The sequence below is a fragment of the Triplophysa dalaica genome, chromosome 5, assembly GCF_015846415.1.
Source record: "Triplophysa dalaica isolate WHDGS20190420 chromosome 5, ASM1584641v1, whole genome shotgun sequence".
Lineage (NCBI taxonomy): Eukaryota > Metazoa > Chordata > Actinopteri > Cypriniformes > Nemacheilidae > Triplophysa > Triplophysa dalaica.
Genome location: NC_079546.1, coordinates 7,444,339 through 8,016,674, shown reverse-complemented (window position 1 = coordinate 8,016,674; position 572,336 = coordinate 7,444,339). Strand labels below are relative to the sequence as shown.

The following is a 572,336-nucleotide window of genomic DNA, read 5'->3' as shown; positions in this document are numbered from 1 at the left end:
GATGAGAAAAATGGCATGAATAGATACTTGAGAGTTTGTTTGTACCCCCAGCATTCACCTTTAATAACAAAAATATGGAAAACATTTCTTCATAGTCCTTTCTAGGGCAGCTGTGTATAGTTGCACTTTATCACTTGCATTAAGAATAACAATACTTGCAACCTGACTCCACTACTTAACTTAAAAAAATCATGTCCACAACAAAATGTGAACGTTCATCTTTTGCAAATCAAAAGTATAGATTCTTTTCCACCTGACCTACATTTGTCCCTGCTTCAAGGCCATTTGCTTTCCGATTATTTCTTTAGGATCTGAATTGCAGACCACATTCACTCAAACGTGGGCCATGAATTGTGTGTATGAATATGTGTGAGGCCTCTCAGACACTTGTGAGTGTAGCTCCTCATTAGGACATAATTGGACATAATTTTAACCCACTCTCTCAATTCAGCCTAGAAAATCAATGCACATGAACAAGTGTCCTAAAATAGGTCTGGCTTTACCCTATCTTTTCTATCCATTCTTATTTTCTACTCTTGTCTCTATCCCTCCTGCTTTCTCTCTCCGTGGCCCCTACCTGTAGGTATTCACTTATTGGCTGGATATGTGTATACACTAGCTCACTAGCCATACTTTTTTTTTATTGTATATTGCTGTGTTCAGAATTGAATATTGCATTGTATAGTGCATTACATTTTACATACATTTGTCTGACCTGTAAGGAAAATTCAAAGTGTAATTTACGATTTTTTGTTTTGTTTTTACAATTCAACAAGATACCTGAACTTGCCACTATGCATAGTTGAATGAACTTACTTGAACTCATTTTAAATAGAGCCAGTTTGATGGCTGCAAAAATCAAACCTATTACAAATTGAGCAACACAGTAGAACTTTTTAAAAACTAATATAAAAATATATTAAATTAATATTCAATATTTTAAAAAGTCTATGTGCAACAGGTTGCGCCAAGAACAGCATGTTTCAAAGTGATCAAAAGTAAAAAATAAATAAAGTTTCATTCTTTACAGTATTGAAGGACAATTTGTATTGGCATCTAGTGGTAAGGTCGTGAATTGCAACCAACGGCTTTGCCAACCCTCCTTTTTGAAGCCATACATAGGCTGAGAGAGGAACAAGATGTAGTCGCGTTTTCGCTTCTTTCCCGAATGAGATAAGTTGGGCTACTGTAGAAAAAACTTGAAATTGGACCCGCGATGTATGTAGATAAAAATAGCTCATTATGAGATAATGTAAGGTAAGATAATGCTTCATTATGTAAGGTCTTTAAACACCTCTAAACACATAGTTATATATATCATATTGCATTTCTGTCAATAGATCCTCCAAAAAATGACACACTGGAACTTTAAATTGGCACTTCGAACCTAGTGCGCTGCTTTCCACACACTGACCAAACTGGAATAGCATACTCACAAACTTCTTTATAAGGCATAAATGGTTAAAATACTATCATATGCTATTCAGAATTTAGTCAGGGTCTGTTTCGAAAATTGCGTCCGTCCAAGTCATTTGAATACTTCAGAATAGTAGTCCAAGCATAGTCCTTATCTGCTTCCTCTGGTCACTTGGCGAGAGTAGAGATCACTGATAAATGTCAGTGTTGACGAAGAACACCTGGTGGACCTGAGACGGCCCCACCCTAACACACACTCCACTCAGAGTTTGCTAGCGGTTAGTGTTCATCCTGTGTAGGAGGCTCACTATGTAGCTCCCTTGTCTACACTGTTGTTTTCTCGCTGATGAATGGTGTTTTCAAAAAGCTCACCATCCTGAAAGACCAGAATGTGTGTGCGTATGCAGGCGCGGCGTACGCATGTACATGTGTGTCTAAGAGTACAGTCCTTTTATGTACTGGCTATTTGCACAGTCTTAAGGGATGGAATAGCTGTGTCTATTTACCATTAGCTCAGAGCGACTAGGCAAACAAACAGTCTCGCTATTGATAAGCACGAAGCGTGGAATATGCTCGCTGTTTTCAAAGCTCACAGAGAGAGGGAGAAAAGTGAATCTGTCAAAGACTCTTTTATACCGCGTCCAAACAGAGAGGGCTTTTCCACAATGCCCCTAATAAAGGGACAATGTCAAGGAGAACTGCGGCTATAATGGCAGATGATTTGGCTATTGTGGGGTTATCGCTGGAGATAAGTTAAAACAGATGATTTGGCCTTTGTGAAGTTATCGCTGGAGATCAGGGAATAGTGGTTTGTAAGGGATTGTGGTGTGCATGTTTGTGTGCGCATTTGTGAGAGTGCATGGCGCACAGCCAGCAGGAGGAGTGTGGGGCCTGCGTGTGTCTTTGTTTGTTTTATTCCCCCCTCCTTTTCAGGGGAAGTGAAGGGGCGGAGCCACGTGTCCGGCGGCTAACAACAAAGCTCGCTCGAGAGGTCTGCCAAAATTTGCCCCCTGCACTTGTTCAAAGGGACCAAAGTACAGTGCCAATTTCTGAATAATCAAGAAGCGCAGCAGTAAGTTGGACGGCCCGTGTAAGTTATTTGTCAGTTGAGTTTGCACCACAGAATCCAGCACGTGTCACACAAAGGGCCTAGAAGTGTGTGGTATGGGACAAATGATATTGGCCTTAGGAAGGCAGCCACGGTGCTTGACAAAAATGTATATGGATTAAGGTATTCTTAAAATGTAAACCCATTGGATTTCATTACTTTATGGTAAAAACGTCAGACTTGTATATATTATAATGATGCTAATGGGTCAATGACAAATAAGATTTTCAAGAAGAAAAAAAAAATATTTTAAGCAAAACAGTTTGAAAATGTATTTTTATGTCCAAAAAAATGTATTGTGTTGATTTATATTGGTTTTACAGCATTTTAGGGAGCATTAATTCATTATTAAACAAGATTTCTGATTTTACCACCCAGAAAATGTCAGGTGGTGCGACCATATATTAATTTAAAATAATATACATTTAATGTATTTAGCACTGAGTATTTTTCCCCTCATATATAAGAAATTTAACGTAAAATCATGCAAAAATATTTTATTAAGAATTTTATTGAGAAAATTAACATTTATTTCTCAGTTTTGTTCTCTGTTTGTATGTTCGGACGGTCGCACCACCTGACATTTTTGGTCTTTCAAACACCAAAACTCAAAAAATCTATTGAATTTCAATAAAATGAAAAGGGTTTCTTATAAAGGACATATTGTAGATCCATTTGATATATGACATGTATTTATTCAAATTCTTTTTAGGAAAATAATGAATTTGGACACAAAAAATACATGTAACGTCATTGACCCTAATACATAAGTTCATATTTTAAGAGAGAGAACACCATGTGAATTAACTTGCTTTCAAGCTTATAAGTTACGTTAAGTTAAGTTTATATTTCCCTGGCATTTTGAATATTATAATTTATGTATCATGGACATTTAGTTTATTAGTGTATACAGTTATGTAAGGCAAAGGGTGAACTGTAAAACATGAACAGTGACAAGATAAAACTATATTTCAGCGCGTCAAAACTATGAAGAAACAGTATTACAGAGTTAAAAACTCTTATTAGATACTTTTTCTTCATTATTCAGTCCATGGCACCATTAAAAATTCATTAATACATTAAAAAAATGTATAACATTTATAAAACTTACAGAATCTATATCATTTAAATAATTAAATAAAAGAGTAGTTTTGTAACAAAAAATGTTGGATATTATTTTTTAACCACCAAACATGTGCCTTCTGAGCAACTAGGTTTCTACGATCATAAGTTGAATTGTAGTGTATATTGCTTTATATTTATAATATCATTATCTCCAGAATTAGCCATTTATAGAGTTTCAATGTATATTTTTATGATAAAAACATCTTTGACCAAGTCAATTGCAACATTTAAATTGATTCAATGTTTTTCTTTAAAATCTTGTATTTGGCAAAGACGCTGTGAGCCATACATACTTCCTTTCATGGCACTCTTATGTGCTTTATTGAAGTGCTAATATGAGTCATAATGTAGTGTACTGGCATTGTGCTGAATTCAGCCAACCAGCTTTTTATTAAATTGTGAGTAAATGATGACAACATTTTACGTTTTGCATTTACTATCCCTTTTAGAGTCCGAGACAACATATTTGTTTGTTTTTTAACAATACTAAGATCTGTCACGCTACATACTGTACACAGTTCCGACCCCAATCTGAGAAAAGAGGTCATAGGCCCCATATAAAATCTGACCTTATGAATAAACGTTTTAAGGGAGTCTTTCTGAATGTCGATGAACATAAACAAAGCTATGGGATTAAATATGAGCACAAACAAACACGGGTACAAAACGGCCCCAATACGCACAATGAGTCTCTGTGTAAGGATGATAATGTGTTTTTGAGCGGGAACGTGTGTGTGCGTGTTATGCGTCACAGCATGGTCGGCATCCAGTATAAAAGTTTGAATAGACAGTCAATCTACAAAAAAATATGACAAATTTCACAAACAAATGCCCCACGCACCAAAAATTGCAAACTTAAACCCTAACATCTTAAAAGGCGGCAACAATACCTCACACGGACAAAATGAACATCCATTATTCATTGGCTTAAGACGTGAAAGAACGGCAATCATTGCAGTGAAACAGCTGTGGGGTTCTTTCCTGAAGACTGTGTGTTAAATGGGATGTGACTGTGGTTTTCTATGGCGTCTTGGGCCTTTTGGATAGAATGATACAGACTAAAGGCCATCAGGCCTCTTATAGAAGTGACTCCATCAAAAAAAGAGAGCAACAAAGCACAAACTCGCAAATATGGGTGACGGGGTGCACGTCGTCCGGCTCTCGTCGTCATGCTCTCATCGCCCCTGTCACACTTCTCTTATTATTCTGCTTTCATTTGCTACTGAATTGCCGTCAGTCCCATTACAGATTACCAGGGAAATTCTATTCCTGCAATCTCTCTGTCTCATTCTCCACCTCTTTTTTAAGACTTCTTCTCTTGATTAACATTTTCTGCTAGGCTTCACACCAAAGGACCCAACCTGTGCGCTGCAAAGGCTCAGGGTGGAAAAAAAGCCATCAGCCGCTGGAGCAGAATCAGATAAGGCTATCAGGCGGGAGGCGTTAGCCCAGGAGCTTTGTGCCCCCTCTGTTCCCCTTCCCGCACGTTTGCTTGTGCTTCCTCCTTCAATCTCTCACTCCACTGCACCTTTTGTTCCCATGATTCCGAGGCGGAGAGCCCCCCAACACGTGCACCCTCACACACACACACGCACCATCAGCCACAAATCCCCCTGTGCACGGCTGGCCTGCATCAGGCAGGGCCGAGGAGAGACGCAGCACTCTAGTGGGGTGTAAAAGACATCCATAGTGGAGTTTAACAGGAGACTATAGTGAAGTTCAAAGGCCTCGGGAGGAGGTAAAATAAGGGATTTGGTAGAGCTGAAGATGGGCAGAAAGTGGTGCCGGCATAAATGGACAAACACTGGGTTACTATATTAATGTAAGTTATGGAAGCATTGGTAGCTTTTTTTGCGATACAATTTAATTTACTTGCTTTTACCGGTGCATTTTTTAATAATATGAATTTTTCCTTCTGCCTGTTCTCCTTTCTAAATTTATATAAGAAGCAAAATGAAATATATATATTAAAGTATTTTCAGAGAATCGTTGACTTGAATTAAAAAAAATACCTTTATTGCCAACATGCTTTTTGTTTTATGGACAAATGTAATCAAATTTAGTAAACCAATGTGGCTGGAAAAACAAGTAGCTCAGGTCATAGGTCAAATATGATTCAGACTTGATGCAGGCCAGATTCAAACCTGTTTTCTTAATGCACGACAGCTCTTTCAGTACATGTTGTAAGCATGCACCACACAATGTCATGCCTCTGGCTACAGTTTTGTAATGTTTTTTATGGTTTGGATGACCACATTAACCCCAATAACAACCTTACAACCTCAACGGATGTAGAAAATACACTTCTCGAATTATGTGAGTATTGTCTGACAGTATGACAGGGTGAAAACAGGCCGGGGCACATGTGCGAGACCCAATCCGGATTAGATCCAGACAGTGGTAGAAGACCCAAGATGGCAGATTGGCAGTGTCTTGGGATCATCAAAGCCAGATGAGGAGTGCAGATAAAGAGACAATCATCTCCATTCTCCCAATCCAGATCAGCTCAGTGATCCGAACACATCGCCGTTTCAGATTCGAACCTAAATCCGAGCGGTGCCGGGGGACAGGGGCCACACCAGAAGCTCAGAGCCCGTGGTTATTTGCAAACAGATGTGCATCTCTGGACCGGGAGGTTTTGATCAATCAGGCTTTATCAAGTCAAGTTGACTACATGCGAATGTAACGCTTTGCATGTGAATGGGTTGAGGCCACGCAAGGCCCGGGTTTGATTAGGGGTAAGCTGATAAATGGCAGATTGAAACGGCCCCCTGTGAACAGGGCGCAGCTCATTGGGTCCAGTGCTTTAAGTCCACACTGATATCAACTCTTTCCTCCCTATTCTTCTGTCTCGTTGAATTGATCTATTATTCAGTGGACTCTGTTCATCTTTCCCTTTCGTTCATGTGTTGGAGTGAAGGCAGCTTATGCATGGCTTCTGTGGCGTCCTTCTCTTTAACTTTTTTTACTCTACTGTTCTTATCCTCTTTTTCCAAAATCATCTGGTTTCTACTGTTAGTTTTCAGTCCCATCTGTCTTTAAGCATTGCTCTTGAAGGTGAGCTTTTGGAGACCTCATGGTTAGTTTTCAGACGCTCCCTAAACCACAGTATATGAGGTCGATCTCTTTCTTCTTTAAATACATTTTTATTTCTTTGTTTCCTTACAGTTGATTTCCTTGCAAAGTACTGCATCCTCAGCCAAGACAAGCTGTCATTGTACAAAAAAGCTTTTGAGGCCGTAAGTAAAATAAGCACATGCCATTTTGATTTCCACAATTTCAGAGATAACAATGTTTTCATTTTTTTGCTATTTTGGTCATTCGGAAAATAATCACTGATGATGATATCTGTATCTAAATTTCTGTTCCATTTCTGTACCTGCAGGCGGATAGTGATGGAGATGGTTATCTGAGCTGCTTGCAAGTGCTGGTAGCTCTGAAAGAGATCATTCCCCCAGCACTTTTGACAGAGGAGGAGGAAATCTATGTCTATAGGGTAAATCTTATTTATAGTTTTGTTTGTTGACAGCAACCGTTTGCAATGCTTTGATACACAATTTGCTATAACATTTGTGCACATTAGAAGACCAAACCCCCCCCCCAAAAAAGAGTTCTGATGCAGCACACTACGGCTTTTTAAAAATCTATATTGCATACCCAGATATATTTATTACATAATTTAAATATGATTTGAAGAATTCCTTTTCCATGGTCCCAAACATTTAGACAAACACAAGGACATTGAGCTGATTATAAGAATAATAAACATTTTTATATCGGTAGATTATGAGAATAATAGCAAACTCAAATAATATCAACTTTGAAAATGTAAAATAAATCACATGGTATATTTTATCTTTAATATAATTGAATGTATGAAAAAATTAATGATTTACATAGAATTTGCTATGTACTTTTGCCATTTCGTCATTACTTTCCTGATGTCTCACACTGAGAAGCTTTTAACACAGTTTTAAAGGAGCTTCCATCTGTGCTTTTCTTCATTATTCAGTCCATTTCAAAAACATTTAAAAAGTAAACCTTGTTTTAGTTTTGTTAAGAAATATGTTGTCATTACTATATTTGGGTATAATTCAAAGCATTCACGTCAAGTGACCTAAACTTTTGACCAGTAATGAATCTTATACAAAAGAGGATCCATCCAAATTTCCTGGAAGTACCAAATTTTTGTTTGGTCTGCTTAGCAAAGAGCAAACTGAATGTTTATACTCTCTCTTTCTCTCTCACTCTATCTCTTCTTATAAATTTCTCTCTTCTCAGATACTGGAACTGGTTGATTTCAGAGTAACAGAAGGCCTTACAGACCTGCGGCTGTTTGCGGTAGTGGCCAGTTTGGCCCAGAAAATAGCCACACTGGAGTGAGTCGACATATCAAGTGGTTGACCCACACCCATACACACTACACACAATAGCGTTGAAAGAGCGGTCACTGACCTTAAATAAATTACATACTCAGTCCATGCCCGGGAGCATGTGAAGAACAACAAAATATGTGTATTATTTACTAAAATGAATATGCAAGAAATATCTAAAAACCTCCATATAGTTAAGAATGATGTACAGTCAATCTTTAAGATGATATGACAAAAAATACTCCTGTAGAGATTTATTTTACGATGTTTTGCTATGACCTGCTGACTTTACATTATCTCTTGCATATTTAAATAGTGGCACGTCGCGGCACACCAGCGCTCATCTTCCAATCCACACACACAGCTCTTCCTGCACAAACGTGATTCGAGGGTGACCCAAAACAGCTTGGGCGGTCGTGTGTCGCCTCGAAGTCCATTACTGCAATGAGGGTTTGGGGGCATTTGGCTGTGATGCTACGTTACAGCCCATATGCCAGAGATTCCCACACACAGGCTCTTTCATTCCCGTTCACTTTTTTAGTATCTTAACAGCTTCAACTCAACCCAGGGGCCCATTCTGGGTTTCCTGGGTTATGTGTGTGAGGGTATTTGGGGTCACGCCTCTCCGCTGATTTACGGCATTGCTCTTTGAGAGTGTGAGCGATGCTTTTTCCCTGAACTAGTGGACAAATGAAACAAATGAAAAGGAACAAGGGTGATTCTTTGGGATGGAAACAATAGAGACATTTATGTGCTTTAACCTTTTCTATCAACCTCTTCTGGACCCTGATATGGATTTGACCCCATTCATTAGCTGATACACACCACAGTCAGAACGGTCACTTTTTACAGTGAGATCTCTGGTGGACACAATGCTCGTAGGCGGATAAAATACAAACCGACTGATTAATTTCTTTCCATTTCTTCTAATGTGAAATCTCTTCTATTACCTTTGATGGGCTACATATCACCACCTGTCCGTGCTTTGGTGCCTGATAGGTGCCTCAAAATGCCACAAAACAGTTCCATGATACATTACTAAACAAACAATATTAAATCCTGTGGTCCTATATAGTCACCCTCATGTGGTTTAAGAATCCGCTGTGAAACACACAAAAAAGATATTTAGAAAAATGTTCCATATAATGGAAGTCAAGAGGGGCAAATGTTTAGTTAAAAAAAAAACATCTTTTGTGTTCTGCAGAAGGAAGAAAGTACAGGTTTGTAACAACATGAGGGTAAGTAAATATCCACAGGTTTAGTTTCTGGGGCGAGGGCAGTAAATCTGTACCGTAATTGGTCTGATTCAACTCCCTGACTCACTGCACCCATACAAAATAAAAAAGGAGGGAAACCTGAAACAAGTTCAGTTAACATCACTCCTTTCTCTGACCTCCAAGGCTCGTTTTCACACCCTCTGACCTGCTTTAAAACATAAACACACTTACCGCCAAAACCTACTTGTCAAAACAACTTCAGCCACTATTTAACCCAAACTTTAAGTGGGTCACCCGACCCCCTTCCTACAAACTCCAACCATATCTTACACACGCCCCCCAGCCACGACCGCCAAACTCTGACAATTACGTAAGCGTGGGGTCTGCTTGGGCTTGCGGTGGATGGGGTTTTGGGGGAGACCTCAACAATAGAAATGGGTTAGAACTGCTATTATCCTCCTTTCTGTCCCTGGCGCGCCATCCATTGCCTTGGCTATTATCCATGCTGGAGTTTAGGCTCTTCTTCTGCAAACCAAGTCCAATTAATGATCATTAGCTGGCCTGTCTTCTCTTATTCCCATCAACCCCCACCACACCACAAGCCCAGGCCAACCGGCCAGTGGCAGGGTGCACACTTCCGTGCATTTTGGTGTGGTGGTAACTACACTCCTTCCATCATGCCCTCTGAACAAAGGGGCTCGTTAAAACGGCGGATGACAAACACCGTGCCACACGCTGGACGGTGGAGCTCTGTCTCGTCTGTAAAGCTTCTCTGAGTAATTATCCCAGTGTGTGCGTGTGGAATCGTATATACGTTCGAGTGCGTATTCTTGTGGGTGCGTGTCCCATAAACAACCCCCTCAACTTGCTCTGTTTTTTATCCGTTATAGTGGCGGGTTGGCCTAGGGTTTGAGATCATTGTTTTAGGGGACAGGGCATAATGAGCAACCACAATGGGTTCAGAACACTTTAGCATCAATGCTTCTCCCCCACCCAAAACACCGGCGTGCCCCATGATTCGGCCCCGCTGAAAAAAGTACCCGCCAAAATATGCCAACATTTACTATCTATCCTTGCATAACCTCTAAGAGCAGCCTGTTCCATAATGGTTGTTGGGATTCAGTATATAGAAAAAATATGAAAAACGGGCAATGGCACATTCTAAAAAGCGCTATAAACTTGAATTGAAATGTCAATTTTTTGGTCAATATATTTGGTGGTTAAAAGACCCATGTCAAGTCTCATGTAAAGTTGAATTGTCACATCCACACCTGTTCATATTCCTCATAAATGGACGTGAAAATTAAAATATACTGACTATATTAAGTTATTTAAAGAGCCAGTTGTTGGATATTATTGCATCTGGTTTCCACATTATAATTCACAGAAATCCTACAAAGTATGTTTCTCTCTTTAAAAATAGAAAACTCCTGCATAGACTGATATTTTTCATCAGGGGTTTAGTAAAATATACACATATGCTTCAATATACTGGTAATAATGCATTAAGTAAGAAAAGTAAGAAATTATATTTCCAGCTTTGACTCAAAATGTCACATCCACAACACTGGAATTGGCCAAACATAAAAAGTGACATGCATGCAGAAATCTCAGCAATGTTTCTTTTCGTTTACAGTGATTTCATGCGCTCCCTTATCAGCAAGATGAATTTCAGGTCTCTGGAGATGAAGCTTTACAAAGCCAAGGTTTGTTTTCAGTCAATACTAATGATGTCTGGTGGTTGAGGGACATTTACTTGGCATAAATGTTCATGCCGACTATTTTCATTGCTCTGTCTGTTTTGCTGAAACCGTACAGTATTGCTTTACCGCAGCAATCCAGGTACCTGAATCAGCTGTTTAAAATGCCAAAAGCATGATTGCCTGCAACGCACATCTGGAAATGTTCTTGTTACAATGCTATTCCCCATCATCCGATCATCGTTTGATGAATTACTGCTGCTGTGATCACACACAAAAATCTCTTTTAAATGAATTTCTGTTTACCGCATGCATTCTGTGGTCAGCAATGGCGCAATAGTGTTGTTCCCAATAGCAATCTATTATAAGCCTTATTAACATAAAAAAGAGCTGTGTTTGCGCTGTAAAAATGCCATTGACTCAATACAATTTAGTGCATCTACCACTCAGGAAAGAGTTCTTATAAAATTCGCCCTTTAGCATCCCAAGAAAAACCTTAAAAATGAACATCTGTCACACTCACCAGCAAACTGTTCCTGACCATTTTGCTATTCTGACCCTCTCTTTCCTCCCCCTCTCTCTCTTATTGGGTGCTAATTACAGTGAAATGGAGACCACAAAACACCTTAAAGGCCTCAAACGCGAGCTTAGTAAAACTAGCCGTTTCCGTCATGTTCATTGAGATGGGGAGCGAGGTAAAAAAGAGAAATCTCTCTCTCGTTTTCCCTTCAGCTCTCCCCCTCCCTCGTATTCATGGATTACAGCCTGTAATCTCATTAAAGTAGCCGGCAGTGTACATCTAGTGCAGCGTGCTCTGTAATCAGGCAAAGACATGCTGCTCATCTCGGATAAAGCAGAGGTATAAGGTGGCCATTCAGTAGCAAGACCCAACCGGGCCCATTGAACAGAGAGGGCCGGCTGATGAAAAGGGCGGAGACTTAAAAGTTGAAGGCAGAGGCTACGGAAACTGAGCCTTGCCTGGTCTTGAGGTTAGGTGGAGAGGGGAGGCTAATTACAGAGCGAGCTGGGCATGAATTGTTATTGAGGGAGAGGAGTGGAGGCACTTTGCCAGGGGATTATGGGACACACACACACTCACTTTTAGTCATTATTTTGGACGCATTTAACTGTGCAAACAGGTGCGCTTACAGAAGAGTAGGAAAAGACTGCGGTAACTCAAGCTTCCTAAGGCACACGTGTGAACGTAGCGCACACATCCAGGCGCACACACATAAAGATACAGGTTATCCAAATAAGTAATCTATTGCACTGACTATCCGGTAGTGTCCTGTTGTGTACTTTGCATACTTTGCAATGTTAATGTTAATGTAAAGAACTGTTTGGTTACAAGCATTCTTCCAAATATCTTTCTCTGTGTTCATCAGACTTGTGGGTGAGTAAATGAAGTCAGAACTTTTTGGGTGAACTGTTCCTTTAAGCGTGTTGTATTGCATGCCGTTTTTCACCGACCTGAGTATGCATGCTTTTTCCACAGCAGTTGTTCCTGTTCTTGCTGGAGGCACAGACAGGGGGTGCTGTTGCACCCCACGGTTGCATAGACGGAGAGCAGCTGCTTGTAGAGCTCAAAGCCGGCGGCATTAGGTCGGAGGATGAGGTGTCGGTCAGAAGGGAGCTTCGCAACCTTCGCTCCCTCGACCTTCTTGACTTCCTGGCTCACCTGCCTCTCTTCATCCTCATCCACAACTCGGTCATCGCCAATCCCTTCGACGACTCCAACAACCTGTGACGGCATCAAGTGTGAACAGCGGGTTGCACAAAATAATACATTCCGTCACAAATGATTTCAAATGTTTAAAGTCGTGTATATGAGTCTTTCTTCAGTGGAACACAAAGGATGATATTTTGAGAAATCTAAACATTTGTTCACACAAATAGTCAATGGGGGCCAATGCTGATCGGACCGTTCTTCAGAATATCTCTTCTGCAGAAGAACATAATAAAGGTTTGGAATGACATGGGATGAGAAAATGATGAAAGAATGTTTATCCCTTTAGCTTTGGTACAGCAATATCATAGAATTTGTGAGATCTCAATAGTGATGACTGACCAAACTTAATAAAAAGACTGTTGTCAAATGAGTTATCATTATTCTTTCAGTACAGTATATGAGTCAATCACTATCCAACCACAACACAGATTCACAGCTAAAACTGTATTAATAATGTTTGCAAAATGAGAAATCGGGATTGATACCACCTTACTGTGTTTTTTAACAATAATGGAGAGGTTTCATTCACTGCACTAGGCTGCGCACACAGCCTGAGCAGCCACTGCCAAACATTAGCCTAGTAGAGTGCGGAAGAGTGCTGTCTGTGGTACTGAAATACTGTTTGCTCTTCACATAAAGCCCGAGTCAGGCAGCTCATTTTTCATGTAGGCTGGAACCTTTATTAACTATAATTCACAATGTGATCGTGTGAGATTTCACTGAGACCCATACGGTAAATAAACATTCTATCATCACTGATAACAATCACCCCCAAACCTGTGCAGAACTCAGTAGAGGAAAGGGAACAGAAAAGCTTTGAGAAGCACAGAAAGCACCGTCACATTCAGACATAACAAAAGTGTGCATTTGTATAAGAAAGAAGAGAGTAGGGGGGGAATTGAAAAGGACTGAGGTACCGAGAAAAACAGAGACCAACCGGTCTCATTTGGCCTTAAGAAATGGCTGCGATCCTCTGTTAAAGATTGGACAGTCGTGAAAAGCTCTCTGGGCACTTATGAGGAAGTGAGTGCTGTCTAACAGTCTGCATCTTTAGCGTTAACAAAGTCCGCGGAAGAAGTTGAGAGGCAAGGATGGCAGCACTTTTTAAAAGGAATGAAAGGGACCTGGAGGGTACTGATCACAAGAAGTCCACATGAATTTCAACAGAGAGAACATCAGAGGGGCCCAGATCACTAATCAGTGTGGGTTACATGCGGCCATAATGAGGAGGCAACATTCTGCCATAATGGGATGTGCTACACACACACACACACACACACACACACACTGTTAAACAAACTTGTCGTTCACTTGGACGCAGTTCAGACGGCATAAAAGGAGTGAATCTTGTAAAGAGAATTGGTGTATTCATAAAGTTTTCAGGTTTAACTAGAAGCACAACAGGAGAATTGAAGAGCTGTCTCACGACGGTATAATACAACTGTTCACACGTTATAACTTCTCATGCATTAACTCATATATTTCAAGCTAGTGGACAGTTTATAGTGGCTTTACATTTAGCCTAATAGAAGTGAGGCTGGCTGGCCGGCCCCAGCAAAGGTGTTCCTGTGCAAGTTCCTAAAAACAATCTTTGCGCTGCAAGAAATGCATTGTAAAGGTACGGTTTTGGATAGCTCATAAGCATATTTCTCTACCTTTAAACAATGGCAGAGCTGCTTTCGTCTGGGCCTTGTTTTTTCGTCTTTCACACCTGCCTCTTCGCTTGTAGACGCTGTGTTTTAAAGGGGCAGTTGTTGAGTGCGCGTCGCGCGCTGCTGTCAGAAAGGCACACGCGCCTTCAGCCGACTCCACTCGAGCGCCGCACACGCGCACAGGGCCATTCTATTCATTACAGCAGGCACGCGCCCGCCCCGCGCACGCACACTTTACCTGTCAAAGTCCACGACTCTCTCTCCGAGTTATGCACAGTGTGTAAAATGATTTTTAAAGTAAGCAGTTTGTGTGTTTGTTTATTAAAAAAAAGTCCAGTACCTTTCCTTTCCATGCTGTACAACGGCCATAGTAACCACAAATTAAAAATGACAACAGCAGGTAAAGTTGGGGTAAAATATCAGTATGGTTATACTAAACTTGCCTTTTGGAGAACTTCTACTAGTAGGTGTAGTAGAAAATCAATCATTTGTATCAAATGTAAATATGTAAAAAGTGCTTGATGTGTCAGTATTTAAACTGTTATTGTTTCCTCTTTAGAACATCTAAATGGGATATTTGAATGATCTTCAGTGACAAAACAATCCGTCTTTATGTGTTTTTATGCGTTCCTCCACTCTTAAACAAAAAGACTGGACAAGTGGTTTATAAATGAGAACATGCTTACTTTTCAAATGCTATGTGTTCACCAAATTGGCATTCATTATAAGCCCGTGCTGTGAAACTGTCCAGTATGCTGGTCACGTCTTCTCCTGCCTGACGACAGGCAGACTAGCGAGGGTTAGCAGGCTTATCACTTTTGTTAATCATGAAAAAGAAAATGTGAAACGCAAATCTCAGTTCTCGGTTCTATTGTTGTAAAATCTCATTCCCCATAGCGGGCAGAATATTTCCCAATCCACAAGACACACTCAAGACGGGATCATTTCTTAGAAACTTTTATTATGAGACTAAAGTATAGAAAATATGGAGATAAGGCATTTTTCTTATTTTCTGAGAGAAGCAAACCCCAGCATTGTAAAGGCAAAGTTGAACAGGCAGTATGGAGACACAAAACACCGTCGTTGTGTTCCGTTTGGACAATAGCTGCATAACCTTTGATCACTACTCCGAGTCGTATTACACTTGCAATTATTAGCTCATATAAATAAGACACGTCGGTGCTGAAATTTAAACTCTTGAGTATTAAACTCATCTAAAACCTCCGAAACTGCCAGCTGCGATGCATCTGAGACTATAAGTCTGAATAAGCGAGAGGTAATGAGCTTTTTACTGCAGGCTATAGGTCAAAAATATATACATATTACAATGAATGTGTACAAAACATCTATAAATCTCTTACATACAAAAATAGCTTAATATATTTAAAAAACAACATGTTTTATACAAATAGAACTTCATATAATAAAATTCGCCACGTTGGAAGCATCTTATTAGAGTTTTACATGAAAGAGGGGTCGATACGAACAGGGCAAACCATCTCTGATAAGCTTTAGCATAGGTAAATAACAACATTTATATATTGCCGTTGTATATACGCCACAGATTTGTGGAAAGTCTTTTTCAAAATGGATTTCTTGGGCGAATGCGCTGGAAGGGCCGGACTCCCTGGCTTCTATAGGGGTCTGTCTTCCCTTTCAAGTCCTTTGGCTCTTTGACACTCGGGGCCGGTGGCTGTCAGTCTGCCGGTTTATATGGGCAATCTCTGGATGTGGATTCGAGTCTGCCGAACCGGACTGCAGCGCAAACGCAGTGCTTTGTGTTCTTGGAGGACGGGGTCATCCGAGTGCTTCCAAAGCGAGTGCTGCGATTTTAGGCTTTTCCTATTGAAAAACATCCGGGATTAATATACACGTATAAACAACCATGCCACAGAAAGACAGTAACCAAAAAGATGGAATTGAATGACAAAGACAAGAAAACGAACCTTTCACAAAATGTTCAGAACCAGTTGGTGAAGTCCAGGAGCTCTTGTTCCTCCGGACTCAGGGGGTCGTAGGAACCCTCATCTGAGGAATACGATGACACCGGCGAACCGGCCATAGAGTTCATGTCATTAGAGTAGTTCTGGGGGATGTTGGGTGACAGGACGCCCGACTGGAAGGCTGCGCTCACCGCGTCATGCTCGTCCAAGAGCTGCTGGAGCGCACGGATGTACTCCACGGCCGAGCGCAGGGTTTCCACTTTGCTCATCTTCTTGTTCGCCGCGCCGTTGGGAACGTGCTCGCGGAGCGTGGCGAAGCCGTTGTTCACCAGTTTTACTCGGTTGCGTTCTCTCTCGTTCCTTCTTGCCACAGCGTGTGGCTGCTGCTGGGGCAAGCTGTAGCCAAAGCCCGCGAAGTTAAGCCTCCTCTTGCATCGAAGCAGCTCCGGAGAAGACGAGCGCTGCCTCTTCGCCTGTTTTGACGCAGATTTATTGCTGCACTGGCTGTCGGTCGGACTGAGTTGGATGCTCTGCGAGGCTGCGGCGAAAAAGCAGGCAGGTGGCATGAACTGTTGGTGGTTTACGCTTATTTCCATCTTGGCAGTGATGTCCAGTTCCCGAGGAAAAGTGCTATGCGCCACAAAAGTTTTCTTTGGAGTGCCCAGTGGCCGCGCGTCTTGCTCGTGGCGTTCACGTGTGGCTTTATGCGGTCGCTCTTGCCGTTTTGAATGGACACTCGGTGCTCTGGACTCTCGACCTGTTCTGATTTGTGAGATGGAAACAGCCCGGCCTTTTCAATACGCCGGCGGCCCGCCGTGCGCTCCCCCTGGCCACGCCCCCTCTCGCCTCTTGTATTCACCTTGCGCTGAGATGCGGTTGCGTTGCGTACGCCAGACGCGTGCCCCGCTGCCGCTGCTGAGTAAACAACTTCTCGTAAAGAATGACAAGAGGTGTTTTTTCGGTTATGATAAGTGTTTCTGGGAGAACAAAACCACACGCACAAACTACGAGCTGCTATGAAAGGCATCCCGTGAATTTTCTAAAGTTGAACAACTTGTCTTTAAACTTTTTTAATATAAAAATCACGACTTAAATTTAAGAACATACGTTATGTATAAATATTGGAAATACACGAGATACTAAAATGGATGCATGTTTGTGGCATGTTTGTGGCTAATGAACCAATGCAATATAGGTACACTGAAACTAAATGTACACATTTGATTGTAAAAAGAAACATTTAAAAGAAACAGTCTCAAGCAAATACAGCAAACAATTCCGAAACAGCTGAATAACAAAAGCATTAAGCACATCGCTTTCCTTGGACTCTGCACGGTCTGTAGTCCTGTATTCAAGGATGTGGTGAAAACACTTGTCACAAGGGTCGCACAAAAACGTCTGTTTTTAAGATCTGAGCTGTCTCGCCACCGTTATTTTGTTAACATCTTACAGCCATTTAATATTGCTCCGTATAGAGAATCTTTGTCCGGCTAAGACGAATTTGGTCTCTCATTATTGGAAATCATCACAGTTGGAAAGGCGGAACGGATGGGTTATTTTGTGGACGCGCATTAAGGCAAGCTTCTCCGCGCGATTAGTTACACTTCATTCACACGTTTTTCTCTTACAGTAGACGTGACACACTATCCTCGATTAATTCCGTCTCTTTCACAGAGGATGATAATGGAACATAGCTTTCGCGACGTGAAAACACTAACCTGCTCTGGCCAAGTCTGCTTGAATGACTTGGCTGCGCCGGTTTTGTGTGTGCGCGCGCAATGCGCGTGGAGTGGGGGGGGCAATAAATTGTGTAATTTCTCTTAGTTGGCCGAGGCATTCAAGATCAGGCCAGCATTCAAGCACCCAGCCCCCTCCAACTTTCTTTTCTCCCCCTCACTCTTTTTTCCCTTCACTCTTTTTCAGCGCAGCAAGGGCGTTTAGAAAAGAAGCGTGGGTTCTATTCACTCGGGCTGGGAGTCTCTGAAACATATCCACCATGCTCTGTCAGTGCATTTGCAGAGTCCAATTAGCGTTTTGTAAGCCCTTCTTTCTTCCGCGATACTTTAAGATTAGGGAAGGCTCCAGTCATTCCCGGGTGTAATAATTAATATGACATCTGGGCGTCAGAACTTCTATTGAAGCACCTCTGCCCGTCTTACAACTCCGGAGAGCTGCTGAAAAATAATAAAACAAAAAAGCCGTTTGTTTTCTTTTCTTAAACCCGAGTTTGATATGCGGGATTATATTTCAATTTGTTAGCTGTTAAAACTACATTGTAACGTTTTGTGTGTGTGGGATCATTTCAAGTTGACTATTCAATGACTATTCATTGGTCTGCTTTCGGAGCAGGTGCGTGTCGTTTATGCGCTGCTATTTCAGAATGCGCGTTTTTTGAACATTGGGCCTGAGCGAGACTGGGGACTAATTACCCTAATTTTCATGTTAACCAATGATGACTTGTTAACTGTGTTCACTCTCAACACGATTCCACATCAATAAGAGACATTCATAAAAATATATTTTACACATTAAACTTAGTCGTCAAACAACCAATTCTATGCTAATTGTTTTAACAAAAATACCATTATGGACCATCGGCTGTTTACCATTAAACCAAGGTTCTTTATAAGTTGTGTGTTGGGCCTTATTACAGCAGGATTCAATGGTGTTCTATTGGTTCCATCTACCAGATAACCACCAACGGAAACCAGCATAGATCATTACACTGCACAATTTCCATTTTAATCATTAAATCCGTAATCATTTCTGTTATGCGTTTCTTTTTAAGCAGAGATATCAGGAAGAATAAGGAAACACATACATTATACTATATAGATGGCAATAATAACAATGCACTACAAAAAAGTTGGCCAACTTCATTTTAAAAATGAATAGTCAAGAAACTGCCATAACAATATAGGCAAAATCTAGACGTGTCTGTCATGTAAAAGTAAACAAACACTGCCTCGATTTTGAGATAACATATTTCCATTCAGAGGGAGTCTAGCTGCCGTATCCTAAATTCATTTTACCCTGCAACATGTGCAGATGTTTGGTGTCCAGCTGACCTTCATTAAAAGACTTGTGTTGTTGTGTCTGCACTTTGTAGAGATTTTAACTTTCCAAAAGAAAAAAAAACAATTAAACTTTCCATAGATTTCCTACATCAAATTTCCTTTATGGACCTACATTTTGATGTGAGGTTTAATTGGCATAGTTGATGAAATAGAAAAGTTGTTGATTAAGTAAAATAAATATTTTAGACAGCTCATTGATGCCTTCGATAAGCCTACGTTCGAAAATGTATACAACTACTGCCACCTTCCGGTGGAGTCGTGGTATTTCTGGGCTAAATAACAGGTACATACATAATACAACAAATTAAACCATAGATCATCTAATATTGATATTATTGGACTTTAATGTCATTAAAATATTGCGATCTAAATGCACACGGTAAATTGTCTATGTGTGTAAAACTAAAATACCCAAAGATGACTCAGATGATGCATCCGCTCACCTGGATTTAATCAACTTGTATTTGGCGCCATCGCATGGTGATAAACCGAAAATCAACCTTTATATGTGGAGGATGTGTTTATGCCATCTAATATAAAGACTGGTCGCACAATGAGTACTTTTCCTTAAAAATATCTTGAATTCGATTAGTTTTTAACCAAAATTAAATTACAACCACAACTATTATTCAATCATTGATAAACGCCACAAAAAAGGCAAACGTAATCGTTATGCAATGCTGACTTTGAACTCCATCTCGACCATAACCACCCCTTAAACATCTATACAACTAAACAAGACAACACAAACCAGATGTGCTGTTGTGGAAGCTTCCAAACATTCCATGCACGGGTGCACAGGAACTCGTCGCGTGACAGGCTCACGGGCCGTTCAGGGGGTGTGGTATCACGTGGTGCTGTTAAATTGCTGAAGTTTTGGATAGGTTGCACAGAGTGGGTAGAAGCATCCAGCACAGCAACATCACCTGAGCAAGAATGGACGCAGGTCTCAGACAAATACAGGAGGAACAGGGGAAAAAGGTAATTTATTCTGATTTTTTAGTGTCACTTTAAATAATACTTTTAAAATGTTTCCTTATAAAGATTATTATTTTGAAATTATTAGTATTCAACAGTTTTAAGGTTAACAAAACATAATATTAAGGGATAAAGGTTAACTAGACTAGATTTTTCTCTCAATATTTTTCTCAGACCTGATTTGTGAATTATCCAGACCACAGAATAAAGGAATGCGTCAATTAGAAATAGAAATAGTGTATAGATTCATATTTTTTAAGGCAACGTCTAACGTGTTTTAGAGTTTTGGTATTTATTTTTGTTCTCTAAAGAGAATCAAGCAGATGAAGGCAGGGGAGAGGAGAAAATAATGATATGGAGATTTTAAATCATAGGAATGTGGGTTCACAGGAATGCAAGTGTGACTTTGGTCATGAGTTAAAGTACCACACACACACACACACACACACACACACACACACACACACACACACACACACACACACACAAACACACACACACACGCGTGCTTATCTACTGAAACAAATAAAAAAGTGTGCCATTAAATGTACTTTTGCCAATATTTAACAGACAGTGTTTCATCTTGAAAATGTGGTTTTGGGTTCAAATAGACAGACCTGCAATGTTCAACGTACAACGACCCAGGTTTAATTAAAATGCATTCAATGCCACTGAGGTTTCTACACAGATTTAGTTTCATGTAATGGATATGGCATTAAAGTGAATTCACTTCACATTATTGATGTTGTCGTGTTTATCAGAAGTCGGGTGTCAACAATCTCTCACTGTTTGTTTAGGGCTCCCTGACCTCCTCTTACTTGGAAGAACGGACCAACAAATCAGGTGTCCTATCCTGCATCTTCTCTCTGAATGAGGGAGTTGGTGCCCTCGCAAGGGCCCTTAGACTATTTGAAGTAAGTGTGTAGAGTGAGGTAAACACGTTTGTATGACATAACCTGCTTCTACTCATTTTTAAATCTTTCTGACTGGTGTGTGTGTGTGTGTGTGTGTGCGCCGTCTCTTTCACTCTAAAATGCGACCTTCTCACATTTATTTTAAGCCAAAACATCTGCATAAGGGACAAAGGAATATCAATGGATATTTCTAGAAGTATAAAAACACTGAACAAGACTATTTACATTTGTAAGGGATTAGGTAATGATGTGTGTGATGTAAGGTTATGTTTGCAGGTAAGGTTAGCAAAGTTTGCCCTCCTCTTATGAAACAGCAAGGAAATGTTGACATACCATATTTACTATGAAAACGTGGTAAATTGTATTATTTACTACTTTTTTGGAAGGTAAACTCTCTTTAAGATGCAAGTGCCAACATCTAACCTTTCAAATGCCCACACACATACTAAAACAATTTAGGGTGGGTTTGGAAAAGAAAATGAATAAAAAGATCAATGAAAGAATAAAGACATGAATTCCCTGAAAAGTGACGTGTCCATACAGATGAATTAAACATCAATAAAATCAAGCAAGATATCGTGGAACAGTTTCACCCCAAATAATAACTAACTTATACTTGCATACACACACAAACAAAGTCTCTTTGCTTTTCAATTATGCCAAGATTTTTTGATTCATTTCCAAGATTCCGCCCCACTTTTATCAATGTTCAGCATGTCTTGTTTTTGGACAATGTTGACTGTAGACTGGATCTCAAGCTTTAATTTAGGATAGCAAACAACTTATACTGCCATAATGTTACTGACCAATTGAAAGCTGCAAACATCCTGAAATTTGCACACCACTAAAAAACTGCTGTTCCAAAAAGCTCGCCAGCTGCATTATGCAACTTTTGAGCAAAATAATAACCCCCGAATGCAACCCTTTGCTTCTCTGGTACAAATCAATAATGGGTATGTGCCAGACATGCCCCCCCCCCCGTGCCACTATAAAGATCGAAGCCTTAATGCTGTGTGCTGATTGGCCCTTCTGTACCTCCCTACTCCACCCTCCGAAACACCCCCTACTCCGCCCATCCATATTCACAAACTCAGAAAAAAGCTTCCGTTGTAACACCTTAATTATAAGCCTGAGCCAAAGCATTTAAAAGCAGTGCAAGCAACTTTTTGTACAAAATATATAAAATAACAAAAAACTTCTGTCTTTTAATACGAGAAACTTAATACTAAACTTTTAAACTTAATACTAAATAGAAACAATGTTTGACAGAATAAACTAGAACTTATCATTAACTAAAGTGGATGACATAGATGCAAATAATGATATAAGAATGCTTGACCCCATTGACACTCTCGAATCACACAAATCCAGCACTTAAACAATGACAAACAAGCAGAAAAACATTGCAGCAATTATTCAGGTTTGTTGTGTGACTTCTTAAGGATCCATATGGATTCAATCAGCTCAAGATGAAATAGGAGAAACGAATGAGAAACGAGACTGTCCAAAACATCGTAAACATTCATTCGCCTCCTGTATGGACCTATGGTAAACAGCAACGAAGTATCCTCCCTTTCTTATGGCAAACTACATAAAAAACTACATAAAACGAACACATGTAACACTTGCAATACTCCCTCCTCTCCTATTGGTCAAAGAAAAGCTGTGATGTCAATTACAGTGCCAAAATTTGTGCTGAACAAATGTGTTTGTATGTACAGTGTTGAACAGCATTTTACTGTTGTGGTACACAAACATAGTTTACAGCCAATTAATTATAAAAAAATGGAGAAACACATTTTTTTTAATGTGTCTTACACATGGTGGAAATGAAGGTATAATAAAAGTCGTATTTATGGACTTTAGCGTCATCTAGTGGTCGAATATATAAAATAAATATATCTGAATGTGAATCTGATGAATTAAGGCGGTTTAATAATTCTAAAACAGACAAAACGCAGCAATATTTTAAACTGTTCCTGTTGCTCAGTACTGTGTTTAATCCCCCCAAATATATTCTAAATATAATTGTAAGTATCTTAGATGCACTGTAAATGTTGTAGGAATTAGAAATTATTTTAAATATAAATTACTATATATCATTTTTTATTTATTTAGTAACAATATTTATATTAACATATTTATATAAATAGTAAAACACCTCTTTGCTTTTTTATTATATATTTTCTTAAATATTTTATATTGTTTTGTGGATTTTTATATTTTTTACTGTCACTTTTATTATAGATTATAAAAGATTGTTACACGCAAGTGAAGAAAACCACATTTATTTACTTTATTTTATCTGAATTAATGTGCCAGCTTAGATGTTTATTTGTCTTTCCTTACGTAAAAAAATCTCTTTCAAATTGTTTGTCCATTGCAGGAAAACGACATTAATCTGACCCACATTGAGTCCCGTCCGTCACGCAAGAACAAGGAGGAATACGAGTTCTTCATCAGCGTGGATCCGGCCTCCTCCAAAGATCTTGATGAAGTTGTAGATGGCTTACGCACACAAATCAGAGGCCAAGTGCATGAGTTGACTCGCAACAAACAGAAAGACACAGGTGAGAAGAAACAGAGATACAACAGTATTACCGTACCGAGCAAATAAAAACTCAAGTGATGTATTTCTGTGTCAGGGTTCAGTTGAGGGCAAGAACAGGATAGCGTGGGATGTGAAGAAAACAAAGCTTTTGTACAGAAATAGAACTGATGTAACCGCCAATAAATGTCACCATGGAGATGGATGGTGCAGAGCCTCACACTCGGCTCCTCTTATTGGTTGTTTCCAGAATTACATTAGTTTAGCTTTTGAGTACTAACAGACTGAAATGTCTCGTCCCGGCGGCAATTGTCTCTCCAAAGCATATTCAACAAATTCTGTGAGGCAGTTCGGCGGGGTACGGGGTCAAAGTTCAACACAAAGACTGACAGACTAACTGACCTCACCACAATTCCACCCTCTATCCAATAAGAAAACATCATTAATGATATTTATGGGCTATGAGGAAAACCAGTCTGGTTCTTCAGCCGCAGCTCTGGGTCTTTTGTCCTGACCGCCTCAGGCTGGACCTCACTGCTCAACTATGCACCGATGGCCGGACCCCCAAAGAGTTTAACTGTCATACATTTCGAAGATATACAGCCCTGGCTGCTGTAGAGCAGAATTTAACCTCAGTCCGGATGGTGTTGTCACCCTCTGGCCTTTTCTCCACACAACGCTTTTGTTTACTAGCTCATTCATCTCCGTTAGCATGCCAATAGTAATGACCACAACATTGATATTAGCCAGTTTCTCACATATCCAGAACTTGGTTCATTAATCTCAATTTAATAAAGCTGTATTTTTATGACACAATGGAAAACAATATCAAGGCTGAATTAGTCTCAACCTAGTTGCATTGAATTTAGATAACCAAAGGTTTGTTAAAGTCACTAGAGTAGATGAACAGTTGTTTTGTCACTCTATACAGTAGTGGGCAAAAGTTATTTCAGGAGTACCTATTTTCCTTAAATGCTCCCTCAGAATAAAATAGTACATAGTACAAAATGTAGAATATACAACTTGATTAAGGCTTTTATTTGCCAAGAAAATTTGACCAAAAAGGCAAATTACACTTTATTAGAGAAATTGTGTTTTTTATACCAAAAAAGAAAAAAAACTCTCAGGAAATAAAGCACACTTTGACTAACCTTAATTAACCTTAATGGACCTTACTTCAACTTTCATGCACATGTGTTGTGTTTTTACACTCCAAGCACAACTAAATATAAATACTAAACATAGATGTATAAGTATAAAACTCCTTCAATAATCTATTTCAGTAAAAGTCTAAGACATAAATCATCGATTTTCAAGTTGGATATCACTTTTGGCCACTACTGTATATAAGTCAGATTGTTTCTTCCTGCCTAAATGGTCAGGTCTTGGACAAAGGCTTGCAGTAAACTACAGTGTTGACCAAACCAAGGCAGTATCTGCAGAACTTTAATTCTATTATTTAAGTTAAGACCTTTATTCAGAGGTTAGAAATGAGATGTCAAGAACTGAATGAATGATGAAAAATGACTTTTTTCTTTTCTCATCAAAAGTGCCATGGTTTCCCAATGACATCCAGGACTTGGACCGTTTCGCCAACCAGATTCTCAGTTACGGGTCAGAGCTGGATTCAGATCACCCTGTAAGGCACTTCATGTGTGCACGTGTGTGTTGGGGTTTTGAAGTGGAAGTACATGAGTGAGGTGTGTTGGGGGGGTTGTTGCATATGCAAACGAAAGTGAGAGAGAGAACTTCTTCATTTTCATTTAAACGCATGCGTGTGTGGGCGTACACGAGTGTTTTTAAAAGATAGCCTAGCCTGTCTGTGTGATGCTAAAAGCCCGCGGTCAGAATTGGAGCATCACTCTTTATTCTAATGAAAACGGGCGGGGGCCCTCAAATTGATGTCATCGCTTTAATTGGGCCCCTGTAATTATAAATAATTGCAGCGGTCATTAAACTGAAATGCATTCGCTCTACAAAGGCTTCATTTGAATGGGTTTTTCACTGCTGTGTGCTATACTGTCAAAGGCTCCTGAGAGATCAGATCTGTGTGTAGATCTACTTTGTGGTCGCAGATCATACGCTCTGACATTGCTCTTTCTTGCCATTCATTCGTAGGGCTTCACAGACCCCGTGTACCGCGCCAGGAGGAAGGAATTCGCTGACATCGCTTACCACTACCGACAGTAACTATTGCTTTCTGTATATCCCTCTCCTACTCCTACTTCCCATGCAATTTTAGAGTTTCCCCTGTTTTTTGTTGTACTTTCTATGGAAAATTACCCGCCATAACAAAAGGGCTAAATTATAGGGTTCCAGTGTAGTCCCGAGCGCCGGCAGCTTTGTCACCATAATTGAGTTGCATTATTCACACGGGCCACTACAAAGGGCAGGAGCGTTGAATGCAATGCCCCCCTGATGGACATTTAAATAGGCTCTCCAATCAATAACAACATCACTCATATGACCATAACAGATATTCGGATAGTTATGACGTGGGTGAACTAGTTGGTACACTTCATGTCAAAGTGGGTTCAGTGATATGTTTGTATGCAAATATTTAGGCTTGCTTTAAAAACAAAGTTCGAACCAATTATGAAAATTCTGTTCACATTTACTCACCCTCAAGTCGTTCCATATCTGGGTGCTGGTATGACTTTCTGTGGGATACAAAAACAAAATCAAAGTTAGTGCTTTCTATTAAAATAAAATAGTTGCCATTACCAAGTACTATGTGTTGCTTATATGATTTATTGAAAGAGACACCATATCATAGCTTTATGTGGAGAACTGATTTTTTTAACATAATTTTCCCTGATGCACTCACAAACTTGAGTTATTGCACGTGTAGTTTGTGTAAACATAAAAAAGCACTAAAAATGAGTAAATATATATTTATTCAGCTTAAATTGTCTCTCATCTTCTCATAGTGGACAACCTGTTCCACATGTGGAATACACAGCTGAAGAGAAGGCCACATGGGGAACAGTTTTTCGAGAGTTAAAGACCCTGTACCCCACACACGCCTGCCGTGAACACAACCGTGTTTTTCCACTGCTAGAGAAATACTGTGGCTATCGCGAGGACAACATACCACAGCTAGAGGAAATCTCACGCTATCTGCAGTGTAAGATTCTACAAGACCAGGAATAATGGCATAAACACTCAATTTAAAGGGGAAGGGTGTCATTTCTGTGCCAGAAATATAAACAAAATGGAATTGAAAAAATAATAAATGAAGACCAAATGTCACTGGTCAAAAATATAGATAATGCAACCCCAAATTCACACAACTGGTTGAGCCATTGCACCAATTGTCTTTACGTATTGTGATTTATAAAATAAATAGAAAATAAAACTTGAACAAAATAAACCATTTGTTCATGCTACATAACAGTTTTTCTATTCAATTTAAGTGCTGTTTATTCTGATTCCCACTAACACATCCTTTCATGATTCTCCCAGCATGCACCGGGTTCTCTCTGCGTCCTGTGGCAGGTCTCCTCTCTTCTCGTGACTTCCTGGCTGGCCTTGCTTTCCGGGTTTTTCACTCAACCCAGTACATACGGCACAGCTCTAAGCCTATGTACACACCTGAACCGTGAGTACACACACTGTGTTTTAAATAATAATTACAGTTAATAGCATATGCGGATACATGCGCAAAACAGTCATGGCAGAAAACTCCTGTCTGTCATGCCGACAGTAATGTAACAAACAATATGTACTGGGAATAATCTGGTGGTATTTTTTCAGCGACATCTGTCATGAACTGCTGGGACACGTTCCATTGTTTGCCGACCCAAGTTTTGCACAATTCTCACAGGTTTGATGCTCGCACATGCTTATCGCATTATTGAATGCAAGGATGTAAATATATGTTTGTCTTTTGTGATGCGGTGATCTGTGAAGAGCATTGATCAGTGTGATTTAATTTTTTCTGTCTGTTCAGGAAATTGGACTAGCTTCCTTGGGCGCACCTGATGAATTCATTGAGAAGCTGGCTACAGTGCGTTTAGATTTTAATTACAAAAAGTATATAGATTATTAGTTGTACCGTAGATCATTTTAGATATGGTTTACACACAAGGACTGGATGATTATAACAGGGTAAAATGATGTTTGCAGGTCTACTGGTTTACTGTGGAATTTGGTCTGTGCAAACAAGGCAACGATGTCAAGGCTTATGGGGCAGGACTGCTATCATCTTTTGGTGAACTGCAGGTGTGTATCTGGATAACAATGTGCTCAAAATATTCTTTATTGTTTCCTGCTCCAGTCCCTGATCAAGACTCTTACTAAATAGAGAAAAGTATAACAGTATGGAAGTGACTCAACTTTAGGCATAAATGGTGTAAGACTGGTTAAAGAGACTTAAAGGTAGTCATTATATTTTGTATTGCAGTACTGTTTGACAGAAAAGCCAAAACTTCATACCTTCGAGCCAGAGAAGACATGCTTGCAGAAGTATCCCATTACCGAGTTCCAGCCTGTTTACTTTGTGGCAGAGAGTTTTGAGGATGCCAAAGAAAAAGTCAGGTAAACCCAAAGAAAGGGATGGTTCTCCAAAAAACATGTTTTAAATAATCATTTATTTATTTATTTGTATGTGCTAAGTTTTAGGTACAGGTATTTATTAATGTCTGCTTTGCTTCTTTCTGCTTTTAAAATCACATCTGGTTTCTTAAAAAATACTATCTGTGTTGACGTTTTGTAGGAAATTCGCAACCACTATTTCCAGACCATTCTCTGTGCGCTACAATGCCTACACAAAGAGAATTGAGGTGGTGGATAACGCACAGCAGCTGAAAAATCTGGCTGACAGCATCAGTGGTGTGTGTTCAGGATTTTGTATCAGTCAAACCTATTTTCCATTGAACACAAGCATATATAAATAAAAAAATTGAAAAGTATTAGTAAACATGTGAATGAATTGGTTTAAATATTTTTTTACCAATGTAACTAAAAAGATAATATGTAAATGTAAATGCGCAGAGTCGGTGAAATTTGCGTTATAAAAACTGAAATGACATGGATTTTCATTTTCTCAGGTGAGATGTCTATCTTGTGTAATGCCCTGCAGAAGTTGGAATAAAACAGTGTCGGAGGGTTTGGACGGAAAAATAAAGAAGAAATGCTGGAGTTTGCTTGAGAAAAATCATTAAATCCATTAGCTATTTGCATTGCTTTAATCCTCAATCTATAACGCAACTCCCAGTCTTTTTTTATATTGTGCTATTAGGCGACTTGCCGTAATGTAGTCTTTATGTATTCCATGTAGAAAATATTTATAGCATGTTGCAAACTATTTAGGCGCTACATATTTATCAAAGATATAACGAAATAGCTATACAAAATAACTCGCTTTTAAATACCAAAAAGTTACTTTATTCATTAATATTACTTTATCTTTTTGATAGTGATTACGTAAAGAAATAATAATTGCCTACCGTCGAGTTTTTGCTTGAGCCTTTGCTGCTTTTTGTCCTTCGTTGCTTCATTTTGTTCGAGATAATTTTCCCCAACCAACCCGCCATCACCGAATTTACAGGATCAAAGGATTGCAAATACAACGTATTGAGCCAATTAATTGAGGAAAAATTGCTTTAAGAAATATGTGATTTTTTCATCGGCTTTATTAAACATTGGTTAACACAAAAATACAATATTATACTGAACTATATTTGTATTTACTACCTTTACTGTAAACGCAGTTCGTAAGAAAACTATAATTTATCTGTGACAATATTAAGACAAAAAATGTGAAATAAATGTTATGCATGCATTGTTACAATGTATTTAAAAAAACAATAAAGCTTTTTGTTATGAATAATGTGGTTATTACTAGAAAAGCATTGCGGCATGCACACAGACCTCTGTTTCAGTACCTTGGAGAGCAACACAATCTCAATTCTCTGCTTTAATTTAACTATTCCATAAATAAAGATTGATTTATTCATACATTTCCACTAAATGCCCATTCACTAGTGACCTTTCACAACACTATTGTTAGGGTTGTGTCGTTTATTATTTTATAGCTGTGCAGCACCGGTAACGTGACGTGGCTATTTGGTGCCAGAAAAGGAAAAGCACAAACTCATGACGCACCTCACCTTAAAACCAGACGTGCATTTGCGTAACACATTTACATAATGTCTTGGCACCTCATTATATAAATTGCCATGACTATGACTTTAGTCTGAGCATACAGATTAATCCAAATTTGGGAAGAGGATTTGGGAAACGTTTTTCGACGACTTTACTTTGAATACATTGACAAATACAGCCAACTTTTTAAAAAGGAACCGATGAAGACAGAGAGCATAGGGCAGAATATTCCTTTTAGTGGTAGAAAGCGGAGTCTGATTGAAGATGCTCGGCGGGAGAGAGAGAGCTCTTCGTCCTCACCGGGACCCTCGCGGTGTGGGGACAGCTTCGTGTTTGAGGAGGAGAAATGCGGCAAGGTCACTCTCAACGTCCTCTTTGCACTCAGAAATGAAGAAAACGCAGGGTTCCTCAAAGCGGGTAAAGTCTTTGAGGTAAGCCACTTCATTTGGTCTAGCACACTTTTAAATTAATAACCAACACATTAACACACCATCAGAGATACATTTTTGGATAAATTAAAGATTTCTTAGCTTTACATAGTCTGTAAAACATTTTTCCACCATAGATAATCTTTTCTGCAAGAACATTTCTGTGGTTAAATGTTTAATATATTATTTTTATTATTGAACCATAGAGGCATAAAAGAGCTTTTTACGACAAACCAATACGCGTAAAGGTTTTAAATATTTGTCAAAAATAAGTTAAATAAATCGACTATATATAGAAAAAAACCTTTTTGTATTTTTATCTTAGACTTTCGAAGCCAAACTCCTTCATCTTGAGAGCCGACCGAGCAGAAAGTCTAAGAACAGTGGAGATGATCTGGAGTTTTTCATGAGATGCGAAGTGCACTGCTCCCATACAGACATCTTCATCAACTCCCTTAAAAGAGTTGCAGATGATGTACGACTGGTTCAAGAAGAAAAGTGTAGGTTTATTATTATTATTTATTTATATCATTTTAACATCTTTAACGAGGCTATTTATTTAAGAACGAATTATGAAACCTTACGATTTTTGTTGTGCTTTTATAGTCCCGTGGTTTCCAAAGAAAATTGCTGACCTGGACAAATGCAATCATCTGATAACAAAATACGACCCTGATCTAGACCAGGATCACCCTGTAAGGAAACAACAGTGATATTCGACATTATTTACGACCAAGAATTTATTATTTGGTTTTACTAACACGGCTTCAGACTTGAGTCAGATCAATAAGAAAACCAGTGACAGTGATTTTATTATTCAGGGTTTTAGCGATCAGGAGTACAGAAAACGGAGAGGATTGATAACTGAACGTGCTTTTAACTACAAACAGTAAGTAGCCACATCTGAAGTAAACGTTAAATAATATTAATGTTATTATTTAATATTAAATAATATATAAAATAATTCACTCATCTTTTTGTTCATTGCAGTGGAGACCCTCTACCTGTCGTGGAGTACACTACCGAGGAGGTCGCCACTTGGTAGGTTTTCCCAATTACAAGGTTTTTATTATGCATTTATAATATATATAATATGGACAGAAGGATAATCCCACATGATTGTGATGAGACAGGAAGGAAGTCTACAGAACTTTGACCAGTCTTTACCCGAGTCACGCATGCAGACAGTTCCTAGACGCCCTGGGACAGCTGGAGAGTGAATGTTTGTATGGGGAGGACAAAATTCCTCAGCTCAGAGATGTGTCTGCATTTCTTAAAGGTAAACACTTCCTATTTTTGCTTTTCATTTTAGTCCCATTTGTGTAGCTCACAACTTTTTCACAATGACTTAAGGTGCATTAAGGTGCATTAATGTGTATATATTTTATCACTATGTGGGACTCATGCCCATTGTTTTAAGGATCATGCTCTGCCAACTCCAACAGAGAGTTATTTGGCTGCTTTAACATTCATTATTTATTTTGGAGACCTGTTGATTATAGCAATTCAAATGAAAGAACATTTTGATTTTTACTTTACAAAGCCAACGACAAATACAGCAAAATAAATGAAAAGATCTGTATATTATGCATTGCAAAAATTAATCAGCAATTTCTGGTGCCTGTGTGTGTTTGTTTATTTGTTTAGAAAGAACCGGGTTCCAGTTGCGGCCAGTGGCAGGGCTTCTCTCAGCTCGAGACTTCCTTGCAAGCCTAGGCTTCAGGGTCTTCCAGTGTACCCAGTATATTCGTCACCCCTCAGCTCCCATGCATTCCCCCGAACCGTACGTATACAGTGACACAGCATTTTATTTTTGCAAACCTTTGTAATGCTTAAAATTAATATTTTAATGACTGTAAATTCACAGTGACTGTTGCCATGAATTACTTGGCCATATCCCTATGCTTGCAGACAAAGAATTTGCTCAATTTTCCCAGGTAATATGAGTTCATCAAATGTGTTACTTTAATACCTATAAATTAATCTTTGTTCATCTAAATATATACTGAACAACTGTTTATATTTGTCACTTACTATTTCATCCTGCAGGAGATTGGACTTGCCTCACTTGGAGCTTCTGATGAGGATATTGAGAAGCTATCCACGGTTAGTAAATCCACCTGGAAAAAATTAAAGGGCAGATAAACACGTGTGTGGAGTATTTATACAAGCATTTAGCGCCCCCTTGTGGACATCGTCTTAAACGTCAAGAAACTCTGTAAAAGCGTCATCCTAGATGTCCAAACTATTTATATTTAATCATTTGGGTATTGTTTAGCTGATTGTGTTTACTGAAAATGTAAATATGGCTTAAAAAAACGTCCCGAAATTCTGCACACAGCTGTACTGGTTTACTGTGGAGTTTGGTCTATGTAAACAGAATGGAACAGTGAAGGCCTTTGGTGCTGGACTTCTGTCTTCCTATGGAGAACTACTGGTAGGAAATATTTTATGTGTTGATTAATATACACAATATGATCCAGGATATTTTCTGAAGTCATCTATAACAAGTGTCTTACTAAAGCACTATAAAACCATGCCACATGATCCATATAAAGATAAGCCCATGATCAAAAGCGTGAAAATACTTATTTTATCAACAGTCTAGTCGAAGATGTTTGGCTATAGCAAGGACTTTTCCTTGTTAACATTAAGAATACTAATAAATATTGAAAATAGTCCGATTCATCTCTTGCCGTCACCCTTGGCTGCCCTTGTTCACTTTAGAATCTGATTGGTTGGTTTTGGCCGACAATTCAAAGAAAGTAATCAGGCCTCAAGGCTGCGTTCATACACATCTGGATAATGAATCGTGTCTTTTTCCAGTATGCCCTTTCTAATGAGCCCCAATACAAACCATTCGACCCAGCTGAGACAGCAATCCAGCCATACCAGGACCACTCCTATCAGCCTGTGTACTTCGTGTCCGAGAGTTTCGAGGATGCCAAACGCAAACTGAGGTCGGTGTTCATGATTGCTTGCCCATTTAGATCACTTCACAAAGAATTCACTTAAACTTCCTCCGTGACGGGCATTGCTGTTGTTCCACAGGCAATACTCATCCACAATACAGAAGCCCTTCTCCATTAAATACGACCCTTACACGTGTAGCATGGAGATTCTGGATGAGCCTTCAAAGATCCAGAATGCTTTGGGGCAGATGAGGGAAGACATGAAGATCTTACACAAGGCAATGGAGAGACTTGGAGCGAAATAAACCGGTGTGGGCGATCTGGCTTCAATATCAACTTGCCTATTTGTAACGGACTCTTGTTAGACAAATATGAAAAGTGCACGGGTGGAGGTCTTGTGCAAAATGAAGTGTTTATGTGAAAAGACAATAAATATCTTTATTTTGATTATCGGCCTGCATTTTGTCTTTATTCGCACTAAATGAATCACGACCTAGTTCAAAGTAAGTTGCCAGACCTAAAAGCTCAAGCAGACTGGAGAGGTGAAGGAGGCTATTTAGTGGATAAGCTCTGCTGTCACAGCAACTCCATTGATTGACAGCTTGCGGTTGCGTTATAGAGGGGTGTAGGAACAACTACGCAACTGTTCCATTCATACCGAACCTAAGGATACCAGGTTTTAACATTTTTACACCAACACAGGCCAAACCACCTTTAAGGAGCAACAGCGAAGCAAGACTTCTCAGAAAACCAGGACGGAATCCATTGGGGTAAACGAGGTTCCATCAATCGCCCGCGCCCCTTTTCTGCGCTCCGAACGTGCTAAAACGAAACGAATAAAGTAAATGAACGTCATACGTAGGGTAAGTGGCCCACATCTGTTTTTATAAACCAAATTCAAACACTTAATCGTCTCTTGTATCTCATTTTACACGGCGCTCGGTCCAGTCCACAAATCCCTCCGAAAACCGCAGCTCGGATCTGAATCCATCGTGTTCAAAACAAACTTAGGTTGCCACGGCAACAAGAGAACCGCGGAAGGTTCCAACCGCAGGTTCTAAAGGCTTATCGCCGCACATTAGAACGCAGGCATTTCCTTGAGCTAATTTTGCGGACGTTGTTAGTTTAGCGCGACGGCGTCTGTGGAGGGTCAATGGGTGCACGTATAAAGTGTGCCAGAACGGAGCGCTTTATTCTAACAGTTCGGCGACTTCTCAAAATGGCGTTCTGTATCTTTTGCAGCTTTATTAACGTGTTTGAAACATGAAATTGCAAGATACCTGCGCAGTTAGTTTCTTAACGTGGTTTGTGATTCTCCGTGGCTCCGTCGCGCGGATGAATCTGACTGACGCAAAGAATGAGGACGAACTGACTTTTGGCGCGAAATCGGAAATGACGGCTAAAGCTATGAATCATTAATATTTACTAACCGAAGGTAGGTTAAGTGGACGGTTTTGAACTGTGATTTTTAATTTTCTTGCACATTTTTACTCAAAAAGTTTAAAGCTGTAATGTATGCACCGATCCCGCCCTGTTCTTTACGTGAAACCCACGAATATGCAATTTCTACTAACCCCTAATCCAAGGAAGCCCTTATTGAAAATACACGTTATCTCCTGGATCAAAAGGAGCATTGCTCTTACTTCAAGAGCTTTTTCCTTTATCTTAAGAAGTGAATAAAATGAGGGCGTCGAAGCTTTGCTTTGATCACAGCGCTTCTTTAAACTCGTTAAAACTACTAGCCAACTTCTAAAGCTCAAAGAAGTAAGATTTTAAAGGCTTGCGTAAGCATTTCCCATCATTGCTTTTCAAAGGAAGAAACGCATAGCCTATGCATTCCCCATCCATGCATCTGCCGCATCATCTCTGCCAACAAACTGGCACAATATGACGAACATTGCGAAATAAGAAACACATTTTTCCAAATGATTCATACTACAGTAGTATAATCCTACATCATGGTGTTTTAGAAAGGCCCGCTGAATGTTAAAAGACTGGCCACCAGATGGCAATCCTCGGTTAAAATCCGTCCCAATAATACATTGATGATTCAATGTACTGTATATAATCCTAACAAACCCTCTCTGTTCATTATTTCCTCAATTCCCTCTCAGAAAGATCTTGTGTCTTTTGGAAGACTGAACCTTGTGTTAAGAGATGTGGAAGAGGCTGACATCTGGTCCAGCACCAGCTACAATCTGCGCTACAAAAACCTTGTTTCAGACCATACTGAACTCATTCAAACAAAACCAGTAGACCAGAAAAACAGTAGCATGTTATGATTGCGGACGGTGGTATACTTTCGGGCTCCAAGAATCATCCGAATCCGTCTCTCAGGCTTGAAAGGGTGTGGGTTGCGCGCCCCCTTTCCTTCACACCCATATACAATATGACCCATTGTACGATGCACTTACAAAAGTCTGGTATAGGAAATATCAATAATGTGTCCAAACTTCATATCAAAACCAACTGAATCAAAGTGTTTACAAGTATTGGCACGTTCTACGAATTTACATTAATGAATAATAATGTAATTGCACCTCTCAAAAACATCATATCAAAATATCCGTTCTACCTTTCGGTCTTATTCACCCCAATAAAGGAAATCATCCCCATGTTAAAACATAGCCGTTTGACCTCATAGAACCTTGGTTTCCCTCTTAGTCTCCTGCGCTTTTCTTGGAAAAAACACTGCTTTTAAAGTCTTGTGTTCTCCCTGGACTTTAGTTTCCCATGCTTTTCTTCATTTTCATGGTTCAACTGTTGAAGCACAAATACCTTCGCCTATGTCCGTTTCCCCCACCTTACACAAAGGCCACGGTCGAACAGAGGAAGCTCCCCCGTAGTTTTAGGAATGGGACTGAAGATTATTATCCTGGTGGAGTCAATGAGACTGTCTGTATGAGCACCTGTACAGAGTTTTTTCTCGCACTCCAGCCATTCTGTGAGAGAAATTGCCAACTCCTGCCGTTTGGTGACCTTTGGCTCACGTCTGAGCCAACTTGGCAGAACACTACACCAAAAACACTGATACAATAATTCATAGAAAAGGCTAAAAAACTGAAGGGGAGAGTAGCGTAAAGTCTCGTTCCCACAAGAGTTTTGACCCGAGTAACCTATAAAACAAAACAGTGGACAAAATACAACAGCAATGAGTGAAAAATATGACTTTATTGAAAAAAGACAAATATAAAAGCCTTCTCCAGATGGTGTAAATTGTTTGAAATACTGCTGCCTAGATTACATCTCTGTCATCCAGAAGAACAGCTTTCGGTCCCCGCCAATCACGCACAGCGGCAAGGTCCTGTGCCAGCTTAGGCCCGCCCCCACAGTAGCTGAACCAATCATAACAGGCTGCAATGGAAATGGAAGTAGATGCAAATCTAAACATGTAAATCTTTTTTTAGACATCTATACACAAATACATCTTTAACAAACCTGTGGATGGCCTAAGTGATGCACCAATAATTGACTGGCGATTTTCCCCGGATAGCCCGTGGTGGCAAAAAGATTCTCTTGTGCCCTTGACCATCTGTGTAAGCCAGACCACAACCATAAGAGTTATAAATACAGCCAAACAACTCCTGAAAGATCACATTTGTATTGTAAAAAAGAGGATTTTACCTGAAATGCCTCGCTCTGTCAACATGAGCCGGTCTCTTCTCAAGCGGATAGCTACAGCCAAAACACATCAGTATCATTTTCCGACAGTTTGATTCATTTCCACACTAGGTCATGGTCAACAATATGGCTCACTTTAATGCTTTGAAGGTGATTTACTGTTGAGAAGTTGGTGTACTACTTTAAAAGGTTTTAAAGTCTATTTAGGCATTTTTCAGAATGCCTTTTTTGATATGCAGTTGTCTTCATCTACCCCCAAACCCCAGACTTTAGCGAATGTGCGTTGTGTATGAACAAAATCTCTCAAAATAGTTACCCCAATATAAAATTCTGTCATCATTTACTCACCTTCGAGTTGTTCCAAATCTGTAAAGATATCTTTGTTATGATGAACACAGAGAACGATATTTGGAAGAACGCTTATAACCAGACAGATTTTGGCCCCCATTGACTACCATAGCAGGAAAAAACACAATGGCAGTCAAAAGAGCCCCAGAAGTGTTTGCTGTCCTTTGTTCTTCAAGAGTGTGTTCAACAGAACAAAAAAAAGATAAATATTTGTTCCTACTATGGGAATATCTATTTGGTTTCAAGCATTGTTCCAAATATCTTTCTCTGTATTAATCAGAACAAATACATTTATGGAGATTTGGAACGACTCCAAGGTGAGAAAATGATGACAGAATTTTTATTTTTTGGTGAAGTATCCTCCCCTAAGAAAGGAAATTTAATTTAAGAGCTAACTGCTAACTACAGAACTTCAATACACATAAATTCTGCACCACCATTGATTTTGTTATCAGCGGAGGTGAGGTTGTGTTTACCTGGAACGGGTAATGTCCCAGATCACCCAATCATTGCCTGCAACTGCCCCAACCTTTATAGTGTTTGTGAGACACCAGTCAGCTGACATGAGTGGCACCTGCCCGCTGTCCAGAGACAGAATGGCATGTTGTGTAACAAGGTCATAGAATCGTATAGTGCCTTTCTTCTCTGCCACTAGTAACTGTTAAAAAAAAAAAAAGAGTAGAATGGAATAGAAGAATCATTATACATGTGTATTATAAACATTCATTATATATAAAAAAGAATTTAGATAAATAGCTGTAAGTTCATGTATAAACACTATATGGACACCCCCCTTCTTAACACATATTTCTATTCCAATAATTCCAGTCAAAACAAATATTAATGCTAAACCATACAGTACAATATTCAAAAATTCTGTTCACATCCTTGTTGCAATAGATTTGCAAGGGCTCTTTTTCTGTTCTACAAGTCATTGATGGGTTTGGGTAATGAGTGTTCGGCTCAAAGCTTGCAAGTCATGCCAAAAGTGTGCTTTATGTCTGCCAAATGACTAAATGTAGACCTGCCATATGCTCTAGCATTGCTCACAGAAATGATTTAAAGGGATAGTTCATCCAAAAATGAAAAATCTGCTCGCACAGAAAGATATTTGGAAGAATGTTAGCAATTTTACTCAAATTTACGGAGTTATATCCCGGATATGATTGCAAGGCTTTATACATAGTATATATAGTTAGATGATGTGCTATGATTTATGACTATACTTGTCAGAATTTAAGACCCGTGTTTGGGGTTCTTCTGTCCGGTCCGCATTACGGAGGTACCCATGAGAGATAACAAACTGGAGACTAACGGCCAAAACGGCACGTTTGGAAATGACCCAGCACCCGAAATAAATCAAAACACTTCAACACAGCCTCCATTTGCACTATTTGTGTCTATTTATGTTATATCATCTGCCATGTTATCTGTGTTTATTATGCGCTACTGATGTACAGTGAAGATTCAGACTCAAGACTCATCCGCACAGTTGAGCAGTGCCGAATCACAACTCACGGAAAGTAAATACCTCCGCCAATCACCTGCAGTAGCAATTACAAACTGAGATGGCGACAAAGAGTAATCCTAAGTAGTGCCGCTTGAAGTAGTCAAATCTGTTCATTAGGAGGAGGCATCCCAATATTTTTGCTCATTGAGTGGAACAGCATCATATTTCATTAAATGTACATCATAAAGATCCTATAACTGGTTATTAATACTAACCTTAAAGGGATCCTCTGGATGCCAACAGACGCTAACACCAGGAGAACGCAGTGTGAATGAAGTGGTTTCATTACCGTCAAGGTCCCACAACCTGTAGAAAGAAGTTAACAGGCTATATTTGTGTTGCATAATGTACTCAATTTGTAAGATATGATGAACAGCATCTCCGGAAAATGAGTGACAACAGTCATGTGCACTTCGCTTAACAATGTTTTTTTACGTTTCCATTTAATATCCAGTATTAGGTAACTCACAATTTAATCCAAATTAAAGAGTAGAGAAGAGAAGAGGAGCATGTCATGGTGACAAAAGGAAATGAGCAAGCAACAGGAAACAAGATTGGGTTATTATTACATCATTTCAGTCCCCATGTGTTCCTATCCTCTACACATAAGCAAACAAAATGAGTTTAGGACTAAAAAAGAACAGACATAGAACACTGAGTCTAAAACAACGTGATTCTGATGAGAGCTCAATTAGAGGAATATTCTAAAAATAGCTTTCTGCCAGTGAACCAAAAGAATTGAACATTTGACCCTCGAGCTGTTATTGCCACCCTCTACCAGTTGAGCTACAGAAACGGAGCGCTTCCATATAAAAGCATGATGTCCAACAGCTTTTTTTCCAGGAAGACTTTGTCTGACTTCCCAGTAGTCTGTAAAGTCACACTAGGCGAGTACAGATACAGCGAGAGGTCTGCAAGCAGGCGCAATAAATCATTTGGACGGAGAAGACCGGAGATCAGATTCTGGATGGTTTCGCTGGAGATCGGATCTTGGGTTTACCACATCACAGGGGTCGGAGTAAAGAGAACCTCAAGTTCCCCGAACGAGATGAAACTATGGATTTCTGGGAAAGAAGAAAAAAGCAAGGCCTACGTTAATAGCCAAGACGCACGTCCGCTGGCTAGTGAGGTCATCAAGAAGTCTTCATCTAATGAAGCTCAAAAGTGATCCAAAGCCTGTCACAACGTCAGCTACGCAGTTGGGTAGATTAATATCTGTAAAGGGGCTGCACTTGGAGGACATGTCCTATTTTCAACAGCTCCCGGACGAGAAGCTCTGCCTAGTACGTTTGCCAAGAACTCCTGAACTGTCTTCGCTCCTCTAGGTCATCTACGCTCTGATCGGGCTGCTTTCCTGAGCATGAGTGAGGTTTTAGACCACAGCGTACAAACATGGTTAAAACCAATTCACTCAGAACCCCTTGCCAGACAAGGGTTCAAACGCACGTAAAACCAAAACCACCGGCCCTGACAACCACCAGGGTATTCGAGAGGGCGAAAAGTCAGCTCTTTAACACTGACAGTGCCAGAGGATTTAGAGACTAAGCACGCGAACACGACGAGGCACGTAAGAAGTGATGCGCCAGTGCCATTGCGTAAGACCCTTTGGTGGCTCACACAGCATTTTGGGATAACGTCTGGCAGCCATGTGCAATAAGAGAGGGATGGGTTTTAAGTCACTGAAAAACTAAGAGGAAAAACAAGGAGCGGGTCAGCCTGGCCTGTCTGTGTTTTCCCACACTGAATAACTGGGAACTGAGCGGTGCGTGCGATTTTTTTCAGATGGGGCCGGGGCGAAAGAGTGAAATTGCGTTATGAATTGTTTAATCGAACATTTTTAGTGGCGACCTGGTCATGAGCTTATTCTTTATTTTGTCAGCGCCAGTGTGAATTATCAGTTCGACCTGACCCATTCAAAACAAGAGTTAGAGGTCTTGTTTGTTTTTAGGTAGTCTCAAAAGCCAAAATGAGATTTATTTTGTGGTGGGGTATACTTTATCAATCGTGAACTGACTGAAAGGTTTAAAACTTATGTGTTTGTAAAAATAAACAGAAACAGGCAGGCGAGAGGCAATGCCTTAAAAACAGCCATTCATCAAATTCACCTTCCAACATTTCGTGTGCTGTCTACGCAGCGTTTTAAAAGCATCATAGGCCACATCTATACTATTACCTACCTGTGTATACTAAGTCAGTGCCAGTGCAAAGGAGCAGAATTGAAATTGCATAAGTGCAAGCGCTACTTTCCATTTGTAGACTTCCTTTTGTGGAAGGTTTTGAAATGAAATTATAGGAATGTTCCCATAAACCTAAGCAACTCTTTCTAGTCTTACAGAATTGCGGACAGAAAAATGATACATGCATGTTGTTGTTGACATCCTCAGGAACTAAAGGTGTGCCTCACTCTTTAACAATGAACTCGGTCAACTCAATATTTCCTTGTGTGACCTGCACTACCTACAAGAATCTGTAGGTGGCACTAAGGCACACAACACAAGGATATCAAAAACCTCCTCTGATCTGTTTGTAGGCCTCCCTGAATGAACACAGAATTATGTAACACCAGAAGAGATCTAAAATTAAAATTGTAAGACAGAGATGGTTCATTATACGTTAAATAAAAGTAAGTACAGTAGTTGCCCAAAAGTGATTTTTAAAATATGATGTGCTTGGTACAATAGAGGAATAAACTAAAAACTTTTAGGGTTTTAGTATTTGTTGATCCTCTCTTGCTGTAATATTTTGTATTCATTCTCCTGGGTTACATCTATATAAACTAAGCACCTGTAATAATTTTTCAATGCTGAGCTTCCGTGCAACATGAATACAACTTTATATTTATGTAATGAATATTTATTAAAATATTTGAATAAAGAAAGAGCGAAGGTGTCGATTTACTAAAGTTGGACATCACATTTGGCCACTACTTTACGTTGCCAGAAAGCCTTGTGGTGACTCTGACATTCCAACATCCAAATACAACAAATGCCAGTGACACACAGACAGACTTGAAATGACAGCGACATTTGTCTCAAAAGCAGATTGTGCACAAAAGGTTTGTCTCTTTCTCTAACATGAACCTGATTTTTCTCTCGTTCCACCTCGCTGTTCCTCCCGCGTCCCATATTTTCTCAACGTGACAGAATTTAAATCTTTCTGCAGATGGATCACTCTACTGTTTTCTCTGGCTCCACGTGAGAAGGAGACTTAGACTTGTGGCGGATGTTTCCTGCTTCGTTCCCTTCAGTGGCCCCATGTAGCCTCGCACCAAACGCTATCTCTCACGCGAGTTCACTAGGCAAAGCTACATTCATCAACTACCTGTGTCTTCTTTTTGATGGGCATCTTCAAAGTACAGTTTTGAGGGGGGGATTTTAGGTAACATCTGGCTGTTTTCCTTCCGAGCATGACCACAGCGAGACACCAAATATCAAATCATGCTTACATTTGAACTGGCAGTGGAGAATTAGTAATACTATATGGTAACTGCAGCGGTTTGCACCTTACTGTGATGTTGGGTGGGCCATGATTTATTCATAAGAAATGGTTATTATTTAATCAAAATAATAGGCGGCTTTTGACTTGGCCGGTCTGAAGGATGTTAGCGATCACAAAGAAGGTTTCAGAGCCATCCAGGTTCCAGCAGGGAAGCTCGAGAGAAGAAGCCCATTATTGCCGAAGCTGCAAAATGAAAGTCTCACGCCAGACTACTACGATAACGATCAGCGATTCCGTCTTTCATCACAGACTGAAACTTGACCAAAATCAATAAAACTACTGCGTAAAGAGGAAAGGAAGCCAGAGCGGTCTGGTTCTATGAGGGGCACCACCCAGATGATAAGTGCGTGTGAATATTATAGCAATGCAATGGGTCAGCGGTAACATAAAGCTTCGTGCTGACAATGTGTACCACAAAATCCATCCGAGGAATGATGTGGAATATGATAAGTGAACTTCATAGAAATGCAGAAAAAAGCAACAGGAAATCACATGATCATATTAAAACACATTCTTAATCCAGCATTCAAAATATAGACGTATGCCTAACTGCAATGGTAGATTCTGTGGGAAAGATCCAGCTGCTGAAGGTTAAATATTCTTGAGGGAAACAACCTTCTTGGTCTTCATCCACCTTGAAGCCATTAGGGTTTGCGAACTCGGCCATCGAGTTGCGGCAGGCCGCAACACAGCAGCGTCCAGGTGTGTCAGTTACACGGTTCTGACGCAAAAAGGGAAGACCCGAGACTCCACGAGCGTTTTCTTACATTACCTCTGACTGCTGGGAAACCGCATTTACCTCAGCGGCTGATTGGTGGGGCCACATTTGAGGTGCTCATTAACTGCGGCCGTGGAGAAGAAAAGCCACGGCTGCTGATTGGATTTCCACGTTTTACCAATTACTTAGAAAAACCATGCGAGCAAGCAGCGGTTGACGCTTACGCAGAGCAACGGCCGGCCGTGTTGTGCTAAGTGTTGGGTTTCAGTGTGGAAATTTGGTCAAGACTTTCTGCATCATTAACATAGAACAGAACACGCACACACGTACATTTATATATGGACAGATATTCTCTCTTTCTCACCCTCAAACACATGGATAAAGAGTGCAAACCTGCAAGTGTGGTCATCGCTGATAGAGGCTATTTGCTTTCCTTCTGTAGGCTCAAACACTAACTGATTGATGTAGCTGGTGTGGCCTTCCATCACCTAGACACAAAAACATTAAAATGAAAGCGAGTCAGACAAAAACAGAGATAGTCTACAAGATGTGCAGATAGATGACATACGGCAGGGCTGCGTGTGCAATATAAAATTATAAATTATATCTTGATGTTTTACGTAGACTATTTAAAAAGGCAAGGACTGAAGCATACTTATCTTATAGCTTAAGTACTTTAGGTAAATGACTTCATTTGAGCCCAATTCCCTTAAATAGGAGGTTTTGGCAAAAAATAGACACGCAACAATTATATAATTGAAAAGTTGAGACTTTCCATCAGTCTTAAACTGAAAATGAGTTTCTAGGTTAAAACAACTTGGAACCATGAAGCAGGTCCCATTTGCCGTAGAACTCTGAAGTACATTTAAAATAATAGTTCACTAATTCTGTCATCATTTACTAACCCTGTTGTCATTTCCAAACTGTATGATTTTATTTCATCCGCAGAACACTTTTTTTTTTTTGAAGAAAGTTGGTAACCCAACAGCGCTGGCACCCATTCACTTCTATTGTACAGATACAAAACCAATGTAAGTGAACGAGTGCCAGTTGATAACATTCTTCAAAATATCTTATTTTGTGTTCTGCGGAAGAAAGTCAGGTTTGAAATGACATGAGGGTGAGTAAATGATGGCAGATTTTTTGCGGGGCGGTGAACATCACTTTAAAATGTTTCAAGCAAAAACTAAATAAAAATCATAAAATGTTTCATAATCTTCACATAATATCACATATGTAATGCTGCATAATATTAAACTGTAATCTCTACCTAAATACATTTTTCCTACAGTATTCTTATATGAATGGGGATAATCATGAACCTTTATATATATTTAGGCTGTTTACATGGAATTTCCCAACAAATCTTCAGAGAACATAACGGCGCATTAGAATCATGGCAATATTAAAAAATCACAGGGAATATAATAGCGAATATTTGATACCTTCATTTCACATTCATGTCTGTTCTGCAGGTCAGATGTCCACAGCCTGAGCTTTCTGTCAGCTGCTGCAGTACAAAACCTGGAAGAACATAAGCATTTAGACTGCGGGTGTGCAATGAGTCAGAAGACAAAATGTTGTAAAGATTATAGTGTTAAAGATAAACAGCTAAATGCAGAATTGTATCACGCTATTTGCACATTTGTCTTTTTAAACCAAATTAAACCTAATAAAAGAGCTCTGCCACTAATCATACAATTTCTTCCAGCGAACTCACCTCTAAAAGAAAAAAACATTTTATCGATGTTCACAAACCACACACAGACCCAAAAATTACTTATATCCTAGAACAATTAAGAATCACGCGAGTTCTTACCACGATAGGTCAAGGAGTTATCACATAGTTCTCTCAAATCATTCATGTGCACATTGACTAAACTATAACAACATTACTGGGGGGTAAAATTAATTGTAGCATTAATTAAATATACTATTCTATTCTATTATTTCCCATTCTATTCTATTCGCTTATTCTTACATTTACTGTTTGTGGTAAAATGTTATTTCTGTAAATACAATTTTGCTTTGTATTTAATCCAATTTGTGTAAAAAAACTAAGCAGTTCACTACAATATGTCAAGATGGACATGACAAACAACAGTTATAAATGCATGAATTAATTCATTAGGAATAGAAGGACAAGTCGAGGACATTGCCATTGCAGTATACATTATGCATGCACTGATATATACTATACTGCGCATTTTGGCAAATGCATTAGACTGCTTGTCTATTCAAAATTTTGTCACCAAAAGGAGACTAGTCAACCCCTGACTCCAACCCACGTGCCCAGAAAACAGAGATCCCAGTAGGTACAAATACAATGAAACTAAAATAAATCCAAACTCCACCACCCTGACCACAGCATGACCAGGAAATAACTCTGCCCTTTCCCATGCTGCTAAACCTACAGGAAAACCCCCCAACAATAAAAAAAGCTGAACTCTCCAAAGTTCAAAGCTTAACAAGGGATGTGTCAGGCTGACAACGTGTAATGATCTTATTAGAACTCTTGATACAATCCGGATCACGCTACAGTTGTGAAAGACACTTTCCACCGCTTGATGAGAACATACAAGTCTCGATAATGAATTGATCGTGGAAAATGAGCCTCTCGGTGATATAACTGTGCCTTGAGGAAGCATATTTATTTGAACAAAAATTAGGATGTGTTTGAGTTTGGTAAATTGTCCCGACGCTGAATATCCCAACTGACTCAAACATAAATTAGGAAAGGAAATTCAATAGCGCTATGCACGAAAAGCTTATTTCTCTAACATTTAAAAGAATATCAGGATTTGTGTGGTAAAATACATCAGTTCTTTATACTAATGAACAGAAACACAGCCTTTGCTCTTTCCATGGATTATCATAATTCCACATCGTCTATTGCACGCAATCACAAAATCGCATAACAGTGTAGTTTGCTTTGACACTATCCAGGCATAGAAATGCAGTACATGTTCAAACACAACGTGGTACCTGATGACCTGTGGAAGTTTGTCCAATCGGGTTTCAGGGCTCCATGCAATGGCATCCACGCGCACTCCGTGCATGAACACTTGCAGAGACTTAAACTCGACACCCTCAATCTCTGTGTCTTCTTCCTGTTAAATGCAAATGAAACGGCTTTGAATAGTGTCATTCAAATACATACATGCAAATTATTGAGGGTCATTCTGTTAGATCTGGATGCCGAGTATATCAAAGTATAATTATAATACAGTGATTTAAATGATGAATGATTGTATCCCGAATCGTAGTGTGTTGAAATGAATATGCTGCTCTGTTTTGTGCAGATGTCAACTCTTACAGTGTCATCATGTTAACAACGTTCACTTATGTTACGCATATATGCTTTTCTATTTTGAAGCATTGCAAAAGTAGGTGTACTGGGACACGTTATGAAGTATGGTTAAGGAAAGAAAGGGAAGTATGCTACATGTGTGTAGTATTTTGGGAATAGATATTTCATATAGGTCTTAATGAATACTTTATGTGTAATATAACAAACACAATGGTGTGTCGGTGTGAGATTGTAAGTCTGCAGAGATCTGGTGTAATGTTAATAAATCTCTCACCTTAAAGCGACAGGCACCCACAACCACATACTGGTTTCCACCATAAGCAAGGAGTGATGCAGGTGATCCACAGTCGAATGGACTAAACTCCACTACATGGACATAATCTTCACATGGCACCGTGTAGGTTGCAGAACGAATGTTATCATCTGGCATCCTTCCATCAAATGATACCACAGGTCTGGGAATAAAGTGCAGTTACTCTCACCTGTCAATGAATGGAAACGACAAGAGATGTTTGTTTAACGGGAAACATTTAATGAGGGTTATCAATAAGAGAAAAACAGTATGTTATCTGAATACTTGCACTAGATGAAAAACAGCATTTATCGCACACTTCATTCACACAACAACAAAATATTTCGTGAGCAGCTCTATCCCTGTAACGTTACGTTTTAAACTTTCCACACATTGCCAAGTACTACACAGTTTAAACACAAATTACAGTAACTAACTAACCTGGGCTACGTTTCGGATTTCAGATTGTCCTCAGTGAAGACACACGCGGTGCTTTTTCTCAGCGCGCCTTCTGATCACGTGATGGCATTGTTTACTTCCAGGTTAGTGACGTAAACGTCGTAGAGAAGGATGAAAAGATGTACCTTTTTTTTAATTACCATAACAAATCATATAAGTTTAATTTCACTTTTAAACGATGTCTGTACGTTTTAATGTTTTATAGTCTGAATAAATCGACACAATCATTAGACTAGAATGATTAATAATCATTCATTTAATGAAAAGATTTACTTTTGGGTTGCACTTGATCGTATTTTACTATTTTTTTATTTAGACATTTTTGAAATACAGCATATGTTTAAAAATGATAACTTAAAAATAAAACACGCATTGATTCCAAAAGACGATATTTAATCATGCCATTTTAGCGCTTGAGACGTTTTCTGTGAATGCTGTTAGTATCGCGCTCATATTCCTTCACATCACGATGCGTTTTTATTTCTTATCTTGACAACAATAAATCTCACGAAAACACAAGTTGAATTGAAAACAGCAGCTGTTTTGTTGCGCCTGTCTTCCTGTGCGGAAGGGGCGTGGTCAATGCGGCGCGGTCTGTGATTGGACCAGACTGGCATGCGCGTAGATTTAAATTTCCAGGCAGACAGCGCATCGGTTTACATTGGCATACATTTGTTTCCCATATGATTTGTGTTAGAGCCGTAGGACGCGTCTAAATATCCGTGTTGGTAAGTTGACCTAAGATGATTGTAGGTTCTGTTCTTAATAAAGTGAAAATGAGCTCCTCTTGTTCCTGAGTATTAGTGTGATTTGCTTGACGTCGTTGGACTTGCTGTTCCTGCTCAGTGATACATTTGGAAAACTGTATGTGATGCTGGCAGGGATTAATTGCAAACTACTTTCTTGTAATCATAAAAAAATCAGTTTTTAGGAATAGCTGGTTCAGATGAATACTATGGATGCAAGCCTAAGAACACTTGCCAGGGTTTTCAGGAGAGAGTCTCATCGAGTATTAGACTCTGAGAGGACCACCATTCAAGGGGCTGATGGGATGCTGATGGTCCTACAGCTTGCAATGGCTGAGGTCAACAAGAAGGTAATATTACATTGTCAAGAACTTGATTTCATTCATCATATCCCCACACCCCTGTTTTAAAATATAAATCATGTATTATTTCCAAAAAGGGGTATTAAGAATATGCTTATGAATAATACAGTCAGTCAAACTTAAAAGTGAAGTCAACCTGGCCCTCATCTTCAAAATGTAAAAATGTAATCTTAGCTTAAAGGTAAAGTGTGTTATTTAAATGATCAAATACTAAAATACGAAAGGGTTCTTTGGTTTTCTTTCTCCAAGTATGCTTGCACAGAGATTTTGTTTACAAAACTGTTGTAAAAACTGTATTTTTTTTAAATATATCAAAGCAATTGTCAATGAAGACACTTATAAAAAATACAAAATGTGACGTATGATGCAATTGCATATATGCACATATATGCGCATGGCTACAATTTAAACTAAGATTATCCACTCCTTCCATAGAAATAAGCTTTATTCATGTAGAGACGGGGAATAACAGTGACTGACTCACAAAGTTTTCGTCATGCATTTGTTCCGTATCTGTACATTTTCTAGTGAGTAATAAGCGTGTCCCTGTGTTTACTCCGTTCCTGACAGGAATACGGGGACTTTGGAGTAGCATTAAGTGAAGCTCTGGCTGTCTGGAAATACTTCCTCCTGGAAAAGCTCCAGCTATCCCCCAACGATATCTCTCCACCGCAAAGTTATGACCTCATCCGAAAAGAGTATGACTGCTTTTTAAAACGGACGAACACTTTGGACTTGATTGACGTCTTTGTCATGTTTAAGGAGCTTCGGATGAATGAAGAACCAGAGGAACCCATGACAGCTGTGAGTGCTGCCTGTGGCTTTATACTTTAGGGCCTCAAACCTGGATGTGTTTATTCGGTCACCTTTCTAAAACATCTCAAGGAAATTCTCTGTATGTTGTTACATCTAGTTGCAGATGTTCCAGTTTCTCATTAGTGATGTGAAGCTCTCAGAGAAGGAGTCTGTTCTTGTGTGTCCTGCTACACCATCAAACAAGGCTGATATCTTAACTCCACAGGTAAATGAAGTGTTAAAGGATTTTTCAACAGACCACCTCGGTAGACTTCTATTAGATCACAACATTACTAAATTGACCCTTTATTACCACCTGGATGAATTAAAAACACTTCTTACAGTGTGTTGAAACTCCTGCTGCTCGTGCACAGTTGTCCTAGCAGCTCTGTTGTGATTTATGTCTAAGGAGATGTTGGGCTTTGCCACTGTAGTACTGGGGGTGATGAAGTTTATGAGCCTGGCCTGTTTAAGCTTAAAGGGTTGTGGAAAAAGCCCGTCCTCTACACAACATGGATCCAAGTCAGCAAACTGACTCCTCGGTAGTAGAACAGAAGAGAATGAACTGTTCCTGTTATAGAGCCAACCTATTTTTATAACCATTTCTCTATCAATGAACAGTTGTCTGCGTTGTTCAGTAAAGTCCTAACTAGTTTGTTGTTTCAACCCTCTGTGGTCCAGTGTTCTGCACAGTATTATTGAATTACTCCATATTACGCAAACATCTTTAAAATGAATATTTACCCTATTATGTCTTTTTGTTTACCTCTTCTTCTAGATAAAGCGAGTGGTCCGGAGAGTTTTTTGTTCTTACTTGGCTCTTTTTGTAAACTCGAAGAATGACCTGGCCCTTGCATACACATTGGACAATCCCAGTCGCTCTCTTGGGCACATGGCCTTCACAGATCTCAGACATGCTGCCCGTAACAGCAGTTCGTCTCTCTTCCTGGTAATTTCACAATGTCTTACATTCCTTTAAATACTTTCACATTCGTACCCATTTCAGCTGTGCATTTTTTTTTTACATGGATACTCCGCCAAAAAATGAAATGTCTGAATAACTCCCCCTCAAGTAGTTCAAAACCTGTATAAATGTATTGTTTTGTTGAACCCAAAGAAAGATTTTTTGAATAATTTAATCAAACTATGAACTTAGGTTGTTTTCCTAAATTCTTTAAAATATCATCTTTCCGGTGTAACCGAACAAAAATGGTAGCCCAGATATCTCCATTCATGACAGAATTTTAATTTTGGGTGGACTATCCCTTTAAACCACTATATAAATACTAATGAATATGTATTTTTGTATATTCAGACAGTGACATCATTTATCAGGGCAATACAACTGGGAGGGAAGGGCTATGCCCCACCTGAGTCTCACCCCTTGCGAAGGCACGTGAAGGGCTTATCAGAGTTTCTCAGTTTCGTAGACCAGTGTCAGGAAATCTTAGGAGAGACCCCTAGTCCAAGGTAAAGTAAAAAAGAAAAAGTTTAAACTTGTTTGTAAGCAATAATCCTTTGTCTTGCAAATGCCGTTATGGATTTTTTATGCAACAAGATATTTTGAGATGTTTTGTGTCTATACAATTGAAGTCAATGACGGCCAGTCTTTGGTTAATAACATTCTTTAAATTATCACCTTATGTGTCCCGCAGAAGAAAGTCATACAGGATTGGTATGACATGATTGCGAGCAAATAATGAAAGGATTTTTGTTTTCAGTGGATTATCACTTAAGGGGCAACAAGGCTCAGTTTACAAGATTAGTACTAAACTACGATTGACCCTACAGTGTCATCTGACCTCACTACATCACACATTGAATCTTGAGGAAAGAGACCTCTGGTTTATTCATAAAACTGGAAATGGAGGTCGCGTGTCGCATTATGGGACATTCTATGTATAGTAGAAAGCAAGGCCGTTTAAGCAAATTGCTTTGAAACCGGACTGTTATGTCCCGGCTTTGACCTCACTTGTGTCTCACCTTGTACTTCAGCCCCAGACAGCCTAAACAAATTATTTGAACTACAGATTTTGTACCTTTTTGCTGTTTGTAATTGATGATCTATCTCATCCTATCTTAAAAACCTTCATGGCCGCTACGTGCCATCGTCTCTGGAAAGCAACCCCTAATGATGTCTGCATCAGCATTAATGAAATCGTTTGAATTGTTCAAGCATGTTTATCTTAAGAACATCAAAGTCTGTTGTACAAATGGCCACTTTGTCCCTCCCTGCCTTGATAACTCTGATTAAACGTCATAACGGCAAGATTTTTCCTTGATAAATCGCACTTCAAAACATCCAAGCAAATCTCCAAGACGTTTGGCAGCACAACATAAACTCGTGTTGAACTACAGGCATGATTGGGTTATCCAAAGAGGACGCAAGGTCATTTCCTGTAGTACGTTGATGTACTTCAGCTTCATTTTGATGGAAGTGCAATGACCCTTCAGCGTAAGGCTCCCTCTCACCACTACAGACTGAGCGAGCACTGAGCCAAGAGTTCTTTCATCAGCCTGCTGCCTTGCCTGCGCAGTTTCTCACCTCCCCGAGACCTTACGGAGTACTGGATTACCACACACAAACACTGAGGAATCGGGTCTGCTCACACATCTGTTTTCCCAGATGATTTTGTTACTGTAATTCCCTCACAAACGCAAGTTCAGGGATTTAGTCTGACTTTCCCACTAAAGCCCAAATGTTTATATTTGTGTATGTGTCAATATGTGAAGAGATTAATCAAAGTCAAGCAGAGTAAGGAAATAAGCACTGGACTGGGTCTCTTGGACTCAACTAGTCCTGAGGTTTACATGATTTGGGGACAGGCACATTAGATTTCAAATGAATTGCAGTTTATTACAGGATTATTCGCTAACCCGAACCCTTTCTAACATGTAGAAGAACATTTTCCCCAAGAAACATTTTTGTGTAAGTCAGCCTTCATCAGATATTAAGCATCAATTTGATGCATGCGTTTGCGTACCTGCTTTATGTTTGCAAGTGTTCGATTAGAAGACGATTGAAGTCCAACATGGCCGGCCAATGAAAACTAGCAAAATTTGAAAACCTAAATTTCTGTTCATTTGTTTTCATCGTCTATCCCCATACAGAGAAGCTGGATTCAAGGTGGTGTCCAGTATCAGAGCTGCTCTGGCCAAGGGCCGCAGTAATGGAGACCCAGTATACCGTGCGGCCGATGACACCGCCAGAGAGCTCAAGGAACAAATCGGGCAGATATGTACCGCCCAGGCACAGTTGCCAGTTGGAACGGGAATCAGTCCGGCAAGGGTGAAACATCCTGGACTTTTTAGTGACGTTTTGAGAAGTTTCCACTGAATTATCAAACCCTTTTACATGGTTCATTGATGATTTTTGCTTTTCAGCCCAGAGCGTATGCTATAAACCACTCCACTGCATATGGGGGCAGAGAGACCGTAAAAGTTTTGATGACCCTGTTGGATGAAGAAGCACTAGCCCCGCCCTGCAGGAACAAGGCAGAACTGCTCTCTGAAGATCATGCAGCTCTTAATGGGAGCGCTGGTGCCTGTCTTCTTGCCCTTTACAAGTAAGCTTTATTTTCTTTCCTCGTTTTTTTGTTTTATTTAGTCGTTTTCAGTATATTAACATGTTTTTCTGTAATATTTTTTTACTATTAAACATTTCTTGAGACATTTTTGTTTGTTTGTTTGACTTAATTGCTCAATAATAACATAAGACTCGCATACAATGTATTAGCTGTTTAATATTTTATTTTTCAACTTGTCTCTTAACCTTGTGCCTTTAGATCGCCAGAAGCTCCCACTGGATCTTCTCCAAAGCCTTTAAGGAACCGCATTTGCAGTCAACAAGAAAATGTTAAGTCCAAGGTAAAGAATCATCGGGGTTGTAAGCAGAGACCCCTGTCTCAAATATCGGTCAAATAAAATTGGACGTGACACTTGATTTTTAAAACAGACGGCGAGTAATGTGCTTCCACAAGCATGTACATCCGTTGTGTCGTGTGAAATTTATACTTCATATATTTTTTCATGCTCTGTGCAACTGCACTGGATTTCCTATAGTATATAAAAACGACCACAGAGTGTGATGTTTTATACTATGTCCTGCCCTTGTGGTAGTTTACATGTCCCCTGAACCCCATAGGCCACCGGGTGCTGAAGCGCTGCGAGGTGAATGATTAATACTAAAAAGATTTTGGAATTTATTGCCTTTGGTTAAGTTTATAAAATGATTGAAGGGAAAAACTGTTATAACCTGCATTGCTCGAAATACCTTATTTTTCAAAACAAACCTCAACTAGACCAAGTCACTAGTGAATGATAAATGACAATTTTTCATCCAATGAGAACCGGTAAACTGTCTGTGAACATATGTGCTAGACACATTTTGTTAAATGGCTTCTTTATTTGATTGCACTAGCAGATGTCTCTTTAGACCTTCACTTTCTGGCCGCCTTCCGGTGTTAGTGAGCGGTAATGGTCCCCGGGCAGCTCAACGCTTCCTGAACTGGACTGGCGAAAGCTTTCTGCATCAATTTCACTTTGAACATGCCATATCAGTGGCGTTACTAAGCTAGCAAGGGATAACTTGAAAGGTTATTGTTTCCTGTTGTCTGCAGAAAGACTTTATCCTTGCGTACTCCCAATGTTTCATCACAGACTGATGTCGATTGGCATAGGGGGAGACATCAAGAGGTTTTCTAACAGTTTGACAGTAGAGGATTATTCTGGATATGGTTATGTAGTCAGTTTAATAAACTTCCAATGACCCCCGCCCCCCCAGTCAGTTCTCCTAGGGCTGGTATTGAACTTTATTTTATTGTTTCTGGTAAAGTGTGTTCAAAAGGATGATGCTGTAGTACATTTCACCTTAGGAATGCATATTTTTGTCCAAAAAATATTGGATCCCAGTTGCACAGTATAAAATCAATCTACGGCCAACTGGATGGTGCAATAAAGGACGGTGATAACTTTGCATTTGTAGTATAGTGAACACTGCCTGCCACATATCAATCAAACATTGTTAAATAAGATAAAAACTACAAAACATAACTTTTGTACTTCTTTACTTCACATACATATTTTTGTTTGTCAAGTCATGTTAACCGTATGTTATACTTGACAGTTATTAATCATTTACTGATGCAGATAGGGGTAAGGAGACTTTTTTTGTGTACTTGCTCAATAACCTACCTGATTTCACAAGAATCCGTACCTAATTTGTAAGACGTGCATTGTATAAAAACGTACAATTGTAAAAAAAATGGCAATACAGAAGACCCTCCTAACCCCACCTCTACACATCACTGGCGCAAAAGCAAATCGTAATAAATTATACACAAGAAGATTGTACACATTAATAAAAATTAACCGCCTCAGAATATAGTTAAGTATTCACGTGAGATTGTGTCGGATTTTTGTTCATTCATTCTAATTAAAAAGCGTTACAGATTGCAGCTTTAAGAAATGTGACCATCAAGTCTGCCAGATATACTGTATATGCACATTGAACTTTTAATCTAACCGCAAACTTAAGACATCATGCAAGTTTGGTGAAAACTGCTATTTGTTCTGACTTCTATCAACACACTATTATAAAGTGATCTATGTGGTCATAAAATTAGAGGCCTTTCACTAAAAGTCAAATCACAAGTGGTCACAGGAGACACGTTTGAGATGCATGTTACTACCGGGTCTAAACGCCAATGTCTCTCAGCTGACCACTTATGATCCAATCACCCGAGTCTGATCTTAAAACCAGGTGTAAACCAGACCGTAATACCTCTTTTGCTGGTGTTGTGTAGATGTGTCGCCCCAGGACAACAGCCTTTTGTTATTTTGTTTTTGCATGCATGAATACACAAACATTGAAATGCACACTTGGTCTTCATTCATGTTCCAATAAGAGCGTCATATCTTAGTCTGAGCGATGATGTTGTTTTAGGTGCTTCTTGAAGAAAGTGCTTTGAAAAGCTGTACTCCATCTTTGATCACCTCAAGATACACCCACCAGCCCGTTTTTCTCTGCACTTTGCAGTCCCACCCAGCTGTGCCTGCGGCGTCTTTTTTTACTTTCCTGAATTCCACACCCCTACTGCGGCTGGTTAGTCAGAAGAGAGAGAGTTTTGAATCCCGGTAATCCGTGGCAGGCACGGATCAAAGGCCCCAAAAGAAGCGGATCAGCGGTTCTCCGGGACCCCTGAGACTTCGGAAGTTCACTGCGCCTGTATGGGCTGCACAAGTTTCCCCATTTCATGCTCTTCACGTTGGCCTCTGGACTGCAGTGTTTGGCTCGCTGAAACATTTTCTTTTTCTCATGCTTATCTTAAGATTTTCAGATGTTATCTCCACCCATTTGTATCAACAAGTGTGTGAAAGTTTGGGGCTAGTTGGACAGCACTGGTACTTCACTTAAATGGGCCCTGGCTGTGGTGCCACTACTTCATGGATTCATTGATCATTTCTGTCTTTTAATAATTGTAATGTTTTTTTAAAATACTTCCATTCCTAGCATAATATGCATATACTAATATGCATTTCTTTGATGACTTTTGAAATTAAGACATTGGCCTGTTTGAGCATTCCAACCAGTAAGCCATTAATATTTCAGGTTTTCTTTTTATTCTCATCAGTGTATTTGCCTTTTTCAGGTAATACGTCCAACCATCCGCTCTCAGTTTGCTTGTACATACAAGGATGCTGATCTGCCCCTCAATCGAGTGTTGGATTTTCCCAGTACTAGCCAACTTCCTACCTGTGTGCACCCTGCGCCCAAACAAAACATTACGGTGTCTGCATCTGTGGATTACAAGTTTGGCTCTACTGAGATGGATAACAGACTTGCAGGTATCACGTTTTTTTGTGGCTTTTAGTCAGTTTTTGTGTGGTCATTTATCAGCATTCTGTATGATTGTGTACCTTTAGCAGGTATTTACATTTAAAATGTATGTTCTGTTCAGAAAAAATGGTCTTGATATATTGATGACTCATCTTGCACTTCACATTTGTCCAATCAAATACTGCCCAAACTAGAATGCAGCCAATCCTTGATCATGGCCACTTTGTGCCACACCAACATAAAAAAGTACGAAAAATACACGAAAGGAGGGGGCTCAGTTCTCTGTGCACCGAATAACCTTCATGCTTGGTCTGTTCGCTGTTGTGCGCACATGTCAAAGACCTCCCTTCTCTGACGCCACACATTCGGAAAGATGCCCAGGTCCACCTCCACAGCCTAGGCTTCAATTCCAGCTCGGTCCCTGTTTGGGGACTGGTACTTAAGATCAACCTTTAAACGTTTCCCCATCCCATAAACCTGGCTCTCCCCAAGTTTGTTGTAAAAACCTTAAGAGCACGCGTTCTCCAACCTCCCTCATCCCCTTCTCGTTGACGCTTTGTGGGAACGTGGGCTTCGCTCCAACAGGTTACATGACAAACGTTCAGCCTCAGCCTTGTAAAATAAACACACCGGCCATTAAACTGCAGACCAACGTCAGCAATTTCATCATAACCTTTTGTAGCCTTCCGTCCTCGGCTCACCCTCCTCCTTTTTTCATTATTCATTGTTTGGCAATATTCTCAAAGTCCTTCTGTCACCACCCCTGCTTTCAATTTAATTTTTCAGTGCACGTGGACCCAGAGACCACTAACTCCAGTCCCGAAGGCCAGTCCGCTCTAGGGAAACATAGTGGAAATTCCTGGAATGGAGCAGGTGGGAAGAGGACCCAGCCAGCACAGCTCCAAAAAGCAACGGGGACCTCCAAGAGAAAGCTTGCCAACCGAGAGTGCGTTGAACTGGGAAGGGATGAGAACCAGCCCCCTCAGAAAAGACCCCCAGCCAAAGCTCCCATTGGAGGACCAGAGAAAAAGAATAGTAAAGCTGCCAGCAGGAAACTCCTAGCTGGTCAGGGCAAACTCACAAGCTTTTTCAGGCTGTAATTTATTCTCTGACACTGCAGCTAAACAAAGGCATTGCTCCAGATAGGAGATGACTCACTATTTATTTGTGCACTAAATGCATTTAATGTCGAACGTGCCAAAATCACGTCAACTGGGGCTACATGACATTGTGAGGACTCTCTTTCCAAATTGTTATTGAAGGTGTGTGTATATATTTGTGAGAGAGCCGTAGAAAGGGATAAGTTCATTAGGCAGATAATTAACTAGTTTTAAAGCAAATCACATTGTAGTTTAGCATTGTCTCAACAATTTTATTTTATTCTTTTAAGCACTACTCATTTCTTTGCAGCCTTACAATAGTATGTTTTTTTCTTTTAATCATACAGACTTGTATATAATGTCATCTTGTGTTTGGAATAAGATGCAGGATGAAATAAAGGGTGCAGAGTCCAAGCTGTTTTTTGTCTGCATCGGCTTCAACCTTGCCAGCATGGCCTGTACACTCGACCTATCATGCACCTCAATACTGCAAAGAGAAGAAAACAGAACAAAATTAGTTCATTTGAACGGCTTGAACAGGATGGGAGATCAGTTCTTTCCATACTATAATACAATTTTCAGTTTTTAAATAATGTTGCCATCTTTTGTCCTGCTATATTAGGAGTAGCGTGTAGGATCAAAGAATGGCTACAGAGTCCTTGATTTCCATTAATGTTTGTATCTGTTTCTCTTACGAATACCATTGATGAGACCGGAGATAAGAAGCTTGTCAGTGCTTACTGTCAACCTCTCTCCTACCCACGGGAAAGACATCATCTGCACTTCTACGGTCATTCCTCATGCTGAATCCATCCACACTGTGATCCAGCCCACGCAGTGCAGGGAAGGATTTTGGAAAGGCAAGGTTTTTTTCCCTCCCAGGAGATCCCTTTATTCCGGTGTCCTGGTGGAAATGTGGAATAACATTTCTAGTCAGCACAATAAGAACCTGTGGGGCAACCTCTTGTCTTTTATTGTAGGCCTTTGAAGAGAAGCAGCCCAGCGTATAAAGCGAAACCCAAAATGCTGTTTCCTTCTACAAGTGTTTGTGATTCTGAAACCACACCTGGAGATGTTTAAGTTAATTTGAACAACACACGCCCAAGGGCAACCTCAAGATCTTTCTCCGTAACTGCTCCCAAACTGCTGGCGCTGAGCCGTCGCATGAGCCACCCATGGAACAAATGTGTCAAATTGCGACAAAGTTTCCCATGTCTCACTTTGCCAATTTTCACAAGATCACCCTGGGCCCTTTTATCCAAGGCTTCCATTTCCCTTTTGTGACTGTGTCCTTCCGATACTCCTCTTTGACTGTTCCATTACTGCACTGATAATTGGAGAAACTGAAGGATTCAGTCTTGTATTGGAAAAGCGCTGTTAGATACCTGCAGACATTTGGCGTTGTGCTTACAATGTTCATTTAGCCCTCACGTGCACCTAAAACCTGCTAAGAGCTTTAGTTACATCCAAAGTTATTGACCTTAGTAAGAGTGTTTTGCCATATTTAACTTGACCTGAAATTTTTTTGTCTTAGAGATGTATATTCCTTTTTTATTAACCATAAATGCTGACAAAAGCCAACAGATTCTTTTCTATACAGCATAGTTATTCCAAAAGTATTGAGTCTGTTTTGGTGTTTTATTGTGCCATTGAAAAAGCGATTTCTTGGTCAATTGTTTTAGATGTTCTTACTTGAGTTTTTTAAGGTAGTGAAACATAATCTGAAATAAGTTTCTATAGATGCATTTACATAAAGACACACTAACTTGTTTACACCTAATGTCTCTTGAATTTGCATATTTTGTCTTGCCACAAACCTACTAAAAGCGACAGTTCCACCCCCCAAAAAAAATTGTCATCTAATTACCCGCATGTTGTTCAAAACTGTACAGTATACAGTGTTACTCTTCTGTGAAACACAAAAACAGATATTTTGAGATTTCTCTGTGGTCCTGTCCATACAACGAAGTCAATGGAGACCAATGTTTTTTGGTAAACGGCTTTCTAAAAATATCTTTTGTGTTTTGTAGAAGAAATAAAGTCATACAGGTTTGGAATGACTTGAGTGTGAGTGAATGATGAAACAACTTGAAACAACCTGTCACACCTGGTTAGTACACAAACATATCGTCTAATATTGAGTTAATTTACAAGCTTTCAACATGTAAACACTTACAGCAAGTATGAAGATCCGCTTTGTGCCGTCCTCATCTGCAAGTCTGCCCTCAATGATGGGGTATCTTCTATAAGAGAGCAGTCCATTCCCCTCTTCGCTTCCATCATCTGGCATTGAAATTAGTCGATCTTGGACTGTGCTTTCTTGATCTGATATGCCTTTGGGCAGCGCCAGGGACGAGTAAGCCGTAAACTCAAGAAAAAGGGCAAATGCGAAGATTACCGTGTAAGACGCCATGATGCTCAGGGATGACGGTAGATTTGCTTTCTGGCTCTGCCTTGCACTCACTTATCAACTAAGAATCAAACGAATGCTTTTATAGTGTATAATAAGGATGAGTTGGCTATTGTAATATGTTGTTCGTCATACTTCTGTTGATGATTTTTGTGCCCTGTAGGTAAATGTTGGATGCCCTTCCATGGGGAGGATTACTTTTGTAGTGGTCCTTGTTCTGAAATGGACACTGTTGTGGCTTTGTAATGGGCGAAATAAGATTTGTGAAAGGGGACTTTTATTGTGATTCTCTAAGAGCGAGCGCCACATTTTGCTGTCAATCACACCCCCTGCCAATTTTTACTTCTTCACACTGATGTAGCAGGTCAAAGGTTGTGCATTAATGCCACATTTGGCTGCTATCTTATCAAGTAATCTTGTGGATTTGCTCACAATTCAAAAGAAAAGCGTCTAAAAGGCATGTCGCGGGATGTTGTCCTCCATCAAAAAGCTTTAATTCCCTTGGTGCCCCTTCCTCATTGTGTCATTTAATCTTCCTGTTATTTTTTGTTGAGAGGTGAGGGGTGGGTTACATGTAATTTCACATTGGAAAGCACTTTGGCCCTTCTGAGGAAAATAAGGTGAGTTTGCGTCGGTGGTCTTCTTCAAAGACCTAACATGCTGGGAGAGAGAGAGGTTTCATAACCGTGAAAGTAAAAGGGAGTTTCTTGGGTCTCGAAAGCGTGAAACAGTATAGTCGAGACGGTATCGTTCAATTAGAAAGGCAAATGAAGACCTATAGGGTACTACATAAGAAAACAGATGTGTGTTAGCATTGTCTCCAATGCTCCTCTTCGGTTCTTATGAAAACAAAAGGGCTTTCCTTATTAATATCACAGAGGCTATTGCACAGGCAAGAAGAAATGGGACATGAATAATAGTTATTGAACTCCGCTGAAGTGATTTTACTTGGAACACTCTGCCTTTATTTAGTGAGTATTTTTGTTGGAGGCAGAGAGGTTTTACTGAAGGACTCAACTGGTCTATGGAGACTGGACTGTTCCAGCAACAGTACAACTGAACTTCGGAGTTTGATGCCGTGTTGTTATAACCTCTCTTGCTTTGTTGCCATTCCGCGTTCTGACGTCTTACAAGCCCTCTACCACCAACCCCCATCTCACTCAAAAAAATAGTGACCTGATTCGACTTTTGATAACCCTTTTAAGATTAGTCTAAGGTTTTGACCTGCAATTTCATGCATTCGTAAACAGATCTTCTGTTGTGTCTCACACGTTTCAATGGTGACATTATATTCATTAAGAGACTGGTCATGCGTTTAATTATTTTTTATTGATGAAAAACTAAACTGACATTTCAGTTTAAATGTCAGTCTAGATATTGTTTTACCAATTTATCGATAAAACTGTGAACCAGTTCTAAGGTTCAACTGAGCTTGCTAAAGTTATGAATCTTGTTCATGGAAATCTTGAGATATCTGTTCATGCTGGGCATTGTCTTTGCTGAAATCCCACTTTTAGACTAAATCTATACAATACCAACTATCTCTGGTCTCCAAGAGTAAGTTAAGTGTAAGTCACCATTTGCTTTGATAAGCTGTGATCTGCAATACTTAATACTTCATGTCACATGAAAATGTAATATTTCAATTGAATTAGTATATATCATACAGGAAACAAACAAACACGCATTTAAATAATAAATAAATCAATCTTAGTTAGAATTTAGAGTCATATAGTGTAATAAAACCATTAATCGTATGAATATTGAGGTAGGCTAATGTTATTCTTAAATAATGTGGTTGTAAATTATTTGTTTTTTCACTCCGAAATATTTTGTATAGTTCAAATAATCTGGATTTGGATGAATTTGAAGAGTTTATGTTGAGATCTATAATAATTTTGACTTCATGCAAAGTTGATAGATTTGAGCTCAATTTGAGACTGTTGAGATCTCTTATGAAACTCAAATGAAGATTTCTTTCTTGAAGAACTCATGCAAAAATGAAGCAAGTTTCCATTTTGCTTTCTGCTTAAACTTATTATGTCGAGGAGATATGACTGGGATATAAAAATTATCTCATCTGTGACTTATTTCTTATAGGTTGGTTCTTTTGTTGTTTTCTACTACTACAAAACGTCTCTGTTCTTTCTAGCGTGTGCTCTGGGTGCAGAGAATGACTGACTAGTAATGGTTGATTTGCTCCCTTTGCAAGTATCCTTTCGCCACAAAATTGGAGACACGGACATCCTGTAATTTAAGCGTTGCAAATGGAAATCCATTTCTGTCCTCTGAACATGGGAATTGCCAGAGGTGACACAGGATATATAATGACATCAGAATTTTGGCCATCTTTCTGTTGCACAGAATCACATTTTTGGCCCTAGATTTCTCCATGGCCCCATGTCGCCCTATATCTCACCTCACGGTCCGTGCCATTGATGGATCAGGTAACCACTCCAGAATTGGCAGCTGAAATACCCAATAATGGAAAAAGAGAGGGGTCTGAATGAGTGTTCTTTTGTGTGGGATAAGGTTTCATTAAATTACGACCGCTGACTCGAAGATATTCCACTCATTGCCGGTTTGAATTAAAAATCACATGCGCATACTTGTCTTTCGAGGAAAAAAGTTAATTCTGCAACAGAACCGGAGCTGTACAATGACTTTTAACATCAATTCCGCTTCAGTTCTATAGAATGAATGATTTTAGCTGTGTGGATTCTCACGTGAACATTTATTTGCCTCTCGAGTTCAGGTGGATAAGTCTCTCGTGGTGCACATTAAAGCCATGACATCACCAATAACGTTGCATTCCCAGCGGAATCTCTGCTCCTCCGTCCTATTTTATTACACATCGTTGCAAACCATAGATTTCCATTTTCTGAAAACGTTAAAACGCCGGTCTTGATCTCTGGGAAAGCGGGAGAGTTAACTGTCACCGATCCAGGATCCTCTCCCCATTGATCAAATTTCCAGATGATTTTTTTACTCATCTGTTGTTTGGTGCTGTAGTAAACGATTAGTTCAAGGCCGAAAGGGGCCGGTGGGGGCTCGCACAAGACCAGAGGACTAAGATGGGGTTGGCTTCTTTGTTGCCCAGAGAACAGACCATGGTTTCCAGGAACAATGCAACTGATGAGAATCTCTCCAAGGAAAATATGGGTCTGACATCATGGGTTCTTAAAGCGTGCAGCTGAGCCAACACTCTTGCCACAATCAGCTTCCAGTGAATTTCCACTGCTGAGAGAGGAGGCAATCTAGAGGTACCGGGAGAAGGGGTATGTGTTTGGGTGTGGAGATCGCCTGCTACCTCTTGTGTGTGTATGTGTATATATATATATATTATTGCACTGTGGAAGCACAATTTCAGAAGTTCATTCTATGGAAAGACAAAAAATACAATGTTTACTACTTATATTTATGGTGTCTCAAAATAGCAGTTGAATACAGATCTTCTTAACTTAAGAAAAAATATATTTTTAATTTAAAAGAAAATATATATTAGACTTTTGTTAAAATATTTACAGGATACAAACTAGCGACCTTTTTTGCTATGGCAAAATGTATTGTATCACAAAGAAGTCGCCCATAATTTCACCTTTTTTCGCCCATTCGCTTTCTTTTTAAGTCTGCTGCTGATAGTCTGCTGCTGATAGTAAAACGGTCATTCATGTATTTCAAGTAATCAAAACAAAAGAAAGCCTTAGCGTTCCAGGGCACATATGAATCAGATTAACATTTCTAGATCGTACAACCATTTCTGAACACATGCTGCAATCAAAGTACTGTATGTCATCAATGGACGCTTCAGCCATACTGTATCGCTGGCAGATGTTGCAGCGCACCTGTCCAATTGAAAAAAAACGCAAACCTGTCAAGGCCGTTTAAATAGTCACTATCCCCTTAAGTATACAAAAATGAATAATTTAGTATTGGAAATTGTTATGCACTGGCAGTTCCAGCAGGCTGACAGATTCCTTGTATTCATTAGCAGTGAAAACATGGAGCTTCAGCCCAACATTAATTCTCTTTCTTCTCAAACTACTGTGGGGAAATTTGGGAAATGGATGGAAGAATTGAAACAGACCACAAGGTCATTCAAAAGACAATAGCGTACGCAAGTTGTATGAACTTGGAGCTTTAGTTTCAGGGTTAGGTCCAGGAACATTGTCCTCGCATGACTCTTAGACCTACCATATGCTTGATCTAGGGAAACTTGCTTTTCCTCTCCGAAGTTGACCAAAATTAGGCCTTCCTTTCTTAACAGTTGCCATTGGTTACCACTGCTAGATGGCATATGGAATAGCTATATTGATGTGCACGTGTTAAAAGTGTGTGTTGCTGTTTTGTAATAGTAGAAAGTCAACGGAACATCGAAAGATTAAAGAGGAGTGAAAGTACACTCAGTATCTTCATGGGCTGTGGTTTGGGGGTTCACTTTCTACTGATGGTTTATATTCTTGGCAGATGGTTTCTCACCGAAGAAACGTACAAAAAGTAGATTTTGTAATTGTAAGTTCTCTTATCCTTTATGGACACGTACTGTATGTTGTCAAACTCAAGAAAAGGCGCTGCAGCCGTGACCTTTTTAATTTGCAGTATATTACTTTTTTTAAGTTTTTAACATTTTAGCTTTAAGGATATCTACAGAATAAATTATTATGAGTCGAAACACTTACAAAAATCACATTTGGAAGATATAAGCATTCAAATCTTAGTCTTGTACTTCCACCAAGATGGATCTTTCTCATATAATTTTTATGACATCATTCTGCACTTCAGCTTCTTTTCCAAATTTGCTGACCAATCAAAATATCTCTAGAATGTAGAGAATCAAGTGTTTGCCCACGCTATTGGCTATTTTAAAAGGGACGGAGCTTTTTAATATGTGCCGCCTCACTTTCCTGTTGTAGCGGAAATGACATCAATGGATCAAACAAAGCTGAAGATTTGAAAGAGCTTCAGGGTCTTTCTTGTTCAGCTTTTAAAAAAAATAGTTTGTAACATCAACAGAATTCTTACCAATTATTTCATTTAGATTTAAATTTTATTGCTGTTTTAAGTATGCTTTTAACAAAATACAGTCTTCAAACAAAACAAATCTAAAAACATAGACCTTTTATATGGATTTTCTGTTAACACACCAAGTTGTAGGAAGTTTGAACTCAGATTTGGATAATCTGCTGCAATTCTTAAAACGTTTATACGGTGGTTTCTCTGGTTTTCCAGAGAATAATTAATTCATTTGAAGACTGTAATTTGCCTAATTGGGGAAAATAATTGATTTAGTACAACGAAGGAACAAGGAAGGAGGGATGAAAACAGAATCGAAATTTCTGGATTCGACGCCTGCCAACCTCCTGCTCCACGTTTTAAATTATGTCTGCTGAACCGAAGCCAGGTGGCCAATTTATCTATTAAAAGGCTTGATTGTTCCACTATATAGCCATTAAAAAGTGCTGACAGCATACGAACGCTTTGTTGTCACTGGGTCCTTCGTAGAATCAGCTGAATGTGCAGCTTTCTCGTCGGTCAACCCGCTGGCTGATTTGTTTGTCTTGGCGGAACACACCATCTTTTAGGAAGTATCACTTTGTCATGCGGTAAATGTGTAGTTTTAGAATAGTGAAAAGGATTCCAGTCTGTGTTAAGGGAATTAATGCAAAATTTGCCCAATGGCCTTGAAAGAAGGCAAGATTCTTCACAGGGGGCGTAGCAACCCCCCGGCACTCTCTTTTTGTGAGTCAATCAATAAATTAAACGAATATCAGCAGTGATGCGAATTACAATTTGTAGCCGAACACATCAAAAAAAGCCTTTAGGAGGCCTCTGCCAACAGCTGGCTTTGTGTGAACATGTAAACAGTATTTCAGATGTCTGGCAGTTATTTACTTGCCTGTTTGCAAGGACTACGCAAATGTTATGTAATAACACAAAGTAATAATATTTGTGCATTGATTCACAGTCGCTGCAGTAGTATGTCATCTAGATCATTGTAATAAACACTCTTTGAGACTTAATGTATTGACAAGTGGTTTATTCAGCAGGAACAGTGAACATCTGTCAGTATTTTCATGTTTTATACAGAAAGCAATTGAGCACCAGTAATGAAAGCCTGACACTAAAATGTGTTATGATCAATGTTTGTGACCAATCCCCGGAATCATCATTCATGTCATTTATGTTCAGAATGGTTATGGAAACAAAAGCAAAATTGCCACAAACTTTACAGTCATCAGTAAAGTCCTATATTTTACCCTCATCTGTCTTGAATCCTAACAGGAAACAGAACAACTTCAGCATAACAATATGTTCCTTATTGTGTTTTTCTATTTGAAGATTCAAGATGAATAGTTTAAAGATGCCAAAAGCTATTAATGAACAAACATTTAACCAGATATTTAAAGTCTTTGGTATTACGTGAGAACATGTTAACATGTGCACATAATAGCTATTCTGGGTGAACTGAGTCTATTGCTTATGATTCTATATTCTATTGTTACTAATGGAGAAGATATGCGTTCTCTTAAAATGCTTCAGTTCAAAATATTTAAAACCCAAATAAGCTTTCTCTCAGAAATGGTTGCTTTTGTGAAAGTTTCTAGCCATGCGGATCGTCTTCTTGACAGCTGATTCATCTTCGGATGGCTAATATGCTGCTGTTTAAAACCTTTTTCATATGCTCCACACAGTAAATTTTCGTGTAGTTTTCCAAACAAACCTCCCAAGACATATCGATGAGTAAAAACAAAGACAAGCGTAAAGAAAAACAGCAGCCGTGAACAGACTTGTACTGTGTCAGCCAAGCATCAGCTTTGGCCAAATTATACTGTAAACAGCTGGTTGAAGTACGCTGTAAGTCTGTCATTGCCCAGAGATGAGGGGGAGAGTTTTTTTTGTTACACTTAAGATTGTTTTGCGCAATTTCTCTGCCAATTGCAAATACATCCTACTATACGTTGTAGAAACGTGTCCAAAATTTCAAAATAACTGCAATGCGCATAAAAGCTAATTTGTGATCTTGGTAATGTCGAGAATTCACAGTACTCCCTATCAAGGTGATTGGTAAAAGGACGATGATCAATTTAAAACGAAAACAATGCAACAATCGTGAAGAAAACAAAACAGCCAGCTCGGGTCCGCGACGTCATTTCTTGTTATGTTTCGTATCTTTATCCATGCATTCACAGATCTCACAAAAATACTTTCACACGCTTACACCGTTACCTTATTGAAACAGCTTAAAAATAATCCCAAATAAAAAAGAATATTATTACAATGGTGGCCACAAGGCTGTGCAAAAGGGAAGACTTCCAACGTTGAGCTTTTAAAGTCATTTCCGGTTTGCAGGCAACCCCTGCAATTATCAAACTACAAAATAGCACCAGTTAACAGTGGGTTGATCATTTATACGCTTCAGCTATATGATGCAGTCACATACGATTATGGTTAGAGAATGTAAAGATTAATATAGGTCGAGTATAGATATACAGCGTAGACAGTGTGGGTTGACGTAATCCGTTGGGGTCAGAAAGGATGACATCACCATGCGGGGTGAGAGGGGATGTGCAAAAAGCCAGGGTCACGCTCCGAAACCTTCTAGTGGCTTGGACTGGGGTTTCACGGAGGTATTGAGTATCAGTCTGGTTACCGTGACCAGTCTATTTTCCAGAAAGATCCCACGACCTCCAAAGCAAAGTGAGCTTCGTTGTCCGTTATGAAGATGGTAATTGACAATCCCAGCTTTGCTACACGTGCATCTGTGTGAGAGTCGTTCTTTTGCAAAAACTTTTCTTTACATGTCTACGTTTTGATCGCAAGCAGTTTTTGTGGTGTGGTCGATGAATGACTCCTTCCCTAGCATAGATCTCTCCCTAGTTTGACTCTCCCCAGATTCCAACTCTAAACTGCCACGATTTTGCTCTCTAGAGTCCATTGCAGCAATACTTGAGCACCTCTGTGCATCTGCCCAAGGCTTTTGTCTAATCCCCCTTGATCTGATCTTGAGGGCTTTTTTTAAAACAAAACTCTACGGCATCTCTCTGTGCAGTCAAGCCCATCTGGTCTAAAACATCTAGATGAAGTCTGCTGTCATAGTGAACCGTCTGCCATGTGGTGGATCTTGCAAACATTTCGTATACAGGCAGCACATTGATAAAACAGCGGATGTGCCCATGTTTTAGATCAAATTAGATGTGGAATTGGTCAAAATCTAAATAACGGGTAGTCGGGGGAAGCCATGACCTTTCCACTAATCATTCTTTCCCTCTTCCCAGTGGCTGTCCTGCTATGAGAAATCAGTGGAATATGGACCTCAGGACTTTGAAATGAACTGGCATCGATAAGGGTAAATATTTGGGGAATGGCACTCGTTCTGCCACTATAAGAAGCAATCGGCCTCCACCGGGCATTAGAGTTCACACATAGAGGTAAAGGAACAGTTATCGTTTGACTTTTTATAGCAGCTAATTTAACCTTTTCCCCCATTATAGAATGGTGCAGTGTATAAAATCTTCAGATTTTCTCTGTAGTTGAACGTTTGGTTTTCCTAATATGGGGCTTATTCATCCAGTATCTTGTTTTTACAGTGAAGCAAGTCCCTGGATGACCAGGTAAGGCCACACCCTTTTCTCTCCATCAATTTGACTTGTGTTTCTCTGTTCCTTCGCTATCTTCTACATGCGATAGTTTCTGCCTCCTGTGTTTCCTCGGCTCGAGTTCTTCTGATGAACCTCCTGAAAATGAATGAAAAAAGTGGGTTTAGGTTAGGTTCGTTCGATCTGTTTTTTCTATTATAAAACTTGATTCACGTCAGTTAATTTGGTCAGTCTGTTAGAAGCCAAATCTTGTGTGGGTCATTTGCTTGAATAATAAATAAAAATTCTGTTATCACCACAAAAAAACTGTAATATTCCGGTTGATAATATAGGGCAACAGAATTAAAACGCAAAATACAAATCTTGTAAAGTAAAACTACACAGTTTAACATGTTATTTTACAACCCCCTCATACATTTGCAGTTTATTTCTGTAATAAAAAAAATGTATACCCCATTAAAAAATGTTGCACAAATTCTGTAAAATTACAGTTTTACTGTCATGTGCTTTAAATGTGCTTAGTTGCATGCTTAAGAAAACTACACCACATGACTATGATGTGTTTTGACAAAATACGAACTTTTTCTAACTTGGGACATGCCTGTCTTCTATCACACATAAAAAGTGGTGGGTGGCGTCTTTGGTTAAGACGATGAGAAATAACACAGACGAGATACGAGAAAGCTGACCCAAAGGAGAACAGTGCTGGGTCACACGTCGACCATCCGTGCCCACAACAACACAGCTGTTTGGTAGAGGGATTGTTATTTCATAATGCCGAGGAAATCTACTGTCAAAGCGAGATATGAAAGCCTCTACCACAGCAAGATTAATACGAGTAATTCACGAAAGCTAAGCTGAGAGCAAAACCGCACGCAGGGGAGTGCATGAGAAAGACCGGCGAGTCTTTGAACTCATTGTCGAGACATCTAAGGTGACCTTAGATTCAGCTTCCAAAGCATGACGTATGGGTGCAGAAATATGTCTGTGAAGAGCGCATGCAGGTCTACCACAAAAACCACTTAGGCGGTTCACTTGCTAATGGTTTTCTTTTTCGAGAGAGGAGCTCTGAGAGCACTTTAAAGGATGGCCCACATTTGGAGAGCGGGTGTGAGAGACAAGCAGCTTCATTCTTATGAACGTATCACAGCACAATGTACCGACATGAGTCAAAGGAACTGTTTGTCCAGAAGTGAAAATGATGACATCATTTATTCTACCTCATATTTAAGACGCTATTCTCTGACTCTGCTTATTTGAACACGATTGTTTGACAAACATCAAAAAAATGCCATGGGAATTCACAACTATTTTACGAGGTCGGTTATTTGTATGAATTCATGCAATGTCATTTGTACGTTTTAGTACGACTTGCTTTCACACCAGTAACCTTAGGTTAAGGGGAGGGGCCTAAATATTGCTTTATTCTAATAATTGTACGATTCATACAATACAATTTCATATGAATTAGGCACCTTGTAAATTTTTTACGAATTCCCATGAGATCAGGTTGTTAACGCCTTGCTTAAGAGAATCCTGCCAACTCTCTTTAATATTGCAAAATGGGCTTCTGTATGGCGCTAGAAGGCTTTTTGTAGCCTGACCATCTTTCGTCCTCATTCACACAATACAGCAACTTTGTATCGCGGTTAGATTGAAGGAAGACATACCTTACATGAAGAGTGGCAGGGTCCAGATGTAGATTTCTGAAAAGGAACACAACAGGTAGGGTTGGCATTTGTTTTACTTAAAATATTATCCAGTTTAAGCATCAATTGTCAGATAATCAGTATGTCTACAACAGCTAGGTGTATTTCCCAGCCCACCTTTGGTGTCCTTGGGGTGTCTGTGTGCCTTTGCGTCCTTAGAGACCGTGGAGTTTTGCCGGACTTCACAGGAGCGCAGTACATCTCCAGCCGCCGCAGTTCACAGCTCTGAAAGCAGCATTCGTCCACGATGCCGCGGTTGTGCGACCGTCTCGAACTGGGCCCATATCCCGTCGGTTTGCCTGTAGGGCACACAGGAACAATTATGGAAAACCTGGTAAAAGCTATTTAAATTTATGCTTCCGTGCCTTAATGGAGAGTGCAAATGTTGTTAGACTTCATATATTAAATGGAGCCTGTCATCTGAATGTGTTTAAGCGCGTTATCCATTTTATTTTTGGCAGGGTATCACCTTGCGGGAAGCAATCGCGGCCTGAGAGTTCACGCGCTGAAATGCTAAATCTCTAGAACTTTCTGTAGTTACAGCCGGTCACGGCGGTGTAACAGCTCAGCTTGGCAGCCAGATTGTGGCTCTGATAATTCAGATATATGGATGCGTTAACGACACGAATTTCTTCAGTGTGAGATTTACAGGGTATCGCTTTGCACCGAGAAGACCCTTCTTGGCAAGCTCCCCAGTTAAACCGAGGTCACGCTCACCTTAATGTAGAGAACCTCACATTTTCCAGTTTCAAACTTGGTGTCTTTAAACTACTCCACTTGTTCCAAGCCTGGCCCCCACGTTGTCGAATCAACCTACGCAGAAAACTCCCCGGCTGTACAAATTGCACCTGGCAACCCTGGGATCTCACAACCACTGATGAGGGGAAACACATCTCTGGAAGACCACAATGAACACACATGCCCATTATTGCTGCTGCTTAACTAGGTGATAATTACCCATGTGAAAGAACACGTAACATGAAAAGACCTTGTGGGTAAAAACTATGTGTGCTGCCAATGAGGTCAATGCGCTGTTATGTCCTGCACATAACGTTTAATGATTTGGTTAGGCTGCTTAAACGTGTATAATACGGGAGTTGGGTTGTCCAGGGAGCACCGAAGGATTTATGGTAAAGGTAGACACCTGAGTAACTCAACGTTCCTTTCTCCGTGTCTCCTGGTGGCCTTAAAATATCCTACTCTCCATTTACAAGTCACCACTCACCTAGGGCAATATAGCTCCGATATTCTTTTCCCTGTTACCAAATGAAGTAATAATAATAATAATTTAATATGGCATTTACAAGGAGGAAATGCCTTTCCCTTTCAGAGTTAATAGCTCTTGGCTCGCGGGTCCGCCAGCGCTGACAAAATGGATTAACTTCTGTTTTGCGTTTGCTGCACTCTGACAGTGTTGTTTTGGAAGGAGAGGCGCTTTAATTCTGACAAAGATGCATCCCTCCATACAACATAACTCTCGGGTGCTGAGCAGTCTCTGGGGGAGTAAGGGGCACTATTTGAGTACTGAGTACGATTGAGTGGAAAACGTCTTAAGTTAGATGTTTAGTTTTATCTAAAAATGTATCTAAAATATTCTGAAAACTTGACAACATATAAACACTTCATAAAATGCTGGGTTGCTTTCAAACCATGGTTGGCAAAAAAATGGACTGGGTTATAAATGAACATATTGCTGCTGTCCTTCTGTAACCTCGTATCTCCAGATTTCTTTTTTTTTTGGAAATTAATCATTGTTATTAGTCACCCTTCTGTTTGTCACTGGGTTTTGCAAAAATCTAACCAATAAAATGTATTAAAAACTGCTTGGCAACTTTGACAACACATTATGTAATCATTTGAAAGGAAAATGTTTATCATTTCTTTAAAAACAGCGAATTTGGACATCCTTGGTTTCAAAAGGACAGCGACGATCTGCTGCCTTGTTGTTACTCATCCATTGTCCTATTGGTTTTAATGATATCTACCATTGCATGTTTGTTTTTTTACATTTGTTTGTTTCGTCAGTATGTTTGGCACTCGGTGCCTTTAGGTAGAAGCCTTTGCTTCCAACTAAACAAAGGCATCACAAAGTGTAGATTTCACTGAGAAATTTCACTAGAAATAGTGCGATTCCGGCTCAGCAAGGAGCCAAATTTTATAGCTGTGCTCTGGTTACTGAAGAACAGTGAGTTCTTGGAACAAGTGTCATACCATTCAGAGTGTCAAGATCTTTATTGTTCACCGGGGACCATGAAAGCTGCTATAGTCCTGGAAACTACTGCGTTATCAATGGTACCACAAAGTTTGTCACATTTTATAGCTAGATGAAGTTTCCTTCCCATTGTTTTGTCTTAGTGATCATTTACTCAATGGGTGGTCAGAGGAGATCATATATTTTTGGTTGAAATGTTTTGTCCTGGACAATTGTTTTAACTGATAGTTTATGATTAGTTATCATTTAATAGGGCAAGTTTTATTCATAATATAAAGAACAAGTGAATGTTCTGTGGAAGATGTTAAGTCAAAAAACAAAGGGGGGGCATCTCATTTGTGAACATTCTCAGTGAATGTGTATCATGCTTTTGGTTTCGGCTGAAAAAAAGGTCTACAGATACACTCTGTAAAAAACAAAATCCCATAAAAACTTACATTTTCAGTTGAGGCACCAGTAAAAAAAGTAAAATAAACATATAAGTACAGGTATTTCATATTTGTCTTGTAAATTTGCAGTCTTTTCTGTAATTTGATGCTTCTTTGTGCAAAAATACTTGAAAAATCTGTAAAAAAAAAAGTAAATAAAACATGTTTACATTCTATGTGGAAAAGATTAGTTTCGTTTGGATAATTTGGGAAATGTTGAGTTAAATGGAGCTGGATGCAATGTGCATAAACGAAATACTGGAAAGCATCAACAGATCCGAATCAAGCGTTCAGTGTTGTCATGGCATAAAACATCCTTGATAGATGTTTGGCTTTGCTTTTTCTGTATGATCTGCAAATTAGATATATGCAAAGCTTTTATTAAGGCTTTGTAAACCCTGAAGCAGAGAAGATGTGCATCCAGAAGTATTCTGTGCCCTCTGCATTTGCAGCAGCACAATAGTGCAGAGGGGGGCGGGGAGCATCCTGATCATCTTGTAATCCCCCATAATCCGGTCTAGCTGTTTCAAACGTAATGAAAACGGGCCATATAAGACTGTGCAAAGTAGTCCTATCAGTAATGTTTGCTAGAAGTGACCACCCCTTGGTTTTGCGTTCTTTTCTGACCTTCGCCACCAAGGGACCCCGCATATATTGCGTCATTCATTGATTCATAATCCCTTTTGAGCGTCACAGAGGAATCGCTCTTAATTCTTAATGAGGCAACATAAAACCAAAGGTTGTCTAACAGAGGCTCATCCGCCATCCTGAGGTGCCAGATGATTTCAAATTCTCCAAACTCCGCTCCCTTTTTAAGATAATCAGTTGTAAATGTGATTTGATGTTATATAATTTTCGGCACCACAGAGGAGTCTTGAACTCTTGAGACATGCACCAGACAAGGAAGAAAGAATTCCTCCTTTTAACACTTTTGTAGATCGGGATGTGGTAAACCGTCTGTTTTTATACATTACTTAATAAAACATTTGTTATGCTGTATACAGTTTTTTTCCTTAAAAAATGCTAACTGAATGAGGATCAAAGTTTCTTTTTGGCTTCAGATGGTGTAGTTACAACATTAACCAGCGGGGGCAAATAAAGACATATTAGCCAGCCAAAAGTCGCTCCTATCTTTATCTGCCAGAATCTTTCTCTTTTTTGTTTCAGTCTAAAGATTACTAATCAATGACTGTTGGAGACTGCAGGTGTGGGTTTCTACTACACAAACAAATGAACAGGAAGGTCTGTATTGTCAGGTTCTGCTGCAGTCCAGCAACCAGCTCAGAACTAAAGATGATCTGGGATGGGTTTGCAGCTGAGGCTTGCAGAGAGAGCTGAAGATTTCTAGGTCAGGCTAATAATGGGAAAAACTGACTACACCGTGGATCTTTTGGTCTCCCTCTTCTTCTTCCTCCTCTACGACTCATCTTCTCACTACTTTCCTCCGACCACATTTCGTTTCAATAAGAGAGTTTTCCAAAGAGTTGAATTTCACATTTCTATCATGATAATGAAACCTGAAGTTCCATTGGCAGTGACATGGCAGTGACATGGGCACTGGAGAACGACTCACTGGAATAGGCAGCACTCATTGGACATAATGCTACATGGGATGCCAAATTTAGCACTGAATCCAAAGTTTGTTAGCGTGTGTATGAAGGATGTCATTAGGGCGGCCAATTAATGACCCTTTGCACTTCATAATATTGTATTTTTGTACTTAACCCACAAAAAATCTAATGAGGACTTTAACTTTAATTCATCCCTTTTCCCTATGTCTTGATTTTGGCCACCTGTACAAGAATAAATTAAACAATTGTTTAATTGTTGGATTTATAAAAAATAGTGCATTTGCTCTTCGCCGAATCTGTCGTGATGATGCAATAATTTCACGGAAAGTCCAGATTTGCATAAACGTATTTATTTTGGGCTTCGTACTGACAAAATAAACACTTGGCCATAAATGCTCCAGCCAGCTCCGTTGTGACCACTAAAAGCTCAAATGCTGTTAACTGGAAACTTCAAATGTCAACTTGAACTTCACTCCTGCCTTACTTTTAATGTAATGAATAAAATGTGTCTTCTTAGAATTATCCACTGGTGATCACACAATATGTCACTTTGGGTAGCCCAAGACCCTCAGGTCATTTATCCGTCATAAATATGTAGTCAAGTAATAACAATATGTACAAAACAGGACAACAGCAGAGTTACACATCGTGAGGTGATCTTACTCTATCCATTTAAGCAAAATGTAATCTTTAGAGCATTTTTTTCTGGAAAATGGAGATAGTCTAAAATTAGAAATGTTTTCTGGGTCAAATAAAATCCTGTAAAGTGGACGTTGCTTAAGTTATCCATTTGCGAGGCCTTGAGGAGACTGAGAGAATTACAGAAAAGATTCTGTGTAAAAAAAAATTGAGCAAGTAGTATATACTCCTATCTTACTGGAATTTCAGTATGAAAAGTAAAAACCAAATAGTGATGTTTGAATAGCAGTGAGCCATTTCTTTAAATCTACCAGCTTTGACATGGATGCATTTCCACAACCATTACCACTATAATTCTGATTAAGCCAAAGTAAATTAACACATAAATAATATGAAAAAAAAACCATTAAATGAATTGTCTGATTGAGAAATGTCTTGGAAAGTGTGTTTCTATCTGACTGGGACATCCCCAGACTCCGCAAATATCCTGGTCTGTGGAAAATGAGAGATTTAGGTTTAGGGTTTAAAATGGTTTTCTTTGATAGTTTCTCTGATGGAAAAAAGATGTGTACTACATTTATTTGCCCTTCTTACACTTGAACTGATTGCTTGCCAGATTCCACCAACCTCATTTTGAGGCCAAAGCAGCTGGCAGATCTACTTTACATGTAATACACAGCATAATCAGTAGTCAGGCATCTTCTTCATCTGCCGCTTTGGCACGGCAACTACCTTGCAATTGTTTAAAGTCAGCATAAAACATCTTTAAAACTGATTTACGGTCCATAAACAACCGTTTTCATGTAATTTAGAATTTTAAGATATTTCCAAGCCATCATTTAATAAAAAACGGTTATTCTAAACAAATCTTTAACATTTTAATACTTAAGTCAAATTAAGCAAAGAAGTGGGGAAAAAACAAAAAGGAAACAATATTTTGGAAAATTGGAAAGCAAGACATGAAAACTGATGCTTTTCTTATTTATGAGTGCCGCATGAGTGCTAGGGGAGAGAGAGAGAGAGAACGCGCTCAGCACTTGATGAATAAATAAAATGTGCACTTACTGAAATAAAACCCCCTGTCTCCGCACACAAACTGCAGCGTGTCCACAAGCTCCGCCCCGCACAGGGTCTCCGGCACCGCCTCCAGTGTCGCGGGAGTCAACGCGAGGACGCACAGCACCAGCGACAGGGTGTGGGTGCACGAGAGACAGCGCATGGTACACTGCATCACAGCGAGAAAGAAATAAGAAACGCATTACCATCTAATACACTACGGCACTGAAACAACTGAGGATACGATTTGATTCTTTTTTTTACTTTAATTTTCTTCTTTTCTTTCTTTCTCTTTTGCAACATAGATGAGATCACTCATGTTACTGTGGTAACATCTGCTACTAAATTCCCCAGCGTTTGCAAATGAAACCTACATGTGCCTGGATGTTAAATCAACTTCGAGTATAAGCATCTGGCCAATTTAGATCTGATTGACGTGAAAACAAACCAATACACGTGCAGTCAAGAATAAAAGCATTCGATGCACCTGTCAATAAGATACTATACGTTGAGTTCGCTTTGGCACACGTGCGCTATAGTTAATGGTGACGGCGAACGCACAAGAGTCTCCAAATCCAATGCAATGCCACATACAGTTTAGTCAAGCTGTGATGGCTTATACGTTTTTGTCCTACAACTGCAAGCATCCAAGTTTAGCCCCCCAAAAAAGAATCGAGTAACTTCGTTTCACTTCAATTGCGCACTGAAGTGCGTCCAGTGCGCGCTCTCAATGGGACCCTCTCCCATGAACTCAGTCCCCGGCAAAAGAAGAGCGTTTTTGTAAACGTTGTAGATTTTAGGATCTTGGATAGAGCACTGAAGGTTCACTTACGGATATGCGAAAGCCGCCAAAACCGAAGAGGAAGCACTTTACATAATAAAGAGAATATAATCGGGCACTTACGCAACGCATTTAACCGCGCAACGCACACGTATGCAATAAAATCTTCAGTCTACAAAATAAAAACATACATATTTGTGATTGCCCAAGCCTTTATTAATGTCAAATCAGCAAAACTTACTTGTTGTAATACAAGTTGGTGACTTGTGCACTGCGCAAACGAACTCCCTGGTGTATCAAGATGTGACTCACATACACATCATGCAATCTCTTGTAATGCGCAAAAGTCTGAAAAGTTTTGCTATAGTTTAGCTACGGGATGCTGTGTGCTACATACTCATGCATGCAAGTCTCAAAATGGTCAAATTTCGTGAAAAATAAAAATATGTTATTTTTAAGCGTCTCAAATAAGCTGCCACAATTATATATTTACATCCCAGTGAAAATTGTTCTAAAAGATCATTTAATCACTAATTATTACCGTAAGGCTATTGCTTCATTCATAATTTTCTAATTGTCTGTCCAACGTGCCTGTTCGGTTTCAAAGGAAATAGGTTAAGTTACCTTGAAGACATCACACAAATGCCAGTGAAAGAAATGACCGCTAGACATCCCCTTGGGTCCTCTGCAAAAGTCCAGCAAAAATGAACTTGTTTGAAGTCATTAGAAGCGAGAAAGAGGATGAGATGCAGGCAATGTCACATCTCAATATTCCGACTTTGTTCCATTGCGCAGGCTCGTTGTGGAGACGTGAGATTTAGCGAACAGGAGACGGATTTGGAGAGAAAATCCCTCACATTTATCTACATTACAGAGACATTTTCAACAGGAAACAGCTGGGGCAGCATTTGCTTTCTCCTCTTGCTAAGTTACTCATTAAGGATTTTGGGCACACTTTCAAATAACGTCATCTATTTCTTAGAATAGGTTTGAATTTTGATCTTTCTAAGACTTGGTTCTGAACAGAACAGAGAGTTGCCGTGCCACACTCGTTGTTTACCCACAGTTTGCGTTATAGAAACAAGTAAAATATGATAATAAAATAATAGAGAGGGAAAGGGGTGAACGACGTCTCCCTCTCGGAAAAATATGTTTTGAAAGACAGAAGATGCTTACAGAGACACTGTGCGTTTTTTGGAAGGTGCCCTTTTCATCTCCATATTCCCTGGTGTTTCGGTCCCTGCAATACCTGTCAATGTGACATCTCTGCACTACTTTACTCAGGTTTTTATGCACAGAACTTTATTAGTTTTACACTGGATTTATATTACAGGACATATCCTTTCTGAATATATGTACTGTATAAGACAGAAAGCTAATTTATTTCTAAGTTGGATAAAACTCTGTCTGCTAAATTAATAAATGCAAATAACTCAGGAAGCTGCATATGTTGCATTCTGTGTATTTTGCATACTCCACTGTCCACTATACTAAATATATTTATATGAGTATATTGTGCATATTGCAATGTATTGTATCTAAAATCTGTCACCATGCCACATCATTTTTTTGGGGATCCGGCATCCAAGGCTTTCATCCATCATTAGACTGTGGCAATAAAATTATTTAATTGGATTTGAATTTGAGACTGAACCGTTTCGTCCGCACTCAATAGCGCATGAATGTGTAATAATGCTGTAATAACATGATCCGTGGAAAAGGGAGTAGCTGACAATTTATTTGATATAATACCTGTCGAAATGATTGATGCTGAGCCTGGCTGGTCGGGTAGGTTTTGTCAAAGTACGGTCTGGCTGACCTCGGAGGAATGAGCTCCTTGGTTGCTTCAGTGAACAGACAGTTCATTCACTAGACTGGGAGAAGATTTTGCTCCACTAATATCATGTTATAGTTTGCATGACGAGCCAATAGGAGGGCTTACATGGTACGGTCCCTCTCACGCGCTCGGAAAAGGGCACAGAGGGGACATAGTCAAAGTAGAAGATAGTTGGCCAGTATAAGCGGTTTTGGGAAGTTCACAGGCACATATTTTTCCATTGCTGTTCACCGAACAATGCTTACTGCTCAAGGTTTTGTTCATTGGCTGGCTGTGTTTCTGGATGACTACTGTGTTATGTGGAAAGTTCATCTGATCTGACCCTTGCACGCTAAAGATCTGCACAGATCCAATCACGGGAAAAAAGGTCAGGGCGCTTCCAATCAAAAAGCAGAGCATGGCATATATTATTCACACATAGCATGGGCATAGTGACTGCCCAACAATGCCACTGACACATGGTATATGTTAGGTAAGACCTTTTTCCTGCAAAAAAAGATCTAACTAAAGATTATCATTTACTCGCCCTCTTGTCAATTAATACCTGTAAGACTTCTGAACACAGATATTCTGAAGAATGTTGGTAACCGAACAACGGTGGTACCACTGCTAATGTACGAAACCAATGCCGGAGTCAATTGGCATATTTTCGTTATAGGATGAACTATCCCTTTTTAAAATAATAAAACAATATAAAGGAACGAACATTGCATTACTACATTATGTAGTTTATAGTTGTTCACCTTTTCACAACTAATAAAGTTCCTGTAGCTCAACTGGCATGTTACATTAACAATAGTTTCATTTCCAAAATCTGTATGAAATTCATAAATATCGATGTTTATTTCTATTTCAACCCATTTAAGAATACTACCACGTGTTATTTTACAGAACGTTTATGAACCTGCCTAGAAAGATTTTTGTTTATGTGAATGAAACAGCCATGTATCATATTTGAGAAATCACGTTATCACTTATGATGTTGTTGAGTTAAGGTTGAGTTCAAACCGCAAGATCATGTTTACAGGATGAATGAATGAACCCCCCCTCCCCCTCACACACCAGTGCCGTGAGACGGATGCATGTAAAGTGGTAATACATTCTGTGTTGTGCCGATACCTTTCTGCGTGTGTGCGTCTGTCTGATGCAGCGGTTCTGACCTTCTCTCTCTCCTTGCTTTGTTTTGGACAGCACTTAGACACACTGTCCCTCTGCCAACCTGCTCTTCTCTGGAGCCGTCTGCCTGCCTGTCTGCTTGAACCCACTGACCAGGAAAAGGTTTTTTTTTCATTTCAGACTCCAGAGAGACAATATCTGACAGTGTTATCTGTCTGGCTCGACCTGCCAAGCCTGCTGACTCGGGGCAGAGGTTGTGGTGGGGGTCCTTACTGCATTCTGGGCCAATTTGAAATGAAGAGAAGGTGGATCATGTGAATTTTTTTATAAAGAAGGTAGAAAACATAGAGACCGTTTTCTTTTTAATATATGGTGAGAAAAGTACTTAAGCTAGACTGATGAAATAGGTAACAGGGTTGCTAACTGAGCTCACACTAAATCAGTTTCGAGTTAGATCTGAGAACAGAGTGCTACGGGTTGGCTCTTTGTTTGTGCAGCATTTGCCATTTGTTTGATGTTGTTGTTTTGGATTTGTTCTTACGGTTATTATGGTAACAGGGTTGAATGGTTAGTCTTGGCTCATGCAGTCGCATAACACTATTTGTAAAATTGTTGAGAAAATGACACAGAACTGGTTCCAACTAATGTTACTATTTGGGTCTTGGTAGTTAAAAAAAGCTTTCCTTAAATTTACTGTAATAGTGGTTGAATAATGCAACAGAACACTAGGAAATTAGTTGACAAATGCACAATAAATGGAATTTCAAATAAACAAATCATTTCAAAATCATTTTGGATCATTTTAAATGTGGGATTTAGTCAAGAAGGTCATGACCTCTAAGGTGGTGGAGGCCAAAATTAAATAGGGGGCGTTTGATGTATTTAATGATATACTCATACAGTATTTTGCAACAAAAACATATGATTTATTTTTTTTAAAGGATAGTTTACCCCAAAATGTAAATGATTGTATCATTTATTCACCCTCATGTTATACCAAACCTGAAGGACTTCAGAACACAAAAGTCGATATTTTGAAGGACCTTGGTAACCAAGCAACATGGACCCACTTCCATTGTATGGACACAAAACCACATGAGGCATTTCTCAAAATATCTTATTTTGTATTACACAGAAGAAAGACTCATAAGTACTTAAGTGGATTTATCAAACTTTGTGTTTGAAAAAAAATGTCACAAAAATTGGAAAGAAAAAGTGTTGGGATTGTGCTGTGGTGGTTATCTGTCTAGAAAGATTTTTGTTTATGTGAATGAAACAGCCATGTATCATATTTGAGAAATCACGTGAGAAATCAAGATTGTTTTATCTTTTGACTAATATAATATCTGTCTATAGACCGTCTCTCCATGTGTCCAAATAACACATATAACTTTTCAGATTATGTAACTCATACGATCCACTTCCATAGTGCATTGACATTTGCGGAAACTCAGTCCTTCATTTAACATACGAGAAAGGGACTGTAATCATTCTGTCAGCTACTATTAATAATTACTGGATGTAGTGCTTCCTGACGAAATTGCATAAACTGGATACTGTACCCCTGTGTGTTGAAGTGAGGGAGAGAGAATATGTTTGTATGCACAAGTGTTTATTAACCTTTCGTAACTCATGTCAGCATGCTATCAAACTGTCATCGGTCAAGTGTGTGTGTGGTGTGAGATATGTTTTCCCATTCGGCGTTGCTATGTGGAATTAAGTTTGAAAATCCATTCTGATTGACGTCCGTGTTGGATTTCAATCTCAGAATGTGCTGAAATGAAAGGTTTATGGGAAGTCCATCACCATTATTTTATACATCGGGACCAAAGTCATGGTAGGTCCCACTGCTGGAAATGTAATTTGTGTTAAACATTTGACTTGTCCTTTTCACACCCAGCTTAATGCGTTTCCGGTTCGCAACATCTTCCTTGGGAAGGAGGAAAAGAGGAGGCCTCTACTGATATTATACTACCAACGGCAGGTGAAATTTTTGTGAGTTGCCGATCTTTGCAAATCAACAATATCGATAGAAGACAAATTCGCATGCTTCTGCTATTGAACATCCGGCTCAAGCATCCTGTAAGCAAGATGTGTTGAAGATATATATCTGGAGATGCTCTCCCCTCTTTGGCACTGGTAATGGGCGTTTCCGGGAGCTCGTCTGTGCCAGGCCTCAATTACGGGGGAGTTATCCAGAACATATTGAATCAATTACAGCTCCACATAAATCAATACGTTTCTGCTTTTAAAAAAGTGATTTGATCCCTGCACGCTCTGGATCCGGTCTACATTAGGTCCATTTTGATTTATCTTCCTGTTTCACAAGGCAAGCACATTCATTCAAAGGTTTGGGGTAAATCATGTCAGTTGAACATGCTCTGGTTTGCGTGAATGTAGATATTAACCTCGACTTCAGACATGATGGGGTTTGCAAATCTAGAGTTGAGTTTGCTGGCATATTAAAGGGATACCTCACCCAAAAAATTATAATTCTGTCATCATTTACTCACTCATCTTCAAGTGGTTGCAAATCTGCATACATTTCTTTGTTTTAATGAACACAGAGAATGATATTTTGAGGAATGCTTATAACCAAACAGATCTTGCCCCCCATTGCCATCCCATAGTAGGAAAAAATGTAGGGCAGCAAACAGTTCTGGGGGACTTTTGACTACCATTGTTTCTTTTTCTATTATGGTAGTCAATGTGGGGGCAAAATCTGTAAGCATTCTTCCAAATATCTTTCTCTGTGTTCATCAGAACAAAGAAATTTATACAGGTTTGGAACAACTCGAAGGTGAGTAAATTATGACGGAATTTTCATTTTTGTGTGAAGTATCTATTAAAGACAAATGAGGATTTGGTTATTATTAATAGCATTCTTGGTTCTTCAAACTGGAATGATGTTTGATGGTTAATCTAGTTTATAGTTTTATATTTAGGATTAAGTCGGTACACTTTACCAACTGTTTACATGCTTTGATACACTCTCAGAGTTTAAGTAAAAAACATTTATCAGTATCTAAGTACTTATCAGTATCAGTATCTAACATGTATCTTTCTGTATACGTCAAAATTATTCTGCATACGACACAGGACGTATGAGTGTGTGAGCAGTTTATTATTTGTTATAGTACGCCATCGTGTGGACGGCTAAATTCGGTACAATGCATGTTATGGAAACATTTATGTTTTACTTGTACATGGTCCCTCTCAAATAAACTTGTAATAAACGTCCTATTATATCTTTGACTTTAAATTCTTATTAAAATTCCCAGTTTCAGTTTGTTAAATTTAGCATAACAAATATTTCTTAAAATGTAATGTTTGAATGATTTCACAATGCAAGCAAAACACAAAGTATGATACATACATTATTTTTTATTTATTTCGGGTATTACACCACAAAAGCTCATTTCACTAAAATACTCTGCAATTTATAAAACATATGTTCTCCACTTTGTGTGCATAATTGAATCATATTTGTGCTTTTTAACTGCTTAATTTACATTCCAGGAATGACACGGGTGCTATATAGCATTAAAAGAGCAACATTTTTTAAGAGTGTGGTATGAAGAGCTGGATGACAAAAACATCTACCACCAAACATGATGTTCATTATACGTTCCCTTTCACATCAAATGCAAAATCACTTGTGCTTGTAACATTAATGGAGCTTTGCTGTGTTATCCTGTTATTAGCTATGATTATACATTTCATGTCTTGGAAAAATACTCTAGATCTATCAAAAAACGCACTACTTTTAAATATCTAAAAAGATCTCAAAGATAACGATCGTTCAGTAGTTTAAACGAGTGCAATATAGTTAATTGCATATTATCAACAACATCAAGTGATCAAGAACAGGTCCACTTAAAATACAATCTAAATATACAGTGGAGCAAGATAACAACAAGGAAAATAGCTGGTGATAAAGTTTCTGATGGAATAATTGCTATACACTTGGCTACCAGTTACAGGTGATATAAATAAAATCTACTGTAACAATGGCGATCAAGAAGACACTGATCTAAGTAAATCAGCCCAAACACTGACGTATTATTACTAGATTAGCTTTTGTTTCCGCTGGTAAACTTTTTACAAACAAAAAATTGCAACATTACAAGGAAATTATTCCATATAGTCTTAGCCTTTTAGTGGAATGTGCGTGTTTGGTAACATATGTTGAGGAGCGTGTGTGTGTGACCACAACCCCAGGTGTGTCAACAACAGGAAGGTTTCTTTATACAATGAAAGACCAATCGCTGGGAGTCCGGCCATACTGCAACGACAAAGAAACAGTAATAGGTCAACCTGTTATCCTGCTCGTTTGTTTGGCAATGAACGCAACATAACATATTAAGCAAGTTAGGTATTCTACACTCATGTATACAAATTATATGATTTATGAAATGGGCATTTAAACTAGTTTTTGTTTAATAAAATGGCTATATGTGGTACATTTATTGGCTAAAATGGGTACATTTATAAACACTTGCATCTCAAGTTTAGTTCACATGGTGCCTTACCTGAATATCTGTGAGCTCCTTCATTAGTCTGCAGGCAAGAGGAGGTAAGTTTTCCTTACATGGAATAGGAAGATTCTACAGGGCAGGGAATAAATAAGTAACTATGTTTAAAATGTTGGGCGAGGTGCATTTAAACATAGGGGAATCGGCTCACCTCTCCCTGATACAGAATCCTGCCAACTGGACTAACAATACAAGCTGTTCCAGAACCAAACATCTCCTTGACCCGACTTTCCTCCAGAGCCCGCCGCAGGTCAGCCATGGTCAGATACCGCTCTGACACATTAAACTCACCCTGCAAAGATTTTGCATTGTGTGTTTAAAATAAATATCTGCACATCACTAATAAGACTTTTATCACTGGTTTCTTTGTCTTTTTTACAGTCAGAAACCCAGATCAGTCTTACCCATTCGCGAGCAAGTTCCAGAATGCTTTGGCGTGTAATGCCGGGCAGGATAATTCCATCTAGAGGTGGTGTTGCCAGCTCCTCCTCTAAAACAATAAGTATCCACAGTTTGCTTGTTTAACAAGATTTAATCACACACCGTTTGGGTCTCTTATGCAAAAAGTTTCTCTAAACTGCCTTGTAAGTTTCTTCTCTCTCTCTCTCTCTCTCTCTCTCTCTCTCTCTCTCTCTTAAATATAAAAATGCTTTAGAAAAGTAAACAGTAAAAGAATAGTTAGTAATCATTAACATTTCATTAATTTCACTATAATAATGAAAATGAAGACATTTTTCAATGAAATTCTTGACAACTATTTCAGCTTCCCAATTGTTCATGAGTACATTATTTTGCTTCAGTTCCTGTTTTACAAAAATGACCTCCGTGAATTATTAAAGATAAGATAATTCATTTCCATTTAATTCAAATAATTCTCTTAGCTAGAGGTCTCGCATGCTTTGCACTGAAAAAAAGTCTAAACTGTAATTTTCTAAAGACAAGATGCCTCCTGCACATTAACATTGTTCTCTTTTATAGTATACACAACTTTCCTCTATTTATAGAAAGTAAATAAATAAGTGGGAACAGTTTGTTGTTAATGGTCAATACCCCCATTCTCATTGATCCAGTGGAGGAAAATGTTCATGGTTCCGGCCTCAGTGATCTGATGATCGTCCCCATACAGCCACAGAACCTGCTGACAGCCGTACCCCACTGCCTCGTACTGGGGGTAGATAGACGCCCCATAGTTCCTAAAAATATTGGCGATTTCACACAATGTACATTCAATACCTCGAATACATCAGTATTCGAATATTTGTGCCATCTGGGTGAAAAACCCAATTGTCCTCCTGTATTTTAATTCCTAATGAGGTTGATACAACGTTGGCTATAGTGCTTGCAGAAGCCTCTGCACATGAAGATAACATTAGAGACTTGAAAAAATGGCACCCTGTTGAAAAAACCAGCCTATGCTGGTTATGTCCACGATAGACGACTTGTTGTGCCATGCCAAAAATGGTAAAAAAAATCGCTCTCACGAACCTTCTCTGGCTAGGTTCCACATTTATGGAATGATCTACCTGCTGCTACAAGATCAGCAAATTCTGTACCCATCTTTAAGATTCGGCTGAAAACACATCTCTTCCGTGATCACCTGATCGGTCATTTCTGATTTCTATATCTTTTCTACTCAGTCTATATATATATTAAAAAAAGCATCCTTACTTAAACTTAGATAAACTAAACTTAGCTCTGTACACTGTAGTAGGCTTTGTGAGACATGGTTTTATTGCAATTATGCTTTTTGTTGTCCTAATGATGACCCAATTGTTTCCATTGTTTACCCTACTTGTAAATGGCTTGTAAAATTTTAGGTATGTTTGCAAGCATGGTTGCTGGGTTGAATCGGTAATATTCTGGTCCTATGAGCTGGTACTGTTTATTTAACTGTACGTTTTCTGTTAACCTTTTATGTCATTCACTCTCTCTATCTCTCTCTCTCTCACCCGCCCATTTTGCAGTCACCCGTTCCTCCTTTCCAGGCTCTGATGAATTTTGAATCTGCCCACAAAGACGTTGGTTTGACTCCAGTACTGAAGTATGAGCCAACAGGGCTGAGAATAACAAACAGGAGTGCACGGGACGGCTTCTTTACTCCAAGTGTAGGCTGCAGCCACACACACACACACACACACACACACAAACACACAAATATTTTGCAAAATATAAACATTTCAAAGACATCAATTGTTTTTAACACTGAAATAAATTCTAAAACCTATCCATAATCCACACACTTACACATAACACAATTATTTTCAACATTTATAGCATTTTAACAAATAATGAAAATGTAAAAAAATATATAAAATACTATGTTTGTCTGGTTTTAATCACGTTTAAGTTTAAATAGGTCCCCAAATATGATAAACAGATAAACACAAACACTGTACCTAACAGGTTCTTCAGCTTTTCAAGCAATTCAAGCAGAAATAAACACTTGTCCAGGGGTTTAAATTTAAAAACGAAAGTTAGGTAAAATGGCAAATAAAACAGCCTGCTACAAATTATAACTAAAAAAGCTTAAAAAAAGAATGAACATTTTAGCTTTTGTGCAGTTCAGACCTCTGTTCCAACGAAAGTGGGCCGGATGTACAGACTGGCAGAGTCTGACTGTGGGACCCAGTCCTGATCAAGCTCCACCAACTTCCTGATACACTCCAGCAACTCCACATCATCAAAACTCTACAGGAAAGAAACAAAATTCGAAGAGAGTCAGATGATTTTCCATTACAGTTTTTGTTGATCGCTTTGGTACTATTATCTCAAGTATGTGGTAAAACCATACAAGTGTTAGTACAAAACTCAAAGCAGATCCTTTTTCAAACATGTACTCACATGTTCAGTTCCAGACACTAAAATTACACAACAACTTTTCCACCACACCTAATCGGTGTTTAACACAATGCAATGCTCACAATTCTTTTGAAATCCTTCTCTTCTGATTTGAGTAAATACATTTGACAAACATTTAATCCATTTCTCATTATTTCTAATTGATTTCACAAAGTGGTAATCACAATTGGTCACTATGTATAAAAGTGAGGATGTAAACAATGGAAATCTATTTCAACATGGAGCAGGATAGACAGCAAGAAATAGGAAGAGCTCGTGGACAAGGGATCCGTCAGAGAGGCGGGCACGGACACCAACAGAGAGGTCAGAGAGGAGGGCACTGACACCAACAGAGTGGTGGGCATGGGGCCCGTCAAAGGGTTGGTGATCAGAGAGAAGGAGGCAGAACTGTTGTCTCTAATGAGGTCCGGGCCATCGTCGTTGATCATGTGGTGAACCGAGGCCTTACTATGGCAGAGGCTGCAAGATCAGTTGATCTAAATCTAAAAAGATCAACTGTAAATTCTATCATCCAAACTTTTCGTCAAGAAAACCGGTAAGTGTGGAGGATATATACTATGCTTTACCATTACATGAACAGTAAATTGTAATGCATGTAAATTCATCAAACATGTAACAGTATGATCTTTACTTTACTTTGTCAATACAGTATACTCTGTTCTAGGCTTAGAATTGACAGAAAACACCACAGTGGTGGCCGTGTGCTGACCGCCCAGCAGGAGTGGGCAGTGGTGGAAATGGTGAGAGCCAAGAATGATATACGGCTGTCAGAAATACAGTTTTTGTTGATCGCTTTGGTACTATTATCTCAAGCACGTGGTAAAACCTCACAACTGTTAGTACAAGACTCAAAGCACATCATTAAATCATGTACTCGCATGTTCAGTTGACAAAGTACAAGACACAAAATCACACAACAACCTTTTCAGTGTCATCAAAAATACAATTCATATGAAGTACTTGTCTTTCACAATGCAATGCTCACAATTCTTTTGATATGCTTCTCTTCTGATTTGAGTAAATGCATTTGACCAACACTTAATCCAACTGCTCTTAATGGTTAATCACTGAATCGTTTGGTAAACCTTTACATTTTGAATTGGATTGGTATTGGCAAATTAGATATATGCAAAGCTTTTATTAAGGCTTTGTAAACCCTGAAGCAGAGAAGATGTGCATCCAGAAGTATTCTGTGCCCTCTGCATTTGCAGCAGCACAATAGTGCAGAGGGGGGCGGGGAGCATCCTGATCATCTTGTAATCCCCCATAATCCGGTCTAGCTGTTTCAAACGTAATGAAAACGGGCCATATAAGACTGTGCAAAGTAGTCCTATCAGTAATGTTTGCTAGAAGTGACCACCCCTTGGTTTTGCGTTCTTTTCTGACCTTCGCCACCAAGGGACCCCGCATATATTGCGTCATTCATTGATTCATAATCCCTTTTGAGCGTCACAGAGGAATCGCTCTTAATTCTTAATGAGGCAACATAAAACCAAAGGTTGTCTAACAGAGGCTCATCCGCCATCCTGAGGTGCCAGATGATTTCAAATTCTCCAAACTCCGCTCCCTTTTTAAGATAATCAGTTGTAAATGTGATTTGATGTTATATAATTTTCGGCACCACAGAGGAGTCTTGAACTCTTGAGACATGCACCAGACAAGGAAGAAAGAATTCCTCCTTTTAACACTTTTGTAGATCGGGATGTGGTAAACCGTCTGTTTTTATACATTACTTAATAAAACATTTGTTATGCTGTATACAGTTTTTTTCCTTAAAAAATGCTAACTGAATGAGGATCAAAGTTTCTTTTTGGCTTCAGATGGTGTAGTTACAACATTAACCAGCGGGGGCAAATAAAGACATATTAGCCAGCCAAAAGTCGCTCCTATCTTTATCTGCCAGAATCTTTCTCTTTTTTGTTTCAGTCTAAAGATTACTAATCAATGACTGTTGGAGACTGCAGGTGTGGGTTTCTACTACACAAACAAATGAACAGGAAGGTCTGTATTGTCAGGTTCTGCTGCAGTCCAGCAACCAGCTCAGAACTAAAGATGATCTGGGATGGGTTTGCAGCTGAGGCTTGCAGAGAGAGCTGAAGATTTCTAGGTCAGGCTAATAATGGGAAAAACTGACTACACCGTGGATCTTTTGGTCTCCCTCTTCTTCTTCCTCCTCTACGACTCATCTTCTCACTACTTTCCTCCGACCACATTTCGTTTCAATAAGAGAGTTTTCCAAAGAGTTGAATTTCACATTTCTATCATGATAATGAAACCTGAAGTTCCATTGGCAGTGACATGGCAGTGACATGGGCACTGGAGAACGACTCACTGGAATAGGCAGCACTCATTGGACATAATGCTACATGGGATGCCAAATTTAGCACTGAATCCAAAGTTTGTTAGCGTGTGTATGAAGGATGTCATTAGGGCGGCCAATTAATGACCCTTTGCACTTCATAATATTGTATTTTTGTACTTAACCCACAAAAAATCTAATGAGGACTTTAACTTTAATTCATCCCTTTTCCCTATGTCTTGATTTTGGCCACCTGTACAAGAATAAATTAAACAATTGTTTAATTGTTGGATTTATAAAAAATAGTGCATTTGCTCTTCGCCGAATCTGTCGTGATGATGCAATAATTTCACGGAAAGTCCAGATTTGCATAAACGTATTTATTTTGGGCTTCGTACTGACAAAATAAACACTTGGCCATAAATGCTCCAGCCAGCTCCGTTGTGACCACTAAAAGCTCAAATGCTGTTAACTGGAAACTTCAAATGTCAACTTGAACTTCACTCCTGCCTTACTTTTAATGTAATGAATAAAATGTGTCTTCTTAGAATTATCCACTGGTGATCACACAATATGTCACTTTGGGTAGCCCAAGACCCTCAGGTCATTTATCCGTCATAAATATGTAGTCAAGTAATAACAATATGTACAAAACAGGACAACAGCAGAGTTACACATCGTGAGGTGATCTTACTCTATCCATTTAAGCAAAATGTAATCTTTAGAGCATTTTTTTCTGGAAAATGGAGATAGTCTAAAATTAGAAATGTTTTCTGGGTCAAATAAAATCCTGTAAAGTGGACGTTGCTTAAGTTATCCATTTGCGAGGCCTTGAGGAGACTGAGAGAATTACAGAAAAGATTCTGTGTAAAAAAAAATTGAGCAAGTAGTATATACTCCTATCTTACTGGAATTTCAGTATGAAAAGTAAAAACCAAATAGTGATGTTTGAATAGCAGTGAGCCATTTCTTTAAATCTACCAGCTTTGACATGGATGCATTTCCACAACCATTACCACTATAATTCTGATTAAGCCAAAGTAAATTAACACATAAATAATATGAAAAAAAAACCATTAAATGAATTGTCTGATTGAGAAATGTCTTGGAAAGTGTGTTTCTATCTGACTGGGACATCCCCAGACTCCGCAAATATCCTGGTCTGTGGAAAATGAGAGATTTAGGTTTAGGGTTTAAAATGGTTTTCTTTGATAGTTTCTCTGATGGAAAAAAGATGTGTACTACATTTATTTGCCCTTCTTACACTTGAACTGATTGCTTGCCAGATTCCACCAACCTCATTTTGAGGCCAAAGCAGCTGGCAGATCTACTTTACATGTAATACACAGCATAATCAGTAGTCAGGCATCTTCTTCATCTGCCGCTTTGGCACGGCAACTACCTTGCAATTGTTTAAAGTCAGCATAAAACATCTTTAAAACTGATTTACGGTCCATAAACAACCGTTTTCATGTAATTTAGAATTTTAAGATATTTCCAAGCCATCATTTAATAAAAAACGGTTATTCTAAACAAATCTTTAACATTTTAATACTTAAGTCAAATTAAGCAAAGAAGTGGGGAAAAAACAAAAAGGAAACAATATTTTGGAAAATTGGAAAGCAAGACATGAAAACTGATGCTTTTCTTATTTATGAGTGCCGCATGAGTGCTAGGGGAGAGAGAGAGAGAGAACGCGCTCAGCACTTGATGAATAAATAAAATGTGCACTTACTGAAATAAAACCCCCTGTCTCCGCACACAAACTGCAGCGTGTCCACAAGCTCCGCCCCGCACAGGGTCTCCGGCAACGCCTCCAGTGTCGCGGGAGTCAACGCGAGGACGCACAGCACCAGCGACAGGGTGTGGGTGCACGAGAGACAGCGCATGGTACACTGCATCACAGCGAGAAAGAAATAAGAAACGCATTACCATCTAATACACTACGGCACTGAAACAACTGAGGATACGATTTGATTCTTTTTTTTACTTTAATTTTCTTCTTTTCTTTCTTTCTCTTTTGCAACATAGATGAGATCACTCATGTTACTGTGGTAACATCTGCTACTAAATTCCCCAGCGTTTGCAAATGAAACCTACATGTGCCTGGATGTTAAATCAACTTCGAGTATAAGCATCTGGCCAATTTAGATCTGATTGACGTGAAAACAAACCAATACACGTGCAGTCAAGAATAAAAGCATTCGATGCACCTGTCAATAAGATACTATACGTTGAGTTCGCTTTGGCACACGTGCGCTATAGTTAATGGTGACGGCGAACGCACAAGAGTCTCCAAATCCAATGCAATGCCACATACAGTTTAGTCAAGCTGTGATGGCTTATACGTTTTTGTCCTACAACTGCAAGCATCCAAGTTTAGCCCCCCAAAAAAGAATCGAGTAACTTCGTTTCACTTCAATTGCGCACTGAAGTGCGTCCAGTGCGCGCTCTCAATGGGACCCTCTCCCATGAACTCAGTCCCCGGCAAAAGAAGAGCGTTTTTGTAAACGTTGTAGATTTTAGGATCTTGGATAGAGCACTGAAGGTTCACTTACGGATATGCGAAAGCCGCCAAAACCGAAGAGGAAGCACTTTACATAATAAAGAGAATATAATCGGGCACTTACGCAACGCATTTAACCGCGCAACGCACACGTATGCAATAAAATCTTCAGTCTACAAAATAAAAACATACATATTTGTGATTGCCCAAGCCTTTATTAATGTCAAATCAGCAAAACTTACTTGTTGTAATACAAGTTGGTGACTTGTGCACTGCGCAAACGAACTCCCTGGTGTATCAAGATGTGACTCACATACACATCATGCAATCTCTTGTAATGCGCAAAAGTCTGAAAAGTTTTGCTATAGTTTAGCTACGGGATGCTGTGTGCTACATACTCATGCATGCAAGTCTCAAAATGGTCAAATTTCGTGAAAAATAAAAATATGTTATTTTTAAGCGTCTCAAATAAGCTGCCACAATTATATATTTACATCCCAGTGAAAATTGTTCTAAAAGATCATTTAATCACTAATTATTACCGTAAGGCTATTGCTTCATTCATAATTTTCTAATTGTCTGTCCAACGTGCCTGTTCGGTTTCAAAGGAAATAGGTTAAGTTACCTTGAAGACATCACACAAATGCCAGTGAAAGAAATGACCGCTAGACATCCCCTTGGGTCCTCTGCAAAAGTCCAGCAAAAATGAACTTGTTTGAAGTCATTAGAAGCGAGAAAGAGGATGAGATGCAGGCAATGTCACATCTCAATATTCCGACTTTGTTCCATTGCGCAGGCTCGTTGTGGAGACGTGAGATTTAGCGAACAGGAGACGGATTTGGAGAGAAAATCCCTCACATTTATCTACATTACAGAGACATTTTCAACAGGAAACAGCTGGGGCAGCATTTGCTTTCTCCTCTTGCTAAGTTACTCATTAAGGATTTTGGGCACACTTTCAAATAACGTCATCTATTTCTTAGAATAGGTTTGAATTTTGATCTTTCTAAGACTTGGTTCTGAACAGAACAGAGAGTTGCCGTGCCACACTCGTTGTTTACCCACAGTTTGCGTTATAGAAACAAGTAAAATATGATAATAAAATAATAGAGAGGGAAAGGGGTGAACGACGTCTCCCTCTCGGAAAAATATGTTTTGAAAGACAGAAGATGCTTACAGAGACACTGTGCGTTTTTTGGAAGGTGCCCTTTTCATCTCCATATTCCCTGGTGTTTCGGTCCCTGCAATACCTGTCAATGTGACATCTCTGCACTACTTTACTCAGGTTTTTATGCACAGAACTTTATTAGTTTTACACTGGATTTATATTACAGGACATATCCTTTCTGAATATATGTACTGTATAAGACAGAAAGCTAATTTATTTCTAAGTTGGATAAAACTCTGTCTGCTAAATTAATAAATGCAAATAACTCAGGAAGCTGCATATGTTGCATTCTGTGTATTTTGCATACTCCACTGTCCACTATACTAAATATATTTATATGAGTATATTGTGCATATTGCAATGTATTGTATCTAAAATCTGTCACCATGCCACATCATTTTTTTGGGGATCCGGCATCCAAGGCTTTCATCCATCATTAGACTGTGGCAATAAAATTATTTAATTGGATTTGAATTTGAGACTGAACCGTTTCGTCCGCACTCAATAGCGCATGAATGTGTAATAATGCTGTAATAACATGATCCGTGGAAAAGGGAGTAGCTGACAATTTATTTGATATAATACCTGTCGAAATGATTGATGCTGAGCCTGGCTGGTCGGGTAGGTTTTGTCAAAGTACGGTCTGGCTGACCTCGGAGGAATGAGCTCCTTGGTTGCTTCAGTGAACAGACAGTTCATTCACTAGACTGGGAGAAGATTTTGCTCCACTAATATCATGTTATAGTTTGCATGACGAGCCAATAGGAGGGCTTACATGGTACGGTCCCTCTCACGCGCTCGGAAAAGGGCACAGAGGGGACATAGTCAAAGTAGAAGATAGTTGGCCAGTATAAGCGGTTTTGGGAAGTTCACAGGCACATATTTTTCCATTGCTGTTCACCGAACAATGCTTACTGCTCAAGGTTTTGTTCATTGGCTGGCTGTGTTTCTGGATGACTACTGTGTTATGTGGAAAGTTCATCTGATCTGACCCTTGCACGCTAAAGATCTGCACAGATCCAATCACGGGAAAAAAGGTCAGGGCGCTTCCAATCAAAAAGCAGAGCATGGCATATATTATTCACACATAGCATGGGCATAGTGACTGCCCAACAATGCCACTGACACATGGTATATGTTAGGTAAGACCTTTTTCCTGCAAAAAAAGATCTAACTAAAGATTATCATTTACTCGCCCTCTTGTCAATTAATACCTGTAAGACTTCTGAACACAGATATTCTGAAGAATGTTGGTAACCGAACAACGGTGGTACCACTGCTAATGTACGAAACCAATGCCGGAGTCAATTGGCATATTTTCGTTATAGGATGAACTATCCCTTTTTAAAATAATAAAACAATATAAAGGAACGAACATTGCATTACTACATTATGTAGTTTATAGTTGTTCACCTTTTCACAACTAATAAAGTTCCTGTAGCTCAACTGGCATGTTACATTAACAATAGTTTCATTTCCAAAATCTGTATGAAATTCATAAATATCGATGTTTATTTCTATTTCAACCCATTTAAGAATACTACCACGTGTTATTTTACAGAACGTTTATGAACCTGCCTAGAAAGATTTTTGTTTATGTGAATGAAACAGCCATGTATCATATTTGAGAAATCACGTTATCACTTATGATGTTGTTGAGTTAAGGTTGAGTTCAAACCGCAAGATCATGTTTACAGGATGAATGAATGAACCCCCCCTCCCCCTCACACACCAGTGCCGTGAGACGGATGCATGTAAAGTGGTAATACATTCTGTGTTGTGCCGATACCTTTCTGCGTGTGTGCGTCTGTCTGATGCAGCGGTTCTGACCTTCTCTCTCTCCTTGCTTTGTTTTGGACAGCACTTAGACACACTGTCCCTCTGCCAACCTGCTCTTCTCTGGAGCCGTCTGCCTGCCTGTCTGCTTGAACCCACTGACCAGGAAAAGGTTTTTTTTTCATTTCAGACTCCAGAGAGACAATATCTGACAGTGTTATCTGTCTGGCTCGACCTGCCAAGCCTGCTGACTCGGGGCAGAGGTTGTGGTGGGGGTCCTTACTGCATTCTGGGCCAATTTGAAATGAAGAGAAGGTGGATCATGTGAATTTTTTTATAAAGAAGGTAGAAAACATAGAGACCGTTTTCTTTTTAATATATGGTGAGAAAAGTACTTAAGCTAGACTGATGAAATAGGTAACAGGGTTGCTAACTGAGCTCACACTAAATCAGTTTCGAGTTAGATCTGAGAACAGAGTGCTACGGGTTGGCTCTTTGTTTGTGCAGCATTTGCCATTTGTTTGATGTTGTTGTTTTGGATTTGTTCTTACGGTTATTATGGTAACAGGGTTGAATGGTTAGTCTTGGCTCATGCAGTCGCATAACACTATTTGTAAAATTGTTGAGAAAATGACACAGAACTGGTTCCAACTAATGTTACTATTTGGGTCTTGGTAGTTAAAAAAAGCTTTCCTTAAATTTACTGTAATAGTGGTTGAATAATGCAACAGAACACTAGGAAATTAGTTGACAAATGCACAATAAATGGAATTTCAAATAAACAAATCATTTCAAAATCATTTTGGATCATTTTAAATGTGGGATTTAGTCAAGAAGGTCATGACCTCTAAGGTGGTGGAGGCCAAAATTAAATAGGGGGCGTTTGATGTATTTAATGATATACTCATACAGTATTTTGCAACAAAAACATATGATTTATTTTTTTTAAAGGATAGTTTACCCCAAAATGTAAATGATTGTATCATTTATTCACCCTCATGTTATACCAAACCTGAAGGACTTCAGAACACAAAAGTCGATATTTTGAAGGACCTTGGTAACCAAGCAACATGGACCCACTTCCATTGTATGGACACAAAACCACATGAGGCATTTCTCAAAATATCTTATTTTGTATTACACAGAAGAAAGACTCATAAGTACTTAAGTGGATTTATCAAACTTTGTGTTTGAAAAAAAATGTCACAAAAATTGGAAAGAAAAAGTGTTGGGATTGTGCTGTGGTGGTTATCTGTCTAGAAAGATTTTTGTTTATGTGAATGAAACAGCCATGTATCATATTTGAGAAATCACGTGAGAAATCAAGATTGTTTTATCTTTTGACTAATATAATATCTGTCTATAGACCGTCTCTCCATGTGTCCAAATAACACATATAACTTTTCAGATTATGTAACTCATACGATCCACTTCCATAGTGCATTGACATTTGCGGAAACTCAGTCCTTCATTTAACATACGAGAAAGGGACTGTAATCATTCTGTCAGCTACTATTAATAATTACTGGATGTAGTGCTTCCTGACGAAATTGCATAAACTGGATACTGTACCCCTGTGTGTTGAAGTGAGGGAGAGAGAATATGTTTGTATGCACAAGTGTTTATTAACCTTTCGTAACTCATGTCAGCATGCTATCAAACTGTCATCGGTCAAGTGTGTGTGTGGTGTGAGATATGTTTTCCCATTCGGCGTTGCTATGTGGAATTAAGTTTGAAAATCCATTCTGATTGACGTCCGTGTTGGATTTCAATCTCAGAATGTGCTGAAATGAAAGGTTTATGGGAAGTCCATCACCATTATTTTATACATCGGGACCAAAGTCATGGTAGGTCCCACTGCTGGAAATGTAATTTGTGTTAAACATTTGACTTGTCCTTTTCACACCCAGCTTAATGCGTTTCCGGTTCGCAACATCTTCCTTGGGAAGGAGGAAAAGAGGAGGCCTCTACTGATATTATACTACCAACGGCAGGTGAAATTTTTGTGAGTTGCCGATCTTTGCAAATCAACAATATCGATAGAAGACAAATTCGCATGCTTCTGCTATTGAACATCCGGCTCAAGCATCCTGTAAGCAAGATGTGTTGAAGATATATATCTGGAGATGCTCTCCCCTCTTTGGCACTGGTAATGGGCGTTTCCGGGAGCTCGTCTGTGCCAGGCCTCAATTACGGGGGAGTTATCCAGAACATATTGAATCAATTACAGCTCCACATAAATCAATACGTTTCTGCTTTTAAAAAAGTGATTTGATCCCTGCACGCTCTGGATCCGGTCTACATTAGGTCCATTTTGATTTATCTTCCTGTTTCACAAGGCAAGCACATTCATTCAAAGGTTTGGGGTAAATCATGTCAGTTGAACATGCTCTGGTTTGCGTGAATGTAGATATTAACCTCGACTTCAGACATGATGGGGTTTGCAAATCTAGAGTTGAGTTTGCTGGCATATTAAAGGGATACCTCACCCAAAAAATTATAATTCTGTCATCATTTACTCACTCATCTTCAAGTGGTTGCAAATCTGCATACATTTCTTTGTTTTAATGAACACAGAGAATGATATTTTGAGGAATGCTTATAACCAAACAGATCTTGCCCCCCATTGCCATCCCATAGTAGGAAAAAATGTAGGGCAGCAAACAGTTCTGGGGGACTTTTGACTACCATTGTTTCTTTTTCTATTATGGTAGTCAATGTGGGGGCAAAATCTGTAAGCATTCTTCCAAATATCTTTCTCTGTGTTCATCAGAACAAAGAAATTTATACAGGTTTGGAACAACTCGAAGGTGAGTAAATTATGACGGAATTTTCATTTTTGTGTGAAGTATCTATTAAAGACAAATGAGGATTTGGTTATTATTAATAGCATTCTTGGTTCTTCAAACTGGAATGATGTTTGATGGTTAATCTAGTTTATAGTTTTATATTTAGGATTAAGTCGGTACACTTTACCAACTGTTTACATGCTTTGATACACTCTCAGAGTTTAAGTAAAAAACATTTATCAGTATCTAAGTACTTATCAGTATCAGTATCTAACATGTATCTTTCTGTATACGTCAAAATTATTCTGCATACGACACAGGACGTATGAGTGTGTGAGCAGTTTATTATTTGTTATAGTACGCCATCGTGTGGACGGCTAAATTCGGTACAATGCATGTTATGGAAACATTTATGTTTTACTTGTACATGGTCCCTCTCAAATAAACTTGTAATAAACGTCCTATTATATCTTTGACTTTAAATTCTTATTAAAATTCCCAGTTTCAGTTTGTTAAATTTAGCATAACAAATATTTCTTAAAATGTAATGTTTGAATGATTTCACAATGCAAGCAAAACACAAAGTATGATACATACATTATTTTTTATTTATTTCGGGTATTACACCACAAAAGCTCATTTCACTAAAATACTCTGCAATTTATAAAACATATGTTCTCCACTTTGTGTGCATAATTGAATCATATTTGTGCTTTTTAACTGCTTAATTTACATTCCAGGAATGACACGGGTGCTATATAGCATTAAAAGAGCAACATTTTTTAAGAGTGTGGTATGAAGAGCTGGATGACAAAAACATCTACCACCAAACATGATGTTCATTATACGTTCCCTTTCACATCAAATGCAAAATCACTTGTGCTTGTAACATTAATGGAGCTTTGCTGTGTTATCCTGTTATTAGCTATGATTATACATTTCATGTCTTGGAAAAATACTCTAGATCTATCAAAAAACGCACTACTTTTAAATATCTAAAAAGATCTCAAAGATAACGATCGTTCAGTAGTTTAAACGAGTGCAATATAGTTAATTGCATATTATCAACAACATCAAGTGATCAAGAACAGGTCCACTTAAAATACAATCTAAATATACAGTGGAGCAAGATAACAACAAGGAAAATAGCTGGTGATAAAGTTTCTGATGGAATAATTGCTATACACTTGGCTACCAGTTACAGGTGATATAAATAAAATCTACTGTAACAATGGCGATCAAGAAGACACTGATCTAAGTAAATCAGCCCAAACACTGACGTATTATTACTAGATTAGCTTTTGTTTCCGCTGGTAAACTTTTTACAAACAAAAAATTGCAACATTACAAGGAAATTATTCCATATAGTCTTAGCCTTTTAGTGGAATGTGCGTGTTTGGTAACATATGTTGAGGAGCGTGTGTGTGTGACCACAACCCCAGGTGTGTCAACAACAGGAAGGTTTCTTTATACAATGAAAGACCAATCGCTGGGAGTCCGGCCATACTGCAACGACAAAGAAACAGTAATAGGTCAACCTGTTATCCTGCTCGTTTGTTTGGCAATGAACGCAACATAACATATTAAGCAAGTTAGGTATTCTACACTCATGTATACAAATTATATGATTTATGAAATGGGCATTTAAACTAGTTTTTGTTTAATAAAATGGCTATATGTGGTACATTTATTGGCTAAAATGGGTACATTTATAAACACTTGCATCTCAAGTTTAGTTCACATGGTGCCTTACCTGAATATCTGTGAGCTCCTTCATTAGTCTGCAGGCAAGAGGAGGTAAGTTTTCCTTACATGGAATAGGAAGATTCTACAGGGCAGGGAATAAATAAGTAACTATGTTTAAAATGTTGGGCGAGGTGCATTTAAACATAGGGGAATCGGCTCACCTCTCCCTGATACAGAATCCTGCCAACTGGACTAACAATACAAGCTGTTCCAGAACCAAACATCTCCTTGACCCGACTTTCCTCCAGAGCCCGCCGCAGGTCAGCCATGGTCAGATACCGCTCTGACACATTAAACTCACCCTGCAAAGATTTTGCATTGTGTGTTTAAAATAAATATCTGCACATCACTAATAAGACTTTTATCACTGGTTTCTTTGTCTTTTTTACAGTCAGAAACCCAGATCAGTCTTACCCATTCGCGAGCAAGTTCCAGAATGCTTTGGCGTGTAATGCCGGGCAGGATAATTCCATCTAGAGGTGGTGTTGCCAGCTCCTCCTCTAAAACAATAAGTATCCACAGTTTGCTTGTTTAACAAGATTTAATCACACACCGTTTGGGTCTCTTATGCAAAAAGTTTCTCTAAACTGCCTTGTAAGTTTCTTCTCTCTCTCTCTCTCTCTCTCTCTCTCTCTCTCTCTCTCTCTTAAATATAAAAATGCTTTAGAAAAGTAAACAGTAAAAGAATAGTTAGTAATCATTAACATTTCATTAATTTCACTATAATAATGAAAATGAAGACATTTTTCAATGAAATTCTTGACAACTATTTCAGCTTCCCAATTGTTCATGAGTACATTATTTTGCTTCAGTTCCTGTTTTACAAAAATGACCTCCGTGAATTATTAAAGATAAGATAATTCATTTCCATTTAATTCAAATAATTCTCTTAGCTAGAGGTCTCGCATGCTTTGCACTGAAAAAAAGTCTAAACTGTAATTTTCTAAAGACAAGATGCCTCCTGCACATTAACATTGTTCTCTTTTATAGTATACACAACTTTCCTCTATTTATAGAAAGTAAATAAATAAGTGGGAACAGTTTGTTGTTAATGGTCAATACCCCCATTCTCATTGATCCAGTGGAGGAAAATGTTCATGGTTCCGGCCTCAGTGATCTGATGATCGTCCCCATACAGCCACAGAACCTGCTGACAGCCGTACCCCACTGCCTCGTACTGGGGGTAGATAGACGCCCCATAGTTCCTAAAAATATTGGCGATTTCACACAATGTACATTCAATACCTCGAATACATCAGTATTCGAATATTTGTGCCATCTGGGTGAAAAACCCAATTGTCCTCCTGTATTTTAATTCCTAATGAGGTTGATACAACGTTGGCTATAGTGCTTGCAGAAGCCTCTGCACATGAAGATAACATTAGAGACTTGAAAAAATGGCACCCTGTTGAAAAAACCAGCCTATGCTGGTTATGTCCACGATAGACGACTTGTTGTGCCATGCCAAAAATGGTAAAAAAAATCGCTCTCACGAACCTTCTCTGGCTAGGTTCCACATTTATGGAATGATCTACCTGCTGCTACAAGATCAGCAAATTCTGTACCCATCTTTAAGATTCGGCTGAAAACACATCTCTTCCGTGATCACCTGATCGGTCATTTCTGATTTCTATATCTTTTCTACTCAGTCTATATATATATTAAAAAAAGCATCCTTACTTAAACTTAGATAAACTAAACTTAGCTCTGTACACTGTAGTAGGCTTTGTGAGACATGGTTTTATTGCAATTATGCTTTTTGTTGTCCTAATGATGACCCAATTGTTTCCATTGTTTACCCTACTTGTAAATGGCTTGTAAAATTTTAGGTATGTTTGCAAGCATGGTTGCTGGGTTGAATCGGTAATATTCTGGTCCTATGAGCTGGTACTGTTTATTTAACTGTACGTTTTCTGTTAACCTTTTATGTCATTCACTCTCTCTATCTCTCTCTCTCTCACCCGCCCATTTTGCAGTCACCCGTTCCTCCTTTCCAGGCTCTGATGAATTTTGAATCTGCCCACAAAGACGTTGGTTTGACTCCAGTACTGAAGTATGAGCCAACAGGGCTGAGAATAACAAACAGGAGTGCACGGGACGGCTTCTTTACTCCAAGTGTAGGCTGCAGCCACACACACACACACACACACACAAACACACAAATATTTTGCAAAATATAAACATTTCAAAGACATCAATTGTTTTTAACACTGAAATAAATTCTAAAACCTATCCATAATCCACACACTTACACATAACACAATTATTTTCAACATTTATAGCATTTTAACAAATAATGAAAATGTAAAAAAATATATAAAATACTATGTTTGTCTGGTTTTAATCACGTTTAAGTTTAAATAGGTCCCCAAATATGATAAACAGATAAACACAAACACTGTACCTAACAGGTTCTTCAGCTTTTCAAGCAATTCAAGCAGAAATAAACACTTGTCCAGGGGTTTAAATTTAAAAACGAAAGTTAGGTAAAATGGCAAATAAAACAGCCTGCTACAAATTATAACTAAAAAAGCTTAAAAAAAGAATGAACATTTTAGCTTTTGTGCAGTTCAGACCTCTGTTCCAACGAAAGTGGGCCGGATGTACAGACTGGCAGAGTCTGACTGTGGGACCCAGTCCTGATCAAGCTCCACCAACTTCCTGATACACTCCAGCAACTCCACATCATCAAAACTCTACAGGAAAGAAACAAAATTCGAAGAGAGTCAGATGATTTTCCATTACAGTTTTTGTTGATCGCTTTGGTACTATTATCTCAAGTATGTGGTAAAACCATACAAGTGTTAGTACAAAACTCAAAGCAGATCCTTTTTCAAACATGTACTCACATGTTCAGTTCCAGACACTAAAATTACACAACAACTTTTCCACCACACCTAATCGGTGTTTAACACAATGCAATGCTCACAATTCTTTTGAAATCCTTCTCTTCTGATTTGAGTAAATACATTTGACAAACATTTAATCCATTTCTCATTATTTCTAATTGATTTCACAAAGTGGTAATCACAATTGGTCACTATGTATAAAAGTGAGGATGTAAACAATGGAAATCTATTTCAACATGGAGCAGGATAGACAGCAAGAAATAGGAAGAGCTCGTGGACAAGGGATCCGTCAGAGAGGCGGGCACGGACACCAACAGAGAGGTCAGAGAGGAGGGCACTGACACCAACAGAGTGGTGGGCATGGGGCCCGTCAAAGGGTTGGTGATCAGAGAGAAGGAGGCAGAACTGTTGTCTCTAATGAGGTCCGGGCCATCGTCGTTGATCATGTGGTGAACCGAGGCCTTACTATGGCAGAGGCTGCAAGATCAGTTGATCTAAATCTAAAAAGATCAACTGTAAATTCTATCATCCAAACTTTTCGTCAAGAAAACCGGTAAGTGTGGAGGATATATACTATGCTTTACCATTACATGAACAGTAAATTGTAATGCATGTAAATTCATCAAACATGTAACAGTATGATCTTTACTTTACTTTGTCAATACAGTATACTCTGTTCTAGGCTTAGAATTGACAGAAAACACCACAGTGGTGGCCGTGTGCTGACCGCCCAGCAGGAGTGGGCAGTGGTGGAAATGGTGAGAGCCAAGAATGATATACGGCTGTCAGAAATACAGTTTTTGTTGATCGCTTTGGTACTATTATCTCAAGCACGTGGTAAAACCTCACAACTGTTAGTACAAGACTCAAAGCACATCATTAAATCATGTACTCGCATGTTCAGTTGACAAAGTACAAGACACAAAATCACACAACAACCTTTTCAGTGTCATCAAAAATACAATTCATATGAAGTACTTGTCTTTCACAATGCAATGCTCACAATTCTTTTGATATGCTTCTCTTCTGATTTGAGTAAATGCATTTGACCAACACTTAATCCAACTGCTCTTAATGGTTAATCACTGAATCGTTTGGTAAACCTTTACATTTTGAATTGGATTGGTAGATTACATGTTACAGTATGATCTTTACTTTACTTTGTCAATACAGTTTACTCTGTTCTAGGCTTAGAATTGACAGAAAACCCCATAGTGGTGGCCGTGTGCTGACCGCCCAGCAGGAGTAGGCAGTGGTGGAAATGTTGAGAGCCAGGAATTATATTCGGCTGTCAGAAATAAAGCAGGCAATTGAGGAGGAAAATGACACCTTTGCCAATGTGGCATCCATGAGCCTACCAACAATAGGTCGCATTTTGAAGGGGCACCAGGAATCAACGAAGCACATTTACCTGGTGCCTTTTGAGAGAAACAATGACCGAGTAAAACACCTGAGGGCAGAGTATGATCAGGTACAGCCCTATATATTGTATTACTCCTTCTATTTGATGCATCGCCTTCTTCATATTTATATTTGAACAAAACTGTAAAAAGAATTAACAGAAATAAAATTTTTAGCAGGTGACGGCGCTTGATACTGGTGTGAACCATCACAAGTACATCTTTTTTGTTGAAGCGGGATTTAACCTGGCCAAAACTCATCGCCATGGACGGAACATCATTGGCCAACAGGCCACTGACCGAGTGCCTGGACAACGTGGTGGAAACATCTCCATGTGCGCAGCCTGAAGATGGTATCATAGGACGTCGGCCATTACTTGGCTCCAGTAACGCTGCCCATCTCATAGAGTTTCTCAATGAAATTGAGCCGGCCTGTCAAGTTGAAGGGGTCACCTATGTAATTGTGTGGGACAATGTTAGGTTCCAAGATGCAGAGGTTGTTCAATTATGGTTTCAGCCACATCCCAGCCTCATGACCCTCTACCTGCCTCCATATTGTCCTTTCCTCAACCCGATTGAGGATTTTTTGGTGGAAGGTCTATGATCGCGCCACCCTCCTTCAGGCCATGGATGAGGCATGTGATGACATCAGTGTAGACCAATGTCAAGCATGGATTCGACATGCCAAAAGTTTTTTTTCCAAGGTGCATGAACAATCATGAAATTCATTGTGATGTACACGAAAATCTTTGGCCACATGATCAAGACAGGCTTGATCCAAATGAATGAAATGTGTGTGTACTACATGTTATGGTTTTTCTATTATTAAACGTAAATCTATGTTACAATTATATCTGAAAAATAAAAACAAATTTGCCCAAATGATTGGAGAGGATGTTTTCATTGATCCTCCCCTCAATCATAACACATACAGTCAGATTATAGATTCTGTAACAGTTGGGTAAATTAAGTGTATGTGTTATGTGGACTGAAAATACGTCCAACTGAATAAATACATCAGGTTTTGAAAGAATGACAAGATGGGTTACAAGTGTGATCCGTTTGCATTTTTGTACTAAGAGTTTTGAAAGTACACCTTATGAAATAAGTACCAAAGCGATCAACAAAAACTGTGTTAAACATCCTCAAATTGCATGTTGACATAACAAAAATTCCTTCAGGAGGTTGATTATTTATTTCCTTTGAGTCTGTGTCTTGATATTTAAAGTCATATGCGATATACACAATATCGATGCTTTATAAAGAAGAGGGAAGTGAGTCTTACGGGCAAACAGGACCGTTGGGCAGACTTCAGCATCCGCTTTAGGTTCAGCATGGGTCTGAAAAGACGCACTTCATTGTCTGGCCCCCGGTACGCCTTCATCCCCTCGAAAAGCTGCCCTCAAAATAGCCAATATTCACATTTAACAAAGGAAAATGTAATTGTTTGATGTGTTTGCACAAATAAATACACTGCATATCTGTCTTTTAACAATGTTATCTAACAATATTGCAAACAAAATTTGTACAGTATTTTACAACTAAAAAGGAAGCGGCGCAATTGCATTGATATGTAGATGCTAGGATGGTCTGAAAATGAAAATCATGTTTGTGTTACAAGCACTTTTATTTTTTATTTTTTGTGTAAGCACACAGATGAATTCCTAGATTGTGTGGACAGACCTGTATAGCGTAATGCAGGCCACAACAAGCTGGGTGTAGGGACAGATTCCCGAACGGCTGGATGCGTGGCTTCTGCCAGCCATCTTTAAGACTCCACTCAATGGTGAGCATGTGGTCAGTGAACACCGTCCCAAACACCAGGTCATTCGGATCAGGTTTGGGTATATGGTTGTTTGATAACTGTATGACGGTGTCTGAGGCCTAAACAAAAATGTAACCAAACAGGTAAAAAAACATAAAGCAATCTTTATTTTATGGATCTCTCTCACTGAGTGAAATGAACTCAAACTCTAAAATTAGACACTAGTCGTGACAGATTACAGTACATGTTCCTACAGCAGTTCACTATAATCCCAGATTAGGGAAGGTCAGTACATTTACATCACAGCTCTCAGAGAATGTGCTTCATTGTGAGGTAATTTAAAAAACGGTTGACCTAAGAATCATTTTGTAATAAATGTCCATCACAAAAATGTCACCTTGTCTGGACGTTACAGATATAATGTTTGTTATTTCCTCATCATTAAACACAAGCCTATCAATGTCCTTCAGTCCAGTCATCAATTTTGCAATAACATTTGTCAATCTGTCCTAAAACAATCATTCGCACATGTTGTATTCACACATTCCGCTATTTCATAATATCATCTATGTGCGCGCAGGTAACATAGATGACTGTTTGAATACTCGATTCTCATTGGCTGGAAGGTGTGCATTAAAACTGTTTAATGCACAGGTAGATCCAGTCAGTTTGAAATTAACTGAGGAAAATAAGTAATTTCCACCTTTCTGATAAAAAATTACACTGATAACATTAATAACATCACAATAATAATATACATAATAGACATATTTGACCATTTCTGCACTTTTGTGTTTATTGAAAGTGAAAAGAATGTAATTGGGATCAGTAAATGATTACCTTGCGTTACCTCACGCACTGTTAAATCCGGCTCATTTAAAAAAAGCTTTACGAGATTATACTTATCAAAAAAACAAACAGTGCAGCGACCCAAAAAGTAAACATGTCTTCTAAACGCCTCGTTGTACCAACACCCAATATGTTTTGTGGCATTTACTCTGAGGTTCAACTGTGGATGCCCATCAATGACAAAATGATCAGACAGATGAACAATTATATATTATTATTCTCTGTTTGATGACATCATCTGATAATTAACCAATCCAACACCTTGTCCAAATTTGATTCAAAGACGTAAGGTGTTATTGATAACGGTTATGACATTTGATGACAAGTGGCTTGTGTGATTTGCCTTTATTGAACAGAACTCAAATTTCTACACCTTCCTGTACTGGTCACAAAAATGGTCTAGAGGGAGAAAGTGAGCAAGAGAGAGAGAGAGAGTGAGAGAGACAGAGAGAGAGATAGAGAGATGTCTAAAGCTAGGCCAAGCTTGATTGACAGGTCTTACAGTGAGCTGAGATACTGTATTCTCTATTACTCTGCACAGGATCTTTTGGAGGAGCTCAGGCCCTTTTCCAACTGCGAGAAAGAAGGGTGCGAGGTGACATTTTTTTATTTTGGAGTCATTGAGGTCTAAAAGCATATGCAACCCATGGGTGTATCAAAACATTTAGTAAGCATATGGCAACTCAAAATTCTCTTCAGAGGATCTGTTTTCTACGCAGTGCATGTTTGGAAAATGGTGTGTTGACACTAAGATGACAAGAGGGACCAGAACAAAAGTGGATTTGCAGTTTTTGACTGAGGAGTACCATTTCTTTGGACTGGATTATCATTCAAACGTCACAATGATGTCATCAAAAATCTCAATAAAGGCAAGTATTGAAATGTACTAGTCCCACTGTGCTTCTGACATATTCATTTTCAAAAAAGTTAACAGTTCACTTCAAGTAAAAATCCTACTAATATAATTATATCTGACTATTCATTTCTGTTAGGAATAAATTATGGTAGAAGGTTTCTATAATGTAAGTAAAAATACTACAGGAAATATAGACATATATAGGCTATATAAATTATAAATCTTACCTTAAAGCTAGAAACATTGTCAGCCACCCTATTTGTATGAAGATCCTAAAAGCACAAGCATTGAACTTAAAATGCAAATCTTTATTGTAAATGAGTATTAGGCATTCTTTAACAGTAAATATTCATTTGTAAGCGGATGAAGTGTCAAACAGGCTTATGCAAATAAACATTTCTATAAACTTTCCGCATATATGATGACCATAATAAAAAAATACATAGAATATTTGTTTAAAAATGTATTAGCCAGAATCATTCAAAGTGAACATATAGAGTATAAAGAAGTATTTTTTTTTAATATTTCTTATACACAATTGAATATGAAATCTCGAAAAAGTGAATCTATTCAGTTTCCAAAAAATATTTTTTATATAACCTACTTAAGATTACAACTCTCTTTAGCCTAAATGAAACGTTGTATTTGTACAATTAATGATTCCCTTTCCTATAATGAAATACAACTCCAAATCCTTTACATTCCTTATAATAGAGTTAGAAACTCACCAACTGCAACATCATGATTTTCATTCAAGATTATAAACGACTTTATGATACTGCGAATGAGCGAATGATTAAAGCAACCAATGAGCTTGGTTAAATAAAAAGGCGCACCTCAAAGTGACCCTAATCGCACGCACGTGAATTGTTTGCAAAGGGTTTGTAGGTTTAGGCTATATGTCTTTAACCCGGAAACATCAAATGCACCTATGACTAAAAAGCATCGTTTTTCACCTCTTAAGATTTGCAATATTTGGCAGGATGGGCGTGATTGCGACATATCTATTGGGTCACGTCAGTGACGTAAGCGCATCAATATTTGACAAGTTGCGCGTAACCGCGACACATGACCTTCAGAGATATTGCAAAATAACTTTGTCAAATAACCATGATGTCCCTTTAAAACGAAGTATCTCCTGCATATTTATGCACGTTAATATAGCACGGAGTGCGCATTACAAAATGAGAAAATCTTTGGCGCGCGACAGACTGATTCCGTTAATCTCCTTAGACCAACACATGACCAGAGAGTCTGCAATAATTTAACGATATGAATATTGCATTGTGATATAGGGGGCGGTTTAGCTCCCTTTATTATATTCATACATTACGATCAAATGGAGCACATCAATGGGCACGTCGCGTGCGCGTTTACCTTCTGCGATGGTGCGTTCGTGGCTGATGTAACGCTGGCCATGATGAATGCGCGCTCCGTCAGCGCGTGCTCCTGCTAAACCTCTTATTAAGATTAAACTATATCAAATCTAGTTTTACTACTGAACGTATTTCCACGTTTCTCAACATTTATAATCACCTTTTATTTGGCATTTTATTTCCATGCTAAACAGTCATGTATTGACAGTGGCAGTGTGATATATATGTGCAAATATAAGTTCATAACAACTGTTTAATAATCTATTAAACTATTGTTGTTTTACTACTTCAGGACTGACAATAATTATTATGAAGATACGTACAAAGCAGAAATGCTATTCATCTTAAAATATAGAGTCAGATGTTTTCTAAGGTAAATATAAAAATACTTTTTAAAAAATAAATTAAATAAAATGTGCTTTCATGTAAGTTAAGTACCAGGGAATTAGTGTTTCATGCGTATAAATGCGTTCTTATTTCATGCAACGAATGCCTATTTGTTGCAGTTCTGTTGTTGGCCAAAAGATGGCAGTGCGCTATAGATTTAAATCCCACGTTCGACCAGTTGCTTGACGTATGAATCGAATTTAAATATAATATTTTACCCATAATAGCATATATTTTTTAATAAAATGTGCATTAAATTATATCAAGTAGCAGGGAGTCAATATGTGAAAGGAAAGGTTAAGACCAGTTGGCCGCACGGTGGCAGTACGCAATAGGTTTTAACGGTTTTAACTCTCCGCCCCTGATCAGCTGTTTGACGCTTTCACGCTGATATTCGTTGATCTACTGGCGGTAATATTTGAACAGGTCCAGGTTTGGTTGGCTATCAACATACGCGTTTTAAAACTAAGCTTTTCTGATATAAATGTGTTACATGGAAAAGAAAAATACCTCATAAAATCTCGCTCGAGAGTTTTGGGTCTCCATGTTTGTATCACAATTTCAATGTGCATGACGTATGCCTAATTCTCCATTAACGTTACCTTAATTGTGACAGGTAGGTCGGCCATTTTATGTTTGTATGTTTGGTTTTTATATAATATTTATTTACTTTGACAAGAGTATTTAATTTTTAAATAACCTCAACCTTTTGTATAAAAACAATTAGCATTTTGTATCGTGATATGTCTGTATGTTTAACAGTTCAGTGACTAACGTCATTTTTCTGTTTAAAGCATTTTTATATTTGCAATTTTATTAATATAATAAGCACTTATATAAACTCTTATTTGGCAGTTATTCAACATGTGCACATGCTTTATATGGATATATATGAGGTACACTCAGTACAAAACACTATGTATGTATGAACCTTCAAGGGGACCTTTATGTATGTGTTTGTATATGGGATTAGTAAGAAAATGTTTGCTGTGGTTTAATGCTGCGTACACTTTGACGGCATAAAAACAAAGATTTATTGCACTTATAAGTATCTTATTGAACCATTTCCCTCTTGTAGATTGCGGCTTTCTCTTTTATCTCCCTCCAGCATGGATGTCGGAGTGACCCCGAGACGGCACAACCCTGTGGACAGCATCTGCCGCAAGCTGCAGACGATTCAGCGTCGAGATCAAGAGGTTAACTCGCCTTTCCAAATCCCTAAATTCCAGTCCAATAGCTACGATAGCCCTCACTCGGGCCTGCGCCTCAACCTGGAGGCCATCCTCAAAAATCGTGGCGTCCGAGCCGACGAAGACCTCGACTCCTCTTCCGGCATGCTGACCCCCACAGCCTCCCCGGGGCCAGGATCCAGCTCCCAAACCCCTCACGTCCCTTTCACCCCTGCCAACGCTACTTACACCAGCACGCTGGGTACGTTTGGCACGCTAGGGGAGAGAAAACCAGCATTCGCAACTTACAGCCGACCATTTCGCCACAATTGCTCCACCCCGGCAGCCCAGACTGGGGACCATTACTTTAATTTTACCCCACGTTATTCACAGCAAATGCAGCTGGATGGACCCGACACTGAGATCAAGATTGGGAAGCTCCAACCTCCTAGCCTGCTATCATACAATCTGAATTTTTCCTCAGACATTTCCAACATGGACAGTGAGTTGCAGTACCCGGCCCTTGTGGTTAAGAGACTTTCATTGGGTGAAGGTGAATCATCTGTTAAAGTGCTAATTTTTCAATGAGGTTTGATACGGCATTGCTTCATAAGCACTTCACTCAAATGTGACGTTATGAATGTTTCCTCTTTTCTGTTTTTGGGTTCTTGACAGGATCTCTGTTTCCCTCTGAACCCAAGAAGGAGAGCATGGCAGAGGTCAGTCTGATTTGTGAAGAAGACCTCTTGGATACCATTTTTCAGGCCTGTGACACACAATGCAGAGGTACACACATCACTCCAACTTTGCTTTTAGAGCTGGTAAACGGTTAATCGGATCCAGAATAAAAGTTTTTTTTTTTTTTTACATAAAATATGTCGGTGTACTGTCACTGCATGATTATTTTGTATTTATAAACATGTACATGTGTACCTTAAGATGTCCCCATCAATAGACTGTTACAAAAGTGATTTTATATCAATTGAAAGCACTTTAAATGTAAACAAAATGTGTACTATTCGGCTTTACGGAAAATAAAATGTCAAAGAATGCAGATTAGAAATAAAAGAAAGAATCAATTAATCAATTTAATAATTAAAACATAAAAATGTAAACAAATAAATCCCCTTTTTAATTGAGAAATGACTTATTTAAATTGTTTTATTTAACTTGTGTTTTTAAATGTAGTTTAATTCAACACTAAAACTATTATTTACATAACATAAAGATAAAAAAACATAAAAAATAAAATGTTTAATAGTAAATCTTTTTAAATGCAGATTTTAAATCGCTTCTTCAATAAGTTAAAAAAAGTGAGCCGAAAGCTGATTGGTTGCCCCCACGTGTGTACTGTCCAATGGATTTTTTTGACAAATGGATATAGAAAAGCATTTGCCAAATGTCAAAGAACAACAATTGGAAAATAGAGAGCGTCAAAGCATTTTGCAAATGCTTTTTTCCAAGCGATTTTAAACTGTGCATTAAAAATGTTTTTAATTTTTTTACGTTTTAAAGCATGAATTAAATTAACAGTTTTAAATGTTTCTGTTTATTTATACATTGTAAAAATTAAGTGTTTCATTTTTCAATTAAGCTATATTTTAATACACAAATTAAATAAAACAGTTTGAAAAGGTCTATTCATTTCTCAATTTAAAAAGTGATTTTTTTGTTTACATTTCTATGTTTAGTTATTAAATTGATCAATTGATTTGTTCTATTATTTCTTATCGGCATTCCTGGCCCTCTATATATTACTCTTTATTGTGCTTTAAATGAGTCAAATTTTCTTAGTGGCAAATAAAAAAAAAAGTAAAATTACAACTAATTTGGATTTGTGGTGAAAGCCTTTTAATATGTTTTAAATTGATTTTCGTTGTAAATATGCCTGACAAGATTGTTACACTGAGTGACATTTTAGTGGGTGTCTTATGTAAATCATGGAAAAATGTTTGATATTTATTTTTTTGCTAAGAAAATAAAATCAAAAATGCTATAAAATTAAACTTTTTTGGAGCACCAACAATTTAAAGCAGTACAACAATAATTGTTTTTTTAGGCTTAAACCCTTTTTGTCTTGACCCTGATATTAAAGAAAATGTTGAAAATCAATACACGTTTATATATATACTAAGTTATAGATAAAAATATACATGCAAATGTATCCTAAATATGTAGGTGTATGTGTTTATAAATAGAAAATTCATATGCACAGTATACAGACATATATTAAGTAAACACAAACTTTTATCACAATTAATTATTTAACAGCCCTATTTCCTCATGTTCACATAGAGATGTAGACCTTGTGATCTCTTCTCATTGAAGTCCTGTCCCCTTTCTGAAACAAGGATTCTTTTATTCCAGCCGGTCTTGTATAAAAGCTTTGGCAATCCATAATCTTAGTTCGGCATGTCGTGAGAGATGATAAAGTTCTCTCAATTTTCTCAACTTTCTGTGTATACTTTGTATTTATGCATATGCAGGGTCCGGGGAGATTCATAATGTGTTAATGTTCGGTGACTTTCAGGTCCTCTGTAGCTATAGTAACACAAAGTCTCTACCACAGGCAAAGTTTTTGTATCGCACATTGTGGACTTCCTGAGACAGACCACCTGTCGCAGTTCAGAGGACAGCGGTCTTGAGGAGCTCTGCAATATGCTGGACCCAGAGCATAAGGACATCTCTATAGACCTGGACACATATCATGCCATCATGAAGGAGTGGATTGATGACTGCCGTACCCAGGGGTACGAAGACATCTGACACAAATTTTATTGGTTTAAAGCTGATTCTCAACCAGGGGTACTTAAAGGGATAGTTCAAATGATAAATTTAATTCAATTGAATGTCATTCAAAACCTGTAAATTACTATTTCTTATGTGGAACACAAAAGAAGATATTTTGAGAAATGTTTCTTGGGTTTTGTGTCCATACAATGGAAGTAAATGGGGGTCCCAAACTGTTTGGTCACCAACATTCTTCAAACATCTTCATTATTGTTCTGGAGAAAAGAGAAAGTCATAGAAGTTTGAAATGATATGAGGATGAGCAAATGATAAAATAATCTTCATTTTTTGGTGACCTATCCGTCTAAACAGTTTTGCGAATACTTGGAAAGGTTTTGATTTAGGTTTGCAAAACTTTTAACATTTAAATGATTATCTGAAAATGTAATATTGCTGCTTTTTAAGTTTTGACAGTTTGTGTGGATGAGATTTGTTTGCCGGAGGTGGATTTTGCCGCCTTAGAATGTGGGTGGAAGTGAGAAAGTCAGTCTTCGTTTTCGTAAAACAACACAAACAAAAACATAAGAATTCTGTTGATCGATTACTGTTTATAAAGTGTCGGGTCGGTTGGAAGGAAGCTGTTGTTCTTTCATCAACAAATTTTGTGTTGTGAAATTGCCAAGTTGAATTCAGTTAAAAAACTGAACATTGCAGATTTTCATGAGTCCAGAATCACGATTCACAATCAGTTGTGATCAAAAGGCTTTTTGTTCCTGTTTTATCCCCATGACATTTTTCGAAGACATCAACCCAACTCTCCCTTTATGCAGGAAGGACTCTAAGATAGATACCCATCAGGAGTCATTCAAACTACGGGACAGTATATCCGGTAGGTTTTTCTTAACACACAAGAATGTCAGTGACTATATACTGAATAAACACTTTTTAAGGTTTGTTGATGGGAGATCTTTTTTATTTCTTTACTGTAGCGAAGAGATCTGCTTTTCTGAATATGACCTCAGGTAGCTTGGAAGCGTTCGGCGGGGAGGTTTCCAGAGCTGACCTGTAAGTGTATGAATGTTACAAAACCAACAGGGTTTGAGATGATCTGATGTTTGTTTGTCTTTTCTAGATGTACATTATGATGTATTAAGTATGTACTTGTGTTTTAAACAGAGAGACGTCCGATCTGGTCTTCTGTGTGGCAGACCTGCAGCTGAATAACCAGAAGCTCCAGGAAGAGGTTCGTAAACTGAAACAGGCCGTTGAGAACATGGAGGACACGAACCAGAAACTCATAGAAGAAAACGAGGAGCTCAAAGCGCAAGCCAAAATGTATGTGCTCTTCTTGTCTTGTCGTCTTGTGACAATTGAGAGCTACAGATATGATCTCCCATCCATCCTGTCGTTCAGGGGGCAGCAGTTACTACAGAAGGAGAAGATGCTTAATGAAGAGGTTGAAGAGATGAAGTTGAGCTTGACCTCCTCAGAAGAGTGTCGTGCTCAGGCCTATGCTCAGAGGAAGCAGATGGTGATGCGCAAAATCTTTCCACCTCACTAATAAGTTTATGTGATAAGTCATAGTTCAGATAACATACAGTTGGTTTGCATTGACATTGATAATATCACATAAACCAAGGAAACTCGTTCTTGAATTGACTTTTTAAGGATGTCCTGGTTAAACACATTTCATAAAAGTTCAGTTACAGGGGAAGGCAGAACAAACGTTTAACGGCTGCATACTTGTTTCTTTGGTTACAGGAGCGAGAAAACCAGAGTCTCATATCCAAGATTGCTGCTTTACAAGAGGAGGTATAATTTCATTCGTCCATCTATCTACCCATTCAGACACCCAGCCACACATCCCACATGAAAAATCTTATTTGAGAAATATTTGAACTTACACCTTTTCTTATTTATATTAAGAACATGAAAATCACAATGGAAGCAGATGAACTCCAGAAAAAGATGAGTAATCTCTGCGACCTTAACACCGACCTTCAGGTAGGGCCTATTTAAGTCTACTGACAAACGTACGGTCTGATTTCTCAAGAACAGCATTTAACTCTGTCAGTTTTAAAGGTATAACAGTGTATTCTTGTACATTCAGGTCCAAATTCATTCTTTTGATGCCATTCTGTCTGAGAAGGACTCCGTACTTCAGGAGGTTAGTCTGTCATATCTTTTAAACTATATGATATTCTTCCATTTGATTAATTAAGCTATATTTGTTTTTGGTAAAACCTTTTAGAAACAAACATAATTATTCGATTTTTTTCCGAGGCTGGTACTTTATTTTGGTATACATCCTAGATTGAAAAGACTACAAATTTGATGAACTTTAGGGCAGAGAAACCTGAAATAAGTGATGTTAATAAATATGCATTTTATGGTTGTTATATTTCGAAATTATATTTCGATGTCATATCAGAATTGTCCTCTTCCTCCAGAAAAACAAACAGATTGAGGAACTGAAATCAGCCATTGTGGAGTATTCCGCAGTCACAGAGGTAATCTCATTCTCCCTATCTTTCTCTATTGCTTTTTAATATCAGTTAATAATGACTAACTGTCTGTGTACGTTTTGCACACTGCAGCTGCTGAGGGCAGACAAGAATAAACTGGAGAGTCAGATGGTGATGATGCAGCCTGATATGACCATGTAAGGACCTCCTGAAGGCAAAAACTGTAGCGGATTATAAGACATGTACGGTTTGACTGCTTGTGCTCACAGAGACCATTTGTGTCCGCAGCCCCGGTCTGTCTCTTTCTGTGGCCTACAGACTTAACCAGACTAGTTCAGGTTCTCTGCAGACAGAGCTGGCACTGGCACAGAATCCTTTGGAGGTTTGCTCTGTGTGTGTCTATATGTGTGTGTTCAATTCTCTTGTTGGTCTTTGTCCCATCCACGGTTGAAGTATCTCTCTCAACTCCCACCAGCACTCATCTGCCGTTCTCTGGCCGCCCACTCTCTCTCCTCATTCCACTTCTACAAAGCACACTTAGTAACCCACACCCTCTGTGTGTGACGCACAACGAGAGGGAGTACATGTGCTTTGGGCACACCTTATCGTTTCCTATATCTTCTTTTTTGCTACTTTTTTTAAATACTGATCATAACAATGACATTGCTGCCGATTAAAGGCTCTCCTGATTTGCCAAGTGGTTGATGTCCTTGATGGAAACAACATGTTGACCCACGGGACAACATTTAAATCAACCAATCAGACCATCATATTTCAGAAATAAACGTGTGTGTGTGTGTGTGTAGGGCTTGGAGCATCTCTCATCGTCTGTTTGTTTTACGTCGTCCCTGGATGAGACTTTGGATCGTGAAGTTCTTCTGCTTCTCCAAGGCCCGTCGCCGGAGCAGATGTCTCTGGAGTTCAAATCTCTCATCAGCAGACTGGTGAATAAACTGAATTCATTTGTTTAAAAGCACCGATTCGTTTATCGTGTTCCAGACATCTACTGTAAATGCTAGTTCGTGTTGGTCCATAATCGCTGTTGAATGTTCACGGTTATTTCAGAAAAGAGAAATTGAGGAAGATGGCACGGCCTTCATCACAGCACTCAGAGGCCTTTCAGAGAGCAGTGAAAGTCAGGAGACCAACACTGACCTCAAGCTGCCGGTGAGAGTATTTCTTCTACTAAAACAAAGTCGGAGAGACATCAGACTTCTTTGTCACCATTTTCCACATTGTGGAAAGGCAGGGGCATCAACAAATGAAAATAGCACAACTATTTGTGCTATATATGCTATTTGTGATGATCCAAAATCAAATCCAAAACATTGTAATTTATACATTTAGCAAAAGCACCTTTTACCAAATATATACAGTAAGGTGAGAGGCAGTGGCAAGTCACATAGAAGCATTTGTAAATATATAAGAACTCCCTCTTTTTCTCTGAACCTTTATCCTACCCCATTGCATAACTCTGCCTGGCTGAAAATTCTCTTTGTGTGTATGTGAATTTGTGTCTGTTCAGTGGACCGCATTAGTACATGCTGTTTTCCCCGGTCAACAATGCAGGGTTATATTGCTCTTGTTCACATTCCCACAATGCACAGGGCAGTGTGCCGGGTCAGTGTAACTGTTTTTAAGAGGTCTTTAATCTTTTGTCTTATCACATGCAGGAGCCTTTGGCGGTATTACAGATTTACTGTTGGTTTGTGTTTGCTTTATGTTGTTAAACTTGTAAACTTCTGCAGGGTCTGGAGGTGCAGTTTGAGCAGAGGAGGAGCGACTGGACCCGCAGTCTGGACCAGCTGGACCAGTACACTGACTCTCTGGAGAAGGAGCTGCTGAAGATGGCAAGCAACATGCGCCGCTCTCGTACCGAAATCCTGCATCTGTCAGTTAAGTGAGTCGATTGAAGCCAATGGCTGCAGAATTAATTATGAAGAATGGACATTCTTTCATTCTATTATGAGAGGGTAAAAGAAATAAAAATGACTTGGGCATCGTGTGTCATGCCATAACCCTAATAAAAAGTGCAGGCCTTCTCTAATAAAATTCACATACAGAATCTGCATTCAGCTGCTGTCCCAACTTAACAATTCATACATTAAGACCATGGAAGATTTTAACAAAGATTTAAATTCATTGGTCAGTGCACATATTCTGTGGTACATTCAGAGGTAGCGTGGTATATCAAGATCTTATTTCGAAGAAGCAGAAGTGGACCATATCAGTCCATGTTTTTGAGAATATCCCTTGCATGGATTGTTCTGGTTGACTCCTCATGTCAAATTAGGCTATTTAACTAGCCAAAAACGGCATACTATTTTCAAGGCTGTGGTGTGTGGTATCCTGCGGATAAAAGGCACAGGGAAGTGTTATCAGTGCGAACTTTGGGAAGTCAAGGGGTTGAAGCAGCTGTGTTTAGGGGGGCCAAGGTGCACAGAGATTAGGGTAAAAGAGCAATGGGACATTCCATGGGTCTACGGAGTGGGTATAGTGTTCCTGTTTTTGTACTGTCTCAAGCCTTTATACTGTGTATCTTGTGTTGTTTTTTTGTAATATCTCTGAAAACTATTTGCATACTTCTTTACATGCGTCTGGAATCGTACATGTAAAGGTCATATTTTAAATTCCACGATTTGAAATTGCAGTGCAAAGGTGAATCAAACCTTTACCCCTGATGCATTGGGTCTACATTGGATGTAGTGGTTTGCATTTTGTTTTCTAGGGTGCAAGAGCAGGAGAATCAAAAGGTTCAGTTGCGAGAGGAACTCGATCATCTGAAGACTCCGATGGACATCCGAGAGGCCAGCACCCAAACTCCAGATCACTTACATCAGGTACTGTGCCTCATCTAATGCTACTCTCAGTATCTGCACCTGGCATATGTGCTTTAAAACTCAACCACAGTTGGATTCAGCAGAAATAAAGATGTGTTATAGCAGATCACAGATGGAATCGAGATTAACAGTCTCATTAAAAGATGCAGATAGATGCGTGTGGGAGGCAAGTGTGGTTTCGAGCCAGTTTGAAATGCACTCCAAACTTGACTTCATCTCAAACTCGTCTTAATATTTTACCATATTTGCCACATTTTTCTTAATCAGAATTTTGCTGATTCACTTTAGGGGTTTCAGTTATAATTTATAAAATGATATAATTTATATACAGCTCCAATAATCTCTTATAATAGGGATTTGGAAGTAGATGAATCTTCTTTTATCAATGTGGTTGTATTCGTCTCACAAAGCTGTTATCAGCAACTGGTTAAATGTTGTCTACGAGTTAGCATGACTGTTTAAATGTGTGTGTTTTAGGTAGTGGAAGAGCTGGATGGACCGTCTCTTGAATGGGATGAGGAATATGTGTTGTCTGAATCACCTCCCTTGGAACTTTGCTGTGATGAAGACCAGCTCCAGGTCCTAAAACAAGAGGACCTGACTGAGACCACAGAGGACCAGGAGAAGGTCCAGGAAGTCAGTGGAAGGGCTGAAGGAGAAGCTGAAGCGACACAGGATTCTGGGGTAGAGACTGAGGAGCTACAAAGACACTCTAGTCTTTCCCATACTACTTTACCAGATGAAGAATCACAAGGTGAGAACCATGAAGTGAATAATTACTTGTTTGTATCACACATAACTGATTGTTATCATTGTTGCATACAAAATTGGTGGTTTCGTTTATGATAAAAAATACTTTTAAATGCAAGGGGTTCTAACTGAGGTCTCATGGTGATGTGCATTTGAGAACTCATTGTGAAGCCCACCTAGTTGATAACAGGGTTGTATCAACTCCTCAGGGTGTATAATCTTTTAATCCCCAGTGCCACAGGGCAAAAGCCATCTCTAAAGCTAAAACACAACTTCTGGAAAAGAAGGTATTGCTCAAATATAAGACCTTATTTGGCTTTTCTTCCTCATACAATACGTTTTGCCATCTATAGCCACACTCAGTGATGTGAGGGAACATTGAGATCTCATACATTGCTTCCCTCTCAAAACTACAGACTAACCAGAGGCTTGTCGCCTCAAAAAACGAAGGTTGTTTCAAATAGCTCCGAGATGGTGAAATTTGAAATATTGTCTACCTGACTTGATTTTATTAAGGAAAATCATGTTCAATCAAAATTAAAATTATTTTTGTATTTATTCCGGTTGTAATGTTGTGTGATGTATTTTATTTTCTATAAAGTATAGAAGTTCCCCATTCTAATGTGGACTGATTTGTTATATTTTGCTTTACTTTGAAATGTGTCACTGTATTAAATGTATTTGCTTTCCTTCAGCATGTCCAGTTATGGGTGAGGGAGGAATGCAGAGGCGTTGCATGTCTCCAAAGGTAGATCTGATTGTCTCACCTTTCTTAGTAAAAAAATAGGTTGAAGTTAGTACTATGCTGGTGTATCTTATGATGCGGTTTGTGAGATCTTCCATTTAATGCAAATTGGGCCTGTAGTGGCCTATGACCATGAAGTTTATAAAGTTTTTTGGGTGACCCTATCATGTTTCAGGCAGACTTACTTTGTTCTTTTTGTCAACATGGCAATTCAGCGCATTTTTTTGCATTGGCATGATTGGTTGAGTGATGCTGGTTTTATGGAAGGATGCTACTTCCTGAATGCTGGCAGGATATAGCATTACCCTTAGAGCAAGTCTGTGTGAGCACACACACACAAGAGAATGTGTCATGATTTGCCTTGCAAATGTTTGTAGTGTGGAATTGAATCCATCATTAGTCAAAAGTAGTCAAGCCCATATGTCTCTGGGGACTTGTTCTCTGTGCTAGTTTCGTGCCTGCTGGCCTTCCAATTCTTTTTCTGGCCACTGCAGGAGGAAGCCAGACTCCCAGAATGCACTGGGCCTAAGGACGCCCACGGGCAGACTGCTCCTGTGCCTCACACCCACATTCAATGTGCTAGTAAGAGCTTTTGCTGTCTTTCTCTGCCTCATGCTCTCGATTATTTAGCACCACACTGTTCAGAATTATAGACATTAAAATGGAATTTATAAACATTCATTGTAACATTAAGCTTTTGTTTAAAATCAATTATCAAGTTTTGTTTTTGTGTTTATCTATATGGGTTTGCATTTACTCTTTCAATGCTCTTTCGTTGTTAAAGAATGCACATGCCTCGTCTCCTTCACCTCTAGATGACCAGTCATTGATCTCTGAGAATCTGCAGGAACAGGTGACATCAGTCCAAGACCTGACATACCCTCCCTCCATTATGACTTTCGATATGGTATCTCCCTCCAATGGTCACCCTGAAGCAGGAGAACCTATTTTCCTGACGGAAAGGTGAGGCACCCCGCTCATTTGCGCGCGTTCAATTTCCATACATCAGTATTGGCTGGTGGTTTTGCTTTGGCTCGCTGCTATAAGTGCTTGTTAATGATTCACCAAAAAGAAATGATGGTCTACTTTCCTTTGTAATGCCTCCCACACACTCCCCAAGATCACATTTGCCAGTCAAATGTGTGACCTCTCTTCCTGTGTGTGCGTAGAGCCGGGTTGCGTTCGCTTATTAAGCAATGACGACTAGCGACGCCATTGCCCGCTTTGCATGCTTACCATGCACCTGTGTGGCCAGGCTCGGACTGACGGCCCATCCAAGCTCTGATGGGGAGCACGGGCCGCGCTTGCATGTAGTGAGTGCATCTGCATCCAGGAAGATCAGAAAAACAATACAGTAAAGTGACCGTATTTCTTCTTTTTGGGTCAGGATCCAGAAACTAGCAACCACCATCAGCGGACCTGAGGGAGAACCCATCACAACCAACATGAGCGACTCGCAGGTCAGTAACAGGAAGCATAGGAAACTTAAGGGGAAGCTTGTTGCACTCCTAACAACACTCGACTGTTCTCCCCACTTCCTCTTCTATTGCTCTTTCTAGTCTTGCACAATCTCATCTCGTTCCTTTGCAAAAACACTTTCTGACATTGCATACTGTGAGAGAGAAGCTTTCCTACACTATGCTTCGGGCCCCTTAGTTGGCGGATTGCGAGGGATTTAGATGGCGGTAAGCAGGATCGTCTCAGGAATGTGACAATGCATAAAGGATATTATCAATGTGATCTGCTTGAGCCGTGGGTGTTAATTTTCACAGCTCTTGTGTGATGCTTTGCATGAACAGTCTAATGAAATTGATGCGAGCACATACTATTGCTGTTACACAAAGTGTTTTTCGTAAGTGTTCTTTGTCTTATTGTTCATCCAAAATTGTATACAAAACTTGAGACTAAAAGTATTTTTTAACATGAATCTACAATGTCAATCGTTGAAATTTTATTCATAGTCTAGTGCACAATGAAACAGAAAATTGAACTGTATTATTTAATTTAGTAAGCCAAAGTTATTGACATTGTCACATCTGTTTATTCATAACCAATCTCACTATCTTGTTGCAATGTTTTCTCACTTAATTTTAGTGCTTATGAGGGGTACATGGAAGTTCTTGCATTAGTTCTTTGTGCTTTTATTGAAGAATCTCTTGCTGGTGAATATCTTATTGGTCTTTATTCAGTGGTCAATTCGAGCATCTAAAGAGCAGCGTGGTTAAACAATTTTTGTGTTTCAACATTGTTTGTAGTGAATTGTCTATTAGATATAGATTTGACATAAGGAGGAAGTTGATAAACAGCGGTCAGGGTTTTCAGACGATGCCAGTAAAATGGTCAAATGTCTTATCAATATACTTAACCAACTAAGCTGAAGAATTCTGTCTTGTAATGGAAAAGGATAGGGTACCCCAAATTGGAAATTCTGTCATTATTTACTCACCCTCTTCTCATTTCAAAACCATTTAACTTTCTTTCTTCTGCAAAACACGGAAGAAGATATTAAGAAAAAAGTCTGTAACGAACAGCACAGGCACAAATTTACTTCTATTGTATGGACACAACCAATGCAAGTGAATGGGTGCCGGTTACCGGCATTCTTCAAAATATCTTCTTTTGTGTTCAGCAGAGGGAAGAAAGTCATACAGGTTTGAAATAACAAGAGTGTGAGTAAATGATGACAGAATTTTCATTTTTGTGTGAGCTATCACCTTAAATATAAATATTCTACCCAAACAGGTTCCTATAGGATGGATACAGATTTTTTTTGCCCCTTTTTCCATGCATGCATTGTGTTATCGTATTTATAACTGAATATTGTGCTCAAAGAAATGGTTGTTTTTTGCTTTAGTATGTTTGGAACGAGTATAGCACTGCCTTGCTGGATTTTACTCCCACTTTCATGAACTCTGCCAGTACAAGTGCTCTCTCCCTCCCTCTCTCAGCCTCGCATTCTCACTCTCTCTCTCTTCTTGTCCTTACCACCCTCTCTCTCTCCCTCTCTCTCTCTTTCCCTCCCTCTCTTTCTCTATCAGCTGTACAACTCTCACACGCATTATGTAATTTAGCACCTCTCTCTGAATGTCTCTCATATTTCATTTGACATGTCATGGGACAGGTATGGAGCTGTGTGTGTGATGCTTTGCATGTGATGTTAGTTATCAGAATTGTGTGCAGTGTTTTCTTTTTCGGAGTGTGTCACTGGGTCATAAAACAATGTTGTCATCTTCTGTAGAGGTTAAGCGAGGGGCAGCCTTCTGAAGTGTCTGCGAAATCAGACAGGTGAGCATTTCCTGTTTTTTGATGTTTTTGTTGTGTTGGTTTTATTATAAATATAAGCATTTCTTACTGTTGCTCATAGAGCACGATTGGGAATTTACAATCTGTAACCATGAGTATGAACATGCTGCACTAAATTATGATTCAATTAATGCATAATACTTTTGATTTTGTTTGTTATAGCTTATGCTTCTTTGGTGTCGTCTTTTTTGCTCCCTGAACGGTTAATAATGTTTTTAGTTCAAATGATTTAAAAGCTGTAATCTTACATTCGTGATCTAATAAATTCAATGAATGGCACGTATGTTCTGTGGCATACTATCACACATGGTATCTGCAAAACAACATTGTCCAACAGGATTTACATAAAAATGCATAACTACACAGTATTTCCTCATTATGTATTGTTTGTGTCTAGGAATGTCTTGTTGCCATTAGTGGAGGAAGAGGAGGCCATGCCAGAGGTGGCAGGGGGGAAGTCACCAGGTAGATGAAAATAAAACATTTGATCGAGTTCACTGTTGACATAGAGCAACAAAGACTTGTTTCTTTCTTTGTCTCTCCAGACAAAAATAAGTCAGACAGTAAAGAAACTGTAGGAGCACCTACTTTAAACTCCACGACTTCCCCATCAAAAGATCCTTCTGACAAAGCAAAGGATGTGACCGCCAAGCCAACAGTGAACGGAAGTGATCTTTCAAAAGTCCCCGCAGCGCCAGACTCCAAAATAGACCTCCTGGCTTTGAAGAACAAGCTCAAGAAGGTAAGAATTTGGGAAGTGCCGGGTTGTGAGATGTGTTCTATACTTTTACAAAATTCCTTTACTGGTTTTATGCATCAACTAGCCAAAAACACGTTTATTTGAGTTATGTTAAGAAGACTCTGTCTTGTCAATGTTTAAAACATGTCATCTGATGCTCCGTGTGAACTAGCACGGTACAATCATTTTACATTTAAGGTGTCACAGACACTCAGTAACCATAACAAAATAATGTAATGGCTTGTAGGAAGTGACCCCCAGTATGGATGCTGCTGAGAAGCCAAAAGCTCAAGAGGGCAGTGTGACTGCAGTTGCCACAGAAAAGGGTTGATACGTTTTCTTATCTTCTCTCTCTCACTTCTGATTTTTCTGAACATGTAATGCTAAGTCTTATACTACTTGGAATGCTAGTTCTAGTGCTGTGTATTTATAATCTTTCATTCCAATCTCTTTCTAAGGTGATGCACCAGTTGCGTCGGAGACTGCCACCAACGATGACAAGAACAGGTTAAGTATTGGTTTGATATCCATAAATTTTAACGTGATTAAGCATGTCTTTGACTCACTGGGCATAATCGTGACTGTCAATTTTGTCTGCAGCCAGTCGCATAATGACAAAGAGATTGAGGTGAGGTGTTTTTCCCGTTTATTTTAGTGTTTTACTATTTAACCATTATAATGAAAATGGTTGATGAACTACATTTTTCCCTTGTTCACCTCTGCCAGGCGGAGTTCCACCGGCTATCTCTAGGCTTCAAATGTGACATGTTCACCCTGGAAAAGAGGCTCCGGTTGGAGGAGCGTTCCAGAGATCTGGCCGAGGAGAATGTCCGTAAGGAAGTTACCAGCTGTCAAGGGCTGCTTCAGGTCTGTGTTGGTTCACATGCTTATTTCTTTTTTTAAAGAAAAGATGTCCTCTGCTTAATTGATTTTCTCTGTTCAGAAAACTGCATTTTTTTTGAGTTCAGACAAAACACGATTATGCAGGAAGTAACACAAAATGACCATTAATATAACTTAATATAGCATGCACGGCTCCAAAAATATGGAAGGGAGTCCAAATTTAATGCAGTTCGTCATATTTCTTTCTCTCTTGTTCATTGGTTTTGAGGATGAGAGCATTGTCCCTGTAATCTGCCTATGACTTTCTTGCTATCATCCTGTGACCTTACAAGAACAACTCATTTTGTGGTTGTTTGTATAGGCCCTGATCCCACGATGTGAGGAGGACATCCAGTCAATGGAGATCATTCAACGCTTGCAGAAGAACCTGGAGGTCCTTGTCCAGTCCATGACCAGAGTGTCTAGCCGTTCAGAGATGCTCGGGGCCATTCATCAGGTTAGTGTGTTACTGTTCCTTGATTGATTCCTAGTGTTTAATTAACCCAAAGACAAACTTCATAAGGAGCAAAGTAGCATGCAAGTTTACCTTAAACTTTGTCCTTTGTAGGAGAGCAGGGTGGGTAAAGCCGTGGAGGTGATGATTCAGCATGTGGAGAACCTGAAGAGGATGCACACCAAGGAGCATACGGAGCTGTTGGAGCTTAGGGAGAACCTTTCGCCGAACGAGAGGTCATTTGGGTCCCAAAATGAAAGGGGTAATGCTTGAACGAACACACTGTGAACACACGATCCTCTTGAGTTTGTCTTGATTACGTTTTTTTTGTCTTGCAGAGGATTTTAGAAACAAGAAGTCAACCGCACAACTTTTCAAAGTAAGTTGAAGGCATATGCAGCGCACCATTTAGAGGACCAATTAGTTTTTGCATATACATACCTGTGTATATACGGTATGTTTCTTTTTTTGTCCTAAGGTCACTAGCCGACGCATTAGTATAGCTTCCCTTCCCCGTAGTGGTGCCGGACACACTCACTTTGACACGGTGAGGTGTTGCAGAAAGATACATTAAAGTAGATAGAAAAAGTAAAATAATTTTCATTAATTCGTTTTACGAATTGTTTTTATGATCGTTACTAACAGACCAAAGAAACGGCAGAGACAGAGCCAGACAGACTTTCCCGCCGGTCACCAAGGTAAGTAGTGACAAATTAAGACACTTAACAAACGCATCTTATTGTTCACTGTGGCTGTAAAGTCTCAAAGCGAGAACTAAAGTGAATAAAGCATCTTTTTGGCAGACGCAAAATAAACTGCAGGTATACATTTGTAAGTTTGATCAGTAGGATTTGAATGACCTTGGTGTTGCTAGTGCAATACAGCAGATGGTGCCGCTTGTGCTACAGGAACCATATCCATATCTGGTCTTGGCACTGTGAGAATGGATGTCATGGTTTTGTGTCGACCACTTTACAGGCATATGGCAGCAGGCAAGAGGCCACCGCTTAGGCGCTTCATTAGTTCTGGTACTTGGGCCGACATTGACGAGCCCGTTCTGATGAATAGGTAAGGTCTCTCGTAAGGGACAGTACCCGTGTGCTGTTCGTCTTTCGTCCGATGTCAAATGTGCCGCCGAAAGATCATTGCATGCAGAGCCACAACAGATGTCCAAACAGTAGGCGTTAATGCAGGGTTTCAGCGTTGTGCACTTTGCACAGGTATGGAAGCGACACAGACTCCCACTCAGAGGAGGAGCGGAAGGAGGAACTACAGGAGAACCGGCGGGCTAGCATAACGCAACTAATTGCCTCCTTCATAATGCCAGGCCAAACGTTAGTGGACCGATCGCCTCCATGTATCTCTGTTTACTTTTCTGCTTCCGAGCTACAAATTGAGGGCTTCCTGTTTATAGTGTTTCCTCTGCTGGCTCACCAAGGTTTGGAAAATCTAAGCAGCTATGAAAAGCACACCTGTGCAGTTTGCCAGCTTTGCTTTTTTCTTCAACACAATGAAGTAAACACACTGCATGTATTCAGCTAAACAGCCCAACTGTGGTTTCATAACAATTAGACATGCAGTCTGCTCAAGAGACTCAAGTTGAATTGTTTTCTCTCCACAATGGTGGACCAATATGTTCAGTTAGGCAATGTATTCTGATCCCACAGTTGTGAGCTGACAATCTTTTTTCTTAAGAACTCAGCACTCCGGACTTGTTCAAACCTTTACAGTGTTTATCTTGTTATCTGTTGTCTTCACGCTGAAAGATATATTCTCTATGATATCAGTTCTTGTGCACAAAAATTCTTGCAGTAACAGCTGTTATTTTCCACATTCACTCCCGTCGTAGCCATCTTTAAATACAGATCAAAAAATCATCTCTATTATTATCTGCACTGTGTTGTGTTAAACATGATACAATTCTTAATTTGGCTTTGTTGGTTGGAGACCACCTTTGTATGTTTTATGACTCCTAGGGCCCAAAACACACTAAGTATGAGCTAGAATACTAAGAAGCTATACAACCTATCTTTCATGTTTTGCCTTGTAAAATGTGTAAGAGGCGGAGCCCACCCACGCAAGTACAATGAATTCTTAGTATTGCCAAGGTGTCCTATTGAGCACAAACATAAACTATGTGCTTAGATTTCTCTTAGTAGATCTTGCTATTTGAATATTAACTACTGATTAACAACCAAAATAACGCAAAAACATGCTGTGTAATGGTCCGCATTCATTTTTTCATAAGAGTATGTTTTTGGCCTTAGAATGAATGTATACATATTTGTCTCTCCAGCAGATGTTTCTTCATGATTACAAAAACTATTAACTCTTTCTTTCCTGCTTTAGCCTAAAAACACTCTGCTTCACATCGCTAAATGTATTTTGTTGCTTTTTTATAAATTTAGCCCAAGTCCCAGCCCAACAGAACTAGCCCCTCCCACTTTGACGGAGGTGAGACCCGCAGTGACCAGAGGCACCAGGAGCGTTTGGATATGGTTGGCTTTGTTTGTAGTACTAGCTACTCTCCTGGCCATACTGGCGAGCCTGATGTTACAGCCTAGAGTGGATGCCGCTCCTGTGGGTACGGGGGACTCCTGGAAGACCATCCAGCAGATTCTGTGGCCCTACACGGGGATGAGGTACAACGGGCAGCCTCCTGTGTGATGCGGGGGTTCCCAAGGCCACAGCAGAAGGTCTTAGGGAGGATGCTGTCATGATTTGCGTAAGAGACATTCAGAAAGACCTCAAATTTTGAGTGCCAGTAGTACTCCCTGTGACAGGAGAAGTGGGTGTCTGAAGATGGATGTGCTGGAATATTGGACAGCTAGGAGCCTTGTAGAAATGCTGTGTACACCGTACGTTGTCGTGTTGGCTATTAGTTGTATGAGACACTCGGACAATCAGTGATGATTTGCAACATGATGAAATTTGCTGTCTGCCCTCAAAAAACGCTGCCTGAAAGGCGTGCCTTTTTTAAAGACATTTCCTTCATTTTTCAAATTGATCAGTGTATTTTTATGAGCAGTTTGAAAGAGTATTTAGATGCTATTTTAAAAAATATTTGTTAACTTATTATTTTACAGGTTTACTGCTGTAGAAATCCATGTACTTTTTTGATATCATTAACTGTTACAAACACTTTTTATTCAGTTGAAGCTGTTGGTTTGGTGTTCAATGTTAGGAAATCACATGCTTTTGTATGTTTCAAAGACGGAGAAAACTTTGCACAATAAAAGAAACTGATCTTACATTTCTTACGATTTACTTCAGAAAAACAGAGATTCATATTTTGCTTTTAGAAATTATAAAATTATACAGACACATGTCCAGTCCCCACATGTTCTTAATGGTGGTTCTCATTAAATTCTCACTACTGCTATAGCAAGTATTTCATATAATGGAGTTGTTGGAAAATCATCATAAAATCTCTGCAATAGCGTTTCATGCTAATTGTTATAACTTTTTTTGATTAATTACAGATTTGTTTGCTTAACATTTTTAATGATGACAAAAAATTATAATACGTGTTATCTGGGTGAATTTGTCATATAGGTACAAAGCATGAATTCAAGTTGCAGTCAATACGTCTCACAGATCTCAATTGTTAAATCCAGACGTTCTTTAAAAAAAAAGAAGTTACTGTGGTGTCATCAGAATGATGACAATGTTATCATAGATGTTCTGCGTGCTTGTATGCTTTTTGTGTTTCTGGATCTCTGTGCCTTCTCTTTTCAGGAGTATGTAAGCATGCGTGTTGCACACAGGAGCCTCTGTACAGCATCTGTGTAAAGATAGTGAGATTGCAGCATTTTCTCTTGGCCTTCAATACTCGTGTCCTGTCTGAGCATGTGCAGAAATGTGGAGTGGAACTCGCTGCCCTCGGCCAGCTCAGGAGAGAAACTGTCATCGTGCTCCTTCATCTTCAGACGCTGACTCCTTTGAGCGCCCAGCAGATATAGAGACCACGCTTTCTCTGCCACAGGCCCCGCCTCCAACTGCTCACATGCCTTTGAGGGGGCGTTAAATATTAAAGGTACCTGCTTACCAAGAATTCAGCCTATAGATATGATTAAGTTGTCTATTGGATATGTTGTCTGTCTATAAGAGTGCAAAACGTTCAGTACCTGAAGAACAAGATGCTCTTGTCCACATTGGGAGTTCCAGCGGCTCCAGGAAAATCCCACGGCTGAGGACATTAGGGCCATTTGTTCATACACTGTGTGTTCTATTAATGGGTCCTAGAGATGAAAAATCAAGACACCAAAATTATAGATTACCAGAAATATAGTCACATTATCAGAAACGAGCATTTATAACCATTTCATTTGCATAATGTCTGTTGTTGTATAAACTAAAAGTAAAGTGCCAACATTACCTTTGAGTTGATGCTGACATACTTGTCCGAATACTCGTTTACAAATACATTAATGCCGGCTCTTTTCATGGCCTTCTGGAGTGCTGATGGACTCATCCATTTGCCCAACAGATGATCCAGTTCCTTTGCGTTCTCCACATGAAGCATGCACTCCTTACCCTAAAAGACAAACCGTTTAGTGATGTTTCTAGTAAAAAAATGTATATGCATGTGCAGGGCCGGCCCAAGCCTTTACAGGGCCCTAAGCAGAATTTGATTTGGGGGTCCCTCTTTGCCCCCAATACAATCGACTATTGTCAATGTTTGATTATTTGCATGCGCACTTTAAACCTATCACACCCAATTATTTTAATAATAGATGCTTTTGGGGTCTAGGAATGTCATAAAAACAAAATCACATAAACCAAGTGCATTGTGATTGTCAAAACATTTGATTTGCCTTTAAATTTTGAGCATAGACCATAAAGAGGTTGTGGAATTTATTGTTCAATGCATTCTGAGAAAAAAATGCATGTCGTGGATATGTCACAAAAAATGCTCTTTGGGGGCCTTTAGTGGCGGCAAGGCCCTAAACAGTCGTTTTATTTGTCATATAGTCAACTTAATCATTGTACGCTTGGAACTGTGCAATGCTGCCATTAGTTTCAGGTTGTTTTAATTCAAATCCATCCCCAAAGCTTGGTTTGTAATATAAATAACTGAAGAAATCTTTATTGAAGGGGTTATATTGGTCTTATTTACATTCAAAAGTAATCTTAGGGCTCTATATCTTGCCTTGACAGTAATGCTGATTTCAATAAGAGCTCCAGTGATGGTGAACAGTGCCGAGTCTTTCCCCAGCGGCCTCAGTTCCCAGGACTGAAAGGGCATGTTTGCGTGAGACTCCTGCAGCAACGTGAAGGTGTAGAATGCGTTCATCTGAAAGGAGATGCTGCGGGCTTCTGGGTCATAAGACGTCTCGGAGATGCAATCCGTTCTCCAGTGCTGACCTACAGTGACCAATAAGAAAGGGTTTAAAGGAGCAGGAAGTGTGGCATCTTGTTATTCTGCTACACAGTACTTAGAAGAACGTAGTATTTATACTGCATATCCTCACCGATGGGATCCCAACGTGCCACTTGAGGCTCCTCCAGGAACATTAGCGAGTCAGGTAGAGTAACAGTGACCCCTACTGGTAGGAAGGCAACATCACCGTCTTCATCCAGCCTCACCGAGGTAGAACTTTGAACACGAGACAGCTCTGGGTAAGGGAAGGTCTGGAGACCTGTCTCCAACAACTGTAAATAAACACACAGTTAATTCACATTTGTCTCTTATGTCTATCTTAAACTATCTTATAGATCGTTTCATCGGATGCGCGCGCGCCTGACCTGACACACAATTCCGGTTTGTGTTTGTCTAGTGTCTAATGATATAACTATTCGTATTTTATTTAATTGTTAATGTTATTTGGAATTATTATTTTATTGTATTATAATTGCATTAAATAAACGATTTGTTGAATTTTATTCGATGTTTATTTTATCAAAAAGATGGTTCCTGTGGTTCTGTCGCACTTAATCAAACCGTTTGGCACAGTGACATCTAGCGGTTCAACTTGGTATCGCAGTCTAAATTCACAATGTTGGGGGCGAGTTTAGTCGTTACGGTTCCTCTCGGTTCCATTTGATTGTTATAAGAGATAATCTACACGCACTCTTTTGTTTGTTAATGTGTACCGGAAGTTAAATTGGGGTCGGAAAAGTGCGCATGCGCAGTAACGTTTGTTTGTATTAAGACGAAACCGTCTATATCTAAGCTATATTTTTGAGTACATCTTGTAGTCCACCTCTCTCATTTCCCAACCCTTCACCATATGAGACTGGGGTGGTATATGGAAAACATCAAAGTAGAAGACTCCGCCCAGGGGTGTGTATTGCTGCAGGTCTACTATATGCACTTCAGAGTTGTCAATCACAGGTTCGGGTGGTGATGGGGGGTTGCTATTTTGATCTAGAGAGAATGAAGCAATACACCATTAGAGGTCACGTTCTTTTCATCTGTTTGGTTACAGGAATAAATAACATGAAGATCAGAGAGTAGTGGATGAGGTAAAGGTGACATCCAACCAGCTGCGACTGCCGTGGTGAGTTCCTCTGCCGTGGTCTCCGTCTGACCACTTTCTCCTCCTAACAGCTTTATTGAAGAGCTCTTTCTTCCCTCCTTATATGAGTTCACACTCACAGCACTCTGACGAACAAACACTGTTATGTTAACACGGCAGCAAAACGCACTATAAAACAAGCACTTGATCATTTTTTATCATTACCTTCCTGCTCTCCGATCGGAGCGATTTCTGTTCCTCCTCCACCTGCTTTGGGTTTGCTGCTTCATCTTCCTCTATGTTGTCGACCTGTTCTGCTATAAGGACTTCGATCGGAGGTGTCCCAGCGGCCCTCATCATTGACTTCTTTTTCTGAATTTGTTCTCGCTCACTATAGTGGGACAGGTGGTCGTACCGTGTGTGAAGGATCCGGACGGCGACGTCACTCACTAACAGTGTGTTCGGCAGCTCAAAGCCCAGACCCGCCTCATGGAACCGAACACCTTTGTTTCTAAAAACGTGAGAAATAAAGTGTTTTTTTTTTTTGTCAGGATTATATAAAATGTGGACATGAAGAAAGACAAACCTTAATTTTTTGATGAAGTTTGCCCACAGACAGAGAGTGATGTTTACATCCTCGACAACAGTCTGCATGTTGCCGGTTTCAATGTCAATATGAGATTTCGCGCACTAGATGGTAAGCAAAAACATGAACATTATAATGTATCCTGCGATAGAATGGAGTTGAGCTGTGTTTTGTGAAACGGCAAAACTCTCACCTTCAGAATCTCCTCTGTGGCCTTATCCAGTTTAACGTGGATGAGTTTCTGTAAAGTCAGAAGTGTTTCTCGATACTGCTGAGCGGCACAGGGCTCTGGACTGTCACTCAAAAGAAAGTCCAGTTCGTCTGTTAGCTGTGCAAAAGAAATCTCAAGAAAATAAGATGTACGTATGTAATAAACTAGTATAATCCAGAATGCCGGCCTCACCTGAAGAGCCAGAGTGCATTTCTCCAAGTCCCGCTGGATTTGAGTTTCTGAGTCTTCTCTCCATAAAGTGATAAAGGAGTTGATTTCTGTTTGCACGGATGGATCTGGACTGCCATCACAGCGCATATATCGATCCCACTATAAACACCAAAGATCATCTCAAAACTCAAACTATAAATCTATGCAGGTGCCTATTTTTAATAAACACACACTTTTTGAGTATGTGATGTCTTGAAGAAACTTAATAATTTAAACCTTACAAGTCTTGTACCTTCGCTTTCTCCGTGCATTCAGATTCCCATGAGATGACTGCAGTGTGATTCTCATCTAAAATATGGCGTAGTTCATTTAACTCGTCTTCTCTGCGTTCCCTGTCCTGTGGCACAAACGATAAGACATCGATCAATCATACTTAAATGTGTTTTAAACTATTTATATATACAGTACAGCTCTAAAGCCTACTGCTTGGAATACTGCTTGAATGTTAAATGGTAGCAGACCTTTAACTCAAGTATCTCTTGTTTCTCATACTCGATTCGCTCTCTTTCCAGCCTTTCCTGTTCGTCGCGCTCAGCAATGAGACGAGATTCTTCTACACAGGCAAACTTATGAGCATTTAGAAACTGTGTCTTGAATACAGTAGATCAAACATGAATCACATGGTTTTGGTCAAATTTCATATACTTAAGGCTGCGGATGTGACAAACGTACTGAATGAAAGCATGAATAATGCTTGTTCTCATGCAGGTTTACCTATCTCTCTCTGTCTCTGCTCCTCTGCTTCTCTCTGCAGTCTCTCTTTCTCTGCCTTGCTGATCCTCCCTCCTTTCTTCGCAGACTGTAGAGAAGAAGAAATGCAAACCATTTATTTAAGAAAAGTTTATTCCGACTTTTAACTAATCATTGTTGAATTTACCAACGGCTTTACTAATGTCAAACAACGTACCTGTCTTTCTTTTGGTGGCTGTTAAAAGAAAACATTGAAGAACAATGTGAGAAGTAAACATGTAAACAAATTATGCACTAAGAAAATATGTTTCTATAAAAAGATACTGTGTATTTAAAAAAAAACGTGCGTTTATTTAGATAAGAAACATTGGTAAAGCTCGACTCACCATGTTCACAAGCTCTCATGTATCAGAGGCTAAGCGTCCTGTCACCAAGGCAACGACGCACGCTTGCTCATAAGCGTACAGACCAGGGAAATTAGCCCAAAGACAAGACAATAATATGAAAAACCAGGCCAACAAATATATTATTAACCCCACCACGATACAAGAGTAGAATTTTGTTGCCTTTCTAAATAAAGAAGCTTTATGAAGGCGTATTATTACTGCCCCCTGGTGGTACTCAACGATGGTGCAATAACGCCTAATAACACAAGATGGCACGAGAATCGTGTTCGCTTATACACGACACAAAATATTTGATGTGCACCTCAGAATACTTCCTTTAAACACCGTGTTTGTTTAGTTTTATTTAATGGAGTTTCTCGTATTAATCATGGATGTTGTATCTGTAGTTTTAAGAGCCCAACTGACATCGTGTTCAACAGGTCCCAAAATGAGAACTTCAAATATCATGTTTTTTTATTGTGCATTTTAATTAATATCAATCAAACTGCAATTGTTTTGATTTAAGCCATAATAAAAAAATATGCCTAAATAACACAATAAAATGCCGATAGCATAATAAAAGCATGGTTTTTGATTTTTTTTGTTGCTGAGGTTTGCACATTTTTCCTGTTATTTACAGATTGAGTTATAAACCCACTTTCTTCGTCTATTTTGAAGTTTAAACTTTTCTTATCCCTCAGAAATTAATAGTAAGGGTAAATGTTACAGACTATAGTTGTAATGTCAAAGAAAATCACACTTACTAGTTAAGTGTTATTATTACTTGAAATTGCATTGTTCAGTCTATGTCCTTATCTGCTTAACAGTGGCATCTCGAGTTAAGTTTTGTTCAGAAACATATGCAGCGGTCCCTAAAGATGTTCTACACCGTAATTCTTCAGGTGGGTACATCCTTCTGTCACGAGATTGGTAAACTTTAGTCAGTCTCCTAAAAGTATCACCGTGAGTTTCTTGTATTTGCATATATTTGAGTTTTTACTGACCATTGAGAGGATTCTTGAGAAACGCTGGCACATCCAGCATTTTGGGAACCTGTCCATACAGCCAGGCTGTTCTTCACTGCATTACGCTGTACAGGTCTGTTCTTACCATCTGGAGTTTAATTTGTGTGCTCGCACACCACATGTCTATCCAAACACTAAAACAGGAGCGTGACATTGTCATTTGTAATCCAGTCATACAGACAGACAATAACATTGTTACTTTTACTGGATTTTTCATGTTGTTTGTAAATATGATGTTGTGTCATTGTCCTCTTTCATACTGTTCTACGTATTCTCTCTCACATTCTGAAATGCTACATATATGACTTATTTTAAAATCTATCTATCTATCTATCTATCTATCTATCTATCTATCTATCTATCTATCTATCTATCTATCTATCTATCTATCTATCTATCTATCTATCTATCTATCTATCTATCTAACAGCTGTCCTATCTATCTATCTATCTATCTATCTATCTATCTATCTATCTATCTATCTATCTATCTATCTATCTATCTATCTATCTATCTATCTATCTATCTATCTATCTATCTATCTATCTATCTATCTATCTATCTATCTATCTATCTATCTAACAGCTGTCTTATCTATCTATCTATCCATCCATCCATCCATATATCTATCTAACAGCTGTCTTATCCATCAGCTGTCTTATCCATCTATCCATCCATCCATCCATCCATCCATCTATCTAACAGCTGTCTTATCCATCTATCTATCCATCCATCCATCCATCCATCCATCTATCTAACAGCTGTCTTATCCATCTATCCATCCATCCATCCATCCATCCATCTTTCTAACAGCTGTCTTATCTATCTATCTATCTATCTATCTATCTATCTATCTATCTATCTATCTATCTATCTATCTATCTATCTATCTATCTATCTATCTATCTATCTATCTATCTATCTATCTATCTATCTATCTAACAGTTGTCTTATCCATCCATCCATCCATCCATCCATCCATCTAACAGCTGTCTTATCCATCCATCCATCCATCCATCCATCCATCCATCCATCCATCTATCTATCTAACAGCTGTCTTATCCATCTATCTATCCATCCATCCATCCATCCATCCATCCATCCATCCATCTATCTAACAGCTGTCTTATCCATCCATCCATCCATCCATCCATCCATCCATCTATCTAACAGCTGTCTTATCCATCTATCCATCCATCCATCCATCCATCTTTCTAACAGCTGTCCTATCTATCTATCTATCTATCTATCTATCTATCTATCTATCTATCTATCTATCTATCTATCTATCTATCTATCTATCTATCTATCTATCTATCTATCTATCTATCTATCTATCTATCTAACAGCTGTCTTATCCATCCATCCATCCATCTAACAGCTGTCTTATCCATCCATCCATCCATCCATCCATCCATCCATCCATCCATCTAACAGCTGTCTTATCCATCAGCTGTCTTATCCATCTATCTATCCATCTATCCATCTATCCATCCATCCATCCATCCATCCATCCATCCATCCATTCAACAGCTATCTTATCCTTCATTAAAATATATTCTGTGTGAGGGAAACGGACTTCTTTCCCTCTTTTTTTAAAAACTATTTTTGCCACTTTTCTGTCAAACTGCTAAAGAAGTGGTTCAGGTGCAAAACCCTTCAGGTGCTGCATTGAATTTGTCTCACCCTCATTGACACACAGCATGAGGTGTATTTATAAAGTCATTGAAACTGTTGTTTTTGACAGGTTCACTAAAAACACCTCTTCCACTCGTACAGTAGGTTAACCTAAATTAAGTTTTGAAGCAAACCAGATATTCTTATGTGAATTTCGACCCCTAATGGTTCTTTGTTGAAACGTCAGTCCATTGCAGAAGCTGCTATTTGCATCACTTCGTACTTTTAGCTGGCATGAAGGACTTTTAGTCTTTCATTAACACTTGTTTGATGTCTAATGGAAGAATGCTTGCATTAATGCATTGCTTTTATGGAACTGGGAGAATGGCATGACCCATCCTTATATGTTTGATATGGTAAGGGTCCATTTACATATCTTCTCACTCACTTTGTGTTGGCTGGGGTGATTGTTTTCCATCTCTCTTTATCTCTGTTGTTTATGGGCCATCGCAGGCAGTTTTCTGAACTTAGTGTGCCGATATCTAACCCGTGCGTTTGTGTGTGACCCGGTCGGGGTCATCTGATCATCGTCTTTCTCGAAACTGTTTTTAAAGTGACAGCGCTGGGCTAATGTGGGATTAATGGTTATCCAGAGAGAGGCGGCGAGCAGATAGGTCCAGACATTTCCTTTCAACTCTCTCATTATGCTCAGTTTGTAATTACACGAAACCTAATTATTGTCCCAGGCTTTTGTGATCTTCAAAGATGTGACGAATAAAACCGCTTGAGTTCAAGCAATGCAAAAGGAAAAAACGCTTAACGAACAATAAAATCGACAAAACGCCCAAGAAAAAATGGGGGACTGGGGCGGACGTTAAATCTGTTGACATTTAATTTGCTGGTGAAACGGAAAACGCACTTCGTTCTATAAGACAACATTTGGACGCAAACAAATGTGTCGGTTTTGAGGAGAAGAGAAGGATGAAAGATGGGTTTACTAACACGTCTCTTAGTCTCTCTTTCATGTTAATTAGAAATCACATTCCCTTTGTTTCCTTCTGCCGGCGCTTATTTATTTTCCTATTCCGTCCATTAGAACAAATTTGCAACATGAGACGCAAATAATTGGATTTGTCTCCATGGTTGTCGTAGATGGGGGATGTTTTGTTTAGATTGTTCCTGTTGTTCAGTTTGCAGATTTGTCATTGGATTTTTCGTCTTTCTAACTGTGTTATGGAGAGAAGATTGTGAGGTATTAGGTGAACTCTAAGTGAGCTCATGCTATGCTTTACTGTAGATTAATATATATATATATATATATATATATATATATGAACCTGCTTTTTGCAAAAACAGGTAAAATTATGTTTTTTGTGAATACCAATTAATAACAATCACACTGCAGTGGACTTGTTTTGATTAAGTAATAAAAACAAAACAAAAATCAGCTAAGTAAAACAACAAAACACAACAAAAAACATAACACACTAAAACATGATTCTTGAAAATAAAATACTAATTTAACAGTTTTTGCAAATAAACTTATAGTTCTTTGTTTATTTGGTAAATATTTGTTTATTATATGACTTCTATCTCTTTTCTACTGTTTTTCCTTAAAAAACTACTGGTATGCTATATGAGAATAGTTTTACTGCTCTTATGCTTTTTGTCGTCCTTATGTTTTGCCAATTGCTTTCATTGTGTTCCTCATTTGTAAGTATGTTCGGATAAAAGCGTCCGCTAAATGAATAAATGTAAATGTACTTGAAATACTTTTTGTATTTGAAAGAAAACCCAACATTTCTACTGTATGCCACCATTGACTACATTAGTAGGAAATATTGGTTTATACATTTCTTTGTTCTGCTGAAAAGAATGTTGGTAAGCAAACAGTTCTGGGGCACTTTTGACTACCATTGTCATTTTTCCTAGTACGGTAGTCAAAGGTGTCCAAGAACTGTTAAGTCACAAGCATTCTTCCACAGTTATTTCTCTGTGTTCATCACAACAAATACATTTATATAGATTGAGAACAACTCGAGGGTCATTTTTGGGTGAACTGACCTTTTAACATTCCATAAGCATCTTGTCGGTAGTGTGCTACAATGTGTGTTACACTACGGGCTGTGTCCACCAAAGCGTTTCTACCGGCGTACGGCGTGTTTTGTTTATATGTTTCCACTGGAAACGCCACATTTTATGAAATCGCCAGCAGCTGGTGTTTTTACCGCTCTCAGCACCTGGGCTATATGTTTGTCAGATGCTCGGTGCCGGCGTTCGACCGTGCACACAGAGTTGAAAATGCTCAAGTTGTGCCTGCAAGGGGGCGTTTTCAGCCGAGCTCCTGGTGTTTTCAGCTGCGTACCTCGCTGGACACAGCCCCTAAGTGTGTGTGTGTGTGCTATAAGGAGGAGCGACTCCAGGTAGAGATCGGGGAGGAGTGTTGGGACTGTGGATTGTAATGATGTATGAGAGGGTTTGTTGGAGAGCATCTCTTAGAGTTTAGAAGCTGCGGGGATGGAGCTGAACTCTTTCTCACATTCACTTCCTGCTCCAATGTCCTATGAACACGCTTTACACACATTCATCATCATAACATGCCCTACTTACTTTAGACATCATTAATTCATTCATGCCTCTCTTCCAAACACACACACACGGAAGATCCTTGGAAGGAAGAGAATTATAGCCCCCCTTGCTTAAATTTGCAGAGACAAAAGAAGTTCTCAACTGGCAAGCTCGAGGAGAGGACACACACCAGAATTGGTGCGAACAACCCGCTTTTGGACTCGGCTCAGGTGTGACTAAGTGACAAAGTGTCGGTACGTTCACCAGCACAGGTGATGGAAACGGCTGCCAGCTCCGCGTGCGAGCGCGAAGCCACCGAAGGTTTTGGAACGCAGTCAAACTCATCAGCATAATAGATCAGATTAAAACTGCAAACGCTTGACAGCGCCAAGCCAGCGGGCACTCGCCATCTAAACGTTCCTGTAAATCTCGGCTTAAACAATGTAACGTGGATCGCGTCCAGAAACCCGCGTCGCTCCTTCCGGGCGACGGACGTCAAGAGGGTTTGTTGTCCCCGTACAGCGGCGCCCAAAATTATTTTGACGTTTAAGACGCTATTAAAAACTGCATGAATGACTTTCTTATATAATTAAATATCAAATCAAGTGGCATTTGTTATGAAGAAAGGGAGCGCACGTGCGTTTTCAAGCAAAACGTTTTGTGAAAAGAGGTTTGCGAAACAAAATACGTATTGATGAAAACAGACACTTTTTTAAACCTATTTAGTGCACAATCTATAGTGAAAGTCATGAACTAAACCTCTAGTTACTTTTCTAAGGCAAGTGTATGAACTTTAAACAAAAAAAGACCAATTGGTTTAACGAAATTACAAAACATTTTTAAGCAACGTGACTTTATTGGAGAAATGTTTTGAACTTCTTTTATAGCCCAGGTAATAAAGTTCATACTCTATGACTGTATGACTCTGTCAATGAGTTTCACAAACACATTTTGAATCTACTGTATATCACAGACATTATACAGGATGTCTGCCCCGCAGCTTCTCATCCCGTCACACCGATGACCTCTGTTCTACTTTAAATAGTTTGGGCAAATGTGAAATTTCTAATGGCCATTTCTCATTGGCTGTGCTCCTAAACTTTGGTCTCTGTGGGGTGGGGGTCTTGGATCTTTTTGCCCTTATTGAGGCCAGGCTAGTTTGGCTCCGTCTCCCTCAGTGCTGCAGCTGTCTGCTTACTGACCTGGTATTGTGCCCAAACATCCTCTCTCTGTCTTTCTCTCATCTGTACCCTTGTGTAGTGTCCCTCACATCGATTCAAATAACCGTAACCTCCCACAAGCTTTCTTTTATCTTTAGCATGGTTTTGCTTCACAGCTATATTTATGGTGTTCAACATACAGTAGCAAACACTCATATTGTAAACCCATAGATCTCTATTAAAAAGTGTCATGGAGCCTCAAGCTGAGATCACTTCCCTTAACTGTGATGTATATTCTACGTTGCACCATATCATCGCACTAATTTGGTTTAAAGACCCCCAAACCATCGTCGTTTTTGCCTTGCTTGTGAAATACTTGTCTATCCAAAGCTTTTGATATTTTTTTCCGTGCATTATCACTCTATTTACCCCATGGTGAGGTCTGATGTGGCACATACTCAATCCGGTCCTAATTCTCTCTCTTTCCCTCAAAGACTCTTTTCCAGCCTTCTCTCTTCCTTCCTCGCCCTCTGATGCCCTAATAGACTGTGTTCGTCTGTCTTACCCACTGGTGCTGAGCCTGAGGAGAGCCGTCGTCGCTTTATCCCATAAGCCAAGCCCAGGAGCCATATCAGACAGTTTCTGTAACCTCTCACCTCACCCGGCCTGGCCCGCACATCACGTTCGGAGCGCCTAAAGAGAATGTTTTAATTGTCACTTCTCATTTAGACGGAGAGTGACATCTCGGAGCGGACAGGCGGGAAAAAGGCGGGCCACAGTAATCAGAGGCGATGAACACAACTTACACGCTGCAATAATCACACATACACACACACAGACAGTCCGCAGGAAGCTGTTTGTGATGAGCTGTTCCTGCGTTTGGCTCCGAGCACCAGGAGGTTCTCCGCTCCGCTAGGCCATAATCTGATTTGACAAGCGTACTGCTGTCATCTCAAGTTTGTCCGATTTGAAATTCTAATTAATGAACTTGCAGCCACTTTTGCGTTGTTTCCGCTTGCATCTGTTTCTTTCCCCCAGTCAAGTCGCTGTTTATTTAAGGTTCGTCTTTTATTTGTCTTTTCTTGTTTCTTTGGTGACTTTTTTGTTCTTTTGAATAATTGACTCCAGAGTCCCGGCGTGTTTGATCACGTGACCGTTCTCGACACGCCGCTGATGTTATCGGGGACAACAGAAGGAGGGTCATGGTCTTGTAATTAAACCTTGCATAAGTAAAGGCGTAATGACTCGAGATCGCAATAGTTGATGGCTTGGAGAACACAGAGTCAGCAGTTCTGATAATGGCTTCTTGACATTGTGTTGTTCTTGTTTTGATTGTTCATTTATTACATTTATGCATTTTGTGGATGCTTTAATACAAAGCTGCATAGATCATCATAACTTGTATTTGCAACAATAGTAAAGCGGAATAGTAGTAACTTTGTATGTGTTAGAGAAAGGGGTTTAATATCAATTATATAGTTTTTACTCAATTAACTTTTTTTCCTCATATTTTATTAACCCTTCTATTTGATCGAAGACATAGAGAGTCAAATCTAAATTTAATATTTATGCCGTTTTTTTGTTTTATAGAAGACCAATATGGCTAATATGAACAATATGCGGGTGACAAAATAATTATTATTATTATTATTCTTAGTAGTAGTATGTATCTTGGAATATAACATCCATATACATGTAAGATTTTTTGTTTGTTATTTAGATAAATTATTTTGTGTTTCACATAAGAATGCCATTATGAACAACTAAGGTTTGCATAATAATAATAAATTATACCTTTTTAGGCACCTAAGGACGCTTTCCGAAGTAAATGCAAACTTAAAACAAAACCGAGATTATTAAATTAATCAATCAAATCACTAAAAACTCTAATAAACAGATTCACAAACTATTTATTTTACCCAGATGCTGTGTGTAATGTGTTTCTCAAACCACCAATAGGTGGTGGTAGCGCACTTACTGGTGCTCATCGGGTCACTCCTGTTCCATCTGTCACAGCAGGACTCATTCTTCATATTTCCATCTCTTAGCTTTTTGGGTCTCTGCCAGTCAGAGTGAAAATGGATGTAGAACTAATCTATTTCCATGGATGTCTTAATCCCCTAATACAGTGATGAAATCATTAAATCGCAAATCATCATCATCTCCTGCCTCTACACTCGGCTATTGCGTTTAATGTTTAAATAACAGGGTTTGATGAAGAGCGGCTTTGCGCCCTTGACGCGCTTTTGTGCCACGTTGTTCCAACGTTAGATCCGCGCTTATCCGCTCTTCTCGCTCATTATCTGCCTTGGCGAAAGTTTGAGCCTTTTTTGTACATTTAAAAGCCTTAAACAGCCTTGCGGTAATGCAGGGGATGAATCACGCCTCATTCATTTTCCATAAAGCCTTGTCAGGGACAGGAACTTGTGTTTCCTTTCACATTTAGCTTTTTTCCTCCCGTTTTTCCGTTTTTACTTTTTTCCACTGACGGTACACAAATTTACCTTGAATATTCCTTGGATCGCGGGTCAGAAATTGGTCTGAAAGCCTTTTTCGGCTCTGCTTAGATACTTTTGATGTATGTACAAATGCATAACAATTTGCCGTCGTAACTTGTTCCTTGGGTTTTCTAAACTTTTGGTTTAGAAGTTTGGTCCTTCAACCGCCCACTGGTAACGTGATTACCTTTGCATCACTACATGTCCTTTTCTCTCAAATATATAGCGCCTTGGTGATTTTCCTATACTCTCAACACACATTTGCTCGAGGAGAGTACTGTCTTGAAACAGTAGGACATCTCATGGGGTGCAAAGACCTTGGTCGGTGACCCAAATGACTCTTAATATCAAACCTTGTGCTCGATTGCTAACAGATGACTTTGTGCGGCTCGGCATCTCTGCCTTTTCCTTAGAGTGTAGCAGTCTACCCTCTTCCCAATCACCTCCATCAACAGGGGCCTTGTCTGAGTGTGGGGGGTCCGATACGGTTCAGGAGCAGAGGGGGGAGGCTTCAGGGAGGTTCTGCCTGGGATCAAGCTGAACGAATAAGCATTCGATGGGGGGAGAAAGAGAGAGATTTCTCAATGGTGAGTAAGCCTCTTCGGGGCTTTGGCGCGGGCAGACTTGCTGCAGGTGGGTGTGTAAGCGGCGTGCGTGTGTTGGTCTGTCTCTTTATGTGTATTTGTGTGACTCAGATTGGCCGTGTCTGTGCCAGCTCAGCCATCCAGCAAACCATCTCTATGTCAGTCAAGGAGCCATGGGGCATTTCAACCAGCGGGCATCGGCTCGCGCCAGGAGGTGCCAGCACTGAAGCGCAATCTCATTCTCTAGTTGTGCGGGGGGACGATGATCATAGTAGTATTCGTATATGTAGTTATTTTGGTTTGGTTTTGGTTGATTTGGCTTTTGCTTAGTTTTCAGTTTTTGTTTCTTAAGTGGTGTATTTTTTATATTTTTATTTGAGGAATATTACATTATACGCTATATAAACATATTTATAGCAACTGTTTGCTGTGTTTGTTATTATTTTTTCATCTCTTGTATGACCTGTTCCATTTCCCTGACAGTCAGAAGTCATGTTGTGTGCAATACAATGAGATTTAGTCAAGGCAACCCTCAGAAGAAAGCTAAAATAACAAAAAATGTAAATAGTTTAAACGCAAAATACTGCAAATAACGATAACAAACGTATAATATGTTGGATTTTAGTTACTATAAGTCAGATCATCCATTTTTGAATTAAATGAGACAAAAGTGCCATTTCTATTTTGATTTGGTCTTTTTTTAGAACTCTTGTTTGCTTTTTTATACATATATATCTATTTTAAATGTCTGAAGTGGTCTAAATTAATTATAAAAATCTTGACGTGCGCAGTGCCGGGATGTTGAATATATCCACATGTTAAGTGCTGTAGATTGTGCAGTTTGAAAGAGAGCAGTCATACAAATGTGTATTGTTGTAATGGCGGTGGCCAAGTAAAGCGGTGAACCATTCAGGACCATTTGTTTTTGAAGGGAAATGAGAGAATAAGAACCCTGAGTTTCACATTACGCTGATTTATTGCCCAGCCAGTCACAGAGGGCGACAGCCAGTAGGTTTGTTCAATGCGATTTCTTTAGATTTTCAATACTGCATGTTTACCTGATAGCGAACTGATTTCCAGTGTTTGTAGTTCTGTAACCGTTTTAGCTCCTCGTTGACTCGTGAAGCGTTTGCAGGAGGTGTTTCGCCCATAAAGAATGAAGTTTGATCAGATCCAAAGTTTCAAACTGCACACAAAGACACACTGTAAAATAACAAGACCAGGTTTCAGTTTTATCTGTTCACTTGAGGTTTCAAGCAGGATTTATTGTGCGCTGGATACACTTAAGGGTAACTGCGTAAAGGGAGAATAAATAAAAGTCAGGTTATTTAAGTCCATTTAACTTAAATTCCACGTTGACAGAATTTGGGCTCGGACTGCAGTTAGTGGGGAATACCTCTGTGAGACGTCGCGCTACATGTGAAACGGTCTCTATTTTCTGCCACATGGCATATGTGGGTGTCTCTTTAACTAGGATTCATATTTGTAACCCTGCCTGTGCAAACCAAGCTAAAGTCTAAAACAAATTATGAGATGAGCATCAACGTTAGATTTCAACCATTCATTTCACTTGGATTATAATCTTTGACATAGCCTTTCTCAGTCAGTATTAAAGATATGATGGTTATATTTTCACAAAGCCTTCTTTACATTAAGTGCTGTGGGAGGATTTTATGCAAAACCTATAAATAATAAAAAAAGACTATAGCTGCGTTTTCACAGGAAGTGTCACATTTATTCAAACAAAATAGTTTCTTGTCTTAAAAACGTTGCACCTTTATATCTCACTTAGTTTATAAAGACATTTTCTGTATAGCTTTGTTGTTTTATCCCTGGCCCAGGCTTTCAATGTTAAAATATCCGGCATAGAAATATAAATTCTTGTATATAATTTTAAAACGTTCATATGATTGTTCAATTCATTACGTCATATTATGCAAGATTTGAAAATTAGCATATGTACGTTTTAGTTGTAATACATCCATTGATTATAAAAAAATTATTGAAATCATAGCAAAACCTGTCCATACACAAACTTTGTTAGTAAAATAAGATTTCTTGCATGCTTTACGGTACATAGATGCATATAATGGAAGGAGAGTTGCAGAGGTGAGACATAGATAGAAGTCCAAAATTTGATGTCCCAGGAGCGTGGTGTGTGTGAGGTCTCTCATCCCCTCCATCAATTTTGCACAATGCCCCGAGGCAGCCATGGGACTTTGTGCTTCCTCCCTCCCTCCGCCCCACCTATTTTCTTCTCTCCTCTTCAATTTGCTCATCCACCACTCATTCCCTCTCTCTGTCTTCCTTTCTTTTTTCTAGTCTTGTTCTCATCTTTCCTCTGAACTTTTTCTTCTTTTTCCCCTGCACCTCTTCTCCTCTTCATTCTTCATTGAATCGCCACTCTCGTGTACGTTTTCCTCTGCCTCTCTTGGTGACTCTTTTTCTTCGCGTGGGCTTGAGTGAGTTGCCCTCTGTACCCCGACGTCGCAATATTTGTACCGGCCGATAGCTAAAAAAAATTTGGTATATTTGCCTTTATTGTATAGAGTTTTGGCAGTTTCTTCAAATGAAAGGAGCACAAAGAGTGTTTAATTGCTTTAAGAGTGACCCTCATAACCTTGTTTAAGACAGCCTACGGTCTATCAGTGAAAAAGTCTGGGTCTTATTCATGTGGGAAAGAGATGAGTTGTAAGGATGTAAAACACACAGTGAACACAGAGGGGAAGAGGTCAGGGCCATGAGTAGGATGGGGGTTTGGGGTTTGAAGAGGTGCTTTTTATAATTCAATCACCAGACCTTGTCTGTATGATGTATTCAGGGGTTGTTTCCCCACATAGATCCGTTGCTTTTGTGTGTCTTGTGTAATCCAGTGTGGACTGTATGTGGTGCCTGTGGAGTTGTTCATACCAGGGCATCGGGGGGTTTCTCTGTGTGACTTTTGAAGCGTCTCTCTTTCCCCTTGAGCATTTTCAATGTTCATCTTTGCTTGTCCTCTATTGTCGGGTGTCTTTAGAGTAGTTCCCATTTCTGAACTCTCTCTTCCTCTCTGTGGATTGACGGGGTGTTAATCCGGAGGGCTGGATCTACCACTCTAATCCCTGATGGAGTATCGGAGCGAGACTGTCTTTTAGTTTAGTTGGAGCTTCTGAGAGGTGGCGTGTGTGTGTTGCAGAAGCGTCATGCCCATTCAAACTGCACCCTTTCACAATTTTTTTCAAAATTAATAGTATTGAAAAAAATTAAAAGATGAGAATAATTAAACGTTTTTACATTGTACTACTAATTTGAAATTGTATAATTTGTTGAAATGTGCAATAATAACTAGCTATGTATAAATACTGCTTATAAAAACTAATAAATGTTTCACATGCAAATATGGCAATAAATTATTATAATCTAGGTCAACGGGGTTTGACTTACAAAAAAGTAAAAAAAAAACCTGTTCTAGGGTGCGAAGTAAGCCTGGGCTGCCAATGGTGCTGCTTAAAAAAACACATATGCTTGCATTAGGATATAATAGGTTTTAAGCCCTCCCCAGCATTTCCTGATGTTTAAATTAAGACTATCTTGCATGCGCCTAAAACAACAGGCTGTCATCATGGCTGGATTTATGGAAGGAGAGAGAGAGAGGGAGCGAGACAGAGAGAGAGAGAGAGGGAAACTAAGAAATACAAAAAGCCTGTAGCAGGACATAAACAAAGTATTGTGTGTCTGTGTTTTGCTAAACTATAGCAGCCGGGGTAACACTTTCACTTCTTCTAGTCCATCCCCCTCTCTTTCTCTCTCTCCCTTAAATTTGATTAGGTGACCACCGTTACATGTTCCCCATAGGAGACGAAAAAGGGCAGCCATTTCCTGTCAAAATAAAACGGGACACAAAGAGCTCATTCAGGGCCCGGCCGGCCTCGCTGCAGAAGCTCTCCATGCCCCCCTACACCAGCCTAACTGACTCACAGAGACCCAGCCAGAGACTGACACAGGCCTCAGCCCAAACACACAACATTTCCACAGCCTCCCGGGCCCCTTACACTCACTGACACCAACTGTTAATACACTGGGACAAAAAGCAGCTATTGCTCGTTCAGAGCAGGGGCTTTGAGTTTACACCAGGTAAACTATGCAATGCTGGATCACTGTAGCTGCAGATATTTTATTGCTGTTATATGCAAAAATACTCGCAATCCTTTTTTAGTGATGTTTGCTGAGGCATGCATTGCTGCTATTGTTGCCTAGTGGTATGGTTGTTTTGAAGCCGTAGAAGAGCAGTAAAATTGTCATTCTGGTTAATAATGACGTGTTCCCTATAGAGACGTATTATATTCTATAACTCAGAATCTGTTTGTGATGTATTAACAGTATGATGCTTTTTGTCATTATCGCAGCCGTATTCTTTATCTGCTCAAATTGTTAATAAGCAAATAGTGACACTTTATTCAAAAGCTCTATTTTGTTCTACAGAAGCATAAAAATGAGGGGTAAGTACCTGTATATATATATGATAATGTAATTTTTTGGGGTTATTGGTCCCTTTTACTCAAACTATCCAATCATGTCGAGATACTTTTCAATTCTGTTTGCAACTGACATGAGAAGTGTATTATTTCCTTTCCAACAATATGACTTATTTTTACCTGGAGGATGACAAAATGGCATATGTATAATAGAGATGGCGTTTTCACCGGTCCTTATAAGCAAACCCCCATCATTCACCTTAGCCAGCACATATTGACACGGTTTCATGACCTGTAGCATTGTGGCACAGATTCTATTCCTCCAATAGAAATATAATAGAAATATGTTTTTTTTATCATCTGTACCCGTGGCCTGTTAATGCGCATCGTTTTGAATGAGAAGAAACTGGAGAAGTGACAACGCTAGAATAATATGATTCAGAAGTTCTTGGATCGCGAACGGTGTCTAGGTCTGCTTTCCATCCCAACGTTCAAAACGGAAGATGGAAGGTGTTAACAGCACCTCATTTATATTTATTTTCGCTAACCACAGTCACATATTAAAAACACGCTCGCGCTCTGCTTTGTAAAATAAAAGTGACTTCACCAAGCTGAGCTGCTGAGATCTTTGCCCCTTTCTTCTTTTTAAACAAATGACATCGCCGTTCAGAGACCAATTTAGGATCCTCTGGGCTGAATCATGGCGCTTGTGAGAACAAGCGAATCGTGCTCATTCGCTCAGTTAAAGCTCGCCTAAGTGAATCGCACCCATTGTATGTTAATACACCCATAACTGAATTACTGTGACAGCAGCCAGCCATATTTAGTTCCTTGCGCTTGGCAGTTGTCCCAAAGGGAGAAGGACAGTCTGCTTCGTAAGATCTCTCCCCCATTTAGACTAGAGGTATGACAAACAAACTCAATGGATGTTTATGCAAGCAAACGTCGGATGCAATACTATATATAGTCAGAACCGAGTGACTCAACTCATCAACAGATGTGGATGGTTTTGACCGATAAATATTCCATTCTTTGTGCCGAATGAATCACCCGTGCGGTTATTTCGAGATGTTTTTTCGAAGTGGCGTGCGAGCGCATTTCAACAGTAGCTGGTGCAGGGATAAAATGTCCCTCACATAACACGTCTCCTTGGTTTTTTAGCGAAGTGCCTGATTCTTCTCATTAAGATTGCGCTTTTATCGAGAACAAACGGTCGTCAATATGGCCACGTTTTGGCGTCAGATCTCCTGCGCCGAATATCAGTTGGTCTGGTGTGCCGAATCTAGCTTGGAGGAGTTTAAAAGGCACGAGGAATGTTTGAGTGGCGTATTAAAGCTCTCGCTCTCTCTCTCGCCTTGATCTCTTACTATAGCACACCATCTGCACATCTGTCGCACGACGTTAACACTGCCCGCCAACACAGTCTGTTTGTCTTATTCTCTGCATCCTCTCCCATCCTTTAAAGGTTAATAGAAAAATGTTTGCACAAAAGGTGCCGTTTTGAAGAAACGAGCCCCGCCGCGGGAATAAGAGTAAATATGTGTCGGGAGGGCCTCGCAAGACCTCTGGGTTGGCTTTAGACAGAGAGGTTATTCCGAAAAATTCCCGGCCATTTGTTCTCGAGTGGATCCGCCAAACAACCCGCGCCGCAGCTAATGTGGGTGTGAAAGCTGCAATCTGCCAACAAAAACCTAGTTTTTGTGGGTCAGAGCAGTGCGGCGTTAAAGAACACACTTTAGCGGTCAAAGGGTCTACCTCGCCGAGGAATGCCACAGATTATTTCCTTGTTAAACGTATAAAGGTAAAATATAAAGATTCCTTTGAATGGAGTGGTCAAAGTTGTTATTTTCCCATTTAGTGGGCATGCCTGTTTACTCATTGCATAGATAGTTTCTTCACGGCTGAAATAAATGTAACAAAAACCCACGAGCATCAACGGGAGACAATTACGTAAACAAGTATTCTATGTGCGCAGGGAACATAAAATACAGACTTTATCTTGCAGAAGCAGACAGAACATTGCGATGCCATTCTGTATATTCAAGGGAAACAATAAACAAGGGTCAATGACAAATAAGGACGTCGAAGACGATGAAAAGGAGAAATCTTTTGAAAAGTGAGTTTAAAAAAACATGCACCAAGTTCTTATGGATGCAGTTTTTGCCTTTTCATAAAAATGACAAAATATGAGATTGAAAATAACGTCCTTGAACAAACAATTGTAATAAATGAATTCGATTTCTGCCTGCATGGTTGTTTGCACAACGTTAGTTTTGTTTTGAAACATCATATTTTGAAAATTTAGAATAAATAAATGACAAAATTTGGAATAAATTAATTATTATAAAAGTATTTAGGACAAATACCTTTACTACAAAAAACGATTATACCACTTATATGGATGTAATATTAGAGTACGTTTTAAAATCTCCAGACTAGATATAGGAGTTCAAAAGCTGCACACGTTTTTGTACTAATTGCCTTTTAAATACATTTTTGAACTTGATAGATTTAGACAACAAAATAACGTTACGGCATTGACCCACTTGACCCTTGTGCTTTCGTGTGTCTGTCTGCATTAGAGAGACTTAAAATGTCAAAAAAAGTAGAACATACAGAAACACGTCTGTGTGCACTCAAACTCGCAGTGGGAGATTACGTTGTTTCCGGTGGGACTGTATTCAGCTCTATATTAAGGCTGTGGGACTGGGGCTGTGTGGTGGAAAACATATTGTCTCGGGGGGCCGACATTACTAAGAGATTCTACCTGAAACAATGTGATCAACCATGGGCTGCCCGGCTCACAACCCCCCCCCCCCCACATCCCCGCCCCCCGTCCTGGCTGCCCCGTCTCTAGGTATCAGCCGCAGGAAGTCCCACACAGGCACTTCCTGTTGCACGCCAAACAATGACCATTGTCGCGGGCTGATATGGTGTGACCTCAGCTCCGTCTGCCATGCCTTGCTAACCATAAATCGTCCACCTTTAAACAGCTTGAACGGTGAAAGATTGACGAGACCGCGGCGCCGACGGGTGCAAACAAAAACAGAACACAACAAAAAACTTGTCGCCAGAACGTGTCCGCGTCGTAAACAGACTTGTTTATCCGGGATTTTTACTTTATCACACAGGGTGGCAATTATCAGAGGGTTGCAGGATCATATTATGGTTCAGTCCTTCCATTGTCGATCCAACTTGTGCGTCTATATTTCAATAGTGGGATTTTAGAAGATCGGGGGTATTGTTTTATAACACTTACCAGAAGGTCAGTCTGGTTAAAAGAAAGGTTGTTGTAAACTTGTGCGTTTACGTATATATATATGTCCGGCTAAGTTAATGACACCAACCCATTGGGTTCTTGATAGACAGTCTTAAGATCAAGGCAAAATCGCATAAAACACATCCGTACGTTCAGAACAGGACTGAATAAGATCCGCCAAGAGAAGATTGTGATTCTCTTTTGCAAACTGTACCCCCCTCAATCCCCCTTTCTACACAAGGCAGCTGCTGCCACGATCCTTATGGGGATTAGACAAAACTCTCACACAATCTGTCTCTCCGTCTTTGCTACTCCCCGATGCGGCACACAGGGTTGTGGGGCTGCTGTTTTTACCTGGAGAGGTGAAGTGTTGTTTTAGTGGCGGCCTTTGCCTTCTGCGTCGCGCAGATAGATCATTTCTGAGCTGGACGCTGGCTGTAAAGCGTGTCGATTTTTCTTGGTCTTCAAACGAGATCACCTTAGGTTGCTTATATGTGTGCGTTTTCATGCATGCGTGTCCCTGTCGTTTTGTCTGAGCAAAGACGGTTTAGGTTGATTGAGTTTTATCCCACCGCCAGCAAGAATATGTCACATTTTGACTTCTCTGTTGTGCGCACACAGGGGTCTTGTCACTTGCCCTCTGCGTACGGTTTTGCTCTCGCTGTCGGCTTTAGTTATTAGTCACTCAGTCTATCAAGAGATACTTTCTCCCCCCTCCAAATGATTCTTTCGTAATAAAGCTTTAAGCAGACAGATGTAAGCTGGAGACCAAATACACCCATATATTAAACATCTCTCGGGCTGTTTGATATTGGCTGATGAGAGACTGTCTGCATTTGTATCCTTCGTTTCTAAATCCCTTCAGTATTAATAACTGTGCCTGTAACACAGATAGGCTATTTAGATAGAGAAGAAAGGCCGTCTGGAAGATTAACAAATTCCCATTTTATCTTGTGAAGACAAATGGGTCCCCAAAACCGCAAGAGTTGAAACCACAACAAATACTATGAAAAATCTGATGATATGGACATTCCGGCAAATGCATTTAATATGTAAGACCATAATTGTTCATTTACAGCATTCAGCAGTTATTAGAACCGAATTGCCTTTTTGTGCTGGGACAGTTGTTTAATTTTAATAAAGCCAGTTGGTAACATGAGATGCTATATAGGTAACAATTGTGGCGTTTATGAACGATTTAAATGTTTTTCAGTTTAGCAAATTATTTTTAATTCTCTTTTTTCCTTTTACCTAAATGAATCACATTTTTCTCTTTCCTTTTGTTATTTTTTATTAAAATTACTTGTACAGTTATTTATAAACTTCACTGCATATAGGATATATTCCAGCAGATAAATTTAGATTAGAATAGGTGTGCATTCAAATTCCATATTCGAAGGCATCACACACACCTCGTTTTAAACTGAAAAATCATTTTTTTTAATCACACGGAGATGTTTAATCATTTTTAATATTACATTTTTGTAGCAATATAGTTTATAATAGGAGATGGGAGTCATAAAAGGAGATATTACAGATATGTTTATTAGAGTGTGTGTGACACATAAAAAAAAGCTAAGGGAGGATGTTGGATAAGAAACTACAACAAATTGACAAATTATTTCTAAGCAGTTTGGCGGATGGAAAGTACTGATATGGTTGAGCTTTAACAGGACACAGGATGCATAACTTCGCATCCATTTTAAAACGATATCCTTCGTGCTTGCTCGGAATAGAACCGACGTGTTTCCGACGTGGGGATGCATGACTGTGCATGGGAGAAATAGTATATAGTCAAAGAAGAGTATTCATACCCTGCCTGTCATAACAGTTATACACCGCTAGAGGTCAGTTATGCCTATAGTAAAGCACAGAAGTGTGCAAAAGTGCAAGATTTTTATAAATTCAATACAATTATGCTCTAAATGGTATTGTAAAGATACAAGTGTATGTATGTACATTTTTAAACATACACCCGATTATACAATGCGTGTTTATGATGGGCTACTAGAGAAATGTCAAAAGCCTATAGACTCTTCTAATAATATATTGTATCATCAGCTTTGTTAAGATTAAGTATTGGGTCTTCAAAAGTGTGATATTTATTAATAAAACATTTTATCGGTTTATTTGTCTGACATTTCTAATAGTGTTGGCTCTCACTAGTGCAGTGATTTCATCCTGAATTATTTGCCCTTAAACACATTTCTTTGGACACAGCATCATGCTTTGTCATAAAAATTCACATTTATGCTCTTTTTACTTTATTCTCTAAACTTTGACTTTTCTTAGAATAGGCTAACTTCACATTGCAGACTGGGGCTCAAGTTCATTGCTCATACACTTTAATATCTTGGAAGGCAATTTTAGGTCACTTTATAGTCGATTGGGCTATATACATACATCATCAACAAAACAACTAGTCCTTTTTTTACATGTATTAGGACAGAGACACATGTTTTCAATGTGTACTTTGAACACGCTTGATCGAGACAGCAAACATTCTGTGTAATGCGCGTGCTCGTTCACGCGAGGCGCGCATCAAACCTTTGACAAAATGTTACAACTTACTTCAACAGAAGAGTTTGTCTTAAAAAAAATCGATGAACAAGCATGTTGATATAAGCTCTAAAAGTTAAACGATTAAACTTTTGGAAGATATTTATTTCCCTGACTTAAAGACCTGAGATGTAAAAAACAAGCATACAAAATGAATATAAAATGTTATTATTAAAAGTAGCCTACGTCCATTCTTCATTGAAGAAATCTGACAGAAAGCTTAAATGACTAATTGTATTAAATGTAGACCTTATTAAATAAAACCACGTATATGTGATTAGATAATAACGATTCGACTGATAGCATATTTTTTTTTTCTATATTCATTTAGAAATGTCTTTTCACTCTTAAAATGCTCTTTAGATGACTTTAATGTTATTAAAACCTAATTAAAAATATGACAAATTGTCTATGTATTCTTGCATCAGTTTCTTGTTTACCCAAATTATTGCTTCAAGCAAACAAATAGACAACAAATCATGTAGAGTCAGTCGTAACCCCTGCGCGTAACTGGACAGGTGAATTCAGAAAAAAACAGCGCACGAGCGAGGCCAGCTACTGCACGAGCTGACTCAGAAACCAGAGTTTAAAGGGTCTCGCTCTGAACATCTGTGCATCACGCTGACATCGCTCGTGCAAAAAGGTATAAGACATTTAGCCCACATCGTGACATTATTTTGGGAACGATTACAGGGGTTTACCCATAACTTGACATTTCGGAAGCGCTCGCGCTGCGTATGCGCTGCTTGGACACCTAGAGGACTCGAGCTTGTTAGATCCGTTAAAAGGCTTTAATAAAGAATAAAAAAGTGAACGAGCAATGAAACTAATGTTCTGACGCTACAAACCGCCTGCATAGCTCGCGACGCGCCAGGTAAAGCGCGCGCACATGTACAAACTGCGTTGAACTGCATATAACGCATCAGCCAGACCCAGCGTGTTGGATTTAAATGGTCCAGTTTTGACACATTTGCTTTGCGCGGCGCTAAGGTAACCTGCTTGGCTCAGAGCCTGAGCACGAAACAAATTGACTTCTCCTCCCCCAAGTCTTTTGCCTTTTGTAATTTGCTCTGGCGTTGTTGTTTTGTGTTGTGTTGACCAGCACTGGGATTTCACCTCGTCCTTGAGAGACCAGCGCAAATCAACCCAAATAAAACATCCCGACCCCCTTTCACCTCTCCCGGCGCGGAGGGACGTTTTCCTTCGAGACACGTGGACGAAACCTGGCACAGCTTTAGGTGAGTGGTTTGAGATGGCATTGAACTTTATGTAGCCTAGCTGTGATGCGAGTGCGTGTTTTCGGGATCGGAGCGCAGCGATTGTTGACCGCAGTTAACCGGCAGCAAATGACAGTGTCGGATGGGGTTTAAACTCCGCGATCTCTCCCTCTCACGCACCTCGCTTTGCGATCTTTTCTCATTGCATAGTCATAGTAATCCAGAAGGGATTAGAGCGCGTTACGATCCAATGAACAGCATCCAGAAGTCCTGCCCTCGACCACAGCAGAACCCAATCCAAATTCGGACAATCTATCTAGTTTGAACTGTATTATAGTTTGCTTTGTGTAAATGTATTATGCTTTTGTTTAGAATGTCAACAGATGAAGCTGGAATATGAGCACTTAATCATGATTTGCCCAAACATAATTTTCTTCGAGGCTCTTGAAGAATAGAGTACATTATCAGGGTTGACATTTAAATGAGAGACGAGTATTCTTGGAAATTAACTTTATGAAGTTCATCATTCAATCGACGTTGTAATCTGACAAAACAAATCAGATGCTTTTATTTCTTCCTCACACTGCATGGGTTGCGGATGGAACGGCACATTGATTTACGCATTGATAAAATGCAACAACAAAATAAAATTTTAGACATCAGTGGATCGTGTTGTGTGAAGCTTTATTGCATTTACAATTGAGGGGAAACCGAGGTTTTTAAATATTAGGATGCATTTAACTGCTGTAACACAAATGATAGTAAACCTAACTTTGAAGTACAGCTTTTGAGATACATGCACAAGAATTTTACTATTTATGAAGGCAGAGAAGTCATTTGTTTGAGTAACTTTGACATTACTCTGTTGTTTTAACATTTTGGTGATACATTTTATTGTTCACAGATTCATAAATGTTGAGATAAAGTAGTCAATTAACTTGTGGTTATGTCATTTTTTTATATTGGAAAAAAGGAAGTGAGGGAAATGAGGGTTCGTAAAGAAGAGAAAAAGAAATCCGATAGCCTCACAACATGCAAGTTTTGTTCAAATGAATTCAGTTTCTCGAGTGTCATGCTTTTACGTGAGCTCACATTAAACCTGTCGAGGCTTTTCCTTTCCTAGCAAACAATTTAACATGTTAAGTTTTGGTTACCACCCACATACCATAAGGTGTGTCCAGCATCATAATTATGTCATAATTCTCATAATTAAAAAAATCTTGTCTCTGCCATTAACAGTAAGAGCCAGACTTATTTTCTCACTTTGTTTTGAATTGAATCATTTGTGAGGATTTCTTCTTGAAAGCTATACATCCAGACATCTGATCCTGAATGCATTCTTTTGATACCAGATTTCCAATATAAACTCTCATTGAAAAATAAAAACCCTTGTCGAAAATATCAGGCAGTAATAGTTATTTTAGGCAGTGTCGGTCTTCCTATCTCCACACAGAATCAGGGATTGGTTTCCGATTGCAGGGAGGGAGAGAGAAATCACTGTGCATGGTCTCTCTTTGCTCACTCGTTTACTTTCTTCATTCAGATGGATAAATCCACATGACTCTTCGGATTCATCTTATAACAGCCTCAGTGAATATACCACACCACCACGAGAGGAACACATCAGCCCAGGTACAGTCCACAGTCAAACTTAGCAACAACAAAAAATCTGTGGCTGCAGTGACTCAGCGTCATGTGACTGAAAAGTGCTTCCTTGGGGGAACTAAAGTAGTCAACGTCCCAGGAATTTATTCTCTGTTTTGTTTTGACAGATGCATCACCAGCTTAATTTTATTAGGCAGAATATGGGCATAAGAGAGGCTGGTTTGGAGGTTTAAAAAGCTCAACGATCCTCCTCTGGAACAGCTCAGAACACTTCTCGCCCACCCCATCTAGACTGTTGTCCGTTTGAACCGTGTGTTGATCACAGGACAGGAAACGGTAAACAAATTCTTCAACATGTGGCGGCCTGTTAGAGCATACTTTTCCATCTCAATTTCTTTCTCTCTTGCTCACTGTTAATCTCTCTTCATTGTGCGCTGGTTAAAGAAGAGCTCGTGCCACCCCTCTCTCTCTTTTTCTCCCTCTTTCCAGCAAGCCAGCAGGAAGATAGTGCTAGCAGATCTTGGACTACACTGAATAGCATTTGCCAAGACATATGAATTATAAGGCTAATGGGCTTAAAAGGCTTGTCTCAACATTGTCTCTACTTAACCGTTGAGAAGCTGGCGTACGGAACGGCAGAAATAGATCAGGAACCAAAATACCCCAATTTTGAGGTCGGGATTAGAGCGGATGAAAGACACTAAGTTTCTTAAGAAACCATAAAATATTCAATTGTTGGCAAATTGAGAGATTTCTCTCCCCGCTGCTTTCTCCTGGCGAGCCGGCTGCCAAGAGCATTGTGATTATGTTTTGACATACCAGTGTGATTCTCCACATTACCACCGAATCTGGGACAGGTCGTCATTATCATGAGAAAAAACGAGAACGCAGTGACTGAGTTTCTAGGCTCGGATCGTGCAGGCGGTCCAGCCGCAAAGCACCGGCCATGTGTTTGAGTCGCCGCTCGGGTGGTTCATTCGCGCAGATGTGCGTGACCCCTATGCACGCGCTGCCTGGCCCAGTTCAGCTCAATCGGGTTTCTGGTTGTACAATCGCACATCTGTGCCATGTGCGTATTGGTTTGTGAATCTTGCTGAGCTCTTTATAGTCCTGTCCAGCGTTTGAGTTTAGTTAGATGGGATCTGAGCGCCATTCCTGGCAGTTCCAGTGTGGTCGGTCATCTCCCACTTACTCTCCACTGCTCTCTCTCTCTCTCAACCTTTTCGTGTTATTTGTTCTATTTTGTGGCACATAATATACATAAATTGACAATGTGGGAAAAAGTGTTGAATATGATCAGTACTGTATATGTTTGTTGTTTATAAAGAGATGTCCTTGATGCAATTGTCAACGTCATGACATCAAATAAGTAGTTTACGTATGCGTCGTATTAATATTATCTTGGTTGATCCTATCTCATTAATGTTTAAGTGTTTGTCACACATTTGTCTACGGTAAATGTTAACTTGGAAAACAATTTTGGACGTCAAAATGGATGGCTCTGATTTTATGAATATCCTGTAAAAACAAAAAAAAGTGAGGACTTTTGGTCTTAGATTTGCCCCAAGTGATGTTAGGAGCACAATGTTCATAGTTGTTTTAGTTTAATACCTTTACGAAAAGAAACTTGGAGGGAATTTTAAAATTATTTCAATATTTAACCTGTTGACATTCATCGTAGAACATAAAAGAAGATATTTAGAAAAACGTTGGTAACCTATGCCAACACCAGCCCCCATTGTATAGACGCAAAACCACTGTGATATTTCTCAAAATCTCTTTCACGTTCCACAGGAGTCATACTGGTTTTGAATGCAAAAAGTGAATGAATTAAATATTTATTTTTAGGTGAACATAGGATGCTCGTGGTTTACATGAAGCTTGCCGTCTTTAATTTTTAAGAAGAGTTTAGTGGCGGCCGTCATTATTATCTGCACACCTCACAATGCATTGATGCTACTGTTGCAATGTGCCCGCATTTTACATTTTGGACTCTGTTTGCACTTTAATTAAACGTTGACGAACTTTGATCGTATCACCTGAAACCAGTGTTGAGACCAGGTGTAAATGGGATTTTTTATTTGAGCTTCCCCGAACAATTGTGGATCATCATCTGACGGGTCATTAAAAGTAAACCACAAGGTCTTTGTGAAGCAGTATGTGTTGGAGGATGAAAGCTAGCTTCTCTTAAAATTTTTATGATGGGCAGTGTTGGGTGACAATGGTACTCTCTTCACACACAAACACTTGAAAGGTCCTCTGTTAAAAGTGGATGTGTGTGAGGGCTGGGTTGCCTTGACACTTTCATCAATCAAGGATAAATGAGAGTGCACGCTTTTATCGCAATGAATAATAATGACAAGCATTTGTCATTTGAAAGCTACAAGCAAATGTTTCTGAATGTGTGTTGAGTTGACGCTACCTTGGTGCTCTCCAATACAACCTTTTCAATATTTAAGGAAGACGTTGTTAAACTAATTGAAATAATCATCTATTTATTTTACCTCCGTTTTGCTGTCCGATTTGCAACACTTTTGAGGGTGTGAGTTTTCCGAATGGCAGCTCACGTTATTGTATCTTTTCAGTCAACTCGCAACTCGCAGAGTAACCCAACTATTTAATTTGGGAAAATTAGTACCTTCCTGCCGACCCCGTCTTTCATCGTTTGCGGTGGTGCATGTTTAAGTCAGTTCCTCGGCTTATTTTCCTAATTGGTGGTCTATACTTGCTCAACACCGATTGCCTTTGATCATCTCAGATCATTACGTTTACCTCATTAATTTGCTCGATGCATTTCCCCCCTCCCCTTCGCCGTCGAATTTAGGGGCCCGTGTAAAAATTGGATTAATAATACATTTTACGAGCCAGGAGAAAAGTCTGATCCCTTTGTGGTGTCTCTACATCTCCCTTGTCTTTCTTCTTACCCGCTGATTGTGTTTCCCCAGTGTGAAAGACACAAGCCAAACAATGCTTGATGAAAGGACATTCTCTCCGTTTGTTGCTGTTGACCTGAATCTAGTCTGAAAAGAAGCCACGGACGGGGCGGAGAGGCGAGGAACGAAGATAGGGAGAAACAGCATTGTCCTGTTTGGTTTGAAAAGTGAACAATCACTGAGAAACTTGCTGATTAGATCCCAAGTGCTTGTGGGATCTTCTGAGGTTCACATTTACATTTGATTTACATTTATGCATTTGGCAGACTCTTTTATCCTAAGCAACCTGGACTACATAAAAGGTATACATCTGATGTCTGTTTCAAACTCATGTGTTCTGTTAACGCAATGGTCTAGCATAATTTTGAGCTATACTGTATCTGTGTCCACTGAGAAAAACATGTTCTATGTTCGTCTTCTTCTGGTTTTTGTTAGGGATATGTCACAATGGTAAACCAGTTGTCAAGCAACCAATTCAAACTCTCTCTAGCTGAATTAAAATACAATAATAGACCTTGGAAATACATGCGTTCGGGAATAAGCAAAGCTTTACAGGACCGAATACCTAAAGGGGTAGTTCACTTAAAAATGAAAATTATGTTTTTATTCAGTCACCCTCTTGTCCTTTCAAACCTGTATGAGTTCTGCAGAACACAAAAGTAGATATTATTAGAAAGAATGATGGTTACCAAACAACAGCGGTTCCCGTTTACTTCTATTGTATAGACACAAAACTAATGCAAGTCAATGGGCACTACTAATGTTCGGTTACCAACATTCTTCAAAATATCTTCTTTTGTGTGCTGCAGAGGAAAGGAAGTCATACAGGTTCAAATGATCAGAGGGGGTGTAAATAATGACAGGGTCTTTTTTGGATGAAATATTCCATCAACTAATGTTGTTTTCAGGCTAACTAATGTTAAACAGTCCATTCACAGTTTAAATCAATTGCGTTTGGGCAAATTACGTGCCAAAAAAATTGTCTTCCCGTTTATCTTCCACCACTTCTCTGTGTCTCATGTATTTTAACTCCTAATTTTTGTCATTTTTACCTTCACTTAGCCATCTTCCTTCCTTTGTTTCTCCCTTCGAAACGTGAAGTGCATCCGCCTCCCACACTTGCACCTTTAAACGCCTCGGGCCTAAGACTTTTGACAGAGATACATGTAGACTTTAAAAGCAACGAATTCATCATATTTATTGTCTCTCTGCCAAATAGGGCGCAAGTAATCCACTCCAATTAGGTGTTTGTGGCATGAAAATTGGATTTGCTCTCTCATATTCCAGAACACCATTGTTTAATCTGAATTCCTCAGATGACAAGAAACCGACATGCCAGGATGATTTTACACAGCCATCTGCATATAGGACTGTAGGTAAATATAGATCTGTATCACTTTATGTTTTTAACAATATTGAAGCTGCTATTGTTCTCCCCGTGTGGTCGTATAAATATCGATATCGACTGGATCTCACGAGGCACGAAACTAGTGTCTCAGTCGGCGCACAATGGCTTGTCTTTGTCAAGGCGTTTATTGTTTTCAAGAACGGCGCAGGCAAACAAATATAGTCGTGAGGCATCTATTGAGCAGATTGCGGCGCACATGATTTAGTCTCAAGGCTTTGGGCTTTTATGTCCACATGATTGTGTGTGTCTTCATATTGTTTGGTTTTAGACGTGTCCCATTATCATATAGATAACTGAACATTGTTACTTGGATATGAGAAGGCGCGGCTGATGTAATGTCATCTGAGTGCTCGCGCATGTGTGTGAGTGCGTGTGCTTGCGCGCGAGCATGAGAGCAACATTGTTGAATTATTTCCTTGTTTTTATGGTTCCGTCTTACCGCTTTATGGCAAGATTGGAGATCACAGAAACAGGAAAAAATGCTATGGATTTTCGCATCCAATAAATCAATGACCTACTTAGTTTTTTTGAGAAACCTTGCTTATTTTTCACATGCCCGTAGGGGTCGTTGGGTTTGTTTTGCTTGTTTGTGGACGTGTTTTTTGGTGAGTGTGTGTGTGGCATTGTTCACGTCTCGAGTGAGTGACTCTGATCTATATGCTTGCAGCGGTGGAGCTTGGGGTCAGATAGCAGGTGTCCTCTGACCACTGACCTGAGATCTAGTAGATTTAAAGGGTTTAGGTCAAGGTGTGTATCTGAGATGCTGATCTTAGATCGGCGTTAAAGGATGATTGACAGTCTCGCAAGTAGCTGCCTCCCCCTCCAACCACTACAGTTTTGCTCTCTGAACCCAGTGCATTAAAAATGTCAATAATATCAAAGATATTTTTTCTTGAAAGCTGTGCTGTCAGATGTATGTGTCACGAATGATCATTTTCATGCAGGAACACTTACCCCATCTGCGATTGGTTGATAGATAGTCCCGCCCCAAACTCACGCCGTTGGCTCAGTCAGTGTTGCTTTGTTGGTAAGGTTGGGCCGCTCAAACAGAGCATTTTTTTTTATATTCTTACATGTAAAGGATGGCACACCTTAGTTTAGTAGGGTCATGCTTTTGTGTTAAAGTGGAATTGTGAAGCCTCTTTGATAAATTTACACTCGTATGTGCTTATGGAGCACATTTTGTAGTGATTCGAAGTAGTTTGATCATATATTCTTACAGCTGATATTGTTAAGCCTGAAGTATTCGCCAACACACATACGTGTGCGTGTTGTACATGCTCTTTGTCTATGGCTTCATCCTGCCCGTGTGTGTGCGAGCAGCGCTGCCTGAGAGTGTTCCTCTGATCTTCCCCGTACGTTCTCTCACTTTCAACATCTTCCCTTTCTTATGGAAAAGAGCCAATTAGAGTTGTGTCTGTTTGTTTAAAACAAATGGCTTTTAATTAGTCTGATCAAAACCTTACTTCTGTAGGCCCCAGGATCCACTTTGTAGTTTGCCTCTAGATCGCAGATGGTTTTGATGCCGGCTTATAGAACAGATAGACAATCTGATGGGTTTAATGAATGCACTTACATTTGTCTGCTTGAACCTGTTTTTATTCCCTCGTTCTCTTTTGTTGTATTGTTACTGCCCCCCGACGGGCTTTTTTATTTTCAGAAAGGCCAATGCTTATCCCAACCGGTGTCCTGCAGCTGGGGTTTGTGGGTAAATGCTAATGTGACCTCATCCTCAGGTGGTGCCTGTGGGTCTTATGTTCCTAATAGGATACGTTCACGTTACACCCAGATAAATGTATAAGGGGCATTTTAAAGAAAAGGCTCTCCGTCTTCAAAGTTGGCTTCTCCACATGATATATATTTTATATTTTTCCATATTTGTGATATGCAGTTTTTTAAAACGGATTGTTCTCCCCAAAAGGAAAATTCGGTTATCATTTGCTCGCATTATTGTCATTTCAAACCTGTATGACTTTCTTTGTTCTGCAGATATTTTGAAAAATGTCATTAACGGCACCCATTCCCTTGCATTGGTTTTGTTTCCATAGAAGTGAATGGGTACTGCCGCTGTTTGGCTACCAACTTTCTTCAAAATATCTTCTTTTGTGTTCTGCATTAGAATGAAAGTCATACAGGTTTGAAATGAGGGTGAGTAAATGATGACAGAATTTTCATTTCTGCGTGAACTATCCCTTCGAGAGTGCTATCAAAGAGGACACGGTGTATTGAATGAATTCACATGGGGCAGAACGAACGAAAAGCTTGGTTTTTGCTAAACAAAAACACCAAAAACACAGTCAAAGCATATAAAACGATGCGTTTTCAAAATGTTTTAAGATTAATATGGACATAACCATATTCCTCCTTGTCCTTTAGAGACTTCATGCAGACATAATACAGGCTTTCATCAAAGGGCGTTTGGGCCAAGGGCGAATCTGCTGCTCTGAGGCCACTGTCAAAGGAACCTTATCTATTATGAGAGAGTCTTTATCTTATGCATTTTCTCTAGTGCCCTCTGTACTGTGCGAGTTGAACAAAAGAGCTCTTTGCTTGAGAAAGTGAATTTATTTCTGACATTGTGGTCACTGAACTTAACCCACTATGAATTAAGTTTCCCCTCCGTTGTGCTCGAGGGATGTCCTCTGTGTTATATCCGGACTCATCACCAAGTTGGTTGTCTAGTATTTGGACTGTGTTTGATGTTTCATGTTTAGACTAGTTGATGGTTCAGTGTATTGAGATAATCAGCATTGTCCAATGTTGGCGTTGGCTTGGTCTATCAATTTAAAGTGTCGCATCTTGCATGAGTTTTAATTACTTAAGGGTATTTCCGGACGAAATTTGTAGAGTTGGACTCGGGAATGGGTCTGTGCATTTTTTATCCATTTTAAAAATGAACCAATCAAAATACGGCAAGCATGGCATGTCTTCAGAAGTAAGTTTGGATCAAACCGACATTGTTTACCGGGTGCAAACAGGAGGCACCTAATCAGTCTTCTTGCTCGGGTCAAACCCAACTTCTAATTGACACGCCGTGTACGCAACAAGTACCCCAGACAGGTCACACTGACAGCTGTCAGTACGAAGTCGGATGCGCGGTTCTCCTCGTTACCTTAGGTCCAAAATAAAGGCATGTTTATCGCTCTACCAACGCTGCTTACCTACACCCTCCCTCTCTCTCTCCCTCACCATCCCCACTCTTCTCTCACTGCAATTGGATGCAGTGGGATTTCTTGTACACTGAAGGAAGTTTGACATGCATTTCTTCAAAGTAAGACGCACTTTCCTCAGCGTGAGTTTGGGCCTGAGGGTCTAGTACCCTGGAGCTGGACTTTCACACCTCTTCTCTCCGAGTCTGTTCTGGCAAGTTGGTCTTTTGTAGCCCACCAGAAGATCGACGTGACTCTTGTTTTGTAATGCCGGCGTATGTTTCGTTTGTCTGATGGACCACTTATAAATTAGGCAAATTGAAATGGAGACAGCCATTTACAAGCCGCTGCTTTCCTGTCATGTGTGATTTATTTTACAAGATTGACCCGACCCAGTGATCTCTTTATGCCCAGGAGACGAATACATTGAACAATCAGAATGTTTGATAACATTCTCTTACAAGCTTTATGAATATTTCATGGATTTTGACCCTTCATGTGGATTTTGATGTGAAACACAAAGAAAAAACTGTGAGAAGAAAAGAACATGCCTTTTTTGCCTCCGTGTGAGAGGGGAATACACGCTCCATTCTGCAGTTCCTTAGAGCTCATGGTTTACATCAGTATTTTCCAACTTTTTTTTTTGTTTGTATGATGTGTCCCCCCTGAGTTCCCTCTTATTGACACCAGATCAGAAATGTGTTCCTTTTAACTTTTAAGAAGTATAAAATGTTACTTAAGAGTCAAATCCATCATTTTGAAAGTTAAATACAAGTCTCAAAGACGACTTCTATGGCAGGTCATTGGTAAAATACTTGTTGAATATTCTACATTTAATTGTTAAAGATTGTCATATGAAAATAAAAAGAGAAAGTGTGGGAAAAATTATATATAATTTTTAATATAAAATAAATTATATTAATATATATAATGTATAATATATAGTTGAAGGTTTGCATTGAGATACGTGTTTGTATTTCATTTTTGTTTGAATGAGCTTTGACCGATTCATAATCTGCACATGTTGGTGTACAAACTGCATTACATTAATATTGTTGTCTGAGCTTTGAGGCATGTGATCAGACCGGAAAAAGAAGAACAGACTGTTGTATTGTTGTGAAGGAGCGCGTGCTAAAAATAAATTTAGAAATAAAAATGTGTCTTTGCACACATTTCGCCTCGGGAGTCATCCACACAAGATTAGAAACTTTCCTTTTAACGCTCTTTTCTTTAGAAAAACGTAACATCATTACATTTAAATACTTATTTTAATATCCAGACTTTTTGAGATGGGTTTAACAAAGCTTAAATAGCCCCTGTGGTTTTTGTGTGTGCTAGCTTCAGGATTTCTCAGGGTATGTGTGTTTGTCTTCCCTCCGGATCTCGCCTTAGTCATCATGCAGCATGCGTCTCCCGGGTCATCGAGTGTCTAATCGCAATATACATGCCCTCCGGTACAAGGTGCTGTAAATGGGCGTGCGGCTAGTATCTGGCGACGGATCCTGACCGCTGCGTGTATCTGACCTGTGTGTTAATACAGGCAGCACTTAATGCAGTCCTGCAGTTTACCTCCATTTCCACATAATTTGATTTGGCCCCTAAATGTCACTTCCATTGCATTGATTAAACCTCAGGGCTGCCACCGAGCTGGCCGGGGAAGGTTAAGGAAACCGGATGGAAGCTGTCAGAAGAGCTCTGCCATCCCATCAATAGAGATGCGCAGTCGCACACACGCATACACAGATTTATTACACTACATTAGTGAAGACATCTCATAGACTTCCGTTGTCTCCGTCGTGTCACCCCACCAACCTGAGGATATCAGATTTAAAACACTTTATTAGGAAGCAAATAAGTGTTTCCAATAGGTTTGACTGTATTTGTACATATCCCAGCATGCTTTGCATAGGAATAACACAGTGCAAGGGACTCGGATTGTGACAAAGCGGGAAAACACAGCCAAGATACCTCACCACCTACAAACTGTACAGAAACAACATTTAACACATTAGCCTTCAATTAATTACGTATTGAAGACTCATTTATGAGAAATCAATTACTCATTAGGGAAACCTCATTAAGGGGAAACGCTTCTGTCATCCACATTAGCTTTTAGGGGGACGCATGTGGCGTTTGCGTGTTATTTATTAGCTGGAAGGGTCCAGGTACAGCAGCGTATTGTAACGCTGACGGATGGAGCCGTTGCGAGAACCTTTCCGTTGCTCTTGCTAACCTGTGTGGTGTAGTGACAGAATTAGAGCAGTCTAACTTAGGCTCTTGTTCTCCCGGATCACTGAAATTTCGCCTAATTTATAGTTCACTGTAATCCGGCGGACGAGCATGTTGTTCGAGCAGCAGGCGAATCTGCCCTATATAAGGTGTTGAATGCGTTTTTGTGCGACTGATGAGCCGAACCAGAGCTTTGGATAAAACCATAGTTTCCTCACACACGTGTGTGTACACACATTGTCTCTCTCTCATACACAAGCATAGCGGAGCTCTTGGACAGAACTATAATTCTCATCCTTTCTCTCTCCGCCTCACGGCTTGATGTCATTGCATATTTTGCCTTTGGATACTTACTGTATCTTTTGCATCAAACCTATGGTGATTTCCAGGAAACAGACATTTCGATTGTTTACTAATGCTTACCTTACACTGGAAATATAAAAGACATAGGTCTTACGGATATACATATATTATGTAATGTCATACAAAAATGCTTGTATTTGTCAGAATGAGCACAACTCTGAACTGAAATATGTGCATGAATTAATTTTGTTTGATCGACAGGCTGCTTTTAAGGCGACTTGGAGTTCGTTCAAGGTTTTTTCAAAATATGACCATGTTTTCTCAGCATAATGTGAAAATTCAAAGAGCTATGCGTGATTCAGGGATACATCTGAAATCTGAGAGCTAACAGAATGTAACGTGGCCATTGTCACAAATGTGTACATTTGGTTAGTAACCGTACAACGAAACGTTTCTTCATTTAATATTTTAAAACTTTATTGTAAGGTTGAAATAAAAGACATTAATGTGGTCTCGAATTTGGACCCCGCTGTCTGACCAGTATCGACAATAATAAATGTTTTTGAACTCTATTACTTTGCTCTTTCCTTGGACCCAACATCTGTAAGCCCCTCAGGACTGACTTGTGATTACCTACTAAAAACATGATGGGTTAACACGAAACACGCAATCCTTTACTGTTCAGACTTAACCGTTTCTGCATGGATCAGATTTGGTCTCGGGGTCAGCAATATGCTGCTCACGGCTGAGTCCTATGATCATACAAGAAAGCATTAATACAGCATCTTTACATCTCCACCTTTGTCTCATACAGTTTGTGTAAAACATAAGTCTGAACATCAAGGCTGTGTGAATGATGCTTCTGGACTGAAAGCGGCATTTGTGAATTTGGGGATTGCGGTTAAACAAATAATCCCTATTAAGTTCAAAGTCTTTCTAAATGCATATGCTGCCACTTTATTTCTATTGAAACACGAAAGAAAATGTTTAAAGGTGTCATATGACACGGCTAATGCGAATATTATCGTTTGTTTTAGATGTAAGGGAATGTGTATACACAATTTAAGGTTTTAAAAAGCTGTATTTTCCACATACCGTGCATGTTTGTATCCTCTTTGCCCCGCCTCTCTGAAACGTGCAGATTTTTTATGAAGTTCATCGCTATGAAAAGCGAGGTGTGCTACGATTGGCCAGTTAACCAGCACGTTGTGATTGGTGGACACTGCAAGCGTGTGACAGAAATGTAACGCCTCTTTCCATATTTGGAACATCCAAAGCAGTTGTACAGACATGTACGCCCACCTTACTTGCTCATACATTTGGGCGTACCGCGAACTGACATGGATTTGTGGCAGGCAGACATTTCAGGACATTTAGATAAAATGCATCTTTTGTTTCCGACACTTTCATTTTTGCAATTTTACGTGTCTAATACATGCATGGGCAACTTGTAACACACCAAAGACACAAAAACACGTGTTGACCCCTTTAAGAATCTTCATGCATAATTCAACTGTGCACTTACTTAGTTCAAATTAAAAAAAGCCCAATTTAAAATAATTAAAAGGATCTTTGTGGTTCACATAATAAAGTCATACAGGTTAGGAATGACATGAGTGAAAGTACGACAGATTTTTTTGGGTGAACTACTTTTTAAAAAGAACGCACAAACTGTAAGTTAACCATCGTGTTTTCAGCATAAGGTCTCGCTGTCTCGTTGACACAAACATTGCGAACAGCTGCTTTACAGGACAAAGACAGAGTTGTGCCTTTAAAGGAGCGGAGTTAAATATTTCATTTTCTCCGTTGCCTGTCTGAGCCAGTTGCTTAGGCCGCTAAAGAGGCAAAGTAACACAAGCTGACAGCAGCAGTCAGTGTAATGCTCTGTAGAAAGACGAACAACAGCCTTTTACATAAACACCGTCTCCTGTTCAGTCAGAAGACATTCACATTAGTGTTACTGTGCCCCTGGAACGTAAACACTAGATCCGCTGTCTAACCTGAATCACGTCCCATCCGTACACACGCTCGCACAACTTTCGTGTGCAGGATTTTTCAACAGCATCCTAGTGCTGATTTCTGAAGGGGCTGGAAGGGAGCAATATCACTGGTTCGCGATTTCCCCCTTAACTGAAGTTGGTTGTGTTTTGGAGCTGGACTTCACTTTTTTTGTAAACAAAGTGCTCATGTTTTTCTTGTATGTGCAAACAAGGTGTCACGTTTGTTAACATAGATTGGTTTATTTGATAACGTTTGTTACAACAAGAGAATGTATTCAATATAAGGAAAACGTTGACAACACTGGAAAAATAAACAAATAGACATATGGTATCTAAAGGAGAAGTTCACGCAAAATAGAAATCCTTTCATTGTCTACTTGTCTTCATGTCATTTAAAACCTAAAGAACATATTTGGACGCAAAACACATAGACATTTCTCGCAATATCTTCTTTTGTGTTCCAAATATCATATAGAGGTTTCGAATGACATGAGGGTGAATATATGAAGACAGAATTTTCCTTTAACGGTCAACTCTTTAAATGCCTTTTCTCATTCGTCAAAATGAAATAAAAGATGCCCAGGAGTCTCCACCTACTGCTGTCTATCAGGGCTTACAGAGCAAAGAAATCTGAAAACACGTTTATACTGAACAGAATCGTAAGATCCGAACACCGTAATGAATCGGAACTACCGTTCCACACACACACACACAAACTCCAAATGACGGCGCCATGGCGAGCCGATGGGGAAAAATGTTACGATTGAAAATGATGAGTTGAATAGAAGGAAAGTGGAAAATATAGCGAGGGAAAGAAAGAAAAGGAGCGCATTTCTTCTCCACCCATTCTCTTGTTTGCTTCTCAGTGTGTAAATGGCCGGGGGGGGAAATTGAGGGGGTAGAAACGCTCCTCTCTTGTTAAACTGCTGGCAGATGACAGAAAAATTAGAGGCATTTTGCTCTTGACAGGTTGTTGTGTTTCTTTTCTGCTTCAAATGGTTTGTGTCAGTTTGTTTTCAGTCAAGCTGTCTTTCCCTCCAAATGCACGCGGCGCACAGGTTTTTGTTCCGTTGGGGAAAAGGATCTGATATATCTAATGCCTTTCAGTCTGAAAAGAACAGTGGAGGGAAACGCAGTGGCTGCTGTGTGTCTGCTAATTACAGTGGCAGACTTTGATTACTTGTTTGAAAACACTTTTCAAACACGCGTAATGATAACAATTAGTTAGTGCTACGTTTTTTTCCTCGGCGCGCACGCCACCTCTCTCGTTCTTCTCGTCTTGACAGCGTATCTGGAATGTTCTTGCGCGAACATTTGGATTCGGACGCGTATGTTGACGATAGCGTAGTGTAAGCGACGTCTGCTGTGTAAGAGAGTGTGTGTAGCGGATGTCTTACTGTATTTCAGGAGTGTGTGTTTGATGCTAATAGGAAGGAGATGACGGAGGCTGAGTGGGAAAATCTGGAGAGCAGCATTTTGTTTTCTGAGAAACGTGTCATTTAGTTTGATGTTTACCCTCTCATGAAATTCTTTAAGACACAATGATCTTATTTAGTGATTCTCAAACTGGGGGCCCGAAGTTGGATCTTGGGGGAGCCACAGATTTTGGGGCGTTTTAAGAAATATAGACATTTATCACATATTTTATGCAATCAAACATGAGAAAAATAAGACCACCAGCTAAAATAATTTATGTTCCAGCATTGTATAACTGAATATGTTTTCTGTTCAATTCAAATTTTTTTGTTCAAGATTATTGCTATTTGGGGGGCTGCACCGTACACAAGGGGTTCTTACAACGAAAAAGATTGAGAACCACTGATCTAAGCTATGGTATTCGCATTCATTTTACTTTCACTCAACAATATATGTTGAGGAACTTAAAAATAACTGATAAGGGAGAAATCGGGAAATGTTAAAATGATGAAGCATTAAGAAGGTGATACAGAATTTATATTTGCCGTAGTAAAGAGAATTTTGAACTTCCAGTGTTTTATAAAAGCAAGACTGGATATGGTTTCAGAGCCTCTCTCTCCATCCATGAATTCTGAGAATGCTAACGTTTCGTGACAGGAAACTTTCCATTTGTACCGGATAGGCCTTGCTCATGATTTGATTATTTCTGCCTGGTTTGTGCATTCCCTCACTCATCCGGGGACGCGGCCTGACAAAGGGTAGGGGGTCTTCATTTGATTTATTTGATTACTTTGAGTGCTTTGTTTTATTGCTGAGGCGGGCAGAGATTTAAGAGGCATGGTCAATATTAACAGTTCAAAAATAACAAAACCTTTATATGTAATCCATATAACTAAAGTGGATTAATACACATCTTTTTTTATTGTGTTATATGATGCTTATATATTTTTCATTTGAATATCTAGATTTTCTTGTTTTTACATTTGGAATAGAGGAGGAAAGAAAATGTGCTTGTGAACGGCAAAAGTAATGGACCTCCCCATTTAGTCCCAGATATCACTTTTGGCCACTTCTTTAAAGGTTTTTTCTTACATTTCTTACACAATAGTTATGCAAGTAATGTAAAATGAGCTTAACAAACAATAGAATTTTTTGTCTCTTCAACCACCACTGGCATGAAGTATTTTAGCGATGAACAACATTCACCTCTCTTTTTGAAACAAAGCATACCAAGAATACATTTTTACTAAGCCTTGCACAATATCAGATTTCCTACACTTACAATATTATCGCAATGTTTATAGAATTTTATTTTAGAAGAATAATAATATGGTTCATTTCTATAGTGCCTTTGCCAGACTCAAGGACGCATTGCAATGATTGTGTGTTGAATTGGTATCCCTTGTAAAGTTACAACTTAAAGAGCATTTGGACATGAATCAAGAAGTCACAAAAATAATGCTACATGTAAAGGTATGCAAAAAATAAATAAATAAACAGTACATAAAGAGGTCAAACGGAAAAAGGCCAAATAGACGATGCATATGGTAGTATTCATGGAAATGATTTTGCAGGGGCCTAAAGGAAACATTTTTCTTTTCACGAATTCAGAAAATAGCCCAGATGTACCACAACCGCCACCACATTAACAGCCGAACACTGTGCACGCTTAGAGTAACAGTCACGGCCTTGCATATACACACTTCTAAAAGCAGCGTGTCAATAACGACAACTGTCATCCGACTTCCTGTTTTATGGGTCAGTGTTGTTGTTGTTTTCCCAATGTCAGTGAAGACAAAGAGATCATACCGTCGCCAGCTGTTCCTAATATCTCTGTGCTACACATACACCTCATTTTAGCTCCACATACGTTACACCTGGATTAGCTCTCTGTTTCCCAGGATCAAATGCATCCATCGCTTTACCTGATTATTCTCTCTCTTCCTCTCTCATTCTCTCTCTTTCATTATCTAATATGGAGCATAATCCTCTTGTGGAATTAATCTGCTTTAACGAGTGTTTGTTACCATGCCGAGATGGAATTAAAATGAGTCTCGGTAAGAGGAGGGGTCCGTGTTGAAATGTTTGTTCTTGTCCTGCCTTTATTCCCCAGCGACAAACACAAGAGACACCTGCCCAGGCGCCAGATCAAATAAAGCAATCAGAATGGGTGAGATTCAATATGGATAGCAGATGCATTCGTGGGACAGTGTAGTATATATTATGGAAGTGTAGCGTACTTAAATAAAGTGCATTTTTTTACCTAGGTACAACAGACCGTAGGTTCTGTTGATCGCAAACAGCGTGAATCCACAAAAGGATCAGTTCTCTGCTTGTTTGGGTTGGACCTGGATTGGTCTATATAGCATTTCAGACTCTTCGAGAGTCGCTCACAATTTAAAGAAAAGAAATCCATAGACCCTCTTTCTTTTTGATTCTCTCAAGCGTCTCAAAAAGTCAGTTACCTAAAGCTATTGACGTCACGGCGTCAGAAATATTCACCTCAAAAGGTTTTGATTTCAGGCACAAAGAGGAGGCGCTGGTATTGATCAGAGACGCTGTCCGTCTGTTCTTTTCTCTATCAGGGACCGAAGAGCCGGAGACTCTATAAAGGGACTCAGACAGAGTGGGCGGGGCATCCCAGCAGGTAAAAGGACCCACTGCAGGTCACAACCATAGACGACATATCTGCTGGCTATTTTTGAAGGGACCATTGTACTTGATTTATGTTCAGAAACCACAGGCAAACAAGCAGAGACGTATATACATACGCGTTTCCCACCTGGATGCAGTTTTGTTGATGTTGTTTAAACACCATGTTAAAATGCCACAGCTGTTTTTCTCAAAAACTGTCAGCTGGTCAATACAAAGAAGATAATTCAAGGTTTACTAATCTTTTTGAAAATGTAGCCCAGGATTTCGACGAACCCTGACACGATTACTGTTGCAAACCATCCCACAGTGTATTAGTCCCATGTTACGGTGCCAGGTGTGTAAAGAGAGACTACATTAGATCTTGCACGGTCGCTCTTTATTGTGCAAATTCAATATGGTCCTATATTTTTATTATCGGATGACATTTTGATCTGACTTGACCCTGTCATGTCACTTCAGATGGCTTGCATCAGCACATGCACTGCCTGGAATTAGCGTTTTAGGGTACATAAGATCAGAAAAGTCAATTCGGGTGATATTTCTCTGTTTTTCCTCGTTCCTCGAGTCATTTGGAAGCTTTTATCTCATTAGGACATTAAACACAACATCTGCTTAATTTCAGCACAATAAGCGTCATTGTAAAAACTTCCTGTAGAAAAGTGAATGCCGCATTCCGGACGTGTTTTTGTTTGCTTTTGCAGTCTTCACGAGTTTCTGATCTTCTAGTTCCCTTTTCGGCATGTTAGTTGAGAGCTACATACTGCAGATGTTAGTAAGATATGACCAATCTTTGTCAGGGAAATACAGTTTGGAATGTCATTTTTATCACCATTAAGCACACAATGATACTGAACAAAGTGAATAGCCGTAAAAATTTCATTTGTTTATAAGGAAAAAAACAAAACTGAAGTCCTGTCACAAATGTGTATCATGTGTTGGATGTTCTTTATAGGCAAGTAACACCCAGATCCTTGTGCGGAATATTTTCTTACAGGGTAAGGTTTGACATAATTAATCTGTTTTAGTCACTAATATTTTGCTTTATATGAAAAAGGACCGAAAGAGAGGAGACGGCGAGAAGATCAAGGGAGGGAAGGAAACCGAGACGATGGGGCTGAGCGAGAGAAAGAAAATAAAGTTGGTAGTACAAGAGAAACAGCCGGGGATGTTGGGGATGGCTATGTAAACGACAGAGGAAGTGAAATATGTACGGGGATAAAGATCTTGACAGCCATGATTAATGCAGACATGAGGAAGGTTGCAGCTTCAATTTAATCTAGCTTGTCACAGGGACGCTATTTTGAAGTGTTTAAGATTTCTGTCAGCCTGTCACTCCGCTCGACGACATCTGAAACGACAGATGAACAGGTGGAACAAGTAACACAAGTGATATTACAATCACACATGCTCAATGTTTGATCATTATGAATGTTCTCTTGGAATCAAAATTTGTGGCCTTTCCCCGTTTTCAGCCGTTGATCTACAACACGCATACAGTTTTTTCTTTACACTTGTGCTTAGAAAGTACAGGTGAAAGGGAATGACGTGTGCCAAGGCAAGAGTATCACTATCGCTCAAAGCTTTTCAGAAGATGTGAATGATAATTTAAATTAGTTTCGGTATCACACAGTAACTATTACGGTAAGCCCCATTTACTTTTACAATTTGCTTTTAATCTCAATGGACTCAAGTGTTTCAAAGGGACAATGCACCCAAACATTTAAATTCTGTCATCATTTACTCACCCTTGAGTTGTGTAAAAAAAATGTTTTTATGAAAACCGAAAGATGAAACAGTTCTTGGCCACCATTGACTTCCATTTCAACGGTAGTCAAAAGTGCCCCAGAACTGTTCAAGTAACACCCAGATTCCTACTTACTTCACAATATCTTAAAGAAATATTTTCTTACTATGGTAATCAATTGTGCCCATGAATTGTTTGGTTACAAGCATTTTTCCGAATATATTTCTCTGTGTTTAACAGAACAAAGAAATTTATACAGATTGTTAAGTAAATGATGACGAAATTTAAATTTTTGGGGTAACTGTTCCTTTAAGAAGTCATAATGTCCGAGAACCTTTTGAGAACTTTTATTTGAGTGAGTCTGGGATGTTTTTTCTCAATAAGGCCGTACTGCTGAACATCCCTTATATCACTCAATGTAGAGGAGTTCACCGAAGGACTGGTGCACAAACAGAGCAACAGGAAGCGAAGTGTGTGGCAAGAGATTTGTAAGATCTCTTTTTTTTCTTCTTCCACTGCGTAATAGTGAGCCTTCGTAAATTTGAGAGAAGGGGAAATTTATTAAGACTTTATCAAAGTGTTGCATTAGGAACGTTATTATTGGTGTGAAGATGACAATCAGATACTGGTGTGTCTGTCAGGTTCGAGTGACTAATACAACCTCCCCACCATCCTCCCATACCAGAGACTAAACATCATCACCGTGTAGGAAGGAACGGCATGCTGCTCAATTACATGATCCCTCGTTTACATCACGGTAGATAAATATTTACCCCTGCATTGTGGCCCGCCTTGTGATTAGCCACCTCCCTTCGCACAGAACTGGGACCACCTTGGTGAACAATAGCTCTTTCATGGGCACTGTGTCATTCTTTCTTCCCCTCGTGAACCTCCTGCCCCTGGGAGCGGGGAGGAAGTGGCCCTTGTGGCCTCAGACTGGATGAAGTACTCAGAGAATGCTCAGGTAATTGAACCCTGAAGGTTTTGGCTCCACTGACCATCTTGCCTGCGGTTTTCAGGATATATTGTGACCTGTGTGTTTTAATCTATGTGTATTCTCTGCAGATGGCAAAATTGAATCGTTTTTTGGGGCAAAAATGACACGGAAGGCTAAAATTGCACCAAATAGATTTTTTTAATCATTGACCTCCTTACAAATCCTCAGATTTCCGAGTTTGCTGTTTTTCATAAATTGAAAAAACACAATACATTTTAAGTGATTCATACGGTGTTGACAAGCATTTTTGAATACTTTATATGTGCAAAACCCAGTGACAAACACAAACGGTGACTAATAAATAGAAGAGGCAAAAAATACAATCACAAAATATGGAAATACAAGATTTCGTAAGGACGCCAGCAAAATGTAACTTTTCATATATTGTGTTTTTGTACTCTTTTATTCATAGTTTTCATAAATTTGTTTTATATCAATATATCGCTGGCGTCCTTCTGAACCCTTGGATGTCCAAATTCGCTGTTTAAAACAATAATAAAAAACATTGTACTTTTTAAATGATTAAATACTGCATGATCAAGGTTTACGAGCACATTTAATGCTTTTTATTTGTTAGATATGAGCAAAATCTAGTGACTAATAATAATGATTTATGGAGAATAAAAATCACAAAATATGGAGGTACGAGTTTTCAGAAGGACGGCAGCAAAATGTAAATAAAATCTTACAAAGACTCATTCTCTTTGGCATTACATGCACCGGTGAATCATGCACAATGAGATCCCGAGTATTTTAAAAAAAGTAAATGAGGTCAATTTTAATTTCACGTAGACTTTAAGCCTGAAGACCCAGAGCAGGTTGAAGCCGACTGAGGGACAGATGTCTGGTAAATCCGCCCATCTTGATTCCACCGAGTTTCATTAACAGATGTTTCAGGGCTATTATTGCATTAGAGCTGAAATGAATAGGCAGATGTGTGTGTGCATTATTAGCGGAGCTGAATTGTGCTGGTCTTATGATCACAGTGATTATAGAGAGCTGAAGCGGAGCGCAACCGCAGGCTGGTAATCCTCTTCTTTCCCTAAATAAGCCCCTCTGTCATCCGCTATGTCTGATACAAATGCTTTTACAATCCCCCATTCTACTCTTTAATTCTCTCTCTCGCTCTCTCTCTCTCTCTCGGTATGATGTTAGCCGGGCACTTTATCAGAGCCATTGTGTTTATCTGATCCTATTAAACACTAGAGGGGCAGAGGAACACAGGAGCTGTGCTTTCTCATCTGCTTTACCACTCATGTCGGTCTGCGTGAGACCATAACAATGTCAGTGTGATCATTTCAAAGATCCTGACCTGTCAAACACAACTGTTTTGTGGAGATGTGCCTAGGGTTAATAATCTTGCGAACGTTTCGTTTTTAGATCTGGTTCCCTCTTTTTAAAACATGCTAACTGAATGATTGTCATTTGTCCGAACAAACGAATTCCACAAGTGAATCATTCATACTGAATTATTCTGATTCAACAAATAAAACAAACGTTTCTTAATACATTTTTATTTCATTTTCAAAAGTGCCTAATTAACTATTAATGGAAACAGATTCATAAAGATGAATCCGATTCGGAGAACAGATTTCTTACCATTTGCACCTCTAGCTGCGTGTTTCTGCTCTCTCTGACATTGAGATCTCAGTGACACGCAGGTAAAAGCGGGACAGACAGCTTCCAGGTGTTTCCTCTGATGAACAGGTGTGTGTGCATGTGCGTGTGTCTGCACGTTTTCGCATTCACTCTCCCTGCCACTCCCATCAACGTGCGCGCACACCACTGCAACCCACATCCACGGCTGCTTCAGTCATCAAAATTTTAATTATTTTAAAACCAAAGCCACTAAATGCCCCTCTAAACCCTTAATCGCCACGCTGCCGCTAATTCAATAATACCCCCGTGGCTTTCTGGTGATGCCCGCATTGTTTTGGCTCTGCCCAGGTGATGGTGGCTTATTCAGGGATCCTGGCGTCGTCTCCGGGGCACGGTGCCCTGTTACCGGTGCCCATTGTGGATCTATTGTGTGCCTATTGTGGCAATCCTGAGAGAGCCGGAGGAAAACAAAGGCACCGGCTCTGCTGAGTGCCCGCGCTGATTTCGCATGCACCTGGCATCGCCACAGACGCGGGACATTATTAATTGCTAATACATATTTATGTGGCACAAATTTGCCATTTGTTTATGCATAAAATTATCAATAGACACAGGGCGCTTAGCCAGAGAAAACGGTGACCTTTTTAAACAGGAATGAATAGAGCCCAGTTTGCTGGTTAAGACTTTGTGCACTTTGCGGAGTGCGTGTTTGCTTTGTCGAGAGTGTGCCTTTGTGAATTAAGGGTGTGTGTCGAAGTGATTGTGTTGCGTGCACGTCTTTGATCTCGTTTGTGTGTCTGTGTGAAGTTTATATGATAGTGAGAGAGAGTCCACTAATGAGTGAAAGCGAAAATGACTGGCAGACACCAAAGCACTGTGGTTTTATTACTGTGGCAGTCACAGATTTTCTCTTAAATGTTTAGTCGTACAAGTTTAGCGTAAAATTGTGATATTGATATTGGAAACGTTTAAAAAAAAGAAAGGATGGTCTTCGGTCACGGAAAAAATTACACCACGATGGCAGAGAGTTGTGGGCGGTTGCAGGATGATGCTGTGCTGTTGTAAGCTTGTTTTGGGTGGTTGCTAGTGTGTTAGTTGTTGGTTGATATGCGTTGTTTAGCATCCTAAGTCAAAATATCTCACTTCCAATCATCTGTGATATTCAGGTTTCTAGATACACTGCAAAAAATTACTTTCTTCCTTGACTTTTTTTCTTGTTTTTCAGTGAAAATGTCTAAACATTCTTAAATCAAGATGCATTTTCTTGATGAGTAAATTGACCTAAGAAAATAAGTCTTGTTTTTAGTAAAAAAAATATGAAATTTCAGTGAATTTGTGCTTAAAACAAGCAAAAATATCTGCCAATGGGGTTAGAAAAATATTGAATTGAGTGACTAAGAAAAAGGTAAACCTTAATTCAAGATTATTTTTCTTACCCCATTGGCTTTATTCACTTCTGAAAAAACTTACCAGTCCTCTCCATTCAAAATTTTGCATTTGAGTTATATGCATTGACTTGCAGTGAACGTTTTGAACATTTTACATTTTGTAAAAAACATTAATAGAAACTACTGATGGAAAAAATTAAGACCCTTTAAAACTGAATTTACTACAGTATTTATAATGTGTTTCAGTAAAATTATCATTTTTTAGTTCTGTGAACTATTAACAAGTCTAACGAATTTCAAATCAAAATATTGTTTCTATTTGCATTTATTTGCAGTATCTAGAGAAACGGGTCAAAATAACAGAAAAGATGCTCTGTATTTTTTCAGACTTCAAATACCGCAAAGAAAACAAGTTCATGTTTACTTTTAAGCGGTATAACAGTAATATTTGTACATGTATTAAAAAAAAAAATGTTATAACCTCAGATTTTATCTCAGTTTTCATGTGTCTTGACTTACTGTCAGTCTTTCACATTGCTGTAGGATGACTTTGTCAATCCTGAGGTTTTATTTTGTTGATTTTAACAGACACTAGACTGTAATGGCCGCAATAAATCTAGAAATGTGCAATGGTCTTCCAATTTTAGATTCAGCTCTGTATAATACCTCAATTGAGCTAATTGAAATTTTTGATGTTGGAAATGGAAAATTCTGAGTTGGGCTGTGAAATTCAGTGTTTTCAAATGCACATATGTAAGAGCATTATTAACAGTGGTGAATACCTTCGAAAAAAAAGCAGTATTCGAAAGGACATCAACTGTGTGAGGGTTGTAAGTTACATGTTATTGTGATTTGCTACTAGTTGAGAAGCTGATACGCATCACCCAGCTCAGCTTGACCCAGTGGCCACACACACTCAATAAGGAATACATTAGTCCCATTTCAAGTGACTCTTCCCCTTTCTCTGCAAACACATTTACTTTCTATTAAAGCCTGATCTGCTGAGCCGGCAGCCAAGTTACTGCCAGAGTTTATTACCATAAAGATTAAAACAGAGCTCTTAACACGCTGACGCATTCAGCCCCCTCCCAAACACACAGGCGGGCACACACGCATAGTCTTCTTTCCCACCTGTTGAAAGGGTCTCTGTGGATCTGATTGGGTCTGTATCTGTACAGATGTTCAATTTTAAAAATATGTAAAGGGATAGTTGTCCCAATAAGGAGATTATAATGTGCGTGATGTTCTTTGATTTTTTTAGAATGCTTTTATCTATCTAGACAATAGCACTGGATGGTGTCCAGGGGCTTTTAATCTCCAAAAAAGAGAAAAGTCACCATAAAATAGTTTTGATCAGATTTGTGCTATACAAGATATACAGTATAACACCGTACGTCAGCATTCTTTTACAATAAAATTGTTGTCTGATTATCTTAACTTTTAAAAAATCTTGCCTGACTGCTGTAGTCACCATTCACTGTATGGATTACAGCAGCATATACGTCTGCTGTAAATCCAATTCCCTTTTTGTATGGAATTCCATATGTGAAAGTATGTCATACAGCACACGATAAAGTAAGGGTACATGATGACCGTTTTTATTTATAAGTGTACTGTTCCTTTAATTTCTGCTTTTCTCATCCTCAGGGTTCAGCTGATCGCCGATGGGTTTGCGGTCTGAAGACGAGCGGCACTCATCTTTATCACACCCTTTGTAGGTCAGTTCCTATTTTTACTCTATTCTTTCCCCGTTTCGTCCAAGGACACCCCATTGTTGTTGCCCAGCATGAGCCAAGTCTGTCGTATTGGTAAACAAATCAATTACTGCTTTACAATGGCTGCGATGTGCTCATCAAAGTCACATTATTGCTCTGCGCCGTATTGTTGTCATCATGACACCTCTAATCACGGCTATCACAGGCTAGTTGTTTCCATGGCTACACGTAACACTCAGCCAATGAATCGGCCCATCCCAACCCAGCAGAGCAGACATCAGCCAATTGAAGGGCCCTGAGAGTGAATTGAGGGCCCAGACCGGACCTTCACCTTCAGGAAAGAGAGCAAGTGAGAAAAATTCTGGATGGCATTTTCCCAAAGGGGCTGCGAGGGAGATGGGCTGATGAAACAGATACAGAAGGGTCACAGTTATTAGGACAAAAAGAGAGAGAAAGAGAGAGAGGGTGCACAAGGCCAGCTGGAGGGCCAGGCTGTGTGCTTTGTGTGTTTGAGGCAACAATGCAGGGCAGCTGAGAATTGCCCCATGACTGTCTCTCTGAGAGCAGCATGTACCCTGTCCACACACATACACAAACACACGCACGGGTCACTGCAGAGCTACTCAGCTGCCGATGCAGTCAACTGGAAACAGCCACACTCCAAAAATCTGATTGTTTTTTTTTCTCTTTCTGTCAAATACACTCAAGTGCATGCTTCACAGACCTCCATATTAAATGACATATGGGTTTGCTGTTGACACTGTCCAGGAAAGATAGCCAAGCTTGAAGAAATCACAAGAGCGTGTGTGTTCACGTCACTCTCTAGATGTATAAGGTTTTCTTCATCAGTCATTTTTGTTGTGGTTTTGCATGACTGTTTTCCAGTGCTTTTTTTGAGCTGCGCACTGTTGAGATGAGTGCGACTAGTTTTGACTTCTATCTCTTTTCTACTCTTTCTATCCTTAAAAAAAAGTTATTTTGTAGACTGTGGCAGGCTTTAGTTTCCATTGTTTGCCTCATTTGTAAGTCGTTTTGGATAAAAGCGTATGCTAAATGAATAAATGTAAATGAGATCATACTGAAATGATCAAGGCCAAATCGCCAAACACACAACAGGTATCATTGATGTGTGAATGTAAAAAATGAAACACAATAATCTCAAAATTAGATTTTGATAAATGTATTGTGGACAAGTGAGAATGTACTATGCATTCAAAAATGACATGTACTATGCATTCAAAAATACATCAAAATTGATTTCTCACGATATGGCTTATTAAGTGAACCTGTATTTTTTCTTTAACACTGTTGTGCACTGTTGTTCTGGACTACGTTTTTGGAACGCAATCTACATGTGCTTGCCTGACCTATGACCCTTCTTCCTCTCATTGCGCGTCGAAAGGAAGTTCCGCCCGCGGTTAGCCCACACAGACAGGAAATCATGTAGTGCAGCGGGAAGTTGTAGGGCTGTAAAGTTGTTTTAGATGTTGCGACCTTGTTGACCTACGCTCATGATGCAACGTCCTCTTTTCCTTTATTGGAAAACGCAGCTGAACAAGTGCGCACGTGTTTATCTGCAAAGCAAAGCTACTGTCTAAAGTCCTCTTTTAATAACATTGGGTTTGTATGCAACCACTTGTTTAACTCGAAGACCACACCTGCGTGTACTCCAAACACCAGAGCTACCACAGGCTGATGGCTACAGGACGCTTGACTTCCTATGTATACAGATACAGGAGGGATGGGGGACATGCTTGCGCTAATGTTTAGTCGGAGAATAGTGCGACTGTTAGCGTGTGTGTACAGCACACGTCAGGCCTTTAGGACCTTTTAACAAAGCACCTGTTTACTTTGCTTTAGTTCACAATGTAAATACACACAGAGAAATGGAAGCCAATTGTGCTTGGCATTATTAAAAAGGCAATGGGGGATATAACCTTGTTCTCGAACTGTTGTACGTATTTTCTAATCCGAATGAATTCCTATGCTCTCATTTGTACCTTTGGTGTAAATCTACAAGGTACTCAAGGTATCACGAATAAGTCACAGCTAAAGGCCGTTGTTAGGTACGACCCGTAGTCATTGCTGAAAAGCAATAGAAACCATCACAGAAATTATAATGATTTCTATTAAAATACCATTATGAGCCATTAGCTTTTCCATTAGAACCATTATCGTAGTGTGTTTTCGATGGGAATTATTCCAACAGGATTTAATAGTGTTCTATTGGTTCATGTGCCAAATAACACCCCACCAATAAAAGCCATTACATACCAGTAGACACCCTTAAAGTTTCCATTAAAACCAATAAAATTCCCAATATAACAATTCAATCCATTCCATTTTCTCTGCATGGGCTTTCAATCTCTTGGTGACACTTCGAGACAATACGGTCGCTTTGCGAGATTTTCGGCTTGTATGTGAACACGCGTCCAACGTGTAAATAACTAAACTAACCGACTAGTCGGTGCTACCCCATACTAGATACTAGTCCCTCCCTCTCTTCTTCCTCCCGGTGTGCTATTCAGCGAAACACATCATCTGTCATCCGGCGACAGATTGTCCCACACTCCCAAATTCCCTCCTGAGCAGCACTCTCAATATGCCCTGTGCCACCGTATTCCCTGCGTCTCCTCCCAGTAGACCTGGCCTGTTCCGGTTCTCCACGGTACCTGAACCCCCTCACCCGAGCGACCGTCGGGCTAATTGCGGCAAGCGCGCTCGTGAATGTATACACCCTCATTACCTCTCGCAGTGAGCAAAAACAGCAGTGGCCACATTAATACGCACTTATTATGAAAAATGAGGCTCTTGAGTGAATTACATCGACGTGTTTGCCTGCCTTGTAGGTTGCGATGTCCCCTGCGAGGTGCCACCGCGGAGGGCGTGGGCAGGGACAGAGCTCCCTAATCAACACGGCAATCGCATTTCCATATAAACAGCCAATAGCTCGTCTACATACAATCCAATTCCATATGATGTGGGCTCGCCGTCAGGGCTTGTAATTGCTTCGGTCTGGTGAGCGTAAGAACAGGCTAGAAGAGGACGACGGGAACCTCTGGAGAGATGGAGGAACAGTCCAAGCGCCAGATTTTTCAATGACCTGGGCTCTTCAGCCATCTACTAACCGAATCAATGCTCGCTCATACAGAGATATAATGTTGCTTTTTTATTTCCATGTTTAATGGTTATGAATAATGAAACAAAAACCTTTAAGCTGGTTTCAATGCTCTTCGAATGATTTGGAGATCAGTCAGAAGTATTGCAAAGTATTGAGGTGTTTGTTCAGTCCCTTTTAAGATCAAACGTCAGGAACCTGCATCGTGCAGAGGATCAATTGGTTTACAACTACATTTTCTGAACGTTTAAAGCGATCTCCATCAAAGCACGAGCTTTAAATAATGAGAACGCTCCATAAACATCACCTGCTCCATTCATCTCAGGTGAGAGAAAACCTCTCTCTCATTCCGCCTCTCCTCTCGCTCCTCTGGGATTCGACTCCCCCTGTGGGTTAATGTAATGTCTGGTCTTTTGGGTTTTCTTCTCCTTGAAATGAACAGATTAAGAGGAGGAGAACAGGTAGTAGCATTATTCTCCGCTTTTACCGGTAACGCTGAACCTCAGCCAATTAGGTGCATTAAAACCAACAAAACACCTCCATTAGTGGGAGGTATTGTTACACTCCGGTTGATCATTTAGAAGAAAACTCCCGAGTGCCTCCTGGAATTCTCTCCCGGAATCTTTTTTGGTTTCCTTTCATCTCGGAGTTTGTTTTTGCAGGAGCGCTTGTGCCGGTGCCATGCATTTTTTAAAACGTAGATTCTAGCTGTGTAATTAGATGTTTAATAGATTTTACTTGCGGTTGCTCGCAACACGGGCAAAAATGTGGAAAAGAATTTCTGTTTTTGTGTTATGTTGAAGGTCGCTCGATATTCACGTAGATATGACTAACATTAAAGGTGTTGGGTGTCATTTTTCATTGTTAAAGTCCCACTCCATTCGATAATTGTGTTACTTTAAACTTTTCTTAAAGCATTAAAGTCTCAAGACTTTCCTGTAGCTCAGTGGTAAACACATTGCGTTAACAACGCAAGGTTGTAGGTCCGATCCCTGGGGATTGCACATACCTATGTATAAATGTATAGGATAACGCAATGCAAGTCGCTTTGGATAAAAGCGTCTGCCAAATGCATAAGTGACCCTAGACAAAACCAGTCTTATAGGTCAACGCGCAATTGAGATTTTTTTACATAATCTGAATAAAGAAGCTTTCTACTGATGAATCAGGTGTTAGAATAGGACAATATCTGGCTGAGATACAAGCGTTTAAAACTCTGGATTCTGAGAGTGCAGAAAAATCTAAATATTGAGTATAAATAGGGGCACTGTGGCAGGCAATCCATTTACAAAAATAAAGTTTTTCTATATTTAAGGTAGGAAATTGACAAAATATCTTCATGGAACATGATCTTTACTTAATATCCTAATGATTTTTGACATAAAAGAAATATCGAAAAATTTTGACCCACACAGTGTATTGAATGTGTGTCTTTTATTAAAAATGTTCCCGTGCTACTTAAGTCTGGTTTTGCGATCCAGAGTCACAAAAATGTAAATGTCAAGTAGCATATGTAAAAGTTTTTTTCCTCCAATGATGTTTTTTTCAAGCCTTAAAATGAATTGAATGTAACCCTTGCTTCATTTAGTATACACGGATTAGTTCCTGCCTCCATTCAATCATGTGAGTTTGGACCATTGATTATAGGTACATACTTGAAAACCTGATTTTCACCACAAAGGGACTCTTTATACACTTCTCTATATTATATTGCATTTCTATCAAAAGATCATCCCAAAAATGACACAGTGGACCGTTAAAACTTGTATACCTAAATGTTTATTCCATCCAATGACTTACAATGCAGAGACGACTATAAGCCTTTGGTTGGCTGATGTCCTGGAGGAGGGTAAAAACTGTAGTTTAGTCCTCTTTTCAACTTTTCATTACTGTTAATCTCTTTGCACATTTGCACATAGCATCCAGAAACTGTACATTGTAAGAAACAATAGGTTAAACCTGTAAATAACTTTCTGTACACTCTTTACAAATATATATGTTGTTTATGGTCTTTTTGTTTTCACTCTCTGTATAAAGTACATTATTGTTTTTATTTAATTTCTGACTTTTCTATCTTAATGTATATTTGCACTGTGTTTGCACCATGTGTAAGCTTTCGTCTGCACTAAGCTCCTGTCGCCATGTCAAATTCCTTGTGTGTGTAAACATACTTGGCAATAACGCTCCTTCTGATTCGTTCTGATATTTAATATATAAATATTAAAGCGGTTTGATGTGGCTCAACCAACACTGTGAGTTTGGGGGCGGGACTTCCTGTTTGCTCAATCAAACGAGTCAAGCGTGAATCACAGGAAGTGTTTGAGAAACCTCTTTGAAACTCAATATCTTTGTTCGGTCTCACTAAATAACACAATGCAAAATGAAACATCTCCTGCAAATATCTTCCGTCTCTCAGGGTTTCTTCCTTCAAGGCATTTCAGTGCTAATTACACAGGCGTTTTGTTTCTAGAAAAAACGTATGTTTTAATTTAGTTGTTTTAGCAGTTTCGGTCGATGGCTCTCTTCATTTTGTTTCCATGCCACTGGAACCGAACGTATTGAGAGCTCTCATCCACAATTGAATAGCTGCAAACGAATTAACCTCTAAGTAGCGCTTCCTAGATTTACAGAGTGCGTGCCCGTATCAAAGAGCATATTTAATAGAGCACCGTGGCGTGGAGAGCTCCAGCCGAGTGTTAAATAGGCCGAGAGCTGAAAGTGAAGGGCAGAGGTGATGTACTCTCTAAAGGTCTCCAAGAGCTAGAACAAACCATCCGCACGCGCTAGAGGGAGTTAATTCATGACTTACAATAAGGGACGTACAAAACTACATTTTTAAAAATATTGACTCACCCGTGGGTTGCCCGAATGACTTGTCGGATGCCCTGTAAAATTACACTGCTTTTGGTTTTGATTCAAGGTTGCAAAGCAGCTTAAGAGTAAAGACATACAATATAAAACCACATGGTTGTTAGTTGACCATCGTAACTTTCCCTTACCCAACTGACTGCAATGGGCAAACTGACATTATAATGCATGTTTCTGTAAGATTAAGTCTCATACAGAAGGCTTTGGGTGCACGGAATGCATGTGTGTGTATACATGAGCGTGTGTGTGTCCCTGGGGTTGGGGGCCGTGCCGTGATGGTACAGATGGGACAACATATGACACGTGAGGGTGTGGGGACACTGAGGCTCTCTTCGTCCATCTGGACTCCCCTCTGATCTGCCCTGCCTCCCTCTGCCGTGTGTATGTGTTTTTGTTTGTGTGTGTGTCTCCGTTTGTTTGTGTACAGTATACGTGTGTAAGGGTCATTCGTTCCTGCATGAGTGTTGTGAAATGAGAGTGAAATTTGATAAAAACGTACGACATTGATTGCTATTAACCTTAAATGGTGCATTGTGTAAAGGCAAGCATCACTTCCTCATATTTACTCTCAAGCCGTGTGTCTAGGTGTTTATGCCTGCGGCCGGCGTGTTTTTTTCAATTGTTTTCAATGGTAACGGCGCTCTTAAAGAAAAGCCATCAGTTGACTTTTTTTCTCAGCGCTTCGACCGGGCGCCCAGAGTTGAGAAATGCCCAACTTTGGGCAGAACGTTTTCTGCCCAGCCGTTTTCACCTGCGTAAATGCGCCTCGATGGACACAGCCCCTTAGGAATATGAACAAACCCTTTAAGGCTGTTTTTTCCCAAAAATGTGAATTATTTTATTCATTCAACCTGCATGACTTTCTCTATTCTACGGAATACAAAAGAAGGTATTTTGAAGAACGTTGGCACCCAAACAACATTCGTCCCTTTTGACCTTCATTGTATAGACACAAAACCACGGAGACATTTCTCAAAGTATCTTCTTCTTGTGAATTATAGAATAGGTTCAAATATCAAACAGAACAACATTTAAATGCTGACCAAAAGATGGTTATGAACTGGGAAACTATTGAGACTATGGGATGTGCTCTTGGGTCCTGGATTATTAAGTAACGCCTTAGAAACCATTGGAACACATTAGCAACTGCACAGCAAATAATAATAAATGGTTTATTTGAATTAGTAATACAAATGCAGTTTAGCTTATTATTGAACGAATGGGTTTTTGGGTTATTTAGATAAGGTTTTAAAATGTTGGACATTAACACACAGACGTTTATTTGTTTTTGTAAATGTTTGTTCATTTTTTATCAAACGGTTGTATCACTCCATGGAAAGGCTGAATGTGAAGGTTTCAGTCAAATTCATTATCCCAGTGTAACAACATTTCTGTTAAATGATGTGCAATTCAACCGCAAATACTCAGCAGGGGTGAGGGACTTGAATGGGGTGTTACCCTGGATTTGACAACATAGGTGACAACTTTTTCTTCAGCCCGACCTATCCAATCCAGAAGCTGTAAACCTGTCATTTGAACATGTCTTTATCCCCCGCTGCCTGTTCTAAAAACGTCATCCGCCCGTGCTATCCGGTGCTCGCCTCTCTCTGGTGAATCCCCCTTCACCCCAGTGCATTGTGGGTCATCGGAACGTCACAGCCCCTCGTGTCAGGTGCTGAGGAGACTGTTTGAAATTCATGTTCGGTAGATTGTCAGACAAGAGGAGTGTGTTGGGGGGACAGTGGTTGGGGGGGTTGTAGCTTCATTACCATATCAAAGAGCCAGCCGCCGTGGTCTAATGGTAATTACACCGGCCAACAATTGGCGCTCGCTGGTCGGATCATAACAAAAAAATATGTGTGTGTGTGTGTTAGGATGCAATACAGGGGGGTGGAATTGGCCGGGGCATTCAGGTTATGTTAATACAGCTCATCTATTTAATTAGCGCTCAGACTCGGGCTTTGTTTACTTGTGATGTTTCTTTTTTAAAAGTGTGTGAGACAAGAATATGGTAACTGAGGTTTCGGGAATGATTTGGCCTGTGCGAGATTGAGAGAGAATGGTACAAGCTGTAATGAGCTCCACTGTGGATGGACTGTTTGATGGTCCTTTTAGCTCCGCCCCCTGCTCGGCTCCCCTCAGGATCCGCTCACTGGAGAACATGCATTCACACGTGCACATTACACGTTGTCCGGCAACCTGGATGGCAACACAACTTCCTGCGTGCATGCATACGTGTGTAGAGGATTGTGAACGCGGGCATATTCAAGAAGTGATTGTTTTTGTGGTGGGAGAGCTAGATGGTTATGAAGCTGTGATGGACCTATTTAAAGGCCTCTTTAGAGAAAGGAGAATGAAGGAGTATGATGAGAACCTGATAGTACTTCTAAGGGAGATATTTGACTCCCTCCTGATGCCTTATTGTGTGTGTGTGTGTGTGTGTGTGTGTGCATGAATGAGTACAAAGCATTTTCGAGCACCTGCGAACTGCATTTATCATACAGATCATCCCTCTATTACCTGGAACACTTGAGCCGTGCTTGCGCTGTCACACAGCGGAAGAAGACTAGTGCTTGATGATGTCGTATCATCGTAGTCGGTCGTGACTGGAAACAAATGTGTTTGTGAAGACCACATCTTCACCGGGCTGTTTTAGGTAATGGACGGTGTGTCGGTAGAGATGGCATGAAGGGGCATTGGTGGGGTGCGGGGAGATTCTTTAAACAAAATAAGCATTGAAGTACATTAAAAACAAATATTTCTTAACATTAGGACATTTTTTAGTTAACAAACGTTTTCCAGTGCTAAAATATTTCATTGGGTAGAATTTTGAGGTTTTGTGAGTAACAATAGTGGGCCTTGGAGTCAAACCCCTGTTTTCCAGGATAATAAGCCAATGAGTGCACAGCCTCCCACAAACAGACGTCTTCAGAAGTTAACGGTAAAACCATGATATTCATATTTTTGCAGATAGATTTCTGGTGTTTCTGATGTGTCAGCGGGTCACGAGGGCCTGTTCAAGAGGGCCTCATTAATAAACACAGTGATTGTGTGAACTGCCATGCTGTTATCACGCTGTATAACAACACCATGACAAGGGAACTCATTCAGCAACGTCCACGCAACGTCTGTGCGACGTCTGTGCAATGTCTGCCCCATATGCCCCATCGCCACTCGGATAAGAGCGATTCGGGTCAACAGAAGAGTGCTACCTGCGTGTTGTGCCTGAGGCTCGGGGCCGTATGTTGGATAAAAGTGTTTCTATCCTATGTGTTGCTATTATCTAAATGCAAGCATGTGTGTGACGTTTAAATTAAGCCTAAGGGGAAGCAAACCATGACACCGGGAACAACCAGCATGCTGTATGCCTTGGGTGCTCACAGTCCCTCTTTCTCTGTTTCGAAGAGATTTAGTCTCTCACACCTCTCCGTGCCCTTGCGAGGAAGTGCATCGCCGCCTGTATGTGAGAGCAAATGTCCTGTTAGGAGAAGGGAAGTGAGAGAGAGAACGAAGGGTAAAGAATTTGGTAGCATGAAGGAGAGAGGAAGAGACAGATGGATGGAGAGATAGTCTTTTTAGGAGTTCGCTATTTAGCTTAATGTTTTCATGAATGAGAAATCAAACATGCTTTGCTTATACCTAAAACTTTGTAAATAAGATGCTTAGTCAGAATTTGTTCCCTAAACACCTTATCGTTGTGTTTGCAGGTGGTTTTAAGTTAGATCAAACCGACTAAAGGCATCTGTTGCATGTAGATAAGACTTAAGCAAACTTTTAAGAATTTACACTCGGGGTCCAAAATGAACTTTTTCCCGACATCAGCCAATATTGTGGTCTTTGAAATATTACCAGCCTTCAATATTTTTACACGCTAAAAAATATAGCACAGTATTAATTTTATTTTTATTTATTTTTGACACACTTTTGTGAGATTGTCAGAGGCATCGCATTGTGGTAATGCCTCAACAGAATCCTTTTCCCTCAAAAAATATCCTTTTTTTCTAGTTTTTATACGATGTACAGGAGTTACTGAGCATTACGGAATGCGTGCAGATAAAAGCTTTTATTCAGAAATGCATCACATTCTGAGGGAATCAAGAACATGAACAAACTTTTGGAAAAAACTTTTGAGTTTGAGGGAGTTATTGTAATTGCAGCTTTCCCATAGATGTACGCATTATTTTATTTTTAATGGAAACGTAATTGCATTTGTATTTCTCTATTTATGGAAAGAGACTAGCTGTAAATGGGAAATCATAATACTTCAAATGAAAACAACAATCATTAGCCTTGTGTATGTAAAGGCTCTTTTGATGGATGGCTACATTTAACTGAAAGATTATAATTTCCGTCATCGGCGTCACAGAGGTGCATTACAGTGACAAGTTGAGAATATGCAGCAAAGTGTTTCTCGGGGGTCTGAATCAGAGGAAATATGTCATTCTGTACGGAGCAAAGAGAAAGGGCCTCTATTTTCATGGCATGAGGCCTTAGACACACAATGACTGGAAATGAAGGGCTTTGGAAGGTAACCATTTGCTGTTGACTGTTGCTAATGGTAAAAAGAAAAACAGCTGTCTACTTTTAAAGCAGAGAAGTGACGGAAATGCAGTTTTGCGCTAAGAAATGTGAAGTGATTTATTTGTTCATGGCAGTGCGGAATCACTTTGAAGAGGTGTGCGAATGCATTCATATACAGCATTAGCGTACGTGATCAAGAAAACATACACTTTAGCCACACTTAAAGGGATAGAACAGCCAAAAATGTCATTATTTACTCACCCTCTTGTCATTTGAAACCTGTATGAATTTTTTTTCGTCTACATAACACAAAAAAAGATATTTTGAACAATGTTTTTAACCGAACAATGGCGGTAGCCATTACTTCTATTGTATAGAAGACGAAAGTAAGAAAGTCATACAGGTTTGAAACGACAAAAGGGCGAGTAAATAATGACAGTTTTTTTTTTTTGGATGTACTATCCCTAAATCCACTTAAAATGACTTTGTGACTTTTTGTTGAAAGTATTAGAAAAAAAAACATATTTTTGCCTCATTGGTTGGCCAAGAAATAGTGTTTTATTTTGTTATCCAGTGCATTAAAATTCATACATTGGTGTACAAATGTAAGCACAGAAAAAATGAATTCTTTGAAGTTTAGATGCATTTTGACGTCAGCCACAAACTGAATTCAATCTTCTCAGTGCTAATACTCCTCCCAGAGTTAACCGGGTCAACCATTTCTAAATCTCTGTCTGTGAAATCACTGTGTTTTGCCTCTCAATTCAAACAAGCCCCGGAGATTGACTCGCTAAACTGCTTGTCTTGTTCGTGAACCTACAAGCAGGCAAACAAGATAATCACTGCTGTCCTACATATGGACACTTTTTTAATTACAAGTCTTTCAATCTCAGTCTGTGTTGATTTTGTTCCCCGTCATGCCATTCTGGTAAACAGAAGAGCTTTTTTTCCCTCTTTAAACTTCTCTTTAAATGTTTTCTTGCAACTTCGATGATGTGCTGTTGGATGAGATCGGGTCACGGCTGTCTTTTTTATTTATAAATGCATAATGAAAACAACTTGTTATATACATAAAAAATTTCATTAGTCTAGTTGTGAAAGCTTTTGTTAACAGACTGTTGGTCATTATTTTCTCCCATTCCTACTTCTGTTACTTTTTTCTCTTCGGTCTGAAGTGGTGGTCCTGTGATGTTCATATGATGTAGGTAAACGCCACTAGCCTTGAGCTGGGCGTACGTGAGCCAATGCTCCAACTAACAGGATGCTTAAGTGAGGGGGATCTACACTTTTGTTCTTTGCAGGTTTTATGATTAAATCTAACAGTAAAGTCACCGTGCACAAGGTCTTCTATTATACCGCAGACGTTCTCTTGTGCAATGGAGTTGATGTATTTAAAACGCATGTTTTTAAGGGAAAAACAATAAGCTCACTGGGACCGTGAGTCTAGGTTAGACGTGGCCTTTGCTCCTACTTGTAATTGAGTTTCTTTCACTTTTTGCAGGGCTATGATACTCATCCTCCCTACACAGATCATCGTATGTTAATAGATGTTCCGATTCTAAGTATCTTATCAATGTTCCCAGCTGAGTCCCATTACTCAATCACAATGGACGCCCCACAACCAAGGACGTTGCCTGCAAATGGACACGTGGGACCTGCCTTTGCGATATACGGTATGTGGCACATCTGGTCTTTGCCCATAATGGAAGACCCTGAATTTCCCACACAGTCGTCTTATCTCCTTCTCTCTTCCTCTTCATATTGTCTTTATTTAACTATTCTCCGGAGATTGTACCGTCCCTTTTGTTCTTGACCTTTCTGGTCGCGGCTTCCAGCAAGCAGGGCAGATATGCCCAGAATAACAGCAGCGCTCTGTACTTAGAGTAGTCGGCGAGGTTTTAATGAAAGCTCTTCCTGCTGCTCAGTGTGAGCTGAATTGTGAGAGTCCACGGACCAGCCGCAGTGTGTCATAATGCACTCGCTATAGGAGAGCAGTAATATGCATCGATTTGGAGAACAAGTGGACAATCAAGAATAAAGTGAAAGAGAATGAGAGATCAAAGCCGTACGGATTTAAGAGTTTGAGGTATAGGGGCCACCTATGTACTGTATCGTTGCTGTCAAACTAAAAGCTTGTGTCTCCTAAACTGCCACTTAACAGGAAATTGAATAAGAATGAAATAAAATTGTGTTTTTAAAGACTTTTCAATTAATTGGTAAAAAAGGTCTGATAACTCAAAGACAGACATGAAGGGTGACCAATAGTAAAGATTTATGGGGGAAAAAATGGAGATACAAAATTTTTGTCCGACAGCTTGTATTCATCATTACTTTAATACTCAGAATGCTTTTTGTCAACTTCATTCTAACAACCAAATCATGTAAAAAGTCAATTTAGGAATTCTTCGTAAGAAGGCGGTCGTGGAACCGTCTGAAACCAAGTAAACATGTTTTGATAACAGGCAGTTAAACAGAGTAACGTTTCCTTGAGCGAGCATGTGTGTTTGCATGAGTATTGTGTGTGAAAATATCTCGTCCATGTGTTTCTGTCACGACACACACAGTGACTGATGTGTGGCATATGCGTGTCTTTCTCGCTGTTGGCTCTTCTGACAGATGACCCATGGCTCCCATTTGGGTCGCTGGGCGGCATGGGTGCCTGGGCATTCTGTGAAGATCGAGGGGGTGTGCTGGGCATCACAGCACGTATTATCTGCAGTAGGTGGTCCATTTGGTTTTAGCCCTCCTTTTATGTCTATCTAAGCCTCACAGTGTGGACTGCAGACAAATGATTGTGTATTAATGGTGGACAATATATACATATAGCGTAAAGCCAAGAAATAAAATGAGACTTCCACGTTAGAGATAAATGGAAATAGCAAAGCATTATTTTTAAGGACCTGTCAAACAAGAGCCGAGACTCGAAGGCCCGATTTGGTCATCAAACGTCAGTTCGCGTCTTATCTGAAGCGTTCGTTCTGCAAGGGGTTGCCACGACCAGAGCGCCTGGCGATATGAACCCCCGTCATGGATTTAATCGTCTCTTTTTAATCAGATTAATTTGCATTCCTGCGCCTGTCAAGAATAGCTGTTTTTTCGTACATCTTTTGTTTTCAAAGAAAGATCACTCGAGCGTGGACACGCAGCGCTAGCACGAAGCATAAGGGTTAGGAACAGAACCACGGCGGTCGGTTTGACGCAGACCCAAAGTGACAGCGGCACAGACCGCACTCGACTTCTAAAACGCAGATCTGTGTCCGTGTAACCGGTACTTTAAATCGCGTTAAGAAACGGAATAGCGCGAGCCTTTCTCATTATCACAGCTTTCAAGTGTCTGCGTGTAAGGAGATGGTAAATAATTGACCACCGTGGCCCTGAGTAGATCTCGTTGCCAATGAAACCAGTCTGTTTTTATTGGCTGCGAGTGTTTCAGAAAGAGAATGAGATGAGGAGTGGGATGATATGCTCTTTGATCCTCAGTCAATCTTCATTCGCTTATACACACACACACACACATGTTCAGTCAGGTGGCTGCTAAGTATGTGTCCACTATTGCAACCAAGGTGCATTTGGATATTAATTAAATCATTCACTTTTGTTCTCGCTTTTTCTTTCCTTCTCAGCGTGTGGTAAAAGGCCAGCTCTTTTGTTACCCCCGGCTTTTTTGGTCTCAGAGCTATGACAGTGCTCATTGTTGTGGCAGAACAGAGGAGGTCTGGGTTGCGAGCGACTCATTGGACGAGGTCTAGGCTAATGGCAGGAAGTCTTTAAAGTCTGCAGTGCATTTCATCTGCGTGCGGTGGGGAGCCCGCTGGCCAATGCCCGTGTTTGATCCATTCCCAGCCAGCAAGACCGCGCTATAGCCACTTAATTAACAGAGCTCTTATTACATGCACACACACACACAGTCACACTTAAGTGGGAGATGCACACAACTGCATTCTGTAGCGGACATACACATTTCCTTCTTTTTATTCTACACAGCCTTTCATCTCTTTGACCACTCGGTAGTCTGTCGTATGACAATTGAAGCAGGCACTGGCTTGTTTGAATGAAAAATGACATTTGAAGGGGTCATATCATACATCATTCATGTCATATTGGTTTGCTGTCAGGTCCAATATAGTTTGCGGTGACCCAACCTTCAGTTACGTTCTCTTTGCGCAAGCCTGCGTTGGATTGTGACGGGTTCACAATACAAACGGGATTGAAACCCAAGTAAAGCATGTTGATCTGAGATGTCAGAAATGCAAGTTTTGCAAGTATTGTAATTCTTAAGCTTTTTATACCTTCACTCAAATAATGTTGTCTCGGCCTAAGGCCAATGGCCACTTGGGGGAATTTTGAAGAGACATTTTTACATAATCATTGTTGGAGTTATTTTGCATGATTAGCTAAAAAAGATTGTAGTGACACAATGTACTGGGTTGTTCCTTAAGTTTGTGCCAGAAACGGATTTGCTTGTGTAACCGGAACGAACCACACCTGCACTAGGCAGGCTTCGAACCGGTCGGTTCGGCATGGGAGTCGGGCGCTCTAGCGAGGAGGCTAAAGACCGCAGTCTCTAGCGTCTGTCGCTAGAGAGTCCTTGAGGTCGGGAAGTGAGGTTTACATACTGCACAGCTCTACACTAGCTTGCCTCCGTTACATTCACCCCCCTAAACCTCACTTCCAATCCGGGTCACGGCACCAATGTAACCGGAACGCACCGCTCCGCTCTCAGCGGGCCTCGAACCGGGTCGGTCCGGCATGGGAGTCAGGCGCTCCATCGAGGAGGCTAAAGACCGCAGTCTCTAGCGTCTGTCGCTAGAGAGTCCTTGAGGTCGGGAAGTGAGGTTTACATACTGCACAGCTCTACACTAGCTTGCCTCCGTTACACTTGAGTAGATAACAGTTTAGACCATGGGTCTTCAACTGGGGGTCCCTGGGGATGTACCTGCAAGGGGTCCGCAAATTACTTTTTACTCACAGGCAACTTTTTGTTAAAAATGTAGCATGGGTACAGAAATATTACAACCGATATTCTGTTTAAGCTGCGCACGCGCTTGACCTCGTAACCAGACTCATTGAAGCTCTCGCTTATTGCAATTTTAGCTGGCGTGCGGACAAAAACATCCATTCAGTCAGCAGAAACAATAGAAGAAAGTTAACTTTACATCTGCTTTTGTCTCCCTTACGATAAGTTCAGAGTACGCACAAAAGGAGAATAAAGTGCATTCTGTAATTTAAGTAATAATTTTCTTACAAAGAAGTAAATTTGGCTAATTACTAACATAAAGTTCTCTCTGCTTTCTGAGCAATTTTGAGATATTAAGCTTCAGCCTTTTAGTTTTCATAAAATGAAAGTCCCAAAACGTATACAACGTAAAGAAAAAACACGACATACTGTATATACGTCACAGAATAAGAATATGCGAAGAACTCAATTTTGAGAAATCAGATCGAACCTTATAATTCCAAGACGACAATATATGGTGGTCCACAAGTATGGTGGTTCCTTATATAAACATATTTATGTGATGTTTCACGAGTAAAATACCTTTGCAGCTAAACATTTAATATACTACTAAAAAGTTTATTGGATTTGTGCCTGTGTGTTTTTGGTCGCTTGTGTGTCCATTGGAGAATTCGCACGAGCACTTCTGGCTTATGCTTGATCTGTTTACCCTGTGATGAACAGAACTCAATAGAGCTGGCTGAAGTCTCTCTGTCTCGCTTAAGGCCTCCTCTGATGGACAGAGACCGTAGCGGTGTTTGTGTGCATGTTTGTGTATAAGCGTGCAAGCTAATCACAACTGCAGTTTACACCCGACGCCGGGCCCAAAACGCCATTCTTTCACCCAGAGTTCATTTGTTACGTTAGCATTAACATCGTTGTTACATCATCCGCCAACGTCACAACCTAACCAACCGTAATTGGTAATCTATCTGCGATCCGCTGCAGAACACCACTCCCTTGTGATTTAAACGTTGCTCGCGCAAATCGCGACGCTCGACAAAAGTAAACACATGCCACTCTTACATCTAAAAGATTTCTCGCCCTCTCTCTCGCCGTCCTTACACTTGTGCATTTGAGTGGCATTAGCCTAATGGCTCCAGCATTCAAATGACCTTATTACCCTTTTAGTAGCCAGTGTGTGTGCGGGCAGTCACAAAGCCACCCGTTCAAACAGTGACTGGGCTCTAAGTGGAGACAGGGCCCTGGGTAATTTAGCTGTAGTGGAGCACGCTGGCACTAAAAGCCTGCTGGGTAATTGAGTGGCGCGAGCTGGAGAGAGGCGCCCCTGCCCTGCTTCATTATGCCATGTCTCCTGTGCTGCCTGTCAGAGGGACGGCGCTCGGCCCGAGCCACCCCCATCTAATGCGCTTTGACACGTCGCGTCCTTTCTTTAAAATCACAGTATCTTCCTTTCGGCCCCGGACCCCTCGCGCACATTGGTATGCTGACGGATTCGTGGCGGTTCACGTACGCACATACCCGCTTGACTCCGCAATCGTAGCAGGTCACGGTCTGATGTTCGAGCACAGATGTGCGTATGTCAGTCTCGTTTACCGTAATGACCGCTGCTTCGCCACTTGGGCTATTGCAAGTGAGGAGGTGTAAACCCGCTCACACACACTCAAACACACACTGATTCACAGTACAGATTATAGTTGTCATACTCCGAGGTGTACCACAGAGCAGTTTAGCATCTGTTCTTTGTGTCACTTCTTTCCATGTCAGGCCCTCTAAACGGCACATCTTCATCTTGTGTGTGTGTGTGTGTGTGTGCGCGCCGAATGTGTCTTTTATCATTAAGCCGAGGTGTCCCTGTGGCAGGATAGCAGATTGATTCAGTCTGCAGTGACATCCATTGCTTTTACAATCATTCTCTCACACACACACACTTGCCCGTCACCGCCACCCATCCATAAGCCCCCGCTCGTACCTGTGATCAGGGCATCGTACCATTTGTTTTCATTATCTCACTGCCATCTCAAAACGCAGAGATGGTTTATGAATTGAGCTAGCACTGAGAGGGCCGTTTGACAGGGCGAAGGTTGGCGAGTTGTAAGTATGGCGAGTGTAGTATTTAGAAAGGCACATGCATGGGGAGTTCAGTGCAGTTCTTGACACTAGTTTCATGCCTCGCTTGACCTCTAGAATGCTCACAAATGAGCGATATTAGAATTGTTTAATTTGCATAGAACATCTATTGTGTATAATGTCACGATCAAAGTGTGCACTTTACAGATTGTCATGCATTTTCACATTTTTTTACAATGTATGTGTATAAACACAGGGTTAGCCACACACCTTGCTTAGATTTTTGTGCTGTATTACACACATATTGACATTAATAATATTTATAATAATAATCATTACTATTATTTTTATTATCTGTTTATATAAATAACAACAATAATAATAATAATTATTATATTTAATTATATTAATTCATATTTTCATATATTTTTTTAACCACAGCTGTCTGAAAAGCTCTGTTTGGACATGAACTATACCTTTAATATTGTTAGTTTTAGGATGCTGTTCTTGTCAATGGCACGGAAGTAGTGTTTGCATTTCCACATCCTGTTTCTTGTCACCTCTGCTTAGTAAACACTTGATTGATCTGAGATTATTAGAGCGGGGGACTAAAGAGCAAAAGTACTACAATATAACTTACCCCTCCGTTCACTCAGAACCAAATTTACTAATTCAGGTTGCAATTTAGTCATTCAAAAAACAACTCTTATTTATAAAACGTCCAGGTTAAATAATATGAGCCTATTATAAGAGCCCCTGCAAAGGTATTAACTGTTATTTTCCTCGAGTAGATCTGAGGGCTTTCTGTCCTCTTTCCTTACTAATTGACTGTGACATCAAATCAATACCTTTAGTTTTCTTTGTCTTCTCACCCGCTTTTCTGCGGGCGTATTGACTGGGCAGTATGAAGGTATGAGGCGGGCAGTGACCTGTTTCTTCATGTCACAGGGGCTCAAGGGATTGGAATGCTAAAGAATTTACATTGGACAAAAAAAAATGTGCTCTTATTTTTGTGAAGCAGTACAATCCTACGGTGTTCATCGTCTGCACATGATAGGCCTCAGTTATTTCTCTAATGTTGGCATCTCTTTGTGCGTGCATGTGTGGCAACACGATACACACTGGCCATGCATGTAAATACAGTTAAACATAAGCTTTCACTTTTATTCGAGTGCTTCCTCTTGTTCTGTAAACAGAGTTGATAAAAGACAATGGCATTATTACAATCCCTCCAAGACCTAGTTGTTAGTGAAATTGTGTTGTTTTAAATTATGCGAAAATTATGAAAACGAAGGCAGGCCTAGGTGTTCTCATACTGCATGTACGTGCTGTAAATACATCAAAAATAATAACAGCTTAAAGGGACGGTTCACCCAAAAGATACCAAAGTTCACCGAAAGACCAATGTTGTGTTTTGTGTTCTGCAAATGAATGAGTCATGGAATGACATGAGGATGAATAAATGATAACATAATTTACAGTTTTAATTTTTGAACCATCCCTTTAAATGCATTTTAACTGTAAGTCACTTTGCCAGATGCGGTAATGCAAATGTCTCCAGTCATAATAGTTTGTTAATCCAATTTGCTAGCATCCATATTTCTTGTTAACAGCTGCAGGCTGTGTACCTTTTGCTGTGGTTAGCACTATGTCAACCTTCGTAAATCCTGTACACACACAGAACGTTATTATTTAGGTGGTTCACTCCTGCCTTTCAAATCGGTTCATTCTAAAACTTTTCGGTATGTTTTTGGCCAGTTAAACGACAACTCTGCACTACCAACCTCTTAAAAGTCTAGAAAAAAAGTGCATTCATTAGAGTAGAAATAGTAGGTTTAGACAGAAGATTCTTCAGTCGTGGTCCAGCTCATAAACACGTGTTGGTCATTTCCCCACCATACCTGATTGGTTTACACGGGTTACAGCAGTTAGGGAGTAAAGCTTGTGTTTCTGAATCCAATGAATTCGCTGACTACACTCCCCCCGTCTCTCGTGGGGGGCCGTGTTGCATCCGCTCCGCTCAGCTACTACACAACATAGTATACGAACCATTTGTAGTTCATTATAGTATTTCTGCACGACACCAAAGTTGTGTTTTTTAGCCAAAAGCATAGAGTACAGTTTATTCAAACGACCTAATGAGAGCAGAGAGAAATGTGAGAGAGGTTTCGAGACACTTTGGAAAGAGGAAGCGCAGCGAGGGACAGAGAGAGCGAGATAAGAAGAGAAAGAGAGACCGAGTTGGTAATTGGGGAAGTTTTCCTGTGAACAAAAGACACAGGCGATTGTGTATTGACAAATCCACACCACAGATGAACGGAAGCGACCGTGTCAGATAAAAACAAGTTTATACTGGCGAGATCTCAGCCACTAGAGGCACATTTGTGAACGTGTGTGTCCATGTGCACTCTGCGGTTCTCTTTGTGTTTCGTTGTGTGTACGAGAACATAAAGTACAGAACAAAAGTTTAAACGCATTTAAGATTTAAGAATAATTGTGCAATATTTATGAATATAAGGAATTATGTACTGAAACAAATTGTCAAAGATTGTGAAACTTAGTACCCACGGATCTGCACACTCTCAACCAAACCAAAATTTTTAACAGTGTTAAAAGAATTCCTTAATATAACGTACACTGCTAAGATAAACTCATTTAGCTTTACACGTTTAGGTCAAAGACTGTCAAATTTTAGGATGTGTCTTAGTATCCATTACTAATGAGGAGGTAGGGACATCATTTCCCCCCCTCAAGCTCACTTCCCTTGTAAACACATTTTGATGGTTTCCCAGACAGGGTTTAAGGCCAGTGCTCAAATTGAAGGGGGACTGGGGGGTTCCGGGACCCCCCATAAGGCATTGGGGACCCCCTTAAGAAGTAAAAAATGGACTTTGGGGGGCCCTCGGATATTTTTATTTGGGTAAAAATTATATTGAAAAATGTGATTAAATTTATGCAATAGATGTGGTACATTTTGTGAATTAGTCTACAATAATTTATATTACGTTTGTTTATGGGCTAGTTGTCTCTTTAAATTTGAAAGAATCCGCCCCATGTCTAAAGTCCGCTAAGCGCAGGACAGTGAAAGAAGCCTGTTCTTCTATGTTAGCCTGTTTTTAAATATAATAGTGTATAGTTTTGCATATTATAATCAAATATATTGTGTATTTTGTATCAATTGTATATTGCGAGACTAACCCCCACCAAAAGAAGTCTTATGGGGGGGACCCCCATAAGACTTGGTTCAATTCGAGCACTGTTTAAGGCTGGTCCCAGACTTGTTGTCTTAATCGAGAACAACTTGCACTGACATATCTTGAAATATATTTGTGTGATAGTTTTGTCGCAAGATGCCCACCAGTAATGTTTTTTGTAAAGCATGCTTTTAAAAACAATTTAAATATCCTAATTTAAATATCCTGCTCAAATCAAAAATCCTTTTTATAAGCTTACAGTTGCGAATCGAGGTTTGGAATAGGACATGGATCCCCTCAGTATCACCAAATCTCCATCGTGTCATGTGTATATATGCTTTCATTGGGCTGTGAGTTTTGTACAGTCTCATTACATTCTCGTGACCATCAGATACTGCAAGGTTGTTAACAATTAGCCGTTAGCTTTTAGCCACTAGCTGAAGTGTGTCTGATAAGCAACTGGTCAGTTCATTAGCATGGTTAATGGGAATCCTTTCATGATGCCGATAAGGGAAGTAGGCCATTAATTGTCTTTCAATTAACAGCGAGTGAGATTGCATAAAGGGTGATAAGAGTACAGAAGTGGTCATTAGCAATGATGGAAAGCATAAAAGAGTTGTCCTTCATATGGCCAGTCAGTAATGGACTACAGCATTTGTCTCACGCCGTGCTCATGTTAGATTTTTGTATTTTCTGCCTCTTGGAAGCCTCTGTCTGAAATACCCTACTGTAGTTATTCAGCCTTCGGGATGTTACAGGAGAAATGTGATGAAGCCTGGACTCTGGATGAGGATCAGATGTGATGTCTGAACTGATGATTGAAATGGTCCAATGCTGGATGTTTTATAAATGTGTATATATGCATCAAGTTAAACTTAAAATCGATTTCATGTGAATATAAACTCAAGTGTTTAATCAAATTGTAATTTATAAGCTTGCTCTGTGTGTAAAACAAGTACCCTTTATCGATGACATCACTAAGCCCTCATTTATGCCCCTCCCCTCCAACCACCTGTTACAGTATATTAAGACGATTTTTCACGCATCCCACCCTACATTATTTTCAAGTTTAAAATCTCTTTCTTTCCAAAAGGCCACATTACAAAAAAGAGTTGCACTGTGTTTCGTGATGACTGAACTCATCTTTATCTATTTGTAAGGCCTCACCAGCCATAGGAAGGGGAATATTCTTCCACTGTTAGCACAGTGTGTGTGTTCCTGAGAGACCGCGGACACAAAAGCCCTCTCTGTGATCAAGCTGACACAAATGTGTCTGCGAGAATCACACACACACACACTGACGGACACAGGACAAACCCGGATGCCAACAGACGCAGATGTTGTGTGTGCGTGTTTATTTGTTATGTACATGTGTGTCTGTCCTCTCCACACAGTGTGTGTCCTTTGCCATGGTTGGGTCCCCTCATGTCCTGTCATATTCAGAGACTTTTCCTCACGAGAGCAGACAGAAGGGGCCCTAAAAAGACAAGCATGAACAACACACACAGAAATCCACACATGCTTAACAGCCAGTGGGCATTCACTGTCTGCTGTAATCAATACATATACATATTAAATATAAAAAAACTTATAAAAAATATTTTTGTGAGTGGATGGCCTGCTACGACCTGCTACGGTGGCCCTGATAAACAACTTCAGAGGCGATTTTCTCAATATTTAGATTTTTTGGCACTCTCAGATTCCTGAGTTTTAAACGGTTGTATATCAGCCAGATATCGTCCTATTCTAACAACTCATACATCAATAGAAATCTTTTTTATTTTGCTTTCAGATTATGTAAACATCTCAATTTCGAACAATTGACCCATAAGACTGTTTTTTGTTGTCCAGGGTCACATATATGCATTAGTTAACATGAACCAGTAATGAACAATATTTCTGTGGTATTTTTTCATCTTAGTTTGTTAATTTCTACATTTACTAATACTTTTTTTATCAAAAGTTGTTACGGTTAACTTTAGGTAATGCACAGTGACTTAACATTAACAATTGTATTGACATTAAGTAACATAAACAAAGATTAATAGATGCTTAAAAACCCTATTCAACTCAAATTTTTCTAGTGACTTGTTGCATATATTATAATTGGCTTTTTATGCAACTTATTTGTAACTTATTTGGTAAGTTTAAGGAAGCCTGGAAAGATTGTTGCTACAGGTGATAAACTTCAACCTGAGCCAGTTGACCCAGTTTAGGTGAAACTAGAACAAAATTGTCATTTTTAGTTTAGATTTCTTTATTATAAGTAATACAAGAGAGAGATATATTGGCCTATTAACGGTTTCTTTGGACATACGTGCTTGACCCACGGTTAACTTCCAGTCTGTCTTGGTTTATCAGTCCGGCTAGTAATATAACAATTTATTTTAGATATAATGTATTGTATTATTAATATTTTGATTTAATATTCATAGAATTATATTAAATCTACTTAGCTCTTATTGATTTTTTTGTGGAGGTCTTCCTGATGTTAAGTTTGTGCCACATAACGCTTATGTTGTTTCCTCTAAAACAGTCTATAGAATAATGCTCCATTATTGATCCATTATCCAAATGAATACCATCATGAGATGTGTAAAAACTTATATTTGTATTGCATAATAGTCAGACCCTCTAAATGTAATATTATACCTTTCATCTCAATGCAACCTTCCTCCTGCAGAAATATCCCAGGCATGTTTTTTGTGACATTCTGTATACGCATAGGATTGTGGTTATGATGACAACATACACACTCTCATTCTGCTCTACAAAATAATGTTATCATTGACCCCCTCTGGTTTGAGTTGAGATCGTAATTACATCTTGTGTGCTTTGTTTTAGAGTTGTAATTGCAGTGTTTCTGTAAAGGAAAGATGTTTTCGGGGCTTTGTCCATTCGTATGTGTGTTCTCTGTGTGTGTCAAAGGGTAATTCTGTTAATGATACAGCAAAACTCTGTGACCCTTGTTACCGTGTGCACTGTTGGTCGGACCTTAATGGATCCACATCATGGCATTCAGGAACCAATATCTCTTTTTGTTTCTCACTGTCTCTCTCGCTCTGCCTTTTTTGTTTCACGTCGGTTCACTGATGCTGTTGCTCTCAGTGTCATTAATGTGTTCTTTATAAAGAGAGGACAAAAGCTCCTTATTATTAACTCAGGAACTGAGAACGCCTGTGATCTGAGACCCTAAACATGGTCAAAACATCAGCTTTTATAGATCAGTGTGAGGCAGAGTCTGAAAATGAATTAGGGTGAATCCTGTAATGATCGGGGCTTCGTTTCCCGAAACCTTCTTGACTCTACGTCATTCTTAAGAGTGGTAGCGATACACACGTAAGAACGACGTAACAATAAGAAGGATTTGGGAAACACACCCAGATTAATAAGGATATGTAAACATATTTCATTAGGCATAATGTACTGGTTTGTTTGCATGGCACTTGTTTGAGAACTATAGAATTTGTTATATGGCTGTAGGGTGTTCAGTTTGGTTTGCTGGTGGTTGTGTAGTGGCAACAGTTTAAAGAGCCAACCCTCAAGTATCTGCGATCTAGTCCTGGGGTCGTCTGTAATGCTTATAGGATCTATAGGATTTTTTTTTCTGGAAACCAATAAAAGGTAACCAAATAGGGCCTTAAACGTTCTGGACTATCGGACGAGAGTGGGGGTGCTCAGGGTGTTGTGGCCGTAAGCGAAAGTTGCACGCCCAAGCTTGGTTGGAGTCAAGCAGGAACGACTACGAGCAAATTAATATACAGAAACTAGACGACCTCCAGCAATTGAAACACTGTCAGTACTATTCGTGAGCAGGGGTAAATAGACAGCTAATAAAGATCTGTTTAACATGTCACTTTCAGTTCACCTGAGCATGTGTAGGTGTATAGAAACATCAGGACGAACATGGTTTGTTCCGGTGATAGATCATCATTTCAGGTTTTTCATCATACGGAAAGGCTTGCCATGTTTGGTGTATTGTCTGGGTGCATTTCGACTCCTATTCTGAGAAAACGACATTCAAAGTGAACATATTTATTCATAGGCACCGCGCAAAACGGTATTGATAGACTGCTGGAACACCGCAGGGTAGATTGGCTGTATAACGTTTATTCAGATAGACCTCTTTTGTACAGTATTGAGAGGAGATGAGGAACAGGCTCATTTTATGGAAGTCCATCGAGGAATTGTAGAGAATTGCCTCTTGTTTCCTAAACCGGTGCTTTTTGAACATGGGTGCGACCCTGACCTTACACTTACCCAAAGCGTTTTTCGGACAGAAGTGCTGTAAAAGTCACGAGACACAATCAATTATTGAAAAATGAGAGCGTTTCAGTAAAAGCACATCTGTGTAGAGGGCAGGAGGTACATGCGAACTGTAGCCATCAGCACTGGTGATGTGTGGGTGTGTGTGATGGCGTGTGTCTTTGTAGCCCTGTGCACTGCATATGAACCCAGTAGACTGTGTAGTTAATGAGCTGGCCCGTATGTAATGTGATTAAAACAGTGAGATTTGGTGTCATTCTGCCGGTGTGTTGAGGCGTGCTGTGATGAGCATTATTCATTTAATAAAGCCAGATCATTGGTTGGCTTGACGGGCTTTCCGACGCCCCTTCTTTAAACCTCACAGCTGTTCGGCTGCCCTGCTAGGTCTTTCTCTCTGTCCTGACTCTACCACCCTATTCAACCTACAGTGGGAAGTAGGCAGGTATGCCATTGTTAGCCAATCATAACTAAGGTCATTTATATATAGAAATCTTAAAGGGATAGTTCACCCAAAAACTAAAATTTGCTGTTCATTTACTCACCCCCAGGCCATCCGAGATGTAGGTGACATTTTTTCTTCAGTAGAACAATAAAGAAGATTGTTTGGTAAGTCCGGAGCCCTCTCTGCTTCATATAATGGGAGTCTATGGGGTCCACCTGTCTAAGAGTTTCTAAAGCACATAATTCCAAACGAGCACCTCCTAGAGACATGTTGGCGTCTTGTGAAGCGAATCGTTCGATATTTTCATAAAACTGAACGTCATTTTTAATAAAATTTGTCATACTGTCCAGCCTCTGCACACATCCCGATCGCAAACTTCTTCTTGTAGTATTTGGTGGCGGATGGCATGCCAGCATTTGTTCAGTTTAGCGCCACCTGCAGAAAGGGAGTGTTGAGCTACAGTCGCTATTTTGGAATTATGTACTTTAGGAAATCTTAGAGAGGTGGACCCCATAGACTCCCATTATATGAGGCAAAGATGGCTGCGGATTTACCAAACAATCTTCTTTATGATTCTACTCAAGAAAAAATGTCACCTTCATCTCAGATCTCTGTTTAACACAATTTTTGCTGGCATGCACGCACTTATGAGTTGTGCAGAATGCATACTGGTGTAAATTCTGGTGTTAATTTGCATTGATTTAGTTAATAGATTATTTAAAAAATCAGGAATAAAGTGAAGGCAGTTCATATTTAATATGAAAAGCAACTCATTCCACTGTTGGGTTAAGTTCAAAATTAACCTAGAATGTCTGTTTGACCCAACAATAGGTTCAATCAACCCAGCATTTTGGGTTGATATAACACAGCATAGGTTAGTTTACAAACCAATGGTTGGGTTTGTGTTTTTTTTTACCCAAAACTGGGTTAAAAAAACACAACATTTTTAAAAGTGTATATGTACCAATAATTTCTAAAGTTCCCGAATTTCGCGCTCGAGCTAATGTAAAGATGCAGATGAGATGTTGAAAGAAATTTAAGCGTGGTATGTTCATTGATTATCAAATAAGGTTCAGAACACAGATCTGTATACTGTAAATGACTGGATTGATCATAATCAATTACTCTGAAGCTGCCTTGCAACCATGCTGGTATGCCCAAACGTTCTATTGAATTAATAGGGAGTTATCAAATATTAATGATAAAACAGTAACTTACCTATCCCTATATTTATATCTAAAGTCTCACAGTACATTCTTACAATGCAAATTTCTAAAGCATGTATGAATGGTTAATTATTTAAAGTCGGGAATTTTCCAGTCTTATTAAATATAGACTGAGTTACATTCATTTTCATTACAGTAGCATACATATCAGATCAGCAGACTAAAGAGACACCTCAACATGACATATGTGCTTATTCTGAAATCCAAATACAGGCTGTATATGTTCTTTAAGTCATGAAGCTTTATTTATATAAACACTTATAGCCCTACGAGCCATTACAACAATGTGCAATAAACTCGCCTTCTATTATTTTCTATACGTCGCTATTCTGCCCAAAATAAACATAAACTTTGGAAAAATACATCAATTAATTTAAACGCACATATTAACTAAAAACTTATCGTGCAAATAATAAGCTGAAAAACTGGTTATATTAGTTCCTAATTTTAACTAAGTCAATGGCGCTTCCTTGTCAGTTGGGCATACCAACATGGCGGCGTAATTGCTTCTGGTTTCTTCGCCTCCTGCCGTTGGTTTAGCGTTCTAGGCACCATCCAGTCATTTATAATGATCAGTGGTTCAGAAGAGCGATTTTTATATTATGTACAAAAGTATAAAATCCAGCCCTCTTAAATACAGTTTAAGCCCGTTTCATGGACATCAAAGCATAAATGTTTCCCGTAGAACTCATACTTTATATTATTATATCAGTATCTTTGACATTATCATATCGGCTTTCAACGACCAAAAAAAACTTGGTGTAATACGGATGCTCCGACTCGCCTCATAACGCTTTAATACGAGACCTGAGCTTGTTTGACATTTCTGGAAATAATCACAGAGAAACTTTCCCAGACAAGGACAGTAAATGTATTTATAAACCAAACCCAGATGGTACATTTAACAGGAGTCACTTGCAGTCTTTGTGTGGTGGAATTGAAGTATGAATAATAACCCGCAGGTCATACGACTCTCATTCACACAGATTGACAAATCTCACACCTGCATGGTTTTTATTCCTTTTAAAAAAACGGACCAAAATCATGATATTAACACCAATTAGCTGTTTTAACCTTTTGACTGCCTTAAAATTTAAGACACGTTGAAAAATTGTGTGTTAGATCACAGCACATAAATGAACTTTGAGAATCTGCATTAGGGTCTTCATTTGGGTTTTTCAGTCAGTCATTGAGCATGTGATTCTTTCATGTCAGGGAATGCATGCCCAGTCATATGTCCGGTTGTGTATATATGTATGTGTGTTTGTTTGTCAACACTAGTGTCTTTGAATCTCTGCTTCTCTGTACAGTTTTGTTCTCTAATTGTGCGCGCCAGATGACTTTTATTAGTTTTGTGTGACAAAGTCTTTAGAGAGAACGCAGATGGCTGAAATTAGCCGTAGAAAAAAGTCATTAGAGTAAGTAACAGATGTAAATAGGTTAATCTCTTTGTGTTGCTTACCTCAGAGGGCCAACTCACAGTCACATCGAGTCAAGAGGGACACTTCTTATTTTCTTCCTTTTCTCGATTTCCACACGCTTCATTAACTTTTTTACATAAATGTGTTGTGTGAAAGCAATGTTCTTGTCAAAAGTAATCTTATGTTTATTAACTTACAGTTATAGTTATAGTTTACCCCAAAATGATTATTCTGTCATCATTTACTCAAACTCCTGTCATTTCAAACCTGTATGACTTTCTGTCCTCTGCAGAACAAAAAAGAAGATATTTTGAAGAATGTTGGTAAAATCATTGCGGTACCCGTTGACTTCTATTGTATGGACACGAAACCAAAGCATGTCTATGAGTGCCAACGTTTTTCCGTTACCAACATTCTTCAAAATATATTTTAAAAATAAATTAATTTAGGCTTGAAATGACAAAAGGGTGATTGAATGATGACAGAATGTTCATTTTTGGGAGAACTTTCCCTTTTCATATGATGTTCAAAAATATTACCTGCAACAACTGTGCATTTCAGCCTTTTTTTAGTCATGCCTTAACTATAAGGGTTTAAGATTTTACATTATTCATTTGTAAAACAGTTTTCTAGAGACATTGAATGTACACACTGCAGTATAAACCGTTTGCAACTGTTCAAAGTGCATGAATTTTTAAAGATCTAAGTATTGTTTTGTAGTCTTATAATGTATTCCTTTGACACCACAATAACCCTGAGTTATATGCAAAGTGAAAAACCTTTATGAAAATGATAAAAAGGAGAGCCTGAAATCGTGATGATTTTAGGTTAGTATTAACGTATTTAACATGTACAGTACAGTATTTAGCAATACAAACCTACAGGGGCTTACTGTACTGTATACATGAACACGCATACTGATTAAATGTATATCTTGAATGCACTGTGAAGTCGATAAAAGCATCTGACAAATGCATGAACACATTTATTCAGAGTGATTCACATTATAATCAATCTTGCATGCTTAATCATTCTTACACTAACTCAGTACAACCTCCTTTCTTCATCTTCCATATCTGACTTTTTATATGTCTCTTCAAACTTGTGCAAAGACCATGATGCTCAGTTTCACACAGAGTTTTTGGGCCTTATGTAAGTCAGCAGTCCTATGATTTCCCCCTCGCTTCCTGTTTTCATCCATCCTTTGCTACAGATAAACAGGCCACAAGACCAGATTTGCTTTGTGTCCTGTCATATCCCCATTTTCTACGACTGCATTATATAAGTGTTCTGTCACAGAGATCAGAGAACAAAGGACCCGACTTATCTTGCCTTTGAAGGGAATTCCCCCCGAACAACAATGAGATGTTATTCTTATGCTGGCTCCAATGGAGTCCATCGATGTGACCAGCTTTTAGGCTGGTCAACGTTTCTAGTCACTTTTTTTTAATAGTAATTTTGTTTTTGGAATCCTGCAAAACCTATTTCAGTAAAACAAATGATATCCTGTTTTACTGTAAATTCTGTATATTTTCTAATAAGGAAGGTTAAAATTGTTTGAAGATGTCGATCTACTTGGGTGACTTATCTTATTGCCATGTTTATTGACAGGCAAATAGAAAGATATTGAAAATCCCAAGAATAATAAGCAGATTTTTTAAAAACAGACCATGAAATGAGGCACGGAGCCTCTAATTTCCAAAGCAATGTTGTACTTTTGCTGCAATTTATGCATTCTTGAAATTCTATGACGAGAAGCATTTTCGCCCCAAATATAAGAGTGCTCAAAAAATCAAAGCTATTGGCACATGCAAGATACTCCAATAAAACCTGTGGTACTACAGACCATTTCGACCTGCAATCTCTTAGTTCCGAGTTTTCAATTCAACATAAGTGCCCTTTGAGCCCCATGTGAATTTAGATAATGATTGCTGAATGCCTTGGATTATTCATGCTTCACCGTGCCCACTATATACAGCATACAACCTCATATTTACGATGGAATGATCTTGTCATTTTTACCGTCTGATAGGTAGCGGTTATTACTTCTCCGTGACGCCAAGGAAAGATGACCTAATTGTTATTTTAACTGTATTTTCCCTCTATAAAAACCCAACATATTTTCCCCACGTGTCCATTTCGCTCTCCTTTAAAGCTATTACGCTCACTCATTATGTGTTTAGTACATATCTGCCATATTTCGAGGGGCTGTAATGGAAGACATTAAGGTTTTTCTGCGAAGAAGATAATGTGGGAAAAACAAGTCTCCTAGAGACTGAGTGGTTTGTCGACGGAAGGTTTGCATTGGTCGGGCCGCGCATTGTTGTGGAGGTGTTAGTCGCCGGCTCTCACGCCCCACGACTGAATAGGCTCAAGACAGAGGAGGTAAAGAGTGCATTCAGCCCCAGAACTCATTTCGTCTTTTCAGGGTCCATTCTCAGATTAACAGTACAGGCTTCCATCATGAGATGAGGCGGAGAGAAAAGCCACATCACTGAAGACTAGCGCACACAAAGAGGATTTCAATCATTATGGCACTCAGGCTGGCTTTATGGGTTGTTCTGACACACACACACACGGATGCTTTGACTTAAAAATAAACAAACATATGCACTTTTACCTGTAGACTCTGAGAATAGGGATGTGTTAAAAAAATCTTACAAATACACAGTTTTATGTCTTTTTATAAAATTTTTGATTTCATTTTTGTGAATTTTGGGTTTGAAATTTGGGTGTTCTTTCAACTTATTAAATGTTTCCTATCAATCCGTTTTGTCTTGATTAAAATTTTAACAACGGTTTTGAACTTTCTGTTGTCCCACTGTACACAAAGCCCGAATTCCTCTGTACAAGCATCTCCACCGATTCTGGAGTGCAAATGTACCCCCAGAATAAGCACCGGGGTGGTCCGACACATCTTACACCGAGATGAGAGAACCAGTTACCCCCATTCACACCAATCTTGGTTACGTGACCGAGCCAAAACTGAATGCCGTGTTCATTTGAGGTTAAGAAGTTCAAACGTGTTCGAGCTTCCCGTTGCATGCAAGCGTTGACATCCAAGTTTTCTCTGCGGATTATACACGGCAGCGTGCGAGATTACAAACTTACAATGAATCTCAGTGCATGTAATGAAAGATCCCAATGTTCTCAGACTATACAACCGCGCGTCTCCAGCACGTCCCTGCAATGTTCCAGAGAAGACATATACAAGCATGTCCTCTAAATCTCATCTGGTTTGATGTTTAAGCGAGGGACAGTGGTCTAAATCTCCCGAAACTACTCGCAAATGACATCGTTTACCAATCCAGTTCTAAGAAGGATGATGTAAGACTTAGCGCGGGGTGCGCTGAGGAGAATGAAAGCTTGCCAAAGGCTTTGATAAAGCTTTGAGAATCCTCTCCATTTCGCATGCTTCCACTCATAAACTCTGGACGTGACATTTTAAGTACCATATAATTTACAAATGCAATGGCAAGTTCTGTGAAGGGGATTAAGAGTGTTTTAAGTTGTTTATGGACAGGAACGTCTACACAATGTCCAAACTGAGATTCAGGAGTTCTCCTGATGCCCCTAAAATGAAAACTTGGAAGAATTATAGTTTCAAGGTAACAAACACTTCAGGAGAACAAAGTTTATTCATTTGACCAGCACACAACCTCAAGCGGTGAAGCGCTTGTTCAATCGAGGAGTTCGGAGAGTTCGAGGGTATATTCTAATATAGTTTGTTCTTTTTGTTTTGTATAGATTGAAGCAGACGCAAGGACAGAAGCCTTTCAGTACAACAAACGGACTGGTACGTACTTAATGCAGATATCTTCAAAAGACCCTCACAAACTTTCAAAGGCATTGTTTTATTGTATCTCGTTATTACATATATTATTATTTATTCATAATGCAGCTTTATTGCCTCTAGAATCTATACATAAAAAAGTAATTTGAATGCCAAACTCTTTAAAATAACACTAGACGTTCAAGAGTCCACATTCATCCTTCAGGGTTGATCAGTACTTTAATGTCTGATTCTTAAAAGTCGTTAATATTCTTATTATGAAATTAATCTATTCCTCAAAAATGTGTTGTTAATATAATTCAGGATGATGCGGACATAGCCTTGAACATTCACTTATGAGGATCAAAACAAGTGGGAGTAAAGAACTTGTTAATAAGTTGCTCTAATAAGTTATCTTGGAGAATTGCATCATATTTGTCGATTCCTCATAGTGTGATTATCTGATAATGAGTTAAATTTCATATATTTTAAGTCGCTCTCAGCCATCCAAATACATTTTGGAGGTATTGCTGAAAGCTGTGCATGATGTAAGACACATAGACCACCATATGCTCCACGACCTCCGTATACATGCTACACCTAAACAACTCCATTAGAACCTTCAGAGGGCTGTTTGTGTGTGTGTGCATGCAGTTGAAGAACGTCTTGGAGAGGGTTGTTTGTCTGATCATCTGTGTTTGTGGGTGGACGGAGCTGTTGGTGGCCATCTTTACCATGCATGTGTGCCATACATGTCTGAGTGTGTGTGGAAACGCATCACAGACGGGCTCCAACGTGTCAGAAAGGACCGTCTCTCGCAGATTGTAGTCATGTTTCGTGGAGCCTATGAGACACAGTTGGCGGTATGTGAGAGTTTGGTCTATTTCTGTCTTTCTGACTGTGGCACTGCGCACGAGTCTGCGTACGGCTACCCACTGCAGTGGGAGACCACCGTCCTGTGCCCCCTCACGGCAGGATCCACAATTCCTGTGCCTTTATCTCCAACCAACCGTCTTTCTGTCTGTATCTGCTTCCTGTCTCTCTGTACTTCTCTCTGCGGGCATCCATGTAAAGTACATGGAGTTTTGGCAGGCCATGAACACATTTATTAGTGTGGAATTTGCCTTTTATCTGCACTATAGATAGTTGAGTGATTGATCTTGTGTTTTGTTTGTAGATGAGTGATACTGAGATGTTGATGTAATGTGCTCTGATCTAGAAATAATGGCACTGTTGGACTTTGCATTATGGTTTGTTGACAACTGCAAACTTAAATAGTGCTAGTTTGACTTTTAATACCAGTAATAGACGGGGAAGCTTTCTAAATAAAACAATGAGACAGATTTCCAAACCATTTCCAAAACCAGTAAGGCAACGTTTCAAACCTGTATAAGAGATTTTTAGGAGGGTTAGCACTCCAAAGCGAAGTCTGGATATTTGGGCCAAAGGTATACATTGCAAAAAATGAAAGTAACAGTGAGTTGTTTAGCAACCAGACAAATATTATAAAGTGCACTAATATTTGCCTTATTAAATATTGATGCATTTCGTACAGTTGCAGAAACTTTAGTATGCTGTATGTGTTGGGTGTTTTGTTTCGGTATCTTAAGGAAAGACAATTAAAAGTCTTAGGCTGGGATAAATTATTTAATTCTTTGTATCACCCCAAAATAATTATTTGATCATTTACTCACCTTGTTTGACTTTCTTCTGCAGAACGCAAAAGACGATATTTTAAAGAACATTGGTAGCTAAAATATCACTGAACCCGATTGACTTCTATTGTATGACACAAAACCACCATTTCTCAAAATATCTTTTGTATTTCACTGAAGAAAGTGTCCTAAATGACATGATGGTGAATAAATGATGACAAAATTGTTATTTTATTATGCATTTTATTTGATTTTATAAAGTTACATAATGCACATGGTCCAATATGCAAATACAAACATTTACAAACAGGGTTTGAAAGTATACAGTATAAAACATTCAAACCTGGCAACCCTAAATTAATTACACAGCCAGTATTAAGTATAAACGGTGTGAAACATGAGATCGTTCAAATGTGGTTTGCATTCATTTAGGGTCGACAGCGATCCTGTATTAATTTCATGTGTGACATCCCATGTTCCCCAGGGATGGAGCTATTCATTAATGTTCTCTGTATAGAGGACATATTATTTTACTGAATGACACCAAACATGTCACAGTCCTCTTGCATACTAACAAGAATAAATTAGTTTACTGTGATTTTTTTATGATATGATTTTTTAAACACTACAGTAAAATAAGCATTTGAAAAAATCCTATTTTAGACAATTTATAGGAGGATAAATGCACAATATACAGCATGGATTCATTTGAATTATTCAATATATAGTTAATTTTATATTTTATATTTATACCTATTTTTTATATCTAAAATATTTTTTAAATATACTTCAAAGAGGACCAAATGTGATATAAAGTGTTGCAAGCTCAATTCAAACTTGCGTTGCCCACTTGAGCACCAGCGTAATTGCTAAGCCAAAGCTCAGACAGTCATATTTTTTCGGCAGTCAAGAAGTTTTCTTTTTTTACCCTTACTTGTTTGTGTGTTTCTCCCATCTTCCTGTATTCCCACCTGTACTTCCTCCTAAGGCCAACAGCAGCAGAACCTAATTGGCCGTGCTCTCGACGTCGCCTGTTGTGATCATATAAATTTATTGGTGCTTAGAAGGCACACGCTATTAAAACATTACAATAGACATTAGCGCGGGCCCGAGCAGCCTGCTCGGCCTAACGAACATATGCTTCCCTACCAATGCCTAAACTCTTATTTATGGATTTAATTTAATGTGCGGGAAGAATTCTAAATTAAATTTGGTGTGTGCCTCTGGAGAGTGTCGGTGTATAATAACATGGTAATTTTTACACATCTTTATGAGAAATGAGAAAATTAATTCTTTCTGACAAGCTGTAATTACTGGCCTTGGACCAGTCGCAGCTGAACAGTTTGAGCTCGGCTAGTCTGCCAATGAAATGAAGAAGAGGGGAATAGATAAGGGGGACAGACACAAGTAAAGACCCGCACACACACGTGAACACAACGCGGAATTACATACACCCACAAACACGCACCCCCATACACCTACTTACAAACATACATGTATAGTATCATGTATGCCCACCCAAACTTACGGACACCTACGCATGTAATTGACTAAAATCGAACACGTGCTTGCTGGATGCCAATAAACTGTTTTGCTCAACTGGTTTTGCTACACGACCTGATTTATCACTGGGCATCAGGTGGCAGCCCAAGACAACGCCCAATATGTACAATGTTAACAAAAGCATCCTTAAAGAGACAGTTCACCCAAAAATGAAAATTCGGTCATTATTTATTCACCCTCATGTCATTTCGAACCTGTATGATTTTCCTTCTTGTGCAGATCACAAAATAAGTTATATTGAAGAACTTGACTTCCATTGAATTGACCTCAAAATGTGTGTTCCATAGAAGAAAAAGTCACACAGGGTTTGAATGACATTATTTTCTCCCACTGTGACCCTGTGAGAACCAACCTGCAACCAATTTTTGGCTCCCTGCCCACCCGTTGAGAACTACCGCAATAAACGATTGCTTATGGCGCATTTAAGCCTCCTTTAGTACTCTTTTTGTCTCATAACATACTTTTGAAGGTAAATAAGCCCAGGATCAGCCAAATTGGTCTCCTTCATGGCGTCGCGTGATTGGTGGAAGGCTTAGGGAGGTCCTAGCCGGTAGGGGGTCCTGTTGTCCTGTCTGATGTCATCAACATGAATCGCTAGCAGGTCTTCCTCTTCCAAGGTCATCTGTCATTTAGTATTCTCAACAAAACTTGACCACGCAACCGATTCTCATAGTTAAACAATGATCGCAGCATGATTGAGAGGATCTGTTTATTTCGCAGCTTTTGTCTCTGCAACTTCCATGTAGTTTTGAAGCTAAAAGCAATGTTTGTGTATGGGTGGCGTGGATAGGTGTGTGTGCCCGGCGCTTGCTGACAATGCATCTAAGGGCCTTTATCATCTAGTTTATTTATTCATTCTTGTTCCATTTTGTCATGCACTGTTAAATGTTTAATCCTCCCATCCCTATGTTTGGGGACCGTCAGGGGAATGCCATCCTAGTGGTCACCAGGGTAAATAATGAATGAGTGTGTGCGTGCTTGAGTTTGCTCAGTGATGAAATGCAGGTGTCAGTCTATACGATGTCTTTTTTCGCGACAGTCTCTTTCTCTCTCCCTCTCTCTCTCTCTCGGTCTCAGTCTCACACACTTTAAATCACTAGGTCGGAGTCTATTAACTCTTCTGAAGGGTGTGCTGTCACAGCATGTTAGCTGATGGCTCCATTGTCTTTGACTCTCGTTGACTTTATTCACTCTCAGATAACAGGTTGAGCTCTCGTAAGCACTCAGAGCAACTCCGACCGTCCTTTATCTGTACGTAGATGGCTGAGATAAAACATTTATTCGCCTGAAGTATGTTCTGGGGTCATATTTTTGGTCATAGAATGGAGGGACCTGGATATGGAGATCAGGGTTGGCCGGTCGGACTTGGCACAATGGGCAACCCCAAAGCTACCGTGTATCAGTTGGCTAGATAAGTCATTAAAACCTTCGCAAAATCACACTGACAAGCTTCACTTCACTGACGCCCTCTTGTTTCCAAGAATCTGAGCATGCACACCAAACTCCTAATCAAACCACTCCCTTTATGCAAATCAGGCTCTTGTTAACCCCAATCAGAAAGGTCGCTGAATGCAGCTTTCAGCATCCCTCGATGCGGCGTCTCCGCCAGTGCTGTAGCCTCATGGGTAATTACAAAGCCGCCCGGCCGGTCTGTCTGACAGCGGCGAGCCGGTATGCTCACGACCCCGCCGTGACCTCCGAGAGTGTAGGTAATCACCTGTGTGTCCTGAGCTTAGATCTCTATTAGCGTAGCGGCACAGTTCAGCTCCACAGAGGAGGACCAACACGCCCCCCATTCATCTTACCGCAGCGGGGTCAGCTCACCTATGAGATGGAGGCTGCTCTGCCTGGTAAGCACATGGCCCAGTGCATCATGGGATTGCATTTCAACTTGATGTTGTGTGATGGATGCTGTCATGCTGACTAACAGGTCTTTGGATGTATTTTTGGTATTTGTATTTTTTTCTGTAAAATGGTCGTAAAAATGATCATTGCAAAGCTAACTTTGGACAGACGTAAAAAAAATGTGTTTGAGGACAAATATATATAAATGTGAGATACATTTAATTTAGCATGTGCACATACTGAAAAAACTAAATGCACATCAAATTCATACACAAAGGATTCTATAAATAAAATAAAATAATATTATTCTAAAATAATAAATTGTTTTAAATTTAAATATAATTCACTTACATTTTAAATTATCTGTGATGTAGTGCAAAGGCTCTTTTTAAGGACCCTTTTATAAATGCTCTTATGTCCTGGCCAAACTTCACATCGTAAATCTCTACTTCACATATTTTTCACATTAAATATATTTTTATACAGAAAAATGAATCTTTCTCTTTTTTCCTCTGACCTAATGCATATTGTGCTATAAAATACCGCCACCTGCACTACCCGTTAAGCTCACAAATCATCGACTGTTTTTCTTTCTACATTAGTTCAGACCTTGAAAGTGAATTTCTACAGTACGAAACGACTGTGGGAAAATACACAACAAATGATCAGGCTTCCTGTTACAGACATGATCTTATTAAAACTATAATGAGATCACATGATGTGCCTGTCCAGATGTAGACATTCATGCGAAGCCCAGACAGTTTGACATGGGGCGCGCATTGGTATGCAGAATGGCTGCCCCGGCCCTAATATATTCATGGACATAATCCCTCTATTGGTCCAGCTGCATGCGTATGCATGTTTTGTTTGGACCTTGTGTCCAAGAGGGCAGCTAATATGCTCCAAATGAAGAGCAGCACTCGATCAAAACAGATTATCATCAGGTGCAGAAAGAAGTCATGTACGGGGCACGATCGAGATGAGTTGAATTCCCAGGGAAAAGAAGATTGGTTTGATGTCAGTCTTTAAGGGTTTGTCTGCACAGTTAAAATGCAAGACAAGAAAAATAAGATACTAACAGAATTAGATCAGATTGAGTGTTTTGTGATTTGAGCGAAAGGTGTCATTGTTTGTCTTTTCAACCATTCAGGAGTTGTACTTGTGTGACTGGAACCAAACAAACATGGCCGCCAAGTAACCTGACTTGCCATTGTTGATTATAATTTCATATTTGTATCATTTATCCTGTTATAATGTTTTTTTTCCACGAAAACAGTTTTGCATCCCTAAGCAGTTTATCGAAAATGTAAACTGTTGGTTTAGCAAAACCCACATTAAAAAACGCCTCCTTCCCACATGGATTTGATCCCATGCCCTTTAGCAGAACTCTAAGCACCCTGTCAGGTTGGAACAGAAGGAGAGAAAGACAAAGGCCATTTGCGGGGAGTAGGTGGGAGCGTTCAGGAGTCCTGCTTCTATTGTTGGAACGTAAGATGGAAAGACGAAAGCCTTTTGCGAGGAGAGACACGTTTGATAGAGTTGTGAGAGACGTCGGTGAATACACACTGAAGGGCAGCCATTGTCTCTAGGTGACCTCAATTTGGTACTGTATAGTTCTTTTGCCACACTGTCTGCGGCCACAAAGCCACTATTCTCCCATCCGTGCCTCGAGAAAGAGGGATTAGGCAAATAAAGCTACTGCGTGTCTAGATTTCTAACTATCAGACCACATAACAATGGGAAGAATGAGCACTGGGGAATGTGCAGTAAAAGCTAAAGCGTTTCGAAGAACTTCGCTTTTCGTTTTTATTGTTACGTGTTGAAATACGTTTGGTTGGATAGAGAGAGAGATGATGGAAGCTTGTTTGGAATGTGGGGTATTTTGGGACAAGCGGGAGGGGGACAGAGGGGAGTGGTCCGAGCGCAGCTGCATTTCCTGTTTATACTTGAGACGCTTCGTCAAGAACAGGAGATGCATTCATCTCTTTTTTTACTCTCTTTCGGTCTCTTTACCTCTAGTTGCCTACTTCATTCTCCCATCTGGACCTCAACACATCATTATCAATCCACTCCTTACATTTTTGATGTGCTCTCTGTCTCTCTCTCTCACACTGAGTTGACTGTGCTCTTTGTATGTGATTGGGCAGTTTTCAGACACCCGTTTCATCTGCAATTCTAGGGGTGCAACCCACCTAGGCTGACAAAAGGGGGCTGTCAAATCCCACTAAAATGTCTATTTTTTTTCATCTTTCCCCTGAAGTTGACATAAAACTGGCTTCTAATCAGCGCTTTATTCACATTAAGAGGTCTTGATTTTTGTTTTTCCTTTTTTTATTCCTCCTTTGGTCTCTCCGATACAAGTTTCTGGTCATGTTTTGCATTTTCTGTCTGTTCAAAATAAGTCATTTTTGTACTATATTCTCTTACTTTATATTTATCACGAGCTCCCTAAACTTATAATATAGAGACCACTTCTGTTCCAGTTAGTTCTCTTTCATTATTATTACATTTCTTTTAAATATTTTGCATTAACAATGATTTACCTCTACCAGTTGTTTGTGAACATGCACACAAATGCCAATCTGTAGATATTACTCTTCTTTGAGTTGAAGCAAGCATCAAAATAACCCACCTGACAAGACATTACTAAGTGGTGAACTTTCATTTATCTCCATCAGTGCTATAGAAAAGAATCTTGTCTCTTACCTTCACGTCGTTCTGAGTTCATACATCAAACGTGGACTTTGTGCTTTTTCTCAGTTTCTTTCATCGAGTCGACTCTTTACCCCATCAGGTGCCGTTTTCTCCGTCCGGCCAGGGTCGATTCTGCCCTCGCGTGACCCTCATTGTCCTCTGACGGCAGACACCGAGTAGGGACTTGAGCCGACCTGCCTCTTTCTATTGTACGCCGTCGGAAATATCCAGAGAAGCGAAGCAACAAATGCTGGGTGTCACTCAATGTTGCTCAAACTTTTCCATTAGCAACTCTGCGAAAGTCACACTATTCAAACACAGGCTTTAGAAATGATGCCCAATGTGCTGAATGACCTTCTGGAGTCACTCAAAGAAATGTGTAAACAGAGCCATTGTGAAGGAGGTATGAACTTTAAGAGCCCTGGAGTTATATACTGCTCAAAAATATATTATTTAGCTCTCGTAAGAGTCCTTTGATAGTTTGTCCTTTTGCCTATCTTTTGAATAAAACATTTTCTGAGTTTTCCTTCTTTCAATAATTATTCACTATGTTTGAAAGACTAATGCGAGAAGGACACACATACATTATTTTTAACAATAAAAATGGCATTATTCAGTAAAAACAGGCCCAGTATTGTGTCGGAACTTCTCCTTGCTTTACTTCACCTCTCTGTCATTTTGTCCTCGCAGAGTTTGGGATATAATGAAGACGGAAGATGAAACAGCAAGACGATTATTTTTGCTCCCAGATTAAAGCTCCATCCATCATGCTTAATAGCCTCTTTAAGATCGGCCCACATTCAAACTCACGCTGTTTATTCTTCAAGGTTAAATTTGCTTTGTTCCCCATTATATCGGAATCAACCACAACCAGGTTAAAATGGAAAGCACGCCGGATGCAGCGCCGAGCCTGCGAAACTCATAAAGAACAGGCCTGTTGAAATCCTCCGGTGGCCCCGCTCCTAATGTACAGTGTACATTACCGAGAGGTGACTCGAACCGCGGATCCTGTTGGCAGCTCACAGGTGTTCGTCTGTTTCGTTTCTTGTTTTCCACCCCGCTCTTGTTGCAGACGCGTGCGCAGGCACACATGTCCGCAGACGCGTACAGCTGGTTCGTTGTTGTCTCGGGTCTAAAAAACAAAGCTTTAGCAGATGGTTGTTTTAGTGCCAAACCAAAGACGATCTACAGTTCCATCACCATGGTCACACGCACACATTTAATCACACGCTTCTGTCTCATTGTAATGCTTGTCAAGAAAATGATGCCTGCAGATAGTGTCGTACCTGCTGCTGTATTAACAGAGGTGATGCTCTTTACGGATTAGGTCCTCCAAACATCGTGTTTTTGAAAGATTTTCTGCAGGTTCTCTGCAGTTTTTTAAATGAAAATCTAAACTTTTATCCTATTTTGGATCACATTGCTTTTCATTATATGGCCTTTTTAATTGACTTTCCATGCTTGTATTATTACAAATATTATTATTATACAAATGTATAATATGCATAATAAGATGAATAGTAAATAAATTAAATAAAATAAATATTATAAATAAATTGTTATTGTTTTAGTTATTATTAGAACACCTTTTGTCAAGGTAGACACACCATTGATTTCACATCTAAATTATGATTACTTCAGACCACTACAAAGACTGTTCCATGTTTTTGGGAAGACCCTTGGACCATTTTTGTGTTTACTGTATGTATAGTATCGGTTCCAGTAAAGACGCCGTCTTGACTTTTATCATCCCATATTCATATTTATATATCGACTACATTAGTCGATGGAAATCTATTTTACGTCAAATAAGCCCTATTTGACATTGTAAAAAGAATATGCTGTATTTGCTCCTCAACAAACTGTGTCAATAATGTGTTGTGATGCATCCATATTTTTGTGTCACCGTGGCAGCTCGTCACCATGGCAGCAGAGGAGGTGGATGCTTCGCTGCGGTCATTTGGCTTGAAAATTTGATCTCCACACCAAGATCACAGTGAAGATGTCACAAATCAAATTACTCTCATTGCCGAACCGGGCCTGCGAACAGACACGTACACGCAAGCAAATATAAAATAACTAGGTGTGAAATGCTAGTCTATTATGTTTAACCTAATGATAGTTTAGAAGCGGTTCCTTGAATGCTCATTATTTTTCGTTTTATGCCAGCATGTCTATTTCGACGAGTAATCTTATGTAATTAGTTAAATAATAACTCTTATAAGAGCTGTTTGAACCCACTTAAAAAGTTAGGAGTGTATTAGGGTATTTCCTACCTGTGGTAATAGATGGTACAAAACTGAGTTAAAGTTTAAATCACACAACACAATTTTAAATATGAAACCATTTTTTTAATAGTAGGCATCTTACACTTACTTTTAAATGGCTACAGAAAAAATGTGTTTGCCCACAACAAACAATATGGAATCACATCCACCCAACTGTCCAGTAAGATGCAATACATAATACAGCATCATTTTCTCATTCCTACTTGAGCTCTGTCATTACGCACCCTCTATTTTCATTGGCTGGTCAGTGTATGACTTTAAGTTTCCTCTAAAGACGTCTCAGAACATCAGACATGTATTCTAACCACCTGTGCCCGTGGTACACCTCACACTTTTTTAAAGTTATATATCAAGTGAGACTCTGAACTGAGAAATGCAAATCAGGACTAAATTTAGAACAAAAGTCATGCAGTGAAATACAGATTTAAGAATGGCACCCAGGGTGTGAAAGGACCACTGGTCAATATACTGTATAGCCTTTCACTCCAGAGGTTCCCAACGCTTGGGGACCGGATCTGCTGTCTCCATGGTAACGATGTGGCACTGAGGGGATCGAAGGCTGAAGTTCAACTGTATTGATCTCGTGTTGCTCCCCCTGTGCACAGTCACTCTGAAAAATAAAGAACGCAAGAGGAAAAGTGAAAGTGACTGGTTGTGAGTCTTCCATTTATTTTTGGTGGCACACACATACTTGAGTAAGGACTATAGAGTGTACACTACTGTACATCTAGTTTGAAAATAATATTGCATGTCAGCATAGTATTTTAATAAATAACTATTATTTAGTTAATAATAAAAGTTTGAAAATAAAGTTTGGATACAAATATACACACACAGAAGTTCAGTACGTGTATGTTGTAGACAAAAAGCCTCGGATCACTTCTTAGAATCATTTGCTGATTTAATAGCAATGTTTTTATTTTTACTTTTTTAATCAGTTTGAGGAGAAGTTAAATTGACAAATAAACATGATTTGCAGACTTTTTAAGAATGTGATATGTCATACTGTATCGCTTCAATAACAGCAAAATCTGATGATCCATGATGTTCGCCAGCGAGATTTGAGGGCTTGTGTGCCTCAGTATTTTTCACAAAATAATGAACATTGTTTGTGAATTAGTCACCTGGAGACACTTCAAAATCATACTTCATTTGCCTCAAGTCAAAACGTTTCTTTTTTCTAAAGCAGTGGTTCTCAAACTTTTCAGATCAAGTAACACCTTCAATAAAATTTGTATTTATCTATTATGTATTAAACATTTGAAATTGTATTTAAACACGTAATGTAAATTTAAATATATTCAAAGTTTGTTTATTTCTAGGATTCATTATTGACTTTTGTAGCGCACTATAAATCGAAGAACTCCCCAAGCACAGTTGGATTAACAGGTTAAAGTTCTCACTGTCTCTCCATCTATCTTCTTTCTCCAGGCCCCTTCCATTTTTCTCGCCTTTTATCACGATCTCCTATTTGTATCTATTTGATGATTTCATATTGGGAGGCAATCTCATGAGAAGAAAGCCTTCCTCACATTTATACCAAACGCCTGTAATTGCATTGAGTGTTATCCTGAATGAAATGGATAGAAACCTTGACCAGGTGTCGCCCCCGTTGAAGAATCCAGTTGCCTGCTAACGCACAAGCGTTTCAGAGTTCAACGCAGTTATTCGCAACACAAACCGAGACAAATTGGCTCAATGTATTTTGTGAAGTTGAAAAATCAACATCGGCGTTCAAAGCAGACGGTGCCACCTTTTTAACAATGCTAGGCTAACCTTAATGGATATTGGTTTCTTTTGATAGACAGACCAGGGAGATGGAGCGCACATGGCCACTGTAATCTTCCTTGTGTTTTCTGACGTCTTTTAAAAAAACTTTTATTGCTTTTCTTTTTCACTGCCCGCTTGAATCATGGCTAGTTGTCTATTCAAAGCGGTTCCAAGGACTGTTAAAGACTTTTATGGGTTGTTAGTTAGTTTTGAACTGCTGATGGTGGAAGTGTCCAGCGTTTGAAAGGCAGAGACTGATGTTGGCGGCAGTCCCCCCCTCGCTTTAGCGCAGGGAGACAGTCTTTATAATTGTAGTGTTCAGGAAGCCCATCATTAGCACTGGGAGCCACACATGGCCACCAGATGTGTTACTGGCCGTAGAAGAGTGCCACGTTTCTCTCTCTGTGTCATATTCTGTGTGTATCTCTCGCATGCCTCCCCCATCATCTTCTAACTTAATAATCTTTCTTTTGTTTCCATGCAGACTATTGTTCATTAAGATGGCCCCTGCCTTGTAAGAGAAGTGACTGGGTGCTGAATAGCATTCTTTGTAACAAAGACACAGAGAGGAGGGAGAGAAAGAGGGTAAGGGGTGGAGGGGGCATCTGGGGAGATTTTGTGTGTCCCTCTGGTATTTTTATGGCTTGTTTGTGCAGTCTGAGAATTGGACATTGTAGTGTGGTAGAGTGGCACTGTGCACCATTTTTTTTTTTTTTGATGCATATTTAAATTTACTGTATGCATCTGTATGACAGTTTATCCAGAGAGACTTATAATGAAGGTTTATTTTTTAATAGTACTTAGGAATCAAACTCACATCCTTTGCACAAGGTAGAGCTTTACCAAATCAGCGACCCCGGGTAAAAAAAGCAATATAATTCACTAAAATGTATTTAAAGTCCTCTTTTCATGCACTTATCTTGGACTCAATATACAAACAATAGTTTTAGTACTTCTTCTTAAGTGTAAGTTAGTTTAGTGTAGCTTACTGAAGGTCTGGGAACTTTTATGGCTTTCTTTGGCCAATGCCTGCTCAAGAGGCTATATGACTGACAGGTAAAGCAACCAATCACGTATCGTTTTGTGTCATGTTAAGAGGCATGGAAGTGTCCCAGCAGTAACAGACTGGTGTACATTCACGAGCGTGTCAAAAGTTAACAGCAACAACAATTATATGTTTATGCCGTGAACCTCTCATACTTTTAAGAATTAAGCGTTTAGTCGATTGTTATGAATTCTTATTGCAACTGCTGTAAAAACGACAGCTTACTTCTTAAATCAGACGGCTTAGTGTTGTTTCAAGGCGGACCATCAATGAACGCGACACGCACGTCTCTGGGAAATCCTGTGAATTTCAACCAATCAGATGACGACTTCGAACATCAAAATGAACACGAATTCACACAAAATTGCAGTTATTTCACCATAAATGCATATAAATTAAGTTAACTACCATTTTTATTATGTTATTTGTTTAATTAAGCAATAGAAGCAAAACACTTACCAGGTGTTGTAAAAATAATTAATCCGATTAAATGTTGTGTGGTACAAATATTCCACAGTGTTTATATTGCTTGGGGAAGGTGGTTTATCCAGATAGTGACAAGCAGGTGGTCTAGAAAGAACAAGACGGCAGCACGATGGATGACACTCGGCTTATTATCGATTTAGAGCAATACAAAGTGATTTATGACCCCAAGTACTGTTTTTAAAAGACCGTATTCATGAAAAATCTTAGCGCAAAGAGTTGCTCCTAGTGACAAAATTCTATGAAAATTATTAGAAATGTTGGCGTTTCACCCTAAGAATTACAGAAATATCCAAGTAATGAAGGTATTCACTGCCGATTTCCACCAGTACAAACGTGATTTTATCACCGTACGACAGAGCAAACAGATAGCATTTCCTCATGGCGTTAGCATAATTATGTTTAGCTTCTATATTATTTCCAGCTAAAATAGCAGTCTGCATATAGTGACCTTTGAAAAACACCATTTCTGTCGTTTAAAATGAGCTCAACGTCCTGTTTTTTGCAACTCCGCATTACACAGACTGTTGCAGCAATTAAAATAGTTCAGTGTTGTTTTTAATAGCAAATTGTTCAAATTTCGTTTCATATCGTTTCTTTATTAAGTTAATTTAGAAAAATGTTTGGAGTGTTTTTTGTTTGTGGCTCAGCCAGGTGCAGAACGCATAGTGTGATTGCTAACTGGTTTGAATTAATGATATTGGTGAAACTGCTGCAACCATTAAAATAGTTTAGATTTGTTTTTAATGGCAAATTATTCATATTTCGTTTCATTTCCTTATTAAGTGATTTAAAAAAAAAAAAATTGTGGCTCAGGTGCAGAACGCATAGTTTGATTATCAAACTGCGCTGGAACACGCATTTGAATTATGATGTGAATGACACTGTTTAAACTGTTCAAATAGTTTAGAATTAATAAAAAGTTAAAAAGTATTAAAATACTTTAGTTTGGCTTTTTAGTTTGATTTCTTTATTAGTTTAGTTTAGAAAAATGTTTTGAGTATTTTGTTTGTTGCTCAGACACAGAATGCAGTTTGATTGCCAACTGCGCCAATTTTAATGATTTGAATGCATGATGGGCATGAGTCTGCTTAAATTCCTCCTTTGGCTTCGGCTGTCCCCGTAAGGAAAAAAATGATACAGGTGCGCACCACCTGATTATATGCTGCCCTGTGTCACGTCCCAAACGTGTCAATATATTTGGTTTGTCGGACATCAAGCAGTGCTGCTCAGACCGATCGGCGTGTACCGCAAGAGAAAGCGTCTGGCATTGCTCTCGTGCTACTTTGATAAAAAAACGGATGGGTCTGCGCAACTCGCGCATAAAGTTGAAAACATAATAAATCACAAACTTAAAATTACTCTGTTATGCTGAGAGAGTGTACGCTTTTCTCTAAACAGTCGCCGCATCATAATAATGTATGCATGCTCTGGTCCGGATAGTAAAGTGATTCTGCCATGTGGGGGAGTGTTAATATATTGTAATGAATAAATTACTTCAACTATTAAACACTTTTTTGCTTCATTTTTGGATGGCTCATGCTCTTAATTTTTTGACTGTTTGTGAACTCCCATTTTATTTTGTTGTGCCCTATTATCAGCATTTATATATGGAGCCAATGATTTAATAACCAATTTATTGTATTCTTATAGATTGAGTCACTTAATTTTGCACTTAAAATGCACCAGATTGCAGCATTTACCTTTATAATATGCAACATTTTCTTTCGGGGGAACATGCCCCCGGTCCCCCCCTAAGGGAAAATAGGTTTAGCATCCGTAGTCTCACCAAATTCTGTGGGAAACACTGAAATAATTTGAATTAGTCATATCTAGACCCTGAAATATTATAGGCATTTGGTAGGCTTTGGGGACTTGGACCTGTTAGAAACAGCTAAGGGATGCAATCGGCTACATTTCTTTGTAGTGGTGCAGTTGTGTATAGCATTGATTTAATTATGTTTTTCACATAGGCACGCATGAATCATAATCCGAGCGTATATAGGTGTACATTGAAACGTCCTTGTATATAAAGGAATTTTCCCGCTTTCATATTTTCTTCTTTATCTTCCTACACATGTTATATTGGGACATTCATACATGTGGATTGTGAATAAAGAAAAGCAGCCGTTCTTTAGGGGGCTCCGCTCCGATGTCATAGTGGCAGCGGTTGCCATGGTGCTGTTTACAAACACTTCTCTCTCTCTTTAGCCTCTCTTCCCCTCAAGCGGAGGGGCTGGTGGGGAGGTGAGCGAAATCGATTCTCAATCGAAGCGACATTACTGTGTTTGGAAGCTAATGCACTTTCGACTGAACTGGAAGAATGAGGCGGGAGGCGAAAAAAACACAACAAAAACCAGTCGGAGAGTGTGTTACGGCAAGGAGAAGAAAGGGCTTTATTGAGGCGGAAGAGATGTTCTCGGGGAAGAAATCAATTAAAACGAACCTTTAAATTACACCGCATGGTCGCGTCGCGTCTGTTAGGGGCAGGGGGACCGCTGCGGCCCGAGCGGGCGGCGAGCCGCTAGGCCCTGCAGACCGCTGTGAAAAGTGCTGCAATAATGGCAGACCGGTGTGAGATGTTGACTTGCCGCAGCGCCTCTGCGATGAACAACCTTTTGTGTGGGATTCGCTTGGTTTAACGCCAAATCTTGGCTGCATCTGGATGGCATTCCTGTTTCGGTTCGATTTAATTGTATGCGCAATGGGTCTTACACAATGGCCATTGTCGCCAAGCAGATTAACAGAATTGTATGGAGTGCGTGCACGCAGATAAATCGGAGCTTTTCAACTGAATATTTTCAGTGCTATGTTGAAAAGACATCCTGTTGGGAACACTTATGCACTTAAGTTTGTAATCTGCAACTTTTCATAGTCTAAACTAAACCAAAACCTGTAATTGAGAAGTATCTAGTGATAGCTCTCGCAAACATTTAAATTCTTTCATCATTAACTCAACCTCATGTCAATACAAACCTGTAAGACTTTCTTTCTTCTGCAGAAAACAAACGAAGATATTTTGAAGAACACTAGTAAACAAATAACATTAGTCCCCATTGACTTCCATTGTAACCACACAAAACCGCTGCAACATTTCTCAAAATATCTTCTCAAGAGCCCTATACAGATTTTGAATGACGTGAGTGTGAATAAATGAATGCAGAATATTTATTTAAGCTGAACTAACCAATATCAGCCCACTTGTGGAGTTGGGGCTGATACTTCTTTAGATTGGGATTGGGATGGGCCCCCTTGTGGAGCTGCGCCGTAGGCCCTTCCACTCGACCACAAAGACAGTCCTGTACACAGAGTCAGGTTGTCCTCAGTTACGCATCCGCGCCACAGTGTCTTGTTTGTACAAGACTGGCCTCAATGTTGTGCTGTTCTACAAGGCCATGTGGCTAGACGCAGCTGAGTGCCTCTCAAAGGAGCCGCATCAAAGGGCCCTACATACAGAAACAGGTTGCCCGCGTACCTGCGCAGCATCGCAGAAGAGACCGTCTGTTTAGAAACAGGAGGGCTGTATTAAATGAAACATATTCAGCACTCTTAGGTAATTACATCAGCATGTAAAAGTCTAATTAGAGATCTCCAGCGGGACACATCTACTGACAGTAATTAAATACAGTCAATCCAGGATTCCCCTCTTCACATTCACAACCTCAGCGCACACATCCTCACACGGTACTGTACAGACAGGTGAGCGTGTGGATGGCTTGACAGGAAGGTTTTTACCGATGAAAAAATCACTCTTGTCATTTCAAACCTGTGTGACGTTCTTTCTTCGGCAGAACACAAAAGAAGATATTTTGAAGAACGTTGGTAACCAAACAACATTGCTCCCCATTGTATGAAGACAAAACAGTTCTCAAATCACTTATTTTGGGTTTCACACAAGAAGGAGTCATGACAGGTTTTGAATGACATGACGGTGAATTAAAGATGACAGATTTTTTATTTTCGGGTGAATGGTCTCTTTAAGTTTGCTGTTTTGATGAAGTTCTCAACTGTTATAGCGATGTAGTGTTGCTTTAAAACACCTTTACAAATGATGTAATAAAATAACAACATTTTCAAGCATCGTACCTGGTTCTTTCCAAATCATATTTAACTAGGCGTATGAAAGAGGGTAAAGAATAGATACAGATCAGACACAGCTGAATGTGCACATTGTGCCTCTGTCTGTCTTAAGGTCCGACCATGGGCCTCCTGTGGCATTTTTTCCGTACTTCTCTCACTGCCCTTTGACCTCAAAGTTCTCCTCTGATGAATGCGGGCGTGTTCGTCTGGTTTTGGGTAACTCGCGCGTGGTTACAGTACTAATTTTCTAGCCCACCGTTTGTGTCTCTTCTAATTAAGGCCAAGGCATGGCAGACTGGAAGCGAGCCTCTGCTACGTCTGCTCCTTATTATACTTTGAGCCGCACACACAAAGTCACACACGGGGAGGGATTAGCCTCAGGTCCAGTTTAATCGCTTTCTTCCTTCAAGTGCAGGCAGGGGGGCGGGGCATGCTAATTCCGGTGGGGGGTCGTCAAGGTAGCGAGGGGCTGCAAGGTTGGGACAATGGCAGTGTGCGGGGCATTGATTTGAACCATACCTCTGCACATTCCTGCACAAAATACAATGAAGTGCATTATCCTGCTCAAGTAACCCCCCCCCTCTTTACCCGACCCCTTTCCTCTTTTTCTTTAACAAAGAGCCTTTCACCCGGTAACGTCTAAACCTTCCAGTCCAACTTACTAACCGTTCACACCTTGGATACACAAGCATATATACACACATGTAGGGGGTATATGCTTTGTGTACTGTGGGAGTGCCGACTGCACACATTCTTGTGGGGTATTGTGTTGTGTCATAAACCTTTATTGGTTTACAGAATAGTTCACCTGTGATTGATTTACTTGCATTCAATTGGCTTTTCCAATATTCCAAACAATTTCTAAACTTTTCTTTAGCCACACAACAAGAAAACCAAAACTGGATTGTACTAAACGTTTTGCGATCCAAAGCTCTGAACATAAAGATGTAACAGTGCTTTTAACGGATAAGTTACCCAGAAATGAAAATTCTGTCATCATTTACGAACCCTCTTGTCATTTCAAACCTGTATGACTATCTTCTGCAGAACACAAAGACATTTTAAAGAATATTGGTAAGTTAACAACCCCAGGATCCATTGACTTCCACTGCTTTTGTGTCTGTACAAAAGGAGTAAATGGATACCGCCATTGTTTGGTTTCCAACGTTCTTCAAAATCTCTTCTTTTGTGTTCTGCAGAATATAGTCATACCGGTTTAAAATGATAAGAGAGTGAATAAATCATGGTAGAATTCTCATTTCGGGTTGAACTATCCCTTTAAGGAACATGATGTCTTCTAAACAATGACAGCCGCTCAAGATCTGCTCATTTAATATCCATCTATCGCTCTCTCTCTCTCACACCCTGCCATTCATCTTACATGAATGCCAGAGGAATTTATCTTTGCATCTGTTTCTTAACAAGCCCAGATTATCCTTTAACTCCTGTCCCGTATGCTTACATATTAGTGGGTGGAAAAGACCAAAAACCGCTGAAAGCGGTTTATTGGACTCCTTCGTTGTGTAAACAGCAGCAAGCAAACAGTGTCGGACTTGAGCGTCAAATCCAAATCCGTTCCAGAACCGCTGGGCTAATGAAAGCCATCCTTCCCAGCGTACGAGTGAAGGAATCAGCTGTCTTAATTATGATAATAAGCAGCAACATCCTTTTAGATTCCTCCACAAAAAAGCACAAATTGAATCGCACGATGCCACTTGTTAATGAGGTCGTCAGTCAAGCAGCTCTGCTAATTACGACATAGCAAAGCAGTGAATTTACACCAGAGAGTCACACACCGGCCTGGGCTCACCCAATACTATCACGCTCATTGTTTGTTATCTGTCTGGACCTCTGACTTTTCCGTAACACTCGTTTACACTAAGAACGATAACTATAATGTTTTAAAAATCGTTTATATAGATGGTTTCATCGGACGCGCACGCTGGCCTGAACTTCTGGTCTGTGTTTGTTTGAGATGTAAAAATGTAGTTTAAATGAAATTGATATGAATATGTATTCCCATTTCATTGTATATTAAGTGTATTAAATTAAATTAAAAGTACAGTTATTTATTCTTCGCAGAGGCCTACCGGAAGTTGAGTTACACATAATGTTTGTTTGTTGTTACCGCCGAAACCATCTCTAATAGCTGACACCACAGATATCGTATTACGGAGGAACAATAAGTGTTATTCCAGCTGATGAACATTGATAGCCAATCAAAATGTGTTAAAATTTCAGGGGCTCATTCATTTGTGACCATAAAACCACTGCATGCATCATCTAAGGATGCTAATATAGTTATTTTTTATGATTGGGACAAAAGGGGTTCATTCACCCTAAAATCAAAATTCGCTCATCATTTACTCACCCTCATGTCATACCAAACGTATGAGTTTCATCTTTTACAGATTACAAAGGAATATTTTTAAAGAATGTTGGTAACCAAGCATATTCGATCCCATTGACTTCCATTGTATGAACACAAAACCACAGAGACATTTCTCAAAATATATTCTTTTAAATCATATACAGGTTTTAACAACATGAGGGTAAATAAATGATAAATGAATTTTCATTTTTGGGAGAACTACCCCTATAGCTTCTTACGTGGGAGTTAAGCTATGGGGAGGTCTGTAAACACGACTGGATTGTAGTTTGCGTATCCCGTTTAGGTGGCGTTTAAACGGTTGACTGCTTCTCTGTTTAACCCATCGCAGTCACTCCAGACGCTTCCATTTACAAGAACAACTCGCAGCAGTCACTGTGTTTAAAAATGTACATCTGTATTTGAGGGAATGAGAGGATGTTGTACATGTACACTCATGTTAGTGTGTTATCTGCGTGTGCATGCGTGTGCGTGTAAGCGAGCCTGATTGAATTAGAGTAATTAGAGACAGCTCAGAGTGTCAGTATTAATCACACTGCAGTCTCATTAAGAGCCCTGCGCATCATTCCTTTCATCTGGTAATGATCCACAGTCACCAAGTCACACATATTAACCCACATCCCATATTTCTCTGTCTCTCTCCGCCCCCTCATGCACTATATATATGTATATAAACATAAACAAGTTTTATTCAAAATATTCACATTGTTATAGAGCGTTTGCGACACCGGTTCGGAATCACTTCCTGTTTCAGGTTTTTAATACTTGTAAACATTAGAACAATCAACAGATCATTAATAACGAATCAAAATGATTACGTAATAATAATGTATATGAAGAAATATAAATATTGAAACACTAAAACTGAAAGAGGGACTGCTTCTCGACCTGTATTGACTAATGGTCCAGACAAGAAGTGCTATGCCAACTTTGATGGAGTCCTCTATGATCGAGATGACTGAGAGTATTAATTAGAACAGAGGTTTTTCGAACTGGGGTCTGGGGACCCCCAGGGGGCCTCCAAAAGGGTAGAAGGGTCCGCAGAATAGTTGAAAGGAAATAAGATCAAGCAAAATTTGTTAGAGTCTAAAAAACATTATTGCTCTTTCTAGTGACTTTTTCACTATGGTTCCATTTTTAGCACTCAAAGTGAAAGTTGCTACATTACATTTGAATTGAAATGTCTCTTCAGAATTTTACAGTTTACATCCAACATGTATTGCCAACTTTTACATCCGGAAACGATATGTTGTCTTGATAATATCACGTTTACTATTTATCTAAGTTTATGCACATAAAACATTATAAATGGATATGTATTTTAGAAATGGGGTCCCTCTCAAAAGGTTCATTTTATTTGGGGGTCCTTGGCATCAAAAACTTTGAAAACCCCTGCGATAGAAGACAATAGCAAGTACAATTCATCAATCTCTTTGACAGAAGGGTGGCAAGAACAAAGACTTCGCAGATAGAGCTCATTTCGCATCTAGGCTGGAGTTTACCCAAAGGGGTGTAAAGACCTATTTTACAAGATATCATTAGATAATGCCAAATTTAAACCTTTTGGATTTTTTGGGGCACTAAGTTTGCCACAACCCTATCATAGAACATTACATTGAGATCATCCTCCCAACAATCAAATCCAGCAAATGGATAAAACTTAAAAAAAGACATTTTCAATAACACAACCTGCAATATAAAGCGACAGTCAAACTGTAACGGCATGGAACCGAGAGGGTTCCCAGTTGAACCTCAGACCTCGGTCCAAATCAGCAACTGTAAAGCGACATATTGAAGTTCAAAAACTTGAGCTTAAGCAATTCTGGCTCCAAAAAGAGAATACAACGTTTTTCTACATGCTTACAGAGACCCGGCGAGATTAACATCTGACGTAACCACTGCCAAATGCAGTCCAAGCAGTAGTTATTCCGAGGGCAAAAACTTCACTAAGTTTATTTGGGTTTTCTTTCATTTTTTAAAATTAATTTAGCGAAATTCCTGATGTTTCCTTTGGCATTTTTCTTTGACACTGTGTTGACAACTGGTTAAAATGTTATGTTAATTGAATTACGGTTCTTGCAGTAATTGCTGTAACACAATAAAGATAAAAAAGTCCAGGGAACAAGATTGTGTTAACAGGGGATGACAGCACAATCGCACTAATCTGAATCCTGTAATGCCTGTGTTGCAGACCATTTCAAGAGACACAAACACACGTTCACGCTGTCTGCTGGAGGAATGAAGACAGCTGAAGCTGGAGACAGGTAAAACCCACAGCCAAAACACAAGAAGATCAAATTGGAATACAATAAATACAAACTATATAATGAAAGTAGACTTTCAAGCTGGGGTAAGTTGTCACATGGTTTGAATGTTATAACTTTATAGAATTACAGTATCTTTTTTTAATACAGTATAATCTACAGTATTACAAGTTTTAAGTTTCCTATATTGTCTACAGTTAATTGAAAAACCTGAAATAGGATGTTAGTGGTAGGCTTTGTGACATCTTAACCAAGACATTAAATAGTACAGTATGTTTTCGACACATTTTGTGAACATAGAGGGATAAACCGATTCTGTGTTTTGAAATGACCACAAGTGACCCGACATAATGAACATGAGTCACCACTACCATATGTATCTTTAAAAGTCTGTTTTGCTTTAATAACATCAAAGCTATTGTGAACGAAAAGAAAACCATCTCTACTTAATAATGTTGCCGAAAGACTGAGATTAATATCTGGTCTCGGCTTTGATTCAGGTGTCTCCTTTTATTCCTGTCTCCTCATTAACCGCCCAACTCCTGTTTACACAACAGCCGAAGAGAAAACACCTCAAAATATCGCAAATATTAAGAAAGCCGAGCAAATCTCTAGTGCTTTCAATGTCATTATTCATCTTTTTCTTTTAATGACTCGAAAATAATTATTTGGTTTGAGGAGCGCGATCCCTAATAAGGTGTAGCGAAAGAAAACAACAAGTGAAACTGGAGCGGCGTCTTTGAGTGCAGCCACTGTGTTTGTTAATGAATGAAGGTTGGGTTAATGACGAGAAATAGACTTCAAACGCCGTCCGTCTATGATGAGAGCCATGCTTTCTCACACCTGCTTCCGATGATAAGTCTAATGAACTCCGATCGATCGGATCTTATCGGTGCGATATGATAGCAGATCTTTTGTTGAATTCTGATGGATTCGCACTGAGCACCCGGCAGACTTTTTCATTGTGATGATTCAGTTCAACAGCGTGCGAAATCGTTTAACAGGTCTGCCGAGGTTAACAATGTGGGCTGATTTGGACTCCCTTTTAAATAGCTTAAGGCAACATAATATCAGCAGACGGGCTATAAAAGTCCTGTAGGTCTATCCAAACGTGAATGTGTGAGTGATACATTTTGTAGTGATTTATGTGATAAGTGAGCCTTGATACAGAAATATACATATCATATCTGAGGAAGCTACGGTGGGGGTGGTAGCGATCTTTCCCCAAAGCGTTGTAAGAATAAAAGCCGATTGCAAAAAGTACATCTAGAGCTCGTCCTCGAGTCCTTTAATTCTACACATGTGTATACATGTGTAGTCTTTCATGTCCTATCAGCAGTCATGTTTTCTATCGTCTCTGTATGTGTCTTCTGGGTGTCTTGTTTGATGTCATAAGCGTGCGTTGTCTTGCTGACTGAGGGCTGTTTAATTTGATCTAACAAACAGGCTGTTCCATCACTCATCTATCTTTCTTTCTCTCTCTCCATCCTTACCTTCAGTCTACTTTCATATCACTCTCTTGTGTTTGCATTCATTTCCCTTCCCCATCTCCCACTCTCTCTCTCTTTCATTTATTCACTCTTTTGTTCTCTCAATCATTCCCTTCTCCTTTTGTTTAAACCTCTCTCTCTCTCTCTCTCTCTCTCTCTCTCTTTCTCCCCATCCTGAATAAATGTGTTGCGAAACACCTTTGCTTGTGTGTCCGGCCCCTGAGCCCAAGAGGGTCGGTGTGTGTTTGTGTGTGTGAACGTTTCAGTGCATGTTTGATGTGTACCGCTGTCTGCTCCTCTCTGTATGCCGGTGAGAAGGGGATCATTATGTGCTCTTGCATTCGAGTCGTTTTTATTTAAGACTCCAGACAATGGCCTGGTGATTGAGGAAAACAGCGGGCTGACAATGAATCCCTGTGTCTGATAATGCAGCACCATCCTGCCGGGCAGCTTTAGGAGGGCCCCGGCTCATTGTGGCTCCGAGGAGAAAGGGAGAGAGAGAACAAATCTGCTGCTTAGTAGGAGGAATATTTTGTCGTGGTATGTCATTATTTTGCAAATTTGTATTATCTCATCATGTTGTCTTCATTGTAATTGCGGCTAATTAGAGGGCTAGTTAGAGGCCGGGCTTTGAGGCTAGCTTTAGCGTGAAAGGAGCCCGCCGATTAGCACTCTCCACCGGAGGAAGCACAGAAAGGGGAGATTAATCTGGTTACCTTGACGACACTCGCTTCCATCTGCGAGGAACAATGGCGTTTTGTTTCTTCGGATCAGTTCAGATCAACAGAACGTGGAGCTCTCGCTTTAACAATGCAGAATTCTGTCTAACCTTCTACGGACCTCCTTTTTCGGGGCCCCCCCGCCACCTCCGCTCCTCCTCCTCCATTGCATCGGCCCCTGATCACTCCACTCTCAGTGCTCTCGTTTGGACAGTGTTGTTTGGTCTTTGTATTTGGGGATGGACATTTTGACTACTTGAGTATCTGACAGATATTTTAATACACCAACGTGAGTGCTCTTCAGGTAAATCATTCGTCCTCTTAAGCACTCGAACGACAAGTCTTTAGATATACACTTTTGCTCTTAACATACCTGTTGGCATGTTTGCAACAAGTTACTGTATTTAGTGTAAACCTAGTGTTAAAAAAACCCGAAAAAAGCGAGAGTGTTTTCTGAATCGATTATGGCAGTCGTTTCCAAATATTTGGATGTCTGTGCCCATACCCGATATCTGTGTTGATTGAAAGGCAAAATAATGTGTGTGTGTGATGTGCTTGGCAGAGGTTGTAAGAGGTCATAACCTTGTCACACTCCGCTTGAAGGTTTGTCCCCAAATCCTCTGGCCTGAAAAGCACTTAATGAAATAATACACTCGTCTGTAGACCCCAGCTCAGGGACTCCCCTTCCAACATCAGCCTCGGAGAAATAGTGAAAAAAAGCCATCCGCTGAGCCTATGAGCTCTGTGTACAGTGTGTTCGCCGTTTAAAGTAAAAGAAAGTCTTTTGTTTTCTTTGTGATGAGAGAGAGAGAAGGAAGGAAACGGAGGAAGAAAATCAGCCTCAGAGATCACATGTAAGCGTTCATTGTGATGAGCAGTTAGAGAGACTGGAGTACCAAACACAGTCTCTCCATCTGGTGTTCACTTTGCACTCTGAACAGAGAGAGAGAGAGACAATTGAAAGAATGCCAGTGACATCTGCTCCCATGGGCACCACAATGGAGATTCATAGAGATCATACTCGCAGCACTCACTACAAAGACACCACTGTACGTGTGTGTGTGTGTGTGTTTGTGTGCGTGTTCATTTGGCCTTGAATTCACAATCCATGTGATCTGGGACTCCACAGCATCTTGACAAAGCCATGTCCGTCGTGTCATTGAACCTCTCAAACATATGCAATGAAGTAACATATTCATTTTACTATGTATTGGTTTGGCAGTTTTATACTGTTTGTTGAAGAATCCGAAGAAACTTTTGGACCACTTGCATTTGGGAACAAATGTGCATAAATAATGATCGTTGTCAGACAGGTCTCCTGAACACTCAAACTATCTGCCATTGATCGTCCCACTCCAAACTCTCCTCAATGGTTCGGCCAATGTTGCTGCGTTGGGCTGGGAAAGACTCTCAAAGAAATGGTGTGACAGCCACACTTTTTGGTTAGTTATACAGTGTAGGTAAAAGATCCCCTTGATTCAGTCATCATAACAAAATCATTGTGATTAGGACCCCTGGTATAAAGCGTAGGGGTCTTGTAATACATTAAGAGGTTACTTACTGAATATATTTACATGAAATGTTAATTTGAGTTATTTCATTATTTCGGAAGAAATTTATGAGAAACATAAAACTAACACATGGATGTAAGAAATCATTTGCTTGAGACGATGGTCTGTTTGTATACACCTCTTATATATACATTACGTTTGTTAAGTTAAAATTGGTAAATAAAAAATTCTTCTACTGTAGTTGAACCCATAGCATCTTAAAAGCAAACAAACAGAGGAAGGCTAGTTTGTGTGTGGGTTTGTTAGTGTGGGTGTGCTTTTGTGCGTGTTTCCACATACTTATCTTTGAGAAAAATTTCCCCTGTTGTGTTTCATGTACATTCAAACTGGAATCTGACGATACGCTCCTAATTTTCGTAAGTCATCTCTCTCCAAATCGCTTCAAAGATTCGCAGAGTGCCAAAGATTTTCGCCGTTTTTTTTTTCCCCGGGCCAGTTCTGGCGCGGTGCAGCTATGGAAAAAAAAGACAAACGACAATATCTGAGCAGAAAGTGTCTTTTAAAGGGCCTGGGTGGAGATGAACTTTCAGATGCGTCTCCAACGGGACACATCTGCTGTGTGCGGTACATCTGTTCTTAAGCCGCTGAAAGCTGACAGGAAGTATTCTCATAATTGAAGCGCTGCTGATTATTCATTCATTCACTCACTCGATTGTTTATTTGTACTCCCACCTGTTTATTAATTCACTCATTCACACTACAAATAGCTGGTTGATTTGACTGACATTCCTGGTGTCTACAGAGGAAATGAGAGTGTTTTGTGATGGAGAATAGCTTAATCCAAATGTTGGAATTTAGAGCCAAGATGGCACACACGATGCTCTTGAACAGAGACGATTGTTTGACTGTATTTGTGTTCCTGACTACACCTGATGATTATGTCATTTTTGGCGGTAGCGGTAGGGGCTATCGTGCCACGTCCTTTCTGTGTTCTGCTTACCGTCATGGCAACCAAGCCGTGGCCCGGCTCTTCTAATGGCAGCGTTTACTTCATGTTGTCACCTGTGTGAACAAGCTTTTGTTTGACTCTTTCCCACGTGGTGTTCCCCCCACACGCACAACTGATCTATAACACAGGAAACAGGGAAAGGAGACAGATGCTAGATGCTTGAAAGAGTGTGTTTGTGCTGTTTAAAAGGGAAAGTGTGTTATTTTTGTGCCACTGTCCCATTCTGGCTTAATATGCCAATTTTTAAGACATTGATATATTGAGTTTTTCCTATAGGCAGCTTTTTTTCATACTACTGTACACTTTGGTTTGTTTGAACATCCTGACCGTCAGAATGGCTTCAGCCTATTAGGTTTGTTGGGGGCAGGACTATCCAATGGCTGGTTTGAATCACTCAGTTTGGTGAATTTCAAAGAAACTCTTTAAAGACTTTAAAGGGACACTCCACCGAAAAATTATAATTCTGTCATGAATTACTCGACCTCAAATAGTTCCAAACCTGTATAAACGTAGTTGTTCTATTAAACACAAAGAAAGATATTTAGAAGAATGTCAGCAACTGAGATTTCTTAATTAGTAGAAAATGGTCGTCAAAGGTCAAATGGTTTTTACATTAATTCTTCAAAAACACTTTTTTTCCTGTGATAGTCAATGAGAAACCTCAGTCGTTAACATTCATCCAAATATCTTTCTTTGTGTTCAACAGAACAAAGAAATGTATCAAGGTTTGGAACGACAAGAGGATGAGTAATTCATGACAGTATTATCATTTTGGGTTGAACCATCTCTTTTCATGTAAAAACTCGTTTTTTAATCATATTCTTCTGCCACCTTCATCGAACTTTGGTCGTTATTGAGTATCAAAAAGTGCATGGCATCGAAAACACGGCCAACAAGGACAGGAAGTGACATGGGGGAGAAAGAATGAAGGAAAAACTTCAAGCAAAAATGCAAACCTCATTGGCAATAGGGTATTGTCTACCTTACGCACACATCCGTACCGCACACGGTTCCCTCCCCTCCGCATGCCATGCAGTCTGGTTGGCGATGCCCTCCGTGCCATCTGTAGCCTGTGCCCTATGTGCCTGCCCCTCCCCCGTCCTCCTGCACTCTGCTGGGTGGGCTTAACCATCTGTGTGCCAGAGGGGGATCGCAGGAAACAAATACGATAACACAAACACACATGCACACACCTTAAGCGCGTAAAGATTAATTCCCTGCACATTTGACCCGGTATTCACTTATAAAGATAATAGTAAAAAAAATAACAAAATGTTTATTTGCATTATCTTGAATTTCCATATCATCCAGTAAAACACTCATATTCCCATAAAATTATTGCATTGTTAAAACTTGACCCTTTTTTACTTTACATTCCCAGAATCCTCCCTGAGGAAGTTAATGGTGGATGGCAGTGTTTGAGGGTATTTGGCATTCTGGAAATGGGGAAAAGTCTTGCTTGGCAGGTTTAATATGGTGTGTTTTCGTGTTTGTGTGTTTGTGTATGTGTAAGGAAGGATCTAGGATGTTTGGATGAGATTACATGGCACCATGTCTGACAGTTTGGCATGGCGAGCGTTGGCTCCTTGCGCGTGTTAGGTAGTCTAGGAGATGTGCCGCTCCGAGGGTCACCAGTGTCAGGTGTTTGGCTGGAAAGGATTGGTGGTTTAGGGGTTTGAGCTTGTAGTCCTCAGGAGCTGACAGGACCGTGGTGGGCAGACTGGAGTGTTCTGGCAGCGGGGTCGAGGATGGACGGGGACGCCTATGGCACAGAAAAGAAAAAGATGGCTGGAGGGATTACGATACTGTCAGAGGCCGTAAAAGAGGAGAGGCAGAGAGGAGTTTGGGATGAAGGAGGATGTGGCTTTAGGTGAACCGGATTAAGAGAACGATCTCGCTCGCATCTCTCTCTCTTCCTCGAAGGCTAATCGGCTTCCTCAAAAGCAGACAGTATTAGCAATGTAGTTCCCCAAACACAAACAGGAACACCACTGGTTTATCTTAACTTTCCCCCAAAATCTACAAATGAGAACTCCTTGATATCTTTCTTGAATCTAGACAACGAATACATAGCACAGATTTCTAAAGGAAGCTGAAAATACATCTGAGAATCAGAGACTAAGTTAAATTACGAGAAACCTAATTGAAAACTCCATTAGATCTGCTGAGCTATATAATCAACCTCTGAGCAGTTCATGTTAGCAACGGGTCATTTCTCTTCTAGAGACAATGAACTCCTAACAGTGAACTCTTTTCATCTCAGTGGAGCTTTGGCCTTCACTTCATCCCCAGTTAAAAGGCAAAGCCGACATCATTAGAGGCATGAAGGCAGTTGGAGGATGAGGAGGTGTTGTAGCTTCAGGCCGTAGATCTGAGAGCTTTGCTCCATCCAGCTTCTTGCAGACGGACTTCTAGAGGAACCGCACTAAACCGCTGTGGAGAATCATCTTAGTGTCGCCTTCTGCTTTTCTCGTTTGGCTTTCTCTTTCGTTCTTTCTCTTGTTGCCACAGATTCACGGGGTGACTTAACTAAAAGCTGCAGAAATTATCATGGTTGTGATGTCAAGACCAGGAGTGTATAAACGTGACCACCCATGTGACCGTTGAGGGTTTTTAAGCAAGTTTAAAGGTAATGTAACGAATCGATCTTTTATTTAATACTAGGAGTCAGAAAGGCTTAAAATGGTAATATAAAACCAAATGATAAAAATAAACCCCTCAGATGGCTTCAGGGGTGAAACGGTGCTAAAATGTGTAGCATTAGGCTTTTAAATGAGAAAAGGAGAGTGGGGTGGTCAGAGGGAGGGAGCGATGAATGGATGAATAAAAGGGGTGAGATATAAGAACACAGATAGTTCTGGTATTGTCGTTCATCATCATTTTGGCTCCTGCAGCTCCCCATTACGGCTCTAATGGCGAGAAGAGACTCTCTCTCTTTCTGTCATCTTTCCCTTCTTTATTCACAATCTTCATTCCCAAGCGCAAGGAGGAGGCAGCTTGTTTGTGTATTATTAAACACAACCTGTAAACCGTGTACCTGTAATCCAGATGGATTATACATCCTGTAGAACTACAGGAACAAATGACTCACTTCACAAACTGACCTACAGAGAGGTAAACAGGGCAACACTCAACAACACATTGGCTCATAGAAACAACCAAAACAAACCTGTTGATTAATAGTGAATAACAATAGATTTCACAAAATAATTTTTTTTATGAAGAGTCATGAATTATTAGGAAGAACTTCATTCCAGTACCATTAAAGTCGCCCATACTGTATATTTCACCATACGGTAGCTTTGTGAGTCAGACTCTATACGAAGAGTTTATTTGCAAAACATCCATTTTTTACATAAATTCATAAATCATGTTTATTATTTTGTTATCAAGTTTTTAATGTGTTAGTAAGCTGTATTTTTTTGTTATTATTACTTAATCAAAACAACCCAACTGAAGACTGATATTATTATTTAGAATGCACCAAAAAACATGATTTTTGACTTTCAAATGGACTCTTCATATGTACATCCTTAAAAATCCCAATGTTTACATTGTGTTAGGGTCATTTCAGTGGAGAGAGATAGGGTTGTCAAGATATGCGAGTAAACCCACCAAAATATATTTTATATGTTGACAGAATAAAGTTAGCAGCTGAACTGCTTATAAACCGTTAACATTTCAACAGGCTGACAATTCGAAGAGCACTGCGTGTGGAACAGAGAAAAACATACTAAGATGTTCACTCCCCACCGCCGGCCTCAGCTAGACCACCGTTGTTGTGTATGTTGAGATATGTTGATACTTACCGTTGCAAGATGACTGACAGCAGCGCAGACTGACTTTCAGAGATTTTCAGTGTGTATGTGTAAAGGCGGTCTTCTGCTGAGGGGGGAGATAAGGACTCTATCTTAATGGCTTCTCTCGTCTGCCACTCAGCCATCGGACGGAGATTTCCTCTCCCTCAGTCAAGATAAACACACTTCGCAACCTTGTCACACTCCTCACACAAGCCAGAGAGAGAAAGTGAATGAGAGATGGACGTCGGAGACGTCTTTCCTCCAGAACTGTACCATTACCCCTGGCTCTAAAGGAACAGCTCTTCTAAATACGAAAATCTTTTTTTTGTTTCCTTTAATAGAACACAAAATGATGAATGTTGAAGAATGCACTGGTGGCTCTTTTGCATATAACGGCAGTGAATGGAGACTGGAGCTTCCGAGCTTTAAAAGCATCACAATAATGGCCAGTGATACTGCTGCCAATGATACAGATAGCTTTGAATTGGAAACAGACCAAAAAGTACTGAAAACTCTTCATGACACCCAAGCTCTTTTTGACTTATTCGTGACATCTGATTTAAGAGAAAGTTGCTCAGACTTTTGCGAACTTTCTTAAAACTACCGGGACACAAAAAAATCCTTCAATTATGAATTAGACTTTGCCACTTATCTCATGAAAAGGCCAAAGCGAGCTATATTTATCACAAGATTTTAAGTTGATAATGACCCGGAGCTATTGTATGACTAAGGAAGACTTGGACAGCAGGTTACTTTAGTATGACTTTAATGGGGCTTCTGGAGCTTGAAAGCTCCATTGCTCGTTTGAATTGTATAGAAAAGACCAAAGCGGTTTTCAGAATTTCTTCTTTTGTGTTCCACAGTTGTACAGATTTGGCACAACATGAAGGTTATTACATTTTGAAAGAATTTATTCTTTTTTAGGGGGGTGAACTGTTTCCTTAAATTTGACAACAGAACAATATTCAGATTTTCGATATAAGACTTTTTTTTCTGTTTCGTAAAGAATTTACATGCTGATGGAGTTCAGAAATCTGAAGAACTTATTTTTTGACTCTTCGGGGGTAATACTTGAACTTAACAGTTGTGTGTAATGGTGGAAGGGAATTGTTTACTGCTCGTCTGTGTCAGACCCTCACTTCTCCGGGCCTCTAATGCAGGACAGCTGCGAGGGGCTCGGACAATACATCTGCTAAAGGGACCTATTGTGCGTTTGCATGCGTGCATATGCCGCACATGTGTATTTGCGTTCGAGATAAACAGATAAAAACCTGCATGCACACATGTTTCCACAATGCAATTACATACCTGTGTACATTGTTTTACAGATCGACCGGAGATATCCGAAAAGCATGCACACATACATACTGTTTATGCGTTTGGAAATACCTGCATGCACATACGCACACGCAGCAGTTCAACTGCACCCTGTTGGAAAAGTAAAGTTTGTGGATTTGAATCAGTCCGTCTAGAGAGTTTGAACCTTGAAAGCACCTGCCTTCCCTATTCATGAACAGATTCTCTTAAAAAGCCATCTTCATCTATAGCTGCTTTTAAAGTGGATGAAACTGTTTGGCTCTTCCCTTTATTTCTCTTCTGATGGATTTTCCGCTTCACGTCTTTTGTCTCACTGGTCTGTTGTTGATGTTATTTCACCTCTCTTTCTTTATTTACCTCTATTTTTCTGTCACCTTGTAGCCTTGACTTGAAAGATTGTTAAAATGTTTAACTACAGATAATTGCTAACTGAGAAAAGCTAATTAATGCGCTGCTTGTGCTTGCGTGTGTGTGTTTGAATGCGTACATGTGTGCATTGTGTATTCAATATGTTCTCTTCACTGTTGTATCCAGTTCGGTTTAAATCTGACAAACCTCTGAATGTCAGACACACAACATGCTATTTGAGATTTGTATACTATTTAGTGATGATTTCTAAGGCAAGCAAAGCTATTGCTAACGCTAATTAGCATTAGGGGTTTGAACAAATTAACCTTAAACATGTCCCATGCTGTTTGTGTAATGTGTCATGAATGATCGTGTGGGGGGAAGTGTTTTTACACTTTTAAATGATCAGTCTCAGACCGTTTAAAAATTTTATTCACACAAGAGTATACATTTCAAGGGCCGACCTAAAGTCCTCTAGGAGTAGCAGAGGGCAAACAGGGTCCAATTATGTCCTTACTGTCCCCATAAATCACTTCCTTAACAGTTAATAAGAAATAGCACAAAATATAACCACAATGTTCTTAACAACATTATTACACTGTGTCCTGGAGAGGTCACGACATGCTGCTGTTCTAAATTCGGTAACTTAATAAATTGAGTTATGTTCAGCTTCCAACATGTATTTTTATTTACGGTTCACCAATTCCAATTTAAGAGAATTTTTCCGGCGAGTATTACCATGACTTCAGACAAATGAAAGCAATATGATAAGCGCTTTGTGTTTGTAAAGCTGTCTGTATAGAAGGTGAACTGCAGCGTGTGTGTTTTGCCATCTGAGGTTGAGAAAGACTGACACTCTGTTTAAAGTTCAGCGTAACAGAGTTGCTGCTATATTTCAATCTGTCAGACTTACTTTCCTCCGTTTAGAAGAATAGCTCTTTTCTTTTCTCTCACTTTAGCTCTCTCTACCCTCTCTCTCTCTCTCTCTCTCTCTCTCTTTAATAAAGACTGACTGGGCAGCATGTTAGTTAAACTGGGAAAACAAAAAGCATATAGCTCGCATGTGTATGTGTGGTTGACGTCCTCGATTTGTGCATTTGTGGGGGATTCGGGTAAATTACGGCACTTATACCATTTATTGCATTTCACAAAAAAGTGGTTTGATATACTTGGATCCACTTTGTAAAAATGTCTTTACATGGACAATCATGTTTTCTTTCTTTCTTTCTTTCTTTGACTGTTTGTTATATCATACAATAACATCTATTTTTAAAGAGATTAAAAAGATATTTTTAAAGTTCACCCAAACAAAAACATCTGTCCTCATTAATGTATTTTAGTTTTTGCAAAACATGTTTTCCAAACATTTTTTCCCTTGAAAGAATTTATACACTTGTGTGACTGTGGATGGGGACTAAAACATGTCAAAACATTCATTCACGTAGTGCTTAACATCTCTGTGTTTTCAATAACAGTCATTCGGTCAGATGCTTTAAAGCAACATAAATGTGAGTAAATGATGATAGAATTGAAACATTTTGGTAACCTATACCTTAAGTTGTTTGATTTTTTTATTAAAATAAGGTCCGTAGATAAAGTTGTTCAACCATGAACGCAGTTTTGCATGACATTGTATACAAGTTTGTTTGATCAGGACTATGACAGAGGGACACAAGGGCTGAACGGGGCTGAAGGAAGGGGGCAGTGCTGCTGCATGGTGTGTGTGTGTGTCTGAGAGAGAGATGCGTGTGAGGCTCTGTGCTACTGTGCACTGGCCCTTTAAGAGCCTATCGAGAAGCTTAGAGCTGTAGAGAGAGGGGTGGAGAGAGAGTGAGAGAGAGAGAGAGAGAGAGAGGGGGGTGGGAGTGCGAGGCTCGGCGTGTGAGAGTGTGTGTGCGGTGGAGAGAAACAGAAACAGTCTTTGGTTTTGGTTAGAGGAGCACCAGGCAGCGGGCGTGCGTGTATGTGTGTGCGTGTTCTCGGAGGTCTCCGGGTGTTGGAAGTGTATGTTGTCGTGGAAGGACTCCTGCATCTCAGACCCCTTGTTTCAGCATGCTTACTGAGCCTGAGCTTTTTCAGGAGTTTAACAGGTATGTACACACACCGACACACATTCTCTCACAAACACAGACACGCGCACGCAAGACGTTGACTTTTCCAAGCCGGGCAGAAGGGAAGTGACCCAGGGATAGGCTGGAGCAAATGCTCGGATAAGCTGGCTGAAGAAAGTGCATGTGTGTGTTTAGGCTAGTTTATTACTTTCTGTTGTACGTTGATGCTGCCGTGTTTGGCTCAGGGCTGGCCGTGTGAATGTGTCTGTGGTTTATAAAAGAGAAGAAAGTTCATCTTCAGATGAATGTGCGAGAAGCACACTGTGTGTATTGTCCGCAAGAACGGCAGTAACTTAGTGACCACGGGACGTTGAGACTCAGACTTGGAAGGGCATATCCCTCTCAAAATAAGTTTCAAAATGTTTCTGCTGTCTGTAACAGGTTAACTTTTCTTAAGTCGGATCTGCATGACTGTGTGTTTATTTGCGTCTGTGTGTATCAATGTGTGTGTATGTGCATGTTAGATGGTGTTTGATAAGTGTTACTTCTCCCCCGTCAGTGTTTCCCTGGCACATCCTCTATCTTCCTTTCATCTTTTCACTAATGTTTTTACTCATGTTGCATTTCTTGGCAACATGCTTGGCAGTTTAAAAAAGTGTGGCTTCTTTTAAATGTTGTAATAAGTTTCAATCATTCAATCCAGAGTAACATTTTTTAAGTCTTGACATTTTTCCGAACCTCTTTTGTTTGCCCATTTGTCTGCGTTTCGCTCATTTCAGTTTATGTCGTTTTGTTATTTTTGTTTGTCTTTTTTTATTGTGGCCAGATGTTTGTGTTGGCCTTCTGTTGTGCCGGCGTAGCGTGTGAGGTGGAAAATGTTCTCACCTCCTTTAATATGTCAACAAAAGTGGCTTTGCTGCAGAATCGAGAGGTTTGACTTTAAAGCTGCATAGGGAAGATTTACCCATAATACTCGGTTTTAATGCGAGCTTCCCCCTAACACACACTCGCGCTTTTTATTGCATTAGAACACTGCACTGTTTTACCAGATGAAACTAATCTTTTGTTCGGCGATAAACTCTGGGGTTTTATCCCTGAATTAAGAACACATTTATACGTCGGGAAAATGTGTTTTTAATAAATCATTGCTCTCATGGGGGAGCGAGAAGGGGGGGGGGGGTGCAGAAAATGATAACAACAACTCAGAGGAATTAACATTTAAAGGATTACACAGAAAAGCAGAATGTATAGTGATAAATGCAGGGATTACAATGACTTAGAAGAGGATGGTTAAACTCAGCTTTCCAGTAATGCTCACTGTCAGTGGTAAAAGAGTGCGTGAAACTGAGTTTGCCGGATACTTCTCTGCGTGTGTTTGTGTGGAGGCTGCGTTTGTCCACGTAGAGTGTATGTGTGGCTCTGTCCTGATGCTGACTGTTTCTGCAACGCCGTAAGTCAGTTTTGCTTTTTATATGGTAAAGAAAGAAGACAGAACGCTAGAAAATAGATTGAATAAATGGTCTTGTTTGATGCGAAGAAAAATAGGATCGTTGCTCATACATTGATGTCCAAAAGCACAATATTTGCTTGTATTTGCTCATATTGTATGAATGCTTAGTGTTAACTTGGAAAAGGGGTTGAATTAAAAAAATAATTGTTTATTATCAAACTTGTGCTTTTAAAAACAAGAGTTTTTTCAGCATTAAAAGAGGCCATGTGATTTCGGGGAGAAAAGGACATTGCTGTTTTTTTTAGCCTAGTTTGTTTGTTTGTTTGTCGTTGTTTATTTTTCTTTACATACAAAATTGAGTTTAAAATAATCACAACTGTATTAAAAATAACAGCTGGACATAATATATAGAATAAATAGTGCTCGCTTCATTTCTTATTATTATTATTAACTGTTGTCTTGAGTGTGTGTAATGGTTGTTGCTGTTTGACTGAATGCTGCTTTAGTGCAAGAGTAGAGAAGGGTTTCTATGGCCAAACTGTCACATTCCTCAAAGAGAGAGAGAGACGAAGGGGGTGTTGGGGGATTGACTTGAACACTTCTCCATTTGTCTACCTCCTTTAATGGATGGTTGTGTTACATCTCACTCTCTCTCTCTCTTTCTCTCTCTCTCGCTCTCTCTGCTTCGATTCTTTCTGATAGAGAGACATAGAAAACACTGTGGGTTCCTTTACCACTAAGCGTGCATGAGTTGTGCTGCTGCATTTCACAATTTTTAATTCCTTTTTCATGTCAAATAAACCACTACATTACCAATACATATTAAAAGCAAGCTGCTGCTCAGGATTTGCAAAGTGTGTCTTCATGTAGGTAAAAGAGCACTGTGCACAAAAACAGTTTTTTAGGGTATTAAACCATTTCGTAAACAAGCTCAATAATGTCTTCCTGACAGTGATAAAAGTCAAAAAGATTTCTCTGAGGGATAAAAATACAGTTTAGCTCAATATTAAACAATAGCGGTAAATGAAAGACAAATGTGTGTGTAAGTGTGTGTGTGTTCTGTTTCACTGATGGAGGTTCTGGCTTTTCTTTCTGGGCAATTCGGAGCAGGCTGGCTCCATTGTGTAGACCGTGTTATGAACTCTCACAAAGACTTGATAACCGTGTCTCCATGAAAAAAGGGGGGACACTAGAGAAGAATGCTGAAGGGTTTCCTCCAGCCCTCCCTCAGATCTCTTCCCAGACCTCCCCTGTGCAATCAGCTGACCAACAGATCGTCCACTGACATCGAAGGGAATTGAGGTTATAGTCACTTACCTCTTTATAAAAAGAGACAGGGGCTAATAAGACAGAAATCGTATGACAACGGGTCAGAGGTGAGGGTCGGATGTCATAGCAGACAATTGCATCATGGGAAGGATAATAAAAATCAATGGGTCCCTCTGCTGAACGAGGTCTGTCATGTGTAAGTGATCTGCTCCCCTAAGCTGCACAATTGCGGCTCTGTACATTTAGTTAGTTCAGGAAAAGGAGGGGTTTGGTGGATTTAAAAGATGATGTGTGTGCCTGCCATGCATGTTTACATATGCCTGCTACATCCAATTTGTTATTGTACAGGGCTGGATAAGAATGGAGTAAATTATACCAGTTTTTAAGGGTGCTACCGTTTTCAGCGGTGCGACTTGAGTTCGAACTCGCAGCCCCTGGGGATACTAGGAGCGCATTGCAATGGAAGTGTATGGTCAATAAACATCAATCAATCTTTCACCATTCGATATTTACACACTTTTTTGCAGCTATATTTTGCAGAATATTTTATATTTTGATATTGTTTATTTTCATATATCAAATCCTATCCCTCACAGAAACCTTTTGTCATTGTGACTTTAAAACAAAACCGTTTTTGAGAGTTTCAATATGTCGAATAGTGTTTTTTCGTGAAGTAAATTACACCTGATACCTAATATTAACTATTCATCTAAAAGAAAGCGTTCTTTAGAATGATAAAAAACATTATTTTATGTACAAGTCGTTTTTCCAAATGAGGACGTCCTCGGAGGATGTGTTGGTCAAATTTAGCTCACTTTTAGGGAAGGAGCTTTGTCCACAAACTACACACACTTAAAGACAAACAGTCTGAGAAAGTTTTCATGAAAGTTTTAAGTGTGTGTGTGTGTGCGCGTGTGTAATATTTAATACGCCACGAAAAACATGAGTCAGTCCAAGGAAACAAATAATTAGAAACAAGAGATGACGGGAAACTATGCAGACGGATGAAGTGATGACTAAAATTCTGGTGTGTGTGTTTGCGTGCGTGTGTTGATGCAGCAGTTGCCTTGGCACTGTGGGCACAGTGTTAGTTTCTGGTGCCTTGTGTCCACCCTCCTGCCAACACACACCACTGTGTTCGGGTTGTTTTCGGTTTGCTCATATGACTTGTGTGTAGATCAGTGTGACTTCACCTCCATGTCTAAACAGTAATGGATGACAGTGACATTAGGCTCTGTGTTCTTGCCTTTTGTGGCGGCTCTGGACAGGAAATTGGGGCGGCCCTGAAGCCCTCACGTCAGAGGGGAAAAACAGAGCCTGCTTTGTGTTTTCATTGAGTGTGTGTGCAAATAATGTGTGTATGTAGGGGCATGTACACGTGTGAAATTGCTCTTAAACACTGCAAATTATTCTGCGTTTGTAAGGGAGTTTACTTTAAGACAGATATTGCTTTTGTAAAGCGTTTTTGAGGTTTGGTTGCATTTTGGTGATATATTTGGGATTTAATCTATATTAAAGTAGTGACGGTACTTATTTGCGTTGATGTGATGTCTAATACTAACAGTAATGGAAAATTCTGGAGCGCACTGTTCCAAACTCTGTTAAGTGTACTTATAAGCAAACTTTGGTTGTCGAAACATTGATTAAAACCCCAATTAAAAAGTACTTGAAAAATAGAATAAGCATTTAAAGATCTCATTTATAAATGTCTTTTTTTCTTTCCTTTCTCATACCATATTTATAAGAGAAGTCACACCTCCCATAATTCAAACCCCGGTCTCATGATTCTCATTGGTGCCGCTTTGCCGACTGGAAACGCTGTGATCTTAAGATGATGTTCTGGCAAATTAACCCACAGAAGATCCAATCCGGTCCGAGTTGCCCCCACAGCAGCCGCGAACACTGATTAGTGAATACAGCGTGGATGATTAAGAGCCCTCACAAGTGTGCGCTACGGATAAATTCACTTCAGCGCAGTCACTCCCTGACTCGCTGCTTGTTACACTTCCGACCCCGCTGCCAATCGCTCCGTTCCCACAGAGAGAAAAATTGAGGGAGCTATAAATAGCTGTAAAGTAATATACTTAAAAGACAGTCCTAAACTGAGACAGTGAGTTCTGCACAAACGCTCGATTGTGCAGGGGGGGACCCTCTGTCGGGACCGCTGTATCGTCCCTGGTGAAGATAAAGAGAGCGAGAGAAAGGGATGAGTTTTGTGCTCATTGTCCGTGCGGATCGAGAGGTATTCTAGGTTTCCGACAGAAGGCAGGGCCGTTGTTATCTGTTCTGAACGGGCTTTTTGTCTGAACTTTTGGACGCGCTTTGTTTCATTCCCAGAGTCTGATAACGAAGAAGAGCTGACCTTCCTAATCTAATAATTAATCTTTACTTGTGTAATGTGTTTGCATATTTTTATACTGTATTTTGAACTTACCTTTACAAACGTGTCCTATGAAGTTCTGACAAATCTAAATCCGATGTACTGGAACGGCCCGGAAGGTGAAAGTAATTTATAAAGACATTTTATTTAGTTTTTACATTTTTACATGACATTCTAATTGAATTGTTTTGCAGGAAACAAGTTTTGCTTTAGTTTATTGTAATTATTGCTAGCTTTTACATTTAAACAAAACACATAGATGGGATGTCCTTATGCAAATAAACATGTGTTTGTCTAAGATAATCAGTTACGTGGAATTCAACTGTGTTTGCTTGTCAGTTATATGAATTACACTAATACATTTTCTGACCGCTCTTTGTATCTCTGAACGTTAATGCAACATTGACGTACAGTATGAGCATCATTATTTTTTCTGGGTGTATGTGACACGTTTAGCCTCTAATGATGTCCTGTCATTAGAGACACTTCTGGAGTGTTAACCACCGCTGATGGTGATTAGGTAAAGCTCTCAGATTCTTTATTTAAAGCGCAGCTCTGCTCTGCTGTTTAATGGACCCTGTATTTTGGCCGATTACCGTCTGTGGAGAAATGTACGTGTGATATGAGAGGGACTTAGGAGAGCGCTCGATCTGCGTCTAAGCTTAAAGGGGAAGTGCGCCTTTAATCCGGGCTTAACGCACGCTGGCCACGGGAGGGGGCGAGCGGAGGACCGGTGGGGCGGCCGTTAGCTTTTAACGATTAGCTGGGAAAGTGAGCCTCTGGACTTCGGGTCCGACTGCGGTGGGACAACTAACGTACATGAAATTTGAACAAAAATGACATTTTCTTATTCAGTTATAGTACCCCTTGTATAAAGAAACTGACATAATTTCTGTGTTATCGCATGTGTGTGTGTTTATATGTGTGTTGTCACCTCACCCATATCAGGCTTTGATATACGAGGCTGTTTATGAATAACACACTTCTTTGCCTTGTGAAGATGAATAGCAGTAAAGTTATTAATCCACCCGATAATGAACGACGACCGCTGTTAAAGTTTACAATGCAAATAAGTCGAGCTTCAGGGACTGTTCTTTGTGCGTCTGTGTTGTGTAAGCGAGAGCCCCGGTCTTTCTGGTGTGTGCGTGCGGGTTGGCAGGCCGGGGTTTATTAGAACCACAGAAGGATGGAGTGAAATTATGCTAATGGCTGTTAATTATGACCTTGGAGACCGGCTTTTCTGCCAATTTATCTGCTTAATAAAACCCTCTCTTTTTTGAATCCCAACATCTCGACATGTTTTAAATGTTTCATGTAGACTCTCCGCTACGACAGTTCTGCCAACTTTAAATGAAAAAGTGGCTATAACCTGCTCACCCGTGGAGTGGAATTGTATAGTAATTATACTTCAAAGGCTCGTAGGAAAATAGACATTTTATTGCTCGAGAGGAGCTGTGGAAGATTTCTGTCAGTGGGCCGGAAAAGGAAGTAGGGTGGAGGTAGACAAATGGAGAAAGTGTGAGATGAGCAGATGTGAAGACATGTTCGAAGGTGCAAATGCTAGGGAATGGAATATCGGACTTGAATCTTTAATACAAAACATCTTTCTGCTTCAAAGAGAATGTGTACTAAGGGAGCTTGTAACTTTAATTCGGGAAGGAATCGCTAAATGAATTCATATTCCTTCATCTATCTTACTACTTTTGTAGAATCATTTGAAGAATTATTAGTTTTAACTATACACAAAACAATACACATACTACTTGATAATAAAAGTTGCATATCTTTTATATCTTTTATTTATTTACAGTACAAATAATTACAACAAAATCCGAATTTCGATTGTCTTTACTGTTTTTATCTAGTCTCACAAGAGTCGTATTTGATTTGTTTGTTATATAAAAGAACCAACTCAAATCATTCGTCCGTGCTCATTCAACTTATCATCACGCAAATCATCTGCTTCCAGATTTTCCTTGAAAAACGAAAGCCGTGCCATTTCATATTCAAAAGCCAGTTGATTCCCGACCTTTAATTGAGGGCACTATGTGCGTCTTTGTCTAAAAGGCTGTGTTCTTGGTCCCAATGTGTATATTGGGGGTTGGTGTGTTGTGAGAGGGAGCCAAGCTAAGGTGTGTGTGTGTGTAGAAGTGAAACAAAAGGGCCCAGTGTGTGTGAGTGTGTGGAGGTAGTGTAAACAGAGTGCTGCTGGAGTGGCAGACAGACCCGTGTGTCTGTGACGGCCCAAGTGAAGTTTATACAGCTGCATCGACTGCTTTTACTGCCCCAGTGCGAACCAGCGAACGGCCAAGGTACCCCCCTCTCCTGTACCAATACGCACACACTATCGCATTCATACAGCTAAATTATTAGAAATAGACTCACACACATATCATATAGTCACAGCACACATGGGAAAAATGTCAGTTATGATTGACCTGTGGCTGTCAGACCTCGGAAATATGACATCTGTATGATAGTTCATCATCTACCCAGAAGTCTTTGCACAGGCGATGTGTGCTTTCTTAAGCATGGCCTTACTCTCTCAGCTTTGAGTTTGAGTGAGGTGAGCCTCGGTTATCCCATCCAGACAATTAGAAACATTATATGATGTTTGTCTTTACAATCTAAACCAAATAAGCAGTAAATGAGGAGATCAACCAGATGTGTGATTCAGACGCACTGTCCAACACACACGTGTCTCAAAACCGAACTGTACCACATGCTGCTTATGATCGATATCTAAGTCAAACATCAAACAGATTTGGGGAACGAAAACGCACTGCACAACTCCAATCGATGCCATCTTTTCAAAGCAAGCAGAGGCAGGAGACAAATAAAAATAGTTTCCATCTCTTTTTTTCTATGTCCTCGCCTGCCTTTTTTCTCTTAAGAGATAGGTACTTATTATCCAGGGTCATAGTAACACTAGCCCCAAGGCTGAGCGCATCTCTGAAAGCACTTAGGCAATTCCGTAAGCCAGATGAAATCTTATTACGAGAGCATATTCATTTTTCCCCGAGCATTGTGGGAGAGAGTGTTCATTTAATAAATGCTTTTCCTTTCTGAAGGTATCGGAGGAACACAGAGCATCATCAAGGTCTATTTTCTGTGGCATTGTCAACACCACATACACTGTCATTAACATCTGCTGTAGCGCGCGCACTCGCACACACACTATTGTTTTCCTGTGGTTTTTGCAAGCTGCACTTTTCTTTAATGGGCCGCTCGAGTCTTTACATCAAACAGGTTTGATAAACACATTGTGCGCTGCGGTGATGGTGTAGGTGGGACAGCTATTTGATGGAAAGATGGATGTGGACAAAGCTGAGGTGTTGATGGTTGGCATTATGAGAGTGTTGGCAGGTGTGTGTATGGCCTGTTTACACCTGGTGTTCACAAGTGGTCAGGCGAGGCAGATCGGGATTTACGTTTAGTAGCAACTTGTATCTCGAATATGTCTAAAGTGGAAACAGTACTTATTTTCTTATTTGTTTGTTACTGCATGGTGATAAAGCCATTAGTCTGGAAAAAAATCAGCACACTGTTCAGATAAACATATTTTATTATATTCAACATAATTGTTTTCAACAATTCTCAGTGTTTAATTTCTAAAAAGTATGAAACCCCTGTTTTAATACATTGTATGATTCATGGTTACATAGACTCAACTGCGTTTGATGGCACCACCATTTTTTGGACCTCACGTACTCCTGTATCTGTCTTTCCCCGCTGATCGCATCATCCGAAATGAATCTGTTTGACGCTCTCTCATGTGTCACTCACAATTAAACATCAGTCATGTCCCCGTCTTTCCCGTGTCTTTCCTGAATGCCTCGCTCACTTTCTCTTTTGCTGTCTCTTGTTTTTCCAGGATGTCTTCCAAGCGACCAGCCTCTCCATATGGGGGAACAGATGGAGAGGTAGTCATGGCGACGAGCAGACAGCGATTGGACGATGAAGAAGTTGACGGACATGCTGTCATTCACTTGCCCCTGAGTTCGTACTGCAGCAAAGTGTCCCCGCGATCCCCCCGATTGCTCGACAGCCCCCCAACACTAAACACTAATATGGTAAGTCTGCCCCCATCACCTTCACTTGCCCTAGTGTAGGTGCCTGTGGACTGATACGATTGGATGAAGCATGATTAAGCTCCTCCCTCTTTTTAAATATACATCATTTTTAGCAATACTGTGCCGATACTTGTTAAAATGCACCTTCTCTTACGATACTTTCACAAATTCCATTGACGGCGCCATCCCTACACACGCTTTTGCCGTGGAAATGCCCGTCACGCTCCGATGATGTCATCATTTAAGCAGACACCGAGAGACTAGTTCTCCGTTTGAATGTGGCCAAAGTGACTCATTGGTGTTTGACTGTTCATGTGTCATCATTAAGCATGCGTTCATGATGGGTCAATTTAGTCAGTCGTGGAGGATATAGACGGTTATAACAGGGACATTCAGCTGTTGACTGGCAAAGTGCTGTTGCTTTAACAGGTGAAAGTATAAAATATGCGCCGGTGGTTGCGCAATATTAAGCGAGAGATGGACTCCATGACCCAAACTTCTGTTTTGCACATGCACCTGAGCTTTGGTATCTCAAATGACCTTTTGTCCAATTCTCCTATCTTTCTCGATAAACTTGTGCACATAACAGGCTTTGAGAATCGAACTGGCTGTAAAACAATGAATTGGTACTTAAGGAACATAACGTGAGCTAATTCTGTCATTAACATAGCGATCACAGGTCATACTGGACTCTGAAGTGTTGGAGTCATTTCCCACAATAAACTAAAGTCCTTAAACTTTCACACCGTAGAGTTTGTGTCCTTATGGCCCTTTAAAGTTGCAAGAATGTTGTTTGTTTATGACAGTCATTTCTCTCTCTCTCTCTCTCTCTCTCTCTCTCTCTCTCTCTCTCGCTCATGTTTTTGACATCCACTACAATGCATGTGGATGCTTGTAATGAATCAAGAAATGTTGGTTTACCTAAATAAATAGTTTTGACGAAAGTGTTTCTTGTGACTAATTGTATTCTGTTTTTAATAAATGATATTGTACAAGTAGCAGTGCCGTTTTTATTGTTGTGTTTTTGTAATCTAAAGGAGTCGACGGCTTTTTCTGGCTCTCGTGCTGACATGACAGACGCGCGCGCGCCGTATTTGATGTGGATTAATACGTATCCGTCTCGAGCACGGGCGGATTTTGGGGAAAGCAGGCTGGCATGTGTGAGACATTAAGTTTCCCTGAGCCGATCCGCGCTGACTGGCAGAAGAGTTGAGCGAGAGAGAGATTTACACGAGTGGGGACTCTGAGGGGCTTTGTCACGCCAATTGTATAAAGTGATAGGGAAGTGTAAATCGACTCGCCGAGTCCCCGGGTAGCGCGCAGCGGAAGATTACCGCTTTATCTTGTCATTGTAAATTAACACGGCGGCGGCGAACACGTGCTTCAGACTCCGCTGACCTCTTCATCCAGAAGACGCACGCGCGCCGTAGTTAGAACTGCGCGCTCGCGATATAGGATTCAGCGAGCGGGGTCTGATGCGCGCGGAACCGGTTGCGCGTTCCCGGCGTTCTGTATATACTCCAGCCAGTTTTAGAAGCGAGAGGTGTTAATTACTGCACGTTTTATCCTGTTAATGGGGGCGCGCATCAGGATGAAACGCTGAATTTAAGATTTGTTTCAGACCCTTTCTTTTTATAAAACAAGATTATTTTGGAGAAATTATACAAAATTATTAAACACCATTATCAAGGGATAATCAGTTAACTTTTAATATATAGGCTCATGTAATACTTATATATATATATATATATACTTGAGTATATACTGTACCTATAGGAATGTATCAAGAAACATTTTCTTGTTTATGGACTTGAAGTGCATTTAAAGAGATTGTTTTTATTAAAAATTGATATTTGATGAATGAGAAATAATTTGCTTCAGTTTGTTTTTAGTCTTAAACATTTTAGTTTATTTAGAAAATCCCAATTCTTAAATTCACAAGTTATTGTAGGGACCAGTACAAAACAAAGACAAAACAGAGAAGCTGTTATGTTTCATACTAGTCTGAATAAGAAAACGTTGTATCAGTTTTCAATTCCATTACATCTTATTGACTCTTATTCTGTAAACACAAAAGAACGACAAGGATGAGGCACTGTAAGGTGTTGCATGTGTGAAACTGTATAAATCTTCATCCGTGTGTGCATGTGTGTGTGTTCATGTACAGCGGGATCAGTACTCACAATAGCTCGGTTCAGCCAGGTTTAGAGGTGAGCGGATTGTGAACACACGGTAGAGATCAGCAACACAGGCTTAAGACAACAGAGGAGGTGTCAGCACCGTAGGATAGAAGAGATGTCCAACTCGAGTGTGTGTGCGTGTGTTATCCAGCAGCGGGGTTCTTGACAGTTACACTGATAGTGAGCAAAGAGGTTAGCTTCCTAGTGCTTAGTGAACAGAAGCCAGAGAATCTCACGCTACACTATATCCTGTGTCAGTCTCGGGGCATGTGCTAAACGCTACCTGTAGTCACCCGCGCAATTAATATAACCAGATTTAAATTAGCATATGGATGCTTTAAGGGAAACAGGTTGCAAGTCAGTGCAGGCAGGAATAGGAGAAACGGTTCATAAAGGCGACGACAAAAACGAGGTGGCATGCGGCGGAATGCTGGCATTTGCGTCGAAGGGAAAAAACAGGGGCATGGAGAGGGAAAAAAAGTATTTTGTTTTCTTGGCAAGAGTTGAAGTGGGTTTAAATGTGCTCCTGTCACACATGAGCTTAGGAGGACAAAAGTTGGTTAATTCTGTTGCCGTGCCGCACTGGTTGACGGATGAAGAGAGGGTCGTGAAAGAAACGCAGTTTCAGAGAGAATTGACATCTGCACCACTAAATGCAGAACCGCCCACACCGCGGAGAACAGCGCGTCAGAAATGCATATAAATACGTATATTCAGACACACGCACTCGCATGCAACACACACGCAAACAGCTTTGCACACTTATTCATATCTCTACCGTAAAATTGCACACATATTCAAATATAGCACGTAAATAGACCAAAAATGTCAAAAAGGCTCAATTTTTGGTTCTTTTCTTGGTGCCTTTTTAGGAGGGAAACATTGGGTTTACAGCCAGGGAATATCAACCCTACAGTAGACCTGTTACTCACTGTGGATTATATTCAAAGACGGTGGACACAAAGAAACACATAAGCCATCCAGGTGCCAGAATATTAGCTCATCTGCTTTGTCAAAAGCTAAATCAAAGCTCGAAGCGTCAACTGTGGACAACTCGAGAACAGTCTGGAATGACCCTTCATCCGTCCGACACTTTGTGTCGTAGGGACGTAAAGGAATACTGTTCCCCACCACCTTCCCTTCATTTCTATTCTTATTGTTTTCTAGACATCTCTGTAGAAAGCCGGAGAGCTGCGGTTTGAAGTATGCAGTGGATTAGATAGATTGGAAGTGACAGGTGTGACCGTGTTTTAAGATGCGTGCCACACTAAAGCAGGCAGAGAGAAACGCCTGCCACTCTCTCCCACTCTCTCTCTTTCTGTAGTCTCTCTTCCTCCCCTCTTCTTGAGCTGACAGTTTTGTTTGCTTTTGATCGGGTGATCTCACTTCGCTTCGGTCAACATGTTTTCTGTGACTCTGGAGTTCTCCTAATCCCAGTTTGAACAGCCCAACCGGAGCTGGTGGGGAACGGAGGCATGAAACGAAAGAGTGTGTCAGTGGAGCGTTAGAGAAAAATGTGCTTTTTTCTCCGTGCAGATTAGAAGACAGCTTTACTGTATCTTAAACGGGTGAACAAATCGGTATGCGGGCTGTCATATTTCACATGCGTCGTTAAAGCCTTTTAGATCTTTAAGCTTGCCAGTCATACGTCTTGGAGTGAATGAGTATTATCTTGAAATGTCTCCCGGTGTGTGTTCGTAGCTGGTGAAAGTGTTGCAGTTAAATTAGTCCTACAGTAATTGTTATCTTGATGATGATGGATCGTGTTAAAACAACTGGATATAATGTATATGTACAACTGAATATAATAGAATTCCACATCGCTTTTGTTTAATTTGGTTTTAACATGTAATATATAGAAAGCAGCAAAGATAGCTGAGATGATCAAATATGTTTTGGTTTATAAAGTTAATAAAAAACATGAAATCATTCTCAAAAAGTGTCTTTGGCTGTGTACTATTTATTATAGTACATTAACTATAATAAATGATAATAATAGTAATAATCATTATAATCAAGTTCATTTTATTTGATTAGCCGAAACAGCACCATCAAAAATTAGTTAAAGCACAATAATAATAAATACTAATAAAGTAATGCTCATATTTGCCTTATTTGAATGTACAGAACTAATTGTTTTGTCGACAGGGCTAAATAACATCATCAAACAGTCTAGCTTTTCCAATATAAATAAAGTTGTATTCGCTACTGTTCTGTGTCTTGTGAAAGTCTTGTGTAATTCGTGTTGCATTAAGCTCTAGTAAATGAACCATCTGCTGCTCTCCGTTCGCGCACTTGAGTTAATGATTAGAAACAGATGTCATTATTAAAATCTAAGCGGGTGATAGACCTGCACAGAGAGCTTTGATCAAGTCTGCGAACTTGGGATTCGGGCTGAAGAAGTTTGCAGGTTTTTGGATGCAGGTGGCATGTTATAGTTGATGTTGATTGTCGAGGTGTAAATCCGGTCAGTGGATCCAGGGACAGCAGGGGGATTATGCTATTGTCCGATTGGCCGAGGCTGCTGTCAATCACACGGGCGCTAAGGAAGATAATAGACGTGGCTTAACCAAAGATTAACCCTGATTAACTGACATGGACTGTTGACCCTGACTCCAAATACCTGACTTATTTTTTAATTAAACTTTATAAAGGAGATCTGTAGGGCCGAGTGTGGGTCAGGTGAATGTACAGTGTGAACGTGGAACGTCTTTTTCACAAATTATTTGTTGTATTTTACCCAAAGATTTAATTGAAATGCCACTCATTTGTATATGATAGGCAGACAGATAGATTGATAGACTTTGACAGCACCATGTTTACGTTTGTTCAATCCTTCCGATTCTAATTCGATCCACATGACGTAAGAAACCACGATGGGAACTGTCATTCATTTGGACATCGATGTATGAAACATTGAAGACGGTGATTGATATCGCAGCTGTCATGTTGGTCAAGAAGACAAGAAAAAATGCGGTTGAAAAACTTGGCCGTTCTTGCGTATTTGGAGGCGAGTCAATGTAGGAAAAACTTCCCTCCTCAAAGGAGAGACAGTTCCCTGTGATGGCAAAACGACTGCAAACTTGCGCCACTAATGATTTTGTCTAAGGAGACTTCAGACCGTTCAGAGAAATAAGAGAGACTTTCTATAGTACAGACGGGTAGATGAAGATGAAAGCAAGTAAACATGCCTTAGCACTCAGCAACAGGAAGAAATAATTAGTTGAGGCCTGTTTGTTGTGTTGTTTAACACTGTTCACATCCTGCTGTCTCTCTCTCTCTGTCAGGATCAGGACGGCAGTAAAGGCCTGGCCTTGAGCCCATACACCCAGCACAACTCATCTACCTCACCCAGTAAGCATCAGCAGGAGGAAGGGTCCATGCGGCCGGGGAGCGAACCCAGCTCTGCTTCAACTCTGGGAACCCCGGAGAGACGCAAAGGCAGCCTGGCCGACGTGGTGGACACGCTCAAACAGCGCAAGATGGAAGAACTGATCAAAAACGAGCCAGAGGGTGAGTTATAGTGTATTAATCATATCAACAGGGTCGTGCCAAAAATTTGTGAGGACCCGAGACCAAATTTCATCACAGAGCCCATATGTCTGTGTTTTATTGGGTGTAATTATGATGTCACTGCGTTGTCGTGCATTTAACTCTTACACCGTGTCCTAACCAAATGCGATGCGACGCCGCGACACGCAATAAAAGGTATCTTTTCAATGTTTGTTGACGGCTCCACCCACACACAATCTCATTCGATGTAAGTTCTGCACCTTATGAATATTAACCGAGGACAGGCTATATACGTTTGATTACATATGTTTAGATTCTAAAATTATAGCATAGCGTATGGTGAGGCACCACTGAAATCATGAGAACAGGACGCTCACTTGGTTCACTGCGTGCACAGAGAAAAACTGTTCTGATTGGCTGTGTTTTCTGATTGATTGTCGCGTCCCGCCCCTTTTCCGTGTTCGGTATGGACAAACAAATTGCTTATCGCGTCGCATTTGGTAAGGATGCGGTGTAAGGTGTGACGGACTTCAAATAGCCCGTCTCTGTCTCCGTTTAATGCTCACTCGTTCGTTTCTCTCCCTCTATCTACCCATAATTCCTGACTAACAAATTCTGCTTAATGAGAGCTGTTGATAAAGTCAGGTCTTTGTCAGAGAAGGCAGGGATCAGCTGTTTGGAGCCATTGTGCGCCACACTTTGCATATTCATTTCCGACTGATTACTGAGAGAGCAGCTCTCAACTGCTTATATAGGGTCTGGGTCTATCTCTCTCTCTCTCGCTCGCTCTCTTACATCACACCACTCTCTTTCTGTAATTAGAGGCCAGTTCTTCGTGAATAATCAGAACCTGCTACCCATGTGAATTAGCCAATGTGAGATGAAATACGGATATGAACATACTTCTGGGTGGATGAAGGGATGGAGAGATTTGGGGTTTTCTGTTCCTTCAGCCCTGCATGCAGAATGTGGAAAACACAAATAAAGCTAGCGTAAACTGTGTTAGCCTGCTTTATTGTATACATGCAGCATTGCAGCACATGCAGCATGCAGCATGCAGCACATGCAGCAAAAATCCTCCAAAGTCGCTCTGAAAGAAGTTGCTTGAAACATCTCTCTTGTGTACTTTTACATTTTAACTGAAATGTTTATGTTCTTAATCTGTAATCTTTGAATTTTGGCAGAAACCTAGACATCTGGGATTTAAACATGGTAATGTGTTGAAAATGTGTTGAACTTCCACATCTGTATCATTCTCACATATCATCGCTGTCCTTAAAAAAAATATCACTGTAGTTTTAAATGATTCAATATTGTGTACGAGCACTTTTTAATACTTTTTATTAGTTAGATTTTTGCAAACCCAGTGACAAGCAAAAACGGTGACCATTAATAATGATTCATGCCAAAAAAATGACGAAATATGGGTATACGCGGTTTCTGAAAGACAGCAGCGATATACGAACTTAATGTGAAGCTCTGTAGTCGCTTCCTTCAAATGAGCCATATTTTTAACAGTATACCTTTGATTCTATGAAATCAACCACAAATTGTTTCCAATTACATTAGACAAAACAGAGAGGTCAAACCAGCAGTCTGCCGGTGTAGTGCAACATGAAGCCAGGACAGATATAGCACGGCTGAATGCTCGGACACTTTATAGAACTCTAGCGAAACAAAAGAAATAAAGAAACGTAAAGTGAAAGACGGAGTCCATTAGCGAGTAAAACTACAGTAGCGTATTATCTTTCTCCTTTCTGTTCAAATGAAACATGCAGACAAAAGAAGCCCTCGGTCCCTCAAGAAGCACAGACGCAGAGAAAGGGAAAGAGAAAAGAGAAAAAGAAGATCAAGAAAGAGAGGGAGGAGGGCAGCGGATTGAGCCAGGGCTCTCATAGCTTGATAAAACTCCCCTTTCAACTCGCCTGTCCATTGTTTGCTTGTGTACCTCACAAAGACCATTAGCTACAAACAGCAGGTTATGATGAAAAATTAATGAATGCTTTAATCATTATGAAAGGGCCGTATTATTACTGCTGCCTTCCTTTCTCTCTCTCCCTCTCTCTCGCTTTCACACGCCGCTTCTAGCCGGATCAATCAAACACTTGCAGGGTAACATGCACACACCTTCTGCGAAAGCTGCTTACACACTCTGTGCAGACGGGACGTAACACAGGGACGGTAGAATGGAGCAGGAAATGGGTCAGAAAACAGTAAGCGAAGAGAGAGACGTATGTTTCTTGCTTTTGGTTTGAAAGAGTTGTGTGTTAGTCAGCATGTTGGAGAGGTTTTTTGCTCACCTGTTCGCCTCTCGGTGCTCCACTTCCCCTCAGATAAACAGCCAGAGCTGAGTCTTTTATTACATTGAAATGTAATACCATGCAGGTTTATACTGGGTCACCAAGTGAGTGTGTGTTTTGACCAGGAGCACAGCGTTTGGCCTTTCTAAGCGTATGTCCTAGCCGGTCTCCTCAATTTTGCCGTTCCCCACTGTAGCTGTGAAAAGTAAGTAATTGACTGAACGGTGCCGATCTATACAGTACATATGTTTATATCAATGTTGTCCTTCTGAAATCTCTGTTTCCATATTTTCTTATTTTTAGCCGTAAATCATTATTATTAGTCATATGTTATGTTTACTAATGGGTTTTCCAAATATTTAAACAATAAAAAGTATTAAAAAGTGCGTGTCGACTTTGATAACACAGTATTGAAACATTGCAAAATGTTCAAAAAGTACAGTATTTTTCCCACTTTTTGGAAAAGCAAATTTGGAAATCCGAGGTTTCAGAAGGACAGTGACGATATATACAATGCACAATTTAATGGGATGGTAGAAACTGCCCTATTTTGTGGTACCTTGCAAATGTACAGTAGTTGTAAATCGGTGATTTATTTTAGATCACTTTTCGATCAAAAGACCTTTCGATTTCGAGCGAATCCGTTTTCTTTTACGAAAAGCTACAACAGCATTTTTCCATTGTATTGATTGATGCATTCTGCCAGCACGCGTGTGTGAGATTGGCTTCACATAACAAATCAAATTTAGAAATATGTGTACTGTCTATTGTTGAAGCTGTCCGTACATTTTACATCTCACACATGACAGAATAACCAGAGGACTTGTGTTGGTATTAGCGTGCTGAAGTGTGTGTGTGTATTAACTGTAGTAATTGAAAGAGGGCAGGACGGCTGTCACGGGGTTCATAGGGAGCAAAACACACACACTGCAGTTCCTGTCTCATCCGCAAAGCCGACCGTAATCGGACGCAACTTCAAATCATCCGCATCGCGAACTATTCCAAATCTTCGAGCCATTTTCTTCTTTGATGGTATGATGGCCCTCCTCCTACCCCCTCTCTCTCGGTGGAGATGATGTACTCCTCGCTGGTGCTTGGCAGTCTGTGTTATGTGGGGCACAGATGTTCAGTGTCTCCTGAGTGTCCACGGGTGCGTGCGCCGGAGTGGATGTCTGTGCACGCTTGTGTTTGTCAGCCTTGGCGCTGGGCTGAGCTTGATTCATGGTCAGGGCCAAGCCTTGCTTCCCTGAGCACTGAACCTCTCACACACACACACACACACACTTCAAACTGAACATACGTCACACAGCCCTGTACAGACAATGGTCTCATTCACCTTCCTCTGCCTCACTTTGAGTCTCCCACCCTGTGTGGTTTTGCACACAGAACAATGAATCAGGTTGAATAAACACCTTTAAAACAGATCACTCGTCTCATCGGTAACTCAGAATCGGCATCTTAAATCAAAGTTCTTTTTATGCTGGCCATAGGTAAGGGATTTGAGAAAATGACCTGGGCATTAACCGTTTTTTAACGACCACAAAACTGCAATATATTTGTTTTTTGATGTTTGTTGTTATGATCATGAGACTTGCGTTTCATGTTTGTCGAGTGTTAAATCCAACACGCATCTCTTCCCCACCTCAAGTCAGATACCGAGGCCGAGCGGCTCCTGTGAAGTAACAGCGTTTTCTCGTTTAAAAGTTCTCGCACCGGATGGCCATGGAGTGAGCCGAGATTGATGGTTCAATTCGAGCTGACTAATTGAGTCCTTCTCCTTGGTTCTCGCCCTGTGGGATGCTCCGGCTTCAAAGCCTGTCCCGGGGTCGGCTCCTGCCCGGACGCCTCTATTTTTTTACACCGCCTTCTCTGGTCTGGGGTCAGGTAGGAGATGGCTTTTAATGCACGATGTGTTGTAATTTGCGCGACTGTGCTGTTTTATAGCTTGACACAGAACGGTAGGGTCGAATAGATCAGATTGAGGCTACGGGTGCAGCGGCGGAGCTCTCCGCAACGCTCGCGCAGAGTATGGATCTTTTGTGAGACGTGCGTATGGGGTGGGGGGCGGTTGTGTGTTCAGAAGCACTGGGGCATTTTACAAGACAGCACTTAGGCCCAGTCATTGTTGGCCGAGAGAATAGGAAGGGCGGATACGTTGAAGAAGAAGGGATGAGTGAAAGGGTTCGAGAGCTCTGAAGGAGTTCAGCGCCGGGTTTCAGTCTATCTCTCCCCAGGGTCTGTTAATCCGCTATACGAATGCTGCTGAGGAGTGCTTTCTCACACACACACGTAGTTTAATTGACCCCCAAACACACATACGTGTTTGAATACCCACACAAATCTAGTTATCGAGGGAAAACGGCAGACTTAATATACTGCAGACATCCTAACTACAGAAATTGCAGACACGGTTATAGAAATATGAGGTCATTTTAAAATCATGATATCGGTCTTTGAAAAGACTACAAGTTAAAAAATAAAAATCATTTCATTGAAAAATCATGAAAATCTGAGTGGCTCCAAAGTATTTTACCGGCTAAAATATCTTTGAGAATTGCTATTTGTGTAATCTATGAAATCTTCCTAAAAATTCACTAGCAATTCATTGTTCAAAAGTTGTGGGAAACTCGTACAGTTCACGTTGTTGCATTCCATCTGTACGGTTTTACAATTCTTCCGCGTGCACATGCATCATCACAGACATCGTTGTTGCATCGAATCTCTTTTTAAGCGTTTAGTTTAACAAAAGTAAATCCCCTTCGAAAAATATACATTTGCTTCCATAACATTGCAACTGGCACTATGAGCGCCAAGATAGGATCTAAGAGAGAGAGAGCGTGGGAGAGAAAACAACTTCCGCATGCAATTTCCAGCATTTGGTTGTAATTAGTTAGATGTATAAATTAACTTAAGGAGCAAGGTTTCCTCAAGAGTTGCATGTCATTATCTTCTTCAAAAGGAGGGTTACAGAAATAAAGAGAATAAAGACACAATGTAAAGATTCGTAGAAGATAGCAGAGGCGAAATTTAAAGCAATGTCGTACTTGAAATTCTAACCATTCCATTTGCTAAATTAGGTTTGCTTAGAGTTTTCAATATGAAAATTTTATGTCAACATCGGATTAAGCTCAAATGATCTGCGCTTTATTGTTCTCAATAATCATTTGTTACCTTACTTATATTTTTTACTTTCATTTTAGGAAAAACAAGACCTCCATAAAAATTCCTGAGCACTATTCGAGAAAACCTCGAGCAGTAAAACACTCAGCCGGTCAGCTCTGTTTGAAAATGCTCAAATCCAACCTAAAAAACAAACAGACAACATCAACATCACAAACAGACTGTTTGCCGAATCTGACACAACAAAACACCGAGCATAATAGCGCTAGAGATTTTTCTCGGTAGCGTCGCCTATACCGGGAAGAGCACAAGAAGCCTCCTTTTTCCGAGTAGACGATTGCATGACTTTTTTGTCTCTGGTTCAATCCAAGTCAGCGTACTTTCCTTTGAGGTTGGCAAAACAGCCGAAGACATGAGAGTTAACGGGCCCTATTGTGAGCGTGCCATTGTTCCAGCGAATGAAAAGCGCATTCAAGTCAGTTGTATTGAATTGTTTGGGTCTGTCTTTCAGTTTGTATTCTTCTGCTGCCTTGCACAAGACAATCAATAAGGATGAGCCTGCTCGCTGGATGGGTGATATTAGAGTTGAATGCCGCTTTCTGGATGGGAAAAGCTGTCTTAGGACACACACATTTCAAGCTTTTGGCATAACAGCACTGTGGTCTTTTTACCTCTAAGTGTGGGCTACGGATTAGAGACTTGGAGATGGACGTCTTTGTGCATTGCTTGCGTGTGTGCGCGCGTGTTATTGTGCGTCTAAAGTTTTGTTATTGACCTCCTGGTGTGGCATTAAGAAAGGCACAAAAGCTGGAGGTTCATGAATTAGACTGCGGCTCCATAGCAGGCCCATTATAAAGCTGACTGTTCCATAGCCACTCCATTGTGGCTTGAGATTTGGACAGTTGCACACAGCCGTCATTGACGTACATGAATTGGAAATGCTTCTGAGCCGTGATGGTTGAATACGGGCCCTGAACATGAGGAATCCATATATTAGCAGCTCGCTGGATATAATGATGTGCCTGTGAATTGCATAATATGAATATTCCTTACGGATTTACCATGCAGACGTGTAGGAAATGTGACAGGGCAACATGTCGGTTCGAGAAGAACATCTATGTGTGCGTTTGCATACCTAGTCAATAGGACGATATTCCCCCACCTTAAAAAATAATCAGCTGGTGCAAATAAAGTGAGTTCTTCGCCCGTTTGTTTAGTTGTTAAACGCAAAAAGCTCTCAGACATCGAGCAGTTGTTTGATTCTTATGCTAATTTGTCTAGCACACCCATATCTATTAACATGCTAATTTTATTTTGTGTGCGTTGGCATTTTTCAAGCTAATGCTAAATAATGGAATACAATATCTCATGAATATTCATCGTAAGTTTTAAAAACCGAGTGAGCTCTATAAAATATCACTCACTCATCGCTTTGATCATGTTTTAGTGGATTGAGAGCTTTCCAGAGTTTCCTGGTGTGCGGTACGGACGAGGGTTCATCCTCTGGCTTTTTTTATCCCAGTATTATGAAACTGTAATATGTGATTTTTGCTGTTGCGTGTATTGTATGTGCAGCACCACGTGTGACAAGAAGAGATAGCAATAGCAGGCATGTGCGTACGGTTTAACCACTCAACTTTGGCTTGCTGTTGCATTGTGGGTAATTGTGGGTCAGTGGTTGTTGGTTGTTTTGATGTGGCGTTGGAGGCCTTTCTCAAGGCTCGCAGCTAGGCACAGATCTTTAGCTTATGTCCATTTCATGCCCCTTTAAGTCTTAAAGACGTGCGCACACGCTCGCACACTCAAGTTAAAAGGGGAAATTTAAAGTAAATTACAAAGCAGATTTAGGTGTATTTGCTTGGGTTGGAGTAGATCAGAGCAAATAGTGGATGTTCAGAGGCCTTGTGTACACTTTTGACACAAGGTCACGCAAATACACACTCGCACAAAAGACTTTGTAATATTGCTGTTTTTTACTATTAGGTTAGAAACATATGACCATGTGTTTGTATTATCATGGGGATAACTTGTACCATGCAATGAATTGCATAAAGTTATCAAACTTACACAGTCAAGTGTACATGTTCACATATGTCCAGTAAATTTTGGCTTTTTACATTTATTCATTTGAAAGAATTTATTCATTTTTATGCATCCAAGTATGTGCTGTCAATACAGAAAACACTTCATAAATGACACTACACATAAACACTCACTTCATTCATCGTCACCACTTCCTGCTTTTAAACGTACCGGATTGGAGGATGGTGGCGCGTCCGCATTGCAATCCTGAATGAATCTTCGGCAGGGGGTCTTTGAACACGGGGGGAAGCTCAGAATTAACCCCGGCCGTCCTGCGGTCAGGCAGCCCACTTTGAAACGGAGCAATCTGTCTCCGTCGAGCAGCCCTGGGTCAGCACCCTTCGGCCTGCCAGAAAATAGACCCTTTATTTAAGCCAGATGTTGGAAAACTAGCAAGGCGGATCTGAATCTTCCCTTTTTTCCTTCGTCTCCCTTTCTCTCTCCTTTCCTTTTCTGTTCGACGCCCTCCTGTTTCACCACTGTATTATTTATTTATTTTTTGTTTTCTGGCCCCTCCCTCAACCCCCTGGTCCCACAGCGTCGGGGAACCTTGCGCACTTGCTCCGAGAGAAAGATCTCTAGCCTGGCTGAGCGCCCGAGCCCGATCCCCTGCCTGGACAGGGGGACTGCTGGAAGTCTGAACAGGTGTTCTCCAATTTTTGATTTCAGTGCATTTGAATTAATCCTGTCAGCTCAGCTGTTAAAACAACTGTCACCCACAGCTGCTAGTCATTTTGGGCAGGATCTGACACACTCCGCCAGTCTACGACATACACGTATTGCACCGTCTGTTCCTCTGCCCATTGTCACCGGCACAAAGCGATGTACGCATACACAAAGGCATATGCACACAAACACATCACAAAGGAGGCATCTGGGCTCATCGGGATAGTATTGCTACAATATTGTTCATGGTATTAGGAATGTAGACATTCGTATGTCTAAAATCCGAGGTGTGTGAGGAAGGCACATCCATCTGTGTCATCTCTCTATAAGTGATTTAACCGTGATGAGGTTTTGATCTTTATCTGAAGTGTGTGCAATAGTGCATGTGATGTACATTAGTTGACCTTGATAAATTCACACAGCGTACTAGAGAGACATACACACAAGCACACATTTATTCTTTCAAAATAAGGACTGAAATGTGGATTGAGACACAAAATATCCGAATTTTTTCATATTATTAGTAGAGATGCACCGATATATCGGCAAATAATCGGTATCGGTAGATAAAAAAAATCCAGTTTATGCTTTGTATATTGAAAATGTTAACAACATCACATTTCATTATTTGATTAACATATTGAAATAATAATTTAATATTCAGAATCAATTTAGGTATCGACAGATATCACTCGGGATCGGCGGAGGACTTAAGAATGGGTGCATCTCTAATTATTATAAAAAAAGTGTTGTCATTTTTACTCGGACCACTCTGAAGAGAGGTCTACCCACCCTGTATTCTAGATTTTTCCTTGCGTACATTTTTAATTATGGCTGTTTATCTTCACCTCCTCTCTTCAGAGGTACTGCGTTCCAGAGAGTGTTGTTCCTGTCGTTGGTTTGGATCTCTTTCAACCCTTCTTCTTTCATCCGGATTCTCACACCCCTCAGTCAGACACGGGTTACACGTTCTGGCAAATCTTTTCTCTCACATTTTAAAATCTGTTTACTTCTTTTAAATGCCAAGAGCACCCAAAAACACACTGGGTTAATTACTGGTGGATGATAAATGGTTGATCGGGAGAAACTTCAGCTGTTTTGCTGCGCCTTCTTTTTTCACCCACGGGACCAGTCACGAGGGAAAATATCTATTTGAAAAAGGTTCAGGTGTGTGAGAACATCCAGGTTTCGTTAGCGTAATTTAGGGCCCAAGTGTGTTAGGTTTGTGTGTTTGTAAATGATGAAATCTCTCAGCCTTGTGTTCAAGGCTGTTTTAACCTTTGTAGAGAGAGAGATAAAGAGGAGTCCAAGCGAATGCTCTGTTGCACAATAGAATGTATGCTTTGTCATGTGTTTGGTATATTTGCTTACAGACTTGTGACGTTTCAGGGACTTTGGACCTGCGTGCACACTGAGGGAAGCTGTGGATTTAGCCCCCACTTCGCTGTTGTTTCCACACATCAGAAACATCTTTAAACACTCCCAAGCTAGTATTTTCTACATTAGAACGGTGTTTTGAAATCTAGCTCTGTTTTCTTTCTTTAAAGACACAGTACACCCAAAAAATTATGTCATCTTTTCATTCTAATACTCATTCAATAAACAAAACTCTAACACGTCATAAAAACTTGCGTTTTGTTTAAAAAGCATCCAAAACTGTAACATTATTCATTTTAAATATGTTTTCAATTATTTACATTTAAAAAAGTCTCAATTTCTCTGACAAAAGGTCATGTGTAACCCCCCCTGCAGGACACATACACGAGTCACTGCATTATAAATAGTTTCTATTGCTTGAACGGCCCCGGGTAGGTTTTACTTCTTTCAACAGACGGGATAGTGTGTGCGTTCAGTATTTTTAGCCGGTTAACTATATTTGAGGCCCTCTAAAGCGCAGCGTTCCAGTGCATTTATTATGTTAACGTTATTATAAAAACACTGTACAGACCAGCACAGTAAGAGTTTAAATAAACTAATTTAGAGGAGAAAAGAATGAGAAAAAGAAATGGGTCGCTCTTGAGCCGTCTCCTACCCCTGCAGACGACTAACCAATGGAAACGCAATATCGCTCACAGGAACGCAGTTATTCCCATGACCGACCTTATCGGGAAATCTAGGCTTGAACTTAAAAGCATGTGAATTTATCGCCACACCCCCTACCTCCTTCCCTCTTCTTGTCCTGCAGATGAAGAGAAAGAAGGAACACAGTCGAGATGTGCTGGGTGGTGGGTGCAGGGGTCTGACCGGCTTTACCAGGCATGAGCTGCTTCTTTAGAGCTGTTAACAATCACCTAATGGCTCTCACATGGTTACCCGTATCTGGGAGCAATGGAGCCCTTACAATACCGGCCATTCTTACAGAGAGAGCATTTTAACCGCCCCGGGCACTTTCAGACAACAGCAATGATTAAATCCGATTTGTTTGTGTGTTGAAGTTATGTGTACGTGAAATCCGTGTCTCGCAATTTTTATTATTATTTTGTTATAGTTAGGGTTAGGAGTCATTTTACTAGTGATAGTTTTTACAGCGTTACGGTAGAAGAAATCCTGTATTACACAAAATGGAAGCGTAATAAAGTAAATACGATAAATATAAAAAACGTTAACAATGACCTGATTAATGAACAAATGACTCTAATGTGCCTATTTTTCTTTAGAATAAATCATATTTGACTAAACATCTTATGTATACAGGTTAAAAAACAATATGGTTTGGTTTGACTTATCTTCATTCTTAACATATAGTTGGCAAAAGCAAACTTCTGTAGCAAACACATACGTATGTCAATGCCCTGACGAACGACACGGGCGATCATAAATACCGCACGAACACAAAAATGAAAAACAATGTGAAATTGGCAGTTGAATGTGAGGAGAGAGGAAGCGTATTATAATAAGGGTAATAACTGTATTCAGCTGCCAGGGGCATTTTGTTATGACAAGAGGTTAAAACGGAGAGCGCCTTGTGTATGCGTTGTTTTATTTCGTTTTTTTTTTTTTGCTTGCAAAATGTAAAGCAGCATTATCATGTCAACGATGTCCGTTCGTGTGTGTGACAGGCCTTTGACAGATGCCTTCTTAAAGCAACAGTAAACTTGACAAACAGCAATTGTAATTTTATCAGACACCCTCGGCCTTTGTGGTGTACTTCTTCGAATTTTAGATAGTTACTTACTTTTTCCGGCATGCTTGTCAATACGAGTCTGCGATTCGTGTGGTGGCGAGTGTTTTTGGACCGTGTGTGTGTCGCCTCAGTCCTTTTCTTTTGCAGTTAATGCATCAGAGACTCGGACGAACACGTTGCGTTCTTTTGTTGTCATTTTAAAGTGATGTAATGAAAGCGGGTGGCGGAAGGGCCCCGGGGCTATGACAGCTCTCTGCTGACTGGGCTGTGCGCGAGACGCGCTGAAGAGGGGTTATTGCCACGAGACAGATTGAAAGTGTCATTTTCCATTATAGTGCGTACGGAGGAAGCACAAATATGCCCTGGCCTACTTTAACAGGATGCTTTTGACAGGAGAAATGTGCATGCGGGGAGAGGGGAGCCCTGAGCCGAGCTTAACCCTTTCTTTTGACACACGGTGGCTGGAGTCATGCGGGAGCCGTGAAATTCCGGTCTTGTCGGAATCTGTTGGTGGAGCAGCATGACGCATGATTAAAATGGCATAAACATCAATAATATGATGCATAATCACACAACACAGGAAAACTACAGAAACATTCTGGATTCGTGCAACACAGAAAGAAAATGTGCTCGACAAAGCATCTGGTTGGGGTAAAGTAAACCCCTTCCTTAAAGGAAAAGGTCACCCAAAAATAAAACTTTGGTTCTCCTTTACTCACCATTAAGTCATTCCAATGACTTTCTTTTTTCCGGAAGGCAAAATGAGATAATTTAATGAATATTCTGCTTGGTGGATTCAGTTCAATGGCTTTGCATTATGACTCTCTTTATGGTGAAATAAGCACCCAAGAGTGTCAGCAGAAAAATATGTGCGGCCTATTGATCCCCTCCCAAGTTCTTCTGCCAGTTTTGGTGAAAATCACGTTATTTTTATTTTTGGGTGATCTTTTCCTTAAAATAAAATTATTAGTTTTATCTCTGCTTGGCACAACCTGATCATTAAAGTTACAGAACATTTTTTATCAATTAAAGACATTTAATTCTAGCCCAGAATGTCTGCAGAAAATGTTAACCTAGGAAGAGTTTCAAGATCATTTAACTCTTGAGTCTTGTTTGAAAGCAAAACTTGAAATCTAAACTTATCAACAAGCCTCATATCGAATATAAAACGTCTCGTTTTATAAATGTGTGTGCGCACACCTAAATTAATTTGTACATGCATGTTATTTTTTTAATGTGTCTGCATGCGTATGTGCGCAGCGTCTCGTGGCACGGCTGATATTCAGATGTATGCCAGCCAGTTCCGAAGTCTTGGACGTCCTCGGAGAACGTCTTAATTTTCTCAGACTTTCTCACACGTCGTGATGGTTTTGCTCACATTCTTCTTCGCAATGTCATGCCCTCCACGCAGTTATTTCAATCTGGCAGTGTAAATTTGGCACCGCTCAAGAGGTGCCAGAAAAAATTTGGCGGGAGTTTTGGTTCAAATCAAATTGGACATAAGCACCCACAACACCATCTGTCAGAGAAGGATTGCAGATATGTGAAGGGCACAAATCCGTCAAGAGAGAAATGACTTTTTCAATTTATAATCTCACCTCGCAACTTTAGTTGGAAACTATTCTTTATTAATTTAGGTGAAATTGATTTTGCGTCATGTAAGTGAAGCTTCGATCTTAAAGGCACACTTGAATATCTCAAGTTTGGACTTCTGCGTCATCTTTCTGAAATTAGATGATAGCAATTAGTTTTTAAATCAAGTTTTCTTTGCATATTACAAAACTTTCTGCAACAGGCCTTATTTAGCAAACCCAAGCAACGCAAATTGTATTGTAAATCATTCGTAAAGTTTGCTTGATTGTTATTAGGAAGGATTTTCACGTTTTATTCTGCTCGTGTTCCGTAATGACGGACAGTTTTTTTTCACCACGACGAATTCATAAGAGAAAGAATTATTTATAGTTCTGTTTACCCATGATGTCATTTTTTGTATTTTTTCTGTTTTAGAAAATTGCACCCGTTGCCCCAGCGACTGTTCTTAAACCTCAACAGAGTTTAACATTCTGACCTTTAGCATTCACTCTTTTCACTTTCCGACTTCACGCAAACTCTATAAACCCTCTCTTATCGCTTTCTCTCTTCCTCTCGGGGTGGTGTCGCTTCTCTGAGACGGGAGTGTTTTTTTGAGGCCGAAGAAGAAAGACGACCTTCTCTGTGCGTGTTGAATGTTTGTTCAGAGTGTTGCTAAGCGTTGCCTTTTCCTTCATCACCGCACATAATTGGGACTTTTAGCTTGAATGGAGGCTTTTGATGAGAGATTTGGTCCAAAGTTTTTTCGCCGCGTTTCTAAACTCACAGTCCCGCAGTGTCTCTGGCGCTCCGGGAGAAAACACGAGTCGACCGCCGCCGTTTGAAGCTCCTTTAGAAAGAATTTTCAACGCGGCCTGTGAGCAAATAACAAGCCGTACATGAATTGATCATCAAGAACGATTGTGATCATCTTTTCATTCACGGGGAATTCAGGAGAAGAGTTTTCGGAATGAGTAAAATGTGTGAAATGAATTTCTTCTTTAGACTCTCATGAACTCAGATGGCTTTTTTTATGTTTGGCGTCCTAAATTACTACAGCGTTAATTGATTACAGTATTTGAGGCACAAAGGCGGTAATGAATTACTGGTTTCATGATTAAGAGGAATCTGTGTGTGTTTGTGTTCGCTCTTCGGAAAGATCTAGGAGCGCAGCTGGGCTGTGGTGCCATGTGTGTGTGAGTCTCACTTTAAAGTGCTGCGACGGATGCTGAACTCAAAGTGTGCGACACTTCTTTCTGTCCAACCTTAGATAAACTGGCTGGGTGCTTGTATAATTGGTTATTCTATCCTGACCTCTGTGGCGACTGGGAGCTGCTGCAGTTTGTCGCTCTCTGCCAAGAGCAGTCAATGTGGAGCCTGTTCTGGTGCTGCGTGCTGGGCCGGGCCCGAGCCAGGGCCTTTCCTGTGAGCCCTCCCCACCCTCGCGAAGCTGGCGCTGGGACACTGGCCCTTTTGTTGTTCACCGAGGGCCTGGCTCGTTCTCTCTCTCTTTTTCCTTGTCTCATTCCCACTCCTCTCTCCCCGCTTTTCTGCACTCCTCCACAAACCTCCGCCTCCCTCTTTCTTTTCCGAACAAAACCTCTCATTGGCGTCGCAAATATGAGATAATTGGAAAAATGGAGCTGGCCGGTCGGGCTGACTCAGACAAGAAAACAGCAAGGAAAAGAGAAAAAGAGAGTCATGAAATTGTTTTTGAAGTTTGAAGCCCGGGCGGCTGTGAGATGTGGTGTATAAAGAATGAGAGCGCGCTCGGCGGTGGCAGATCTTGAGAGGTTCCTCCAGTCTTTCGGCCAGGTGGCTGGACATCTTGGCTCTGGTTCTGCCCAGCTGCTGGAGTCCTCTGGAGCTGATGAACCTTAATAATGCCCCATAATTCATCTATTATTGTCAGATTTACTTCAGCTCTCCCACGCGGGCCAGTGTGGTCTGGCGAGTTTGTGATTTTATATTCAGGAGAGTGCGCGTGACCGGCATCCTCACTTGTCTGTCTAGGGAGTATCGGATCTGTCCACTGGACATCTTGTTCTAAGCAAGACCACATGAGAATGGGGTTGTTTACTAGTTGCTTTCTTACCAGCTAGACAGTTTTGCGTTTTTGTAGGCTTGTCTGTCTATCTAGCTGTGCTTTAAAGGAGTGGTCATCTAACTGTGGTCCATACAGGTTTCTGAAGGCTGTGTGGGTGAATCATGATAAATGACAAAAGCACCAACATTTGATTCATCGCACAAGTAAACAGCTAAACTCGATTGTGTAACATGAGACCCCTAAAAGATTTATACCCCTTAAGATAGGTGGTCCTCAAATTTCTTTGAAGTGGTCCGCCACCTGGGAAAGTAAAAGAATGGTTTAAATGGGATGAATGAAAAGACTCACAGTCTCAGGGAGGATTTCGGTGATCTGAGAGGGTCATACTTTAGTGCAGAATATACTTGTGTATTGGTTGCAGAATATATTTAGCATATTTGTTGAATATCTCCCAGTTACTTTATTGAAGAGCATTGAATTAAGTGCTGGTGTGTGTTTGGATGCAACTGGATATACACATAACGTTTTGCATTTTGTTTTTTAGTGTCTTGCATGATTAGTTTTGTATTCACGTGCACTCGGAAATACGATAATTCCCACTTCAAACCGGATATAATTTCAGTGCTCTTTTAATGTTAGCAGGTACTGTTTTAATCTTACTAAATCATTATTAAAATTAATGTTACTTAATACATACTTTACTTCCGGGTTGAAGTGGGAATTACCGAATTTCCGAGATCAGGCGAAGGCAGCATTAGTTCATTAATTAATTATAATTAAAATTAGCTGTTTATGGTCACAAGAATGTTGATGATTTTTCGACTAGTTGCATTACACGACCCACACACTACTCGATTATGTTCCCTATACAAAGTCATTCCCAAACACATTCTGTGTAATTGAAACGCATCCAGGCACACAAACACTTTCATGCTCTCAAACACACCCTTCCTGTGCGTCTTTCCAAGAGTCACACTGTTCTCATTCCGCTGTACGCCTCGGGCTCTGCTGGTTTCACCAAAAATGTTCTCCCCACCTCGTAAGGACATTATAGCAGGGTTCCACCCAGCTGCCACAAACAAGACCCCTTACACTAATGCAAACAAGCTGCGCTTCTGTATTAAGAGTAGACTAAACGGAACCAGTCCCGAAGTATCTGCCCTCCCTCACTTTTCACTCACTCACTTACTTATGCACGTACACTCACCTAAAGGATTATTAGGAACACCATACTAAGACTGTGTTTGACCCCCTTTCGCCTTCAGAACTGCCTTAATTCTACGTGGCATTGATTCAACAAGGTGCTGAAAGCATTCTTTAGAAATGTTGGCCCATATTGATAGGATAGCATCTTGCAGATGATGGAGATTTGTGGGATGCACGAAGCTCCCGTTCCAACACATCCCAAAGATCCTCTATTGGGTTGAGATCTGATGACTGTGGGGGCCATTTTAGTACAGTGAACTCATTGTCATGTTCAAGAAACCAATTTGAAATGATTCGAGCTTTGTGACATGGTGCATTATCCTGCTGGAAGTAGCCATCAGAGGATGGGTACATTGTGGTCATAAAGGGATGGACATGGTCAGAAACAATGCTCAGGTAGGCCGCGGCATTTAAACGATGCCCAATTGGCACTAAGGCGCCTGAAGTATGCCAAGAAAACATCCCCCACACTATTACACCACCACCATAATTGCATTAATGAGAAATTGAACAGGTGTTCCTAATAATCCTTTAGGTGAGTGTATATTAACTTTCATTATCACTTAACAAATATTGGATTTCAATCTTTAGCTGATATTTTTATCTTTTTGATATGAGGCCGGGTAGATGAATTCATAGTTTTGCTGTTGGTTTGGTGATGCCCAGAGAAAATTGTTCGTCGCTCAAATATTGCTCATTCAGATTAAAAACACAGTTGGTTCAATTGTTTAGGATTAACTTTGTTGTCATTGATTTACCCAAACTATTTAATTTAAGGATAAAAATTGTATTTGAGCTTTACTTTTATTTTGGATAGCAAAGAATTTCCTACCAAAATTTCTGACTTTTAGGTGACAAAGTTTGTATTTTGGCTTTTCTGAGACCAGAGGGAGTCGCTGTTGAGATTTTTGCTCAAACGTGCTAAAACGATGATTATTTTCTTTAAAAAAAAAACAACAACATGAAAAGCAGGTGATTTTAGCCCGTCTCGATTTGCTCTCCGTTCAATCTCACAGTTTATAAGGAAAAACGATTGGATACAAATGAGATGTTATTTGTTATTTTGCTTTCCTGAGGTTATAAAATAATTGCCAACACAATTCACAACACCAAATATTTCCATATTTACGTCAAACTGAAAATGTTTTAATGTGCGTGTTTGTATTATCAATTACTGTGTGTGTGTTTTTCAAAGCATTCTATAATTCATGGAAAATCCCTGTTATTCTGTACAAAAAAACCATCGTATTCTGAAACAAAAGGCTCCGGCTATCAAACAACCCTCCAAACACAAAGTCCTTTCCTTCCCAGAGTGTAAGAAAGCAACGAGATCGAGACAAGGGAGCTGTCACGAAAGTCGGATACATCTCCGTATCCACTTCTCGCTCCTTCCATTTCTCGGTAAACGGTTGCGTGGATCCCCACCGCGGGTTGTCACACAAAAGAGGCCTTTCTATTTTTATTAATAGCTAAAATGAAGGAGCTGTCAGCGGGGACGATAGCAACCATGTTAATAAATAAAAATAATAACTATTACCGTGGGAGAGCGAGAACGTGACATACTGAGAAAGCGAGAGAGAGAGCGGGCATGGGGGAGCCATGGAGCGGCCATTTGTTGAGACATTTCGCTTGTCAGAGCTCTTGGGCTTAAAAGCCTCTGTCATTGTTACTCACAGATGCCGGAATAGAGAGAGAGAGTGAGAGAGAGCGCTGGGGACTAATAACACCTGTTGTGGTGACAGTGAGACAGCTGTCAGTGGAAACAGCAGCAGTGAAGGTGATTGGCTGAATGGTCCATACACCAAAGTATCAGTGTGCCGTTACTGCCCAACAATTGCAGTTCAGAAGCGAGACCGGGAGCACACAGGATAAGCGGAAGTACACAAGTAGGCGGGCAGGTGACAAACTTTAAATTGTGAGCGTGCCATTGAGGAAGTTTGAGCACTGCGTTAGTTAACGTTTGGCAAGTCTTATAGCGTTTGGCAAGTGTTGTGTAGTGTGAAAGTGTACAGCGTGTGCCGCCCACCTGGGGCCTGTACAGTCTATCAGTCGCAAAGTTGCAGGTTACCGCTCTGTGTTTTTAACTCCAGCTGAATTGGCAATGGTGTTTTTACTAGCTTCTGTCAATAAGTGTTTGGATGCATGTGTGTATTTCCACTTCATTCGGACACTTATCCTTAGCGACTTACAGTACAAGATACATTATATGTGTGTGTGTGTCTGTATTTGAACGCACAACCTATGTTGCGAAGGCTATTGCAATACAGGAATTTTCACACTCGGATGAAGGAAGAGACAAAGCAGGTCAGAAAGAAATGAAGGCATGATACTTAATGTTAAGCTTAATGTGAACTGCCCAATGATGCGTGTGACTTCATTTTCACTGTGTGTGTGATGTCATAATTAAGACTCATTTACATTTGGCATGCTTTTATACAAAGCACAATTTGCCGTGTATTTAAGACCTACACCGGTGTGTGTTTCTCTTTTTCAAACCCACAACTTCGACATTGCAAGGGTTGTGCCTAGACAGTTGAGCAAACAGTACTCGATGTGCACTACAGTACAGAAGATGAAATCAAAATAGAAAAAAATCGCTCTGACATGTCTTCGGCATTTCCGTGTGTAGCTGACACGTACACTTACACGTACTGTGTGTGTTGTTTTCTTTCTCACCCTGCTACACTAAATCACTGACCGCTGTCATTTACAGAAAACACACCTTTTGTCCTCCTTTTCTTTCATATCAGCGTTAATTGTTGTGATGGTGAAGCTGGTTCGGGTTTGTGTGTATTTGTGTGTTAGAAAGGCAGACAGTGCAGGGGTGTTGAGAGTTGTTGTAATTTTCCTCTCTCTCTCTCTCTCTCTCTCTTGTGTGAGACGTCCGTCCTTGGCAGGTTAGTAATTAGCGTGCGGGGTGGAGGGGTTAGAGGGTCCGCAGGGTGTATTAGAAAAACAAAGCGCACAGCCTCGATAATGTGTCCATTGTACCCAGTGCATTAAGAGCCTCTTTGTGTTAGCTGGAGCATAGGGCTAATGATTGGCTAACAGCAGGTGAGGAAGCCGCTTTCACTCTCTCTCTCTCTCTCTCTTTCTCGCTCTATCTGTCTCTCTCTCTCTCTCTGTATGTCCCCCTCCATCCTCTCTGCCTACTGCCCTACTGTTGGTGCCATTAGAGAGACAGGCCTTTATTACAGCAAATGGACTTTAAATGAGCTATATTGTGATGTAGCCTGCCTGTGGTAATTCTCTCTCTCTCTCTCTTTCTCTCTCTCTCTTTATCTATCTCTGTCTATCTCTTATTCTCTCTTTCCCCCTCCAGAGGCCCCCAGCATTGAAAGGCTGTTGTCTAAAGACTGGAAGGATAAGCTATTGGCCATGGGTTCTGGCAACTTTGGAGAGATCAAAGGTAAAACAAGAGAATTCCTTCGACCTCTTGAGTGTTTCTGCGTTTGTATTTTATCGTTGTTTCAACATTTAATGAGTACTCGCCATTCCAATCAAGTTTGACAGTTCTAGTTTTAACTATAATGTGAGACTCTAACTATAGTTTAATGCTGCAATTCTACTTATCAAATGTAACTCCAGACACCTTAGAGTGTTTTGTCAGGTATGCTAATCGTCCTAGCGCTAGCCTCTTTGCCAGCCCCGGTTAATGATCTGCTGAGAAGGACTTGCTAAGCAACAGCTTCACTCATGTTAGCACGGTTAATGATACATCCTGTTAGGTCACTCAGCCGTAGCGAGAACACACTCCGCTGTCTCTTTAACAAGCCTCAGTACGCCTTGCTTTAGCTAGCGCCGCTTCACGAGGCTAACTCGGGCGACAGGGTAAATGTTCTTCATTAGGCGACTCAGAAATATTTAATGAAATGAAACTTGTTCACACTCCCGGAGGAAAAATGGGAACGTCATTGATCAAGCCATTGGCTCGGTAACCCCACTGTGATGACATTTGGCCAAGAGTGCGTCCCCCGCTACGTCTACCGATGACTAGCGGTTGGAGAGGGTCCTCGCCACTGTCCACTCACCATGTGTGCGCACACCCTTTAAGATCAAAATTGAATGCACAAATGTAAGCAAGTTAATGCAGTTTTAGTTTAAAAGGTGCTTTTAATGAAATAGGGAGCCTGATATACATCGCATCTGTCTTAGTGACAGATCTCGACTCTTTAAGGGGCCGAAAATTAAAACTAACCAATCAGATACTTTCAGTTCAATCTTCAGAGTGGAGTTTAGAAAACAATACAATTTCTCAGGAAGATCATGCTATATTAATAATATTGTCACATCTCAAAGGTTTTATAAAGGCTAATATCTCACACTGTCTGTAAAATCCAGGCTAAAGTCTCAAAATATAAATAGAAGATCAGGAGCATCAAAGTAGCCAAAGAATTATCCATTAAAGGATTTCTGTAAATGATCTCAAGAGACGATATTCACACTTGTATTAATAATACTGAAATTAATTCTGTTAAATACTGAAATTCAAGCATTGTTTTGAAAAAACTTTTTATTATTTTGCACAGAAAATACAGAAACTTGATTTCCTAAACATTTATTTGAATCTTTGATTTGGCCTAACTTAATTTACATTTACACAGATGGCAGACGCTTTTATCCAAAGCGACTTACATTGATTTATACTATACATTGTTTCTATTTGATCAAACCCATGACATTGGCGTTGCTAGCGCCATGCTCTAACCACTGAGCCACAGGAAGCCAACAGAATTAATGATATCAAAATTACATTTTCACCAAACGTTTTTTACGTGATCAAGAATAATTTTACGCGGAAAGCAGTAAATCGCTAAATGAAAATTGCTTTCTTTGGCTTTTGTGTTCATTCTTTGGAAGGCGAATATATGTTTCACGTCAAGACTGGTAGATCATGTATTTTAGCTAGAATGATGTACTGACCAATCGACATTAAAGATCCACTTTATTAATTTTACAGAAGTCATTAATACACAGGAAACCTATTGTACGCTACAGAAAAGTGGGTGTTGACCACATGAGGGATGATTACGGCGCACAAGAGACAAACTGAAAGAGAAGTGAAGGCTAAAAAAAGTGGTAATGAACAAATAAGAGCCTCGGGCTCTCTCTTTCTCTCATGTAACGCAGTACTGTGCTGCTTTAGGGATTTATCTTTTAAGCCTAGTCATTAATTAGCAGTGAGAGCTGCTTGACAGGTATTACATTGTTACAAATTGGTTAATTACCGTGGTTTGTGACATGAGGCAGGGCAGTAAAAGCAGCCTTAGGATGTTTAGAAAGAGAGGAAACCACTTATTGATCCGAAGCTGAACTTTCAGTAGCCGAGGTAAAAAGCCTTCGGTTGTGATTGATGAGAGCGGTGTGTTTTCTTGGTGCGCGCGTGTGTGTAAACGCCTTCTGTCAACTTTAGTCTTAGGGCACTGAGGGTATATTGTGTCGGGAGTTCATTTACCTCACGTTTTACAGAGTACATGTCAGACGGCTATAGGGATAGGCAAAACTTCTTATTTTAGAGTCTAAGGTTTAGCTGAATGACAAGTCGGTCCTGATGGATCATCTTAAATAAAAATCGACAACGTTCCCTCAGAATATCTATAAATGCATTAGTTGAGTTTTCTAATAAACTATTCATAGTTAGACGACTCTAGAAGCATTCTGACCTGCCCGAGTATGAGCGAAAGGGTCTCTGGAAAGAAAGATCCCTTTGATCGCCCCTTTCTCTCTTGAAGACTCGTCACTTTTCACACAAGGCCCTCCCTTGTCCCGGGCCGGCTCGGTTTGCACACCCTCTTGTGAAAGCCCAGTCTGGGAGCTGTTAAGGGAAGCTGCAGGTTTATTTTTCCAACTGCTCGGCTGTGACAGTTGCCTTTATTGTGCATTGTTGAGTCAATGTGTGTGTGTGTTTGCGAAGGGGTTACAAACGAAGCCTAGTCTCACCTTCCTATCAGGGCAAAGGGTCAGGTCAGCTGCCATGACTCCTTTCTTTCTCTCGCTTTCTTCATCATCTGTTTCTCTCTGGTGAGGAATGTGGCCCCTCTGAAGGTAGGGGCCGAGAACAATGGTGGATTGTGGGGCGGCACAGACGTGCGCCCCTGTGTGTGTGTTTTAGCATAGATATACGACCTCGGACGCACAATTGCGCACACATGAACTCATTAACAGACATGTGCTCGTTTCGACATTCGAACGCTTTGGGTTTCGGCACGCACGCACACCGTTTGATTGGTGGTAGTCTGGGGCAATACCTTGGTGCGACGACATCCTGTTGAGTGATTTAGTCTTCCCCTCCTGCCGTCTGCTCCGGGCCGGCTCGTATGTCAGAGCGTTTTTAGCTTTAAACCGAGGTCGAAGGTCAACTCATGCTAAACGTATAGCGACGGCTAGGTAAACACATCTCCGAAATGAAGGCGACAGCACATCCAAGCCGGAGCACATCTGGCCGCAAGACTTCTTCCTCTACCGGCTATTTGACCTCCGGCCTGTGCCCTTTAACCCCTGCAGGCACCCCGGACAGCCTGGCGGAGAAGGAACGGCAGCTGATGGGAATGATCACGCAGCTCAGCAGCCTCCGAGAGCAGCTTTTGGCCGCCAATGAGGAGCAGAAGAAACTGGCCGCTTCGCAGATCGAAAAGCAGCGCCAGCAAATGGAGCTGGCAAAACAGCAACAGGACCAGGTCAGCAATACATATTCAGCTTGAATATTATTATGTACGAGTCACGGATCAATTATGCACGTAGAAACACATTCATCCAACACTTTAGATGACTGACGTGGATTTTTCAATGACACAAGCTTGATTTGTATAAAATGCAGCTCCGCTTAGCTGTGTTATGACTCTTTCAGTGTGGACAGATAAATGACCTGACACTGAAAACATGTCGCATTACAGCTAGTTAGAACAGTTTTACTATGATGAATGATTAAATTGTGCAAATTATAGAGCAGTGTTATCACTGTGTGTGTGGAGGAGAGGTAAGGGTGTGTATCAACATATTAGCGCTCTCCTCCTTCAGCCACATTCACAAAGAAACCCACTGTTCTTTCCATCCCCCTGTTTCATTGAAATGTGTGTGCGGAGCGTTCAGGTCCCCTCCAGCACACAGGTAGGAGACATGAGGTGTTTGCATACAGAGGAGTTTGTTTCGGCTTTGTTGTGTGTTGTAGCTTCTGGGGAGCTCAGCTTTACAAAAGAAAACTGATCTGTAATAATACATACACTAACATACTGGGAGACACTGGTTGGAAACACACCCTTTAAAATCAATGTTTACCTCCACACACACAAGTATGGGCTGTACAAAAATGTTACGTTTTGAAATGTGACACACGGTTTGACATGTTTTTTCTAACCGTAGATTGCGCGACAACAGCAGCAACTTCTGCAGCAACAACACAAAATCAACCTCCTGCAGCAACAGATCCAGGTGAGTCTTTATATATACAGTACGTGCGTCCACTCACACTAGATAAAAACACATGTTTACGTTTGATGTCTTTTGTGATGTCACAATGCGGGCGACTTGTCACCGTGACAGTGGGGCTTCATGACAATCAATCGTTCGGTCCACCAATCAGCAATCAACCCCCCTCAACCAATCGCAAACGATCAGCCATGATGTCCTGCGTCCAAACCTGCAAGGTTTTTTTTCTTGAGCAATCAAAAACTTGCTACACATGTAATTCAGGATGTACTGTATTTATACCACTTCTGTGAGAGATTTCGGGAGTTGAGCTGCTCGTCTATAGAGCATTTAAAAGTGTCATATGTGCACTCTTCAAGACTCTTCTTCTCTTTGTTTTGAGTAATTAAAAAATCTGATTCATTAAAAAAAAAAAAAAAAAGGATGTCATTGCAGCATGCATTGCTACAGCATACTTACGTTGAATGCCCAGATTAAATCTTTGGTTTCCAAGTTGACACGTAAAAAATATAAAAAATTTGCTGACTGTTTCTAGTTTTCACTGTGCCCCTCAGGGCAACCGAATAATCTTAAAAATCAGTACTAATATATAGTCATAAAACTGCTGGTTTCAAAGTTCTAAAAAGGATTCAATTCTGTTTAAAAAGGTTTTAAAGGGAATTAAGTTGCTGTATATGAAGAGAGCAGAGTTATTGTAGTTTTTTTCTGTTTTATTTAAAATATATATATATATATATATATATATATATATATATTTAATTAGCTAAATTAAATAAGTATTTTGAATTAGCTTTAATATTTTCATTTATTATCATTATTTGTATACATTTTTTTAATAAGTTCTTTATTCATTTTATTAATGAATTATTCATTTATTTATTCTTATATAAATATCAAATAAAAATTTCTAAAGTTTATTTTATATTTCAGCCGATTTGATTTCAAATAAAAGAAATGTTTTAATAGTTTTTGTTTACTTTTATTACCTTGGAAGAGAGTATGAAAGATCAGTCACTTTCGAGGTTTCATCATAAGATGCTGACTCAAAAGGTCAGAAATTCGGAAATTCATCTGCTCCCTCGATTTTAAATCAGAACTACTGAACTATTTATTCAGACATACCACAAGTATAATCTGAGATTAAGATGACCTTGGATAAATAATCATGTAGGTACTATCCCTATGGCTGGTTTTGGGGCTTTTGGAATGTAAAGATGCGTTTCGATTGGTTTATCCCAGCTGACTGATCGATAGAACGGAGATACACTGGCCTGCTTTGTGTTGGCAGGTGTGAAGCAAATAAAGGCTTTGTGTGCACGAGGGGAGATGAGATGAGTCTAATTTGGTTGATAAAATGAGACTTAGGCTTGAGAGGAGACTCCGCCAGGAAGCCACATCACACTGAGACTATTCACACACACAGACAGTCCTCTCTCGTCCACTGGACCCTTGCCATTCTCCGAGTCTCTGAATGTGTGTGTGTTGCAGCTGTGTTTGTTTGCGTATACATGGTCTTAGAATGTGAATGTGAGACATATCTGTGTCTATTCCAAATTCGCCATCGGCTCATGTCTGTGTATTCGTGTGTTTATGTGTGTCTGTGTTGGTAGCAGCTGTGTGTGCGTCAGTCCCCAAAACACGTCCGCTTGGGTTTCTCCAGCCCCGCTCGTCGCTCACAGAAACAAAGCTTCTTTTTCCCATGACTTTGCAACCTTTCCTAAACAGGCACTTCTCCATTCAGCCCAGTGGAACAATAGTTTCTCACAGTCAACACAGAGGCGGCGAGGGAGGGGGGAGAGGCGAGAGGGGGAGAGCCCTGTTACGGGCCAATCATATATTAGCCCCAAATCACCTCTTGGAAACGCACATTTAACTTGTGTCTAACACACAGGCCAGTAACATACTTCGAAAAAAACACTTACGTCAGAGACAAATATAGTATTTCTTAACCTTCAAAGAGTTCTTAAAGAAGCTATAGAAGCCTAAAGTCTTTAATCAGAGGAAGGCAAAAGAAGCTCCAGTATCAACATGAAATTAAAAGTCTATTTATTTTATGAATACGTACATGTTTGAAATATGGTCTTGATGTGAATTCTTTATTGTTCGTTATTGAATTAAATCAAATAAGTAGTTTCACTCAAAAATATCAGAACACATTACAGTTAAAGGGATAGTATACCTTAAAAATGAGAATACTGTTATTATTTCCTCACCCTCTTGTCTTATCAAAGCTGTATGACTTTCTTTCTTCTGCAGAACACAAAAAATATATATTGATCTAACAACAATGGCCTCCATTCGCTTCCATTGTATGGACACAAAACCACAGAGACATTTCTCGAAATATCTTCTCCACCGAATAACATTTTGAATGAACTTTCCCTTCAAGTAAACGTGTACTGTACACGTATATACGTCTAGAATGAAATACAGGCTTTGTACTACTGTAAGAAGAAATTTCTGTTCCTGTATTGCTTTTGAACGACTTCACATCTTCTTGCAGAAATTCACGAAACTCTTCTACTGAAGGGGTCGAAGTTTCTTCTCTCCTAAAAACAAAAGCACGCACACAATTAACACACATATACCTCGCAGTGTGGCGCTACTTCTCCAAGCTCTCGGGGGTAACTCACATCCACTCTCTTTTATGCTTAATAAAGCTGTGTCCTCGCTGGGGACTCCTTGCGGTGCCCCTCACGGTTATCCAACGAGGAAGAGAGGCTCCTTTGGATGAAAAGAACACACCTGCCGAGAAGCTTAAGGCACGCAGACATATGAAGAAGCGCGAGGCATGAAATGCAGTGTACGTGTAATGCATTTCCACGCTTAGCGAGGGGCGTAATGGGGAGACAGGCCCGTGGGCGATATGGCTGGGAGCTGCCCACTGGTACAACCTCCTTCTGTGCTCCGCAGTACAGTAACACATCTGAGTGCCGTTCTCTCATTAGCCGCGTCTTTTCAACACACCACCTCCGACTCAGCGGGACACCGCGCGAGTCGTGCCGGTACAATTCAGGGGCCGAGGTGAGTCTTCTTATGCTGTCAGAACACCGGTTAACACGAGTAGCCAGACCTCCTGTGAGGAGCCGTTCACTGCTTAATTTGACATCGAACATCTAATATTTAGCAGAACGGAATTAGCAGCGGTTAAGGCACTGCTGTCCGGTGTACTGCTAACTAACTTGTTTAAGTCTTCAGACACAGTGGCGACAGAAACTGACGCTTGCTTATAAAACGTGTATTAGAGTCAACCTACATTTTTGCAAGGTAACCTAATAAAGAGCTTCCACGGCACTAGCTTATAGATGTCAAGCACAGCCTGAACACTCCTTAACTCAATCAGACTCATTTGCCGAGCGCCGGTGCTTTCTCAACACCGTAAATCCATTTTCCCATTGAGATGAGGGAAACAAATATCCGTCAACAGGAGCGTTAGGTTATCGCTGTTAGACCGAGTCTTGTGCACAGGAGCGGCTAACCCAATGGGCTGTGTAATTGTTTAATTTGTCTCATTACACTTAAATGAATGTAATTGGTGTTTTTGCTGCATGAAGTGGCCGCACAGGTTGTGTGAACTGGGCTTTGTGCAGAACTGCAGGTGATGGGGGGGGTTTGAGGGGTCTTCCAAACACGTGTTACATATTGATATGATGACTTGCATTATGTTACCATAAATATCTCAGGGGGCATTGAGGAGTTCTTAAAGGAGACCGGGTTTCACACACACTCCTCCCATCTGTCATTGTTCCAAACAGATACTGTCCCAACCGGACATCATTGGTTGAGCCAGTGGTTGCAGCGGCGAGACTTCAGATTAGCATGAAACAATAAAGATTTTTTCATTTTAATATTAAAAGAGCAATGGAGACACAAATATATATACAAATAAATATATTTTTATAGTTACGCCGCAATAGTACTCCAAGATATATTGAGATAATGATTATGTATATATTATACATGTAACGTATAAAAGATGTATAATTATTATAATTAAATAATTCGAATTAAATGATTATAATTTCTATTGTAAATATTGCAAATGTATATCGCAATATGCATATTGCAATAGTTTGCAAAAGCTCATTTTAAAACCTCAAAAGTAATATTTTGGGTTGATGCAGATAGCATACACTGGCGAGACAATGAGAGTGACTCTTTGAATACTTTCTTGATTTCAAACATCTTTATTAGTTTTAAAATATATTTTAATATAATCGAAATTGATTTAACAATTTTGAGAATTATCATAAATTACATTATTTACCAAATCAGTCATATTTCTTCAATATCTTGCCGTCCTATCGTGAATAAAAGGCATGTTGCATCTACCTCGAAAGAAAAAGACATATCTAATATTCTAACTCCTATTAGTAACAAAAAATTTGAGCCGCAGGATCAGCAAGGCATTAAGGGAGGCAAAGAGATCGATCGAGGAAAGTCAGTATAAACAGAAGAATAATCCATAGTGCCAAAGAAGCAGGAAAGTATGATAAGCTGATGCAAAGTGCTATACCTTTTCAAACTCCTCTCTGTCCGCAGAACAACTGTGTGTTACCTAAGCGACTGACCCTGAGCAGCATATAACAGCCTGACGTGTGCCCCGTACGCATGCGTTTTGAGTGTGTGGGGAAGGCTTCTCTCAGCCCGGTGGTTGGCAGCTAATGGGAGCTATTTGAGGAAGGACACACAGGCAGAGGAGCAGATGGGCGCTGCGTTATGCCCACCTACAGCGGGCGGCTGACGCACCTCCTGCACTCACACCTAATGGGGGCCTAATAAAAGGCTGGCTGTGCAGACACAGGCTCGCCACTCAATTTCATTAGCCTCTAATCAGCCAAAGGTGCCCTTGGCTCACGGAAAAGGACCGTTCGCCGGGGAAAAAATGAGAGGCATACTCGGAAGAAAAAAGAAGGGCATGAGTGAGAAAATGGACGCGCATTTGAGATTGGAGAGAGCGGGGTTGTTGTTTTGGTGGGGTTTGGAAATGGCACATTTGTCAGCTGGTGAGAAAGGATCAAGCATTAGGGTGGAGAGAGTTATAGTCATGTGACCTCATGTAACTTTTTATTGATCTGGATCGCAAACTCCGCCCCAACCTCTTAAGCCTAGTTTGCCGGTTTAGCTTGTCGGCCAGCTGATCTTCCCGAATAAGACCACCAAACCAGTTTAGTATGGTTAAAGCTGTATTGTTTAGCGGTAAACATGTTCACATGAACGCGAAAGCAATAAGAACATTGACAGCTTCCTCTTTTTCCTTCAATGTTTAGCCAGTTGCATAATCAGCTTCATACATAGCCACCGACAGGAAGTAACTCCACATAAGCAAAAGTGGACCGTCTGCATATTTGCGTGTCCATAATTGTGATCGTATTCATCAGGGACTTTACTGTCACACTGACGCCTGCACCAGGCTGGCAGTCATTTCCGTCACTCTGTAAAAGTTAATGGCCTATGCCCACGTCCGCGGGGCTCATATTGAGTGCCAGTCTGCAAGTACAGTACGTGTGTGCCGCGCCGCTTTCCCGGCGCAAATTAATTATTAGTTATATGGCTGTGTGTCCCCTCTTCGGCGCGAGGTCACCGAGGCCCGCCTTTAATTGCTGGAGCATATGGCTGGAAACAGATTTTAGCGGTAGGATTCGTTCTTAAGCAACGTTCTTGCGCGGGTTCTCAGATGTGTGCCATATTGTCAATGCTGGCAGCTATTGTTTCACTCATTTACTTCTTAGAGCAAATTACTCCCTAATAATAGCTCTACCTTAGAGTTTCTCTCTCCTCCGTGCCAGCAAACCTGTTCACACTGCATATGTTAATTATCTGCACATCTTCATTATGTTCAAAAAGCTTTAGGTTCAAGCTGTGCCGCCTGGCGAGGGGCTCTGACTCAGTCTGGTGCCAACTTTCCACTTTTTCCCTTTCGGTTTGTTTCTTTCTGGCTTTTTCTACATTTTGTTCTCTCACTCTCTTTTTTCATCAGCTGTGAAAGTTACAAAGTTAGCTAGTTTCAAACACTTTATTTTTTTCAATTTTATTTTTTTTGTGTGTTAACACTAAGAAGAAAGTTATTTTGAAAGTGATATTTGCAGTTGCGTCAGCTTTGACATTACATTGCATTTAGAGTTCTGCATTTGGCATAAACATTTATCCAAAGCGATTTACATTGCATTATATTATACATTTGTATTTGATTATGTGGTATCCCTGGGATCGAACTCATGACCTTGGTGTTGCTAGCACCGTGCTCTAACCACTGAGCTACAGAAAAGCTGTATTAATACGGCACTGGCTTGTTGGGTCAATACATTTCTGACCACCAGAAGTGTTATAAAGTAAAACAACCTGTTCTCTCAACAGTATAAATTACAAACGACGAAGATGGAAAAAGCTCTTCTGTTACCCCAAAAAACCAACCGGTTAAATAGGCTAGTTAACTAGGACAACCAGCAAGCCTCATTTGTTCATCCAGTTTAATCGCAATGCCTAAAATTCTTTGCTGGCCTTAACCCAAACCAACCAATTCAAGGCATTCAATGAAAATTTAATTCGAAAACACGTGTAAAGTTGTTGCCTATTGTTCAACTTTAATTCGCGACGTACGTCACCCTGCATCAAACTGCATTATCTGGCCTGAAAACGTCAATATCTGCTTCACCTACTCTGCGTGGGTAATGCTATTTGCTACTTTGATTGAATAGAGAACAGCATGACGGTTCGAGCGCTTTGAGGAGATCCACGAGCCTTTAATTCCGTATGCACCCACACACGCTTGCTTACACGTCTGCGCGTTTAAGGAAAGAGCGTGTGCTTTTAATTTGCCACGAAAACACTCCTCGCTCGAAACCACCGAAGAACACAGACGCACACGTGCTAGTATGCGCTGGCGAGCGTACATTTACGAGCGCCGTTGTGACCACGGAGCCTTACCTCGAGGCGAGGAGAACCAGAAGAGCATATGTCCAATTAGGACTGGTAGTCAGATCCGCAACAACCCGTGGGGGGCCCTGTCGAAACGCAACTATAAAACAGCACTTCCTTCTGATCTGCGAACTGGAAGCCTGCCGTTTGCGGTTAACCAAAATGAAGGAATGATTGCTCAGTGGTGAGAATACAGAAACCCTCAGACATGCTGTTGGGAATCAAAGATGGAGAGAAAAGGGGGACAAAGTGAATTTGTAGGCTTTGTTCAGATGAACCTGTTACTGCTGTGATAAAACACCTCAGCTCACTTTTCCTTTTTTCTATCGATTTCCTTTTCCATTTCCACTTCCTCTAAGAGTAGTTGCATTTATACTGGAGGCTTTGAGATTTCCTTGTCAGTAGAACCATCTGTCCTCTTCTATGGGTCTGTGTGTCTCAAGACGCTCCCCTTGCCAGTCTCTGGTTTGGGTTTTTTCATCCCTCACTTTTTTAATCCGGGAAACCTTGTGAAGTGGTGTGGCATGGTGCCGAGCATGGCACTCTCCGCTGAAACGGAGGCCAGCTGTTGCCAGAGTATGAGGAAGATCCTTTACGTGACAAAATCCCTGACAGTAATCAAGGGGACCAACTGTCCCAAAACACCCCCATTCTTTACTCATCCTCAGGGGACTGGTGCTGGACAATCACTATGTGTTTACGTGCATTTGTACATCCCAGGTGATACATTTTCTGGCGTGTGGGCCAGACAATTGACTCACGGCATGAAATATAGTCCACCTGAAATCACTTTGAAGTAAATGTGAAATTAAATTGTGAGTTAAGCTCAGATAGATTACTGTGACTGTTGAGACTACATCAGAGCCAACATGACTTTTGTCAAATAAAATGATTTATATTGGATCTGTCATGGCCAGTTTGATCATTTTGGTACTACATCTTAATTCTTTTCTCTCTCTTTCTCCAGCAGGTCCAGGGTCAGTTGCCTCCGCTGATGATACCAGTGTTTCCTCCCGATCAGAGAACTCTGGCGGCCGCTGCGGCCCAACAAGGATTTCTACTTCCTCCCGGGTTCAACTACAAACCAGGCTGCAGTGAGTATTAATGCAGCATTTCTCTAAAAAGCTGCTTTGAACCGGCGGGTTATTAAATTAAAGATTTCGGTCCAGTTCATTGTTCACACTAGAGATTTTAAACCAGATTGCTAAAAGCGAAGTCTTCAACCCAACGTTGGGCTGCGTCTCCCTTCTGTCTGGTGTGTTGTTAAGATCAGCCAACGCCACCGATGCCCATCACCGTCTTTGCACGACAGACTCTCAGACCAGACAAACTCGCTCGCCTTTGTCTCTCTGCGTTTCTTGTTCAAAAGTAGGAACAGGAAAAAAGAAAACTTCCTCTGGGGTTTGTGTTTTTGGCCGTAGCAGTCCAACTGTGAAGCAATGTGTTGTTTACCGCGAGAAACGAGGCGGCAAGTGCCAGCAGCGCAGCAGCAGAACGCTCGCGCTCTCACGGGGGGGTAGAGTGACCTGCCCCAGGTTTCTTCATATTAACACGGGCGGCCGCCAGAACAGGCATCCAATACGCCTCGCACACGCCTCCAACTCCTCTCCAACTGTACGCATACGCACACACACGCGCATAGACTACACACTCAATCACGCATACTCGGAAACGTACGAGTCCCTCGTGAGTTGAACCGTCCGCAACTCCAGCTCCGCCCACCGCGCTTCACAGTTTCCCAAACAAGTCCCCCCTCCCTCGTTCTCCTCACGCCCACCCACCCACCCGCCTCCCCACCCATACGTACACCCTTTATTTCAATTACAGCCAGCAGCACCATCAAACCCTGCCCAAAATTTCAATTACGCATGTCATTTAGTTACCATTACAGTTCTTGCTCACAGGGGACGAAGCCGGCGTTTTGAACCCTCAAAGCCAGAGCGAAAAAACGGGGAAATGAAATCCCTCCGGTCACAGTGCCTAGGCTGAGGGGATGCTGGTTCCCACCCATTGCTCCCCGGAGCCAGGACACGAAGCTCTTCCAGTCAGGCTGAAGATGCCGCGTTCCCGCCAACAGCAACATGTTTGCTTTCTTTAGTTTTGCTCTTTTGTTACAGCTGTACCCAGGAGAGACATAAAATAGCTGGAATACTTGTGTTTGTATAGGGACCGGCAGAAAGACAAGAAAAAAAGGACAAAACACACTGTCCCCGGAATACATCCTTGAACCGGGTCCAGAGCAATTTAGAACCCAGAGGCTGAGTGTTTTTTGAAAATGGGAGGGAGGCAGAGTATGGGAAAAATGTTTTGGACAGGCTGATAGGAGCGTCTGGTTTATTGCTTACTGAGAAGAGTCTGACTTCCTTTATAGACAGATACTCTGGAGTCCAAGGATGTGTCCGAAAAAGCCTTGTAAAGCACAAAAACATCATGTCGTGTCTAAATTGACGGAAGCTTTAGACATAATTTGACATCATCCAAAGGACTAAAATGCATTTTTCTCAGCATGATTTTTTTATCATAAATAATAAATGAATAATCGCATCAAATGAAAAATTGTATTCATGCCATTCCAAACCTGTACTTCCTTTCTTCTGCAGAACACAAAAATGTATTTTTAAGAATGTTGGTAACCACACATCATTGGAACTCATTGACTTCCATTTCATGGAAACAAAACCACAGAGACATTTCTCAAAATATCTTCTTTTGGGTTACAGAGAGAAAAGTCCTATTTAGGTTTCGAATGACATGAAGGTAAATAAAAGGTGAAATTATTATTATTTTTAGGTGAACTATCCCTTTAAAAACAGTAAAGATGGAGGCATTTAATAGACAGAATATTACACAACTACTGAATGTGTCTAGATTTATTTAGGCATAAGCAGCATTTTTTAGAGTTAGTACACAGCTCGTGTCAAATAGTACTGTCGCTTCCCACACGCACACATAGCAGAAACCGCAGATTCTTTCAAAATTATGGTGTCACAGCTATCTGATATATTTCAAAGAATGTCTATCTGGACGCTAAGCAGACTGGTCCTCTCCCCTCTGTTCTTCCTCAAAACGCTCGTATCCGACTTCTCCTCCCCTCTGCGACCGGCATCATTCCATTGTTCATGTGGCTCTGACCTCATAAAACAGCAGAGCAGATTTGAGGGCACACTCGCAGTCGCTCATGTCACGGAGTGACGCCGATAACCGTAACCCCCCTCCTCCTGCTTCATCTACCTGAACCGGACTGACCTTTACCTCCTTGTCATGTAATTACAAAGCCCATATCTGCAGGTGGACGCTAATAACTCTGCCTATTCACTCCTCATGTTCTGATTCATCTCTCCAACGCCGAGGCTCTTGTGCGAGGCCCGAGGAGACGGGGCCGCTGATGTTACCTCGTTAATTACCGTCCTCTCCTTATCATGCCTCAGCCTTCAACCGCTATTGTGCTCGGGGTATTAGAGCCACAGTCACACAATCAGCCTTTCATTAGAGCCGAGGGGTGGACGACACAATGGCGGTCTTTACCGACAGAAAAGAAAGCTGCGTCGCTCCATCGTCGAAGGGAGGAAAGGGGGATGGGGAAACAAATACGGCTTTTTGTCTTCGTTGAAATGTGAGAAAAAGTGATGTTTTTGATTAGCTTGCTGACAATACCCATAATGCCCTTTTTCCTCAGGTGACCCCTACCCCCTACAGCTGATCCCTACGACTATGGCAGCTGCCGCGTCGCCTGGACTCGGCGCCCTTCAGCTGCAGGTAACGTCCAGCTTGTGTGTCGTTGTGTGCGCGTTTCTTTGTTTCTTTGTGTGTGTATTTTCCCAACCTCTTGTACGAATCGTTTTTTCCCACTGGTTCTTTTTTTGTTTTGAGGTCCCGATAACAACAATGCCCACTGTTCTCCTCAAACTCTTTTCCTCATGCCAACTGCGAGTTGCCATAGAAATGGGCCCTTTGTGAGGGGCCGGAGCCCAAAAAGAGAATGCAGCACTGCTGGCTCCAGGGTGCAGATATTGTTCGCTGTGGAGAGAAGGGTACCATAGAAACTGTTTTTTAAGGGGGACAGAGCACAGAGGGACTGAGAGCAAACACAAAAAGATATTATGGGCTGGATGAATGGAGCCGAACCCTATTTCAGCCTCACTGTGCTGGTCAAGAATATACCCAGCAGCAAACATGCGGTCCTCTTCCCTCCCTTCCTCGTCTCTGCCTGTGCAATAAATCTCCCTGATGAGGAAAAAAAGGCGCACATCTGCTACCATGTTTTTGTGTTTGAGTGCCATGTACTAACTTACTCTGACTCAATATGCGTGAGCTGTGAGCGTGAGCCCCTGGTCCACAGGTTAAGAGCTCGACTGTTTGAGATGCATTAACCCGAGGGCCCACGGGGGCCGGACCGGCCCTTCCTCACTGTTACCTCCCTCAAACATTAAAGAGCCGGGCTAAGAGGCCAAACTCACCATGCCGCCATTAACCAAACACAGCTGCACCCAGCTGCACATTACAGTGAATTAAAATTGTACACGGACACGAATGTACACATCAACACCGATCAAACATATGTAACAGATATAAATGGCTCTCACACACATGCACAGGTGGAGTTTCCAGGTGCCCCTTGGATAAACCAGATATTTTTCTGTTTTCTTTTCCGCTGTGCACTCTCTGTGCTATGTATGACTAGATTACAAGGAGATTCTTGTCCCATGGGGTTTTATCTGCTTCAAATCGTCCCTCCATATGTTCCTTCATGTTAAGATTTGAAAAATCCCCGATTGAACAGCTTTGTCAGGCGCAATTGGATTTCACCAAAACAAGTGAGGGAAAAAAAGGAAAAACAACAACAAAATACGAAGCCACTGTTCTCTGTATCCTCTAAATCTCCCTTGCAACACACACACACACACACACACACACGCAGATTAGGGCTTTGTCACAAAGAAAATCATTTACTCTGGCTAACCTAAATACAGATGTCTCCGTGCGCTGGATTTCCTCTGGGAGAATCCCTCTGCACGTCTCATTTTCAGACCCCCCAATATGATCAGTGGTCCGAAATATTCACATGTCACTAGGTCACAAATTACGATACTTTTATAAAGTATACAGTATGTGCCAGTGTTGCCAGGGTCGTGGATTTCCCGCACAATTGGGCTATTTTGAAAATGAAGTTACCGGAAAAATTATGGAGCGGCGGATTTTTGGCCAACTTTCATAATGTACTGCGGCCACCAAAAGGTTTATTCATGTTCTATGGGTAAATGTTAATTGATGAGTTTCTTAATGTGTATTCATACTCTGAATACCTGGCAACTCAAGGACCGGACCCCTTCTCAAAAAGTGTGGCGTACAGGGAGGGACGCGGGACCTCAGCTCAACCGAAGAGGAAAATATAGCGTTGGTATTAGCCAATATATCCAAATTATGTTTTTACTAATGTTTCGTACTACGTTTGAGCACCGCTATACGCAGTCTAGAACAACTAAAACATGGGGATGCTTGTACACATTATACATATACAATAAATTTAACCACGATTATTTCTTATGCAAGTTTTTGCATGTGCTTCAAGGAGAAAATACGTGTCTCGTCCATTTCTGTGCGTGGCCTCGAGCACACATGAGGTCTTTTTTAAAGGGACACTCCACCCAAAAATGAAAATTGTGTTATGAATAACTCACCCTCTAGTCGTTCCAAACCTGCATACATCTGTTTGTTCGATATCTGGTAGAATGTTAGCAACTGAAAATTATTTGGCATCATTGACTACCATAGCAGAAATAAAAATTGTAGTCAAAGTGACCCAGAATTGTTTGCTTTCCTAAATCCCCCCAAACATATTATATGTTCAACAGAACAAAATAATATATACAGTAGGAAACCATTCAGATTAGTAAATATGGCAATAGAAACGTCTTTTGGCAGTTGTTAACTTTGATTTGACACCTATAAATTTGGACTAGTTTTCATTCCTTTTGGGTGGGTGTTGAGGGGTCATTGGGAAGGAAATATTTCTTTGACCTGGCAACCCTGATATGTGCTCACATCAGACTTGCACTATAAGTAACAGAATCTAGTGGTCTAAGTTGTGGCATTCTTACATGTGGGGCTGTGGTGCTTATGCAGAGATTATGCGTTCAAATTTAGCTTGAAGCGTTTCAATACTTTTTCCTCCCTTTCTCAAAAAACCACCGTGTGTGTGAGTCTGTTTTGAGAGTCACTGCCTTAAAGGTGAAGAATTCCGTTGCTCACCAAAGCCACTGGTGTGGTTTCTAAACTGTTATTTCAGAGACCATAGTTCACTGTAGACTTGTGTTTTATAACCAGTATAACCTCTATATTAAAACTCATAACGCACATAAAAGTCATACAGTGACAAAAGCAAAGACTTAGTTTAAAATGTGTGATTGCATAAAAGAGCTAAGATGGTCTTGAGAAGAAAGGAAGCGGTGGAAGGGACAGGTACGATCTGCGAGCAGCAACGCTGAAGAGTTATAAAGTGGGTCAATGGAGGAGGTCAGCCATCATATGTAGAGGCAGATGTTGGACCATATTGCAGCAGATTACTGCAGCACACAGGAGAACCAGAGAGGGAGAGAGAACGAGAAGCAGGGAAACTGTATTTAATACTTTTTATCGGCAGTAAGAAGTTATAAAAAACATATATTTCCATTTGTAGTTCAAACCCCCAGCGATTTATTTTGTTTACAGGGACTGTAATGATGATCGCAAGCACCTCGCATTCCTTTCATACTAATCTGGTGGCATTGTTTGGAAATGTTGATGTCAGTGGCACTGTTAATAGAGAGCCAGGCTGGATTTGATCCCCTACAGTTTTTGGCTGTCTTTTATTATTTTTTGTAAACACTGGCTTTAGCACTAACTGACAATTTACGGAGGAGATCAGTCACCGTCTGAAGGTCAGACGCAACTTGTGTCAAAGTTCGATCCAGTCTGGCGCGCAAATCAAAATCTATAGTTTGACAGCCAACGTTCAGTTTAGAACATAAAGTGATGTCAACAACGGCAATGGTAAAAAAAACACACAAGTCAAAATATTGTCAGCGGTGACCAAAACAATAGCTCAAAGGATCACAGTGAACTGCTCCCATTTTGACAACAAAGCAAGATGGGGAAAGAAGCTCATAATCTGAGTAAAGCAGGGGATTATGGGAGAGCGAGAGATGTCTCGAAGATCCACTCCGACGGATAGCGCCGACAACGGCCTGTCTTCCAGCGCTCAGGGAAGGGACAGGGGCTTAGCAAGGATGGAAGGGGGGTTGGCTTTGTTAGAACATGTGTCACCAACACTAATGCTCTCCGATCAACCTTACGAGTTAAAGTGCAAATACCAATCTATCTCTTCCCGTCAACCTGCGAATACACGCGTACAAACACGCTCACATTTGACCGGCTACATTGGACAACACTGAAATAACGCAAAGGATTACGGACTGACGTTGCATTTTGTCACTGTTAAGGACGGGGCGTCTGGAACCAAATGTTTGAGGACACACCAGTGGCAGTCTGACTTAAATTGGTGACCCAAGATCAAATCTGGAAAAATATACAACTTTTTTACATGATTTTTAAATGATTTAATTATTATTATTATTATTATACATGTATTAATTCATTGTTAATTATTAATTTGTTTTAGTATTATAATCATCATCCTTATTTGGATTATTATAATATTAAATGTATTACTTTATTATTAATTTGATTCTTATTGTCCTATTTATTACTTTATTATTAATTTGTTTATTATTATTGTCGTAATTATATTACATTTATTACTTTATTATTAATTTGATGATGATTATTATTATATTTATTACTTTATTCATTCATTTGTTAATAATTACTAGTATCATTGTGTTTAAATATAAATTGGCCCACTCAGTTAGATGAAGCCCGACATTGTTTGTGTGTGTGTGTGTGTGTGTATGTGTGTGTGTTTTCTTATCTTTGTTGGTTATAAACGCACACACATTTTCAGTAAGTGAGAATTAGAGCCAGCCTAAGACTCCTCTGTAAGGATTAGGTAGGAGAGAGTCAGAAGAGGAAAGGGGAGCAGCTTTTCGAGTTCAAAAGGATGTACGAGTCGAGAGTCCTATCAATCCCTTACAAACACACCCTTCCCCATTCAGCACCTCTCTGTGTGTGTTTTTCTCTAAGGTTGACATTTAAATTCCTCTGCAACTTCCCCAGTTTTGATATCAGCCACCTCTCCATCCCTCTTTCTTACCATGCGTACGTGAGCCCCTGGGCGAACGAGGGCCATTGTGCTGTCACTTCCTGTTTCCTCACGCTGGCAGTGGGGTGGCAGCGCTTTAAGCGTGTTCAGCAGCAGACTGTTGGAAGTGAAGTGTGTGTGTCCGTGCGTGTCACTCTCAGACCTGGCCGCTCTAGCAGTTTTGATTGACAGAAGCTGACCTTGTAATAGAACACAATTCAGAGAGAAAATAAAGCAGTCTTGATGCGGTGGACCGGACACGGACCATATCGCCATCTCACGCACACACGGGCAGGGCACACTCCGACAGTGGCCATATGTCACGCTCAGGCACACACACAACCAGGGGCCACGGTGGGAGTAATTGAACAGAAATGACCAACAAGAGCTTTATTTCATCTTCTGGTCCCCTGTGTTGACCACAGCTCACACACTGAGGTCATATCCTGATCGGAGAGCACGGAGGAGTGTGTGAGCGTGTAGGTGTGTGTTTTTGAGAAAAAACGTATTTGAGTGATGGCCTTGAACATCTCAGTTTTTACAAGAATACCTACCTAAAAAAGAACAAAATATTTATTCAAGTAAGATTTTTTATTATTATTTGAGAAGTGAGTATGTATAATTATAGATTAATTATCAATTATTATTAACTAGTTTAGCATTCAGTTATTTGAATAAAAATAGTATAAAATACTGGCTTTCTTCCTAATCAAATGGCATACCATTTATTTATTTATTATGTTTAAAAAGTTACTGTACATTACAAGTTTTGTTTTCACCTAAGTGTTTAAATTTCAGTGTTTCTCTCCTATGACAAAGTTTGCATTTCTACTTTATATTGCTGCATCCTTATTTTTAAACATAACATGTAAAATACAGTTAAAACATACGCGTCTCAATATTTTCTTTTGAAGAAAAACTGCTTTTTAACTTTATTAGCCCTCCGCGTTGCAAATTAAGGCAGATAAAAGCAAAATGGAGATGTTCTGTTTCTCAGCGTGATGGTGTGTTAATCTGTGCGTGTTTTCATCTGAAAGAAATATTTAATTCGAGCAGATACAGCAGACAGAAGATTGTGGAGAATGCGCTGTCGAGGTTGAGAGAGAGAGAGGAACCGCCGCGGATATTTGCATAAATCAGTCTTTGTTTCCTGCCGGTGGCTTGCAGCCAGCGATGAACAGAAGGACGGAAGTTGTCCTCACAAACAGCCACTCGCTTCCAAATCTTAAAGAGAAAAATACAATTTAAAAAACAGCCCGTCTTTACCGCTACTGTAAACATAGATTTGGTTCCTCATCTTTTCCCACAAATACAATAAAAAAAAGCCCTCGCTCGGTCCTCGCTTCCTTCAAAGTCCACAAAATTGCACATGAAAGCGACACAAACACACTCTCATTATAGGAATGGCACAAACAGCTGTAGGAATCTGTTTTACACAATGTCCAGACACCGCTGTGGTCTGCCTGTTACCGTAGAAACATGTGCTCCGGTCTGCAAATAGTCAGCGTCAAAAAGCACATCCCTGAGCTCAGGGTTTGACAGATGGGGTATGCTGGATATTTTTATGTCGATATCATAATATATTATAAATATTACAAAAAAATATAAAAATTCTACGCTGACGTTAATCCAATCATGGTTTAAAGTTAGCATATGAATATTACATTATTTAACAATGGAAGCAGAGGGTGCAAAACTGTTATTTGTTGTTTTGTCAAATATCGCTGTGCCACATATTTCGTTGAATCACACTGGCAGATATTTTAGCAACTTTTAAGGATGCATTCCCTCGGCCCTTCTCATCCCTTTGCGTTCTTTAACAGAATTGACAGGGGGTCCCGAGTTTGTTTCCGTTCCTGGTGGCCAAGAGATTCACAACTTCTCTCTTGACATAAACACATTTGTCGGTTTTTCACCTTGAGAGACACTTTTTTCACTCTTTCGTGAATATGACCCTCATGGTGAGTTTTCCCAGGATGCACCTTGGCGGGGACGCGTCTCACTCAGGCGTCTCCTAGCTGTTAGCGTAACCCCTTGAGGATGGATGGTGGAACTTAAAGTGACAGCTCTGTCCCCTCACACATAAACAACCGTCAGCCCTATCCACTAATGGCCGGACTCACTTTTTAGCCTGCATCTTTTTGTGCATGTTTTGTTTGTGCGTTCTGCGTATTCATTTATTCATGGGCTTTTCTCTCTTATTCATCCACTCTTCTTTTTCCTCTCTCACCGTCTCTGAGCAGCAGTTGTATGCGGCTCAGTTGGCTGCCATGCAGGTGTCTCCGGGGGCCAAACACAGCACAATGCCTCAGGCCAACCTGGCAACCGGCACACACTCGCCCACCAGCGGCCAGAGCGAGAAAAACAGAAACACCCCACCACCAAAGCCCAAGGTATGTTTGGATACGTCTAAGTGTGTGTTTGTGTATTACGCTGTACTATCGCATGCACTTAATATCCAGAGCTGATAGTTTTTGTATGTACTAGTTCTTTTGGATCTTTTGGTTGATTACCCATAACTCCTTTCTCCATGCCTTGGTGCGTTGTTGCATTTCACCCGAATCTGCTTTAGTGTCCAAGGGTCGTCGGCCACAGTGGCGGCAGGAGGCCATGGCTATCTGAGCGGAATAAAGCTCCATGAATATCAGGCAGGGCAGAAATAAAAAGCATGCTGCCTGGCCTCTTTCCCCTCCCGCTGGGCTGGTCATTCTAGACGCCCGGACACCCCTCTAAGCCCATTCTGTCCCGCTCAGCAGTACAATAGCTGGACGGCGGGGCGGCCAGATCTGGATAAACATGTGTGAAGGCCCGTTGCCCGCTCCCTCTCCGGGCATGAGCCATGGATGAGGGTTTGGATAGGGGAAAGACATGGAGCTCAAACACACGCCTGTTGAATGGAGGAAGAACAGTAGATATCTCTCCATCTTTCTGTCTCTCCATCTTTCTGAGTTAATGGTGACCATCGATTGGCTCTGGCACCCCTGCAGGTCATTGTGTCAGAGGGTAATGAAGGCCCCTGTTCCTCAAACATTTATCCTTTTGTTGTCACATGACCAATTACACGGAGAGAAAGAAGAGAGATGGAGTTAATACCCATAATTGGCAGTGCGGCCTTGCACCTGCCAGGCCTCCGCAGTCAGTGAGCCATAAGAAGAAAATGTCCTCTCTCTCTCTCTCTCTCTCTCTCTCGCAATGTGTCTTTGATTTTCTTCAAATATTCTCTCAATCACTGCTCTCTCTGTTGTTGCCGTCGGGTAGGGGACACCATGTATATTTCAGGCTTGCTGTCCTGGGGCAGTTCCCGCTCTCCCTCTCATTTTGAGAAGTGTGGCCTGTGTCAGACAGCTGGTTGGACTGAGGCATACAGAGCTTAAGTGCTTTACCCCGGGGGAAGGCCTCACAACTCAGGTGCATCACAGACTCACTCCATCACGCCTTTCACTCGGTGACCTACTCAAACCTTCATACACTCAATACTTCGCTCAAACTTGACTGGGTTTTTCTCTTTTAACCTTGAAGGTGCCACCTCTGAGAGCTTCATAGTGGACTCCGACCAAGACGTTTAGGCCTTGTGTCGTGTTACGCTTGAAGTGTAACCTCCCTAATGTAGACTGCAGAGTATATAAAGCTAGTTTTTAAGTGATCATTTTATGAGGTTTAAGCTCCGATTCTTTGTATTCGAGTAGTCTTCGTATCAAGGATGACAGGTCCTACGGTACATCATACCTTCCTCCTCAAGCACAGCTTTGCCAGTCTCTATTAGTTCGTCTTTTACCGGCTTCCTTCGCGTTGGATACTGTCCCACTCAAGGATTTGCTTCATGGAGAACAATCCTCCATCAGGACGAGAGGCAGGCATTATCTGTCATAAATATTCAGTTTTCCTCTTCAATTCACCGTCGCTACACGCCACACACAATGTGGGTCATGATACAGGATTCTTCTCAAAATCGCATCTTAGTGTCTTTTGTGTTCCTTCTTTATAACGGGGTCCACATCCCACTGGTTCCCTGTTGCATTGAGAAGAGCACTAATGAGGACAATCCTGTTATGGCCCATCACAGAACGGGCGGAGAGGTCTTAATCAAGCTCTCCAGACCCTCTGATGCTCCGTTCCAAAACCTAGTAAGCTGCCTCGCTGACTACATAGGCAGCTGCCTTCTGTGGCAGCATCCGAAGTCATACAGACGCTCATTAGTGACTGATATGGAATGATGGGAAAACAGGACACTGATAAATATACAAAATACAAATATATGAAAAATATAAATAAATAATGTATATAAACCAAAAAATGATGTGTATTTTAAAAATACAATAGATTACTTTATTATTTATTTAATTCATTCATTTGCATTTGATATTTGTAAACATTTTTAAACAAATTCATAGAAGTAAAAAAATAGGAAATACCAATAGACGGAACATAATGATATAACAATGTGTTATATATAAAAAATGAGCAAAATTAGTTTCATATTTTTTTTTTGACATCTGTGTAACTCTTTTGATTGAGCTGTCAACAGGTTTCAACGTGTGACCTGCAGCAACATATAACATATTTTAATGTTATTTGTATCTTAATTTGTCAGTGATAAACTTTGCATTTTAATAATTTACATACAGGAAGTTTAAAAAAAACTTGAATGTTGTCAATTTTATAGTTGTTAAAAAAAGAAAATTGTTGATATAATTTTTTGCTATATTTGTCAACATTGCATGAATACAAATACATTTTCAGCATTGGATATATATATTTTTTATTTAATTTAAGTTCTAAGGCTTTCCTCTCACTCCCGCCATCTTTAATTGACATTTTCATTGAGCCTGACACAATGCATTACGGGATTGATATAGGATACATACAATGCTTCTTTGCCTTTTGGAGCATTTGGTGAATACATGCCATGCTTAAATGATTTAGGAACATAGCGAATGTTGGCCCTGCACTACTGTGCTTAACAAAGAAATGATCATTTCAAGCGATATCCATCCATATATCAGTTGTGCTGCTTTTCTCATTTCCGGCATTCCAGCTGCTTTTCGCATTTCCGGCCGTTCGCGACAGACGGCAAGTCTCTAGAAACAGGTGTCGGTACAGATGCCGCACTCCCCATGTTAGCACGTATTAGATCCCAGCACGGCGAGAGCACAATGGTGACCTGAGACTCGCTCTGCCAGGAGAAGGATGATTGACAGCTGTGGCGTGGACGAGGGCCGGCGAGGTCATTCCAACCTGGAGGCCTGCCCACATGCCCACATGCTTTTGTTGTAATTCTGGAGCCTCATTTCAGCTGTGAAGCTGTTAGGAATTTAAACAGAGGTGAGGATGGAGACGGCTCGGTGACAGTGGAGCCAGGTTTGGGGGGCGGTGCTGCATCTGCTACTCTGAGATCTAATTGGCCGTTGTGGTGTGAGCACTGTGGCTCTGATGTGATAACACTGTCAGCGGTGTTGATATCTGGCAAGTGAATGATATTAGCATTTGTACCCCATGGATGGGCGTCCACATGGCCACAAGCGTCCACCTCTGGTAGCCTGCTGACTCAAAAAATTTTCCAATCTGTGAACGTATTTTGTACATCATTTGTGGCTTATATTTAAATATTGTGCTTTTTTGTATTTGCATGCTTTGGTATGCCCGCTTTGTCCCTGTTCTCTTGTTTGTCCAAGCATGGCTGTGCTGCATGCTGACTGCATCGTGGCAATGCGCGACACCATACGATACTTTATATCAGCAAATTGTGCAAACACAATCACAATATTTTTCCTTGTGGCCTGGCTGCATTTGCTGACAACTTCCTGTTTCGTTATCCCTGGCGTGCGGTCAGCCGATTTGACCCCCGCCGGGAGTTTTGATGGCTCCCCAGTCTCAAAGGAGAACAAAAATCACACCGGGCCACACGTGTTGCTGTTTTGCAGGACGAGGGTGCTCAGCCCTTGAATCTGTCGTCCAAGCCTAAGGCATCCGAGAGAAAGTCACCCTGCTCCCCCGCTTCCCCACAGGTCCCCTCCGTGAAGCTGGGCTCCGGATCCCTGAAGAACAGTGCCCCCTCCAGTATCGGAGGACCTCCGTCCAGACTGAGCTCCATAGGTAAACGCACCTCACAGACTCATTACAATTCAATAAACCCAAACGAATCAACACATAAAAGACTTAATGTTATTACATATCGCCCTGAACATATCTCTCAAGAGCATTTCCTGGATGTGTTTTCGCCGGCGCGGCCTCTTGTATGAGGCGGTAATTGATGTTACATTTTTAGGTTTGTAGAATTTAATTTCGCCTGAAGGCACATTGTCAAACATTTATTAGTCGAGATGGTGGGGGAGAGCTTGTTAAGCAGCTGCGTTTAGAAGCGAGAGGGAACGAGAGCGCGAGACAGAGACGGGAAGGTTTAGCGGCGTTTATTTCAGTTGTTTCGATGTGCTGAATAGGGAAGCGCAAGCCTTCGTGACAGGCGCTGAGATTAGACAAGCCTCTTATACAACTCTGTTACCACCCACAGCACAAACAACATGCATTAATAACACAATAACGCAATACTCCCTCCTCCCCTCGAAGCCAAACAGTTAGCCATTTCAGACTTCTCCATAATCGTAGTGTTTTTCAACAAATCCTGGGATTTAATAGCAGATTAGTGGATTTGCCGCCCAGATGTTTTTTGTTCTGAAAATGGATTTGGATGGAAAGTTTTTCACTGGAATCCTTTCGGAAACATGTCGCTGTGAATCTTTTAGATCATTAAGTTGGAGAGTGCCGTATGTTCCCGCGATTATTCCATCTGGTGCGTGTCTTTTAAAGGGGTCAGGAAATAACATAACCTCTAATGCAATTTCAAAGACGCATCGCAACATTTAAAGATGCTGTCGGTATGTGTCTATATCCATTTGCCTGAACGTGTATGGGCAATTCACTCAAAGTCAGCCTTACCATGAAAAAGGTTTTTACCAAAGTTTTAACTATACTAAAAGCACATATATATTTGGTGGTTCATAACCCACGTGATGTGTCTCTTCAAGTTATTTTTTTTTAATGTTTTGTGAATGATTTTTCTTAGTCAGGTAAGTGACATTTTCATGATGGCCACATCCATAGCGATACATATTTCTCATAAATGGGCACATGAAAACTAAAATAAAGTAACTATTTTATGTTCTATAAAGAGGCATCCACACTCCCTTTATTGGGTATTATTGTTTCTGGTTTGTGCATTTTAATTCACAGAAATCCTACAAAGTTTGTCGTCTCCCAAAAGTCCATGTCCTTTGTGTCACACCCATAACGCATGTTTTATTGCCATTCTTTAAATACTTGTGGATAGACTGATATTTTTCTGATGTGTAAACTTAATCAACAAGGATTCAGTCAAATATAAACAAATGGTTCATTATATCGGTAACAAATACATTCTCTGAGTGTTTATATGTCACATCCATAAGGCAAAATGTCACAACCACTACGCTGGAATTGCCCATATGCAGATATATAACCATTCATATGGTCTCTTTGTTTCTCATCTGTTTGACCTTTCTAAGCGACATCAGTCCTGAAACGTCCCAGCATGCTCAACCCAATGTGCCAACTTTCCATCTCTTTCTTTTTGAGTCACTGTCACTACTGAAATTCAACTTGAGGTGTCATGGGCTATGTCCTCTATGACCATCACTCAGAAGCCAAAATGATGACAAAATTGACAAAAATAATAATTTCTCATTGTATCCTAACAACTATACTTACGTTCCAATATCAAAAACTGATAGTCCTACCCCCGCCTTGTGCCATTGGTTGAGCCAGTTGAACAATCAACGTTTTAACAATCAATATTTTTTCACGCTTGAAGAGTTGAATAAATTGAAGAAGATTCCACACATGCGCTTTACACATGATCAGATTTCCAATGTGTGATGACTGATATAGTTCGAATAAATAATCTCTTCCTTAATACATAAATTAATTGATAAAATCTCATAACTCTTTCTCTAGTACAGTCAGTTCTCTCAATTTATGCTCTAGAAGGTTTGAATCAACTGTCAGGAAGTGCTTTGGCTCCTGACAAACCCGTGACCTGTAGCCACTCTCACAAATTCCCCAGATATGACTTTTAAAAAAGTTCCCTCATCCATAATTTCATATGAAAGCATTTAATCCATGCTATCCTGCATTAGCGGCCGGATTAAGCCAGATAAAGGCTCATAATCTAGCGCAGCTCTTTGTTAGATCTATCATGGCTAAATAATGCTTTGCGGCGCACTAGCCAACAGATGCGGCTCACAGCTCAGGCGTTTAAGCCGCTGAGAATAATACAAATAATAGCCATGAAAAGATGGTCGCAAGCATCTTTGATATACTCGGGGCAGATGTTGCAGGATGGTCCAAATTAGGCCGCTTATGGCTTTAACATAAATCGCTGCTTTTTTCTCACTTTTAAGATTTTCATAAGCTTTGGTTTCAATAGACGTTTATAGAGTGAGAGGACTAGAGATAGTGCTGATATATGTCCGATATATGAGACGTGAATGTTGAAGAGGGGAGGCACAAATTTGTTTAAATCTCTAAAAGCAGAAAGTCAGATTTGGGAGGTTTTCGTTTGGCTTTAGAGCATCTGTTTTCAACTGGATTTCTGTGTGCGTCAGCTGCGGGGATCTGATTTGACATTTGCACTGTAAATAAGATTTCTTATTCACCTTTCCCATGTGATCACATTTTGCGAACACATTAAACATCGGATCTCCAATCAGTTTTCATCCTTCAAGCGTTGTAAGGCGAGACCACGATGCTGGCCCATAGACGGCTTGAAGAAAAGCCAACATTTCCGCCCTGTTTATTTTTCCGTCTCTTCACTATGAATAAATGTTAAGAGCCGTAGGCAGGCTGAGTCAGAGAGGTGACAGTCAAATGGTCAGTGTGTGTGTACGGTAACGCTCACGCCAAATGCTGATAGATTCACCCTGCAGCACGCTAAATGCTAATGCGTTACGCCCAAGGGCCCAGCGGTGCTTTAGTGCAGGGTGGCTTCACTTTGAGTCCATCTGTTAAATCAAAAAAACACTTTCTGTCTGTCATATCAAAACGTTTCTTAAAATCACACACCTGTTTCATCTTTAACTTAGTGTACCTGTTGTTCCATCAGACCTGCTGTCATCCATCACCTCCGCTGGGTACCTGAATGACCATGAGGCTGTGACCAAAGCCTTCCAGGAGGCTCGACAGATGAAGGAGCAGTTGAAGAGAGAGCAGCAGGTCCTGGACGCCAAGGTGGCGGCAGTCAACAGCCTGAGCCTCAACAACGGACGTTCAGAAAAGGTTTGTAAAAGAATTTGTTAAAACAGAATTTGCTCGTTTCTATAAAACGCAGTTCACTGAAGCCGCTGGAGTTTGTTTGTCATTTTGAGGTGATTGAGATCCGAATGCTTTTTCTTGGTACGCAACGGTCGTGTCTGTAAGGCAGGCTGAGGGCAGGCAGGGCGCAGTGAACGGGACGCTAATTCCGACGCCGTAGCTGAGGCTAATGTGAAGTGACTCGGCCGCGTGACTAAATTGGGCTTGTTTGCTAAACACCCTGGAATAAGCTGGTCCAAGCATCAAGCAAAACGCCATTGCACAGGAAACGCTTTTGACCGCAGATATTAAAACACGCTCGCTTTTTGTAGTATTTGCATACCAACGCTTCAACACACCGAGCACGTCGGTAAACAAGCGTTAAATTATAGCCGCTTTCTCCCCGTCCGCGTTTAACAGCTTGATTGTTCACATGAGCAGAGGAAGACGTTTGTATATACACACGTGTGCCTGCTTCCTGATCATCTGTCCTTACGGTTTATTTGGTAAACCTTTGTGTGTAAACTCATGTCAGTAGACCCTTGTGTAAAGGTTAACCCTGTTAACTTTGCTTTTCCAAGTTCTTGGTGTTGGTGAAAGATTCATTAATGTGCTTTATTCCCAAATGTAAAAACGTTTATATTCTTTAAAGAAATTTAATATCATTCATTTAAAAAAATTGATTGTTTTTCAAATATATTTTTTTCATTATTAGATTTTATGGTGACATTATTAGCTTATAAATATGGTCTAATGCTTATTCATAGACAAAATAGTATTATGCACGTTTTAGCAACCTTGCATTCAGAGTTCCTCATATTTTTATTAGCCAATCATGCAATTGATTAAATCCACTTTTATTTTGTTCGTTTTAAATGTCCTGTTTTATTTCGAAATGCACCCGAAATGTACAGTAGGCCCAACATGTAAAATGGGTTGCAGTGTTTAGTATTAAACAAAAATCATGTTTATGGGCATGTTGATCTCTGTCGCATTTAGTTCAACACAAACTGTGTTTTTTTTTCTGTGCTTAGTGTCCGTGCCTATTTCTACTAGGTTAATGAAGTTGCATTATGAATAATCCAAGCACTATATCCTTATCATGATTTACCACGGATCAGATGTGCTTTATCCTGACCACAGCTTTACGCGCTCGCACCCTCGATTGCCCTCCGTGATTCACACATTTGTAGGGTCCAGCGAGGTTATTTTTGATTACAGGAAAGATTATGTGTTGTCACATGAGGACATTTGGATAGACTAATATGCCCCCTTATATAATTGAATAACTGCTAACATCAATGCTAAGAAATCATCATCTTAACTCTTTTTACCGTTACATGGCTGCAGTCCACATCAGACAGCCAACTCTGTTTGTTTTTCTCTTCTGCCCATTATCTCCTATTTCAAACAATTACAGCTCCTCTCTGTATTATCAATTGGTATGGTCAAACCGAGTCGCATCCCTGAACCCTATGTGTCTCGCTAAGCTAAACGGATTGCGGGATACAAGCGAGGTCAATGGTCTACAAGATAAAGAAGTGTCTTGCCAGAGCCGGAGCACCCGAAGTAGTTGTCGTAGTCACATCATACAACCCGATCCTCTCTCTCTCTTTCTCTTTGTCTCTCCAGGGATGAATTCTCTCTCCATTACACATTCATTTAAAACGGCACTCTCTAACTCACTCGGAACAATTAAGTCTCGATGGCGACGAAATGGTGTAATGCATTTCATTACAGAACCGCAGAAAGCTCGGGTCATTCTCTAATGGCGAGGACCGTGTCTGCGAACGTGTTTTAAACGTAGCTCGGATTCAGGATGGAGTCTAATTGACTAATTAAGCCCCAGATGTAACTCGGGGGGGACGGGCGGGCCACGCATGTTTAGAGAGAGCGTAAGGTGTTGTGTTGAAATACGCGGCCCTGCTACATTAGCCATGTAAATGCATAGTAAATCTGCTTTTTATTGGGTGTAATAAATACCCAGGAGGCTGTGCGGTCCAGCCCCACTCTCATCTCTAGAGCACCCGCGTTCTCTAATGCATTGACCTCAGGGCTGAGCGAGAGAGCTTGACACCGTATGAGGGAGAGAGAGAGAACGTGTAAATAGATTGCAGGTGGCTTCCAAACCGCTTGTACATGATAGATAAACATAAGCTCACTTTTCGTTTTTTTCCCTCGTGGGTCTTTTTCCTCCCACTTGATTGGTCTGTTCATCTGTGATAATGCAGTTGAAGCAGTGTTTATTTGTGTATTATGAACCTAACTGGATTGCTTGTGTTTACGTTGTGCGTTTGCAGGAAAAAGCCGCTCTTGAGAGCCTCAGCCAGCAGTTAAAACAGTCCGAAGAGAGTAAGTTCACTCACGCTATGATGGACTTTGGCGATTCGGATGGTAAGATACTTATTCTTCTCTGTATTAATGCTTTTGTTTGATCCAGATGTGCTGTTTAATGTCGAAGTGTAAATCGACAATTTACTTTCCTAATACACAATCTTTTTTCATGTTTTAAATTCATCACATTCAATACATTGGGTTGTGACATCTACTTCCAGTTGATTTTAATTATACCTTAATAATATGTTTTTTATCACACTAACAATAATCTCCCTTCTCTCGTCTCACCAGGAAGCCCCAGTGTGTCAGACTCACGGATCTACAGAGAGGCTCGGGGGCGTGGCAACGCCGAACCGCATATCAAGCGTCCCATGAACGCCTTCATGGTTTGGGCTAAAGACGAGAGGAGAAAGATCCTCCAGGCTTTCCCGGATATGCATAACTCTAACATCAGCAAGATCCTCGGTGAGAGAGTACTAGTGTAGCTTCAGTTCATTAACACACCTTATACCGAAACCGATAAACGTGGGCGGGGCTAAGGGTCCGGCTCCTTCTCATAGAACCATGTATCCATCTTCAGACCCAGAGAATCCACCCCTGTTCTTCCCCCCGACACGCACGCAACGCATTGTGTAACCACTGCCTAATGAATCGCTCTAGAGGGCCGACTCCAACAATGATGATATAATTCATTATGCGTTAAACCAGCACTCGAGTCTGTCTGACATTTTCTCCAGGCCTCTGGGATTGTGTTTGACATTTTAAAGAGCTCCTAAGCGTTTTATAACGCCGGGAAATCTGGTTTTAATAAGGCCCCGCTCTCTCAATTGTTAACAGAAGGAGATTCCCCTTTCCAGCGCTGGGTGCGTGTGAGGACCGGCGGTGACAGCTTTTTCCCATTAAACATACAGTAGGACTGCGTAAATTCAACACAGGCGCGGACGCACGAGCGGTTGAAACACACAAGCTCTCGCTGGGGGTTTTGGGGAAAGAGACAATGACTCGTGTATGTGCGGCAGTGTTTGTGTTAATGAGAAATAAAAGGACACAGGACACAGGTACACCAGTTAAGCTCTGATAATTAGACAGAGAGTGTTAGACATCCACTTAACCTGCTAACACCTGTAGTAATGACGCATGTCAGCCGTGTTTGGGCCAGCGTGTCGCAAAGGGCAGAGAACACACAGTATTCTGTTCTGTTAGACATCAACGCCACTCGAAAGTACTCATTACACCAAACAAAAACCCTCTTTTAGTGCAAAGTGAGCGACCTGCCAGTTCAGCTCTCTCATAGGACAGGCACCATTAAAACCATTTAAAACATGTGTGTGCGTGTGTGTGTGTAAGGAACATGCATAATTTTATTACATATTTTGTGTAAAATAATCCGTCCTAAGGGAATCCTGGTTGCGAACACATGGCAGGATGCCTAAAACACTCTACAAAAAATGTGGACACAACACATTGGTCAATAGAATATATTGACTATAGAAGGGTGGGTTTTACTATGCATACAGTCAAACATCGTTACAAAACCAGATAAAAAGATACAAAAGATCATGTGTGTGCATCTGTGTGAGGTAATGGGTTTGTTTTCTAACATTTTTTTGTTTTTTTAGGATCTCGTTGGAAGTCTATGACCAACCTGGAAAAGCAGCCATACTACGAAGAACAGGCTCGTCTCAGTAAACAGCACCTCGAGAAATACCCGGACTACAAATACAAGCCGCGGCCCAAACGCACCTGCCTGGTGGACGGGAAGAAACTGCGCATCGGTGAATATAAAGCTATTATGCGCAACCGCAGACAGGAAATGCGCCAGTACTTCACCGTAGGGTACGTTTCATTCGAGCTATTTTCGTTAACTTAAACTATTTCAAACTTTTTGCGTTTTAACGTCGAAGAAAGTATCGGCCTAGATATTAATTGAAAAACGTAACCTAAATGAAAATTAGAAACGTTACCTCAGCAATAAACAGAAATTATTATTTTAATCGTAGCCACTGAAATTATTAACCAAACTAAAAAAGATAGAAAGGAAATTAAAACAAAATTGAAAATGAAAAAAGCAACAACAAAACTCAAAGAAGACTAAATAAAAAAGGAATAGATTATAACTAACAGATTGTGTGTTTGTATTACAGGCAGCAGGCCCAGTTGCCCTTGTCCTCAGCGGGCGTCGTGTACCCTGGCGCACTATCCATGGCAGGAATGCCCTCCCCGCAGATGCCCTCCGAGCACTCAAGCATGTCCAGTAGCCCCGAACCAGCTCCGCCCACCAGCCAGCCGTCTTACCTCAGCACCCACAAAGGGGTGGTGCCCCGCGTGAAGGAGGAGGATCTCCGAATGGAGGACGGAAATGGCGACGCCTACGACGACTTCGACTACGAAGACGACGACTACGGCAGCGACAGCGAAAATCACATCGCTCACTAATCCCGCCAATCACAGCCATCTCACCAGTCACCTGGCATCTCACGCGAGCAACCTTCATTCCGTCCCCATCCACCGTCCAATCAGGACTCCTCCAGAGCCAAGCCCCTCCCGCAGGAGTCTGAATCAATGCAGCAAAGCACAGGACCTGTCAATCAATGTGACTGTTACATGGAAAGGAGGGTCTTGTAGAGGAAATCTAACACTTGCCCGGACTCCCGCTGAGGGAAAGTACCGCGGCAAGTTAACGAGTACGCTACGAGGAAAAACCAAGACCAATTTTTGAAACGTTTATTATAAAAACAAGGACCTGTCATAGACACTTTAAAATGGTGGACCTGTTTGTTTCTAAAGAGACACTTTTAAACCGCTTTTTTTCTTGGTTCTATAATATTCTCACTCAGGTACACAGTGCCAACAAGTGGCTTGTGAATGTGATTTTGTTGTTTTCGTGCTACAGTTTTAATAGAGAAAAAAGACGTTTATTTTCTTCTTCACCGTAAAAAAGCACCTGACAGGAGCAACGACAAACATTTTCTAGTTTTGCTCTCTGCTGATCTCTTTTTGTCACACTCATGCCCATGTCCTCAAAAACGTCTCGTTTTGTTTCCGTTTTTTGGATGAAAGGATGGTAGGGAGGATTCACGTCCCTTCACTCAGGAGTCTGGATAACGCTGGATGACAGACAATCCCTCCTTCCTCGCATCTTTTCTTCTCGACATTTCTGTTCCTCTTCCTCGCCTTCTGGGGAAACTTTGGACGTCGAACGTCTCTCTCAGGTGTGGAGACAAACTTTATGAGATAGCACAAACTTTGTGTTGGGCGATGGGGGAGAGTTGAAGCCTTGAGTGGAATTGTGTGTGTGCACATTAGTTTGTGTTCGGATTTCTCACGTGTGTGAATGAATGCGAGTTTTACTAGATTTTAAGTTAAGTTTTATTCCATTTAGACGGTTGATGTGCTGGTCATGTGAACGCAAATGAAACGTTAATATTCAATACATACGAGTCATGCTAGCAGGCTTATCAGTGGGAAAGAATCCAACTCAAAACGACACTTCATTAGTGAGCATTAACACGAAATCTCTCTCTTTTTGTTTGGTTGTGTTTTTTACATTCTCACGCTTTCTTTTGTTACAGTCTTTTTACTTTCTTTCCTTCCCCAACAACCTATTCTTGTCATTACAAAAAGTAAAATAAGAAACTTGAATAACAGGTCACAGGAGGAGAATATATATATCATCCTCAGCAGGAGTTTGTGTTCACCTTCTCTTTGCTCCTTATTCCTTCACTTTTTCATCTGTCGCTCGGTTTATCTCTGCCGAAGTCTTGCCATCAGTCATCTGGGCTCTGCGTGTCTCTGACTGACCCACTCCATCTTACGGCACCTGTTGGCACGGCAACGGAAATTGATTGACGGCTGCCCTAACTCCAACCACACTGCCAGCCTCTGTTGGGCCTGGTGTGGGCACGTGCGGGCAGCTGGATGAGAGAAACGCGCAAGCTGTTTAGTGAACACCAGCCAGACTCCATCCGTTAAATCATCTCTCTCTCTTCCTCTGTTTCTCTCTCGCTCTCCAAACATATCGCAAATGAAGTTATATACTCACATAACACAAAGAGCTTATTAAAACTTCAAGACAAATGAGCAGTTTAGCTTTTCTGGCCTTTTGAGATTTGTCAAAAAATTCTGTTATCTCGAAGGTACTTTGACGCCTGCAGCGCAAGCAAAATAATTTAACACTCGTTCTCATGACCGACCACATTTTGTGTGATCGTCCTTGTCCGGTTTATTTGTTTCGATCAGGTCCGGCAATGTCCGTGACAGTCGTTCGTATTTGTGTTCTGCCTCCATGTCATCGTCTCTCTGCTGTTGAGGTCGGGTGGGTCCATTTCAGACTCTGCATGTTAATGTTTTACTTTGTATTTGCAAATACTGTATTTTATTTTCATTACAACTGCCTCTAGTGTAATAATATTATTAACAATAATTATAAGAATAGGCAGCATTTCCTAAGTTTAGTAAGTTATGTACAGTATAATTTATTACTTTCCTCCAGTTGGATTTTTTTATGACCGTAAGGAAATCGCGCTTGATAAAGCATTATATTTAGCTGGGTAGTTATTTAGATTGAATTATTATGTTCAATATTCCTTTGTTTTGTTTTTCTTTATTATTTGTTTTTGTTTCGTTGAATTAATCCTGTTCTGGACGCTGGTATATCTCTGAGAAATGGTCACGGTGAACTGCTGACATGAAGGAAAAAGAGACAGTTTTCTCTTTTTTTATCATTTTCTTTTCTCCTCCGTGCATCGTTCATGAACTCCAAACACACGTTTTTTAAAGCACTAGGACTCTGGATACTCGGAGACGAAAATAAGAAGAACATGATATTTTTATTTGTAATGGTTTATGTATAATGTGAAGTTTCCTATCTGTTGAATTCTCTTTTTGTTTGACTGAAGATAAAGAAAACAGCTATATTATACCCCCAGTTGTTATTGAACAGGAGGAGCGTGGATCTCGTTTACTAAGATTTATCATCTTCTTACGATTCATTGGAACATCATTGGTTTGGACAAAAATTATTGAGTACGTACTGACTGCTAGTAGGCCTACTAGTCAGTTCACCCTTAAAGGGATAGTTCACCCAAAAATGAAAATTGTGTCATCTTTTCATTTTATTTGTGTATGATCGCCAAAGCAAAAGTTTTGCTGCTCCTCTTTTGCCATTAAAAACTCCTAACTTGTGTTCAACAAAAAAAGATGCACAAGCCATAAAAGACAAATTATGCCAATTTCTGTGTGAACTGCACCTTTAAGTTAAGCACGATCTCTTTGAATTTGTAATCCGTTTGTTTGATTCCATTGAAGCTCCTCTGAATGACCATATTAGATGTTCTTATCTGATTCCTGAATTGTTTTAGCTCCACACTTTGTCTCCCTCTGTCAATCAAACTTTTCATAGCGAGGTCACAATAACTTCCTGTAAGATAATTAGACTCTCAATCGCAAAATAACAGCCATCTGATGACCATGTAGTAGCTCCCACAATCATATCAATCATATAAAGAAAAGTGCTGGAGGAAGTCTGGTTTAACATACAGGGTCACGTTATGTCAATTATCCGTCACCATGGTCTTTATGAACACGGCGATGCATTTGAATAGGACAATGATGACCTGTATACCCGAACAATAATTGATAAAGACAATCAAAGTCCCGTGTGGAGCTCAAAACAACGATGACAAACGAAAAGTACTTATCCTACCATCTCAACTTGAAAATGGAGAAAGATAATTATGTAAATATAGCATAGAGTTATAGATTTATATTTTGTTCATAACACAGTGTAATATAAGTTGTATATTTCTTTCTCTCTTTTATTGATGTTATTCATGCCACAATAAAAGCAGGAGTTACTGTACTCTTATGGGGAAAAAAAAGAAAAAAAGCAAGCCGTGGGTTACCACCATCTGTTCTAAGTTGACGTTTTTCAGTATTACTGCCAGTCAAGGCTCAAATAAAAACAGCAATGTGTTCTGTATCTCTACCGTGTGTGTGTGTGTGGCTCCTTTTTCTGATTTACAGCAACATGGAGACATGATGTTGAGATCGGTGTCTGTCAGCTCAAAGACTCAAAAACTTCACTCACTGTCTGACATTGTGTTCAAGGGATAAAATAAAAACAGACATGGGACACTACACTCAATTCTGTTCTCTAATAAGCGAAACAAGTTTATATATACATAAATAATACAAATAATGTATATATTATGTGTTCAAAACATGGCGTTAGGAGTGCCCACCAGTGAACCTGGAGTAGACCTTCAGACCAAGAACGTCTATACAAAGAAGAATTTCCAGTGTTGGACTTCATCGCATCTGGAATGACATGCATCACGCTGGACAGTAGGACACCTGCTGAGCTTACAAATATTTGTACAAGACTCTTCATGAATTACAGAATATTGTTAACAAATCCTAAAGGTTTGTTTATATTACCCTCCCTCAAATAGGAGGTCTGAAGTTTTTATGAAGCGTTTGAAATACGCCTATTTAAAGTTTAGACTTTTTAAACAAAATACAAATTGCATGTCTCATTTTAAATTGAAACACTATAGTTAACACTATAACTCCAAAAAAAAACGATAAATATAAATTCTATGTGTACAAAATAGGTCTTGATTACATTTTTATCTAAATAAGGACTGGAAAGTGCATTTCAATAACAAAACTAAAAGTGTTCATTGAACAAAAACAGGAAACCTTAAATAGAGAAATTGCATGGGAAAACCAACCAAACCTGCTTATAAAGTGGTTCCACGTGTCAATTTAAGCAATTTCTTTGATTGTTAATCAAGAGCAATATACCTTTTTTTTATACACCTATCAGCAGGTCTGTTCTAAAGAGTGCCATTTAGTCACAGCCAATGAAACGACTTTTTAAATTGACAAGAATGACTCTGGAACAGAAACAACAAAAAGAGAAATGCACAAAGGTACTACAATCTTTCCAAAATCAAGCTTTACATAAATGCGATCGTTTTAATATCAGTGCTTTAGTAAATGCCACTGGCTTCAGAGTTATTTCCTCTCTTTTGCTCTGTCTTGAGTGTTTGTCTGAGAGGAGTTACACTAAATAGAGATTGTTTTGTGAGTGTGCGTGCGTGCGTGCGTGCGTGCGTACGTGCTCTTGAGTCTGGAACAGAAAAAAACACATTATTAAGAAACCATTATATGACTCCAATAAGATATTTTTCAAGCAATGTACATGGGCTATACATCTACAAGAAAAAAAGGTGCAATACGTTCACTCCGAAGCACCGACGTCGTCTGAAGAAAGCGATTAGCATAATAATTCATAGTGAGTATTTACTGTTTTTACATGTTTGTAAGCTCATGCAAGCTTATGTATTTTTACACTTACCGTGTCTGCATGCGTGCCTGCATATGTCTGCGTGCGTGCGTGCGTGCGTGCTTGTGCGTTCATGTGCGACAGCTCGGTGAAACGCGCAGATTTGACGCGTGGGTGTTTAGAGATTGAGTAAAAACGATGTCACATTAATGATTTAAAGTAGGTAATAGGATGTGATGTGCCGCCAGCTAAGCTCTGTTTAAGACACTTCGCTAATGTATTCATGAAGAAGGGGGATTATAGAGCACTCAGAAGAACTCGCACACGCGCATTACCGTTTGACAGACGAGCGCACGCACGACACCTTAACGTGACCGAGACCGAACGCATCTACAAAGGCGATACATTGACACGCATGTCGCTCTGCATGGCAGGTACCAAATACATTCAGCTGCCACCAAGAGACAAAATGCCTGACAACAGGGCAACAACTAAAAATAAAATAAACCACACAGCCATTTTTAAACATGCAGTCTTAAAAGATAATTACTAAACAAATAAATACTATCCCACATAACGCTGTTGATGCATAATGTGTCCAGATGTTTTTATTTTAAACTTTGATATTGTGTATGATTAGACTATTTTGTGTTCTATTCCTTTAAGAGACTTCCCGGATGTGTGATATGCGCATGCGTAATGTTGAAGCGTTGTAATGGCGACTGAAACCAGTAAGTTATAAGACCGATTCTTTTTTCATTTTATTGAATGATTATTTCCAAGCGACGTTACATATATTTTAGCTTACAATATATATGAATGTTTAATGGTTTTCAACTTTTTTCGCAATTTTTTTAAGTCATCATGAAACGGAAGATGCGATTGACTTTTATTCTGTATCGTGTACCTGAGTGAAACGGCTTATGAAATTATAAAACTGTAGGGTGGGCTTCATTTGACCCTTTCCTTCCCTTTTTGGTTGGTTTGTTGTAAATCGTGCCTTTAGGGGATGCCCAAAGCTGCCGGGCCATTGGACAGTGAGTATAGTCCTACTTCTTTTTTTTCTGACGTCATGTGGTAAAGACTGTTGCGAGTGGGAGAGGAGCTCTACGTTTTTGATTAAAGATTACAAGTGCAAATTAAATAAAAAAAATGATAATTTTGTGCATTGATAAATCCTTTATAAAAATCACTGCAACACTGTGTAAAACACTTAAAATGTTCCTGTTTGATTGCATGGTGACTTTAAGGTTTTATTTTTCTATATCTTTGCTGGTTTACGCATTTTTTATACATCTTGTTAGCATTAATAATTATAATTTTTAACATTTTTAATTGTAACGTATAAAAATGTGCAAATGAAATAATTTAAAAAGTTTTGCATGAACTAGTAGTAATGTCACAATGTATTACCTTCAGAGCATTTCGTGTCACCTACCTATCAATATTTTTAAGCACCTGTACGTGAGCAGATCATTGTATTTTACCTTCGATAGAAGACTATATGAAAATATATTTCATTATTTGAAGTCCTCAGTGTCAATCTCGCGGCCCATCAAACCATGTGAATACAGTGTGTGTGGTCTGGGGATGTTTTGGACATGTAAACCCAGCTGTATCTGATTGGTTCTGCCATTTAGCTTCAGTTTAGCAGGAGGTGAGAGACAGGCATGGGATTGAGAGGAACAGCGCAGCCTAAGGGTGCTCCATTCAGCCGACACGTTACATTTGTTCAAATTCAGCGAATTCATCAACAGCTGGCCTACTCCACCCCCCTTCCCATTAACTCCCATTCATATGAAACCTTCTCTGCGTCCACGACAGTCTGCCTTACGTCTTGCTGTCTTTTTGCCAGCTCTTGTGTCATTTAAGTCTCTGCTTCAGATGAAACGCCCACAGTCCACTCACTGACCGTCTGACGAACATTGTACACACAGTGTTGAAGTCACGGTTCAAATTTGATTGACAGGCATTTAAAACTTCCAGGAGTAATGGTGTTTTTGTTAGTCCACCAAGAAATCCCAGTGTTTGTTCTGGGAAGAATAAACGAGCATTTCTGATGATAGAAATATTTAGAAAATTAGATTAGCTTGCACTTAGATGTGGCTATGTTTTTTTTACCCATCAAATGTTAATGGGTGTAGTGGCCACGAGTTTTTAAATCAATAAAGATATACAATTTATGTTAAAATACTTTACAGAGGCATTCATGGTCAACATTTGTCGTTTACCTCAGATTTTTTTTATACATTCAAAAATGAACAATGACATTGATGGAAAAAACTAGTTTTTCTTGAATAAATATCAGAGAAAGTACTATTAGTAAATATAATTATAATAAAAACTAAAAACATGATGCATTATGATACACGATAAATGTACATAAAATATATAACATAAAACATAAGTTTCAAGTTGCCGGTGAAATAAGCAGCAGCATTTCTAGGGACAAAATATTTGATCACCAAGACCCTTTTTGAGTCATTATTTCAATTTAGTTTTTAAAACCAGTTTATTTTTCGTGGTTGGTTATGTGGACCAGACTTTATGGCACATGTCAAAGTGTGGCAACAAGTGAATATATTTCAGCTTACAACAGTATTATACTGCGTGATTTCATTCATTATCACCAGATTTACAATCAAAACACCACTTACATTTGGACAATTTAAAAAGTTGTGCACATAGCACTTAACATTTTGTACCGAGCCTTTTACTGTGTTTTAGCTTCATCCATCGAACAGCTTGACTAAGCGGTATGTGAAGAGACCGCTTGCACCCGCTGGCCTCCATTTGTAATTTATCAAATTGATTTTCGAAGCATTTTTCTCCAGCCATTAACACCCGAATCCACACATGCTAATATTATGCTAATGGTATGTTAATTGAGAGGGGAGCTGCTAAGCAGGCCTGCTGTCAGGAGCTCTTGTGAAAACTGGGTGGGGTCACTCGCAAGCTGCAAAACGAGCCGTAACGCAAATAAACAAATCTCTAAAAGCTTACGAGAGCATCGCTGCATGATAACGCACGAAGGAGGGGGTGCAGTCGGCCACTCATCGGAATAAACAAATGTGTCATTTAAAACGAAGCTCCAGTTCTAGATATCACTCTTGCTGGAGTCAGCTGTGAAATTCAACCTCGCTAATGTTCCTGGATGCGATGGACGTTAAAGCACCAGTTCATCCAAAAATGAAAATACTGTCATTATTTACTCACCATTGTTGTCCAAACCGTATGGCTTTCTTTTTTTTCTGTATAACACAAGCAAATCTAATCGTTCTAGTCGCTCTTTTGCATTTAAATGAGAGTAAATGGTGACTGAAGCTTCAAACATGATGCAAAAGTGGCAACAAAATTTCATAAAAGTTTCATCTGAGTTGTTCAAGTTATGTTGATAGATTTCCATTAAAGGGACAATTCACCCCAAAAAAAATTCTGTCATCATTTACTCACCCTTAAATTATTCAAAATCTGTATAAATGTCTTTGTTCTAATCAACAAAGAGAAATATATTTCATGGAATCTTTAAAACCAAACAGTTGGGGTAAACGTCGCATTGTCCCTTTAATGCCAAACATCCCCCAAATTTCCCCTCGGCCCAACTTTTTCAGCCCTCACCCGGACCTCTGCTCGTCCCCTTGTCTCCAAAGGCCCAGTACTGACCTCTTCAGGAAGAGAAATGCCTCTCTAGCCCGAGAGAGACGTTTCTTCCCCCTCCTGCTTTGACAGTGACGGTGCAGTGGAGCGCTTCTTTAATTTGCCCCGTTTGCCTCAAGACTTTTGAGGGTTTTTTTCTCTGGCAAATATTTGTTTTTGATTTGCCAGAATGAGAGAGGACCCGCTGGCATGTTACAGGGCAGCGCTGCTCCTGCCCTCAGCGCAGTGACCGCTATTGCCAGCTGTTGACTTTGTAGCTGAATTTTGTTTAATATTCACTTTTCTTCATGCGCTGTGACCTCTTTCCGCCTTAACCTCAATTCCTACATGAAGAGTGTTGAGCTCCTCTATAGTGGAAAAATGGGTTCTGGTGTGCTTTGTGAAGTTTTTACATTAAGGAGGAAATTTTTGGGTAATTTTTAATACATATAAATATTTGCTGACGAAAATCTTTAATTCAAAAGTACATTTGGTCACTCCTTGTAACAAATTTTCCCAAGTAACAACAATATTAGAAATGGATTAGATCCTTTTTTTGAACAATTAAATCAGTTTTTTTAAGAGATGTTGCAAGAATTCAATGGCATTACTTATTCATTTCACTTTGAAGCATGTTGTGTGGCTAATGTTAATACATAATGCATTTAAGGGACACATTAGTGGCCTAACGCTGGGATGCAGTGAGATGAAAAGGGTCATGGGATGACTAGGATTTGTGCCAATGTAAAAGGATTACACTGGTCTGAGTGACCGGGATTTAGAGTCTGTGACCAGATAAATCCCAGGGTTGTGTAGCTGTTGAGCGAGGTTTTTTTTGTTGCCCAGAACGGGTCTGGTGAGCAGATGTGGGTCGTCCTGCGGTGTAGCGACAGTGTCTCGTGGTCCTGAGCTTAGTCATTTAAGTGGAGCGAGGGACTTCACTTACCACAAACTACTGGCCTTGAAACCTCATCCGTCTGACTCTGGGTTTGTGCAACTGTAGACAAAACAAATGTTAGTTGTCCTAAGTATTTTTTGATGTCGCAGGAGAATTCGGGAAATCAAGTGTGAAACTGCTAGAAAGTATTTTAGCATCATATCTACAATATGTGAACTTGTTATTTATTTATTCATAACGTTCCCTTGGCTTAGGCCTTTGGTGCTTTCACATTTTTAATTAACCTATTTGAAGCCAAAAATCACTTAGACTATTTGTTGAAGTCTCCCAAGTTTTGACTTAAAAAAATGGGATCACAATGAGAACATCCTGAGTGCTTGTGTGATTTGTGAGAAGCGTCTGAGGAGCTAAGCCAGATTCCCTTCAGCTGTGATAAAAGATCACGGGTCACGTGAAATGAACTTGAAGAATTTGGAATGGATACATTTGTGATTTTAAGGGGTGCTGTACTTGGAGTGATCTTATATGGAAGAAACGAGGGTATGCAGAGAATATTATGTTTTTCATTTCAGAGACAATTCAGAAGAGAAATCTCGATTGTAAACAAATTCTGTTACAATTTTAATACATTCTAAATGCTTTAGTCGACATGAAATCTCAATCAGTAACAGACTTTGTTTTGTATAATGCTACAAAATTCAGTTTTTAAAGTTTCCATTGGAGAACCTTCATTTATTCTCTAGTTAACATGCGTTTATTGTAAAACCTGTATACTTTATTATCTACCCATTAACAAAAAGTAAAATTGCTCTGGACCTACACCAAAAAAGTTGTCCATTTTAAAAGTAAGAGTCTATTTTTCTCTGTCTCTCTCGAACACAGTCCACGGTTTACAGAGTGTAGAAATACATTAAATTCTCTAGACAAGCATAATTGGTGTGTCTGAAATATTGCAAATAACAGTAATTATCAGATATTACTTGTTCCGTGGAAACAGCCGGCGTGTCATTTTCTGTTTTGATTGCCGCGGTCAGATGTCTGCAAAAAGTTTCACCCGCTCGATTTACAATGCGACATTAGAACATCTTCGTTTTGAAAATGTATTTATCGTGGAGCTGAACTCATTCACATTAGAAGTCAAATTGTTTTTCAAGAAACGACGAAGACAAAAAAATGTCAGCGCGTTTTGTTTCAAGATTTGTATGTTTTGGTGATGGTTCACCCTTTAAGGTTCTCTGATATTCAGAAGTGTTTACAGTTTAATTACTGCCTGTGTTGTGCTCGGCTCCCCTCCGGAGCATCCAGCTGTGAGGCAGCTCAAGATGAGAAGCATACACGGGAGAAAAAAGAGAAGGAAGAAATTAATGGAGAGAAAGCAAAGGATGAATGTGTGTTGACAGTTGGAATGTCTCTGGATCCGCAGGTCATGTCCCCTGAAAGTGATCCAGATGCTCTAGGCATTGACTTGAGACCAAGAAGTAGCTCATATATATATAACTTGTGCGCAACAGCTTATAGGGACTGAATGCATGGGAAGGAGGGGCGCAGACGACCCTTGTGCACTAGGAGATTCCCTTTTGCCAGGATCAGGATTACATTATTTCCGTGTTGCTGGCGACCTGTTTCACATGGAAAATGGCTATAGATTGTTTTTGACAAGGGCAGAGATTAACCCCTGCCCTTGTCTTCATAATTAAACTTTGAATCTTATACACACAGAATTGAGTTGTGGAAACCAAGTGCCCTTAAAGTGACACTGGCAAACACCGAGTTTCTGTGGTGTGCAAATATTTAGATTTTTGCAAAAAATATTATATAATATATATATATATATATATAATAAGTTTTATTATCAGCATAACAGCTTGAGTGAAAAAAATTAAAACGTACATTTAAGTATTTCTTAGCATTTATTTATTTGATGATTAAGCTCCAAGACCATCATGTGTGCTTCAATGGAATCATGGACCACGTCTTAATTTTTGTACAAGGTTGTTAATTTGGCCAATGTTAAAATTTAGAAAATAAAAGTAAAAATAAAGAATTTCTTATGCATTTTTTATACTTATCAAGCATTTATTTTTTCACAATGTCAAACTTTCAATATAACATTATGAGATCCCAAATTTTCTGTATAGTAAACTGAACATTGAAGGTAAATGATGCATGGATCAAAGCAAAATGGGCCGTTTTGCATCAGTGTGTAGTAGGGTTGGGTATCATAAGAAATTCCAGTTCCGTTTTAATTAAATATTATAATTTTTAAACTATTTTACCTTAATTAAATGTAGTGTTGCTGATTGAAAGGTGTTAAGGTATGAGAGTAATGCTTATCAATCACATGTGCTTTAAAGTTGATGTTTACACTATCAATAAAATCCAAATAGTCTGATGAGGGTTAAGAGACTTGCTCATTTCCCTAAATTAATGAAATATATATATAAAAAAATGTAAATGTTAACTGTCATACACATTTCATGTATGTACACATTACATAAAGTCTTTATTTTACAAATAATAATGCAGCCAGCACAGGGTGAGATGCAGAGAGCGCTTTCAACATTTCTTTCCAAAAGTATTTTGTTTATTACTCTTGAAATGACCTGTACACTAAACAATCTAACCCTAACCCAGCAGTGGTGGTCCATAAAGGCAGGTAAAGGCGTTTAAAGCTTTCATATGACACTGCTAATACGAATATTATTGTTCGTTTTAGATATAATGCAATGTGTATACACGGTTAAAAGTTCAAAGACGCTGTATTTCCCACATACCGTGAATGTTTGTATCTCCTCTCTGCCCCACTTTCCTGAAACACGCAGATTGCGTACAAAGCTCATCGCTCGGAAAAGCGAGGTGTACTGTGATTGGCCAGTTAACCAGTGCGTTGTGATTGGTCGATTACTGCAAGTCTGTGACAAAAATGTACACCTCATGCTATATTTTGAACATCTGGTTCCAAAGCAGTTGTACTGAAAGGTACGCCCATCTTACTTGCGTATGCATTTGGTCGGTCTTAGTCAACTCATACCACGAACTGATGTGGATTTGTGGGGGTGTGGTTACAGGAAGCGTTTCAGGCAGGTCTGGGTGAGCATTCGCTTTTAGAAAGAATGCATCTTTTTTTGCGACACTTTAATTTTTGCAATTTAATGTGTCTAATACATGCACGGGCAACTTTTAACACACCGAAGACACAGAAAAACACATATTCGCGCCATATGACCCCTTTAAGCGATTTTAAGAAGCGTTTATGTTTGGTTTTTGACATCCTTTATGTGAAACAACGGCGGAAGGCTGCACAGAGCGCTTGGCCACGCATCGCACCAGAACCGTTATTGGAACTTGAAACTTATATATTGCTCACGATTCCGGATCTTTATAAAAAAACAGACCGGGCTCTGGATAAGAACCGGTTCTCGGTTCCCAATCCTGGACGGATCAGCTTTGTTCACCCTTCATCTGCATCTCTCCTGCTGCAAATCTGCGTCGCTGACATTTGCGAGCGATTTGAAGTGCATCGCAAAGGTTGTCTGGGGATTAATCTCGTATCACGCTGTGCTGCAGAAAAACGACCCCTTCCAAGAATTAAACACAATTTACCCATCAAGCCCCTCTTATTCTCTGCCGCAGACAAGCATAAATAATATCTCTGCGGTCCAGATTCGCTAATTTACCAGCTTAAGCATCTCTAAATGTTATTAGGGAAGCCGAGGAGCTTCGCAGACCTCCTTCCGGCTGTGATTTGTTATCCTGCTGTGCAGTGTGTGTTGGTTTGGTGCGAGGAGCGTACCTGACATCATCTCCGAGCAGCCTGTAACCTCAGGGGCATGTACCCTGTGCCTGGCATAGACTTTCTCAACTGTCTCGCCTGCGTGTTGAAACATCTGTATTCATTACATGTCGATTGCTTTTGTGTAAATGCGTGTGAAGAGCTGAGCTTGTGTGTGTGATCCAGCTTGGATTTGGAACATACAGTAGCTGATTTCTGGCAGGTCCAAACTGGTCATAAATTGGTCCAAGCTGGTCCATAAAAACGGATATCTCATTTTCTTTCTTTTCTATAGTATGTATTCTCCGTCTTCAGCGGGTGTCCATCTCTGTGCGTGTGCTTGCAGACTGTCTAGATCTCCGAGTGCATGTTTATCAGGGTGCAACAGAGTGCATCCCCTCAGCAATAAACCTGCTATTATTCTGACAGCCCTGATTGGAGGCCATGCTGGCAGACTCGCTTTTCTAGCAGGTTAGCAGCGGAGTGCTTAGCTTCACCTGCCAGCCTGCGTTAAAGAGGTGAAGACTTTTCCACTGACTGGCTTAGTGTCACAGACACGGGGCATGTGTGTTTGTTGGAGCCCTGTGGGGTTTCCCCACACTATTCGGCCCTGCGTGAGGGAGGTGGAGCTGGATGTTAGGGGCTGTCAGAGGCCCTCGCTGCCCCCGGAGTGAAAGACACTTTTTCATCTATTATCCAGGAGTGGGAGGAGCTTGTCTTGATTGAATCTGTGGCGAATGTTCCAACCGAGCCGGCGTGCTCAGAAATCTCTTTTGATAATATTTTTTGTTCCTAAAGTATGTTTAATTACAATCCATATTACACTTTTGATATATTTTTATAGCGTTGATGTAGCTCATTTGGTGAAACAAAGCAGTGGGTTTAAATCCAAGGGAGCACGCAAATTCATGACCAAAAAATGTATAGCGCTTTGAATAAAACCATTTGTCAAATGAATAAATGTACATGTATAACGCGCAGGTTAAATTCAATTCAATACATTCCTAAGAAAGATCATATATACCTACAATCTATTTTGGTCTCTAAAGACCGCCCACTTTGATGAGATCATCACCTGATTCCAGCTGTATGACCAAATGACTCATTGTTTCATCTTTAGTTTGAGTTCTGGACAAGTTTCATGCTGTAAGAAAACTAAATATTTTGAGATTTAATTAACTCAAAATTTTATGGCAAGCAGGTAACTTGTTTTTTAAGTTGAAACCAACAAAATATTTCTTAACAGATGGTTTCAGCAACAAGATAAACAATATAAGCGTTATGTGGTCCAAACGTAACTATAGGAAGACCACCACAAAGAATAACTGTTAAGTAGTTTAATTGTAATTCATTACAAAAAATATTAATATAACGGTATATTAATATAAATGAAAAAGAAAATGAATTGTTATAACCAAACAGGTTAACTTTTAAGCTTAAACTTCAGGTCAGGCTTGTGCGTCCAATCAAAGCGCCTATATGAGAGACTTTTGAATCGTGAATTACTTCGTATCAAACAGGTGGTATGAGAAAATATTCAGTTCAAATGGACTCTGTGTGATATATAGCGTACTGTATTTTTTATACTCAAAATTAGATTTCCAAGTTCAATACGGTTTGAACTCTATTGTATACTTAAAATACGTTTCCAGGTTCAATAGTTATAAAAGTTGTCTTTTGAGCATTATTTCCTTTGGCCTAACGTCTGACACAGGTGTAAAGGGACTTTGACACCCGCTCGCACATGCACTTGCACGCACACAGACGCAAACAAAGCGGATCGGTGCGTCTCGCGCCCACGCAGGCCTGGTTTTCCCGTCGCCAAGTCGCAGGGTGCCGGCGGGGTTCGAGGTGACAGCGCGGCATCAATATCACGCGCCGCCGACGCTTCCTTGCTCTCTCTGGCAGTGTGCACCTCGCCAACCTTTCTCTCTCTCTCTCTCGCTCATACACACTCAGTTTCACTTCTATCACCTTCAGCGTTGAGCGCTCACCATCTGCAGCTCTGCTAACACCCAGCCACTGCCAAAGCACAGGCCCCCGCACGGCCTCGTCACACACATACACAACATACGTGCAGTATACACGCAGTAACTGTCATATCCTCACATACTAAAGCGGAGATGAGGGCTTATAACCGACCAGTCTCAGACACACCCACAGTCCGCCCACGGTCCGTTTTCTGACCGTCTGACACATTACACGCAAACAAGGCTGAAACCGCCAGTTGCGTTCTGATTGAAGCTTTACGCAACTTCTGTTTTCGTTATCTGTTCAGCTGGCTCAGGTTCATAGAATAAAGGGGTAATTTAGCCAAAAATATAAACGTCGTTTACTCACCCCCATTCAAAAATCTTTTTTCTTAGGAACACAAAAGAGGGTATTTGGAGAAATGACCCAGGTGTTGGTGTTCATACAATAAGGTGCCAATGATGTTTGGAGTTTTCAGAATAGCTTTTTTGTGTAATGCAGAACAAAAATGGTCTGGAAAATTTAAGGCAAAGTAAATCATATTCTGCTTGTGAGTTTCGTCTTGAGCAAATAATTACTTTGATATAAACAAAATATTTGTAGTATTAACAAAGACTGCGGATATACTGTATAAACTATTTATTCAGCTTCATACAGTGTGTTGCACTACAATCTGTTTATTATACCATCTATAAAAATCAGGTAAACACAAAACAAACTGTGATTGGTCACTTAACATGTCCATCAGTCACTTCCTGTCCATGTGGGAAGAGGAAAAGGACCAGACTATAAGGCGCTAGTTAAATTCCCAACAAACTCTACACCACTGAGAAAGAGCGCATACCAGGAAAAGAGATTCTTTCAGTCGAGACTGAGAGCGGCTTCATGACCGAAGCTGAATTTCTCAGTTCTTACAACGAAAAAACCCCTCAATTTTATTTAATTATCTCTCCGTAATCGAGGTCCCAGGTGATCGTTCCCAAGAGAAAAGAGTCGGGGCTTTATAATATTACACACTGAATTACACTCTGAGTGCGATATTACAGTGAGAAATTTCACGTCTTCCAGGCTAAACGTCTTGTTGTGGAGTGTCTTAATTCATTTACCGCTGTTTGCTGCTTCGGTGCCCCTGAGCAGAGGTGAATTAATGGTGGTCATTTCCCGCCCTCTTCGTTCCATTAAATGGACGCGACGCTCGGAGGCACCCGCAGAGAATAAAACTCCATTTCGCCCAGAACGGCGAGGCCTCAAAGTGAGGAGCCTATGAAATCTGTAGTGGAGTTTAATGACTTATAATGAGATTCATAAAACATGGCTGAACGTGCTAGAGAAAGGCGGGGAGAGAAAAAAAACGTTAACGGAACGCGTTGACAGCAAGCAGGCTTGACATTTGGCCTTGCGTAATTAGGAATGTGCCAGCCTACGTTCCCTCTAAATCTGGGCTCTAAATCATTATTCTCCACGGTGTTGACTTTGTCATGTTTCTGCGCTTAAGCTTTACCATTTCTGTAAATATTGCAGCCAAAATTACATTACAGTTTTTTTCTACCCCTTAATTGCTTGCCCTCCAAACACAATCTGCTTTGGCAGTACATAAGATGGTATAGGAGTTAACGGAGGCTGGGAGCTGGCATGCAAGCTGTGTGCGCTCAGAAGAGGACGCTAAGCGGAGAAGATGAGGACTTGAGAAGCTGGAGACAGCTGATCACACATGCTAGCTGTAGAGCAGCAGGCAGATGCCATTAGAACATGGCTGTCTGTCAGCAAAACTGGCAGAACACAGCAGCGAGAGAGAGAGAGATGCTGAAATTTTGAAGGAAGGATGGAAAGATGTGGAGAGTGCTTGACGGGAAGAGTTCAGACTGAAGGATAGAGATAAAAATACGAATGTAGGGGAAAAGGAGAAGGAAAGGTGTCAAAAGAGGAAAAGAATGACACTTTAGACACTTTAGTGGATGACAAAATCAAAGAAGCTGAATTTCTTGACTGCTTATAAACACAAGTAAAACACTCAAAAAAATCAACCGAGCCATCGAAAGTGAAACTTAACTGTATGTTTTCCAGATAAACAGTTTATTTTGATGTGTGTTAGGCGTATTTTGTATTGATGATAGTTTCGTAAATGACCGAAATCAGTTGTGAGAAACCTGAGACAAAAACTAAAGAAATAAGCCAATATAGTAAAGAGATTTCATGTGTGATCGAAACAATCACTTCAAATGTAACGATATCAAACTCTCACTGTTTGAAACTACCTCGGTATACATTCCACGGTACGGTATTTACAATGACAAACATTGACTTGGAAACGTGCCGTAAGCATCCTCTTTTCTTTATACTCTAATCGTAACTTTTGCCTAGTGGTATGAGTTATAGCAGGAGTATAAAAATCCCTTTTATAAAATAAAATAGTTGCACCAGATGGACTTTGCCAAAGGTAACATCTATTATTCACATTAACATTCTCTATGTGAGGCCCAGAAGCCCTATTGTATCATACAGTCATGTGTCTATGAAAATATTGAGATAATTTTGCTATTGCGATAACGCGATATCGATAATATTGTTGGGCAATTCCAACGTTACGGATGTGACATTTTGCGTTATGGACGTGACATAAAAATGCTCAAAGAATAAATTTATAATGAATGTTTTGAACCATTTTATTATATTTAACTAAACCCTTGTTGATAATGTCTAAACATTAAAAAATATATATATATGAACAAATTTTCAATTTTAAAAAAGGGAAATAAAGATGCGTTATGGATGTGACAAAAATGAAGCGTTTTTGGGGAGACAACAAACTTTGTAGGATTTCTGTGAAATAAAGCGCACAATTCTGAAGCAATAATACCCAATGAATGAAGATGGGATGCCTCTTTATAGAACATAAAATTGTTACTTTATTTTATATAGGAATATGTAGCGTTATGTATGTGACAATCCTGAAAATTGCACTTACCTTACTATGAAACATCATACATTAAAAATAAAACAAATGCTTTACAAATTTGAAGAGATCTCTTATGGGTATTCAAACCACCAAATGTTAATATCTGTGCTGTTACCATAGTAAAAAACATTGTTCAAACCTTTTTTCATGGTAAGGTTGACATTTTCACAGAATTGCCCCGTTTCATCCTGCAAACCTTAAACTGTTCTCAAAATCTTAATTTAAACATCACTGGCTTCCTCCAATGGCCTTTAAATACATACTTTCTCAAACTTCCCCTAAGCAAGTCCCTCAAAGGGTTGTCATCAGGGACGGAGAGAATCTATGATTGTTTTTGCGATGGTTTTCGGGACGCCTTCTCAACGTCCCGTTAAGCCGTTAGCTGGCGGCTCTAATCCCTTCAGCCAGTGGGGAGCGATGACAGTCCGTAAATACCAATAACAAATAACGAGGCACCTCTTTATCTATATGATAGGAGCTGAGTTAATCTTTAGACCACTTTTGACACTCAATTAAAAGTGAAGAATGTGTCCCTCTCGGAGTTTCTAAGCAGTTCAAGGGTGGACCGTATGCGCACACCACAGTCGGTGCCCACCAGTTCTGCGATCTCTCTCACTCGCTAAGTACATGCAGATGAGAAGATGGGTGACATGAAGAGACCCCAGAGCCTTTGGGTGATTTGTGTAGCTTAGCGTTGCAGACTCGGTATGAACAAACAAGGACGAGTTTAAATGAGAACCTTAAACTGAATCAAAGAAATAATTGGATGGTGGAGAACTGAATGGAATGAATGTAACAAAGACATGCAATTGCTTTGAATGTAAGTACTTGTTTAGTTTTGTAAATTCAATTCAATGTGGATGCAAAAACAGCTATGGATTATTTACAGCGCCCAGAAAGAAGAAAAGTCAGTTTTATACCATGCAATGTTGTCACACTGTGTACTGCAAAGTGTCACATTGGGAATCTGCCTTCAATAAGTAGCATGAAACAATAATAAAAAAGAAAATATTAAAAACAGGAAATTCGACTTCCCATAGAGCTATTTACAAAAGAGTTTAATATGCTAATTTGCTAATCCCAAATATGTCTATATATTTCGAATGTAATGAGAAATGTTTGCGATCACATAGAAATCTCGTACAGTATGATCATGAGAAAACATTTCTTAGTTCATTTAATTTTCAAGCTGTCTAGAAGAAACGATTGAGACATTAAACATCTCATTTTTTATGTTTGTTTGTCTGACAGCATTTCTTCCCCGTCCAAGCTTCACCTTTATTTTCAGAATTTGTCCTGGAGGAAAATCTCTAAGCTTGAGTTGAGTTTCATTCTTGATTTCCCTCCAGCAGCCCAAACCTGTTAGCATTTATCACTCTCGTACAGGAACGTGAAGTGATTTATACATCATAAAGCCTGGAGCTTTAAAACTACAGAGTCATATTTTGAGATTAAAAACTCCATTCTGTTTCGAAATTGCAGAATGAAGTCAGAGGGGAGTGTCTGCCATACCGCATATTCATCTAGACCGAGGAAGGGAGGAGATACTGTCACACAACATCAGGTAAGCACAACAGGTTTACACTCTACACAAAAAGTACCCGTTTTTTTGTTCATGTAAAATCTATAAATTAGACACTGTATGTATTTCAAATTTAAGTCTTAAAGATGCTGAAAGGATATATGTTGTTTTTTTATTTATACTTCCACTTTTTATTTGTTTTCTCAATTTTATCATATTTTTTGTGATGTTTATAAAAACTACAGTTGCTGTGCCATTTTGCTATGATGTTATCAGATGGTAATACTGATTGTCATACTATGCTACTTTGATATGTGCCACATGGTAAAATTGAAGTATTTTCCATAGTATTAAACAAGGTACTTCAATATGTGTCCAAAAGCCATTGTACCTTGGTACTGGTGCAAACAAATACTGTTTATAATAGTCCCATCAATACTGTTGGCCTTGTCCAGGTAAACATTTGTGCATTTGGAGCATAAAGGATAGTGCAGAAATATTTCTGTAAAGAAATTCTTTAAAGAACGCCGATCACAGTCTGAAGGCAAGATTTTGGGACCCAAAGGCAATGCAAAACAATACAAGAATTAGTTCCTCAAGAATCTCAAATGCTTTTATAAATATTTTACTCGTCCATTGTTCTTGTCTCAACTGGGATTTTTTTTTTATAAAATACTTTTAAATGTCACTTTCACAATTGGAAATCTTGTGTACTGGTTGTTCCGATGGCGAAATTTGGTAATATGTGAAAGCATCAGGATCTCTTGGTGTGCATGACATTAAAAAAAAATACATATTTTTTTACAGTCCACAGGGTCCTAAAAGACACTTCTTTTTTTTTAAAAGTCATTGCATCAGATAACTTCACATGAAACCAGGCGGTATTTATTTATTATAAAACAGAACAAGTACGCAAGCAAAACATTTCTCATTTGTTTTGTTAGGTTTTCAAAAATAAAACGATAGATCTCAGCACATGAACACTTTTGTTTGTCAACTGGTTACTCTATTTGGACACCTGTTTGAACTTTCCTTATGATTCAGGTTACATGACTTTTCCGAATGAATTCATTTATCTGGAAGCGATGCTGCAGCGGCTCACAGTGTTTCGTCCACACTTCTGTTTGTGAGAGGCCCTGACCTGTCTGTGGCGTGTGGGTAAACAGTGCGGCGTGGTCTTGAGGAGTCTGTTAGCATGCGTAAGCGGCAGGGCCGCACGGAGCCAAAACCGCTCTCCATTTCCCTACGCTCACAGAGGAAATACAGTGGGCTTTGTTTATGCTTCAGGGGCCTTCAGTCTTCGAAAAATGTGAGAAAGAGATCGAGGGGGAGGGAGAAGAGAGTAAGAATTTAACTTATCGTCTACTTTCCGTGACGATTTAGAGGTTTTGGGATTTTGGAATGAGAAAGGAAGACACCGCAATCCCAACAGATGGTTGTTAAGGAGCCGCGTGTTCTTAAAAACAATCTGTAATTCCCCCGTTTAAAGATGTTCTGTGGTCACCCACTCTGCCCTCGGGACTGTATCTGCCCTTACGTTATTAAATTCACACTGCATGGAGAACAGTCTGGCATTGCTGGCCTGATAGAAATGTTTTGACACCGGCACTCCGCCGCCCTCTCACCAGACTTGAGCGCGCCAGGTTACCTTCCAAAAGCACAACGGCGTCTATTTTTTTATTTTTTATTTATCCTACAAAATGGATTTTTTTTGTCTCTCTGCCTTAAACCCTCCATTCTTCTCCCCCAAAGAGGTGCCTCTGTTCGCTGTAGATAAATAGGAATTCCAAACTCCAACGCTTCATTTGTCATGGTATGAAATCCAAGAGTGGAATCTAGAAATAGCTCCAGCAATGTTAATGTGCATTGCCTGGGGCCTGATAACATGTAGGAGGTTTTTAGTGATTTTTGCTTCTTGCCTATTTTGTTCTGTGTGTTTTTTTTTTTTTTTTTTGGAAGAAAGAGAAGAAAAAACGAGATCTGCACTTTTCGCTGCAAATATTGCGAAACGATATTCCGTTTTCCACCGGAGTGGCTGAGCCCATTATTTAGCTGTGACATTACAGTTTTAATTGAATTGAATGCAATTTACTCTTTAAGAAAACTTTTAATTAAACACCATATGGACAGATCGGTGGGAGAAGTGGCCTCCGCAAAGTTCCCTGAGGGAAATTCGTGGTATAATTAAGAATATGAACTGTAATGACACTTGGAGATTTAATGAAACTCGCAATGCAAATAGGGCTCTGTAGAAGTGGCGTTTATCTGACAGAATGGCTGAAGTTTGGAGATGCGTCTGGGAAACCCTGTTCCCCTGGGTCTGCTTCGTGGAAAATACGAATGTGTTGTGGGGGTGGGGACCCAAAGGACTGGTCACATGAGGGCTCGTGTGACCTTAGCGAGACTAATGGCGTTCCCTGGATCACTGCAACGTTTTTGTAAACGATTTGCAATATGTCCCAGACTGCCTGTTTGGAAATGCGGGGTGACGTCTTAAATTGAAACGACCACAGAACAACCGATCCTTCTGTTAATTATGTTTGAAATAGACATGAGACATTCCATTGAGGGAGGTAATGTAGCAGCTACCTGTGTTTTTTATATTTGATAGTGTTGTAAATCACGAGGGTGGCCATCTTTTCACTTTGTGTAACTTTGGTGAGCACATGTTTATTATATAGGTTGTTGTGTAAAACTATAAAAAGAATTCAGCTTATTTTATTTTATTGAAAGGGTCATTTTTTAAGGTAATTATCTATCCCTTGGTTTTGCAGTCTGATATTATAGAAGAGCGTTCTGTAGTACTATAAAAAGAAGTGGATTTTTTTTTAAATATCTGAAATACAGAAGTTAGATATGTGTGCAAAATGTAGTAACCCCCAAAAAAATCTCAATTATATTTTAGCTCATCACACTCTTTGAATTCTCTCAGCCAACTTTGTGTGGTACCACCTGGGATGCTGAAGGCGTTTTCATGTATGCTGGCACTTGTTGATTTCATCATCTAATCCAACTCATTCCGAATATTATTAATAAACATAATTAAAATGTTAGTTTTTTGTAGACATGCTAACATAGATATGTTGATCTATGCAAATTGATTTCAACCACTTTGTGCCTTTACTTCAAAAAATGTACTTCATAAACATCACAAGAAAGCTCAAATTGAGCGTGTCTGAACATTTGACAAGTAACCACTATATTATCTTTACGAATTATCTTATTGTTGTACATAAGAATATTTATCTTCTTTTAAAAAAAGGTAGTTGATATTACAACTTTCCTTTTGAACAAACGTTACCAGCAAATGACTAATTTCCCCCCTTTTCCTCAAGATTATTTGCACTCAGACAGACAAATAACTAAATAACAGCAGAACACAAACATCTGCGTCTTTGTTAGCGCCGAGGCTTTTCTGTGCTTGTTTATTCTACAACCCTGATGCATCTCACGGGGGTCACGGGGTGAGAGAGGACACCGCCTAATTACCAGTAAAAGCCGAGGTAAAATGTCTTCTGTCCCACGGATTCAAAGTCCGACGTGAAAGCCGAGTGGAAAAATAAATAGCCAGGCAAAGATGTTAAAAGCCTGCCGCACAAAAGAATTTGCAGCAGGAGCTTTATGAAAGCCTGAGAGACGGTAAATATGAGAGCGGAGATGACAAGAAACAAAGACGAGGAAAAGAAAGCACAAAAAAGAAAGGGAAAATATGAGCTATATAAAAGACAGGAAACAAAGTGTTTTTGCAGCACAACAAACTCATCTACAGATAACCCAAGACTTGAAAACAATCATAAGCCAGCTATCCTCTCTCTATAGCCCTGTCTCGCGCTTTGTGCGGTTCTCTTTTGTTTTTCTCAAGGACGTATTAATTATTTTAGATTAGACTGATTTTCATGCTTCGAATAAAGCCTGTCTTTGTGTTGCCTTGGATTGGTCAACTCTTTTATGTTATTCCCGCATCTAAAGGCTGTAGAGACGCATTTTAAAGTTCTTGAAAAATGTTTGTTCTGATGTTGCTTCATTAAGGCTGATACAAATCCTACTTTTTATTTTATAATCTGCTCAAATTTTACTTCCATCTATAGAAATGAATGATTCCTTCTGTCAGAGACAAAACGACTAATGGTGTTTTACATTTATAATGTAGTCATGTGGCGCTGAGAGTGATCTGTTTAGACAGTTAATCAGCCGCTGTGACCCGTAGGTACACTGACATCCATAGAGTTAAATTGGAGCTCCAAAAAGGCGGTTTTAGAACCGCTAACTCCGGAGTAGGTGATATAATTCTCTCCTCAAACCTCTCTAAGGAGACCTTTATGTTTGCCTATGAATACAAAGAAAGGGTACATATACACACAGGCCCCGCAAAAAAAAACTGCATTCCACGTTTAATTGAGAACAAAATCATACAAACAGAGTTGGTCCAAAGTAAACTATTCAAAATCCCAATTTAGCCAATCAGTCGAGAAGGTTCGGTCTCCCTGGCGATAGCGGCTCCGCCCTCTTGCGAGGGGCACAGATGAACTTTTGTCCCACCGACTCGCAAAGCACACAGGTGGTACTGTAACACCTTAGAAAACCTCAGCCGGTTTCACCTACAGACTGTTTTTACACATAAATTGACTGGATTTAACATTTCATATTTTGCATTATACAGAATGAGGGCAAATATGTCATGTGGCACTTTTCTTTACAAAATAATATTTTATTGTATATTAAATTTCTCATATAGTTGATAATTCCATAAGCTATATTTACCATAAGAATGTTCAAATATATTTCAATTAAATCAAATAAATGTTATATATGTAGAAGTTAATATAAACAAGAAAATAAGAAAAGTACCCAATGTTATCTTCCTCCGTAACTTTACAAAAATGTAATGTAAACATATTGTAGTTCATGTAAATATAGTATGTCTGATTTGTTGGCCATAATTTAGATCAAAACTTGAGATTTGATTGAGATTAGAATTTGAATGCATTAGGGAGGTAAATGCCTTATTTTCTTTTTATATTAAAGCTATCTAATCTATTTTCTCTAAGCTATCTTTTTAGATGTTTTAGTTTGCTTATATGGTCCTGTGGGGTGAAAATATTTAAGTAATATCTCCGTTAAATATGAGGTCATGCATATTCTTTAAAAATTGTTTTAGATTAAATAGCATGTTAAATGAAGGACCCTGCTGTCTCTGATTGACAGGTCATGTCCTATGAGTTTTAATTAAGCTCTGCTGGTCATTTAAGAGAAAACTCACTGCCATCCACATATTTAACATAACGTCTAATGAAATGTTTTAGTTATTACTGAAAATGTACCTATAAGCCAAAGTCGAGGAGCATCTTCAACAGTACCTGTACCATGCATAACTAGAAGCAATGGACAGCACGATGCTGCCATCTATTGGCCTTCGTTTGTGATGCAGACACATTTTGTCACAAAGTAGACATGTGGCTTCTTAAACATCCTTATACTAATAGACAAATAATGCTTTTATATCACGTTCAATTACCCATTTGTCACACCCAGTTCTTGTTTATTTATAAAAAAAGATACGATCTATACAAAACTGATACACATCAATATGCCTTTGGTTCCGATTTAAAATACAAGTACACGTGGAAAGACACAAAGGTTTGTGAATCAGTCATGTGTTATATGCTGATGAGAAGAGCGTGCAAGATCATAATCAATGACCTTCTGCACAACATTACCGGCATTCCCTAAACTTCTGTGTGATGACCTCTGACCCCAAAGGTAATATCATTTGGCACATTAGGAACTGAAGGTCAGCCACATGATTCCCGAGGTGCGGCGAGTTCAACTGTGAATATGAACAACTTGGCAGCCCAGTATATAGACAAGGTCTGTTGCTCAATTGGTAGGGCATTGCGTTATCAGAGCAAATATTATGGGTTTGATTCCCAGGGAACATGCATACCGATTAAAAATGTATATCTTAAATGCACTGAAAGTTGCTTTGGATAAAAGTGTCTGCCAACTGCATAAAGCGTTCAGTCTTTGGCGGTAAGACCATAGTGGGAGGACAGAATATATAAATTTGGTATAAAAACAATGGAAGTCCAAAAATAATAAAACCAATATACAGTGTGTAGGCCTATGTACATAGCTAACAGACAATACAGGCTGTTTTAATTGAATTCTCATATGTCTATCTGATAATGTCTTAGTCACTGAAATTGGAAAACTAAGCCAAGCCCATTGACCTACATATTGTCATTTAACTGGCTTCAGAAATACAGAGAGAAAAGGGATTACTTATTGACTAAACTATTAATCAAGACCGTAATTCTATCAACAAAGACCCACACAGTCATTTTGTGTGGACCACACAAGCACAATCCCATTGTCGACAGAGCTTCAATATGGTTAGCAGACTAAATCAGGGTGTTAATGGCGTTCGTTCACACAGTCATTTATCACAGACAGCGGGACTGTAAGAATGCTATCATAGTCGGGATTTGCTCGCTGAAAAGCCGCAGCGCCGAGATTAGTTTTGAAGGCCGCTCAAGTGTCGAGCGGCGCTCTGATACAAAGCTGGTTTGATCCTCGGGGATTGTGTGATGTAAAGCGTTTGAGGCTGTCAACCCCTTTGTCACGAGCACATGTTTTTTTCTCCATCATTCTATTGTTATGATCCGCTTCAAAAGCAGCTGCTGGCATTGTCATCGCTGTTAATCTGAGAAAATATCTTGAGCTCTGAGCGTTATGAACAGCTGTTGGTATTGTGTGAGAGAAGTTAATCTGATTCTGCATCTTTAGCTCCTCAATTTGAGGCTTTGATCCGGGCCATTACACTGCCTACTGCATGTACGCTTATCTGAGCTGGAAGTGTTCCACATCTGTAGAGACAAACACTCCACCGGCCTGCTGTTGCCAGATGTTTCTTGATGGCAATCTTTGACTGCACAATGGCTTTTTATTTGTTTCTACAATTACTCCCCTGCCTGTACATGGTTAACAAGAAGCAGTTTGATTTAAATTGCATGTCAGAATAACATGATGCACCTGGATATAGATATCATTGTAACACCTGTGACACAACCAAGTCTAGGATTGCGTTTACACAATATATTGAATTAAAGATCATTTTAAACTGCTGGTTTGCAAGTTATGTATGTTTCTACTGCAAATAAGCTTTGTATATAATAAAAGTTGCCTCAAAGCTTACACTTATGGGCTAAACATAATACAATGTGAAATTTCTTTCATTGTCCCGCTGAATAAAACAATAGAAACCATCTAAATGGATTAAATGGTTCTGATACAGATAATACTGGTTTTAATGAAACTAATGGTCTCTACTGTTAATGTGGTTCTGTTGGTGGAATGTTATCTGGTGGATGGGAACATTACAAACCATTAAATCCTACTGGACCCTGCTGAAAAAAACGTAGAAACCTAATAGAAACCACCACAGAAATTTTAATGGTTTGCATTAGAATACCCTTAAGACCCAGTAGCTTTTACTATTAAAAACATTACAAAATTCCTTTTTGTTGTGTGTTTTGGGCATTTTTCCAGTTAGATTTAACATCCCACCGATAGAATCCATCACACACCAGTAGACACAATTATAGTTAAGTCCCAATATAATTTCAGCAGGGGAATAAGGCCCAAAACACACTACAGTAAGTTATTTTGTAATAGTTTCCATGCTTAACATCTAATGGTTCATACTTGTAGAGAAAAATATTAAAACTTGGTATTATGTTACCCTGGACAACAAAACCAGTCTTATGGGTCAATATTTCGAAATTTAGATGTGTACATAACCTGAAAGCCGAAAAAACAAGATTTATATTGATGTATGAGTTGTTAGAATTGGACAATATCTGTTTGAGATACAACCATTTCAAAATCACGAATATGAGAGCGCGAAATATTGAGAAAATCGCCTCTGGAGTTGTAAATCAGGAGCACTGTGGCAGGCGATCCACTCACAAAAATAAAGTTTTTATATATTTAAGGTGAGAAATTTACAAAATATCTTCATGGAACATGATCTTTACTTAATATCCCAATAATTTTTGGCATAAAAGAAAAATCGATAATTTTGACCCACACAATGTATTTTTGTCTTTTACTAAAAATGTTCCCGTGCTACTTAAGACTGGTTTTGTGATCCATATATAGATGGTTTCTATTTATAATGTGTTTTATATTTGCTAATGCAGATGTCCAGCCAAAGCATCTTATTTATACCCACCAAAATATCGAATCAGCATAGCAGCATCTTGATATCATCTTATGTGTAGAAACATACATTGGCGCTGACAAGAGCGTCCATTAAACAATGATAAACTAATGAGGTTACTATGAAGTAAAACTAGATCGAGCAAGCTGCGTACAATTACCCCAAATATAAATATCCCCCCATGTTTAAAGAGCCATTCATCAGATAAAAATAGACCGAAGAAGTCTTATGTGATTAATGAGGTGAGACTTGTGCTAATTACTGTTTCATCCGCTTGTAATTAGGTTGGCACGTCTAATCAAGATGAATGAACGCCTGACCCGCCGCACATTGTTTGTGCCTTTAACATCTTTATTCCTCAAAACGTATTATCGTGACCTTGTCTCTATGGGACACGTTGCCATAACTGTATGGCTTTATTATACCCTCCCGCAGAGCCTTAAAGGAAACGCTAAGAATAAGTGCTTCGTCTCGTAGATCCTTTTAAGCTTTTCCAGTCATTTGGTCCATGTCTACCACCTGTTGTGAAAAAAGCAAATGGGCTTTTTGTAAAGATGCATCCTATGCTGTATTGCAGAATGTAGGCCTGTATGTGTAGGAAACTTTTTTAGGTTTATTATGTTATTCGTAGTAAATGTGGATGAGGCAAATGTAGGAGTCAAATTGTACCACTTGGCATGTTTTGTTTATTACACGCACTTGTAATTCACTTCAGACAAGTGTTTGTAATATGACCTTTGTAAAATGGAAATAAGTTGAGGCGTGAATATCAGATATTGAATTTGGTAATTAATGTGGAGCTCTCAGCGGAAGCCGCTGCAGGGACTGAAACTAATTCAATTACAACATGAACCGAGCGCTGTTATAATTATTTCTTTCCCAAACACTTTGTAGCGTAAAAAACAGGCACGATTTCGTTCATCCCTGCTGTTAACCAATTTTTGAACAAAGTGTTGGCACAATCCATTATTCAAAACTCAATTTGCCATTAAAATAGACATCGGTGTGGTGCAAAACAAACACAACAGAACAGGTTTCTCTCTGCAACCTCACAGTTTTAATCACATTAAGAGCTCCTTATGTTCGTACTGTTTAAAAATGATCTGAAATATTATATACACTAAAAGACTAGGCAAGAAATACAGGCAAAATATGTATAATTTTATTTCTATTCAAATAATTTGATACAGAATCTAAGATGCAACACTTCAGGATTTCATCCCCAGATTTAATCTACCTAACAGTTTAGAAAAATGATAATCATAGTTTAGTTATTCACAATGGACATAGTTTTAGCAAAGTTTCTTTCTTTTACAGTTTGTTTACAGCTGTGCATAAACACCTATACCCAAACCGACAGAAGACGCTTGCATGAGGCAGTTCTGTACAAGGTTAACTCAAATGTGCACCCGAAGCACTTGATTGGCTGAAAGTTTGGAACTACCCGTCACTTTCTGTTGTATAGAGTGCAAAGACATCTGTTATCTCAGTAACAGCTAACTGCAAAAAGTGATACGCAAATTCTTTTCTGGGCATATTACATTTATATTACCGAGAGTAAAATAACAACGTAGCATCCGGTGTGGTCCATGACAGTTCAAAAACGTAATCGAGGTGTTAGACTGACAGTCTTACAAAAGAACTGGCATAGAAAAAGAAGCGTACTTCAAAATACAATAAAACGCCAGAATTTCACAGTTTCTAATATGTACAGTGTTATATGTGGTTGCGTGTAGGAAAAGTGACACTGGAAAATGAGGTAAGTGAGGCCAGCCAGGGGGCGCCAAAGCCATAAAAACACCTTAATTTATGCTTTAAATAAGTACTGATGAACGATATTAATGAGCTACATGTAATCACTGCAGAATGAATGAAGTGTTTTAGTACAGCGACTCATAATATGCATAACGGGGAAAATAAAGTGTTAAATAAAGCTTACATCATTTATTTGCTTTAAGTACTAACTTGTAGAGGCCGATCTGAAATACAAGCGAGGACTGATTTTGTTCTCAAGTTTGTGCAAAGAGGGCTTAGCTATGCTGTTGTGGCGCAAGTCGAGTAAAAGCGACAGCTAAGTGCGTCTAGTAGCCGATACAGTCATTAAGGCCTTTCCGTAATACATCCGATAAAAACACACTCGCAGCTGCTCACTATCGCTTAATATAAATAAGTATAAAAACCTTGTTTTAAACAGTAAATATCACGTGCTACTTTTTAATATGTTGAAAAATACACTGTGCAACATGTACAAGCCAGAAATATCAGCACTTTGGTGTGGCCATCAGAACTTTCATCAACTACTTTCTCCAAGCACCACGCTGAGGAAACTGATGAGAAACTATAAATTCACAGTGACGGGATGAGGGGAAAATCTTCATTCAGAAACAGAGACAAAGCTACTATTGGTCCCCGTTTTCCACATCTCACCAAAAGGACCCACGTAGAAACAGACAGGGCTGAAGCTCGGCGTTCAGACGACCGCACGGCATCAGCGACCTTTCCGTATAGTAAACCCACCTTTGCTATACAGTACTCAGACTTCCCCCTTAAAGGTTGTGTAAACAAGAAGGAATTACCTTTTAATAGGTTGCTAAAACAACCCCAGAGGACCTTATTGTCAAAAAAATAGTATTTTTTTTCTTGTCGAAGGTTCAGGGGAAATAATATCGGGGGGGGGTTACTTGAAATTCTCCAGGGCTTTTCACATACATGGATATTTAATGGTTCCAAAGTGAGCCAAGGTTATTGTGCGTGGTAGCAAATGTCAACCGTTTGCTGGTTCGCAATATTACTCGACTGAAAGTGCGTTACAACTAGGGCACGGGATGACCCTCTCTCAACCAGCAGATAGATGCTGAGAGGGATTAAGTTCTTGGTTTTCTACCCCACTAAACTGACTTGATGAGGTGTTGAGTTCAGAGATGAGTTCAGGAGCTTATCTAAAAGTATTCAGACAAGTGCGTGCAGTTTCCAGTCTACAAAAACTTGAAGAGCTTTCCAGTTAGTACTTCTGTCCACCAGGGGGAGCTCTTCGCTAGAGGGTAACGCGAGCCGCAACCTGAGAGATTATTCTGGAAGGTGCAGCGATGTGACTTCTGGCTTCATCTTGAAGTACTGGCTGAAACGAAGGACTGCGTATCTGCAAAAACAAATGTCACGTGAAGTGTGAGTTTGCTGTGTTTTAAATGTCACTGTGTGTGAAAAGCAATGTTGAAGAGTTCAATCTCACCCCAGGAAGTCAAAGTCGATGGTTGAGTATTGCGCTTGGATTAAAGCCCACAGTCCCCAGAAGAAATGTGATGCCTGAATAGAACAAGAACACAAGTCTATAAAGTAAGAACCATTTTGTTATTTTGTCTGTATTTATGAATGTATGCGTTTTCTTCGTCATGGAAAAAATAATAATATACGTTGTTATTTTACGGAAATAAAATCAACATGTTTACTCTGCGCCACTTCAGTTTTCACCCAGATATTAAAGTTACCACAACAGATTGTACGTCAATGTTGCTTAGAAACATTTGACCTACGCCTTCTAAGAAAACACTGTTTCCTTTAGTGGACCCATTTAAAAGGGGAAAAAATGCTGCGTGCAAGTTGTTTGTGTTGATTTTGGATCACTGACAGTAAGGTAAAAGCTAATAAAATGTATTCCATAAAAGCCCCTGTGATGAGACTAAATCAATCTTTCCATCATGTGAGTGCAGACCACGGGTTTCCTGGTCTATAATAAAGGCACAATCATTAGAGAACTGCACCGGAAAAAAATTGGGTCTCTGCAAGAGTCAAATGATCCCGAACAGCCAGGATCTCACAGCCAACTCAGACCGTCCTTTGTAAACACTATCAGTCCTCTTAGTCTATGCATGTAAAGACTCTTAGGAAAAAAGATGCAAATGCAAAATAAAGGCAACTACATTTGTTTATTATGATTAACACTGTGGCCTTCCTTGTAAGGCCATATTAAAGGAAAACTTCATCCCCAAATGAAAATTGTGGGGGGTTTTACACACCCACATGACGTTGTTTTAAGACCTCCCGGCCTCTTCAGAGCACAAATAAAGATATTTAGGTGACGTCTGAGAGATTTCCTCATAGACATCATGGTTATAGTTGTTGTCAAGGACATTGTTAAATTGGTCCATCTGCTCATAGTGGCTCAATTTGATTTTTCCAAGGTCTTAAAACATGTTAAACGTCACATGGGTGTGTACAAAATAACACAAAGTTTCCTTCAAACGTTTTTTTTCATGTTCCGAAATGCTTCGCTGTTTCTACTCACCAATGCGAATCGGTTGACTTGCACATAGAGCACCTCGACTTCAGTATCTGACACATCTGTGCCCAATGATTTGTATTCTTTGTATGCCTCCAGATAGGCCCTAAGCCACTGCAGCTGGAGTTCTCGACCAGGATACTGGCTGTAGTCCACCTCATTCAGACCTGTGAATCACGCCCAAAAGACTTACACAATCACTTACAGTCACAGACCATGTTGTAAAACGGGTTTCTCAACTCTGTGTGATGGCCTCATCTAATAATAGACGGTCATATTCCATTACCTGCAAATTCATTGAAGTGATTCCCAATGTCAAAGGCTTGGTAATTGTAACCAGCGTATTCGTAGTCAATGAATTTGACATTTCCTGCGGGAGGGCAAACAAACAAGATTTAGTTGATAAAAGCGCACGGGCACTGTCCTCTAAACCCTTTTCCTTTTTTACTGTAACATTCTATGCCTGTATTAGCAAACCAACACTACATGGGGTTTAGCTGCAATTTAAATGACTGATTAAATGACATCTGAGTAAAGGAGTAAGGATTCGCATTCTGGTGATAGACATGAAAGAATACACAAATGACAGAAATAAACAGATGACATGCGCTCAGAGCATGCAAGATAAACGGCATGTTATATTTATAAGTGCGTGCTGAAAGGAAACGTGAAAAACTTGCAATAACATCTGTAGTTACGGTTTAAAGTTGAAGTGTGTATTTTGTATTTCTCTTATTCTTTCTAAACTACACAAGTTAGGGTTAACTACATTAAGACGTTTTTTTCCTTGAATGCTTAAGCACTGTGGCGTTATCAAATCTTTGCTCGAACAACATTGGCACCAATGATTCAAGTTCAAGGCCAACCAATGAAAGATCGAGAGGGGGAGACCAGTCTAAAAAGAAGACCTGTTTTCCAATTCACGCATATTTTCTAAGTAGGAAATTGTGGGCGCGAGTTGTCATTGCAAGTTTCACACGTTTTCTGGGAAATATCTTGTTTGTCTGGTGAAAGAAAGAATCAAACACAAACAGCTTTGTTATCTAAAGGAGAAAACACAAAGAGACTGGTAAAAATAGAAGAAGAATTCACATTGGAGTCAAGCGTACGACTTGAAGTGCAACAACGAAAGACGAATCAGATGATCGTAGGCCACAGGGTTGGAAAAGACAAGAGGTAAAGAAGAGAAAATGGGCAACGTTGCCATCTAGAGGCACGTAGAGTCTGTCTAGCAAGCAATGACGTATTTGTTGGACAGTGATTGTGATGTTTACAGTACAGTGCTGACTTCAGAATTCAAAGCCTTACTCCTCTGATGCAATCTAGATGTGTAGTGCAATGTTCTTTTAATGTATTTTTAAAGGGGTCATGTCATGCTTTCCTTTTACCTCTAAGGTCCACTAGCTCAAATGGTAGAGCATTGCATTTGCAGTGCAGTAGTCGCTTTGGATTAAAGCGTTTAACTGCAGACGCAAATGAATAATACATTTCTGGGCCAAACATTTATTTCCAGTATTTCTATTGCTAAAAATGTGTATTAAAAATCATTTGTGTGTTTAAAAAGTGACTGTATTTTTTTATAGTACATCAGGCTCCTCAAATAAAAATGTTATTTTCCTCATGACATGACTCCTTTAAAAGAAAATCCCGCCCTGTTTTTTTTCCATTTGTGTGCTATTATTACTGTGCCTTGCATTCCAATTGCTCTAAAGCTTACGGTGTGTAGGGAAAGTTTGATTGACATTGGACAGAAGTGTTGGTCTACAGAAAGAGACACGTGAGGTTGTTACCAGACCCGGTGGCATCCTAGCGGGACACACTGAACATCTCCAGTCAGTGGCTATAGCCCTGTGCAGCAGATGAAGAGATTTGGCAAACTCACATCTGTCACAGAACACACACAGCTTCACTGCAGAGAGGCCAATGGGCACCTCCCCTTTAAGAACAAACACGGCTCATCTCATAAACGCACACCCCCGCCACACACCATCCCCATTGGTTGATGAGCCAGCCAATGAGGCCACGAGTTACAGCCTCTATGTAAATGCCATGTTGGCTACCTGTGCACTTTGAGCCTGTGAGACTTAAACATATTTGACTCCCTGAGTGACTACGAATAGAAACAAAAACAAAAACAAGTACAGTCTTGGAAAGCTATTACGAAACGCTCTTTGCGCGTTCACTGTAGCACTTTATGAAGGGGGAAGAAATACTAAAAAGGACCTTTGGCACTTAACTGTGAAAACTTTCGCAGTCTGTTTTTCAAAAGCTGAAAAGAGGAAGTGGCTTGGCACTTTTCTCTACAAATGTAGCCTCCTTCCTCTCTGAAAGTTATGGTTTGTGAAGTTCAAATACAAACACGTGCCCAAGGTCGTAGCTGCTTCCAAACCCCGTTCCTGAACCGGATTTCCATGACTTAACGTCTGTTATTGTGAATTATTTACAGGTTCAAGAACAGTTTAAAGGGGCAACAGGTACCTTTATGGAAGTAAGTAAAAAGCATGTGACTATAATTAACACTTTAAATGCGTCTGTCTCAAAAAAAGAGGCAAGAGACAGGAAGTATATGTTTTCCTGTGACTACTGCGGCCATTTTCTCACTTGCTCACTATCTTCCAAGTCACACTCGCATTCATTCCCCAGAGCATGTCGCCTCCGCCAGCGCAGGGCGGTCGTCAGTCTCTACATTATGAAAACAGCATCACAGCAACATTCCCCAAAGCAACACAAACACACATTTGCTTTTGATTAAAAAAAAAAAAAAACACATTTTGTGGAAACCAGTGGATTCACCTGGTCCATTAGAGAAATTGATGGATGAGAATGTCATTTTAAGATCTTTCAGGGGAGGCCATCCATACTAAATTTAGGTGAAAACACTGAATTCAAGCCTACCTGAGGCAGGGGGGTTGGGGAAACAAACGCTGTGGATGAAGGAAGCCGGTGGGGTATGTAGGACTCACCTTCCTGTTGGTTGCAGATGATGTTCTTACAGAGCAGATCGTTGTGACAGAGAACAACTGGGGAACCCAGTTTAGAGAGGCTCTTCTGAAGCCAGATCATCTCCTCTCTGAGGCATGTTGTGCTGGGGACCTCGCTGTACAGCCTGCCAACAGGTCATTTTAAGAAAGATATTCAAAAAACTATACAATGTCTGGACCGTTTTGTGTTGAAAAATGAGAATTTATGAACATTCTCAACACGCCTTTTTTTGTCATTTCAACTTTGAATATGGTATAATATAGCCTATGCAAAAATGAAATGTTTGTATTATTAAATAATAAATAAGAAAGTCACATTTTTTTATTTAAATTCAATGACAATCATTAACATTTATGCATTTGGCAGACGCTTTTATCCAAAGCGACTTACATTGCATGATACTATACATTTGTATGTGGGTATGTGCAATCCCTGGGATCGAACCCACGACCTTGGCGTTGCTAGCGCCACGTTCTAACCACTGAGCTGCAAGAAAGCTTTTTATTTAACATATCCTAGAGGTCAACGGTCTGTAAAGATTACACTTTTAATGAAAAATAGCATTCTCGACTTAATCTGATATATGTATTTTTCATAGGGCTTGAAACATTTGTACTTAAAAAATACAACATTTACATGAACTCAGATTAAAAAAGGTTAATTGGTGAAAAAAGTCTCTCCCTTCCATGTCTATTCAACCACCCACACATACATACAGTTTTTTTAAAAACGTGCACATATTTGTAAATGTGTGCGTTCTGTGTGATATACAACACACAAATTGCATGCTGTGTTCGCACATGCCCTCATTATTGGGAAAAATTGTAAGTTACGAACGTAAATGCACTAGCAACACTAGCCCCGAAACGGCACTGAATTCAAGTTAGTAGCAACAGTTCAAGATGAATTAGAAGTATAGTTGTGAGTATATTAATACTAATGTAACCACAGAAACACTGGACGGGTGTGTTATTTGGTGCTTGTTGTGAAAGCTCTAATTGCTGTTACTAGAAACCATCACACTTTTCATTAAAATAATTAGTTGTGCTTTCTAGTCCAGTCTGGCCATAGCACAGCAACATACTATAGTCCGCTCAGAACATCGCGGCGATCTCAGATAATGTAAAAATCTACTTGCCTCAAGCATATTTCCCACCTGCGAAATGAACCAAACGACATTCATATACATTGCTGCTTATCCTGTTTAGATTAACAGCTAAACGTGTGCTTGCCCTGAACTGGTGCAAATACGTGTCTCTGTGCATGTACCAGAAACCATGACATGATGAGTCATGTAACATTGGGTGGGTTTTCGATTGACAATGAGGGCAGGACATGTTTATGTCGAAACAAGTTAAGATATATTCTTTGGCATCGAGATGTGAAAGTGTCGTGATTGCTTTAATTCTGCCAAATTGTTATATCTAAGTGCATGTTACTGTGTACAACTCTCTACTTGTACTGTTTTGCTGAAGAAACACCTTGTTTGAAAAAAAGGTTGGTTTACAGTTCTCTCCTCACCTCTGGTCCTTTTCAGGGTCATTAAAGTGGGAAGGAACAAGAGAAAAGAACTTGCTCATCTTCATCCAGAGGTCTGATTGGGGCACCCAACCGTTATGGGCATGTATGGCATGGTACTTCGCCATCTGCCTTGCAATGTGCCTGTTAAAAGAAACGTATGTATTATAATTTCCAGTATGATAAATCCTCAGGTGATAATGAAGCTTAAAGGGACAGCTCACCAAAAGATGAAATTTCAGTCCTGATGATTTATATATGCAAATAAAAGAAACCTTAAGCCTTTTAACTTCAAAAAGGATGCAAAGGCTCCATAGAGATTGTTTTAAAGTTGTTTTAAAGTTTTATGAAGCTTACAAGCTTTGTGTGAGGAACGGACCAAATTGTAGACCTGATCGGTTTTATTTATAAATAAATCTTTCAGATTAAACAATTCATTGAAAATGAACAAGGGTTAAAATTTGAAAGCTCCAAACCCCTTGTGCGTTTTACTAAAGCAGAAACATAATACGGGTTTTAAACAACATAAGGGTGAATAAATGATGCCTTTGAATGCTGTTCCTTTAAATGAAACTGTCTAAAATAGCTTATCGGCAACTATTTCTGCTATCACCCTTCTAACACAGTAGCCTTGTTCTTTCACAGCTGTCTGAGAACCCACATGTGTTGGCAGGAGGCCTGGGTCAATGTGTGAGCAAGACCATAATGCGTCATTGCTCGTCTTAAAGGATTACAGGGTGAAGGTTGAAGTTACAAGCGTCTGGCTAGTTTGAGGTCAACGCCAGTGTCTCTATCTCCGTCATACTTGCTCTTAATCAATTACCGCTGTATTATGAATGACAACAGTGTTCTGGCATCAATCCGGCGATAAAAGAGCAATGAAATGATAGTTTGAGTGCTCCTAATATCTCTTTCCTACCTGAAGAATGCAGGGCTACGGATATGTTCAGGTTCCAGTACCACGCCCTGGAGAAACTCATAACACAGGCCGTTGTTGAAGGTACAGTAGAGGCGTGGTGCACATCGATGCGCCTGGAGAACACGGAAGCTCTTCACCTCGTTCTCACGGTCCACAAACAGCTCCGTCTTATGCCCGTAGACGCGTACCAGGACCACTTCCTTCATGGAGCTGCCGACATAACAGCCGATCAGCTTGTTCGTAATGCCGTCTGTGAAAAACTGTGAAAGAGGAAGAAATGAAGCGATAGGAGATATCGACTCGTGCAGATGGTTTGAGGTTGACCTCCACAGATACAACAGACAAACCTTCCCTCACATGCTCTTTATCAGTACCGAGATCAAATATTATTTTCATTTAATAAAATTACATTTGCGAAAAATATGAAAGACAGCAAATATTTCTAAACGTATTGTAATTTCGAAATATATGCCCTTACAACAAGAATATTTGTTCGCTGTCGCATAACAAAACACTAAACCGCACCTAAATGTGGTTCACAAATGTAGGCGTATGACTCAGGTGTCACGAGTTGATTTCAAACTGATGACAACAACAACAAAAAATGATACATTATCTGGTGGAGCTGAACATATTTGCATTGTCTGACTAATGTAAATGAGGCGTGTTTGGGAAGCTTGGCATTCCAGGGCACAATCATCTGCATTGGGATTCAATGACAGAGGACGTCAGAAATTTGATTTCCGCCTGCATCAGTGGGGACGGGCATGTGCGGAGCACCCCGTATTGTTTTCAAGTTCATGAAAACATCCCAGTTGGTATCTTATTTCATTCCCACATTCAAGCAGGTTACACCCCTACCAATTTTGTTTATACAAGGAAATAACTCTTCCACACCTCGGGCTGAACAGCGTTGAGTTTACATGAATTTTGTTACAGATTGCTTTTCATCTTTCTTTTCTTTTTTACATGCGTTTTTTTGCTACAATGGGGAAGTTAGTTTATATGTATTTTTTGCTTATTGTATTATTATAAATGAAAATGATGATATTAAAATAACTACAATGTGATCCCTTATCCTGGGATTACGATAGGAATGACTATAGCAAAATCATTGTATAACCTATAACAGCACCAGTGTCTGAATAGAAATGATCATTCTGATATGCCATTTAAGGAAGTTCATTAATCCGTTAAAAATAATGAAGCACCTGAAAACTTGATCGAACATTTGTCCACAGGCACAGAGCAAAAGAAAAGTCTTGGATCGCCTTGGTAGCTAGCACCAAGGCAACAGAAACCTGAACCATTACATTGCAGCTTGTCAAAGTCATCAATACATGCAGGCATGAAATGGTTTGCCTATGAAAGGCAAGTTCAAGGACTAACATAATTTCCAGTTTATGAAGTATACGTAGGACTGCAAGTTTGTTTGTTCTTGGAATAGGCAGGACGGACAGTTCTGCGAAACGGGTTGTCGGACCGCTTAAGGTGTTTTTGCCTTCACAAGTTTGTGAAAGGTATCCTCCCACTGTGATCTTGATTCCAGCCTTCTCAGGTTAATAAATTATGTCTGTAGTGTCACAGTGACACCACTGCAGTTATTCCACTGGAATGGAATGCCACTTAAAAACTAATTATGTCACTATTAACATAAACTCAGTTTAGAAACAAGGCATAACTGCGTGAGTTAAACTGAATGTGTCGCTTTAAAGACTTTAAAACTATTTATTGACGTTCGATCCGTGTTTGTACATCATCTATATAAAGTGTCAATGTAGGTGTTTTTCATTTTTATATTTCATGTCAGTTTCTATGGCTACGTTCATAGGGAGAAACCGGTTTTGTTATTCATAAACGAAACTAAATAAGGTGTCCGGGTCATGTTTTCTAAAAACCTTTGGATCTAATTAAAAGCCTTTGGAGGCTAATTAATAATTAAAATAATTCATAACAGAATAAGACAAGTTCCTCATGGGGTGGAAGTTTTACAGATCTTTAGAAATTGTATTAATGAGTCATATATATGAGGCTCCTTAATAGTCTACAATTTCCTCTAAGGTAAGCTGTTATTATGACAGAATAGACAAAAGAATTAAACCAGGTCACAAACTTTATATATACAAACTAAATATTGCACAAATGTTAAACCATTAATAAACATATTATTAAGCATTAACTGTATCACATAAACCAATTACTAATTCGTAATAACACATACAAAAACCGTGTTTAAAATACCGTATTACACATATTATTACGCATTATCTGTATCACGTAAACCAATTACTAATTCGTAATTGCACAAACATAAACCATGTTTAAAATAGTGTATAACACATATTATTACGCATTGACTGTATCACATTTAAACAAATTCGTAATTACACATACATAAACCATGTTTAAAAAAGCGCATTACACATTACCATTACTTCATTACAATTGTTAATTTGTAATTACACAAATATAGCCATTGTTTAAAATAGAGTCATCAAAAACGCGCACACATACGTATTTCACCAAACTAGTGGACAGTGGCATATAGGCCTACTGTATATGCTACAAAATATCAAACATCAGATATCCTCCGCCCACCCATTTCCCGTTACAATTTTTGTTACTTTTACGCTTTCATCTTACACTAACAGTTGTGAACGCGTCTTAATTGTGCTTTTAAAAAGCACCGTGTTGCATGAATGACAAAAGCACGTTTTCCATAAATAAGAGCTTTGACAGCTCGCATTTGCTGCTGGTGTCTCTGCCGTGCGCCATGGTGCAGATGGGTCCATCTGGTGACGCAGCTCAGGATTTGAAGACTCGGCTTGGCATTTTACGTTTTATTACGCATGTTAACGTGCTTCTGTCACCACATGTCGGCTTTTGACGAACTCGGAGCGGTCAAATTGTAAGCAACGGGTAAAGAGTGAGAATTACCTTCATTTTGACCTCCGAAGGTTTCCATTGGGGTCTGAGCGTCTTAATCAATTTCAACGCTCCGGCTCTGAAATCGTGCTCGTCCACCGTCACGTCTAATTTGGGAACAAGCGGCGCGCTTTCGGGAACGTGGATGTAGTTGGCCATTGCTGCTAACGATTGCTTTAAATGTTGTAAGGATTTGCAAGGTCTGTGCGACGGCGTGTAAGATTCAATGAATGCGACGAAGTAAAGCAGGGTGCGGATTTGAGCTCAGGTTCTGCGCGGTTACGCCTCCTGTGATCATGTTCGCGAATGTGTCGTTTTTTAACCGACTCGTTTTGAATGATTCAGTCGAGCCGACTCGGGACGTTTTTGTAAATGACTCGATTTTGTGAAGTTCGCTTGGAAAGAAAATTGTGCAATTGTGCAATCGTGTACACCGCTCACTAAACACATCAATCAAAAATACAATGGAAGCAATATTTAACTAAATGTGTTTTGCACGTTTGCACGTGCGCGATGACTTCGTGAACCGGTTGAATGAATCAAAGAGTCCGAACGAATCAGATCCACGAATTGAATTAGATTTTCTCAGCGTTCGTAGTTAATCCCACCCCTTCATGTTAAATGTCCAGCGCAGTGCATGCTGGTACTGCATGACTCACACGTCGTTTGCATTTGCACTTCGTCACTATGGTAATACTCAGGTAAAGAGGAACCCGTGTTTGCTTTTCTGTCTTCAGGTCATCAACCACAAAATAAAAAACCGTGCTCACTAAAAAAAGCCATTTAATGGCCCTTTAAAGTGGAGGAGAAGGTCTGTGACAGCTTCAGTGGATAGTAACGAAAATCCATTTTTGAATAATAAAACATGTGTTTACATATATAACTGTTTTATTAATTGATGCGTATATTGTGCATGATACTTGCTACAACAATGAACAATTAAACGTTGTGTGAATTTTTTTGTATACATACATGTATTTCCCAGCATTTTCGGTCTTTCTAGAAATTTCTCTTTGGCTTACTCTGAGATATGTCCCATGGCACTGGCACTATCATGAGATCAGAAGGGATGACTAGGTTTGTCATCGCTGTTGTCACAATAATTGAGGTTGGGACACACTTCCATCTGGATATTTCTATGTAAAACACATCTAGCCGCATCCGGTCCAGGTGTATCTATCGTGACCTCTGAACAAGTGAACCAGAAGCGCAATTCTCATATGAACCTGTACAGGTTAAATTCATCTAAAGATGGCACGCAATGGTTTAAAAAGGCAATTTTTATAAAAAAAACAAGAAAATAGCAATAAAATACAATGTATCAGACAAATAGATGCTTTTAAAGCAACGAGCTCTTAAATTGTTCCCCACTGACGACTTAGCGCGTCACGTGACCCGCTACTGGCAAATCACGCGGCGTCGCTTGCCGGAAGTGATGCACGCTCTTCACACGAGCGCTTCCATGATGTTCCTGCATCGTTAGCGAGGGCTCGAGTTTAGCTCACACACACACACACGAGTTGCACTTTGTGTAGCTGGTGGCACAGCACTGTAGCTGGGAGTGTAGCTCTGAGCTCCACCATCCTCCCCGACACTTTATTTGACCACGAAGCGCTGTTGTGTGTCGTTGTTGTGTTGCCTTTGCAAGGTAATGATTGTTTTCCTGGCTAGCCAAGTTGGTGTTAGCCAGCACATCTGTTCTGCTGAATGCGTGATGTATACGATCTTTATGAATGATTACTTTTGTGTATGTATGTACTAGTAGGAGCCACTGTGAATGGCTTGGTTTTTTTTTTTTACAAATACTTTTCTGTAGGTCTCCAGTGAGTATGGCTATGAGACAGACTCCTCTCACCTGTTCTGGTCACACCAGACCTGTTGTGGATCTGGCGTTCAGTGGAATAACCCCTTATGGATATTTCCTTATTAGTGCTTGTAAAGGTATGTCATTTATCTTTGTTTATGCCCATATTGACTGGAATATTTGCTAAACCGAGAATAAATGAAGGTGCCTAGTTGTCATTGTGAATTTAATTTGTGACAATTACATTTCAGGCAGAGCTTTTAATGTACATCTGTCTATTGTTTGTGTAAATTTTGTTGTCCTATGCAGATGGCAAACCTATGATGCGCCAGGGGGACACTGGGGACTGGATCGGGACATTCTTGGGTCACAAGGGTGCTGTTTGGGGTGCCACCTTAAATAACGAAGCTACAAAAGCAGCTACAGCTGCAGCAGATTTTACGGCGTAAGGACTAATAAAGTGAATTTTGGGTTTCCTTCAAAGCAAATGGATTTGAAGTTGCGCTTGTTAGTTTGTGCTTTGATATAAGTTTTTTTCCTCTGGCAGAAAGGTGTGGGATGCTGTCACTGGAGATGAGGTCCTCACCCTGGCACACAAGCACATTGTGAAATCTGTGAACTTCACACAGGTAACTTGTGTCCTAAACAATGTCACATGGATTTATTATCGCACATGAAAGGCTTGGAACGCTCCGTGTTAAATGAAGTATGCTTCATTAGAATTTGTTTAATCTACAGGACAGCAAATGTCTCCTGACTGGCGGGAATGATAAAATGCTGCGCATCTTTGACCTCAACAAACCTGAAGCAGGTATGCGGGGAAGACGTGCACTTCCTTGACACATCGAGATATCAAAATCCCAATTGGTAATAAAAAAAACACCTTTGGTATTTCAGACCCTCAGGAAATTGCAGGCCACACTTCTGCAATAAAGAAAGCTCTTTGGTGTAACAAAGACCAACAGATTATCTCAGCTGCTGAGGACAAAACTATCAGGTAAATGCCATTGAATTTTTTGGTGAACACTTTTTGACTATCAATTAAGCTATTGAGAGCTTTGTGGCTCCACCTTTTTGCATCATGCATAACAAGCAAATTGTGTTGGTTTGTATTTGTGTGCACTTTCATGTTTAGGCTGTGGGACAGGAACACAGCGGAGACAGTGAAGACACTGTCATTTGAGACATCGGTTAGCAGCATGGAGTACATTCCTGATGGCGAGGTTCTTGTCATCACTTACGGGAAAACTATTGCTTTCTACAAAGCCCACAGGTAGATAACTAAGACGTGTTTCAAAAACCAACCTCTAATCTGTCATATCTTACACGTATAACCTTGGGAACTATGTTGGAAGACAAACATGTTCTTGAAAATGTACTGAGACATGATAATTTCTCCAATCCAATGTCTGTTTTCTTCAGTTTGGATCTGATAAAGACTGTTGATGCCCCTGCTTCTATTCACTCGGCCTCCCTGCATCCTGAGAAAGACTACTTTGTTGCGGGAGGAGATGACTTCAAACTCTATAAATATGATTACAGTACCAAGGAGGAAATTGGTTAGAATATATTTTCTTGTTTGAATCTAAAAGGTTTTGATTAATAACAATAAGTGAATAAATAAAAAAACAATTGGAGTGACTGTGCAAATGCGGTAATACAGTTTATGATCATGTGAAGCAATGAAGCTTTTGTGTCTCCCATTCAGAGTCATATAAGGGACACTTTGGACCTGTGCACTGCGTGCGTTTTAGCCCTGATGGGGAGCTTTATGCCAGTGGATCAGAGGATGGAACTCTGCGGCTGTGGCAGACCGCTGTAGGAAAAACCTATGGCTTGTGGAAATGTGTCCTGCCTGGTGAGTTTATTTACTATGGCCTTCTTGCTGTAATGTTGGCCAGGTTTCTTGGTTTACTCGAAACAAAATAAATCTGTATTCTAAAAACCATTCCAATTTCTCGTCTACTTAAAAGTTCCTTGTAGGTCAGTAATAAGCTAAATGCGCATATGCACTGTCACTTTGATTAAAATCATCTGCCAAATGAATGCTTGTAAATTTTGTGATTGTAACCATCCTGCAGGATAAACTAATTCCTCTGTCTCTTACAGAGGAACTTACATCAGAGAACTCTGAAGCCCTATACTGCCCTCAACCAGAGATCAAGGCCTGAGTGTGGAGAGTGAGAGAGGAAGCCAAAGGAGGAGAGATCACGGGAGAGGTCAGGGGGCGGGACGGGTCAAGGAATCCACACCCCAGTAGAGTGCTGTGCCACCACCCTTCTTCACCTGAGACGGACCGAACTGCCGAGCATGACTTTGGAGCGTGGCGATTAAAAAGCCAAACGCACACATACACGCACATTGTAGAAGTGAGCATCAGGAGACTGCAGTAGAGCTGAGGGTGCGAGCGTGAATGCTAATCCTCCAGCTGCCTGCTTTTTCTTTGATACACATGATACACCAGTCAGCTCCATATACAGCGGTCTGTTTCTGCAGCACTGTGATCACTTTGGTTAATATTTTGCTTTTTTTGTTTTGGTGTTACGACGTGTGCTTTTGGTACATTTGTTTCTTTTCAAGGGAATATATGCAAGAGCTCATGTTCAATTTGATGACATCTCTCAGTGGACGTGGTCTTGAGGAACGTGTTATTCAAATGTTAGTCAATAGTAGTGTGAACTTGTGGTAAATGTTTTGCCCATGAGAGAATGTGAATGCTGGGAAATACGTAAAACTTAAAAGTGACTTATGTTCTGTATTAATTTTGTCTTTTGTTGCAACGTGACAAGTTGTATCATTTGGCCAATAAAATGTTGTTGACATATCTTTAGACATCTGTAACATTTCTGGATCAAGTCGTATGCTTATAATTCCAATGATGTGTTGTGCACTTTATTCTTATCGGTCCATCAAATACATTTTGTCTTTCCTCAAAAATACATTAAATGCACAAAATAAATCGCGGCTGGATAAATCTATAAGCAAAACAAGAGCTCGCATTGCTCAGCCAGTCCGTTCATCGGCCGCGATTTTAAAATTTCCGCATCCACCAATCAGAGCGCTTCTTTCTGCGGCGCCCGTCCAATAGGAGTCTCTCTCCTAAGATGGTCACCGATCGCATAAAAGAAATCTGTCTTAGCCAGCGATAGTGTTCTGCTCATGCCAAGCTGTGATAGAGAGTAACAAACATGTCGGACTTTCTAGAAGACCCGTCTGTGCTCACTAAAGATAGACTCAAAGGTGCCCTGTTGGCCAATAATGTGGCTCTGCCGAACGGGGACCAGAGAAAGGACGTTTACGTGCAGCTGTACCTCAAGAATCTGACCGCGCAAAACAAAAAGAGCACCGAGTCTCCAGATGTCTTCTCCAGCGACGAGGAACTGCCTCCAGCCCCGGTGGTCTCCAACAAGAGCCGCTCGGGGAGGGTGAGTTGACGCGGGAATGATTCTCTTTTGTTCCGACTCCTTTAAACCTGTTTGTTTTTTAATTCGTACTTTTATAAATACGTCGGACGGTGGCGGAAAAGTAACGTTATTCCGATCGTCTATATTAACGGTTCATATTCAAATGATCCCAATTGTTCGACGCAACATTGCATAAAGTCGCGCGCGCGAACGCGTTTGTTAAGCGCATAAGATGTTAACACGATCATAGCGGATTAATGTCATAAGTGTGCGCTGTGCACATGTGTAAATAAAAACAAACTGGCATGCTGCTGCCCGTAACCAACGTTCCCGGCTTAAATATGATTTAAGATTCATTCACGTGTTGTATTTTGTATCAGTGGGAGTCACAAATATATGACACGTGGACTTGATAATGTCTAGGAAAACTTGTCAGTTTACGTGTACGCATCCGTTTTAGGCGTTTTCAAATCACAGGAAACGTAAAGCACATCATTTACGTTACACATTTTTGTGTGGGAGTGTTGAAATGTAGGAAGCACGGTACTCTTATCAAAACTACCATTCAGCAGTAATAGTCTACAAACTCAAAATCTGGTTACGCACACGACATGCTGGTCATTGACTTTTTTGAATGGTCCTTTTGTTTGCTGCAAGATCACATCCCTTGTCTTATCAAAGCAGGTGATCTATATGTGCATGTTATTTCACAATCCTCGGCAGAACTTGCTATATCTGGTTAAAAAAAACGTGGCACTGTGCAGCTAAGTGAGACCAGTTTATTTGCTTATGCTTTTTGTTGTCCTTGTGTTATCCCAATTGCTTCCATTGTTGAACTCCTTAGTAAATCGCTTTGGATTAAAGCGTATGCTAAATGACTAAATGTGAATGTAAATGGTTATCAACCAAATGACCTCAACTCTTGTCTCGCACAACAACACAGAAGTGCACATAGTCTCTGAATAGTCTCCACGGTTTTAAAGCTAGTAAATGGGCGTTCCCTTGTCATAAACACCCGTTTACTGTAGTAAAACAATGAATCGCAGGCCATGTTGATCAGAGCTATTCTGGTTGTAAACAAATCACACTAAAAAAGTTGGCCACTTTTAGTCCCTCCCTTAGAATTCTGTGACTTGTAGAATAATATCAGAAGACCTTGTGGCTGTTTACATAGTGGGTTTGGTCTCTTTATCGAGGAAATAGTTTCTTATGATGAGGAATTTGTGCGTTGGCTGCCAGATGTTTGTGTGCTTTTAGTTCCTCTTTGAAGTTTTGGACTGTCCCCTGTACAGTAAGTTTAGAAATGTGTGGCAGGCATCTCTGGTATGTTTTAATTGCTGCACACATACTGTACTGAAGTCCAAGGTGTGATTTGTTGAGGCCGTCATAGACGTTGAACTCAAACTTGTTTACCTAGATGGGCTAAAAACAATTCTCTGATAGCTTCGAGCCACTATTCTTTTGCGCTTCATGTTCCAATTAAGCAGTGAAGACGTTGTTGTGATGCAAAACCCACAATAAGGCAAAATGTGGGTAACCAACATCTTGCCTCATCATTGTAAATTTTAATGCAGTGGTTTATTGGGTTTGGTCCTTTCCCCCTTTTTCTCGTGTCCCGCTCTTGTGTCGAGTCTGTGACCGTTTCACGAGCGTAATGGTGTTGTTCGTGCACAGCGGAAACGTTTTTCCCCCTTCATCCTGCTGGAATGCTGTTATTATGAAACTACTTTTTGAGTAGGCTGCGTTCCAGAATGGCCCCAGCAAAGGCCCCTGCAATGAAACTCAAGCAAGGAATGGCTGAAACTCAAATGAGATTTCCTCCTGTCTGTGTCCTACCCTTCATAAAGTATTCTCCCTCTCCACTTCACTGTTTGAACCATTAGATTCAAACACATGATTCGAATTGTGGATCAAGGCAGGATTCCAGGGAATGTGGCTGGATTTGCATAGTCCCGACTCTACAGAGTCACATTCTCATTTTTATTACCTCCAGTTTCGATAGCACCGCCATCATTTGCACTTCGCATGAGCAGTGCTTGCTTTCAATTCATCCATTAGTTCTCTATCCAATATTTCTTGTTGCAGTCCATGTGTATTTGTGTGTGAACAGCTAATTTAAAGAGCGTTGATCCAGATTAACGTTCGCTTCTAAAGTTGCATCTTAAATTCCCTGCACATGATCTTGAATTTAAACTCCACCCAGCTGCCGCTCGGCTTTTTATTGTTTGGCTCCTTAAAGCATTGCATTTATTGGCTGGGGTGACTTGGGAATGCACTCAGATTTTCCTTTAGAGTTTGACTTGAGCAAGCCGAGTTTTTCTTTCTGGCATTTTGTTCAGGTGTATAGTCATGAGCCTGTCGGGCGTACTTGAACACCTGTTACTTTAGTTCCCATGACATCATCTACATATGCTGTACTGTAGAGCCCTTTTTTGTTAGTAAACATTGACGCGTTTTCGTTGGCGGAGCCCGGGGCCGTGACTGTTGTTAAGAAAGTAAACTTTAACGGAAAGAAACCAGTTTGTCCGACCTATACATGTCACTCAATGGGCCTCATTCATTTTAATTTAAACGTAAAGTAATTTGGGTTTTTTATTTGTCAAGTAATTTGCCTGAAAAATTTCCTCCGGATTCACGAATACTTTGTCAACGTCAGATTTCATAGTAAAATGTATGTTAATGAATTCCAATCATTTGTAAACGGGGTGCACGTGCATGTTCATTGACTATAAACCATTGCATAATCCTCGCCTATGAGTTACAGCTACGCAAATTTCGTATCTAGGAATGTTGGAATTCTTTGGACTTCATTCTCTTGTAAAGCTACATTATATTGTATAAATGCAGAAGATGCTTATGGGCTATATGCTTACCAATAAATTCATCAATTAAACTGTACTATCCACCAAAGCGTTTTTAGCCAGCTAAAATAATAATGCCTTGTGCTCTTCTGAAAACCACCTGCTGGTGGTGCCTGATAATGCTTTGGAGGCACTGTGTGTTTTTCCGGAGATGTGTTGGTTGCACAACAGTTAGCCTACTTGTTATTAGTATCTTATTTTGAAGAGTATTACTTAATATTAATGGTTATTCCATTTTTATATTAAGTTCTCCATTGTTGTGTATGATGGTGGTTAGTCAATGTAGTGTTTGTCCTGCCTCTTCTCCATAGTGACGAGCTCTGCGTTTTACCCAAAGTTAAAAAGTAAAAAATGATTTAAGACTGGGCAAAAGAACTTGTGAAATATCATTGACACATAGTGCATCAAAATGCAGTTTATTAATGTGCGCTCTAAATGCAATCATCTTTGATGATCGTTTCTGTGAAGTTTGCTAGTTTTATTGTGTTTGACTACAACTGTCGTTGTGTTTTCTGGCAATGGCAGATATGTGTTAGAATGTCAGATTAGAGCCTTCACACACCAAGATGATATTGGAAACTCTTTATGTAGCTAACTCTATGATGATTTGTATTGACCGCCTCCAGTTTTCCCCGTGTTTTCTCTCCAGCTAATGCTGTGACCTAATCGTGACGTCTGCTTAAAATGGGTCTATAGGATTGCAGTAAATGCATGCATGCAAAAAATTGTTTGTGAATATTCAGTTTTTAAGTATGGAAGAATATGGTCACAAATGATGCTTTATGCTACTGTATACTGTTGTAATGATATACTTTTTTTTTTTTCCAGAAAGCTACGAGGAAAACAGACAAAGTTCGTCCAGAGGAAACCAATGTCACTGAATTGACAGACGAGGGTTTAAAAGACCTGTTGCTGAAGTACGGTCTCAATGTTGGACCTATTGTAGGTGAGGCACTATTGAGATCAAAAGCAAATAACAAAGATACATTTTTTTAAAGGCGATGATACTGGCCCTAAAATTTATTGGACACATGAAGAAAGTACTTATTTAGTTAAGTTTAACATAATGATGATTTGAATATTACACTAGGTTAATCCAGATATTAAAAGTGAAATTTATTATAAGGAAAGCACAAACGCTTTTTAAAGTGATAGTTCAACCAAAACTGAAAATTCTGTCTTCATTTACTCACCCCTTGTGTCATTTCAAACCTGTATGACTTCCTTCTTCTGCAGAACACTAAAGGAGATACATCAACTCACGTTTTTTCACAATTTTGTGTTTGGTTACCAACTTTCTTCAAAATATCTCCTTTTGTGTTCTGCGGAAGAAAATCATACAGGATTGAAAATCCAAGATTTCCTTTTTGGGTGAACTATCCCTCTAAGCAATGCAAGTTTGTTAAAATAATATTATTATGAAAACTGATAAAGGCAGAGTTTCAAATTCAATGAGGTAAACATAGATTTGGATGCTCTAGAAAGATTAAAAGTAACGGCATGTTATAGAAAATACAAAAAGAAAACTAATATTGTCAACACTGTCTTACGAGGTTATCAGTAAATCTGATTAACCGGGCTTGTTGTTTTGCATGTTTATCCAACCCTGGCCTGAATAGTTTCAATGCCCTTAAATGGAAGTTAGAATGTTAGTAGATTATGTCATTGTTTTTTTTGTATAAAGGCCAAATGCAGATATAAACGCTTTTTATTCTACAAAAAAGTAAATACTGCAGTTTAAACAAAAGTGTGATGTTCGTCATTCTCGGTAGACTTTTGCTTTTCTCACACATCTTTGCCAACATCTATCTCTTATCAGCCTCAACTCGAAAAGTCTATGAAAAGAGGCTTCAGAAGTTGTTGGATCAGGGACCACCAGAGGCAGCGGCCCCTCCATCAGAGGCGTCACAGACAGATGGCAGCCAGAATGGCAACACGGATTCAGACCAGTACAGTGACAAGGAAGAAGGTAACAGAAAACAGGTTCCTTCAATTGAGATCTTATGCGTTGTGTAGTTGGATGTTAAAACACAGATTTGACCATTCGTCAGAACTTATAGCACCAGCTCCGATACTTGTGCTCGAGCCTGAACCAGAAGTCGAGCCAGAACCAGTCCCAGTTGTGGAGAGGCCGATCAGGAGTAGAGGAAAAACGCCGGTGACCACCAGAACACGCAGTGCACAGCACAACAAGGTGAGGATTTTTTCTTTGTGGGTATTATCTATTGGCTGGTAAATGTTTACACACAATAGTTACTTAAATAGGCTTAAATTATGAATTTATTGGGTCGGATTTTACATGACTTGTCAGTTTGATGCCATATGAGTTTGGATTAAGTTTGGCGTTATGGTTTGCAGCTTTAGCTATACTTAAAAAAAAAACTTCATGTTCTTATTTCTTTCTTTTCTCTAGTCATGCTTTGCTTTCTCATTTCTTTTTATTTCATATGAAATAAACCCTTACAGCTGTACATTTTTTAACCTTTTATTCAGGTTATTCTTTTATTAGCTGCCGTGTCTGTTTAATATAAATAGGACACAGTTTAAACGTTCTGTTCTTCTGTGAAAAGTTTAGTTTGCTTTCATTGTGCTGCTGTCAAGACTGCCTTGAGAAATTGTCCACGTGATGCTCACACCTGTTTAACCACATCATCCATTTAACACACAACAGCGCCACCTGCTGATAAATCCAGAAGCGATCTGATAAGACTCGGATGACTGATTTGATATTGTGAGCCAAAGTATGGGTGTTCTTTGTTCTTTAATGATCAGAACGTATTTTCTTTGCCTGAGTTCGAAATACAGCAGTGGAGAACACAGAGAATGTTCTAGATCTTGTTATTGTGTAGGAGGATAAACCAGAGGAAGATTGGCCATTCTTGAACGTTAAGAGGAAGTTGAAGACGTCGTCCCGTATGGTGGATCAGACTGTTCCTGGTAGCGACGACACTGTAAATCCACCTGTCACTATGTTATTTCTGTACATCACCTGGTTTCTGGGTGTTTGGTCACTATGGTGATGAAGGGGCGGGGAAAAACACTTTGACACACACCAGGTGTGCTCGGGTTTGCGACACTGTTTGGTTGAGCTGGTATTTGTTTCACAAATTAGCCTTTACCCTTTGTTGCAGAAATATACTTTGTTACTCAATAGATCTTTGAGGTTTGTTGTCCTAAACCTAGAAAAGTTTTTCAGGAGAATTGACTGTTTCTTTTACAATGTAAATTACACATTTACATACCTTGAATTTCAAAATCGATGCTCAATGTTTTTTTATTTTAAAAAAACATCATTTTTTTAGAGGTATGATTGTGTTACTTAAATAATAGTGGGATGGTGAGATACTCTTATAACAAATCCTATTACTACAAACGACTCTATAGTAAGTGTGTGTCTGTGTGGTGGTTTCAGGAGAACTCTGAAGTCTCATCTGCAGAGTTCTTGCCTGATACCAAGGACAGGAGGAGGACAGGACCTGTGGTAGGTGTCCTGAGAAGAAAATGTTACAAACGTAACCAAATTATTAGCCTGGTTTCAAGGACCTGCTTATTTTCATGTTCAAGATGGCAGGAAAGGACACACGGCCTTTGCTCACAGACAAAACATCAAAGCTCTCCTCGAAAGCGGGATCTGTGAAACGGCGCAGTGCACCAGTGCGTTCATATCACCGTGGTCTGAACGATGCACCTCCAGTCGACAAGGTGTTTATTTGCTGTGCGACCTCAAAAATTATGGCTGGGTGGTATGAGGTTAGAAATTTCAGCTGTTGTATGATGACTGACTGAGGGGAATGAAGAGATAAAGATCAATCATTCATTCAAGTGTTTTTTTATCCATGCATTGGGATTAATACGTAGTTGATAAGTAAGTATGCATATGTGTAATATACCGTATATCATTACCATGCTTTAAAATAAGTATACTTTATAACCTATAAGTTAGGAGATATGAGAGTTATTTTAATTACATAATAATTTGGTTTCCATGAAGTCTTGCAAGGGCGTCTGAATGTCTCTTTTTTTGTAAATACGACGTCTCTTTAGGATTTCTCCGACGTCTCTGTAGTTAAGGGGGTCTGTGTTCCTCTGGTGAGAGTAAAAGCCCACACTTTGGTAGGTACTGGCAAGTAGCCAGATGAACTTCTTGCCGTTTGTGTTTGTAACTTATAGCTTCATATTTAAGAGTGTGCCAAAGGAACGGACACCTTCAAAGTGCTCCTCGGTTTTTGAGTTTGACTGGTCAGAATCCCCCAAACGTCACAGCTCTACTTTCCAGTCAACTGTGTCTAATGTACACGAGGACGCTCCCATAGACGAGGTGCCATTCTTCTGCCCACCTGTTGTGGATTTTTTTTTTTAACAGTTGAATTTAATCACTATGAGTTCAAATATTTTTCATAGTAGTTGAAATGTCTAGGCAAGCCTAAGACCTTAAGGGATGATTTGACAAAAGTTTTTTCTACTTCATAACAAATATGGTTTCTGGTTTTTAGTTGGATGAGAATTCCTCTGACATCACTTCCCCTCCGATTAGACCGTCCAACCGTGAGCCGTTTGCTTCTCTGCTCAATACTGCTTGTGTTGAGGTGATTGCTGCATATGATTTCATCTTTCTTCATTTGGAAATGATTGAGAAGGATCTTAATTTTAAAACTTGTCAACTCAGGTAGATGACCATGGTATGAAGGATATGCTACGCTGTAAATATACATGCCGTTCTCCCCTGGTATGTTTTATGGGTTTTAAGACCCAAACGTTACTGATTTATAGGGTTCCCGCGGTCAACGACAACACAATTTTTGTATTTAATTTCTGAAAAACCATGGAAATGCATTGGTTAAGAGCTGTGGGAATCCTGTATCTAATTAAACATCATTGTACATTACTATGTAAGAATTTATTAAGCATCTGAAAAGTCTGTTCTTTGAAGGCTTCCTCTCAAGAAACCAAATCTGTCACTGTACCTAAGCTCTCAAAAAACATCCAACCTCATTTGAGTCGGAACGAAACTTCCAAATCCTTGATTGAACCAATGCGTCGTCTTTCATCTGCCTATGAGTGCCAGACAGAAGATTTCCCATCATCCCCGCTTTCTTTTAGAGATTCTGCATCCCGCTTGGCTTCAGATGACTCTCTACTCGCAGTATCAGTTAACCTTTCCCAGGTTTGAAGTTGGTCATTTGTTTTGCTTTTTAAGCAGTTTATTGTTTGTATAAATGATGTGTAACAACAAGTCCTGCTTTACCAGGAGAGCTGTGGCTCACCAGAGACCCAGCCCAAGAAAAAGCAGTCCAAAATCACTCCTTTCCTCTCCCCAATCACACCTGTCAGAGGGCTTGATAGCATCCATACGGAGACTAAGCAGACTGCAATGGTAATATAATGGGATGGTGTCTGGCTCCACAGGTGTATAATGGTGATGAGGGACTTCCACGTGTGATGGGTGCTGTAGAGATTTATAAAGCTGTACGACTAAACCTGTTTCACTTGGGTTAGCTCTGGTGTCATTACATTTTTCGTTCTTTGTTTAGGTTAAACAGGGAAGATCTTCAGAATCATTTAGGGCTTGGATAAATGGCGTCCTATCATTGATCTCATCATTGTTCTGTGTTTGTACACAGGTGGAAAAGGTGTCCGCCATTGATCAGACCCCGAGGACGGTAGAGAGAGATGTGCTCAAAGACATATTTCCTAATGAAAACCTCAGCACCCCAACTGGAATCAGGTATGGAGAAAATATGGGAACATATTTGTCAGTATATTTGCAAAAACATGTTTTATGTTCATTTATTAAATATACAATTACTCTATCTTCCCATCCTGATTTATGCTTTCTTAGCGCCACCTGTCGGCGACCAATCAGAGGAGCAGCTGGTCGGCCCCTAGGCGACACATGGCTTGACGAAACTCGTCTTCGTCATACGCCGCTAAGAGAAACCAGCACATCCTACATTGAGACCAGGTCTGTTTCACGTGCGGCTGCGGTCCCTTTGAGCGCTTCCAGACCTGTGCCGCCCCCTGCTGTGAAGACCAGTGCACGCCGTGGTCTGCCGGTGTGGCAGCAGTTCCTGCTGTTAAGTTTGGTTGCTGGATTCCTGTTCTTTGTGTACCAGGCCATGGAGACTAATGAGGTTGGACTCTTCAAGCAAAGTGGATCAGATAGCACCAGCAAATGAAAGTTGTACACTTAATAAAAAAACAACCATCAACCATCTCTAGATTCTGTCAACCCTCTTGTTGACTCCGCACACATTGCAATTTTGGACATTTCCTGGTCTCATTTATAGATTGACATAACATTTCGTGGCTGTCGAGTCATGTTCTGTACCCATTTCCAGCCTGTTTAGAGGAGGGAGACATGGTTTTTAAGGGACAGGAGCATTTATTAGGATCTTTTTTGTTTCTTGTCTTTGCATGTCGAGTGAGTGAGTGTGTGTCTTTTGTTTTTTTGTTTGTATTTGATTTTACAGATCACTGTTGACGCTGTCCATGAATGGGAGAGTTGGCTATTTACATGCATTTTTGTTTGTAAACATTTAGTGTCTACTTGTTGCATTTTTCACATGTAGCTCTTGAAAAGTGCCGTATTCATAACATTGATGCCTCTTCTAGTATTTATGTATCTGTTGAAATACAAATATTTTCAATAAACTGTATTTGCAATGTATTCTGAAAAATGCATTCCATTCAATTACTCCTTTCAATGTCATTTACTTTTTTGTTATTTTCTTGAGGTTGTTTAAATCCCAAAATGTAGGAATTTAATGTAAACAACACAAGAACAAAAACATCATATTGAATAAGAATGCATCCTAAAAAATTATATTGAAGTTGAAGTGGCATAACGCTGTAAATACTATGGTTTGTCCTATGTTATTGTACTATATATATTTATTTTGATATTGATCTAGGCGAGTGAATAAGTCTACAGTAGTAATTGTAGAGCCCGTTCTATAGTCCAAAGAGACATTGAATTCTTAAATCTTTTTGATCTCGTATAGTTAGTGGACATAACACAAGTCTCTTTGCTATGGTCCCAGAATAGACTGTCTCATTGACTTAAATCGTCTTAAACCCTCCGCTGCAGTAATAAGCTAGCCTGAGCTCAGGTTTGCATCAGTCGTGCTACATTGGGAACTATAATTTCATGAATACACTTGAAACTCTGAGCGGTTGAAGTCAAGTGCTTTATAAGCTTCATGTCTCTTAAATTGGTTGTTTAGTTGGTTTTGACCGTAGCACAGTTTGATGTGTGATGACGTCACAGAATGTCAAAATGAATTAGTCGGAGGTCATCTGATGTCTGAGACTCACCGGTCACTGGCTTCACCCTGGAGGTGACAACCAACAAGTTAGTGGATTATATCTTTCCTTAAATATTTAAAGGTTTGATTTTCAAAATATTTTTTGCAAGCTTTTTTCTTTTGTATGGTGTCAAAGCATAATGATTTTAATTCTCAAGTCTGTGCTATTGTAGTAAACCCTCCTCATTAAGAAGTATGTACCCGATCACCTTAAAGCAGTTGGCACGGTTGAGTCCTTTCCATACCCCTCTCTTCTCCATTAAACCTGAAGACACTCAGAAAGAAGACAGTCGACAGATAAAACGTCAGCTTGCAATGGTAAGACGTTCTTCATTCAGTACTGAATTGATTTATAAATAGAGATAAAAGTGTCTTCCAGATGCATGAATGTTATATTTTATCTTTAGAATGTGATATTTGTTATTTAACAAAACGTCTAAGTCACTTTGGATAAAAGTGTCTGCTATAAATGAATGCAAATGTAAATATTTCTTTTGAAAGGTGAGGTCCTAGACACTTAAGATCAAGGAAACAGTTGCTATAGAGGCTTAAGAATCATGTGATTTCTCTTGACTCAGCACAGTTTCGCATTAAAGTCATTTAAATAACAGAGTTTCATATAGTCTTGTTTAGTTGTAAAATGCTTTCAGCTCCTAAGATCAATACCCTGACATTGACCTTGAAGTCCAACTCCATCTGATCTCCATTTTATCTCCACCTGTCTTGGGGTCCAAGCACATTCATAAATTGGCATAGTTTACATTCATTTATTTTCTTTGATCAACACGGATTAAGCCTTATAAACTAGGTAGATTGGTGATGCTCTCGCCCAAAAAATAGGCGAATAACACATTGTATTGATCTTGGTGACTGTCTAAGACGTTGAATTTGCGTGTTTTTAGATGTCCTGTTATTGGAAGTGTTTTCTTCCTCCGATGCAGACGTGAGCTGTAAATATGGGTCAAATAAATATTACGCCCTCTGTAAATTTTAATGATTAATAATTGCATTTAAATGCATTGATGTTTTTTATGCACATGTTTTGGAACTGAAGAATGAATCAATCTGTCTTCCAGGTTGACCCGGTCAAGTACAAGTCCATCTTTAATGGCTTCTCTGTCACGTTGAGAGAGGATGGTTTCAGGGGGTTAGGCAAAGGGTGGGCACCAACATTCTTTGGTTATTCTATGCAAGTTTGGTTTCTACAAAGTCTTTAAGGCCATGTACAATGACATGCTTGGAGAGGTAAGCGTCTGAAACCGAAAAATGAAACATTACATCATTCAAGCATTTTATCAACATCTAAAGTCCTAAACCTGTTTTTGTGCTCTAAACAGGAGAATGCTTATTTGTGGAGAACCTCCGTGTATCTGGCCGCGTCTGCCAGTGCTGAGTGTTTTGCTGATATTGCACTGGCTGCTATGGAAGCATGCAAAGTGCGTATTCAGACGTGCGTCCAAAAATGCACGCTGAGGAGGGGTTAAATGCGTGAGTGTCTGTTTAAGGCAGACCAACTGTTTTTATATCAATGTTTATAAACATAAAAATGTTTATGTGTGCATTCAAAATATTTTGTTGGAATTGTTTGTTTATTTGTTTTACAAATGGTTGTTATCTGTGCAGGTTCCACAAAGGTGTTTTTCTTTGTGGCTGAGGCAGATTCCCTGCACCATGATGAAGTTTAGCTGTTTGAACGTACTGTGGAGATGCTTTATAAGTACATAGTGCACAAACCGCGCAGCGAGTGTTCCAAGCAAGAGCATCTGGTGGTGTCCTTTATTGCCGGTTACATTGGTAAATCAACCTGCAGAAAAGAGTAAAACAGTCATGAAAAATAAAGAAAATTGGTGAATTTTGAATTATTATTCCTTATAGTTTAACCCCAACTTCGTCTTCCTTGATCAGCGATGTAAAGTCAATTAAAAAAATGTTTAGCTTCTGACATGTAGTTGATGTTTTAAATGCAGAATTCTAACGCAGAATAAGCTTATTGAGTGTCTTCTCTCAGCTGGTGTGTTCTGTGCTGTGGTGTCCCACCCTGCTGATTCTGTGGTCTCTGTACTGAACAACCAGAAAGGTAGTTCAACAGTGGAGGTGCTGAAAACACTGGGACCCGTAGGTGAGTCACCGCCCCACTCGCATACAAAGTGACAAAATCTGTTGATGAAATGACATGTTGACAGTCAGCTGGTCATCATCACACAATAATACTCAACCGTGTGAACTGCTTTTATATCACCCTGAAGGAGTTTGTTTTGTCACAATCACTGGCAACATGTACATTGTCCTTCTTTATATGGTTGGTTGGTAATCAATGGAGTGATAGGAAGAAGTGAAACAAGAGACAAAATACTTGCAAAGTAAACCGGTTGCCTGGATAAACAGTTACTGAAAGAGTTTTGTGATGATTATACAAAATGAATTGAGTCGACATCTAGAGACTTGGGATCAGTCATTATAATGGTTAGGTTTACTTACATTAGGTCTCATTTAAAGGTATACAGAAGTATGCACTACACTATGTAACCACAAGAGGCAGCTGTTGTTCATCCATTTATTCCTGTATATCAATATTAAATTTACATTGCTTATTTAGTAATTGACTTATATTTAGCTTATATTAACTAACATTTTATTTATTTAGAAATGAATTATGATACATTCATTTTTTATTATGTGTATACATTTTTAGTGAGGGGGATTTAGGTGTTAAATTTCAGTGTAGAGTTAATATAAGCTCTCTTAAATTTCTGTTTACCTCTCTCACAGGTGTGTGGATGGGCCTCTTTGCTCGCATCATTATGATCGGCACGCTTACGGCCCTGCAGTGGTTCATTTATGATTCTGTGAAGGTGTACTTCCATCTGCCACGTCCCCCACCCCCAGAGATGCCCGAGTCCCTTAAGAGAAAGATGGGTCTCCAAGATTATTAGATTACTATTTTAACAACCACACGCATAAAGATTATTTTCCACACGTAATACATGGCTGAAAGCACCAGTGGGCTGGGTGACTATCATTGTGTCTTTGTACGTCTTCGAGTAAAACCCACTAAATTCAAAAATGATAATAATTGTGTGTCTGTTTTTGTACTGTAATTTATTTGCTGTCCTTAGGCGATTGCTATTTGCTGTTTTAAACACTAGAGGGCACTGCTAACGTATGCTACTTAGGTATTAAGACCAGTCTTAAGAAGCAAGGGAACATTTTTAGTAAGACAAAAGTACATTGTATGGGTCAAAATGATCGATTTTTCCTTCATGCCAAAAATCATTAGGATATTAAGTAAAGATCATGTTCCATGAAGATATTTTGTAAATTTCCCACCTTAAATATATAAAAAACTACATTTTTGTGAGTGGATGGCCTGCCCCAGTGCCCCTGTTTTACAATTTAATTTAATCATACATCAATAGACATCTTATTTATTCAGATTTCAGATTATGTAAAATTAATTTATTCAAGAAACTAATGACAAAAATCTAACTAGAAGAAATTATCCCTGGCCTAGAAGAGAAAATTGGTAATAAGAATGTTTTTATGCATAACATTTTTACATTTTATGGTTATTATCTGGTCAGATAATATTGGTATTCCTATATATTTAGTAAAATATCTATGATCTGTAATAAAATATATTTAAATTTTAAAGAATAAACATACTTAGTAAGGCTTTTATCATGCTTTAGAACAGAATTTAATTTTAATGTGACCTATGGGGCCTCCATCAAAATGAAACTCATTTCATGATTTCATTCTGCATTTGATTGGATTGATAAGTGATTTAACAATGTTTATACATTTTATAAAAACATGTGAATAATGTCAAGTGCTATTCAGGTGTATTGAAAGATTACTTGAAATTTAATCAGAAGGGAAGTGTACTCTGGGAAATAGTCTCCTAAATAATCTAGAATCTCATTTCAATGCATCTTTAATTAGTTTCATTCATAAATGTTTTACAACATATTGCAGTAGTATTCGGCGGCATGATATTGTCCCATCGAGTGGCCTGTGAGAATGATGAACTAATACAATCTCATTGTGATGTCACAATGCCCCGGCATACTCTCTTCTCGTCCATTTTCATCAGCAAGCAAAAGCAAAATGGTGCCCTGTGACCTCAACGCAGCATGTTTTGAGCTCTCAAAGAGATTTTCTATCACAGCAGAGATAGGGGTCATTCACTTTGCTCAACGGAGTGACAAACACTATGTGCCTGCATTCAGGCATATGGGTTTGAGTGGGAGAGGCAGGCCTGGGTGTTTATGTGTATGTACGTGAAGCTTTTCTCTAGTTGGTAGTGGGCTTGTATCTGTCTGTTTGCATGAGGCGTGTGTGCGCATTTGTGTGGATCAAGAAAATATCCAGTCACTAAAAGAAACACACATCCGTCACTCCATTGTCATTATAATCCATTTAGATTCGGTTGTTACACAGTTTTCAGGACACCAGATTCTGAATTCTGGGAAATCGGCTTTGGTTAAGGCCCTCGGTTTCTCCCGTTCCCAAGCTGCTGATGTAGGGGGTTGGTCACAGGGTGCATGTCACTGTATCCACTTTGGCAAAATGCATTCGCTGTGTAATAGTTCCACATGCACCCTCACCTCCCGGGTGAGTAATACAGCTTCAAGCCATCTGAAGTGTGTTGAAAGCACACGCTTTTACTCAAGAATTACATCACCAGGATTTTTCTGAGCTTTCTGGATGTGCATTCATTCTTCAAATCTTAAGGGGGTGAATAAATAGGATCTCTTTACTTCTTTGAATTTTGATCCATCATGAATATAAAATAATGTTGAACTCTTCATAGGCACTTATTTATATCCCCTTTGTTGAATAGAGAGGGGCTATAATGTCACCGTACACATGAGGATAGAGTATTAATGCACCTGTTTTTACTATGTGTTATTCAAATGCACACTGTACTAAATATAAGAGTCTTAGGGGCCCATTTGGGACTCTTCAGATGACATAGAACCACAAATTATTCTTAGTTTTAAAAAGAAATCACATTTTCTTTTTTTTACGACTAAATCTTTCACGAGAGTTATTAAAGAGATCACCCAAATGTCTCCATACTATGGAAATCAATGGGGGTCAGTGTTGTTTGGTTACCAACATTCTCTAAAATATCTTATTTTGGGTTCTACAGAAGAAAGAAAGTCATACGGGTTTGGAATGAAAAGATAATTATTTTTGGGTGAACCTTTAAAGCAAAAAGATGAGGTGACCTGTTGATACTGTAACACAGTCAAAAAACAAACCACACTCTGTGTGTGCTAATGCATCTGTCTCTCACATTCACTCTCTCTTTTGTTACCGCCCTTGTTCTACTTTTAGAGGTCTTTCTAAATAGTATGCAGTGTTCCCGACAGGTCACATGGGTCCGTGCATAACTAGAATGGGTTGGCTGTCTCTGTAATGCAATATTCTGTGGGAAGCAATTGCAGAGCACTTTGCTAGCAGAAGAGCTGAAACGCTGAACAGCTAATGACTTGCATGCCCTCAAATGAATTAGTTTAACTATGAAAGGAGCAGGCTGATTATAATTAAGCCAATTTATGTGTATGAAATAGATAACAGGTCTAGTTGTAACATGGATAAGTTGTATTTTAGGAACTTTAATGTGTGCATATAAAGCCTTACACAAATGTGTTATTCTAGAGCAGCGCTTTTGTAAACTGGTTTAAACTCCCAATTCCATACCCTCTTGAAACTTATATATTCACTTTTGAACTTGAACAAAAAGTTGGTTTTATATATATTTTATAACTGCAGAGAAGCTTATAATAAACTTTCTAAGCGAATTTCACCGTGACAATTTTCATGTGGAAACATGCCCTAAGGTGTGTTAAGTGAACTCGATGTGCTCAGGAAAAAATCCTGTACGGTTCCAGTGACCCTGTTTGACTTTATGAAGGTCAAAATCTGGGCTCCATTTTGATGCAAGCCAGTGATTGGCTGTTGGCCAGCTGGGTGGTGGAATGGTGGTCGCTGATTGGTGGGAATGCATGATGTGAACTAAAATGATCCAGGGTTGATAAGGGACAAATCTGTCAATCACTAGTGGTGTTTAGACACCAAACATGCTCATCTATACCAATAGAAAATGATTTAGCTGTCATTTTTTAATGTACGATTAATAACTCATTTTATTTTGGTGCTGTTTTTATACCTTCTGTATATGTCTTTGTGTAAACAAAATTTGACATTCTTTTACATCAAAAAGCTTGTCATATGACTTGATTTACCTATATGTTTATACACTACTATGTATGTACTATATTCCATAGGCCTACTCCTTTTTATATTGTAATACTCATTATTTCCAGCTGCTGTATTCACTGTTCAATTGTTAAATGAATATTATAAGTACTATCTATTGTATATTTATAGTAGTTTTGCTTTAGAGGCTATCCAGATGGCAGAACCACTAACATTTAAGTTATGCACACTTATGATACATAATCTTTTCGCAGAATCCAGACCAGACGGCAAGATGTCCTTAAACCTGTCCTCCAATCCCACAGCCTACATTCACTGTTCTGCTTTTTTACCAATTTTTTATAAATCCTTCTCCATTGAATATGTTTAATCTAATGCGTTCTTTCTTTAAGCTTTTACAATTTGATACAATAGCCTGCAGAGAGTTTCAAGCTGGTCTCATTGGACCGGTTAGTGGGTGGATCTGATGCCTCATTGGTCCTTGTTTTGGGGATTCAAAGAAGACTTGTCGGGTCATGATAATCAGGGCAGACTGTTGTGTGGCACTGTTGTTTGTTTATGAGCTGCCGTTGAATAAACACAGTTGAAGCCATAGCTACGCAGGTTGATCTCATGTTTAGAGAAAGCAAGAGAATAAATAACATGAGCATATTTGATAACTCTTATATCTGCAACCATCCATCGCTTTAACACTTCACTGAATTCTTCACCGAGTGCCTTGTTTTCTAGTTAAAACTTCCTAAATCAAAATATATTCACTTGAGCAAGTGATTGAATATATTCAGTCTTGTTTAATGAAAGGACAAACCAAGTTTATGTATAAACAAACATGTGTACATATGCTTACGTAACACACACATCCCCATGCGGGCTCAAGGACATTGAGCATCTCCTAAACTTTACTGCCAAAATATTCAAAATGCGTAACTAAATAGTGTCTTTATTCCCGGATTTTCAATAATAACAATCTTTTAGGGAGAATTTTGAAGGGAACAATTAAACCCTTGACACATCCCTCCAAGGGGAAAGTGGGCCGGTCTACTTTGCTCCTATTCTTCACACCGCTAAGGACGTTGCACGCACGAGACGCAATAGTTTATACGCCCGTAACGTAGAGCTCGACGCATAAAATCCGCTTCCTCTGCACGTCACGCGACTACGCACGCTCGCTCGCACCCGTGGTCATCGGCGTCTCGCAACCTGCAGCCCAGGAAACAAGCACATTTAACATTCCTGCAACAAATGTATGTACGACACCTGTTTTATTTATCATTTATTATCCCAATGACGATCTGCAATGGGTGTTTAATTGAATTATACGTGCATCCAGCAATCCGTTTACCTGTGTGCAGATGGTCGAATCGGAGACTCATGTGGCGCAACTGTCTTTTTATTGCTTTTTGTATGCATTGTGTAATTCAATTCGCGAGTGTTAACCGAGCGACGTCGACGTGATGCGAAGTAACCATTTTAGTTGTGCGTGGCGTGCGTGCGTGACATTGAAAGGGCGGATAAAGCACTGGTGACATTTATGCTTGATATACTTTGGCGTATCGCATCTTCATATTGGCTTTTCTGAAGATATAGAGCACATCTTTTTTAAAGTTACTTTTAAATTTACCGACGAAGATGTTTGGGTGCGATGTACGCATGTGCACGAGGAGACATGAACGTGGAATCCGTCCACATTGAACTTGAATTTGGCCTTGTTTACTTACGAATGTATAGGGGGACCATGTTACGAGTGAATTATTGACAGGAGAAGCTTAAAATATGATTAAGGTCGTGATCTCAAATTTTATTGTTTGTTTTTAAACGTTATCATTGCATCCGAATGGCCAAGGACGCGGATAAGGACGTGGTTGCGTCATAACAGGATTTATGTGCGCCCAATCAAAACTTTAAGTTTGTTTATTCGTACAATAAAAATAACAACGTTGTTATTATTATTATTATTATTATTATTATTATTAGAACCATGTTTATAAAGTTGAGTCACTTTACATCTTTTCTGTATTTTAGCGGTGTCATTGATGGCCTCCATACGAATGAGTAGTTTTATTGAATTTTAGTATTCAAAGCATAACAAACATGTTACCGTTTATATTGGTATAGTTTTTTACAAATCTCATGGTTAACGTTGATTACCGTAATTTGTGTAGTACATCTATGGTTGCTGTGATAAAACCATGCTTATGGAACCAAATCCAATTTTGGACCTGTTCTGGTTTGCGTCCAACTACCCACGTGTAAAACTTTTTGTGGCACATTACTTAATGAGTCCAGTATAATACTATGATTTGCGTAGTGAATGACATCATGAAAGGAGCGTTATGTTTACAGTGTGATATCAGCTCATAAAATAAACTATCCATTTGCTATAAGATTAGGTTAAGGACATGACAGCATTTCAAGAGAAGGATTCTTTTTTTTTATCGAGGCACAGAGCCACAGTCAAGGGGACTGCATGACTGTCCCATTGGCAGAGGCTCAGATATTTTGGGATATCAGTATCTAACATTCACTTGGATCGAATGAGGGGATAAGTGTCACAACACCATGTCAATGACACAGTTCGTGCATTAGCCAGTGTTCCGATGCCCTAGTCGATATTTGACAAATTACATGCATTTTACTCATTAAATTGTTAAAAAAAATGTTTACATATAATTCACGTTTTTGTCTTAAACGCCTGCTTGACAAACTAATATGTTGCTTATATGTTTATGAATGAACCATAAATACATTTTATACAAATGTTTGGCTTGTTCTTTCTACTTTGAAACGCTTTGCCTGACTTGTATTTAAATGTCGATTTTGTCCAAATTTATTTCATGGGGCAGAATGAGCAGACTTTAGTGCCCTTATTTTATTACTCGAGGCATGGTGCTGAGACTAAAGTTTAGGGTAATTCGCTCCATATGGAGTAATGGTCACGCAGTGAGTGTGCGGATGTTCGCTTTGCGCAAGCTTTAGTGTTTGACCATGTATACTTTAAAATGAAACTTTAATTGGTGAACTCTGAGAGACCTGGGTTAAAGTTTACACCACATGTGGTTTTCTTAAACTTCACTCTATTTGTTTAGAGATGGCACTCTCCTAAAAGTTCATATTTTGCATTCATATCTATATTATTTATAATATCTACTCCCTCTTACAGCAGAGATCATGGCCTCAGTTATAGAGAAGCTGATCACTCCTCTGGCCAGCGGCCCCGCTGAGCCCCCAAGGAACAAAGTGACCATTGTTGGTGTTGGGCAAGTGGGCATGGCATGTGCTGTCAGCATTTTGCTTAGGGTGAGTCTCTAATTTCATCATTCTCCAAAAAATTGGTTAATGAGATTTAATGTCGTCTTTTTATATTGGAAAATGTAAATTTGTTGTTTTGTAGGAGTTGGCAGATGAACTGGCTCTGGTTGACGTCGTGGAGGATAGACTGAAGGGAGAGATGATGGATCTGCAACATGGCCTTCTTTTCCTTAAGACCGCCAAGATTGTTGCTGACAAGGGTGAGATGCATTTGCATTACAGTAGTTTAAAAAATGATTAATTAATAATTCACCAAATCACTTTTGCGTGACTGTCACATGCTGTTTTGATTGCGCAACACTGCATGAAGTCGAACGCGATAATTGTTGGATCTTTTTGACCGATAGACTACTCTGTGACTGCCAACTCTCGCATTGTCGTGGTGACGGCCGGTGTGCGTCAGCAGGAGGGTGAGAGCAGATTGAACCTGGTACAGAGGAACGTCAACATATTCAAACACATCATCCCTCAGATTGTCAAATTCAGCCCTAACTGTATCATCATTGTCGTGTCCAATCCAGGTAAGCAAATTTGCACATGATCGCAGAACCTTCTCGGATGTAACGTTTGCTGTACTAAACCAAAGAAAGCTGTGAAATGTAATATTGCATATGAACATGTTAGAGAAACCGTTTATGGTATGGTATTTAAAGTAAACCAAATTGTCTGTTCTAAAGTGGATGTTCTGACCTATGTTACCTGGAAACTGAGTGGCCTTCCAAAGCACCGTGTCATTGGCAGCGGCACCAACTTGGACTCCGCCCGCTTCCGTCACGCCATGGCGGAGAAACTGGGTATCCATTCCAGCAGCTTCCACGGTTACATCCTGGGAGAGCACGGAGACACCAGTGGTGAGTTTGAGAATGATTCCTCTATCAACACTAAACCACGGCCAATCAGAACGCATGTTTAATATGTAGCTGTATGGAGTAGGAGCCAATGAGATTTGACCGTGGGCAGGGCTAATCCCAAATTTGCATAATTGAACATATTAAGTAAAATAAAATGGTTTATTGGCTAGTAACCGTAGGCTTTATTGTTTATAAGCAATGTAGGAACTCGCTTTTTCGGTACAAAATTTAGATCATGTGTAGTAACAGGTTTTTTGTAGTATGGCTGTTTTACCTCCTCGCTTTGTTTTATTTGTTTTTTGCCGTATTTAGTGCCCGTGTGGAGTGGAGCAAACGTGGCCGGAGTGAGCCTACAGAAACTCAACCCAAACATTGGCACAGATAAAGACAGCGAGAACTGGAAAGATGTTCACAAGATGGTTGTGGACAGGTAGAGAATGTCTTGTCCACTCGATGGTCATAAGAGAAACGATTTGGAAAAATCAAGATCTGATTAGTTTGTTGTTGTCATCTTCTCCTTAGTGCTTATGAAGTGATCAAGCTGAAGGGATACACTAACTGGGCCATCGGCCTAAGTGTAGCTGACCTGACCGAGACCCTGGTGAAGAACCTGAACAGGGTCCACCCCGTTTCCACCATGGTGAAGGCGAGTACACAAAAGCCCCTTTTTGTCTGAACTCGTATATTCTTAGTCACCTTTGCATCGTGAATTTAATGTTTTTGACTCGTACACGATCATGGAAATGCTCTGTATTAGCACAAAACTGCTCACAGAAATCTCTTTTATTAGGACAAATAATGCATTTCAAATCATGTTATCAAATACGATGTATTTTATGGTTTGCAGGGCATGTATGGTATCGGCGACGAGGTGTACCTGAGCCTCCCCTGCGTGCTCAACAGCAGCGGGGTGGGCAGCGTCATCAACATGACACTGATCGACGAAGAGATCGCACAGCTCAAGAAGAGCGCTGATACCCTCTGGGGCATTCAGAAAGACCTGAAGGACCTGTAGATCAACCACAGCGGAAACCAAGCACACTCCATAACTCTGTAACTCACTCACAAGTGTCTTGCAAATCTCTGTGAATTTTTGGATACAGCCACTTTTTTTCTTAGTGATTCAAACCGTTTTTCTGGTAGTGGGATTAAGCGAATGATCAAAGGGAGAATGTCTTTGGTTCTTCACATTTGCACTTGTTAACTTGTGGGCAACAAAAAGAGCCAACACCTTTCTTCTCAACATAATTTAGTGAGCTCATTAGGTAAAGTTTGCTGTTTAAGTCAAGTGGGTAAAGAACCGAAATACATTTGAATTCATTCTTCTGAATCATGTTGCAGCAGTCAGTGTTACGACACCTAATGAATAAAACCTCTTCAACCTTGATCAAATCTGTCTCTTTTTTTTAAAGTACAGATAGCACCTTCTTGTGGTGAAGACATTTACATTTAGGCATTTGGCAGACGCACTTACATTGCTTTATCCTATACATTTCACATGAGTATTTGCAATCCCCTGGGATCGAACCCACAACCTTGCGTCGTTAACGCAATGCTCTTACCACGGAGTTACAGGAAAACTTTCATATGAAGACCTTTATTTCAGGTAAATAACAGAGCAGGATGCTCCTCTAGATTTTTAACAATCACGAATCCAATACCTTTAACATTGTAAAACGTTTATGCCACATGTACAATATTTAATGGCAAACACCTCCGCCATAAATTCCATATGTGAGAAATGAAAGGCAGAATAACAGGCTGAAATAGTTACCAACAGTTTTGAACCAAGCATCCTTGAATGTGACAAAGAGAGAATTTTTCACGAAGTCTCTAATTGTTTCAGGTAAAGCATAATTGGCAGCAGGTGTTTGGGTTTGTCCGTGTCCCTTGCTGTCGCGTCATTTCGCTTTCCAAAGCGCAGTCCAAACGGGTTGTAGTTGAATTTACTACGTGTCAAGCGATGTTTGCAAGAAATGTGACTCGATTCGTCTTTTTCATGGATGAACAAGCAAAGACCCGAGTCGTCTGAAACGTTGGGCTCTTCGGATTCCCTCCGGTCCATTAAGAGAAAAGGGTGAAGTTTTTCTGGCTTGAAATCTGCAATGTAAGAAAGCATTCTTTATTCTTCACAGCTTTGCTTTGCCTTTATCATCATGCATTTTCATTTTAGTCATATATTTAAGTTTATATTGTAATATTTGTAAAATAAATTGTTTTAAAATATTGATCACCTTTACCTGGAGTGCCTGTGTGCTCGGGTGCATCCATGACAGTAAATGGTTCTCTCAAAGCTGTAGACTGACAGATCATTGCAGTAAAGAAAATAACCAGAGCCTTGATTCTCATATTGCTGGAAGATGAAGCACAGCCGCGCGCGTTCAGTGAATAAACCCATCCTCTCCGTCCTCTTTCAATATAAAGCTGGGATGGTGACATCCCCTGACCTTGTTTTACATGCGTGACACATCCCGTGCAAACAGGACGTCCATCCATCCAGAATATTTTGTCAACTGTTCAAACGTTAGATGTTCTTTTCTTGGAAATCCTGGAAATTGATCCAATGTTGTCCATTGAGATGCAAATTGGGCTGACATGTTTTACTGCTGAAGTTCCGCGGCTACACATCCTTTAAATGCGCGTCACACTTTTGCTTTGGGATTTTAGTCATTCACTACCAGAGAAAGATATGATCTAAAAGTAAAATAAGTTGTTTGTTGTTGGAAAACGTGAATGAAAGCATTGTAATGGTGCGCAATCATAGCAATTTTCTATATCCGAAAATGCGAGTGCTTGTTTGATAAAACAGAAAACATTCGACTCCCGTCTGGTAGAGTCGTGTTAGTCTGATATCATAATAAGGACTTTTTTTTAAAGCATTAAAGATCTTACAAAGTGCCAGCAGATTTGAATAAAACAGGAAAAAATCTTTATGTTGTATCCAACGTGACTTTTGTGGATGGAAAATGTTTTTGGTTTTAGTTTAAAAGCAAGTGTTTGGAAAGACATTTACAAAGTCCTATATATACACAATGATTATTCAACATTTCACTTGTCTTTGCAATATATTATAAAACGTTTGATTATATTATGTCTTCTATTTATTTGTTTGTATTTATTAACACAAACGTTGGTTTATTGTTTTAATTCTATATGTGTGGCTAATAATCCAACATCACATTTAGCTGTAAACAAGTACATTTTCCTCCTAAAACAAATAACAAATGTTGTTCTTCAGAAGTAAAACGTCAAATACGCGTTGTATTGCGTCATAAATTATCGGTTGACTTTTTCTCTCTCTCCCTCCTAATAGATGACCTGCACCCTTGTTATAGGAACCATAAATGATAACTGAAATACTAACCCCCTAAAATATATGACATGACAGACAGTGTTTATTTTTTAAGATATGTACAAAGCAGTAATATGTCAATTTGAGTTTGCGCGCACGTGCCTTCCCGGTCACAGGGCAGGAGCGCGCACTGGCCAAATCTTTCACCTTGATGTCGTTGGACTTCAGACGCGCGCTGACACTGTGCGCATGCAGATTTTTTTAGACCTCGCTAAAGGTTATAGTGAAAGTGGAGCTCAACAGTTCACATTTTGCCACTGTGATTTCAGTGCCTCCAGACGCACCATTAGATTCAACCATTAGTTTAAGATCTTCTGCGTAAATCCCTTTAAATCGGTTCCACGCACTCCTTGAGCCTTGCATTACCCAAATATTTAGGAGCTGTAGAAATGCGTCTTTCCAGATCTTTATCAATAACATCATTTACCGGACTTCCACTCTGGGAGGAGGATAGTCTGCCTGTGGAGGATCTCTTACTCTTTGAGATTGCATGGGAAGTAACTAATAAAGGTAAGCATTTGTTTGCAGTTGTGTACACACTGATAGTATGCAATGCTTGGGCTTCCGAATGATAGTTTTATAGACTTATACAATTGATAAATAGTATTTTTGTGATTTCCCAATGCCGAAATGTAGCTTCATAACCTCAGTGTGGCCCCTTTTGGTGAATAAACTGTTTCCCATATCAGGCCCTTATGACCAACACCTAGACAAGCACCAACCCAGCATAAACCAGACTGTATCCTTAATGTAATTAATGCTGATCTAAGACAGTCTATTCATATGGGATTTTGACCATTGTGCAACGTGGTTGAGACGTCATATGTATGTTGTATGTCACATGTATGTTACATTCACGCAGTCTTGTATCTGTGAAACTGTAGGTTAAACATTAAGCTTCAAATCAATAATCAGATTTTTGAGAATGTAAGTGCATGGAAAGTTCTAGCACACCACAAGTTTTTTTTTTGCACAACAACTAAATCCACATCTTCTCTGTCACACTCTCTTTACAAAATCTCTCTCTTTTCTCCTTTATTTTTATCCCCAGTTGGTGGTATATACACTGTTATCCAGACTAAAGCTAAGATTACAGTGGATGAATGGGGTGAGAATTACTTCATGATGGGTCCTTACTACGAGCACAATTTCAAGACGCAGGTGGAGCGATGTGAACCTCCAAACCAAGCCATAAAAGTGGCCATGGACGCATTGATTAACAATGGCTGCCAGGTATCCAACATTACAATTATTGATCATCAGAGGGTCTTCATTGAGGGTTTCACCTGGTATACTTCTGTCCAGCCCAATACTTTAAACTGATATTAAGCACCCTTATATTAGCTTTGGTTGTTTACTTTAGTTCACTTTTTGATTTAAAATGTAATGGTTGTGTTGCGTTTATGTCTTGGATTTTTTTGACCAGCAGATGTCGCAAGAGTGTTGCTTTAGAGACAAAGCAAATAAAATGTGTAACAGCTCCATCGGGGTCTCTATAGGATTGTTTGTAATTTCCATTTTTTTACATAGTGTTTTTGTAGTTTTAACATAGAATCTTAGTATGTAAATCGGAGAGACATTTGTATTTTATTCACAATTATTTGTTTAACAGACTGTTTACTCATTATAATATACAAATGAGGAAAAACAATCTATCAAAAGACAACAATGGGAACGTCAAAACATTCAACTAAACTGTGATGCAATGACATGGTGACTGCTACCTAGCTTATCCATATTAATCGTTTGTATAACTAATCATTTTTTTAATAAATATTGTAAAAATATGAAATTCTATCCTAAAGACATACTGAACTGGAGATTTAGTCTGTGGTAAAGTGTTTGTTCATCTCTGAGACAAAGCTACATCACTTCAACAATTTTGCACAAAATTATAATGTAATTTCTTCAATATATATTTTAAATATTCTTTAAATATTTTTCTGTTCTCAAAAACAATAAAAAGTCAAAAAAATAATACAATATGTACGATATAATATAATTTTGAATAGAAATTTAACATTTTCATGTGCAGCATTATCAACAGCACATTGAAATTAAATGAATGTAAATGCGACCTGACCTCAGTAAACCAGATTAGCACCAAAGCTACGATAGAAATCGACTAGTTAAAAAGTATTAAGTAAAGATATATACGCATGCAAACTATATAGTTAAAACAGCATGTTCATTCTTATAGTACACATCCAATATTACAAAAGCAGAGGTCCTTTTGGTATATTTGTCTGTTTTAATGTCAATATTGTGTTTTCCCGGTCTCTATATGCAGGTGCATTTTGGCCGCTGGTTGATTGAGGGTAGCCCATATGTTATTCTGTTTGATATTGGGGCAGCTGCATGGAACCTGGACCGCTGGAAGGGAGATCTGTGGAGCGCATCTAGCATCGGGCTGCCCTATCACGACAGGGAGGCCAATGACTCTCTCATATTCGGTTCTCTTGTGGCCTGGTTCTTCAAAGAGGTGTGTAGTTTTGCATTAGCTCGACATTACCTTTTTTTGTTTGATCTATCTTGTAAACATTTGTTTTGATAACCCCTTTTTCTATCATCAGCTAACCGACCAACTTCAGGACAAGCCTAACGTAATTGCTCATTTCCACGAGTGGCAAGCCGGGACGGGGCTCGTACTGAGCCGCTCTCGTAAAATTCCCATGGCAACCATTTTTACCACACATGCCACCCTGCTGGGGCGTTACCTGTGTGCAGGCAATGCAGACTTTTACAACAACCTGGACAAGGTGAAACATTAGACCGCAATTGTTATTTAAAAAACAAATGACCACATGTTATCGTGATATTTAGATCGAGTCCAAGAACGATCAGCTGGGTCGGGGTCAATGCTTTATTATAACTTGAGCCGAGAGAGAGTGTGAGAGTGTGTGTGGTGATAATTGGGTCTTGTGTAGGAAGCATAAAGGTCATCATGCCTGAAGGTCGCAGACTTTGACTGAAAGATAATTGACAGCATCTCATAATTGTGCGGTAGATATGATTGCGCGTTTGCCCCAGGGAGACTTCCTACCTCCACCGATGAGACAAAAATGTTTATTTGGTGAAATATTTGTTAAATATGACTTGGAATCGTCTGTTTTCTGTCTGTTCGATGGCATGCTTTTTGATGTGAACATTCACCAGTCCTGTATCATTTCATTCTGGTCATTCTTATCATCGTTTTTTCTTTTTTTGTGCGATGCAGTTCAACATAGACCAAGAGGCAGGAAATAGACAAATCTACCATCGGTACTGTTTGGAGAGGGCTGCGGTGCACTGCGCACATGTCTTCACCACTGTGTCTCAGATCACAGCTGTGGAGGCCAATCACATGCTCCGTAGACAACCAGGTTCTTGTTTTCAAATTTAAGAAATATATGTGAGGTAAAACAATAACAGTATGAACACTCCCAACAAACTTTTTAATAATGCACCTGATCAGCCAATCACAATGCAGAGTTTTGTCTTTAATAATTGTTCTGCATTTATGGTATTAAATACTTCTTGCAGATGTCGTCACCCCAAATGGCCTTAATGTTAAGAAGTTTTCAGCCATGCATGAGTTCCAAAACCTGCACTCGACAAACAAAGCCAAGATCCAGGAGTTTGTAAGAGGCCACTTCTATGGGTTGGAGCTCATTCCTATCAATACGTATCCAAAATTCTTTATCCTTCTCGTTTATTGTTGCTTAGTTTAATAAATCTTTTCTCATTTGCAGACATCTGGACTTCAACCTGGAAAAGACCCTCTTCTTCTTCATCGCCGGTCGATATGAGTTTTCTAATAAGGGAGCAGACCTGTTCCTCGAATCTCTTTCTAGATTAAACTATCTGCTAAGGGTATAAATATTTAACTTGTGTTTTTTTAGAAATACACAGCAGTGGTAACAACATAAAAATAACATATATATTCTAAAAAATGTATCAATTAATAGTAATAATGTTAGTAATTCTCATACTAGAGGGTTAATCTAATACCATAAAGATTTAATTTATGTTCTTTATTGAAAAATATATTGAAAAATATATAAAGCAACTACTCAAAGCTAATTCTTATGAAACAAAAATATATATATTGGAAAATACAATGCTATTAATGAAATAATATATTTTCATATTGGAACGAAGTGCTTTTTTTCAATACACAAAAAGATAAATTCCTTATAATTCATGTACTATTCAAAATATTGTAATTTTGTCATATATTAGCAATGTATTATTTGATATATTTTCAACTTTGTATTAAACTATTTAATTAAATTACATAATATTTAGGAAAATATGTTTTCTATGTGTAAGGGAACACAAAGCAACACAAACACACAAAAATGGCAACCATCCACAGGATTCTGGCGGACAGATTTGTTAAGAAAATTCCTGATCACATTTTCTTCAAAAAAGATGGTCTTGTCTGATTGTGTGTTTGTATTTGTTTGTCTCGCAGGTGCACAAAAATGATGTCACCGTAGTCGTGTTTTTCATCATGCCTGCAAAGACCAACAACTTCAACGTGGAGTCTCTAAAGGGACAGGCTATACGCAAGCAGCTGTGGTACGTTGAATTGAAACTTTAACACTTGTTTTTCAGATCTAGTGTGTCAGATTTATCGGGGTGTCTTTCCTTTTCATCACAGGGACACAGCCCAGTCTGTAAAGGAGAAGTTTGGCAAAAGGCTTTACGAGGGCTTGTTAAGGTTGGCATTTCTTTATCATTCAGATTTGCATCACTTAGAATTGATGTGACCGTATCTGTTGTCCGTATGTGATAAAGATCGGAAATGATGAACATCTGATGTTTTAATTGAACATGGCTGTGTAACCTTTGTGTGCTTGAAGTGTTAGGTTTTCTTAGTGTTGACAAGATGATGATGAGAATCCACCACACTTCCTACAGAGGTTGTCAGTGTTGGGTATTCATATGTCATGATGTAATTGGGTCATTTCTTGCGTCATCCTTAAGAAGGGCGAGGGCAAAATCTGTGTGCAAATGTGTTAGTCTACTCTAATGAAGTTCTACGTTCACAGGGGTGAGATCCCAGACATGAACAAAATTCTGGACCGGGATGACTTCACCATAATGAAGAGAGCTATCTATGCAACACAGGTCAGATTATATTATATAACAGATATTATATCATACGTTACAAGAAGCTCACCCGTTTAGTTTTGCTAAAGAAAGACTCACACAGGATGTGAGTAATTAAAAAAAATGTAGGTGACCTTTCCCTTTAAATTAATTTTCACTCTCTTTTAAAACATCATCAGGACAAAATAGAAGGTGTGTCCAAAGATGGACATCTCAGAACTAATGAATAAATGCATTCAGTGGACTTCATTCATTCTCCCCTACGTCTGTTTTTTTATGAATAGGTTCTAATCAAAGGTCAGCTTTAGGTTATAGTGAATATTGACTTAACAGAGGTCTCTAAATCTGAGGTTGAATCCTCTGTATCATTCTCCTGGGCCACTGGCTTATGTTGAAGTGCTCAGTGACGTATTTAACCCTGTTTACTGACTGTTCGTGGTCGATCGATTGAATGTGTTACTGAGATTTATTCAACAGCTTCGTAATGGCAATGTTATGGACATCCAGTCAATATACAGCCACTGCAGTTAGATTTATCTGTGCATCAATATTTCGGGAGCTACAGAAGGAGCTATTGATCCATTCGCATAGGTATTTTTTTATAAAGAGGGAATGAGAGTAAAAAATGAGACTAATTTTTCTCCAGGGTTAAAGCCCTTTTTCTTTTTATAAGTGCTTCTGTCTTTTGAACTTAATAGGAAGAATAATGTATAGGAACCGAGTAGGAACTTTAAAGCCACATGAAGTTGAGTTAGTTTTTGCACAATATTATGGTGCCCACATAATGTAAAAAAGTTATAAGAGCAGAGAAGTGAAAACTCATGACTGAACTTTGTGGCCCTTGTCATTTTAAGACTTAAGATCACTCTTTTTTTTTTAGTAGTTAATCTGTTTTATATCTCCATTTTGAAAAATCCTAAAAACTATATACACACATTTGTTTCTTTGTGGTTGAATTTAAAATGAACTTGGTTAAAAAAACATCACAATGTTTTAATTTTATATATTTAAAAAAACTTTTCCAAATAAGAAACCAAATGAGAAAATTTTTTATTTTAATAAACAATTTAAACTATTACACACTGTTGTTATTTTTAACTCTTTTATAAACCATGTTGGCAGAATAATGGAGCTGTATAATGGAGCCAAACCTAAAAACTGAATGCGAACAAATTCTTGAATTCTGACTATTCTCAATTCTGGTTCACCCTAGAGACACTCATTCCCACCGGTAACAACTCACAACATGCTTGATGACTCAACGGACCCCATCCTGAGCAACATCCGGCGAATTGGCCTCTTCAATGGACGCAATGACAGAGTGAAGGTATGAGGTTTCTTGGAATCGCTTGAATAAAAACCCTCACGTAGAACCCCATGTTAAGGATAATTGTTGTTGTCAGATTGTGTTCCATCCAGAGTTTCTATCCTCCACTAGTCCCCTGCTCCCCATGGACTACGAGGAGTTTGTGCGTGGCTGTCATCTCGGAGTGTTTCCTTCTTATTATGAACCGTGGGGATACACACCAGGTTGTACACAAAATGCTCCCACACAAACAGAAATTTAACTTTTAAGTAATCGCTTTATGAAGATGCTTTAATCCAAACCCTTTAAAGATACCTGTTGACATATAAGATTTAAAGCAAACCCCTTTCAAAAATCTCCACTATGCATTTTCATATTTTGCATATTCTTACATAACCATGCATTATATTTCGCTTGATCATAATCTTTAATGTGTTCAGGTGAATGTACTGTTTTGGGAATTCCCAGTGTCACAACCAATCTGTCTGGATTTGGCTGTTTCATGGAAGAACACATCTCTGACCCGTCTGCATACGGTTAGCGAGTGATTTACCGTTTATAAGAACTACTTGTATTTGTATTCCCTGTATTGTGTTTTACCATATATTCTCATCCATATTTAAAGTCTTGTCACAAACATTCTGGCTGTCATCTTCTGTAGGGATCTACATTGTGGATCGGCGTTTCCGTTCTGCGGATGAGTCGTGTAACCAGCTGACTCAGTTCATGTTTTCCTTTTGCCAGCAGTCACGACGACAGCGGATAATCCAGCGTAACCGTACAGAGAGACTGTCTGACCTGCTAGACTGGAGATATCTTGGACAAGTGAGTGGGCTCTTAAAGTCCTAATGTGTAAACCGGAAACTATACATATAAGATGCTTAGTAATAGTAATAATAATACAGGCCTGCTCAAGTAGTTTGTTAATTATAAGTAAAAACTTTATTAAATGTTGAAGTCTTTCATTTCATTAACAGTACGTGCATTTTACACAGATTATTTGTGATAAACATTTAATAATTTCACATGTTACCTCGGACTCTGCCAGTTGAGTTACAGCAACGCGGTTGAATTGCTGTCTACATACAGCGTGTTTTCATTGTAAAATAAATAAGAATGGCTTGTCTTTTGTCTCCGCTTAGTTCTACATGCACGCCAGGCATCTCGCCCTCAGCAGATCCTTCCCTGCTAAATTCAAAATGGACCACCTCAACTTTCCACTGGTAAGTCCTGATAATACTCAAGTCTTTGCAGATTTCATATTTAATTTACAGAAAAATTTAAATTGAGAAGGAATACATAACCGTGAGCTACTTTCTAGGCAAATTTTCAGGATTTTGATTACTCCAAAAAGATTGTAAAGTAATTTGTTTGCCATCATATTGGAATTTAAGTAACCGATTGGAAAGTGAGCTAAGAAAGAAAGTAAATAACTGTTATTTTGTTTCAATAGACCCAAGGTTTCCGCTACCCCACACCCTCCTCGGTAGCACCTTCCCCATCAGCCTCCCTCCACTCTACTCCTCACCACAGCGATGAGGAAGATGACGAGCCGTACGACGAAGACGAAGAGGTGGAGAGAGACAGACAGAACATCAAAGCACCTTTCACTCTGGGTGCGGTGCCGGAGGGTAAGAAGAATCAACCGGGGCAAAATGGGAATTAAGACCTGCACCATTCTGCTCATCTCATCTTCACAGTTCATCAGATCTAAAACTATTGGTTACTTGAGAGGTTTTGTATAAATTGATGATACAGCATCTTCAAAATATCTGAGACCACATTGAACATCTGGGATCCCATTTTCCTGTTAGTCAAAGTACTTCTAAAAAGTTTTAAAGTTGATCATTTGAGGGTAATTTAGTAAATGTAAGCAAATTTTTTATTCTTTCGTATAGCGCAAAGTTTATCACTTGTGATGAAAAACATTTTGTTTAATTGGAAAGGAAGCATAACGGAACATTTTCACTAGTGGTCATGTATGTTCCACTGGTCAAATATTATATAAAGACTTATAATATTTTTCCAAGAAATGTTCAATATTCCAATAATGATGTAAAAATGTAAAACAAAGCCCTGTTTGTTTTACAAAACAAGAAATCTGACATACTCAGTGCAAATTGTTTAATGGATCAAATGTTCACACATTCTCCAAGTGTATTTCACATGGTAATTTGAATGTTGATTCAACATGAGAAAATGAAAAGAAAATATCTGTACAGTTAATATATATATTACACAGATTTCAGTAATCATGAATAGTTCCTTATCCAGGATGATATATCTCTTGGAAAAAACAACCCTGAAATAAAACAAAGAAATGAAAAATATCTTATTAGTCTTTGCTATCCTTTTTAAATAAATTAACATCGGAACAACCCAACGGATTCCAGTAAATCACAGACTGACGGAAGAGCCACATAACCAAACTGTTACTATCTGCAAACAGTATTTGATGAATGTGCACAAAACATCAGAAGAGTAAACACAGATGAACTTCTTAAGATGTATAACTCCACGTGGCTCACAAAAATGGAAATTTCCACATGATGGAGTCCTTAAGATGGTTTCAGTAAGGTTCACTATCATCTCTGGCTTGTTGGAGAACATTTAAGAGAAATGCAGCTGCTTTAGAGATGCTCAGATTTTCTGTGTTCTGGCTGCGTGATTCTGTGGAGAGAGTAACAATTATTTAGTTGGTTGTTGAGACCAATATTGAAAAAAGCAAAACTTTACATTTGTGTCAATGTTAGGCTACAATAGCTTTCCACAGAAAGGCTAATTGTATGCTTATACATGATTTTTTGTTTGCAATACCAATTCATTTTAAAATTAATTGTATTTGCATGATATATATATATATATATTTGCATGTATATTTTGAAATAATAGTTCATACCCAAGCGAATTGTGTCATACAAGTCCCCTTCATTTCTGTCCTCAGCCACAAAGCGCCGTCCCTCTATATAGACAATAAAAAGTAAAACATATGTAAATAAAAATACGACGTATTTGATGTAATAAATGCCTGTTTATAAACATTTTAGACGTACGAAATATTGAAAAGTAACTTACGTGTGCCCTTTAAATATAACATCGCTTGGGGCGTCCAATTCCTACGCTGAAAGCTTCCCTTTAAACATACAAATATGACAATATCAGTCCAGGAAAAACCACACGATATTAATATGAAGAGTAAAACATCGTCGACTGTGTTACCTTGGGCGCGCTCCAGGAATGGGACACAAACGTGGAGAGAAGTAAGAGCGTGAGCGCGTACGCCGAAAGAGTTTTTAAACCCTGGAAAGTAATAGATCAATATTATGTTTAATTATGACTTTAATCGCATGCAAAACATTGCAGAAATATCATGTTGTCACTTGGATTAAAGTACATCACCATTTTAAATTGAATAAAATCGTGCGTAAAAGGATTAACTTGATACCCTACCCCGTGCGTAAAAGCTGTAGAAAAACGACGGTAGCCAAACTATAGCTTAACCAAGACATTTGTAGGAGAATTATGGTATTACAGATGTAAACTAACACTATTATTACTGCTTAAGAAACTTAAGACTCCATATGTCGTTCTTAATATCCTCTAACAATCGCTATTATTTCAAAAGACAATTTAATACGAGATTAACTGCTGAAAGTGGATAAAAGTGCATGGGTGCAGTCTTACCTTCATAGCTTCAGATGTCCTTCTCAGCTCTTGAGTCTTACAGGCAAAATCAAGAGTGAAGACAATGACGGCTGTGCTTATTTATAATCATCAGGGTGGAGGAATGTTGAATGAATTAGTCTTCAGCTATAGGTCAAATCCCATTGATTCACAACGGGGCCGGACCGCGAACCTTTCAGACGGATTAGTTAACCCTGTCTTTAAAATAAACCAAACAACCCCAACATTTCTCCCTGAGACACACGGGGCTCTCCACATCCTGAATGATTCTGTAACCTTAGATGCTTTTAGGTGTGGTGTTTGGGAAATTCACTTTTAATAGTAAGCAACGAAGAGAGGAGGGCGGACAGTATTGATATGTTTACACCTGCAGCAGCCATGCGTCTCAAATAAACCAGGCAATCGTTTTTTATGAATGAACGCAGGCTGCAGCACAGTTTCTCAGAAAGAGGCTGATGGGGTTTCCCTTCTGGTTCTGACACTATATATATAAATATCTGCCTTCATATAACTTTCAATTTATGGCTTTTCCAGAGGTCGGCAATTGATAGAAAAGTTAATTATGTAGAAATTAAATCGTTGCTGCAATGTTTCAACCAACAATATTCTCAGTGGGAAAGCATCATTGTATAGAGATTAGGTAGAGAGAGAAAACACCAAAAAAATATAAGCATTTATTTAGGATTTTATTTATTTGAATATTCTAAATAATATCATTTTAAAATAAGTGTTACTTACCCTAATGACTTTAAAATGTAACATTTTCATAAAATAATTCTCTAGCATGAGTTTTGTGGACTACATGGAGATTTTTTATAGACTTTCCAGGAAATTACTTTTATTGTATATGGAATGTGGGTGATAAAGGTTTGTCTGTTATTCAGCACCCCGTTTTATCCATTAAATAAAAGGCAGACTTTATAACATATTTTTAAATATATATGCATTTTATTTACAAAAGTTCATGGCAGCTGAACCATTATCCAATCCCAGTGCTGAGATTCTACAATGATAAAAAGAAAACAACATCTGGCTGTTAGTCTATACGCTGTCACTTCTAAACCTCCATGTTTACAAGAAAGTGTAAATACGGCTCTTGTTAACAGATGTAACAGCAAAAAAGGAAACATTTAGAATTTGCCTCTTTAAAATAATACACACTACATACACAACAGCCTACCAAGGTTGTCATAACAGAATACAGACTTTCAGAAGTCAATAGAAACCAATATTCTTAAACACATTCAATAAACTGTCCCTCACGAAATAGCCTCTGCTGACTTCATCATGAAGTATGCATTTATGAAGTATACACTTTGTGATCCTCCAGGGTGCAGCATGCTGGGCCATGTGACGCCGCTCCATAGATTTGCTGTGCAGGAAGTGGCCATGGCTTCTTTTCCATGCCACAGAGTTAGCTTTTTGTTGTCGTAGATACACTCAAACCTGACGTCATCCATAAAATGGAAATTCGCTTGACTATAATGCTTCGGCAATGACCTTAGAAAATCCATTCCATAAATAACAAAAAAACGCAGTCTTTGTTAAACCATGTTGTTGCTTTCGCTCATTTTGTCCACATACTGTAATAAAAAGGCGTAAAAGAGTAGAATTAGGATACTTTTATGAAAGAAATTATTACATTCAAACATTATGGATTCTACACACAAATTACAGTAATACATTTAATGTAATACAATATAAATATAAAAAAATGTTATAACAAGGTATTTACATATCAAACTGCTAATTATTTACTATAAAAAACATAACATTATGAAATTGACTGAAGCTGTTTATGCTGTTTTGTAAATAAAGCACAATCCAATCACTTAAGCAACATGATGCATACAGAACAGCAGGTTCATGCTCAAATGCAAGACAGAGTTAGCAGTGACTGACCAAGATGTCTGACTGTCCGCTCAGCCTTTGGAAGGCTTCAAGAAAACAACAAACACACAACTATAAGAAAACAGATTTTAATCTGAATATTTTTAAGCATAGGTACTAATGTTCATCTTAAAACAATGATGCACCATCAGTATCAATTGGGAGCCAACTATTTGATTTATATTTGAAATATCATCATGTTACTAAGACAAAGTATTTGTCAAAGCCGAAATTGAGACCTTTGTGTGGGAAATACTTCCTTCCGAAGCCTTAATAACAGCATTCTTGTTATTGGCATGTTTTCAAAGATTAGTTTTCAGAGCTGCTAAAGCAAGCAAAAGCATTTTAAGTGAATGTACGCTGATGTACGCTGGTGTCCTAACCAGGTGCGACAATTCTTCAAAACTTTATGCTGCATTCAATCTGCCAATAGGGTAACTATAAAATCTGGTTGGTACTGCTTTTGCTTTATAGCATCGTACCTGGTAAGGACACGTGTTAAATTCACTTCAGCTATAGAGAATTCTTATATAATAACAATTACAGAATAAATAAAACACGGTGCACTTTTTATCACCCTGCTGAATAAAACTTACCCCACTTAGGATAGGAAAATTCAGCAAATATCCAAGTACAGGAATCCTTCTGATAAAACCAATGACCACCGGAAAGAACCCCCTTCAGACACAACAGTGAGAAAATATCAGGACATGAGGATGTGTCATTAAACTAGTATAAGAGGGATATTGCAAATGTTCTCCATAAATATTAGCCATTAAAAACACATACACCGTTTAAACAGATGCACATTTTTTCCTAGTTAGCAGTTTTTCATGTGTATGTTAAAAATACCTAAATAGAAGAAAGAAGCCATAAAACTCTAGAATCACTCCTAAGATGGGCCAGCCGATCAGCACCACGAACACGCCCCCCAAAAAGAAGCTGGTGGCTTTCATCTTGTGCTTCTGGAAGAAGAACCTAAACGTTCTTTCCAGCCCAATGACGAATGACAGGCCAACAACAAAAAGGATCTTAAAGAAGACGAACATCAAGACAGAGGTAAGTAAGATACAGTCTTTGGGTGAGGGATCTGTGCATGTTTCTCTACAATCTCAAGCCTACACAGTTAATACTGAATATGTAGCACGAGTACGGTGTAATCAAATTATAGTCAAACTATTAGAAGATGTTAAACACGACAAGAAGTGCCAGAATTCTTAATTGTAAAATATTTATCTTCATTTCACAACAGCCAAATCTTGTCTGAGAACTGTGATAAACCTATTGACTTAATTTAATAAATAACTATTTAACTTTGATGAAAAGAAAACACTCACATTTCCTATGGCTAGTAAGGCTTTATCAAAAAACAGGATCATCCCAAAGAACAGGAAAAATACACCAAATCCTGTTAACCCTACTCCAATCTCTGTTGGGAGAGAAAACACATCAAATCCAGTTTATAGCAATTATATTAATCCAGACATATATGCACATATTACAGCTCTTGCCTTAGCAATGAATGACATAATAAATAATCATAAATAAATGTTATAACGCATAAAAGATACATAAGCTCTGCAAATGAGATTCATTATTATGTAAGGTTTTGTATGGTTGGTTACATCTATGTGTTTTTTAGTCTGATGTCAACGTTATAACAGCTTTGGTTAAGTATTATTTATAAACGAGAACATCTATATCGATGCATTACAGATTTATTCAAATGCACCGCAATATTTACATGAGTATCATTTGCAGCTGACAGCTGCACCCAAATACATGAATCCAGTCCACGCGCGTAATAATATTTAGACAGTCTTAATAACAAATACATTTGACTTTATAGATGCACGTGCTGATGCGATACATTGTGTCATTAAAAGCTGTCGGTGATACAGGTTACAGTGGTCTTACTTTGGGAGTCGGTGAGGGAAATCATCTTTGCTTTCACTCTTCTTGACACCCGCTTGTCCACAGCTGTTAGAGGAGTGGACACGTGTCCCGGAAACACTCGCTTTCATCTTCCGGTGAAACTTTCCGCACAAAATACTTTTGCGAACTTAATATATTGTCAATTAATAAATTGCTTAACGTATAAATAACGTATACACATACGTACTGGTCGAGTTAAAAGTCAGATTAAGAAATAACGTACCGTACTTGTAATCCCTCTTCACGTTAAAAGTCCCGGTAAAAAAATCGATTGAACAAATATCACAATAGATAACTTTCCAAATGAGTTTACCATGAATTATTACATTTATATAACGCGACCGCATACATTTAAAAAGCGGCATTGCGTTTTGTAAAGCCATAAATGGATTTCCGGTATCCACGGCGACATCTGGCGGTCATAATTACAAGTGAAACCTTTCACAATTCCAAAAAAGTATTTCACAACTATGAAGTTACTGTAACATTTCAAGTTCAATACGTTTTATGAACAATCGTAATTATAAATAAACTAACTTCATTCAAACAAATGTTTAAAAAACTGTGTTTGTAACCCATAGAAAACGCCACAAATGCATATTGAAGGTAAAAGTGGTGCCTTTATTGGTGCAAGCTGACTTCTGCGTTGCTTATTTAAGAATGAAACATTCTTGTAGAGTACTTCAGTCATATGTTTCAACGGATCATGTGCATGTGCAGTTTATTTTTCCAACAATTTTAATAAACATTTTACAAACATAAGAACTATAACTTATAATTTAAGTCAAAAATTGTGCACAACAAAAGTTCTTTTATTCATTAAATAATTAAGCATCAGGTAAATGAATCCATGCTCATATTTGTTTAAATTGTGAAAATTGAAGTAGAACGTATCAACTATCAAAAGGGAGATTTGAGGCACTGTAGCAATGAGACAAATATGGTGCATTTTGGGGTCATTTAGATTTTTCCATCAGCAATTTTGAGTATATCATGGTTTATAAATGCCCCTGTTCTGTCAATTTATGCTACCAATTTTATAAGGGTTGCATAAATTGTAAGTACACAACACCCCCTCTATTTTCAGTTCAATGACAATATGAGCCATATTTCCAGTCGTGACTCATCGATTCATCACTCTGGAGGTTTCTTCTTCGCTTCCACGTCCTTTTTAAAGGCCTCGATTTTCTTTGAAATGTTGGGCACCTTAAAAAAGGGTCGAGAAAATAAACATAAAGCAAACAACATGACAACAACAAGCACTCGTCGTTTCATTACAAAATTTAACCTTTATTTTAGATCTAATATTAAGATTAATGTTAAAAACAGACAACGGATGTTCAAAGTAAAATTACTATATTTTATTAATCCAACCTCGTAATTCTGTGCCAGGTACATGCCAACCACGTTTCCCAGAGTGAAGCCAATCTGAAATAAAGAGATGCCTTAATGAGCGATTATTTAGTATTAAATAAAAACTAAAATATGTAAATGTATAAGATTTAAACATAAACCTCTGTATTTATGTTGAACTCGACTGCATTAGTTAAAAGCTATGTGAGCTAGCAAGTTGTCTAAACAGAGAATAAGAGTAAAATGACGTAACACCGCATATAAATACTTACAATGAATTGCATCATGGTTAAACCTTTAAAATGTTAACAGAAATAAAATAGAAAAGTGTCACTGGTCCAGAAATCTGTGGTTGTAAGTTTGACACCGACTTCTAATAGCATCAAACGTCATCTGTACTACGAAAACAACCGCAGTGGACCGGAAGTAATGTTCTTGCAAAATAAAAGTCATTTAACTTTGAAAATATAAGTGCCGTGTACTGTGATAGATGGCCTTTTGCTGTTTAATAATCTTAAGTATCTCGTTTAATTTGATATTTTATAGCTACAGTCAAGATAACAAGACTATGGATTTGTCAAAGTTGTTACCAATAAAACATTACAAAATGTCTTTATGCAGCTTACTTATTACTGTAATACTGAATTGCGTTATATGGTTTCCTATTTGCCAGATAACATCTTAATAATAGCATTCAACACATCACAGATACTGGAACAATAATTTTTCCCCTATTTGTTAAAAAAAATTTAACAAAGGTTTTAGGTTTCGTTAAAGCCAGTACAATTCCCATTAAATTAAGTCTTTCATGATTTCTATTGTAAAATAAATTACATAAAACGTGAATCAAAATTAAGTTTCACACTTTATTTTCTTCAGTGTTTGTCAAGGTACATCAAATATGTTTTTAAAAGGATTCTTAAACATGGTAAACAAACAAATTGAAAAGGTGCAACAATTGCCTATCAAAATGGCCAAAAAAGATATTTCTAAAACAGACAATATAATAGCTAAAAACCCATCAACAGAACTTTACTAAAGAGTAACATATGAAGACAATTCCCTAAATTATTATAAACAAACATGCCTGTAACCAAAGCACAAGAACATACAAACATCATACAAAACCTTTTCGTATTTTTTTCAAAACGTGCCGTTTAAAAAGAAAAAGGATAAATAAGGAAAACATGCAGATCCTCTGATAATAACACTTTCAATAGCAAAACCAAATTTAACATTGGACGTGTTAAGGAAATTAAATAAACGGAGATCCGGACTGTCCCTGTCCCTGTCTTTGTCAATTCAGGTTTTTTCCTTTTTATACAAAATTTTAAAGTTTCAAAGCTTAAACATGGTTGACAATAGAAATACGATACTATTGTATTACAAACAAAATCTATTATTTTCCATTGTCACTGATTTTCATGATCTGATGAACATATTTTTAATGATAATTAAACATTATGTTGGAAAATAGTCATCGGATAACACACTGGTATCTCGAAGCAAATTCGTTTACTAATATTTTTTCTCTATGCAAATATTTTAGCCTATTTTGGCTCTCTGCCTTTAACAATTTTAAGTATAGAATTGTTTTTTTTGCCCTGCACAAAAACTTTATTTGTCAATATACTATATGTACTGCAGTAACACTGTCAGGCAAGAACCACAGTTAGAGATGCAAAAATACTTGGCAAGGAACAGTTTCTTCGTAACAAAGTTATCCTTACAATCAAAATCAATCATTTCCCATTTTCAGCACCATAGGACATGTTCTTCAGTCTTCTTTGTACTGCAGTTGAATCTGAAACTTGGTATATTATTATACATCTTATTCTTTACTAAACACATAAGTGAAATATCTGGCATCCACAACCTCTATTTACTCATTTGGACTCCATTGGGCTGGTGTGTGATATGAGGATTGGCCCCTGGCTCCTGCATGTCAAAAAGGAGCGTCTTCAGGATGCTGATGTAGAAAGGTGTGTAAACCTTTTTGTTGTAGTTGACAAGGTTGGAAAAACTCGCCCCCAGGGCCCTGAGCTCCTGTTGAATCAGGCCCAACCCTGGTGGGACGGGAGTGGGTGCCCTGTGTGAACTGGTAGAGGCGAGGACCACCCTGAAATACTGCTGCACTCTCGCCTCTGCCAGACACAAGAGACGCATTAGATTTTTTTTAACGTTACGGTTTCTTTGAACAATAAATGTTCATGCTTTTCAGACAAATGTTCTTTTCTTACCAACAAGAGTGCGCATTGGGTTATTCTCCAGGGCGACATCACAGATCAAGCTTTTCAGAGTACCCTGGAGTTCAACGGGGAGAAAAGGGAAGTTTCTTTCTCCCAGTGACTTGTTGATCTCACAACAGATCAGATCACTGACATTTCCGAGAGATTCAGTCAGGTTGAATTCTCTGTAAGAAATTATCATTAAAATCATAATTGTATTACCTTTATTGTAGATATATGCGTGTGGTAACGCCTGCATGTGTAAGCCTGAGTGGAGTTTTTGTGTAGGGCACAGGATGGACTTACGTGCCATGCATTCCCTCCAGCAGCACCGCTATCATCTTTTTTAGTCTCTCAACAAGAGCTGGCAGGCTTGACACGGGCCCTCCTATAGAGCTGCAGACTATGAGCAGAACAGATGCGACAGCTTGGTAGAGCTTAAGAGACTTCTGCATTTCCAGCAACCTCACTTCATCTGTCATCAAGGTCTGAATGTGCAAGAGAGAGAGAGTGCTCTAAAAGGTACAGTCATTCTAAATGGACGGCAAACAATAACGCTGATCTTTGTCTGTGATAACTTAAATTTCTATAAGCTTTCTTTCTGTGTGTGTGTTCACAAACCTCAGGCAGAGGACCATTGCTCTCATCCCAGGTGAGCAGTTTAATGTAGGCAGTATTAAGAACCAGTATGGGCCCTGGTAGGGACTTCTTGCCTTTACCCGAATCACCGCTCTTGTCAGCCAGGGGCATGAGCTGAGTGGCCTCCTCTATTGATGCTTTGATCCACTCAGTTGTGTGATCCAAAGCGCCTACGTGATTAATATTACATCTAAAGTTAAGATCCAAGGTCTGTTGATTAATGCAGATATGCTATTTTTGAAGCTTTATAAATCTTACCGGGAGTTCTTTCCAGAATGCTCTGGAATTTAGCTCTTTCATACTCCACAGACTGCCTCTGAAGTTCGGGTCTAAAGCTCTGAATGGTGAAATTCACCATGTCCATTTTCATGAGGTCCAAAACCCGAAAGATCTCCCTGTTTAACACAAACAATTCGAAATGATGTAATTGTCACTCCTGACTTCCATTTACTATAGTATTACAACCATTGCTTGTTATACAAAATCATAAAAAAATGAACCTTAATAATCTATTAATGACCAGCAAAAAACAACCTACTTTAACAGTTTCACTATGTCCCCAGAGCCTTCCTTGAGTTTCTTGATGTCATCGTCTCGGACCGGTGCGCAGAACTTTCCCATAGTATTAATGATGTAGGAAGCAAGCCCCTGGATGTCGACCGCATTGTTGTCAGCCTGCTGGCGTATAAGGTCCATGTCCAGAACCTCCATGATCTGAGTACGTAGGCGGTTTGCACCAGGGTTGAGAAAGGACAGCAGGGTCTTTGATAGTAAGAAAAAGTAACGAACGAATAGTCAATAAACATCATTGCATTGGCCATGTTGTTATCATACTGAAGCTAATGTTGACCTACATCTCTGATCTCTTCCAGAAGTTTAATGGCGTAATCGTACTCAGGAGGGTCTTCGTTCAGCTCTCCTTCAAGACAATCCCAGAAAGCCTTGTGCACTATATCTTTCACCCTTTTCTCCAAGCTTAAAAGGTAAAACATAATGTTTTAGCTATTTACTCATTGTTACCTCAAACATGCGTTTTCATTTTTTTTGTGAGAGCCCTAAAATGGTAATTCAATATTAATCTGGTACCTGTGTTGAGGTAGTTCCGGAGGCTCAAGGTGGAATTTATGGTTGACTACGATCTCGTGAGCCAGGCTCAGATTAGACAGGTCCCGGGCTGAAGCCATAACCTCATCAAGCGTTAGGGGTTTTGGTGGACTGCCTGAAAACAAAGCAAAGTTTAACATTAACCTACATACTTGACAGAATAAGAGGAATTTGTGCGTGTGTCGAACACTTACAAGAAGGAGAGTTGTGTTTGCTTGAAGAATTGCTGGTAAAGCTCTGACGAGAACAATCCACATCGCTGCACGAAGTCAAGCTGTCGCACCTTTCCGATGACTCGGTATCGCTGTTCTGGTCCTCACTGGCCACCGTTGACGTGGAGGTGGGACGCTCATTGTTCAGTGGCATCTTGAACAGCTGCTGGGAGTATTCAACAAAATGGAATCGGGGCAATGTTTTAACTAGAGCTGCGCAGGGTGATGGCACACTTTAAATCTTGATAAATTGTACAAGCACAAGAAGCTTTATTCCCATAACAAAGACAAAGTAGTTTACAAAGGTCAAAGGAAACAAGCCAACAAAAGGGCTCGGTGACATCTCATGTGGCCCACAAAGATACATTGTATTTTAAATGCGGTTTGGACGCGAGAGACGCCGTTTCTTAGGTAACAGACAATGCTTGATAACAGTGTAAACTTTAAAGACGAGCCTATAGAGTTACAACCCCGGGATTCATAGCCTCCACTACACACCTGTTTCCTAATGTAAGAGTCTTTTTTGGCTTTTCAACTCAATTCAACAACGCCTTTTTAGATGTACCTATTAAGTTTATGCCAAGAATGTGACTTATCCCATTCTTTATGCGTGAATCCATTTCTTTGCAAAAGGTACTCCAATGACAGAATAGCCAAATTTTTACATAATAATCTAAGATGTCTATATAAATGTGCAAAAAATGACAACGCAGTATACGTATGCCAGTAGCCGGAGGCGTTGTTATAATAGGAAGGCCAATGGCATAACATGTGCAAGCCTTTCCGTTCGTGTAACTCCCAAAAAAGAGAATCTATTTTGAGCAGAAGAAAAAAAAACTGTTCGACCTCCTGCAGCACTGCGCAGATTGATCGTCATATGACATCATAGTACCGCGAGATCTCTGCTTTAAAACGGTCTCGCGGTACGATATTGTCAAATGCCGATCATTCTGCGCAGAGGTGCATGAAGTCACGCACTAACACACACACACACACACACACAAACACACAACACACTGAGCTCAGCTGCTCTAGACACGTGACCTTATCATCAGCACACAAACAAGGACAAAACACGAGTAAACTGTCAAAGCATTGCAACAGAGCGACCGAACAGGACGTTCCAGATCACGCACACCCCCAACCCTTTAAACATAAGCAACAATCACAAACCAGTCGCTCTTTAACCCGGGTTAGATGTCAAATAAATAAATAATATGAAATAGTTTTATGAAATAAATCGTGAATGCATGACTTGATAAAGTGATTTGCATTCGTTTGAGCTTCATTGCACAGACATACGTCCGACCCCATTTTCCAATCAAAGTAACCAATGCTCAGTTTAAAGGTTTCAGTAATTAATTCCGTGATTATAAAGTAAGTTGAGGTCTTTTGAAATTGCTTGTGAGAAACATTACAAATATAAAGTCCAGAAAGAAAGGTCGAGTAAAATTATGTAACAGTTACCTGAGGCAAGTCCCCGAGAGTGGAGACTTGGCAAACAACACCGAGCAACGGGGCTTTTCTCGATTTACAGGACAAAATGTATCGATACTCTTCCTCAAGCAGTACGGTGGGACTTTAAAGGGCTCTTTTACATTATCACTTGCAGTGTTTTGTGAAACTGGAAGATTCCATTATTCCGTAGTCAAGAGGGTGGAAATATTGTGTCTTCGACAAAAGATGAAAAGAAACACGAGTGATGTTGGTGCATAACACGTGATATTACAATTAGAAACCTACTTTTCACGAACAAGTATGATTGTGTTATATCAAAAACAAAGAAAATCTCGACGAAGTGGCACGTAGAGGAGTACACGCAACCCTAGTTACATAATAGTACAGTCCGGTTCGCATGAGCTTTTTTGTTTACGGATATGACGTCAAGAGACATTAAAAGTGCTTTGCCGTCGCTTGTACAAAAGAACGCACATGTTTAAAAGCAAAAGCCATTTCTCGTGAACAAATGCACCTCAAACTTTCATTCAGACACGTTTTGTTGTTGTCGTAGACATTGGAAAACGAAATATTTCCATATGTCGCTTGATCCCTCCCACTGAGGAATGTGATCGTTTGTTTTTATTCGAAAGCTCAAACATACTTCCTGAGTGTAACATGAGATTTTACGTCGTTCTCACTTTACATACACATTCAGATCTCACATTACACGAATTTCTAATGATGGATCAATTCTTATGAGATTTTATAAATGTGTGTGTTTTTGCAATTCATGTTTGCGCATGCTTAAGTGTAGACTGTCCTCAAACGGTACCATGGTAACTAAATAAACACACATTAACCCCTTATAGAATGGGGCAATAACTTGAACAACCACCTCAAGGCATTGCTTAACTAATGGTTTGAAAACAAGGAAGCCAACAAATAAAAAAGTGCACAAAATTATAAGAATGTGATTTTTTTATATTGCTTATTAAACAAACCAAAGGCAGCACAAAATAAAAGATTAAATAAATAAAGTTGTTTACAGTCAACAGGCATAATCAGTATTTCACTATATATAAACAAAAGTACAAAAAAACAAATAATATTAAATTAAAATAAAATAACAAATACACACAAAAGCTATATTACTTAGCACCAGTTTAAAATATGTCAAAGTAGGTTTTTAAAGTTAACAAATGAAAAGTCTTCTCCTTGCACTGCATCCTCCTATTCACGGAAAGAATGCACAACCTTTAGTATCCTTTTGTTAGTGAAATCGGATTTCTTATAACCAGCCTGCAACAGATTTATAAAAAAGATGATAAGATAAGGTATATAATACATGAAAACATTACATAATGAAAACTCAATCTACACCTCTATTATCTACATACGCATCATGTTAGGCCACTGCCTCAATTATCATTATGTTAATTGGAACAATCTCTTCGTTTAAATCTCTGTTTCTTTATCTGGCTTTCCACCTATTTATATTGTCTCTGATTATTACTTACAATTTATTGCTTATTCTCAAATGCACTATTTGATGAACGCAATGTGATACAAACGTAAAGTATTCTACCTTCTTATAGCTGCTGTGCAGCTCAGAATACCTCCACAGTGTATGCAATAGAATACAAGCTGCCTGGGCTGCCCGTGTGGGCCCAAACCTAGAATGGAGAAACAAATGTATGATTTCAATGCATATCTCTCAATGCATGGAGAGGTAATTAAAGTCCTCCTGGAGATGAAAATCACTGTACCCATTATCTTTGGTGCTGATGCTGATAATGGTGGGTATGACTCTTTGGTTTACAATCTCACAGGTGTTCTTCATAGACTCATTGCACAAGTTGATGAGGATGTGAAAGATTGTGACAATGACATCTATGGGTTGTTCTGAGCTTCTGTCAGAGATTTTTACTATGGCAATCAGATCTGGTAGCACCTGTTTAACTAAAGAGATTTATTCAAACCACAATCAGCATTTCGACAGCATACAGTTTAACATGTTACCTGTACAGTCATTTAATCATAGCTCACCAATGTATTTGTGCAGTTCTCTGTAGCGGGACACATTTTTTACAAATGACACACATATTCTTATTTTTTCGTTGTTCTCATCTTGCAGCATCTTTTTCACGTGAAGGAGGCCTCCCTCTTTATGCACAATGAAGTTTGCGATGGCCTGAGATATCTAATGGGAATACAAAGACATTAATCCAGCCCTATTGGATGTTTTAATGACATGCTTTCTCTAACCAAACTGTATGGGATTGCTTTCTGTATATTCAAAATCTAGTTTATAGTCAATGTCTAGCACAGGACTAAAGCTTAACAAGTAGAAAATAGCATTTGCAACACTAGGATTGCCACTTTGAATAAAAGTATCTCACAAATGCGTAAATATAAATGCAATGAAATTCATTTTCAGGCCATACCTCCGCAGAACAAGCGGTGAGGTTTTGAAGTGCTCCAATGGACGCCTCTTTTGTGTTTTTGTTTTTACTGACAGCAATAAGCGAGAGATACATGCGGATAGTGATTGCGCACCAGAGCCACTCTGCACCTTGAGGACTGGCATTCTCTTCCAGCATAGGATACTCTTCCTCTGTTTCCTGCGGGTCAGGTAAGCCAAAACAAATAATTATTTATACTAATAATAATACGTCTCTGAAAGTATAACTTTTGTGTAATATTTAATATTCATATTCAAGATACTGCATTATTTGATGCCATCAACCAAATTGCCATCAATATTATTTTATGTACATTTTGGCCTGTTTTAGCATGGTAATACTAACCTCTTCAATATTTTTTGGAGTGTTGATGATGAAACAGCCAGGATTATTGTTTTGTGCTGCGAGACTCTGTCTGGACTCCTTAACCTCTGGGACATCCATATTAGACATCCCACAATCAAACCGATAAGAGAGGTTGTGCAGGATACACACACAGTTTTCTGTGGCCTTTTGAAAAATTGTTGTTATTTTGTTATTAAAACATAAAATCATCACAACACAAATTTATTATAAATATTTACGATCATATTATTAACATTTTATCGCTTCAGTGACATTTATTTTAATTATCTCATACATTTCAAGATCACTTATGATGGTGAAGCTTTTTATTATTATGCTTATTAGCAGGTCATCGGCAAATATTCATCTAATGTATTATCGTTATACGACCCCCTCAATTATGAAACTAACTCACTGTTGCTGTTACTAATGTATGAAGACTGGGTTTTAAGCATAAGTAGCGATTTACCTTGTCATCGGGTTTATGGTCTGAAATGGTGCTACGGATGAAATAGATGAGGCACTCAATAAGGCCCTCACAGTCCCGCAAGGCTTTACGTCCATCGGGACCGGCAGAACTTAAATTTCTATAGAAATACAATAAAATTACATTTTATCAAGTACAATAACATCTAACGAAAAAAATGTAATGCATTCAAACAAGCACATTTATTATATTTAGAAATAATAATAGTAAAAATAAATTTTCTTGCCATTTATACATGTAGGCTAATAGCTCATATGTTAACGCTTTCTATCTTTATGTTGTTCTTTTTTACTTTCATGCAATCATTCTGAGGGGTGCTTTTCGATTTGTCCATTCAATGAAAGTGTATGGTGACTGAATCTATCAGAACCTGACATGGTTTGCAGTCCATGATAGAGACATGGTATAAAAATATGACAGTGGAGTTCTGTGCATCAATGCCCCATGGGTTTCAAACAAAATGTGGCTGAATACATTTTTGGGTACACATGCTATCCCTGTAATGAAATATAACTTAAAGGTACAGTTTGTTACAATTTTCCAGTAAAATATCCAAAAACCACTAGCCCAGAGTTATATATTTTTTTCAGTTGAGAACATACAATATCTCAAATTTTTCCAACTACTTGTAAATCGTGAGAAAATCAATATTTTAAACAGTGTCACAGGGCCTGGCAGTCGCCTTTCAATCGCGTCATATCCCTGTTACCCTTTGTTACCGTCTTTACTGACGTAAAAACATGAGTAACATGATTTCTCGTTCCCGTCTGACTGACGGCCATCAGCGGTGGAGTTGAAGACAACAGATCCAATCATTCCCCGCTCCTAAACAGCATCCAAAAGCTACGCCATTGTTGTTTTGAATGTGCGTCGTCTAGCGGCAGATTTTACAAACTGTAAGTAGCTTTCTACACTAAGACCGCCTTATGCGATCAAAACTAGTCTTTATTAAAACCATTTTCTCCCTTCGTCAATACCTCAGGCACCCAGTAGCATTGTATAAAACGTCAATGTCAGCCAAAAGGTCTAGTTTGGGATCCTCCCCCTCAGAAATGCCCGAGCAAGGCACCAGGACGTTGTCTGTGATAGGTTTGACCGCTTCTCTTGCGAGCTGCTCTTTCAACAGGTCATGAGATGAAAGATTCCACAGCAGCCCTGAGGAGATAATCACCATCGGAGAATCAGTGTAGAGGTCACATTTCTGAATCTTTTCTTAGTCAGAGTAATGGATTTGAGATGTAGTATGATAGGTTTACCGGTCAGCTGCCTTCGGGTCTCAATATCTCGGTTCTTCCTGAGCGTACTCAGGATCACTGGAAGCCCTTCACAGTCTTTGACGTCCATCTTGTTTTCACTGTTTTCGTAAACGGCGTTTCGGAGTGCGCCGGCGGTGGCCTGCTGGAGCTCCTCGTTGTGATTCTGCAGGACCTTCAGCAGCTTTGGAATACCCTTTAGAATATGTATCTGTGAAGAGAGAACATGCCAAAATAGGACATTTCAAATTTTAAAGGTCATGTGTAATGTAGAAACAACATGGCGAATTCCATGCAAGGGGACATGCGGTGTATGTAGATAGACATAGCTCATTCTAAGGTAATAAAAACATAACGTTTCATTATCTAAGGTCTTTATACACCTCTGAAGACATAGTTATGTATATTTTATTGCATTTTTGTCAATAGAACTTACACAACGCACATTTTAGGCTGATTTATAATGTTAGGCTTAGTTCAATAGTAATAGTTAATGAATTGTTCAGCTTGTAACTGAAGCAAACACCTGTCGCAACTTGTGTGTTTGCTTATTACTTTTCCCTTTCCATCATTAGCTTATTCAGTTTGCCTTAAGGTCTTTTCTCACACTCGGTCTGGCAACACATGTGAAATATTCCTGTGAAATACATTATTTCACACAAATTAAGCTACAGAATGAGGTGCAGTCTCAAAGACAAAGATTTGGCTTATTTCATGCAAGTGAATGACTTTGTCACCCCATTCAAAAAAAATAACACGGATATTGAAATAAAATAAAATAAAGTACAGATTCATGCCTGGTAAGAAATATTTATGGCTGGTAAGAAGTTTTATAAATTCACTCATCATATGTGACAGGTTAATTGTTGTTGAATGAAAAAACCCAAACCACTCGAAATATTTTCTACAGCATTACTCCATAACCTGTTTCCCACAATGAAATTGAAGTGCCACCTCACCAAGCAGCGCTATGACTCATAGTTTCATTTTGCTTGAAGCTCTTGTTATCATTGCAGAAATGTGTGATATACATCATCCGGGTCAGTTGCATTGAGGGTGGATCATAATGGCTTACCTTTTCCTTATTGTGAGGTCTGTATAAGCACTGCTTCTGTATGAAATTAACTGCCGTGATTTGTGTTTCCAAGTCATCTTCCTCTAGGAGATTTACAGCCTCTTTAAGTGTCATCTCTGTCTCGTGCTCATTTGTCCTGCCAGCCCTGTTACACAAAACATGCAGGAAGTTAAGATAAGATAAAGATAAGATAATGTTACAGTGGTGGATGTGTATTGTGCACTTTGGCCTTGAAAACAATTTGTAGGCTTATGCAGAAAGTGGTCAAAACATGTAAAATACTGTTTGAATGGTAAATGATTATAAATAGTACAAAAAATGTACACACAATTTTACCTCCTGACATGTATGTAAAGTACGTAAAGGAATTTTCCTACTGTCAAAGTGGCACCTAAATGCAAAGCATATTTTGGGAACGGGCCCTAAGAATCCGTCAGACTTTGTGTGCCAGCAAGAGACTTGTTCAATATTGAAGTAAACAATATACTTAAGCAATGTTGGCATATTGTGTACTTCATTAAAAAACTTAAAACTATGAATTGCCTTCCACTTCTAAACAAACACTTTACATTATGGTCCTGATCACCACAAACCACAAAAACATAACATTACTATGGCATAAAACAATAACATTGTAGACACAATAAAGTGACTCATCACTAAAAAATGTATAAATTGCTGGCTCACTTTGTTGAAGCTGTCATTGTGTGTTTTTTGACCTCCGGGTTTTCAATCCATCCCGAACTTCCTGACTTTTCCGCCATACTGATGAGCGAGCCAGGTTGGGAGGGTTGTCTTCCTTCAACAACCTCCAGGCTCGGCTTCCGCTTGTGACCCTGCCAGGACACGTTCTCTGTCTGTTCATGAGAACCGAAAGCTCCCTCACTCTTCTTGCTGAAGGTTATTGGAAGACAGCGCTTCTGCAACTTCAACCAGTTCTTACCAAACCCTTCTGGGACAGCATTGTGTGAGGTGCTGGGTAAAAAGACGTAATCCCTATTATCCTCGAAATTGTCATCATAAACAGGTTTAATAGGGAGCTTCACAACACCCACAAGTCCAGAAACGAATAACCTTGGGTCACGCAGAACCTCAGAGCGGGCGTAACGTAATGGCCGTTTAATTGAATGGAAGTTGTCGGTTGGAGTGGCGGTGGGGAGAGTGGAAGAGTTAAATCCAGGTCTTGTGCTGTAACGAAAGCTTCGGAAGCCCCTGTGGAAGTGAGCAGGCACTGTGTTTGGCCACTGAGATTGATCACCTATCCACGACGGCCTTGCTGCTTGTGGCGTAGCATCATGGTTGACAAACGTGTTGATTTGCTGCAAGGTACAGTGTATGTCGTATCAAATCATATGAGTTACATATAGTGAGGAACATTAAAGAAGCATTCATTTGATTGGGTACCTTAAGTTGAATGTTTCCTAATGAAACACTACGTGATATGTGACAGTTGGATAGGCTTTCTGATAGAGATGAATCTGGAACACACATCACAAAACAAACAAATTCTTATTTACAAAAACTATTAAACAGGTAGAAAGTTAATATTGCCTTACTAATACGATGATGCTTTCAGACACATACAGGGGAGTTAGTGGTCACTATACCATTCTTCCACCAGTAATTTGAGTAAATAATTTTGATGTTGAAATGACCTATTATACACTCTTTAGGTGCTTCAAGAGGCCATAGAAGAATGATTTTTGGCTGAATGGTTCCACACAGAGCCTTAACTTAATCATCCAAGGAACTTTTTAGATTTAAAAAATGGTTATTCAAAGAACTTTTCTGTAAATGGTAATTTTGGTTAAGGGAAAAAAAATGTTTTTATGAGGGTAGAATGCTTTCGAAGCGGCATCAATTCTGAACTATTTCTATTACAAATACCAGTATGAACCATCAATTGTTTACCATTAAAACCATTACAAAATTATGTTGTGTTCTTATGGCTTTAAAGCCAGTAAGAATAAATGATGCTCTATTGATTCCCATCTGCAGATAAAGAACCCAACACACAGTTTCACATATTATTCTTAATAATTATTAATTCATTATATTAATTCATAATTAATTTTGCCATAAAGTTGCCATTAAATCCATAAGAATTTTTGTGAAGTCTTGTTTCCAGTATGAGAGCAAGCAAGCAGTTTAACAACAAAGGAGCTGACTATAAACAAGACTGCTGCTGACCTGACTTCCATCCTGTACTTTCACAAATACCGAATACACCCACAACCGACTTCAAACAAAGAAAAACTTTGCTTGCCTTTACATTACTTCATTATATAGCAACACTAAGCATAATTCTGCATACCTGGCATTTTAGGTTTCTTTCTTTTCCGCGAGAGTGTCAGCTGGACTTGTTGCTGTAGTCGGTTTCGCCGGTGAGTATCGGCATGAGTGAGTTTGTCCGTGTGCGGTAAAGCCAAAGAAGTGTCTTCCGACCGCGAAGACCCCAGAACGGGCAGTACAGTGCGCATAAAATCTGCCTCCTCCGCCATCGCGGTCTCTCTTTACATGCAGTAAGGTGTGTAGTGTCAGGTGTTTTACTCCCTGTTGGGCGTGAAGCGCTACGGTTTTTCTCTGTGATCGAGGTGCGGTTTAAACATGCGTCACATTACTCGTATGATATCGTGTAACCGCACAACTCTGAGCAATTGTGATCGAGGAGGTGGACAGATTTCACTGTAGACATTAACTGCTGTGACCTGCCGCCAGGCCATATTATAGCAACAATGTGTGGACTCAGCATTATTATATCGTGATTATTCAGTGTAATACAATATCGTGCATGTCCATCTGGCGAGGCTTAGCCCCTCCCACAAACAAAAACGTCAAACGTGCAAGTTTCGGGGGTTGTAAGGTATTTACATTTGTTTTAAAGTAACAATAGTTTTCTATGGAAGCCCGTTTCCGCCAGGGTTGGGATTTTTTACTAAGAATTAGTAAGCTATAATAATGATTTACTTATAGTAATAATAATGACTTACTAAGTCGAAATTTCGACGTAGTATCTCATTATTATTAAAACTCCCAACCCTGGCGGAAACGGGCTTCCATAGTTCCCCACGAAATGAAGAATAGTATTTATAATTAATAAACAGACAACCTAATTATTTTTTATTTCATTTTAAGTAAAACGATATTTTTTTTAAAAAAAAAGCAGTTATTTATAGAGCTATAATAATTTCTCAAACAGACTTTTTACTATGGTTCAACTTTTTTTAACAATGACTTCAATATTATTCAGTCTACATATACTTTGCATTACTCAATATGATTTAGACAAGTACAAAATTGATGATAATCATTAGATAATAATAATGTAACACATAAGTCAAGTAGCCATACATCTGTTTCATCGACAGAGGGCGGTATTGTGATAGACCTATGGCTATTGGTGTTCTATCCATTAAAGAATGCAAATTTAACAAACAACTTAGTAAAGACACGTATATAATTATATTAAACAACTGTGATATATTAAATTGCAGTAAAACAAATAGTTCAAAAATCACATTTAAAATCACATTATTATTTGCAGAACTATACTGCGCCTAATTTTAGAACAGGTTTTCAAGGCGACGTTATTTATTTTTATATTATGTCATTAAATAGTTTGTAAATTTGATAAGATACACGTTGTATGTAAAATAGGGGAAAAGTTTACAGACACGCACAGATATGTTCACATACACCCATCATTACAATAATGCAACATCATTTAAGAACCAGATACGTAAATCACTGGAGGAAAATGTCTTACATATAAACAAATGAATACACTTGTTTATGTGTTTATTCATTTATTTTTAGCCCCCAAGGTGGTGACACGTTTTAAAGGTCCCGCTCGGTGCGCGCTCCATTGGTTGAGTGCTATCAGCTGAAGCGCGCGTCAGCGGGTGAGCGCGCAGGGGTCTCACCTAATCACTCTACAACTCGCGGACTGCGCAGCATTAGCTACTCGGTCCGAAAAATCTAAACACAGTCTGCTCACCGACGCTTAATACTAGCGATTTTCCTTTATTAAACCGACGTTTTGAGATTTAATATGGCCGGTGACGCCCGGATATGGAGCTGAGTAGGTCTGTATAACAGGCGCGGACAAAGCGGATCAGCTCAAGCCGAGATGAGCGCCACGACGAGCGGCTCTGGGTCAGCGCCCTGCCGCTTCGCACATTACTTTATTATATGCGGAATAGACAACGAAACTGGTCTCGAACCAGATGCTTTAGCAGGTAAGACTGTGTTTTATTGTTTTGTGTATTGTTGACTGACGATAAACACGATATAGCGGATAAAAACATGAGCTGACGTGCACTGATTTCCTTTTATGTGCACCGCTCGAATCATTATGATCTCGATGTTTGGACATTGAAGCTGTTTAATGTACTATTACAATCTCTTAGGGTCATTTTTTCATTATGCTTATGGCATATTTGTTACTAGGCCTACTTGTTATACAATAATTTCACGACTAAACTATGGTTATTGTGTACATCTGTGCGTTTACGTCAATGTGTGTATACGTCAAAACCATGTTTAGTGTACTATAGACCATGGTCAATTTTCGTAATGTAGCCTATGCTCGATCTAAATGCGTAATTCTTGCAACAGCCTTTTAGTATAATGGTGTAATGATTTTAGATGAACCTGCTCAATACCTAAACCCATAGTGTCCCATAGTGTCTTCCTCTGCTGTGTGTAGAAATGTCTGTGCAATATGCATTCAGTTCAGTTATTTAAAAGATGGGTATCTGCAGAGAGTCTCAAACATCAATAAGCATCATTTTGTATTGATTGTAAAAAATATGGAATGCCCCCAAAACTAGTCTACCTGGGGATATTGGCTTCATTGGCTTGTTGGCATCCTGGCAGAACAGCTGAGATATGCTTCATATGGGCAATAAAGAGACCCCTGAGGGCCGATTGCTAAATTAAGAGGCTGTGAAATTGGCTCGGACTATTATTAAACCAGATTGTTTATCACATTTATAGTTATTTATACATACATTATTGTAACATTCTCGAAATATGTAGTACATTACACTTTCGGTGTATGACTGAGAAAAATAAAAACTGAATACATTTTGAACGGGCATAGACAGAAGGAGAGAAGTCTTTTAAATCGGGGCATATGATATGTCTCCTTGTGGTTTAAGCGTTCAAGCTTTGTTTTTGAGGTTGGCTGGTTTCATTGAACAATCACAAGAGGCATCATATGGGTCTCATAACAAATGTGCATCTATTGTCGACATTGCCAACTAGCAGGGACTTCAAAATATCTGTGTTTTTGACCAGTTCATTGTGATGCTCCACAGGCTGCTAATCAACTTCTATTGAGCAACCGGTGCTGGGCAGCTCACACCACTGATCAGTTTGTTTGGACTGTGCCCACTGTTGTCATTGTGTACCACTCTTGGTGTGACTCAATTCATGCTTGACGAAATAACCCTTGTTTTGGTAAACTTGTTCTTTAGCCACACACCTACCGGGAAATATCGATATTTGTTTCTGAAACGCTTGTTTGAACAGATCCACTCATTGCGCCACCTTTTTAAAACCCTGGCACAGTTGAACAGAAGCTGCTAGTGAACTTTGCGAGGCCCTGAGCTAAGCTGGCATGTGCGTGATGCTCCTGTGGATTAGATGTGGCGCTGAGAGTCTGCGTGGGATAAAACCATGCTGTTTAGTTTTAAGCACTGGCTTGTCTCTCTTTGTTTGTCAAAATGTGTAAACTGAACCCGATTACAAGAGCATTTTGGTTCAAATCGACATCACGCTCTGGTGAACGAATCTGTTAATGTACGTTTCAGAAAATCGTCTTGCCAGAGGAACCTGGAAACACCATCGCCAGAGTTTGCACAAGCTTGGTTGCTCTTGGAAATTGAGCTCTCCCACAGTTTGTAGTGTTTAGAAGTGATGACTTGTTTTCGACCTAAAAATTACCCTGGCATTTGTGTTTTTGAGACAATTTTGTCCTTTCCTCATGACTTTCTCATGTCAGATCGGTCCTATACCCCAAATAAAGTTCATCATGATTAAACAGTTGGAGGTTGATTAATTTACCTCCGTGTGTGTCCAGTGTCATAAAGGACTCGGACATTATCAGCTCAGTGGGTTGCTTAGATAAGCAGTGTAAGCTCTCACTGTTTGGGGCATTGTGAGATGTTCACTTGAGATATCCCGTGCACAACATAACCTTTGTTGGAAATAGTTTGATCCATATCGAGTGTTTTGAAAATCCCCCTCACTCCACCCTGTAGCACCTGTGTTTTCTGCCCGTCTAGTTTATAAATGTTAGCTTTGGTTGCACCTCCTGTGAGAAGATGAGAATGCTCATTTGTAATTCAAACCACTTGGAGATCGAGAGCGAGAGATGGTTCTCCGTGATATATTTTTGGCACTGTTTCCTCGGTTCCATTGTTTAAAACAGAAATGCACGCTTCCTGCTGGTTATGCGTTTCTGCATGAACGAATATGTGCAGTTGGACTCAGAAGGCCGAGCTCCCCCCTAGTGCTTCTAGGCATAATCATCACTGCTGGTCGCCTTTTGACTATTCTTCCCCGTTTACAATTTGTTTCTTGATATAAATGATTCTTATTGAAATGGGTTAATTGAAGATGACCATCTATAATGTTAACACAGTTGGGCATTTGAAGTAGCCGTGCCTCTGTCCTCCTTCAGCAGAGGTTTATTAATCAGACGGTTGTCCTCGTTTCTGATAAACAGAGTCAGATATAAATGTTGTTTTTCTGTCTAGTTTGTAGTCCTCTGCAAGGCCAAGGCCAAAGTTCCAGTAATGGTTAACTGTCTCCCCTATGATTGCTTTATCCACGGCGCTGCTCCTTATTTATAGGTCTCTCTGCTCTCATATAATCCATTTGGATATGGATGTTGGTTGGTTCTTGGAAGGCCCTCTAAACGCTATACGGTGTTAGGTGCGGTATATCCTCGGAGCGGGATAAAAATATAAGCTATAAATAGCACCTCGTGTGTCTTGTGTTATGCCTTTGAGAGGACATAGTTGCTACAGATTGTGGGAAATTGCTTTGAAGGCAGCCCGCTGTTTTTTCTTGTTGTGGTTCGTGCAAACAGTGAGAACTAAATATAAAAACAACTTTATATTTTGTGTTTATTAAGGATTTTTCATTATAGGTTTAGGATTATTAGGCTAAAAGTCACACATGACTTTTCGTTCCAATGCATGCGAATGCGTCAGACTGTAACCCATGCCTGTCCGAAGATGTTTAGTTTTTTGCTACGCAGCAAAGTTTGGTGCACTCTGACCTGCGAATTCGCGTTTTTCTGTGCCCGAAAGGTAAACATTACAAATTAAAATGTATTCTCGGGCCCTAACTATCATGCCCTAAAATCTTAATTTTTGACCCACATGTGCTTGCAGATGTTTTTTGTTTTAACGCTCCAGCGATCACAGCACTTGACGCATGTTTTCGGTTTCTTACAAAACATTCTGCACCTGCAGACCTTGATCACATTCTAAGATTGCACTGATGTTCCACATGTCAATAAAAGAGATTTGTAAAACGACGAACAAAACCGCTATTTAGGAAGATGTTTCTTTGAGCTTTTGGCTCGTCTCCATAGTTCACACCTCAGTCTAAAGAGGGGATTTTTCTCTTGAATTGCTTTCGTTTACTGAGGATTTGACACCTTGAATGGTCATTAACAGGGTATCAATAGTGTTTGGTCCTCTTTAGGTTAGATCTGTTGATTTGGAGCAGTGGTGTTTGAAAACTGCATCGGCTCCATTTGATTTTTATTGCATCCCGAAACGGCTTTTAACAAGTACTTTTGGCAAACAAGATGCTTAGGGAAACATTTTACCTTGCCGGCAGTGTTGCTGCCATTAGTTGGCAGTTATGCAAGTATATTCATACATTAAATGCATAGATATTGAGTCATCGGGGTGAACGTTTATTTCAAAGGACATTTTGGGGAAAAAAATTCAATTTTTATGTCAAATGTTTATCCAATTGCAGAGTAAGTTACTTGGGATAAGGCATCTGCCAAATAAATGTAATATAAAAACTGTAAACTCCATATCAAATCACCATTTCTCTGTTTCTCTTCCCTCTTAACTCATTTATCCTTTATTTTCAGTGTTTAGGGCTTTTCAGTGTCTATAGTGTTTTAAACTAAACACGACATGAATACTATTGGTTTCAATATAAGATTATGTTCAGACAGGCTATTGTTATTAGAGAAGTTGTGCTGACACCTTGCGTAAAGAAATCATTTAACCATCTTCCGTTTGTTCTCAACAACATATCATGGGATGAAATGGATTCTTCCTTATTGTACTCGACTTAGAACTTTTTGCGTAGAGGAACGTTTAAATTCATCACGTGAATGTCGGTTCAACTGATCCAAGAAGTCACACACACTTGTTAAAGCTGGTAAGAATACAGATTTTTAAACAAGCTACAAGACTCCCGACCAAAGTTTCTACTCCAAGTCTTAAAAACTAGACAGGATTTACAAAACCTGGGCTGCATTGTGACACCACGGCTGCATGACGTGTCTCCGCTCATTGTATGTCGTTGGCCTGCTCCTATTGTGACGGGCACAGAGACCCTAGGCAGTAGTGGACAGCCATAAAGAGACACTGGAGGGCTGATTCTTGTGCCATCTGTCTGTGAGCAACAGCCTGAATGTGGGACAATGACTATGCTAATTCGGTAACACCTCCATGACTTCTCATGGGTTAGAGTCCTATAGGCCTGAATCGGGGGGAAACGGGTCAAACGGCAGAGCTGTGTAGCGGCGGCACAATCCTCTTACTCTGTCCCTTCTTTGTATCCCTTCCTTGGGCAATTGATTTCATTTTAATCCGTAATGTTTTGCTGGTTTGACATTTAAAGTGGCGTTCGAAAAGACACTTATTTTCTAGACTGTTCAGAGTTGGTGGAAGGGGGTCTGTAAACTTGTTAGTTTAATCTTCTCCGAGTTTTAAGGCAATTTTGTAATCTGCCTTGCTTTGATCTCAAGTGTGGTTCATTGCTGCGTAAAACAGCATCACTGGAATATGGGTTAATTGAATTTGACACAATATAAATCTAAAGAAAGAGGCATTTATTTAAGTATTTAGAGGTACTAAAATGGTTTCGCATCACGATTATCCCTTAGTTTTTAACCTGTTTAAAATACGCAATACCAAAAAGTTTATGCAATTTATAAAGGGGCAACCTATCACTTAGTTAATTTGCTACTGAAGTTTGCATAAATCAAAAGGTTGTATGATATTTTTAAGATCATGTAAAGGTATGTTTGAGTTAAACCGCAATTTAGGCTTAAGTTCTCACAAAACAAAATATTTTTGTTGGAAAATATATATGTAAATAGAAGACATAGTTTACATAAGAGTGACCAAAACACGGTCCACAAACTCTTGGGACACATAAGCCGCACCTTAAAGTGCATGATTTTCATTGCGTTAGGTAACAAAATGTCAAATCAAAAAATGTATTTTAAAGATAGCACAAGGATGTGTTATGTGTATGCATTCAAAACTCTTGCTGACTACTGACTGCAAAATGGGGAATGTTTACTATAACTCACACTTATGCCACAAGTGCATAAATCCAGTTGCGTAATGTTTTTATGCGCTGCCGTCATTTAATAGATTAATGCAAGGATAGGACATGGCATAGTGCTGAGACCATTTAAATGTGATAGTTGTAACAATATAGGGAGCATGTAAAGTAGGCTTGACATTTTAAAAATGTTTTTATTGTCCATTTGTTTTATAGAAATACGAATGAGGGTGAAGGGTTGGATACGGCTCTGCATGTCTGATAGACAGTCTGCTTCTGTTATACAGGACAAATGTCTTGATGGACAATCATTATATCTGTGTATGTCTGTATGTCCTTCTGTGTGTGTCTGTTTGTGTTTAATTGAGACCGACTGAGGCCGTGAATCGGTCATGTTGACTTTGTTCATTGACTAACCTCCAACTCATCAGTAACCTCTGTCCTTAGATAAGCGTTGACACACCACGTGACGATTTGATTTCAGCCAAACATGATGCATGTTTTTGTAGTTCGATTATGAAAATGTTTTCAGTGTTCGGTATTTTCTGATCGTTTGTGTTAGTGAGTATTGTACTCAATATTTGGGTTGCAAAAACATGCCCGTTAATATTTCTTATCATATAAGGTTAAAGTGTTTTCTAAATGCATTATGGGAGGTTGGATGATAGGACCTTAGCATGTTTTTTAAATTTGTTGTATTTTTAGTCCCAAGGTCCATAAATTCCATATTGTCTCTTACTCCATACATTTAGTTTGAGTACAACATTTGAATTATCATATGTGAGAATTAGAAAGTTGTTGCTTACAATAGTTTTGGATTTATATGCAGTGTCTGTTTCTTTCTTTCTTTCGCTCTTTCGCTCTTTCTTTCTTTCTTTGTCTTTCTTTCTCTTTCTTTCTTTCTTTCTTTCTTTCTTTCTTTCTTTCTTTCTTTCTTTCTTTCTTTCTTTCTTTCTTTCTTTCTTTCTTTCTATCTATCTATCTATCTATCTATCTTTCTTCTCAAGCGCACACAGTCTTTAATTTCTGTTTGAACTTCGACCTGAATGTCTGCAACAGGCCAGCATGAGTAACACTGAAATTATCTCCATAAGTCTGTAGTAGAGTAGGTGGGGTGAGACCGTGGTTCGAGTCCGGTGAGTAATTGTGAATGAGCGCTAGCTGTGTGCACACCGGGCTCGAATCACGTAGGAGATTGGGAGCATATAAAAGGAATGAGCGACCAGACCGTCGAAGAGAGAGGACCGGGCCTGAACATGTTTTACGTTTGTATTTATATTTGTATTTATGTTATTTCGCCGGCTGTTATTATTTATTTCGCCGTTATGGACGACCGCTGGCTGTTATTATTTATATTAAAACTTTATTTGAATGTCTGCCGGTTCCAGCCTCCTGTCTCCTATGTGATTCGAGCCCGGTGTGCACACAGCTAGCGCTCATTCACAATTACTCACGGTCTCGCCCCGCCTACTCTACTACAAAGTCCTAATGTGATTTCTGCCTGTTTGTTTACATTTGTGTTTGTAGGATAGAGTTGGTTCCTTAATGTTAACAAAAGTCCCTATACTGTAAGACTCTCTTAGAATACAGGCTCTCTTACAACATTACATAGGAATTATTAATAAAGTCTAATGTCTCATCAAACATTTAAGATTAAGACTATTCCTTCCACCTCTCAGTTTGCAGTAAATCATTGGTTGTAAAATGTAAATAAAAATCATTTTTTTTAAGGAATTTCCACACATCAATCCATGTAGATGCAGAGCTCTTTCATCCAGGTGTAATGTGGAGACTTCGACAGGCCAGAACGTGTTGTAAGCTCCAGCTTCAGCAGATGTGTCATGTCTCTGACAGCAATGCTGCGCTTGTGCTGACTTCCCAAACCCTGTGGGAAGGAAAAGGACCTCTGTTTTGTGCTCACAATGTGCCCGTTCAGCACTGAAAACACAAGCACACACACACACACACACACAGAGCGTGCGTAGCAAGGGCTCAGTTACGTAACGCAGTCGAGGATTGACAAAGGCTCTGTAAAAGACACTGTGTGCTGCCTTCCATCAGCACTTTTAAAATGAATGGTGCTCGCTCGGGTGCAAGGCCAGTGATTTTGCTCAATATCACACCCAATCATATTGATGTACCTATGGGTTCAACACAAGAGCTTATATGTCTGGTTCTTTTTTTCACCTTTCCCAAAAAGGAATGAATAAAAGCTTTGCAAAAAAGAAAGAAAACTATACAGTGGCTCTGCACCGTACCTCAAAAACTGTGGAATACAATTTCATGTTTTCTTTCATTCATTAAACGCAGTCACGGTGGTGTTGAGAAGTAATGCAATTTTATCTTCTGGCACTTTTATTTTGTTAGTTGAAGGACTTGAATTCTGAATTGGTCATTTTTGAAAACCTGTAATATGGGGTTATTTAAGTAATGAGAGCTGGTGTTGGGATTAGTTATGACGTCAGGTCAGATCAAAGGGTACATGATTTATATTCATTTGGTGATGACACCTGTTCATAACACACACACACACACACACACACTTGGGCTGAGTCATCCTGTTAGTACAGTAGCAAAACACAGCAGCAGTTTCCTTCTGTGTGGGTGAATATCAGTTTACACCAAGAAACTATAGGCTGTTCTTAGGACCTCAGTTTTCATTATATTTACCTTTATATAATCTTTAAATTTACAAATAACACACAATTGGACACACTCTTACTCCTATTGAGACGATCTTAAGCGTTCAAGGCTCAATCGATGATGTCTTGCAGCCAGGCAGGAATATAATCAATGGAGATTGGTTGTGCTTGAAAGCGTGTGTTTGTGTGGGCAAATGTAGATTTCCCTTAATAATCCACCTCGCCGTGTTCTAACACCCACAGATACGATATTTTGTGTTTGCTTGCTGGTCACGCATAACATGATGCCTCACTGCCAGCAGAGATTACATCCCACGGTCAAGCTGTGCTCGACAAACCAGCGGTGTCTCACTTCACCTCCATCACTGCTCAAGCTGTAAAATAACACGCGCTGTCTGTGTCCGCAATGCCATTGCCGTTTGATTCAGTCATGGATCGATTTTTGTTTGCTTCTCCATTTCTGTGTCTTGTCTGACATTTTGCTTTTTCGTTTGTCTGTTTGTGTGTTTGTGCCATCTCAGCTTTGTACCAATGGCTAGAGGCCGATCGGCAGGGCAAGGACCCAGCGGCCGTGGCAGCAGGTAATCATCATCTTTAATCACCTCATTGCAAAACTTAAACATCCTCTTCAATCCTTCATCTTTCATTTCATTTAGCTTCGGTCTATTCTTGCTTGCTGTTTTCCTCTGTCTGCATGCTATTTAAAGGAACAGATTACAATTTACAACGTTTTTTTCTTTTTACGAGCTTTGCATATGCTTTGGCTTTGACATTCTGCTTCAAATCGTCTTTTGCGTCCAAAGAAGACCTCTTTCGAGTTGTTTTGAACTCTCCACCCTTCTTGTCCCTGAAATGTGGGTCCTTCTCTTAGCTTATTTTAAATGAGTTTCTGTTCCCCTCCAACACTGTCTCTCCTTCCTTATTTTTCTGTTGTTCTCCTGCCAGTTCATGGGATCTCTCTCTCTTTCTTAAGAGAAACTATATTTTAACCCTGCTGCACCCTTCCGTTATTTTCATCCGAGTATCGTAGCATCAGTTATTGCAGTAGGCATGAGTAAACAAACAAGACAACTAAGATGAAGAGATATTGTGAGTTTTAGCCGTCGTGTTTGTTCCACAACCCTTTGAAAAAAATCTCTCCTCGGATCTGCATCTTGCATGATACTGTCGGCTCCTGTCATCTTTGCTGTTGGGTTTTCACATGGGTGTGTTCCAATATCTGTTCATGCCTCCTTGAGTTTTACTGTCAGAGCGATACTGTTTCATCTAATACGGCAGATGTACCGAGCCAAAAAACTGTAATTGTTTTCAGAAAACTGTTGCGTTCTTGGATGTGCAGAGTGAAATCGGGTTAGGCTTGCTTCAACGCACACACGCAAATGTGTTTATTGATCTATGGGGGCACATTGGAAGATGATCTTATCTCTCAAGTCAATAATAGAAGTGTTGAAAATGTATTATGACATACATGTATGAAATAAGCGTATATTGTCAGAACAAAAAAGCTGGAGAGATACTCTTTTAATAAGGAAACCTTTTCACCCAAAGAGTGCAGTTACACTTTTCTTAATGCGTATACATTATTTATTGCATAATGGATTATAAAAGTAGTTTTAATGTATTAATTATGCCTTGTAATGCACCTTATAATGTCTCATGAATAATCAATTTTCAATTCATTGTTACACTTTTTATTTTGGTTATAATTCTTTACAACAACATTTAATGCATAACAACACACTTTGTGAACAATATATGCATCATACCATTCAATAAACCTAAATAATGGATTATATCTTAAGGGCTGGTTTCCCGGACAGGCATTGAGACCAGTCCTAGACTAAAATAAATCTTAGAGCTGTCCAAACTGATAACAACTTATACATACATATCTTACAATACATCAGTGCCATTGTTTTTCTCTAATTGTACACAAGTAATGTTTTGACTGCGCCATGTTTGTTAAAATCACTTAAATGTCATAATTAAACTAACGTCTGGCCTGGTTTAAAATAATCCCTGTCCGGAAATCCGCCATTAAGACTTTACTTAAAGCTTTTCCAAGATTGCTTATAAGTACCTCAAATGTACTTATTGATACCAAATGTGTACTGTAAATATTTGTCATTTCAGGACCTTTTTAATGGGTAACGCTTTTGTGCTTTTTTCTGGTGGTTTAGGATGACAGATTAATAATGCAACTGTTGGACATTGACACAAAGTACATTATGTTACTTTTAGATGCTTTTGTGGGGTTGAAACATTTGTTTTCATAAAATGAGGATAAATGCAAAAAATGAACATCCCAGTGATCAAACCCAACACGTGGATGCGAGTATGTTAGTTTTGAGATTCGAGAGCGAGGAGTCCTGCTTTGATAAACTCCTTTAGACAGGTGTCTTATCTGGGTCACGTTTACACTGCAAATACAGGGGGATTACTCTATCCAGCATACCTGAAAGAGCAGTGGGAATGATTTCCTGAACTCATTTCCTGTCACACACAGTAGTGTATATTCAAACAAATATTTGTTATTAAACCAGACAAATGAGTGTGTTTCAAGGTTTTCAAAATGTTATTTCTCTGTTTGCTGTACTGTAGCACAAAGAGGTTAAGCAAGTACTATTGAAACATTGATGTTTAGATGTGTCATAGAAGGAAACATACAAAGTGTATAATTTAATGTAATGTAAACATTTATCAGTTTAATGCAGCGTAATTGAGATGCAGACAACACTGTTTTTATTTACGACCATACACACTCATACCTTCGTTGCTTTTGCATTGTAAAGCTTTTGAATAATGTATTAGTAAATGTCCTTGCTTTTCCTCATTAATTTGTCTTGTTCAATTCTGTATCTTTAGGGGAGAACTTTGATCAGAGCCCTTTGAAAAGGACCTTTAAATCCAAAGTGTTGGCACACTACCCAGAGAACATCGAGTCCAACCCATTCGACCAAGATGCCGTTAACATGGTGAGTCACCTGAAAATCTTGAAATGACACTTGATTCACTTTGAGGTGTATTTTTTTTCTATTTATTTATTAAAATATTTAATATACAAGGTTGATTATTAACCAACAAAACAAAAACAACTGTACATTTATTTTCCCTAAAAGACCCTGAAAATATTACAATAATATAATAACAGTTGCAATAACATTATTCTCTATATTCCAAAATATATTCAAGCATTAGGGGGAAAACATTTTTTTTTAGTTTTGTGCATTTGGTATTTATCTACTGTAGATGCCCGCATGCAAAGGCTTGTTAAACGTTATCCGACACATCTAAACCTGTTTTATGTTCTCAAAACAAAACTTTCCCAGACAAAGTCTTATTTCCCACGTTAATCATGAGAGATGTTGCAATCTCCTGCATTGATTTAGAACGTCAAACATACACAAGCACACACTCGCTCAGTTTGTGGTCTCGTGCCGTTATCGGACGAGTTGGCTTGTGTTTCCATCCCGGAGCGTTTAGAGGTAACGAAAACCTCTGACCTGTCGATCCCGTGCCGCAAGGTCATTTTTTCCACCAGAGGCGTAAGCTTGGCATTAGTGAGTTCAGCATCAATTATTCAACCCGAGCTCTCTGCTTACGTCGGCATGGAAACGGCTCATTGTGTGTGTCCTCGAACTGTAAAAGAATACCAGAGGTGCGCATGCTCTTTTTACCGTGAAAACTGAACGAGGCTTCCTGTTTATTCATTTCTCAAGGTGGTTTCTCATTGGTAGGCTCTCATACGTAAATAAATGCAGCAGTGCACGCAGCAGAGGTTCTCTTTTCACAAGTCCATTTTTGTTCTCTGCCTGTTGTGCACTGGATGAAACGCCTCAAAAGATTGCTTTCATTTTTCAATTCCACTCCACTGGGCTAGATTTCTGTTCTTTAAATGTCTTCTCTCTCCATCATGATTGTCTTTTTCAATTGGGTTTCATCCCTCTTGTGCACACGTGTATGCGTAGTGTGCATGCATATTTCACCCCCCAAAATAATTTGCCATAATTTTCTCACCATCAAGTGATTCCAAATCTGTATACATTTCTTTGTTCTGATGAACACAGAGAAAGATATTTGGAAGAATGCTTGTAACCAAACCGTTGACTACCATAGTAGAAGAAATTACAATCATTGTCAAAAGTGCCCGAGAACAGTTTGCTTTCCTACATTCTTCAAAATATCTTCTTTTGTATTCAACAGAACAAAGACATTTATAAAGCAATGTTTCTTATTGCGGCAGTCAATGGTGGCCAAAAACTTGGCAGTATAACTACTTAAATCTTTTTGTAGAATCTTAAATCTGCTAGTTATTGTCATAATATTTTGTGTAAATGGGATTTAATTTTAGTATAGTGAAAAAATGCAGTTATTTTACCAATGTGTCTCCTTCTCTCTGTCTACAGCTCTGCATGCCAAAAGGCCTGTCCTTCCGAACGCAACGTGACAGTCGCGCCGCACAGTACCACTCTTTCCTCATCACCAGAGAAGATGGTTCTCGCACTTACGGTTTCGTCCACACCTTCTACGAGGAGGTCACCAGCCCTCAGATCTGCTCTGCCATGCAGGCACTACACCAGATGCACCAAGCAGAGCACAACACATCTGCCCATAACTGCCCTTCCTCATCTTCTTCATCATCATCCTCATCATCTAGTATGGACTCTCTAGCCAGCAGCCTTGAGGACGTCGAGTCTCCTTCTTCCTCACACGGAAACCGCAGAAGTTGCGGATGCTTTAGAGAAGGTTACAACTCCCTCCGCGACACTCTGTATGTGTCAAAAGCCGCGTGTTTGATCACGCCTATGCCATTTATGCACGCGTGTAAACGTTTCCTGTCACAACTCCACCGTGCCGTCACCTCCAATCAACCCCCTCCGCTCCCTTTGGAGAGCTACATTTACAACATACTCTTTGAAGTACCTTTGCCTCCACCCGGACGATCTTTAAAGTTCCACGGTGTGTATGAACCCATCTTGTGCCAGAGGCCCGGCGTCGGAGAGCTGCCGTTGGCTGATTTCCCGCTGGGCGAGGCCTTTCGGTTGTTGGGAGTGGAAAATCTGGTGCAGCTTTTCACCTGCGTCCTTCTGGAGATGCAGATCCTTCTGTATTCACAGGGTAAGAAACCTAGAGAAAGATTTAATGGTACAAAAATAACTCCTTGTGGCACCTTTTCGGTACTTATTCAGGGTTCAAAGTGGAATTTTTGTCACACTTGTGATCACAGAATTGCAGAAATTCTAAGGTGTAAAAAGAAGCTTGTTAACCATAAAATTTTAATTTTGCATAATTCTTTTATTTTTTAAACAAAATATATATAATTTTTCCCATCACAATTTTAATCCAATAAAGAAAGATTCTGGTGGGGAATTTTGTGACGTTAAAGGACATTTAATGTGTTCAGCGTGTTTGACTTGGATCTTTTATGCTATTAAATATTTTTTTATTTAGCTATAACCACATAATCTTGCAGAGTTTAAAGCTAACCAAAGCCATTTATTATTTTGGCAGGTGTTCGCTATGTCATTTTCCAAACATTTAGTTTCAACAAATGTATGTGTCTGATTTTGAAGACGTGACTGAGTCTGTATGACGATCACTTCAGCTCAACGTTTAATTTTTTCGTTCGGATGTTTCTAATGCATCTCAGCGAGGCCTTTTAAAGTGGAGACCGAGTCAGTGAGGACGAACATTATGAATATTACATGATCCTGCTGCACACGGACACTTTACTGCAAACACAAGTTAATGCACATGTTAATGAATTCCTCTGGGTGATCTCTTTGAAACTAATGATCTCATTATGATATATAAATAATCACAGGCTTGTTTTAATGCTGCACTATTACATGGAGTTACATTTTATAGTTCATCCAGGATCTAAAACAGACCATTGGCAAATGCAAGTAAAATTTGCTTTTACCATTCAATAAATCGGCAGTTATTATGCCTGGTTTACAATGCAATGAAGTCTGACGTTGACATGTGAATCAAAACATAGAGTATAAGTTAGTGTGGTAATGTAAGGCTACATCAAAAAATGATATCTTTCTATGTCTTTTCCCATGGCATGTATAGACTACCAGAGGCTCATGGTGGTCGCGGAGGGAATCACAACGTTACTGTTTCCCTTCCAATGGCAGCATGTGTACGTGCCCATCCTTCCCGCTTCTCTGCTGCACTTCCTGGACGCCCCTGTGCCCTACCTCATGGGCCTGCAGTCCAAAGAGGGCACGGACCGCTCCAAACTGGAGCTGCCTCAAGAGGTGACACGCACTCACTAAAGCATGTTCACATGCACGAACCCGCACGTGTACCACCGCACTTAAAAACACATTCACATCCTTTATCTCAGCGCATCCACTTAGCATAACAGTCCCCTTCCCGGATGCATCCACCTTTATACGGTTTAAAGCAGATTGAGGCCACCCTCATGGCTTAGAATAGCTATTGTTTTTAAGCAATAAATGGTTTGGTAGTAGAGCCCCCAGGGACACAGAGGCCCCTGCATTGTTTTGGGGGGTTTTGGTGTGTTACTTGGTGACATTTACTGTAACTTTAAATCCTTTGTTTCATACGTGTAGCACTGTATCGAAGTAGGGGAGAATTAATCACGGTTTATCTGGATGCTCAAAATCTCTAGCGAAGCTTTCCAGATCCTCGTCCCCAAATCCCATTCTCTCTCTGACTCTAGATGCAAATTCCCTGTTTCGTATACTCTTTCAAGTCATGCTGACCCAGAATAATATGTGCGATGACAAAAAGGAGACGGATTATTTTGGAACAACAACTGCATGCTTTCGGGTTTGGTTTGTTATGGTGCAAGCGTTATAAAAGTGTATGGGGGCATGTTTTAGCAGCTTTGCACCAAAATATAAGGTAGGTCAAACATCACCCACATATACACACACTCGCCTAAGTGCCCTATGACAGGCTGTCAGGATTGAGGCCTGGCAGAATGGACAGTTCTGCTTCTCGCTTGACTGATTTATTTTTACAGCAACAAGGTCGGACATACGCGCACCCCACACACACTCACTCACTCGGGCATTTTGACTGCATGTGACTATAGTCTCACACAAACGGAGTTATAATGCATTGATTTAACCCAGTTCCAAATATTGGCTTTACTTATTAGGTCAGTCCAACTAATTGTTTGTGACACCGGGTTAGAGCGTGTTTGTTACTGTAATTTTCCAGAATGCACTTGTTTGTTTTGGACCTGTGCTCTGTTTGGCACATTACAACGGATCTGGCAGCGTAGTGTTAAGATCATTATGTTGGATTAGGTTTTTGAACAGAGATCGAGATTGCACACCTTACAAACCGACATACCCACTTTAGCATACAGACACAACAACACATGTTTCCATTATGCTGGGCATTACCATAATTATTGTGCGTTATACTTGCAAATAGGCTCCGCAAGTTGGACTATAATTAAACAAAAGCTTAAATGAGCAGCCTGGTGACACGTTTAAAAGCTTGTTGTAGAGCCAAACTTGAGTTAAGAAAATTGTGAACGCTTAACTGGGGGATTTGAGGCATAATGCGAATCCGCACGCTCTCGTTCCCTGCTCTCCACAGGCGAACCTTTGCTTCGTCGACATCGATAACCACTGCATCGAGCTGCCCGAAGATTTCCCGCAGTTCCCCAACAAGACCGAGTTCATACAGGAACTGAGTGAGGTGTTGCTCAGTTTTGGACTGTCTCCAGATGGAGGCAACACCTCTCCTGCTCCTCCTGCTACCACACAGACCTCCACACTAGAAACAGAGCTGAAGAGCACGTCCCTGAGCGAGCTGGATGATGACCGGAGGAACGGAAACCTCGGAGGTGAAGCTCTGGATGTCTTGGAGCTTCTTCAAGGCAACCCAACGCTGGAGCGTCTGCAAGCTCTTGCCAAGAGGACTGGGGTGAAAGTTGCCCGCTTGGAGGCGTTGGCTGCGGGGCAGAAGGCCATAGGAGAGGAGGGTGTGGGAGGGAGATCTCCAGCAGAGGAAGAGGAGCTGCAGAATGCAAAATTGAGCGTGCAGCTGAGGGAGGTGTTTGCCGCACGCTTTGCAACAATGTTTGCGGACTACGAGTCGTTCGTGATCCAGAACTCTCCAGATCTGGAGTCCTGGCTGACAAACAGAGAGCAGATGCATAACTTTGACAAGGTGTCTGGCTTTCATCACATTCAAATAGAATAATGATTGTTGCAATGCACTCATGAAATATACATGTGATGCTTTCTTAGACAAAGACTGAAGTTTGATCTTATTTCTTTCTGTAGGCCTCCTTCCTGTCGGACCAGCCTGAACCGTACTTGCCCTTTCTGTCACATTTCATCGAAACGCAAATGTTTGCCACCTTCATCGACAATAAGATCATCTCTCAGTGGGAGGAGAAAGAGACCCTTCTACGAGTGTTTGACGGACGCATTGAGAAGGCCCGTCTTTACAATGTTCGGGCCCCGAGCCTGCGATCCTCTATCTACCAGAAATGCACTTTCCTCAAAGAGTCTGGTAAGAAACCTCTGGCATGCCTTTATTGAGATCACATTGGCTATAAATGGGTATCATGTGGGTTGAGATTCACTATGGGGTGAGATATTCACTGTTGATTGAGGTGTACTACGGATTGAGGTTCACTATAGTTTGAGATGTTCACCATAGATCGTGATTAACTATAGGTTGGATGTTGTTTTTCATTTACTATAGGTTGAGATTCACTATACAGTAGATGCAGTGCCGATCGGTGCCTTATCTTCAGGGCCAGCAGTCAATCAAAATGTGCAGCGCGTCATGTCAGTGCCACGTCGTGTCAAAATATGTGCCTGCTGCAGACACGTCGAAAGGGTTTATGATAAGAGACGTTAGCGTTTGCAAGATACTCGCTTAGCCTCATGTGTTATCAGAGGTAAGTGTCAACGCAGTGTCTTATGAACGCAAGCGTCTCTTTTATCGTAAACCCTTTCGACGCGTCGGCAGCAGGCCCTGTTTAGACATGATGCGTGATGAACATAGGTTGACATGAAGCACTGAACACGTATTTTGACGTGACTTGGCACACTTGATTCGCAGTTGAGAGGTTCACTATAGGTTCAAATGTTCATTATTGATTTGAATTGACTATATCGATATTCGAGATTTAGATTTTCCCTATAGATATTGATTTACTATAGGTTGGTGTTCACTATAGAATTAGATTTAATATAGGTTGAGATTCACTATACAATTGATGAGAATTGACCTAATATAAGAAGACAATCGCTGTATATTAAGATGCATTATAGATAGATGAACTATATGTTGATGTATTCACACTATAGATTGAGGTATTGACTATAAATTGAGAGATTCACTTGAAGCTGATTTTGGTTTTTATTTAACTGTACTGCCTTGCTGAGCTTCTGCCCCATCTCTACAGAACGCTTTTATCTTTCCCTCTCTGAAATGTTGGTATTCCCCAGTCGTACTCTGTCCTTACAAATCGTGCTTTTCTATTTTAATGAGGCCTATAGAAGAAGAATAGCTGATGCATATGTGGCCCGATGATTAGAGAGCATGACAGCTCAAGAGGGAGGGTAAGGGTCCGCGGAGCCGTATGAAGAAAGAGAGGGAGCGTAAGTGTGTAGTAAGAGGTTTAAATACGAGGAGATGAGGACAGAATGAAAGAACTGAAGAGCGTGTTCTCGAGTGAGTCATATAAATGAATGACTTTTTTTTTGAAAGACGGCCAAATAATGACGAGAAAAGAACTGGAGGTTGGCGCCGTGCTGTGCCATCTTGGGGAGCCTCTCTCTGTGTATCCGCTGAATGTTGTTTAAGCATCTCTGTTTTCTAAGCCCTCAGTACTATTGTTAGGTCAATAACCTCTTGTCAAAATAAAGGTTGCTGCTGTTCTGGGTTGAAAAAAAGTTCTCCTGTAGTGGCACGCCATCAACAGATGCCTAACGAAACGTGTCTGGTTCAAAGTAAAACTGCTTAACGAAAATGGTTATGTCACCTATAATTAGTGTATAAACTTTCTTTTTTACAGCCCAGAGTATAGAGCAACGACTAAAGAAGATCGACCACACTGCTATCCACCCTCACCTGCTTAATATGAAGATCGGACAAGGAAAATACCAACAGGGCTTTTTCCCCAAACTGCAGGCGGACGTGCTCGCATCAGGGCCGACCAGCAACAAGTGAGTCCTTAGTTTTTTATTCAAAACAATCTTTTAATGATGCCTATTTGCACAAATTATTACGCCCTATTAATATGTTCATAGAAAAATGAAAACGACCTTCACACTTTGATCTCTAGCCTTTAGGGTTGCAAACTGCTTACTTTTCTACATGCTTCTCCAACTTTTGTTAAAGTAATTGGTCTTAATGGTCTAGGAAAATTACTATTTAAATCAGTCATCACTTTGTAGTGACTTAAAAAGGGTACTTTAGCGTTGCAAACTTAAATTCATCCAAACACATTCAACGTTAAATGAAAGCCTCATAAGTTTAAGTATGTGTCATTTACATTCATTCATTCATTCATTAGGAAAACACTATAATCCAGTGATACTTTGGAGAGCACATAACATTTAGACTGAGAGAATTTAACATTTTGTATCCAAGTGTATGACTTAAATCGAAAACATTTTTCAGCAGGTGGTCCAGTCGCACATGCTCAACTCAGCGCAGAGTGGACCGACACAGACCACAGAATGAACATTTTGTCTTAGACAATGACCTCAAAGAGGTGAATCTTTATTTAATTCCCCTTGTCTGTTTATTTTATCATCCTGTTTTGTTTTTAATTTGGATTTTTATTTTTTCCAAAATCCCACTCAGTGTCTTTCATTCTGTTTTAATACTGTTTGGTTGCAGAAGTTCTCGTTGTCAAAACGTTGGTGAAAAAGCCGCTTCTGCTCGATTGACAGACAGAATAAAAACAGTGATTATGATGCAGTTGTGACATTATTAGCATATCGTTATAAATCTTAAATGCTGACAGGCTGATGTCTGATGCCTGAATCGCATGCGTCAGTGTCAAGAGCTGCCTAGCGATTTTCATAAAATTTGACTTGCAAATGAATCGGCTGAATCATGTTCGGTGCAAACACCTATTAGGCTTTTGTTTCTCTTTCCTGATTCATGTTTCTCTATTGTTTTAAGCTTGCATTTCTTTTAAAGCATGTTTTAAGTTTTGTCTGACTAGGTCTCATTCATGTGCACGCTGCCTTTTTTTCTTTTCTGTCCTCTCTTCATCTTTTGTGTGTTTGTTTGGATGCTGTGGGGTGTACCACCTCACGGCAGGTGGAGGGGTGTTTGCTCCTGCAGAACTCTATGGCTTTCTGGGAATGGGATAAGGCGCCACCCCCGCCCGTTAAAACGCCCCAAAAATCCTTTTCGGCCTGCTGTCTGGTATGTGGAGGCCTGTCGACTCGAAACATTTCTAATATGCCCGTAACAAACTCCTCCCCGAGCTCCAGATTCCTAGAAGCTCCTCTGTCAGACACAGTGACCTTTTGATCTCTTCTGCACTCAGCCCTTCCTGACTCCTCCCACACGCTCTCGTAAACCAGTTTTTGTAGGAAACTCTTACCAGAATATCTCAAACCCCACAACAAAGACTACAGTTCCTGTCCCTGTAAACCTCTTTGCTGTGTGATTGGATTTTATTTCCTCTTGTACCCGCAGGCGGCTGTTCCCCTGTAAATAAAACTCTCTGAAGCTTTAAAGAGCACATTTTGTGAGCTTCTGCAGCATTTTATTATCCTTTAAAGAATGTAGTTCACTTCAGGATATGTCAGTGTTCAGTCTTGCGTCTTGCACCAATAATACCAGGTTTTTTTACCCTTTCTGGAACGAAGAAAGATGCTGATTTACTACTGTACCTTTAAGACATCTATATGATTGGATAACCTCTATGTGAAACAAGTATTACAGGCCTGCAAAAAGTGAACTCAGTGGGAGTCAAACTTTGTGTATTCGCAGGTTTGAATCACTCCACTTTTGAATTTTTATTTTTATTTTAGAAAGTTGTCAATGTCTTGTCATTGTGATCTCAATACGATAACTGTTTTGTAATAAAATTTCAATATTTTAAAATTGACTTTTTCAACCATGGGAGTGGCGAATTGATTCTGGGAAATGCAGAGAGTGTGTTTAGATTTCTTTGAAGTTTTTGGTCTCATACGTATGTGTCCTGACCTCTGTAGAAGTACATGCAGGAGGCCCGTAACCTGGGGAAGAACCTGAGACAACCCAAACTATCCGACCTCTCCCCTGCGGTGATCGCTCAGACCAACTGGAAGTTTGTGGAGGGGTTACTGAAAGAATGCAAGATGAAGGTCAGTGTTTAACTGGGATACAAACACACAAATCTTAATACTCAGGTTAATTGTTAGTTTTGCTCGCTTGTCTTATGTATTAAAGAGACTTTAGAGGGAATTAAGTTCAGTATGTCAAACATGGCTGGATTTGAATTGTTCATCGATGGGTTTCCAGACCAAGCGCATGCTGGTGGAGAAGATGGGGAGAGAGGCTGTTGAACTGGGTCATGGAGAAGCAAACATCACAGGCCTGGAGGAAAACACGCTCATAGCCAGCCTATGTGACCTACTGGAGAGAATATGGAGTCATGGTCTGCAGGTCAAACAGGTGCGTTTCAACACTCCTCTATTGGTCAACCATAGTGTTGGCCATTTATATATATATTGTGTATTATACTGTATATATATATATATACTGTATGCTATAAGTTATGGGGATAGTTCAACCAAAAAAATACAATTCTTTAATTTATTCACCCTTAAAATCTGTTATGGACTCTTTCTTCTGAGGAACACAAATGAAGATATTTTGATAAATGTCTTGATGGTTCTGTGTCCTACAATTGAAGTCGGTGTGGGTCCAGTGTTTGGTAACCAACGTTCTTGAAAATATCTTCTTTTGTGTTGTGCAGAAGAAAGTCATATAGGTTTGGAATTACAAACGATATTTATATATTTTCATTTTCGGGTATGTAGGCCCTAATATAAAGCAAAACTCAAATGTGTTTGCTGTCATATTTCTTTATAGGGGAAGTCTGCATTGTGGTCTCATTTATTGCACTACCAGGCGAGAGAAGAGAAGAACGAACTGCAGTCAGAGTCTCCAGGTAAATATTTTCCTCACTCTCTCTCTCTCCATCTCTTTCACTCTCTCTCTCTTTCTAAGCATCACCCCATCAAAACATTTAAAACTAAATATCATGTGTCCCCCTTACTCTATAGTGGCTAATGTGCAGGAAAAACGCAAGCCGGAGTCCAGCACTGGCCTTCCTGCGTTACGCGTATCAGTCATACAGGATATGAGGTAAGTTTGCTGCCTGAGGACAATTCAATGACGTAAACAATAGCACACAAACAGGCGGTTTGACTTTATAATAATTTATCATTTATAAATGATGCTGATGTTCTAGTAGTCAGCAAAAGCATATCAATGTTACACCCACAATGTTTTTTTGCTTGTGGCCTTGCAGCCCACATATGGTCCATCAAATGGTTTTGCTCTCTCTCTCTCTCTCTCTCTCTCTCTCTCTCTCTCTCTCTCTCTCTCTCTCTCTCTCTCTCTCTCTCTCTCTGGCTCGCTCCAACTCAGACACATTCAGAGCATGGGGGAGATTAAAACCGATGTAGGTCGAGCACGTGCATGGATCCGTCTGTCTCTGGAGAAGAAACTGCTTTCCCAGCATCTGAAACAGCTGCTGTCTAACCAGACTTTAACCAAGTACTTAAAACACATCCACCCACTTCCGATCAACACGCATACATAAACACACACCTGCAGACCCAGATACACATATATACAAACAAAAAGATGTTCAGAAACATGCAAAAAAGTACTCTCATATTGATTTTATGTTTAGTATGCACCTGTTAACAAGTATGCTACTTTCCCACAGGAAGCTGTATAAACGTTACGCATTCTTGCGTTGCGAAGAGGAGAAAGAGCAGTTTCTATTTCATCTCCTGAGCCTGAACGCTGTGGACTACTTCTGTTTTACCAGCGTCTTCACCACTATAAGTAGGTTCCTGAAAAGACACACACACGGCTGTCGCTATCCATCATATACAGCTTTTGTGTATGACATAATCCTTTAATTTTAGGTTTAATGGATGGGCTGAGGTACAGTGAATTAATATTTGTTTTTGCCCCCAAGTGATTCCATACCGAGCTGTCATCATTCCCATCAAGAAGCTTAGCAACACCATGACAACGTCGAACCCCTGGCTATGCGTATCTGGCGAGCTGGGGGACTCCGGCGTCCGGCAAATCACGAAGAACGTTCTGGAAATGACGTTTGATGTGAGTCCCGTGACATTATGGGCAATCTGTCCTGCTCTGTGTTCACAGCTGAAACCGATACAACAGATTTATTTTGACTGTTGCACACATTTTATCTTCCTGTGGGACTGAAACATTTCATATTTCCTGCTGTTCTGAGAAATGATCACACTTCTTTTCGACCATCTTCTAAATAGCAATGTGCTGTCTTATGGTGATTAGAAAGATTTAGCCGTATACATTAAATTATGCATAAATATGTTTTATTTGCTTCCATATTCCTTTTTTGATCAAAAAAGGATAATTTTTGATCATTTACATATTTGATGTCAGAATCAAATGTAATTGCATTATTGCAATTATATATTTTTTCCCCCAAAATATCTTAGATTCTCATTACTGTAATACAATACAGATACTATCATAAACAAACTTGCATTTATATTACAGTAATGATGAGATTTTTTGGGAGTTGATCCTTGAGGGGAGCCAATCATTGTCTTGCTGTCAATCACCAATCATGTTTCTAACTCATTCTGTGTCCTCTCACAGTCTGCCTTTAGGCCTCACACGCACTTCTCCATCGCCTTCAAGGTTAGGCGCACATCCCTCCATTTTTATGCTTCATTCTCTCTCCAAACATCTTATCCTCCATTTTTCTGCTCCTCCGTTCAGAGAGATCTCCTCTTTTGTCTTCTTTGGGTTCCTCTTTAGCTTTCAATTTTGTAATATGACTGACATGCACATTCGGGGCGAGCACCATTTTTTATTTAAATATAACTAAAGTAGTAACTAAACAGGCTTACCAGACAAGCCCCTCACAGTTTTGTGTTTAAATAAACATTGGCCCTGTTTCACAGACACGGCTTCGCTTAAGCCAGGACTATGCCTCAGTTGATAAGTGTCGCTTTTATAAAAATACCTAAGAAGAAAAGATTAATGGTGTGCATCCCGAGACAAAACAATGTCACTGATATATTTTATTCCTGGGCAAGTTATATTAAGTTAAGATGGGTCACACATTCATTCTAGTCTGGGACTAGCCTAAAGCCTTGTCTGTGAACTGCGAACTACCTTTTGGCTACCACAAATAGTGGCGTGGCCATTTTTTGGTGTTCTTACAGCAGCTTTGACATGATGAGATTACGCATAAATGTCCAACAAACCTTCCCCGAATGTGTTTTAAAGCCCTGGCTCTTAGTTTGTTTAAATGTTCTTAACCGTTTATATGGCATACTGCACACTTTCCTTGTGTTTCTATTCTTCCTCTTTCCAAACGCAGCTCACATGGGGCTATTGATCTCTTACGGACAGTCAATGTTTCTGACATTTCTCTCTATCTGTATTGCATGTTTGTCTTGCAGTGTCAGAATCTCGGAAAGCTGACAACAGTGCAGCTGGGTCACGATAACTCGGGCTTGCTCGCCAAGTGGCTGGTGGATTGTGTCATGGTTCGCAACGAGATTAGCGGACATACATACAAGTATGACTCACTCTTGAATCTCATCCTTCATTCTCTCTGCCTCCATTTATGGTTTTCAAGTTATTGACTGCCTACCACTTCCAGGTTCCCTTGCGGTAGGTGGCTGGGCAAGGGAGTTGATGATGGGAGTCTCGAGCGGGTTCTGATTGGTGAATTGGTTGTCCAGTGCAACGACGACGATGGGGGACGAACTCCGCCCCTTCAGCGCTCGCCGTCACAGATTCGACGAATCAGCATCACGTCTCTTACTGCCCGTGGCAACAGTGAGTTTTGAATAGGGTTCTTATACACTTCAGGTGTAAGGGATAAGTCACACAATAATGGAAATTTTGTCATTATTTATTTACCCTCATGTCATTTCAAACATGGGTAAGAAGATATTTGAGAAGTGTGGCAGTGGCTTTATGTCCAAAGAGTGGAAGTCCATAGGGCCCCAATGGTCCAGTTTGCTAGGTTTAATAACTGAGCTACATTCACTTTAAATATTTCTCATTAAACATCCGTCTTCTTTTAGAACCAACAACAGTTCAAATACAGGAATCTATTGGAGAAGCAGTAAACAACATTATAAAGCATTTCCACAAACCAGAGAAAGAGGTGAGAGTAACATAAATTATATAAATATTTTCTCAACATGATTTCTGTCCTTTTTTAACACTCCATCTTTTGTTTCAGAGGGGCAGTTTGACGGTTCTAATGTGTGGAGAAGGGGGTCTTGTTTGGGCCCTGGAGCAATTCTTTCATCATGGATTCCGTACGGCTCGACTCTTTCAGAAAAACGTTTTTGTGTGGGACTTCTATGGTAAGCTTATCCTGAATTTGTAATCATTGTCGGGTAAACTTAGTTCAGGTGTGTGTCTGTCCAAGTTAATGTGAAATTCACAGCGTTTATTTATTCTGTTGGCATTAGTGTGTTTGTCCCAGTGGCCTGAAAAAAAATCACAAGACTGTCTTAATAGTACTTTACATGATTGAGCTCAATATTATTATAGCTCACGTGATGTGGTTTTAAGGAGAACATCTTGGGCGGTCCTGATATTGAATTATCCAAAGACTTATTAGGAAATAAATCCCTAGCTTAGTTCAGGACACACTGGCCAATTTAGGATTTTTTATGTGCTTTGGGTCCCTCTAATGGAGATAATGAGGAATGCCACTTCTTGCACTTCCATTTAATTTTATTATTGTTACATAGTGTTCAGAAGACGTTCATACGACTGGGTACATTTTTCGTTTGTAAAGACTGTATCTCTTGAATGATTTTCATACAGAAAGGGCAGTGGCGTTCATGGTGAATGCAGATCATATTGGAGACATACAGGAGACACCCGAGCCTCTTAGTCTGACCTGTGAATCTTTGTGTCGCTACGTCAATGCCATTAACAACATGCCACGCAGCATCGGCAAGGATGGCAAGTTCCAGCTGTTAGTTTGCCTTGGAACAAGGTAAGATGACACGCTAAAATTTTATCATGATAATTGGAGATCAAAATATACCCAAGTTCATGTATATTTCACTCTGTACAGAGACGGATTGCTGCCGCAATGGCTCCCTCTACTGGCTGAATGCCCTGTCATCACACGCATGTATGAAGAGAACGCATTACTGAGAGAAAAGCTCACGGTCAGCTCTCTCGTCGCAGTCCTGCAGACGCTCAATGACTTCCACATCACACTGGAGACCTCCCTTACCAAAGGCTTTGAACTTTAACTTGCTAAGGTCAAACTCAGCTCCACGTTCTAGCATCTCTGCTCCTCTTCTGCCACATTCTGCGCCAAAGCGGCCCCAAAAATGACTGCGTGTAGTGTCTAGGGGAAGGACTGAGGTCTTATTGACACTTTCTTATCTGACCATCTCCCACGTCCCCAAAGAAACTCTGAACTTCATAAAAGTGTTTTGTAGCAGTATTGGGAGTTTCATGAAAGCAGTGTTGAGAAGAATTCTTGAATTTGTGTGGATTTTGTGTTCGTGTCTGTGGTGTTTCTCACGATCCTCTGGTCTGCGAGCGTGTGCGAAGATCTAGTCGCTCTGTCTAGTGCTTCTGCTTCATCACGTGCCATCTTTAGACCACGGTGCGGGAAGCATGTTTTGGTCGAAAAGCATTTGTGAGCAGCTTAACTGCTAAATAAGCGATTACTGACAGATTATTGCCTAAATGTTCAATAAAAGTTTTATTAGAATTCAAAAGGCAACCATACTGCATAAACTCAGACGTCAAGTATAAAATGACTTGAATTTTATTCTGTAAATTGAATTTAAACTGATAAACAAATGGCTGGGTGTTAACATTTAGGGAAGATTGTCAGAACAGAGCAATGAATAGTCAAATCCTGGGTGTCAGATTGAAACCGTTGTAAAATTAAGTTTCGGGAAATGAGGACATTCCAACTTGATGTCAATTGCAGTATGTGTTACAAGATGTGTTCATGTCTGTGAGTATTGTATGTGTGCGTGTGTGTGAAGATATGTTTATTTTGCCAATGAGTATTAACTTCATAAATTTGTTTTTTTAGAAAAACACTGGAAGTCAACACAGAGCAATAAGACGCCTAATTTTAACCCTGTCTGTCGCCATCCTTATTGTTGAATTGAGTTCACTTAAAGAGAAATAAGCAATTACTTTAGAGGATTTATTAAAAAATATAAGTCCTACTACATACCACTAATTGAAGTTCTGTGAAATGTATTGTACATCTCTGTGTAATTATTGCACGTCTCTTTAAAACCAATTGTGGTATAAATAACCCTGTTTATGTTTATTTAGATGCACCTGTTGAAATCTAGAGAAATTAGATGTAAGACTTTAAGTTGTTACAGGTAATGTAGCGGTTTTCAGTGTTCTGTAATGTTACTTGAGTTTTGCTTTTAACATGACTCTTAGCATTTGATCCTAAGAGCTGTATGTGCGTGCCACTCGCACGTATTCAACCTGTGTATTTTATTTCTTTTATAATGTATTTATTTCTTGACATACTTGCGTTACACTGGTTGATTGGTGGATTATAAGCATCATTTTGGGGTGAGTTATGCAGTAATCTGACACTGGATCATTGGTTTATTATAGTAAAATGACAGCCTGTTGTGTCCACGAAAATGAGTTCATAGGGAATCCTCTAAATGGAGAAATCGGGGAGCCACATAAACCGTTTTGTTTCTGGTGCTGATGTATGCTATGTTTTAGATCGTGAAGAGGCACTGTTGCTGTAGATTTGATCCTCGTTCTTCACGTCCCGTTCAAGAATCATTCCATTCTGTTAAACCTTTTTTCTGTATGAGAGCTTTTTCCTCTCATCAATCATATTGTGTGTAAAGTGGGTCTCTCCATCAGTTCTGTTGTTTATATTTAAGAAGCAACTAAAATTAAAATTGCTCCGTACAGCTATACTTTTGTCATCTCTTTCTGAACGCTTTGTTGCGAGCAGCATTGTGCAGACACTTTCTGATAAATAACTTATGAAGGCATGCTCATGTAAGCATGTGTGGTATTCCAGAACGGAAAAGTCCTGGACTAAATTCTGCTTTGAAGAGGTCTTCATGGAAAGTTATTTTCGGGTTTAGGACCATGATAAAGGCATCTATGACACAAACATTTTACACTTACCTCATTTATACGTCCTAAATATATAAGTGTCTAAAAATAAACCTGGGCTGTTATAGTCGTGACATCATGGGACAATACAGATGTACAGTTGCCCCTGCTGAAAAAACAATAAAAATGTATGTTTTTTTATTACAAATATGAACCATCAGCTGTTTAACATTAAAACCATTGTTTATTCATTCCCTTTGTTTACTACGTTTTACGCCTTATTCCAGTAGAATTGAATGGGGTGCTCTTCGTTCCCATTGGCCAGATAACACCAAACAATACAACCCCACAGAGACCATTTTAGTTTCTATTCAAATCAATGCAAATCCCATTATGACTAATAAACCCATTAAAAATTCCCTCTATTGTAATATTATATACTCGCGAACTGACCAAAGTCCTAAATTCAATCGATCGAGTCTCTAATATTGTCTATTCACGCACGTTTAAAATTATAACAAAATCTGTAAAGGGTCAACAAAGGTAAAAAAATATTTTTGATAGTAAAGTATTTTAGTGAGCACATTAAACAACATGCCGTCGACATGTGCTCATGGCTGACGGACACGAAGAAGCAAGAAGGATGGGCCGGGCTACTCGCTACCTCGCCCCGACATCTGCTCTCCTCCCTCCGCCCTCGTGGTATTACAGCGTAACTCCGCCCACTAGGATCGCAGTGCACGTATTTGAAACGACTGCTGCCCCGGCAACCGGACCCGCCCACGTTTCCCGCGTAATTTTCTCTTCCTTATATGGGCAAAAGAATGCAGACGCAGTGCAACGTCAGCCGCATATGCAAACGAGGTTGATTGAAGAAATTGAGAAAATGGTGGATGGATGTCGGCGCATGCGTAAACATTTTACTACACTCAGACAAAAAGTGAGACAGTAGCGAGTGGCGTGTTTGGTAGTGGCGCATTGTTAAATGACTAACATTTGTAACGACTGGAACTCTTGGATTTCGTCGCGTGATTGACTTTAACCGCCGCAAATCAAGGTAAGAACATGGCCTTTATTTTAAAGTTACTCAACAATTTGTAACCATTGCAAAAAGATGTCATATTCGCTTTTCGAATGGCCGCCTTGGAGAAGTTATGTGACAATGCGATGCCCGGGTGAAAGCTGTCGTATTCATCACAAACGGAGCCTAAAGGTTGATGCTTGCTTAAAATCTTTTGAGAATTTTGCTACAGTGCCATAAATGCAGCGTTTACACCAGAAGCGCATACAGAGCATCATATTTTAGGGAGCCTGTATCTTTCTAATGATGGGTAGTAAGTTAAGTGTGGGATACAGCAAGCGTTTAATTCACAGAGCCCGGACTGTTAAACCTATTATTTTTATAATAAGCTTCAACTAAATATCACTCTAGCTGCGTGTTTTGCAGAAAACTGCTTTTTTAACTATAGGAAATAGGCACATAGAATGTGATGCGTATTCGAATAGTGAAATAGCTACGAAAGTTATGATAGTGGACATGCATTCGCAACTATATGCGCAGTTGGGGTACAAAATTGACAAGTTTTGCACCTTTTTAAACGTTTTTACTTTCGATACTTAACTCGTTTGTCTGCGTGTGGTCTCGCTCGCTCGTCTGTTGGTGGGTGTGCTTCAAAACAAACCCACATTTCACACGCACGACGACGTTCCCAAACTTCTGATATACATGCGCATGCATGTAAGTAAAAATAAGACATAAAAATAAGCATTGAGCGCACTGTTACTGAAGCAGTAACGTTAGCGTTAAACCATCATCTCGTGTGAGACGGAGGCGGTGTCACTGACGCATTTAAATGTGACGTTAGAGCTAAATGTGAAATGAGTTTTTTTCTTCTGACGGGCGTGATACAATTGAATGTGTCCCGATAAAAACAAAAAGGACAAATGCGCGTTTGATCGCGCTCGCAGCTATTGGCCGAAGTTGGTGCACGGACCGCATGTGTTTACAGTCTCGAGCGCAAAGCATGGAGTCGCACGAGCCACTGACGCAGAGTCGCGCGGAAAACAAAGAGCAACGGACAAGCAATTCGACTACATTCAAACTTCCATCTTCACTGTGTCTTATTTAACCATCGCTGGCTTTATAGAAATGCGTTAATGTGTTTCTCAAACAGGACAAAAGTCGTTTCTTAGTTCGGCTGCGGTGAAAACATGCTGAACGTGTCCGTTTAAAGATGCCGTGTGGCGAGCCATGCTTCCGCGCGAGCTGGTGGGCGGTGATAACGGAGAGACGCACACCATTTCGCTGCAGTGTTGTCGCACGTTTAAACACCATATAAAACACCGTTTGCTTATCTTTTTGATGTTTTACGGAGAACCGTAGCTGGCGCTATTAGTTTGGATGTTTTAGATCGTAGATTCCCGCAATGGCATCGCATTACTTTTTGCCCCCGTTTCTGCCCTTCCTCTGAAACGCGTTGCCATGTTTGAATTGCGTCAGAGGCGGCGGAATTATACAAGCATTATATATGAAACCGTACAGCGCGTCCTAAAATGAGAATAAGTATTGGCATGTGATCGTTTTGAAAAAGAAGACTTGCTTAATAAAATTAAATATGAAAAAAGTTAATATTTAAAGACTGTGTGTAGATACATCCTATGTAATGACCCAGTTATAACAAACTGTATTGATGTAACGCCTCGAGACAACATTCGCATCTGTCACCAATCGGTGTCAATTGCGCGAGGGCACCAGTGTCCAGCATCCGGCTCCATCAGCACCGAGGTTATAAAAGACTCCGTGCATTCAGCTGTCCCACTTACACGACGATTGATCTCTCTCTCTCTCTCTCTCTCTCTCTCTCTCTCTCTCTCTCTCTCAAGATTCAAAGGAGCTTTATTGGCATGATAAAATAAAATTTACATTGCCAAAGAACAAGATTAAATATAAACATGCAGAAATACAGATTAAGAAAAAAAATAAGATAGAATAAAATTAAAAGTCTATAAGTAAAAATATACATATACACATCTCAATATAAACAGAAAAAGAGTTTTATTCAAAGTTTATTCAAAGGGTGATAGTGTCAGTTTGTGTGTGTTGTCCTGTCAGTGTTGTTTTGTGTTGTGCTGGTTGTTCTTTGGTCGTGGCAGGACTTGACATATCTTACAGCCAGGTTTGAGCTGCAAGATATCTCTCTCTGTCTCTCTCTCTCTCTCTCTCTCTCTCTCTCTCTGTCTATCTGCATATTTGTTATCCACTGTTTTATAACACTGTTTTAACTTAGTTTAATGCTGGCCTTATTTTAAATATTCTGAGTCGTTTTGAAGCTCCCCTTCTATTTGTTAAATCTCCCGTGTTCGCCTCCAGGTCAGATTAGTTTTGTAATACATCACAAAAAAACTGCATTATTACTGTGAAACTTTGCATTGGGCCCTGATGTCATTAAACAATGAAAGATTAAACAATATTTGGTGTAGACAATTTAACTTTTGGTCAGCATGTGAATTTTCTATATCAGCACGACTACAAAGTGGAGAGTCGCTACACTCCTGTTTTTCTTAAAGCCTGTCCTTGTGGTTACAGATGTTTGGCTTTCATAAGCCGAAGATGTACCGCAGCCTTGATGGATGTTGTATCTGCAGGGCCAAGTCCTCCAGCTCTCGTTTTACTGACAGCAAACGCTACGAGAGAGACTTTCAGAGCTGCTTTGGGTAAGTTGGGTATCTGCTGGAGAAATGTTGTATTACTTGTCCGAGTGTGTAGTGTATCTGTTAACATTTGATGCACTTATAGTGATCGTGGGATGTTTACATTATATCTAGTGTAGCATGTAGATGTTTCACAAACAATATTTGTTTTCTATGTTTGTTCTGCGGGCATCATTATAATGACAAGAGATGTTTCTACAGTTTAGGTGAGACTCGCTCTGGAGAAATCTGCAATGCTTGTGTGCTGCTGGTGAAACGGTGGAAAAAGCTTCCTGTTGGTTCCAAGAAGAATTGGAATCATGTAAGTTTCTCACGTAACCTGAACAAATAACTAAATGCATATTTTATGCTTTCTCTTAGAAATGATACAAAATTCATTAGATTAAATGCATAAAATAACAAAAATATCGATTTTCTTTTAGTCACTGTCCTTTTGAGAACTTTCATGTCCAAATTTGCTGTTTTGCAGGGAAAAAAAACACTGTACTTTTTAAATAATAACATACTGTGTTGTTCGACAATCCCTTGAAATTTTTAATTCGTTAGATATTGGCAAACCCAGCGACAAAAAGACAGGGTGACCTTATAATAATGATTTATCAAAAATCACGAAATATGGAGATACAAGGTTTGAGAAGGAAAGGAAAAAAGTGTTGAATTACATAATATATATATAGCTCTTATTTTGGAGACTACTGCTCTTGTTATTAAAAAGTTGTGGATTAGGTCAAGATTGTTATTGTTTCACAAAGGTGGTGGATGCACGAGGAGGGCCCAGCCTGAAAACTACAGTGAAGTCAAAGAAAGTCAAATCTCTGTCCAGACGAATCAGACCGAACCAGATCACCCGGGTTCAGAAGGAACTAAAAAGACACAGTAAGGGTTGTGTAGCAACAGATTAAAACATGCTTTGCATTTCCCCGTTTAAATCAACCCAACTCATCCATATTTGCTTCCTTCATTAACAGATTCAGATGCTCAAAGCACTACCTCCAGTGCCAGCCCGGCCCAGTCGCCCAGTTACAGTAACCAATCAGATGAAGGCTCTGACTCGGAGTTGGCTCCTGGCTCCACCCGATCTCCTGTGTTTTCCTTCCTGGACCTGACATACTGGAAAAGGTATTTTACTAGAATAATTCACATTCTTAAACGATTTATGAGTTTGACCTTTATTGTGCACCAAAAGTAATGCTTTTAAACGAAAGCAGTTCATTTACAAAGAAGCTGACATTTGCTAATCTCTGTAGGCAGCGAATATGCTGTGGTATCATCTATAAAGGCCGCTATGGGGAGGTGCTGATTGATCCTCATCTATACAAGCCCTGCTGTCAGAAGAAACAAGAGCAAGAGCAGGAGGAAGAAGAGGATGACGAAGAAGAGGAAGAAGGCGACCTTGACAAAGAGGAGGTGCAAAGCAGTCAAGAAATGATTTCTTCCATTCAGCCGCGCTCGCCTTCCCCTTCTCACCAAATCAAAATGGAGCAGGAAGTGGATGAGGAGTGGTGATGTCACATTCCCAGGGTATTGACTTGGCATTCTTAGGAAGCCTTCGAGAGTCAGGGGCTGCATCGTCGGCCTTAGACACTCTCAAAGACATTCTCTCGGATTGCCTTCGATTCAAGTGCAGCTGGATCTTTGTTTGTGTTTCCCAGTTTTATTCTGGTTAAGAATGTGTCTTTTTCAGTTTCTTGGCCGTCGAGTCAACTTCTTGTTTAATTTATCAGATTGAATTGGTATCCTTATTTTCAAGAGCCTGGTACCACACTATTCCAATTCACTCCTTCCTGTGTGGATTTTCTTGTGCACTTCTGTTTTTGTAGACCAAGAAAATGTGTTTGCTTTTTTCGACTCGCAGAATGCTGGATCTACAAACATCACAGCATCAAAAACTCAGAACCGACTTGGTGACCACAATCTTGTGCTGTCACTATTGTAACCCTTAAGCGAGACGCTCTATCACCGCTGTGCCCTACCTCTGGGGTGACTGTCTTTACAGTTAGTGTACAGTATTTAGGGAACAGTAAGTGGCATTAGCTAAATTCTAGCTAAATAAAGATAGTAACGTTTTACCATCTTGCTGGTACATAGCCATTATATAGGGATTTTCTTTCGTTTGGTCTTAAAGGGAGAGTTCATCCAAACACGTTTGACTTTTCAGTAGAACACAAAGTCTGCTTTTAAATAATAGCCTGGCTGATGTTTTACATATCATTTTAAATGAATGAGAATTGGAGCTTCAAAAAAATGTAATTTGCATAATATTACCTTGAAAGTGTTTCATAAAGCCACAGTCCCTATTTGCTATTTACCAGAAAATCTTTTAAAAAAAAAGAACAGAAGTCACCAAGCGAGGTGAAATTTTGGGGTGAACTGTTCCTTTAAGCTAATGCATTGTTTTCAATGCAGGTTGTCTGTATTCAGCCACACGTGGCCGGCAAGCTAAAGTTAAATATTTCTAAAATTTTAACACTCCTGTATTCAGTGTACTTGTGTAAATATTCAAACCTGTAGGTTTGACTGAAAGGGAAAGTTCACGCAAAAATGAAAATTCTGTCATTTACTCGCCTTCGAGTTGTTCCAAATCTGTATAAATTTATTTGTTCTGATGAACACAAAGGATATTTAGAAGAATGCTTATAACCAAACAGATCTCGACCCCTATTGACTCCCATAGTAAGAAAAAATAGAAGGGTAGTTAAAAGTGCCCCAGAACTTTTTGCTGTCTTAGATTCTTCAAAATATCTTATTTTGTTTTCAATAAAAGTAAAAAATGATAGTCATTTTTCCTACTGTGGGAGTCAAAAGGGGGCGAGATCTGTTTGGTTACAATATTGTTCTCTGTGTTCATCATGGAAAAGATCGGTCTCGCGCATGAACGCTAAGGAAACTAATGTGTTAATGGCAATCTGCATGAATTTTGCATGGCCTTTTAAGATTTCAGGATTTTTTATTCTTTGTTTGTTTTTATTGTTTTGCAACCATGTTGCAATATGAATTACGTGGGCGAACGTTGAGACAGTCCCATTATATTTTTGTATATAAATGAAAGGAAAAAACTAAAATTAAATTACATTAGAGATTGATTGCTATGTGACGATGTTGTTAAATAATTACAGGGAGTCAGTGGTCTTCACATATATTTTAGAATTGGATCTTTTCAATATTGTCTCATTCTAAAGCCAAAAAGCCCATAATTATTGCTATTTATTTTGTCAATGTCCATATACCTCCTCTCTTGTAAATACAGTGTACTCTCATTGGCAAATATTAGATTTTTTTAGTGGCATAATAGGTTAGAACACATGGTCCCGGTTTCAAAGACAAGGCTTTAAACTAGTCCCAGACTAAACCGAAAATAAATGGCTCTGACGTCCCTTAAAATATGTAATTGCCATTGTTTTCTCAAGATGGACCAGTAATGTTTTTATCTAAAGCATTTTAATAAAAGCGACTTAAATATCCTAATTTACCAAGGCATATCCTGACTTAAGCTAAGCCTTGTTTTGTAAACCGGCTATGGTCTGTTTGTTTGGCTGTGCTTTTGTTTTTGAAATAATGTATGTTTTGTTTCTTCATTTGCTTTTCTCTTCAGGGAAAACATATATTTCAAAGTAAATATCTTGAATACTGAATGACTGAACCGATATTACCAATGCAACCCATGTTTTTAATATACAATACTTTTCCTAATAAGCTATCACTTATAAGCAAAGAGTGTTCATACTGTATATCCGGAGTTTTCATTTAAAGTCAAATTATGTCCTTCTGATGTATTAGCTGAATTTGTATAATCCCAGATAGTTTAATTCCAGGAGGTAGCACTATTGAGCTCATTTTTATACACTCAATTGCAGTCATTTTATTTCTCTCTGGGCATAAATGAAATGCATCTTCTTAATGTTTAAATTGGTATTTTGGTGGCAGCTTTGTTCGTGAATTTGCCATATCACAGAATGACATAAAAAGTGAATGTACTTGTTAACATCTGATCAGGTGAAGCTTTCGGAGGCACTTATGAGTTATTTGTAAATAATCTACGATGTGCAAGGCTAAACAACAATTATTACTTTATTATTTTTTGTCTTATTTATTTCATATTTATTTGCAACACTTGTCTTTTGGTCTTTTCATAATCACATTCTCCTCTAGGACTTTCCTGTCCTTACACACAGCAATATTGACTAAATGCTTTTACACAGATGGAAGGCCGAGATTCACTAAATGTCATGGAGAGCTTCATGACTGGGCAGTTAAAAGTACCGCTATTATATTTTCAATTTTTTGTTGCCCAGATGCCCATGTGATACCTTTCCTTATACTAGTTAGTTGTAGTGCTACAGGCATGTATGGTAGCTATGCACTTTGTATTCACATTCTTAGAGATATATGAAGCAGGTTTTGTATTTTTTTACATATTGTACTTTTTACGTGTTCCTCAATAAATGTAATTTGTGATGATCACACTTGTCACGTGGTCATTTGCTCTTACATAGATAGGTAGATACCATGTGGGAATGGATGAGAGAGTGCTGAGGTCGCTCGCGCAGGGATAGTCCCGTGTTTAGATGCGTGACGTCATGATTGCGCCTTCAGCTGATGGGTTTCCCTCTGCTCTCATACGGCATAAAAAGGAGCGAGACGCCCGCGGTCGGTCCTCTCTGTTTATCCACCGCTGCATGTCGTACTTGTTCGCCAAAGGGCTCGCTTTGACTTAAACGACCAGCATTTCCACTCGAGTCAATCTCGCGACAAACAAACAAGCACACACACACCGGCAGAGACGCATAAGGTCGGTGAGATCGGATGCTTTGCTCATTCAATGCATGTGTGGGTTTATTCGTCCTGTTGAAGTGATCTGCGTGCGCGTTTGGGGTGGTGGCACATTGCGTTGGACTTGTTTGGAAAGGATGCTAGATAATCTTACTACTCATTTAAAAAAAAACAGCATGCAAAAGTTGCGTTTTGCAATACTTCAGATGATAAACGCAAGTTATTTGAACTTGACATTGATGCGTAATCGATGTTTGTGTGAAGTTTTATCGGGTATTTGTTTGAACACATACAACCCTTATTTGTTTACTTCATCAGTGTTGATTTCCGGCGAAAATGAGCTGTTTGGTCTTATTTAATTGGCTTGTGTAAATGCAATGTCATTGTTAAAACTGGCGAATGTCCAGTCCCGTGGGGGCGTTTATATCAAGTACCTTATATACATCAACAAATGGGATGCTTCATCACAGCTACTAATGGTTTCAGCTAGTGAAACGTAAACAATTACTGGATGTTCTTTTAAGTGTTTTGTTACACTTAATGTGTTGTTCCTTTTTTATCACGATTAACTTACTTGTGGTTTTTATTCTGTTTTCCTTTAAAGAGACTAAGATCATGGTTCAGCTGTCGCCGTCTCGGTCTATAGAGACATTGACTCCTTTAGAAATGGAGATGGATGGTGGACAGGGCAGCCCCAAATCGGATTCCCCTGGATCTTTTACCACCCTCCAGCTCACCCTTAGCCCTTCCACGACCACCTATTACGGCTACGAAAAGTATATCGAGGATGGCCTTATCTGCCTTAAGCACAAGATTCGTAACATTGAGAAAAAGAAGGTGATCCATTTTTTAAAAACGTGTCATTTTGACTTGTTTTGTCAGAAACCACTGCTAAAACACAGTCTGCTTATGCATTGTTTGATTTTTCGTGCAAAGCCCTCTTTGTATTTTAGCCTGACTGTTTGCGTCTTTTGAGGGAAAATAAAGCTTTTGTTTCTTACAGCTGAAACTGGAAAGCTACAGTGAGAGGCTGAAGAATGGGGAGAAACTGAATGAAGACCAAATGGTAATTTTTTATTTCATTTACTTTTGTGCAATCTCTAATCTGGGGATTATTGCCATATCAGCGTTGCACATGTCACATTATAGGAAGCTGTGGGGAAGTTCGATGAGGTGGTCCATAATCTCAAATTTGCCAAAGAGCTGGAGAGAACCCTTGGTGCCCTCACACAGGATGTAAGATTCTATATTAACATATTTGTTAATAACATTTAAAGAAAATTTGTCAGTTGGCTTTGATGGCACTCGTAAAATCAAAGAGTGAAGCTTTATATGCAAAGATACACAAACAAATTTCTTTGGTGTAACGTAGCTGCTAAAGGCCCAACGCAAAGCTGTCCGTCTAGAGAAGATGGTGAGGATCGAGACCGAAAAGACACATCTGAGCTTGATGCTCCAGATGCAATATGTCCTTCATAGTCTGCAAAGAGAAGATGTCCGGAAGAAGTTCCGCAACATGACAACACACTCCTGTTACCTGTCTGCAAAGGACATGGACAGTCTGTTAGTTCTTGCATCATTAATGGGATGCAAAAGAGACCATACAAAGAGGTTGTTTTGACTTTCATTTTCTGCAGAATAGATGCTGTTATATGTGTTTATTTAAAATAATGCACATTTGTCCTGACGCGGTGTTTGTTAAATATTTTGCTGTGTATTTCGTCGTGTTGATTATGGCACTTTTAAGGCCTAATGATGTGGTTTGATCTTGGTAGTTCTTTTTTTGCTTCAGTTTGAAGGATCAGATGGAACGGGCTACTGTTGTTTACTGGGAGCTGCTGGAAGGGAAAGAAAAACCAGTTGCTGGCTCAACTTGTGAGTTTTAGGCTCAATGTGTGGGTCTATCAAATAAGTGTTTATTTGGAATCCGTTTGCATGTTATCTTCTAAACTTGGACAAGTGACTGACTCCCAAAATTGGTTACCTTACACGTCTAATGTTTAACTGTACCTGTATTCCACATTCCCATGCATTTGAGTACTGACCGCCTTTTTAAACTTTAATGATTTCAAGTGATGTTAAAATAAATGTCCATTCACATTTGAATATGCTGTTAGAAATTGTTTATGGTTGATATAACATCCTTAAAAATTTAGGGTCAAGATACTAAAGATGTGATTAATGCAGACTTAGTGAATTACATGTACCGTAGTGGATAATAGACATTATTTTTTAATTGGATGGCTGTCATTCTTCCACAGATAAAAACATGAAGGAGAAGCTGCTTCGACTTGTGGATTGTGGCTTCTTTGATCACGTACAACTACAAAATGAGAGTCAAGAGAAATCTGAGAACCGAAAATCTGATCCTCCAACCCCACAGCCTAGCCTTTCCTGTGAGACTTGAATTTTAACTCCATTTTTCCCTCATTATTTTGTAATTAATATTCGATTTTGCACAAGACCCACTTTTCTGTATTTCAGCTCTGGTGAAGCCGAGTTTGATAGAAGTGCCTTCAAAAGAGGTAAAAACTGATGTGTGCTTAAATCTTTATTTCTCATTATTTCTTGTGGACGCGAGTAACTTCTGAATGATGGCAGTTTCTTAACAGACGTTATACAGTCGAGTGTAACGTCAGCAAGCGCGGTAAGGGAGAGAATACACCGCCCCGTAGTTGGAAGGAGGAGTTTTTGGCAATGAAGGAAAGGGAGCCGCCAGACTCATGGGAAATGGAGTTTTCTGATGCTCTTGTAGCACCCCAGCCCTCTGTACAGAAGCCATTGAAAGGAGCAGCAGGGTTGATCCCCAAGACCCCAGAGGTTATGAAGAGGCCCATTAGTGACCCCAAAGAGGTGGATAACCGTCTGTATAGACACACTGTGGCATGCAAACAAAACATTAGTAGCGTTTTTGTTTCTAGAACAGAAAAAAGACCTTGTTTTTTGTCTTTGCAAGAAACGACAGCAGAAGAGCAAGGGGGAGAATGACTCTAAATCTGTGAGTTTAGATGTTTCCTTTTTGAAATGGCTGTTTACATTTTAATTTTTTGTGCCTTGCAAGTTCTGCAACTTTTTAGTTTGTCTTTATCTTTTGAGGAACAATTTGCTTGATTTTTATACAAAACAAGGTGTTTTTTAATGGCTTTCAGAAGCCTGTTGAGGTTGAAGTTTTCGGCTCTCCGTCTCTGTTACCTAAAGATCCTGTTCAGCGCAAACAGCAGCTGGAGTCCCTGATGGATCAGATCTCTGGATCCTTCAGCTTTATGCAGGTATGCATTACTTCAGTTTCCTTATCATGTATTGTTTGACGGGCAAACGTTTCATTTCAATTTATAACTGCATATTGTGTGCAGGAGTCTCTTCTGGATGGGGAAAATTCTCCATGTAGCAGCCGAGCTAAGAGAGGCCGGCAGTCTCCTGCATCATCTACTCCCATAGGTTACACCTGCCCCACTTACAACCACTCTTTTTTTTTTTTTGATATAATGTGTACGTTAAAGAGCCATTTTATAATCTTTTTCTAATTTACAGCACAAAGGGAATTTACAAGTCCGTCAGATATTCTGCCTCAGTCCCAGCGTGTAAGCCATAATTCATAACATCTTTTAAAATGACTGAATCGTGATGTGACGGGCCAGAATTGCTTTTTGATAAAACAAGGTCTTATGTAATCGTAGAGCACTCCGCTACATATTCTGCTTTCTGGAGAACCTAAAGGCTGTCTGTCGAATGGTGACCGGTCGATAACTGGCTCTGATCTCAGTCTGCACAATAAAGATGAGCCACAAGTAAGGATTTTTTGCTGTATGCTTAAAATTGTCATTGCGTTGCTTTTAAAACTAAAATCTAGAAACCGTTATGGAGCCACAGGTATAATTATCCCATCTTTCAACTGACTACTTGGTGAAAATATGATCTTGTAACCTATAATGGCAAAGCTTTCCCCTGAATCACTTTGTGTTTAGAAACAAAGTGAGGGCTTCACCTCTCCACCTCTGTACCGCAGAGGATCGTCCATTTCAAACCCTCTGGAAAACAAGAGCTCTGTACAGGTTTGAACAATCCACATTAGCAGATGTCAGATTATGGGGGAAATCAATGTTGATTCTGTAATAAATTTACCTCAAGGAAACTGTTATGGGTATTCTGACTTTTACCGCGTATGCAACAAGTTTATAACCGTGATAAAGATGCTTTAAAGAGTTGATGCCTGTAATGTGTCCAAGCTTTACACACAGAAAATTACTATAAGAATTCACGTGGTGTCATAGAAATGGCAGATTTTTGTCTAGTGCCTTGAAACGGTTCTTCTTACCAGATTTATCTTGTGTGTGTCAGGCAGGAAAGCAGACGTTATGCAATGGGATGTCAACCTCGGTGTCTGCGCAGACGTTTACAACTCCTCCGAATTGTCAATCTATCAGTCCAGAAAATACTTTCCGCAACATTCACTCTGTGAGCACAATGTAAACTGTTTAAAGTCAACTTGTCTCAAGCGCTGATCTCATATGTGTTAAGCTCAACTGCATGTCTTTTGGTCAGGTGTTCAGTGTGGCCTCTTTACCCGTCAGTAAGGGCTCGGAGATGAAGTCGGATGAGAGTGGATTCTCTGAATCCATGCATCTGAGTTACTCTACAGCCCAAACACCAAGTTTCTCCACTGCTAGCACCCAAACGCCACCCGAACTCAACCTGCCTGAAGATGAACTCCAAATTGGTAACACGCATGCATACAAAATTAAAAGTTTGAAGTTCAAACAACAATTTGGCTAGTGAATTATTTGGTTGGCGTAGGCATGTTTATTGAATGACCACGCTTGTCCTTCCAGAGAGCCAGTACCAGTTTGAGTGTCCGGTCAGCGCAGGCGGTCATGTGTTCTCTGCCCCTCAGCCACAGTCTCGTCTGGGTCAGGGGAGCTACACCCACGGGACAGCGAGAGGTATGACGCGTGCAGGCAGGGGTTTTCTTCACTCATACAGATCACCTGGTTGCTTCAGAGGTACCTTTCACTTGCTGTTTCACTCTTTGTGGTTTACTCTCTCTCCACTAGACTTGCCTTGACGTCATAGTACCTACAACTTAATTGGACATGTGGTATCCAAACTTTTTTTGCACAAGGTTTTACATTTCTCGTACCTTTTCTTTGGTATGATCAGTGGTGGATTGGGGACAGAGAGTGCTATCTTTATTGTTTGTAGCCTGGCGTGAACGCTTGGATTTAAATGAACTGTGTAGATGTTAAAAAACAAAAGGTAATAAAAAAAATGTTCTTGTCTTAAACCCAACTAATAGGTTATGAGGCTCACAGAGTGAATGTACGCCATGCACACAGAGACCCTGCATCTTCCCTTTATGTATCCAGAGTAAGATGTTTCACTTGTTTATATACATTTTTTACAGTAAATGGCTTATTTCATCATATTTTACAGTGGGTTTTAATATTTCTGAATTCTAATGATCTACATTCAGTGTTTGTAAATATCGGGCCTTTTACGCATGTCATAGATCTGCTTTTTATCCATTCGTCCATTTTTTTATAAAGTTAGTTTTTTGTGTAAGGACAATGGGGACTCTTTATAACTAACCTTTTAAATGAAAGGGTGCTTTGTGTATTGCGAAAAACGTTGCACGTGTATATATAAACAAAATTAAATTGTTTTGTTAACAGGACAACGGGTACCAGCAGAACTTCAAACATAGTGGAGGCACAGCAACACAAAGGAACAGTGGTAAAAACAAAATTTACTCATTCAATCATTTTCAGTACTTGCTGGTGCCAAGATGGAAAAGAGTATTTTAATGCCTGTGAAAGTGAAATGTGAGTGGCCCAATTCATCCAGTTTTACATCTAAATAAATTCAAACATCTATTAAGCCATGGTCTTTTTTTTATTACAGTTGGTTGGAGCGACTCATCACAAGTGAGCAGTCCGGACAGAGAGGGAGCATATCCGTTCGACTCTGGAATGAGCGACACGCTTTCAATCGCACCGATGGAAGTACCCATCAACGCTCAGGGACCGCACACTCTGATGCCCGTTCACGTGTACCCGCTAGCCCAACTCCGCGTGGCCTTCTCTGCTGCCCGCTCTGCCAACTTTGCGCCAGGCACTCTGGATCAGCCAATCGCCTTCGAACTACTGCATACCAATATTGGTGAAATGTTCGACACGGCCACCGGGCGTTTCACCTGCCCCGCTTCGGGCACTTACGTTTTCATCTTCCACATCCTGAAGCTGGCAGTTAGCGTGCCACTGTACATCAACCTCATGCGCAATGAAGAGGTGATGGTGTCTGCATACGCTAACGATGGAGCTCCGGATCACGAGACCGCTAGCAACCATGTGGTCCTACAGCTGTTCCAGGGAGACCAGGTGTGGCTCCGACTTCATCGTGGCGCCATCTATGGCAGCAGTTGGAAATACAGCACCTTTTCGGGTTTCTTGCTGTACCAGGACTGATCGTCTGTCTCTATAATATAGGCACAAAAAAGGATGGGGCATTTTTGATCTATTGAAGGCTCTAGTTACGGCACTTTTTGCGCTTTTGGTTAAGCATGGTGCAACTGCATGTAGGAAAGTTCACGCTCAATAGTTCAGTCAGTGTTGAGGCCAATGTAAAAGATTTGCTGTTGAAAGTTTACATGGGTTTATTCAGGTTTTTTTTCTTAACAGTGATTTGAGGCTTTACTGTATACTAGACGCACACTTGTAACTCAAAGTAGCTGCATTTCAAATGCACTTCATTGAAAATCCTACCAATTCAGAAGCGACTGAGTTTATCCTGCTGTTCAGTACGTGACCCTGTATGCTTGCTTGCAGATTGTATTTCGCAGCCATAGAAAGGTTTGATGCCTTTGTTAACGGGGGTCAAAGAATGGAGGATTTTTTTCTGGTAATACTTGACATGAAGCACTTTATAAAGGGACTTTGTGGCCTTGTTGTATCTGGGTGTATGCGTGTATCTGTAAGTTTGTATGTCTGTGTCCATGTTGAAAAACACTTGAATACAGACTCTGCCAAAATGGCTCCCTCTTGTGCCTGAATAAAATTGTGCAGTTCACTTCTGTGGTATTCCTCTGTTTTCTGTATACAGCAGAGTTAAGTAAATGCTATTCAATAAGTTAATATCCACCTTATATTAATTTAAGAACTAGGTCTAATTTTTGAATGCATTTTCATTCTGAAAGGTCATTAAAACGGAAAAATAAGACTGAGAACAGTAAAATATATAGTGAAAAAATTGTATAAAAATATAATTTTGATCATAGGCTAAGCAAACTTAAATGCTTGTTTTCTCCGAATAAGGCGATTGCACATTTGTTCAAGTAAACTAATACATATTGCTGATGCTGTCTATGCGAACATTTTTTTAATTTGCCAAAAGAAAATTTTAGGATTTTCTTTATCCAACCACTATAAAAAATTATGTAAAATATAACTATGCTTTATTGTATAATCTTATTTAAAATGGCCATAAATGGGTAATCCCATTCAGTTCATTGCATTTATTCTAATTGGCATATAAGTGTTCTTTGGGCAACATATTAAATTGTGTACAATAATGGGAGTAATAATTAGCAACATGTAAGAATTTCTAATACAGGCTATTTCATTGCAGCGATATAGATTCGTCGACTTAAACGGCGTAATTTACTGCACATGTAGGCCTATTGCCAATTAGTCTGTCAACGGAGAAAGAAAAAATCTCCATTGTGACACTTAGTTGTACACTAAATGGACAATTTTTAGTACATTGCGCAACTAACGATGACGTTTTTGTGTGTGACATCCGTATAAACGTTTTTAAAGTTTATAAATCGATAATTCACAGATGGCTACACGACTTGGCCTGATTGCCAAGATGTCTGAACACCTGTAAACGCCACGATGACATTTCAAAGATGGCGGCGCTCTTCACACCTCAAATTTGAATAAACGGATTAGGAGGCCAACCGTGATGTCTTCGTCCAGCTTCTTTGAACGTTATTATTTTATTTTTTTGATAAAAGTGTATAGCACGGCATCTTACAAACTGATGAAAGCAGCTCTGGTGACAACAAGCAACTGGATCTACACAATCGTATGACAAACAGCTCTTATCTACGTGTCTGTGAGTTAATTGATTTTTTTCACCTGTGCAGAAGTAACGTTACGCATGTAGAACATACAGAGTGGCGGTCATTTAAAGACACAGGTCAGTCCAAAAATCTTGTTTTTACCGAAAATTAGGTTTTAAGGCCTCGTCTGTTTAATATAGTTATCTAACAGTATCCGGTTTCTACACTAACGTTACTTATCTTAATGCGAATTGCACCGGTTGTGAATGCTACCTTAGTAACACAATCAAACGATATATGTAATCACTTTTTGCTGCTGTGTGAATGTATCAACTTTCCTTTCAAATTTGTAATTTATTGGAAAAACATATACATTTGCTCATACTTTTTAAGTTGTTATGTGCATTTAAGGCCTCAAGAGGGAGCCATAGTCTATAGGTCTTCCACTCAAATCACTTATGTTGACATTAGTCTTGCCTTGGGTTGTAAATGTCACAATGCACACAAAGTTTACTTGCAACTGAGTGTGTTTGTTCATTTTGCATTCATTTAATAACTCAAATGAGCAGGTGCTTTTTCTGTTTGTATAGTGTGAAGTTTGGATTAAGGTATATGTCCAACTAGTACTAACAGCTTTTATGATTAGGTTGTTATTGAGTCCTCACTTAGATCAACATTTGTGCAATTGTGTCACTTCTCATTTTACTGAAGTAATATGTTGATCAATTGCCTCGAGACATGTTGTAGGAATGTGTTTTCCATTTGCTCTTTTACATCTAATCACTACTATTGCCATATTGTTATAATCCCTAAAATGAAATTGTAGCCCCAAACCCAACCCCCCCCCTCCTGCTGACCTATCAGGTAAGTTTGACCGTTGTTGACCTGCCCAAATTTGTACAGAGCTTCCTTTTAGGTCATATTACCTATAAGGCCACTACAATCTCTCGCACACAAACCCCATCGCTGATCCCCTGCAGACTGTGGCATTCTGGGATAGCTGAAATCGTCAGCTGTCTCCATACATTCTGTAGTGTGGAGCTCATTTGTTGTGGTGTGTGCATTCCATCTTTAGATAGTTACACATGCTTGCTTGTCCTATAGATGAAAGGGAATGTACAACAAACTGCTTTTCATAAATGTTGTCACCAATTGTTTTGGAGTTTTAACGGGAACGGATTTCTAGAGATCAGCATAAAATCGAGACCGAAGTTTCCTACTTCTCTTTTTTTTTTGTAGTTTCATCCATAGGGTTTTCTCATTTGATGTTCATAACAATGGTTAGATTATGAGTAATATTCTGAGAAAGTGTCTGGGAAGACACCATGTTCTTTGGTTTTCTCCCTGAGATTACAACCATAACCAGAAAAACAAGAATTACCAAAAGGGACTCATTTAAAGGCATACAGAAAATGTCATTTCCTTAAATATATTGGTGCCTTTTACAACTAAAAGGAGATGGAGATAAGTCGATGTCTAATGTTTTGTCAGACATTTTCTTTTATTGATTACATTTTTGGCCAAAATATTGCCAAGACAGCAATTGAACAAACCGCCACAAATCGATTGAGTCTTTCAATTCAGATGCACCGTTTATTTCAAATAGCTTTGTTTGTTAGGCTTCATCTCAAAGCACTGAAGTATTTGCATTTGTGAAATGACCTCATTCTGTGGGATGGTGTCCCGATATAATACATGGAAGTCATTTATCTGTGGAAGACAGAAGCAGAATGGTGTATTCATACATGCTGCTTCATATGAGACTAAACAGCCATTGCTCCCTGTCTTTAGACATAATGCTGGCTATTTGTCATCTTGCACAATGTCCTTCCTGAGAGAAACTAGATGTTGTTAGTGAACAAAAGGGCAGGCGGCCGTGTCATAAGCAGAGTTTTTTGTCTGTGCTTTTACATTACTAAGAACCAAGATCTTTTACGACAGCTTTCTTAAATTGTGAAGACTGTCCGGACAAGTTGAACATTTGGCACTAACTTGCCTTTTGAGAATTATTGTGATCAGAGGTATTGATTTAAGACTCCATGAAACTTCTTTTTTGTGGCTTCAATAAAGTTTCCTCTCAATTCCATTTTGTAAGAATTATTATCTTAAAACGGTGTAAAATGCTGTTAGACAAATACACAAAACAAGGAAAATAAAGTCGCTAAACTAGAACAATAAAGATTTGCGTATTTGTATTCTGATCTGATCTCATTATCACAAAGTTTTTAATTTCCTGAACATGGCAAAAGCATATAACGGGTCTATGGGTTGGGTATGATGCTTTACATCTGTTTTATATGCTTAACGTAATGTTTCCTCTTAAAGTGTTGGAAAAAAAACTTGAATATTACAGCCAATGTGTTTTATCAGTGTACGAAATTAGTGTTATTCAGATGGCAAATTTCCTGTATAGGCATATGCAGGGCTTGAATGTTGTATGTTTCTTTTTCTTTTTTTCTTTCTTGCATTACTGACACCCTGAATTCCTTGGTGGGCAAAGGCTGTGTGTTAAAGCGTTGCTTAAATTCCCAGCATAACATAGTAGAACATAGTCCACAACACATATCACGACACCGACGCAATGTTGCATTGCCGCGGCCTGCATTGCATCATGGGATGGAGCAAAGATCCTATTTTCCACCCAGGATATAAACTCCGTAAGCTCAGATGGAATTAAAAGATGTGTGTCAGGTTCAGCCGGTTCTGCCCTGTGCCTTGTTGTTTTAATCTCTCTGATAACAATCTTTTTAACAGCTGGTAAATTGAAAACAACTGCTGGTTTGTTGAGAATTGCTCAAATGCTTTTGGCGAGCTGCACTGCATGCAGAATGCAAGGCCCAAACAGCAATGTTTTCCCATGAAGGTGAATGAAATTCAGACATTTTGCACAATGGAATGGCTATGCACGGTCTCTGTAAGAACGTCCAGGTGTGTGATTTTAACCTGAGACTGCACTCGTGGTCATACTGACTGATCTCCCTCCGTCATGTTAGATGTGTATATTTCTTTAACCTCCTCCCATCGTTTAACACCTCACTTCCAAAGATAACATATAAGCAGCCCTGCAGTTAGTTTAGTCTACTTTGCTCTGTTTACAATACAGGAATAGAAAGCATAGTATAGTAAAGAAATGTATACGTGCACAGTATGTGAATTTTTGGAATGTATGGAATGCCTAATGAGCCACTAAATTTGACAATGTGCAGAGTGCAGTGCATGGAATCCTGTATCCCACAATGCATTGGACTGACTTATTCCATTAACAGTTTACAACCAAAATCAAAGAGTTGTATTTTTTGTTCAAACCTCCAAATAACCTTTTAACAAAAAATAAATAAAAAAGCAAAATAAACATTTAATTTCCAGTATTGCTAGATGCCCTTGCATGAAATGTAATAAGGTCATCGTATTTTCACAAATCATAATTGCATTTTTATTTTACTGTTCTTATTTATTCATTTTTTTTATATAACGTTTAATTTGTATGATATGTTTACAATATTACCTTTTCAGCTGTTGCTAACTTGATCAAGGCTGATTGTTTTTGTGTGTTTTAAAAAGCTTCATTATGGTTTAAAGCCAGATTTATGGTTATGTTAAAGGCATTCTTTTCTTAAGTTAGTTGCCTGAACATAGATGAGTTTGATGTCTAGTGTGGGGGAATCAGTATGGCTCCTGTCGACCCAGACTGCAGATAATATAGGGTACGTCTGAAAATGCTGTGGTGTGGTTTAAATTGGTGGCATACATTTTAAGTGATTCCACATGGCACATCAAGGAGCTGTGAGTTTTATGCATTTTTCTTTCAATTAAAACGTGAGATCTGTGAACTGTGTAGTCCGCAACCCCCATGTGATCTGAGCTAGTGTGTGCTGGAGTCGCTTCCAGCTTCCTGTTCACACTGAATACAAGTCTGATGTTCATATCTGCTTCAAGGCACTGTCTGTCTTAAATGTAATTTATAAGCTAATGCAATTTTTTTCAATTTGTGTTTGTAGTCAATATGTGGAAACAGTTTATCTACATTGGTTAATATTGTAATGATGTACAGTACTTGACACGTGTCGCCAAAATCTTGATGAAAATTATTGAACTCATGAGGTGGATGTGGTTTCAATAGGGTAAACTAAACTTGTGTGTTTATGACGGTCACATGTTAAAGGGATAGTTCTGTCAATCAAAAACTGTCATCGTTTATTCCCCCTTGTGTTGTTCAAAACCAGTTTATGAATCTTAATTCTTTTCACACAGCGGGACAGATTTTGAGATGTTTCAGGGGTTTTGTGTCCACACGATACAAGTCAATAGGGTCTAATGATGTTTTTTTTACCAAAATTCTTCAAAATATCTTCTTTTGTGTTCTGCAGAAGAAAGTAAGTCATACAGGTTGACATGAAGGTGAGTAAATGAGGAAATAATTCTCATGGTTGACATTCTTTGTTCAATGAAATCTCTCTCTCTGTCTGTTTTCTTTCTGTCTTAAATCATTGTTGTGGTAGATAGAGAATTATAGCGTCCGGAAAAGAATCTGTCTGCAAATGTGATTTTTTTGCCCGGTGCTTGTGACCGAGCTGTGCAGAAAGTGAGGTAAACGACCACACCACTGGTTCGTCTTTCCATTTTGGACACGTACTAAAATACATTCTGGTGTGTGTGTGTATTTGGGAAGATCTCTCAAAGATGTAATTCAGTATTTGTTGTAATATTTGTTTTTTGAATGTGATGATAATATCGACTAACCCTCCATCAGAAAAATGATTAGACAATTTAATAGTGAGGGCCATAAAAGTAACTTTTTGGTTTTAGATATTATTATACATGCATGCAACTGGCACTTGCTCACGGAGTTGTTTCTGGAGGTTCTAACACTCACTCACTTAGTGTTATGGCATTGCTAACTTTTGGCAGACTGTGAAATGCTGTTTCCACCAACCCTGTGCCGTTTCCTTACTGTAAACAGAAGAAGGCTGTTTGACTCAAAATACCAACACATCGTGTCATGTTTTAAAATTTCCAACTTTACTGTACCAAACATAACATTTCCTCTTTTAGCCAGAGAATATTGTTGCTTAAATCACGTAAACGGGGCTGCATTTTTCTTTGTTTATTTCAAGATTACTTTTCTTAGCCCGAATCCGTGTGTGTTATAAACTGCCGTGCACTGACTATCAGCATTGCATATCAAGATTTATACGTCCAAGGGTGTGTAGATGCTTGCGTGAGTTTCAAAACTACAGCTTTGGACCCGACTGGTTCACATTAGTTGTTTGCATTTACCATGTGTAAATGATCCAGAACCGATGTTAAACAACACACCGGAATATACACGCACAAACCTCTGAGCTCATGTCTCTCACTCGAGGGTCTGGCACAAACCCCACTTTATCTGATATTTACAAGAATTGTTTGGTGATTTCAAAGCCTCTTGGATTATGCATTTGTTTTTCAGTTGTATTTGATGTGCCCATGTCAAAAATGCACAGCAGATACAAAAACATGTTTTGTGTTGTTTTTATGGTCTTTTCAACTTGAAAGATTCTAAGACTAGGCCAAGACGTGTTCCTTTGTCAGTCACAAACTCATATCGAAAGATGGTGGGTGGTACTGTAGACTTTTAAACTGTACTTACGGTAAACGTTTATATTTGACACGTATTTGGACTATTTATAGATTTAATGATCAGATATTATTGGGTACTTTTTCATGCGTCGAAGTGCTCTCGTGAACCCGCACCATAAACTGACATGACAGAGGAGAATTTTCTATGGTTTATTTGTTTTGTTTTTCGCACATAAAGCATTCTCGTCGCTTCAAAAAAATTAAATAGAGCCACTATGAGCGGATAGACCAATTTAACGATGTCTTTTGTACTTTTATGGACCTTGACAACAACTATAACAATTACGTCTATGAGGATGCCTGGAAATCTGTCGGATGTCACCTAAATGTCTTTATTTGTGCTCCAAAGATGCCGGGGGGTCTTAAAACATGTTTGCCGTCATTTGGGTTACACAAATTGATTTTGGGATATACTTACCCTTTAATAAGGTCACAATTGGGGTACTTGGCCATTTTGTTTTAAATTGAAGGTCATTTTATCTGCTTTTTACTGGTTGTGGCTAATGGTTGACATCAAACAAGTAGCTCATGTGTAACATATATAAAGAGAATATTTCCAGTTTATTAAAAACTACAAACATTAAAACATCTGGTCACACTAGAATAAGGACCAATTCTCACTATTTACTGAACTATTATTAACAACGACTTTTGCCTCAATAAACTAATAATTACAGTTTATAAGGTAGTTTTTAGGTTAAGATATTGGGTGGGATTAAGGGATGTAGAATAAGGCATTCGTATGTGCTTTATACATGCTAATATACAACCAATATGCATGTTAATAAACAAGTAGTCAATGATGAATTTGTGTACCTTAATATAAAGTGTAACCAAATAACTTTTTAACAAGGCACGTTTTTTGGTGACTTGTTGAAATGAATACCTTCAGAAATAAATGAACCAGCAGAGATGTGTCTCTGTAAACCGTGTCCTCATATGGTCCAGGACTTTGTCCGTGCAGGTTTCCTTCAGTGTCAGCTGATTCAATGATGCTGCCTGATTCAGTGCTGTTTGATGTCTGGACTACACTGTTATTCTAGAGAGCTATTTGACTCTGCTGATTTTATGGGTAAGGCCGACACCTCAAAAACCTTAACTTGTATTTACAGGATTTGTGTGTGGAGCCTGTAGTTGACTCTGTTAAGATTCAGACAGGTCTATAGATTCTTCTACAAAAGCTGATGATCTGAAGCTGCAGTTTAGTAATAAATGTAAAAACGTTTATCTCTTTTATCAAACAAGTTTGTTATGTTTCACTGAGGAGTTTGTTTTATTGAATGTTTAAACAATATTTGTATTTGCAGTGAAATTGCTATAAACATGAATAAAAACAAAAAACAAACATCCAAAATGTGAAGTTCTGTGGCTCCCCATGACAGGAATCTATCCAATTTTCTTTTATCCCTTTGCTTTGCATTAAACTAAATAATGACTCCGAAGCACATCTTGTGCTCCACCACTGATATTTTTTATCACAGTGACGTTATTATAGTGTTTCAGGTCTCTTTTTATTAGTCCGATGCTTTTTTATTTATTTATGACTCATTTAAATCTCTTGACAGGAAAATATATGTCTCTGATTTCAACAGGATGCCAGACATTCTGCTTTGAGTTTGCTTTGTGCTTTTCATTGTTTTGAGACTCATTGGTTGATTTTCTTTTTGTGAAAGCTCTATGGCTGCGAAATATTGTACGAATTGTTCTGCCAAATATTAAGATTCTCTCATTATTTACTCCCCCCATGTCACTGCAAACTCATATGCAGCTTTTATTTCTGTGGAACAAAACAGACATTTTTGATGAATTATTAAGTGTTTGCATTCTTATTATTTATGTATCGTTTTTGATGTTCGCAGACATCCACTATAAACCAATGGCAGGCCCTGTGTAATGGTTCTTGAGTTGTTTCTACTCCTGTCCTATGGAAAATGGAAGGGCAAATAGGTTGAGTAAATTGACACAACCTTTCCTTATGCTTGATTCGCTTCTTTAACCTTCCAAATATTTTTCTTATTTCTCATGTTTGTATTTTTCTGTAGAGGACCATTCTGGAACTTGAGGCAAATGTGTTGCCGTGCAGAAAAATATAGGCTTCCACTGGGAATTCAAGCAAGCATTTCTAATTTGTTGTTTTTCCTTTGTTGATCTTGAAAACAAAGAAAGCCGTGCATTGTTATTTTATTCTTGAGTTTATTACCCAATCAACCCATCGCTGGAGGCTTTCACTGTCCCACTGAGAAATAACCAACACATGACCATGAAGCATATTTGTGAATCTTAAATCTTTTATTAACCTTTTAAAGCAATGGCATTTTGGATGTCCCACGTCTCACGACAGTGTTATGTTCGGTCAAACAGACGCAGGTAGTGCGTTGAATCTTTCTGCATATCACTTTGAGATGTTTGTATAGACTTTTGTCAGTGATGTTAACCATTTCCCAGTCATTAAATACACCACCCATCTCCAGCCATATAAAAGCTATTCATTACTGCTGTGGTTCACACAAGGACTGTGCATTACTATAGTGATTGAATGTGTTATGTATGTGGTTACTGGGCTGATGTTGGCTTTACATGTAGGTTGATGTGCGTCATGTACTGATCACTGATCAGGTGCTTTAAAATGCACTGCTATTATAATATTCTTATAGATCAAAAGTCTAATGGCTTTTAAAGTATCTAAGTGTATGTTTTGTGTTTGACTTGTGCACATTTGATTTGGAAGTGAGCAAAACCTGACAAATCCAAGCCCAAACCTCCCTTTGGGGGCATCCTTGCCTGTGAAAACATTATTTTAAAAATGCAAAAAAGTTGTATTTTGAGGTCCGCTATATGGTATTGATATCTAGCAGTGTATAAAATAATATTAGTAGTGTATGTGTGGCACAAAACCGTGCTAAATTCCAGACAGAGGTGCAAGATTCTCTGGAGCAGGCACACACTGACCATCTTCTGCATATGTCATACAGCATTTGTGTACATTTGTGTGACCTAAATGACTGATGGATTCCAAGGCTGTCTGTTAGACGGTTCCTTTATGATGGATCCATATTGAAAACTTAATGATGGTTCTCTCTTACGTCTCATACGTTATTGTGGCGAGAGCCTCTGCAATAAAAAAGGAGATTTTGGGTGTGTGTCTGTCTGCTGGTTGAAATTATTTCTAAGGACCATATAGCAAAACTATATAAAAAGGTTTGTGTGTGTTTGCAGGGATTGTTTTTAGGCTTTATCATGATAGATGCCTCAGACTGCTTATGTAACAAAGCCTGGATGTCAAAGTTTTAGCAGCTTGTATGTAGGGGTGTGTTGTTCCCTCCTTGCCTGTTTTGCGAGACATAATGACCGGTGTATACATGGCACAGTTTATTCAAATGTGAACAAGCTCGGGTCTACTGCTGTCACCCCTGCTGTGCAGAGATGTTGTCTAGCAGCAAGAAACACGGGCTGAAAGCAGAACACTTGGGAAGTGTCCAGTTCAATCTATTATACTTGTTATACTTATTATACTATTAAAGTTGTTGTGTAGGTCTGTGTGTGTGTGTGTGTTAACCGTACCACTGACCAGATTAAATAACACACGAGTATAAAGGCCAAGCCATTGACTAAACCAATGTTTACCTAGTCTTGAAGGATTTGCTTTTCTAAAAACAAAACTTTGGCCAACATTTTCTCACCCGCAGGTATTTCGACACCTGCATGACTGACTTTCTTCCATGAAATGCGAAAGGTAGTACTAAAGAAAAGTAATGGTTGCGCACTCCAAAACACATTTGGATGCACGCAGGCTTATTTAAAGAAGCTTATTTTAACTACTTTTACAGTGTGCAGATGTGCATGGTTTATTTCTTACACATTGTAAAACTCCTTACAAAAGCAGAAAAATCTCTAGACCTTATATTTGCGCCGCTGTGTTAAACAATCTCAAACATATCTGCCAAAAGTATTTGTAGGGATATATTTTACTGGTTTCATGAATGTTTTTCCACATAAATTACACCTTTCGGTTGCTCTGGTTGGACAAAGTATTTCTCTTACGGGCTGGGTTGCGTCCCTGCATTATTACCATTTAGTGAGGTTAAAGGTCATTTTGCAGGTTGCTGAGAGCAACATGGGCTTGAATGAGACTCTCTGTTCAGTCAGGACATTGGCAGTTTTGCACCACTGATCTCAAGCTTATTTTCCTATGTCAAAGAGACCGATGCAAAATAACATCTGTGAGACCAAAAACAGACCGAGTGAGAGTAAAAAAGGGCAAGAAAGGAGCGATCAAGAGAGAGCTTTGACTACACACACATAAATATCTCTAGGGATTTTGTAACATGTTCTCAGCTCTCCTTACCAATTTTGATACTTTACTGAAAAAATAAGGTATTGAGCACACATCTTCATTTAATAAGGTAATTGTTAAATGAAATTGAATGAGATTGAACAATAACGTAATGTATTTCTCAAATACGACAAGCTTTGCTACATGTTTTACATTGTATCGAGTATAAAGAAACCAAGAACTAAATTTGGTGCCAGGAAATGTATTTCCTATCAGTAATTTTGCTCATGATAGTGTTGCACGAAATTTGAGAAATACTCAGAATACTGTTCCAGGTGTCCGTCACATGTGAAGGTGGGGGTGGATTTTTATATTTTCAGAGTGCATTTATGGCCCGTCTTCCCACATATGCCTCACCACAGTTTCACATGAAAGCCAGCCCACGATGGAGGAAAGCCTTTGCTTTCAACAGTCCTCTGAAACTTGTATTTTCATGAGAAAGAAAATATGATATAAGTGGTATGTGGGTATACAGGTACTAGTTCAGTGTTATGGTAACAAACAAAAGTCCCTGATTCAGCAGAAAATAATCCTACAGGAAAATACTCCACCTTCTCTATTCCTTCCTGGTTTTTGTGTTTGTTTTTCAGTGTTCTGTTTGGGCTGCAGCGTGAAGTCATTATCAAACCTATTCTTTCCCCTCTGGTTCTGATAGCAAGCAGGGACAGGCCTGCCACACCTGCTGCTTTGTGTTAAACAAGCAGAGGAAACACGGACCGCTCGGCTAGAATTTCTGAGAATGTTGTTCGGTAGCTGTTTGTGCGATTTAAAACAAAAACGGACCTTAACAGATGTGGATTACTCTCATAAGGGTGTGTTTTCTTTTTGTGCTAGATGGGTTTTTCCTGATTTGTTGAAAATGATGCGACCTTGCATGTGTGCCTGCATGTGAGAATCTAAGGAAAGCTACCCCATTGACTTTCCATAGTAATTTTTATTCCTACTATGGGAAGTCGATGGGGGCTTATTTTAAACTGACCTACTCATTTATTGAATCGGGAAATGCTCGGGAGACAATTTTGAACATTATTTTTTCAAGTTCCTGTTAATTTTAGCCAAAAAAAGTTACGGATTGCTAGCTGACAGTTTTAAAAAGTCCTTTAAGACATGAATACTCATATAGTTTCGCACAAATTGTTCTGTATGTGCAGCCTGCCTCCAGTTTTTGTAAACAAGCAATCAGAGTCAATTCTTCAACTCTCTTTTGGTATCCGTGACGAGGCCTGTGTGGGCTCAAAGAATACGTTTTTATTTTTTTCTCCCGCTAATGAAGATGTTATTGATGATGTTTTTATTCTGCTAAGTCGTACAAGGCGATATGTGTGGGTGTGTTTTGAACTGTGGTTTGGGCCCTTCGGCTGTTTTTCAAGCGCACTGGGCTACAGTAAATGCAAACAGAGCAGATAATATCAGCAATAAAAACAAATTCTATTGAAAATTTGCATAAGGTTTAGTTCGCAAACCGCCAAACTGGACAGGGCTTAGGGCTATGTTTCACTCAGGTTTCCTCCATGGCATAATACAAACAAACATGTTTTTTCTCACACAAAACGTGGTCAACATTTGGTTCCGTCTATGAAGAAGAACATTTTGTTCTCTGTCTTTTGTTTTGAGACACAACACGAGTTTGATGGGAACCGTCTCACGTGTTTCTCAGAGTGCCAGCTGTGCCCTGGCATCAGGCGGGTGTTTGTGTGCGCGAGCGAGCGTACTATCAGGAGGTGGGTGTTTGGCTGGTGGCATAACGAGGCCATTGAGAGATGCGCTCAACAGACGGCCCCTGAAGAATCAGTGGGGACCACAGGCAAAGCAGCCATTGTTACCGCAGATGTGTGTGCGCTTGTGTATGTGGGTCGATGGAGAAGGCAAATGTGTTCGACGTGAATAAGGGGGAGGGTGTTTTGAAGTCACAGACGGTCATTGTTGATGTCTGCCGTGCTGGTCAATGAAGACCTCTGGCAGCCCCTTCCGCATAGACTTTGTAACCCTGTTCTTTTGAGAGGGCCCTTTCAAGTCTTTTGGCTCTAGGGCTGTGAGTGCTGAGAGCTGGGTTTTGGATATGGAAGAACGATGTGACACAGCCATGGTTTGTCTTTCCACTAGACGAAGAAAAGGGGCTTTCAGGCTATAGGGCAGGAGATTCTTTAGAAGACCGTGATAAAGGCAATCAACCAGCCCTCTTGAAATGTTCAGACTGCTTTCAGACATGGCATTAGAGGTGGAGGTTACCTTTTTGTGGGTGCGAGTTGGTCAATGAATGTCAGGAACACATTTTCTTTTCATAGGCTAGAAAAAAGAGCGCATGAGAGCTGCCCTATGGAGCTTTACTGTAAAATGAACTATTTATGTTGTTTAGTGAGTACGCTTGCTAATTACACCCGGAAAGTGTCCTGGCTCACACAAAATAGCATTGGAGGTTACATACAAACATAAAACTCATATTAACTCATAAAATAAGTGACTAGTCTATATTTATTTTATATATATTTTTTTAGCTTTTTTAAAGCTACAATCTGTAACATTTGCCTCTATATCGCCATTTCTGTTTGAAACATAAAACTGCAGGTTATTTTATGTCTGGGTGGGTCCAAGTCAAATGATGTCATCATCATTGCAGCTTTTGTTATTATTATGCTAATTTGGAAATTGTCCTAAATTGTTCATTAAATATTTAACTGAATCTGTTTCCCTTAAATCACTCGCTGTAGTTTGGGAACCAGGACAAACATGTTTTGGACTGTAAGGTAATGTTCAACGATCAGACGGGTAATTAACCCAGCAGGTTAATGTTGTGGAAAATAACTGTTGTCCTCTTTCTGCCAACAGCATGAAGGTCGGTCACAGTCACCCCCTCAACCACCTTCTGTTTAAGGGATGTATTCATGAATGTATTCATGTTAATATGCCTTGCCTGGAAAAAAAAAATCTATACAACTAAATCATAGCAATAAACATTTGATGCCAAAAGCATTTACTTTTAAATTATAAAAAAAAAAACTGGCCAAAATGGACATTCCTCAATTAATTACTTGCCCTCAAGTAGTTTAACATCGGTATGGCCTCCATTTTTCCCCAAAATGCAGATTATGGTAGTTTTGGAGCTTTCGGACTCTTAGTGAGCTGTGTACTGCATAACAGATTATGAGACAAACTATAAGGATGATCTATCCATCACATACACTTTATTTGGATTTAGTCTTGGCAAGCTTGACAAATGTGTTAATAAATATTTGATAGATGCGGGTACATGTGCTATTTGATGTGTGGAGAGTAAAGATAAGTGCGAGATATAAAAAATGTGATGGTCTTCTTTGATGGTGGTCTATTGGGGATAGAATATAGTGCTTTGGATCAAATCCAACTTTAATACCGGCTTTTTAAACCCTCAAACACACACATTTCAGTAGACTTTCTTACTGCCATCTTTTTTTTTATTAAAGACATCAGAGGTGAGGTCATCGGTCCGTCATACCACTGCGCTCAGACACATAACCTGCGTTGAGGACTATCATTTGGACACATGAGCACTTTTGTTTTGTGAACGCTTGAGAAAGCCTGTAAGTGTGTATTAAGTGTGTTAATAATGGAAACGATGCAGCTGAAGTCAAATATGCCCTTCAGATGCTCCCACCATTCCAGCCGAATTACATTAGGTCTTCTATCGTATTGATCTTTAGCATGACATCACAGTCTTCTCTGGGCATTTCCTGCATGGGATGTTTTGGGAACAGAGCGGTATGTGTGTGTTTGTAGATTGCCTTTTCCAGATTAAGAGGATTTCATCCTACTGTTCCTTCTGATAGGAAGAAATTAAATTGAAAGAATTTTTAGCTATGTATTGATGTATAATCTAATCCAGTAATTCTTGAACTATATCTTCACAGATACCAGCCTGTATTATAGTTTGTTTTTCTACCCAAACCGGCCTGTCCTGAGGGTTGGAGTTTTTCCCAGCATCTTGGGCCATAAAACGGATTAAGTATTCGAGATAACAGAGTTAGCCTAAAAATGGTAGATCCTCTATATTTGCAGTTGAGGGTAAAAAAAACTAAGATTTGTTTAATTCAGACAGGATTCACATGATTTTGGGGAATTTACCCATCCTTATCAGGGAAAACTAGTGACTTCCCAACAGGGCAATAAGCATCACTGTTATTGTCTTCCATTAAATACACAACGGTTCAAAGTAAATTAGTTTGCGTCCTGCTCCATTACTTCATAAAATGGAAAGAAAGGAACTTGCTTTTACAGGAGAACATGAAATTGAAAGGAGAGATGACTGCTAAATGCTTCATACTGAGAATTTTATGTTCGAGCAAGAGACAAGATGGCAGATTATATATTTAAAAAGCTTCTTTGTTTTCCGTGCTAAAAACAATCACGTTCACTGTGGCTCTTATCACTGCACGTCCATGAAGATGAAACCAACATACACACGGATATAGACCACAGACTTCTTTCTACAAGGCAACAAAGCCACTTTGTGATTTGCCTGTGTGTGTTACACCCTGCAGATAAATCCCGCATAGCTGAACATCAACATATGTTGTATTTGTTTGCTGCTATGCTGGTGGATCCATCAGACCTCTAACTGGCACAACATTTTTGGTTAGCTAGGTTTATCATTTTTACCCCGCGTTTTGGTCTGCTCAGAATATCTGCATGTCTTGAACAAATTAGGTACAAGTTATATCATAGACATAGTTAAGAAAACAATGCAAACGATAACCTGCATTCTTCAAAATATCTACTTTTGTGTTCAACAGAACAAAGAAATGTATAAAGCAAACTTCCCCAATATTGTGGTCAATGGTGGCCAAGAAATTTGTGTTTGGTTACAAGCATTCTTCCAAATATCTTTCTCTGTGTTTACCAGAACAAAGAAATTTAAACAGATTTGGAACAACTGATAAATAAATGTGAGCATTTGTCTTAGTGGTTCTGTCATTTACCCATAAAATACTACAGTACACAATGTTCTGTAAGAAATCACATTTTCTTAACATCACTGTTTAATTTCCAAGAGTATTAAGGTTTTAAGCACGTTTTAAAGTTTCCCTTTACCGGTTTTCCACTTGAAGAATAATGAAAGTGGGTTTAATTGCACTCGGAGTAATTAATCTCTTCAATCTCATTTAATTGCAGTGAAGAAAAGCAACACTAATTTCAGAGGTAACTATGGAAATAATGATGACACAATAGCACATTTAATTTAACTGCACATGTCATTGGCTGGCATTGATGTTACTATGTATTACAGACTAGGAGAGGAAGAAAATACAGATTTTAGATGAAGCTTAGCCTAGTTCCCATTCATATTGAAACTGAAATGGTTTGTGTTGACAAATTTCTTATAAAATAAACAAAGTGAGCTGAACATCGAAGGACTTGTGTCTTGCTTTAAATTCATGGGGTTCTTATGAGGGACATACACGGAAAGAAAGCAAACGTGGATGGGCAAAGCATGAATAGTTTATGGGTTATGGAATTAGAGATCGAGTTCACATACAATACTATTAAGTCCCCCGTTTATTCAGAAACAAAAATCCAATACCTTTGTTTGACATGCCATATTGGATTCAAATGGAAATCCTTTTGCCTTTTAGAGGCTGACAAAAGGGCCTTTTAAGTAACACAATCCATTTAGAATTGCAGTGGGTTAGCCGAGCTGAATTATGAATTTTAATGCATACTAATTATGACTGGTCTTGAATGGAGCACAAGAATTGTATTTGCATTGACTTCTGTGAATCTGGGTATATGGCACTAAGATTAGTTCTCCTGAGAGGGGAACCTTTTGAGATTTTTTTTCTTACGTTCTTTCAGTTTTAAATGTAATCCTCACCATATCCAAACTTTTCCGTTTTGTGTGAATAGACCCACGGAATTGCTTTCCTTTCCCCCTTCCTCTCGCACACCCTTTCTCAAATTTTTATTTAGAAGGAATAGCAAAAAACCAAAGCATTTTTGACTTCCTGATAAGCTACTCACAACAACACGTCTCTAAAGAAGCCTCCCCTTCTGTTTCACAGCCCATGAGAGCTTTATCGTACCCAGAGCAAAACTAAAGCGCAATCTGAACCGTAAACAGCTTCTAATCTTCAAAGGTCCCACTCCCTACAGTTAGCATGTTAAAAGAAATTGCTTTCACAGACCATCTAGCTAGATTTTCTGTTTAGCCCAAATTAGTCTCAAGGGAATGTGAGGTGAAGTCATGAATTTCACAACTGCAGAATGTTAGAATAAACAAGAAGCCTTGCTTGCTATTCAATTGGACAGTCAATTCAAAACAAAGTTATAGGTCTTTTAGCTTTCAGTGGTGCAAAGTAGTGAAAGTAAAACAATGAAAGCTTAAAATAATAGGTCAAACCTCCCCCAAAAAAATCTGTCATGATTTACTTGGCCTAAAACTTTGACACAAAAACAATTTTTCTTCTGAGACCATTAGCTTTGTATGGGGTTAAACAGTCTCCATCTAGCTTTTATGGGGGTAATTTTACATTTTCAAATTTTTGTCTTATTGGGGGAACCTTTCCTCTAAGAAAACAAAAATCACAGTTACATTTTTTAGACTAAAATCCTCCTCAAATGTACAGTTCACCCCAAAATGAATTTCTGTCATTATTTATTCACCCTCATGTCATTCAAAACCTGTATTTGACTTTCTTCAGTAGATCACAAAAGAAAATACTTTGAGAAATGTGTTTATGTCCACATTCTTCTTTTGTGTCTTATCATCTTTTGTGTTGTTCTGAAGAAAGTCATACAGCGTATAAATGCCATGAGATTGAGTAAACAAAATCATTTTCATTTTTAGGTGAACTATCCCTTTTAAAAATATCCACTTCTCTGATAGTGATGACGCTCACACTGGAATGTGGCATTATGGCTTTACCAATCAAAAAACATTCTTGTCCTCTTCCACTCCCTCCTTTTGTATTCAGGCTCTGCCAGAAGCAGGACTCCTCAGCCAAGCCTGGCCTCTCATTAACACTGACCCGAGGTCAGCATGACGGCGTGCACGCACACCGACTCGAAGTGTCCATACTGGTTCCCAAGTCTCTTTCTCACAAATCAGCTGAACAAAGGGCTGTATGGCTAAAATGCGTGACCTTTAACCTCTGTGGTGTGTTTAGGGCTTCGCATGGGCACCTGTGGGCGGGGGTGGAGACAATGTGTGAGTGAGAGAATTATAAGGAATAGAAAGATAAACAAAAAAAGGCAACGGTTATGTGAAATGAAACACAAAGAGTGCTGCAGGCTATGGGGTCCTAAATCTTTTTCTTGTTTTTTCCCGTAACAGGTCATAGAGATCGTTTTAGTCAGGCTTAATAAAGGGCACCATAAAGGTAGTGCATGCGTCTTGTGCTATATACTAAATCTTCATACACTAACTATTTTTACAGGTGGCTAATTTGTATGAATTTTTAAGATCTTATTTGTATTTTTTAAAAGGTGTCATATGACACAATATACCTTAAACAAATATTATCGTTTGTTTTAGATGTCATGCAAAGTGTATAAACGATTTAAGATTGCAAAAGCGCTGTATTTCCCACATGTCGTGCATGTTTGTATCTCCTCTTTGGCCCGCCTCTCTGAAACGTGCCGATATTTTACAAATTTATCGCTCTGAAAAGCAACGTGTGCTATGATTGGCCAGTTAACCAGTGCGTTGTGATTGGTCGAATACTGCAAGTGTGTGACGAAAAATGTAACGCCTCTTACCAAATTTGGAACACCAGGTTCCAAAGCAATTGTGCTGACAGGTACGCCCCTCTTACTTGCATATACATTTTGGCGGTCTTGGTCAAATCACACCATGAACTGACATAGATTTGTGGGTGTGTGGTTACACAAGGTGTTTAAGGCAGGTGGGGGTGAGCATTCGCTTTTAGAAGGAATGCATCTTTTGTTCTGATACTTAAATATTACCAATTTTGTGTGTCAAATACATGCATGAGCCACTTGGAACGGACCAAAGACACAGCAAAACACGTATTCGCACCATATGACACCTTTAAAATGACTTGCTTTCGCGACAGTGGCTTACCTTGTTTGCTATCTAGATTGTTTGTGTATCAACAGCTGATACACAACCTCCCTTCCCGAGGACGTCAACCTATTTTGGAAAAAGGTGCATGGTCCGCAACCTTAAAGTGAAGGTCGTGACAAATTAAACTCTTGCAACGCAGCATTCAAACAAAGTAGTCAGTTAACTTTGTTGCACAGCTGTTAGACTGAGAAAAGCGCTGGAAGACCGAACAATTTGGCTGGAATCACATTTCAGATGAGCGCTCCCTCCACCCTCCAGCTGGGTGAAGATCCAATCTGAAATATGATGAGCAGCACAATGTTCAATATTATATTACATTCGTCCTTCTCTTTCTAACCTTATCTAGCCTTCATCCCCCATCCTCTATTTTCCTTTTCCCAGGCTCATGGGCTTTGAGAGGTCATGGTTGTCTAATTTTTGTAAGAAAGCAAACATGTCTATTCAGAAATACGTCATCTGATTATACCAGGTCCAGGATGTTCCTGGGTATCTCGCAGAGATGTGAGCTGAGCAGGAATACCTGCACTCAGCTCTTAGGGTTTCCCTCTGGGACTCTTGGGTATAATGGCATCTCACTTAGAAATTTCTGTTTAGAAACAGAATATATATTGATGGGCTGTCATCATAACCCAGAAAGCTGGTTTAAACGGGCACATTTCTCGGTTCAATTCTACGCACGGACGCACACAGACCTTTGGGAAATTCCTTAAGTGCTGTGATGCTGTTAGCATGTCTGAGGACTATAGAAAATGTAATCGGGAAAACAATTAATACTGACAATGTTATTTTTTGTCAAATCTTGACTTTACTGTAAATTTTATGGTGCGAATGTAAAAAAAAAAAAAAAGATTAGTCATAATAACTAGGGCTGTCAAATGATTAATCCCTTTCAGTATAAAAGTTTGTGTTACATAATTTATGCATGTGTGCTGTGCATATTAATTTCGTATTTATAAACGCATACACATCCATGTATAAATGTAAGAATTTTTTATACATAATTTCGGTTAAATATTGGTAAATATTTCCTTATATATATAAATATATATTTTGTATGTATGTATATGTGTGTATGTTTTTTGTTTTTAATACAAAATTAATATGTACAGTAAACTGACATATATTATGTAAAATCATAATCTTTAATTGTGGATACAATTAATTAGGTTTAATCGTTTGACAGCCCTAATAATAACCGGATTATTTAGTACTCCCATGGAAATTACTATATTACTGAATGATAATTAAATACAAATACTTGATAACCCCACAGGTGAAGAATGTATAAAGACCTCATGACTAACACCAAAAGACCTGGAAATACAGTTTGTTCTGAATGTGTAACACCTGAGACAAACCCCAGAGATTTATGACATCAGGATTTATCAGAAATAAAAATGACAATTGAAATTGTTTTACACAGTTGTTAAGTATTTATTATAAACGATTTATCCGTGCAAGAAAAAGACGATCGCTACTTCCATTTCATGAGTTTAGTCATTTGAACACCGCATGTTTCCTCAAAAATAGTTTTTGGAAACTATTGTAACCAGACCTTTGATATTGTTGATGCTGTGGATGCAGAATTATTGATATAGTCCTTGATTTTTGCAGTTGGTAGTAAGTAAGAGGAAGTACTAAAACAGATTACGCAGAATGTGAGTGTAATAAAATATTTAACACTATGCGCTTGGCAAACAATTAATAAAAAAAAATCAGGATTCTTGTTACAGAGTATGTTCGTGTTCAAACATTAAAAATAGGGTTTGTTCATATTTAGACACATGAGCGACAGCATAAGTTTGGGTGCTGATGTTGGGTGGTGGGGCCTGGCCCGCAGTGAACATTACAATTCCAATATCCCTTAGGTGAGATTTGGATTTGATTTTTTTCCAGTATACATTATAGCCCTATTTGTAAATGGGGGCAAGAGGTTTATTGGTCCATGTGGTATATTGCTAGTAAATAGGTTGTTAAATGTAGGTGTTGTCTAGAAACTTACAACAGCCCTTTTGTCTTGCTTGTGTTTGTAAATACATTTTCTAGTTTGGCATTCAAAGCATGTTTTTTTTACTTAAATGGGGGAAAATGTCGTGGTCATAAGATTACAAGTAAATCCTACAATAAAATCCAACCACTGTTACTGATCAAACTGATGCTGGATTATCTATTTATAAAAAATAGCTAGTTAGACATTTTTAATATCAATATTCCATCACATTAGCTTAGGTTTTGAAATCCTAGAATCACTTCTGCTTCTGCTTTTTGCGTGTACTTTATTGTGCAACAGACAAGTCTACAGGAAATGATGTCAGAGTTTCAGAGTGAGACGACCCGCCAGCTGGTCTTTCTAAACGCGTTAAAACGTATTTTGTGGCTTTGCTGAGCTCACCTGTCTTTTTCTGTGGGTGCATGTTTGCTGGATGTGTCATCACAGCCGACTGGGGCTGAATTAGTCAGCAGTACTCCAATACTTAATGTTCTCTCCACCCTCCCAACCCACCCCACAGAGAGAAATAAAGTAAGGAATAGTAATCAAAGCTGTGTTTTTTTTAAACAACATCGCAGAAAATAAAACTCCCCTGGGTTTCAATGTTTTCAAACTCTGTAGCATCTCTCAAGCAAGAACCCTATCCTAGCTTTGAGATTTTATTTTTGTTCTTCTGCAAAAACTATTTTTCCTGTTACATTTTTACGGCACGTACCGTATCATATTCATTTCTGGGGTCAGGGATATGTTTTCAAAAAACGAAATCACTGTCATTGTTTATTCACCTTCATGTAGCTCCAAACCCCAATGATTCTTTTTCTTTTTCTGTGTAATGCAAAATGAGAAGTTCAGCAACAAATGACAATGCCATGGCAAAAAAAATACTGTTTTTGTAACCAGGGGATGTGAATCGTCACATAACTATTCCTTTAAACATAAACAGAATGTGTTCCGAAGACCTAGAAAATAAAATGACACTTTCTGTTTTTTGTTTTTATACTTTGCTCCATATGAAGACTGTAATGAGCTTATCAATGAGTGAGGTTTAATGGTTTAAGGCAACTTTTTTTGTTGATGTTCCACAACTTATTCATACTGTAATGGCTTAAATGAAGAGTACTCCATTCTCCACACTCAGGGATTTTGTTTTCCTTCTTTCGTTTCTAAAGGATGCATGTAAAAAGCAGCATTCTCGTATAGTAGACAGTGTTTCCCAAGAAAGATCTGGGGCGTCTCTTGAATCAGAGCAGTAAAGGTTTGGTTAAAACCAGTAAACCGTTGGCAGCGTGATGCAGCAGCCATTTTGTTTTCAGTTTTGTCTGTTAGTCTTTAGTTGTCATTGATTCAGCACCCATCCTACACCCACTGACCCTCTTGTCCTGTTTTATGGCCCATAGGTACATGTTTCAGCAAACACCTCAATTCTGAGTGATACTTAATAAAACTTAACAGTCAATTGTGATGATTAATGGTTGTAATCTAATGACACGTCTTGAAAATTTGTAGGTTAAGTCGGATTCCTGTTTGGCGATGATGCACCCTTTTACGTTGTTTCTACAATATATTACCCACAAGCAAAAAGGTTCTGCTTTGTAATCATTGATTTGACACCAACACCCTTTGCAACTTGAAACCTTACATGCACACGGGCAGGAAGGCTCTCCTAAGATGGCTCTTTAAATAGTTTGAGAAGGGTTGCCAGAGGCAACACAAAAACATCCCCCATTGGAAGTGGGAAAGTTTTTGTTGCCTCTGCTTGTGTGAAAGCAGCTCCCGTTTACAGCAAACAGATCAGCGGCCTTATCTATAATCCTGCAACCACAGCACAACCTCAACCAAAGAGTCAATATTTGGGAGGGGGAGCGTTGGCCTACTTTTACTTTAATAATGGATTATTTCTTAATAATTCTTAAAATATTCATATTTTTTCATGTTCAAGTATTTTTTTCTTTGCCCAGTTTAATATGCTGAGAAGGAGGTCACATCGAATATTCACCGCTTCCTCCGAAATCGTGGTGCGACAGTGATCTGTTTGTTTAAGCGCCAATGACATGTTACGCCCTTCAGCTTTGAACCCACTTTATCTTTATATATAAAGTATGTATTGTCTATGATTTCATAGCATGTTTGCATTCGCTGACAGCAGTGTCATTATATTTAACATCTCCCTTGGCAGCACCTGACACAAGTTGGAAGAGATTTTTGAAGCAGATTTTGCCATAATGTGGCGCTTCTACAAAATCGAATGAGGATATTCTTCACTCTCTGCTTCCTTACCTTCTACTTTGTTTACAAAGTGAGGTGAAGTATGCCGAGGTGTGTATAGCCGTAAGGAAATTCTCAACAAGCTCTTTAGGTCTTGTGTTTTTACGAGGAAGAGAATTAATATCAAGTTGTTAAACAGGTATTTTTTTGAGTGGATGGGTGTATTGTGTACTGTGTATATGTGTAGAGTGTGTGTGACAGGTTTCTGCTTTATCTGATAAGGTAACAGCTGCTGAGCTGGTTATAGAATGAGTCACTGTTGGCTGTCTGTCATCTCTTTCTTACACACTCTTACCCACACCCTTTTAAGTCCTCACAAGCCGTGTCATCTCATTGCCTCTTATTGCATGAGACATGCCTGAGATCACCTCGAGCTGATTGTAGATGCTTTTCTAGAAATGCTCTGTTTGCTGTGGCAAACTTTTTCCACTTTATTACGTTTTTAAGATCGCTTAGAACTATGTGTGCGATTACTGGAAATATATCTGATGTGAATCAAATGTGACTTCTTTTTTTAGTAAGTGTCTTTTGGACAATGAGAAACAATTAAGAGATGTTAAGAAGCTCTTATATGTAACCCCATTATTGAATCTTTGAATTGAATGTACATGTTGTGAGAATAGAAAAACTCACATATTTCTTCATACAATTAATGATAGAAAGATATTGAGTTTTTGGTGTCTTCCAGCGCATGTTAAAAACGCATACAAACCCACAGACTAGCCTCCGGATGTGACTCAAATACAGGGTGGGGAACGCGTGCCACAGCTAAGAGGAAAATTTGGAAGACGTCCATATGAGCTCTTGAACGTGCCTGCACACATACACGGCTGCGTGCAAAGAAACACATGGTCCTTGGCAAAATCACAAGGACACGGACACACGGGCAGGCCAAACAAGGTTTTATCTGTTCTGATATGAGGTCAGGATGGGTCATGCGTTTCACGATTACATGATTGAAATAACATCCATAGCATATTTATGAAACAGCTGATGTGGGTCTATAAACCCTGTAAACATTCCACCCACAGCTGAGCACCAGTCTATGTTCCATTACCTCAAAGATCTGGGTCAGACCTACTTTGTTACGGGCTCATTTAAAGGAAAACCACTTAAATACAGCTCAGTTTATGCATTTCATGTTTCTCATGTTTCCTTCTACTGCCCCGTTGCTGTGTTTCTGTCCATATTACCTAGAAAAACTGATTTCAAAACTGTGCTCTTACTGTACTTCCCACAGGGATATTTGGTAAAAAAAATCAGTTTTCTTATTTGAAATTGAAACGGGCATAAATCTTGTTTGAAAAAATGTTAAACTATTGCAAATTTATTTTGAAAGTGATTGACTGGAAAGAAATATAAACTAACCTTAATCGAAAACTAAACCTAAACCAACCTAAAACTAAAACAAAAAAAATCAATCCTAGATAGCAATGTTTTAAAAAATAATAAAATGATTACATTAAATTGCTACAAATGAACACGAAAACCAAAATGTATAATATATTAATAAAATTACAATAAACCTAAAATAACTAAAAAAAGCACAGTTTTAAGCATTTACATAATGTAACCGCTTCATATAAATAAATAATAATAAATGTAATATATCAGAATAAATAGATTTTAATAAATAATAATAAATGTAATGACAATAATAATAATAATAAAAAATGGTTTTTCTTGGTTTCCTTTTTTTTGCTCTAGAGCATTTTCCTTTTTACAAAATTTTTTTTAATATTAAGTTCACCAGAGTGAGATTTTAACCTGAGATAGAAGGCTGTAAATTTAAATGTTATTCTTATATACAAAGTAAGTGTCTCAATGTCCTTTTTAGTTTTCAGGATATGGTAGGGGCCCATGATTGAAGACCTCCGAGGAGCCCTGGTACAATTCCATCACTGTCTTTATCTCTCCATGCGGCCTCTCGGCCGTGTTAAAGGTTGTCTGGCCCCTGTCGGGTTATCCTGGTCTCCTCGACCTCATTGAAAAGTTGCTCAACATTTATCCCTGAATATCTGCTGGTGCCTGTGGCAGATGAGGGTATTTTGGACGGGGCTCCTCTTCTCTCTCACCTCTAAAAATAAAGTCGTACCACCCTTGCGACTGGGGGAGATATGGACAGATACAGGCAGAACAGGAGTTACAGATTATCATCCCTATATATAGTCCTGCGGCCTTTAAGATTCTCTCAAACACCATGAAGGTTATCAAGACACAATACACATTAAAGCAACTGGAAAGAGCGATATCGGTTTTAAAAAACAGATACAGAATCTTTTAGGGTGTGTTGAAACTAATAGGAAGTGTGTGAAGGACTTTGAGCTGAACAGAAGGTTGAGTTTACATTAAAATGTCCTGCGTGTGTGTGTTTGAGCGACAGCCAAACCACACAGTTGGGGGTTTGCACTCCCATGCTTACTGGATCAGGAAGAGAAGAATGAGTCACAGAGGATTTTTTTATGGTTTCATTTGGACCAGTAGTTACAGATATCTGTAGAACAGTTTCCCTTTTTTAACGGTGGTTTGTCTAATCCAAATTCAATACGAGTACATTGAAGACCTTGAAGCCGTACTGATTTTCCCCTTTATGATTTAACAGCAAAGTGGCAGTGAAACTTTTCTTATATTACATTTACGTTTAACGTTTTAAAAGACTTTTTATTACCTCAGAGACTCGCAACGAAGTTCACAACTCATCTTAATGGTATTTACAAAGATGTGCGAGACGCTGGATTTACTAAACAAGGCCTCAAATGCACAACACAACAAACCCTCTTTTCAAATCATATAATGTATATAATGCGTCTGATGACTGCATGATGTTCATTACCATAAAGGAAACCTGACTCGATATTTCCGCTCATTTTTATCATACAGTTACAACAAAGCAAAGTTTCATTCAGTCATCCATCACCACACCCAAAAAACATGTGGATTCAAGACCCTTCGCTCTGTCAGTCTTCGTAAGCACGCCCTTACCCCTCTCGTGTTTTCTAGCTCCGTCAGCCGCGTCAAAGGAAAAGATTGCGTCAGGAGGACCGATGGATGAAGCCTGTATTCTCCCAAGGGAGGTCATAAGAGGCAGAGAGAAATAATAGGGTAATGAAACTTCGAGTACACGTGAAGTGTCTTTTTATTGGTGTTATATTACACAGTCTTGCAATCTCTTATTCGCTTTCATGGAGAAAAGCGAGATGGGATCCAATAAAGCCCATCTCTAGTTTTCTTTATTTTCCCTTTCTTTCTTGAAATTTCTTCTTTTCCTAATCTCAATGTTCCTGCAGCATGGCGATAGGTCATGGGTTCGATTTTCAGGGAGGCGCACTTTCTGATTAAATGTATAGGACCTCGAATGCATTGTAAATCACTTTGGATAAAAGTGTCTGCCGATCGCATAAACGTTGAGGTCATTATTCCTGGCTGGGTGGGATCTGGATTCCGGTAATGGTCAGTAATTGGGGTTGTTTAATATCCGTTGATATATTGCGGGCTGTGGAAGATTAAGTATAGCACTGTGCTTTTTTCAAAATGGTCATTTTCAGATGGTCCAGAATCAGGACCCCCAAATCTAGAGTCTCCCAATAAAAGAGGGGTAATTGGCATGAATTCGCGTCCCACATGCTTGTGGGTAGAGAGTGGACAAGACATAGTAATGTTCTGATTCATGGGGAATACAGTCGCCACTTCTAAAATCTTAATTTTTAGTCACGCTGAAATTTTTGTGGCGTGAATGCAATGTGGGCCAAGCTACCGCCGATTTGCCCATTACACAGTGGCTCCACAAATGTTGACCACCTTTTTACTGTTATAAGTTAACCGTACCATTTTCAGAAAGAGCTTTATTGCAAAGTATGTTTGCACATACAAGGAATTTGTTTTGGTGACAGGAACATCCAGTACACAGAAACGGCAACAACAGTACACAGAGACCATAACACAATAGAATACAGTACACAGATGGTTTATATAAGGGCCTATGGGGATAAGAAATACAATATGTAAAAGTTAGAGAGAGAGTTGAGCTACGCGTGTATGTAAATATGTACAAATAAAAAATAAGAATAGACTATTGTATGTACAAGGTATGTGCTATATACACAGCAGAATGAAATCTAATTTACTGAAAAAGTTGTAGAAAAAGTTGATATCATATACCATTTTGTACCATACTTTGATGTTGCCTAAATGGTGAATTTTTATCAAACTTATTGTAACATTGACGTCAAAGAGATTTGCTCTTTGACGTCAATTTGAGTTTGAGAAACTCTTAGAGTGTGGTAATTTGCTAAATACTGACATTATAGCTGGTGTCGGTCCATCCCAGATAACCAGGCAGGTCATCCTAAACCTTGAGTCATCATTCAGCAGTTCATAGGTAATTGGCCTTGGCCACAACATAGAAAAAGGAGCAGAATTAGGTCAGAATGTTCCCTGTACTAATAGGGGCCTTTGGAAACCTTCCTGAGGTTTATCTCTTGGGTTGGTGAATGCATTGCCACATACAGACACCAACCGACTGTCCCTTAAGATGCCAAGATTTCTAAGAGCTCAGAAAAGTACAATCGTTGTACACAATGAATATGAAGTAAAAATCAGCTGTTATCAGAAGTCAGACGGTCTGGAGAAAGTTAAAGTGATCGTTCACCCAAAAGTGAAAATTCTGTCATCATTTACTCAGCCTCATGTCATTTCATACTGTATAAAAGATATTTGGAAGAATGTAAGCAATTTTCAATTCTGTGAAATCTTTGAGTGCCAAAGTAGGTTAAATTAAATGGTAGACAAATGTGAGACCTGTTTTTCTAAATGCTTCGAAATATCTCACTTTGTGTTCAACATAAACAAAAAAGATATATTTATTTTCCTAATATGATGTCACAAAACTGATAATGGTTAACATTCTTAAAATACCTTTATTTGTGTCTAACAGAACAAAGACATTTATTATGGTTTAAAACAACCCAAGGGGGGTAATACATTTTTGAGTGAACTAGCCCTTTAAAAAATTCTACAGGGGAAAGTTGTCTTATTCATTTCCCCCAGACCATTTTTCTTTTCGAAGTTGTATCAGGTGTTTTCTGTCATTGTGTCAATTTTAAAATACTTTTAGTTGTAAATGTTTTTTGCTTTGACGGATTAGTTTGGCAAAATTCTGTATGTTGCAGACATCTGCCTGATTACATAGAGATTAAGGCTAAAGTTTAAGGATCCCACACAGACAGACCGTAAACAACACCCTCTGTTCGCCTTTGAAAACTTGCGCATGTGTAGGATGCAGAATTCTTACTTTTAAATTATATTTAACAACACACTGCAAAGACTGGGTCTTCCCCTTGAAGTGAATGGGTATTTCCCAACATCACCAGAAGGTACAAAAATGCAGAAGTACACAAGCATGCCTGTTTAAATACAGCAAACCGTCTCTTACTAGTAATTTTGTGGCTAAAACTCTGAGCTGTAATTTTGCTTTGGAGTAATTCAGAGGAAAGGGTTAAACGACTTCATCCAGCCCTTTTTTCACATGCTCTGTTTATTTCTAGAGTTGTGACGCAGTGAGGCCACGCCCCCTTATTCGCGTCACCCAGTCTTCGATTGGCCATTGGCTGTTTTTTGTTGCTGTTGCTTACTTATGGCGAAGGGGGCATTACATAAGCCCCGTTTGCTTTCATTACGGTCTACTCTGCTGGAGGAACGTGACGGAGCTGGGTGGTCACACCGGTGCTGCAGCCCAATTGTATTTTTTAAGGGAAAAAAACAACCAACAGCCCCGTACCTTCCCGGAACACGAAGTATTCTGTGAATTTTCCCCGGCTCGACAAATAAATGCTGAGCATAGGCATCCGAAAAACAAAACACGCGAAAGACAAGGACCGTTTTGCTAACGGAAACAAAAGCGCATTGGCCAACCAGCATCGATATCAATGCATACCCTCTGTGCTCGAGCAACGATGAAACCAGAGATAAACGCCGCCGTCGGATTTCTGTCGCGATTTCTGCGGATTAAAGGACATGTAAACGACCGACAGCTCCAGTCGTTCAGCGCAACCCTACAGGATATCCTGACAGGTAAAGGACATTCTCAACGTTTAACACATGCATATTGATTCAATTGTATCGGATTTCTTTATACATGTTGTTTTGAAAAGATGTGGAAAAACATTTATCCATTTGTTTTTGTCTTTGATGTATGTGCTTGGCCACATAGGCGGAAGCGCACGGGCGCGTTGCGCACAAAAATAAAGGCGAAGGCAAAACAGTCGATCGTGTGAAAGCCAAAGGAAAAAAGAAAGAACGGACTATATTAATGGTTTAATAGTAAAAACAGACAGTTGAATTGTTTGTAAATGATGGATTGTACAGAAAGACCCAAATAGCCTTTAGACAAGATGAAGGCTGTAAATTACGTAATGCACAGCAAGGACAAGAGCGCTCAAATGCTGGTTGTTTGTTTGCGCGCTTAATATAACGTTAGAGTGTATAATGCATAACGCGCCTGAGCTTTATTGTCAATAACACGTAAATACACTTTAACAACACACAGTTAAGTTAAAATTCAAAGATCGAAAATAATTGACATATTGTAGGTCTTTGTAGTTATGGCAGTTATACGTTATAACCAAATAAAGAATTAACATAAATATTATAATATTTATTCTTATTTGATAGATAGTGTTTTACTTAAGAAATGTGTTGCACATTAAATGCATTACATTTACATTTAGGCATTTGGCAGACGCTTTTATCCAAAGCGACTTACATTGCTTTATCATATACATTTTACATAGGTATTTGCAATCCCCTGGGATCGAACCCACGACCTTGCGTTGTTAACGCAATGCACTGAGATACAGGAAAGCTGTATTAATTATTTGATTAACCGTAACTGTATAAACACATTTTTTAATTTTGAAAAGAATAATCATACATTTGTGTGTCCATATGTCCACATGAAGACAAGGTAATGGTTATAAAATAATTTTATATTTAAGTAGGCTAAACATACACATTCCTTTTTAGGCAGAAAAGAAAACCTTAATGTCGGAATTAAGCCGTTATATAATTAAATATTATATAACAATTTATTTAATTCTATTGTTATTTATTTGTTGTTTGCATTTATTTTGTTATAAACAGACACTGCCGTTTAGTCACTAAAATGCTGTTTGTAAACAAATGGAGTTGTGGCCTCAGTCAGACAAAATGGCTGCCATTGAAGGGGGCCTTCAGTTCACATACACTTCAGTTCATGTATTCTCCCCGATTTACATAATATGGGAAGAAACCAACGATCCCAAAAGGTTTTTTTTTAAACTTGGTCTTAACGCAGGATGGAGAGAATTTTAAGAATGGTGATCTGGATAACTAGATTGAATCTGCAGGTGTTGTTTAAAATCTAAAGCTTCCTAACAAAAGTTAATCGTAGCACTGTTTTAATTTCCCACACAAAGCAAACCTTCCTTCTAGAATTGAACAAATAATAAATACATTTTGATAACAAATCTATTTCATTATTCGGATGTTTACAAAGTGCCTATATTGATGATCTGATTGTACGAGCATTGTTGCAGTCTGGGCTTGCGAGTGGGTTTATTTGCAGTGATCATTTTGTATCAGGCTTTCATGGGACACAACGTCACTGAGTGAACACAGCCAGCATTATCTAACCCAGGTCTACAGGTGGCCTGGCCTATTTCAGAGCCGTTTAAAGAGGCTTGAGACAACATCTTTCGATGTCCTGTTCTCCACCTGTCACCCTACACTGAGCCAGAAGTCATTTGCACAAGATCTTTTGTTAGAAAAAGTCCTTTGTGTAGGTTGTAATTCTTATATATTGAACAGACTATTTGTAATGTACTGAAATTAGTTAGGTCGGGGGATGGAAAACATACTTTACAAACAACGTATTGAATGTCAAGGAAAAAACAAAACCGATCCATAAACCGCTCTCGAATCATGAGATACAAAATAAATCTGATTATGTAAATAGAACGCTGTGGCTTTAAGAGGAGGGTCAGTCCATCTCCGGCTGCTTTGTCAGGACTCTTAGCTCTTGTTGTTTAGAGCCATCATTTGAAGACTTTGTGACTCTCCAAAAGGGGATTGTGCTATCAAAAAGACTCTCTCTCTACATGTCTCTCTTGCACTCTGTCACACAGGCTTTGGGCACCGAGGGTTATTAGCTGTTTATCTACCAACCGTCATCTTCCCCCATTTTAGTCTAACGTTAGGCCAGGTTATATTACATTGCAGAATTTGTGTTTTTTATTATTATTAAAATGGTTTTCTATATCTAATATGTCTAGCTGGGGTTACATTTTCTAAATATTAATTTTCACGGAAATACTGAAAAACATGAACATTGTTGCATTTATTTATACAAACAGAGTTTATAAAGCTGTAATTTTATCAACATATCCCTTATCATAAACATTTATTTTATTATATTTTTATTAATAATTTTATAAGGTTTAAATAATCTATATGAAAATAAAATAAAGTGAGGGTTAATTGTGTGGTGTTGCTTATAAACGTTAAATGATGCCAATGTAAAATATGTCCGTTAAACACTATTTACTACCCAGTTCTGCAAAACAAATTGAGCCCCAAAATATTTCAATTTAAGAATAAATGATTAATTTAGTAATTTGGTTCATTTGTACAATGGATATTGTTTTGTACCCCCCCCCACACCACCTATTCACATTAGCAAGCTGTTTAATCAAGGTTTAATGTTTTAATTTAATATAGCATTGTTTGCACATTTAATTTGTTTTTGATATGCTAAATACGGAATGATTGGAAAAAATATCCTCAATCTCTTTCTTACTCTCTCCTTTAGAGCAATACCATCACCACTGGTTCCCAGACCGTCCCAACAAGGGTTCTGGTTACCGGTGCATACGTATCAACCACAAGATGGACCCTCTGGTTGGGAAGGCCGGTCAGCGCATTGGTCTGACCATCCAGCAACTCTACCTGCTGCTTCCCAGCGAGCTCACATTGTGGGTTGACCCCTTTGAGGTGTCCTACCGCATCGGAGAGGACGGATCCATCTGTGTGCTCTACGAGTCCAATCCCATCGTCAATGGAAACGGCATTGTCACCACTGGAAACAGCAACCTGACCTCCTCCGTCACCCAGGTATCCCCAATGGTGGACAGTCACATCAGCTGCAAGGAGGAACTTCTGATGGGTCGAGCCAGTCCCGCTAAACCCTACATGATGACTGTGTCCAGCTAAGCAGGCCACGGCAGTCATTTTTAAGATAATTTGAAATAAAAAAGAAAAAGCTGAAGAAGAAAAAAAACAGGATGAGTCCTATCGTCCAGGTGATGGAAACCTCGTAGGTTTAATTTTCACTAGTTTGGTTGTCTGTTCTATTTTTGTGTTGGATCTACCAGAGGCTTGACCCTGGGGCAGCTATGAAGACCTGAGACATCGCCTCCCCTCGCAGAGACTTTCCTGACCCCACGGCGGTCTTCGTGGGCGAGGGGTTTCACCATCATCGTCCGATGTTGACATTGCACTTTCGCTTTCATTGCTTATGTTACCACATACACACAAACTCCCTTTAAAATGTCAAGGAGATACACCCAGAATCCCGTTCAATCACCTCTTTCTGTTCCCCGTTGAGCTGAAGCCCTGACGTCAGTTTATCCAGACCAGACTACGCCGTTCGCCTCTTTCTGAAAAACCTCACTTTTTTTGGACCACACTTTTCTCTCAATTTCTATGTCTGGTGTGCTGGCTGGGCTTCAGGTCAACGAGAACCGTTTCAGTCGCGGTGGAATACCTGTGTCGTACTGTTACCCACACAAGCCATCGATGGCACTGTGGTGCAAGGGTTTTCATGCTTGTAGCTTTTTCTGAGGGTGCGACACATCCCTCCCTCCTGGATGAATGTAATTTATAAAAAATATGAAAACAAAGAAAATCTAACTACAATTCATTTAGGCCCCTTTTGTCATATACCAAATTGAAGATGTAGCAAAGTTTTTTTTTATTACCTAGAGCAGATTTGGTTTTTCTTTATTTTCTGCCTGGTTGGAAAGACATTGAATGCACTTTGACGTTTAGACTGTGTTGGATGATGTTGAGGTTCGACCTAGCTGCATTCCATCGCTTTCTATTATCTTTTTTAGTTTCATGCTCTTTTATCACTAATGTTCTTGCAATGTGGTTGCAAGAGTAAGGAAGCGAGAGGACAAGAAACTTTTCAAACCAGGTTCTCTAGTCTGCTGTGCCGTTTTATCCTTTCAAATATTATTCACTCAATTCAGAATGTGAGATGTGGTTTTAGTTTTTTGGACTCGAATGTCACGTTTATAAGGCCAGTAACCTGCAGAAAAAGACTGTGTAAACTATTCTAAGACGGTTTGATGGTCTTAGGATGATGGTATTCAATTATTCATCATTAGTTTTTTAAAAGATGTACAAAATGGGCCAATACCTCCATCCAACAGACCAGACCGCGAGACCTTCAAACCAGTTTAGACCAGTTCATGCAGTTTTTTATCAATGGGGCTCATCATGGTTAATGTAGAGCCGTTTATGCAATGGGAAAGCTGGTCAAGATGTCTCTCCATCAGAATAAAAACCTAATCCAGAAACCTGGTTTACGGGACTGGTGTTTCCCATTGCATTGTTTTCAAAACCTCTAAACGAAGTCGGCTTGGCAGACGTGAACACCTCACTCGGTAAAACTAACGGCATGCACTTTTCAGCCCGACTAACTAGCCAAGGGTCACCGGTGTGATTTTCTTAAGTTGGAGTGCGCGGTCAAACATATCAACTCCCTCCGTAGGCTGGACGTAGGAGGGGGCTGGACCCTCAAAACAGGGCAGCTACAATCCTCTCCGGTCCCCCCTCACAGTCCGGAGGAGAGTCTAGCCAGCACACGTACCGAGCGCACTCCAAACCCACTGAGCCTTACAGGCAGGGCAGGGACAAACAGGAAGAGACACAAATAAGCAAAACAAGGCAAGATAGTGCCGGTGTTCCTGGTTTTGTTCAGGAGCAAATGGCATTTGGTTTCGGGAAATGCTAGCGGATTTGTGCTTGAATCTGTTTACATTCGCTGAAATGAGCGTTGGCGTGAAAGGGCCGAGATGAGTGGGCCAAAGCAAAGGCTTTGTGTGTGTATGTGTAGGGGACTGCTTTTGCCTTACTCTTTGGGATAGGGTGCTGATGATTAGTCCTGTATGTGTGCTAATACATTTCACCCCAGAGGATCATGGGTAACATAGCCAGGTTGACGATGCACTGCCGTTCCTTGTTTTTCCCATAAGCTATTTGAGACTTGAGAGCTCATCTAACAAACTGAAACCACAGCGCACACACTTCCTAAATCCAAATTCACATTTTAATCATGGGTCGATGTTATTTCAAACAGCCGTTTGATAAAACCCAGATGTCCAACTCCTCTGAATGCTTTCTTTATCCCCGACAGGTATCCCCGCTTTCAATTGTTTAACATTAAAGCTTGTTAACTACGATCTGGTGATCTTAACCAAATTCGAACAGACAATTGGAGTGCTTTTAGATCTACAATTTTTAAGAATCGACTTGACCCTCGACCCACCTCCACCGAAATGACGAGTTCACTCACTCCTCGTGTTTGTTCAGTAAGCGTTTGCACACGCGTTTAAGTATCGTCGAGTTTCAATTAAAATGTACTTTGAGGTAAGAGCACACGAAATGCACTAATAGGTTATCATTGAAGTTACGTGACTTTTGAGTCTCTATTGGAATGTATTGCCAAGCTCAGGCCACAGACATTCATAATTAGACCCTTATGGATGTGCTGGTTTAGATGTGAAATATAGAAGGGAATTAAAATTGGGTTCAGATCTTTGTCTGTCATTTCAGAAGTTATTAGACTTACCGCCACTTTCGCGTTGGAAGTGGTTCCACATTTGTAGAATGTATCGTTAGTGTACGACATATGGTAGACTAAGTACATGACCATACATATGGGAAGTGCCAATATATGATATTTTGCTGTGTGTAGACGTGTTCCTTTTTGTATTTCATATTTGATCATGAATTCCTCTTTTCATAAGTGAAGCCATTCGTGTTAGGAGTGTTGGAGAGGACCAAAGTTGTTTTGGTAAAATATATACTGTATATATATATCCGTTTCCATGCTCTGTACTGATAGACTTTCCTTGTTTTTTGTTTTCTTTTCTTTTTTTAATTAAAACAAGAAATAAGAAAATCTGAGCAACCCAAGATAATGCCGCCTGTATCTTGTGATTTTATTTTCCTGTCTGTACATCTCTTGTGTTCTGTCTTCTCTTTCTTGGGTATGTTGTGATGAACTGCTGTAAATTTGTACAGTTCATGTAAATTGATTGTGCGGAAGTTGTACAGATTTCTATATTTTGGAAGAAAAGTTTTTTTCTCTGTAATAAAAGATTTCCTATCTTGGCAATGTTTCCCCGTGGACCTGGTCTTATTCTTTATTCAATTACTTGCATTCCTTCTGTTCGTAATATATTTGATACACTAAGAAGTGCGTAGTAGCATTCTAGTGAGGAATTGGCCTTATGTTATTGCCTGTTAGACAAACTTTTCATACATGGCAAGACCCCTGAAAGGAATTTAACATGACTGGATTTAGATGTTTTCCTCTGTTAGACAAAGAAAGGAAGTCTGTACGGATTTCAGAAGAAAGTCTGGCTCAAACTGCCCTCTTGACTCGATCAACGTTAAATTGCTTTGTTAATTATAAATGCATAAAGTTATTCATCTGTAAATCTTAAGTGTGTGCATAAAACCATGTAAACCTTGCTCAAGAGCTCATCTGTATAATTTAGCCACGGTTAGTACATTGAGCAACAATAACTTCTTAGTAGCATATTTCTCTTGAAACAAAATGTTTTTTTTCCCCAAGTATTTTTTTTAATGAATTTGGGATGGTTAGGTGTTAAGCTTGTTCATATGTTGCCGTCAGTCAACCAGTACGCTCGTGACATAATGTCCTGTGGCCTGAGAGTTTCTGGTCACATGTCTGCTGCGGTGCAGAGCTTTGCTATAAAAAGCCTGGATGCAGAACCGACATGCAAATATAGTTTTTTTACATTGTGTGGGGGATCAACGTGCATGTATGGATAGTTATCCTTACAAAAAATATATAGTTTAAACGTTGCTCAAGCACACTTTCATTCCATCTGAGCTAGCTGTTCATGCCAATAATTTTCGCTTTTGGTTAATACAATGCAAACCTTTTTTTCTATAGCACGGTCTAAAAACAACCGAAGTTGACCATTGTGCTTAACAACATGCTATAAGACGATAAAAGACGTGTAATAAATAGAATTAAGCTTCAGAATAGAATAAATGTATTAAACTAAATCACACTACTTGTGGCAAGGTCGACACAAGGCATCGAGGGTATCGGGAAATGGATCTAACACACAGAGCACTGCAAAGCGCTGACTCGAGTTAAAAAATTGAAGTGGGTGGATTGAATTGGCACGGCCTCGTGCTTCTGTTTTGTAGGTTGCTTAGAAGCTCTCTGAATAAGAAGGCATTTCTATTCACTGGACATCGATAGAAAAGAGAGGCGGTTGAGAAGAGCATGACAAAAGGACAACTGAAACAACCTGGATGGCGAAGCATTTGTGTTAGCCTGTCCAAACACTTGTATACTTGTGAAAAAGCAGGACATAAATTCCATGGGTGTGCCTTGCTCGTGACTTAAAATGGGTTGTGTATAACAATATAAGCACAGAACAGTCCAAAGTGTGTATTTAGATGAAGGTCAGGCCAGTTAAAAGACGTTTCGCTTGTTCTGTAATTTGCATGGAACAATGGCTACATCCATTTTGACCGGGAGCATTAAGGAAAAGCCTTTGAAAGCACAGTTGTGGTTCGAAGTTTGATGTGAGTGTGTGGATTTGGTGTAAACGTGTTTCTGCAAAATGTGTGGGCACAGTTTGCTCCTTATTCTTCTCACATCTGCTGTTTGACGCTGAACCACCCACTGGTTCTGCATTTGCTGCTCGGGACCACAACAAAAGAGGACCAGAGTGAAAGCAGCTGGGCGGAAACTAGTTTCAATGTGGGAGAGTTTCACCTGGTTGAAACTACTGCCTCTCTCTCCCTCTCTCCCTCTCTCTCTCTCTCGCTCGCTCTCTCTCTCTCTCGCTCACTCGCTCGCTCACTCTCTCGTAGCCTTTCAACTTCTTCCAGGTTTGACCTGCTTAGAACCCACAGAACAAACCTTTTATCGCAAAGATAACCTTCCCTCTGTTTTTTATTCATTACATTGAAATAAATTACATATTTATATAAAATCCATAAAGGCCTGCATGTAATTTATTTTGCTACTGCTAACATATGTCTGCATGTGTGTGTGCAATAGTTCAGATCCAGAGGTCAAGAAATTGGTTGTTATCTGTTGGTTTTCCACACAGCTTATCATTAGATTTTGAAGTTACTGTTGGTGAAGATGTTTGCTGAAAAACAGCGTGGAGCTTATATTAAAAGTCAGAAGAGAAGTTAAAAGTGCATCAAACTACCAGTTTGATCATGAGTGATTTTTTTCATGAGCTTGTGGTTGTATGAATTATAAGTAGGAGCTTCAAAATTACTTTTAGTTTCATTATATAGAAATGAAAGGTAACTAGCGAATTTTGGCTATTTTTGAGTACCACAGAAGAAAGTCATTAGTTGGAAACAACACGGGAGTGTGGAAACCTACGATATTATTATTATTATTTTTATGTGAAATGATTCTTTAGAGAGGATACACATACTTTAGGATATTTATATACATATTTTTGTCTTAAAAGCAACCAATAACAAACCAACTATCTCCCCAAAAAATGGCTGCAGCACATATTTCTTTTTTAATGTTTGTCTTTTAGGGAATTCCCAGATGTGTTGTTCAAACTTTCCCTTAGCCTTGTTTAGTATGGATTGTATATTACTGCTTTTACAATACGGTTAAATGGCAAGCATTGCTGGGTACTTTTTACAAGGTCTCTCTCCCTCTTTTTCTCTGTCTGTTTCTGTCACCGACAAGGTCACTGGCCTCTGATATTTCGGGTTAACTGCTGACTCAGGAAGGGTGAAAGATAACCAGCTGTTAAAAAACGTAGCAACACAAGACATATACGAAAACTTTTACTTCCCATATATGGGTGAATCGTGAAAAGAATACCAAATTACACCACAAAATTTGAATGTATTCTTCGTTCTTGTAAGTCTTTCATTTAAATTGTGCACAAAGTAATTTAAACAGCTTTAACAGTGAATCATAAAAGAATATTTAATCTGTATAAAAGGCAGCACATACCTACTAGTATGAATACAAGTATCATAACTTGGTTTTATCTTTGGCATTAGATGTTTCTTATTATTGTATGGGATGTGTTCTTGTTTGCTATTCTAAGGAAAATATATTTTATTTCCAATGTGTTAAATAGGCGCAATATTTCTAAAAATAATTGTGTACTTTGACCTTGGATGGAACAGGGAGTTTTGGAAGGCCTAACCATTGGTTAACTCCATTTATTGCTTTATTGCTGATTGCTAGGTAGCAAGGCATGTTTTTTAACCACAAACATATTCCTCAAGCGGCTTCTCTCATGCTCTGGAACCATATCAGAAAACTTTATAAGTTTGATTAGTGTTACGACATTTGAGATGATGTGAGCTTTTAGCACGTGGTAAATTTAAAGCCCTGGGGTTGAACACGAAAACAACTGCACGTGTTAGCGTTTCTGAGAACTTGTCGAACGCTCTTCAGCTGTTTCCTGTTTACTGTTGAAGCGAACACCACAAACCTGCTGTCAACCGAGAAAGGCAGAAGAAGAGCAAGGGAGAGATTGTTGTGCCGGTGTGATCAGCGCATTTCAAGATTTGTTTAGTGCTGCAAGACTGCAGCGTTGTGTAAAACCATCTATCCGTGGTGTAGCAGAATGCAACAGATCTGCATCAACATATTTCCGTGATGCATACTTGGTTTATTGAGTAGGAAATTTTATAAAGTCATTGGTTATCGAAACACAAGAACTCATTTTTCTTTCGTACGACAGCAATGTTTCTTTGATCACAAAATGCGAGACGTACTTTCTTTGTGGTTTATATATCAAGCAACAGTAGTGCTGTTGTGCAAGTTCGCACTTCATTTGGTTCCCCTAAATGTCAACTTTCAGATCCAGAGTGGTTTTGTTCTCTGAGCAGCTCAGTCTTGACCCAGATACGCTTCTCCACGTTTTTATTATTGCCGCTGAGACAGATTAGTAACTTATTAACTCGGATGGTTTAATTCATTCACCCTGCAAGCTTAATGCAGATTCTGTAAACAACGTTTGACACCGTAGCAAAAGAGCAAAGCTTTTAATGAAAAATAAAAAGCCAAACTAATTTGAGCCAATGCAGACGGCTATCATTACTTGTAGCAGCATCTCAGATGTCAGATTTTGGACCTCACGTAAAGTTTACAAGTACAAAACGTACATTTTTGTACATTTTAAATAATCCTGAAACATTGAATTGGACGTATTACAACGTATAAAATGTAAAAATGGCTACTTATTTTTTGCAAAAAAACGTAAAATATTTACAACGTTTTTATCTCATTAATATACTTGTACCAATGGGTTTCAATAATTGTATTGATAAGCTATTTTTTAGACCCCTTAAAGTCCCAGTGAAATAAAAAATGACAACTCTTATTTTTTTTGTGAAATATTGCAGCATTTAAAGAAAATAGCTTATCTATGTGGGTCATTGTCTTTTTAAAATTCATGTACTTCATTTCATTCCGCATTCACTGAAATGACTATCCATTTCAAATGAATTAGACGGCTTGGGCAGAGCATCCTTTAACTCCTCCCCTTCAACCGTCAAGCTGTTTTTACACATCTAATCAATTCGCAGTGAAAAACGCAAGCCATGGCCGCTAATTTGCTCCTTTCGAATTCGTTTTCACTCGGAAATGTCTCATTTAAAAACGATTGTAACTTCCTGTTCCCGGGAATTTAGGCTACCCCAAAACCTACCCATTTTATATTGAAGTTAAAAAAATAAATGAAATGTAATAGACCGAAATATGCAGGAAAATTACTATTTTAGTAACAATATTGCAATAAAAGATATTTTATAGTCTCAAATCAAACTGCTACCTCTAAAGTTAACCATACATTTCTCAATAATATGTAGTGTACAGTATAAAGCAAAACACGACGGACAGATGAGTGCAATCACAATAATTTATCACACAGCACCGAAATCTTTTCATTATAAGTAAATGAGTAAACTTTAATAAATGCAATTGAAAACATAATGCCATTGATATGACAAATAAATACAATAAAATAAAATAAATATTAGTGCAGCCATTATGATATTCACAAGGATTCACTTGTAAGTTTGTGAAGTTTGTAATTAGTGAAGACGTTAAGGTGTTGTAAACACGTCAGTATTTTGCGTTTTAGTGTTTGTGCAAATGTAAGTAAATAAACGTTTTATAGAACCACATTTTATGCCAAATACATACGAATTCTCATGAGATCACATGGCAGCATATTGTCATCCAAATGGTGACGAATGTGCCTCACTCACACTGGTGTGTGATACGCCCTGAATGTGCTTTCAGTTAGGCTTCCTTTATTTCTTATAATCATATGTAAATATACCAATATACACACCCATCCATCTCCCAGGGCTTTTGTACTGTCTGAATCTCACTGGCCTACTTTTGCCTGCCAGACCAGAATAAAATCCCTGCTGCTGCTGACAGAACCCCTGTAAATCTTTCGTCTCGCAAACTCAAAAATATTCCTACTCCTCCATGACAGAACCGTTGTATTTCTGTTCTTCTCACTAACACACAACCTGCTATTTTTATGCCTTTATTCAGTGTCCTCCCTTATGTATAGAGTTTCCATTCCGGATTTTGAGAAGACCTTTCGTGCATCTCGGCTTGGTGTGCGTGTATTGATCTGCATGTCAGGACGGTGTGAAAGCGTTTAATAGTTGCCCGTAAGGCTGACTCTTAAGTGTAAGTCAGATCTTCACAGGTTGTGTGAGAATGTCCTAGTTACAGTATTCCTCTATGTGAGACAAAGTAATCTTAGACCTGAAGCTGCAAAATGCATACGCAAATGTGCAGTATTTGTAATTTAACCTTTTTGTTTATGTCTCGCAGGCTGCAATAAATCTACTAAAGTCCTCTTTTGGTGTGAAAAACATGCAGTATGAGAAAACATGAATATTACCATTGAAAGATTTGATGAAAAGAGATGAACTAGATCAAGTTAAGTAATAAAATTTGACTCCCTTTATAAAAAGTGATAAATCAATCGTGATGATATTTCATTGTATCTCTCAATGTTCATTTTATTCACGCTCCTATTTATTATCAGTACATCCGTGATATAATTCTTATATGAATTTCGGCTGCTTGCTTCTCAAGTGTCAAGAGTTGTTTTTTGGTTTGGTTTATTTCGGGCTCGACGTGCTGCGGTGCTGCTATGGCAACAGAAAGTTTGTCCCAGAGCCATTGTGCACGCGCGTGTACGTGTTTTTCATGCAGAAAGGAGGAACGTGCTCTTTCGGCCTTTGAGGTTGAGCAAGAGCCATTGTGACATTGGTCCAACAATCTCAGCGTGAGTCACGTTTGGGGGCTACTGTTGCCATGGTGTTGCCACGGCTGCGAGATCTTCTAATGAGTCACAAATTAGGAAATTAAGCTGAATAGTGTTGGTACCATAAACTTGGGTTAAAATTCCCTGCACGAGTCCTTCAGACGAGTTGTAAATTTCACTTCAGTGTTATGAGGAAATAAAGGATGTGTTCTGTTATTGCGGTTTTGAAAAGCTATTGTTTGGTCATGTTTATAGACCACAGTGGATGGGTGGAGAGAGCTATTTGTTTGTATGATTTTGCTTTTGGGGTGTTGGTTATTTCACCCTGCAAGCGTGAGATCTTCAGGAAGTGTGTGTTACATTATATTATTACACGTTAAGCGGTATGCGAAAATGTGTGTGTTAAGGGTTCATCTTGAAGAGATGCTTTGGTAGCTTTCCAGGAAGAGAGAGAGGATTGTGGAAGGCTTTGAATGAATGAGATTTCTTACAGATGATACATAAAAAAGCCAGATGGTGTATAAATTGTGTGACCTAGTCCTTAGAAATTGGACAAAGAAAGGAAGGCAGACAAGATTGGAGCTTAGGTTAGCATTCGATGTAACATTCAATCAATAAAACTTCTTTGGGCCTATTTTCAGCCTGTCCTTTCAACTGTTTTTCCGACTCATCATTGATAGACAACCGACCGATTGAATCTTTCATCAGTTCAAAGCTTTGTTGAGCTTCTGACACATCCCCCACCACCCCCTGGGTCCTTAAATAGAGGTGGTCTGGATGGTTTCTTATAGTGGGAAAAATACAGATCAGAGAGAGGCAGTCAATAGTACTGATCTAGAGAGCTTTTGTTTGATATACCACTATAAACTAGACAAATGCAGAAAGCGTAGATGACTTAATATTTTTATTGTCGTAAGTATACTGTTATGTGTAGACTGAAAGGGGTGAGTAGTGTAATAGCTAAAGCTCTTCTAGGAATAAAATCACATAACATTTGATTGTCTTTATGATATTGGATGCGATTCAGACATTTACTGAAAAGGACAACAAAGCACAGTAAATCATGGAACAGCTGAACTGGTATTAAGTGTTATTTAACAGGCTTTGCAAGAAAATATTAAGCCAAGCCACCACGAATGAGATATCGTAAACAGAGTCGCTGACATAACCGAGGGAGCGCAGGGAATTAGCCAAGAAATGCTTGGATACTGATGCCGTTTTAGGTCTGTTACCATAGCAACAGGCCAAAGCCTCGCATATGTGTGTGATGATCTGATAATCATTTTTCAGGTGCAATGAAAATGTTCCCCCATGATATCAGTCACATGTTGTGGTTGCCGTAGCGCTTACTGATATTTCCGGTCAATTTACAAGGTAGGAAACTTTTTATGATGCGGATGCGTGTTGCCTTTAGATCTCCCATACCACCAACACCCCCAACTTAAAAAAATATGTTTTAAATGAACTTATAATAACATGAACAGTTCAACCAACTAAACAAATTCTGTCATCATTTACTCGGCATCGAATTGTTCCAAAGTTTCCAAGTTTTTCCTATTGTATTCAATGGTGGCCAAGTACTGTTGGGTAACAAGTTTTCTTCTAAATATTTTTCTCTGTGTTCATCAGAACAAAGAAATGTATACAACTCGAGGGTGAGTAAATGATGACAATTGTTATTTTTGGGTGCACTGTCCCTTTAATGCACAAAGATCAAAGTGAGGATCGTCATCAGAACATACCGTTAGCTCAGTATGAACAAAACATCCAATGGAAGTTTACCACTATGATATACATAAACAGACGTGCTGTGGGTGTGTGAGACATATTGGATATTAAAGAAGTCTGAATGCTATGTCTCAGAGCAAATGTGGGATTGAGGTCCTGACAGAACGATTTTGTTTGTGTGAGACCACTCTTCTAAGTCTGTGTGTGTCTTATATAATGGCTTTGCTTTGGATGATGCAAGGTGTAAACAAATAACCCCAATTTGTGCATATCTTTACTATCTGTACTTTTCTCCTTTTAAACCCCCCCCCCTCTCTCTCTCTCTCTCTCTCTCTCTCTCTCTCTGATTTCCTGTAATGTTTATTCCCACTTAATGTTTCCATTTCCTTCACACATCATTTGCACAGCATCTAGTCCAACTCGGCCTTCAATGCGCAATGAATGATGAGTGTGACCCGGTGTAAAGATTTGTGGTGTAACATTTAAAGGGGATGAAGGCAAGTCATGTTTATACACTTGGCTTTACCTTTAAGGTTTAAATGTTTGAAAATGTCTTCACAAATACATAGAAATGACTTGAACAGACATTTGAGTTGTCAAAATGATGTTTTGTTGTAAATCCGCCTCTGTCAGCAGGTTTGGTTGAGGATTAGATTTGTGGTGGAGGTAGAATATAGTCGATTTTATTATCCTAGTATGAAATTTATCTCAGGTCCTCACTAACACAGCTGTGTAAAAGTCTGTATGCATGTGTGGATTTAAGAAATGTGTCTGGATTTCAAGGCTCTGGAAACTCTGTCACTCTGAATATGTTGAGGTGTGGTTCCCGGTTTCTTTTTTATAATGATAGAGTCCATTCTGTAAAATAGGCTTGAGGAAAAACATTTACCAGAACTTAAAAAAAAAAATCTCAGAAAACATCTACCATCTCCCTTCCCATTCTGATGCGGTTTTAGGCACTTTTTTCCCTAGAATTTTTTAGATTTTAGATACAAACTTGTGGTGACTTTGTTTAACTGGATGAAACCGTAAATTCTCTGACTGTATAACGTTTCCAAAACGTTCCTTTCACTTTCATCTACTCAAACATCCCCTCCAAAATGACTGCCAGTCACTTTTATTTACTTTCCCTTTGATGGACTTGTAAAGCACGGGGATTTTTCAGTCCTCCCAGGTTTCTTATTGGCTCATCGTCTCACACTGTTTACCAGCAAAACGTCCTTGGATTCCTCACGTACAGGACCTTATTTAGAACAGCCTGACGTGACATACCCACACACGCCAGTATCTGATGACATAGTGTGTTGAAAGAGAGAAACCAGCATTGGTCAAACATTATTAAGTGACTCGCTCTTCAAACGGGTCTTGGGGAAATGAGTCTTCTCTGTCACTCCTGTCTGATGTGTTTTGTTGGTTTTACTGTTTAACGTTTTTTAAGGGTGGATTTGCAACCAAGTGTAAAACGCCCACACAAAGGTCAGAGTACATACAGAGTTTATTATATCATAAGAATAAGCAGGAAACAATGCCTTATAGCTTTCATTTGTTGTCATTGGCAGATCTTAAAACTGTAAAACTGACACTCTTTGTGTCTTATCACATTCATGATGATTCGCAAACTGGACTTCGATATAAATTTGTGATTCAAGTTCATCAAAATGAACCACACGAAAGGACTGATTTGTGGAAACAATCCATATGGATCCATCACCAATATGATTCACACGTCGCTGCCAATAGACAGAGAGCCGAAGTGTACGGGTACCAGTGGGAGAGAATATAAAGGCTAACATATGTCCACGCTGAGCTAATGGAAAATTTTCTCTACCCTGTGGAATAAAGCAGGCAAACAGCAAACAACAACAATCTCCTAAAGACAAAAGAGTCCCTTTGCCCTGTTGCTGTGACGACCACCCTCGAAGCGTTGCCCACACTGGCAAATTCTGGCATCAATCTCATCTCTTTTCTGCCCAGCCAGACAGCAACAAAGCGCAGGCTGTCCACCGCCTCCCCCTCAAGCCCTCCAAAGTGCTTTTGTGTGGGCAGGCTTGTCTTTTTACCAGACGCTCACTTTGTGTGTTTCTATGTGTAGACGGCTCTTGTTTCCAGGGAATGTGTCTGTGTGCAGGACCTCAGGGCTGCTGGAATTATGCCTGACCTGGGTGTTTGCTAGAGGTCCGCTCTACTGGTTGTGTATACGATCGAATGTGTGTTTGGGTGTATTGATGTGTGAATGTTTGTCAGCTATTGTGTACTTACCTGTCTTCTGTCTTTTGTTCTGACTGATCTCAATGCACTTCTATGGAAACCGGACACCCCACACTTTGTACAAACAAGCAATGGCTGTTATAAAGTTATGTCTATCAATTTGTTGTTTAAATTACTTAGCAAGAACTCTGGTCCAGAAGCACTTCCGTTTTGGTTTTATTTGTTATTATTTTTTAAATCGCATTAAAGAACTGAAACAGGAAGTTTTTCTGGACCACAGATGAAACAGGGTTGTTTACGTCATCTAATGTCATCTATTGTTTGGAGGCCAAATTGTATCCAAACATGAACTAAATGTTCTCCTATTTGGAGAATTTAGGTTTGTTATTGATTCAAAAGATAATGATAGAAAATGTGTCTTGTTTTGTCTTTTAAACGTTAAAAAAATATTTTGTAATAAATGTTTATAATTTCCTTTTAGAGGGTGTCACCTTTATTGAAAATAACAACTAGGGATGCACTGATACCATTTTTTAAAGACTGAGTATGGGTATTATTTTGGTTCTCACTGATACCTATTCTTGTACCTTTTCACGAAACAGTGAGACTAATAAAAACAGAATAGCTTCATAATTACAAACAACTCCACCTTAAAAACATTATGAAAAAATAAACACTGTCAAGGCAAATTTCTGTCAGTTCTATCAGTTACATGAGATACATTTCTTTTGGTGAATGCATCCCTTATAACCACAATAGAAAACCATTATTATCAATATTGTTTTAATTCGGAAACTGTTAAACTTCTGTTGAAAGTTTTTTCTATAAGAGCGACAATGGTTATAAACTTTCTTGCATCAACCCAACACTCATATTTTGGGTGATTTGTTGTTCATTGGCCAAACACACAATATTTACAAAATTTGAATCTGAAATCCACTTTTACCATTACTTATTTCTTTTTAAGAAAAAAATTCAAAATATGTTGTGATACTATCATTGCCGTGAATTATTCTGTCCATACTAACTATGTAGTGAAAATCTGACATTGTGAAAGCCCTGCTAACTTTAAATTAAACAATAAAAGTCTATAAAACATCCCCTTCTGGATAGTCAGCAATTTATTTTGCGGATTAACCTTTGACTCATTGAAGTTAACCACAAAGAACAAACAGCCCGTTTATCAACTGTGTGAAAGTGCGTCACAAACATAAATCGAAAGGCATGTTTCAATGTTTATTCACAAATGGAATAAAGGTGTATATGTGTGTAAAGACCTTCAATCTTATAGACACAATTTATCTCAGCATTTATGAAATGACTGAGACTTCAGTCACTGTGTGTGATGTCAATAGAAAGGCCTCACTGTCATCATGCATGTTCACACCTTGCATGTTCAGGGTGTGAGCTGTGTTTAATAATGACATATGGTTAAGTTAAATATCATCAATTAAAGTATAAAATAATTGTCATTTATTGATCCTAACTGGCAGTATTAACCTACTTCAGTTAATAGGTGAGCTATTGCTTCGCTAATATTATTCACAGAGAACCCTGTTAATGAAGTATTATATCGGCACATAACTGTGTTTGGGTGTATACCTGTTTGCAAATGCATATATCACAACCTATTGATCTGCATTCTAGTAAAGATGTTGGCACGGGGTGTTTAAGTATTTTCGATTTTATTGGGGTAGATTACAATGCTTCAGCCCAAACAAGCTAGAGTAGATAGTTATGAGAAGCAATAATCACATCACACCTCTCACAGGCGTGCACAGCCACACAGCAGGTGTCCATCAAAAGTCACACACCATTGGAGGTAAGGCTGTTCAACATATGGGCCTATGTGCTTCATCTCACGCGTACTCATGCTTTTCTCTCTCCTTCACCTGCCCTTACCACTCACATATGTGCAAATCACATACAGAGATGCATAAACAGCATACAACCAATGTACATAGTAATATCATATAGTGCCTTAATGTCTTTCGTAGATAAGGTAGAAAATTATTCATAGATGTCCAAAGACGATTGTACATTGAATTGAATGAATAATTGAGTTCAGTTTTTCATTGTGGTGCAATGTGGTTAGAAGAAGTCAAGGTCAATGTGCTGTTCCATCTTACCCATTATTACTGGTATGTGTGTATGGCTTGATTTATGAAAAACTTAATAATATGCATTTATGTGAAAGGCTGATGGATGACTCTGTGTTCTAGCGTGCATGTTTCTCCGTGTGACTTGTGCTGCGTGTTTGATTGATACGTGGGTGTGTTTAGTAATTTCCATGTACCCGATGGGTAAAACTGATCTGCTCGATGCGTAACTTGGTGAGTTGTTTTTCCAGCTGCTTTTAATTGATTTCTCAGAACTAAAGTAGAACCAGTTCATTACAGTTATTAACATCATTAGAGATAAACATTAACAAATTAATGACGGACATCTTTTTACATGTCTATCTTATCTTTCTTAAAGGAACAGTTTGCCTAAAAATGAAAATATCTAATATGAGGTTTTTAAGTGAAATAATCCTCATTATTAAGGTGAGAACATAAAGCTTTCAGAGCTGTGCTGCCATGAGGAGAATGTACAGTGCGTTACATACCACCACTTTCCTTCCAAAACACTTTCCAAATATGCTGTTTTTCAGGAAATGGAAAAATCACTGTACCTTATGATGATTATATACTGTGACGTCACAGTTGGCAAGCACTTTTTAATACCTTTTATTGCTTGGAAATACGAAAAACCCAATGACAAACATAAAGGGTGACGAATAATAATGACAAAAAAAGTCATGAAAAATGGAGATACAAGGTTTCAGAAAGACTGCAGCGATATATAAAATAATAATAGAGAATCAGACAATTTATCATCTTATTTCAGTTGCATGAATCACATATTAAACGTATGATTTATGAAGAGTTTATTTGCAAAAACATGTTTATTTGCATACAACAAAGTTTCTTATTATGTTATCATGTTTTTTCTGTGTTTTATTATTAGTTAGCTGTATTTTCGAGTGATTATAACAAAATAACCCAACTGCAGTTTGATTGATATTAATTGGAAGGCACAATTATAAAAACATGATTTTTGTCAGTCTTTGCAAAGGAATTCTTTATATGCATACTTTGTTTTATAAATATTTAAAAACAAAGTTTTTTGTTTGTTTTAATGTATTTTAGGGTTTTCAGCTTTGGACAGCCATTGAAAGCCATTTTGGAAACCTATTTCATCCTTTTGAATGTGCTTGTGTGTGTGTGTGTGCACGTGTGTGTGCACGTGTGTTTTGTGTGATTGGGTAGGGAATATAATATACAGTTATCTTTCTATCTATCTATCTATCTATCTATCTATCTATCTATCTATCTATCTATCTATCTATCTATCTATCTATCTATCTATCTTTCTATCTATAAAAACCATTGCATTTATGGGATGTCCCCATAAAACATTGAAACCCAACATGTGTGTGCGGGTGTGTGTGTGTTTATCAGACAGTAATTAAAGTGATGATTAAAGCATGATTAGACCCAAAACAACAATGACACCTGGGTCTCAGTTTGTGATGAGGAACACTCACACACACACTTGATAAGGACTTTCCTATCATTGCATCAGATTCCTCGTTGATCTGCCCAAACGTTCACCCATCATTGCTTCCTCAAACGAGCATCAGGTGCAACCTCTGTGCAATCTCTCCCAGACAGAACCTAAAGTTAGTACATGAAGCATTTTGTATGTTGCATCACACCAAGCGTATCGTCAACCTGTGGCTTGGATTGACACATGCCAAATGATTTTTAGACCTATTGGAGAGCAAGACATTGCACAATATTCTCTGTCTGTCTGTTGATCGATCAATACAATGTTCTTGTAAACAGAACGTCAAGCGACTTGTGTGAGGTATAGAGCTAAGGCACAGTAAGTGTCTTTATCTTCGTATAAAAACTCTCTGTCTAAACAACAGAATGAGTGTAAAGTAGGTATTTGTAAGTTTTTCTGTGTTTAATGTAATTGTTGATGGGTCTGTGTTGTTTCCTGCCTGAATGATTCCTAAATGATGGAAACAAATAGACCACTTCCACCTTTGCACACACATACTGATGTTTGACGTCAGTCTCTCCTCATCTCCTTTCTGCTCCTAGCCTCTGATGCGCTTTTGAAACACTCCTCTTGTTTAATAGCTTGATCTCATTCTTTGTGTGGAGGACGCCTTTTATCTGAGCCACACATGGGCGCGTGCTCAAATGCAGCAGCAGTGCCATGAAGGAAGACAGTTTGGACTTTGCCATTCACACACACACACACACACACAGACACAGCCTTAAAGAAACTGTTCGTAATGTTATATATATTTACTAACTAACCCATGTCGTTCCAGACCCATATGCTATGAATTTAGTTCATAGTAAGTATAGGATAAAACATCAATGAATCATTGTGACTTGCATGCTGTAATCTAAGTCTGAAGTCATACAATTGGTTAAATTAATGCTGTTATTCAATATTAATCTTCCCCTCCGGTGAGCTGTGGATTCAAAAACCGTTTAGATCGGACGAGTCTGACATGTAAGCTGTCTGTTTTATGAATCCAAATGAGCGGTTCATTGAAAACAGTTCATTCTCCAGTTCTGACTCAGTGATCAGGTTGCACCAACCCCATAGAAAAAAAAAGCGTTTCAGTGGATGACGAAATTCCTTTTTAGGCTTGGATACATATTGCGTAAAAAAGTGTTTTTCCTGTGGAAAAGTACACATGGACTAAAAAAATTCCACAAAAAACATGGGGGTGTAAATCAGAACCGTTTCTTAAACCGGAAAGTTCAGCCAAAAATGAAAATTCATCATTCACTCGCACTCAAACACTCATTTCAAACCTGTATGAACACAAAAGAAGATATTTCGAAGAATGTCGGTAACCCTACAACGGCAGTACCAATTCACTTGCATTGGTTTAGTGTCCATACAACAGAAATCTATAGAGCCGTTGTATGGTTGCCGACATTCTTCAAAATATCTTCTTTTCTGTAAGAAAGTCATACAAGTTTGAAATGACAAGAGGGCGATTAAATGATGACAGAATTTTCTTTTTTGTATGAGTACATTATTCAAAACAAGCAGATATCTTCCATTCCATCAGCACATGCTTGGCAGCCTTCAAAACTTGAGAGTGAAGCTGAAATAGCTGTCTGTGCGCCTATTTTATTAATGTGCGTTCTTTGTTCGACTTTCCTATAAATGCACTTCCAGTACACATTTATAAAGCAGCAGTTTGATTTGTTGTCACTGTGTGCGCAAGTCTGATTATATTTGTGCGTAATAACAAGGTTATTTGTGCTTGAGGAAGCGCGTGTGTAATCCTGAGTGATGATGGTATCTGATTGCTAGTTCCTATCAGAAGTCTCAGCCTAGACTCCCCGCACATCTAATCTCTCATCAGTACAAATGAGCACTCTTGATAGAACCGAATTCACAACCGACACGCTGTGGCATTCAGCAGCAACACACTAAATTGTATGTTTCCATGCTTGTAATCACAGCAGGGCTTAAGTTGTCCTTGTGTCCATAGAACTGTTCGTTTTTAAAATCTAGGCCCTTCTGTAACCACTGTATCCTGTATAACAAATGCGTGCAGTCTGTTTCTGTATCTTCATCTATTCTTTTCACCTTATGTGCATATATATATATCAAAGGCTGTTTGTTGGGGCAGAGGGGTCTGCGTGCTTTGCATTAATCCAGAGCTCCAAATCAATGAGTTTTGATGAGAGGCTGAGCATAAGTGAATGCTAATGTACGCAGCAAGTGCTCTAAACGCCTGCTGCCATGGCAACCGCGAGGGCGTCTGAAGGTCGCCGCTGGCTCTTCCACCAAAGGGGGCGACGAATGTGCCCACTGCAGCATCAGAGGTTCAGGCCACCTGGAGAAATTGACAGAACAACAGAGATGTGTTTGATATAGCATACTGTGTAGTATGCATACTGTGTACAGTATGTACTTGTTCTGTATGCATAGAATGCAAGATTGATCTGCTTTGCTTAGAAATATAAGCAGTATACAAGAAATGTTATTAAGAAAATAATATCCCCAAATTACAGTGTGCATGCTTTTATACTATACTCTGAAAATGCTGGGTATTTTCAACCAACAGTTGGGTCAACGTTGGGTCAAATTGGGACAATCCCAACCGGATTGTATATTAAAATGTTGGGATGTTTTAGGTTTAAATTGGGCTGATTTGGCAAGTTCCTTTTTGAACCAGCCGTGGGTTGAAAATCACACTGCATTTTTTGGGTCTGATGTACACTTTGCTGTCCATTGAGGCAATGGGACTGACCCAAAAATCGGAATGCCAGATGTGTATAAATGGATAAATCATTCCAATATGTTAGGTAGTTGTCGCTCAATGAGGTCGTATTAAAAAAATATTATTTCATGTTATGTGCGAGATTTTAATGGAAACAGGTAACAATAATACATACTTTTATATACAGAAAGAGGAAGATGGACAAACCTCAAACATGAGCATGTACAGATGGATTCAGCACGCTTGTCTGCACATTGTCCCAGAAGGCTGAACAGAAGCCGACCAGCCTGTACGGGACATACACTGAACATCACCCAAAACACAGTCCGATACGCTCACCCACTCAAAAATGCACACATTTGCACAAAATTCATGGTGGCTGATGAAGATATGTTAATTAAAAGACTTTAACAAAAATTGTGAAACAACCCCTCGTGTGTACAACAGAGAAAAACGTGTGTCGTCTTTTCTTTCTGGTTTACATTAACATGAATTTGTTTTGAAGATTTCACATATGAAAGAGAGAAACCTCGAGTATAGTCAGACAGTATCTGAACCAATACGTGTCTGGCCAGTTTTGAAACACAACCTCATTAAGATAACAATAAATCTAACTCGCTAAACCAATTTAAGTCTAAGGTTTATTTCACCCCTGAAGGCTCTTGTCCTTGGATTATGGTACTTAATTTAACAAATGCAAATTGTGTCTTTAAACTGCAGAATGAGTTGTAATATTCCAGTTTTGGTTTATGATCTTTTTGTGCTGCAGCGTTTGATGTTCTTTAACTTGTTTTTGTAAGATGTTTTTAAGTCTGTCCCATTAGAGCAGGGATTTCCAATTAAAAACACAAGAAAGGTCAAGGGGAGATGTGGAAAGATTTTTGACTGCATTCATCTCATGCCAGTTATTTAAATTTATCCAATTTTGGTAGACATGCATTCACCCAATTATAAACGTCTATTATCTTTTTATTGTGGTGTGTTAAAAGGTTTACTTTCTGTGCCATTCGCGCCACCAAAATTGATTTGATGGCAAAACAATCGGATCACTTCTCCTACAGTTTGTCATACAAACATGCTCTTTAAGAAAGTAAATTGAACTAATATTTTAAGTTCTTTAGAAATATTTTTTACTTTTGCATTTAGTTATCAAAGGCTTAAATCAAAATCATATAATTTTTCATATGCTTCTTTGGTCATCTTGAATATAATCTATAATTTGTTAATAAAAAAGATTTATAAGCCACTGCAAATGAGATAATATATCTGCTTTGCTTTGTTTTTTAAATAAATGAACATCTTAAGTTTAAAATGAATAATAATAATTGACCAAGAAATATTATGGATCATTTATCTATATTTATCTATAATTTTTTATCTTTTAACTTTTACATTATTATTATTAGAATCGTCATAATTTCTTGACTAATTATTATTATAATTATCATTGTCATTATCGGTTTTATCATTATTAATAATATTATTATATTGTTGTTCTTTATAAACCACTGAACTTGCAAAAATCTACTAAATCACAAAAACTAGGTCACCGTCTACATAGACTCTTCTGTCTGTCAGACACCCTCTGCTGCGTCTGTCCATTGGGGGAAGGTTGAGGTTAATATCAGCCCGTCACCGTGTTTGTGTGTCTATACGAGAACATGTGCAAATGGACATAATTTGGTGCATGATGAATGTGGTCAGGAAGCTCCTTAGCGTCCTGTTTATGCCCCGCCACACAATAACGGCTTGACAAGATATGACCAAATCCCTTTGTAGTTTGTGTAAATGTGAGAATTCAGTATAGTTATCGTATTTTCTGAACAACGTCTCCTTTGTTCCACAGAATTATCACACACATGAGCAGCATGCAGATATGCAGGCCCGCAGTTTCTCCACATTCGCAAACATCCAAATCATCTTATCTAGTAAAAACACAACCTTCTCATTTTACATTTAATCTCATACACATTGTGTTCTTGTATACGTGGGTGTGTTTATAACACCTTTGGGGCGGAGGAGATGATTGGTGTGTGCATGGAAGACTCTTGCTGATCAATGGAAACGGTTTCACAATAATAATGTTTGTGTGCAGCCTATATGCTGGTGGATTAGTTGGGTACATACGGTGCTTTCTTTGTCTGTGTGTGTATATTTTTGTGTCGTTTATCCTATATTTATATATAACCATACATTTATATGATAAACATGTTTCCCAGTGTGTTAATAATAAAAAAAAACTGATTCTTTTCACTCCAATGGATAAGCTTTTAACAGGAAAGCCCTCATCTTTATCTTGGGTGTCTGCAGAGAGTTCCTGCATTAGTTATTTAGGTAAACACTTAGATTTATTTAGAGGCAATTCAATTTTAGAAGGTCAAAGAGTTGAAACGTAATGCTAGAATGAGTGAGTGAGGGAGAATGAATAAAATGAGATCTTTTGATTATCTTTGTTGTTTCTCCTAGATAGGAATGAGGTCAAATGGAGAGCAAACGGTGACCCTTGCTTCTCAAATGTTTCTCTTCTGAGATTATGTATCCATGTGTGTCTTCTAGTTTCCTCACTCAAATATATCTGAGCTGTTATCCACATTAATTTACCGTATGTTAACAATTGGAAGAAATGTATCCCTTAAATGAAACTTAATGATTTAAGGAATGTCTTTGGCGTTATTTGATATGTACATTTATTGAACGCAGCTTTCAGGTCGAAGACAGTCAGTCCAAATAATAAGCATACGCACATCAGTAACACCCTGTTCTTTTTCAAATGTAAAGATCTCATGGCACGGCTGGCTCGCTTGTTTCACGTTCAGTGTACGGCTAGTTTGACGGCAAGAATGTGGGGAATGAGGATTAGATGAAGGTAGAAGAAACTGTACAGTGATTATTCCTAGAGCGCAGATCACAATTCAAAGAACTGTTTTCACTAAATTCTTTATGGAATCTGTTTTCATGTATTACATTGTTCCTCACTAGGAACATACTTTTAAAATCTGGAGTACAAAAAATGACTAAGAAGAAATGCTGATCCTTTGGGGCATGTTGTCTCACTTTGTAGTAAACTGTGAATTAGAGGCCTTTCAGCAAAAATGTAAAGGGTTAACTAATGTGAAACAAAATATTACTGAAAAGCAATAGCAAAAGTATCAAACAGCTGATTTGGACAACAGATTGTTATTGATAAATATTGATTTGAATGAAAAATGCCTTTATCTGAGAACTTCAGAGTTTCATCTTTCAGTACTATAACGTAGTTCTAATAACTGACCCTTTGGTCAACATAAATACCATTTTGTATTTATGAAACAAGTATTAAATAAAGATAGAATTTAGCAGGACAGACAATTTTTTAGACTAAGTAGAGTAGTTCACTTTAAAATAAGCCCCCATTGACTTTCCATAGTAAGAATAAATATTACTACGTAAAGTCAAGAGGGGGATATTTTTAAAGTGAAGTACTCCTTTTAAGTCTGAAAAATGTGTTGACTTGACTTCTCCGTATGATAAATAGCTTCTTACCCCCTATAAAGCATAACACTGTTTGTCTGTCATGTTTTCTCCACTGTTGTCTGGCAGCAGTCAGTCTGTGCCTGTTTTTTTCACAAAAAATGCTAAGGTGGAGCAGTTTTCTAAGGTCACAAAGAGCCAAAGGGAGAACTGTTGTAATTTGAGAGCAAGGCTGTTGAGCAATACATGTTTTGTTGATTTCTATAGAGAGAGAGAGAGAGAGAGAGAGAGAGAGTGAGGTGTGTATATTAAAGATCAAATCTTTGTTTACTATCTTAAGCATGCATTTTATTTAGCAGAAGAATGAGTCTCCATGGATTAGATGAACTTCTCTGTCAACCATTATTAATCTGTTATCAATTCACACCAACCCACCCTCTTCTGCAACACACACACACACACACACACACACACACACACACACACAAAGGTGATTTACAAGGCAAACATGCCCTAAGAGCAAAGTATCTTATCTGGTGCAGAGTAGCTGCTTCCAAACAGGGAGGCACATCATTGTCACAAACAGGTCTGACTTGACGTAAAGCGACTCTGTTCCCTCTAATTGCATCATTCTGCCCTGAGTTTGTTAAAAACAATGCGTCACATGCTGTGGTCCCTCACACACATGCATTGGCCTGGACTAAGCTTTTAAGAGTGATGTTTGAGTTGAGATTTAAGATCATAGTATAGGGTTACATGGTAAAGAGGTTTAGGAGTCTAATCCCCCAGGAAAGAAATGGAGAGCCATTGAGACTTTTGCTTCTCAAATGTTTCTGCTAAAAAAGGCTGATTTATCGTACATAACACTATCATCCTACTATCCATATTGCTTTACAGTAGGTTTGTCAAATGATTAATCACGATTAATCGCACCCAGAGTAAAAGTTTGTGTAAACATAATATATGTCTGTGTACTGTACATATTAATGATTTATAAGCACATTCACATACATGCATACATTTAAGTAAAATATAAGAACTAATAAAGTTTTTTTAATATAATTTCAATTATTGGTAAATATAAATGAATAGATCTACATTTATCCTATATATACATGTATTTGCATGTTGTTTTGTTTATAAATATACAAATTGAATATGCACAGTGCACAGACATATATGTTATAAAAATTGGTGTTTAAAAAAAATATTTTACGGCCCTACTTTAAAGGTTTCTTGTTTTTGTCTTTGTTCTCCTTGCTATTTAAGGAAGACTATATAAGATAAATCTATTATTGAATAGATTATATTTTCCAGCCACACATTAAGGATTGTTATGTAGGATTGGCGTTTATTTCTGGTTTTGGTTCTGAACCTTTTCTCTTTTATGGGTTAAAATGGTCTGGCTTGGTACATATGAATGAAAAACCTGCGTGAGTCTAGAAGTATTAGCTTTGGCATGTATTACAGGATTAGTCATGGCTTGGGCATCTGCAGCTGTTGATTAACAGGAACACCTGTATCAAGGTCAAAACGTTATTTTATACGCAATTAGAAAAGTGTCTGTGATATGGACTCCATCCGCACTCAACATCAACTGGCTGTGGGACTCATATTATTTCCCAAGAGCTGTTTTTGGACATTTCTTTTAGGAAAATTAGAGTTACTTCATCAATATTAAAAATATCGTTTTGCAATCGAAATGCAATTTGGGACCAGCACATTCCCTTTATGGAGCATTTAGCTCTGTTGTAACATAGCCTTGAATGTGAATTAATGAATTTGTAAACACGTTTCAAATGTAACAAAGTTTAAAGGGGAATGGTGAGTTTGAAGGCAGAATATAGCTGTTATGGTGAACCAATGACACACACATCATCATAAAAAACATACCCAGACAAACTCAGTAGGGGTCAAAAGAAACCACGGCAGTGCATTTACAATTTTTTTTGTTATATACTCACTCTTTGGGTTGTTGGATACAAATTTGAAACTGAAGGTATAATTCTGAATATGTGACAGCTTAAACTATTTTTCAAGACAAATAATGACAATGATGCATATTCCAGTTTAAAACCCACAAGAACATTGTGTAATTGTGCGATTGTAAAATAATATGGCCTGCGGTGACGCATTGATGCGTTAAACGTGGATGGCAGCCTGGCTGCCGTGGCAACGGGTTCAATGTGGTTATGCAAGAGATTGGATGTAGGATGGCAGAGATTGTGTTATGAGTTTCATGCTGTTTAAAGGTTTTCAGAGGAATCAAAAGCCTTTTATGCTCATGTTCTGTGAGTTACCTCATCCTTTGTGAACTTTACTAGAAACTTTCATTTATACAGTCACAGTATTCTTGACAAAAGTCATGACAAAATTGTGGAGGTCTACCATTTTTTTGATGGCGTGCAAAATGGGGTCTGTTTTGGATAACAGTCACGGAAGAGGATAAACATACTTTATACAAATACTACAATGCATCTAATCATATAATTGTTCGGTGGAAATAACAAAATAAACAAGCTTAAATAAACAGTTTTTTTTTCTGCAGTAAAATCATGCGATACTTAGTAGAAACTATTACAATTTGGACGATACCATGAAGCTTATTTTATGTGGCGTGAATTCATCCTTGAAAACCATGAACAAAACAACTCGATGTAAAAGAACATATTACCATATTGAAATCAGGCTCTACAAGAAGGACAAACACTGTTTGTTCAGACTACAGTGCATTTTGCATGTTGAATTTTGCCTGTCCAGAAGACCCGAAACCATACAATTTTCATGAAACCATTTACAAAGCATTTTCTTCATACTGTTTCACATATTTGGACAATATCATAATCAATAATAATAATTAATAACATATTAATAAATAAATAAGTCATTTTAATTGTTTGGTATCAAAATATTTTTTATTTACTCCTGTATGATAAACAAATTACTGTGTTAAATTGCCACACAGGTCCAAATTTTTTATCGGTTTGGATCAACTTCTGAGTGTTTTTGAGTGTGTTTGCCTGTGTGCACAGATGTTGACTCTGTGGTTTTCTTGTGTGAAAGAGCTCACATCACACATGTGCTTGGGTTAGTGAGATGGCGAGGTATGCGGCTCTATCTGTTCTACAGAATCACCTGCTCAAACTGCGGTCTCAAAGCTCGGCCTATTTAAGCCAGACCGGCAATTGGAGATGCAGGGTAGTTATTTTTGTGTTCTGCGCAGCCGTAACATGGCAAAGGTCAAAATATATTTGTCTACACACGCTGGTAACATGCACTCTGTGTAGATCTTGATGACCTAATTTGGAGTTGGTCAAAGTGCGTGGATGCGAGTCCTTCGCACCACACATGTCCTCTGGGTGAGTTGTGTAACAATTTTGGCACAGGTTACCCTCGACAGGAAAGGAAAATGTATGTGCTTGTGTGGGTGGAGGAGGGGGTGGGCATGCATGTTTATGCATGTTTAAAAAGCTTACAAAAGAGTTTATAAAACAGAAATCTTTTTATACATAATTGAGCCAATTATATAATTACCATCGTGGCACATCTCGCAAAATATTTACAAAAAGCAAGTTCTTTAGATTTGGACTTTTCCTGCACTTTTCCATAGCTTCATTTGTTGTTGTTTTACAATATGAGACCAGAAGTGACAACAGTGTTTGCATGATGTAACAGCAGCACAAATGCTGACATAAAATGCAGCTAAGGCAGAAGCGCATCAATATTATAGAAGTGTGAGGCGGGCAGATAAGAGGACACGCTGGCATCTGGGTATACCAGCAGCCGGGCCGAATGTGTTTATTCAATACTTTGCAGGAGGGCTAAGCACACCCAAGAAATTATCCCGATGGATTACAAGAAAGCAGATTATGATGTTTGTGCTGGTCTGTTTCTTACGTGTTCTCCATTTTCACTATTCCCAATTCTACTACAAGGAAAAGCTTGTTTTATTCCCATAATGCACCCCAGGGACAATGAATCAGTGATCTCATTATGACACATTTTAGTTCATTTATGGGATCAATTAAAATATGATGGGAACTGGTGCGTGACCTAGGGACATAACTTTGACAACTTTGAAAAAAACAGAGAGAGAATAATGGAAAACTGCTAGCAATTGGAAATGACCATTTTTATATTGCGTCATAAAATTAGAAAACATATGTTATGTATAAATTATATTGTTATATATTCATCATTTTTAGGCCATTGGAGTTTATCAGGGGTTTAATACCTTAATAAATGTAGATATTCTTTTAAAAGGCTTTTAAATAAATTGGTCACACTTCAGTATAGGGGTTGCAATTCTCGCTATTAAGAAGCCGTTAACTACGAATTCTCCCCAATAAACTCTAAATTTGTTGCTTATTGATCGTTAGTAAAGTATTTGTTAGGTTTAGGTATTGGGTAGGATTAGGGATGTAGAATATGGTCATGCAGAATATGTGTTTTATAATGATTGATAAACAGCCAATATGCCAATAATAGGCATGCTAATAACAACTAGTTAATATTGAGAATTGCCCCTCTATACTGTAAGTGTTAGCAACACATTTTCATCATTTTTAATACGCCTTTATTGCATGGACACAAAGCATTACCCTATTCCCCTTATTTGTAATGTATTCAGCACACAAGTAATCTCTCCGTGCTTTTCTCTTGAACTGAATCATTTACGCAAAAGCGGTGACCTCGCTGCAGTCAGGGATGGGATGTTCTGAACATGTCCATGTTATTTCTGCATTAATGAAGGGCTAGAGAGGCCAAACACATACAATGGCACAAGGGCTCGCAAACACACACACTTTTACTCTCACCATCTAAAATTTAGCCTACCTATAAACAGTTCACCCAAAACTTAAAAAACTATTATTATCCAAATCGAACTTCCTTCACGATAAAAAATAGGTTTGGGTAAATATTAGTAAAAGACAGATTGAAAGTCACCGATCACCGTTCACTTTTATTGTATGGAAAGAGTTACATTGAAACCAAATGGGGACAGAGGAAGCCATTCTATAAAAAAAATTTATTGGGTTTGACACAGGAAAGATGTATTGAAACATCATGAGGGCCGGTTGAGGATTTATTTCATTTTCGACTGAACTGTACCAATAAGAATATCATAAAACAAGTTTCCCAGGCTTAAGAAATATGAGGCCAGAAGAGATCAAAATTTTTTTCCCATTACAGGTGACTGCTTTTTGCGTATGTTTGGGTGTGTGTGTGGTTACACCTGCTCTTTCATGTAACCTGTAACGTCAAGGGAGTGTTTGACATGTTGAAAATCAGGCGTGGATCTTTCTATCTGAGTTTCGCAAATGTAGAGACAGGTAACACACGTACACATCCTTCATCTTTTTCCAGCCATATACCCAGCCATATACCCAGTATGCTTTTTGACTTTTCAGCTGTCAAAGACGATGTAAAGGTTTGTTGGTCAGTGGTAGTAGGAAGGCTTGACTGTCTCTAATAGGGATTTGCCCATTTCATCATTTATTTACCCTTATGTCTCTACAAGCTTATCTCTTCAGATTAAATGCAAATATTTATGATATACCTTTAATGATCAAGGCAATGCAATTTTCATAAAATGGTAATCCTTCTGCCAAGTGCATGTGATGAGTATTAAGGTCAGTTGGTAATGCTCCGTCCAGCTGGTGTTGACATGTTAGTTTGTGATTTAACTGTGTTTTATATCTTTCTTCCACCAAAACACAGACACTGTACACTTAGTGACATAAATCACGGCTGCAGACCCTTTTTAAAATCCTTTAAAAACACATCATCTGACATGTACTGTACAGTATGGTAGCAGATTACTCTGAATGACATTGGCCGCTAAAACCATCTTACATGCTAAAGAAGATTCCTGGTTCATCGACCAAAGTGACACATTTCTGAAGTTTAACAGTCCTATTTTATTTTAGATGTGTATTTCTGTGGCAGACATTGCTCATTGAACTAAACATGTGGTTGCTTGTGTGTGAGAGATAGACAGAAAAATATAAACGTATGAGCAAAGGCGAGTAAGCCACATGAAGGAAGGTGAATATTTCAAACAGATGCTCAAGAAAAAAACATCTACTATAGAATATAACACCTGCACGCTAAAAACATGTCGATGCAACCTCAGACGACTGTGTGTCTAGCACAGGGAAGAAGGTTCCCAGACAATTTAATCCACTCAAAAGACTACTTACTACTGTGTCGACTACTATAAGCACACAAACCAGGCATTATACATTTATAGAGTTTTGTACCCAAGCTTAGGGGAGAATCTGGCGGTCCATATTGTGAGGAAAATATGTTTTATGTAGATTGTCTAGGGTTTTCCATAGCAGATCGGACATGCCTCTTATTTCTGTCAAGGTGTGTAAAAAACAACCACACAGAGAAATACCCCCAAATATCTGATTAAGATGTCCGTTATTATTTCCGACGGTGTCAGAATCCGATCGCTATCAGGAGCCACCCGTTCCAAATCTTGACGCCGTTGACAGACTTTGCTCTTGGCGGCAGTTAAACCAGAAAGCAAACAGCCACGGACCGGCATTTAACATCATAATCTAGGCATATCTATTTTTGGGAAGTAAAATTGGCACATTTTCCATTGGCGCAAGCAAACAAGCCGTGGCTCCAGAACATTAATCATCAACATGTCAAACTGCACGTTGAACGAAGACAGGTTGACATGGAAACGTAGTCACGTATTCACACAGACACACGTTGAGACACCTGTCTGAATTAAACACCTTTCCGGACTGGGGAAATAAATGTTTTTCTTAAGGGACGAACTAATTTGGCAATGCTGTTGAAATTTTCTGTTTCAGTGTGAACGACGGTTGTTGGGTTTGTGCGAATGAGATGGGTCAGATAGGGACCAGTCGGGTTTTAAAGTGCAAATTGCCAACTATCTGTGTGTGTGAATATAGCCTTTGTTAGAAGGCTGTTGAGAGAATGTGTGTGTGCATGTGTAGTTTAATGCGTGTACATTTTATAAAAGTAACATTTGTTCTGGATCTGAATCTCTGGACCGTCAAGGTGAAGATATGTAAATGCTTTCATATCGCCTGCTTTATATGCAGCAAAAATGTGTTAATACAGCCGTTTATTCATTAAAAAAAGAATTTGACTTATGTTTCCATTATATTGCCAGGAAGTTGGTTTCTATAGCATTAAAAGATTGTTGCAAAATTTTCTGGGTGGTCGCTCACTGGCCCATGTGGAAAGGGCCCACCCTGAGGATGTTTGGTCTCTAAATATGGCTCAGTTGCCTCCTTTTATGCAAGTCTTTGGGAATTTCCCCCCTTTGATCCACGCACAGTTGTAAATTGCAAGATTCCTTAAAACAAACCCCTAACTTGACGTATTAGCTATAATAATAGCGATTCTTCCCTCGACAAGAAGCGCTAATAACAAACCGCCCTGATAGAGTTGTATTCAGTAGCTTTGCCTAAAATCAGGTTACGTGTTGTGGTCCACAGAAGCCTTAAAGTTTCTTGGATACTGAAAGGGTTAATGTTGATCTTTCCCGACCCTCTGAAACAAGTTTCAGCTCTTTTATCTGCGGTTCAGCGTGACCCGAAAACAGATTTATCATCATCAGTCTGAGTGGAAACAAGGCAGCTTTGTACAATCACAGACATGTTCGTCTAAGCCGAGCCGGGACTGTTGTTTTCAACGTTTAATGCTTTAAAACAAGTCTGGAGGTGGGATATTGGGAGACCGTCAAGGCCTGTTAAAGAGCAAATATGATCTACAAACTTTCATAGGCGTTTGTTTTGTAGACATGTTTCGGAATACATCACAGCACATTGAGTTGGATTAATAGTCTCTTGGAAAGCTCGAAACCTCTCTCTCTCTCTATTTACTTTGAGAAAGTGCACTTTCACACAATGGTAAGCATCAGTTTTTTTCCCCAACTCGAGAGACTGGCATGATTGGTTAAAAGAGCCACCATGCAGCCAATGAGAGATCTGTTGTCATGCAGTCTTGCCTTCACCTACCGCCCCCCCGGCCAACCTCCTGCCCCTCTTCCCCCTAAACGCACACAGAGACAAACAAAACCGCGCTGATGGGAGCTGTCAAGACATAATAGCACGTCTCGCCAACCTGACCCCCATGCAGACGCACACACGTTTAAGCCTAGATCTCGCCACGAGACAGATCGGCAGTGCCTCTAGAAACCTGCCACATGTCTGATCTCTAATGCGCTCAAAGTCGGCTGGGTGGCCACATACAAGAGTTCAATGAAAATGCAGAGTTCAGCTGTTTCAAAAAAGTATTGATTGTGTAAAAGTTGTGCAAAGTTTCACTTCAGTATGTTGTTTCGTTTTAATGGATCCCTTTAAAAGTTTTCCTTTTTACAAACAAGTTAGCAGGTTTTTTCATTAATTACTTGTATCATATGTTTATTTTTCCTAAAGTTTAGACTTATCTGAAAATGATGTTACTTACTCGCCTTCATGACATTTCAAACATGAGATGTCAGACACCAAGGTGACAAAAATTCACCCTAAAAGATTCAATAAAGGGGTTCATGTGTTACAAAATGTGTTAAAAAGTCTGACAGTTTTCCTTTCTGCTGTATCTTCAATCAAATACACTTTTTTTTACACATCTTACAAGAAAGTTAAGGCCTACAATAATATGAATGCAAGTTTATTTTGGAACGAACTGTCCCTTTAAACTGGACCTTTGGTTCATATGTTTAAATTTCGATGTGATTGATTGGGAAGCGTTGCACTGTTACAGGCGTCGTGAAGCATATGGTGTGCTACTGTCAAACAAGACACACACACACAAACGCACACACTCGCACACACCAACACACACTCTGCTACAGATGGCCATTTGAATATTTATCCTGTGGGCTACAGCCTAAGTTAAAATCACAGTGTAACTTGACAGGCTTTTCAACTCTCCGTTTCTTTTCCATGATAAGAAAAATACCAGCTGTCTTTATCTGCTGCGTCCTGCACATGTGCGTAAATCAATACGATGCTTATGTGTGTCTGTCTGCGCGTGTGCTTTTAATAATCCTCAGAGATAGAAGAGCTCCATTATATTGATTGAACTGTCTTTTGCGTCAGACTCATTGTTAGATGGAAGAGTGAAGTTGCATGTGCTTCCTGGAGAAGCTTCTCTTCACTGACATAAACTTTCTTGACTCTGATCTTAATGGATATGATTTGATTTAAGGCCCAACTAATTTAGTTTTATAGGGTTTATGTGCTCAGGATGCTGAAGGAAATTTATGTTGCAAGAATGACATTTGTAATGTTTTTACCATTTAACAAGCAAAAATATTCATAATAAACATTTGTAAAACCAATATGAATATGAATTTGAAAAGCAAAACAGTGTTTGACAACAAGCTTTTTTTTTACATTTGTTTATTTGATCATAGTTAGCGTAAATCTCACTAAAATGTATATTTTAAAACAAGAACAACTTTTAAACGGTCCAGTTTAGAAAAACAAGCCCTCTAAAATATCCTTTAAAATAAATCTAAGGGAAAATCTTATTTTACACAGTTTGGGTTCTTATGTAAGGTCCAGTTTTATGTGTTTAGTCTTTTAAGGCTTTCACTGCTAGACAAGACATAAATACCTAGAAAATGTTTTTCTTTTGTAACATATGACAAGAATAATCCCTGCAGATTGATATAATAAAAAAAATATGGTCCCTGACCCCACAGTTTAAATATTACAAGAGGTCGAGTTATAAATTTACTCTATATCAACAACATGACGCAACTATCTACATTTTCCTTTCAACACTTTCCGAAGAGTTTCAGCTCCTCTCTGGTACCACATGTCCAATAAAAACATAAAAGAGCAGTGATGCGCTTTAATATCACAAGCAGGGTTAAGACAACAGAGCAGAGACCTGTCAGGGGCCCGGCTTCAAACCTCATATATCTCATGTAAGAGCGACAGATCCGTGAAAATATTTAGACCTTCTAGGCGGGTGAATGCCCGAAAGTCTGTGTTTGTGTATGTGTGATCGGCAGCAATCAGTTTCTGGACATCCAGGAATAGAGAAACATTAAAGTTTTCTTCTCTTTTAATAACACACCAAGCACTTTTGGAATGTGGAGAGCTGCTGTTTAATATTTTTGCTCCAGAACTAAAAGTTTAACAAAAAATATGCAATATAGAGACGTCAGAAGAGGATTTCTAAATCAGCCGTGAGCTGTGACTAAATATTTACTCAGGTTTTACCGTCACAGACGTGGACAGTGGAGAGATTGTCTCTTAGTCAGAAGCATCATGACATCACAGTTTATAGACGTGTGTTAAGATAGCGAAGTGTGAAGTTCATATGCTCCTCACTGTATGTGTGTGACACACAAATCAAACGCCTCGCAGATCACAACAAATTGATCACTGTCTGCGGCCTATGACCTATAAAACCCCTGACCCCAAAAAGACAGAGAAGGGGAGATGGGTTTGTGGTCGAGAGGAGGGGATATCCCATTCTTCTTTAATGCCATTGTGCTGTCTTTCCCTCTCTCTCTCTCTCTCTCTCTCTCTCTCTCGCCTTCCTCTCTTGTTCTTGCACTTTTCCATTGTGTTTGCAGCAATAGAAACACCACTAGTTTCTGCAGAAACCAATGTGAAATTGACTGCTTCCTATTGAAAATAATACCTCATCCCTTTTCAGTCGGGCTGTGCGTGAAACCACCGAGCATGTCCTCGGCCGTTACATTATTGCATGGGAGGACCAAGGTGTATCTTAGCATTCGGTCTCTATACGTTGCTTTGATAAACTCAAAAGGGCGGACAGGATCTAGAAAGAAGTTAATGTCTTCATGGGCTTTCCAACACCAAACCTGGCCCATTTCGCTGCTTAAAAACGAGCCTATGAGGTGGCGATTTCGTGTGAAATTGTCAAATGTAAAAGCAAGCATGAAACTTCAACCCTTAACACACCCGTCACTGGGGCGAAATAAAAACTTTATGAAAGTGATTTGCTATGTACAAAATAGTGACGAATAGTTGTTTTGGAGTTTTCCAATGAAGCCTTAATTTATTAAGAAACTAAGTAGAAACACAATATTTTGCAGTGTAGCCTTTTATGAAGGAAAATGACACAATCGAGTGAACTATTCACCCGTTGTTTGAATAAATATGTATGTTGGGCTTGATACAAGTTCTTCCCGCAGTGACAGGCACATAAACTTTCAATTGAATATAATCTGACTGAATCCAGATGATGACAGTTTATTGCTACAGTATATTTTAAGTCTTTGGTTTCCGAACCGTGTGAATGAATTAACATTTGGAGGCAAATGTAATTTGCGTCTTCATGAGAATCAGATTTGTTTTGATTATGAAAGAGTTTAAAGAGAAACATTTTTCATTAGCTCTTGAAGTTACAGACCAGAAGGTCTACTTTAATTTTAGGTTACAAAAATTGAAACGGAGGCCTTTTAAGCGAACGTTATTGAACAGCTGTTTGCTCTGTCTCCTGACCAGGTGTGCGTCATCAGCGTAACGTTAGTACACCCACAAAAGAGCACAAACAAAAGGTCTAGTGTTGATTCTAGGTGTGTCGCTGTAGTCTGTTGTTGGTGTCTTTCGACAAATGTGTCAATGCCAGTAGAGCCTGAACTGTTTACAAAAAACACAGCGCTAAATGAGACGGAGGAAAGAAGAAGAGAGCAATAGGAGAACAGGCCTGAAATGAGGCCTGATATGATATCGTATCGATATCGGTTTGTTTGTATAAAAATACAGTAGTATAAATATAATTGTCATTTTTGTACTGGACTTTGATTATGTAATTTATCTTTGTTTTGATTTTTGGTGAAAGACAACAAATTTACCATGGTCCCAGTACAATAACCATAGTTTAACCATGTTAATTAGAATAAAACTATGGTAAAAGAGTAGTTATCTAAAGTATCTGACAAATATAGGCCAGAACATGGTTGCTACACTTTTACTATTTTAAAACCTCATCATTTTCCTACGGGAAATTGAAGCTCCTCTCCCGAGTTCAAGAGAGTTGAAGACTGGACGTCACTGCTTTCGTTTCCCATACACTTGATTGTCAGTTACAAAACAGGTGGTCTGTCAGGAACACGGTGCCCCAGTTTCCCCCCTCATGCCCACAGCAGTGACACAAGTTTGGGCCATTATTTCATTTTCTCCTACTAGAACTCTGAACGCCTGTCCCCTATGCAACAGAATTAAGACTTAAAGTGGAAAACAGCTCATAAAGAAAATTATTTTTCTATTTGTGTTGGTGTGAGCAGTGGAATATGAACAGGTGGATTGGAAAGTATGTTGGAAAAAACACTCTGCTTTCCCATTTCAACTATGATGAATTGCTTATGTAATGAAGCGGAGTAGGGTGAACGTTTGAAAATGTTAACAGGCCTGTAGTCCCATCTGCTGGTTGTGTTTGAGAATGTATTTTTTTTTACTGTCATTACTTAATTAAAGTTTACAATAACAATTATTATTGTAACAATTCTATTATCAAATAACAATTCTATTATCATTCATTATTACCCTCATTTCGTAGAAAGCACGTATGAAACTTTTTTTATATGGAACACAAAATAATATGTTTTATGAATATTTTAGTGGGTTTGTTTCTTGTAATGGAAGTCAATAGGAGCCAATGTGGTTTGGTTACAACCATTCTCAAAAAAGCTGATTTTGTGTTCTACTTTAGAAGTCATATTTGTTTAAAATGATATTAGGGTCAGTAAATGATGTCAGAACTCTTCCTATGCCCCTGTTCCATACATCTGCTAGTCTAAATATTTTTTATTTATTTATTATTTTAATTAGAGTGGTGCAGATTTGATAATGAGCCAGATTAGATGTGAAGACTATTTTAACAATATTTTTTTTAAAAGGAATATATCCTCCTTAAAAATACGCCTTTTTGTTCCTTTACTGATGAACTGAAATGATTTGTTACATCAATAATGATGTTATTCTATTAGCTTATATGTTGCATATTGCCCCTACTTTTTATTTTTATCTCATTAATTGTTTTTACACGTCTACTCTATTTACAATAGGTATTGTTTAGTCTGTGTAAATTTCTGCTCTTTTTACACTACAATAGGTGTTTTTTTTTGTCTGTAGAGAAACTGCTGCATGGCCCTGACAGCTTGGAATCCTCCCCTGCTGCTTGGAGGCATAAGCAAACATCTAATTTCAATTATCTTTTTATTTTCTCACGCTCTGGAAAAACCTGTGTCTAATAAACAAAATGACTGTTGACTGAAAAGAAAATACAGTTTAATTCATAAAGTATTCAATATAATATTTTGTTAATATTATCCGTTTTCTATTACAAACATAATCTTCCTGTTACAGTGTTAAAAACACGTCTATAAAGTCTTTGTGCAAAGATTTTGGCTTACTTTGGAGACAATTCCATGTGTCTTAATCCAAACATAGGCTACTGTAAGGTCAAAGGTCCCTCAAGGGTCCCCAAACCTTTTAAGGAAACACTTATCGTTGTGGCGACAGTGAGCAGGCACCAGTGTCTGCTAAGGCGAATAGTGTCGATCCTAAAGTGAAACCTGACCTTTGACCCCTGTGTCCACTATGTGTGTCTCCTTTGCCCTGAATTGATCTGTTAGATTCTTCTGAAACTAATGTGTGAGTGAGAAAATTCCCGTAATGATAAATGTCTTTGAAGAGCCATTACATCTTCCTGAGTGTCTGCGTGTGGAATTCCCATGATGCCGGAGGAGAGTCTTTAAATGGGTCCATTAGTGCGTACGTGCATCTATTTGTGTGTTTGTGTATACTCCGAACACTGCTGATCAGTCCGTCTGTGCAACTAAAGCAGGATGTCTCCAAAGAAGAACTCATCCATTTGAAGGACGCCACATACTCACCTTGAAAACATTCCAGGTAAGCTCTGCCCGGCAGGCCTATCTCATTAAAAGAAAGAATGAAATACGCCTTTTGGGATTTATTACTCACATGATCCGCTTGTAAAGAAACCATTCAGACGCTCCCTGGCACGTTTAAATTGGTTGTCAGCCGTCATGAAAATCTCTCTGAGAGCTTGGTTGATCGCCATGAATTTTTACAGCGGACAAATAAATGAAAACAATACGGCTTTCATATCCTAATTAAAATACTTTTCTCCTCTTTTTAGCCAAAAATGAAAGCCCACACGCTGCTGTTTTGGATTTTTGCTGTGCCCGCGCACACAATTGTGCTTCAGCCAAGTATGTGTTTATTGAATTTATCTCCTTATAAAAGACATTTCTAGCTATCTGGAGTGTGTATTTTACTGAACATAGTTGTTTTTAAATACAGAATGTCTGACATAATCTTAAAATAATGTCAATTACGTTTTAGTAGTTGCCTTTGTAGATAGATTTCATTTATGAAAATAGTTGTAATTTGTGGCTTCATTGTGGTTGCATAATAAATTCTAGAGTGGATTTTCCAAACGGTTGTGATATTGAAATGCAGTACGGTCTGTTTTTGTCCTTTCAGAAACTGCTTTTTTATTTATGTGCAGATGGTTTTGTTTGCAATTTTCTCAAATCTTTCTGTTTGTAGATCTGAATGTATCAGTCCTGCACTATGTATCCGCAGAGAGTGACCTTTTCGGAGAGCTGAGAATAAATCTGTCAAGTTTTAACACAAAAGAGGAGCGGCAAAATGAAGAGGTCACAGATACTTTAACAGCCACTGTTCAATATAAGAGCGATGGAGAAAATGACATGATGAATATGAAAATAAAGGAAACTGGAAGTGATGTCACGCAAAGACCGAACCAGGAAGAACAAGAAACATCGGATCCAATCCACAAGGACAACAAAGTGGACCAAATAACAGATGAACCCGTCCTCTCTGCATTGAATTCCTCATATACACAAACAGTGGAGTTCGAGGAACATCTTGTACCATTTGCACAAACTGTCAATCATTATACCACTCCCCCTCCGAAGACCGCTGCATCTCAATCTGCTCCGAAAGAATCAGTCCAAGCTATTCCACAACCATCGTTCCCTTCAATACCACAAAATCCAGCAACGACTGCAAGCACATCCGTATCCAAAACTACAGTTGCCATCCCAAAGCATGATATTCCCACCCCAGCTGTTGATACATTACTAATAAATGCCAGCCACACAAGTGATGATGTCATAGTGGAGCTACATGTTGTGAACAACTCAAAACTCCGCCTGCTGGAGGAGACGAGCATCAATTCCACTGGTGTTGCAGCGAGGGCCGGTCCCATTGCCAAAGCTCTGCCTGGTGTTTTAAAGGTCAAACCTAAAAACATGACCTCGGGTACCAAACCCAAAGGCAGTAAAGTGAAGACAAAGCCAAAAAAGCTTAGGAAGAAAGAAAGAGGAAAGGAGAATAAAACAAAAACGTTGAGAAAAGGAAATAAAGGAAGAAAGGAGAAAAAATTGAAGGCAACGAGTGATTCACATTTTCCGTATTTTGAAGATAACTACTGTCCTCCAGTATGTTCCTGTTATGGGAGGTATGTGTCTTATCCTTTAAAGATGTCGCTGATGTTGTCGACTATTGTACTGAAGAAATGTTATTTTTCTTAACAGGGTGGTCCAGTGTTCGGACAAACATCTGGACAAAATACCTTACGGAATACCGTACAACTCCCGTTACATTCTTTTGATGAACAACCGCATCGACAGCATTCAGTCGAACCTGCTCTCTCTCTACGAATCCATGGAGTTCCTGGTGCTCACCAACAACAATTTAATAGATGCTGTGATCGAGGGGGCCTTCGAGGGCATTCAGAGCTTAAAGAGGCTATACATGGAGCGTAACCTTCTCCAGAGCGTCCCCACCGACCTGCCTGGTTCTCTGGAGGAGCTACGGATGGACGGGAACCAGCTGAGCAGGATATCTGGAGTAGCCATGAGTCGCTGCCCAAACCTGCTAATACTCAGTATAAGTAACAACAGTCTTGGTAACAACTCGTCCGTCGTCCCTCCAGGAGTTCTTCTTCCGCTGGGTAAATTGCGTACGCTTACTCTTACCAATAACCGCCTTACCTCCGTCCCCCTGCAGTTGCCACTCAGTCTCCGAGAACTCTATCTTCGTGGCAACCTCATCCAGCGTCTCCAAGGTGATATTTTCTGGGGAGAGGCGGAGCTCCAGGTGCTGGATCTAAGTGCAAATAGACTGAGCAATAAAGGTCTTGGGAAAGCATCGCTACTGAATGCCAGTCGCCTAGAAAGTTTAAATTTAGAAGGTAACTTATTGAAACAGGTTCCACGGCATTTGCCTCGCAGCATCAAAACCCTCAACTTAGAAGGAAACTTCATCTCGAGCATTAGCAAGGATGCGTTTATCTCACTGCCGCAGTTGGAGCACCTGGGCCTGGCACGAAATAAGATCACCAAGGTGGCCGTTGGTGCCTTCAGGGTTCTTCCGCTTTTGCATCAGCTGGATGTGAGTCACAACGCCTTGCGACAGGTACCGCGGCAACTACCGTTGTGGCTTCACTCCGTCACGTTGAAGCACAACAAGATCCGCACGGTTCCGCGTGATGCGTTCTGTTGGGGTCGAGGCGACGGGTCACCACTTAGCCGTCTGGTCAGAGTGCAGCTGGAAAATAACATGATAGATTTGGGCCACCTGGACACGCAGGCCTTCCGATGCCTGAGGGGCGTTCAGGTGGTGCAGTTTTACTGAACTTATGGGTGGAAGCGGAATTTACAGGTTCTAGTTTTTATTTTGTGTCTTGTTTTGGTTTTCCATTAGCGCTTGAGAGCGGGATCTGTCAAATGAGGTGCCGGATAGGATTTCAGAGGTGCCGGTGTCGTATCAAAATCTGACTCCCCGTAAGATTATGACTCCCCTGTTTTCCACTATAAAGTTTAGGATAAGGTGTGGGGGCTGGCTTTAGAGATAGGGACAAATCACAAAGCAGCATCTTAAGTGAATTAACTACACCTGTAGGATCTGGATCCGTTTTTTTCCGGCACAAATTAAGCCCTGATCATAGTGCAAAAAAATAAAACTAGTGTTTGACCACTTACACTTAATAGTTTAAAACATGATTTACTTGAAATGTTACTAGTGATGGTGAATGTTTAAAAGTGTATCGCTTATTACAATAAAATCAGTTCTTAATGGTTTTCAATGTTTGAGCCCAGTGTCTTGTACATCTCCCTTTGTTTACCAAAACATAGTTCTTCATGGCTGTAATGGATCTTGTGTATGCTGCAAAGCTGTTTAAACATTTTGTTCAAAGCCATGTTTTTATGATTTAAACAAAGAGATTCATCTTGACACCTAAAGTAAAATATAGTCAATGTGTTTTTCATTATCCATTCCATCCTGAAAGTGTGTTTTTCTCAAAACTGCTCCTTTTATTTTTCTTGGTAAAGCTTGGAAGGATTTTCGCTTTACCGAGGTTCGCTTGCCACTAGTTGCCAGGTTTAAAGTGAAGAAAAACACATTATTTAGAATTTGGCAGATGTAAGTTGTGTGTTGTAAAGCTCCCTCTCTCTCTCATGGGATTGTAGTCTTTTCACGCCCATGACAACCGTTCCAGTGTTTTTTGTTTGTTCCTGGGAAAGCAGTCCTCTGCTAACAAATATGTTTGGTTGATAATTTTTGAATGTCTTTTTGTTGAATTCAATAAAAATAATTCTGGGGATTCATTGTTCTTGACACTTGTACTTAGCTTCCTTCACCAGTAGATGGCAGAAAAGTATATCTTTAAAAATGCTGCACGCAGAGCACATTCTTTGTTGTATTTTTTTTTAAACTATGAACAATAGTGAAGCAGTTTAATAAGATGGCAAAAGTATATGATTATATATATATTTTTTAGTCTTTTTCCAAAATAGGCACTTTCAAATATGTGGTCAATTGCTGTAGATCCTTGTTGAAGACATTGTTATCTAATGGTAAAGGTCAGGTTTATAAAATTTCACCTGACCTTATAAGCAGAAAACATATTTAATGGTTCTAAGACACACACACACACACACACACACACACACACAGGTTTCATTTAATACATTTTGCGGACTTTCCATATACATAATGAATTCTAAACTGTATAAACTGTATATAAACTGTTTATAATATATCCCCTAGCCATCATCCATGCCCTAAACCCAACCCTCTCACAAACCTTTCTGCATTTTTACATTTTCAAATAGGCATCATTTTTCTTGTAAAATCATTTTTAATAATCATTATTATCATGTTTAATAATCAATTTAAGCCGATGACCCGTCCTCACAATGTAGAATGACGTTAACTATAATTCTGGCGATACTCCCCTATAAAAACTAACCATGCTTTTTTGTAAACTTGTTTTTTGGTGTATTGATTACCATTGGCAAAACAATTGGTTTACAACAGTAACCATGTATTAACTATGGTAAAACTATTGATTGTATAGAATGTATAGAAACATGTACACACACACACACACACACACACACACAAAGAAGTATTATGTACCTGTTGTGGGATATTCTTACATTTCACAGAGTAGTGTGAAAGACTTGAGCTCGTCACTTTCAATTAGTCGAGTTTACTTAAGAAAACCATACGAATGTGCGGTTGAGTCAGGGAATACATTGGGGAAAGGGATGAAAAGTCTGATGGAAAGAAGCAAATAGCAACTTCATGTGTAAGGTTGGAGAATTCCATCTGTCTAATAATGCAGGAAAGCTACGTGGCACTAGGAGACAGCTGGAGAGAGAGGGAGAGGGAAAATGAGAGGAGACAAGAAAAAAAGGACTTTAGGAAGGTGAATGACTCTTCCAGAACCTCCCTACAGTCCGGCAGGACCCTGACCCCTTTCTGTGTCTTTTTACTCATTTTCTGTCTATACTAAAACCAGTGTCTTTATATTTGCAGTTGTAAGTCATTGGCTGGTTAAACCCCTCTCTGAGTTTTGACGTTTGTCAAAACCTAGGTGTGCATAAGCGTTCGCATTTGTGCCAGTCTTGGCATCGTGCGAGGGACCTCATGAGGTGGAGCAGGATTACCTAAAATTGGTGGTGTGGTACAGAGAGAGATCAAATTTATTATTGGGTTCTAGTCTCAGCTTCCAGACATCTTAACATCTCATGAACCTGATCCAGATAAGGGTCACTCTATGACTGCTGCTTAACCTGAAGTTAAAAATGTCAGTATTTCGGTTAACACTTCAGCAATGTCAGACTTGATGGGTTTAAGCGATGGAGAAAAACAGGAGCAGCACCAAAACCGCAGAACTGTGCCAGCTAACGCTAATGCTAACATTCCACTTGGATGCATCAGGATTCAGTCTGGCCTGTGGCTTTTGATGAAACAAAGGGTTGAACTGAGTTACCATTGAAGAATGAATACAACAAGATGGTCAGGAAATTAAACTCCACCCTGGAAAAGGAAAATTAATAAGTCCTTGGAGACAATGCGTCTGACCAGGTCAATAAAAAAGAAACCGGTCACGGCTTGTCTCAAAAACAGATTAGAGATGGGTAAGGGAAATGGGGTATCCCATGGGGTGATACCTGTATATCGTTACGGTTCTTCCAAAACCTTGGATCTCCGAAATGGGAAAAAACTGTACTTTTTAAATGAATATATAATGTGTTGTCAAAGTTGACAAGCACTCTTATTTACTTTTTATTGGTTTGATATTTGCAAAACCCAGAGACAAGCATAAAGGGAGACTAATAATAATGAATCACAAAGTATGGAGATGCAAGGTTTCAGAAGGACAGCAGCGATATCCTGCAATGACAATTTATGATTGTTTTATGATTTCTTTTTAAAACTGTCACTAGAATCTTCTCTCTCTTTTAATAGATGTGTTCAACTTTTCTTTCTTTGTCACATTTACACTTGCTTTACTGTCTACTACAGGCGCTTCATCATTGCACGACTTCTAATATCATAGTTCCTTGTTATACAGTAAATTGCTTGTAATGTCCTTTTGCATTAAATGAATAACTAAAGGTTAAAGTATTAAATATAGCCCAAAAGTTTTAAGAAAACAAAGTGATGTTATGTGAACCAACCTGACTGCAATAAGGATATAACACAAAGTCATAGTTGTGCTTTTATAACTTATGACTTCTTGACAGTGTATCGGTATCGGTCTGGGTTTGAACTGCCATAAATCTCTCTATCCGAATGTTTTAGCTGCTATAACCCAATGCAATGTAAGTGAATGGAGATTACACCTGGTCCTAGTCCCCATCCACTTTCATTGTTGAGGAAAAGAACAGCTCGGACAACTTCTTTTGTGTTTCACGTCAAACATGTTTGAGATGGCTTCATAAACAAATCAATGGCATATTTGAACTAGATGGCATAACCGTGAGAAGAGTGTGATCATGTTATAATACACTGCTATTACTGCAACCGCAGTGAGGTGGCGCTTGAGTCGGTGGAGTGGAAAGGGGGAGAGAGAGTGAAAAAAAGGAGAGACAGAGGAAAAAGGGAGGTTTCAGCAGAGCAAGGGAGTTAAAGAATTGGAGACAGGACCATGGGAGCCAGACGGACCTCCATAAAGTCACTACCTTGCTCGTATGAATGCACACATACAGTATATGCAATAACACACGTGTCTGCCCAAAGCTCACGTTGCGTCTCCATCTGTTTATCACCTTTACTCCCTTCCTTTTCATTTCATCTTTGAAATGGACACATGTGCAGTTGACACACAGAGCACACTGACAAATGGAAGCGCTCACACATACGCTCTTGCAGGATCCACAAGAGGGCTACTGTGATAACGTTTTACAAGAGCCGATCTTAGTCATAATAAATGTTTTTTTTCTATAATCTCATTCTGTTATTGCATGAAAATGCATACGCATGCAAATATATAAATATGCATGCATATGAAGTCAAAAGGAGGGAAAAAATGAAGTTTTCTTTGGAAAGGTCTGTGTGTGCTTATGAGATCAGGCCACGCCTCCTCTCTTCTGCACAGCATATGTAGGTTCAGTGTTTCAGTGTCAGTGGGTGTATATTAGTTCATCTCAGGTTCATCTCATTCATATTCATTTAAAGATGATTTAATGCTGTATAAAATGTTATACAGTTCTCATAGAACATGCGCATTTTGAAGATCTTAACTGTGTACTTTAAGACAGCTCCACGTCTTGTTAAACATATAAACAATGGCTTGATTATATACTCGGCTATTCTCAGAATACAATATATAATCATTCATTTACTGTCCTTTTGTGTATCCTTGGATGCATCTCTTGATTTTCTTCGGCTTGAGGAGCATTTATTGAGTGACGTGAGCTTTAAAGTTTACCCGGCCCATTCCTCATGGAGCCAAATGATAGGATCTGCTGTTAAAGCTAAAAGGTCAAAGGTCGGTATTCTTCTTTTACACCCTGCCTTCTCGTATCCCTAAAAGATATCTGTGAAGCAGTATTATGAGATTCCTGAGCTTTCAGGTGTCCTCTTTACGGAGAAGTGGGTTCTTTACGAGAATTCCATGATGTTTTTAAAGCTTTGTTAAATTATTGTTTTCAAGGAATGCCACCTTAAGGAAGTCACAACTTGGAAAATGGGGTTAAAAACAAAGATGATAGATCTAGAGACTCGAAAAGCAGCAAAGAGCAGGTACATTTAGTAACAAATGTTCAAGACCTCTATCAGTTTTAAATTTCCCATAAATGAATTAATTCTTAAGCAGAGTTCAACTTTTACTTCAATCAATCTTATGATCTTAGTTTGATAAACAGTGGTGTTAAATAAAAAAAATATGAATTCAAATTTAAATAAAAAATGTAAATGTATTTAATTTTCAGAAAAAAACTAACCATGAAGAAAAATCTCTATTATCCTATTTCTATATTATTAACACGATTTTTTTTATTATTTATTATTATTTCCAAAATGTTATGCTGTCACACCATAGGACACATTATTCAGTACAGTATATTTATCAACTACCCATTTATAGAATACATGGTTTTGTAGAATACAAGGTATTATTGAAAAAAATCATAAGATGTGCATTAGCTATCAATAATTGGTTTTAATAAAAAATATAATTGTCTGGAAGATTGTACTCGGACTGATTTTCTCATTGGAATATTGACCAGAAACATATTTGGGGACCAAAATATCATAGAGACACTTTTGGCAACCAAAGCAACCAATAACACCTTAGAAATTTTCTTCAGGAAATGTAAAAATCTGAGTTTTGAAAGTCTTGCGCAATTCCTTTTTTCCATTTCACTCTTAATTTTTTTCCCCTTTTCCTGACTGGACAAAAAATATCAAGAACACGATGTTTTCCACTGAGCAGACATTACCTAAGCACTACCAAGTCTGTGCTTGTCCTCCCATTTTCTGTGTCCCCCCCGTACCGTCGACTCCTGTGCATGTCGATAAGAATCAGGAGAGCAGCTTCATTAGGTGAGAGGGAAATGTGGGTTTATCACTAGTCATTACCGCTCGTGCATTTTCATGACACAGCATTTCTAGGCCTTGAGGCGCTCAGTAATGTGACCTCCAGCTGTGCCAGACCAGTTTGTAAACTTTAGGATTATCGCACATCACATAGTGATTCATATCCCAACTACCACACAGATCCCCACTCTCATTCGGGAAGCACGAATGAAAAGAAGAAAATCAGAGGCGTCAAAAGTCATGATGAGATCAAAGCCGTTTTTAATGGTATATCTCAAAGTGCATTACAACCTCTAATGAAGTTTGTGTGTGTTTGGGCAAGTATTCCTCCAGAATAAGACAGGATATGTTCCAGGAGATAATTATCCTTTTAACATGTTTCCTCCATCACACCAAGGCAGCCTCGAGGGCTCCTCCGTGTATGTGTGTCTGGAGTCATCTGGTGTTAAGCATGAACATTTGATATACTATCTAACACTGAGAAGTGAATTTGACTGAGCTGGCCTTTCAACTTCTTTTCTTGATCTTTGTCAATCTCTTGTTTAGCTTTTCCACATTGTCTTTAATAAACTTGTATACTGCTTTAACTGCTCCTACTGTGGGATCCATTTTAAATCTGGATTCAGTTGAGAATATGAACCTGAAACTATCATTTGTTTGGCCCAATGATGTTCCAATGCTTATATTTAGTATGACAGCGCTGGAAGATTTCATATTTCGTTCGGTTTCTTACATAATGGTATCTAATAGCTCAAAAGAGTTGCTGTTTCGCATCCATTATATGAATTGGTAAAGTCTTTTTACTTTTCGCGTTCCATTTAAAAAATCATACAGTATGTGTTTGAAATAACACAAGGTGACATGTTAGCGATTGGGGGGGGGGGGTTAAATTAATCCTTTGAAATAAATATAGCATAATAGGTAAAGTAAATAAAGATTGGTCATAGATGTCTGATTTGTCAACTCACACTTTTGTTGTAGTTTAAGTTCATGTATGATGATAAAACAATGACTAATTATGGTTCAATTTTATATAATTTAAGAGAAATAGTTTCTTGAAATATTGATAAGCACTCTTTTTAAAATTAATTCTTTCTAAAGAAAAAACTATGCTGTAAACTCATTTGAGTTTTAAGGGGGAACAATCATTATTTTCCAGGTTGTGATCATACAGTGCACTGCATAAAATCTATTTCTTACTAAGCGGTTTAGACTTGTTTTCAAGTAAAAAGAGTAAAACTTCTTAAATCAATCAGTTTTTCTTACCTATTTTCTCAACCCAAACTTCCCTAATTCATGTATTTTATTTCATAAAACAAGACTTATTGAAGTGAGTCAAGAAACTGTATCTTGTTTTAAGAATGTTTAGATTATAAAACAAGACATTTTTGCACTGTGATAGGTTTTGTTGTGTCAAGAAGCCACAAAATATCAATATAAAGCATGTCAACACACAAAGCTAAAATAGTGCGATCTTGAATCTGGTGTTTAATGTAAATGTTTTACAACTTGTTGGACTCAACTGTGTTCAATCTTTGGCTCTATTCCATTTTAGCTGTGTTGGACACTTTGAACACACTTTTGGACACTGTAAATCTCATTTCTCATGCTGAATCCATCCCTAATTTGGCTGCGACCCCGAATCATCGGAAACACCAGAACAGCGGCTCATTGCAGATGGAGAAATGAACTAAAGCAGATGTTTTGTGTGTCAATATGAGATCAGCCTCAGGAAACAAAGCCAAGCGGTGCTTGGGTATGCAGGTATTCTGTTATAGTGGGTAAATCAGGGCAGAGTTCACATGCTGATAGATGCTGTTTGCAGCGACAGCATGAGAATTGAAATGAATGAGCTGGAACACACACATGCATGCATTCACGGATTGAAGCTTATAAATGATAATACAGAACAGAAGGCATAAATCTGTGACCCATCAGTCAGCACTTTTGTGTTTTAACATGCCAAGTGTTAATGATCCAAAGTCTTGAGAACATATGAATGTAAAGTGTTATTGGATGGTGCTGCAGGCTGTAAGTAAAGTGAATGATGCGTTTTACAGGCCTTTTCTGTTTCTGAAATTAATGAATTAATTACTGCTTGAAAAATGCTAAATGTGAAATGCTTCCTCATTTGTAAGTTGCTGTGGTTAAATGTCTCTGCTATATGAACACATGTAAATGTTTGAATATCACTTTACATTCACGCATACTGTAGCAGATGCCGTTACCCAAAGAAACTGAATACAGTAATGAATTTAAAAATGAATGCATTTACTTTTTCTTTGTGTGTTTCCTGGTGGCAATTTATTAGACATTTTCTATTGTATAAGGCAAGCATAACTAGAACAGTTTCTTTCTAACCTAATGCGAAATCTGATTAGTCGATGAATATTGAATGCTGTTGTATGTTACTAAGGAATATTATATTTTCAATTTAAGTGTGCTTTATTGGCATTATAAAATGCACATTCATATTGCCAAAGCATTTGCAGCTGGGCTACGTATACAAAAAGTGCAAGTATGCATACAAAAAAAAAATATATATATAATAAAATAAAATAAAATAAAATGGCTTGATGTATGTAGGAACCTAAAGTGCAACCTAATGTTGTTTATAATATATGTTAATATATAAAAAAACAGAAATAAAGTGTAGTTTAAACAATGATTTACAAAAGCAAAATATACATTCAAAGGGGTCATATACGTGTTTCTCTGTGTTTTATAAGTTGCCCATGCATGTGTTAGAGACGTAAAATTGCTAAAATTAAAGTGTCGGAACAAAATATGCATTCAGTCTAAAAGCGAATGCTCACCTTGACCTGCCTGAAACGCCACTGGTAGCCACACCCCCATCAATTCAACGTTAGTTCGTGGTATGAGTTGATTAAGACCGCCCAAATGTATATGCAAGCAAAATGGGCATACCTGTCAGTACAATAGACCCTATTTGCCATGACGTTACATAACTTCTGCCTTTTCGCAAAGCAGTGTATCATAACATCTGGATTAAAACAAACAAAAAGAAGAAGAACTTCCGTTTAGCCATTGCGCTGGATTTTACGACAGTGGAAAAAAAACTGACAGAACACGTATTCAAGTACTTATCTTAGCACCTTCACTTAAACCAAAAGGAAAGAAAACACTTATTTTCATTATCAATCAGGTACTATTCAATGAAGAATTTGCATTCTTTATCTAGCTTTGATCTTGTCATACGCGAAAATTTCTTGCGAAGATGTTGTGCAACATGTAGCTGTATTTGTGGCAACAGTGCAAGGGACTTGGTTAACTCCATTCTGAGGCGCTAGCGGAACTAACGCTTCACTGCTTCGCAGCAGAACGGAAGATGTGTGACATCATGTGAAAAAGGCCTATTGCTTTGGAACCTAATGTTTTAAATATGGTAAGAGGCTTCACATTTCCGTCACACGCTTGCAGTAATCGACCAATCACTACGCGCTGGTTAACTGGCCAATCATAGCACACCTCGCTTTTCAGAGCGATGAGCTTTGTAAAAAATCTGCGCGTTTCAGAGAGGCAGGGAAAGAGGAAATACAAACATGCACGGTATTTGGAAATAAACCATTTTTTTACCTTAAATCCATTAAATCTAAATCAAGGGATAATATTTGTTTAAGCCATATATTATGATCCCTTTAAGTAGCAGAATAAAGTAATATATATATAGTTTTATGTAGGGTAACATCAGGTCAGGGCAGATTCATTGTTTTCTCTTTTGTTGGGATAGGCAGAGACGTATTGTACACCTAATTCTACTATTAAAAATGGCAGTTTCTTATCATTTGACAGACTTTCAAACGTGTGGTGAATGGACTTTTTTTCCTCCATAAAACATTGTCTGTATATCTCTCTCTTTCCCTTTTAAATGGTGGGTAACTCATTTTCCCTCCTTTTGTGGTAGGTACTGCTATGGAAATGTGCAGTATTCGGCAAAGAACAAAAGAGCAAACACACACCCGTCCAAGAGAAACAGATCGAGCTGCCACACTGGTATTATGCCCTATGGGATTATGGGAAATCAGCCCCACTGGGCATGAAGGGAGAGCCACAAAAGAGGATTCACTGTGACATTAGTATCTCATTTGTCTCAGACAGAATGTGATGCGCAGAAGGCAGATTTATGGGTGACGATAATGTGAAAGAAGTTGGTTTTATTGTTGAGACAGTTGGATTCTAGGCAAACTGTATTGCGGTAATGCATTGTGGCATTTGCGAAAATTCATTGTAACTGTTCTGAAAAACTCACAGTAGTTTCATGTGTAGCGGGTCCCAGCTAGGTCTCCGCTGACAGATATATAGATAACCCTCTGATAGGAGTCTGGAAATATTGAAAATATTGAAAAGAAATCAGCGACGCAGGACAACAGCAGCTCATGCTCCAATCACTCGGATTATCTTTTATTTCTAACATCATTTTAACATTATATCTGCAATCATGAATTATTTCTGTTATTTTTTCTGCTTTACATTGAGCACAGGTTATATCCACATTTGAATAACATGAAGCCATATTTTCTTCCAAAGTCTGTTTTCACATAAACGTCTCCTCCCATATTTTCCCAACATAGAAAATTTGTATGAACCACAAGACAACCATTTTCCTTTTAACTCACATTTTCTGTCTATCATCAATAGAATATTTTTGTATCACCATACATTTTATAAGTGTTCACTTTTTTATAACAGAATAATCATCATTTGCAGTTAAGCTGTATTACACAACTCTATATAGATACCAACGTCCATAGTAAACATTTCTGCCTCATAACAAGGCACCCAATCCTATGAACGAAAACTGTCTCGTTGTCTAATATTAACATGTGCGCATTTAAACACGGCTGCGGCCGTAACTGGTCTTACTCTGCACATTAGTATTAATTTAATACTCTTTAAACATTGAACCACACATACACAGCTACTTTTCACACAAATGCCCAGGAGCCGCAAGAAACAAGTCAAATAAAACAATAGATGAGGCCGTTGGCCGCCATTTCCTCAACTACGTAACATCAAATTGAACCGTTTACGCACTTTACATACTTTTGCCTTATTGACAACACATCACCAGGGATTCATACTAGTTTCTAAACATCTCTTGTCATATAAAAGTTGTATAACTAACCTGGAAATATTGAAAATATTGAAAAGAAATCAGCGACGCAGGACAACAGCAGCTCATGCTCCAATCACTCGGATTATGAGCTCCTCTTGCTCTGCGCATTACTAAGAGTCCCAGTGTAACGCTGCCGCGAGGTGCTGCCACCTTGTGTCCATTTTAAAACAGCATGTAATTGCGCTTCTTTGTGAACTATTCAATTCGTTCAGTCAAAATAAAATGAAATTACATTAGAAAGAAAGAAAACAAAAATTTATCTCAGCAAAACACTTATATTTTGAGAGTGTCACATCCACCCCAACAAACAAAAATGGCTCCCGACATTTGTTGCAGCAAACAAAACAAAACTTTCTTTGTTTTTTTTAATAAACTTGTGCGGTGACTGGCATGTAATATGTGCAAGGCATGTACATTTGTGGTAAGTAAGGAGTAGGTAGGATGAACTGTCTGGTAATGTGTGACATGAAAGGTAAGGGGGCTGAGGTAATCTGTGAGGAAATGGAATCTACATGGGTTTGTATTGAAGGTTGACCCAGTGAGTCATAAGTGAACATCGGCCTCGGTCTCCTCTCTCTAACCGACCTCCTAACCTCTCTGTGTGCATCCTCTGCGGGCCAAGTCATAATAGGGGGATAACTCTGTCTTCCCTCCTGTACTTCTTCGGCATGTTCATTTTTCTCTTCCTCTCCAGGCTGAGGTAAGTAAGTGACATCAGGTTGTTCAATTGTCTGCGATTCATCTCCGACTAATTCCACATCTCTGTCTTTTGAACTTTGTTTATCCTCTTGTTCAGGAATGTTTTGTTCGTGCTCTCTTTCAGGTAGGTTTGTCTCATCCGTGTGTGTATCGTCTCTTTCAGCTGTCTCTTGTACTCTTGGTAAGTAAGTGTCCATAGGTTCGGTTTCTCTCGTCGGTAATGTATTTGGATAATCTTTGTGGATCTTGGTCAGCTTCTTTGGAGTTTGACCAGGCGCTGTTGCAGGAGATGACACCGGACTTTGCTCTCTCTCAGGGACCGCTGATCTGCCATCTTCCATCCTGACTACAGGTGTTCTAAGCCAATACCCTCCTGTCCACTGATCCTCATCATCATCATCATCATCGGTGTGCAGTATTCCATCATTGTCAGCAGAGCTTGCCCTCTGTTGAGGTTGCTTTTGTCCCTGACGGGGAGTTGGAACAGTGTCAGTTGACTGTGCTGGACTCTCAACAGGCAAATCATTTACTAGCAGCAGCAAGTTTCTGTGTATGGTTCTGTTCCTTGCATTCGGGTCTCCCTCAGGATGAATGACATACACAGGATTGTCTGAGATTTGCTCCTTCACCACGTAGATCCTCTTCTCCCAATATGAGCGTAGCTTACCGGGTCCACCTCGCTCACCCATGTTTCGATCCAGTACTCGATCTCCTGTTTTGAGGACCACGCCCCTCGCCTTTTGATCATAGTAGGACTTGTTCTTTGCACTTGATGACAGGCTGGATTTGTTTGCAATCTTGTACGCTTCCGTCATCCTTTTTGACCATTTCTCCACATATCCTTTGTGTGTCACTGATTCAGCGTTTCCCAATAATCCAAACAAGAGATCCACGGGGAGACGAGGCTGTTGTCCATACAGCAGATAATGAGGTGAGTATCCGGTGGACTCGTGACGAGTACAGTTATATGCGTGTATCATTTGTGGCAAATGGTCTTTCCATCTCTCCTTTTCTCTGTCTGTCAGTGTCCGTAACATTTGCAGCAGTGTGCGGTTGAACCGCTCAGCGGGGTTACATTGTGGGTGGTATGGGGACGTTCGCGAGTGTCCGACTCCTGACAGCCGTCCAAGGGTGCGGAAAAGATTGTTCTCAAACTCGCGTCCTTGATCATGGTGGAGGCGATTTGGATAACCCAGACGAGGTATGTAGTCATTGTATATCCGTTCAGCTGCAGTTTGTCCGGATTTATTTTTGGTTGGGTAAGCCTGAGCAAATCTGGTAAAATGGTCTATTACTACCAGAATGTACTCATAACCTCCTTTGCTTTTCTCCAGATGTAAGTAGTCTATGCAAACCAGATCGAGAGGGGAAGCAGAGGTCAGGCCACCCATAGGCGCACGTATGTGTGTGGTTGGTTTCTTTTGTTTTATGCAACTGCACTTTCTTGTGACATACTCCTCTATACATCTCTTCATGTGTGGCCAATAGAAACGTTCTCTGGCAAGATGGAGCACACGTTCTGTGCCAACGTGTCCCATGTTGTCATGGAGATGTTTTAGAGCAACTGACTGGTACTTGATGGGTAGGACTAACTGTTTTCTTTCTGGTGTCTTGCGATATAGGACTCCATTCTCCAAATGTAGTTGATTCCACTCGTGAAGCAGCTTGCGAGTGAGCCCACTCACTGACCTTCTTACCTCATCTGTAAGAATATTACTTTTCTCTTTTAGTCTCATTATATCCCCTATTCCCGGGTCATCTCGTTGAGTTTTTGCCAGCTCTGCGTGGCTTATTTCGGGCCAGAGTGAATGAGGCTGTGGCATTACATCAGCAGAGGCGGTGTAAAGTGCAGCTATCCAGGCTACATCTTTCTTCTGGGCTGCTCTACCCCCTTCCCAAGTCGCATGCAGCACATCCTGAGACAGCTCCTCCGTGCATGACGACACATAGTTGTCAATATCAAGTGGGATGCGTGAGAGCGTATCAGCGTCTATATTGTTTTTCCCAGGCCTGTATTTAATGTTGAAGTGGAACTCTGACAATTCTCCAACCCAGCGATGTCCAACTGCATTTAGTTTCGCAGTGCTCATGACATAGGTAAGCGGGTTGTTATCGGTGTAGATGGTGAAATGTGGAGCGTAGAAAAGATAGTCTCTAAATTTCTCACACACTGCCCACTTCAGTGCAAGGAACTCAAGTTTTCCGCTGTGGAGTCGGTAGTTCCTTTCAGCAGGTGTCAGAGTTCGTGATCCGTATCCGATGACTCTCATTTTTCCACACTGTCGCTGATATAGGATTGCGCCGAGCCCTTTCTCTGATGCATCCGTGTGTAGGACGAATGGCTCCTCGAAGTTGGGGTATGCGAGGACTGGGGGGTTGGTCAGCATACTGACAAGCCTTTCCAAGGTGCTTTGGTGATCAGCCTTCCACTCGATGGGTGTTTTAGATGGGAGTTGTGGACCCTTTGACTTGCAGTGACGTGGAAGGGGCTGTGGCATGGATGACTTCACTTGGAGCAGCTCATACAATGGCTTTGCTATCTTAGCAAAGTCCTGTATGTAGGAACGGTAATAACTCAGGAAGCCGAGAACCCGTCGAAGGTCACCAACTGTTTGGGGCGTTTGGGTCTTTAAGGCCATCACTGCCTCGAAGTCTTTGGGGTCAATTCGAACTCCCTCGGCTGACACCAAGCGTCCAACATAGCGAACCTCCTTCTGGAACATCTCACACTTTTCTGGCCTCAGTTTCACCCCATGATGCTGCAGTGCTTGGAGGACCTTGCGAATCACCTCCACGTGGTCACTGAAAGATCTGGAGTAGCACAGTAGGTCATCCAGGTACGGGATGCAGTACTCGTCTCTCAAAGAGCCTAACATCTCCTCCATGCTCCTTTGAAAAGCGGCCGGTGCATTAGAAAGTCCAAATGGTATCCTTACCCATTCGTAGAGCCCCCAGGGGGTGATGAAAGCTGTGAAATGGCGTGACCATTCTTCCATAAACCCCTGGTGGTAAGCTTTACCTTGGTCAAGTATGCTGAACATCGAGTACCCTCCTAGCGTGTCTATTAAATCCCGTATTCGCGGCAGTGGATGCCTGTCGGGTACAGTTTTTTGGTTTAGGAGACGATAGTCTATGCAAAGACGAAGAGTGCCGTCCTTCTTCCGCACACATACAACCGGGGCAGAGTAGGCAGACTTAGATTTCACTATCCAACCCTTAACAAGAAGATCTTGAATGTAATCCTTTACTTCTTTAAACAGTGGTTTGGGAATGGACGTGTATGCCCTCTGCACAGGAACATCGTCGTTGAGGTTGATCACCATTTGCAGATTTGGGATACAGCCAAGGTCATTTCCATCCCTTGCAAAAGCATTTGACTCCTCATGGAGCATTTTTCTAGCAGCCGCTTGCTGTTCTTCATCCAGATGGTCTAGGTTTACAGGTGGATCCCACAGAGGTGGATCTGAGTTACTGACCTGAGTGGTGGTGACCTGACTGACAGTCGCTGTAGGCTGTGATTTGTCCAAGGTATCTGCCTCCACAACATTCTCGACACGCTGCAGGACCCCTAGAGGTGTTTTACGTGGTATTGTGATGTCATGATTGGTGTTGTTGCCAATAGGAATGGTGACATAAGGCTTTGTTGGGTTCTGGATTTCAACCAATCCTGGCCCTACATCCCACTGCCCAGATGATAGGCTGTCTTCATCTGTCTCGAACAACATCAATCGTGTAGAGGCATCCATGTTTGACGGAATCTGACACTTCACCCACAACACTTGACCCGCTGGGAGCACGATATCCTTGGTACCTGTTCTTAAGCGTCCCTGCTGCATGACTGGCCTTGCTGTCTGAATGAAGTTAACGAGAGCTTCTGCGGTTTCTTTGGGAACAGATATGGCATTGCTAAGAAGGCTGGCAAGTACTGGCACTAGTCTGTCTGGTTTGCCACAAATTAGAACTTCCAAAACATTGAAGCCAATCAATGGTCTCTCCATGAGGTAGCTGCTGATGAGGAATGGGACACTAATGGACAGGCTGGGGTCCAAATTCCCTGGCAAGTTAACTGTAATAGCTACCCACCCATCATATGGAATGAGACTGCCATTTGCTGCAACAACCTTCAGTTCCTCCTCCCCCAAGATCTCGGAAACTGGATGAATACGGAGGTCAGGCAGGTACTCTTCTTTCCAGGCACGGCTGACTATACTGACTTGTGACCCAGAGTCAAGCAAAGAAGTGACTGCTAAGCCATTTAGATAGCTCTGAACTAGGGCCATTTTCCCAATGAGGCTAGCAACAGCTCTAGCTTTAGCTACACGAGATGACTGGGGAGGGAGCTGAGCTACTTGGTTACAGTGACTCAATGTGCTTGTTGTTAATGTGGTTGAGGGTGAGGAGGTTTTGTCGTTGGTGACCTTACTTTCTGGTTGGGACTTATTTCCAATCTCGGTCACTAGATGTCCCTCTCCAGTGCCCGATTGGAGTTTCCCTGTCTCTTTGGTCCCTTTAGACAGCCTGCTGCACGGTGTCCTTCCTCCCCACATGTAAAACAGTGTTTACAGTCTTGTCTGTCTTGTTCCACACAGCTTGGACAACCATAGGGTTTTCCACGTTTATATTGTGTCCTATTTTGACTGTACTGGCGCCCATGGTGAGTTGGATCATGTTGAGTTTGTTTTTGCAAAGCCTCAACCAGCCTGGTGAGCTCATCTACTTTGGTCGTGAGGTCTCTCAGTGGATCTGGTTTTGTTTGGTCTGACTTGGACCCCACACTCCCTGACTTTGTGCTAGGTACTCTTACCCCATCAAGCTCGAGCTGTGCACTGTGCGCATTCGTTACAGTCTGTCGGCGGGAAGAGCCAAGTCTTTTCATTCTCTCATTTTCTTCACTAGTGATTTTCATCACGTGACGAAGAATCATCTCATCAGTGATCCCACTGTTTGCCAACAAAGGTTTGAGCTCTCTGCGGATGTCAGTGTGTTTGTGCCCAAAGCCTTGGTACACTGTATGCAGGAAAACATCTTGGACTGTAGCTGCAGAGTATTTAATGTCAGTGTCAGCCAGTTTCGATGTCAATAGGATGCGTTGTTTTAAACCTATCATTCGATAGAGAAATTGTTGTGGTGTCTCGTTCTCATCCTGTTTCGTACACATCAACTCTTGGAACAGCTCTGTACTGTTTTTTTCTCTTAGGTGGGTTTGGAGAAATCCCTTGAGTTCAGTCACTGCCATGTCGTCTTTGTTTATCAACATCTCTTTGAATATGCCAGGTCTTATGATTTTGAGCACACCACGAACCATCTCTGAGTCAGAGAATCCTTCTTTGATTCCATCATCAATTTGCCTACAAACATTATTGTAGCTAATATCTGAGGATTGATCACCAATCTGCCCGCCTTGCACTTTAAACTCTCTCCGAGGAAGGTAACTGAGTTCCCTTAAGGACACCATGCCCTCGCGAGCCGACTGAGAGGCAGGCTCAGCCGGTGGGTTTCTGCCTGGCTGCCTAAGCAGGACTGGAGATGGTGGCAGATGTGCCTGTGACGGTGAAGCATGTGCTGGTATATGCTGTATGAGTTTCTTGCTAAACTCATCGTAGCTAGCGAGCACTTTCAGTAAATCAGCATTTGCTGTGTCAGGTGCATTTAACCTTGTTGCCTTGGTTGAGCCTGAATCTAGTTCAGCATTATCACTAGGCGATGTAGTACGGACGGAAATAAGTGTGTGGCGACTCTGACTGTCTGTGGTAATGCCAGGATGTGTTTGGATAGTGAGAGAACCCTCACAAAAATCAACATGGTCACCAAGCTTATCACCACCCTGCAGAGTATGTAATTCAGGATTACCCCTCACATTTAAAAGTGACATATCATCATCACGACATTTCACTACATCATCAATAGCATCTTTTAACATCAGCAACTGACCCATTCCCTCGTCCTCAGTTTCAAGTAACTGCTTACTGTACATGTACGAGTTGATGTGATCGTAGCATTCCTCCTGATCTCCCTCCACAAACTCTGACTGGTCCACCTCCGACACTGGACTCACCGCTCTGGCGACCCGAAGAAGCTCTTCAGCTGACAAGGTGAGTAGGCTCTTTCTAATGTCCCATACTAGACTCTTCCTCACACCACTAGACATGATAGCTTCTCTTCTCCCTCACGGATGGCAACACAGTTCGGTGATGGTGCAGTCGACTCTGGATCACAGGTCTCCACTTGTCCGCGATCGCGATCACAGTCCCCCACAGCTGGACAGGGCTAGTTGCTGGTCAGCGTTGTCATCACTTGGCTCCCGACCCCATAGGTGGCACCAAAGTAATCCCGGACGAGCCCCCAAGAATCTGTAGCGGGTCCCAGCTAGGTCTCCGCTGACAGATATATAGATAACCCTCTGATAGGAGTCTGGAAATATTGAAAATATTGAAAAGAAATCAGCGACGCAGGACAACAGCAGCTCATGCTCCAATCACTCGGATTATCTTTTATTTCTAACATCATTTTAACATTATATCTGCAATCATGAATTATTTCTGTTATTTTTTCTGCTTTACATTGAGCACAGGTTATATCCACATTTGAATAACATGAAGCCATATTTTCTTCCAAAGTCTGTTTTCACATAAACGTCTCCTCCCATATTTTCCCAACATAGAAAATTTGTATGAACCACAAGACAACCATTTTCCTTTTAACTCACATTTTCTGTCTATCATCAATAGAATATTTTTGTATCACCATACATTTTATAAGTGTTCACTTTTTTATAACAGAATAATCATCATTTGCAGTTAAGCTGTATTACACAACTCTATATAGATACCAACGTCCATAGTAAACATTTCTGCCTCATAACAAGGCACCCAATCCTATGAACGAAAACTGTCTCGTTGTCTAATATTAACATGTGCGCATTTAAACACGGCTGCGGCCGTAACTGGTCTTACTCTGCACATTAGTATTAATTTAATACTCTTTAAACATTGAACCACACATACACAGCTACTTTTCACAGAAATGCCCAGGAGCCGCAAGAAACAAGTCAAATAAAACAATAGATGAGGCCGTTGGCCGCCATTTCCTCAACTACGTAACATCAAATTGAACCGTTTACGCACTTTACATACTTTTGCCTTATTGACAACACATCACCAGGGATTCATACTAGTTTCTAAACATCTCTTGTCATATAAAAGTTGTATAACTAACCTGGAAATATTGAAAATATTGAAAAGAAATCAGCGACGCAGGACAACAGCAGCTCATGCTCCAATCACTCGGATTATGAGCTCCTCTTGCTCTGCGCATTACTAAGAGTCCCAGTGTAACGCTGCCGCGAGGTGCTGCCACCTTGTGTCCATTTTAAAACAGCATGTAATTGCGCTTCTTTGTGAACTATTCAATTCGTTCAGTCAAAATAAAATGAAATTACATTAGAAAGAAAGAAAACAAAAATTGATCTCAGCAAAACACTTATATTTTGAGAGTGTCACACATGCTTTGGTGCACTATTTCTTATAACAGTGATTATAATAAGGAAAATGAAATGGGGTCTTTAAGATGATTGTATTATACGAAAGCCCAGAAGGAAAATCCACAGAAGGCTGTCGATTTAAAACGTTAATTTGGCTGTGGACTGTAAATAATTTGCTAGTTTAATGTAAATAGACAAAAATTTATTGTGGGTATTCCCCCAAAGCATTTGGTCACATTAGCCACTAAATATTCATGTGTCATTTTTACACTTTAAATTGATAATATTGTGCATTTGATTTTTTTTGTGTTTTACTACAGTAAGGTGATGCATTTTATATTCTGTGGGGTTTTTGATCCGGTTGCCCCTGCATGCAATGATGCAAAGAAAAGGTAAAAACAGACTCTCTTCTCTCTTTCTCTCAAACGCACACACAAAAACGCAGCTAGATCAAAACAGACGCAGCGATGGCCAGGCGCCGAGGGCTGACATATACAAAGGAAGTGTTTCGTCTGGCAGTCAGTGTTACCAGGCATTCCCGGCGGCAAAGCCTGAGAGCTCCAAGCGGCTCCATTCTGTACAGAATGGAAGAAAGATGGCTGACCTTCTATTCAGCCTCTGACTCGGCTGGATATTTCCAAGAAGCGCAACAGCCGCCATTACGTGTGAAGAAACGCTCCAATAATCCCCTCCAGCAAGTTAGAGTTATTTGTTTCTTTCGCATCTCTACGTATTCGTTTAGTCAAATCTTGATAGTTTAGATTCGGCTAGCTTCAAAGATATGTGATAAGGAATGACTTGAATAATGGTTCAAGATGTTTAGGATGGAGCGGGGGGTTTTCCAGCTTTAGCCAGGAGAACAGAGCCAAGGCCTTAAAATAATCAACAGGATCGCAGAAGTCTGGGAGCAATAAACTGATGGGAATGTTCTTTCGTGGCAGACACTGAGAAAGAAAACGAGAAAGGAATAAAACAAGCACATGACAAGCACTTGACGTTTTTTTGCAAGAGTTACGTAGTTATATACTGTAAGTGTCAGCTTTCAAATAGGATTCTAGCGTTTCTATAGTTGCATACAGCCATTTTCAGACGGATGCCACCATCATTCGGCCCCAAGCGAAGCAATTGACCCTTACTTTTGTCTGACTGACATTACGATTGGTTTAAAAGAACAGGATGAGGGCCGTGTTTTTTCCTGGATCATGGTCTGAATCTTTTTCCCTCCGCTGGCCCTTTCCTGACAAGCCAGACTCTAGATCCCCCCTGAATTTGTGCATTCCTCTTGTATTGCCTAATACATTTCTTGTCTGGGTGTGTGTATAGTATTGTAGAATAGAGTGTGTTGTTGGTGGTGGTCAGTATTATCGTTTTATTGTGTGTGAGTGAGAATGATGAGCGTTTGGGGTATAGCATCTGTTTATATTATATTCATGGACATTTCTTAGAAATACACATGACGTTTTCTAAAAATGATCTCTGGGCTAGAGGAGAGGAAATTTGTTCTGCTTTTTAAAAGTTCAAATGGTCGAATGGATGGACTTTATTGATCCCAAATAACAATGTGTTAGCTGTTACTGATCTTTTCACATTTGTTTTTGCCTTTTTTCAATTTAGTACCTCTTTTGACCTTGGTACGACACAATTTATGTGCTACACACAGACACACACTACAGACATTCCAAGACATGCTTTAAAGCTCGAAGAGACTGGTAAAGAAATCACATATTTGACTTGAGGTCAAAATATTTCAAAAATACGTAGAGCTCTAATGCAGAGATATCAACATGTACACATGTTCAAAACATCAGTTTTATGGGGTTCAAATAAAATTTGTTGGAGTTTTTGAAGTTCTTAATTGGACCTAATTATTTTTCTCCAATCTGATCTCACGGGAATTTATAGCTATTTTGCGTACAAATTCATGCAAAAAACATAGGATCAATAAAAAAAGTAATCTTAAACCCCCACCCCTAAACCCTCCTCTAAACTTAATGTCACTGGAGAGAAAGCATCTACGAATTAGCTCAAATTATTCACCTTGTAAAATAGCTACAATTTTTTCCATGAGATCAGATTGTGTTGGTTTTCTCACACATTCAAATCTTGTGGAATAGCAGATGTTTCTTTTTTAGTTACACAACAAATTCAAAAGAAAGCCCGAAAATGTTGGAAAAGTGTTTTTCTCCAGCTTTTGCGCTACAGAGTTCCATCCCTCTTCTGGCACATGACTTTGTTTGTGTAACATGAAATGCTAGTTTCATTTCCAGTTCGCTTAAGTTGATGCAGTTAAGCCAAGGGTATATTCATTTACATATCCATCAGCATACAATAAAACACATCTGACATTTTGCACATGTGTGTTTCATATTGCAAAGACATTTCAGTCTACATATTGTCGTCCAAATGCCTGATCCATCTAGAAGTTCTCTTTCAGCCCGTGCCAGAGTCCTGCACGTGGATAGATCGCTATTTGATGTTAAAGGTTCTTTCTGGTACCATTTACAAATAAAAAGTTCTGTAATTGTGAAGCACCTTTATTTTTAAGAGTGTTGTCATGATGAACTCAATATTTTCAAACATCTTTTTTTTCTCACGTTTTCTGCTTTTGACCTTCATAAATCCAGACTGAATCAAATTATTTATTTTAATCGATAAAGCTTTCTGAACCAAGAAAATTACTTTTTAACTATGTTCATTCCAATTACTACCAGTTGTAAAATTGTCATTCTTAAAAACATATCTTTACCTATGAAGATAACTACAACGATAACTTAATTGGCGTCCACACCAACTGACGGTAACAAAAAGGTTATGTTTAGTCTATGCTTTTGCGTGCAACAAAACTGTCAGTGATGCAAAAACTAAAACGTGTGAATGAGATGGTACAAATCCGAAGATTTGTTCTAGATTATTTCGGCGTACAATAGTTTCTACTGTGCAGTGCTATTGATTGTTTGATGTCTCATTTAATTTTTTCTCATTTAGTTGAATTTAGTTTTGGCTTTCTTTGGCATAGTATGTACAGTAAGTGTATTTAGTTGCAGTTTCTATTGGCAATTTTTTTATTTGGAGACTGGATTTATTAGCAGGTTTGTGGTTGGTTGCTTAGAAAAGTTCTGCTTGGTTCTTCAGGGTTTTGGCAGGTTCAACATTCTTTTTATGGTCGTGTTGGGCTTTGGTGGTCTCGCTACTCAACTGGCAGCAGTAAAAGCTGGTGTCTCATGGAAGCTACAGCATAAATCAAATCCAGACTAAACCAGAGAAACAGACACCAGATTAGATCAATCCGCTTCCTCTAGACTTTCTTTGACTACCAATATTTTTAAACAATAAAGGTCTTATGGCGTATAGTGATTGGAAGAACTAGATTTAAAAATTTGCTGAAAAGCTTTCAGAAACAAGCTGGTCTTTCAGTTCTTCAGAACACATCTGATCCTTACAAGATTGTCCCCTTTAATTTCAGCTCAACAGTCACAAACTGCCAAAGGATTACGCACGTCCTGGAGCACAGTGATACTTTAGTGATATTTCAACAGAGCTTGGAAAATCTTGCTAATACACAATAAATGTTAGCCAACTGTTTCTGATATATGCGCATGCTGTGACTGCAAATCTGTAATAACCATATTAATAAAAACAAAACAAATCTGAAATTGTGTAGAAAGGAGGTTAGAGAAAGCATTCCACACCCGCCCACATACTTCCACAGCTGTATTTTCACTGCGGTTTTGATTTCAGATGTAAAGTTGTGTGTGGTTCTCTGTGGTGATTGTGGTTGGCGATACTGGGATTAGATCAGAGCGGCTTTTGGAAGCGGCAGTCATCAGTCATTTTACATCAGCTCAATATAAACATTCAGATGTTAAAAGAGGACGTATCTAAACCAAACAACAAAATGATGTTGGTCTTTAGATGTTTGACTTTTGACTCAAATGTATTTGCCTGTCCACACAAGTCAAATGGTTGTACACGCTTCTCATTTTCCCACAGATTTTTCATCTAAAACAGTTAATAAACTTTTAAGGAATATTTGAAAATTACATGCAGATGTTTTTGATTATGTTGGGACCTAAAGCAGACACCTCCGTTTTAAAAACTTATGATTGAAAGTAGTTTAGTTTAACTGTAGTTAATTGTCAATGTATTAAAAAAACAATTTTAATAAAATTTTCATTAGATGTGAATAAATAACCAGATTAGAAAGAGAAAAAAGCAGCCAACAGAGTCATTTGCCATTTTTTCCCTCCAGGTGAGATTCAAGGTTGCCGTCAATGACTTATGTTTTATTTTACTTGTATTTAAATAGTTTCATACTTTTTGTCGTAAAACTGTTGTATGCCAGTTAAAACACTGCTGTTAATCTCTCATGAATATTTCTCTCATGTATTTTTTGGAATGTCCACACACCATACAGAGGATATGAGTCTTTGTTTTGACTTTTTGGTTGATTTCTCAATAAAACTCACCGTGGACAATTGTAAGTGTAGTTGACTCGCCATGTAAATATTTTTCACTTCTCCAAATCTATTTTGCGTCTGTTTACGTTAGCCTTAGCTGACCCTATGTCTTTGCGACTTTCTCTCTTTATCCTTATCCTTATCATTTTCCTTTTATTCTTTTCCAGTGGCGCAGCTGTTCTGCAATAACAGAGATAGTGGTTTGGGATTCATTGTGATACACCACAGCGGTTTGGTCAGCTCTCTGCTCGCAGGTTCTAATGATTCTAACAGACTTTGGTCTCCCTCACCATGCGCCACATCTCACGTCTGGAGGCTGGTCTGCAGATACGCCAAGCGTAAGGCAGACAGAGCTGCTTGCCACTCTCTACTTGAACCAGTTCAGAGATTGAATCCAGATTGCTGGCAAAAGTTGAGTCATCAATCTTGTTGCGTTGTGTAACTGACCATTGAAATGCTGTGGGATTTTACAAAGTTTACTTCTTTAGGAATGACTCAAAGTGTTTATCTGATCAGGTTTACAGGAAACTGAACATGGTTGGAGACGTCCTTTGTGACACTATGTGAATTTAGAACTGATTCCTACCCGTGTGCTTTTTTACTGTGGGTTTAAAGCTCTGGATGAGTAAGATCTTCTGGTTCTTTGACATTTAGTGTAATAGTTTCCACATTAGGGTTTACAACTTATATGCAAGGACACAGCCAAAAGCCACTGACAGCAGAATGGACCTAGTGTCAACTATTCTATAGGGTGGTGTCAAAAACAGCTGGAACATGCTTCGATCTCATGAGTCCAGCATGAATTACAGGAAAAGAGATCAGATTCAAAGAGGAGGGAATTAAAATGCAGCAGAGTGCCCATATGGAGGAGAAATTCATAGTCATTCACTCTAGCTTCTCTTGCAAAAACCAGTAGAGAAACAAAGGTCTCGGGGACTGGGTCTATTCTGAAAAAACTATTCTAAAAGATTAAAAAAAACGAATATTATGTTGTGAAAAAAAAAATTGTTTACGTCCACGACTGTATGGACATTTGGTTCAATTTATCTGTTAGTTGGTAGATCCGTCAACATGAAACAGATTGCATAACATGCTCTCATCCTCAAAAACCATGAAATGCAAAACTCACTCTACAGTATATTAAATACCGGTTCACTTTTCACAAGGATAAACATCTGGCTGCTAAGAGCATAAAACCATTAAAATTTAAGAGATATTTAGAAACCAAATGTATCAAATTTCACATTCGGCCCATGCCATGTTAATAAATAGGCTTCATGGCTATTTTAATAATCAATGTATCGTTTTAAGGACGCTTTGGTATTGTGTTGGGTCGCCACTTGTGCATTGTTTCTGAAGTAAAGCCTGTTGATAACCAACTGTTTCACAACACTTTTTATAAGGGTGCATAAAATAATTTTGATTTTATTGGTCTGAGAAAGCAAGCAAGTAAGTAACAGCGTGGCAAAGGAAGAGAGCGAGAAGGATAAAATGTGAAGCTGGTAAATAGAAGGGTTGGGTCACACAACTGTGTCTGGGTTTTATGTGGACATTTGGCTGGGGCCTCAGGTTTACTGGCAAGGCCTCTTGACTCTGAGCTCAGCCCGGGGCAGCTGGCCGGTGGGGAAGATGAACAGGCCATCATCCATATCCTGTACTGATGTCCCGCCATTTTGCAGTCTCAAACTTTCCACTAAGTAATCACACAGGGTCTCCATGGCTCAACGTGTCCTTGTCTCTAACACATAGTGCAGGGATTGGTGTGAACAAACTGAACATCTCTTGATTTGGTGCAAAAAGTGTAGACCCCTACATTCTTCCAGACTTTAATCACGTCATTGTGTAAAAAAGGGACGAACCAAACCATTGGGTTAAATAAACCCAGCTAATGGTTTAAATTTAACCTAACAATAGCTCAAAAGAACTCAGTACAGGTTAAGTTATAACCAGACGGTTGTGTTCATCCCCTTTGACCCAAACGCTGGGTTGAAAATAAATTTGCGTGCATTTACAGTAGTGGGACTTCCATAAATCTGTTATTATATTAAGGCTCGGATTCACAGACACGTCTTAGTTTAAGCCAGGACTATGCCTTACTTGAATTAAGATGGGACAAACATCTTGAACAAAACAATGGCATTGATATATCTTAAGACATTTCAGGGCAAGTTCAATTGAGTTAAAACAGGTCACAAATTCATTTAAGTCTAGGACTAGCCTTAAACCTTGTCTGTGAAACCGGGCCTAAATGATCTGATGTGGTCCTAGTAAGCAAGTGACCTTGAAAGGTCTTCCTTAACCCTCCTGCTTTTCCATCATCATTAATCTCAATGCTTTTCTGTATAGGCAAGCATGAGCAAGCTTCATGTTGGTGCAACAGCTCGGCTACGATTTGCCAGGGAATTTTCAGCCTCAAACTGCTTGTATGGTTCATTTTAGCCTATTACAGAAACCAACAGAACAGGGCTTTGGGGAAATTATAAATAGCTGTTAGATTTTACCGATATTTAAAATACAAGTGTTTATGAAACTTTACTTCAGGATACAACTTTACCACCATGTGGCGTATATGGAAATTTGCATCCTTGTTATTTACTATTATAATTTGGATTCATTTCTGGCTGAACCTGGTGTGCATGATATACATGCATATAACCCACAACCTCTTATTTCGCACAAAGCCTACCTATGGACCGACATATCTCATAGCCTGATAACGGACTAAGCCCTGAAATCCTCAACCCCTAAAATTGCGTCCATCCAAGCGTATGACATTTCTTGAATGTGTGACATAAAATCCCCAAACCTCACAAACCTAATTTTATTTAGGCTTTCTGAATCCTGCCAATTCAATCTTTCAATCAGGACACAGAGAACATTAAGCAACAGGGAAACACAGAAAACTGAAAAGCAACGAGAAAGCGGGTTTATTGAACTTGATTTCAGTAACTAGCTGAACATGAGCCAACTCCGCATTCTGAGTCCCACCATTTTCACATTGGATGGTCTTCCATGCCTGTTACGCAGTGCAAATAAACAAGCCCGACGCTGATTTGAAAATCGTGTGCATATGAGTGCATTTGAGTGCGGTTGGGGTTAAGGGTCACTGAATAAGTTTCCCGTTTCAAAAGAAACAAAAGTCTTGTGGGTAAAAAGGGGGAATGTTTCCTCCATTTGAAAAAACACAGTCCACCGAGTGAACACAGAATGAAAACTCAATACAATGGGGAGGGGTAAGATCTTGGGTTCACTATCTCTACCAGATGACATAGAATGGGAATCAACACTTTCATCCAAAACCTCTCTTTTTGAGTCTCTCCCTATTATTTTCCCTGCTTTAACCTTCCCTGCATCTCACTGTCTGCTGTTCTTTTTGTGTCGTTATTTCTCCTTTTCTTGTTCCAAACTGCATTTGGAACGCTCTAGACGGGGGGAAGTTCTTGTCCAATTGTCTCATTTGAGAGGGACGAAGAAATCAACCCCTCCCTCTTTCTCTCTCTCTCTCTCTCTCTCTCTCCCTCCCCTTCACTTTTCCTTTCTCTCCCTCTCCGTCTCTCTCTCCATCCCCTCCCCCTGTGACAGAGCACACCTGCCTGATCTTGGCTGCAGGCGTCCACACAGCGATCAGCTCTCGGCCTGCCGTGCTGCTCATCAGCTCCATCCCTCTCTGGATTTGTGGGTGTTCATCTCTACGCTTGTCGTACTCGCAGGTAAGCTCGACTCCACATGCACTCACAGAAAACTTTCCCATCGAGTGAGGATTTCGACGGAGTTTGATCGGCTTGTCTCAATGAAAGGATGCCGTTAGGTTTTGAAAGGATGAAGTTGGTTTGGTGGTTTGCAAAAATCTAAGAGTTTGCATTGGTTTTGCTTCTTGATGAAAGATGACTGATGTGTAACTTTTTATTGCAATTGCTGTGTGGTCTTAATTACAGTTCTGCGTTCTGGTAAATGAGGTCATGCATTTATTTCAAAGCTCTCTGTATTTTTTTAGGTGCTTCGGTAACTTGACGTCCTTTTATTGTTTGCATACTGCTAAAACATTTTGTATTTTTCATGCGCATATCCGCTTGTGATTTGAAGGTTATCGATTACTAATGCATGCCATATGAACCCATCTCCCTAAGGTGGTGTAATTTGTCTTTTAGCTTGAGAGGTGAGGACAGGGGTGGGCGAGACATTTTCTAAGTTTGCCAAAGTGTGACGAGTTTTCCTGCTCTCTGCTACCCTACACAAACTCACTGTGGTGAAAAAACCATTAACTTTGTGAATGCCCTTATTTTCCCTCTGTTCGTTCTTTTATTAGGCTACACCATTCTTTCCTTTTGTGCACCACTTGGCATTTAAATGTAAAAAAAGCCTGTGTAAGGCCCGAAACGGAGCAGGATTCCTATCGGGACTGCAATCTTCCCTGATAGACCTGTCTGAGAGAGCAAAGGGGGAGTGTGGAGTGAAGAGGTTTTGCACAGAAATTTGGGGCTCTGGTCTTTCTCTTGCTCTCACTCTCTCTCTCTCTCTCTCTCTCCATATCTTCTTGACTCTATTCGATCCAGAAGTCTTCTCCCATGAAATGGAACCCAGAGTGCCTTCAGCCACATGATCTTAAGGAAATGCTTTATTTTGAAGGTTAAAGAGAGAGACAGAAAGAAAGTGTGGGACCCGTGTTTTATTAATCCAGTAATGATATAGCTTCCCTCCAATCAGTGGCAGGTCTGACAAGGCACTTCCTGGTAATCCCACCGCAAAATTCCCAGCTAACTCAAAACATTCTGTGGGGGGAGAGAGCCAGCTCGGGGTTATATTCAGCAGACTTATGTTTGTTCTACAATTGTACTGTAGTATTGTTAAATTGGACAACTTTTTGATTTTGAGATGATACTGTAGCCCTATTAACCTGATTTGGCCCTATTAACCGTTTTCAAATACAACTATGGAAATAATTGTGAGACTTCTCCAAATAAACTTTTAATCACTTTTATGCATATTCTGGCCATTCCGTCACAGTTCCTGTTAAATTTCAAGACAATAAAAAACTCCTCAGGAGTGACACATTGCTACCCAAAAGCAATGTTAAAGATGGAGAGCATGCCAAGACACATGGATGCTGTGCTTAGAAATCAATGTTATTACACCAAATATGACTTTTTCAACTCTTCGGGTATACATGTAAAACATTTTTGTTGTGTTTAAAAAAGAAATACTACAAAGGAGGATTTGAGGTCTGAAAACATTGCATCTTTTAAACACATTAGTTATTCAGAAGAAATGTTGTTGAAACGAAATAAGAATGAATATTTCACCTAAACGCATACAGAACCTACAACAAAGGATGAAATCATTTTGAAGTTTTATTTATTCAGAGCTGTGCAGTAAAATCAGAGTTTTGTGGGTCTCATTTGAGATTGCGCAATAACTCTGGCACACCCCTTTTTTGTATATTTCGCTTTTGTGTGGCTATTAACCCTCTTAAATTGTAACTGTAAACAGAACATTTCCTCCCTTGATGTCTCCAGGGCAGGCAATAAGTGTTCTAAAGCCACGGGTTTCCATGTGTCTCTAACAATGTAATGTTAGGAAGAGAGAGTCATTAAATGGTGGGCATGCTGGTCTGCAGGCTGCTTTTTAGCCCTTTAAGGAAAAGAAATTGGACTTTTGGTTTTGAAGTCATGGTAGAAGCAATGCTGTTTATGACAGAATTTAAAACCATGCCTTAGAGAGATGAAGACCGAAGAAAGCAAATGCGAGTTTGTGAGTGAGTCACAAAGAGTGCAGAGAGACACAGATAGAGAAAAACAGAGAGAGAAGGAGACTTAAGGGTATATAGATGGACTGCATATGCATTTTCCAAGTCTTATAATAAAGACGGTACAATCATGGTCAATAACTCCAATGTTATTTCTTTCATTTTCTCATGGGCCAAAATAAGCAGCCGGTCTCCAGCGTAAAATTGGTTGTTCGGTGTTCGAATGACTTTTTGTGGCTTTTGGTATAGATCCCTTGATGGCAACCATTTTGATGGGCTTATCCATAGTTCTGATCTGTGAGAAAGTCTAATTGTATTCTGGCAGTGGCTTTGGATTGTGGGTTAGTGGTCTGGAACCGTTTCGACCGCTGAGACCAGAGTGGTTGAAAGCCTTTTACATTGGTGTAGCCCAAGAGTACCGTGTGCTGAGCTGAATCCTAAGCCTACTTTTTTACATTTATTATGATGTCTTTTTTGTGCATTAGTTTTGAAACATGAACCATTGGAATGAGCAGATAAAACATTGTTGGAACTCTGGGGGAATTCTGGGTATTTTATGGGTTTCTGTTAAGGAATGCTTTCAACAAATAGAGAAATAAAATGAGGCTGGGTGTAACAAGACGATTGGACTGTGAATCTCTCTGCGTTGCCTTAAAACTGAATGTTTAATTGTTTTAAACACAAGGACGCCTGTTTTAAATGTCCTGCAACCTGTAAATGCAATTCTTTGAGTCACACTGTTCTTAAGTACGTAGTACCAGGAACCAACATAATCTTTGACCTCACTTCTAATTATCAAATTCTTTGTGGAGACACATCATACCTGCTGTGACAACCCAGATTTAAAGTCCTGCACAACCAAAAGATTGAGTGGAAACAAGTACATAGGATGTGAAATGGAGAGTTCTTAATTTGTTGTTTTTTTCCTCCAGATCATTAAAAGCCCACACTTTAAGACCAGGGAACGTCCAGTGGTGATTCTGGTTCTGTAAAACACTTCGCTTGGTTAAGACTGTTGCCCGACCCACAGATATAGGAAAATCAAAGCTGAGAGCTTGTAAAAGCCTGGTTCAAGCTGTGATAAATCGTATCTCAAGTGTATTTCTTCGAACTAATTAAGTCTAATCACTGTAACGTTAAGCCATATGATTTTGGTCCGTTGGATCCAGCCAAAGACATTCTGTTCGGCAATCATGCCAAAACAAGATAATTCAGAAATATCGCACGAGTGCTGTTGTACTGAATATCAGCTGTAGCTAAACGCAGCCCTGTTCATGTGCAGTGCATGAACATGATATTGCTTTATACTGCAGTTCTATAAACAAATATCGTGACTCTTGTAATGTTGCTTGGCCAATGAAGTTAGAAGACTGGCGCATGGAACAAATTTTACTTTTTGGAACATTTTGTCACAAAGCACCTATTCTCATGAGCCGTTCTGATTTTCGTTAAATTTCCCCTGACACCATCCGTTTGTTTGCCAGGCTTTAACAGCAGCCTGTGGTTTGTTGACAAGACGCAACTAAAATGCAGCAGCAGCTCTTCCCATGATCCTTTGCAAACAGACTCAGTCATGGTGACATCCAAAGCAGGAATATATAATGCCTAAAGGGCTTTTCATACTGCTGACCAAGCTTTGAACTGTGGCTTCATTTCTGCTGGAAATATATTCATCCTTTGGCTCAGCTAGAAGAGAAACACTGAGGCAATGGTTCAAATCCAAGAGAGCATGCATCCATATGTAAATGCGTAAATGTATATCTAGAATTCAATTCTGATAAATGTTTCTGCTAAAGGTGCTGAGGGTATTTTGTAGATATCTAGCCTGGAGACCACTTTAATGATAAATGGTCTATATACAAGCCTGAGAACGTATTGCATTTTATAGCAAATTCATCAGAGGCCATGCTGTTGTTGCGAAATGCTATTAAATAAAACAGCAACAGCATTCCTAAAGAAGCATGTTGTTCTTTTTGAAACACGAGCGTTGTGCCGTTGTTGGTGCTGGAGAAACCTCTGAAAATGGGTTCAGTATGCTCTCCCGCAGTGCAAATCAACATTAACAAGGTATCTGAGGTTGAAGGTCACTTTGGAGTAAGAGGTGGGAGTCATATTTTCCCATTTTTTGTTTTATTGAACTCATAGGAGTTTGAAACTCTAAACTTCCCTTTTATAACCTTCCCTGACGAAAAGCAAGATTGATCATGTTGGTCTTTTCAGCCCAGATTCTGTATTTTTAAATGCAAAGTTCCTGGCTCCGAAGTGATTTTCAGCCTGCTCTCTTACATTTTTACTGTTCTTCAATAGCATACGTGGCCCAAATCGAACTACACGGGTCCTCGCCAAGTATAAATGCGTTAAGCTGCATCGCCAACTCCATTTGCTTTAGGACTTATGGAAAAGCTGTTTTCCAGATGAGGCTTTCAAGGTCAGATCCACAGGTTCCCAGAGTTCAAGCATATAAGCAGAGTGGTTTTTCACTGTCCGTTACCATTCATCTACTGTAATTATGCTGGATGTTGATTACATGGACCTGAGATGACCCTTAAATGTTGAACTGAGCTATGGGAATCTCCTACTTTGCCATTTCCATGTCATTTGGCAGCTCGCAGCTCCTCCCCAGACATATGTTTATGTGGACGACGTTGAGCACTCTGTCTGAAAGAGACGACAGTTTTATTCTTCCTGACTAAACGCATGAATGACATTGGGTATGGAGTTTAAAACCAGGTCAAACATCAACAGTTCCCACAGAGTTAGTGTATGAACAGTCCACAGTGTTTGCCTAAATTGTTTGATACCCCTCGTTAGAATGCCAACCACTGTTTAACCGTTCAATATTTTGTGGTTTGTCAGTATGTGCACTTATAGATTTACCAGTGACCTTATAGCTCGGCTGAACAAAAGAACAGAAACTATTGGTTTCCATTAAAATATTTGTTATTATGAACCAAAGGTTTTATCATAAAAATCATTTAAAAATCCTTTTGTAGTGTGTTTTGGGCATTTTTCCGATAGGATTTAATGTGTTCTTTTGGTTCTAATCTGCCAGAAAACATCCCGCCGAAAGGATCCACCACAAACCAGTAGACACCATTAAAGTTTCCACTAAAGCAAATACAATTCCCATTATAACAATTCAACTTTCTATCATATCATGGTTAAGGTTCTATTCTTTTTCCACCAAAAAAGGTTCAGTTTCCAGACTCTGCTTTTAGCCTATAGCACCTACATAGCTCAGTCACATTCACTTTTCCTACATCTGCCATTTGACATTTAACTTCTCACCTTTCACCTCACCGCTCTCCAATGCCACCAGAGACAGTGAGACCTCACCCGTTGTATCACCTCTGACCTTTAACCCCATCTCCTCTTTGTGCTCCAGGCCTTCACTAGCAACATGAAATCGGCCTGTCTTTCCCTGCTTCTGGTGTCTGTATGCTGGGCTCTACCCTTTCGTCAGTCCGGCTTCCTGGACTTCATGATGGAGGATGAGCCGGCCTCAGGAGATGGTCCAGACTTGCGCAAACCCCCAATTTCCAAAATACCAGAGGAGCCTGATAGGGATCTGATGCCTGAGGGACCTGAAGGACCTTTCTGCCCCTTCCGATGCCAGTGCCACCTACGAGTGGCCCAGTGTTCGGATCTAGGTAAACTGCTCTATGACATAAATTAGACTAGACTGCTTGCTGGATGGAACATGTGCTCTTAAAACCTTAGGAACACAGAGGGGAATATTTTTGAACAATGACAGTTTGGGGTACCAAAATGAGGCTTAGAAATGATAAACACCATAAGACCCTAAAAGGATTATTTTTGTGGAAATGATTTTTTGGGTGAGCTATACGCTATAAAATATTTTTTCAGTCAGTGTTTTATCTGGTTTCTGAACAACATCGTAAAACACAAAAGATTTTGATGAATTTTAGTTGATGACAACATGTGGAATTGAAAAAAAACAGATTTCATTGCAAGCATAGTTCACAATGTTTTCGTATCTCCTGTGGGTTTATTCTAACACCTGTTGTTAATTTCTTTATTGTAAAAACTTTCATAAGTTCAATGCCGTCATGAACAAATACTCTTTTTATTTGATCTTACCATTGTTGAGTCATCATTGAATAACCAATGTCACAGTTTCAAAACCACTTTAAATGTTTTCACATGCTGTTAACTGTGCTCACTTCCGTAGTTGAGTAGGCATTAACCACCAGACGGCTGCCTCGTTTTCCTAATTGAATCCCCAGGCGTGTGCATGTGTATATTAGTATTTGAGACAGTATTACTTTTATAAGGTTACTTCCAGGATAACTGCCTTTATTCCCGTAAATCCGGCCCGTCCTCAGGCTCACTGCGATTTCCAAATTTAAGAACAGTTGGTTCAAATAGTTGAAAAGACTTTTCATGATCCTTGTAAACTGTTACGAGATTATCCATTGTTTTGAGTTCGGTTAAGTTTACTTAAACTATTTTTGTAACCCAAATGTTTTAATAGCTTGGGCATTCTACTTAACATGTAAGTATCAGGTTCCTCATATCTCACCTTAGGTATCGCACCAGATGTTTATCTTGATATTTCACAGTGTGTTTTCAGATTTGACCCTAAGCAGAAGCAGCATTACTATTGGATAACAAGCACATCTTTTTTTTATAAAATTTTGAAATAAAACATTTGTTCCTTTCACTAAAAATAGTTTTTACAAGTAGAACATGTATAGCTTTAACAAGACTACTTAAGATTAACGATTTAATGGATCAATATTATGTCTTAAAAAAGATTTAAAAATGAAATAAAAACAAGTAAAATATAGTACATTGATATTTTTTTGACATCCCAGAATGCCACGTCGTACATTATCCATGCTTTCTTGGGTAGCATAGCTTTTACACAAAACTCAAAAGATCAATCTGGCTCAAGGTTTGTTTGAAAAGAACTACAACAAACCAAAACCAACCATTTTGGAAAAGAGATGGAAAGAGATGGATTTAAAGGAACAGAGAAAAGAGAAAGAAAAGATGGATAAATAGTTTGTTCTTGCAGTCTCTCTGGCATCAAGCACTCATTTCCTCCACATGCCAAATGGCTTGAAACAGATCGGGAAAAGGGGGTGGGGGGAGATAGGTGTGTTCAGACAGGCCTGTTCTCCATCTACGTTCACCTCTTTCCAGTAAATGATGTGACCCAGTTTAGAAAGCTCTGCAGCTGCTTCTCAGAGAACCGTTTGGAATGAGACCAGAAACCCAGAAACACTGACGAGAAAAGTGTGATGAAGGGCCCGACTGGGTTTTGTTCAGTATTGTGTGTTACCAACTGAGGGCAGATACAAGATAACACCAGCCATTATATTTTGTGTTTACTTGTCAGAAGTATGATTATAATACTCGTGAAAGGTAACGGAAGGAAAGGGGTCACAGTACAGGGAGTGGAGAGAGAGAGAGCTCACTAAAACATGAACATTTCCTCATCATTTACTCACCATTAAGTCATTCCAAGTCTTTTGTTGAAGACAAACGGAGATGCTTTTCCATTTTTCCATTCAGTGAAAGTCGATCCGGGAACAGACAAAATACCATAAAAGTTGGATAAATGTAATGTATAATCAGTAATAAACTTCTGTGTAGCTATAGTGAAAGTCTTCCAGCTGTAAAGTATGAACACTCCGTGTGAGACAAAGACTGTCATTTTAAAAGTTATGTTTCCCTCGCTGTCATGGACATTGTACTCAAAAGATTCCCTTTAAGTAGTCTTGTGGATTACCACATTTCGAATAGTTTAATATGTTTAATGGGTTTTCGAAGATGCTGCACATTCTCATCCTATCCTATGTTGTCAATGTAATTTTAATCTTATTAAGAAATAATTTCATTAAGGTTTCCACCGGTTTTCATTTTCGTAACAGCTTTTTATAATACAGAATAATGCACAAATAAAACACTCTTAAACCTACAAGGAATGCTCTGCTATTCATTAAGAAATGTAGCCACAAGGAAATGAGACCAAACAGAGCAGAACTTTCTCACCAGCAGTTATATGTCTGGCTGTTCTCTGCGTGCTCTTTTGCATTCTTTTACTTTTGTGGTTATATAATTTACAGGTTTAAATTCTTAAACTGTTTATACTATTCACCCACAAATAATGTTCTTCTTTAAAAGCTCTTTGAGTTGATAGAGAAGTATTTATGTGTGTTTATTATTGTTCTAAATTAATTGGTTTCTCAGTTAGTTAAAAGTGTTTGGACACTCAAAAATGTAGAAATATCAGAGAGTCGTCTGCAAACATATGACGCAAGAGCTTTTCTTGGGACTGCCTTTACTTTTCCTATCCATCTTTCGTCTTTATTTCATCTGGGTTCAAGGTGTTTTTTAGTCAGTTCCCTCGAGTACACACGGGTGTCCTAACAGCCACATGTAGTTTATCACATACATCTGACAACCAGAATGTGCCTGAAAACAGTTTTGTTTTGTCCTGTCAAAAACTTTTGTTTCCATAATGTTTTGCTTGAAAAGTGTGTTTTCTATATCTTCAGAATATATTCCACTCAGAAAACAAAGAATTTAAAATGTGGCATAATTCTGCCACTAAAGTATAATTTCCACCCATGTTAACCTAGACTGCAGATTTGTTTGCAGGCTGTTTTATATTCTCATTCAATGTTGTCAAAATCAAATTTCCTTCCGTCGTCACTGCCTTTATAGTCCTTCCAAGAGGACTGTAAGATATCTGGCCCTGGGGCGACGTCTGATTAACTCCATGAACTTCCAGGACTGTTTGGAAACATGAGAATAATGTAGAATGTGAGCCATCATAACCCAATGAAACTCTAACGCTAGCATCTGTTTCTTTCTGCGTATAGTTGATTTTTGGCAGTTGCAATTGTTATAGTCTTACGTCCAAACATATTTGATGCAAATTAAACATTGACTGATGCGCAATCTGTTCAAAACATTTGACTGACTGAAAAGAATTTAAGCAGTTTAGAGTCGGCAACTGTTTCTTTTCAGTATTGTTTGACTGAATGAGAAACATTTAAGTGATTTAGAATCTGCACCTCGTTTTATTTAGTTCATTTGACAGAATCAAGAAACTTTAGGGAGTTTGAAAATTGCATTTAGTTTGCTGCAGTTTGAAGGCTTCCTTTGAAACCCTTTTCTTAGATTGCTACCCCATAAAACCTTATTATAGCTCTTCTACAAAATCTATACAGTGATGGCTAGCCGAGACCAATCCAATGCTTGCATTCTTTGTGCCATTTAAGCATTGTGTTGGAATGCAACCAGTAGCAAACTGTACACCCATGAAAAAATGTCAGTGTGTGTACCACTAGCTAAGAATGAAAGGTTTTGGCAAAGGGGCAAAATGTCACGAAAACATTGATCACCCCCTAATGTCAAATACGATTTGTCATCTTACTGTTTGTGGTTTTGTGTCTCTCAGGTTTGAAGGCTGTCCCAGAAAAAATTCCCTTGGAAACAACTTTGCTGGATTTGCAGAACAACAAGATCACAGAGATCAAGGAAAATGACTTCAAAGGCCTGAAGGGTCTCCAAGTGAGATATTAAACGACTCTCATTTTCTCTATTTTTTTCTTTTATTTGCTTAGAAAGGATCTTAACATTTTGCTATGACCTAGGAACAGAGAAAACAAAATTCAAAAATTCCAATCAAAACCATTTGTGAGGATTTTACACCAAAACCCATTTTCCCAAATGCTTTAGCTGTACTAAGAAATAATCTTAGCATCCAGAGAAAACAATTGGACGGCAATTGCATAACAAATGTGGAGCTGGGTTTTACAGTTTGCAAACCACAGTGATCCAGTGTAAATGTCTGCTCTTTTTTTTTAACGCTGCTAATAGTCTCTGGAGTTATATTCACATACACTTTACAAAACAACGTGTTTATAAAGCTCATGATTCATACGTCTCACAGGCTTTTGAAAGCCATCCTTTCCAGTAAAACTTCTCTCAGCTGTGGATATCTCTGGTCTGAGGAATGTGGTGGTCCCAGGTGCAGAGCTGTTATGATTCTCTTCTGGAGCAAATCCACAGTTTTGTTCTCTGACATAACCTCCTGAGGTTCAATAAATATACAGTCTTTCACGGAGGCTTGTTTCTTAGTTTAAGCTTAGCATCCACATGGTGCTTGGATCTGATTGGCGAAAAAGTGAACCGAACCAAAAGGGAGAAAACTGTGCCAAAATGTTACATGAGCTGTCGTTATTTAAATTTCATAAGGAAATCTATTTTTTACTGAATGCCAGAGGGTTTGTGATGTCAAATTCAAGTGTAAGATACTCAACCCTGTTAATGTCAACCCTTTATGGTTCTATGTAATACTGTCCTCTGAGGATGTTTTTGACTATATTCCGACTTTTGCTTCCTTTAGACACTCATCCTGGTGAACAATAAGATCACCATTATCCATGCCAAGGCCTTTTCGTCTATGATCAACCTGGAAAGACTCTACCTGTCTAAGAATCTTCTAAAGGATGTTCCATCTAACATACCAAAAAGCCTCCAGGAGCTGCGTATTCACGAGAACCAGATTACAAAGATTAAGAAGACCTCCTTTTCTGGGATGGCCAATGTTATTGTAATGGGTATGAATATTTGTCACTATTTGCACATGATAAAGTTAAGGCTGGCCACGAAAGGACTCATAAGCATGCTTTCGTAAGATGTGAGGTAGGGCCAAAACACTCTAGAAGAAGATTTGATGTGTTTAAATAACATTTCGTCCATCTGGGATAATTTGCTTTAAACTAACAATTTTTTTTTCATTCACTCACACTCACACTTCAGATGTGTACGGCTTTTCACATGAAACACCAAAATAGAAAGAAAATGTTATTTCAACACTTAAACAATGCATTTTTGACAATTGGCTCTTACTGTTCCCTCTGTTTTCTTTCAGAGCTTGGCTCTAACCCTCTGAGTAGCAATGGGGTTGACAACGGAGCCTTCACGGATCTGAAGAGGGTGTCTTACATCCGTATTGCTGACACCAACATTACCTCCATTCCCAAAGGTACTGCACTGTACCGCAAAGAATGGTGGAATGATGAATTGATCTTAATTGATGTTGATCTTAATCTTTGTTGTCCAAACAATGTCCAGGTCTGCCCAACTCCTTGTTTGAACTTCACTTGGATGGAAACAAGATCACCAAAGTTACTGCTGAAAGTCTTAAGGGCCTCAAGCACCTGTCCAAGTAAATGCATCCTTTTTATTATAAATCCCATGCTATGTCTGTTTGACACATTTAACAGTTAAATATGCCTCCTAAGTCTTCATCCAAAACATAATAGTGGAAATAATATACTAAATATAAAAAAATTGTAACATTGCATGACACGCGGTATGCTTAGGATGATATGGCTTGTGCCCCAACCCCAACTCCCCTGGAGACCCAGATACCAAGACCTCTTTGCATGCATCGGTTTGCTTTGAATAGCACAGGGAAATAGAGCATTCATATTACAAGGATTTTCCACCGCACATGCCTAGATCCCAAGACTGGAATCACAACCAAAACGTTATAAAAATCACCTGGAGCATTGACTCGGAATGGATTATGCGAAGATTTCGTAAGAGATTGTTTTAGTGTTGGCCCCATGATCCTAATCATTATTGACAAGGGAAATTAATAAAATACCGTGTCTTTGTCGGCAAAACATCTTTCAGAATTGTTGTTTATTTACCTGTGGGTATTTGCAGGCTGGGATTGAGTCATAATGAGATCAGTGTGGTGGAGAATGGCTCTCTGGCCAATGTGCCTCATTTGAGGGAACTTCATCTAGACAGTAATGCGCTAACTGCCATCCCGTCGGGCCTGCCAGATCACAAATACATCCAGGTGAGGGATTTTACATGCAAAAACATTCAGTAAACAGTGAGGTTTATAGAATCTTGAGATGTCTAAATTGGTCTTAAATCATCTGGCCATCTACTTATACTTCTATCAAATTGCAGGTGATCTATCTTCATGCCAACAAGATTGCCGCCGTTGGAACGGAAGACTTCTGCCCTCCCGGCTATAACACAAAGAAGGCAATGTATTCAGGCATTAGCCTGTTTAGTAATCCAGTGTCCTATTGGGAGATCCAGCCGATCACCTTCCGTTGCGTCTTCGACCGTTCGGCCATCCAACTGGGCAACTACAGGAAGAAATAGAGCGTCCAATCGGAGGGCTCAATCACTGTTTTCACCCCGCCTCTTCCTGTATGATCCTATTCCTTTCAAGCACATAACTTAGTCTGAATGTCAGTTAACTCACAATAAACTTTTCTGCATACTGGACAGATATCACATGATATTTCAATACTTTGGCTCACCTAGAAGCAGTACTCAAATAGCCAAATGCATTTACATTTTTTCATGATATGAAAACGCATAATGTGATCTTGAATTGCAATGTATGCGGAGGGAAAAAAAGAAAGATTTATATAAAGCCATAACCACTTAGAAATTCCACGATCGCACATTGCCCTTACACGCATTGAAATTATCATTTTGAAGGTCCGTTCTGGCTTCTTCTGGATCTTCTGGACCTAAGCCATGTTTCTAAAGCTGGCCTGCAGAGCGGGCAGCAAGGGGTTTTAACTAACAAATACAGCCAAACAAAAGCTTGTATACTAGAATGTACTCAGTTATAACTTTCTGTGTAGTGCTAGTGTTCAGATGTTGTTTAAATGTACTCGCATAACATCCGTCTCTCTCTTGTAGTCATTTGAAATTGGAGGAAGACAGGAGGTTGAAATGTTAGGCTGTTTTCATGTTTCGACTCAATTCAGATGTTTTTGGTGACATTTGTATTCATTGGTTTTCTTGGATCCATGTAACATAGAGCAGAATGCCTTACCTAGGTGAACGAAGCTCTTTGAGATGTTGAATAAACTATGTTGTCGTTTCGATGAAAGTGATTCCCAGAAATGTATATGCATGCTTTTCTATGCACCTTTCTCAATGATTGTGGTGTTACGTGTGAGCGCGTGTTTGTGCTATTCGTTCTTGTCCCCTCGTTTTTTTGTTGAATGTCTGTGTTTCAGTCTGGTGGGACTGGAAGGAAGACGTTGGACGCGGACGCCTCCTTTGCTTTCATGAGAGTCTGGAATGTCTCTTGTATAGACGCTGTACATAAATGCTGTATAAAAGAATCCTATCAATGCTTTGAAGCACAAGCCCTTACAGTAGTTTGGACTTTAATATATCGGCAATAAAGGTAATCCCTTTCTCTCTTTCTCTCTCTCTCTGCGCATTGAGGGCTCCGACACAGGTTTCTCGAACCAAATAAACAGTCAAACATGCTTCAAGTATCATCATGCTTTCTGGGGGCTTTCAATGTTCACACACTGTACTCATAGGGTGTTTTTATGGGATTTCCAGGTGTATATTTGGGTTTGAGGCGAGTTACACTGAATTGTATTTTGTCCAGAAAAATCTAATCAAATATCTTTATTACAATAAAAGTTTGTTTTAATGAATTTAATATTAATCATATTTTTTCTGGTTAAATTAGATTTTGTTTAATGAGATTAGTGATTAGTAATAAAAATTACACTAATATCCACTATACCCGAATGTTACACTAATGGGGAGATATACACTCATAAAATGATATACAAAAATAAACCTGAATTAAAAAAAAAATTACACTAATATACACTATACCCGAATGTTACACTAATGAGCAGATATACACTAATAAAATAATATACAAAAAATAGATCTGAATTGAAATCTACAGTTGACGTTTGCATAATTAAATATGATTTTACCCTAAGGCTATTAGATTGAATAATTTCCTTAAAACAAAAGACCAATCTACTAAAATGTTGTATTGCAATTCAGGTTTTTAGATGTTTATTTGAAGTCACATTTGCCTGGAGCTTTGGAAAAAGTACCACGTTTGAGTGTCAGCTCTGGTTTGTTTATCAAACACATGGATTTAAACTTGTATATCATTTATATTAATTATTATTTTATAAATGATGTGTCATTGATTTAGGTGGAAACATTAAGCACTAAATGGCATATATTTTGTACGTTAAAGTGCTATTATGTTTCTCTTCCAGTCAAATCGAAGCGCAATTTGACTTTTATTAAAAAGCTTCCATTAGATCATTTTTAGAGCGTCCAAAGACATATACAATAAAAAACTTCGAAGACATAAGAAAGCTGTTTTTTGTCTTTTTATTTGAGCCTTAGAACATTCAATCCTTTTAATTGTGTGGTTTTATTCATCTCATCTTTCTTAAAATGGTCTACTATTTTTTACTGTGGGTATTGAATTTCAGATAGACGCTTTTAAATACAATAGTGTGTGAGCTCAGGGACCCCACATGAGACAAATGTGGCTTAAGGATCAACCACAAAAAGACTTTTCAAAAATTAAATTGTAAACAGTCATGAGTCAACGATCACATTATAAGACTCTAAACACAGGGATTAACTCTAAGGAAGTTAGTTAATAATAGCCTTTATGAGGATAATAAACATATGATATAATTTCCTGACTGAATCACGACAGTGTCCCAGACAAACCTAATATCCGCTTATGAAATAAGATCTTTTTACATGACATGGCATGAGAAGGGTGCAAATATAAGTGAGGAAGATTTAAAAGTGTCCGGTCTAGATTTAGTATCCAAAAATTGCCTTCATTTTACATAACACAGAATCTCACAACTCGCCTCACCTCTCATTTTGTCCATCACAACCCAGTTTGTCAAAATGTTTACTTAATCAGAAATTTACATTACATTTAGTAAAAAGAGAATAAACAACCAGCCATTAGCTTCTTGATACTTTCTAAAGATAGACTCGGTTATTAAGATACGACACAGGTGTTTTCATTAATGTCATATGATATTCACCAGGTGCGTATACATCTCTCTCTCTCTCTCTTTCTGTTCTTTCCCTCTAATGCCTCCTTGTGGAGTGTTTGTGTCACACTCAGATTTTGGTCTGCCACTCTTTAGCTCACGCCCATTTACTGTAATATGATTTTGCAGAATGAAAACCCTCATTTAGACCTTAAAGGTAAACTCCTGTGTGTGTGTGTCTGTGTGTGTGTATGTAAATGAGAGATGGAGGGGCACAGTGTGGGATTGTATATGCATAAACGCACACATGGGTAAATGTATATATTACTTGTTTGTGTGTGTGCATCAGTTAGGTATGCACAAAACAGCTAAAACCTCCCTGCAGAAGTTTAAATAGGAAAAAACCCACGGCCTGGTTACGCTACACAGATAATGAAATTGGCCACACTTAACCCCTACACTAAAATGTTGCCTAATTTATGAAGCCGCTATTATGCCCAAAACTTCAAGCCTGAAATGTAAATCACAGTCACAACTTTACCTCAATTAAAAGTGGTACATTGTGCTCCAAAGCATTGAAGAAGTTGCTGTTCTCAAAATAACACTGGAGATATTTATCCCAGGGAGTGTGAGCGTGAGCTTTGAAGAGCTTTCCATCTCACATGTCCCGACAGCATGCAAGTGTGCCCACAGTGACATCTTAACTAGCTTCGTAGTATTACATTAAATGGATATACAGACGCCTGCGTCCTCGCTAGCTAACCCAAAATTCCCTGGGGCACACGCAATACCATGTGTGATTGTACGCATGAAAAAGCAAGGTTTCCAAAGTGCAGCTCTGTGTGCCAGCAATCTGCCACACTTCAAGTATTTTGACTATATCTCATAGTCATCATGGCTCATTCTGTGTCTATCTGATTAGGAGATGACATTAGAGAGCTTTATAGGGTGAATGTTTTGTTCGAAAAAGCAAGAGATATAACACCTTTTAGTGTTGCCAATTTGCCCCAAACATCTACTTAGTGTCAAGTGCTGATTGTGTGTTTTTACACACTCTGCTGTTAATCGATCCCTTAAGGGTAAGGCGGTTATTTGGGCGCCATTATGGTAACACCCAGTTATTTTCTCTACTTTTCAAGTGCGGCTCCTGTCTCCAAAACCGTTTGTCAAAATTACATTTATGATTAGTCATGTAATCCGATGCAACAGCAATGATATAATACAATTATTATAACCAAACAACTATACATAAACTGATTGGCTATTGTACTGAAAGGCGGGACTTTGAAATTATGATTTCGTTCATTCAGAGAGAAGTCTTGCTCCCACCTTCCGTTTTTTAGTTTTTTAAATCTAGACCTTTTACATTTTCATCAAGACTGGTTTTAGATCTAGCAGGTTTTGTTTTAACTAACCGATGATGATAGTTTTAGGAATTAGGCGCATTAAGCAAATAGGCACAGGTCTTGTAGAGACACTATAGACAGTGGGGAGAATATGATCTTTGAAATGACAAAACTGCTTAGTGAGCTTATTGTGCTGCATAAATAATCAATTTTCAACCTTTTTTATTTGTTTTCCTAAGTCAGCTCTCTCCTTTGAGAACCCACGTGAGTTGATGTGTTGCTAAATTTGTTGATGTGCTGGCACAACCGTACAGCATCCAAATGGGAACCACATGAATCACTTTTCAGAAATAATTCAATGAAAACCTTTCTTGACTGAGCTGTTACAATATGCATCTGGCACATTACCGAATGGAGCCCAAAATTAACTTGCCTTGGCAGGCATGAGGGTGCCATCAGTAAAATAAGTAGATTTCAGACTAAGCAGGCAGGAGAAGGTCCAATCCATCTTTTTGAACAGGTAACCAATCCCAGTTATTAAAATAATGACAGATGAACTGTACCAGACTGTAGTATGTCAATACAGATTTAATTGCTTAATCAAATTGGACAGTTTTATTTCTTCATTTTTTACAGGACGCTTAAGAGACAGTTTCTCAAGCTTAATTTTGCTTTAAGCCCGAAATCTT

General features: G+C 39.4%; 30 protein-coding genes and 2 long non-coding RNA genes across 77 annotated transcripts; 18 read left to right on the top strand and 14 right to left on the bottom strand.

The window, feature by feature from the left end:
* Positions 1–12,542: 12,542 nt before the first annotated feature.
* ascl1a (achaete-scute family bHLH transcription factor 1a) lies at positions 12,543–35,797 on the bottom strand. Of its 7 annotated transcripts, XM_056748524.1 has the most exons (6): positions 34,134–34,498; positions 33,941–34,050; positions 32,351–32,436; positions 26,403–26,440; positions 16,267–17,178; positions 15,334–16,162 (listed from the first exon to the last, which is right to left on the bottom strand). In XM_056748524.1, exon 5 carries the CDS (start codon positions 16,857–16,859, stop codon positions 16,281–16,283), a length of 579 nt encoding a protein of 192 aa, XP_056604502.1. In that variant the 5' UTR covers positions 16,860–17,178; positions 26,403–26,440; positions 32,351–32,436; positions 33,941–34,050; positions 34,134–34,498; the 3' UTR covers positions 15,334–16,162; positions 16,267–16,280. The 7 variants fall into 7 exon arrangements, 5 of the variants coding, with proteins under 5 accessions (XP_056604502.1, XP_056604503.1, XP_056604505.1 ...); XM_056748525.1 differs by lacking the exons at positions 33,941–34,050; positions 34,134–34,498 and adding an exon at positions 34,509–35,797; XM_056748527.1 differs by lacking the exons at positions 33,941–34,050; positions 34,134–34,498 and adding an exon at positions 34,509–35,797 and having other exon boundaries at positions 16,267–16,801.
* Positions 20,161–29,610, top strand: pah (phenylalanine hydroxylase). Its single transcript, XM_056748519.1, has 13 exons — positions 20,161–20,321; positions 21,116–21,232; positions 23,619–23,802; positions 25,331–25,419; positions 25,899–25,966; positions 26,711–26,907; positions 27,246–27,381; positions 27,537–27,606; positions 27,733–27,789; positions 27,909–28,004; positions 28,186–28,319; positions 28,498–28,613; positions 28,832–29,610. The coding sequence occupies exons 1-13, from the start codon at positions 20,277–20,279 to the stop codon at positions 28,873–28,875; spliced, it is 1,353 nt and encodes a 450-aa protein (XP_056604497.1). The 5' UTR covers positions 20,161–20,276; the 3' UTR covers positions 28,876–29,610.
* Positions 29,747–33,678, top strand: th2 (tyrosine hydroxylase 2). The gene is made up of 12 exons (XM_056748518.1): positions 29,747–30,319; positions 30,642–30,816; positions 30,923–31,011; positions 31,138–31,205; positions 31,307–31,357; positions 31,450–31,595; positions 31,964–32,099; positions 32,184–32,253; positions 32,366–32,422; positions 32,658–32,753; positions 33,143–33,276; positions 33,368–33,678. The coding sequence occupies exons 1-12, from the start codon at positions 30,089–30,091 to the stop codon at positions 33,531–33,533; spliced, it is 1,419 nt and encodes a 472-aa protein (XP_056604496.1). The 5' UTR covers positions 29,747–30,088; the 3' UTR covers positions 33,534–33,678.
* Positions 35,798–35,803: 6 nt separating the features above from the next.
* On the bottom strand, positions 35,804–47,213 carry nup37 (nucleoporin 37). 2 transcript variants are annotated; one of them, XM_056748521.1, is made up of 11 exons: positions 46,967–47,213; positions 46,508–46,715; positions 45,909–46,033; positions 44,369–44,447; positions 43,317–43,411; positions 38,923–39,013; positions 37,674–37,855; positions 36,853–36,903; positions 36,667–36,760; positions 36,473–36,582; positions 35,804–36,344 (listed from the first exon to the last, which is right to left on the bottom strand). In XM_056748521.1, exons 2-11 carry the CDS (start codon positions 46,661–46,663, stop codon positions 36,281–36,283), a joined length of 1,047 nt encoding a protein of 348 aa, XP_056604499.1. In that variant the 5' UTR covers positions 46,664–46,715; positions 46,967–47,213; the 3' UTR covers positions 35,804–36,280. The 2 variants fall into 2 exon arrangements, with proteins under 2 accessions (XP_056604499.1, XP_056604500.1); XM_056748522.1 differs by lacking the exon at positions 35,804–36,344 and having other exon boundaries at positions 36,381–36,582; positions 46,967–47,120.
* Positions 47,214–47,628: 415 nt separating this feature from the next.
* parpbp (PARP1 binding protein) lies at positions 47,629–56,833 on the top strand. The gene is made up of 11 exons (XM_056748517.1): positions 47,629–47,712; positions 47,909–48,080; positions 48,663–48,896; positions 49,006–49,113; positions 49,666–49,836; positions 50,203–50,357; positions 51,999–52,176; positions 52,272–52,453; positions 52,673–52,754; positions 55,538–55,733; positions 56,512–56,833. Exons 2-11 carry the CDS (start codon positions 47,931–47,933, stop codon positions 56,823–56,825), a joined length of 1,770 nt encoding a protein of 589 aa, XP_056604495.1. The 5' UTR covers positions 47,629–47,712; positions 47,909–47,930; the 3' UTR covers positions 56,826–56,833.
* Positions 56,834–57,173: 340 nt separating this feature from the next.
* On the bottom strand, positions 57,174–60,390 carry pmch (pro-melanin-concentrating hormone). Its single transcript, XM_056749030.1, has 4 exons — positions 60,241–60,390; positions 59,002–59,274; positions 57,567–57,729; positions 57,174–57,312 (listed from the first exon to the last, which is right to left on the bottom strand). The coding sequence occupies exons 1-4, from the start codon at positions 60,388–60,390 to the stop codon at positions 57,263–57,265; spliced, it is 636 nt and encodes a 211-aa protein (XP_056605008.1). The 3' UTR covers positions 57,174–57,262.
* A 4,865-nt stretch (positions 60,391–65,255) lies between these two features.
* igf1 (insulin-like growth factor 1) lies at positions 65,256–77,328 on the bottom strand. Its single transcript, XM_056747951.1, is given in 6 exon segments — positions 65,256–67,970; positions 69,503–69,538; positions 69,659–69,840; positions 75,457–75,616; positions 76,853–76,903; positions 76,905–77,328. Coding segments are annotated over 6 exon segments (537 nt in total). The 5' UTR covers positions 76,953–77,328; the 3' UTR covers positions 65,256–67,910.
* A 5,217-nt stretch (positions 77,329–82,545) lies between these two features.
* On the bottom strand, positions 82,546–90,763 carry LOC130421245 (branched-chain-amino-acid aminotransferase, cytosolic-like). Its single transcript, XM_056749029.1, has 9 exons — positions 90,723–90,763; positions 90,610–90,640; positions 86,285–86,404; positions 85,666–85,826; positions 84,767–84,909; positions 84,121–84,206; positions 83,868–84,008; positions 83,714–83,788; positions 82,546–83,466 (listed from the first exon to the last, which is right to left on the bottom strand). The coding sequence occupies exons 1-9, from the start codon at positions 90,761–90,763 to the stop codon at positions 83,428–83,430; spliced, it is 837 nt and encodes a 278-aa protein (XP_056605007.1). The 3' UTR covers positions 82,546–83,427.
* A 6,935-nt stretch (positions 90,764–97,698) lies between these two features.
* On the bottom strand, positions 97,699–108,002 carry bcat1 (branched chain amino-acid transaminase 1, cytosolic). 2 transcript variants are annotated; one of them, XM_056748730.1, is made up of 11 exons: positions 107,956–108,002; positions 106,806–106,850; positions 104,792–104,992; positions 104,394–104,504; positions 101,436–101,555; positions 100,821–100,981; positions 99,922–100,064; positions 99,274–99,359; positions 99,021–99,161; positions 98,867–98,941; positions 97,699–98,619 (listed from the first exon to the last, which is right to left on the bottom strand). In XM_056748730.1, exons 1-11 carry the CDS (start codon positions 107,995–107,997, stop codon positions 98,581–98,583), a joined length of 1,164 nt encoding a protein of 387 aa, XP_056604708.1. In that variant the 5' UTR covers positions 107,998–108,002; the 3' UTR covers positions 97,699–98,580. The 2 variants fall into 2 exon arrangements, with proteins under 2 accessions (XP_056604708.1, XP_056604709.1); XM_056748731.1 differs by lacking the exon at positions 107,956–108,002 and adding an exon at positions 107,307–107,525.
* Positions 101,564–104,367, top strand: LOC130421064 (uncharacterized). 3 transcript variants are annotated; one of them, XR_008906754.1, is made up of 4 exons: positions 101,564–102,261; positions 102,376–102,466; positions 102,897–103,179; positions 103,286–104,367. It is a non-coding gene; the product is annotated as an uncharacterized LOC130421064 (long non-coding RNA). The 3 variants fall into 3 exon arrangements; XR_008906756.1 differs by having other exon boundaries at positions 102,391–103,179; XR_008906755.1 differs by having other exon boundaries at positions 101,564–102,466; positions 102,882–103,179.
* A 602-nt stretch (positions 108,003–108,604) lies between the features above and the next one.
* Positions 108,605–127,669, top strand: lrmp (lymphoid-restricted membrane protein). 5 transcript variants are annotated; one of them, XM_056748650.1, is made up of 38 exons: positions 108,605–108,957; positions 109,420–110,063; positions 110,186–110,296; positions 112,080–112,260; positions 113,071–113,129; positions 113,230–113,305; positions 113,417–113,575; positions 113,654–113,771; positions 114,002–114,052; positions 114,167–114,244; positions 114,351–114,407; positions 114,691–114,750; positions 114,838–114,902; positions 114,994–115,087; positions 115,512–115,649; positions 115,771–115,872; positions 116,454–116,605; positions 117,434–117,545; positions 118,023–118,299; positions 118,991–119,043; positions 119,535–119,622; positions 119,856–120,003; positions 120,428–120,500; positions 122,279–122,325; positions 122,741–122,808; positions 122,889–123,085; positions 123,330–123,408; positions 123,541–123,589; positions 123,683–123,710; positions 123,809–123,949; positions 124,287–124,421; positions 124,533–124,680; positions 124,757–124,797; positions 124,897–124,965; positions 125,064–125,116; positions 125,397–125,486; positions 125,639–125,752; positions 126,827–127,669. In XM_056748650.1, the coding sequence occupies exons 2-38, from the start codon at positions 109,451–109,453 to the stop codon at positions 127,083–127,085; spliced, it is 4,383 nt and encodes a 1,460-aa protein (XP_056604628.1). In that variant the 5' UTR covers positions 108,605–108,957; positions 109,420–109,450; the 3' UTR covers positions 127,086–127,669. The 5 variants fall into 5 exon arrangements, with proteins under 5 accessions (XP_056604628.1, XP_056604629.1, XP_056604630.1 ...); XM_056748649.1 differs by having other exon boundaries at positions 108,606–108,957; positions 109,450–110,063; XM_056748651.1 differs by lacking the exon at positions 125,639–125,752 and having other exon boundaries at positions 109,450–110,063.
* A 137-nt stretch (positions 127,670–127,806) lies between these two features.
* On the bottom strand, positions 127,807–133,417 carry dnai7 (dynein axonemal intermediate chain 7). 3 transcript variants are annotated; one of them, XM_056748665.1, is made up of 16 exons: positions 132,984–133,417; positions 132,815–132,832; positions 132,622–132,706; positions 132,369–132,460; positions 132,140–132,244; positions 131,869–132,006; positions 131,659–131,793; positions 131,466–131,569; positions 131,105–131,390; positions 130,905–131,025; positions 130,649–130,788; positions 129,893–130,073; positions 129,571–129,785; positions 128,797–128,955; positions 128,546–128,659; positions 127,807–128,428 (listed from the first exon to the last, which is right to left on the bottom strand). In XM_056748665.1, exons 1-16 carry the CDS (start codon positions 132,984–132,986, stop codon positions 128,153–128,155), a joined length of 2,172 nt encoding a protein of 723 aa, XP_056604643.1. In that variant the 5' UTR covers positions 132,987–133,417; the 3' UTR covers positions 127,807–128,152. The 3 variants fall into 3 exon arrangements, with proteins under 3 accessions (XP_056604643.1, XP_056604642.1, XP_056604644.1); XM_056748664.1 differs by having other exon boundaries at positions 130,625–130,788; positions 132,984–133,416; XM_056748666.1 differs by lacking the exons at positions 132,622–132,706; positions 132,815–132,832; positions 132,984–133,417 and having other exon boundaries at positions 130,625–130,788; positions 131,659–131,758.
* Positions 133,418–153,619: 20,202 nt separating this feature from the next.
* Positions 153,620–316,444, top strand: sox5 (SRY-box transcription factor 5). Of its 9 annotated transcripts, XM_056748660.1 has the most exons (21): positions 153,620–153,697; positions 153,810–153,945; positions 155,468–155,556; positions 155,697–155,865; positions 178,998–179,068; positions 210,896–210,944; positions 232,924–232,996; positions 254,215–254,413; positions 259,881–260,106; positions 279,543–279,629; positions 282,725–282,897; positions 283,580–283,648; positions 291,531–291,657; positions 294,240–294,319; positions 301,043–301,192; positions 304,721–304,892; positions 307,933–308,105; positions 310,421–310,514; positions 310,749–310,922; positions 312,077–312,293; positions 312,602–316,444. In XM_056748660.1, exons 7-21 carry the CDS (start codon positions 232,971–232,973, stop codon positions 312,891–312,893), a joined length of 2,259 nt encoding a protein of 752 aa, XP_056604638.1. In that variant the 5' UTR covers positions 153,620–153,697; positions 153,810–153,945; positions 155,468–155,556; positions 155,697–155,865; positions 178,998–179,068; positions 210,896–210,944; positions 232,924–232,970; the 3' UTR covers positions 312,894–316,444. The 9 variants fall into 9 exon arrangements, with proteins under 9 accessions (XP_056604638.1, XP_056604634.1, XP_056604635.1 ...); XM_056748656.1 differs by lacking the exons at positions 153,620–153,697; positions 153,810–153,945; positions 155,468–155,556; positions 155,697–155,865; positions 178,998–179,068 and adding an exon at positions 191,194–191,245 and having other exon boundaries at positions 291,534–291,657; XM_056748657.1 differs by lacking the exons at positions 153,620–153,697; positions 153,810–153,945; positions 155,468–155,556; positions 155,697–155,865; positions 178,998–179,068 and adding an exon at positions 191,194–191,245 and having other exon boundaries at positions 304,805–304,892.
* Positions 316,445–318,628: 2,184 nt separating this feature from the next.
* Positions 318,629–357,978, top strand: strap (serine/threonine kinase receptor associated protein). Of its 3 annotated transcripts, XM_056747841.1 has the most exons (11): positions 318,629–318,785; positions 332,464–332,545; positions 355,161–355,285; positions 355,458–355,593; positions 355,696–355,777; positions 355,887–355,959; positions 356,046–356,145; positions 356,284–356,421; positions 356,571–356,707; positions 356,857–357,006; positions 357,258–357,978. In XM_056747841.1, the coding sequence occupies exons 3-11, from the start codon at positions 355,174–355,176 to the stop codon at positions 357,317–357,319; spliced, it is 990 nt and encodes a 329-aa protein (XP_056603819.1). In that variant the 5' UTR covers positions 318,629–318,785; positions 332,464–332,545; positions 355,161–355,173; the 3' UTR covers positions 357,320–357,978. The 3 variants fall into 3 exon arrangements, with proteins under 3 accessions (XP_056603819.1, XP_056603817.1, XP_056603818.1); XM_056747839.1 differs by lacking the exons at positions 318,629–318,785; positions 332,464–332,545 and adding an exon at positions 349,529–349,658; XM_056747840.1 differs by lacking the exons at positions 318,629–318,785; positions 332,464–332,545 and adding an exon at positions 354,780–354,992.
* etnk1 (ethanolamine kinase 1) lies at positions 341,865–353,630 on the bottom strand. Of its 2 annotated transcripts, XM_056747837.1 has the most exons (9): positions 353,357–353,630; positions 350,420–350,679; positions 349,504–349,644; positions 349,121–349,138; positions 347,964–348,106; positions 345,287–345,370; positions 345,007–345,167; positions 343,954–344,027; positions 341,865–343,863 (listed from the first exon to the last, which is right to left on the bottom strand). In XM_056747837.1, the coding sequence occupies exons 1-9, from the start codon at positions 353,501–353,503 to the stop codon at positions 343,791–343,793; spliced, it is 1,101 nt and encodes a 366-aa protein (XP_056603815.1). In that variant the 5' UTR covers positions 353,504–353,630; the 3' UTR covers positions 341,865–343,790. The 2 variants fall into 2 exon arrangements, with proteins under 2 accessions (XP_056603815.1, XP_056603816.1); XM_056747838.1 differs by lacking the exon at positions 349,121–349,138 and having other exon boundaries at positions 353,357–353,627.
* A 290-nt stretch (positions 357,979–358,268) lies between the features above and the next one.
* tmpoa (thymopoietin a) lies at positions 358,269–368,080 on the top strand. Of its 6 annotated transcripts, XM_056749087.1 has the most exons (15): positions 358,269–358,573; positions 362,242–362,359; positions 363,233–363,382; positions 363,465–363,607; positions 364,263–364,364; positions 364,826–364,894; positions 364,978–365,115; positions 365,458–365,526; positions 365,597–365,731; positions 365,907–365,999; positions 366,080–366,139; positions 366,344–366,577; positions 366,662–366,787; positions 367,035–367,138; positions 367,253–368,080. In XM_056749087.1, the coding sequence occupies exons 1-15, from the start codon at positions 358,337–358,339 to the stop codon at positions 367,587–367,589; spliced, it is 2,115 nt and encodes a 704-aa protein (XP_056605065.1). In that variant the 5' UTR covers positions 358,269–358,336; the 3' UTR covers positions 367,590–368,080. The 6 variants fall into 6 exon arrangements, with proteins under 6 accessions (XP_056605065.1, XP_056605059.1, XP_056605060.1 ...); XM_056749081.1 differs by lacking the exon at positions 364,263–364,364; XM_056749082.1 differs by lacking the exons at positions 364,263–364,364; positions 365,458–365,526.
* A 1,610-nt stretch (positions 368,081–369,690) lies between these two features.
* On the top strand, positions 369,691–371,650 carry slc25a3a (solute carrier family 25 member 3a). Its single transcript, XM_056749027.1, is given in 9 exon segments — positions 369,691–369,900; positions 369,902–369,962; positions 370,055–370,166; positions 370,169–370,205; positions 370,341–370,354; positions 370,357–370,404; positions 370,407–370,511; positions 370,726–370,836; positions 371,487–371,650. Coding segments are annotated over 9 exon segments (780 nt in total). The 5' UTR covers positions 369,691–369,772.
* Positions 371,651–376,016: 4,366 nt separating this feature from the next.
* On the top strand, positions 376,017–380,497 carry ldhba (lactate dehydrogenase Ba). 2 transcript variants are annotated; one of them, XM_056748703.1, is made up of 8 exons: positions 376,017–376,189; positions 378,109–378,242; positions 378,337–378,454; positions 378,602–378,775; positions 378,932–379,105; positions 379,418–379,535; positions 379,628–379,751; positions 379,953–380,497. In XM_056748703.1, exons 2-8 carry the CDS (start codon positions 378,114–378,116, stop codon positions 380,118–380,120), a joined length of 1,005 nt encoding a protein of 334 aa, XP_056604681.1. In that variant the 5' UTR covers positions 376,017–376,189; positions 378,109–378,113; the 3' UTR covers positions 380,121–380,497. The 2 variants fall into 2 exon arrangements, with proteins under 2 accessions (XP_056604681.1, XP_056604680.1); XM_056748702.1 differs by having other exon boundaries at positions 376,018–376,189; positions 378,106–378,242.
* A 99-nt stretch (positions 380,498–380,596) lies between these two features.
* Positions 380,597–381,602, bottom strand: kiss2 (kisspeptin 2). Of its 2 annotated transcripts, none has more exons than XM_056748704.1 (2): positions 381,340–381,602; positions 380,597–381,205 (listed from the first exon to the last, which is right to left on the bottom strand). In XM_056748704.1, exons 1-2 carry the CDS (start codon positions 381,599–381,601, stop codon positions 380,928–380,930), a joined length of 540 nt encoding a protein of 179 aa, XP_056604682.1. In that variant the 5' UTR covers position 381,602; the 3' UTR covers positions 380,597–380,927. The 2 variants fall into 2 exon arrangements, with proteins under 2 accessions (XP_056604682.1, XP_056604684.1); XM_056748706.1 differs by having other exon boundaries at positions 381,346–381,582.
* A 1,020-nt stretch (positions 381,603–382,622) lies between these two features.
* gys2 (glycogen synthase 2) lies at positions 382,623–391,190 on the top strand. Its single transcript, XM_056749080.1, has 16 exons — positions 382,623–382,967; positions 383,509–383,690; positions 384,748–384,939; positions 385,031–385,216; positions 385,675–385,819; positions 385,980–386,097; positions 386,189–386,309; positions 386,914–387,020; positions 387,103–387,162; positions 387,494–387,572; positions 388,768–388,881; positions 388,958–389,084; positions 389,301–389,396; positions 389,522–389,685; positions 390,003–390,083; positions 390,314–391,190. Exons 1-16 carry the CDS (start codon positions 382,847–382,849, stop codon positions 390,524–390,526), a joined length of 2,106 nt encoding a protein of 701 aa, XP_056605058.1. The 5' UTR covers positions 382,623–382,846; the 3' UTR covers positions 390,527–391,190.
* A 128-nt stretch (positions 391,191–391,318) lies between these two features.
* spx (spexin hormone) lies at positions 391,319–392,550 on the bottom strand. The gene is made up of 5 exons (XM_056749026.1): positions 392,545–392,550; positions 392,080–392,160; positions 391,936–391,993; positions 391,760–391,822; positions 391,319–391,530 (listed from the first exon to the last, which is right to left on the bottom strand). Exons 1-5 carry the CDS (start codon positions 392,548–392,550, stop codon positions 391,430–391,432), a joined length of 309 nt encoding a protein of 102 aa, XP_056605004.1. The 3' UTR covers positions 391,319–391,429.
* A 920-nt stretch (positions 392,551–393,470) lies between these two features.
* golt1ba (golgi transport 1Ba) lies at positions 393,471–396,434 on the bottom strand. 2 transcript variants are annotated; one of them, XM_056748502.1, is made up of 6 exons: positions 396,352–396,434; positions 395,772–395,863; positions 395,287–395,465; positions 395,031–395,112; positions 394,447–394,481; positions 393,471–394,127 (listed from the first exon to the last, which is right to left on the bottom strand). In XM_056748502.1, exons 1-5 carry the CDS (start codon positions 396,374–396,376, stop codon positions 394,467–394,469), a joined length of 393 nt encoding a protein of 130 aa, XP_056604480.1. In that variant the 5' UTR covers positions 396,377–396,434; the 3' UTR covers positions 393,471–394,127; positions 394,447–394,466. The 2 variants fall into 2 exon arrangements, with proteins under 2 accessions (XP_056604480.1, XP_056604479.1); XM_056748501.1 differs by lacking the exon at positions 394,447–394,481.
* Positions 396,435–396,969: 535 nt separating this feature from the next.
* stmp1 (short transmembrane mitochondrial protein 1) lies at positions 396,970–398,150 on the bottom strand. The gene is made up of 3 exons (XM_056748855.1): positions 397,995–398,150; positions 397,744–397,797; positions 396,970–397,575 (listed from the first exon to the last, which is right to left on the bottom strand). The coding sequence occupies exons 1-3, from the start codon at positions 398,007–398,009 to the stop codon at positions 397,504–397,506; spliced, it is 141 nt and encodes a 46-aa protein (XP_056604833.1). The 5' UTR covers positions 398,010–398,150; the 3' UTR covers positions 396,970–397,503.
* A 418-nt stretch (positions 398,151–398,568) lies between these two features.
* Positions 398,569–403,529, bottom strand: tcp11l2 (t-complex 11, testis-specific-like 2). 2 transcript variants are annotated; one of them, XM_056749326.1, is made up of 10 exons: positions 403,373–403,529; positions 401,888–402,071; positions 401,676–401,808; positions 401,444–401,564; positions 401,128–401,351; positions 400,848–400,984; positions 400,572–400,759; positions 400,257–400,438; positions 399,963–400,135; positions 398,569–399,866 (listed from the first exon to the last, which is right to left on the bottom strand). In XM_056749326.1, the coding sequence occupies exons 2-10, from the start codon at positions 402,057–402,059 to the stop codon at positions 399,601–399,603; spliced, it is 1,596 nt and encodes a 531-aa protein (XP_056605304.1). In that variant the 5' UTR covers positions 402,060–402,071; positions 403,373–403,529; the 3' UTR covers positions 398,569–399,600. The 2 variants fall into 2 exon arrangements, with proteins under 2 accessions (XP_056605304.1, XP_056605305.1); XM_056749327.1 differs by having other exon boundaries at positions 401,888–402,068; positions 403,373–403,522.
* Positions 403,530–404,356: 827 nt separating this feature from the next.
* pkp2 (plakophilin 2) lies at positions 404,357–411,669 on the bottom strand. Its single transcript, XM_056748634.1, is given in 13 exon segments — positions 404,357–404,644; positions 404,931–405,018; positions 405,112–405,304; positions 405,392–405,545; positions 405,790–405,966; positions 406,153–406,317; positions 406,622–406,739; positions 407,617–407,827; positions 407,830–408,103; positions 408,968–409,112; positions 409,655–410,286; positions 410,372–410,445; positions 411,282–411,669. Coding segments are annotated over 13 exon segments (2,487 nt in total). The 5' UTR covers positions 411,469–411,669; the 3' UTR covers positions 404,357–404,575.
* Positions 411,670–412,861: 1,192 nt separating this feature from the next.
* dennd5b (DENN/MADD domain containing 5B) lies at positions 412,862–440,334 on the top strand. Of its 7 annotated transcripts, none has more exons than XM_056747895.1 (23): positions 412,863–413,205; positions 421,689–421,748; positions 424,033–424,142; positions 425,574–426,285; positions 427,246–427,433; positions 428,755–429,330; positions 429,447–429,678; positions 431,195–431,345; positions 431,806–431,896; positions 433,359–433,490; positions 433,648–433,800; positions 434,221–434,299; positions 434,415–434,496; positions 434,782–434,910; positions 435,086–435,207; positions 435,344–435,489; positions 436,021–436,062; positions 436,833–436,951; positions 437,036–437,214; positions 437,466–437,548; positions 437,627–437,753; positions 438,223–438,397; positions 438,479–440,334. In XM_056747895.1, exons 1-23 carry the CDS (start codon positions 413,097–413,099, stop codon positions 438,660–438,662), a joined length of 3,981 nt encoding a protein of 1,326 aa, XP_056603873.1. In that variant the 5' UTR covers positions 412,863–413,096; the 3' UTR covers positions 438,663–440,334. The 7 variants fall into 7 exon arrangements, with proteins under 7 accessions (XP_056603875.1, XP_056603879.1, XP_056603873.1 ...); XM_056747894.1 differs by having other exon boundaries at positions 431,803–431,896; XM_056747897.1 differs by lacking the exon at positions 436,021–436,062 and having other exon boundaries at positions 412,862–413,205.
* A 978-nt stretch (positions 440,335–441,312) lies between these two features.
* sinhcaf (SIN3-HDAC complex associated factor) lies at positions 441,313–448,653 on the top strand. The gene is made up of 6 exons (XM_056749078.1): positions 441,313–441,538; positions 444,068–444,195; positions 444,394–444,493; positions 444,945–445,068; positions 445,161–445,311; positions 445,440–448,653. Exons 2-6 carry the CDS (start codon positions 444,068–444,070, stop codon positions 445,696–445,698), a joined length of 762 nt encoding a protein of 253 aa, XP_056605056.1. The 5' UTR covers positions 441,313–441,538; the 3' UTR covers positions 445,699–448,653.
* A 125-nt stretch (positions 448,654–448,778) lies between these two features.
* caprin2 (caprin family member 2) lies at positions 448,779–456,024 on the top strand. 4 transcript variants are annotated; one of them, XM_056748436.1, is made up of 21 exons: positions 448,779–448,981; positions 449,567–449,799; positions 449,966–450,028; positions 450,112–450,198; positions 450,335–450,573; positions 450,755–450,837; positions 451,224–451,358; positions 451,447–451,487; positions 451,564–451,815; positions 451,919–451,960; positions 452,112–452,231; positions 452,316–452,400; positions 452,494–452,543; positions 452,640–452,750; positions 452,928–453,014; positions 453,301–453,417; positions 453,505–453,679; positions 453,792–453,962; positions 454,256–454,326; positions 454,632–454,692; positions 454,861–456,024. In XM_056748436.1, exons 2-21 carry the CDS (start codon positions 449,578–449,580, stop codon positions 455,421–455,423), a joined length of 2,775 nt encoding a protein of 924 aa, XP_056604414.1. In that variant the 5' UTR covers positions 448,779–448,981; positions 449,567–449,577; the 3' UTR covers positions 455,424–456,024. The 4 variants fall into 4 exon arrangements, with proteins under 4 accessions (XP_056604414.1, XP_056604416.1, XP_056604412.1 ...); XM_056748438.1 differs by having other exon boundaries at positions 453,301–453,428; positions 453,534–453,679; XM_056748437.1 differs by lacking the exon at positions 448,779–448,981 and adding an exon at positions 449,348–449,458.
* Positions 456,025–456,626: 602 nt separating this feature from the next.
* Positions 456,627–528,556, top strand: LOC130420649 (extracellular matrix protein 2). The gene is made up of 5 exons (XM_056748106.1): positions 456,627–457,074; positions 525,416–525,483; positions 525,734–525,806; positions 526,147–527,083; positions 527,160–528,556. The coding sequence occupies exons 1-5, from the start codon at positions 457,047–457,049 to the stop codon at positions 528,259–528,261; spliced, it is 2,208 nt and encodes a 735-aa protein (XP_056604084.1). The 5' UTR covers positions 456,627–457,046; the 3' UTR covers positions 528,262–528,556.
* On the top strand, positions 484,941–491,724 carry btg1 (B-cell translocation gene 1, anti-proliferative). The gene is made up of 2 exons (XM_056748111.1): positions 484,941–485,353; positions 488,127–491,724. The coding sequence occupies exons 1-2, from the start codon at positions 485,209–485,211 to the stop codon at positions 488,525–488,527; spliced, it is 546 nt and encodes a 181-aa protein (XP_056604089.1). The 5' UTR covers positions 484,941–485,208; the 3' UTR covers positions 488,528–491,724.
* Positions 493,632–502,305, top strand: LOC130420653 (uncharacterized). Its single transcript, XR_008906680.1, has 2 exons — positions 493,632–501,093; positions 501,177–502,305. It is a non-coding gene; the product is annotated as an uncharacterized LOC130420653 (long non-coding RNA).
* A 26,730-nt stretch (positions 528,557–555,286) lies between the features above and the next one.
* Positions 555,287–568,783, top strand: dcn (decorin). Its single transcript, XM_056748107.1, has 8 exons — positions 555,287–555,444; positions 560,863–561,127; positions 564,913–565,025; positions 565,864–566,077; positions 566,392–566,505; positions 566,595–566,688; positions 567,195–567,333; positions 567,450–568,783. The coding sequence occupies exons 2-8, from the start codon at positions 560,878–560,880 to the stop codon at positions 567,648–567,650; spliced, it is 1,125 nt and encodes a 374-aa protein (XP_056604085.1). The 5' UTR covers positions 555,287–555,444; positions 560,863–560,877; the 3' UTR covers positions 567,651–568,783.
* Positions 568,784–572,336: the final 3,553 nt, after the last annotated feature.

What these genes read in the sequence shown, in the direction of transcription:
- ascl1a (XM_056748525.1), bottom strand. Translation starts at nt 16,859, where the DNA reads ATGGAAATAAGCGTAAACCACCAACAGTTCATGCCACCTGCCTGCTTT.
- pah (XM_056748519.1), top strand. Translation starts at nt 20,277, where the DNA reads ATGGACGCAGGTCTCAGACAAATACAGGAGGAACAGGGGAAAAAG. An exon ending in GGGCCCTTAGACTATTTGAA is followed by an intron (nt 21,233 to 23,618) that starts GTAAGTGTGTAG and finishes TGTCCATTGCAG; the next exon opens with GAAAACGACATTAATCTGAC. An exon ending in TCATTGAGAAGCTGGCTACA is followed by an intron (nt 27,790 to 27,908) that starts GTGCGTTTAGAT and finishes TGATGTTTGCAG; the next exon opens with GTCTACTGGTTTACTGTGGA.
- th2 (XM_056748518.1), top strand. Translation starts at nt 30,089, where the DNA reads ATGAAGACAGAGAGCATAGGGCAGAATATTCCTTTTAGTGGTAGAAAG. An exon ending in AAGCGGGTAAAGTCTTTGAG is followed by an intron (nt 30,320 to 30,641) that starts GTAAGCCACTTC and finishes TTTTTATCTTAG; the next exon opens with ACTTTCGAAGCCAAACTCCT. An exon ending in CGTGCTTTTAACTACAAACA is followed by an intron (nt 31,206 to 31,306) that starts GTAAGTAGCCAC and finishes TGTTCATTGCAG; the next exon opens with TGGAGACCCTCTACCTGTCG.
- nup37 (XM_056748521.1), bottom strand. Translation starts at nt 46,663, where the DNA reads ATGCCAGATGATAACATTCGTTCTGCAACCTACACGGTGCCATGTGAA. An exon ending in AAACTTCCACAGGTCATCAG is followed by an intron (nt 44,448 to 45,908) that starts GTACCACGTTGT and finishes ATGTTCTTCCAG; the next exon opens with GTTTTGTACTGCAGCAGCTG. An exon ending in AGCGATGACCACACTTGCAG is followed by an intron (nt 39,014 to 43,316) that starts GTTTGCACTCTT and finishes TTCTTTCTACAG; the next exon opens with GTTGTGGGACCTTGACGGTA.
- parpbp (XM_056748517.1), top strand. Translation starts at nt 47,931, where the DNA reads ATGAATACTATGGATGCAAGCCTAAGAACACTTGCCAGGGTTTTCAGG. An exon ending in TGGCTGAGGTCAACAAGAAG is followed by an intron (nt 48,081 to 48,662) that starts GTAATATTACAT and finishes CGTTCCTGACAG; the next exon opens with GAATACGGGGACTTTGGAGT. An exon ending in GCAGTTCGTCTCTCTTCCTG is followed by an intron (nt 49,837 to 50,202) that starts GTAATTTCACAA and finishes TTGTATATTCAG; the next exon opens with ACAGTGACATCATTTATCAG.
- pmch (XM_056749030.1), bottom strand. Translation starts at nt 60,390, where the DNA reads ATGGGGGTTGGTGGTAGAGGGCTTGTAAGACGTCAGAACGCGGAATGG. An exon ending in AGCGGATCTTCATACTTGCT is followed by an intron (nt 57,730 to 59,001) that starts GTAAGTGTTTAC and finishes CATTTCCACCAG; the next exon opens with GACACCGGAATAAAGGGATC. An exon ending in GGGTAGGAGAGAGGTTGACA is followed by an intron (nt 57,313 to 57,566) that starts GTAAGCACTGAC and finishes TTCTCTTTGCAG; the next exon opens with TATTGAGGTGCATGATAGGT.
- LOC130421245 (XM_056749029.1), bottom strand. Translation starts at nt 90,763, where the DNA reads ATGCGCTGTCTCTCGTGCACCCACACCCTGTCGCTGGTGCT. An exon ending in GGTGACTGCAAAATGGGCGG is followed by an intron (nt 84,910 to 85,665) that starts GTGAGAGAGAGA and finishes CAATATTTTTAG; the next exon opens with GAACTATGGGGCGTCTATCT. An exon ending in AGGAGCTCACAGATATTCAG is followed by an intron (nt 83,467 to 83,713) that starts GTAAGGCACCAT and finishes TTGTCGTTGCAG; the next exon opens with TATGGCCGGACTCCCAGCGA.
- bcat1 (XM_056748730.1), bottom strand. Translation starts at nt 107,997, where the DNA reads ATGGCCAGCGTTACATCAGCCACGAACGCACCATCGCAGAAG. An exon ending in ACAATGTTTCTAGCTTTAAG is followed by an intron (nt 104,993 to 106,805) that starts GTAAGATTTATA and finishes ATTTTTGTTTAG; the next exon opens with GCCTCAGACACCGTCATACA. An exon ending in TGGAACTTGCTCGCGAATGG is followed by an intron (nt 99,162 to 99,273) that starts GTAAGACTGATC and finishes AAATCTTTGCAG; the next exon opens with GGTGAGTTTAATGTGTCAGA.
- lrmp (XM_056748650.1), top strand. Translation starts at nt 109,451, where the DNA reads ATGGATGTCGGAGTGACCCCGAGACGGCACAACCCTGTGGACAGCATC. An exon ending in TGCTCGGGGCCATTCATCAG is followed by an intron (nt 124,422 to 124,532) that starts GTTAGTGTGTTA and finishes TGTCCTTTGTAG; the next exon opens with GAGAGCAGGGTGGGTAAAGC. An exon ending in GACACACTCACTTTGACACG is followed by an intron (nt 124,966 to 125,063) that starts GTGAGGTGTTGC and finishes CGTTACTAACAG; the next exon opens with ACCAAAGAAACGGCAGAGAC.
- dnai7 (XM_056748664.1), bottom strand. An exon ending in CCACAGAGGAGATTCTGAAG is followed by an intron (nt 131,570 to 131,658) that starts GTGAGAGTTTTG and finishes CTTACCATCTAG; the next exon opens with TGCGCGAAATCTCATATTGA. An exon ending in TCCGATCGGAGAGCAGGAAG is followed by an intron (nt 131,026 to 131,104) that starts GTAATGATAAAA and finishes TTTGTTCGTCAG; the next exon opens with AGTGCTGTGAGTGTGAACTC.
- sox5 (XM_056748655.1), top strand. Translation starts at nt 191,213, where the DNA reads ATGGACACGTGGGACCTGCCTTTGCGATATACG. An exon ending in CAACACTAAACACTAATATG is followed by an intron (nt 254,414 to 259,880) that starts GTAAGTCTGCCC and finishes TCTCTCTGTCAG; the next exon opens with GATCAGGACGGCAGTAAAGG. An exon ending in CAACTTTGGAGAGATCAAAG is followed by an intron (nt 279,630 to 282,724) that starts GTAAAACAAGAG and finishes TAACCCCTGCAG; the next exon opens with GCACCCCGGACAGCCTGGCG.
- strap (XM_056747839.1), top strand. Translation starts at nt 349,609, where the DNA reads ATGGCATGGTACTTCGCCATCTGCCTTGCAATGTGCCTGTTAAAAGAA. An exon ending in CCTTATTAGTGCTTGTAAAG is followed by an intron (nt 355,286 to 355,457) that starts GTATGTCATTTA and finishes TGTCCTATGCAG; the next exon opens with ATGGCAAACCTATGATGCGC. An exon ending in GCTGCAGCAGATTTTACGGC is followed by an intron (nt 355,594 to 355,695) that starts GTAAGGACTAAT and finishes TTCCTCTGGCAG; the next exon opens with AAAGGTGTGGGATGCTGTCA.
- etnk1 (XM_056747837.1), bottom strand. Translation starts at nt 353,503, where the DNA reads ATGGCCAACTACATCCACGTTCCCGAAAGCGCGCCGCTTGTTCCCAAA. An exon ending in CTTCGGAGGTCAAAATGAAG is followed by an intron (nt 350,680 to 353,356) that starts GTAATTCTCACT and finishes CCTCTTTCACAG; the next exon opens with TTTTTCACAGACGGCATTAC. An exon ending in CGTAGCCCTGCATTCTTCAG is followed by an intron (nt 349,645 to 350,419) that starts GTAGGAAAGAGA and finishes TTCTTTTAACAG; the next exon opens with GCACATTGCAAGGCAGATGG.
- tmpoa (XM_056749087.1), top strand. Translation starts at nt 358,337, where the DNA reads ATGTCGGACTTTCTAGAAGACCCGTCTGTGCTCACTAAAGATAGACTC. An exon ending in GTACAGTGACAAGGAAGAAG is followed by an intron (nt 363,383 to 363,464) that starts GTAACAGAAAAC and finishes ACCATTCGTCAG; the next exon opens with AACTTATAGCACCAGCTCCG. An exon ending in AGGACGCTCCCATAGACGAG is followed by an intron (nt 365,732 to 365,906) that starts GTGCCATTCTTC and finishes TCTGGTTTTTAG; the next exon opens with TTGGATGAGAATTCCTCTGA.
- ldhba (XM_056748703.1), top strand. Translation starts at nt 378,114, where the DNA reads ATGGCCTCAGTTATAGAGAAGCTGATCACTCCTCTGGCCAGCGGCCCC. An exon ending in CACAAGATGGTTGTGGACAG is followed by an intron (nt 379,536 to 379,627) that starts GTAGAGAATGTC and finishes TCTTCTCCTTAG; the next exon opens with TGCTTATGAAGTGATCAAGC. An exon ending in CCGTTTCCACCATGGTGAAG is followed by an intron (nt 379,752 to 379,952) that starts GCGAGTACACAA and finishes TATGGTTTGCAG; the next exon opens with GGCATGTATGGTATCGGCGA.
- kiss2 (XM_056748704.1), bottom strand. Translation starts at nt 381,601, where the DNA reads ATGGATGGACGTCCTGTTTGCACGGGATGTGTCACGCATGTAAAACAA. An exon ending in CACAGGCACTCCAGGTAAAG is followed by an intron (nt 381,206 to 381,339) that starts GTGATCAATATT and finishes CTTACATTGCAG; the next exon opens with ATTTCAAGCCAGAAAAACTT.
- gys2 (XM_056749080.1), top strand. Translation starts at nt 382,847, where the DNA reads ATGCGTCTTTCCAGATCTTTATCAATAACATCATTTACCGGACTTCCA. An exon ending in TGATTAACAATGGCTGCCAG is followed by an intron (nt 383,691 to 384,747) that starts GTATCCAACATT and finishes CTCTATATGCAG; the next exon opens with GTGCATTTTGGCCGCTGGTT. An exon ending in GTAAGAGGCCACTTCTATGG is followed by an intron (nt 386,098 to 386,188) that starts GTTGGAGCTCAT and finishes TCTCATTTGCAG; the next exon opens with ACATCTGGACTTCAACCTGG.
- spx (XM_056749026.1), bottom strand. An exon ending in ATTCCTGGAGCGCGCCCAAG is followed by an intron (nt 391,994 to 392,079) that starts GTAACACAGTCG and finishes GTATGTTTAAAG; the next exon opens with GGAAGCTTTCAGCGTAGGAA. An exon ending in GTTATATTTAAAGGGCACAC is followed by an intron (nt 391,823 to 391,935) that starts GTAAGTTACTTT and finishes TTGTCTATATAG; the next exon opens with AGGGACGGCGCTTTGTGGCT.
- golt1ba (XM_056748501.1), bottom strand. Translation starts at nt 396,376, where the DNA reads ATGATTTCCCTCACCGACTCCCAAA. An exon ending in TTCCCTCACCGACTCCCAAA is followed by an intron (nt 395,864 to 396,351) that starts GTAAGACCACTG and finishes CTCTCCCAACAG; the next exon opens with AGATTGGAGTAGGGTTAACA. An exon ending in CCTTACTAGCCATAGGAAAT is followed by an intron (nt 395,466 to 395,771) that starts GTGAGTGTTTTC and finishes GTCTTCTTTAAG; the next exon opens with ATCCTTTTTGTTGTTGGCCT.
- stmp1 (XM_056748855.1), bottom strand. An exon ending in ACCTGGCACAGAATTACGAG is followed by an intron (nt 397,576 to 397,743) that starts GTTGGATTAATA and finishes CCCTTTTTTAAG; the next exon opens with GTGCCCAACATTTCAAAGAA.
- tcp11l2 (XM_056749326.1), bottom strand. Translation starts at nt 402,059, where the DNA reads ATGCCACTGAACAATGAGCGTCCCACCTCCACGTCAACGGTGGCCAGT. An exon ending in TTCTGGAAGAGATCAGAGAT is followed by an intron (nt 401,352 to 401,443) that starts GTAGGTCAACAT and finishes TTACTATCAAAG; the next exon opens with ACCCTGCTGTCCTTTCTCAA. An exon ending in CTGGAGGGAATGCATGGCAC is followed by an intron (nt 400,136 to 400,256) that starts GTAAGTCCATCC and finishes AATTTCTTACAG; the next exon opens with AGAATTCAACCTGACTGAAT.
- dennd5b (XM_056747894.1), top strand. Translation starts at nt 413,097, where the DNA reads ATGAGCGCCACGACGAGCGGCTCTGGGTCAGCGCCCTGCCGCTTCGCA. An exon ending in CCCAGCGGCCGTGGCAGCAG is followed by an intron (nt 421,749 to 424,032) that starts GTAATCATCATC and finishes CTGTATCTTTAG; the next exon opens with GGGAGAACTTTGATCAGAGC. An exon ending in TTCTGGAAATGACGTTTGAT is followed by an intron (nt 435,490 to 436,020) that starts GTGAGTCCCGTG and finishes GTCCTCTCACAG; the next exon opens with TCTGCCTTTAGGCCTCACAC.
- sinhcaf (XM_056749078.1), top strand. Translation starts at nt 444,068, where the DNA reads ATGTTTGGCTTTCATAAGCCGAAGATGTACCGCAGCCTTGATGGATGT. An exon ending in CCAAGAAGAATTGGAATCAT is followed by an intron (nt 444,494 to 444,944) that starts GTAAGTTTCTCA and finishes TGTTTCACAAAG; the next exon opens with GTGGTGGATGCACGAGGAGG. An exon ending in GAAGGAACTAAAAAGACACA is followed by an intron (nt 445,069 to 445,160) that starts GTAAGGGTTGTG and finishes CTTCATTAACAG; the next exon opens with ATTCAGATGCTCAAAGCACT.
- caprin2 (XM_056748436.1), top strand. Translation starts at nt 449,578, where the DNA reads ATGGTTCAGCTGTCGCCGTCTCGGTCTATAGAGACATTGACTCCTTTA. An exon ending in CCATTAGTGACCCCAAAGAG is followed by an intron (nt 451,816 to 451,918) that starts GTGGATAACCGT and finishes TGTCTTTGCAAG; the next exon opens with AAACGACAGCAGAAGAGCAA. An exon ending in ATCACCTGGTTGCTTCAGAG is followed by an intron (nt 453,963 to 454,255) that starts GTACCTTTCACT and finishes CCCAACTAATAG; the next exon opens with GTTATGAGGCTCACAGAGTG.
- LOC130420649 (XM_056748106.1), top strand. Translation starts at nt 457,047, where the DNA reads ATGACAAACAGCTCTTATCTACGTGTCT. An exon ending in TCACCTTGAAAACATTCCAG is followed by an intron (nt 525,484 to 525,733) that starts GTAAGCTCTGCC and finishes TCCTCTTTTTAG; the next exon opens with CCAAAAATGAAAGCCCACAC. An exon ending in CACAATTGTGCTTCAGCCAA is followed by an intron (nt 525,807 to 526,146) that starts GTATGTGTTTAT and finishes TTCTGTTTGTAG; the next exon opens with ATCTGAATGTATCAGTCCTG.
- btg1 (XM_056748111.1), top strand. Translation starts at nt 485,209, where the DNA reads ATGCATACCCTCTGTGCTCGAGCAACGATGAAACCAGAGATAAACGCC. An exon ending in CCTACAGGATATCCTGACAG is followed by an intron (nt 485,354 to 488,126) that starts GTAAAGGACATT and finishes TCTCTCCTTTAG; the next exon opens with AGCAATACCATCACCACTGG.
- dcn (XM_056748107.1), top strand. Translation starts at nt 560,878, where the DNA reads ATGAAATCGGCCTGTCTTTCCCTGCTTCTGGTGTCTGTATGCTGGGCT. An exon ending in CATTACCTCCATTCCCAAAG is followed by an intron (nt 566,506 to 566,594) that starts GTACTGCACTGT and finishes AACAATGTCCAG; the next exon opens with GTCTGCCCAACTCCTTGTTT. An exon ending in GGCCTCAAGCACCTGTCCAA is followed by an intron (nt 566,689 to 567,194) that starts GTAAATGCATCC and finishes GGGTATTTGCAG; the next exon opens with GCTGGGATTGAGTCATAATG.